This window comes from Amphibalanus amphitrite, unplaced genomic scaffold (genome assembly GCF_019059575.1).
Source record: "Amphibalanus amphitrite isolate SeventyFive unplaced genomic scaffold, NRLGWU_Aamphi_draft 000126F_arrow, whole genome shotgun sequence".
In the NCBI taxonomy this organism is placed as follows: domain Eukaryota; kingdom Metazoa; phylum Arthropoda; class Thecostraca; order Balanomorpha; family Balanidae; genus Amphibalanus; species Amphibalanus amphitrite.
In genome coordinates this window covers 211,922-720,000 of record NW_024881621.1, presented here as the reverse complement: position 1 = coordinate 720,000, position 508,079 = coordinate 211,922, and the positions used below count along the sequence as shown (strand labels likewise).

At 51.1% G+C, this 508,079-nt stretch overlaps 17 protein-coding genes and 1 long non-coding RNA gene across 81 annotated transcripts; 12 read left to right on the top strand and 6 right to left on the bottom strand.

Annotated features, from left to right (window-relative positions):
- Positions 1-84: 84 nt before the first annotated feature.
- Positions 85-12,620, bottom strand: LOC122381730 (E3 ubiquitin-protein ligase RNF13-like). The gene is made up of 11 exons (XM_043366272.1): positions 12,459-12,620; positions 11,602-11,839; positions 10,852-11,041; positions 10,287-10,386; positions 9,031-9,136; positions 5,003-5,180; positions 4,095-4,285; positions 3,736-3,816; positions 3,250-3,381; positions 2,197-2,308; positions 85-1,761 (listed from the first exon to the last, which is right to left on the bottom strand). Exons 2-11 carry the CDS (start codon positions 11,785-11,787, stop codon positions 1,535-1,537), a joined length of 1,503 nt encoding a protein of 500 aa, XP_043222207.1. The 5' UTR covers positions 11,788-11,839; positions 12,459-12,620; the 3' UTR covers positions 85-1,534.
- Positions 12,621-30,149: 17,529 nt separating this feature from the next.
- Positions 30,150-35,702, top strand: LOC122381741 (male-specific lethal 1-like 1). 4 transcript variants are annotated; one of them, XM_043366292.1, is made up of 8 exons: positions 30,150-30,291; positions 31,466-31,579; positions 31,891-31,989; positions 32,175-32,583; positions 32,902-33,023; positions 33,480-33,604; positions 33,889-34,119; positions 34,596-35,702. In XM_043366292.1, exons 2-8 carry the CDS (start codon positions 31,493-31,495, stop codon positions 34,672-34,674), a joined length of 1,152 nt encoding a protein of 383 aa, XP_043222227.1. In that variant the 5' UTR covers positions 30,150-30,291; positions 31,466-31,492; the 3' UTR covers positions 34,675-35,702. The 4 variants fall into 4 exon arrangements, with proteins under 4 accessions (XP_043222227.1, XP_043222226.1, XP_043222228.1 ...); XM_043366291.1 differs by having other exon boundaries at positions 30,227-30,314; XM_043366293.1 differs by lacking the exon at positions 30,150-30,291 and adding an exon at positions 30,298-30,325.
- Positions 35,703-36,481: 779 nt separating this feature from the next.
- Positions 36,482-39,452, top strand: LOC122381736 (small ubiquitin-related modifier-like). Its single transcript, XM_043366285.1, has 4 exons — positions 36,482-36,641; positions 36,770-36,835; positions 38,137-38,214; positions 38,884-39,452. The coding sequence occupies exons 1-4, from the start codon at positions 36,633-36,635 to the stop codon at positions 39,013-39,015; spliced, it is 285 nt and encodes a 94-aa protein (XP_043222220.1). The 5' UTR covers positions 36,482-36,632; the 3' UTR covers positions 39,016-39,452.
- Positions 39,453-40,322: 870 nt separating this feature from the next.
- Positions 40,323-101,723, top strand: LOC122381729 (kidney mitochondrial carrier protein 1-like). Of its 6 annotated transcripts, XR_006256577.1 has the most exons (10): positions 60,217-60,305; positions 64,732-64,839; positions 72,080-72,224; positions 73,678-73,814; positions 79,625-79,767; positions 80,099-80,223; positions 98,567-98,646; positions 99,637-99,697; positions 99,982-100,098; positions 100,872-101,723. XR_006256577.1 is itself a non-coding variant. In XM_043366269.1 (9 exons), exons 2-9 carry the CDS (start codon positions 64,764-64,766, stop codon positions 100,989-100,991), a joined length of 924 nt encoding a protein of 307 aa, XP_043222204.1. In that variant the 5' UTR covers positions 40,323-40,616; positions 64,732-64,763; the 3' UTR covers positions 100,992-101,723. The 6 variants fall into 6 exon arrangements, 5 of the variants coding, with proteins under 5 accessions (XP_043222204.1, XP_043222206.1, XP_043222201.1 ...); XM_043366269.1 differs by lacking the exons at positions 60,217-60,305; positions 98,567-98,646 and adding an exon at positions 40,323-40,616; XM_043366271.1 differs by lacking the exons at positions 60,217-60,305; positions 98,567-98,646 and adding an exon at positions 46,796-46,941.
- A 784-nt stretch (positions 101,724-102,507) lies between these two features.
- On the top strand, positions 102,508-127,906 carry LOC122381725 (solute carrier family 25 member 36-like). Of its 2 annotated transcripts, XM_043366255.1 has the most exons (10): positions 102,508-102,641; positions 109,246-109,408; positions 110,084-110,655; positions 111,620-111,904; positions 112,183-112,361; positions 117,484-117,608; positions 119,235-119,344; positions 120,322-120,422; positions 125,334-125,520; positions 127,120-127,906. In XM_043366255.1, exons 3-10 carry the CDS (start codon positions 110,615-110,617, stop codon positions 127,223-127,225), a joined length of 1,134 nt encoding a protein of 377 aa, XP_043222190.1. In that variant the 5' UTR covers positions 102,508-102,641; positions 109,246-109,408; positions 110,084-110,614; the 3' UTR covers positions 127,226-127,906. The 2 variants fall into 2 exon arrangements, with proteins under 2 accessions (XP_043222190.1, XP_043222189.1); XM_043366254.1 differs by lacking the exons at positions 110,084-110,655; positions 111,620-111,904; positions 112,183-112,361; ... (3 more) ...; positions 125,334-125,520; positions 127,120-127,906 and adding exons at positions 104,752-104,930; positions 105,695-106,872; positions 107,126-107,326; positions 107,599-108,780 and having other exon boundaries at positions 102,534-102,641; positions 109,246-109,392.
- A 9,393-nt stretch (positions 127,907-137,299) lies between these two features.
- On the bottom strand, positions 137,300-162,331 carry LOC122381723 (EF-hand domain-containing protein D2 homolog). 2 transcript variants are annotated; one of them, XM_043366250.1, is made up of 5 exons: positions 162,023-162,331; positions 161,524-161,704; positions 139,896-140,046; positions 138,548-138,682; positions 137,300-138,272 (listed from the first exon to the last, which is right to left on the bottom strand). In XM_043366250.1, exons 2-5 carry the CDS (start codon positions 161,691-161,693, stop codon positions 138,135-138,137), a joined length of 594 nt encoding a protein of 197 aa, XP_043222185.1. In that variant the 5' UTR covers positions 161,694-161,704; positions 162,023-162,331; the 3' UTR covers positions 137,300-138,134. The 2 variants fall into 2 exon arrangements, with proteins under 2 accessions (XP_043222185.1, XP_043222186.1); XM_043366251.1 differs by having other exon boundaries at positions 161,524-161,699; positions 162,023-162,330.
- Positions 162,332-162,775: 444 nt separating this feature from the next.
- On the top strand, positions 162,776-243,665 carry LOC122381721 (6-phosphofructo-2-kinase/fructose-2,6-bisphosphatase-like). 33 transcript variants are annotated; one of them, XM_043366218.1, is made up of 13 exons: positions 162,776-162,833; positions 169,871-169,989; positions 209,145-209,370; positions 229,666-229,791; positions 232,051-232,211; positions 235,687-235,821; positions 236,224-236,377; positions 236,624-236,727; positions 237,319-237,426; positions 238,248-238,441; positions 238,870-239,021; positions 239,305-239,432; positions 239,998-240,991. In XM_043366218.1, exons 3-13 carry the CDS (start codon positions 209,178-209,180, stop codon positions 240,163-240,165), a joined length of 1,623 nt encoding a protein of 540 aa, XP_043222153.1. In that variant the 5' UTR covers positions 162,776-162,833; positions 169,871-169,989; positions 209,145-209,177; the 3' UTR covers positions 240,166-240,991. The 33 variants fall into 33 exon arrangements, with proteins under 33 accessions (XP_043222153.1, XP_043222155.1, XP_043222173.1 ...); XM_043366220.1 differs by having other exon boundaries at positions 162,778-162,842; XM_043366238.1 differs by lacking the exon at positions 239,998-240,991 and adding an exon at positions 242,075-243,665 and having other exon boundaries at positions 162,781-162,795.
- A 783-nt stretch (positions 243,666-244,448) lies between these two features.
- LOC122381720 lies at positions 244,449-246,432 on the top strand. Its single transcript, XM_043366213.1, has one exon. The coding sequence runs from the start codon at positions 245,200-245,202 to the stop codon at positions 246,385-246,387; it is 1,188 nt and encodes a 395-aa protein (XP_043222148.1). The 5' UTR covers positions 244,449-245,199; the 3' UTR covers positions 246,388-246,432.
- Positions 246,433-247,392: 960 nt separating this feature from the next.
- On the bottom strand, positions 247,393-258,843 carry LOC122381745 (serine/threonine-protein kinase Pink1, mitochondrial-like). 6 transcript variants are annotated; one of them, XM_043366311.1, is made up of 11 exons: positions 258,779-258,843; positions 253,743-254,070; positions 253,115-253,321; positions 252,568-252,712; positions 252,131-252,284; positions 251,340-251,519; positions 250,740-250,865; positions 250,268-250,439; positions 249,694-249,924; positions 249,181-249,270; positions 247,393-248,450 (listed from the first exon to the last, which is right to left on the bottom strand). In XM_043366311.1, exons 2-11 carry the CDS (start codon positions 253,992-253,994, stop codon positions 248,286-248,288), a joined length of 1,722 nt encoding a protein of 573 aa, XP_043222246.1. In that variant the 5' UTR covers positions 253,995-254,070; positions 258,779-258,843; the 3' UTR covers positions 247,393-248,285. The 6 variants fall into 6 exon arrangements, with proteins under 6 accessions (XP_043222246.1, XP_043222240.1, XP_043222242.1 ...); XM_043366305.1 differs by having other exon boundaries at positions 256,956-258,809; XM_043366307.1 differs by lacking the exon at positions 258,779-258,843 and adding an exon at positions 258,739-258,775.
- On the top strand, positions 256,547-271,530 carry LOC122381744 (ATP-dependent RNA helicase DDX24-like). 5 transcript variants are annotated; one of them, XM_043366303.1, is made up of 12 exons: positions 256,547-256,645; positions 264,566-264,707; positions 264,910-265,305; positions 265,589-265,730; positions 266,607-266,779; positions 267,379-267,777; positions 268,134-268,273; positions 268,511-268,730; positions 269,415-269,532; positions 270,058-270,235; positions 270,575-270,720; positions 271,096-271,530. In XM_043366303.1, the coding sequence occupies exons 2-12, from the start codon at positions 264,600-264,602 to the stop codon at positions 271,446-271,448; spliced, it is 2,373 nt and encodes a 790-aa protein (XP_043222238.1). In that variant the 5' UTR covers positions 256,547-256,645; positions 264,566-264,599; the 3' UTR covers positions 271,449-271,530. The 5 variants fall into 5 exon arrangements, with proteins under 5 accessions (XP_043222238.1, XP_043222239.1, XP_043222237.1 ...); XM_043366304.1 differs by having other exon boundaries at positions 256,553-256,685; XM_043366302.1 differs by lacking the exon at positions 256,547-256,645 and adding an exon at positions 262,645-262,923.
- LOC122381746 (motile sperm domain-containing protein 1-like) lies at positions 271,521-280,428 on the bottom strand. 5 transcript variants are annotated; one of them, XM_043366316.1, is made up of 5 exons: positions 280,402-280,428; positions 275,298-275,462; positions 274,357-274,520; positions 273,749-273,932; positions 271,521-273,323 (listed from the first exon to the last, which is right to left on the bottom strand). In XM_043366316.1, the coding sequence occupies exons 2-5, from the start codon at positions 275,446-275,448 to the stop codon at positions 273,118-273,120; spliced, it is 705 nt and encodes a 234-aa protein (XP_043222251.1). In that variant the 5' UTR covers positions 275,449-275,462; positions 280,402-280,428; the 3' UTR covers positions 271,521-273,117. The 5 variants fall into 5 exon arrangements, with proteins under 5 accessions (XP_043222251.1, XP_043222248.1, XP_043222250.1 ...); XM_043366313.1 differs by lacking the exon at positions 280,402-280,428 and adding an exon at positions 279,983-280,079; XM_043366315.1 differs by lacking the exon at positions 280,402-280,428 and adding an exon at positions 279,988-280,073.
- A 7,405-nt stretch (positions 280,429-287,833) lies between these two features.
- On the top strand, positions 287,834-324,403 carry LOC122381743 (natural resistance-associated macrophage protein 2-like). Of its 4 annotated transcripts, none has more exons than XM_043366298.1 (13): positions 287,834-288,022; positions 305,274-305,489; positions 306,040-306,165; positions 306,449-306,675; positions 308,320-308,458; positions 308,763-308,918; positions 309,351-309,563; positions 310,086-310,244; positions 318,071-318,163; positions 318,517-318,647; positions 318,920-319,130; positions 319,513-319,608; positions 322,796-324,403. In XM_043366298.1, the coding sequence occupies exons 2-12, from the start codon at positions 305,304-305,306 to the stop codon at positions 319,561-319,563; spliced, it is 1,692 nt and encodes a 563-aa protein (XP_043222233.1). In that variant the 5' UTR covers positions 287,834-288,022; positions 305,274-305,303; the 3' UTR covers positions 319,564-319,608; positions 322,796-324,403. The 4 variants fall into 4 exon arrangements, with proteins under 4 accessions (XP_043222233.1, XP_043222231.1, XP_043222232.1 ...); XM_043366297.1 differs by lacking the exon at positions 287,834-288,022 and adding an exon at positions 291,348-291,995; XM_043366296.1 differs by lacking the exon at positions 319,513-319,608 and having other exon boundaries at positions 287,848-288,022.
- Positions 324,404-325,927: 1,524 nt separating this feature from the next.
- Positions 325,928-343,018, top strand: LOC122381732 (dnaJ protein homolog 1-like). 6 transcript variants are annotated; one of them, XM_043366274.1, is made up of 2 exons: positions 325,928-326,138; positions 341,118-343,018. In XM_043366274.1, the coding sequence occupies exon 2, from the start codon at positions 341,156-341,158 to the stop codon at positions 342,227-342,229; it is 1,074 nt and encodes a 357-aa protein (XP_043222209.1). In that variant the 5' UTR covers positions 325,928-326,138; positions 341,118-341,155; the 3' UTR covers positions 342,230-343,018. The 6 variants fall into 6 exon arrangements, with proteins under 6 accessions (XP_043222209.1, XP_043222211.1, XP_043222215.1 ...); XM_043366276.1 differs by having other exon boundaries at positions 325,933-325,955; XM_043366280.1 differs by lacking the exon at positions 325,928-326,138 and adding an exon at positions 326,697-326,850.
- Positions 343,019-344,111: 1,093 nt separating this feature from the next.
- Positions 344,112-346,723, bottom strand: LOC122381735. Its single transcript, XM_043366284.1, has 2 exons — positions 345,056-346,723; positions 344,112-344,144 (listed from the first exon to the last, which is right to left on the bottom strand). The coding sequence occupies exons 1-2, from the start codon at positions 346,721-346,723 to the stop codon at positions 344,112-344,114; spliced, it is 1,701 nt and encodes a 566-aa protein (XP_043222219.1).
- Positions 346,724-348,139: 1,416 nt separating this feature from the next.
- LOC122381738 lies at positions 348,140-356,642 on the bottom strand. Its single transcript, XM_043366288.1, has 11 exons — positions 356,568-356,642; positions 355,834-355,941; positions 355,193-355,330; positions 354,666-354,769; positions 353,657-354,256; positions 353,111-353,392; positions 352,562-352,771; positions 352,021-352,121; positions 349,737-351,717; positions 349,214-349,336; positions 348,140-348,630 (listed from the first exon to the last, which is right to left on the bottom strand). Exons 2-11 carry the CDS (start codon positions 355,929-355,931, stop codon positions 348,506-348,508), a joined length of 3,762 nt encoding a protein of 1,253 aa, XP_043222223.1. The 5' UTR covers positions 355,932-355,941; positions 356,568-356,642; the 3' UTR covers positions 348,140-348,505.
- A 171-nt stretch (positions 356,643-356,813) lies between these two features.
- On the top strand, positions 356,814-365,608 carry LOC122381739 (sister chromatid cohesion protein DCC1-like). Its single transcript, XM_043366289.1, has 8 exons — positions 356,814-357,293; positions 359,818-359,988; positions 360,930-361,095; positions 361,400-361,607; positions 362,271-362,474; positions 362,758-362,883; positions 363,209-363,386; positions 364,419-365,608. Exons 1-8 carry the CDS (start codon positions 357,262-357,264, stop codon positions 364,522-364,524), a joined length of 1,191 nt encoding a protein of 396 aa, XP_043222224.1. The 5' UTR covers positions 356,814-357,261; the 3' UTR covers positions 364,525-365,608.
- Positions 365,609-366,568: 960 nt separating this feature from the next.
- On the top strand, positions 366,569-372,072 carry LOC122381734. The gene is made up of 2 exons (XM_043366283.1): positions 366,569-367,517; positions 372,030-372,072. Exons 1-2 carry the CDS (start codon positions 366,982-366,984, stop codon positions 372,070-372,072), a joined length of 579 nt encoding a protein of 192 aa, XP_043222218.1. The 5' UTR covers positions 366,569-366,981.
- Positions 372,073-380,963: 8,891 nt separating this feature from the next.
- Positions 380,964-395,493, top strand: LOC122381728. The gene is made up of 2 exons (XR_006256576.1): positions 380,964-380,996; positions 394,044-395,493. It is a non-coding gene; the product is annotated as an uncharacterized LOC122381728 (long non-coding RNA).
- Positions 395,494-508,079: the final 112,586 nt, after the last annotated feature.

Here is a 508,079-nt window from a genome sequence, read left to right as displayed (position 1 = left end):
CACCGCACCTTCATATAAAAACAGCAGTAATCGAGACCTTCAAACCTTCTCTACTGCGCTGATGTATCGCGGTGACAGAAATAGTGACGGATGATCGAGACTTTATTCGGTTAATCATTTGCATGGATACAATGTATGCACATACATATGCTCTAAAGCTATGTCACTAGTTCATACCCCGTCGGGATGGCAGCAGACAAACGGTTAGGCAACACTTTAAGAAGTTTCTAATGTCCCAAACAGTCGTCCGCACATCATACACTCACTAAAACGGTGTGAAAAACCCATTTACACAGTCGGCCCGCTGCATTCCACCGATAGCCCTCTCCGTCGTCAGACAGACGGAGCGATACGTCACTGTGCTGACTCAGACTCGCTGACACTTACACAGCTGTTCGAGCCGCGTCACGGCGGAGCTGCAGCGCCGGCGGCGCGGCGCTCCGCTTCTGCTGTTAGTGGTACAGACCGGCCGGCTATCTACCGTCGCCAGCTGCCATAGCCCGCGAGCGGAGACTGACCCGGGAGTTGGACAGGGTGACAGTCCGCAGTGACCGGGTGACAGACCGCAGTGACAGGCTGACAGACCGCAGTGACAGGGTGACAGCCCGCAGTGACAGGCTGACAGTCTGTTATCTGACATACAGGACCACACAGCCACCGACTCTACCCGTTACCACTCTGACCAGGGACGCACACACCACTCGCGCTACGACACAGACGCTGCGTGACCGCTCACGGCAACACGGGACGCAGCTGACCGTCACGGAATCGTCACGAGCCGATCGTAACAATGGTAGTGACTGAGCTATTCGTGACGCAGCCGACCGCCAGCGTCACACCGCGGTCGTAATGCGTCGTCCCAGCTATAGTAATACAAGATAAAACATACTGACAAGGATTGCAACCTTAAATCGGTACGAATATGATGACTCTAATGATAAAAACGCTCCGTTAAAGGCAAATAAGCCTAGCCTTGGACCATACGTGGGTACCAAAATGAGAGTTACATTTAAACAAACATACACACTGCAGTTCAGTGCTCACAACACGTAAAACAGGACAGCATATTATACCCAGGCGGTGCTCGGAAGGCTAACCAGAGTGCCTGTCATACAATCTCTCGGCGGTCGCAGCCCGCTCAATGGGCACACTTGCTCGTCGCACTGTGGTTCACCTGCTCGTGGCTAGGGTCAGGCACCTAATCAGCGTTCGGCGTTCGCCTTGGCTGAGGGGCGTAAGGAGTCGGGGTAATGGCACTCTCCGCTGTCACGACGGATGGAAATCTACATGGCGGCCCACAGTCAACACATCAGCCTCTGTGGCGGTTACAGTGCAGGCTACCTGCCTCAGGCAGTCACCTAAGAAGGAGTGACCTCAGCAGCATTCCACAGTGCCATCTTCACCCTTAGCAGTGTCCAACTGGGTCCAGTCGCAGACAGCGGCCGCCTCCTTCATCCCCGTCACTAGCGGGCACGTCGCCGCTATGCCCGTATCCTCTCTCAGTGCCACGGCCGGCACTTCTCGCCTGCACGTCTCACACACGCTCCCCGGCAGCCCCTCCGTCGGAACCGTCGGTATCCTCGTCGGCGTCGACGGTCACCACGCGCGGCTGCCGGCCGGCGGAGTCGGCGGAGGGCGCGCGCGGCCGTCCGCCGCTCTCTGGTGTCACCACCACCACGCGCGGCTCGATGGGAGCGGGCTGCTCCGCCGGACGGCCGGCCGCCGCCACCTCGGTGCCAGAGGCGGGGACCGGTTCGTCGTCTGTGAGACAGATACAGAGTCAAATGGGTGCATCAGATCTCCCGAGTAAGTATCGCACAAGGAGATGCGGCATCTTCATCAGCACGTGCATCGTGACGATCACTACGGAGGTATGCAAGCTCAGCACTTACATTCGAGATAACACCGCATTCCAGTGTTTGATTTGGTATACCAACTTAATTGATGCGTAGGTAAGTAATTTTTGAATATTCACTATTTTAGTTTTGACCGGATTTTAAGTGCACAATTACTACTCAACGTCTAAAAGCGAAGAATCTGCATAACGTGAAAGGTCATAGAGTCAGGAAAAGAGTCATACATAACGCTACAATCATGGTAAGACTATCAGCCAAAGGTCAGTTTCCATTAAACTCTACGCTACGCCACCCCACGCCCACCATCCCAGGGCCTATCCACGCCTCCCGCCTGGCCCACCTGAGTCCTGGTCGTCGAGAGGACGGTAGCCACGGGCCGCCGGTCCCTGGCGCCGTGGCAGGCTGGGCGGCTCGACACTGGACGGCCCGGCAGCCGACGGGCCCTCAGCGGCCTGAAAAAAGGCGCACCTCTGATCAGACACTACGCAATGAAAGGTGAATATCTTGCGCAATCATGGAGCATGAATATTGATGAGTATGAACTATGAAACACCGCAAGAGACCAATATCTTTATAAATTGAGGCAGCAACAATATAGTTGAATGGCTAAAAACATAATATAGAAAATAGTGGCATATACATTATACATAAATAAAACATAAACACAAGGAGTAAATAGGTAAGTGATGAAGAACCTGACAGAATACGCACATTGATCAAGTTCAACACCTCTAAACTTTCAAATTGCAACAGCCCAAACATGACAGCTTACGACAAACAAGGAGCAAACAAGTCAAACCGATATCGGGTTATGCAGATATTGGGTGGAGACTTCCATTTCGCGTCCAGCTAGACGCGTCTAGCTGGACGGCGGCTGCGGCTATCTGGCGACAGCTAACTTCAGACGCGTCTAGCTTAAGAGTCTCCGTCCAACAGTACGCCAAGTTAGACGCCAACTTGGACGTCTGCTCAGTAAGATGGCAGTTGGACGCCAGTGGAAGTCTTCACCCAATTATGTTTGACAGCCAGAGATTAGTACATTGTTTACATAGTTTAACGGGTGGCCTAAATTCATCGTACGATAAAATCAGACTGTTGAAGTCGCACGTAGGATAAGTTAGGGTTAGCGGTTCACAGTCAGCAAGACCGATAAAAATGTGGTCCTATTTTAAGAAGTTTCCTCACCGGTACAATAAACGTAGGCGCCTCCTCCTGCAGTGTACCCAGGGCGTCAGATGGAGAGGAGGGACTCACCGGTACAATGAACGTGGGCTCCTCCCCCTGCAGTGTACCCAGGGCGTCAGATGGAGAGGAGGGACTCACCGGTACAATGAACGTGGGCTCCTCCTCATGCAGTGTCCAAGGTGTCGGATGGAGGGGGGGGGGGACTCACCGGTACAATGAACGTAGGCTCCTCCTCCTGCAGTGTGTCCAGGGTGTCAGAAGGCTGGGCGGACGGGGCCGGAGCCGAGGCGGGCCGGGCGGCAGCCAGCGCGCGCTGGTGTCTCCGCAGGCGGCGAGACGACTGCACCGACAGAAAAACACGATCACTTGATCAGTAGCTGAACTGCCATAGCACACTGTGCTGCTCCTATCCCAGGCGGGCCATTCTGCCAGCCAGGTAGGTACGGTCACATAGATCGGTCCGACAACAAAGCAATCATTCGAGTATAATTGCTTAGGAGATTTATAAGCATTGTATGAGTTCACGGAAATGAGGACGGATATCACACCTGACTTGTAATTGATGTTAAGCTTAAACTCTTCTAAATCTTGATCGTTAACGCCGACCCGGTAGTGGCTAATTGGGGGCAGGGGAGGGTGTTGAAAGAGAGTAGATCAGTGAATCAGTGTAGTAGGGGAAGTAGTAGGTACTAACCCGGTGGGGACGGCGCGGTGGCTGCACGCCGTCAGAGTCCTGGCGAGATCCACTGGCTCCGGACGACGACCGCTCCCGACCCTGACGGAGATACCAACGGACATGTCAGACCAGAATCACACAATGTCAATGGACACAATGCGATGACGATGCTTTGGGGTTTTGAGCGCCTGGACTGCAAACTAGGTTATCGAAACCCCTTGTCATGCAATGTCAGAATTCTGCCATAGTCGATTATCACGATGTCTTGTCAAAGATATCACTGACTGCCCTGTAAGTCTAGTCCCGTTCATCCCTGACTGGTGCCGTAGAGTCGTCTCCCCTCACCCGTCACGCCGACCCGTCCCTCCCTTCCTCACCGGTGCCGTCGATCCGTATCGCCTCTGTCGTCGCGCGATCAGTGGCTCGCGCTCCGTGTCTGTGTTGGCCGTGTCGGAGTCGGAGCCGGCGCCCGCCTCCGGGTCACCGGCCAGCCGCACGCGCTGCTTACACACGGGACAGACGCGCCGCGAGCGCGTGAGCCACGGGTCCACGCACTTGGTGTGGTACGCTGTAGGAGAATAGAACACCCGTCAGCCACGGGTCCACGCACTTGGTGTGGTACGCTGTAGGAGAATAGAACACCCGTCAGCCACGGGTCCACGCACTTGGTGTGGTACGCTGAGGGGAACAGAGGTCAAGTCAGCACTCAGCGCCACGGGTCCACGCACTTGGTGTGGTACGCTGTAGGAGAATAGAACACCCGTCAGCCACGGGTCCACGCACTTGGTGTGGTACGCTGAGGGGAACAGAGGTCAAGTCAGCACTCAGCGCCACGGGTCCACGCACTTGGTGTGGTACGCTGTGGGGGAATAGAACACACGTCAGCCAAGGGTCCGCGCACTTGGTGTGGTACGCTGTGGGGTACAGAGGACAAGTCAGCCAAGGGTCCACGCACGCGCGCTGGTGGTGACTACGTTTTGGTGTAATACCTGCGCTATCAGGGAACAGTGGAAAGACAAGTCAGCCAAAGATCCATACCTATCGTGGTTCCATCTCAGAATGAGTCGCTGCTGAAAGCTGATTGAATGGGAATATCATAGTAGTTACACAGCTCACATACTGTGGTTACCGGTTTGTTTGTTTATTGGGGCTTTCGGGCGCGCCGACTACAAGGTCATTTTGCGCCCAACTGTCTATGGTTACGGGGAGGGATGGGCCCATCTGGCGGGCCGCAGGCACACCGTGGTTACAGGGCCCACGTACCGTGGTTACGAAGCCCACATACCGTGGTTACAGGGCAGGATGCGCAGCTGCTCGCCGTCCTCATAGTCATCCAGGCAGATGGCGCACGTGTCGTATGTGTGCACCGCCTTGTCGAACTTGACCACGGGCAGGGCGTCCAGAACGCGCTTGGGCAGCCGGTGACGGGTCAGCCGGCGGTGGTCCGCCCAGCACCGGTACAGCTAATGGGAGAAGAGAGGAAGGATTAGCACCCTGTCTGTACTTGCCGGTACACGTAATAGAGGCAGAAGGAACGGGGTTCAATACTTCAGCATCAGTCAGCATACGATGAATGTTGAGATTCAACTCTTCATTGATAATTATTACGATGAATATAAGCAGCATGTTCGTAAAATAACTTATGTTTTTTCTACGTTTGAAGGTGGTACGAAAATTTGCACTACAGGGTGTCTCAAAAGTTCGCTTACACATTTCCCATGTCAATAAAGCATATAAGAACCGGCCAAAAATCTAAGGTTTTGGTGTCCGTGTGTACACTAGACAAATATGCATGCTTTGACAACTGATTCGGAAGGTTGGAAACCAAACCCTTTGCTGTATCTCCAAAAATATTTGCCCATACCGATTTTCGTCACTCCGTCAGCTGCCGGAGGCTGATAAAAGGTTACCAGCTTTCAAGCTCTTGTAGGGGAATCCCCCGCAGTTTCTGCGTCGGATTTAGGTTTGACGAGCTCCCCGGCAACATCCGCTTCTCCCTGAAAGCCGATAGCTTGCATCGACACCATCCGTGAGTATTTTGTAGGTCTTCTCTGGCGCTAACTCCTTCATGAATGACTGGCGCCGACCTCCCAAGCACCATTTTCCTTTTCAAAACAACCCCATTCCTGAATAAATGGGAAGTGCCAGGGGCAAATTTTTTGCAGCATATTGTAGCAGAATGTGTCGGCTATCTGTTTCTTAGACACATTTTGCAAAATTTGCAAATCCCGAACGCTCGTCATTCCCAATGCCAAGACCTTCGCTGGGTTCCGGAGTGTTTTCCTCAGGAGAGATTCTGCTTTGTAAACGGCCAAAACCTGTCCATCGTGCGGTTTTGTCCGGATTTTGTGTGTAAGAGAAAGCTATTTGCTCCAGATCTGCCTCTTGAAACTTCGTTAGATAAAACTTTACATTAATTGACACTTTTGGAGGGTCACTTGTCCTCGGCATTGACGATTTTCGCATTATTTTCCCTCAAAATTTAGCGTTATAGATATTATAAACAATTTTAAATGATATATTGTCTTTATTTTATGATGACCTGCAATTTTTGAAACTGGGTAACCTCTGTCTGTGAGCTTCTAGTCAGTTTTCAATAGTTAGGACTGCATTTTCAGCTGCTTTCCGGAGCACGAGTCTGCTGCGGTACAAGGGTCGTTCAAAGCGCTGTTAGTCTCGCATGGTTTTGTCCTTCAAACATTTTAGCCACCGTTTTTATTAGATGACCATCATGTTGTACTCATCCTCGCTGACACTTTGCCATGTGTCATTTCCGACCTAACCATTCCCATTACTCGTGAAGCAGAGAGTTTCTCAGCCGACCCGAGTATGCGACCTCCATTTTCATGCCTGATCCATGGTCAGAGGTGAACCCTTTTTGTGTGCTCATGAAGGGTCGAATGCGCTTGAAAACAATGAAGCTGCTTGAGGAAGGTTGTTACCAATGCCCATGCAAAATTTCGACCGTTAATTTCATGTTGATTCAGAATTATTGACAAAAAAGCATGGCTGGTACCTGTAAGCGAACTTTTGAGACACCCTGTATATTATCAACACAACCATTATAAAAGAAAACAAAGAGACGCTAAACTAAATATTTACACCCTGCCGTCCACGACCACTGAACTCATGTCCAAGGTCAAATTCTGACGACAGACTCCCAACTCCAAATGTACAAACATCACATCCTTGCGCCAGATTGCATCAAGAGACACCCAGGCTCGGTAGCGGCGTCCAATTGAGACCTACACTCTCTGACATACCCCCGCCACCAGTGTCACTCCCTCCTCCCTTCCTCCTCCCCCCCCCGCGGTCGCGGGTGCCATGTCGCTGTGACGCGCAGTAGGCCACTGAGTCGGCCGCCGCGCGCCGCACACGTGTGTCACTATTTACACTGCCCGTTTCATGGCCACCGTGCAGAGGCCGTCACTGGCCGGGCGGTGTCGACACAGCGCGGGCTGCAAGGTCGACCGACGCTGCGGGCGAACAGATGGAACAGACGTAGTAGCTGGGCAGAGGGGGGAGGGAGGGATAGGGGCGAGGGAGGGGATAGAGTGTGGGGATGGAAAGGCGAGGAAAACAGAAGCAAAGGGGAGAGATATGGATAACAAAATGGGAGGGGCAGAGTTAAGGACAGACACGATGCGGAAATGCCCTACGACCGGACGGAGAGGCCTCAGGGAGGGTGGAACTCGGAAAATGACGCAAGGCCGGTGAAGGGAGCGTAGATGGACAGTGTCTGTCCACCGGACCGAATACCAGCTAGCGAGATCTTACTTTACCAGTGTATTACTAATATAAGAAAAGGCATCCTACGGCCACCGTCTTCTATCTATCGGCTGTCAATCTCGGCTTTCAACAACAGCATTATTAGCAGAGTTACGAGCTGTAAACCCACTTTAATCGTATTTTAGTCACGCGGGAATGTTTTCGCGCTGATGCGGGTCGGTAGAAGTACGAGGGGGGGCACCTTACGAGGGAGATGAGGGAGATGTCCTCGACCGGAGTGAATTCAATGATCCGTTACAACCAAACTCCATAGCGGCATTCGCTGGCTGCCCGGCCGCCGGAGGCCCCGCCTACTACCCAGCACCGCCAGAGTGGCATGAGTGACGTCACCACCAGCCCAGCGTGTAAACAGGGCCGAGAGGAGCGGCCGCCCGCTGGAGGGAGCGGCCGCAGCGGGCATCCCTCAACAGACACCGGCCGGGCCGGGCCGCAGCCCCGGCAGCCCGCAGGAGGTCCCTGGGGGACGCGTGGCCACGGGCGGCCGCTCAGTCCGCGCCGGCGGCGCTGTCAGTCACACACACGGGCTGTAGACGGCTTGTTACCACCACGTGCGCCGAACCGTGGCCCCGAGTGCGTGTGTCGCAATCGCTATCGGCTCGCAAAGTGGGCTCGCCGGGCTGCGCCGATACTGACCCACTGGAGAACGATAGATAGGAACACAAATCGGCCGCACATGCGCTATCGATGTGTCACGAGAGACGCATAGAAACATAAATCCACCGATTAACAGAATAAAATTTCAGCTTAACCACCTAGATACCACTATCTGAACGCGAAAACAATTGTTTCACCAGCGATTTCGACGATAATTTTCACTTCACTCACAGACATCCGACGTGGGAATTATAGGCGTCAAGTGACTATGGAGACCAATGACCTCCATTGACCGCACCGTCACGCAAGCAGATAGGCGGGCCGCAGCGTCATGGTCGGAGCTATGTAGACACGCTGCGGGTCGCAGTGTCATGATGGGGGATATATTCATGAGAATTGCAGCACCATACTGGGGATGGAAGATATAATATATCTCCGGTGGTTGGAAATCTGAACAAAGCGTCACGGAATCCCCGCCACAGGTCCGACCGGAAATGACGAGCTTCCGGTCCGCCTCTCGCTGTCACGGGACGACTTTCATCAGAAACCAAGCCAGTAGCCGACGGTGCCGAGGTTTGTGCGGAGTTATACATAGCTCAGAACTTGGGCCAGCCACCGAGACGGCTGAACTCCCAGCGACCGGGCCCCATTCGGCCGGTCCGACCCGCTAGAGTAATAATCACAACATTTGGACCGCCTTGAACCCCCCCTGACTCCTGACCGACTACCGACAAACACAAGCCGTCAGCTCGACCGAGCGACCCCAACGCTCAAACGAACGTCTCCGAACCCAGTCCCGACCAATAGCGACCAACCAGCCCTGAGTCGCTAGTGATCGTCCCCCAGCCGGGAAACCCGTTCTCAAGCCACGGTCGGCCGGCCTCGAGTCCCTGCCAACCGGCCCCAAGCGGCGGGCGCCGCTCAACTCACCATTATACCGACGAGCACCACGAAACAGACGGCGATCACCACAGCGAACGGGATCAGGTAGTCGGCAAAGTCGAACGGGTAACTGTTGGTGATGCGAAGGTGATACCTGAAACCCACGGAGGTAGCGTGTCAGTTGGAGTCGGTCAGAGGAAGCCGAAGGAATGGGGAAGTGAGGCACTGTACGCTGAAAATGCAGACGGGGAGTTTGGCCTCCTACATCGCACAGACAATGCGGGAATAATGCAACGGAAGACCAATAAAATCTTGTGGAAGGGGGAGCCGAGACGGGCTATCAACTGGAGAACACTAGATTAATGGGGAGGGCGTCCCGAAAAAATAGCACTCACACGTGTAGCCCCGTACAATAATGGCCATTAAATTCACAAAAGTCGGTCGCATGATGGTGATAGCAGCAAACACAAACACGCATCACGTAACAAGCCAGTACTGTGGAGTCGGAGTCAGTTGGAGTCGACAGTTCTACCCGAAGTCGGAGTCAACGAAAATCCATCGACTCCGCACTCAGCAGTTCTGTAACTAGCGTCTAGCAACATCCTATGCGTCATAGCGCACGCTTGATTGAAAGTGCGCCGCTTGCCCATCCCGTAACACAAAGGCATTCGCAACAGCGCTGCACCGGCAGCAGGGGCACCCCCTCCCCCTACCCCCATTACGGTGTGTGAGTCATCGAGCGTGTACGACCGCCGGCGAAGGGAGATCAGCAACCTATCGTCACGTGCGGACATCGCACGCAACGACGGCCGATATTAGAGATAGACAGGCCGGAGATGGGAGCGGGCCTGGGGGTCGGGGCGGGGGAGTCCCTAAACCGTGTCGTCTGCCGGCCTCTAGCTGTCCCAGATATTCGATCTGTCCGTCATTGCGGGACAGCCAGCCTTTCTTCAGATCATCAGAGGTTTGGTATAGGGGAGGGGAGGGCAGTCGGCAACAGACCGTGTTGAAACGAGCGGGCTCACGTCGGACCGACAGACATACAGACCGACAATAAAAAACTTAACTACAATAGACACGGGCAACAGGTGGTCCCCGCTCTACAGACCAGGTCTGTGCCGGTGTCCTAACCCCTTCCACCCCTCTACCACCAACCATCCCCGCTCTGTCCCTTCCTTCTCTTCACTCACACAAGGTCGTCAGCATGCGGGCGACAGGCAGCCACTAGTCGGGAAGTGCCAGCGTAGCTCTACCCCGGACCTAGTCTGGCATCCGCACCCTGTGCACCCGCGGTCACAACTTACCGTGACGCGTTGGTGTACCGAGTCAATCGAAGTCCATCCGTCATACCGACGAAAAATGACGGAATGCGTACCTCTTGTGCCCCATTGCCGTGCATCGGTGCTGTGGGGGACACACTGTCGTTAGCTGCGCAGATACCACAGATGGGCAGAAACACCGCGGGGAGGGGGACTAGGGGAGGTTAGGTAAGGTGACTACATCCACAGGTGACACCGCCCGGTATCGTCACGACAAACAAAGGCAAAAGTCTGCACGCCGCCGTCGAGTGTAAATGTGACCAGACTAAACACCGCAATACTCGCGACGGTGCATCGGCGTCGCGGCGATGAATGTAGACGAATTAAGGTCACCGACATAGCGTAGCGTAAACGTGCGAGAATATGCCAGCGGCTATGCACAAAACATGACTGTATGTAAACCATGCCACTATATATTCAGCTCCAGACAGAAGTGTCGTCTTATCATGACTGAGCGAAGTCAGAGTATGACCGGACGGTGAGGCGGATACTCACTAATAGCGTAATGACATTAACTCACGAACTCACTAAGGGCGCACAGATCACTCACTGATGGCATTCGAGCCGACATTATAGACGATGGCCGCGCCGAAGCCGGCGTTCTGCGCGTTCAGCACTTTGCTCTGGAACTGACAATCGCCACGCTCGATCAGCAGCACCCAGATCCGATCTGTAGTCGGCGCGCTGACGTTCAGGCGAGCGCCGCAGGCGTTGGGCGGGTCACTGATCACCAGGGGACCCTGTCGGTAGGGGAGGGAGGTGATGTTTCAGACTACAGCCTTATGTCACTATCGTCCAGTCTCATGCTGCAAAACATAACAATTTTGGCTAGCTCTCAGTGTGGGGTCGCTTAGCCAGTGCACATCTTTCACTGTATGGTGCAGAGTTGAGACTCTAGCCTGGTCCTAAGATTTGCTCGCGGAGATTTACCGCGGAGATTTGATTGTGGATTTTGTAGGCAGCCAGATGTGACTCTAAAGTGGTGCCATGCTGAGTTGTGGAACCAGTGACAGCTGGTAGTCCTAGCGTGAACTGTGGATTGTAGGCCTTCTTTGGCATCAGCTGGTGATAATTTCCAGCCTGTTTGGCTCAGACCAGTGTGAATTGGTCCCCCGACTTGCCAAGCTCTGTTGCTATGCCTTCCAGTGGGCCACTTACAAAACTAAGCTGAAAACATGTTATAAAAGTTTCTGTTTATGAAATTCAGCCAGAATCATTATGGTTATGATGGCCAAAATATTGTAACTGTCATGATTACTGAGCTTATATCCCCATAAAGTGACTTTCCAACATCACTCACCTCTAGTCCATTTACATTGACCACAGGGCCAAAGGCGGATGGTGCATCATCCATTGACAGCACTGTGGCATTGCGATCATCATCGATGACGTAGATGTCAGCAGCAGCAGGCAGTGTTGTCCCGAACCATATGAGGGCTGTGACGGCCACCAGCAGGTGTGACTGATGACAGCCACGGGGCGACATGGCCGAGGGACAGCCCTCGGCAGATAGTGGTCGGCTGGTAATGGAGCAGCACCTGTCAACAAGATTGGGAGTTATCAAAGAGAAAACAGTCAACAAAATGGTAGGTACCTACTTAAGTAACCAGAGGGGTGTTCACAGGTACCGCGGCGCAGACTGCTGACTGCTGAGCGCGGTGTGTGCAGCAGGCGTGGGGGTAGGGGATGGGTAGGCGGTTCTGACGTCACAGCTGTGTGCGGTGGACGGTCCTGCTCCTGTGGCTGGTCTTGACTGACCACAGTGGTCGCTGTGTTGCGATGGAAGGATGATGTAGGGACACAGTGGGCGGAGCTTACAGCCTGCATAGCCTAACCACACACAGGGCCTGTGAAGAGTGCTCCGGACATCAGAAATACATGTTGCCAGTTGGAATTTAAGGCCGATACACTGCTGCAAATTGAAATTGTGAGCCCATAACATAAACACATCCCAGCACTGATATTACAACAAGTCTTCAGATATTTTTAATTTTCCACTTATGTTCACTCCCATCAAACTTTGAGCTGGAACTGTCAACTTATTTGCTGGTTACGCTATTGCTGTGAGTCTGACAATTCAGATTCAAATAGACTGCTAAATAAATTACGATTTTCGAGCCACAATCGCATAGGTACCGATAGTATACGAGTACTGACCTTCACAGCGTTATAATTTAGAATGACAGGTTAAACCACATCAAAATTCAAATCCCACGAAAATTCACAGGCCCAAGGCACAGGCCTGTCTCCTCACACCCCTCCACAATGAGCAGCGAATGGCGCATTAACTTCACGCAAACCAAGGTTGAGCTAAATAAAGGAGCAAACGTCTAATTCACAGATAAAAGGTTGAAAACACTTGAAAATATGAAAAGGATTTTTAAACTCTTGGCTTTTTGAATTATGTATTATGACTTAAAATGTTGAATATATAACGAATGAATGCATTTTAAGATGTTGTTTTTCTTTAAAAGCCGTTAAGATCAAGCATGTTCACTGAGTGTAAAATACCACATTCACCAAAACAGAAAAGAAAACTAATAAAATAAGCATTTATAAGTAGTATTCAAATAAACTGATACAAGTGATTTATCAAAAATTGACGAAAATATCACAGAAACTTTGATTTTGGCGAATTTGCGTCCATTTTTGACGTTGTCGGCCTTTCTGGCTTTTTGCAGTGTAATAGCAGCTTGAATTGAAAGCATGTCCGTCAAGACAATGTGCGTGAAGTTGGCGTCGGATTCGGATTCGTATTCAGCGTCGAGTACCGAATCACTTGAAAACGTCATATCTGGTCAATTCGGGGACGGGGAGCACGAATATGACATTAATTTTGCCCTAGCAGGTATCCCTTATCCCTTAATCGTCCCTTAAACGACGGGGCGCGCCAAAAGTGCCTCAGGGGTTCTTCCGATCGCGAAAAGAATGGTCCCAGGCGATTCCCCGGGTCGATATCTAGCCGCACCACCACTAACTTCACACGTGCCTCATATCCCTTATCCCTTAATCGTCCCTTAAATGACGGGGCGCGCCAAAAGTGCCTCAGGGGTTCTTCCGATCGCGAAAAGAATGGTCCCAGGCGATTCCCCGGGTCGATATCTAGCCGCACCACCACTAACTTCACACGTGCCTCATATCCCTTATCCCTTAATCGTCCCTTAAATGACGGGGCGCGCCAAAAGTGCCTCAGGGGTTCTTCCGATCGCGAAAAGAATGGTCCCAGGCGATTCCCCGGGTCGATATCTAGCCGCACCACCACTAACTTCACACGTGCCTCATATCCCTTATCCCTTAATCGTCCCTTAAATGACGGGGCGCGCCAAAAGTGCCTCAAGGGTTCTTCCGATCGCGAAAAGAATGGTCCCAGGCGATTCCCCGGGTCGATATCTAGCCGCACCACCACTAACTTCACACGTGCCTCATATCCCTTATCCCTTAATCGTCCCTTAAGGGACGATTAAGGGCAATCGGGGCGCGCCAAAAGTGCCTCAGGGGTTCTTCCGATCGCGAAAAGAATGGTCCCAGGCGATTCCCCGGGTCGATATCTAGCCGCACCACCACTAACTTCACACGTGCCTCATATCCCTTATCCCTTAATCGTCCCTTAAGGGACGATTAAGGGCAATCGGGGCGCGCCAAAAGTGCCTCAGGGGTTCTTCCGATCGCGAAAAGAATGGTCCCAGGCGATTCCCCGGGTCGATATCTAGCCGCACCACCACTAACTTCACACGTGCCTCATATCCCTTATCCCTTAATCGTCCCTTAAATGACGGGGCGCGCCAAAAGTGCCTCAGGGGCTCTTCCGATCGCGAAAATAATGGTCCCAGGCGATTCCCCGGGTCGATATCTAGCCGCACCACCACTAACTTCACACGTGCCTCATATCCCTTATCCCTTAATCGTCCCTTAAATGACGGGGCGCGCCAAAAGTGCCTCAGGGGCTCTTCCGATCGCGAAAATAATGGTCCCAGGCGATTCCCCGGGTCGATATCTTGCCGCACCACCACTAACTTCACACGTGCCTCATATCCCTTATCCCTTAATCGTCCCTTAAATGACGGGGCGCGCCAAAAGTGCCTCAGGGGTTCTTCCGATCGCGAAAATAATGGTCCCAGGCGATTCCCCGGGTCGATATCTAGCCGCACCACCACTAACTTCACACGTGCCTCATATCCCTTATCCCTTAATCGTCCCTTAAATGACGTGGCGCGCCAAAAGTGCCTCAGGGGCTCTTCCGATCGCGAAAATAATGGTCCCAGGCGATTCCCCGGGTCGATATCTAGCCGCACCACCACTAACTTCACACGTGCCTCACATCCCTCATCCCTTAATCGTCCCTTAAACGACGGGGCGCGCCAAAAGTGCCTCAGGGGTTCTTCCGATCGCGAAAATAATGGTCCCAGGCGATTCCCCGGGTCGATATCTTGCCGCACCACCACTAACTTCACACGTGCCTCATATCCCTTATCCCTTAATCGTCCCTTAAATGACGGGGCGCGCCAAAAGTGCCTCAGGGGCTCTTCCGATCGCGAAAATAATGGTCCCAGGCGATTCCCCGGGTCGATATCTTGCCGCACCACCACTAACTTCACACGTGCCTCATATCCCTTATCCCTTAATCGTCCCTTAAATGACGGGGCGCGCCAAAAGTGCCTCAGGGGTTCTTCCGATCGCGAAAAGAATGGTCCCAGGCGATTCCCCGGGTCGATATCTAGCCGCACCACCACTAACTTCACACGTGCCTCATATCCCTTATCCCTTAATCGTCCCTTAAATGACGGGGCGCGCAAAAAGTGCCTCAGGGGTTCTTCCGATCGCGAAAATAATGGTCCCAGGCAATTCCCCGGGTCGATATCTAGCCGCACCACCACTAACTTCACACGTGCCTCACATCCCTCATCCCTTAATCGTCCCTTAAACGACGGGGCGCGCCAAAAGTGCCTCAGGGGTTCTTCTGATCGCGAAAATAATGGTCCCAGGCGATTCCCCGGGTCGATATCTAGCCGCACCACCACTAACTTCACACGTGCCTCATATCCCTCATCCCTTAATCGTCCCTTAAATGACGGGGCGCGCAAAAAGTGCCTCAGGGGTTCTTCTGATCGCGAAAATAATGGTCCCAGGCGATTCCCCGGGTCGATATCTAGCCGCACCACCACTAACTTCACACGTGCCTCATATCCCTTATCCCTTAATCGTCCCTTAAACGACGGGGCGCGCCAAAAGTGCCTCAGGGGCTCTTCCGATCATGAAAATAATGGTCCCAGGCGATTCCCCGGGTCGATATCTAGCCGCACCACCACTAACTAAGATATCGACCCGGGGAATCGCCTGGGACCATTCTTTTCGCGATCGGAAGAACCCCTGAGGCACTTTTGGCGCGCCCCGTCGTTTAAGGGACGATTAAGGGATGAGGGATGTGAGGCACGTGTGAAGTTAGTGGTGGTGCGGCTAGATATCGACCCGGGGAATTGCCTGGGACCATTATTTTCGCGATCGGAAGAACCCCTGAGGCACTTTTGGCGCGCCCCGTCATTTAAGGGACGATTAAGGGATAAGGGATATGAGGCACGTGTGAAGTTAGTGGTGGTGCGGCTAGATATCGACCCGGGGAATCGCCTGGGACCATTCTTTTCGCGATCGGAAGAACCCCTGAGGCACTTTTGGCGCGCCCCGTCGTTTAAGGGACGATTAAGGGATGAGGGATGTGAGGCACGTGTGAAGTTAGTGGTGGTGCGGCTAGATATCGACCCGGGGAATTGCCTGGGACCATTATTTTCGCGATCGGAAGAACCCCTGAGGCACTTTTGGCGCGCCCCGTCATTTAAGGGACGATTAAGGGATAAGGGATATGAGGCACGTGTGAAGTTAGTGGTGGTGCGGCTAGATATCGACCCGGGGAATCGCCTGGGACCATTATTTTCGCGATCGGAAGAGCCCCTGAGGCACTTTTGGCGCGCCCCGTCATTTAAGGGACGATTAAGGGATAAGGGATATGAGGCACGTGTGAAGTTAGTGGTGGTGCGGCTAGATATCGACCCGGGGAATCGCCTGGGACCATTATTTTCGCGATCGGAAGAACCCCTGAGGCACTTTTGGCGCGCCCCGTCATTTAAGGGACGATTAAGGGATAAGGGATATGAGGCACGTGTGGAGTTAGTGGTGGTGCGGCAAGATATCGACCCGGGGAATCGCCTGGGACCATTATTTTCGCGATCAGAAGAGCCCCTGAGGCACTTTTGGCGCGCCCCGTCATTTAAGGGACGATTAAGGGATAAGGGATATGAGGCACGTGTGAAGTTAGTGGTGGTGCGGCTAGATATCGACCCGGGGAATCGCCTGGGACCATTATTTTCGCGATCGGAAGAGCCCCTGAGGCACTTTTGGCGCGCCCCGTCATTTAAGGGACGATTAAGGGATAAGGGATATGAGGCACGTGTGAAGTTAGTGGTGGTGCGGCTAGATATCGACCCGGGGAATCGCCTGGGACCATTCTTTTCGCGATCGGAAGAACCCCTGAGGCACTTTTGGCGCGCCCCGTCATTTAAGGGACGATTAAGGGATAAGGGATATGAGGCACGTGTGAAGTTAGTGGTGGTGCGGCTAGATATCGACCCGGGGAATCGCCTGGGACCATACTTTTCGCGATCGGAAGAACCCCTGAGGCACTTTTGGCGCGCCCCGTCATTTAAGGGACGATTAAGGGATAAGGGATATGAGGCACGTGTGAAGTTAGTGGTGGTGCGGCTAGATATCGACCCGGGGAATCGCCTGGGACCATTCTTTTCGCGATCGGAAGAACCCTTGAGGCACTTTTGGCGCGCCCCGTCATTTAAGGGACGATTAAGGGATAAGGGATATGAGGCACGTGTGAAGTTAGTGGTGGTGCGGCTAGATATCGACCCGGGGAATCGCCTGGGACCATTCTTTTCGCGATCGGAAGAACCCCTGAGGCACTTTTGGCGCGCCCCGTCGTTTAAGGGACGATTAAGGGATGAGGGATGTGAGGCACGTGTGAAGTTAGTGGTGGTGCGGCTAGATATCGACCCGGGGAATTGCCTGGGACCATTATTTTCGCGATCGGAAGAACCCCTGAGGCACTTTTGGCGCGCCCCGTCATTTAAGGGACGATTAAGGGATAAGGGATATGAGGCACGTGTGAAGTTAGTGGTGGTGCGGCTAGATATCGACCCGGGGAATCGCCTGGGACCATTATTTTCGCGATCGGAAGAGCCCCTGAGGCACTTTTGGCGCGCCCCGTCATTTAAGGGACGATTAAGGGATAAGGGATATGAGGCACGTGTGAAGTTAGTGGTGGTGCGGCTAGATATCGACCCGGGGAATCGCCTGGGACCATTATTTTCGCGATCGGAAGAACCCCTGAGGCACTTTTGGCGCGCCCCGTCATTTAAGGGACGATTAAGGGATAAGGGATATGAGGCACGTGTGAAGTTAGTGGTGGTGCGGCAAGATATCGACCCGGGGAATCGCCTGGGACCATTATTTTCGCGATCGGAAGAGCCCCTGAGGCACTTTTGGCGCGCCCCGTCATTTAAGGGACGATTAAGGGATAAGGGATATGAGGCACGTGTGAAGTTAGTGGTGGTGCGGCTAGATATCGACCCGGGGAATCGCCTGGGACCATTATTTTCGCGATCGGAAGAGCCCCTGAGGCACTTTTGGCGCGCCCCGTCATTTAAGGGACGATTAAGGGATAAGGGATATGAGGCACGTGTGAAGTTAGTGGTGGTGCGGCTAGATATCGACCCGGGGAATCGCCTGGGACCATTATTTTCGCGATCGGAAGAGCCCCTGAGGCACTTTTGGCGCGCCCCGTCATTTAAGGGACGATTAAGGGATAAGGGATATGAGGCACGTGTGAAGTTAGTGGTGGTGCGGCTAGATATCGACCCGGGGAATCGCCTGGGACCATTCTTTTCGCGATCGGAAGAACCCCTGAGGCACTTTTGGCGCGCCCCGTCATTTAAGGGACGATTAAGGGATAAGGGATATGAGGCACGTGTGAAGTTAGTGGTGGTGCGGCAAGATATCGACCCGGGGAATCGCCTGGGACCATTATTTTCGCGATCGGAAGAGCCCCTGAGGCACTTTTGGCGCAACCCGTCATTTAAGGGACGATTAAGGGATAAGGGATATGAGGCACGTGTGAAGTTAGTGGTGGTGCGGCTAGATATCGACCCGGGGAATCGCCTGGGACCATTATTTTCGCGATCGGAAGAGCCCCTGAGGCACTTTTGGCGCGCCCCGTCATTTAAGGGACGATTAAGGGATAAGGGATATGAGGCACGTGTGAAGTTAGTGGTGGTGCGGCTAGATATCGACCCGGGGAATCGCCTGGGACCATTATTTTCGCGATCGGAAGAGCCCCTGAGGCACTTTTGGCGCGCCCCGTCATTTAAGGGACGATTAAGGGATAAGGGATATGAGGCACGTGTGAAGTTAGTGGTGGTGCGGCTAGATATCGACCCGGGGAATCGCCTGGGACCATTCTTTTCGCGATCGGAAGAACCCCTGAGGCACTTTTGGCGCGCCCCGATTGCCCTTAATCGTCCCTTAAGGGACGATTAAGGGATAAGGGATATGAGGCACGTGTGAAGTTAGTGGTGGTGCGGCTAGATATCGACCCGGGGAATCGCCTGGGACCATTCTTTTCGCGATCGGAAGAACCCTTGAGGCACTTTTGGCGCGCCCCGTCATTTAAGGGACGATTAAGGGATAAGGGATATGAGGCACGTGTGAAGTTAGTGGTGGTGCGGCTAGATATCGACCCGGGGAATCGCCTGGGACCATTCTTTTCGCGATCGGAAGAACCCCTGAGGCACTTTTGGCGCGCCCCGTCATTTAAGGGACGATTAAGGGATAAGGGATATGAGGCACGTGTGAAGTTAGTGGTGGTGCGGCTAGATATCGACCCGGGGAATCGCCTGGGACCATTCTTTTCGCGATCGGAAGAACCCCTGAGGCACTTTTGGCGCGCCCCGTCATTTAAGGGACGATTAAGGGATAAGGGATATGAGGCACGTGTGAAGTTAGTGGTGGTGCGGCTAGATATCGACCCGGGGAATCGCCTGGGACCATTCTTTTCGCGATCGGAAGAACCCCTGAGGCACTTTTGGCGCGCCCCGTCGTTTAAGGGACGATTAAGGGATAAGGGATACCTGCTAGGGCAAAATTAATGTCATATTCGTGCTCCCCGTCCCCGAATTGACCAGATATGACGTTTTCAAGTGATTCGGTACTCGACGCTGAATACGAATCCGAATCCGACGCCAACTTCACGCACATGTCAAGACAGCCCATATTCAGCCCAGATTCAGCCCGGATTCAGCCCAGATTCGGGACACCTCCGATCAAGCTGAAACTCGCACACAATGTAGGCCATGACATGCCCAATCCACAGTCCAAGTCATTTGGTGGCACTCCCAGCCGTTTGACCTACAGAGGTCAGCAAAGGTCACGTGGCCCAAATTTGCACAGCAGATTGTGGCCCACCCAGTAGAGCTAGAGCGCTAAAAATGGCACCAATCGACTCGCCAGCATCTAATCTTACTTTCTCAACACTCATTTGACCTCTCAAAGTCATGCGATGACCTAAGGTCATTTGTGGGCTATGTCGAAAATACACTTGCACAGCAGTTTTCGAGTAGATGGATTGAGCAAATTCCAAACCAAAGCACATCATCGGGTAGCCCATAGGCCGTAGTAACTTTCCTCAGAAACCGCTTTTCAATATGTGACCCCGTTTGACCTCGGCAGGTCAAAATGTGCAAATAAACGACACGTCGCAATACGTCGCAGCCCGGATTCAGCCGAGATTCGGGACACCTCCGATCAAGCTGAAACTCGCACACAATGTAGGCCATGACATGCCCAATCCACAGTCCAAGTCATTTGGTGGCACTCTCAGCCGTTTGACCTACAGAGGTCAGCAAAGGTCACGTGGCCCAAATTTGCACAGCAGATTGTGGCCCACCCAGTAGAGCTAGAGCGCTAAAAATGAAACCAATCGACTCGCCAGCATCTAATCTTACTTTCCCAACACTCATTAGACCTCTCAAGGTCAGGCGATGACCTAAGATCATTTGTGGGCTATGTCGAAAATACACTTGCACAGCAGTTTTCGAGTAGATGCATTAACCGAATTCCAAATCAAAGCACATCATCGGGTAGCCCATAGGCCGTAGTAACTTTCCTTAGAAACCGCTTTTCGATATGTGACCCCGTTTGACCTCGGCAGGTCAAAATGTGCAAATAAACGACACTCAATACGTCGCAGCCCGGATTCAGCCCAGATTCGGGACGCCTCCGATCAAGCTGAAACTCGCACACAATCTAGGCCATGACATGCCCAATCCACAGTCCAAGTCATTCGGTGGCACTCCCAGCCGTTTGACCTACAGAGGTCAGCAAAGGTCACGTGGCCCAAATTTGCACAGCAGATTGTGGCCCACCCAGTAGAGCTAGAGCGCTAAAAATGGCACCAATCGACTCGCCAGCATCTAATCTTACTTTCCCAACACTCATTTGACCTCTCAAGGTCATGCGATGACCTAAGGTCATTTGTGGGCTATGTCGAAAATACACTTGCACAGCAGTTTTCGAGTAGATGGATTGACCGAATTCCAAATCAAAGCACATCATCGGGTAGCCCATAAGCCGTAGTAACTTTCCTTAGAAACCGCTTTTCGATATGTGACCCCGTTTGACCTCGGCAGGTCAAAATGTGCAAATAAACGACACTCAATACGTCGCAGCCCGGATTCAGCCCAGATTCGGGACACCTCCGATTAAGCTGAAACTCGCACACAATCTAGGCCCTGACATGCCCAATCCACAGTCCAAGTCATTCGGTGGCACTCCCAGCCGTTTGACCTACAGAGGTCAGCAAAGGTCACGTGCCCCAAATTTTCACAGCAGATTGTGGCCCACCCAGTAGAGCTAGAGCGCTAAAAATGGCACCAATCGACTCGCCAGCATCTAATCTTACTTTCCCAACACTCATTTGACCTCTCAAGGTCATGCGATGACCTAAGGTCATTTGTGGGCTATGTCGAAAATACACTTGCACAGCAGTTTTCGAGTAGATGGATTGACCGAATTCCAAATCAAAGCACATCATCAGGTATCCCATAGGCCGTAGTAACTTTCCTTAGAAACCGCTTTTCGATATGTGACCCCGTTTGAACTCGGCAGGTCAAAATGTGCAAATAAACGACACTCAATACGTCGCAGCCCGGATTCAGCCCAGATTCGGGACGCCTCCGATCAAGCTGAAACTCGCACACAATCTAGGCCATGACATGCCCAATCCACAGTCCAAGTCATTCGGTGGCACTCCCAGCCGTTTGACCTACAGAGGTCAGCAAAGGTCACGTGGCCCAAATTTGCACAGCAGATTGTGGCCCACCCAGTAGAGCTAGAGCGCTAAAAATGGCACCAATCGACTCGCCAGCATCTAATCTTACTTTCCCAACACTCATTTGACCTCTTAAAGTCATGCGATGACCTAAGGTCATTTGTGGGCTATGTCGAAAATACACTTGCACAACAGTTTTCGAGTAGATGGATTGACCAAATTCCAAATTAGACATGTATGCAGTGCCTTCCCTCTGTAACATTGTTTCTGTCTCGTCCGCAGGACTAGATATGTCCAACATTCACTGAATTCCGAATACAGAATATCGAAATGGCGCGCATGCCTATCTATGTTGGACATATCTTAATTTGCAATCAAGCATAACGTCGAAACCCGAGCCTCGAACCATGGCAACAGCCTGCCCATTCAGCGGCTGTGAATACGTCGTCGCTGCAGATACCGCACCTATCGTGGTCGTACAACTTCTTCAAATGCACCAGTCCGAGGCCCATACCCGGCCTACAGTGAGCATTACTGCCGAAAAGGTCACCAGACCGCGCGTGACAGCTGCCGGATCCAGCGAGGACTGGGAGTATTTCACCAGCCGATGGACGGAGTACAAGAAAGCCACCGGACTCACCGATACAGACTGCGTCATCCAGCTGCTTGAATGCTGCGACGAAGGCCTCCGCAGGGACCTCACCAGATTCTCGGGGGGCTCCCTCTCATCCAAGGACGAACAGACTGTCTTGGCCGCAATGCGAAGTCTCGCCGTCCGCGAGGAAAACCTCGCAGTGGCTCGCGTCCAGCTCCACAACATGACGCAGGAGCACGAAGAGCCGGTCAGGGCGTTCGCCGCTCGTCTTCGCGGGCAGGCGGCTGTCTGTAAGTTTCACGTCACCTGCGAATGCGGACGGGTCGTCAGCTACCAGGATGAAGTCACACGCGATACGCTCGCCAGGGGGCTAGCGGACAGGGATATTCAACTGGACCTCCTCGCCCAAGGCCAGACACCGATCCCCCTGGAAGAGACCATTCGTTTCGTCGAAGCAAAAGAGGCTGGTAAGCGATCCGCTCAGACGCTGGGTCAGTCTCAAGGTGTGGCCGCCGCCCGCAGCCAGTACCGGCGAGCGAAAGCGAGCATCGGCGAGCAGGAGCGGCGAGTATCAGCTGGCGATGCTGGCCGTCAACAGAGTTCAGTCGCAGGACCGGCCGACGTCTGCCAATATTGTCGTCGGACAGGTCATGGCGTAAAAGCCTCTGTCGCGGTTCGCGCTAAATCCTGTCCCGCCTACCGCAGCCAGTGCCGTCATTGCAGACGCCGGGGCCACTTCACCGAGGCCTGCCTGCAGCGACAGGCAGCCGGTATCGCGACTACACATCCGGAGGGCGATGATGACGCTCCCAGTGACGCTCTCTGTAGCCTCAGAGACTCAACGCACGACACGGTAGCTTCATGCACCGCCGCAGCCATGCGGCACCACATGTACGACGACATCACCCAGAGCTGGTGTCAGCAACCCAGCCAGCCCCAGCCGTCGATTAAACTGGACCTCTCGCTCCAACCGGCCGATTACGGCGCCCTTGGCCTGCCTCACAAATCAGAGGACTAGATATGTCCAACATAGATAGGCATGCGCGCCATTTCGATATTCTGTATTCGGAATTCAGTGAATGTTGGACATATCTAGTCCTGCGGACGAGACAGAAACAATGTTACAGAGGGAAGGCACTGCATACATGTCTATTGTTCGCGCTCCCGTGAATGCGACCCGTCGTTTGGCCTTTCGGCGTCGTTTCGTTACGGCACCCTTCAATCTATGCCAATCTATGTAAGTCTTTGTTCCCGGCCGGCAAAGACTGGGGGGAGATAGACATGTATGCAGTGCCTTCCCTCTGTAACATTGTTTCTGTCTCGTCCGCAGGACTAGATATGTCCAACATTCACTGAATTCCGAATACAGAATATCGAAATGGCGCGCATGCCTATCTACAAATCAAAGCACATCATCGGGTAGCCCATAGGCCGTAGTAACTTTCCTTAGAAACCGCTTTTCGATGTGTGACCCTGTTTGACCTCGGCAGGTCAAAGTGTGCAAATAAACGACACTCAATACGTCGCAGCCCGGATTCAGCCCAGATTCGGGACACCTCCGATCAAGCTGAATCTCGCACACAATGTAGGCCATGACATGCCCAATCCACAGTCCAAGTCATTCGGTGGCACTCCCAGCCGTTTGACCTACAGAGGTCAGCAAAGGTCACGTGGCCCAAATTTGCACAGCAGATTGTGGCCCACCCAGTAGAGCTAGAGCGCTAAAAATGGCACCAATCGACTCGCCAGCATCTAATCTTACTTTCCCAGCACTCATTTGACCTCTCAAGGTCATGCGATGACCTAAGGTCATTTGTGGGCTATGTCGAAAATACACTTGCACAGCAGTTTTCGAGTAGATGGATTGACCGAATTCCAAATCAAAGCACATCATCGGGTAGCCCATAAGCCGTAGTAACTTTTCTTAGAAACCGCTTTTCGATATGTGACCCCGTTTGACCTCGGCAGGTCAAAATGTGCAAATAAACGACACTCAATACGTCGCAGCCCGGATTCAGCCCAGATTCGGGACGCCTCCGATCAAGCTGAAACTCGCACACAATCTAGGCCATGACATGCCCAATCCACAGTCCAAGTCATTCGGCGGCACTCCCAGCCGTTTGACCTACAGAGGTCAGCAAAGGTCACGTGGCCCAAATTTGCACAGCAGATTGTGGCCCACCCAGTAGAGCTAGAGCGCTAAAAATGGCACCAATCGACTCGCCAGCATCTAATCTTACTTTCTCAACACTCATTTGACCTCTCAAAGTCATGCGATGACCTAAGGTCATTTGTGGGCTATGTCGAAAATACACTTGCACAGCAGTTTTCGAGTAGATGGATTGAGCAAATTCCAAACCAAAGCACATCATCGGGTAGCCCATAGGCCGTAGTAACTTTCCTCAGAAACCGCTTTTCAATATGTGACCCCGTTTGACCTCGGCAGGTCAAAATGTGCAAATAAACGACACGTCGCAATACGTCGCAGCCCGGATTCAGCCGAGATTCGGGACACCTCCGATCAAGCTAAAACTCGCACACAATGTAGGCCATGACATGCCCAATCCACAGTCCAAGTCATTCGGTGGCACTCCCAGCCGTTTGACCTACAGAGGTCAGCAAAGGTCACGTGGCCCAAATTTGCACAGCAGATTGTGGCCCACCCAGTAGAGCTAGAGCGCTTAAAATGGCACCAATCAACTCGCCAGCATCTAATCTTACTTTCCCAACACTCATTTGACCTCTCAAGGTCATGCGATGACCTAAGGTCATTTGTGGGCTATGTCGAAAATACACTTGCACAGCAGTTTTCGAGTAGATAAATTGACCGAATTCCAAATCAAAGCACATCATCGGGTAGCCCATAGGCCGTAGTAACTTTCCTTAGAAACCACTTTTCGATATGTGACCCCGTTTGACCTCGGCAGGTCAAAATGTGCAAATAAACGACACTCCATACGTCGCAGCCCGGATTCAGCCCAGATTCGGGACACCTCCGATCAAGCTGAATGTGCCACCGAATGACTTGGACTGTGGATTGGGCATGTCAGGGCCTAGATTGTGTGCGAGTTTCAGCTTGATCGGAGGTGTCCCGAATCTGGGCTGAATCCGGGCTGCGACGTATTGAGTGTCGTTTATTTGCACATTTTGACCTGCCGAGGTCAAACGGAGTCACATATCGAAAAGCGGTTTCTAAGGAAAGTTACTACGGCCTATGGGCTATGGGATGATGTGCTTTGATTTGGAATTCGGTCAATGGATTCCTGTCATGGATACTCAAAATTCGGTCAATCCATCTACTCGAAAACTGCTGTGCAAGTGTATTTTCGACATAGCCCACAAATGACCTTAGGTCATCGCATGACTTTGAGAGGTCAAATGAGTGTTGGGAAAGTAAGATTAGATGCTGGCGAGTCGATTGGTGCCATTTTTAGCGCTCTAGCTCTACTGGGTGGGCCACAATCTGCTGTGCAAATTTGGGCCACGTGACCTTTGCTGACCTCTGTAGGTCAAACGGCTGGGAGTGCCACCGAATGACTTGGACTGTGGATTGGGCATGTCATGGCCTAGATTGTGTGCGAGTTTCAGTTTGATCGGAGGTGTCCCGAATCTGGGCTGAATCCGGGCTGCGACGTATGGAGTGTCGTTTATTTGCACATTTTGACCTGCCGAGGTCAAACGGGGTCACATATCGAAAAGCGGTTTCTAAGGAAAGTTACTACGGCCTATGGGCTACCCGATGACGTGCTTTGATTTGGAATTCGGTCAATCCATCTACTCGAAAACTGCTGTGCAAGTGTATTTTCGACATAGCCCACAAATGACCTTAGGTCATCGCATGACCTTGAGAGGTCAAATGAGTGTTGGGAAAGTAAGAATAGATGCTGGCGAGTCGATTGGTGCCATTTTTAGCGCTCTAGCTCTACTGGGTGGGCCACAATCTGCTGTGCCAATTTGGGCCACGTGACCTTTGCTGACCTCTGTAGGTCAAACGGCTGGGAGTGCCACCGAATGACTTGGACTGTGGATTGGGCATGTCATGGCCTACATTGTGTGCGAGTTTTAGCTTGATCGGAGGTGTCCCGAATCTCGGCAGAATCCGGGCTGGGACGTATTGAGTGTCGTTTATTTGCACATTTTGACCTGCCGAGGTCAAACGGGGTCACATATTGAAAAGCGGTTCCTAAGGAAAGTTACTACGGCCTATGGGCTACCCGATGATGTGCTTTGATTTGGAATTTGCTCAATCCATCTACTCGAAAACTGCTGTGCAAGTGTATTTTCGACATAGCCCACAAATGACCTTAGGTCATCGCATGACCTTGAGAGGTCAAATGAGTGTTGGGAAAGTAAGAATAGATGCTGGCGAGTCGATTGGTGCCATTTTTAGCGCTCTAGCTCTACTGGGTGGGCCACAATCTGCTGTGCAAATTTGGGCCACGTGACCTTTGCTGACCTCTGTAGGTCAAACGGCTGGGAGTGCCACCGAATGACTTGGACTGTGGATTGGGCATGTCATGGCCTAGATTGTGTGCGAGTTTCAGCTTGATCGGAGGTGTCCCGAATCTGGGCTGAATCCGGGCTGCGACGTATTGAGTGTCGTTTATTTGCACATTTTGACCTGCCGAGGTCAAACGGGGTCACATATCGAAAAGCGGTTTCTAAGGAAAGTTACTACGGCCTATGGGATACCCGATGATGTGCTTTGATTTGGAATTCGGTCAATCCATCTACTCGAAAACTGCTGTGCAAGTGTATTTTCGACATAGCCCACAAATGACCATAGGTCATCGAATGACCTTGAGAGGTCAAATGAGTGTTGAGAAAGTAAGATTAGATGCTGGCGAGTCGATTGGTGCCATTTTTAGCGCTCTAGCTCTACTGGGTGGGCCACAATCTGCTGTGCAAATTTGGGCCACGTGACCTTTGCTGACCTCTGTAGGTCAAACGGCTGGGAGTGCCACCGAATGACTTGGACTGTGGATTGGGCATGTCATGGCCTACATTGTGTGCGAGTTTCAGCTTGATCAGAGGTGTCCCGAATCTGGGCTGAATCCGGGCTGCGACGTATTGAGTGTCGTTTATTTGCACATTTTGACCTGCCGAGGTCAAACGGGGTCACATATCGAAAAGCGGTTTCTAAGGAAAGTTACTACGGCCTATGGGCTACCCGATGACGTGCTTTGATTTGGAATTCGGTCAATCCATCTACTCGAAAACTGCTGTGCAAGTGTATTTTCGACATAGCCCACAAATGACCTTAGGTCATCGCATGACCTTGAGAGGTCAAATGAGTGTTGGAAAAGTAAGAATAGATGCTGGCGAGTCGATTGGTGCCATTTTTAGCGCTCTAGCTCTACTGGGTGGGCCACAATCTGCTGTGCAAATTTGGGCCACGTGACCTTTGCTGACCTCTGTAGGTCAAACGGCTGGGAGTGCCACCGAATGACTTGGACTGTGGATTGGGCATGTCATGGCCTAGATTGTGTGCGAGTTTTAGCTTGATCGGAGGTGTCCCGAATCTCGGCTGAATCCGGGCTGCGACGTATTGAGTGTCGTTTATTTGCACATTTTGACCTGCCGCCGAGGTCAAACGGGGTCACATATTGAAAAGCGGTTTCTAAGGAAAGTTACTACGGCCTATGGGCTACCCGATGATGTGCTTTGGTTTGGAATTTGGTCAATCCATCTACTCGAAAACTGCTGTGCAAGTGTATTTTCGACATAGCCCACAAATGACCTTAGGTCATCGCATGACTTTGAGAGGTCAAATGAGTGTTGAGAAAGTAAGATTAGATGCTGGCGAGTCGATTGGGGCCATTTTTAGCGCTCTAGCTCTACTGGGTGGGCCACAATCTGCTGTGCAAATTTGGGCCACGTGACCTTTGCTGACCTCTGTAGGTCAAACGGCTGGGAGTGCCACCGAATGACTTGGACTGTGGATTGGGCATGTCATGGCCTAGATTGTGTGCGAGTTTCAGCTTGATCGGAGGTGTCCCGAATCTGGGCTGAATCCGGGCTGCGACGTATTGAGTGTCGTTTATTTGCACATTTTGACCTGCCGAGGTCAAACGGGGTCACATATCGAAAAGCGGTTTCTAAGAAAAGTTACTACGGCCTATGGGATACCTGATGATGTGCTTTGATTTGGAATTCGGTCAATCCATCTACTCGAAAACTGCTGTGCAAGTGTATTTTCGGCATAGCCCACAAATGACCTTAGGTCATCACATGACCTTGAGAGGTCAAATGAGTGTTGGTAAAGTAAGATTAGATGCTGGCGAGTCGATTGGTGCCATTTTTAGCGCTCTAGCTCTACTGGGTGGGCCACAATCTGCTGTGCAAATTTGGGCCACGTGACCTTTGCTGACGTCTGTAGGTCAAACAGCTGGGAGTGCCACCGAATGACTTGGAATGTGGATTGGGCATGTCATGGCCTAGATTGTGTGCGAGTTTCAGCTTGATCGGAGGTGTCCTGAATCTGGGCTGAATCCGGGCTGCGAGGTATTGAGTGTCGTTTATTTGCACATTTTGACCTGCCGAGGTCAAATGGGGTCACATATCGAAAAGCGGTTTCTAAGGAAAGTTACTACGGCTTATGGGCTACCCGATGATGTGCTTTGATTTGGAATTCGGTCAATCCATCTACTCGAATACTTCTGTGCAAGTGTATTTTCGACATAGCCCACAAATGACCTTAGGTCATCGCATGACCTTGAGAGGTCAAATGAGTGTTGGGAAAGTAAGATTAGATGCTGGCGAGTCGATTGGTGCCATTTTTAGCGCTCTAGCTCTACTGGGTGGGCCACAATCTGCTGTGCAAATTTGGGCCACGTGACCTTTGCTGACCTCTGTAGGTCAAACGGCTGGGAGTGCCACCGAATGACTTGGACTGTGGATTGGGCATGTCATGGCCTACATTGTGTGCGAGTTTTAGCTTGATCGGAGGTGTCCCGAATCTCGGCTGAATCCGGGCTGGTTCGTATTGAGTGTCGTTTATTTGCACATTTTGACCTGCCGAGGTCAAACGGGGTCACATATTGAAAAGCGGTTTCTGGGGAAAGTTACTACGGCCTATGGGCTACCCGATGATGTGCTTTGATTTGGAATTTGCTCAATCCATCTACTCGAAAACTGCTGTGCAAGTGTATTTTCGACATAGCCCACAAATGACCTTAGGTCATCGCATGACTTTAAGAGGTCAAATGAGTGTTGGGAAAGTAAGATTAGATGCTGGCGAGTCGATTGGTGCCATTTTTAGCGCTCTAGCTCTACTGGGTGGGCCACAATCTGCTGTGCAAATTTGGGCCACGTGACCTTTGCTGACCTCTGTAGGTCAAACGGCTGGGAGTGCCACCGAATGACTTGGACTGTGGATTGGGCATGTCATGGCCTAGATTGTGTGCGAGTTTCAGCTTGATCGGAGGTGTCCCGAATCTGGGCTGAATCCGGGCTGCGACGTATTGAGTGTCGTTTATTTGCACATTTTGACCTGCCGAGGTCAAACGGGGTCACATATCGAAAAGCGGTTTCTAAGGAAAGTTACTACGGCCTATGGGATACCCGATGATGTGCTTTGATTTGGAATTCGGTCAATCCATCTACTCGAAAACTGCTGTGCAAGTGTATTTTCGACATAGCCCACAAATGACCTTAGGTCATCGCATGACTTTGAGAGGTCAAATGAGTGTTGGGAAAGTAAGATTAGATGCTGGCGAGTCGATTGGTGCCATTTTTAGCGCTCTAGCTCTACTGGGTGGGCCACAATCTGCTGTGCAAATTTGGGCCACGTGACCTTTGCTGACCTCTGTAGGTCAAACGGCTGGGAGTGCCACCAAATGACTTGGACTGTGGATTGGGCATGTCATGGCCTACATTGTGTGCGAGTTTCAGCTTGATCGGAGGTGTCCCGAATCTGGGCTGAATCCGGGCTGAATCTGGGCTGAATATGGGCTGTCTTGACGGACATATTGAAAGCCTGTGATGCGCTGTGATGCTGCGCCGTAAATCAAGCCGTAAATAAACAGTTTAGGAATTTGTGAGTTTGTGGTGTGTGGATGGGATTTCTTGCTTTGAAATGTAGACATTAGATAGTAATGTGGTTTATGAAAATGCTTGCATTAGCACATATGAGAAAATCAAGAGAAAGCAACGCGCACTCCCTTCCATTTGGTCACTAGAGCATTTCTTTGTTTGTGATGTGATTGCGGTTTCATCTTTGACTCTCAGTCTTCATCTTTTGGGGTCTTGGAAGTTATAAACTTCTCATTATTGATATGGGCACAGATAACAGTAGTACTGGATTGGAAACAGGATTCTGGTGGCTGCAGTAAGAGGCCGAAAACAGAACCGAATATTTCGTGCCCAGACTTTGATATCTCCTCACAGGCAACAAAAAATATTGGTTTATGTGATTGTGAATGAAACTTATAAAGAAGCAATCTAGCCGTGCTCGTGTTTATTGTTGCGTTTTTGCATAATGGCAACTTATTTTACTAAACGTTGCTGGTTAAACTTTCCTCACCGTGGTGAGAGAACGTCGTATGCCACTGATTTGATTATAATGATTTTTCACTACTGTTATCTACTGTTACTATGATATGGGCTTACTGTTAGTACTACTGTTATCTGTGATATGGGCTTTGACTATGAGAAGAATGAGATGAACGTATTTGCAATTTCCACACGAAATGTTCCAGAGCTCTTCATGCACATTATTGGAAAGTTCAAACGTGTTGCGTTGTGTGTGTGTGTATCTGATTACGCCTTTCAAAAATGTGTCTGGGGTTATGCAAAAGGCCGAAACATATCAAAATACATTATCCAACCCTTTCAGTTTTCTTATCTCATGAATACCTCTTATGATTAAAAATACTGGCACATAAACTAAAATGTCTTATTTTAAGTTTGTTAGGTAGGCTTAGAAAATCTTGTTGAAATAGGCATGTACTTAATTCAAAGTTTAAGATAATTGTAGCCAGCAGGGTTCATTTCAATTTCATTTAACTTCACAGTATTTCATCACAACAATGATGCTTTCCCTGTGTGATCAAGTATGATTGTATTTTTGCTTCTTTTCACAGTATATTTTATGTTTAAAGTGTTTAACTGTTTAAATTGCATGAACATCAGCTCAATTCAGCTGCCCATAGGTACATTGTTGATGATGTTGGTTCTACTTTGTTCCAGGACCCAGAGCTGCTTAATGCTATCTGAATGTCAGTTTATGCTTCAAATTGCAAGACCACTGCACTTGGACCAGATGAGAGGCATAGAATGGAGAAGGAAATCAAGAAGTTAAAGGTAGGTACCTACTAGTCAACAATGCTGGAATCAGAGTATATAGGTAGTTAGTAGGTAGATACTAGAGATAGCATTTGAATGAATTGAAATTGCTAAGAACTTAAACAATGTTTGTGATGTTGTTTCATTGATAAAGTTTGCATTTTACAATGTTTCCTTATTATTTATATGATGTGTTGAGTTGAAATGAAGCACAATCCTGATTATCATGTATAGTCACCTTCATGGGTATTTATTATGTAATTCAGGGCATTTGGGAATTTGTATGGGATGTGACCCTGCTGATGACATGATGTGCCGCTTTTCCTCAGGAGATGCTCTCCATTCATTTGGATTTAATCCAGCATCAGGCTGACCAAGCTGCCACTAGGGAAACTCAGTTCAAGGCGCTTCGACGAGAGAATGAACTGGTGAGTGAGTGCCAACTTCATTGTAGGCATCTTATTGTAGGTGTGAGGGATGCTTACCAGACTTCCCTCTAAATTTTAGTAAATAATGCTTTGTGACTGCCCGGAGCAGTGTTGTCTGTGGAGGCTTTGATACTGTTTTGATTGCCATGAGTGTCTGACTGGCTCTGTCTGTTCTGGTCGTGCAGTTGCTGCAGAAGATGGAGCGGATGGAGCGGCGGCTGTCTGTGCCCGCCCGCTCTCCGGGCGCCGTGCCGCCGCCGCCGCCGCCGCCGGCTCCGGCTCCGCCGGCCCCCGCGCCCGCGCCCGTCACCCGTGTCGACTCGGCCACCTCTCCCCGCTCTCCGGTGGCACGCACCAGCCAGCAGACGCAGACCAGCGGCGACGAGCGGGCGCCCACACCGCCGGTGCCGGCGCCGCGCCGACCCATGCGCAGCCGCGCGCGGCGCTCCTCGGCGGCCACCGAGCCGGAGCCGAGTCCGGCGGAGCGGCACCCGGCTCCGGCTCCGGCGCAGGCTCCGGCTCCAGCTGACCGGCCCGCCGAAATCTCCACTTCGACCGAGAGCCGCCGGCTGCAGCGCAAACTCTACCGCAAAGGTGCCGCTGCAGAACGTGCAGAGCGCTCACTTCAGAATTTTTTCCACCCGGACAATATAGCACGATCTTGGCATTCATATTCAATCAATCTCTTAGCTTATCGCAATCACTATCAATGGCCACAGTTATGAGCGTGGTTCAACTCACATATCTGAACTATTGTGCCAAATGCAGCGTACTTAGTCATCTCCGTACCGTAATTCATGCCATCGGCCCTTTGCTCGTAAATCGAACCGTATGTCCCGTTCATTCAGTGACCGTACCGTTGGACGTCCCCTCCTGTCCCGTACCATCCGTGACGGTCTCTGTATCCTGCAGGAGACGAGCCGGCCCGCCACAGGAAGTGTATGTTGACAGACGCCGAGTACTATCAGTACATACCAGCCGAGGTGGAAGAATCGGACACGGAAGAGGGAGCCGGACGACAAACGTACATTGAGGTCAGTCAGACCACTGGCACTGAGGAAAGTCCGACGATGGTGGTACAGTTCCGTCAGACCGGTGCTGACTGCTGATCTGTTGCGCCGGCCGTGGTCTCGTTTTACGATTGTCCTTGTCCGCCTCGCGTTTGGATCTAGCTCTGGCCCTGCTCCATCTTTTTACGTTCGTGGTTCGCACTTCGCCTTAAACTGATTCATCGCGACCCTGCCTGATGCTGGTTTTCACTGGTCCTCGGGTCTGCCTGACACAGCAGCTGACGCCGATTTCGATTTAGTTTTACTGTAACCGGTTTCCCTGATTCCTTATGCCTAAGTGTCCCGCGCTAGTCTGAGTGAACCTCGCATCGGCCAGCTTGAAAGTTTTCACGACAGTAATGGCTGTTGCTCGGTGCTCGGAGTAAATATGCCTTCCTTGCCTGCGACGTCATATAACCGCCAAACGTTCGATGTGGTCAGATTCCGCGCTGGACCCTGAACCCGCTGACGCCGCTGCCGAACGCCGAGCCGGCGGAAAGCACAGACGACGCCGTCTTCGCCAAGCGGCACCTCAAGCTGGAGGTCGACGAAAAGCGCCGCAAACGGTGGGTGGATCGTGTCGCAGCACGATGGATGGAGAGATGCACATTGCACATTGCACAATGCATGGTTCTGTTGTTTGTGTTATATGTAATGTTTGTTTGGAACAACGCTCAGTGCTGAAAGTGTGTAACTGTCTGCTATCGACATAAGGGGGAGCCTGCGGAGATCAAAGCTGATGATGGCTAAGTTTTTCGGTTTAAGCTATCTTCCTTCTGGCCTTACGCTAGTGGCCCACGTGCATATGCGTAGGAACCTGACGGTCTCTAACCCGAGCCCCGGCCCACAGGTGGGACCTGCAGCGGCTCCGCGAACAGCGCGCCTACGAGAAGCTGAAGCAGTCGTACTCGCGGGGCCGCGGCGGTCGCTCCGCCAGCAGCGGCGGCGGCTCGGCGGACCCAGCCGAGTCGGAGCGGTCGCTGACGCTGCGCCCGCCGGCCAGCGGCGCGCTGTACCTGCAGGTGGCGCCTCAGCTGCCCGTCTGCGCGTTCGGCTCCAACCTGCCCGTGCTGGCGCATAGGTGAGAGGCAGGGCAGAGGAGCGAGGGCGGTGGAGGTTACCAGGCACTGCTGCTGCCGATGGGGGAATAACGAGATGGTAGCAGATGTAATGCCATCTTACATGGAGGCGGTTAGAGAGGCTTCTGGTCCTCAGTTCTCTTAGTTTTAGTTGTTTGCTTTTATGCATCGAACTTTCAAGAGAGCTGACCTTGACGCCTGAATAAGTGAACTTGTTCTTTTTACAGTTTTCTAATTGAACGACTTTCTTAACGAGTCACTCTTTCTCGCTAGCTAGTGTGATCTCGACATATTAAGTGTGATAGCTCTAGTGTGTTTATTGTAACATTCTAATTTCACTTATGTTGCTGAACTTGTTTCTCTGATGGTGAAAGGAACAGAGTGTTTGCTTGATGCGGTCTCCGTATGAATCAGTGTGCCACAGCCTCGCTGTGATCAATGTCCCAGTCTGACCGCTCTCCGTGTGTCCCCGTTCCAGAGAGTTCCAGCTGCCGTGGGCTCCGGGGAAGGCCCCGCCTCTGCCCGGCGCCCGCGGGGAGACGCGCAGCCGCCGCTAGGGGCGCCGCCGCCGCCGCTGTCTCCGATTTACCCTGTGATCTATAGCTGTGTGGGAACGGGGTCCATTCATTCAGTGTCCGGGAGGGAGGGGTAGGTGTCCCCTTTTCGGAGAAGGGCTCTCTGCTTCTCCTGCGGAACTCTCGACTGTCTGGGGAGGGAGGGGGTAGTAGAGTGATGAATAGAGAGCGGGTTTTCCCGGGCGGCGGGGTGATAGGCGAGCAGTCAGTTGTTACGACAGTAGTCAACCAGTGTTTTGTTGTGACAAATGTTTGTTCTTTGGCAATGCTATAAACCAGATCTGCTTGTTCTCGATGTTGGCGGGAAGACGTCTCTGCGTGGCCCACTTGTGCAGTTTGCTGTGTGGAGTTGTGTGCGCGGATCGGCGTGCTGGTGTGTGTATTTTCGGACGGCGGCGCCATATTGGAAGTGTCCCAACAGCGCCATGTTGGATGTCCCCGGCCGACTCGGGACTGTCGGTATGTGTGTGTCTGTGTGCGACTGTATGTTCAAAGGGTGACCGGCCGGGCCGGACCGCATCCCACGTGCCCTCTCCGCCTGCTCTGCTGCTCTACATTTTCCCAGGCAGCAGTGGTGGACGTAGCAGCCACGACGCTGTTTTCCCAATCGAGTGTAGCACTTTGCGTAGAAGCACGGTGTTAGCCATTAGTCCGGCCTGTGTTACGTGTTGTTGATCGCGCCGCGCGCGGTTTCTGAGGGCGGCACAGCGCGCGTCGGTAGTGAACCCCGTGTTAGCTCATGTCATCGGCCGCTATTGCTCCACTGAACTCATTCGTTGTGTCCGCGTGGCGCCGTCGGCCGGTCGCAGTGCTGTCCGTTTGCCGGCGGCGGCTGAACGTTGTTGCGAATGCGATATCCCAGACCTGACGGTCCCGTATCCGGTCCCTGTAGGATCCGTTGTGGATCCGGGCGCGGAGCGGTGGATCCGGTGTGGATACGCAGCGCGGCGGTCTTCGCTGCGGATGACCGCCTCTTTATTCCGTTACGAAATACAGCCTGTTGACCGCGAGGCGCGTCTGTGCACGTCGGAGGACTGGGCGGCAGCTGAATGGGAGATGGCGCACTGACGCTCGGAATGAAGGGTAGCTACATTTGGCGATGGGAAGCGTATTTTATGTTGGCCAGGAGTTTAGGGCTGATAGAAGCTGAACTGACACTTGCATGCGATGATTCCCCGTGGTCAAATGTATTCAGTCGTTCGTGGATTATTCATGGTTTTGATACGTAAGAAATATTTCATTGGCTCTTTTCCCGACTGATCAGCTTTTGTGATTATTTCACTGGAACTTATTCGTGAGCGAACCCATACCAAGGTGTTAGGCCGCATTGGCTGAGTGAGTTGGTGGGAGTTAGCTAGGATAGTTCATAACAAGATGCCTATAAGAGACCTATCACACGTTCCTACTTCATTAGTCGGATCGCTGGTTAGGTCATGAGAAGTCATAGTCCCGTGGGCCGTAGCTTGAGATATCATATCATAGATAGGAACTGAGATGCTAAGCTCAGTCTGGTGTTTATTTCGTCGTTTAGAAATGTTCAAACAATTTACATTTTTTTAAGAATAATCTAAGGGAACTGCATGCGGACAGAAAATTGGCTGCTCTAAGGTGTTAGTAATGGAGTAAAAACGAATCTATTGGAACTAAATTCGGTTTAACAAATATCCAGACCAAAAAATCGACAAATTACAAAGAAAGGAAAAATGCGGGTAGAACTTATTTTTACAAGCTGATATGCACAGAATCTTAGCAACAATGGGTCAAAATTTGACAAGATACATCTCTATATAAGTAGGGACGAATGCGGCGCACGGCCATGCAGTTATTTGCCGCCATTAGCATCCTTTTTGGCGCCGAGCCGGTTGGATTTGTTCGCGGTCGTGAAACGTGGTTGGAAGTAACTTATTCATAGATATTTTGCATTTTCTTCAACTCTAAAAATGGCTGATGTAAGTACGCACTGCTTGCTTGCATATATTTCTGTTTTGCCTTTTGCTCTGATCAGACAAAAGGAAGGTTCATGGGCTACACTTGTCCGCATAATCCTAATGGCATTCTAAAAGCTGTTCTTTTTCAGGAGTCTAAGCCGGCGGAGGGTGGAGATGCTGGGTCAGAATACATCAAGCTGAAGGTGGTAGGGCAGGTACGTTCATATTTACCCTTGGATTGACCAGTTTCTGTTGTATGGGAAGTGCGAAAGTGTTATTTGTGATGTCGCAAGGTGCGCCGTTTTCGTCATAAGCTTCCTGTATGCTGTTTCAGTAAATCATTTTAACTAATTGAGATTTGAGGCATAATCATTGGCTTATCTTCCATTGAGTGATAAATGTCATGCTCATAAATAGCATGCCAAATATATAGCCCATCTTGAGTTTCAGTCTTTCCGTATTCAGCTCGATCCCAATCCTTGCCTCTTTCAACAATGATGGCTGGCCATCATTTCTTCTCTCTCTCTCTCTCTCTCTCTCCCTCTCTCTCTCTCTCTCTCTCTCTCTTTCTCTTTCTCTTTCTCTCTCTCTCTCTCTCTCTCTCTCTCTCTCTCTCTCTCTCTCTCTCTCTCTCTCTCTCTCTCTCTCTCTCTCTCTCTCTCTCTCTCTCTCTCTCTCTCTCTCTCTCTCTCTCTCTCTCTCTCTCTCTCTCTCTCTCTCTCTCTCTCTCTCTCTCTCTCTCTCTCTCTCTCTCTCTCTCTCTCTCTCTCTCTCTCTCTCTCTCTCTCTCTCTCTCTCTCTCTCTCTCTCTTCTCTTCTCTCTCTCTCTCTCTCTCTCTCTCTCTCTCTCTCTCTCTCTCTCTCTCTCTCTCTCTCTCTCTCTCTTTCTCTCTTTCTCTTTCTCTCTTTCTCTCTCTTTCTCTCTTTCTCTTTTTCTCTCTCTTTCTCTCTCCCCCTCCCCCTCCCTCCCTCCCCCCCTTGGTGACCTGACCTGTGACCTGACCTGGTGCTATCAGTGATCTCTAATAGCAACATATGTACTAGGCAACTGACGCCCTATCACTGATTTTCGAGAAAATGCGCTTTACTCGATGTTATAGTGCATTCCCTAGAGGACCCGTGGCTGGCAAAAATTTTTCTTTGACCTGACCTGTGACGTCATCGGTGACCCTGAGGTCAATGAAATTGGAGTTCCCTTGGCGAACTTGACAGGGCTTTCGAACGCCGTTTGAATTTTGCGGATCTGTTCAATAGTTTCGGAGATATGGGGGGGGGGTAAAAAAATAGCCCCCCCCCCCCACCAGGTCGTGTTATAAACAGACCCCACCAGGGCGCGGGTTAACATTGGTTTTGAGTTAAGATAGCCAAAATGGGCTCCGTGGCTTGCACTTACCGGTTTGAGCACTCACAACATCGAGAAATGCCTCAAATCGAAAATATCTCATTTCAATTAAATAAAAAAATGTCCCATCCCATCGAAGTGAAGTTCTTCACCTGATCACATTTTTCTTTTCAGGATTCAAATGAGATTCACTTCCGGGTGAAGATGACCACGCAGATGGGCAAGCTGAAGAAGTCCTACAGTGAACGAGTGGTACGTATCTGCGTGTGAACCATGCCAAGTCTAACGCTACCTCTCCATTGTTGTTTTAGCAGAAAGCTACTGATCCAACTTTGCGTCATTTATTGCTCATCATTTATCTTTGCTCATTGTATGCCGATATCGTTGCGACGTAAGCGATATAAGTGACATTCGATATGCGGTTGATTGATGGGATAGATAGCGACTGATATCGTATCACGAGTATTCTTTGTGATCTTATTGTCGCAGTGCATTTTAGTGTCTCCTCTCTGGTCCGGATATTAGCTTGGTTTTACATCGTCATTCCATTTAATTACTTTAGCGACCCGGATCTCACAATTATCTAAGGCATACATCGATTTCAATGCGTTCCTTTGTCTGTTCAAAGCAATTTGGCCATTTTGGAAATGCTAATGTCAATACCGGTTTTTTAATGTATTTGACGTCATGTCTATCGATTTTCGTTATTTCACTGCCGGCAGTATGGAACTTTGTCATGCAAACTATATTGTTTCGGCGCACTGGACTTGACTGTCGACTGCTTTTGTAATTCACCTTCCTCCCCGTCGCCCGATGGGTATTTCTTATCCAACCTTTTTCGTCGGCTGCTCCCCTTCACTTTTCTCGTCCCATTGAACTATCCCTGTTGTTCCCCTCTAAATTCCCTTTTGCCGTCGGCAGGGCGTGCCCGTGACGTCACTGCGGTTTCTGTTCGACGGCCGTCGGATCAACGATGACGAAACACCCAAGGCGCTGGAAATGGAGAACGACGACGTGATCGAGGTGTACCAGGAGCAGACGGGAGGGCGCTGAGGGCGCCGAGGCCGCGCGCTCGCTCGCTCGCTCGCGCTGGCTCCATTCCGGCGGATGTCGCCGCCGCCCGCCATCGTCACGTCGTCACGTCATCTCATCATCACCTGCCCGCGGTCACGCCGGCCGCCGCCGTGAACCACTAGTTGTCGGTAACGCCGCCAGGTGGCTGCACGGTCTCCGCCGCTGCCGGCCAGGAGCCCCGGGGCGGACTCAACCGGCGCCGTCAGATAGTTTTAATGACAGCGAAGCACAGACAACTTCTCTCTGAGGCCGAGGCCCGCTCTGAATTCCAGCTCTGTGTTGGTGTTGTTTTAATGCCGTATCCATGGCGACCAGGGGCTCCTCGCCATGCACGTGGCGCATCATCTTGTAACCATGTACGTCTTTGGCTTGGGATTAGCTCACGTCCCTGAAAATAAAATTGTGCTATGATTCTTGCTGGGCGTTGTCGTGGGACGGTTGGATTTCCGGAAGGTTACCGGAGTGAGATGCGTACTCAGGTTAATTATCATTGCTACGGTCCTGATCAGAGTGCTTGGTGGGGTTTGCGACGCCTGGGCAGCAAGGTTTAGCGATCTGGTTTCTCATGGCGCAAACGTCCAGAGTGTTATAAACTGATAACGCGCTATCACTTCACAATGGCGGTTGCGTCGAGTAACCACGATCATAAAGCATACTTCATCTTTCATCAGTAGCGGCGGAACACCTTCACTGCCGACTTTTGGTCCCATTCTTTCCATGCAACGCCCATAGGGCTAATGTTAAAATGCCAAAATCAAAGGGGGGCACGGTGCCCCGGTGCCCTCCCCGTTCCGCCGCCTATGTCTTTTATGACAAAAGTAAGGAACGGGGTCGCGGAGGGCTATTCCGATCGCTAAAAGAACGGTCACCTATTGTGGGGTGCTACTTGATTCCGGTAACGTGGAAAACTTGAAACTGGCATCAGTGAGCAAAGGCCGAGTAGCTATTGGCTTTGGGACTACTATTGGGATTGGGAGTTATTGGGGAGTTTGGAGTAACACATTCACAGACAGTATTGTGCTCTCTAATGAATCAGAATTCATCAGACACGCCTATCAAAGGCCGTATCGGTGGTGCTGATAGACCTTTCGAATATCATTTCATTCACAAACTAATCGTTTTGATATGAAGTCCTGTACGTTCGGCGCAGGTTGAAGAGGTGAGAAATAATAGCAAGATTACCTTTACTACTGCCATGGAAGAAAGCAAATCACTTCACGTAAAAGTTCGTGTGTAATTTGGTAGCAATATGGTAGCTCCCTGCCTTTTCGAACGTGACGCATGTGACGAATTAGCCTGCTGTCGGCTCGCGCATTTTTTACATTCGTTGTGTTCACGGTGTTGTGTTGCTTGTTGCGTTGCAAGCTGGTTGGGACAGGTTGGGACTTGCCGCTCATTTACACAAATTACTCTAGGTTTTGCAATACGCTCTTCAAGTGAACTGAAAGTTCATTGAATAAGGCTTGATATTTGTCTGAAGCCACGCGTCACGGTCAGCACCGCATCTCGTGGAAGCTCGTCGCAGGTTCCACTTCAACTTCCTGTGAATTCGGCGTCGAGGACGAGCGCTACGCTGAAAGGTAAGGTTTTTTCGTACTAGATATGTCTGATTTGATCTCAAGGTGAATAATGACACAAAGGTTTACTTATTCCATTGGCTACTGAGTGCTAAGTTCAAGTTGATGCCAAAATTACACCCACTTGCCAAAATAGCTGTGAATAGGTGAAACATGGTAAATAATATTGAAGTGAAAATTATTGTTATTTTCATCAGTGCAGTGTGATAAGCCATCAATGCTTGTAATATTTTACATTAACCCGCGCCGGGCCGGTGCTCTGAGATTCCGCGCCGGGCCGGGGGGTGTCTGAACGAACACCCCCTTCTAACTCCGCTCCTGGGCCACGTAGCGACACGCGGTAAGCGGCAATCGAAAGAACGTGTAAAATAAGGACGAAAACACTTTGGTCATGTTTTGGGTCAGGTCAAAGGTCAGGTCACCAGAGGTCACCAAATGTAAAATGTTGACTATTTCAACATTTTGGAAACTGCCAACGGCAATCTCGGGAACCGATAGAGCTACAGCGCCGCGGAAAAGCGCATTCGATAGCCCTTTTACAGACCTTTCTGAGTACTGTTCTCAGATTTGACCTCAGGTCAACGGTTTAGCCTCCAGAGGGCAAAAACTTCAAAAATATCCGTTTTTACGAAAAACGTTTTTTCGGCAATAACTTTTGACTCAAAAGAGTCATGACATTACTTTTGCCACCATCGTGTTCCTCTCGTCGAGACGCGTCGAATGAACTATAATTTGACCTTGAAAGGTTAACTTGAAAATTTGACCTCAGGTCAAGGTCATGACCTGACCGGAAAAGGTCATGTTGCATATCAGTCGATCCGCAACGTCGAGCCGAACACATCTAAGGCGTTTTCAGCGCTCTAGCATGTCTCTATCAGAAGTTATTAGCGAAAAACTGTTAGATTCTGTTCGTGACCTGAGATGACCTCGGGGACATAACGAGGGGTCACAGTTGCCATTTTCCGGTTCAGTGTGTCCATTTTACCTACATCTCGATGTTTGAGAGTGTCTAGCATAACGTTTGTGCAAAACAGACGCTTTTCAATTTTCTCCCATTGACTTATAATGGAGAAGTCGCAAAATTGACCTGACCTTAGGTCACCGATATCAAAATTCCGAGATATACATTTTATAGATAATGTTGCTCTAATCAATCGCTGAAAGTTTCAAGACAATCGATCAATCGGTGTAGCTATGACGACCATTCTTATTTTTTCTGAGGTGAGGTCACTTGGCGTGACCTGGTGACCTGACCTAAGGTGACCTGGGTCTGAAATTTTCACAACATGTGTGGAAAAGATGCACGAACAGGTGTGGCAAAAACGGCGGCGCGGAGCGCCGCCGTTTTTGAGATATCTGCGAAAAACTGCAGGGGCAAACCCCCCCCGGCCCGGCGCGGGTTAAACAATCATATGATCAGCTCCACCACCTGTGGTGCAGACTGCAAACCCTTTTGCTAGGATTTAGGAATGACGAATGTTACAGACTACAAAGCGTGGAAACAGGGTTGACCAGTTCCACTAGCTAGGAGTAGGGTGTCAACTGACAAATCTGCAGTCTGCACCAGTCCCAACCTAGCAGACTGGGAATCGGCACCACTGCCCGAGTGCACTGAATATAAGGCATAAGCAATCCTTAAATGTTTACCACCAAGGGTAGATATTTCCACTTTGACTTTGATGTGGAAAATTACAACACAAGGCTGATTATTTGGCTGACCCTACTGACTTTGTACCTGGGTCTCTCATGCATCAGTTGTGTAGACAATGATGTAGCAACATGGCCACTTCCATATATGGTCAATTGTGCTTCACGCGGGGGTACCCCAGCCAGCATTATTACATTGGCCCCACATTGGGCCAAGGTGGGCCACTTGGTGGGGCCCACATAAATTTGTCCCTGGAAAAATGGTGGGACCCACCTGGGCTGACCCACATGGGCTCAAGGTGGGTACCATATGGGGCCCACATGGGCCCCATATGGCTGCCCACATCCAGCCCACCTTAACCCCACTATGCCCACACAGTGCCCACGTTTACCCCACCATACGGGAACACCGCATGAATGCTTGCAAAAATATATGTTCACCAAAATTCCTGGGTATGCCCTCCTATATGGTGCAGACAATCTCATTTCCAAGGACTATGCATGTCAAAAAATACATGGGCAGCTCATGTGGGGCCCACATATCTGCCCATCTCTAGCGGTAGCCCATGGCCCACCTAGCCCACCATGCCCATCAACTACTCATATGGGGCCCATGGCCCCATATGCCATGGGCATGTTGGCTGGGACTTCATTAAAAAATATGCGCCATGCCCATGACCCAAGCATTGTTTTGGAAGTGTTGTGGTGCAGTGATGTTTCAGAAAAAAGTGATTCTGGACTCTGGTTTGGGTTGGGCTGGGATATTAGATTCCCATACATTTTTACAAGTTAAAAACTTGTGATGAGTTTATACGGTTATTACACACTGACAGCTCATAATGACTTAAGGTTAACCTATAATAAGCTGCATTATCAAATTCTGTCTTGTCCCCTGCTCAATGAGCTATTCTGTGGGATTGCCCACTGGATGATATTAAAAACAGGCATAATTACCCTGCGTTCGATGTCTCTCGGACGACGAAGATTCTACGTCGTCCGGCCAATCCCGTCCAAGGTCAGCGGGGGCTCGGCTGCGGTTATAGAACGTGATTGGCCGGACGGCGTAGAATCTTCGCCGTCCGAGAGACATCGAACGCGGGGTTAGTTTCTGCCATTTTATTTAAAAACCAACAAACAGTGGTAGTGAAAACTGAAATGAGGCAGTTTTGTGGCATCCATTCATTCAAGTAGTTAGTTCATTCTGATTCAAGTAATTCAAGGAGGCGGTGTAGTTAGAAAAAAAGTAAGTGTCTAGCACAAGCAAGTTTTAATTATCCACCCGGCTGACCATTCCCCACCGTGAGCCGATATGAACTGGCCCAGATCCGTTCGACCGCTGACGTGGACCAACGTACATAGAGCATTCTAACCCGTCGGGAAAGACCGTTCACACCAGGAAAGTGGCATCGGCCGTCCGTGGCGGCTCTGTCCTGCTCAGTCACTACCATTGCCAAAAGCTGGTGTCGGCCCCGCCCTGGCGGTGGTGCTGTCCTGCTCACACCACACCACTACTGATGGCCCGCGCTCCTGGAGTGGCGCCAAAGCGCCGGTCGGTGGTTGCCAGCCGCTCAGCACTCGACCCACAAACGGTGGCTAGGTCAGCACTCAGCGGTAGCACCAGCCGAGTCTGAATAAGCACTTGTTTTGATCACGTTCGCTCTCCTTGATTGCATGTGACTTTTCGTTCGTGGTTTCATCACACCTGTGTTTTGTTGCGGAAACTGCGTGTTCTAATCTATCGACTGTTTAGAGATGAGTTTGTGTAACAGAGTCCCGGGCCTACTGAGAAGACAATCAGGGATGCGGAGCCGGAGCCGGAGTCGGAGCCGGAGCCGCCGGAGCCGGCATATTTTGCCCGGAGCCGGAGCCGGAGCCGGAGCCGTGAAACAATATAGACCGGAGCCGGAGCCGGAGCCGGAGCCGCCAAAAAAGGGGGCGACTCCGGCTCCTTTTTATTTTTTGAAGAGGAAAAAAATAATTAACCTAGTTCGGTTTGACAGTACAAGGCAGTGAAACATTTGGTATGTACTTACGTCATGGGCCATCAAGTGAATGAAAAAAGCCGAATATCCCCAGTATCCCACAGTACGCAATCAACTTCCTGTCTGCTCCTCCCCCCCCCCCACGTCTACTGCATCCCCAGAACATGAGGACCGGTCATCAGGTGACGGCCATTGTTTTCAAGCCAGTGCAGTGGACTGCGACTCCCAGCACCGTCTCTGCCGAGACGGGTGTCAGCTTACGATGGTTCAGTGAACTCCGATTCGCGGCGACTGCGTTTCCAATGCCATCGCTTCCTAGTCCTTTGTTCTGCCAGTTCTCTCCGAGGTGCGTTTGCGCGGGGACGCGGTCATGAGCCGGTCATGGCAAAGAGTAACGCGTATAACCAATCCAATTTTTCTTCCACCCGTATTTAATTGATTGCATAGGGGATGTACTGAGTCGGAGCCGGAGCCGCCGGAGCCGGAGCCGCCGGAGCCGGACCATTTTACTCGGAGCCGGAGCCGGAGCCGGAGCCGCCATAACATTTCACCCGGAGCCGGAGCCGGAGCCGGAGCCGATTTTTTTCTCCGGAGCCGGAGCCGGAGCCGGAGCCGTCTGAAATTTCCACGGCTCCGCATCCCTGAAGACAATGTTTATCAAATCAGCGCGCCTGCCCGCTCCAAGGATCTGCAATCTGCATATTCTGGTGTTCGTGAGGATATTTTACTCTTTATGCACGCGTTGGCTGTAATCCCGGGTTTGAATCTCTGCCTGCATGGCTCCGTGAAGCAGCCCACTCTCCATATTAACTTATGTAATATAATAATAACCATTTTCCTGATGTGATAACTTCCATTAGCACTAAACCAGCGTTTGGCTTTTTGGCCAACAGTTCTTTGAGCTGCTTCATTCGTTTGCTACTGGCACGTAGCAAGGTTTAACGTGTCTTATTGTAAGACATTTTCAAGTAGTTTTCGTTGTCTGTTGTCACTTGTCGCTTTACTATACAGAGCTGTATCGGCTGTAAGCTGCCGTCGACTGTTCCGTTTGGTAAGCTCCTCTTCTGGACCGCGCTGCTGACCGCCCTCGGTCGCCGGCCGCCGCCGGCACTGTGGACCGCTGCGCCGTGCCGCTGGCACAGAGTTGCGACACCGCGCCTGCTCTACGTCCGCCCTCCGCCGGCGCCGCTGGCAGACCGGCCTGCGGTGCGCGCCGTGTGGACCAGACTACGAGGACCAGACCAGAGACTCGTACACCCACGGCGGCTGTGGTCCGTCAAAGAGTATCGCCCGCCCGCAGGGAATTGGCCCGATCGCCCATGCAGGCGCGGTCGAACCATGCTGCGACGCGGGGTGGTGTCGACGCATACCATTGACGCAGCAGCCACGGGTGTACCCTGCCGCTGAGCGACCATTGGAGAGTGAGCGTAACCGGCTTACCTGGGCCCATAGACAATTCAGTGGCGATTTAAGTCACCTAGCACTATTGTTGGGCTAGCACTCAACATTGTTGTTGGACTCAAGGACGAGCTCTGTCTATCATTACCAGAAGTTTGTGTTGAAATCGAAGTCACACTGAGCTTACATTGACTATCTGGGTATACGGTGGATGGTGCACCGTGTCAAGCTGGCAGGTTTCTGTTGATCCCTCAGCCGCTCAGGCTCGTTGGTCCGGGGTGACGCTATCGAAGTGTGGATTCTGATAATGTCATCAACAGTCGTGACGAAACTCATGATATTGATGACGCAGATTGGACGGACAGGGGAGCCAATCTAAGGACTACAAGGTTTGAGCAAGCTCAATATAAACAAATTGCCGTAGATTGTATCGCGCGCCATCGCAGTCCACAGATGACAAAGCGTGACGGCCACTGTCCACAGCGTAATTACCTATCTCACGGATAGCCCTCGATCTTGTCTCGTCTCGTGATCTCTTCAAGTGTGGCACCGCTTGTCGCTTTCGTCCTTCGGGAGGATACGCTGGCCGTCTCGTTACTTGGCATTGCCTTCGTCGTATCACTTTTCGGGGAAAATTGGAGCTTTATCGAGTTGAGGGAGTGGACGTTTCGCGGAATGGTTACCGTTAGCTCGTCGCGATCAATACTGTTGAGCGATGAACTGTCTACCGCTAACCGCAGGCTTGTCGAACTGCTCTGTGGAAATTTCGTATCTTCGGATTACGCAGACTGCTCTGGTAGTGTAGCCGGGAGTATACGCGAGAGCTGGTTGGTTGATTTGTTTCCAGTTCATTTGATTGTCATTTTCTCATTTTCTTGCATTCTTATTTACGTTGTTACTATAATTTTTCTTGTTGTTTTATATCCTGATTCCTGAGTCAGTGAGGTAGCCGGTGTATCAGGGGTGTTATTCGGAGTTACGTGGTCAGACGCGATCACCTGGTTATGGCCTCTGAATGAGATCACACCAGATCAGGCGTGCTCTCCGTGCTCTGGGTGAGGAAGGTCAAGTGACCGGACGTCGGGCGGGCGGGGCTGACCTTTAGTAGCGCACGGGGTCGTCGCTCGTCGGCGTCGGCGGGGGAGGGGTCAGTCGGTGCCGTCGGCGGTCGGTCGGACCTGCCAGACGAGCGGTGGGCGGCGGTCAGTGAGGGTGTGGGTGTCGTGTCCTGGGACACCGGGTCAGGTCAGGTCAGGTGACGGTGAAGAGTCGGCCGACGCCGGGCGCTGCGCATTACTCCGGTGAGTAAGCAGCCGGTCCGCCGGCCGTCGAGGACCCGAGCTGTGTTTACAGTGGTACTGCGAGAAACGGCTTCTCGGTATTACTTGCGTAGACACAGCGAATCAGCTGCTCGATCCGAATTGGAATGTCATGCTTAATTGCCATCTTTGCTTATAGTGTATCTAGGTGTAACAAAAACTTCGTGAGTTGAACTTTGCCCAGTTTGTATTGATTCTTGAGGACCTGTCTGGCTTTTTTACGGGCAACAAAAACGCCGTCTGGCTCGCTTGGGCAGACTGGCAATCCTGTGAGACGACTACCTCTTGTGGAAGGACGGGGAGGACGTAGTCGCTTGGGTCACTGACCGATCTTTGAACCATCTCAGGGTCCTCTGGGACCATGCTGTCGACCACCATCCTCATCCTCTTCCCCTCCCGCCCCTCCACACCCTCCCGCCCCTCTGTTGCGATTCCAAGTCGAATGTGTAGCGAATGAAACCCAAAAAAAAGTTATAAATACACCAAGCGGATGTATTTTAATCAAAGTCCTGGCAAACCCAGCTCTAAACACCGGAGAAAACAGTGACCCTGCCGTCCGCGCTTCAGGGGTCGCCAATCGCACTAAACAGATGCGGCCACAGTGCCGACTCGATCCTTAAATGGGTACAAGTAAATACTCGAGATAGGCTCGAGCGCTACCCCGCAATTACCAACCCTTTAATAGGCTCACAGCCGTATAATTATGAGCGCCCGTACTTGGCACGCTAAATGGTTAATTTCAATACAGCACCATTAATAGCAGCAGACGATCAGCCCACAGACGTTCACGTTTTAACTGCCGCATTAATGGCGCTGTGTTTTGGTGGTCGGGACAAAATGGGTGTGGGGTGGAGGCTAGCCGACAGACGTAGTCTCCAATTTAGATTCTCGAATGCATATGCGCCGCGGGGAACGCCGACAGACTGCCCACAGACGAGCCTGCCAACGCCCCGCAAACGGATATAGATTCGAGAGCCCAACACACCCAGCCGCAGCAAGGACTGTTGCGCGACTGCCCTCCGCCGGCACGACACGACCCGACATCGCCTCACCACACGTGGTCAGCCGCCGACCAATCAGCACACGCAGGGCCGCGGCAATCGGCGGCGCCCTGACAAGTTAGGCTGTACCGCAATGCGGCGGCCCGCCGCGGCGGCCGGGCGGCGCGCAGGAGCGATAACCGGGGCCCAGCCGTTAACACAAGTTACAAACCAAAAGCAAATTAAGATACACTTTAAAGTTACATGAAAAATATTAATTCATTATGCAAACTTAACATACTCCCCACCAAAATGGGGCTTGCCCCATTTTCATAACTAAAGTCCGCTTTAGCACATCACCGGCGCACCACTCCCATGACTGTCCTGCGCAGACCGCCGCAGAACTGGAGGTCGCCGGCCGTGGCCGCGTCTGTGTCGGCGCCACCTCAGCGTCCTCCTCGTCGTCATCGTCGAAGTGCCTGCCGATGATGAGGACGGCTCGTCCTCGTACGTCTGCAGCGACTCGATGCGGTCCAGGCCGCCGCACTCATCCACCTGGAGAGCCACGGTGCCCTCCCGGTCCACCTGCTCGGCGCACCTCAGCACGTTCGACAGCGCGTCCGGGAAGACCAAGATGAGGTTGACGTCCCCGGCGGCCAGCAGGTCACAGCGAGGCTTGGCGGCGCCCAGTCGGTACAGCTCCGCCACCAGCTCCTGGGAGCCGCCCGACGTCAGGTTCAGGATCACCATCACCCGGACGGCCTCCCGCTGCGACCGGTGGTCGTCCTTCTGAAGCATCTCCAGGACGTCAACGATGATACTAAAAAGACAAGAAAGATTCGTGAGTAGCGAGAACAGCAGATCGCATAATCCAGCGGCAACATGGCGCTGCCAAGCTGCCACGCACTCAGCCGACAGACTGAGCTTGCCATCCTTCTACCGCCTAGATAGCCTTTCTGCGACCAAATAATATAAACACTTAACTTGCTTATCCTACAGTTACCCTACTATGCTTCTCAGACCCCACGAATCACTGCCAAAAGCCTCCCCACCATGGGACAGCCTCGGGGATGAACCTCACTGGGGCGCGTTGCGGTGGGTTCACCCTCGACGGCGCCACCGATGCCACCGCCAGATCCCGCCGGGGTGCTTCCTCTGCACCGACGGGATGGGTCGGGGGCCGACGATCGAGGGCGCCTCACGGCACCACGACGGCCGGGAGCGGCGGCCATATGTCGGCCTCTCGTCAGAGCCCCAAATCGGGGGCGGCTCGTGGAACTTCTCACTCCACATCAGTTGTGAGTTGGAGCGAGAGTCGTTCAGCTCATTGTCATGAATGCCAGTTGGGCTCGCGTCCCAGTCAGCAGCATCGGGCCGACTAGAAGGGCACTGGCTCGTGTGGAGACCATCATTGTCTCCACCTTTCAGCCCATAGTCAAAAATAGTATCGATGGCTCTCAGCCCATCAGCCTCCAACTGATCCTGTAGGACGAACTGATGCACGTCATCAGCCGCTACGAGGACGTCAACCTCACCGCCCCGGAAATCATCAGCCGTCTGGATCTCAGACGGCAACCGAGGTGGCTGAGCAGCTGGGAGCGATGAGCACAGCACGTCTGTGCTCTTCATGTCAAGTTTGACTGACGGGCTTTCGAAACGACTTTCAATATCAACCTCATCTCGATCATAGGCGCAAGGCTGCTCGGTTCTCTCATGGAACCCGATACAGGCAAATGTGTCGGAGCCCTTCTCAGGTAGTCCCAGCCCCAGAGCCAGGGAGCTCCTGACATAGGAGGCGTCAGATCCTCCATCAAGGAGATCACGTGCCGGCGTGCGGCCATTGGGACCTGCTGCCACAACAGCAGCGGTTTGCAAGAAGCTCTTTCTTGTAGAGCTGACATTATATCGGTGACGACTGGGCAGCTCAACACCGTGCGTCTCAGCCTCTGCACAAGTACCCGGAGCAGGAGGCTCAGGAGGCTGGAGTGGTTCAGCATCAGGGCTCAACTCAGAAACTGCTGAGGGTGAACGCTGCGTTCCAAACTCCGCATCATGCAGCAGCGAGTGATGCTGGCGGCCACGCTCAGCACACGGACTGCCCAGACATTCCCTGGCCAGGTGTTCAGAGTCGAGGTCTCTGGTGGTCACCGAGAACGTTGCTGGTGGGTCAACAGCAGAGCATTCACTATTCGGGCCCCTAGCAAGCTCTCTGACCCGAATTTCCTCCTTCAAAAACACCAGGAAGTCGTCAAAGTGGTGACTCGATCGCCGGGCCCACTCCAGACGCCAGTCTTCGGGGATATTGCCCTTCACCATGGGCAGCAGCAGGCTGGATAGGCTCTCTGAGGAGACACCCAGAGTGCTGAGAGCTCTCGTGTGCGCAGACAGGTGATCTATGAAGGATCGCATGGCCTTCAAGTCACCGTGGCGGACTGATGACATGTTCATCAGCTCCTTCAAGAGAGTCTCCCGTCGCACATTCTCGAGGTCAAATCGCGCTTTCAGAGCTGACACCGCCTGCACATACCCGTCACCCGTGACTGGGATGCCCTGGATGGCCCTCAATGCCGCACCGGCGAGATGCGACTTGAGGATCACGAATCTCTGAACGTTTGCGTAGCCAGGGTTGTCGTGAACAGAAATCAAAAACAGTTCCCAGAACTCGGGCCATCTCATCACATCACCATCGAATGTGGGAATCGCCACGGTGAGAGATGATTTCAAATCGGCGCTACCAGCTGCCTTCATCGACTCTGCCCTGAACTGGGCCTCCTCTGCCTTCTCGAGGCGAGTCAAGAGGCGAGAACCGAGGAAAGCCTCATCCTCCAGAGTCTGAACATGCTTTGTCTCATCGGCCTGACCCTGTTTGTCCAGCTGGACCTGCAAGCCCTGCAACTGAGTCTGGATCTTCTCCACATGGTGAAGTTTTAGGGCAAGTTGGTCCGGGTCTAGCGCTTTCCGATCTCCCTCCCTGTAGGCTCGGAGATCGTTGCACGCTTTAGTAGCCTTTGTGCGCAGACGCGACCTAGCAGCCAGTAGCTCCTCCATGTTTGAGTGAAATGGGAACTAAATCAAAGTACAAAGTGGACTGTATGTTCAAAAACAAACTATCAATTTACCCAGTGGACTTAACAAAATTTAACAAAATTTAATACCGGTAGCCTTGGGGACTGTGTCCTCCACTGAATAAATGATCCGGCCCCGGTGGACTATGTTGCGATTCCAAGTCGAATGTGTAGCGAATGAAACCCAAAAAAAAGTTATAAATACACCAAGCGGATGTATTTTAATCAAAGTCCTGGCAAACCCAGCTCTAAACACCGGAGAAAACAGTGACCCTGCCGTCCGCGCTTCAGGGGTCGCCAATCGCACTAAACAGATGCGGCCACAGTGCCGACTCGATCCTTAAATGGGTACAAGTAAATACTCGAGATAGGCTCGAGCGCTACCCCGCAATTACCAACCCTTTAATAGGCTCACAGCCGTATAATTATGAGCGCCCGTACTTGGCACGCTAAATGGTTAATTTCAATACAGCACCATTAATAGCAGCAGACGATCAGCCCACAGACGTTCACGTTTTAACTGCCGCATTAATGGCGCTGTGTTTTGGTGGTCGGGACAAAATGGGTGTGGGGTGGAGGCTAGCCGACAGACGTAGTCTCCAATTTAGATTCTCGAATGCATATGCGCCGCGGGGAACGCCGACAGACTGCCCACAGACGAGCCTGCCAACGCCCCGCAAACGGATATAGATTCGAGAGCCCAACACACCCAGCCGCAGCAAGGACTGTTGCGCGACTGCCCTCCGCCGGCACGACACGACCCGACATCGCCTCACCACACGTGGTCAGCCGCCGACCAATCAGCACACGCAGGGCCGCGGCAATCGGCGGCGCCCTGACAAGTTAGGCTGTACCGCAATGCGGCGGCCCGCCGCGGCGGCCGGGCGGCGCGCAGGAGCGATAACCGGGGCCCAGCCGTTAACACAAGTTACAAACCAAAAGCAAATTAAGATACACTTTAAAGTTACATGAAAAATATTAATTCATTATGCAAACTTAACACCCTCCACACCCTCCCACTTGTTACGTAACCCCCGCCGATCGTCCAATTAATCGCTGTGTTCAGATCAGCACGCTGCTCTGACGTCACACTACCAATATCGACACGGGCATCAGCGCTGCATTAGTGATTGTCACGGCTCTATGACTCAGTGTCCGGACACATAAGCGCGCCGGCATTGATGTCGGACGGCCTTGTCGATCGATGGAGGTCGCAACTGGGCAGTGGGCTGGGTCGGTCGCCGTCACCCGTTACCCCTCGTGCAGCGATGTGGACTAGCATCGGCAATGGGCGTGTCAGCTTGTAGCCGTGGACGGCATTACGGGTGCTGGAGCCGTGGACTGGGGTTTTGGACTGATAGTCTGAGTTGTGCTGAACAGAACAGAACAGATGAAATTGTTGCACTCGCTTATGTCCAGGCAATCTGCGTAGGAGAGCTCATTGGTATCCTCCGAGTAAGAGCGGCCGCCTGCCACCTTCAGATCAATGAAGTTCTGAGAGGGTGAGCGAACTCGGTTGGTGACCCGCCCCCACCGCTCTTCACTCTCTAACTCTATCCTCTGAGATCAATACAGCTGCTGCCGCCCGGTCGGCAGGGCGGCGCCGCTTCCTCGAACCTTGGAGAGGCCATGGATGTCGATATCTAGGGCGATGGGAGTTACGTTCGACGCCTCGATCTAACTTATTCACTGATATCGCTGTGTGCCGTGGCCCATGGGTATCCCTCGGGTCCCAGAAAGTCGAGACCTGACGAGAACTGCGATTGTTCTCTTCTTCGACTGGATGAATGGCATCGTTGTCATGATGATCATAAGCAGTGGCGGCACGGGAGCATCAACAACTGTAGGGGAGCCACAAGAGTGGCGGAGGGACATAAAAACGGCAGCATCTGAACCATCAACAGCGACGGAAACCATCAGCACAGCGGACCATCAACATTCGCTGCCACAGAGGACCATCAACATCTCCAGCAAAAAGTCAACAGATGAGGTAGTTCCGATGAGCGAAGGTCTGGCGTTGCTTTTTTTTCTTTTTTCTTTTGTTTGGGTGGTTCATAATGCTCTTAATTCTGCGGTACTGCACAAACGGTACTTACATTGACACACGCAGGTTTGACCCAGGTTTATCAGTCTCTAATATGGGATAAATGCAGGACATTTAATCCAGCGCACCTCTCGATAAGTATCGGATCGATCGATCCTGAGTCCTGATACCTGTCCGTCCCAGCGTCATCGCCCGCTGGTGTTTTCTTCCGCTTTGGTGCTTTCGTCCGCTGTAGTCCGATCCACTCATCGGCTTGTGGCGTCGCACAAGTTTCTAATGCCTCGTGAGTAGCGGAAGCTCTCAGCTGGAATTAACGAGGAAAAGATGGTTTCCGCTTGGTCTGCCCTTATTGATGCGTGTAATGCCCGATCAGCAATCTTGGCGTCTGGTCCTGGTAAGACGTAATGCGATATTCTACGGTTGTATCTGTCGGAGCTGTGCTTCAAGCTATCAAATTGTTGGCAGCGCTGAAAAGTGACCGATCTCAGGCAACTATCTCTCCATCGCTGAATTAGCTGATCTCTCACCCTGTCATATATTTATGTCTGTCCTGTCATGGCCGAACGTTATGGTAACGGGTGTTGCCGAGCACAAGTAGGCGCCCTCCATATGAGCCCTTAATGCGCCTGTTTTGTCTTAGTTTCTATTTTATATTATCTAACTGACATCCAGTCGTTTGGTTTTGCCGGTGGTGCCTGAAATGGAGAGCTGTTCTGCAGTATTACGCGGGGATGTCGTGCAGTCCACGGCTCGATCACGCCGTGTGCCGTGTCTCTCTTTCCCGTTCTGTTTCCCAGTCGCGCCTTGCCTTGCCGCGCGGGCCATTTTCGTGCCGGTGCGTGGCGTCGGTGGCGTGCCGACTGGCCGTTTTAGAAGCCTCCGACTCCGACTGCTCGAGGGTCTGGCGTGGAGCCATCAGCTCGACCCTGCCCGGAGACGGCGCGCACTCACACACAGGCGCGGACGGACTGGGGCGGGGGTGCCGCCCTGACCTTGGCGCCCGCCGCTGCCCCCATACCGTCGAGGGCACAGACGGGCGCTGTCCCCGCACCGCGTCTGTCAATGGTGTGGGGTGTGTCAAATGGTTTGCTGACCGGTCATTGAACGGGGGTGTGACCCAGGGCACTGACCGGTCACTGTGCCCGTGTCCGGTAGGAGACAGTTTCACGGATACTGACCCATTAGCGTCGCCACGGGGGGGCAAGCGGGGCAGCTTGCCCCCCCCCCCAACCTCGGACGGGGCACCCCCTGAGATCGATACAGATCCGATGAGATTTTGGAGTCGGGGAAAAAATGGAGGTACCTTTCTAAGAATGCCCGTGAGGTCAGACTCTGTTGGAGCGTGCAGTTCAAACCAAAGTCAGAGTCGCAGTCGCCAAAATCTTCAAGACTCAGACTCCAGACTAAGAAATGTCAATGCTATGATTCATTCCATGTTCCTAGTTGGTTCTTTATTACATTTTGTAGCTGATTTTCATAAGTTTTGGAGTGCTGACACATACAGGGTGCGGAAAAAGTTCTGTCATATGCATGCTAATCTCGCCTACGAGCGCTGCAGTTGAGTTCTGGGCAGCGAATAGCCGCAGGCGTGACCTTGGGTGACCTAGCCACCTGGCCGGAGGGCAGAAACTACCAGCCATTCACGGTCAGTCATGAAAAGGCAGGCTAAACGACGCCTCGTCGCTGGGTGCCTGCGCGCGGCGGCCAAATCGGGCATGACCGATAAGCAGGTTACGGCAAAATGTGGAGTCACCTGGCGAACAGTCATGCGCATTAAAGCCAAAACACGAGCAGGGGAGACCAAGGGGGAGACTGTCGATCCGATGGTTCGATTCAATCCGGTGAATAAACATCCACACAAGGTGATGGTGCTCGGCGTGGTGGGTTCGGACGGCAAGAAGTGCCCGATGCTCTTCATTGATGCCAATGAGAAGGTGAAGAGGGTGGTGTACGAACGTCTGCTGAACAATGACGTCATCCCATGGATCCTGAAGACCTACCCACTCGGCAATTTTGTGCTCCAGCAGGACGGAGCGCCCGCGCACACTGCAAGTTCCACCCAGCAGAAGTTGACGGAAGAGCTCGGGGAGGCCCATTTCTGGCGCAGGGAGATGTGGCCTCCTCAGTCACCCGACCTGAACTCCCTCGACTACGGCATCTGGAGCGTATTGCAGGAGGAGGTCCAGGGAGTGTCCCATCCTAATGTGGAGGCTCTCGAGGCGCACATCGTGAAGACGTGGGAGGCGATGGACCCTGCCTACATCTTCAAGACATGCCAGTCTTTTAACCCCTGTGTGGAGAAGGTCATCACCGCTGAGGGGGGTTATATTGAGTGAGGGGGGAGTGAAAGCATGTGGTAAGATGTGGCAAACCAGTGTTTGGTGGTTTTATTAGATATAGCTGCTCAGGTTGCATTTGTTTGTGGACATGCGGAGATATGACAGAACTTTTTCCGCACCCTGTATTTTTCGTTCAAAGCGTGACACGAAATCTTCGGGATCTTTCTCAACTCTCGTCAAATGTCTGCGACAGGCACAAGTACCGTTCAAGTGCCGCGGCCCGCAGGGCTCATGAGCTTGCTTTTCACACAGGCTCCTAAGGAGTTCCACTGAGCTCTAAGAAGCTTTCGGAGGGCCCAAACAGGCCTCTGAGAGTCCCACTGGTGTCCACGTTCTCTGAGGACCCATTACAGGGATCTTTGAGGACCTTATACATACGTAGACCTCTGAAGGGCCACACGAATCTTTGAGGATGCCTTCGAAAATTTCTGAAAACCTCAACTGGCCTCTGATAGTTCAGCCGAACTTTTGAGGCGGCAGACTTTACTAACCCCAACCCGGCATCTGAGGGGTCACAACTCACGTGTCCCTTTGAGGGCCGCAACACATGTTTCTTATGTCCCTACCTACGTAGGGTCCTTAGGGATTCGACACAGACCCAGACGGTTCACACTGTTATTCGAGGGCTCCAGGCTCACCCTGGGCCAAGTCTCTTAGCGCCCGCCGCCCACACTGGCTTCTGAAAGCTCGTGTGCCCTAAAGGGCTTTCCGGGCCCACCTTAGGCTCGGAAAGCCCTAAAGCACCATATACACGTAAATATTTGGGGTGACCCACGCCGATCTCCGGGATCCTAAGCAGGCTTCTGAGAGTCCACACTGACCCTGAGTGGCCTGCAATGGCCTGGAAGTCGCAAGCCTATCTCTAAGGAATCCCTTGCCGCTATGCCGTGCGTAACTTTTGGTTCCGTTAAATATTTTTGGTCGCGTTTGCAGCGCTTCCCTTCACTCGAAAAACCAGAAACTTCTTGTTCACACTCGAGTGAACAAAACACTTCTTTTCACTGCAGCAAGGATGAATGATGTACTTCCGATTCACACTTCCGACATTCACTCTCAGTCTCCGCCGCCCGAATGCCCAGTTCTTAGCTACAATCGGCGACTGGGATAAGTCCTATGCATTTCACGTAAAACCTCGGCATGGATGCATGAATGGAGGTTTTAGCGAGGTGATCCGATTCAAATGGAGCGTTTTTCACCCTTTTCTGGGTAATGATCATGAGCGACGAGAGTCTGCGCAGGGGCCAGGGGACCACAGGGGCCCTCCAGGGCATATTTTAAGGATTTTTCACTGCGTCCCAAAGGTGGCATAGGGCACACGCTTTGATCGGAAAGGGCACATTGCAAGCGAAATAGTATATAATGCAAGTGAGATAATGTACAGATACATTGTGTACTGTGCTGTTGGAGGGGCACTGCAAGCGGGATATTGGGAGCGGGCTGTGATTGCTTTTGGCCAGTCTCGAAATTCGCCCAGTCGTAGTGCGTTCTTCATCCGCATTCAAAGGGTGAACCGGCGATTTAATGACATTTACATTGTTGTTAGTCACTCGTTTTCCTGAACGGCGTTGGGCGTGTTTGACCTCCCTTGACGCACCAAATTGTACCTATGTTTAGAGAATAAAAATGAATATGCACATGATTAAAATGTGATACAAACGTCTCTTCATGCGTTTTTCACCCTTATCAATCGATTCAAAATAGAGGTTGACGTGTGAAACATTGCCAATTTGCATTGAAGATACTATGTGTTAAGTGTTTGAAATAATTAGATGACGTAAGGTCAAACAGTACCCACCTAAGTTGTGACAAGAAATCATCGGATTTTAAAGCTACATAACAAATCCATCATAGATTAATGCTTTGGATGAACGGATGCTTTGGATGCTTCGGATTTCGCTTCCTTACTGCCTATCATGTAATATAACCCAAACTTTTCCCAATGGAAGTTCCTTTGTTTAATTATTGTGCCCAGAAATGTGTCGATTTTGTGCCATTTCCGGGCGCTTTGGGGGGGGGGGGGAGCATGGCCCCGTGGCCCCCTCTATATCCTCCTATGGCCAGACGGCCATGACGGCCCTGATCTGACCGTATGCCATCAAATGTCAAACTTCGCAATGATGCGATATTTTTTTCGGAAAACGTGCCGGTATCTCAAAAACTATGATAGCTAGGAGGGCGCAATCGATAGGAGAAAAGCAATCGATATATCTTGAACAGCTCTTTCGTCAATATTTCGTCAGAATTGAGTTCAGATCAACGGTTAAGGCTCCATAGCCAAAAACGGGTAAAATTACAATTTTTGTCAATATAGGTTTCATGAAAAGCTTTTGAACTAAAAAAAGGTAGAAAATTTTCGTTTGCACGATCGTTCTTCTCTCATTTTTACCTCGAAATGTCAAGGTCAGAACTTGACCTCACATTAAGGTCATTTCGTGACCAAGATAGATCATGTCGCATATCAGTCGATGCGTTTCGATGAGGTACCTCAAAACACTCATACAATCCACTGTGCATGCAAAAGCCCTGTAGGGCCGGATTTTGGGCCAGGCTCCGGTCCTCCGGGCTCCAACTTGACATCTCTAAACAGGACTTTAGGGAAGGGCAGGACACAGAGTCTGAGCCCTAAGGACAGGGCGGGCACAGGCCATGAAGCTAAGATAAGACGGATACTTGAGGGCTGGGTAGGATGCAGGGTCCGAGGGCAAGGCAAGGCGCGGGTCTGAGGCTATCATTACACAAGGCCGGAGAGAAGTGCAAGACACAGGGCCTTAGAACACCTGATGATCAACACACCTGATGGCAGGGCAACACGCAGGATCTTAGAGCAGGGCAAGAAATAGTACCTAAAGGAAGAGCAAGACATAAGACACAGGTATGGCACAAGGCCCGAAACACCGCCCACGTCTTGTCATACCTTCGGGCCCCGAAGGTATGACAAGACGTGGGGGGTGTTTCACGGACGCTGCTATCAAATTCCGCGAGCTGACGTCATACTTGTGGTAGTGTTTGAGCAATGGGCCTGTTGATGTCTCCATGGAAACCCAATTTGACACGTGTAATAGCAGCGTGCTGCTATCACCGGTGAAACAGGGCCAGGGTATGGGGCCTGAGGGCAGGGCAAGGCTCAGCCGCTCAGGGCATGAAGGCAGAACAAAGCACGGGTTCTGAGGACAGGTAAGGGCACGGGGCATGAGGACGGGAAACGGCACGGGTCACGGGACCTGAGGGCGGGAGACACCACAGGGCCTGATGACAGGGCAGGGCACAGCGCCTGAGAGCGGGCATGGGACACGAGACCTTAGGGCAATGCAGAATACAGGGCTTGAGGGCAGAGTAGGACACAGGGTCTGATGGCATGGGACGGCACAAGGCCTGACGACAGGGCAGAGCACAGCAACTTAGGGCGAGGCAGGGCACGGGCCTGAGGGCGATACAACGCATAAGGCTTAATGGCAGAATAGGGCACAGGGTCTAAGGGCAGGGCAATGCACATGAGGCCTGGAAGCAGAACATGACAGGACAGGGCCTGAGGCAGGGAAAGGCATTAGGCTCGAGGATGGGCGCGGGGCCGGGGCATGAGGACATGGGAAGGCACAAGGCCTGATGGCAGGGCAGAGCACAGTACCTGAAGACAAGGCAGCGGCACGGGGTCTGATGGCAGGACGTGTCACAAGGCTTGAGGGCAGAGAAGGGCATGGGTCCCAAACTAGGGTAGGGTAGGGCACGGGGCCAAAAGACGGGAAGGCAGCGCATCAAATTTCCAGGCAGAATATGTAAAGTATCATGTTTGAGGGCAGGGCAGAGCGGGGCACAGGGCCTGAATGCAGAGCAGGGCACAGGGCCTGAAGAAAGGGCAGGGCAAGGTACAAGACCTAAGGACAGGGCACTGGGCAGGGCACATATCCTAGGGGTAGGTATAGTAGGGAAGAACATAATAAGGTGTATGACCAAGGGTAGGGCAGGGCACAAGGACTGGAGAGGGCATGTATGTGCTTAGGTACATAGTAAATCAGGGCACAAAGCAATCGGAAAGCCAACATCTTTTACACAGTAAAAGACCGAGACATGTTACTTATTTTTGCTCGCACTTTTCGGCTGAAACCGTAGCATTTCAGTGTGGGACGCAGTGGTCCAAATTTCGCGAGGGCTACGTCCCAAAGGCAGGGGGCTGCGTCCCAAAATGGGACGCAGTCAGTATGTTAAAATATGCCCTGGGGCCCTCTGCAGTGCGTCGGCAATCGCAGCCACTGTAATTCTAACGGTCATTTATGTCCAGAAATTTCAAAATTTTGATTTTTTTTTTTTTGTAAAAAAAATTCATGCTATAGCTAGAATAAAAACTTTGTCACCATCGGATTCCTCGCACCATTGCGCGTCGAATGATATGTAAAACGAGTGAGTAACGGCTGGGGAAGGCAAGATTTAACACAAAACTTGATTTTGCCCCCCCAACCGGAAATGTCTGGCGACGCCTATGTAGGTACTGACCGCTGACCAACTGACGAACGCACGGAAGCGATGACAAATGGTGTGAATAGTAGCAGAATTAAAAATCTAAACAATTTTAGTGCTTCTATACATCTAAGAGATCCCGCTTTTAATTCATCTGGGAAGCAGTGAATTATGACGAGACGCATTGCCGCCCATCCGTCCACTGCCTACGTCAGACAACTTTTTTTCACCCAGCTCGGTCACCGATTTAGATCGCTTCGTTATGCCTCTGGTCACTGCACCCTGTCTGTTTATCTTTTCGGGAGAACTCGCGAGCAGACGGGCCCGTCTGGAGGCGGGGCTCACGCACAAGGCCGGCTGACGTCAGCTTACGCATATGCACCATCTAGTGGTGTGCGGACGTCCGGACGAATGGGTGGGTGTCTCAACGTGTTCACTGCACCTGTGGATGGTGGCTCAGCCAAAGGCACGTGAGTTCAAAGCGGTGCGGCAATGAGATGCCCGTCTCAGAGACTGAGATGAGGTCGGTAGAGATCATGTGTAGCAGGAGACAAGCATGCGTTTACGTCTGTTTTCGTTTATGGATATCTGAGAGGAGTCTTAAATACCGCAGAAGGCGGGCGGGATAGATGCCGCCGCATTGTCGGACGCTGTTGACCTGGGACAGGGAGTGTAGGACAATGGGGCTTCTCCCCTCTGTTTATTACGGTTTCCTTATATCCGCCCCGGCCTCGCCAGTACCTCACGCATTCGATCCCGGCTGTAAGCTGTCAGGGACTGTCTGCCGAAGGGGTTCGGAATGTTTTTATTGTCTAGAAAGTGCACCCGTCCTCGGCCATAAACACCGGCAGAACTCGAGAGGCTATCTTGGGCGGTCAGTTCCTCTCTGGCCACTCCTTCCGCTATATCCCAGACTATCCCAGGAACGGGCTCAGTCACCGGCTGCAGGAAACCCCACTGGCAGCCGCGCCGGCCAGGCACGCAGCCGCCGCGTGGAGGCTGGCACCGTCACCGGTCACGTGATCGTACGAGCACGTGACGGGCCGGCACGGGGGCGGGACGGCCCCGTGCTCGGCTCGCCGGCCAGCCGGCCGTGAACGAGAGGCAGCTCTGTTGTCAGTTTGTCAACTGCCGCGGTCACGGTCGGATCCCAAGTGCCGGCGTTTAAGCGGCATTTATATCGTTCTCGTCGTGGACACAAGTGCAGTGAAAGTGCCAAGTAGATTGAAGTTAAAAGCGTATCTTTCTTTGCGCGTGATTCAGAACGCTTCACTTGCCGAGGACGGTGAAGGTTGTGCAAAGGTGGAAACACGGGAAACGGGACCGGACGATTGAACACATTCAGCTGGCATTGTCGCTAACCCTATGAGTAAGTAAATCTGTTATCGATACTCCTTTATCCCTGTGGAAGGTGTATGAGTTTCGCCGTCGCCCTGACATACCCCACACCCCGTCCTTGAACCCGCTACCTCATTACAGCTCTGAGCAGCTCCGTTAGCTGGGGCGCCCGCTGACCTTGTCAGTAAAACGCAGTTCACACTTGCCCGTAAGGTCTGCCGGTGACGGGCCCGACACCGTCAAAACGGCCGAAACCGACGGGGCGACGGCCGTCAGGTCGACGGGCATGTGTGAACCGGCAGCGTTTGACGGCCGGCAACAGCTGACTGCGCCGGCGCCGGACCTGACGGCCGTCGCTTTGGAAAGTTCAGCAATGTTCAACTTTTGACGGTGACGGGCCCGTCGGTTTGAATGTCTGCGTGTTGGAGGAAGAGGAAAAGGAACGTTATCATGCAGCATGAAGCTTAAATGCATTTTTAAGATAATTTATATCATTTTCTATCCATTTGTTGAGATGCAAGTGTTTATTACGGCACGATATCTTGAGATTCGCTCCCTGATTTAAGTCAGCGAACCGATGTGTCTTTCATTAAAATAAAATTGCAGCATTATTTGACATAAAAATGTAAAAGTGTGGTATTTTATTTCTGTCATTCAAAGAATATTTTTAACTTCTCGGCCTCTATCCTCCCCCATCCCCTTCCCCCATCTGCGTCCATCTCGAAAATGGTGCGCCATTTCTGTCACAACGTATGGCAGCCAATGGGAGCTACCAAATCTCAACTTTCGTTTGACGGGCTGCAGGCCGTCAGGTCGACGGTGACGGGCCCGACACCGACAGACTGACGGTCATGTGTGAACTGCGTTTAAGTGCCCGGTCCGGTCCCCTCAGGCGGACCGCTGAGAGGCCTGCCAGGAATACCTGTGCTCTCCTTGGCGTTGCGTAACGTCATGACTCTGCGTGCGTGCTCGGGGCCATACCGCGACCGTTCTGTTGGTTGCGTGTCGGTCCGTCACGGAAGTCTGATCAGCAGTCTTTTTGCTCCCATTATTTGTTCATGAGTATATTTCTGTGCATGTTTGCGGCCGGTTGTCCGTATCGCCGTACCAGCCGAATCTCTGCTCTGGGCATGTTCGGTCTACGGTCGTGAGCGGACAGTGGCGGTGCCTGGCACTCGAAGGCGGTGTGTTTCACACTTCATGGCCTAACGCCGCCTGTAAATGTCAATGGGCTCACCGGCGCTCGTGGCGTCTGGCCAGACAATGTGGACAGCTACTGAGTACCTATCACACGTCGACACCGGCGCCGTAGAGGCTGTCCTCACCCGCCGTTAGAGACCGTTCTGCCTTGCCTCTCTCCACCTCGGTATGCCTCTGCCCGTTTCGCCCGACATCGTTCCGCCTCTTCGTCGCGGCTCGACTAGCCTCGTTTTCGCGTGTTTCACGCGGTTCGCCGCCTCAGACAGCTGCTTTCCACTCTAATGTGGTCCGTCGTCCGTGTTCGTGGCGACGGACAGCTGTTCGCTCAGGGTAGAGCTGACGGGTTTGAGTGGTGTAATCACCGAACAGTGGCTGTCATCCCGTGCTCAGTGCGGCGGACAGCTGTTCGGAGCAGTTCAGGTGTGATCTGAACGAGTGTTCACTAGCAGTCGGTATTCTGCGTGTGGAACGCCGTCTTGACAGCTGTTTCTACTAACAAAAATCCGGTGTTGTAGTATCAGCTAAGTGACACGGCCTTGAGGTCAGCAGTATTGAACATCTGTGGGATTTCCACCCACTCCTCAGTCTCTATCCAGCTGTGAGCCATCCACCCACGTCTGTGAACAGCTGTGAGCAGCCCACACACCCCGCGCTCCAGCCTGTGGACTGTCGAGTCAACCCACACACCACCAGTCTGTGAGCAGCTGTTCGATTTGGGACTGCCGACCGGACCAAACCAATCAGCTGATACAACGATCGGCGTGTGGGTCCGATCGACCGACAGAGTTGAACGGCTGGGGAAGCCCATCGCTGCACGACTGCCTCTCCTGACCTTACCCCTGCCGTCCTATCTGTCCGTGTGACTGGCTGTGTGCTTGGTGGTCTGTCTCACCGTTTTTACGCCATCCAGCGGTCAGTTTCCGTTCCTTCTGTCTTCTTTCTTTCTTCCTTGTTTCAGTTGAGATTTTTTTCGCAGAGTCTCGTTCCTGTCCAAAGGACTGCCTACCAGTCTCCCCGTTGACTTGGATATCTCTGTGCTGCCCAACGAACTCTCTGTTCTTACTTATTCCTTTTTGCGCGATGCGGTGTCAATGACCTACGTCCAGCTAGTTGCCGTCCGAAGGACGAAGATAATAGCAGTCATTACCCGGCGTTTTCTAACCGCTCGGCCAGCCAGCCCGGTGAGCAGTGCGTGCGCCGGCGCCGTGGAGCGGTGAGCGGCGAGAGGCTCTGGCAGGCCTGTGGTCGGTCAGGCTGTGTTTGTGTTGATGGTAGGCGGGCTGGGCGGACGGCAGAAAGTCGGTATGTAAGCCAGTCTAGGCGGTCTGGGTATGATAGGATCTGAGATTATGTCATCTGGGTGTGTCTGCTTTGTCAGTTAAACAGTCAGCTGTTCTATCTGCTGACCAGTGATTACCAACTGCCGTTATATTAATTTCGTGAGTGATTTTAATTTCTGGTCAGGTGAGGCGTTTCTCCTTTCTGCTTTCCCTAAACAGCACTCGGCTGGTCTCTCAAATGTCGATGCTCACCACCGAAATAGCGCCGCATCAATGAGATTGTGCCATACCGACAGCTTCGTAGATTCCTTTGGCAGCGCCACCCTGTCTCGTATCCTCTCGTCATTCCCTGCGTCTCTCGCTAGCTCGTGACTCGCTGACTCGTAGTGCAGCTCGTGACCACACCGTGGGCAGCCAGCGGCGCAGGTCGGGGCTCCCAGAGGCCCGGAGGTGGGTTTTACGCTGCGCCGATAGCCGTTCCGCTATCATTGGCGGCTGACCAGCGAGGTGACCGCAATCCTGAGACTGTTTGTGTTTACTGCCGAGGTGCGGGGCTGACCGGCGGCTGGCACTGAGAGGGAACTACGCTGACCTCTGGCCATTGCTTGTGTCTGTGTCTGGAGCTGGACTGATAGTGGGCCGTGAGCCAGCGTGGAAATATGTTGTCTGTGGGATGCGGGCTGTGTTTGCGAATCAGTGCAGAAATCCGTAACATTTGGGCTGTGACCCGCCCCATCGAACTCGAGTAGCGCAGTGTGATTATGTTGCGGGGTGCTCGGTAAGCCCAGATCATGACCTAGGAGCAGCCCTGGGGTGGTGGTGCTCTGATTTATGCCCCATCACTCCTAAGACACAGTTTGACACAGTTGGAGCATGTTTCAGACTGCCTGATAATTTGTTGGATTTCTATTGGGCAGGAAAACTAATGTGACCCAATGTGACCTGTTATAATATCATTGGGCCTTATATGACCGAATGTGTGACCGCATCAACCCATATAACCCCAAATGGCTCTATGGCACCTTGTGTGGCCAGTATGACCCTCATTGACCTCGTGTGGCCTTTGCGTTTCAGAGCGGCGCGCGCCGGAGCGGCCGGCAACTAGGATGGGACCCCAGTCGACCCGGCGCGACTGGCGGCCCTTTCTCTACGGTGGCATGTCGTCCTGTTTCGCAGAGTTCTGTGAGTATCCCCACACCGCGTGACGTGGAGCGTTTACAGAGTCATCAGTGCATCACGCAATGCCTTTGATCACATGTGTATGTAACTGTTCCGATATGACCGAGACGCTAGTTTGCTTCGCTCAGCGCATTAGTCAACAACTTAAGGTTGAACCGTGCTTCCGAGACCTGACATTCCTCCAACCAATTATACCAACCACTGTTATACAATATTCCAGTCCAGAAGGTTCTTGACATTGTTCTCCACAATGACATCCACTTAGCTCGCGGAGAGCCAACTTCGAAGGCACGCCGCGCACGCTGAACTTCTGAATATCGACCGAACGGGCCCAGGCCTGTCCTTTGCGCAAGCCGCAACATGACTGGACGAGCGTCTGTGCAGTGCGCTGAAAGATATTTTTGCAGACGGCGAACAGAAGCCGGAAAAATTCGCTAATACATCATTGAGCTTTGACACACGTTGAGACAGATATGTCGATGGTAGCCGATCAAATTCAAAGGCTGAATCTGTGGCTGAAGCTGTCTATTTAGTTTGCATGCAGATGGCAGGCTCATTGTCTGCAAAGTTTGCCCCATCAACTTGTCTGTTTCAGACTACTTGGTCCGTCTCAAATATTGATGTTGATAAGAATGAATTCGTAATGATTGCCCACATTGTCCCTAGTTGCGGCATTTCAACTCGAACGAATCATGATTGCATTGGAAGACGCTAAGCCAATCCACTTCGTAAGGGGCATTACCACCACGCCAATCATACGCTCTGTGCACAAGTCCGACGAGAATAAACGCAATTCCTGGTCCTGTATTGATCGTGTGACCTTTTCTGGGCCCGTGTTTTGCCGCCTTCCAGTGCGTATCGAGCTCAGCCAATATGTGTGTTATCCGCCTTCAGTCGCGTCTGTCGGTGCCTGCGTCACAGGGGCGAGGGCTGACCGCCCAGCATTAGCGCTGCACCATCGGGGGATACCTTAGTGCTAATCATTGGCAGTGCGTCGTCGATGTGTCTGCCGATCACCATTGACCACTAAACTCTATAGTGCTATTGATGCTGTGTCTTAGGGGAGCGCATACATGTCAGGTGCCCTTTAGCGGTACTTTCCCGTCCTTGTAACATGACCTCTGGGGTTGACGGTATTATACCCCGACTCATGACGCTGCTTTATTCAAAATGGACCGAGTCCCGGTCGGTGCAAGACACGCTCATGGGACATGATCATTGTGAAGTGACCCTGGCCGGCCGGTGTCCAGGGAATTATTTATGATGGAAGTGTCTGGCTGATATGTCGGTGATATGAACACCTCACCAGGCTAGGCTGTTGCGCTGGGCGGGGCTCTGATGCAGCTCCTTACAGAGCGACATAGGCGTTTTCTCGGCGCAATGATGAGCTTTTCGATAGATAAATAATTACGTAAAGGCGTGCTGTCATTGACTGGCCCTGATGCCAGGAATGTGCGCTGTCATCGACGACATCGATTGGTGTGACGGTGGACTTTGGACGATTGGCAGGGCTCACACTCACGAACCCACTGGCGGATGCAGCGGTCCATTCCGGGCCAGAAGTAGCGGGACTTGATGAGCTGGACGGATGATTTCACACCAGGATGGGCCAGACCGTGGATGCGTTGGAAAACCTGGAAACGGAGGGAGGCGGGGACAAACGGTCTGGGGTTGGTCAGATCAACATCACAGAGAACCGAAAGGCCAGGAGACAGAGGAAACGTTTCAAGGCGCTCCAGGAAGGAGGCGGTCTCCGGGTCGTTCGTCTGGGCCTCGGCGATGGCGTGTAGATCGGCGGCGTCCACGGTGACGGCGTTCACAGGCGTCTCAGCAGTTGAACTAGTCGACTGAGTGTTGGCCGGCAGAGCGCCGGTCCGGTGCGGCTCGCCGGCGGCCCCGGGTGGGGCGGCTGCGGTCCGCGCAGCGGCCGGGCACGGCGCGGCGGCCGGGCGCGGCGCGGCGGCCGGGCGCGGCGCGGCGGCCGGGCACGGCGCGGCGGCGGACGGCCCGGCGTCTGGGTGCGGTACGGCGGCAGGCGGCTCGGTGGCGAGCGACCCGGCGTCCGATGGAGGCACGCTGACCAGTAGCTCGGTGATCGGAGGCGGTGCGGACAGCGCGGTGGCTGCCAGCGACCCGGCGGCCGGGCGCGGCGCGGCGGCGAGCGGCTCGGTGGTGAGCGGCTCGGCGTCAGACGGCGGCGCAGCGACCAGCAGCTCGGGCGTCGGGGTCCGCGCAGGCAGCGCGGCGGCTACCGGCGGCTCCTCGGTGGAGTCTGGGCGACTCAGACAGTCGGCGACGACATTGTCGGCACCGCGCACGTACTGGACAGCGGAGACGTACTCGGTGATGACGCTCCAATGTCGCTGCTGCCGATCCGACTTGGCCGTGTGTGGGCTGAGGAAGGCGGTGGTGAGCGGGCGGTGGTCGGTGAACAGGGTCACCTGGCGTCCCTCCAGCAGGTGCCGAAAGTGGAGCACCGCCAGGTAGGCCGCCAGCAGCTCCCGGTCGTAGGTCGAGTAGCGCCGCTGCTGCTCGCTCAACTTCTTTGAGAAGAAGCCGACCGGAACTGGCTCGCCCTCCACCATCTGGTGTAGTGCGGCGCCGGCAGCCACCTGTGAACAGTCTGTTACCAGGTGGTACTCGTCACAGGCAGGCAGGTGGTGGCGGATGGTGCAGGCGTCCTGCAGAGCGGCCTTGACGGCTGCGAAGGCGGCGAGCTCCGGCTCCGACCACGGCAGGTGCCGGTTCTTCGGGTGGAGCCTGACGAGCTCCGTCAGAGGGTAGACGGTCTCTGCGTAGTGGGGCATCATCCGGCGGTAGAAACCGACCATCCCGAGGAAGCGCCGGAGCCCGGCAGTGTCCTGGGGAGGCGGCAGCTCGGAGATCTCCTTGATCTTGGCGTCTGGAGGCCGGAGTCCTCCAGCGGACACGGTGTGACCCAGGAACGTCAGCTGTTCCTGGAAGAAGCTGCACTTCTCCAGTGAGATCCGCAGGCGGTGCTGGTGGAGAATGTTGAACACTGTATCCAGGTCCCGGCCGTGCTGGTCTCTGTCAGGGGAGAAGATCAGTATGTCGTCCAGGTAGATGAAGACACAGCGGACCTGGCGAAACAGCTGATCCATCACCCGCTGGAACGTGGCGCCACTGTTCCGCAATCCCAGAGGGATATACAGGTACTCGAAGGCGCCGAAAGGAGTGGTGACAGCCGTCTTCTCGATGTCCTCACGAGCCATCGGGATCTGGTGATAGGCCCGGAGGAGGTCGACTTTGGAGAACACAGTCATCCCATGCAGACGCGTGCTCAGGCTGTGCAGGTGTGGAAGAGGGTAGCGGTCCGGCTTCGTCTGAGCGTTCAGCGCACGGTAGTCGCCGGTGGCCCGCCACTCACCCGGCGTCCTCTTGGGAACCATGTGCAGCGGCGAGCACCATGGAGAGGTAGACGGACGGACCACACCAGCCTCCAGCAGAGCATTGAAGGTGGCCTTGGCAGCCTCCAGCTTGTCCGGCGGCAGTCGTCTCGGGCTGGCGAACGTCGGAGGTGAGCTGCCCGTGTCAATGTGATGACTGGCCGGAATCGGGCTGGCGTCCGAGGTTTCTCCCGGCTGGAACGGCTCCAGGAGGGAGGGGTACTGGCGCAGGAGAGCCTGGACTGTGGGCGGCTGATCGGGGCTCTGGTTGATCAGGAAGGCACCTGGAGCTGGACGGTCAGTGGGGACAGCTGGGGAACGAAGGGAAGTCAAACTGTCAAGGAGGGTCTGGGAAGCACAGTCAACAACCAGTTCATGATGGGAAAGGAAATCATGACCCAGGAGGGGCACAGTAACATCAGCAACGACAAACGTCCACTGGAAAGATCGTCGGAGGGCTGGGATGGAAAAAGAAAGGAGAACTTCACCGTAGGTGTGCAGGGGTGCTCCACTGGCAGTGGTGATGACGACTGCAGTGGGCTGTAAGACGGCTCCCTGGACGAGCTCCTTCGGCTCCTTCGGAACATGCTGGCGAAAGCGCACTCTCTCCCGCCGGAGGACCCGCTGCACGCCGTGGCGGAGGCCGCCTTCGTGCCGCGCCTCAAGTCCGTGACCGGATGGAGAGACCGAGGGAGAGCGGTGTGGGACCGCGCCGGCGTGGAGCTACCCGTCGAGGCTCGCCTAGCCACGAGGCCGCCCCCGTGGACAGCGACGGAAAACGTGACGATCCGCCTGGACATCGGCCCGCTCCCGATCGGAGCGACCGCGTCGATGAGGCGAAGCGCTGCGGAGACGTGCCTGGGAGCGCTCCCCCAGTGTGCGACGTGGGCCTGGACCGACGGGTCGGCGACCGGCGGAGTGACGAATGGCGGTGCCGGGGTCCTGATCGAACACCCAGACGGAACGACGGAAGCTCTGCGAGAGGCGGCGGGAAAAATATGCTCTAGCTACCGGGCTGAGATGGTGGCGCTGAAGACGGCAGTGCGACATCTCCTGGAGCACCCACCCCTCGAACAGGATATCATCATATGCTCCGACTCACAGGCGTCACTTGCGACGCTGAGAGGAGGACCAGCGGCCCAGACGTCCCCTCTAGGTGCCGCCATCTGGGAGCACATGGCGGCACTGGTGGCTGGCGGGGACCGTAGGGTCCACCTCCAATGGGTGCCGTCCCACTGTGAGCTGGAGGGAAATGAGCGGGTGGACGCTATCGCCAAGGAAGCCGCCGCCCTCCCACAGCAGGGAGTCCCGGTTGACGTCCGCACAGTGTACCGTGCGGCGTCCCGGATGGCCAGAAAGGAGGCGATCAGCAACTGGCCGGACGGCTGGTATAGGCGGCTGATGGACGGCCACCTACCCGCACCGCTGCCCAGCACTACTCCACGAGAGGTGGCGGTTGATGTGCACCAACTGCGCGCTGGTCACTGGTCGGGATCTGCGCAGTACCTGCATCGGATCGGCAGGAACCCCGGCCGGGACTGCGCGCAGTGCAACTCGCTGACGTGCCGGGCGGCCGGCTGCCGCTGCTGTGGCGAAGAGGAGGCAGACACGCCGGCACACATCCTGCTACGCTGCCCGGCACTGATGCGACTACGCCTACGACATCTAGGCAACATACACCCGAGCGAGGAGGAGGTCCGAGGCAGCGGCGTGGTGGCGGCCCTGGGGGCCGCCGCCAGGTACCTCCAGAGCCGAGAGGCTACGTAGCGATTGCTGCGTGGGGAAAAAACAACAACAACAACAACAGCTCCTTCGGAAGCAGGGAGACCCCAGCACCAGTGTCGATCACCAGCTGCAGAGATCTGGAACCAGCTTGGGCTGCGACTCGGATGAGTGGCAGGCCGCGCGTCGCAGTGGCGAGGACCTGCCCCTCTAGTTTCCCGGGCGCTCGGGAGAGGCACGCCGGGACGATGGCTCCAACTGCAGGTTCGTTGTCTTCTTGGGCCACCGGCACCAGGGCTTGCAGGTGCGGGCCTCGGCTCCAAAGTAGAGGTGGGCCCTGCAGACCTGCTGGCGCTGGTCCGGATGGAACGGCCGCAGACCTGTCGGCAGCGCCGAGTAGTCAGTCTGGTGCTGCTGCTGCTCCCCTCTCCTGTGCGGTGGTCGATGCTGGTCGCGCTGGTGGCTGCTCAGCTGAGCCTGCGGGGCTGCCAGACAGCTGGTCTGGAGCAGAGGCATCAGCTCGTCTGCCAGCTTACCCAGCTGCTGCAGGCTCAGGTCACGCTGGGCAGCGAGGACAGCACCGACGGCAGGAGGCAGGGACTGCAGAAGCTTGTGGCGCACCAGCTCCTCCCCGACTCCCACCTTGCCAGCCAGCTCCTGCAGCTCCCGCACGTAGAGGGAGGGTCGACCAGTCAGCTGGACCTTGGAGATGAGCTGGTCGAACAGCTCCGGCTTGCTCCTTTCATAGAGCTCTGTGACCGCCTGCTGGAGGGCCTGGTAGCTGTGGGAGACGAGGACTGTCCCATCCAGCTTAGACACGGTCATGGGAGGCAGGGAGGCCAACACATGATAAAACTTGGTCGTATCATTGGTGATGCGAGCGATATGGAACTGGGCCTCCATGATCGCGAACCAGCCCTGGACGGCACCCTCCATGAAGGCAGGTGCCTTGATCGACACATGGTGGGCAGGGGCTGGCTGTACCGCGCGTGCGGCATCGTCAGTATCAGAGTCAGGCATGACGAGTCAGAGTGGGCAGGCAAGGTCAAGGTCAACAACAAAATGCACAAAAATGACAACAAAAGCACAGGATATATCAACAGGTTAAACTCATCACTTCAATCACGTCGGGGTCACCAGAATGTGGGTCTCAGGGTAAATAGGTGCGTGTTCGGAGGAGAGGAAATTACCCACAATGAAAGAACGAAATAAACAGTGAAACGATGGTTAGATATGGGTTTAACTGGGAGAAAAACGTGAGAAATAAAACTAGGAACTCGTCGAAATACTCAGCCTCTCTGACACTCTGCGTACGGACACTAAACTTATATTTTAACTGAGAGCACGTGCCAAAAACCATAGAGATCAAAACGAACAGGAACTCAACGGGGGCGTAACTACACAGCCAAAAATTAAAACACTTTTTTACATAATCAAAAACGATTCGAGTATATAGAAACGGCGAAAAGTCAATCTAGAAATTACAACAAATTAAAGCAAGGACAGATATTAAATACGGTTGAAAACTATAAGACAGAAGTGACGATAATAACGAATTTACAATAATATAAAGCAGGAAAACAAACGTTCATGAGAAATAACATAAACACTGCGCGAGGCGGCGATTGGCGGCGCAAAGGGCGGCCGTGCTGGACGGACACGCCGCAGCTAAATAATACGCGCCGCGCCACAACTCCTATCACCGATCTCACGTATCCAACAGCTGACCTACTATCTATCCGCTACCGCCGGAGTGACCGCGCCCGATCAATGCCGAGTGCTGAGCGCTGCTGATAAGCTGAGTGCTGACCGAGACTAGATTGTGCTGACTACGCCGACTGCGGCTACTGACTGCCGTCGGGGACGCATTGTGCCTCCTGTCTGCTGTGTCTCAAATGCCTGATGTCCTCTGCCGTCTGTTGTCTGTTTATTGTATGTGTCTTGCATCAACTGTCTGTTATATCCTGTCTGCTGTCTGGTTTCCTATATGCTATTTTCTGTCCCCTGTGTGTTATTGCGACCTGTTGTTGACTGTTTTTTTGTGTTCTGTATATTGTCTGGTATCCCTGTCTGTCTACTACTATTCTCTGACGGCACCTTATCGTCTGTTTCAGGCACCTTCCCGATCGACACTACAAAGATCCGGTTACAGGTGCAGGGCCAGCGAGTGGCCGGTCTGCGCGAGCTGCGCTACCGCGGCATGAGCCACGCGCTCGTCCGTATTAGCCAGGAGGAGGGACTGCGGGCACTCTACCGAGGGTGAGTGCCGAGTGTCCACTGAGTGTGTCCACAGACAGACACCACTGTCCGAGTGCTGGCTGGTCCGCGCCGGGTGGGACCTGTCATAAATACATAAAGTCGGGTTTATCGTGTGCCAGGCTTGCTGCTGATAGGTATCATATGAAGGGAAAACTTATATTTCGACTCTAGACTAACTTGCAAACTACTGATACTGGTAAAGAGCGGCCTGCAGATCTTAGGGTCACCCAACCAATCTATTGTCAGAAACTATGCTCATTTAGCTTCAGACATTCACCATGTTATGTGTGGTGATTCCCCTAGAAACTAACCGTACGTCGCTTTGGTGGCCTCTTTGTTATTCCGCGGCCGTTTGGTGTTTGTTAGCTATTCTGATGCAGTGGCGCCCCTGAATAACAAAAAACGTTAGGTCCTTGTTTCCGGAGCGCGTTATTCGATTTGCTGCCCAATTGATTTGCGTTAGCCGCTCTATTAGTTCCTTGGCACAAATTGTGTCCAGGCGCTGTTTCCATGGTCGGACTCTGGAGACTGGGGTGTGTTTTTATGTGGAGCCAGAATCGATGAACAATGAACATGGCAGAGGATCTTTCTGTAGATCCTTCTCTACATTAAAAATAAATACAGCACTCGCGATTGACCGCCATGTGGCTGCACTTTTCATCAATGATTGCTCTACATGGTAAATATGTGTTACTTTAGTCTTTTATATTGTCGTCTTAGTCTTTGCCCAGCCTTTTGCTTTCATCGACCTGCTCGTGGATCATTGTCCCGGCGCAATGCGGCATGGTTCGTCCGTCCCGGACCCGCCGTTCGCCCGGCGCTGCTGCAGTCGCCCTCCTCGAGTCACTGGGTGCGGCTGCCCCTCCCGTCCCGTCCCGGCCGCCGGGGCTGTAACGATCGAGCGGCCCAGCCCAGCCCAGCCCGGGTCGGGTCGGGGCGGCGACCTTCCGCTGCAGGGAACTGACCCGGCCGTCTCCCTGGAGATGGCTGTGTTATCATTGTGTCCAAGCGAACAATCTACTACAGTCCACTGACGACTGCAGTGTGTAGCTGGTTCCTATGGCAGGACCGTCCATGCGCCTCGTTGCTCAGACCGATTTGTGGTTGAGACTGGGGGCTGAAGTTCCAACTGAAGGCGACGGGTCCAGTGATGGTCGGTCGACTCCAGCCAGCCGTCACGTCTGATAAACAAACCACGGCCCAGTCATTCAGTCGCATCGCTTACAGTACAGACCACCCAATCGGAACAGTCTTGCTGGTCACTACTCGGAATAATAGAGAGACTCGGGGACCTAAACATTGTCATTCCCTTGCTACCCAACAGTCACACATAACTTGTCTATTCTGCGTTGTGCGCTTTCCTCTGTCTGATCCCGCGTTCCCCCTGACCCGTTTTTTACCCCCTCTGACCGGACGTTCGCCCCTGTCTGACCCGATGATGACCTCTTCTCAGGATCTCTCCAGCGGTACTGCGTCAGTCCACCTACGGTACAATCAAGTTCGGTGTCTACTACACCATGAAGGGCGTCATATGTCCAAACCCTGCCGACGAGACGCTACTCTCCAACGTCTGCTGTGCCATCGTCGCTGGTGAGAACACGCGCGGGCTGGGCGGGTTGCATAAGGTCAAATGGGTCGGGAAGTTCGGTCAAATGGATCAGGGGGGTCATACGGGGTCGTTTGGGGTCACGTGGGTTAAAAAAGGGATCACACGATGTCATAGGGGCTACAAGAGTAATACGGGACGCACGGGGCCACCACATGCTTTTTTAGACACATTTGGTGTCATTGGGATTACGTGACACTCACAGGAACATTAAAGAGAAACATGCAACGCCACATGATACTATGAAGAGGTCACATGTGGAGTGTGGACGCAAAGATTCCGTGGTGCATTTGGTAAATTAGTGGGGCGAGGCTCGCATTAGGTCATACTGGGTCACATAACCGTTCCGTCGGATCGTTTGGGCGGCGCGGGCTTGTCCATCTCCCGTATTACCAGACACTGCACTGGCTCGCTCTGGGTAAAAAAGAGTGACCACATACTGTATTCGCATGTCACGCTGTAGCACGGTTTACGCTGACTCGCTCTGAAGTTTGAGCCATACCTGACTGTTGGGGCTGCAGTCCGCTTGGTGCTCGGTCGTGTATCACCGACCTGGCAGTCGCCTTACCGTCACAGTAAGTCGCCGGTGACCCCATTACATATGACCGTTGGGTCCAGCGATCATATCACTGATTTTGTACCATGAGCCCCACGAGTCACCGGGTCCTCATGGAGTCATTTAATGTACCGACGATGGTTTTAGCTGCACTTAGAGAAATTATCAACCGGGAAATGTTTTAGGATTGTGTACTGGAGCGAGCTCGTTTCTAACTCCACACTGAACACTGTGAGCAGTTACCATTAATGTGGGGTTGTCGACATATCTTTTAATCCCACTGAGTCCTCACTACCCCCAGGTCACTGTGTGTTGCTCTATCATTCTAGGCAACGGGCCGTAATACGGTCTGGGCGGTGCGCACTGCGCATACTCTGGTGTGTGCTGTTTGGTTTAAGTTGCCCTACCTACGGCGCTACTCAATGGACTAGTGGCCACTCAGTGGGCATTTGAATGCATTGAAGTGGTCGGGTGATAGCCCACTTTCTGCAATTTTACTATGACCTTTCCCTTGGTCGCCGGACGCACTCGCGTGATTACATGGCGCGACCGTTGGTTGTTTGTGTCGGCAGGCCCGTTACCGGTCGACCCGTCGCGTGCTACCACAGTAGTGTGGCTCGTGCGTCGGTAATGACTTCCTGCGGTGGTAGGGAGGGTAGGGGAGTAACCCTTTAGACGCAATGTCACGGAATAAGGTCGAGTGTCGCGTCCTCCGGTGTTGGGTCGATAGGGCGGCCTTGTGGGCCCGTCTGCCTCCGGGCAGAAGGTCGCCAGAGCTGCAGTGGGAGGGGTACCGCGCTGGTACGGGGACCCGCAGTTGCCACTGTACAGTCTGTCTTAAAAGTACCGCGCAAAGTGACGGTGGATCCATCAAGCCTGACCGAGGAAGGGCCTGCTATAATTTGAAAGTCACCGAACCAATGGAGCTGGGGAATGGACGAGGATGTCCATTGTTTCGGTGACTCAAATTTGGCAGTCCTTCATCGTTCAGGCTTGATGGATCCACCGTCACTTTGCGCGGTACTTTTAAGACAGACTTTACACGAACCCCAAGTCTAGCCGTCTGTCCTGTCCAGGAGTAACTGATAACATGATATCGACTGCCGGTCCCTGTACAAGAGCAGCTGAGGGTTTCTGTGCGTGCGTTACCAGCGGTGCCGGCGATCCGTGCACTGCACGGCCTTGCTCGGCCGCGTAGAGACGCCCCATTCGAGGGATATGCACATTGGTGGTATTGATTTTGTAAAGGTCGCCTGTACGGCACCGACGGACATTTGCCGGACTTGGTCGGTGGTTATGACAGTTTGAGTGGGACAAGACACGGCAGCACTTCAGGGTCAAGTTCGTGACACTGAATGAAATAGCCTAAGTAAAGAAAACGGAATATTGCAGTCGACATAATGCAGGGAGTTCCCTTATTTGATAAAGTTCCCTTATTAAAATTCTTATTAAAGGCAGTATGATTTCAGTACGGAAAGCAGGCACTGGCGGATCCAGGCTTGCGTTTTGGGGGGGCCAACTCATGCAGGAGCCAAACCTAGGGTACCCCCAAATCCTGTTTTCTCATCGGATTTAGGCCACTTATTTTTCGTCACAGCCCTGACACTATGAATTTTTTAACTAAAAAGAAAAATATATAAATGGTAGCCCACCCGACCCATGCCTTTATGTTACTTTGTAAACACTTACCATTGTTTTTATCGACCAGTTAAAGGGACCCTCCCACCTTAACATTAGATTTGAGCTGAGATAGCCAAAATGGGGTCCCTGGCTCACAATTACCGGCTTCGGCACGCACTCACAACATCGAGAAATGCCTTAAATCGGAAATATTGAATTTCAAAATTGCAGCATTTTGATTCAGAGGGGCTAATGCTTTTGGATACCCCTCTGAATGTGTGACGTCAGCGGAGATCTAATGATTTTTTAATATTTTACTAAAACGTTTGGTAGCATGCGGTGGTATAGGCTGCTTTGCGCGCAACAAACGCCGCACTTTCAAATAAAGTCGCTAGGAACAGCAGCGGATATCCCAAAAAGTAAACAAAAATAAAAGTCAAATCTCTTGAAAACCGGTGAATATTTTTCGATAAAATTTGGTAGATATTCGTTTTCGCCCTTTCTGAACCTAGCGACATCACTTTCATGCCAATTCATTAACTTTTTTGAAGGTGGGAGGGTCTCTTTAAACCGCTTCGAGTCAGTGCTTGGGTCCCTTTGCGGGCCGGGAGGTGGTAAAACAGCCCTGTCTAACTCGGCTCCTGGGCCACGCCCTGATTGAACTATGTTTCATTATCGTTTGGGGGAGGGGGAAAACGGGCCACTTTAGGCCTCTGGGAAGGGGGCATGGCCCTAAATGCCCCCTCCCTGGATCCGCCAGTGTAAGAAGAGACCATTGGAGCTGCAGTTGGGTACCTCAGACATCAGGGTACGCCCTCAGATGTATGTATAGGACTCGCATGGAGACCTCTTATGCTATAGTGTACTGAAAGGACCCAAAGGAGCCTGTCTATATGGGCTCCCGGAGATAGACGTGGGCCCTCAGGAGCCCGCCAGAGCCCCAATGAGGGATAAGTGAGGGATACCAAGTGCCTGCAATTGCATATTGCATAAGCCATAACGCCTTTACAAATCAATATATTATGCATCAGTGGCAGATCCAAGGGGGGCCACATGGGTCATGACCCCCTTGGTGCCCGGGGGCACCACAGGCCTGTCAGGGGCACCACCGGCCTAGTAGGGGCACCACCAGCCCGCCAGGGGCACCACAGGCCTAGCAAGGGCACCACGGGCCTGTGAGGGGCCCCACAGGCTTGTCAGGGGCACCCCAGGTCTGTCAGGGACACCAGAGACCTGCCAGGGGCGCCGCCGGCCTCGCAGGGGCACCATGGGCCTGTCAGGAACACCAGAGGCCTAGCAGGGGTACCACAGGCCTTACAGGGGCACCACCGGCCTTACAGGGGCACCTTGGGCCTGTCAGGGGCACCACAGTCCTGTCAGGGCCCAGGAGCACCAGCGGCCTAGCAGGGGCACCACAGGCCTGCCAGGGGCACCACCGGTCTAGCAGGGGCACCATGGGCCTGTCAGGGGCCCCACCGGCCTCGCAGGGGGCACCACCGGCCTCGCAGGCATCACGGCATCACGCAGGGGCACCTTGGGCCTGTCGGGGGCATCACGGGCCTGTTGGGGGCACTTTAGGCTTGTCAGGGGCACCACAGTCCTGTCAGGTCCCAGGGGCATCAGCAGCCTAGCAGGGGCACCCTAGGCCCGCCAGAGGTACAGCCCACCGCTAAAGTAATGTAGGGTTTTACCAAACTCAACGGTTGGCTTTGACTGGCGATTGTTAAATGCGAAGTGATTGAAAAGAAGATGTCAATAGCTAAAGTTGCAGCTGCAAGGGTGACGATACATATAAGCTACATTCAAAGTTTCATTGTAGTCTGGCTAATCGTTCCTAAGCTTCAGAAGCAGAACATACCCATGACTGAAACCCCACATTACTTCTGCTGTGGACTGTATCACAGGCCTGCCTGCCAGGGTCCAGGGGCACCACAGGCCTAGCAAGGGCACCACGGGCCTGTCAGGGGCACCTCAGGCTCCCGTGCCCCCCCCCCCCCTCCCCCCCAGATCCGCCAGTGATGCCACACCACGCGAAACACCGCCAACTACCAGCTGCCGCGCCATAAACACGTGCCAACAACAGTCTTTTTTTTTTAAGGTCGACTCCGCTCGCGCAACTTTTGACTGACCCTCACTGCTACTATATTGCTTCAATATTATGCTGTGGAAAGCTTTACTTCACCAAGTGGCTAAAAACCTCCATCAAGGTATATTTTCTTAGCAATTTTTCTGGCGTTTTGGGGGGGCCAAACAGGCCACTTTAGGCCTTTGGGGGGGGGGCCATGGCCCCCGTGCCCCCCCCCCCCCTTGGATCCGCCAGTGAAAGCAGGAGCAATGTAGCTCACTAGCATACGCAGCAAATAGCAATTGCGTTGTCTGTTGAGACGTTGTTGCATATACGCCATGGATATAATTATTTTGCCGCTTTGCTCTTTCTTCATCGGTTATTTTCAACTCGATTGGAATTTTAGTTAGCAATCGGTCCCATCCGTTCTGCGCAGTAGTAGCCAGGGTCTCGGTGTTAGCAAACACGGCCTAAAAATAGCTGGCTGCTCTACATACTTTGACCAGACAGTCACCGCTCGCGAAATACCAGAGTTCAGGCGAGACCTAAGCCACTCCTATCCAAGCCCTATGCATGCAACCGCAACGAAACGGTAGACCCCCCCCCCCCTTTACTCCTCAGCGACAGACACTGCTTCTCATAAATACGTGCCCGCCTGTGGATATGCAAAACCTGTCATTTCTAAGACCACCAGAGGGCATCCAGATTCGTTGCCGACCGCCGCCCCATGCTAATGCTCCTCTATCTGGTCACGATACCCGGGTCTTGTGATGCTGGCGCCGCTTTATATTCTGTGCCAGTGCTGACTTGTGTCATGTGACGATGATGTGGGACGTTCTCCCGACAGCGTGTGACGTCACCGCGTCATCGTGACGTCACTGATCGTGCGGCGCGATCAGTGACGTGTGTGATGGTGCGGTGGGGGCGGTGACGTCGCCGGCTGCTCGTCTCCGTGACAGCACGGTAGGCGGACGGTGGTCGGTGCTGCCTCCCCCACCCCCCTTGGTGACGGGTCTCATCCTCCTCCAACCAATAATGACCGCCTCTGAGATGGGTCTCGGTCTCCATACGTCCAGCACTACCGTCCTCATATGTCGTCACCCCATCCTCCGGCGTCTCTTTGTCTTCCTTTCTCTTTCGATTTTCCGGCCCTCTCCTTTCGCTGATCAGTTTCAGCCCTATTCTATAACGTCTCTGCAACAATACCTATTCTCCGGCTTTTGACTGGCCTGGAGATATCCTTCCCTTCCCGCCCCTGACGCGTCTTCAGAAGCAGAGTCCGCTTTACTCAGGACCTTGACCCTGACGTCTTATCATATGACATGGTTTTCATTGCTTCATCTAACGCATCATCATAATTCTCTACATTTCTTTTCCTGCAACATTTTCTCACTCTCCCCTGCCCACCACCTTCGGATTGTTTCTTTGTATCATCCTCTGTCGGCCCCCTGGGTCCATTGGCCACGACGTGTCTCCGAGCAGCTGGTGTGAGACTAGTTAAACGATGGTTTCCGAAGACCTCGATCCATCAACACACCCCTCTCTGTTGGCAGGCGTCGTCTCCAGCTCGATTGCCAACCCCACGGACGTGCTCAAGGTGCGGATGCAGGCGGCCAACGACTCTGTGCGCCAGAAGGGCATGGTGCGCTGCTTCTCCGACATCTACCAGCAGGAGGGCGTGCGCGGCCTCTGGCGGGTGAGTCGACCCGGCGGGGGATCGGGGTGCTGAGTGTGGCTCTAGCAATCCTCTGACATGTGGGAGGGGAGGGAAAGAATGCTGCCAGGACAGGGTTTCTTTAGCAGCATGACTCTAGCGACGGGGCAGTGCTTGGACCTGTATGATGTGATGACTTTCGATCCCCGTGAATTGGACTGCGCTTCCTATTCCGATGTGTCCCCCCTCCCCGGTTTTCTTTCTGAGGGTCAGACTCACGGTGACACTCAGTCCACCTCCTGTCCTTTCCTTTGCTCAGAGGGTTGGGCCCACTGCGGTACTCCCCTTTCTGACCGTCCCCCTCTGTTCTCAGGGTGTCGGACCCACGGCCCAGCGCGCCGCAGTCATTGTCGGCGTCGAGCTGCCGCTGTATGACTTCTTCAAACGCTACTTCATCCAGAACGACATCATGGGCGACTCCACCGGCAACCACTTCGCGTGAGTTGGTTCCCCCGCCGGCCGCGGGGCGGCGCTGCTGTCGTGTGATCGACCGTCCCTGGCCTGGGCTGGGGTTGTGCTGTGGGGTAGAGGCGCGTGCCGGTGCCAAACGAAACTGGAAATTTCGCTGTGCCGAATTTGTCCAATGTCCGTTCTGTTGTTCGACGGGGCAGCGGTCGTCTGTCGTATCCGAAGGTTGGGACTTTTCAATTAAGAACAATCACTATTCTTTAGAATTGTGATTTTCTATTGAAAATCCCAACCTGAGCTACCTCTCTAGGGGGGTGTTTAGCGTTTCGGCCGCGATTTTGGTCATCTTGATACCCTCGAAAACGGCTCGTTAGATTTTCTTGCCATTTTCAGCGTTTGGTCCCGTGTGGGGGAGCTACCGGCTGGCAAAGTTACAAAAAATATAATTGACACGTTTTGGGGTAATCGGCACGTGCATTTTCCCATAGGGTTAACATGGGGGAAAATTGGAAATTCGATTTGCGAAAAATTTCGTCAATTATATTTGCTGATATTTTTAGGGTCGGATCTTGGGCTGGCACCTCAACTTTTGGTGTTAATTATTTAAAAATCATAGGGTACAATTTCGGGTAATCGGGAAGGACAGTTACCCCATGTTGAGCCTACGGCGAATTCGAAAAATAATTTTCAAATCGATTTTAACAAAAATTTCCACGTTAGATTTTGAAAATCTTCCAATATGTTGTGCACCTGGGTGTCGGCTACCACATGGTATTGGTCAGATATGGGGCGATTGAAAAGCACGTGCCACGTGCAAACGTGTTTGATGGGGTAACCTCCGGGAAAATCCGACATTGGCCAACTTGGGGTCCTATGGCTCAGAAACCACTCTACCTAGCGACACCAAATCAGTGCAGCCGGTGAGCAGATGAGTCCAGCTTGTCGCACTAGTGGTCACGTGGCGCACGTGCTATTGCACGTGCCGTGGCACGGGGTCAATTTTGGTGCTTAAAAATACTAGCATTGTGAAATGCAAGGAATGGGGGAAATAGCCGTCAGGCCGTCAGTTTTTATGATAGAGTCGATCTGAAAACGGGTATAGACACAGAATGAGCGGTGCTAGAAAACTGCTATCTCGGATTTTTTGTAAAATGAAAAATTCAAAATTCTGGGGAAATTATATATTCGAAAGGTGAAATTTCCCTAAATTTTCCCGTTTTTGGACTTTAGCCGTCCACTGTTCAGTGACGATGACACCGGCCGGGGTCGTCTTTTACATGCCGATGGCCACTTGTATTGGTCATGACGTGGCGTGAGCCGTTAAGCTGTCAGAGGTCCGGCACGTGCCACGTGGCCACGTGTTTGAGCCAAGTACCTCCCACATATTGGTGTTTTGGCCAACTGGTGGCCGTATAGCGTGGAAACAGAACCAGCCAAGAACACTAAATTGGGTCAGTCGGTGAGGGGACAAGTCCTGTTTACACCACCGGTGGTCACGTGGCACACGTGCAAATCTGGGCACCTCCGTTGCGGAGATATTTTATAGTGAAATATTCAAATAAACAACTTTGTCAGTTTATGTTGGATTGGGTATCCGAAGGTTGGGACTTTTCAATTAAGAACAATCACTATTCTTTAGAATTGTGATTTTCTACACACGTGCAAATCTGGGCACCTCCGTTGCGGAGATATTTTATAGTGAAATATTCAAATAAACAACTTTGTCAGTTTATGTTGGATTGGGTATCCGAAGGTTGGGACTTTTCAATTAGACAATCACTATTCTTTAGAATTGTGATTTTCTATTGAAAATCCCAACCTGAGCTACCTCTCTAGGGGGGTGTTTAGCGTTTCTGCCGCGATTTTGGTCATTTTGTATCCGAAGGTTGGGACTTTTCAATTAAGAACAATCACTATTCTTTAGAATTGTGATTTTCTATTGAAAATCCCAACCTGAGCTACCTCTCTAGGGGGACATTTGCGTTTCTGCCGGAAATTGGGACATTTTGATCCCCGCGAAAACGGCACGGTAGAATTTCTTGCCATTTTCAGCGTTTGGTCCCGTATCGGGGAGCTACCGGCTGGCATCGGTCGCTTGAAATATAATTAACCCGTTTTGGGGTAATCGGCACGTGCATTTTCCCATAGGGTTAACATGGGGGAAAATTGGAAATTTGATTTGCGAAAAATTTCGTCAATTATATTTGCTGATATTTTTAGGGTCGGATCTCGGGCTGGCACCCCAACTGACGGTGGTAATTATTTAAAATATAATTGACAAAATTTCGGGTAATCGTCACAAACAATTACCCCATGTTGAGCCTATGGCAAATTCGAAAAATTATTTTCAAATCGATTTTGCCAAAAATTTCCACGTTAGATTTTGAAAATATTCAAATATGTTGTGCCCCGGGGTGTCGGCTATCACGTGGTATGGGTCAGATATGGGGCGATTGAAAAGCACGTGCCACGTGCAAACGTGTTTGATGGGGTAACCTCCGGGAAAATCCGACATTGGCCAACTGGGGGTCCTATGGCGCGGAAACGACTTCACCTAGCGACACCAAATCAGTGCAGCCGGTGAGCAGATGAGTCCAGCTTGTAGCACTGGTGGTCACGTGGCGCACGTGCTATTGCACGTGCCGTGGCACGAGGTCAATTTTTGTGCTTAAATATACTAGCATTGTGAAATGCAAGGAATGGGGGAAATGGCCGTCAGGCCGTCAGTTTTTATGATAGGGTCGATCTGAAAACGGGTATAGGCACAGAATGAAGGGGGTTAAAAAACTGCTATCTCGGATTTTTTGTAAAATGAAAAATTAAAAATTCTGGGGAAATTATATATTCGAAAGGTGAAATTTCCCTAAATTTTCCCGTTTTTCGAGTTTAGACGTCCACTGTTCAGAGACGGTGACACCGGCCGGGGTCATCTTTTACATGCTGACGGGTACGTCGATGGGTCATCACGTGGCGTGAGCGGTGAAGCTATCAGAGGTCCGGCACGTGCCACGTGGCCACGTGTTTGAGTCGCGTACCTCCCAGATTATCGTGTGTTTGCCGATTTGTGGCCTTATAGCACGTAAACTGCACCAGTCAAGAAGCCTGAAATGGTGCAATCGGTGGGGGGACAAGTCCTGCTTTCACCACTGGTGCTCACGTGGCACACGTGCAAAATTGGGCACCTCCGTTGCGGAGATATTTTATAGTGAAATATTCAAATGTACAAAACTTTGTCAGTTTAAGTCCGATTGGGCTAGAATTTGGTGGGTGGACGAATTTTTAAGCGACATGAACGAATGCGCCATGTTTGTTGCAGTGCGCCACGTTTGTCTCAAAGCGCCATTTTTGCCGCAAATCGCAGAATGTGCCTAACTTTGTCGAACATGGGACGATTAGGATGCGCTTTGATTGAGGGATGGCTGCTTAACCCGCGCCCCACTGGGGTCTGTGTATAACACGCCCTACTGGGGGGGGGGGGCTATTCATAGCCCCCCCCTCCTAACTCCGAAACTACTGGGCCGATCGTCAAAATTCAAACGGCGTCTGATAGCCCCGGAAAAACTGTCGAGCGAAACCTAATTTCATTGACCTCGAGGTCACCGATGACGTCACAGGTCAGGTCAAAGTAAAAATTATTAGCACTTTGGCTTGTTCACATTTTGGGCGCTGGCCGCCGTCTTACAAGTCAGATCAGGCTCATTTTTGGTTTCCACACTGGTGAACAGATGCTCTAGATACCTTGAGGGTATCAAACTTGTACTTTGATTTTCAGGTCAGGGTCAGGTCATCACAGGCCACGAAAATATTATATCATGCGTCGGTCACGTGACACATGTTTTATGGTCCATTTAGGCCATAGATTTCGAATTTGATGTCGTCTGTGTCATTCAAGGTCATTTTGAGTCGAAATTAGCTTAGGTCAGGTCACTTTCAGGTCAAAAAAGGTCAAATTTTGAAGTTGAAATTTTTCAACAAAAAAGGTGTCTATTGGATGCAGTTTGAGCTCAGGAACACGATGGTGCCATTTATATTGGTGTACGATGCCAAATACGTACTGAAAAATTGATTTGAAAAATTAATAATTGTGAATTTTTTGCAATAATGCGTATAACTTGGCCATTTTTGAAGATATTTAGCTAAAACTTGCTACAGTTAGTCATAACCATGCGTTCTGTCACATATATTCCGGTTTTTTCGAAAAGTCAAAAACTTTTTGAAAAAAAATATAAAAATATAAATTTTGAATATCATTTTATAAAATTTTCGAAATTTTCAAAATTTTGAAAATCCGAGATAGCAGTTTGATAGCGCGGTCAATTCTGAGTTCTTTCATGCAAAGAAATTGGATCTAGCTTAAAAACTGAGCTCTTGGGAGCGATTGCCGTGGTTCAATGTTTTGCGTCGAAATCGGACGAACATGACGTCACTCTGACGTCATTTCCGGCCGACCTATAGTAGCTACGAAGTTCAAATTTTGACACAAGGTGTCAAATTGATGCAGCCGAAGGTACTGAAAGTCTGGCGTCGATTCGTAAAGCGGTTTGGAAGTTATTGCAGAAAAACGGGAGGGGGGGCTATAAATAGCCCCCCCCCCCAGTGGGGCGCGGGTTAAACGGCAGATATGAATGCGCCCCATTTGCCGCAGGGCGCCATAGTTGTCTTAATGCGTCAGTGTTAGCGTTTTCCCTATGGCGGGCGTTTTTTTGCGGCGGTTTTTGCGTTTTTTTTCGGTGTTTGCGTTTGACGGCGAGCGGCCGTTTTTTTGCGTTTTTTGCGGTGTTTGCGTTTGGCGGCGGGCGGCCGTTTTTTTGCAGCGGTTGGTGGCGGGCGGGCGTGCGTTGCGGGCGTTTTTTGCGGCGTTGTTTGCGTTTTTGCGGTTTTTGTGTTTGGCGGCGGGCGGGCGGGCGATGCGGGTGTTTTTGCCGTTTGCGTTTGGCGGCGGGCGGCCGTTTTAGCGGCGGTTTGTGGCGGGCGGCCGTTTTTTTGCGGCGTTTTGCGGTTTGCGGCGGGCGGCCGTTTTTTGCGGTGTTTTGTAGTTTGCGGCGGGCGGCCGTTTTTAACGGCGTTTTGCGGTTGCCGTTGGCCGGCCGTTATTTGCGGTTAGCGGCGGGCGGCGGGCGGTCTATCCGAAGGTTGGGACTTTTCAATAAAGACAAATCACTATTCTTTAGAATTGTGATTTTCTATTGAAAATCCCAACCTGAGCTTCCTCTCTAGGGGGGTGTTTAGCGTTTCTGCCGCGATTTGGGACATTTTGACTCCCGCAAAAACGGCACGGTAGAATTTCTTGCCATTTTCAGCGTTTGGTCCCCTATGGGGGAGCTACCGGCTGGCATCGGTCGCTTGAAATATAATTAACCTGTTTTGGGGTAATCGGCACGTGCATTTTCCCATAAGGTTAACATGGGGAAAAATTTAAAATGCGATTTGCGCAAAAACGCCACGTTAGAAATGGATTTTTTTTTTAGGATGGGTTCTCGGGTCGGGACTCCACCTGCCGGTGGATGCCGTTTAAAATATAATTATACTTCCTTGGGGTAATCGGGACGGATAGTTACCCCATGTTGAGCCTAAGGCGAATTCGAAAAATTATTTTCAAATCGATTTTGCCAAAAATTTCCACGTTAGATTTTGAAAATGTTCCAATATGTTGTGCCCCGGGGTGTCGGCTACCACGTGGTATGGGTCAGATATGGGGCGATTGAAAAGCACGTGCCACGTGCAAACGTGTTTGATGGGGTAACCTCCGGGAAAATCCGACATTGACCAACTGGGGGTCCTATGGCGTGGAAACGACTTCATCTAGCGACACCAAATCAGTGCAGCCGGTGAGCAGATGAGTCCAGCTTGTAGCACTGGTGGTCATGTGGCGCACGTGCTATTGCACGTGCCGTGGCACGGGGTCAATTTTTGTTCTTAAATACACTCGCATTGTGAAATGCAAGGAATGGGGGAAATAGCCGTCAGGCCGTCAGTTTTTATGATAGAGTCGATCTGAAAACGGGTATAGACAGAGAATGAACGGTGCTAGAAAACTGCTATCTCGGATTTTTTGTAAAATGAAAAATTTAAAATTCTAGGGAAATTATATATTAGAAAGGTGAAATTTCCCTAAATTTTCCCGTTTTTCAAGTTTAGCCGTCCACTCTTCAGAGACGGTGACACCGGCCGGGGTCATCTTTTACATGCCGATGGCCACTTATATTGGTCATGACGTGGCGTGAGCCGTTAAGCTGTCAAAGGTCTGGCACGTGCCACGTGGCCACGTGTTTGAGCCGAGTACCTCCAACATAATGGTGTTTTGTCCAACTGGTGGCCGTATAACGTGGAAACAGAACCAGCCAAGAACACTAAATTGGGTCAGTCGGTGAGGGGACAGGTCCTGCTTTCATCACCAGTGGTCACGTGGCACACGTGTTCAGCTGGGCTCCTCCTTTGCGGAGATATTTTATCGTGAAATATTCAAACGTCCATAACTTTCTCAAATATGGTCCGATTGGGTTCAAATTTGGTGGATGGATGAATTGTTAAGCGACATGAACGAATGCGCCATGTTTGTTGCAGTGCGCCACGTTTGTCTCAAAGCGCCATTTTTGCCGCAAAGCGCAGAATGTGCGTAACTTTGTCGAACATTGGACGATTAGGATGCGCTGTAATTAAGGGATGGCTGCTTAAACGGCAGATATGAATGCACCACATTTGCCGCAGGGCGCCATATTTGTCTTAATGCGTCAGTGTTTGCGTTTTGCCTACGGCGGGCGCTTTTTTTGCGGCGGTGTTTGCGTTTCTTCGGTGTTTGCGTTTGACGGCGGGCGGCCGTTTTTGCGTTTTTGGCGGTGTTTGCGTTTGGCGGCGGGCGGCCGTTCTTTGCGGCGTTTTGCGGTTGGCGGCGGGCGTGCGGGCGTTGCGGGCGTTTTTTGCGGCGGTGTTTGCGTTTTTTGCGGTTTTTGTGTTTGGCGGCGGGCGGGCGGGCGATGCGGGTGTTTTTGCGGTGTTTGCGTTTGGCGGCGGACGGCCGTTTCAGCGGCGGTTTGCGGTGGGCGGCCGTTTTTTTGCGGCGTTTTGCGGTTTGCGGCGGGCGGCCGTTTTTTTGCGGCGTTGTTGCGGTTTGCGGCGGGCGGCCGTTTTTTGCGGCGTTTTTTGTGGTTTGCGGCGGGCGGCCGTTTTTTGCGGCGTTTTGCGGTTGCCGGCGGCCGGGCGTTATTTGCGTTGTTGCGGTTTGCGGCGGGCGGCCGTTTTTTTGCGCCGTTTCGCCGTTGGCGGCGGGCGATGCGGGCGTTTTTTGAGGCGGCGGTGTTTGCGTTTTTTTTCGGTGTTTGCGTTTTGCGGCGGACGGGCTTTTTTGCGGCGTTTTTTGCGTTTTTTCTGCGGTTTTCGGCGGGCGGGCGATTGTTTTTTTTTTTGCGAAGTTTGCGTTTGCGTTTTAGGCGTGCGTTTTGCGGTGTTTGCGTTTGGCGGCGGGCGGGCGGTTTTTCACAATTAAAGTCCCAACCTTCGGATCCGCAGTGCTGTTCGACAAGCGCTGCCCGGGCCTATCCGAAGGTTGGGACTTTTCAATTAAGAACAATCACTATTCTTTAGAATTGTGATTTTCTATTGAAAATCCCAACCTGAGCTACCTCTCTAGGGGGGTGTTTAGCGTTTCGGCCGCGATTTTGGTCATTTTGACTCCCGCAAAAACGGCACGGTCAACTTTCTTGCCATTTTCAGCGTTTAGTCCCCTATGGGGGAGCTACCTTGTGGCAAAGTTGCATAAAATATAATGGGCCCGTTTTGGGGTAATCGGCACGTGCATTTTCCCATAGGGTTAACATGGGGAAAAATTTAAAATTCGATTTGCGAAAAATTTCGTCAATTATATTTGCTGATATTTTTAGGGTCGGATCTAGGGCTGGCACCTCAACATTTGGGGTTAATTATTTAAAAATCATAGGATACAATTTCGGGTAATCGTGACGGACAGTTACCCCATGTTGAGCCTATGGCGAGTTCGAAAAATTATTTTCAACTCGATTTGGCCAAAAATTTCCACGTTAGATTTTGAAAATGTTCCAATATGTTGTGCCCCGGGGTGTCGGCTACCACGTGGTATGGGTCAGATATGGGGCGATTGAAAAGCACGTGCCACGTGCAAACGTGTTTGATGGGGTAACCTCCGGGAAAATCCGACATTGGCCAACTGGGGGTCCTATGGCGCGGAAATGACTTTATCTAGCGACACCAAATCAGTGCAGCCGGTGAGCAGATGAGTCCAGCTTGTAGCACTGGTGGTCATGTGGCGCACGTGCTATTGCACGTGCCGTGGCACGGGGTCAATTTTGGTTCTTAAATACACCAACATTGTGAAATGCAAGGAATGGGGGAAATAGCCGTCAGGCCGTCAGTTTTTATGATAGGGTCAATCTGAAAACGGGTATAGACACAGAATGATAGGGGCTAAAAAACTGCTATCTCGGATTTTTTGTAAAATGAAGAATTTAAAATTCTTGGGAAATTATATATTCGAAAGGTGAAATTTCCCTAGATTTTCCCGTTTTTCAAGTTTAGCCGTCCACTGTTCAGAGACGGTGACACCGGCCGGGATCATCTTTTACATGCTGATGGCCACGTCGATGGGTCATCACGTGGCGTGAACGGTGAAGCTATCAAAGGTCCGGCACGTGCCACGTGGCCACGTTTTGAGTCGCGTGCCTCCCAGATTATCGTGTGTTTGCCGATATAACACCAAAACAGCACAAGCCAGGAACACTGAAATGGTGCAATCAGTGAGGGGACAAGTCTTGCTTGCACCACCGGTGGTCACGTGGCACACGTGCAAATCTGGGCACCTCCGTTGCGGAGATATTTTATAGTGAAATATTCAAATGTACATAACTTTTTCAGTTTAAGTCCGATTGGGCTAGAATTTGGTGGGTGGATGAATTGTTAAGCGACATGAACGAATGCGCCATGTTTGTTGCAGTGCGCCACGTTTGTCTCAAAGCGCCATTTTTGCCGCAAAGCGCAGAATGTGCGTAACTTTGTCGAACATTGGACGATTAGGATGCGCTGTAATTAAGGAATGGCTGCTTAAACGGCAGATATGAATGCACCTCACTTGCCGCAGGGCGCCATATTTGTCTTAATGCGTCAGTGTTAGCGTTTTTCTTACGGCGGGCGTTTTTTGCGGCGGTGTTTGCGTTTTTTCGGGGTTTGCGTTTGACGGCGGGCGGCCGTTTTTGCGTTTTTGGCGGTGTTTGCGTTTGGCGGCGGGCGGCTGTTTTTTTGCGGCGTTTTGCGGTTGGCGGCGGGCGTGCGTGCGTTGCGGGCGTTTTTTTGCGGCGGTGTTTGCGTTTTTTACGGTTTTTGTGTTTGGCGGCGGGCGGGCGGACGATGCGGTTGTTTTTGCTGTTTGCGTTTGGCGGCGGGCGGCCGTTTTAGCGGCGGCTTGCGGCCGTTTTTTGCGGCTTTTTGCGGTTTGCGGCGGGCGGCCGTTTTTTGCGGCGTTTTGTGGTTTGCGGCGGGCGGCCGTTTTTTACGGCGTTTTGCGGTTGCCGGCGGCCGGCCTTTATTTGCGGTTAGCGGCGGGCGGTCGTTTTTTTGCGGCGTTTAGCGGTTTGCGGCGGGTGGCCGTTTTTGCGGCGTTTTGCGGTTCGCGGCGTGCGGCCGTTTTTTGCGGCGTTACGCGGTTGGCGGCGGGCGATGCGGGCGTTTTTTGCGGCGGCGGTGTTTGCGTTTTTTGCGGTGTTTGTGTTTTGCGGCGGACGCGCGTTTTTTTTTGCGGCATTTTGTGCGTTTTTTCTGCGGTTTTCGGCGGGCGGGCGATTGTTTTTTTGCGAAGTTTGCGTTGGCGTTTTAGGCGTGCGTTTTGCGCGTTTTGTGGTGTTTGCGTTTGGCGGCGGGCGGGCGGGCGGTTTTTCACAATTAAAGTCCCAACCTTCGGATCCGCAGTGCTGTTCGACAAGCGCTGCCCGGGCCTATCCGAAGGTTGGGACTTTTCAATTAGACAATCACTATTCTTTAGAATTGTGATTTTCTATTGAAAATCCCAGCCTGAGCTACCTCTCTAGGGGGGTGTTTAGCGTTTCTGCCGCGATTTGGGTCATTTTGATCCCTGCAAAAACGGCACGGTAGAATTTCTTGCCATTTTCAGCGTTTGGTCCCCTATGGGGGAGCTACCGGCTGGCATCGGTCGCTTGAAATATAATTAACCCGTTTTGGGGTAATCGGCACGTGCATTTTCCCATAGGGTTAACATGGGGGAAAATTTCAAATGCGATTTGCGCAAAAACTCCACGTTAGAAATGGATTGTTTTTTTAGGGTGGGTTCTCGGGTCGGGACTTCACCTGCCGGTGGTGGCCATTTAAAATATAATTATACTTCCTTAGGGTAATCGGCAGGAACAGTTACCCCATGTTGAGCCTATGGCGATTTCGAAAAATTATTTTCAAATCGATTTTGCCAAAAATTTCCACGTTAGATTTTGAAAAAGTTCCAATATGTTGTGCACCGGGGTGTCGGCTACCACATGGTATGGGTCAGATATGGGGCGATTGAAAAGCACGTGCCACGTGCAAACGTGTTTGATGGGGTAACCTCCGGGAAAATCCGACACTGGCCAACTGGGGGTCCTATGACGTGGAAACGACTTCAACTAGCGACACCAAATCAGTGCAGCCGGTGAGCAGATGAATCCAGCTTATCGCACTAGTGGTCACGTGGCGCACGTGCTATTGCACGTGCCGTGGCACGGGGTCAATTTTGGTGCTTAAATATACTAGCATTGTGAAATGCAAGGAATGGGGGAAATAGCCGTCAGGCCGTCAGTTTTTATGATAGGGTCGATCTGAAAACGGGTATGGACACAGAATGAAGGGGGCTAGAAAACTGCTATCTCTGATTTTTTGTAAAATGACAAATTAAAAATTCTGGGGAAATTATATATTCGAAAGGTGAAATTTCCCTAAATTTTCCCGTTTTTCGAGTTTAGCCGTCCACTGTTCAGAGACGGTGACACCGGCCGGGGTCATCTTCTACCTGCTGATGGCCACGTCGATGGGTCATCACGTGGCGTGAACGGTGAAGCTATCAAAGGTCCGGCACGTGCCACGTGGCCACTTGTTTGAGTCGCGTACCTCCCAGATTATCGTGTGTTTGCCGATTTGTGGCCTTATTGCACGAAAACAGCACAAGCCAGGAACACTGAAATGGTGCAATCAGTGAGGGGAGAAGTCCTGCTTGCACCACCAGAGGTCACGTGGCACACGTGCAAATCTGGGCACCTCCGTTGCGGAGATATTTTATAGTGAAATATTCAAATGTACATAACTTTTTCCCGATTGGGCTAGAATTTGGTGGGTGGATGAATTGTTAAGCGACATGAACGAATGCGCCATGTTTGTTGCAGTGCGCCACGTTTGTCTCAAAGCGCCATTTTTGCCGCAAAGCGCAGAATGTGCGTAACTTTGTCGAACATTGGACGATTAGGATGCGCTGTAATTAAGAGATGGCTGCTTAAACGGCAGATATGAATGCACCACATTTGCCGCAGGGCGCCATATTTGTCTTAATGCGTCAGTGTTTGTGTTTTGCCTACGGCGGGCGTTTTTTTGCGGCGGTGTTTGCGTTTTTTTCGGTGTTTGCGTTTGACGGCGGGCGGCCGTTTTTGCGTTTTTTAGCGGTGTTTGCGTTTGGCGGCGGGCGGCCGTTTTTTGCGGCGTTTTGCGGTTGGCGGCGGGCGTGCGTGCGTTGCGGGCGTTTTTTTGCGGCGGTGTTTGCTTTTTGCGGTTTTTGTGTTTGGCGTCGGGCGGGCGGGCGATGCGGGTGTTTTTGCTGTTTGCGTTTGGCGGCGGGCGGCCGTTTTGGCGGCGGTTTGCGGCGGGCGGCCGTTTTTTTGCAACGTTTTGCGGTTTGCGGCGGGCGGCCGTTTTTTGCGGCGTTTTGTGGTTTACGGCGGGCGGCCGTTATTTTCGGTTAGCGGCGGGCGGCGGGCGGTCGTTTTTTGCGGCGTTTAGCGGTTTGCGGCGGGCGGCCGTTTTAGCGGCGGTTTGCTGCGGGCGGCCGTTTTTTGCGGCGTTTTTTTTTGTGGTTTGCGGCGGGCGGCCGTTTTTTGCGGCGTTTGCGGTTGACGGCGGCCGGGCGTTATTTGCGTTGTTGCGGTTTGCGACGGCGGGCGTTTTTTGCGGCGTTTTTTGCGTTTTTTTCTGCGGTTTTCGGCGGGCGGGCGATTGTTTTTTTTTGCGAAGTTTGCGTTTGCGTTATGGGCGTGCGTTTTGCGGTTTTGCGTTTGGCGGCGGGCGGGCGGTTTTTCACAATTAAAGTCCCAACCTTCGGATCCGCAGTGCTGTTCGACAAGCGCTGCCCGGGCCTATCCGAAGGTTGGGACTTTTCAATTAAGAACAATCACTATTCTTTAGAATTGTGATTTTCTATTGAAAATCCCAACCTGAGCTACCTCTCTAGGGGGGTGTTTAGCGTTTCGGCCGCGATTTTGGTCATTTTGACTCCCGCAAAAACGGCACGGTCAACTTTCTTGCCATTTTCAGCGTTTAGTCCCCTATGGGGGAGCTACCTTGTGGCAAAGTTGCATAAAATATAATGGGCCCGTTTTGGGGTAATCGGCACGTGCATTTTCCCATAGGGTTAACATGGGGAAAAATTTAAAATTCGATTTGCGAAAAATTTCGTCAATTATATTTGCTGATATTTTTAGGGTCGGATCTAGGGCTGGCACCTCAACATTTGGGGTTAATTATTTAAAAATCATAGGATACAATTTCGGGTAATCGTGACGGACAGTTACCCCATGTTGAGCCTATGGCGAGTTCGAAAAATTATTTTCAACTCGATTTGGCCAAAAATTTCCACGTTAGATTTTGAAAATGTTCCAATATGTTGTGCCCCGGGGTGTCGGCTACCACGTGGTATGGGTCAGATATGGGGCGATTGAAAAGCACGTGCCACGTGCAAACGTGTTTGATGGGGTAACCTCCGGGAAAATCCGACATTGGCCAACTGGGGGTCCTATGGCGCGGAAATGACTTTATCTAGCGACACCAAATCAGTGCAGCCGGTGAGCAGATGAGTCCAGCTTGTAGCACTGGTGGTCATGTGGCGCACGTGCTATTGCACGTGCCGTGGCACGGGGTCAATTTTGGTTCTTAAATACACCAACATTGTGAAATGCAAGGAATGGGGGAAATAGCCGTCAGGCCGTCAGTTTTTATGATAGGGTCAATCTGAAAACGGGTATAGACACAGAATGATAGGGGCTAAAAAACTGCTATCTCGGATTTTTTGTAAAATGAAGAATTTAAAATTCTTGGGAAATTATATATTCGAAAGGTGAAATTTCCCTAGATTTTCCCGTTTTTCAAGTTTAGCCGTCCACTGTTCAGAGACGGTGACACCGGCCGGGATCATCTTTTACATGCTGATGGCCACGTCGATGGGTCATCACGTGGCGTGAACGGTGAAGCTATCAAAGGTCCGGCACGTGCCACGTGGCCACGTTTTGAGTCGCGTGCCTCCCAGATTATCGTGTGTTTGCCGATATAACACCAAAACAGCACAAGCCAGGAACACTGAAATGGTGCAATCAGTGAGGGGACAAGTCTTGCTTGCACCACCGGTGGTCACGTGGCACACGTGCAAATCTGGGCACCTCCGTTGCGGAGATATTTTATAGTGAAATATTCAAATGTACATAACTTTTTCAGTTTAAGTCCGATTGGGCTAGAATTTGGTGGGTGGATGAATTGTTAAGCGACATGAACGAATGCGCCATGTTTGTTGCAGTGCGCCACGTTTGTCTCAAAGCGCCATTTTTGCCGCAAAGCGCAGAATGTGCGTAACTTTGTCGAACATTGGACGATTAGGATGCGCTGTAATTAAGGAATGGCTGCTTAAACGGCAGATATGAATGCACCTCACTTGCCGCAGGGCGCCATATTTGTCTTAATGCGTCAGTGTTAGCGTTTTTCTTACGGCGGGCGTTTTTTGCGGCGGTGTTTGCGTTTTTTCGGGGTTTGCGTTTGACGGCGGGCGGCCGTTTTTGCGTTTTTGGCGGTGTTTGCGTTTGGCGGCGGGCGGCTGTTTTTTTGCGGCGTTTTGCGGTTGGCGGCGGGCGTGCGTGCGTTGCGGGCGTTTTTTTGCGGCGGTGTTTGCGTTTTTTACGGTTTTTGTGTTTGGCGGCGGGCGGGCGGACGATGCGGTTGTTTTTGCTGTTTGCGTTTGGCGGCGGGCGGCCGTTTTAGCGGCGGCTTGCGGCCGTTTTTTGCGGCTTTTTGCGGTTTGCGGCGGGCGGCCGTTTTTTGCGGCGTTTTGTGGTTTGCGGCGGGCGGCCGTTTTTTACGGCGTTTTGCGGTTGCCGGCGGCCGGCCTTTATTTGCGGTTAGCGGCGGGCGGTCGTTTTTTTGCGGCGTTTAGCGGTTTGCGGCGGGTGGCCGTTTTTGCGGCGTTTTGCGGTTCGCGGCGTGCGGCCGTTTTTTGCGGCGTTACGCGGTTGGCGGCGGGCGATGCGGGCGTTTTTTGCGGCGGCGGTGTTTGCGTTTTTTGCGGTGTTTGTGTTTTGCGGCGGACGCGCGTTTTTTTTTTTTGCGGCATTTTGTGCGTTTTTTCTGCGGTTTTCGGCGGGCGGGCGATTGTTTTTTTGCGAAGTTTGCGTTGGCGTTTTAGGCGTGCGTTTTGCGCGTTTTGTGGTGTTTGCGTTTGGCGGCGGGCGGGCGGGCGGTTTTTCACAATTAAAGTCCCAACCTTCGGATCCGCAGTGCTGTTCGACAAGCGCTGCCCGGGCCTATCCGAAGGTTGGGACTTTTCAATTAGACAATCACTATTCTTTAGAATTGTGATTTTCTATTGAAAATCCCAGCCTGAGCTACCTCTCTAGGGGGGTGTTTAGCGTTTCTGCCGCGATTTGGGTCATTTTGATCCCTGCAAAAACGGCACGGTAGAATTTCTTGCCATTTTCAGCGTTTGGTCCCCTATGGGGGAGCTACCGGCTGGCATCGGTCGCTTGAAATATAATTAACCCGTTTTGGGGTAATCGGCACGTGCATTTTCCCATAGGGTTAACATGGGGGAAAATTTCAAATGCGATTTGCGCAAAAACTCCACGTTAGAAATGGATTGTTTTTTTAGGGTGGGTTCTCGGGTCGGGACTTCACCTGCCGGTGGTGGCCATTTAAAATATAATTATACTTCCTTAGGGTAATCGGCAGGAACAGTTACCCCATGTTGAGCCTATGGCGATTTCGAAAAATTATTTTCAAATCGATTTTGCCAAAAATTTCCACGTTAGATTTTGAAAAAGTTCCAATATGTTGTGCACCGGGGTGTCGGCTACCACATGGTATGGGTCAGATATGGGGCGATTGAAAAGCACGTGCCACGTGCAAACGTGTTTGATGGGGTAACCTCCGGGAAAATCCGACACTGGCCAACTGGGGGTCCTATGACGTGGAAACGACTTCAACTAGCGACACCAAATCAGTGCAGCCGGTGAGCAGATGAATCCAGCTTATCGCACTAGTGGTCACGTGGCGCACGTGCTATTGCACGTGCCGTGGCACGGGGTCAATTTTGGTGCTTAAATATACTAGCATTGTGAAATGCAAGGAATGGGGGAAATAGCCGTCAGGCCGTCAGTTTTTATGATAGGGTCGATCTGAAAACGGGTATGGACACAGAATGAAGGGGGCTAGAAAACTGCTATCTCTGATTTTTTGTAAAATGACAAATTAAAAATTCTGGGGAAATTATATATTCGAAAGGTGAAATTTCCCTAAATTTTCCCGTTTTTCGAGTTTAGCCGTCCACTGTTCAGAGACGGTGACACCGGCCGGGGTCATCTTCTACCTGCTGATGGCCACGTCGATGGGTCATCACGTGGCGTGAACGGTGAAGCTATCAAAGGTCCGGCACGTGCCACGTGGCCACTTGTTTGAGTCGCGTACCTCCCAGATTATCGTGTGTTTGCCGATTTGTGGCCTTATTGCACGAAAACAGCACAAGCCAGGAACACTGAAATGGTGCAATCAGTGAGGGGAGAAGTCCTGCTTGCACCACCAGAGGTCACGTGGCACACGTGCAAATCTGGGCACCTCCGTTGCGGAGATATTTTATAGTGAAATATTCAAATGTACATAACTTTTTCCCGATTGGGCTAGAATTTGGTGGGTGGATGAATTGTTAAGCGACATGAACGAATGCGCCATGTTTGTTGCAGTGCGCCACGTTTGTCTCAAAGCGCCATTTTTGCCGCAAAGCGCAGAATGTGCGTAACTTTGTCGAACATTGGACGATTAGGATGCGCTGTAATTAAGAGATGGCTGCTTAAACGGCAGATATGAATGCACCACATTTGCCGCAGGGCGCCATATTTGTCTTAATGCGTCAGTGTTTGTGTTTTGCCTACGGCGGGCGTTTTTTTGCGGCGGTGTTTGCGTTTTTTTCGGTGTTTGCGTTTGACGGCGGGCGGCCGTTTTTGCGTTTTTTAGCGGTGTTTGCGTTTGGCGGCGGGCGGCCGTTTTTTGCGGCGTTTTGCGGTTGGCGGCGGGCGTGCGTGCGTTGCGGGCGTTTTTTTTGCGGCGGTGTTTGCTTTTTGCGGTTTTTGTGTTTGGCGTCGGGCGGGCGGGCGATGCGGGTGTTTTTGCTGTTTGCGTTTGGCGGCGGGCGGCCGTTTTGGCGGCGGTTTGCGGCGGGCGGCCGTTTTTTTGCAACGTTATGCGGTTTGCGGCGGGCGGCCGTTTTTTGCGGCGTTTTGTGGTTTACGGCGGGCGGCCGTTATTTTCGGTTAGCGGCGGGCGGCGGGCGGTCGTTTTTTGCGGCGTTTAGCGGTTTGCGGCGGGCGGCCGTTTTAGCGGCGGTTTGCTGCGGGCGGCCGTTTTTTGCGGCGTTTTTTTGTGGTTTGCGGCGGGCGGCCGTTTTTTGCGGCGTTTGCGGTTGACGGCGGCCGGGCGTTATTTGCGTTGTTGCGGTTTGCGACGGCGGGCGTTTTTTGCGGCGTTTTTTGCGTTTTTTTCTGCGGTTTTCGGCGGGCGGGCGATTGTTTTTTTTTGCGAAGTTTGCGTTTGCGTTATGGGCGTGCGTTTTGCGGTTTTGCGTTTGGCGGCGGGCGGGCGGTTTTTCACAATTAAAGTCCCAACCTTCGGATCCGCAGTGCTGTTCGACAAGCGCTGCCCGGGCCTACTAAATCAGGATACCTATCCATTGATGACATGCATGCTAGTGGTTTCGTGGTTCTCGACACCTATTCATTAGAAAGAATCCTGACACACAATGTTGCACTTTGAGGGCAATTTTTTGTGCTCACAGGTTAAGACGGGCTTAGACGGGTCGCTACGCTACCCTTATTCGAACTTCGAACGGACATTGGACAAACTTTGTGTGGAATTAGCGGACCGTTCGTTATTAAATCTGCCGCGGCGGAGAGATGCTTGGAAAGAAACTGACCTTGGGGCGCCGAGAAACAGTATTGTGTGTGTTTGCAAGTTGTGCCTTAGCTATTTGAAACGTGCAATCCCACCTTTTATTGGTTTCACCTCCATATAGTTAGTTTTCATTCCGAAAATTAATTGCTTGAGTTTGTGTGGTATGATTGCCTTGTAGTATATAGTTATGTTGGGTTAGTTTACATGTTCGCTTACTTTTGCTCTGTTTTGTTTGCCCATTCCGACCGTATTTTGTCCAAACTTTATCTTGTTTTATCCTTGACATTTTCATGAGTTTTTCCAACATAATTCTTTTTTTTTTCTCTTTTGTGAGCAAAAGCATAACTAAAAGCCCTTATAATAAAAAATACGTACAATCCTAACATGCTCTGGGGGCCGATGACCTCTGTAGTCCGGGCGCCCAAAAACCCCAATTCATCATCATCATCATAACATGCTCACTTTGGGAGGGGAATTGAACTGTATTTTTTCGCCTTATCAAATCTCAGGATGGATGCTTCTGTGCTTTCAAATCATGTCATTTTTGGCAAATTTCCCTGACATAATAATCACTCAAGATATCAGCATCCTCCCTACCACTTCCCAGTCTCCTTTTTATAGCTTCCACGCTGTGGCAGTGAGTTAGCTTATGGGCGCTTGCAGTTGTGTGTCCGAGAATCCCATAATCTGTTTGCGAGCAGTAGTGCCACTAGCGGGTAATGCTGTGTAGCTGTCAGAAGCCAGGGCTACCCCTGCCACTAGCTGTTCGGGGCAGCGCAGTGGCTGGCTCCCCCTTTCCAATCTCTCGCGGTACCCGCTCCCGTTCTCCGGCCCTCCGGCGCCGTGTGTGTGTGCGTGTGTGTGTGTGTCTGCTGTTCGCGTGCCTCGTGCCACGCTGGCGGCGGGCGGCGCTCGGCAGCGCTCGGCGGGCCGCCTCCTCGGCTCTCACCTGTGTCTATTGCAGACGGCCGGCCAGGCTCGGCGCTGCGCGCGGCGCCCGCAGCGGACGTCCCACCGGGCGCGGCTGACCTCGGGCGCTGAGAGGTCGGCGCCCGACGCGTGTCGGCTGGTGGCGTTCAGTCGAGCACCGAACGCCACCAGCTCAGAGCTAACGCACAGATAAATCGCCTTCTTGTCTCTCTCCTAAGTTGCACGAATTGACGAAGTAACGATAATATCATATTTCAAGCCCGTAACGATAGTTTAAATTATGTTATTCGTTGAAAATTTTAAATAAATTGCGACTTGAATCACTAATTGCTTAGTTGATAAGTCCACAACCAAAGGAAATAGTTCACCTTCATTTTCATAGGGGCTGTGGCCCTCGCCGGTTACTGATTTGTGCCTACCTCTAATTGACGATATGCTCACAATCGGTTCGAGCTCGTAATGCTGAAGCGGTTTTGTTTTGCTTGAAGAGCTACTGAAGTTGTGGGACTTAGCATGTCCATGCTTCAACTAGTGAACTCCTTTCCATTCAGCTGATGTTTTCACTCACGCTGCGATGCTCCGTTGACTTCCTTCTCCACACATTTGGCTATTGGTTTGTAAGAGCAAAAGTGGATAGGGGGTGATGCTTAGCCCCTTCCTCCGACAGCGCTTGTGTGTATCTGAGCACGTTGAAAGCATATTTGCTTAAATATACTCAGATAATTTTTTGCATTATTTTAAAAACGTTTTCAGAAGGTGAACTATTTCCTTTTAATTTTTGTCGCCACACAAGTTATGAATCAAATTAATTTTGCTGATTTGTTTTAGAACGCAGGTGCAATTTGAAGAAACACGATCTAATTAACAATGCCCAGCGCCTCGAATAACTTTTAATTCACCAATGGAGCACATGAACTACCTTTAGAGGTCCATATGGTACCCCAGACTGTATTTTCTCCTTTCTGCGCGGGCCTACAGTCTGGCCGGGGCTGGGCGGGAAGGACGGGATGGGACGGGCCTGGAGAGGACGCTTGCCCCGTGTGCGCCGGTCGGGCGGCACTGCCGGTACGGAGCGCAATCACTGACTGTATCCCATGTCCACAGCTCCAGTCTACTCTCCAGCCTCGGAGGAGCAGTCGCCTCGACTCCCATCGACGTGCTCAGGGTGAGGAGGTGCACTAGAGGAACGGACATTCCCCGAGGGATGTAATGTCCCTGCAATTAATTCTGCTGTCAAGTATACCGGTTATAGGGATTTTTCTGGATGAAAGTGGGCCGATCCGTTTTCGTAGCACCTCCCGTATAACATGGCTGATTAATATCGGCCAGCATTGCTCAGTTCGCCTTGTGAGACTGCTGAAGGCAGCAGCCTGACACAGTTGCACCTGAGCTTCTGTTTGTCAGGATCTCTGCCATGATCTTACTGTGTTTGTTGCGCGTTACCCACAGACACGAATGATGAACCAGCGCGCACTGCTGCACGCCGGTCCGGCGGCGGCCGCGGCGGCCTCTGAGGGCGTAGTGCCGGCCCACTTTTACCGGAGCAGCCTCGACTGCCTCTACAAGGTGAGTGAATGACAGAGACTCAGGACCTTACAGTCTCGACTGCCTCTACAAGGTGAGTGTGGGGCGGGGACTGAGGACCTTACAGTCTCGACTGCCTCTACAAGGTGGGTGTGGGGCGGGGACTCGGGTAGGATAAGGCAGTCTCGACTGTCTACAAGGTGGGTTTAGGGCGGCCTCTGAGGGGTTGGTGCCGGCCCACTTTTACCGGAGCAGCCTCGACTGCCTCTACAAGGTGGGTGTGGGGCGGGGACTCGGGTAGGATAAGGCAGTCTCGACTGTCTACAAGGTGGGTTTAGGGCGGCCTCTGAGGGGTTGGTGCCGGCCCACTTTTACCGGAGCAGCCTCGACTGCCTCTACAAGGTGGGTGCAGGGCAGGGATTTCATCAGAAGCACTCAGACTCTTTGCAAGCTCATGATGCCCGTCACGGGACTATAACAGTCGTAGGAGGCCTTACTGGAGCTGCTTCGACTGTTAATGGAGGATGGCCGACGGGACTGTCGCAGCCATTTGAGCAGAACTGAGGCAGAAGCTTCGGTGTTTTATTGTGGGCTCGCGAGGCCGAGTCTGCTGATTATATCGCAATTTCTCGAACAGGTTTTACATGCATATATTACGCGCAAATAACTCAAATGTCGGTCAATGACGCTCACGCTGTTTTTGATGGTGCTAGTCCTTGTCATCAGCCTTCTTTCTTTGCGACCGGAGCAAGTGGAGTCCTTTTTGCCTGACCTGTTCCGACTGACATTTGAGACCCTAATTCTGTCTGTTTCAGACGGTGCGGTACGAGGGCTGCCGGGCGCTCTACAAGGGCTTCGTGCCCACCTGGCTGCGGCTCGGCCCGTGGAACATCATCTTCTTCGTCTCGTTCGAGCGGCTAAAACAGCTCTACTAGGCGGCCGGTCGGCGGGGCTCCGGGAGTTCGGAGCACGTCCCCACTAGTTCAATTGGTTCGGCGTGGTGCGGCCCGGGCCGCTCGGTCCGGCCGCGGGGTGCCAAGGCTGTGAGGACCCGCGGCGCTGCGGGCGCTACCGACGAGTGTTCAGTGACGAGTGTTCACTGTGTGCTGGATCTGACTTCTGCCGGGCGGCGGCCGCCGGTGGGAGCTGATTGGTGTGTGGAGCTGTGTGGGAGCTGTGGCTGGGTGGAAGATCGGTATGAGACCGTTGTGGGTGGGAGCTGATGTACGAGTGTGACCGAGTCGGAGAGTGGGTGGCTGAGTGTGTGTGTGCGGCTGTCTGCGCTCATCCCGGCAGTTTGACGAAAACGACCGTGAACAACATGGACAGACACCGTCGAACACGATCGGCAGTCGCCGTGTTCTCTTCAAGCATTACTCGCTCATGGATGGTGTTTCCATATTGGGGTTGCCAAATGTCATTTTCTCACCTCATATGAACGCTGGTCGGTGTTCAGGCGCACTCTTGCCCTGCTCATCGACCAATCACTGTACCATCCCCCTTCATGGGCAACTTTTCTCTGAAACGCTCGAGCTATTTTCAAATGTAATCATGTGTAAATCGCTTTAAGAAGTTGATCTGTTTTTGTCGAGTGACGGGCCGGTCCGGAGAGGCGGGCCCGTTTCGTCACTGTTTCAATGCTCTGATCAATAAATCTGCAGTATAATGCTGACGTGTCTATATTGTGATTGAAGTTATCGGGCGGCAAGGACCACCGTAGTCCAGGGCCCTGTTTCACCGACGCTGCCAGCACACAGGGCAATTTGGGTTTAACATTTTGTTAATGTAAACATTTTGCCCATAGCTCCAACACTACCACAAGTATGACGTCAGCTCAAGGGATGCGCTTGCAGCGCCGGTGAAACACCGCCCGGATACCCTAACTCCCTCCCCTCCCCCGAGGTTATGTCGAGGTTATCCGAGGACATATAAGGTTATCCCCTCCCCGAGGCTATCCGATGACATATTAAAAATAGGTACGGTACCCGCAGGGTGGGATTAAATTCGTTCCCTCATATACAGTGATCCTTATCAGTTGCATTGTGCTCGGATCGGCTACGCTTAGGGCCTTGGGCCTGGCGACCCAAATTAATTTTGATGGAGGGATGGCTGTGGACGCGAGGCTCGAAGCGCAAGCCTCCAAACTCCTAAGTCCAAAATGCCTATAAGAAACCAAAATACCAAGCCTCATCATGAAGGAAGAGGGTAATGTGGAAGCAAGCGTATGTTGCATACACGGCGCCTGTGCTACATTTTCTTTTATGTTCGAAGAGCTCACTTATGAAAAGCGCACGAATCACTGCTGTATTTGATTGGCTTACAGATAGCCAGATAAGCACTATGATTGGCTATTTTAAGCTGCTAGCGAAAACGAACAAAAAACAATTATTATTCTGAACACGCTGCAGACTATAAATGTTTTGAATGTGTTGTGCATTGTATGTGCATAAGTGTTTTGATTGCTTTTGATAGTAAGCTAATTTAAGTTTGCTGTATAAAATTATTGGTTAATTTTTTTGTTACTTCTGACACATTACGTACTAAAGAATAAGTTGCAAAAACTTATCATTCACCACGTGAGCAGGGTAAGTTTTTGACTGTCCAGAGTCAGACTGGAATGAGTTTGTGGTCTGCTTTTTTGCAAGTCCAGGGTTTCTGATTATTTTAACCATTCCAAATCATGTTTGTTAGCATTTAGAAGCTTAAGAAAGCTTATTAGTCACGTGCACCCATTATGTTTTTTTGCACCCATAATCCTTTGACCCAAAGGCCAGACTGGAAATAATACATGTTATGCCGAATATGTCCGGCGTAGTGGCAGGATTGCGCCAAAAATTTCAGCGCACGTCTGGCGTAACTTCGCATGCGCCGAAATCAGCGCATGGCAGCGGACAAATTTTTCAGCGCAGGGTGGTCTCATAATTTTTTTGGCGAAAGATGGTCACCGATTTTATGCGGTACGCTGGTCAATCTAGCAGCAGACTCGCCCCGCGGGCGGCTTTGGAGAGGTTTCGGGACGAGACCTCCCCGCCCCGGTCGTCGCGTGCTCGAACTGGTGAGCCGCTCGAACTCAGCGGAGAAGCGGCTGCCCAGGTGAGGCCTCAACCCTAGGCGTGGAGATAGGTATGGAAGACCTTGTTGAACATCACCAAGCGTCATTAAGCAATACTGCAGTAGGTTCCTGCCCACTGCGGTATCGAGGGGAATGAGAGCGCGGACGACCTGGCAAAACAGATGGCCGCCCTTACCTCAAACACCCACTTGCTGACCAGAGCGGTTCACTGTGCGGCCTCACATCAATGGCGCGACAACTGCTCAGAATCACTATTCAAGCCACTCCTCGGGAGCACGTCGTCGCTCCTTATCCCCGGAGCGGACCGAGAGGATGCCGTTTCGGTGCACCAGATGAGGGCGGGCCACCAGGGGCGTCGACGCGTAAGGAAAACTGGTCCGACTTTTTCTCGGGGGGCCCCCACCGGTGGGGGCCCCAGGTGTCGCGAGGGCCCCGCGAGTCGCAGCGGGGGGCCCCGTGGCCGCAGCAGGGCCCCCCGAGAGCCCCAACAGGGGCCCCTCGCGGCCGCAGGAGGGGACCCCGCGGGCCGCAGCAGGGCCCCGCGGTCTCTAGCAGGGCCCCCGAGCCGCAGTAGGGCCCCCGCGGTCTGCAGCAGGGGCCCCCGCGAGCCACAGCAGGGCACCGCCTAGTCGAAAAAGTGGTCCGACTAGTCGGAAAAGTCGGACCGGTGTCGACGCCCCTGCGGGCCACTGGGGCCGTTCGCTTCAATACGGCACCGAATCGGCTGTCTCCACTCCGCGGCGTGCCAGAAGTGCCCAGATAAGCGGTGCCCCGCGGCGCTCTGCGCCGTGTGCCGAGAAGAGGGTGATGTGCTGGAGCACATGCTGCTCTGCTGCCCGGCCCTCGCTGCCACTCCCACCAGCCTCGAACACACTGCTCCGCCGATATTAACATTGGCACAAATTTGTGGCCCCGGAACTCACGGTTCTAGCTTTGTTTCACGGCATGAAGCTAGAGAGCGCTAAGACTATTGAGGTATTGGGTTTCTGTGGAAATGAAAAACTCATTCGGACGCTCAAACATGGGAGAGCGTACAAGGCCCCGGAACACTCCGTCTGGTTCATATAGCCTTGATCGGTAGATGTGCACGTGCTTTATATAAAAAGGGCTTAATTTTCGCACAAATAGGCACCTAATTTTTGGCGCAAATCACACAGAAATTTCAGCGCAAAATCGCTAGCGCCGAATTTCAGCGCAAAATCGCTTGCGCCGAATTTCGGCGCAAGAGGGTCTCACGGGCGTCCGGCGTAGTGTATGGATGTTTTCCAGTCTGGCCCAACGGTACTTCAATGCAAACTTTGATTTCTGGGAAAAGATGTCACTTGCACTATCTGCTTGACCAGAGGGCTGTTTGGCTGCGCAGCAAAAATGAAGTATGAGGCACCGGATATTCACAGTGAGGGCTACATTGCCCGTTAGTCCAGCCCACACAGTTACATCACATGTGTGGCGTTTGCTGTTTGGTTGCCTACCTACTGTACAATACTTCCCTGCTGTGCAGCATGAAATTTGGTGCTGCAGGAGACAAAAGCGGCGCCAATTAAAGTTAACCATTCTTTATTTCCTATTTTAAATGTTTTTTGTTGTTTTTTTGGGTATCATTATCACTCATCTCTTTTCAGTGGAACATGCTATGCTATTAACCACATTTGAATGCATTTTACCCAGCCATAGGACGAAAACCACCAGTCCATCAGCCATCTGTGCCATGGTTCCGCCGGGCACAGAATATGCTGCAGCGACGCTCTGGTCCTGCATGCCGGCCTAGAGTGGGCGGAGCCAGGCGGCCTACATCACCCAAGTATGAAGCATTCAGCACAGATCTATGCTGCATGGACCTGAACAGCCCTCAGACTGGGAATCTGAGCTGAGCTATGCTCATTGCCCAACTGACCCCTGTATGTATTTGACACTTATGCAGCAATTTGATGACAGATGCTGCTCAATCCTGAGTCCTGACATTTGACAAAGTTTATGACAGGAGAATTTTGATCCCAAAGTCCATACTATTGATTACTCATCTTCAAGCATTTGACCTTGACCTGACCTGACCCATGACACAAACAATTTTAGGCACTTATTGCAAGTGTCTTGTCAGTTGTTACTGGCCTTTATTTGCCACCTGCTTGCCTTGTGCTGCGCAGCACAGTTACCTATTGTTTCTTGAGTTATTGGCTGGGGGTGTTAAATACCCCTCCACTGCCCCAGCAAGTGATGGTTGGTGACTGATGGAATACTGTGGCAACTGACAGGTTGATGTAGTGGAAGTGAAGGGGATTATCATTATGTAACTAACTTTGCATTTGAACCAGGGGGGTGTCACTACTTTGCTTCGCCATATTAGGTCCAGTCCAGTACTGATATCATTGGTTTCGATCCCGGTGACGTCAGTGCTGTCTTCATCCGGGAACTTGTTGCACTTGGTTCTCATTAGACGTAGCCATCTTGTTTTGTCTCCTGACGACACATTTGCGTCATCGGGATCGAAACTGGCTGTAAACAAATCGCTCAGTGTCGCTACCTACTATATATGGCCTTGATTTGAACCATTTCTGATCTCTACAGACTACCACCGCCAGTTTGCAGACTGCCGAGGCACTCACCATGACATCTGCCGCGGTGCACGTCTCCCTGCCGGCCTTCTCCCGGCTGTGTGTGCTCTGTAACGAGTGCTCCCCGGCGCCGCGACCCACCCGCGGCCTGCGAGCCGTCCTCTCTGACGCCGCCACGCTGTCCGAGCTGGAGCGCCGGCTGGTCGGGCTCGACTCCGAGCTCCCTCTGGTCAGCGGTATCTGCAGCAGCTGCCGGCGCCGACTGCTGCGCTGTCAGCGGCTGATGACGCGGTTCGCCGCCGCTGCTGACGCCGTGGCCGCCGACTACCGGAGGGCGGCGGAGGCGCGGAGTGACTGTAAGGTCCTGCTGCGCCGCGGCAGACGCCGCTCCGAGACCTCGTACGCAGCCTGTTGTCGGCTGACTGCCGACGGCGGGGACCCTGCTGACCTGGTGCGGCGTCTGGTGACGGACCAGTTCGGACCGGAGGCGCTGCGAGGCAGGGTAGTCATCAGTACCACCGTTCCACCGGCACCGTCAGAAGAAGCCGCCGCTACCAGTCAGGGATGCGGCGACGGCTCGGATCTCAGCGAAACAGAGAGCTGTAGCTCTGAGTCAGAGGACCGTCAGACGGGAAGGGAATCACAGAGGACCTCTTACATTACGGCTGACGAGGGCCGAGAGACAACAGCGGACCGTTGCGGTGCTGGTGGCTTAGGCGACGCGAGCGGCACTTCTCAGCCGCATCCAGTCGTCACAGACAACGGTCCCGTTGGTACGAATGTCCCCGAGCTCTCCGCTGGGTGTTCGAATATCGCCACTCCTGCTGCAGCAGCGGAGGACGGTCATAACGAACAAGAGGACGAGGAACAAGGGGACAATCACGATGAACTGGAGGACGATGAACAAGAGGACGATCATATGGCGGAGGACAATGAGCAAGAGGACGATTATATGGCGGAGGATGGCCAAGATGCCAACTCTGACCCAGACTGGCCGGGCCGGCGAACCATTAGACGCGCCGCCGTGCAGGCCAGCGCTGTGGTGCACCCCCAGACAGGGGACACCCGATCGGACCGGTTGCCGACAGTGAGGAAGACCCTGCGTTCTCTCTGCTGCCATATGTGCCGTCAGACGTTCGGCTCAGAACGCAGTCTCAAGGCGCACGTCGAGAAGCTGCATAAGATCGCAAGGTGAGTGTGCAGCGAGTGAGGTATATGATTATATGCTAGTCTTGGTAATAGTTTTGATTTCGAAGTGTTGATACGAGACCTATTGAATATTGATACTCACTTTATTCGGAAAAAAAATATTTCTAGGAGCTAAAATCAATTGCTTTTACAATAGCGTGCCATTTCGCAACAGATGTGCTAACGGCAGTTGACTGAAGGGGCTACGTGAGTTCGGTCACCCCGCCCTGTCTGACGACCCCGCCCCCGCCGGCAGCGCCGCCCCGCCAGAGCAGCCGGTCCAGGTGTGGTGTCCCGCCTGCACGGCGCTCCTGCCGCCAGGTGACGTCCTCAGTCACGTGACGGAGCGGCACGCCGGCCGACTCGAGTGCGGCTGCTGTCGTCTGGCACTGGATGGAGCGGCGGAGGCGGCCGGTCACTGCGCCGAGCGACACACCGCCAACTACATGTGTATTGTGTGAGTCACTGGCTGAATCAGAGTGACAAGAGAGTTAGTTGCTTGGGTCATAATTGTAGTGTTGGTTGTTAATTGTACGATGCTCGACGTAAGAGTGTCAGCCTGTATGTACTCTGTAATGAGCTTGATGGGAGCGGGACTTGGCCTTTTCGTCCCGATTACCGCAAAAGTAAAGCGAAATAGGGCAAGGAACTGCCAGTAGAACTTTAACTTTTGTATTCATTTGTTGTAGGTATCTACGCTCGACGCTAACTCCAGTCCTCTGTCGGCAGGTGTCTGCAAATGTACAGCGATCAGGAGCAGCTCATCAGCCACATGAACTCCAGTCACGAACCTCTGCCGTCCGGTGGCGACTGTGGCGGTCCCGCGCCGTCCTCCGCCACCAGTCCCGACTCCTCCGACCCAGTGGCGGCCGTGTACGCGGACCTGTTGCGCCGGCTGCGGAGTCGCGCGCGCCGGCTGCGCCTCAGTCTGCTGGGCCGCACGGCCGTGCGGTGTCCCTACTGCGCCCAGACGTGCTCCCTGCACTATCTGCGGACTCACCTGTACAAACACCGAGCGGCCGGGTTCCGGTGTCGGGTGTGTGACAAACGGTTCAAGTTCCCCGTGTCGTTTCAGAAGCACCTGCTGGTGCACGCCGGCCGGGCCGACAAGTGCCCGCAGTGTGCGGCTGTGTTCAGCAGTCGCAGTAATCTGCTCAGCCACCTGCGCACGCACAGCTCCGAGCGACAGTTCAGCTGTGACCGCTGCCAGAAGCGGTTCAAGTTCAAACAGACTCGCGACGCACACGTTCTTCGCGCACACGGTGGCGGCTCGTCCAAGGTGTGTGACGTATGCGGCGCGGAGTTTCGGCTCCAGTACCAGCTGACTGTCCACCTGGCGCGGCACGTCAACGGGCGCACCATCCGCTGTCCTCTCTGCCCTCGACTCTACGAACTCAACCTGGACCTGAAGCGCCACCTGTACAGCAAACACAAGCTGCGGGCGGCAGAGGCCGAGCGACGGTTTCCTGAGATTCGGCGGCGGCCAAACACGACCCTGGAGCCGGGCGCCGGCCGGACCGATCCCGCAGCTGACCCTGACGAGCCATGTAGAGCCACCGGCGACTATCGGGTCCCTGACGACCCTTCTCAAGTCTCCGACAGCCCCTGCGAAGAGCCCCAGCAAACAATGCCGCCATCCGCAGCCTCTGACTACCCCGCTGCGGCCGCCGTCTCGGAAGCAGTAGCGACCAACGAATATCTATCTACCGCCGGCCCGCCGCCCGCCCCGGACGGCGCCCTGGCGGGGGCGGGGGCGGGGGCGGCTCAGGTGGAGGTGGGGCGGCTCATCACCGTGCCGCCCGAGCTGCTGGCGGGGGCGGGGGCGCCGGGCGCCGGCCAGGTGCTACTGCTGGTGGATGGAGGGGGTGGTGTTTTGACACGGGATGTTCTGCCGGCCTCGCCTGCAGTGTTGTAGGTTTAGTCTGGGGTGTCTCGGGGATCATGATAACCTATTGGTACAACTTGATAATATGACAAATGCATGACAATGGTGCTAGTGTGTAACGCAGAACGCTATTGGTGTTTCTTTTGCTAGGCTGTGCCGGTGTCTCTGGCTTCAAGGCAGCGTATGCCTGTATGGTACTGAGTGGACCTACTGCTGTTACATGGAAACGAGGGGTATGTGGGAGTGAATCTCTGAGAAGTGGTTCTCTCCGCCCAACGCTATTTATTTCAAGTTAGTGTCGTTGCTCAGGGAATTATAGACTTGCTTACGTGCTATAATAAATTCAGCACGTTCACTTTGATAGGAAGGCTGTAGCAAATCGGCAAAGTAATGACATTTTTGCGAGTTAAATACAGGCGTGTGAACATTACTTCTCCTGCCGTGTTGTTTCTTACGCGACCTAACCTACACTGTCTGATCCTTTGCTGCAGGTGCCTCTGAAGCTGGGAGAGGCCAGAATATCCTGACCAGCAACCTTTACCAGCTCCTGGCTGCTGATTCATATCAGACCGCCTGCCAGCCTATGCCATCCTGAGCTGACGCCTTCTCCTGCAGGCCTGGCCGGGATCAGCCCTCTGCTGTGTCGAGATTTCGGTGAGCTCGAACACTGTGGACATAGAACGGCTTCAGATGGATAGGTACCAAGCGTATTGTGGACGACTTGCTGTTACAAAAAAATAGCCATGTTAACGTCATGCGGCCCTCGGGTGAAATTTTATCCGCAGTATCCCTAGCGGTGAACGGTGCAACTATACTTTAGCTTTCCCACTAGATGGCAGTATAAAGGGCGCTTGTAGTAAATGTTGTAGGCGGTAATGGCATTATCATCTGCGGTGAAAATGGAAGAATTAATGCCCTTCCACTCAGAGATCAGACTGAGTTTTCAGCATCTCCTGCTTCACCCTCACAATCCATGAACCATCACGGTGGTCTGCTGGCTCAAGCGATTGTTGCATCAGGCTACAGGTTGATGGCTAGAAATAACCACAATATGAAGATCCCACTTTACTTTTGTTTAAGGTTTCAGATGGCCTCTTCATGAAGCATGTTTTGTTGCATTTTACATTGCTTGCGCCTTGCGCATTACCTAGCGCCCGACACGTGCCAATTTTCTATTGACATCTCAACTCCGACATGTGCCAGTCAGCTCTAGAAAATTTTCACCTATGCTCATCGAAAGCGTCGTTGTTCTCGGTACTCCTGATGCTCACCATTATTCCATACATTACTCCCAACACCCTCTGACACCTCAACACCCCCTGTTTTTAGCCGAGGGGTCGCCAACAGCCAGTGTTTACCTGAGTCCGACTCCATTCTGCGCCGTCCACCTCTATCCCGCCGGCGAGCCCAGCCGGCTGGCTGCCAGGCGATCACGTGAATCGCCGAGCGTCTCTACCAATCGCCGCCGCCGGTACAGACCGCCGACCAATCAGAGCGCCGCTCTCTGCGCGCCGTACTACTGTTCACGTGCAGCGCTGCCGACGGGAGGGGAGGGGGACGTTCAAGGCTGTCAGCGGGCGTGGAGGCGCGGCTGCGCGTGGCTGGCCGCCGGCAGACGAGCGGGACGAGGCACAGTGGTGCGAGTGTGGTCGGTGGAAGGTGCGGCTAGTAGCGTGCTTTGACAGAGCGTGCTAGTCTGACAGAGTTCGAAGCGAGCGAGCGTAGAATCTGACGGTGACGACTATCCGACTGGTGTGCTGCGCAGTTTCGCCTTGGCCTGTTCCGCCTGGTGGTGTTGGTGCGTGACCTCTGGTGCCGACTGCGTCTGTCACCAATTACCGGCCGTACGACGGAGACGAGATGGCCACGAGGGACACGTTCGTCCATCTCCTGGCGGGAGGGTAAGTTTGGAAATTATACCCAGCCTCTCAGGGCTCTCCTGTCGCTCGTTCATTATATAACTGGCTAGAAACCCTACACGATGTGGCAACCGTTCATTTGCGCTGTTTGCTGTGCGGTTATGCACGCTTAGGGTAATTGGTATTGCTCAGTTTAAGGACATTTCCAGTCTGTGTACAGCACATTCACCTTAGAATTGATTGAAATAATATTCCAGTTAAGCCTTACTTGGTCGGACCATGTCCCCGATAGCGTCCGTGCGCATTATTTGATGTGTTGGTGCAATGTTTGATTCACTTCCCATGGGGATGGAGAACTCTCGAGTCTTCCTGTTAGTTCGCCATAGATCTGTGTCATGGGGGTCGTGCGCAGTGCAATGCGCCGATCCCCGACTGCGTGCTGACTGTGTGACTGATCCAGTCCGGCTGTGTCAGTTCTCTGCGCAATGTGAACGGAGAGGGGTTGGCAGGTGCGCATTAGCATGGCGGAGGGTAATGAAGCTGCTAGAAGGGGTCGTCAAGTACGCATTAATGCAGTGAATGTTTGGTGTGGTAGGGTGGAAGGTACGCAGTTTGTTGGCGAACCTATGGGGACTGGGAGGGGCTGTCAGTCCTTACAGTACGCATTGGTGGCGACTGGCGAACGTTCGAGTGGAGCGGAAAGCACGCACTACGCAGTAGCGTCGGCTCCACCCATTGCCCGGGCCAAGAGGTAGCGGTGCGTAGCTGCTGGGGAAGTGCGATGCAGCGTGGTGCGCGTAAATCTGCAGAGTGCAGCGTGCACCAATTTGTGGGTGACCTTCGAACCACGAACGTCATTGTTGACATTCGCCTGGGAGGAAGGAAAAGAACGAAAACCGAGCGGTGGTACTGTCGGCCCGGTGGGCGGTGACCACCTACATGTGACTATAGGCTATGGCTGACTACTTGTGGCTGAGACTGAGAATTGATGTCTGTTTCTCTGCAGGACCGGCGGCACGGTGGGCGCCGTGGCCACCTGCCCCCTGGAGGTGGTGAAGACCCGCCTGCAGTCCAGTCGGAGCGGCTTCGAGCGCCTCCAGGTGCCGTCCATTGCCTCCGAGCAGCACGGCCGCGGCTCGGTGACCTGCCGCAGTGTGGGCCAGCGCCGGCTGCTGCACACGGCGCCGCCACACCTCTCGCGCCAGGCGGCCCACCTGGTACTGGGGCCGGACCTGGGGCCCGGACCGGCGCCCAGCCGGCCGGCCGGACCCGGACTCCTCCAGTGTATACGGTGAGTGGGGACTGGGGAAGGCTCGCTGGGGTGCAGGAATGGAGAAGCGAGTTTTACTATAATTGCTGGTCTTATCAAATTATCAAGTCAAAACTCCGCTTTTTTTGCATATTCCTGTGTTTTCATTACGAGACCCACTTTGTGGTTATATAAGATCACACTCCCTTAAGCTGTTGTATAAGCTGATTCCTACAGCTTTGACATCATAATCTTCGCGTCTTCTTACGACGCGTTCCCATCGGCAGTATAGTAACTCAACTCATCGGCTCATTTCACAGGATCATCGTTGAGAACGAGGGCCCGTATGCGCTGTTCAAGGGTCTCGGGCCGAACCTTGTGGGTGTGGCGCCCTCGCGAGCTATTTACTTCTGCGCCTACCAGAATGCCAAGCAGTTTTTCAACGGCCGGTTCACCCCCGAGACTCCGCTGGTGCATATGACTTCCGCCATGTGTGCTGGTAAGTAGGCCGTGGTTCGGTTCAGGTTTAGACTCAGATTGGACCTGTTTTACCTCCGTCATGTGTGCTGGTGAGTCTTGGGTTCAGTCTTGGCTGGGCTGCATGATTCAGTTTCAGTTTGGTTATCTCCGCCATGTTGTGTTAGTGAACAGTCAATGATTCAGTCAGGGGCTAAGCAGTTTCAGTCCGAATTACGATAACACTCGCTGGTGAGTAATGTTGATTCATGTGGGTGCATCATTTGACAACTTGTCCTATGTGAGTGGCATTGAACACTGAACAGGATCCGACTTGTATCAGCTTGTTTGCCAGTTCGGAGGTTTGTTAGACTAGCATGTGGTAGAATTAAGACCCCAAGTAGCTTGCAGTTTTCATGGTGACTTCCAATAAGCAGCGTATCTAGAACCAAGCTTCTGGGTCAGAATCCGTTCACATAAAGTCACTAAGCGGATAATAGTCGGGACGCGGATATTCTTCGAGTGGTCTCTTGGTTTCCGTGCTTTGCTGATTGTGAACCGCAGTCCGTTATTAGCCAGTATACCGGGGTGGGCTGCCCGTTCTGAGCTCCTACACAAGAGGAATGTTTCTCGTGCCAGCGCTTCCTGGCGCTTTGTGGGCAGCTGCGCAGTTGCACGCACAGACGATCTTATAACCTCGGAAGTCTGCTATATTTAGCTACCCTAGCCAGCTCCGACAATCCTTACAGTTTTATCGCTCTCATATCGTCGCATTCTCCGGCGTTGCGGCTTGTGTTGGCGCTTGTATTTATGTGCAGTTCGTCAGCCTCTGCCTCTCCTTCCTTCCTTCCCGTCTGTCATCCTTCCGTCCGTCGGACCACACGTGTCCTCTCTCCCCTCGGCCGTGACCGAATCACTGGGTCTGTTGGGCGTCCTTGGCGGCGGTACAGACCGCTGGCCGTCTGACGTCAGCACCGTGCACGTGCACACGCATGTGCGTCGTAGTTGCTCGCCGTGCACCCGCACCCCCGCACCCCCGCCCCGCTCCCCGTCCCCAAACCGGGTGACCTCGTTCGGCTTCGGCATGCTCCCACCAGCTGATGGAAAACTACTCGCTGGAACTGTCCGGATCTGTGGTGGTAAAATCGCTGGGTAGATCCGGTAATATCTGGATATTACCGGTTACACGGGTTCGGTTGTTTATCTAGAGGTCAAAGTGCGGCCGGTCTGTTTACTCTTGCAGTGAGTGAAGCCAGGTTTTCGGCAGGCCTCCGGGGTCACTGCGGCGGGTCCGTCCGTCAACGGCGGCGGCCGGCCCCGGCTACCGCGACTGGCGCACGGGGCAGAGCACGAGCTTGTAGCACGATGCAGTACACGGGGCTGATGAGGGGCCACTGTTGCAACAAACAGTTCCTGAGCACAGAAGGCCGCCAGCGGAGGCCTCCCAGGGGACGCAGAATGCTTCCACCTTTTGAGACCTTGGATGGGATGGTGTTCGGTACATTGTCAATGATAGCAAGAAAATCGCGAGACCTTTTGCAATATTCCTCACAGTCCTGAAGACGATACTTCAAAGAGTGGGTGTCGGTGGTGCCTGAAACCCTGCGCACTGCGCGCGCAGGGCTTAGGTATTCATGGTTTGGCCGACGTTTCAGTTATGCAGCCTTATCTGCTGCAGTTCGTCGCCAGCCGTTGTCCCTGTCACCTGCAGGCTTTACGTCACTGTCAGGCTATGCTAGCCGCTGGACGATGTATCCCCATAGATCAAAGTGACTGAGCCCGTACCGTTCGATCGGTTCTCTTAGCATGGGCGGCGAGTTTCCGACCCTCTCATTCTCCCACTGTCTTGCGGAGGAGTTTAGTCGCGTCGGCGTTGGATTTGTCCACCTTTGTCCAACCTCTGATCGGGTTACCGTCTCAGCTCGGTCCTTCCAGTTTTTACCCTGAACTTCGCCTTGACCTGCCTCGCAGGCTCCTGATCTGGCCATAACCACTGTCTCTCCGTGCCACCACTCTGCCGGAATAGCCATTTAATCGAGATTGGAGACCATCTCGTCTAAGTTTTCTGCTACTTCCATGGAGACGCTGTATCCGCGCGCCAGCAGTGTCCGTCCCGACCTTCACCTCGGCGGAGCAATTGGGCGCGGCCCAGGCCTGTCCCGGTCGGTAGTTTGGTCTGCCGGAGGCCAAAGAGGCCCCTGCGGGGATGGACGAGACGGATTCCAGTCGCGGGGGTCATGCAGAGGTCGCCAACAACAGTCACTCGCTGACCGCGTGAACAGGGCGGGCGCCCTTGGAGGTGGACATGGCCCCTTCGGGGGTAAATCGGGGGTAGTTATGGCGCCCCTATGGGTGCACGGGGACGAGAAATCTTTCGGGGTGAATAGGACGTCCCGAGGATGAAAAATGAACACCTCTGGCTAGTCAGGGCGCCATTCGCTTGAGGAAGTGCCCCTAATGTGAAGTGATGTCCATCGGGTAAAGAGGTGTCCCTCAGGGTGCATGAAACACCCCTCGGGGTGGACAAGGTCACCCTCTCCGAAGTTGGCGTCTGCTCTTTCCGGGACGAACAGAGGCTCGCGAGGACAGAGTGGGCGAAGCGCCCCATCTTGGCTGGCTGCGTGAATGCCTTTCGCTAACATCAAAGAGCCTTATATAATCCACAGTCGTCAGCGAACGTTACGAGAGCCGGCGGGCCGCTGATGGGCCCGGTTGGCGTCGTGTTCTTGGCCGTGACCTTGGGAGAAGGTCTGCCTGCGGGCCTCTGCAATTAGCGTCGTATATACATGGTTAGCCTGTTTGGCGTTTGCCCCTAAGTTGTGGCCTGGTATGCTGGATAGTATACCAATGAAATAAAGATGCTGCAACGCTGCGCACCGCCATGCCAGTCGAGTTGCTAACTGCTCTCACTGTTGGCTTGTGCATGCTTTGACGTCTTTGCATGATCGGAAATGGCGTGAGAATGGCAGGATTTCGTCACTTACTGTGCCCATATAGCCGGTACTCCCATCACACACGGTGCTCTCAGCTCCTGGCACCGCTTGGCCGGGAATGGGATTACTGTCATTGACCGCAGGATAACCACAAATACTTGGCGGCAATGTGTAGTTCGTCTTCCTGTCCCCTTTGTCTCACTCACGTGACGTGGTTGTCACATGGCGCGTGAGTTCACAACTGCGCCATAACATTCCGGTTTTGTTTATAGTAGCACCCGGTGTTGGTTGTTCTTTTCTTCGTCGTCTTTTTTGTCTCGACATGTCTGTGGTCTGGGTCATCATAAAAACTAGTTTGTTGATGTTTTGAACGGTGGAATTTTACCGTCGCTCTGGAGTCGGTTCCAGGAGATAGAAGAGCCACATTAGAAATGTGAATCACTGAACGTTTTGGTGTGCTTCGAGGATGGTATTGGGCGACGACTTCGCTTACATGGTTTGGTATGGATGACAATGCATTGGACTGGTTTGAGAATCGTGATCACAGAAAGGTGTGTGATAATAAGATCATGGGTCAGCATAGAATTTCGAGGTCGCAGGAACGTAAGAGCATAGTTATCGATATCAAGAGCACCCTACCTATCCGCCACTGATAAGGCGGCTAAGGACACGCCTCAGCAATTCATTGAGCGCAGCTTTGTTGACCATCGCCTTCCTGTCTATGGTGCTCGTCTGAGCGCGCCAGAGAGTCGACGATATTGACTGTCCTGTTTTAGATACCGCGGAATGTGCTAAAAATAGTCCTCTTCAAACAGAAGTAGACACCACTGATATCGGTGTTTGCAGATGATTGTAATGTCTTGTACTCAGAGGATATACCGACGGATGAACAGTATGGAGTGCCGCTCGTCTGTCCCCGCCCCGTCTCTATCCCATGTTCCTGTCGGTTGTTTATATCCGGGTTCCTGGCCGCACGTCCGTCCGCCGCCGGCTACCAACTCGCTGTCCGATCACGCCGCGTTCACGTGGTACAGCTGCGGGCCCCTCGCCTCGGCCGACCGGGTACGGCCTTGTCGGCGCCGGCCCGGCCCGGCCCGGTATGGGATGGCGGACTTCACAGTTGGCACAGGTGGTCGATCGCACTCTCACTGGTCCAGTCTAACCCCCTTCTGTCCGTCGGTTCACGTGACCCTAACCGGTCTAGACCGATGACATCGGTATCAGTCACCGGTCGGTGGTGGGGCCGCCGCCGTCTGTACCCGTGCCTGAGAGCGCAGACGACACGGCAATCATGAATTAACCATGCGGCCACGTCCTGCCGGGGACTGTCTTACTTGAGTGTCCTGTGTCCCTCAAGTCCGAGTGCTGAGCTCAGCGGCGCGACAGATATTGAATGGCTATTGTAATGGTCGCTGCACTGCCAATGTGCTGGGTGTGAAGAGTTTTGGCCGTTCTGTTCAGGAAGACAAGCTTCGATTGATGCTCAGGTAGTTTTGTGACGTCTTCTGTACGAATCACCTTGGCGAATAATCAAACAGCTCCGACAAGAGGACCCATGGAGCTCGTGGAGACGCCATGAGGTCAGAGAACCTCATTGACCCTCGTGGAGTGCCAAATTGGCAAGGTTTTGTCATCTGCCTCCCCCTTCCCCTGTTACTCCCCTAACAGACGACCCGGCCTTGACCGGGCCTTGGGCCTGAATTCCTGAGGGGAGCATCACTGATTCATCCAATGTCAGGCGGCTGAGGTCGCCAGGGAGACGATGGTTTTTACCCGTGCCAAAGCTGCGCTGCAAATGTCACCACCTTGTTTGCTTTTGCGTCGTGTCAGTCTGTCTACCACATTGCTTAGCTGATTGTTTATGCGAGGAGACAGGGCAAGAGAGGGCATACGAGACAAGGGCAGTCTTTCTCTTTGCAAAATGCAGCCCTCGTCCATAGTCAATATTGCTGACTCATGTTGGTAAGGGCTAACGGGCAATGACCGTTAGCAGCCTCGTCAGATCGTGACAATAGCTGGTACCGTCCGCCGGAGAACGTCAACCAAGGGGAGGGGAGATTCTGCTCCCTGTTTGCCTTATTATACCACCTATGAAGTATGTTGGACTTCCGAATAACTATCTTATTGCGCTATTATCTTGACGGATGTTGTTCCGTTTCACTACAGTTTGTCATTGATAGCCTGTGTGTCTATACCCGGTGAATGACGGAGTCTGTTGTCCGTGTTCGGCAGGGTTCACCTCGTGTACGCTCACCAACCCGATCTGGTTCATCAAGACCCGTCTGCAGCTGGACCAGCAGCAGTTCGGGAAGCGACTCCGACTGGCCGACTGCGTCTACCGGGTCTACTCACAGCAGGTTAGTAGTATTCCCCCCCCCCCCCCCGGTTAGCGCGGTCAGGGAAGCGACTCCGACTGGCCGACTGCGTCTACCGGGTCTACTCACAGCAGGTTAGTAGCTCGACGCCCGCCCCCTCACCGGGTCGGGTAAGGTAGGTCGTGTATGGCTACACGAGCCATACACGACCTACCTTACCTTTAGATGCGAAATGACGTTGTCGCTAGATCACAACATCACAACAAACATCAAACATGTAGTACTTGGACCAGCCGCGGACTGGTTGGATTCCGTCAGCCACGGTTCCATTACCGTACCTTCCATCACTATTCGCTTCAGACTCCGTCTGCTGTGACGAGAGGGGAGGAAAGGGTAGTGTCAGCGGGCAGCGCTGTGTCCGAGGTCCAGGGTCGTCCTCGCTCGAGAGTAGGCTGTCCGGTCCGGACTTCCTGCTCTGTCAGGGTCGCCGTCTGTAGACGTTGAGACGGTTAAATTTGATCTTTATTTGGGTGTTTGTGTGCTGTCTGTCGTCTCCCGGTCGGCCCTGCCCCTCCCCAACAGTGGTTTTTATTAGACTTGATTATTGGCTAGAGAACGGCTTTATGGGGATAGAAGTTAGAACCTGCACGGGCATAACCCGTTTTCTTGGTTCGTATTTTTTCGGTGGAGATTACTAAACATGAATAAAGAACATATTAAACAGAGAACCACACGAGCCACTTGCGGTGCGCTCGATAAATGTGATACACCGTCTGGGAGAAAGAGTTATTGGACGGTTTGGTAGAAAACTTGGCGAAATGAACACTGCCGCTGCAGCCAGCTCAGCCAGCCAAAATAACTAAGCCGTTCTGGGCTGAGCGCCATTTATAGCTACGATGCCCCCAATCTTGTTAAGAAGTTCGGATTAAGTTTAACACAGTTTGGTTCTCATTACTAAGAACTTTGATCATTGTGAATTCCAAGCTGCTCTTTTTCTTTGGCTGTATGGAATCATAGATATGGCCTTCCGGGTCTTCTATATTCGAAATCAGTTCTGTTTATTCGCTGTCCCGCTCAGCTCACGCACGCCCGCCGCCGTCTGCTGGTGCCGCCGCCGCGCGCGTCTCCGACTGCGTGCACGTCGGCCGACTGAGGTCACCATTGACGTCACACACACCGGCCTCTGACGTCACTGGGGTCGGTCCGCCGCTCCAATCACCCCTGGGGCGGAATGGAGTCGGCGGGAGATGACTTTGATTGTGGAGAGCGGTCGAATCGGGAGGAACGCTACGACCGGTTATGATGAATTATTGTGAGCTTTTGTTTTTATTAGCGAACGAGTAAGCTCATTCGATTATTTTTCTTTTTGCTCTATATCACTGGCAAAATTCATCCCTAGGGACACGCCTTAACTACTTTTTGATACCCCAGTTGGCGCAGGCCTCGAGTTTATGTAACTTACAGGTGTTCTGAATGGCACCTACGGTACTTCTGGGCGCAGTGCCACCCCTCCCCTCCGTTTCCCCTAACACTGACTCGCCAGCCATTTTCTTGGCTAGTACTTCTGACTTCGGTCACGTTATTTCTAACGTGTAAACTCCCGTGTTACTGCAGCCACTCACAGCAGCCTGCTCGAACCCCACTAACTGATATTTCCTTCTCTTACAGGGCCTGCGCGGCTTCTACCGCGGTATCACGGCCTCCTACTTCGGCATCACGGAGACCATGATCCACTTTGTCATCTACGAGCGACTGAAGCGGCGGCTCCAGCTCTACAGGTGAGTTATTGGTCGATGTTGGACACTGTTCCGCCACAGTCGTTTCGTTGGGCTGCGCTCTGATCTGTGGACCGGGGGCACCGGTGCAGCTTTGGCACGAACTCCACTCCCGGTTGAGCGACGCTGAACTGTTGCCATGGTTACCGCTCCGAGTGCTTCCTGCACTGTCGCTCTAGGCGTCAATACCGTGCCGGTGCCAGCTACATATCACAGGGACGGCGCCGGCCGTGACGTTAGTTCCATGACGTCAATGGGATGGAGGCCTATTTCGGCCCAGGAATGTGCCGCGGCTGTCGGAGGGCCCGTCTGGGGTGTCGGGCCGAACTGTCAGACTGTGGTGAGCTGGAGTTGAGAGTCGCGATGGGCTGGCAGTGTCCAACCAGTTTTGGGCGATTCTCGGTGCGGTCAGGAGTCGAGACTGCCGGGGGTACCGGACTGGGGGGGGGGGGGTTGGAGAGGGTTGGGAGTGGTTGGATCGATGGTCACTCTGTCTGAGATGCCGTCGTGTCGCCCGAGGCCAATCCGACCCACTCCGGTCTGAGCAGGACGGGCTGTGATATGCCGAGGCCGCGACCCAGAGAGGCTGGGATCGATAGTGGTTTGTGGCTCTCCAAGAAGGACAATAAACATCAGTAGAAGGCGGGTCTGAGCTGGACCGGGTCGGAGAGCGCCGGGCGGAGCGGTCCGGAGGCGCGGCAATCAGAGTGATGATCGAATATTGATCTAGTGGTCAACGGTCGTTTCCTTCTCTCACTGACCCGTGGTCGGCTATCTATCGTTCATTACCTGTCATTCTTGTTTGTAAATCCCTTCGCCGCTCCTTATTCTTGTTCATCTTTTCTACAATCCCTCGATTTTGCTCACAACTTGAGTTTTTTATCCGTGTTGATAGATCTTTTCCTCACCACGTGCAATCTTATTCTGCTGCCCCTGTTGCTGTGTCTAGGTTCTAACCGACTGCTCTCTGTGCCCCGCAGGTCCGCTGACCCGACGACCAAGACCAGCTGGGACTTTGTCGAGTTCATGCTGGCCGGCGCCGTGTCCAAGACGGTGGCTTCCAGCGTCGCCTACCCTCACGGTAAGTACCAAACGACAACATCTCTCTTCCGCCCCTTCCCTGCGCTGCTGTTCTGCCCCTACCGTCCCCCGTTTGGGTACCAATGTCCTGGCCTATATGTCCTTTATGACCCCTGCATGTTATTAGGGGTCCAGCGGTGGAGAGTAATTGTCACTATCAGTCGCATTGGCATGGGCTGGGCCTTTGACGACAGTAGTGGCGCGGGACACTTCCACGGCCTGATGCAATCGTCTCCATACCACACGACCGTCTGGGCTCTGCAATCTGTCACTGGAGGGCTTCGGCACTAATGAATCTTTACAAGAGGCTTCAGGGGCGTGTCTCCAGGCTGTGGAGTCCCGAGAACCAGGGCGGTGCCATGTGGGGTCTTTTACAGCAGAGCGCACGCAGTCAGGCTTGTCCGTCTCTGAGGCCGTCGCTTCGTGAGGACAGAAGAACGGTCATTGTAGGGTTTCTCCTACTTGTGGAGTTAAGCATAATCTGCCTGCACTTCGCAGTCTTCATGCCTTGTTGCTCCGTCTGCAGGGTTACCTCTGGGGACAATAATGAGACACGGACTGTATCCTTGTCTTTGGTAGCCTTTTCATTGGTACGACTGTACTGAGTCCGCCGGTCCCCTACCGTCCGTCACCTGACGTCCAACTGTCACCCCTGTCGCCCCCCCCCCCCACCCCTCCCCTCCCGCCTTCAGCGGTGTAGGTCGAGGTGACACGGCCCGTGTATTTTATTCGCCACTGACGGGAGCAGTGTGTGACCTTGCCTCCTACCCTCCCCTCAGAGGCAGGCATGGGAACTGACGTTTGGTAGTCAATGATAAGAGATACGGAAATAGGCTGAGGTCCTCTTCACACTCACACTTAGACGTAGGCGGCACGTGGCAGTGTTTTGATTCGAAATAGAAACAAAGATAAATCCCTTATTTTTTAACCGTGAATTATTTTTCTGGTTCACGTTATTTTTGGTTATCACTAGCATTTTGTCAATGAGCAGATAGGCTATATTATCTTACGCTCTTTTTTGTTTTTGGCGCTGTTTTTCTGCTCACCTTTGTTATTTTTCACTTCTAATTTTACATTTATTTTGTTTGTTTGGATCTAGTTTATTTTTACCATCTAAGTTCGCTCGGCAGAGCTCGCTGTAGGAGCAGATGTTGGTATGGGATGGGTTCACATGGTACAACTGCGCAGTTATTGGGTATTATTTAGTTAGTATATTAGATAATCTGCAGACGCAGACACCGCGCCACTGTGGTGTGACAACATCGCACGCCATTGTAGTGCGATGTTTCTCGAGGGCCGTACCCACTTCCATAGTGATCTGCTCTATTTGAAAGTCAAAACGGTGTCCGAAATAGGTGTGGAGCTGTTTGTGTTTGGCGCGATGTAGCCGCTGATGAAGCCATACTTGTTCCCGTTCATAGAAACGTGGGACCAAATTCAAACGTATTTTGTGGTTCCAGTCTTAGAGCACAACTTTATGTCGAATTTTCAATCATTCAGGCCTTTTCGTATTCTTCAATACACCAAGCTACATAGTACATAATAGTGTGACCGCTGTGAACGGGACGGGCTGCTCAGGAACTGCGCAGTTCCGACGGCCGGTCGACCGACGGCGGTCGGACGGCCGGGTGGGCGGACCGGGTTGGACTGGTTGGATTGGCGAGAGCCGGTACAGAGTTCCGTCGGTCGTCGGTTTCGGTTGGGGTTGTTTCAATTCGTAGCAGATGAGTGAAAACTGTAGGTCCCAATGCCCATAGCGGAATAAGACAGAATGAGGCTATACACATTGCAGGATGATTGGATGGCGTTACCCGCCGAGACGGGGTTATGATCGGAGCATGATCGGCTCAGCTTTGGCCGGCTGGCTGGCAAACCGCCACCGTCGTCTGTATTTTCGGGGTGATAATTTAGCTGAAGGACCGGCGGCGGTCCGTGCCGATTTGGCCCGGCCGCAGTTCGGGCCGGTTTGGCCCGGTCGCTGCGCCCGCCGACCGTGCAGCGGCCATCCATGGCTCACGGCAGACGGCGGCGCCGGCTGAGTCCGGTTCAGTAGCTCTGCCGGGCGGCCGGCAGAGGCAGCACAGGTCCCTGCGGCTCCGCGGAGGCCGACACCGTCCACCAGGCTCCAGTCGGTCGGGGCCAGGTGCGGTATGGCGATGGGCAAGGGATCTGGCAGGAGATGCCATTCCCGATGGTGGACCTCGGGTCCTCTCGGAGGTGTGACACTCACCTGACCTGTCTTTCACCATGAGTGAGACTGTCTCCTCAGCTGCCTCCGCCCGGCAGGGCTCGTCTATGGTCTCAGGATGAGAACGACATAGCTTTCTGACACCTCGCCGCAGCATGGCACCGAAATCAAGGCTAGTATCATACCCATTGGGATGGAAACGAAAATCTCCTAGATCCCTCGACCGCTCATGACTATGTTCAGGGTTTATTACAAAAAAAAAAATATAAGGAGTAAGCTATTGATAATTTGTGGAGTGTGTTTCCATCTAAGTTAACTTTTCTTGCGCGCCCCTAGTTCCAGTATGCATTGAGCGGTGCCGACAAGCCAAATAGGTGTTCGACGGGCCCCGGTTTTCTCCCCTGTCCGAGGTCCAGACCTCGTCTATGTGAGGGAACCGCCGCCCCGTTACGGACTGCCTTCTGCTATCGATCGGCCCAGTAGTGTCAACCGTATATCATACGACGGCAATTGGCACATGCACCAACCATGGCGGGCTGCTGCTGCGGCAGCTGCAACAGCCGACTTCCTGCACCGTGCACTGGGAAGGGGAGGGGTGTGGACTTTGGAGTACGTTCAAGGACAGCCCGCCGGCCGGCGCCTGGCGTGGCACGGGCTCGCCGATACCTACTGGGACCTCAGGCTGCCGTCATGACTGTTACAATTGACAGACCCAAGCTGTCATAGGTGACAGTCGAGTAGGGTATTCGACAGGGCAGTTAGTCATGCTCTTGTAGATGCGGGCAAACGGTGACCTTTGTGTGCACTGTACAGCAGTCAGCTAATTTTCGTGCGCCACAATCAGCTGATTTCCGTGCTCGTTGCACGCCAGCAGCGTGGGAAGGCTGGGTTTTCCGGCACACGCTCGACCTTCTCTTCTACAGAGTGACGCTTATCCAGTCGTCTGACCGGGTCGGGTCCGAAGGTCTGGCTCACCGAGCTGCTATAGTGTGGAGGAGGGTTACATCAGAAAGATGGCACGGGTGACCTCCGTGGGCAGATGCACGAACCGGGCCACCACTTATTACGAGTATCAATGTCTATGCAGCAGTTTGGTCATCTTCCTTAGTAGGGTATTCCTGGGGAATACCTCTTTGTATTGCGTGCAGCCTCAATGACTTACATTGATTTAGTCTCTCGTCATTCCTTTGTTTTTCTTCGCAAAAGGCTGTTTCCACGACATTCCGTTGTTTTTCTCCGCAAGGGATAGTTTTCACTATATACAAAAGATGCGACATTCTCACACTAGCCACGTACTCGACATACCTCACAGATCTGACGAAGACCTCGGTATGCGATATCGGCACCCGTCCGATCACCCTCTCCCGCTGAGCCACCCACCCCCCTGCGGAGCCTCGCACGGGTGCACCAACCGACCACCACGTGTCGCCGGTCCGCCTGCCACGTGCCACCGGTTGGCCCACCACGTCTCGTCTGTCTGCCACGTGTTGTGTCGTCGGATACCAGCCTATCTTGCTGACACAGTGATGTATTTGCCACGTCCGACAATCGATCCCACAGTGTATACGACTGTGTCTGTCTGCCTCAAGGGCCTTACCCACTCTGTCTGTCTGTGTGCCTCTGTGCTGACCGGTGGACTGTGTATACAGGCATGAAGGTTTCCCGGAGTGGTCGTCCTATCAGACGTCGCCGTTGATGGACAGCGAGACCGGGAGCCCGTCGGCCTGGGTCGCCGTCTTCACCGTTCGTCTGTGCGTGTCTGTCTGTGGCCTATGTCTGTGTCCATCTCTGCCTGTCTTTTGCTGGCTGTGTGTCTATCCCTGGCACGTGGCAGGCCGCCACCCATCCCACCCCCTGCCGCCTCCCGTCTAATGACAGCTTCCACCGGTCTGCGTCGTTGGTCCGGTGTGGCGTTGTTGGCGAATAGAGAGAAGGTGAAGAGAGACTGACCGAGGCGAATTCCTTGCGCTGTCAAGACCAAACGGGACCGGTGGGATGAGGGATTGATGGCGGAAATGTTGACGTTCGCAGAGGACTGACGCGGCTCGCCAGAATACAATAATGCTGTCTCAGCTCTTCGCCTACGACGTAGTTGTAAATGACGTTTGTTTCAAGCATACTTTTATTTTAACCCATATCGATGTCTCTTCGCTTTTGGGCCTTGAGTGGCTTCATAGTGTCCACTTATGACGCTTTCCATCTGCTCAGGTTAACTTCGATCCTGCCATGGATCTTAGCTCAGATTACCTAATAGTTGTGGTATTGTCTAATGCATCGACCACCTCCAGCGGTGAACGTTGAACACGACTCGACGGCAAGAAAACAGAACCACCAACGGAACATTTTCCGCCAGATCATGCTGTTTCGCTCTCCAGTATTGTGACAGCGCTGGAGCGGTCGTTTCCATAGTCTGCCTGTCACGCTCGAGTGTGTTGGTGACGTCACTGCGAAGTGGGTGAGAGGTCACTGACCGCTAATGGAAAAGAGAGTTTGGTGGAAGGAGAGTGTATGCGTCCAAAGTACAACTGCTGAGTCAGGAATTCAGTGGATATGTCGAGGGCAGCGAGTGACTGGCGCCGTTTTTCTGACCTTTCTCCACCCCTTTCCCTCAGTGACTTGAACGAACTCTTGTGTGGCGTAAACGCTGTGTAACCTTTATATGTGACCCGCCCGTGACCCACCCGTGACCTGACCTGACCGTACCCTCCCCTTCTCTCTCCACAGAGGTGGCTCGCACCCGTCTGCGCGAGGAGGGCACCAAGTACCGCAGCTTCTTCCAGACCCTGTACGTGGTGTGGACCGAGGAGGGCTACCGGGGCCTGTACCGCGGCCTGGGCACGCAGCTGGTCCGACAGATCCCCAACACGGCCATCATGATGTCCACCTACGAGGCGGTCGTCTACCTGCTCAGGTGAGAGGACGGAGAGGGATAGGGAGAAGTAGGGAGTATTGCGATTTCTTCTCGGGTGCGGTGCTCAAATGCACATCACAGTGATTTTTCTGAGCCAAAATTTACAGCCGTCGTGCCTTTTTGATGCTGCTTGTATTAATGGACTCTAATTACGAATTAAGTCGAAGTGAAAATATATCTGCAGTTCTACTTATGTGCTCCGATTAGCTGTTTCAACACCAAATGCGAATGAAGTTCTCCTCCTGTCCTCCTCAGAAATATCCTACAATTCCCATCATTCAACACCTAACCTTGTTTGCCTTGCCCATAGTTTGCAGTAGCAGTTTGCGATCATATCCCCCCTCCGTGGGTCACTGGCGCCATTCTGCAGTCATTACATAAGCCAGATGGTTGCCAGATGTATCGCAGTATACCAGTATGTCAGTGTCGGAGCTTCCTGTAAACACTGGGCTGGCCAGTGCTCGTGTCCAGTCTGTGTTATTGCGGCACACCCCGCGGGCTGCCCAGATGACCTGTGACCTCCGACGTCTCGTGGAAAACTACCCAGTCCCGGTGACACAGCGAACTTGAAGTCGAGGCGTGCGCGGCATTCGAGTCCGCAGTTGGCGGGGGCCAAATTGGCGATCATTGACGTCAGAGGTCGTCGTCGATTCCGTCAGCAGGGGCTCGAGGGGAGATATGCGTCAGAGGGGTCCCTTTGGAGGGGGGGGGGGGAGTCTGCTTTCCGTAAAGATTCTTGCTAGGGGTCATTTCTTGTGGCCTGTGGGAAAATTGTAGCCTGAACGAACATGTCAGAGGTGTCACGGGGGAAGGGGAGAAGGGGAGCTGCTCTGCGGTAACGTAGTACCTCTAGTAGGTAGTGGAACCTACTCTACCCTTACTACTTTAGAACTAAAGCAGATTGTTCGCTCTCCCAACTCCCAACCCCCAACCCCCACCCGTATCGGACTTTCCGTGCCATGGGGCCCGCCGAGGAGCGGTGGTTTCATCAGCCCCGTGGCGAGAGGTCAGTCGACCTGCTCACTCAGCGCCCGGTGGAAAAATAGCCGCCAGGCCAAACCAAACACCAGGGCGGCCTGGCCGACCGTGGTCACCCAGGGCCATCCCGGAATTCCTCACAAGCTCTTTGTGGTCGTTGATATCTCAACGTCGGTGAAGCTATTCCATGACCTGTCCTTCCAGCATATTATGATGAAATTAGTTGAATGGAACAGTTCCGTTGCCAAGTGAATATCAGTCCTGACTGAAATGGGCAGCTGGGGTAGTTGAGTCACGCACGGCCTGGTCAAATCTGGTAGGGTCAGCTCAGTACGATCAGTTGCAGTGGATCACATATTCTGATCGGGACATTCTGATGGCGCCGACCCCCAGCTGCTGCTCCACCTTGTTAGTCACTCCGCTGCGTCACAGCAAGGCCTGTGGCCGCTCAGCTGAAGCGCATATCCGCTCTCCTAACTTCTCAGTTCGGCCACTCCCCGTCCTCACGTGTCTCGCTCCACATCTCTTACTTTGACAGGCATTCTTCCGTAGCCCCAGGCTGATTGTTTGTCCCCGGATCATCACTTCAGTCACTGACCGTCTGTTCCTTTGCTTCCCCAGGGACCAGTCTGGCAGCAGTGATGACCTGTATGACGACGACTCGGACGCCGCCTATGGCGACGCCACCCCGGCGCCGACCACCCAGAGCCAGCAGAGCTCGGTCTAGTCGCGCCGTCCCCTCCCCCCTCCCCCTGACCCTGCCCAGTGACCTGCCTCTGTGATAGCCGTGGGTGATAGTTATTGTTATGTTATGCATGTATGCTCAGAACGGCGCGGGGCCGGGGCCTGTGACGGCAGGTAGTGTGATTGTGAACCCTCCCTGGATGGGTGGGTTCGGCGTCCGTGGCCCCTCTCGGCTGACCCAGGTCACGCAGCGGTGACCGGGGTACGCCGGGCGGGCCGAGTGACGATCTAATGTCCATCAGGTGTTATCGGGTATGTGGCTGCTTACTGTTGGTCGCCTCTCGATGGTGGCTTGTTTCTGCGCGGTTTTGTAGCGTGAGCGGCGCCGGGAGACGGTAGTCGCGCGCCGCGGCTCAGGACGGGCGATGGGCCGCCGGCCCGCTCCGGCGGCCCAAGAGTTTAGGTCGTGTTCGGCAGGCTGTGGTGGACGGGCGCCTTGGGAGCACTGGGCTGCCCGCCCCACTCTTAGCGACATCTATAGTGATACGGCCGTGACCATGGCGACATCTATATGATTCAACTGTGACCAGTAGTCACAGCGTGGTCCTGTTTCTGGGTTCCTGTCACTGTGGTACTGTGGTAGTGTAAACTGTGGTTACCCTGGTGTAACGTGCGCTTATTATAATGAGTTTTGCATCGAAATAAATATATATGAAAGACCTCACTCAGCCTTTTAAACCTTCACTCAGTAACGTATGTTTGGCTGTCGTCTGAAGCTGATATGAGCTCAATTTACTTCCTGAAGCAATAAGAGATGTCTTCCTGGGTCACGGGACATCCATGGCTCTGCTTCTTGATTATCCCGGCGTAAAAACATGATATGCTTCTCTTGCGAGAGGACAGGGAAGACGATGAGCTGCGGTAGTCATGAGATGGTGCGCAAATGCGGGAGGGCACCACAAGAGGCAGTGGGGTTTTCTCTTCTTCATTCTCGTTTGCCGCGATAACTTTTCAGTCCGAGGAGAACCCCTGGTTGGAAAACATGACTGACTCGTATGGCCGAAAATTCCAGACACTATTTGTAGTCATTTGTTATTTGGAACAATTACAAAGCTGCCAACGCTCTCTGGCCAGACGTTCTGGAGACTTCTTTTATCTGAATGTTACCTGGCTGTATAAGCAAAGCAATGTACAGTCTGTCTTAAAAGTATCGCGCAAAGTGACGGTGGATCCATCAAGCCTGATCGAGGAAGGGCCTGCCATAATTTGAAAGTCACCGAAGCAATTGACCTGGGGAATGGACGAGGATGTCAATTGCTTCGGTTACTCAAATTTAGCAGGCCCTTCCTCGGTCAGGATTGATGGATCCACCGTCACTTTGCGAGGTACAGTAGGTCTATTAAAAAAGTCCCCAGCACCAGTGGGCGCTGCCTTCGCTGAGCCGAACCCCCGTCTGCCTGTCCCATATCGCGCCGGGTTCAGGTCAGGTAGGGTCAGCGGGACCGCTCGGTCCGGCCCGCGGGCGGTGGACGGGCGGCCGGTAACGCTTTCCGCCAGCCAGCTGTAAAATCCAACAAACGGGACGACCACCGCTCAGCGCAGCGAAACTGGTGTTAAAGAATGGCAGTAGATGTTCATGGCCAAAATGATTATGAGATAGTCATTGTTAGCCCGTGCCCCACAGGAACGCCTAGACTCTCGCGCCCTGTTGGAGGGGAAATGGGGATTGAGCATCATTCTTATAACTCAGCTTTGGGTATTTAAGTGGTATTTGAAGTAGCGTCAAAAGTAGCAAAAAGAAGAAAAAAATACTTCAGCCAATTTTGGATCGGGTCATAGCCAGAGGTCATGTCACTAGAGGTCATCGATGGTAAAATTTTGCTTAGACAGGGTGCGTTGCGCGCACCGTGCATTGGGTTTCCAATTTCCATGGAAACATGAACAGACTCGGAAGCTCGCAACGCTAGCGTGGAGCCGAATTCATATCAACCGCCGCAACAATGCAGCAGCGCAGCGCAGCGTGCTGCAGCGCGGGGCCGTGAAACACCGCCCAGGGCTATCCATGTGTCAGAGCAATCCAACCACGTGATGGGCTTGGCCCCAGCGGAGCATGAGGTCCAGGACTCCCGCCCAAGCCCCCTGTCTCCCCCTAATTCCTATCATCCTTCCCACTCTGAAATCGACCGAAAGAGCCTAACCTAACACAACAATAAGCTCGTTTACCGCTACGTCTGAATTATTTTGTCAGATTTAATTAAGGTCAACGGCTTAGCATGCAAATAACGACAACTGCTACCATCGGTTTTATGAGAAAACCAATTGCTTTTCCTCAAACACTTTAAAGTTTTTAGCTTAAAACTTGCATGAAATTAATTTTACCAGCCTCGTGTTCCTCTTATCAAAACGCTTCGAATGAATCAAAAGTTGATCTTTAACCCTATTAGTGGCAGGCTCCTGGCTACCCCTTATTAGTGGCAGGGGGGGGGGCTGTTTACGACCCCCCCTTGATATCTCGAGATCTAACGGGCCGATTTTCAAAATTCAAACGGCATTCGATTTCCCTCAACGTGATCTACATTTCTAAAAAATAAAAATTAAAAAATGTCAATAGGGGGGGGTAGAGGGGGGTAAAAACGGGCAAATTGCAGATACATTTTAGACTGTTTATCACGGCCAGGTTTCTGAACCAATCTTAACGCAACTTTTGCCGATCGATAGAGAATGAATCAGGAATTCACATGGATCCTAAAAATATGCATTTTCAAAAATCATAGGCGGATACAGATCATTGAGATTGGGGGTACACAAAAAGTATAGTAAAAAAGGTTTTTGTTGGTACTGTTTCTAAAAAGGGTGGTAATGGTCTTGTTATGTTATAATTTTCTTATGAGAGAACGACTAAAATTGTATTGGTAATGCATAGGCGGTGTCAGGGCACCTATGTTGGGAGGTAAAACATAACCCCCCTTTTTGGACGCCTGGATCCGCCTATTATAGCAAAAACGTGTCAAAAGAGGATGCACAATAACTGTATATGTTATCACATGCTACCTTTTATTCACTGTTCGTAAAACTGGTGAAGCATCGTGATCTTCGCCCAAATGACTCGCTTCACGAATAGGACCCCCCAATTCCCAGTGCTCTGGAGCCGCCCCTGGTAAAGTTATGAACTTGAAATTTTCAGGGAATGTGCCCAATTTAGTTTTAGGAAAAGTCAGAAAATTTCAGCATCGTAGCTTCAGCGGCTTCGGAGATATTCCCGAAAAACCTGAGGGGTGGATAAAAACAACCCCCCCCCTGCCACTAATAGGGTTAAAGGTCACTTGAAAAATTTGGCCAAAGTTCAAAGACATGACCTGACCAGAAATGGTCATAATGCATAGCAAGATATTAGATCCGTATCGTGGAACTTTACAAACACTTCAGATGACTTCATAACTTAAGCATGTTTATCAAAAATAATTATTACATGCTCATGTATGTAAGCTGGGTGTGTGAACATGCTTACGAGTATGTTGAACGTAACTGACAATGTTCTGTTGGCCACAATTTCTATATTTAGTTTATCCTCCCAGATTTCATTCATATTTTTGTTGATGACACCTTGACGATGTCGAGAAAAACGCTTAGGAGATTTAACAGCCTGAGATACATTCAGTATAAGGAAGCTTCCGTCCTCGCTATCCTCAAGAAAAACCAATCCGCATCGCCCCTAGTCTTCATGCTTCCCTCTCTGGACTGGAGGTCACCCCACCAGCCAACCTGTAGTTGATGTCGGATCCATTCCAGGACACATAATCCTCTTCGGGTGACCGTTTGGGAGACGTCTGGACCGTCCCGAAAGGGCAATCGTCCCACGGGAACAGTCTCGCTTCCGCAGATCACTGTCGCTGGCTCGCACAACCAAATTACTACACCAGAGCATAGTTATGTCATAGCTCTGCAAGGGCCTTTTCAGACCGAAAAAGATGGCCCCCAACAAAACAAACAATTTTATCATTCAGTATTGTATCTCATCAAGCACCACATGTTATGCGTTCCGTCCAAAAAGCGCAGGTCAATTTTCTCCCATTGACTTGAGTGATCTCAAAATTGACCCGGCCTTTCTGTCAACAATGTCAAACTTGCAAAGCAAACGTTTCAAATACATAGGTATACTGTTGCCCATTAAAGGGACCCTCCCACCTTAACATTAGATTTGAGTTGACATAGCCAAAATGGGGTCCCTGGCTCACAATTACCGGTTTCGGCACTCACAACATCGAGAAATGCCTTAAATCAGAAATATTGAATTTCAAAATTGCAGCATTTTGATTCAGAGGGGCTAATGCATAGGAATACCCCTCTGAATGTGTGACGTCAGCGCAGATATCTAACGATTTTTAAATGTTTGACTAAAACGTTTTGTAGCACGCGGTGGTATATGCTGCTTTGCGCGCAACAAATGCCGCACTTTCAGCTGCCAAACTATTGCTTCCAAATAAAGTCGCTAGGAACAGCGGATATCCCAAAAAGTAAACAAAAGTAAAAGTCTAATATCTTGAAAACCGGTGAATATTTTTCGGTGAAATTTGGTAGATATTCGTTTTTGCTCTTTCTGAACCGAGCGACATCTTTTTCATGCCAATTCATAAACTTTTTTGAAGGTGGGAGGGTCCCTTTAAAATCGCTGAAAGTTCTGAAGCGATCGGTTAGTCGGTGTATCTAGATATGATGAGCAGAGGAACTTTCCTTGAGGTAGGTAAGGTCACTTGACGTGCCCTGGTGTTATAACCTTGAATTGAAAGACTTGGGTGGAAAAAATGGGTCATTTGAAATCTTAAGATGCTAGATTTTAACAATAATTGCAAACACTATCCCGGCCAAATAGTGAGTGAGAAGGGAGCGTTTCCCCAACCCCATGTTTAGCTCCTATAATTGAGCTAGCTGCTAGAGCCTCGCGGGAAAAAACGAGCGCTTGCGTCGTTACGTGACGCAGCGACTGGTACCCCATTTTAAAGGGACTATCCCACCTTCTAAAATGTTGTTAAAACCAGTTAAATTGTGCCCGACTTTATAGATTGGATGACCAGGAACACGGTTCTGGCATTTATTTTTCATTAAACATCTTAGGCTTCCCATATTCCAAACACAAACTTTCAAATATGTGACGTCACAGCCCAAAATTACCTCCTTCCCCAGGCCACATTACTGCCATAAAGCTGATTCTTTTTACTCTGTAGGCACCACAACAAAGTTCAGACCAAGTTTTAAGCGATTTTTCAACGAACAAACCCATTAAAATCAGAATGACTAAACGAGGTGACGTCACACTAACGATCGCTCCATGTTGAAGATAGGGCCTTGTACAAGGCCCATTTTCAAATGAAGGGAACGAATTTCCTCAACACCAAGAGGCCGCGGGGGTTGCAACCTAGATAGATAGTGGTTTCTGAACCTCGCCGCAAACTTGGCTATCTCAACTCAAACCCCATGTTAACCCTCGCCCCGTTGGGGGGGGGGGCCATTTTGGCCCCCCCTGTGGTTTTTCCTGAATAGCAAGAAAACGGCGGCGCGCAGCGCCGCTAAATTTTCAGTACCTTCCCGGGCATCAATTTGACACCTTCACACAAAATTTCAAGTCTTAGGTCATCTTAGGTCAGGAGTTATTGAGGTCAAACTGAGGTCATGTTAGAGCGAAAATGAGCAAAAAACATGCAATCTTTAAACGCTCACCAAATCTACAGTTATCAAGCAATTTCAAAGTTCTTTATATGGTCTAGTAGACAAAAAGCGGCGCTACAAAACTGCTGTCTCGGATTTTCAAAATTTTGGGTTTTTGACCCCCAAAAATTCAAAAAATTGATTTTTTTAGAAAACTTTTAAAAAATCCTAAAATTTTCCGAATTTCGAAATAACCGGAATATATATGCTAGTCCGTGCGCTCTTCTATATACATACCAAATTTCAGATCGATATCTCGTTTTTTGGCCAAGTTATAGCGAAAAAACTGTTCAAAAATGATGACGTCAAATTTTTGAACTCAATTTTTAGCGATTCTAGACCACGTACGGCAAAACAAAGACCACCATTGAACTCCCCGTGACAAGCTGCATCGATTCGATACCCATTTTATGCAAAAATATCAACTTTGAAATTTGACCTAATTTGACCTGACCTTGACCTGACCTTGACCTGACCTTGACCAAAACGTGACCTAAGCTGGCCCCAAAGGCTGCCTGACCCACATAATCGCATTTGTCATGTAAAATGGACCATAAAACATGTATCACACGACACTTTCATATTGTGACCCCCCAGTGACCTGACCTCTGTGACCTGACCTGGTATCAGTGACCTTAAATAGCAAAATATGTGTTTGAAGAACATTTCCCCATAGATGATTTTCAATGAAATGCATTTGACTCGATTTTACAACGAATTTCTTGAAATGCCTGTAAACGGTGAAAATTGGACCTTTGACCTGACCTGTGACGTCATCGGTTTGACCTAGGTCAATAAAATTGGGTCACAAGGTAGTTCCCTGATAGGGCTATCCAACACCGTTTGCCGCTTGTCGCTAGGTTGCGTGGTTCTCGAGATCTTAGGGGGGGGGCCAAAATGGCCCCCCCAACGGGGCGCGTTGCTCGGCAGAGCCCAACGGGGCGCGGGTTAAAGGTGGGATAGTCCCTTTAAAATATCAGTGACTTCTTAGGGCAGGTCAAGGGCCCCAAGGCATTTGATCGGTTTTTTGGAAAATAGCTAAACGCATTATCGTCATTTCGATACAATCGTGTTTTCTGTTCTCAAACGCGTCGATTTATAGATTTTTTGTTTAGGTGAAGCAATTTAGGATGTTTACCTCAGGTCAATGTCATGTTAGGGCAACGCAGATCACGAAGCTGTTGAAAGGAGGACATGTTGCATAACATTTGATTCGGCAAGTCTTGCAAAGTCCATTGATGGCTGTCCCGACTGGCTAGCTCATTTTGGTCGAGAGTTATTGACGAAACACTCCTATGACCCTAGTGACGTCATAAATGACGTCACGCAAGGTGAACAATGCAAAAGTGAAGCATTAGACCTTGCCAAGAATGTATGAAGTCACGATTTCATGTGCTTGAGGTATAGTTTCAGATCATTCCCGACGTCAAATTAACAGTTTCCATAATTCCCCATTATGCTTATATGACACTAAGTGCATTGCGGATTTGCATTATTTTATAACCGACAACCGTGCAGAGGTTTACTTAAGACGTCATAGTTAACCCGCGCGGGGCTGGGGTCTCCAGCCGAACGCGCGGGGCTGGGGGGGGGGGGGTAAATTTTACTCCCCCTGTTATCTCCCGAACTAATGGTCCGATTTGGAAAATTCAAACGCCAATCGAAAGCTCTCATCACGAACTACTAAAAACATGTATTTAATTTAAAGTTTGAGGTCAAGGTCAAGGTCAGGTCAAGGGTACAAATTGCAAGTTTCCACAGTATCGGCCTTGCACCGTAGTTGGCGAAGAATGGAGTCATGGACTGAGACTGATCGCCCAAAACGTGTTCTTAGGCTACCAAGACAATATTAGTTGCATACAATATCATTCAGAGGTCAAGGTCAAGGTCAGGTCAGGTCAGGTCAGGTCACCAAAAAACAAAATATAGAAAAGGGCATGTGCGACACATGTTTTATGGGTCATTTTACTCATAGAATTCAATAGGCACACTCAATAAGTGATATGGACCACCTCTGGATGAATTTCAGGTCGAGGTCAGGTCAAGGTCAGGTCAAGTGAGGTCAAATTTTGAAGTTGGTTGTTAAGGCCTAAAAAGGTGTCTATCTGATGCAGTTTTTCACGGCGAATCGAATGGTGCTATTTTTGTTTCCGTACGAGGTCTAGAACTTCCAAAAAAGTCATTTTTCTAAAAATTTGTGTGTCGTGACGTCATAAAATTTTGAATAACTCCCACATTTTTGAACCGATTCTTCTAAAATTTGGTATTTAGGTGCACATAGACCACTTCTCTGACATATATTCCGGTTTTTTCGATAGACTCAAAATTTTGGATTTTATAATGATTTTCCAAAAAAAATCAGTTTTTTGAAAAAATTTAGGCCAAAATCCAAAATTTTCAAAAAACCGAGATAGCCATTTGATAGACAAAGTAAAATTACGTATAACCTTTTTTGTTACGTCTTGATTCCTTTAAAAATGAAGATGTTAGCGGCGTTTGAACTTTTGCCGTTTTTGAGGCGAAAATGGCGAACATGACGTCACTAAAACGTCAATTTCTCAAAAATTTTCCGACGGATTTCGCTCAAATTTTCAGGGAAGGTGTCAAATTGATTTAAGAAAAGGTACTGAAAGTTTGGCGGCGCTGCGCGCCGCCGTTTTTGTGATATCGCAAAAATTCGCGAGGGGGGGTAAAATTTACCCCCCCCAGCCCCGCGCGGGTTAAGTGACCTGACCTGAAAACGTGGTTGATGTCAAGTGATCCGGCTTAAATGAAATGTAAGGCGTGTGAAATGTCAGCCTTCTATCATCAGTGTGCTTTGAGCTACCGCAAAAAATACATGGTGGCGGCATCCACCCCTTCTTCTCGGCCGGCGAGGGTTAAACCTCGCTTCGAATTATTGCAGATAATGATGCGACCGAAAACAAAGCATTTATCTGTGTCTAGAACGGCCGCTGACTTGTTGGACAAGATCCCCAATCTTAATTCGCTAGATGGGAATAAAATACTCGGTATGTGATACATATAGTTATACCTCTCGATTTGCCCTCGCGCTAAGTCTATTCTAATCATCACTGTCGCTTTTTTATCCGAGATGATGTCGCCGCTAAACGGGTTGTTTTGTTTGCTTGCTTGCGTTGAATGGCCATTACGAATTATTGAAGGATTATGATAAAATAGGAATGAGGCAAGGGAGGATATGCACTGCAGGTGTTTTAATTTAGATCACAAAGGCATCATTTCCGGCATCGTGCAGAGTCATTATCTTCCCCTCCTCTGCACTGCGGCATCTCTGCGCCCCACACACGGCGTCCTCACTCCACAGCCGGCCGCCGCCAACTGACCCACTCGCCGGGCGCCGCGACCTGACCCGTGTCGCTGCCGCGGCCTGCGCAATAGAGTCGGGGCTGGAATCCGGGGGTTCGGCCGGCCGGCCGCCTCTGGAGCGGGGGACTTTTTTAGTAGACCTACTGTACTTTTAAGACAGACTGTACTTATCATTTGACCATCCCATCAATTATCAGTGTAACAAAGAGCTACCGAATAGCAAGATTACTTTACTAACCAATGCCCAATAGGACAACAGGGGGAGGAGGGAAGGTTTCGGCTCCATACATGATAATATATGTGCAAAGATCAAAGGCCATTGCAAACATATATCGCTTATCCACTACCATCGTAGTTCCCGGAGCTGACACCAGGTGTCAGGTTTCTGCAGCAGGTCCTGGAGCATAGGTACTGCACGTAGCGCCGGAAGTTTAGTCCACCCTCAAACTCGGCATTCGAGCCAGCGTGATGGAAAAGTACGGTGTTAGGTCGGATGACCCGAGGAGAGGCGCGCTGTTTTGTTTAGCTTCGGCCGGTTATTTCCAGAATAAACTGGTTATATCTGGAAGCACTAAAAACGCCTGGCGTGGCCTATGGTCAGTTCGTACTAAGTACTAACACCGCTTCTCCTCAAATCTCCGTAGCCACGATGGAGAGCGGCAGGGTCGCAGCCGAGGCGGCTACGGGTATCAAGATGCCTAGATGGCAGCACTGTACGGCTGTACCTCAACAGACTACAGATGGCAGTAGCAGCACCTCACGGTGCGCTAGGACAGGTTTGGGACAGATGTAACACAGCGCCACCTGTTTTTTTTTTTCAACGTTTATCCAGACCAATATCTCCCCCCAATTCCTATCATCCTTCCGGCTCTGAAACGGTCTCGTCTGTCCGAAAGATCTCTCCCCCCCCCCCTAAAGTGCACCACTCACCGCTAGCTCTCTACCACACTGTTCACTTCTCTCCAGTCCCTTCCCTCTCCAATTTTCCCGTATTTGTCTTCCTTCTTCAGTCTAAACTACTGACTACATGACCACGAAGACTTCAACTCTGTCCAGCAAAACCTGTGTCCTGCGAAAACCAGCCGCCAACGGTACACATGTTTGTATTTGATCGACACGCTGGAAGGTTCAAGGCTCTGAACACTAGCGCAGCAACGGATATCACATGAACGTAGCTAACATATGTCACATCTCCAACAGCTCAGCGCTCTCACACAGTGCTCTACAGACACGCTAGTATGCTACAGCCGGGCCATGGATCGGTATGAGCGGCGAATATGAACGATATGTCCAGAAATACGTGTGGCTCACGGCTACATCAGCTCGCCGAAAACCTCCAAAGCCACGGGCTCGGCTGATCCTGGTCCCTACTCGGTCCCCGAGACCACAGGACCTGGAAGCTGGCCTCTAAGTGATGGAGCTCTGTGATCAGCCTAGCTAAACATTACTTTTAGGCCGACTCGACCCAGGCTCACTAACGAACAGCCTAACCAGCCCTAGCGTACACACACGGCGTTCACTCACACGCGTACACGTACTTGTTCCACTCACGCAGTGACGACGACTTAGTCTAGGCTACCGACACAAAAATATACAGAAATACTTTTATTAAAATCTCAGCTGAACACCAAAGAACACAGCAAATGGAAATGGACAGAGAAAGGAAGAGGCTTAAAACGTGTTTAAAATCTCATCAACGGCACGCTAAGATCGCAGCAAGGCCAGCTATTATACACTGAACCATTCCGAACACAATAAACGATCTCCCTCACTGGCAACACTGCACTCGACCTTCCTGGCAGTCAACATCTCCTCACATATGGCAGATATGCATCCTTTCAGCAGTCCGTCTCACCCACTGACTTTCGTCGACAGTGGCGCCGCCTTTACCCAGTTTGATCGCGCTGGTGGCGCCACCTTTACTAGGCGTGGTTGAAGAGTGCGGCGCGCTGTTTGAATTCGGCCTTGCGCTCGCGACGCTCCTGCTCCAGGCGCTGACGCTCCTCCTCCTCACGGCGGATCTCGGCCAGGAAATTCTTGTCACGCTCCAGCTCGGAGATCTGCCAAGAAGACGAGCGGATAGTTACACCCCCACGCGACAGGCCCAGGCTGTTATTTCTCACAGGAGTCATGAGTTCGCTAATACGAAGAGGGCAGCCGGGGAAGTCATAAAACTAAAGTATTCGGCATAACTTATCTTAGATTAAATCATCTGGGAACGGGGCACATAAAACTACTTAACACATCACTTTCAAAGCAGCAAGGTCGATACAGGTGGATAGACAGTAAGACACCTAGGCGACTACGCGTCATTCTCGGAGCATATCGTGCTCACCTTGGCCTGGAAGAACTGTTTGGCGCCGGCCACGCCTACCTCCTCGACACTGATCTCTGTGAGTTTGGCCAGCTGACTGAGACCAGAGTCGGCCTGCAGCTCTCCGGCGGCCGCCTTCCGGAACACGGTCAGAAACTGGGGACAGACGAGGGAAACACGGTCAGAAAGGGGGACAGGGTACGGGCAATACGGTCAGAAACTGGGACAGACGAGGGAAACACGGTCAGAAAGGGGGACAGGGTACGGGCAATACGGTCAGAAACTGGGGACAGACGAGGGAAACACGGTCAGAAACTGGGGACAGACGAGGGAAACACAGTCAGAAACGGGGGCAGGGTACGGATAACACGGTCAGGAACTGGGGACAGACGAGAGAAACACTGTCAGAAACTGGGGACAGACGAGGGAAACACAGTCAAAAACTGGGGACAGACAAGGGAAACACGGTCAGAAACTGGGGATAGAAGAGGGAAACACTGTCAGAAACTGGGGACAGACGAGGGAAACACGGTCAGAAACTGGGGACAGACGAGGGAAACACGGTCAGAAACTGGGGACAAACGAGGGAAACACAGTCAGAAACTGGGACAGACGAGGGAAACACAGTCAGAAACTGGTGGCAGACGAGGGAAACACGGTCAGAAACTGGAGACAGACGAGGGAAACAGTCAGAAACTGGGACAGACGAGGGTAAACACAGTCAGAAACTGGTGGCAGACGAGGGAAACACAGTCAGAAACTGGGAACAGACGAGGGAAACACGGTCAGAAACTGGGGACAGACGAGGGAAACACGGTCAGAAACTGGGGACAGACGAGGGAAACACGGTCAGAAACTGGCGGCAGAGTAAGGACAACACGGTCAGAAACTGGGGACAGACGAGGAAAACACAGTCAGAAACTGGGGACAGACGAGGGAAACACAGTCAGAAACTGGGGACAGACGAGGGAAACACGGTGAGAAACTGGGGACAGACGAGGAAAACACTTGAGAAACTGGGGACAGACGAGGGAAACACGATCAGAAACTGGGGACAGAGTAGGGTAACACGGTCAGAAACTGGATGCAGAGTAGGGAAACACGGTCAGAAACTGGGGACAGACGAGGGAAACACGGTCAGAAACTGGCGGTAGAATGGAACGTTGTCAGAAACTGAGGCACAACCGCACAATATTCATCTTTGCTCGATTATCATCGTCATCTTTGCTGGAATATATCTATATGGGGAATCAAATAAAAACTGGCGATGAAACAGGACATATTTCAACAGCAGGTGAAAGAAAGGGGCATCAGCTCAGACGGTTGGCGAGTCATCAGTCCGATACTGATTGCAGAACGACTTGCTCACCGCTCTGAAGCTGATCATGTGGACGGCCTCGTCATCCGTCGCCTCCCTAATCATCTGCTTCAGGCCGATGTGAGTCTGCGGCGCCCCCAGCTTCTCCATCATCTTCTTCAGCTCCTCCAGGTCCAGGTAGCCGTCATTGCCGACATCATACCTGCGAAACAGCAGAGACGTCTGGTGAGCAGGGTTAGGAAGCAGAGGTGAGTGAGACGACCGCAGTGGACAGCGGTGGCGCTGCGGTCGATCCTACGGTCAGATGCAGTCAGCACTCGGCAGCGTGTGGTCATTACGTGCACTGATTGTACGATAACATGCCGATGCGTCACTGTCGAGAAGGCGGAAATGCACCGGAAATAGCGTTATCTGTTTGCATAGCGTGACTAGAAGAGAAGGTAGGTATACTTAGACAAAGCATGTGTACTGTGTAGCCTCGATTTAGCACAAATCTCGGACTGACGCGTTAGCAAACCGCATAGTACTAGCGGTGCAAGGTATGGCGTGCACGTATCAGGAGCACTGATCAATGATCACTATTATTTGAGTGGCGATATATCGCTAGCCTTTGACCACAAAGCTGTTTTTCCTAACCGCACTCGGCACTGAGTACGGACGGTGGTAGCGCCAAAAGCAGCTAATTTTCCGGAGAAGTCTGCCATTTCCTACAACCACCGCACAGAGGAAATCATTGCCTTTTTGAGGAAACAGCTAAATCAGCTACCATTTGTCAGAGCAAGCTGATCAGGGCCGACCCAGTGCAAGGTTGAGCGGAATGTCCGGTGGCCTCCACAGGCCTAGGGTCCAAGAACGCAAGAATGAGGGAAGAGCCGAGATTTACCTTGATACGCGGTACCAGTATGGACATTGACCATTGCTGCTAGATATGCTAGCATAGCAATATCATCTTTGCTTTCAAGTCGAATATTCAGTAGCATCACATTACAAAGCATCAACGAGCCGGGCCACGGCCAGTCTTTGTGTGCGAGTACTTTGCGTATCACAAGCCAGAGTCATTCTTTGTAAACACTCTGGCTATCAGAATTTAACTAAGAGCCAGTCATGAGTGTTCGGTGCTGCTTTAATAGATACCACACCACAAGGACGCACTTCTTGACAGTACGTGGCGGCCATGATAACTCTGACTAGCTAGCTTTTGCCTTTGTCTGCTATCTGCACCGGAACTGGGCGGAAGTTCGCCCTTCCGGTGGCGGTCATATATTGAATCAAGCATCCATCCCGTCCGCTGCGGTTGCGGGATCCTCCAACAGGCCAGGTGACGGGAAGCACCTGCCCTTCCCGGTCCCCAGCGATGGGACACCGGACATCGCATCAACCCCACACCTGTGTCCACTCCCCGCTGGACCACCGATATGGTGAGTCAGCGGCGCCGGCCGGGCGCGGCGGGTCGATTTGACCCGAGGGCTGCAGGGGATGACCCCGTCACGCACCGGTCGACAGGTTAGGGAAGGGAAGGGGAGGGTCCCCTGCAACTAACACGGATCGAGCCTGCTATATCGACCGCCCCTGCCGCTAACTTCAGCCAGGCACGGGACTTCCAAAACGAGCCAGCAGTGACACACCCACACCCTGACGGGTGGCTCGACAACTTGTCCACGAAACGACCACTCCCTGACTGGTGGCTGATGTCTGATGGACCAGCACGATCGGCTGTCCACCAGGACAGAGCACATCAGGAGGCTCGAAATAAACGGCAACACGGAAATATTCGACACTGAAACACCCGACGACAGTGAAACCCCAACAGTGTGACAGCTCTGACGGTCACTAACCCACAAAGGTCAGCTCTGACGGTCACTGATACCACCACGGTTAGTGCCCCCTGCTGGTCCGTGACCACTGGTCACCAATTCCCAGCAGACCCATGTCACAAGCTGACACGGCTTTACCGCAGGTGACAGACGAGGTCACAGACGGCGGCAGCGGAGGCAGCGGCCATCGGCAGACCGCCGCGCGTGTGGCGTCTGCCGATAATCAGCGAAGGGGCCGCCGCTCAGGTGTAAACAATTATCACTGGAGCAATTCAAACAGGCCCAGGCCGACCAAAAACAGCCAGCAGACACGCAGTCGCTGCGCTATACAGATTACACAGCTGAATAGGGGCACTGCTGGGATCACAATCATCTGCCGATTTTGCATGTCTATAGTTTGACTCGGCAATATTACATATTTGTCGTGATGGGTCAAGAGTCTTTTCCTCCCCACCCACGACGCAGGGAGCGGGCGGCATTTCCACTTGTCGACGCGTCTGCCGAGAAATCGTGCTCGTACATTATCTGTAGACCCTCGCGATGAGTGCGGTGTGTGAGCGCGTGCCCAGCCAGGGAGAGGAGAGTGCGTGGGGTCCCCATACGCGAGCCAAGAAGGCCCAGCACAGTGGGGTGCCGAGGGGATACGAAGTGCGAGGTGCGTTAGACGGGCTTTGCGGGGGCCCACTATGTCCCGTGCCGGTCAGCTATTTCTGGCCAACTATTATGGACTCCCGCTCGGCTCTCCCCAGCCTTGGACCCGAGTCGCTGTGCCGCCACTCGCCAGCCAGAGTAATAATGTGGCTCGAACACAGAGACCAAGCTGTGCCGCCTACATGGCGATAGAGCAACGGCATTCCCGCCTCCATCCATGGAACGACCATACACACAGAGTTAAGGTGCGTATGAAAGCTGCCATCATGACATTGAAGTCGCCCCACCGCCGTAGCAGTCCCATCAGCCACAGGGATCCGTGAGACATCTGCAGATTTGACGGATAATCCAGCCGAGCGACGGAGCAGTCCAGTTACACAATATCAAGCGGCTAAACGCTTCCACCAGCCAGCCACAGCACCGCACAGCGAGAGCAGCCGCTGCGCTGCGCAAGCGACCCAAGATTGGGAAACAGGCGGACGCAGGACGGGCGCTGACAAACGGCTGTTATTCTCTCTGCACTCACAAAGCCGCCGTCTGCGCAGGACTAACACACTGTGACTGTGAACCAAGGCTCTATAGCTGTGAACGACCTGCGTGTGTTGAGAACTGTAAACACGCAGGGCGGGGACCTCAAATGCAGCCCAAACTTTGCCGGAGTCTGCCACAGAGGTTCACTGGCGGGCAAGTCAAATCGTCTACACTAGGCCGAGCTGCGGGGTTCATGAGCTCAAACCACACCGACAGCATAGTTAATTATGTCAATATTTGGCTAGTAGGATGGGCTGCTGAGTCATCGCTTGAACACTAACGGCCTGGGTAATCCCTACTCAGTGCTGTAATTACTGCGATAGAGCGCTCATGACAGTACCGCTCTCTTGATATCAACACCCCCACCCCACACACTATGACCGCCTGAAAAGGGAGTCCCATTTGATCATGTTATGATCGCCCGGCACTGAGGCGGCGCCGAGTTCACTCGCGGGACACACATGGCAGTGATGGACGAACTCGGCACCCTCGCGGTGATGGACTGACTCGGCACCCTCGCGGTGATGGAAGGACTCAGTGGCGGTCATCAGTGTCGGGGGACCGACTGGCCGACTGATGGGGAGGATAAACACAAATACCGAGCGCCGGGAGAGTCGGACGGTGGGGTATGGCTCTGAGAGTCGGACAGTGGAGTTTGGCTCTGATGGACACCAATGTCACTGGCAGGGGACGGTAATGAAGAGAGGCGCCCGAACGCACAGAGAGCATACCTGCCATTCTGCCCTATCGCGACCCGGGTCCAAGAGCCAATCACGACACATCAGAGGAAAATCACTGCCATCAAGAATAACAATAAAAAAATTGCATTCGGCGTTCCACCCATCAGCAAACCAGACCATCACCATCACCAGATCGCGCTTCACCAATTCCATGAAACAGGTAGGCAAGTTCAAGGCCAGGGTTCAAGGCTGGCCTACTGATGCCTAACCTCACTCCCCTCAATGAGCACCTACCGCCCATCAGCCCGATCTGCCCCTCTGACCTTGGGTCGGTCCCTCCACCCTGGCGAAAGGGTGCCCGTGGAATGGACGCGCGCGCAGGCGCCCATAGACATCAGACAGCGCCCCAGAGGCAGGCCATTAGTGATTATCTGGAAGGAGGGCTGCTGAGCGTCGCATTACCGCGCCGTTGGCAGTGGCTGAGCGGTGCTGAGACACCGGCAGCCGGCGCTGAGCTCAGCAGGGGCGCTGAGCTCAGCAGGGGCGCTGAGCTCAGCGGCGCGGTCAGCAGCTGGTGGGCCGGCGGCGGCCCCATCTCAGTCCCACAGCGCCGGCCGAGGGTCACACCGGCAGCTGGTCACTGCGCGGGCCGCTCTGTTTTTACCCAGTCCACACAGGAAACCCGCCGTCATTATCGTATGATCGTCCCGGAGAGCCGAGCACGGCAGCTGGAGCCGGGAGACGGCGCAGTTCCAATCACATAGTTCTACTGGGACCGGGACAGAGGTAGGGAGAGGGAGAGGGAGAGGGGAGGAGAGGGGTAGAGAGCCGATAAAAATACCGGCAGTTCCAGTCGAGTGAGCAGGACGGCGAGAATCAAAGGCAGACACCATTGCCCCAGTCGGGTGAACTCCGTATCACCGCCCGGCGACCACTGACCCAGAGAAACTCCTGGCTCTCAGTGAGATCGAGCCGGACCGGTGACCTATGGAAGGTCACCTCGGACATCCCCGGGGGGAGGGGACGGTCGGTAGGGTCCTGTAAGACCATCCAGTGGACAGCCCGGCGCCCGCGGCTTATGGACGCACAGCTTCCAGCCGAGAGAGCGGAGGGGAGTTAGGGAGCGACACCGGACGACGGCCTGATAGCAGCAGTTTGCAGACGGCGAAGCGGCCGGGAATGCCATCGGAAATACAGGCCATGGGTGAAAGAAAATTCCTTCGTACATGGACAGGCCAATAAGCCGACCGACCGATCGGACGACTCGACCAAATGACCAGCAGATCGGACCCGTACGGACGACCTTTACCGAGCAATGGTGCCGGCTAATTTCAGCCACTACCAGGCGGAATCCACAAGCTTTCTTTACAACTGAGCACAGAGCGGTGCATTTTTTTTTTTTTTACAAAGGACGGATAATGTGGGGCTGGGATAAATGTGAAAGATAACTTATCATTGAGCCAATCAAGCGTTGAGGAGCCAGAGTGAGAGCTTATCGTAATTGGATAAAAAATGTCCAGATCGTAACGAGGTGAAACTGGAAATAAATCAATTATGGGCTGCTTTCAGTAATGGCGATAGGTACTGGAAAACTGCATTCGCCTGAACGAAGGAGGAGGAATCCTGTCGTTGGTATGTGACCGTGGGACGTTCACGTATTTGACGACTTTGTCTCCGTGCCACCCGACCCTGTTCGGAGCCGCCGCGCCGGCCGCAGCGCTGGTCATCGCAATTAGTCGGAATTAGTGGTGTTGGCTCGAAAGTATTGTGGGATAGTTGTCGAAGTACCCATCCATATACGACATTTATCCGTTAAAGATGGCATAGCCACCAGAGATGTTTTTAATGTCCAAATGTTGCATAAAAATGTATCATTCTGAAATGAAGGTCTACTAAATTATCATTTAGCAAACCAGCTTCGTAAATACTATAATTGACCACATTTACTTGGCCTGATACTACCAGCATATCCACACTCCGCACTGAAATTTGCAATTACAAAAGCTGTAGCTCCGACTGGCACCTGTATGGAGTTATGGATCCGGGCCCCGGCCCTCAGTTCATGTCGCCGAGCGATCGAACGTGACTCGAACCGACACGAGGGGAGGGGGAAGGCGGCGCCGGCACGGAGACGGACAAATCCGGGAACCGAGCTGCCCAGCAGGGCTGCACCAGTCGAGCACGTGCTACAGGCGACCTGCCTCCCCTCCGCTCCCTCTCAACTCCCCAGCCCCCCCCCCCCCTCATGTCAGGGGTGTGCCGGGCTCACAGGAGCGGTCCGATGGTCGGTCGGGCCGGACGTACCGAATAATCGTGCTCGCCTCGCGTTGGAACAGGACTGGACAGGAGCATGGCGAGGGGAGAAATAGGCCTGTGGCTAAATCATATCGCGTACGACGTAGGGAATGGGGAAAACAAGCCGCTGAATCAGAGCGGTCAGGCCTATCTGTGGTCCTGAACGGAGCCGGGTCAACACGCGGCGTATCTCCCGGGCACTCGTTTTTTATGGAACTTCTTATCGTATGCTGCAGCGCGTGACTCGACTTCTGTGGTCTTTGGGAAAGTCCGTGAGCTCACGCGTCCCGAGTTGGAAACCAGACAGAGCGACCACATGAAATACCCAGCTACCGGTATTTTTCTACAGTCGATCATAGGCAGACGCTTCCATCCAGATAGCAGGAACGTGGGCGTCAGTGTCGCTCCAATGGGATAGACTATTCAGGAGAGTCGACACTTTCATCGGAGAGGGAGAGTAGTCCAAACAGCACCAAAACAGGTCTGAAGGGCGCCAGCCAGCGAGTCTGAGCGCGGAGAAAGCCGCCGTCCACCGCCAGGCACCCTCGCCGGGGCTCTGCGTATGGATAACGGCCGGTATACCGTCGGACAAGCACGGGAAGTGGCTGAGCTGCGGTGCGGAGGCTCCGGCCGGCAGTGGTGATATCAGGCCGCCGCGGCTCGGCCACGTCCGCTGGCGGCCCGGATACGGCGTCATTATATTTTCAACGTCTGAGAGCGGCGTCTGCTTCATAAAAAAAAAAACAGATAGGGCGACGGCCGTAGATGATCATGTCAGTCGTCATCCCATGTCCCACTGTGTCTCCGTCATCACCACTGAAAAAGTATTTTACTCACGCCGGCGCCGTGAATGTAGCCAATACCGCCGCACTGTCCTTTATTCCTTCGATTTACCTACACAACGACCCGAGTCCACCGCCCGCGACAGCCATGTGAGGGGGTCGACGAGACTTTGAATCCCCCACGCAGGTGCCGCCGCATCTGTGTGACCCTCTGTGTCTGGCCACCGGACTCGGCGGCACAAATGTGTACCTCGACTCCACCGAACGGCGGGTACGATATCTGTGTCAACTGTCAACCGGTCCCAATACCAATCAACTCAACTCAGTACCCCGTTCTTTACGTGGACACAAAACATCCTGAGAGCGTTTCAGCACCATCAGCGCTGGATCACCGACTTCCTGCTCGCGCCAGCACCCTCGTCACCCGTCGGCTACCGACCCCGGACAGACGCGGCCCGTCAGATCGAGCAACTGAGCCAGACGAAACGTTGCGCCACCGAGCCGTTGCGTCGGAGTCCATCCCATCCAACCAGGCCGGTCGGGAGGCAGGAAGTTGCGAACGCTATCCGGTCTTTGTATGAGAGCGTGCGATGTGGTAGGTGCCCGTTCTAGAGCTAACGGTCACCGTTCCGTACTGCACATAGTCGGACAGGACTATCTGTCGACCTTATTTCTCTAACGACTGCGCCAATTCTTAGTTCAATACTGAACACAGCCAGACAGGACACTATAAGACAGTCAGTCTCTCAGACAGCGTCTTTCCATGTCTTCTACACTTCCACGCCGTGCACACCAGACACAACCGGACAAGCCCAGCCCATCGGCGTGTCTCCCTGCCCCTTGTCGTGCACTAGCCGAGCCTCAGCTCATCGGCGCGTCCCACAGTTCGATCCGGCAAACAGGCGCGGCCTCTTGCCGCGGCGGCGGATTACCACAGCCGTTTGGCTATCGTCTCGCCGATCGCCAGTCCGTGCCTGCCGAACATTGGTGACGTGCGCAGCGGCAGGCGTCTCTATGGCAGCGCGCCGATCACCTTCGAACGTCAATGCGAGGACGGCTGATCGCACAGTCATCAGAGCATGCATGAATGTAGGTACCCAGGCTAATAGCGAGCCGAGCGGCTGCTCAGGGGCTCAAATTCCAGACGACATTCACATGAATACCAGTAAGGAGAAATGCTCCAATTACTTTAGCCTCATGGAGAGGGCGTGGGCATGGCAACCAACAATGACAAACACAAACAGATACAGCGGTTCCGTATAAGTGTAGCATATCATGTTTCAAAATCATTTTACACTAAAATAATGTTTCAGTATCAATGTAAAATAACAATATATAACTTGTAATACTAATATTATTAGTGCTATGAGAATCAAGTCAACAGAGGTCCAGGCCAGCGGCGGAAACTGATTCAGGCTTCAGCGCCTACAAAACAGGGGTATGCGCAATTACAGAGCCGCGCAGATAAACAATTATTGACTGGCCCAGGTCTGCTCGTGTCTACCGGCTGCTGCGACTGTCACTAATCAGTGCCACCCCACTCCGTCAGGTAGCCTCCCAGTCTCAGACATACAAATATGGCCAGCTTCCCCAGCCGGTGACGCGCAGCAGGCTTGTGGTGGCCAGACCGGCTCTAGTCGAGTGACGCAGTTGCACTGATCAAGTGAACACGTAGGCGTAGGATGACCGACGGTACTCTCTTGTTCGACCGAGGCCTCACTGGGATTCTACAGAGCTGACAGGGGATCTCTATAGGCTCTTCAAATTCACTGACATCTCATGGGGGGTCACTGATGCCTCACAGAGGCCCACTTGGTGCTGGAAAGTCCACAGGGGCGCTCCAGAGCTATTCCGCGCAGTCCGGAGGGACCATCCTCCTCGCTCACCTCGCAGGTGCTGTGACGGCCGGCCCGGTACACTGACCAGCGCATCGATCAGCGATTGGGTTGACCCAAACAGCCGAGCACCGACTGTTTATTGGTATTTGTGTTATTCGTCGGAACTCACTTCCCATCGCATCCATCATCGTGTGGGTAAGGCGCCGCCATAATCGGAATCCCACCGGGCAGGAATCCAGTTTGTTGGAACTTGGAATGACAGACCTCCAAACCGCTGCAGACGGGCGTCCTTCTAATGCCACTCGAAATTCGGTCACATCAGGAGACAACATGCCAATCCCATAACCAGTTGTGAAACATAGAAAGAGGGTGGGTTAGATCAGCTTTGACTTGCCCTTGTTCCACTTAGTAAGATTACATTTTCCCGTTATCACAGCCTCTTCACCGTATGTAGGTATACTGGGGACAGTGACGAGCCGGTTCGCCCGCAACTCTTTACGCCGCCGTGTCCATGTCACCCTTCGCCGCCACCCTTCCGCTCACCACCTCGCATGTCAATACCACGCCTGCCCGTCGGCTGCCCCCGCCAGCCCCCGCCGGTCCATCGCCGTGCCTCTGCTGTTTGTGTTTATACCATCCACTCTCCATCTCCGGCGAAGGCAGCGGAACCGGTCCGGTAGACTGGCCCCTGTGACGGTATGACTCGGCTATGTGACCTCCCAGGGAGGCTTGGAGCCGGCGGAAACGAGCCGCCGAGAGGGCACAGCCCGTGGCGGCCCAGTCTAAGTTAGGTGGTGACATACACATATCGTACATTGTTTATTTCCGCTGTCATTTTCTTAACTAAGTCCCATCAGGTAACGAGCGAAAATATTTTTTTTTTCTTCAGACCGCCCCTATCAAAAAGGAAAGAAATACGAGAAATTCTACCGACCTTCACTCAATGCCCTTTGCAGGTTCGTCACTTTAACCGGCCATCCAAGACAGACCGCATTAGGCGGTCTCGTGCGCACTGCGCAGTCCTGTAAAAACGGCTATCAGCTGAGTGGGATGACCTCTGACCAATCAGTGACTAACAGCCGGTCACAGGTCAATCACAAACAGACGGCAATTAATCCTGCATTCAGGGTGAATACCCAGCTGCGACACAGTAGCGGTGTGACTCAGACACGTGTGACATGCGGACTGTGACGCGTCACAATCCGTCCACGGGTCTATACCATGAGTCACCCGCCCGGCCAAGGGTGCGTGAACATAATGTATTCATTCTATAAACAGCAAAGAGTACAATCGGAACAGTAGCACGGCAGTATGAGCTAGCCTACTTGCCAGGTCTACAGGTCGGGCTGGCGCAAGGCAGTATGGCTGGCGTATGTCACGGATAATTTACGTTACAACTCCACTGCAAGGGAAAAATTATCATCAGATAGGGGTTGTACAAGCAGCTTTGGCTTGGGCTAGGAAGTTTGAGGAGTGTGGGGTTCGTGGCGATTTAATCTGTGTATTGTAGATAATGGTCTCTGGCAGCTGGTTCCAAGCTATCGTCGCCTCCATCGGTATCTCATATCTGTTTTCCGGCATATAGCCGCAGCTGTGTGTGCAGTTCATGACACATCAATTGCACAACATTTTGAGGCGCCATCAGATCAGCACAGGACAACTGCGCCGCTTGAATCTGTGCCAGTCACTGCGCACCTGCAACCTGAAAACCACATCTAACAAATTGGGCATTGAGCAGAGCTGCGTCGTACCACAGACATTCCTCTGCGTACACCAACGGTTACATAAAAATGTGACACGGCCTGCAGCACACCAAGCCCCGCCTCGCTCACGGGGGCCCCATGAGCGCTGGATCCCGGCTCCCCTCACCCCAGAGAGGTGGGGTGCGTGCAGCAATGTGGGTCTGTCAGGGATCAGCCACCCCTCCCAGCTCGTGTCAGTAGGACTGGGAGTGGATTGTGTCGAGAGCGTGACGCCGAATCCGCCGCTCCCCTCCAGTCGGACACCGGACAGGCAGCGGTCACTGGGGCAGCTGCAGCAGTCGTGGCACAACCTCGCCCCAATCCCGTCTGTGCCTCCTTTTTTTTATTTTTTTTTTCTCTCTCTCACAAATCTCTCACAAGTCTGTGCCTCCTTTAGTACCTAAATCACATGAAGGTTTATGCAAACTGCTATAGAGCGTGGTTACTGATAGAAGCTTATCTGGAGCGCTCCGGGGTGAAATAATGCGGGGTCGCACCCGCGAATGTGTGACGCTTCAATTTTAGATCAATGAATGAAGCGCAAGTAAATAAGGTGTTAGGCTAGTCTAATAAAGTCTTATCCTCGTAATCGCTCGACGCTATATAAATGCCTCCCTCGATAGAAGTGAACGAGTAGTGCTGACGCTAAGCTAACTGCTCAGATTCTTTACGTCACCACGGTGGTAACATGTGACGTCACAATCGGTGACATGATGACGTCACGGCTAGGTCAGAGGTCGTGCGCCGACCCTGCGAGGTCGAGCTTCTCTCCATGGGGCGCCGTAGACCACTTTCCCGGACGACTTTCTCCGGAGCAGCGGCACTGGGCGCCGGACCCGCCCCGGTCGGAGATCGAGGCACAACGAGCAGAGGCACTGTCTGACCCGCGTGACCCCGGGCAAGCAGTGTTTGACCTGTGTGACCTTAGGCGCACAGTGTCTGACCTCCGTGACCCCGGGCACGCACTGTTTGACCCGCGTGACCTCTGATGGATCGGTGACACTTCTGGCCTCTGGGACCCAGCCTAACCACGCCACGAATCACGATCTTATATTATCATCTCATAACACTCCCAATAAATTTTGGCGATAATGGCAGAGGTTGGCCATGATTATTTTTCAGCATTATTAATGTTTCGACATACGCTTGAGGTACAATAATCGTAATTCATCTTATAGGGGAAAGTGGGGGAAGATGCCCAGGGTTTTGCTATGTCATATATTATTCGAAAATGACGATGGGAAAGCAAAAACTTGGAGTTTCAACGGAAGCCGACATCATTTTTTCTAAAAAAAAATATAACACTTTCGTGCCTGAAATATTATAACTTTTTTTGCTATCAAGCATTTTCCTGAAGAAGTGAAAGGGGGCATCTTACCCCACAGGGTGGGAAAGACGCCCCCTGACGTTGGGAAAGATTCCCCCTGCACTATAAGTGACATAAATGGGCACGTGAATCGCCTGAACGAATCAGTAGTCCCTTCGAGCCTGCAGTAGACACCAAACGTCATCATAAGGGCCCTCAAAAGTAGTCGTAAGGGGCTTCAGAGGTCATCGTTAGGGCCATCATAGTCCAGCGCGGCCAAACAAGCTTCCGTGGTGGCGTTCGGAGACCACTGTGGGACTCTTATAGGTCTTCATGATGCTTGAGGGTCCTCGAGCCCATCGTGGGGACCTCCGATGCCAGCGCGGCCCGTGGGGCCAACGTGGGAGCCCTCAAAGGATGTCGTGAGGGGCCCTGGAGCCAATAATGGGGCCCACAAAGGCCGTCGTGAGGGCTCTCAGAGTCAGATGCCGCCCAAAAAGTCGCTATGTGGGCCGAGAGACCGGCATGGGGAGCACCCGACCGTACTGGACTCTCAATAGTCCCAGATCGGCTTTTGTATACATCACAAGAATGTAATAAATGATTTGACGGGCTGTTTGAAGGACAGCCTACGGATTTAGGGGGGCGTCTTTCCCCATCAGGACAGGGGGCATCTTACCCCAAGGTACCGAAGTAACATTAAATCAGTACAATTTGTTAGCCATAAAACTACACCCTGAAACAAACTGTTTGGGACACAGTACACGCATGCTAATGTATCACGACTATAGCAAGGGACGCAAAAATTATTTACCTTCTTTGATATTTACAATGTTCTGACACCAAAATATTTTTTGAAAGCAGCAAATAAAAAACATGCAATCATCAGTCAGCCGTTGCCCAACTGAGCTTCGCAATTTTTGGTGCAGTTAACAAGGCAGGCTTCCGCTTTACGCTAAGAACATTAATTTCCAGGTCCGATTCTTTGTTTCGCCGCTAGAGGGGGTGGGGCGTCTTTCCCACCCTGGGCATCTTACCCCACTCTCCCCTAACAATCATGAATAAACGAAAGGAGGCAGATAGGGGTCGGATCGTCTGGTATGACACCCGGCAGTAGCATCAGAACATGCGAACAATCTACGATCGCCTGTCTGTGCGACTTCCGCCATCAGCGCGTCACCACCCCAGCCCACCTGTCCGTCCCGAGTCCGTCACTCTGTATACACACACGGTGAATCAGTGTGCCGTGATTCGGACGCACCGAGGTGGATCGACATAGGCCATGAGCTGGCGGTATGTGGTGGCCGTACCCGAACTAATCGCTCTGAGACAGAGCATTACGGAACAGACAGCCGGCGTGACGCGTCACAGCGTCACGGGCGACCGACAGGGTCACGAGGAGTCACGAGGTGTCACGTGCGACGAGTCTTGTACACAGAAGGACGGAATAAGTGCAGCAAACGGGTCAGAGCACAAGGTCAGGTCAGGGCTAGAGCGCTGCCGTATCTCTGTCAGGCACACGGATCTGTCAACAGTGACCCCGGTCCCCGGCCCCTCGCCGCTGTGACAGCTGGTCCAAAAGGCGGCTCTGCACGCCGTGACCCTCTCTACACAGAGGAGTGACGCGTAGAATGTGCGTGACACTGGACTGTACCGAAGTGAGCGACCGAGCACTCATTGAAGCGAGGGGGCGGAAACGACCACTTGACGAGAGCCAGCCAGCGGGGGGACCTACAGCCAGGAAGACAGGGGAAGGGGACAGGGCAGGGACCGACAACTTTATAAGGGGTTGGTGACAGGTTTACTCCCTTTCCCGTCACTGTGGCAGGTGGACAACGGAGAAACAACGCCGTTTTACAACCGATCCTGAGTCGCAAACCAGCTACGCTTTCCAGCTAAGTACGGCGGGATAGCGTCTTAGCATTTGGCGCAGTTCTTAGCCATTGTTAGCCAACCCTAGCTATATAAAAGCCATCGTAATCAGACGTGTTTGCCGTCCAATCTGAGCCCATCCGGTGGGGAAGGAAGACTGGCCTTCTGCTGGTACGCCAAACATTTCGGAAGGCTGGCCGGGACACAGCGGCGTCTGATGGGATAGCCGAGTCGTGTTGGCGACCTTGTGAGAAGGCGCCGGGACACACGAAAAACGGGCTACAAAAGCCCTCAGGCCTCAGGGCAGCCGCCCGGACCGGCAGGCACCGGGTGCCACGACCCTGACGTCGGCAGAAAGACGTTTTTCGCAACGGCGCGCGACGGCACGCCGCTTCCGCCGCAAGTCGCACACGCCAGCGTCTGCTCCGCCTCGCGGTAAACAGAATCCATCAGAGTCGGCGGAGGCGGGGGCGGTGTTTATAACAGCCGCTTGGAGCACACACATACACACACGCTCCGGGCGGAGGCGGCGGCGGGGGCGGCGGCGGGGGCGGCGAGCGGCGGAGGTTCCCGCTGCGAGAAACCGGCGCCGCCGACCGACGGGGCGCCGACACCGGGCGCCCCGCGGGCACCGGAGAAACGCCGGCGCCCGGCTGACCTGGGAACCGGGTCGGTCTGGTGTGTAATGTGCACTAACTACTCATTGCGGCGGTGATACCGGGGGCAGCGACCGAGCCGGAGCGCACCCGGGTCACCGGCGGCGTGGTGTCCGAGACGAGTGAAACCAGACGGCGCGGGACCACACGCGGAGAGCTCAGAACATTCGTGTTACCGATCTGAATCAGCATGTGCGCAATGTCTTAAATTCCAGCTAACGATACACGCCGGAGGTGGTGTAACCGGCGCAAAGTCGCAGATCTCCCGGTTATGTGCGCAATGCTGGACATCTTTCTGCTCCGGTGCACACTGGACATCGGACAACTCTAAAACGTCACCCATTTGGTGCGAAGTGACGCCGGGTGCAAAGAGCCGTGTTTGTGCGTCCGAGCGTGGTTTAACAGCGCTGCTACATGTCCGGCTTACTAGCGGGAGTGCAATGTCATCATCCAACAGTGCAGTACGAATCAGCGACACTGGAGGCATCCGGTGCATTATGCAAGCTTGCAGCAAAACGGAAAATGAAATTTGGAAATATTAGGCTAGGAGTCAATTTAAAAACAAAACTGAATAAGATCGCTTCACATAGACGGTTTATTCATAATACAAGTTTTACGAAAATCGATAAATTCGCTCATAAAAAGCATACAATTGTTTTTTAGTCGAAGCCGAGTGAGCTTCAATGCTCCTGCAGCATCCCTGTTCGTTAAAAGCGCACACAGCGCTGAAAATAAACGACGCGCTGCAGGATAACACCCACGGCCCGCTGGGTACTGAGGGAGCCAAAACTACCAGCTGAGACCGGATGTGCCATAAGGCGCAACATTTCAAGTTCAACCCAATCCAACAGAAGCGCCGCTGCCGGGCTCTCCCGGGTGTCGGTCTATTTTAGCTCGGCGCCGGCTGCGTGGCGCCACTGCAGACTCAGAGGGGAGGTGGGAGGGTGTCCAGGGGGCGGCCTTGGCCTCGGTCCAGCGCCTGCCCCGGTGGTCGGAGGGGGGGGGGTCACCACTGGGATGGGATGCGATCGATGCCTCCCGTCCTCCGTCGGCCTCCCACAGCTCCGGCGCCGGACCGTCTGCCTCCGGGAATCAATGGCACGGAGGCTGAGACGCGCAGTTCCTGGCAGTGCCGGCGCTGGGACGGCCGCCACTGCAGCACAAATACTGCACACTCGGCACTGGACTGGACCGACGACCGTGGCTTGTGGACCAGCAGCGATCGTGTTTAATAAGATAAATATTTAAAAGTATATTTGGCCGGTGGCCAGTAGGCAATCAATGACCCATACGACAAACATGTGCCATGGCCGGCAGTTCAACAGGTCATTCCAAAATCTCTCAGCTGAACGCCTCTCTCCACCGCTAACGATGAAGAGAGAGGAATCGTGATGCATCTGCATCTGACAAACTGTCATGCTGTAAATGTAAGCAGAACCTGTCCATTTCCGGGAGAGAGTCATACTCATGCCCGATCCCGCCGACAGCACACAGACAGACATCAAGACGGAACGCATTGGCTTCAGTCACGTCTCAGCAGCTGTCTATATGGTGATATTACCGTGATATTATCCCACCAACTCTCGTGACCGTTGACACCGCCTGACACTAGTGACACACGCCACCGCCCGCGGCCCGATCGGAAGAGCCCGAGTTTCTAACGGCGGCTTTCCTGTCCAGGCGAGGTGGCTCGGGTGACGAATGTGCTTTCGCCCAGCGGTATTTCTATAGAATTTATTCCAGCCATAGCCCCGACGATCCAGTTCTGGGTTCACAGTCCGAGTGGAGTGTGTCGTAACATCTAGATTCCAACAGAAAATCCTTTGAATTGAAATTAAAAAGAACTGAGTTTTCTAAAAAGGTATTTGGAAAACGTTTCAGCCAGTGGTTCGCCACTTTCAATTAAAAAGCTTTGAAAAGGAGTTCTTCGTTAGGATTTTACAATAAAAACGGATTTATTGATTTGAAAACTGATCGGGCAGCAGAGCACAGCTTATGTTTACATTCTACTACTCCATCAGATAACGTGGCACTGATGGCATTTTCACTGCGGAGTGAAAGGGAAAACAGACACAATCTGTCCAGAACAGCTTAGATCACAACTGCGATAGGACCATTGTCTAAGAAAGTGAAATAGTGAGGAGCGTGAACGAAGCAGGAAGGGTTGGACAGAGGCCCACTGACCACTACCATATCTATCACAACGAAATCGCTTCCACCTATAGCCGCTTCCACCTTGACCTATATCTGTGCAGGGGACAATTGTCTATCACGTTACCCGTGACCATCGAACCGCATATGCCAGCATGCCTCACCGCGACCCCGTCGTCTCTGTGTCTACACACAGGTCACGTGACGCGTGAGTGACGCCACTCGCCGGTCATGTGACCTGTCGCCATGACCGGAGCGATCTGTGTTTACATATACAGTCCCGTCGTGGGCCAGCAGAGACTGATCGGAACGAACCCAGCTGGTCATCAGACAGCTGAGCGGCGACGGACGTAAACTCTTCACATCGCCCCCTTAGGATCGGGGTGTGACGCCAGCGGGCTCCCCGGAGTCTGGATCGTTCGTCGGAATCGCGAGATGCGCAGATTCCTGCCTGCTAGCGGTGCAGACGAGTTCCAGACACTGACCGTTCCGGACTGAGTGTCCAAAGGGCGAACATATGTATGGCGAGGGGCTTGCTACACGCCAAGGGCAGGCCCAAAGAACCTGCCTCCGGGGCTAGTGAGACATTGCTCAGAGCGGAGTAATCCATCAAGTAAGTGAATATGAGCGGCAGAGAACAGCAATGGGGGGGCAGATGCCACTTGGCTAATGGGCGAAGGGCGGCCACAGTCGGGGAACCTGTCGCAGGCGAACGGGGACCGCCCACTTTATCAGAGTCAAATAAGGGGAAGGGCAGGGCTCAGAGAGGACATGCAGCAGTCAGGGCCAGACCTAATCTGCTGCAGAGAGCCATTAGACTTCTGAAGGTGGAGGGTTGCATGCGGCCAGAGGGGCGCGGTTACTTCTCGGAGAGACCATGTCGGTAAATCACAGCGGTTCGTGGAGACAGCTCCGTGATGGGGCACAGGGTGATCAGGGACGACACGTGACGCCGTGATGTCATTGGTATGCCCACTGAAGTTAGGTTACTGAATGTGTGGCGCAGTTCCACGGCGCACAACGGAGGCCCAGACGCCAAATTCCGCCATTTCTCTGGGATAGGGACTAACTAAAAGCGGTAGTCAGTGGCAGACCCAAAGCGAGCGAACAATCTGGCTTGTGGTTTTGAGACGTTATCATTCCCACTCTGTCACAACTCTTCCGGGAGCCATCCCGTGCGCAATCAATCTGCGAGCACCCATAGGTGCACGAGAGCAGAGCACGGCTGATAACCCGACCTTCAGAATCACCGATCCATTCGGAAGATCACCAACGGGGACTGCGCGCACTTGCAGATGTCCCCATGAAATAAAGATCAATGCACGATGGAGGACACTTGGCGAAGGTCGCATTTAAATGCACGCGGTCGATCTATCAGTGGTGGCACGGTTCGGAGCGGGGTCATGTGACTCGACAGCCATTATTCGGGTGCTCGGGGGACAGACGGGGTGACCTAGCGCTCCTGCCGACACGGCACTGGCTGCTGAGGCCGGTGCCCACTAGCCGGTACAGGAGGACCAACGACCAGAGACCGGGGACCGGATATCAGAGACCGGAGACCAGACTTGTCAGGTGGCCTGAGAACACTGTAGCGCACCTGATCGGTCCGTGAAGGGCGGCACGTGATACGAGCCACGTGACAGCACGCCACGTGAGGGCAGATCACATGACAGGCGTCACCTGATGACGTCGAGGCTTTTTCAGGACTCGGGCTCTAGCGCCGGACAATGACAATGTGCTGTATAATCGGGAGAACGACCGTAACGACAGGCAGGCAGGCAGACGACGGGCGGACGGACGGACAAGATTACCGATTCGTCGACCCCGTCCCGCAGGGCGACGGTCCCCGGAACGTTTTAACATTCAGCGAGCAGGGGAAGCCGTCTTTCCAAGGTCAGCCGCCCCTGGGCAGAAATTCAAAATCAAGGACGAAGGACTGAAGCCGAACCGTAGGCCGTAGCGCTGGTCGTGCTAGTTTGTTCAAAACTTCTCGTGCTAAAAACAACACGAACAATGTCTGTTTGAACAATAAACCCGGGAAGTGAGTAACACAATGCAACGCTTTTATGATAATTGACACGATTTGCGATTCCTTAGAAGCAAGGCACCGGAAAAGGCGTCAGGCCGCTGTCTACTGTCTACAGTTTCCACGCAGCACCTCGCAGAGTAACACCGGCAATCAGAGCATTCCTAAAGCAATGCAATTCCACTTAGCCAACCCAATTATTTTTAATCACCGATAGTCAAAATCCTCTCTGATAAGCGTCACCCAGTTCACGACCAGGGTTCATCAACTGACTCGCGGGCGCAGCTGTAATGGGTCTGCCTCTACCATTCTGCTCGCTACTGCACATTACCATATCCCACTACTCCCCACACAGACCGCTCCACGGCCGGCCGGCCGTGAGAGTGATGACAGCCGTCCACGACTCGGGCTACAACTCTTGGCACCTGCCCGTCGCACGGGAGCTACTCCAGCGTGACGCCGTCGGCCGCCGGTCAGTGTGGCCGTCTGAGAGGCCGCGGTCCGGCGGCGAAAGTAACGAGTTGTGTGCACTCCGAGTGTCACAGACAGCGACCACTCAGGCCAGCCGGTAATGAAGTGAGTGCGCCGAGCCGACCGCTGGGACAGTAGACCGGTCCCGTGACTACAGATACCGAATGTGGGCCCACGAAGCGAGCCAGTTTCGCCGGGCATTGTCCACGCGGAGCTGGACTAATGTAAACGTGCACGCCACAGCGAATGCACGGCACGGAATACTGCTACCTGTGCTGCTACGAATTTAACCAGTCATGGTAGCAGTTGAATAAATCCCGTCCGTTTCCTGGGCGGAAATGTCCATATTCAGTTTCACCACGTTGTTCGTTAATGATTTCCCCTTCGGTATTTGTTACCGGTTGGCGGTTGCTGTAGAACGGCCCACGCGACTGAAGCCGCGAAAAATAAACTGAGTTTAAGTTTATTTGAGGATAGAGGACAGAGGAGTCATTTGAGGATACAGAGGCCATTCAGGCACGCGAATAAATGCAAGGGCGGCGAGTCGGGACGGTGCATACGAGCCAATTTCACGGCTGAACCATGGAGCTTCGCAAAGCGGCGACCTGTTGCGGAGTGCCTTAGACGGCTCACTGCTCAGTTACCCGCCTGATGCCATGAATTACGACAAAAACTGGTGTTGAACACCCACAGTGTCCCGTGCCGCTCCGCGCTCCTTGTCGCCGTGCCTGCTCAGTGCTCAGCCTGTTATCGCGGCCCGTTTCACTCCGGGGACGCCGTAACGGACAGAAGCCGCGCACTCATCCGGCCTCTGATGTCAGGCGGAGTCACACACTTCCTCGGCGATGACTGGCAGACGACATTAGGGTGGCTGTAATCGCTCCTTTCCAGAGACACTGTACGCTAAACGACGAGCGGACAGCGAAGCGTGGAGCGTCCTCCCCTGTCTCGTTCTCCCATCCGGTCCAGAGACACCAATCACAGGAGGGTGAGGCTCGGTGTCCGGCCCAGGCCATCCTTATCCAGAGAGCGGATGTTGCATCTCACCTGCGCCTCAGTATTTCTAGCCGTTCCAAAGTTATCCTACCTAAGCATTCGGGTTGCAAAGGGGTAGGATGCCTTGACAAGCATTATTCAGCTGCTCAGCGACCCATGAGTTAGATCGGACCATTCAGGTCAGCCGACACAAACAAGCGTGAGCCTGTTTCGACCGCGCTACTCCACCGTGGCCGAGAATTCTCATCTGAGTCGCGTTTTACCATACGATCAGCGGCCGTATATTGAGCTAGCTGTGGTTTACCAACCTAGCCGCGCTTTACCATACGACCCGTACTTTGAGCCGCCGCGGTCGAGAGACTCAGCCAAGGGCTGGGGTGCGGCGACACGCACGCAGTGTGGAACGGATGCGGTGTCTGGCCCGCTACATAATGCCACCGAAAAACCGCCGCGCACGGAACTGCACGAAATTTGAGACCGGCCGGCATGGCTGTGTTGTACTGCAGGGGAGGCCGGTCGGGGCTGGGAGGGGCGGGCGGTTCAGTCCGGTGGGACAGGGGACCGTCAGGTGGGACAGGGGACCGTCAGGTGGGACAGGGGAGGTCTGGTGGGACAGGGGAGGTCTGGTGGGACAGGGGAGGTCTGGTGGGACAGGGGATCATCCTGTGGGACAGGGGACGGTCTGGTGGGACAGGGGATGGTCCGGTGGGACAGGGGACGGTCTGGTGGGACAGGGGAGGGAGCATTGGGACGGGGGAGGGATCAGTGGGACAGGGGATGGTCCGGTGGGACAGGGGAGGGATCAGTGGGACAGGGAGCGGGCCGGTGGGACAGGGGACGGTCCGGTGGGACAGGGGAGGGAGCAATGGGACGGGGGCTGGACGAGCGAGATATCCGGACCAGTCGGCAGACCCATCACTCGGCAATGTCATTACGGCAGTACTGCAATGCTCCAACTGCACAGCCCGGGTTTCCTGCAGATAAACTCAGCCGTATACACTAATGCCTACTTGATATTGTTTGCAGTTTGATGACAATCATATCTAACAACTTCGGTTTTTGTGAAGCGTAGAAAGTGAGGTCCGTGAATCCAGAAAAACGCAAAGATGATGTTACGAGGTAAGAGAAAAGCAAACACAATGTACTCGAACGTTTACAGATAACATGATAATAAGACTGATGTAATCCAGATGAGAGATCACAGACCAAGCGCCGCCAGAATAGCTCGTAAGTCGTACTTATGTCTAGTGCCGTATCAGCTTGTGTGGGCTGTGGCACAGTGAAGGTCGGGGTGGTGAGGAAGCCCCACCTCGGGTTCAGGAAGGAACAGGGAGCGGGGCGGGGCGGGTTGGGAGTTGGGACACAGGCCGGAATCGCCTGAAGACGAGACTCGTTGACTCACCGCGCAGTTATGGCAATGACTGTTTAGGCTCCGAGCTTTGTCGTGGTCGAATTGTGCACATATTAGATACTCTATCATCGTCCATGCACCGACAAGGGACACGAATATCCAGGAACATAGGCCTCTTTGGGGTTCGATACCGATTGTTGGCCTGTAGTTGAGCCGATACCGTGTGTCACAGCGTGCGCCCAGAGGCAGTGACGTAACGGAGGGTGAGCCCTATTCTAGGGGAGGGGCTTCCCATGTAATCTCTCAATGTCGTGTTTTTGCCACTCGCTCAATGCATCCTCGAGAATAAGTTCTAAATCAATTTCAACTGGAACGTTTGCCGTCAGCTAACTTCCGATGGCCAGCCGATGACTCGGGATTTTTCGTCTGCTCAACGAAACGCGAGTTACAATAAACACGCAAATCCCTTGTCATGTGTGTGGTGGTCAAGTCCATGAGTCTGGGCCAGGGAACTTACTTTTTGAAGATCCGTTCGTATTCTTTGATCTCTTTCCTGGAGAACTCTGGGAACTCGGTGTACGGGTTGAAGACTTTCAGAACTTTTTTCACTTGCTTGCCGGCGTCCAAATCATCGTTGATCTGGCAGCGGCGGTTCAGGACGGCACTCAGCTCGCTGTCGGCCGACATGGTGACCTGAACTGGGTCAAACAGGGACAGAGGTCAAGCAGCGGCGATCACTTGGATTGAGTATCGACTTCGAAGTATCGACTTCATCGAATGACTGTACGTAAAATTAGTCTACGATGTGCCACAAGTAAATAATCATTTTTATGGATTATACCCGTAACCCGACTTATACCTATCTGTCGTCGTCCTAAATCTATATAAGGCGAATATACGCCTTTGATGTCAAGAACAGTCATTGCCAGAGGCGCAAATCTTAATTGTTAGTCAATATTCGTCACCAATATTTATATCCAGCTGATCAAATAGAACATCCACAGTCCGATGCTTACCTAATGAGAGTGCAGACACCAAATACAAAACCAACACTTAGCTCCCCCAACAGCTTTTACCAAACACCCACACGACCTCACAGTTCAGCGCAAACTGACAACAACGAGCGGCGCGCCTCGACGAGTGCCGCGTCGTGTTTGTTTGAAGCGCGCCACACTGGCGCCACACTCTCTTCTGCTAGAATGATCAGCTGATTGCAGAATGAATCGATCTGTTATGATTTTCTTTATTTTGATATTCCAAGTTCCAAATGATCAATATATCTGCTGAGCTACGAATTTCGGCTTCACACAAGCTGAGGAAAATTAGAATTACACCTAAATCTATATGAAATTGAATGAAATTTATTTTCGGTTGTGGTATGGCGCTTTCCTTTTTAATCACGTGGTATCTTATGAACTCTTTGTCCTCAGTTTGAATACAATTCAACAAACACGCTCAGTATAACCAAAAACTATTAAAGATAATATTTTCAAAAGTAGCAGTCATGACAAAATATTACAAGTAACTAATTTTAGGTGAATCACAGAAAAACTCAAGCCACTCACGTGGTATTTGGGATAGGGCACAAGACAGCCAAATATTACACTTCGAATCCTTTGTAAAGCTTGTGTTCGTTGCACTCGTATGCGATAGCCAGCGCAAGCGCTATCGGGCGGCAAAGATTACTCATTCGTCGATTTTGCGAGAGACCTTCCCAGTTTTTCAGCATTTGAACAGACTTACAACTTTCACTTTTCGTACGTCGTCACTCGTCAGTCAACGTCGTTGTGTGGGTTGTGTGCAGCAAGGGTTGGTTGCGGTTGCGTTGTGTGTAAGGTTGTGTGTATCATGATTCTTACAGAGGTTACAGAGGTTACGGCAGAATTCACTCAATATACCCTGGGTTACAGAGTGTATTCCGCGCTGTGTGTGCAGCTGTGTGTATGTAAATATTTAATATTTTGGTGTATGAATCGCTGAGAAATTGGGGTTAATTGTCACCGAAGGTACCAGGAAAGTAATAGCATTATTATTCTTGAGCAATAGATGGCCTTGGTTGAACATGACATTTTTCCAAGTTTTTTTTCGGGGGCGGGGGGGGGGGGTGGCAGTTTGAGGTGATCAACTTTAAAGCACATGCGAGCCAGGCTGATGAAACTCAGCAGCTAAAGTGACAAAGCCGCAACATCCTGGCTCAATCTGGCTGAGGATTGGCAACAGCCACCACAACCAGCCCTTAACCCTCGCCCGCACATGCCATTTTCCCATCCTAGAACGCACATGGGGGGGGGGGGTGGTTGCCACCCCCCCGCGCCATTTCGTTCCTGTTGGTCGTTGGAGATAGAGCTTAGCAGTAAAGACCAAAAAGATTCTTTGGGAAGAGACGAATCCAATGATACCCAGTTTTACCTTCTCAGGTCAGTCATTGACCTTCCAGGTCAGGTCAAACTAAAAAATGTTGCTGTTTTGGGTCACCGTTGGATATCAAGTGCGCTGCTTATCAAATACCGATGACGATGCTGTTTTCTGGTGCCAAGCCAGCTAGAACCTCTTTGTCACACTATCCGACCAGAATTTTGCTGCTGAGGTCATTTCAGGTCAAGTTAGGTCAAGGTCAATTATATGTGTTTGTATGTTTGTGTGTGTCTGTGTGTATACTGATGTGTGCACCGATTGTTTTTGGGTCAATATCACATGAAATCATGATCTGAGAAGCTTTTACCAAAAATGCAGTCAAAAAACTTCACAAAAAGTAAATTCAGCTTGCCTAAAACGCAATTATCTTAGATGACCTAGGTTGACCTTGACCCTGACCTTGACCCCTGTACATCGTCGAACAACATGTTCCATGATAGATGGGAGGTAAGACTGGCAAAAAAGGCCGAAATCAGGGTGTCAAAAGCTCACAAGGCCCATGGCAAACGCAAGATGTTGAGAATTGGCCATTTGGGTCATGACATGACCTGAAAAACAAGGTCATATCTCCGAAACCGAAAATCACAGAAACTTGAAATTTTCAGTGGACATCAAGAAAGGATAGACGAGCAGCTATACGAAAAATCAGCCTTCTAGCTCTAAAAATGTTGAGTGCAGAGCAGAAAGACTGCCTGGGGGGGGGGGGTGGCAACCCCCCCCCATGTGCGGGCGAGGGTTAAGTGGAAGAAGAGTTAGAAGTTAGAACCAACTTTTGCTTAAGAACGTTAAGTACTTTTGCTCTTTTGATTGGCCGAAACCACACGGAAAATAAGAAGTTGAAGTTGATCTATCTTTCCCTGGACCCTGGTCGACCCCATTGTGTCTCCCATGCATCATTTTTCAGACAATGCTGATGCTGTGCCATCAGTGCAAGCACAGCAGTTCATCTCAGTGCCACAGTGCCACTGAATGAAGGCCAGCACTGCTCCAGCTCCACTTACATTCCACAGCTCACTACTGGAAATCTACAATCCAGTCTCCACTGCACACTTGTGGAGTCAGGGTGCCTCTGCACCTAAGTTACTGTATGATCATCCCCATATCAGGATGTCTACTTGTGTGTTCACTCTAATCAAAACTTGCAACCACCACATGATAAGATCTCAATTGAGGTCTAGAAAAAATAGATTAGAAGAAAAATATGGAAATAGATTAATATATTTTCTCATCTTTATGCAATTGAGTTTAAGATTAAGCTGACAAAAATTGGCATGCAATTTATCCTGAACGTGTTGGGACCTATTTTTGTGTAACAACTCTTCAAAATTTGATAAGCTATGACTCAGTAGTCAGTAATCCATTGGCTCAGTACAGCAGTGGATGCATGTATGATTATCTGGGAGGGGGAGAGGGATATATTTCCAGATTCCCATACTCTCTCACCGGTGTGACTGTTGGACCTAGCTTATCAGATAGTTATAGTTTCAAGCAATGAGATGGTTAATGGTTGTTTCAAGAAATTTGATTCATGGACACACATTACTCTTTGATCATGATTTGTGTTAACTTGTTAGCTGTTGAATGGAAATGCGGACCCTCCCACCCTAACATTAGATTTGAGTTGAGACATAGGCGTAGGAACAGGGGGGGGGGCCGGGGGGGCCATGGCCCCCCCACTTTCGGAGGTGGGGGGGCCAGCAATGTTAACTGGCCCCCCCCCACTTTTTGCTGACTTAAGTGTCTGTCTGTACCTAACCTACCACCCGGTAACTTGACAACTATTCAGCTTGCCCTTTAATGAAGATTCCTTTTTGTTTCTACAGCGTTATTGACCGCAATTTCCTTCACTCAATGAAGGAAACCATATAAGAGACAAGACTATGAGTCCTGGTGACAGCATTTTGTTGAATACGAGGCGCGGGACAGCGAGCACTGAAAAGGTATAGGCAATACTAAGACAATACTAGCACGGTGCAGGAGAATGCGTATACAAACGACCAACGCTTGACCTTATCTGCTTGGGGTCGGCATAGTTCGTCAAAGGCGTACTAGCTGGGGGCCAGGGTGACCGTGCCTCAGCCTCGGTTCAAACAGGCTGGGGGCCAGCAATGTCTGTTTCTGCCCCTCCCCCTTCCACTTTCAGTGCAGTGGCGGTCGCAGAGGGGGGATCAGGGCCATGCCCTTTCCCTCCAAAGGCTAATCAGGGGGCCATCATATCATTTGGCCCCCCCAAACAACCAATGGGCCCCCATGGGCGTATGGGGCTCTGGCCCTTATTCGGTTGTCACGAGACTCAAGAATCCCACGCTAGCTATTAACAGCTCCCAAACCAGTCTTTGAGGGTCCTACACTGATCTCGGAGGGCCCTTCAGTGGCGGTCAAGCGCCCACATTGACCGCTGAGAACCCATATTGACCTCATTTGAGGGCCCCTAAACCGGCCTCAAGGGCCCAGCCGGCGTCTGAGGGCCTCACACCGGCCTCTGGTGGCCTCATTTCTGTCTCTGGGGTCCCAAGACTAGCCTTTAGGTGCCTTTGAGGGCCCCGCACTGAATTCTGAAGACCCGATGCCGGCCTCTAAGGGTCCGCATCGGCCTCTGAGGGTCCACCTTGGCCTGAGGGGTCCAACGCCGGCCCATGCCGGTCTTTTAGGGCCCCACACTGACCTCTAAGGGCCCATGCTGACCTGTAAGGACCCACATTAGCCTATGAGGCCTTGCACGGGATTCTGAAGACCTGATGCCGGCCTCTGAGGCCCATCTTGGTTTTTGAGGGCCTTCTGCTGGTCTCTGGGTTCCAACACCGGCCCATGCCGGTATTTTAGGGTCCCACATTGACCTATAAGGGCCCCGCACTGGATTCCGGAGATCCGATGCCGGTCTCCAAGGGTCCGCATCGGCCTGTGAGGGCCCACCTTGGCCTATGAGGGCCCTCCGCTGGTCTCTAGGTTCCAAGTCCCGCCCATGCCGGACTGTTACGGCCCCACACTGACCTCTAAGGCCCATGCTGGCCTGTAAGGACACGCATTAGTCTCTGAGGGCCTTGCACTGGATTCTGAAGACCCGATGCTGGCCTCTGAGGCCCATCTTGGTTTTTGAGGGTCTTCTGCTGGCCTCTGGGGTCCAACACCGGCCCATGCCGGCATTTTAGGGTCCCACACTGACCTCTGAGGGCCCATACTGGCCTGTAAGGACCCACATTAGCCTCTGATGGCCCAAGTCGGCATCTTAAGGTCTCATCCTGCCCTTTGCAGGCCCTGTACTGGTCTCTGAGGGCCTTAACCCTCGCCGGCTGGGGGGGGGGGGGGCGGGTGCCGCCCCTCCATAGGTTTTTTTTCGCGATAGCTCCGAACACGCCGGCGATAGAGAGCTGAAGCTTGGCATACCTGACCTTTGAATCAAGCGGGATCTTTTGACACCAACCGCATTTTCGGGTCAGATCAGGTCACTGACCCATGTGGTCATAAGTGAACCTCTGCACGGTCTTCAGATGTCGCAACTTCGCAACGCCCTCACTGCCAGAGGAGATTTCACAGGGAAATGAACCTTGGAGGACCTAGTATCCAATAGGAGTCTCTCAACTTGTATAATGTATATCTCGGATTTTTCCTAAAGTTCATATGAGGTCAGGTCATTTTCGTGACCTCACCATTAGGTATAAGTCAATGGGGATAAACTGAAAACTTTTTCTGGCGCCGGGAACGATCGATCTCCAACTATCTCAAGCACACCGAATCGTGATTTCATGCACTCCTTGCAAGGTTCGATGCGTCACTTTTGCAATGTTGACCTTGCGCGACGTCATTTATGAAGTTATAAGGGTCTTATTAGTTTTTCGTCAATAACTAGGTACCGATCAAATTGAGCTAGCGAGTCGGGAAAGCCACCTATGGACTCAAGAAGACCTGCCGAATCGAATGATATGCGACATGACCTCCTTCGACCAATTTCGTGACCTGGGGACGCCGACCTGACCGTGACCCGAGGTCAACACCCTAAGTTTACCTCACCCAAACAAAAAGTATATGATTCGACGCGCCTGAGAGAGGCGAACACGATGCTGGTAAAATCGCGGCTCTGCGGCTATTTTTTGCGAAGTTATTCACCAAAAACGGAACCGTGCCTTGAGGCACTTGACCTGACCTCAGAGGTCACCGGTATTTGTTTGTTTTGTTGGGTTAGGCCCTTTCGGTCCAATGAGACCATTTCAGAGCCGGAAGGATGATAGGATATAGGGGGAGACATTGGTCTGGGCAGGCACCCTAGTGAGTCGCCGGGGCTGAGCCCGTCCAGAGGACAGGCCACCCAGCCCCAAGGCACTCACTGCACCCGGCTACGGGGTGCGCTCCCTCGGGAGCAGCGGTGCTGCTCCAAGGGAGCAGCCCGCATGAGATAAAGTTGCCTGTCCAGCCCGGAGGGGGTTGCGGTGTGGAGGAGAAGGATTTCAGTATCCTGAGGATAGAAGCACGGAACGGTGTCAGAGGTCACCGGTTGACCTAGGACCTTAAAATCGGGTATCGATCTCTGCGTCTCGTAACGGCGCACACGCTCGTTTTACCGCGACGCGCTAGCTCCACCTGGGGCGAAACGGCGAGGGGGGTCGTACCCGCCCCCCGCCCCCTCGGCCAGCGCGTATGTAGAAAACCTATAGGACCGGGCCGTGGAGGGTTAAACTGGCCTCTGAAGGCCCAGACCGTCTAAAAGTCCCACACCGGCCTCTGATAAGTGATAGTCAATCAGCCCAGTTGCAGTGGTCGCTGATATAAAACCTCTTAAAAACGTTATAGGCCTGGCTGAGCCTAGCTGGGCCGTTCATGCTGATTTTTATAGGTATATTGAAAAGACTCGCTTTGCACGTTTCACGCTTGCTCGTAATGAAAAAGTTGCTGGATGCCTCTGGAATTTGCATGGGTGCCAACGGCTGCGGAGGACAGGGGAACGCGTCCATCAGTTTGAGTTTATGGACGGGAGACTCCCTGAAATTTCAACCAATTTTTTTCTTTTTTTGTCTCGATTTTTTTTTTACCTCTGAGCATGTTTGCGAAAACAAAGTGGCCGAAATCCGAGGAGAAATTGGATTTCGGGGGTAGGTTAGGTTTTGGACTTCTGGGACCCTGGCCCCCCCACTTTCGAAAACGTTCCTACGCCTATGAGTTGAGATAGCCACCAGTATAGCGCCTTTTGGGGCGACTAACGGAGCGAGCGAGGGGGTGAGCCTTGCACGTGCGAAATTTCGAGGGGGTACCTCCAACTGACTTGTGCACGGCACCCTACTAACCGGTCTCTAGCGATGTGCCAAATTTGAGCACAATCGGCCCAGCCGATCGCGAGATCTAGAAGCGGCACCCTGCACGTGCGCACGTGCAGAATGGGTCCCAACTGACTTGTGCACGGCACCCTACTAACTGGTCCCTAACCGTGTACCAAATTTGAGCGCCATCGGTCCAGCCGTTCTCGAGATCTGGAAACGACCCCTGCACGTGCGCACGTGCAGCAACACCCCAACTCTGGCACATGGATATGCAGTGCCTAGTGGGTGCCAACCTACATGCCAACTTTCAGCGCAATCGGCCAAGTAGTTACCGAGATATTGCAACAATTACAAAACTGACACCTCTTCGTTTTGCGCGTGGCACGTGCATAAGGGGTCACCCACATGCACCCATCATGCATGCATGCACCCACATGGTCACCCACACTTGGTAGAAGGAATGGAGCTACCCTACAAAAATTACCCCGTGTAAATTGGTCAAGTGGTTGCTGAGATATAAGCCTCGCAAAAGCGTCCGCACGGCCGGCCGGCCGGCCGGCCGCTCATACTCAGAAATTTCCGTTAATCTAAGGAAAGACTACGCTCGCTTCGCTCGCTCCGTAAAAATGGGGTCCCTGGCTCACAATTACCGGTTTCGGCACTCACAACATCGAGAAATGCCTTAAATCGGAAATATTGAATGTCAAAATTGCAGCATTTTGATTCAGAGGGGCTAATGCATAGGAATACCCCTCTGAATGTGTGACGTCAGCGCAGATATCTAACGATTTTTAAATGTTGACTCAAACGTTTTGTAGCACGTGGTGGTACGTGCTGCTTTGCGCGCAACAAATGCCGCACTTTCAAATAAAGTCGCTAGGAACAGCGGAGATCCCAAAAAGTAAACAAAAGTAAAAGTTTAATATATTGAAAACTGGTGAATATTTTTTGATGAAATTTGGTAGATATTCGTTTTTGCTCTTTCTGAACCGAGCGACATCACTTTCATGCCAATTCATTAACTTTTTTGAAGGTGGGAGGGTCCCTTTAATTTGAAGTCATCATTTGATTTTTTTCTGAATAGCTGTCACATCCTGTCTGGAAGATATGTATTTCCTTTCAGACTATGACAATTGTAACTTGAAACATACTATTGTTGTCCTTGGGTATTCTAAATGTTGACAGTATGTTTCCTTACAGGTTCAGTCTACTAGCAAGTGAATGGTTTCCAGCATTACCAGTTAAGCTAGAGCTGGCCAGATTTGCAGGCCATCTTCCAAAGGCTTCTGTTGGCGGTGGTGGTGGATTCTACATCAAAGGTAAGTCGGATGACGTTCTAAGTGTACTTTAAATGTACCCGTTTCCATGGCTTTTTTCTCGTTTTGACGTGTCGCGAATCGCGTCCCCATTGGCCGGGTGCTTTCCCAACCCGGCTGCTGCTCATCGGCCATCAGAAACCTTTGTAGTCAAAGTGGGTGACGGACCTCGGCAGGAACGTTTCGGCTCGATCACCCCTGGTGTGATATCGGCGTGCTAGCTGCGTGCTCGATAGTCGATAGTTTCACTGCACAGATAGGGTGCTGGCTGTGAGATAGTGCTGCCGCCATCTACAGAGATGCCCCGGAAGGCGACTGATATTGGCTGAGATACCGTGGAGTGCGAACTGCTGACCCTCAGACCTCTGGGCTGGGGCCGAGCTGATCAGGTCCCAAGGTCCGACTTCTGACTTGAGTCTAATTCTTTAGATAGGCAACGTCGCCAATTTTCGCTAGCAGATTCTACGGTTTTTATCAAAAGCGTGCGAATTCCAAGTTGTATCGTATCGATGTATTGTATCGTGAGCCGTGAGGCCTGTTAGCATGTCAGTTGCGAAGGCAGCTTTATGGCTGCTAGAAGAGACATCTGGTGGCGAAACGAGTTACCTTCAGTTGACGGTTCTGCTCAACGTGGCAGCACCGTCTCGTGTGAGGACCGGTTTCAACACACTGCATATGATTTGCTTCCATTTAGTTCCCCATCAGGTTCGATTAGCCATAAACGGCAATGTTTCCTCACATTTACCTGATCCCTTCTTTGTTGTCCGTTCTTCCTTCCGGGGAATGAACGGTTACGGCTGAGCCGTTTTCAGAGTCGGAGCGGACACTGCCGGGTCTGGCGTAACCACTAACCGGACCATCTGCGGACGTACCGGACGGAAAGGCTCGGCCATCCCTCCGGACGGGACCGGACGGAAAGGCACGGTTATCCCTCCGGACAGGACCGGACATAATGGCTCGGCCATTCCACCGGACGCTGACCGATAGACCACAGTGGCGGGTGACGTCATTTGATGACGACACGGTTTATTTAAAAACTAGTTGCATGAGGAATATTTTGCGCTGAGTTTTGAAATGGGTGGACGGACCGTTAAGCTTTTGTTGAATGGGCTCCTTACTAAGAAGTAAGAACGCAATCTTGCTATAGAAATGTGCACGCTTTATCATCAAGTTTCTCCACCTATCTAATAATATTCTGATGGACTAGCGCATTGCGCAATATTGATCACTGACTTCAGACAGTAGTCCTGTGGAGTTTCAGTGACAGACGCCGAAATAACTCGATTCACGTCGGACGCAACCGACAGTCGAGAGAACGAACTCTGCTGTTACAAAGTAACCTAGAGACTCATTCAACATTATTTGACATTCCTAGTCAAATATATCAACGTTCGAACTGTCATTTTCCTTTTGCGTTAACACGATTTTGGAAAATGCGGGAGGGAACAGAAACGATCACTGTTGTTTGTATATGGTACTTTGCGTGTCGGCATGATATTATGTCCATTTTTATCGTATAATCCGTCCTGCGCAATAGATTGGTGGACTCTTTACTTCGAGAGTGCACTGCAACTGCCCTTAGATGGCTATGTATGTACCAAGAACATCAGACGCTCGAACCCGATACGGCCTGTGACGTCACTTTCGGTCACGGTGTCTTCTGGTCCGTTTTTGTGCCGTGTTTACCCCCACTCGAGTGACCACCCCGCCAACTGTTCTGTGTGTGTGGCCTTCAGTGAAGGGTCAGCGAACTCGTGAGAGCACGAACTTCACGCGTGACGGAGGGGGCACGGCCAATGCAGCTGCTCCTGTTGCCAGGCCCGACTTCCAGCTCCGCCCGCCGGAAGTGTCTTGTTCCTGATGTGACGGTTACTCGTCGTTTGAGGCCTGGATCTGGATGATGTGATAGGCCGCAGCCGCTCACCGTGCGCCTATTGTCAGCTGGGCCTCCGCTGTCACCGGGCGGCCTTGTATCAGGCGTTTGTATCAGGTTAGGTGACAGAATCCAGGTCAGCTGTAGTCTCCGGGCTGATTGCAACGGATGATACACCGGCTGGTGCAACAGGAAGTTCAGAGTCCAGACCGGACCCCTGGTGCCGGTAGGGGGCGGGGCGGCGGAGGATCCAACCGGTGAAGGCGAGGCTACTGGAGCGCCGTCCATCATTCAGTCTCCCGTAGACAACTTTGCTGGGTCTCTGAGATATAAAATGAAACGTCTGCAGCATGGACAGGCTTACTCCCTGTTGGTTCGTGTTGCCCTCTTTCTATCGCTATCCCGTTACATCCAGTCCTGGTCGAAGAGCTATTATGTTTCGCTCTCCCGGCGATGGCCTTTACGTTTCTGAACCGATAGTTTCGCCCCACAGTGGCTGGCTGATGTGTCCCAGTATTCAGTTCAGCACTCATCAGGCAGTTCAGTGTGCCTTTCCAATGGGACCTACCGTAGCAACTGCTGCCGCCGCGCCGGCTGAGTGATGTGTCCCAGCAGCTCAGACTATGCGCTGCGCAGTGTGTATTTGCAATGTCCCACCGTGGCAACGGCTGCCGCCGGGCCGGCCCACCTGGACGGGCCCCGCTGATGGCTGGTGGGCCGCGGCCGTTGCATCACCCGCGGCCCGGTATCGCGACAGCCGACTGACCGGCCGCCGCGCCGCGCCGCTAGTCTCGCGGCTTCCTCGCTCTGCGCCGGACGGAAGATCTTCGCTCCGACTGAGGCCTTGTGTCGGTCATCTGTGTCAGAGTACTGAGTCTATCCGCGATGGTGCGGTGTCCAGTGGCTGTGGGCGGTCGGGCCCGCTCGCCGCCCCCGCCCCCGCCTCCGCCAGCAGACGATGGGTCACTCACCGGGATGGTTCGCGCAGCCGGTCATCTCTGGGTTCAGGTAGGTTGAAGCTGGGTTGTAAATAGAGGAGTTAAGCTGCCTTTCTAAATTCATAGCTGAGCTCGACGAAGCACACAGTCGGCTACGCTTAATCAGGTTTTTGTGAATCGTTATGTGCAAATTGCAATGTTGCTGGGTCTGCCAGGCTGCTTTACTTTGTATTTGTGAGTAAAGAATGTGTTCATACTTCATCGAGACAAAATCAATGAAATATCGACAATGCGACATGCAATGCAGGAAGCCGCAAGGTGCTGTCTCGACATCAATTTCGTGGTGACTGGTGAACCAGCGCTCGCCATTCTCCTGTACAAAGGAATTGAAGCTGGACAGTGGGCACTATCTGTGGTTGCGTCCATTTCCTCGCCGACTTCGGGATAGCTTAGGTTGAGACATGCCTTCAGATGAATCAACACTTGTTCCAGAAGCTACATACCGTCTTCTTGGTATGATTCTTCATGACAAATGTATTTTCCCTTCAACGGTTGGTGACCTAAAAGAGCGTTCGTTTGTTCGTTCGTTTCACGTACTGTTCACGACACAACTGATTAATACGATCTACGATTGTAATGTGCAGTATCTTGAGCAACAAAATATATAGTTCTACTGTTCGCGAATCACTGAATTTTGAGGTGGTCAACCCCTTTGTGACCGAGCATAGACCGAGTTTTCTACAGGTAAATTGGGGGGTGGGGAGGGAATAGCCCCCTGTAATAAGCTAACTCGCTGCCGTGCCGATATTGCGATCCATCCGGCCGTTTGATTAGATATTCAAATTAAAGAATGCGTTGGCACTTCGTCGTCACATTATCAACACGACATTAGACATTTGATGGCATTTCAACGGCACCAGTATTCCTGTCTTGCAGAAAAGGGTTGCAAGACTGACAGGGTTACGACAAGACTGTTCTTAGAAGCAGCGAGATCCTTTCACATTCCTCTTTCGCACTTTAAAAGAATGGATTGGTTCGGACCAAGTTATGAAGATGACTTTATTGCTGCCTGTTTTCTTTTTTAACTTCGGTACAACGTGCATCGGCGGTCTAACGTTGAGGTTGTGATGCTCAACTAACCTGGAGCGAGGTGCATGTATTCGTTCCTGCTTGCGTCGAGGATGGCAGAGCGGCTTATCATCCGGATCTGCCGTGCAACAATTATGTAACGAACTGGTTAGGCTCTTCCCGGTGCCGGTAAATTCAAGGCCACGCGAATGTGGTATTAACTCATGGATCCTCTTTCAATTGGTCAGGTTGGACTCGGCTGCTCAAGCCTGCTAAATGCAACATAGGAAGTTTCCGTCCTCGGCTATTTGAATTGCTGAAGAGGTGCACTGAGGGCGACTGACGAGTGACCATGGCCATGGACACTGGGCCATGGGACACTGCCTCATTCCGAACCAACACTTCCCGGGGCAGGGAGTGCATCCGAGGCCGGCCGAGTCTGGGAGTATTGAGTGTTTCATCAGGTGGTGAGCCACCCCCGCCGTCCTCAACCCGGCGTGGTGACCGTCCGGTGCGCCAGCGTGACTTTCCCGTGACCACAGCTCATCCGGTACCGTTTGTCGCCGGGAATGGGTGTTTAAACCGGTATTGCGTCAGTTGTCGCTGCGTCTATTCACCGCCGAGCCTAGCACCGTGACTCAGTTGTGAAGAACTCGGTCGGGGGTGAACGCTGGGCTCCGCAGGTGCACTGTGTACTGCAGTGTGCTCTGAATGGTGCTGGTGCCGCACTCGGCGGTCGGTCTTGGTGTCCCTAGCGGCCGCCGGTCCTCTGCTGATGGCTGGTGTGTCTCTCTCTGGGGTTACCCTGCCGTGCCGGCTGCACCACCCCCTGCGTTCTATGTATATCGGTGCTATCGGCCGACCCCCAGCATGGTCTCAAAACCCACCCCTCAGTGAACGCCGCTGCAATCGAAGGGCACTGCCGCACTCGGAAGGGAGCACACGTGGATCCGCACGTGATCCGTCCCCTTGTCTGTCTGCTGGCCGTGTCTCGAGTGGCCCTTGAAGCTGGTCTTAACCACTCACAAGTGCTGTTGGGTTATCGGAATGTCCGACATTACTCCGATGAATGCTCGCTGACATGAGTTTATTTTTTCCTCCTTGCTGACCTTGCAAATTTCATGAAATGATACGCTTACTGCCAAATCACACAACGTTGCTTACTCCGGGTGTCGTTTAGGAATGTGCTCCAGTTCCTTATTGGTCACGTTTTGAAACGTTTTGAAGTCTGTTAGGTCGTCACTACGGAAACAAATTGGAAGTGTGGGCATTACTTATCTTTATTTTCTGCATTTTAAGACGAACATTTATCTCATATCGTGTCATGTGATTTAGGCTAACTCGTTCATCTCCTCCGTGAGGCAATTCGGTTACGGGAGATGTTTGGTCTCCCAGCGATTCGGTGCTACTGCCACCCTTCCTCCCTCCGATCTTCCTGTCTGTATTTACTCATTGTGTAAACGGAGTAGCAGTGGCGGGTTGGATATATCCCAGTACCCAGTAACGCCACGGTATAGCTCCGACGATCCATGGCCGGTCCATATCAGCAGTACGCGACTCGGACGTCCCTGATCTTGGCGAGAGTTCAGGGTCAGACTCAGCCTGGCAGACGGACCTGTGCTGGGGCGCACTTGACGGGGTGCCTCTGCTTCCCCTGCACCCGGACTGATACGGGCTCCACAGAGGGTCAGCCAATGCTCGGTCCGGAAGGAAGAGAGACCGTGTTGGCCGGCGCGGCTATGGTGTGCAACATCCCTCTGGCTGAATCAGAGGCCAGTTTAATCAACAGAAAAATCGGCGTTCAGTGGTATTTTTATTTCAAGTGTCCCGCTAGTCATGCGAAAAATAACCGATGACGTGAAACTATATCAGTAAGGCTCGCTGAAATTCCTTTCCACATCAGCGGTTATTTTTTGGAATGGCTGGCGAAATTACGGGGTGCTTTGGCAAATTTACGAATAACCGCATCCGCCGATTTTCTGTTGGTAAAACCGGTAAAACTAGCCTGTGTTGTTGGCTCGGTCAGTCAGCGCTGGCATTGTATTACTGTCCTGACCTGTCCTGACCTGTCCTGACCTGTCCTGACCTGACCTGACCTGTCCTGACCTGACCTGATCTGACCTGACCCAGGTGTCGGCTCAGTCCGCTGCCGATGGCAGCTGCACAGCGCGTACCTTCCGCCGAGTGATGGGTAACGCAGAGTACGCTGAGGTGAGCCGCTGCGACCCAACTGCGGCTGCTGTGTGCTAGAGGCCTTTGCTAGAGGCCGTGTACTAGCTGCCGTGCCGTACAACCGTATGCTAGAAGCCGTGTGCTAGAAGCCGTGCGCTAGAAGCCGTGTGCTAGAAGCCGTGTGCTAGAAGCCGTGTGCTAGAAGCCGTGCGCTAGAAGCCGTATGCATAGCTGCCCTGCACTGCAGGAGCCGCCATGGAGCTGGATCGGCTCTGTGATTATCGCCGTTCTGAGCCGCCTTTCTCAATGGCTTACACAATACACAGTGCCTGATACAAGCACTGATGGACGGTTTTTTAATCGTCGCATAGGAGACATGCGCTGGCTATGCTGCTTTAGTGACAGAGGAGTATTTCCAAATTATGTGACAATACTGCACGTTCTAAGCGCTCCATATTTCATTTTTCACTTATGGTAGCCCATTTTGTGAATGATTCTCAGGACGGAGTGTTCTGTAATTAACTTCATTTAATGTAAAGTATCCATGACAGTTGGGTAAACTTCATTTTAACTCACGACTTATCGCGTCTGGTAATGACAAAGTTCATGGTCAGGGGTTGATGTTCCTTAAATAGCATGTGTGTACGTGTCTAGTAAATTCATTTCGGGTGCGTCAATCTGAACCAGTGCTAGTCACCCCTGCCGGGCCGGCCTATTTAAAGACACTGGCGTGGCAGAACTTCGTACTTACAATGGCCTAATTAGCGCCACACCCCCTTGCCGCGGGCGAGTCCGGTTCCCCGGGGCGTTCAATGCTGCCGTGATGGCCTTTTGCTGTCGGCGGCCCGCCCGTGACCTTCAGAGGTCAGTGTCCGGGGCTGGGTCCATCCGGGAGGGAGGGTTCAGACCGGGCACAGACGAAGGAGGGACAGACACGCCTGGCGCGGCCAGAGATGGAGGCAAAAAAAAAATGGGGGCGTAACCGAACCTCTGGGGAGGCGTGAATATTAACGGTGGGGCTGGATTCACACCCAGTTACCGAAGTCCAAGCCTAGCAAGTGATTGGTTATCATGGCTTTGCCGGGTCACATCTGGTTTTATGTCTTATATGAGCTGATTACACCGTGAAATTACATGACTCTGAGGGATTATCTTCCACTCTGACGCGACTGATGTCAAATGAATCGGACCGCCCTGTAACCGGAAGTGTCGGCCGCCCCCTTTTGTGTTGTTTCCATTAGTTACCACCTCAGCCCGGCTGTCGGCGCTGCTGGGCGGTTTATTCATCTGTCTGACGCCCGGTGGGTATGTATCCTACTATCCAGTAATCATATAACCTGGTCATCACTCACACGCTGTGAACCCGGAAGGTGCCAAGGTCGGGCGGCATCGTTGACGTCTGCGCTGCCCCAATGCGATGCTGTCTGAGCTGGTGTTCATACATGCCGCGGAACCTTGGGTGGCTTCGTTCCTCCCCAGTCCGCCGATGCGACGATAGGGGCCGGGCGGACGGTCCGAGAGGACGTGGGTGAACCTGGTGGTCGGCACATGCGCCCTGTGGTGCTCCGTCAGCGTTCACGGGACCCTGGTCAAGGCCATGCTAGCGGGTACCTGCAATCTACCAGTGGTCCCTGGGGCCCTATCAGTGGTCATTGGGTCTATCTTGGTCTCTGTGGCTCTGTCGGCGCTACCTCTCCACCAATAGGCGTCCTTCCCAGACTTCCGGGTTCGAAATCATAAATAGGGGTCTGGGTGCAGTTTGTATGGCCTGGTCGGGGCGGAAGCTGGATCCAGACCTTTCAGGCAGCCGCAAAACTACCGAATAAGTGCCTGAGCTCCCATCGCCGCCGGTTCGGCGGAGTCTGTTGTACCGTTTGAACCGCGAACCCGTCGGGGAAGTGAACGATGCTGGTGGTGATCGTTGAAAGCCTTTGAGGTCGGCTGAGAACGTTCTCGAATTCCGAGGTCTTTCACTGATTTATGCTGTCTGGAGAGCGTATTTGGAATTTCCGACCTCGACGAGCGTCTGTGGTAGAAAACCACCACTTTGGTAGGGGAAACTACTGCTGTCTGCTACAATTTGCACTGCATGTCAAGCTATTGTAGCGACATCTATGCATATACATTTCCGACCTCGACGAAAATCTCGCGGCGCTTCGCGCGCCGCCCATTCATACTGGAGACCAAAAGAGATTATGAGTTCAGAGTTGTGACAAATGCCTAAAGCAACCACCACGTACTCGTATGATGCATACATTAACAGTTAACTATAGAGTTCAGTGCAGTTAACTATCAGATTGACGGCATGTGTCAACAATAATACCCTGATAGAAGACCGGAGGCTCTGGTTAACCGTGTAAAAATGAATACTTCAGACGCGTACCGCGTAGGAATTCAGCCCAGTATCGTTGAACAGATAATGCATCGGCCTGAAAAAGTACGGTAACGATACCTAATTTTGGGTTTTTAGTCGGCCGATCCGTCCCCCCTGTCCAAAATCTGTGGCGACGCCCCTGGCACGTAGGTCAAAAGTACGTATCGCAAATGTTCGTACGCTCGTACAGTATAAAGTACGCATGGACAAAACTACGTCAAGGACAAAAGTACGCATGGCAAAAGTACGTATACAGTATAAAGCACGAATGGATAAAAGTACGTCAAGGACAAAAGTACGTATCGAAAGTACGTATAGGTGCATTATTAAGTACGCATGGACAAAAGTACGTCACGGACAAAAGCACATATCGTAAAAATGCGTACAGGATAAAGTACGTATGGACAAGAGTACGTCAAGGGCAAAAGTACGTATCGCAAAAGTACGTCGAGTATAAAGTCGGATGGAATAAGTACGTCAAGGACAGAAGTAGCCTGCGTATCGCAAAGGTAGGTAGGGGAGAGTGGGGAAAGATGCCCAGGGTTTGACTATGTCATATATTATTCGAAAAAGACGATCGGAAAGCCAAAACTTGGAGTTTCAACGGAAGCCGACATCATTTTTCTCCAAAAATATCACACTTTCGTGCCTGAAATATGATAACTTTTTTTGCTATTAAGCATTTTCCTGAAGAAGTGAAAGGGGGCATCTTACCCCACAGGGTGGAAAAGACGCCCCCTGGCGTTGGGTAAGATGCCCCCCTGCACTATAAGTGACATAAATAGGCACGTGAATCGCCTGAACGAATCAGTAGTCCCTTCGAGCCTGCAGTAGACACCAAACGTCATCGTAAGGGCCCTCAAAAGTAGTCGTAAGGGGCTTCAGAGGTCATCGTTAGGGCCATCATAGTCCAGCGTGGCTAAACAAGCCTCCGTGGTGGCGTTCGAAGACCACTGTGGGGCCCTTATAGGTCTTCATGATGCTTGAGGGCCCTCGAGCCCATCGTGGGGACCTCAGATGCCAGCGCGGCCCGTGGAGCCAACGTGGGAGCCCTCAAAGGATGTCGCGAGGGGCCCTGGAACCAATAATGGGGCCCACAGAGGCCGTCGTGAGGGCTCTCAGAGTCAGATGCCGCCCAAAAAGTCGCTGTGTGGGCCGAGAGACCGGCATGAGGAGCACTCGACCGTACCGGACTCTCAATAGTCCCAGATCGGCTTTTGTCTCTCATCACAAGTATGTAATAAATGATTTGACGGGCTGCTTGAAGGACAGCCTACGGATTTAGGGGGGCGTCTTTCCCCATCAGGACAGGGGGCATCTTACCCCAAGGTACCGAAGTAACATTAAATCAGCACAATTTGTTAGCCATAAAGCTACACCCTGAAACAAACTGTTTGGGACACAGTACACGCATGTTAATGTATCACGACTATAGCAAGGGACGCAAAAATTATCTACCTTCTTTGATATTTACAATGTTTTGACGCCAAAATATTTTTTGAAAGCAGCAAATAAAAAACATGCAATCACCAGCCAGCCCTTGACCAACTGAGCTCCGCCAATTTTTGTGCAGTTAACAAGGCAGGCTTCCGCTTTACGCTAAGAACATTAATTTCCAGGTCCGATTCTTTGTTTCCCCGCTAGAGGGGGTGGGGCGTCTTTCCCACCCTGGGCATCTTACCCCACTCTCCCCTACGTACAGTACAAAGTACGTATACCTATAGTTCGTTTTTCTTAAGTTTGCCCCTCACTGTAAACGTCTTTTTGAACACAGCACGAGAATTGCTAGCTGAATTACTGAGAAACACTGGTTGGCGCACATTGTATTATAGATATGAATAATATTTTCAAAATAAGTTTTGAACACCGACGATTTAACGTTATGTTAAGCGCCGTGCAATTTATTTATTAGTTCAGACATAATTCCTGAGAAGTCGTCCATCCCTGTGGGGCTGTAGCACGGACGTATAAATAAACTGGACCCGCAACCACCTCCATTCAGGTGAAGCCGACAAGGCGCCATTTTACGTTGCCAAAAAACCGTGCTCTGGGAGGTCATCGAGCCAATACAATTAGAATTGCATCCAAACGGATGATCGGATCGAGATGCTGGTGGTACCGTTCGACGGGTAATTCCTTGAGGCAGGTGATGATGGATGTCACATGTCACCCGGTGTTACATGGCGCGTGCCACGTGCTGACAAACTTACAAAGGGCAAAAACCTTTAAGCGACGCTTCAAATCAAACGAAGGGCGGCACAGGTGCCAAACTCATAGGTCACATGTCCCAGTGTTGGACCACTAACATATGGTATGCTCGGCATCAGGGGGTGCGGAATGCACGCGCTTGTGGCGAAAAACATGTTTTGAGGAGGCATCCTCCGATTCCGGAAAACCTTGACCTAGGCACACCAAATTTGGCACACTGACACTACTGGACACGCGCTTTAAGCTGCTGTACAAATAGGCGTGCTGGGGTACACGGTGCACGTGCTGTGCACGTGCAAACCTTTTGATGTTGCACTCCAGGTGTCACATATGCGGGTAGGGCGGGTAGCGCTGGCAAGCTCAAAGTGCCAAATTTACACAGGCCACCCAGAACGCATTCCAGCATAGTTATTGAGCATATCCATCTCCTGGTGGCCCCCAAAGGTGCGCTCTGCAAGTGCAAAAAATTATCCGCGCCGGGCGGTGGGGATGCTTGGACACCCCATGTGGATTTATGTAAATATCTCGAAAACGGCGTTGTGTAGCGCCGCCGTTTTTGGCACACCCTTTCATACATCTTTTTCACACATGCTGCGTAACTTTCAGACTTAGGTCACTCAAGGTTACGTCATCAGGTTACGTCCAAGTGACCTTACCATAGGAAAAGTTATAGTGCCCGTCATATAGTACACAGACTGAATAATCGGTTTAAAACGTGCAGCGATTGATAAGAGCAACAGCATATACGTAGAGTACCTCTGCATCGGAATTTCAATCAGTGGCGGCGGAACACCTTCAATTAAAGGGGGGCACTGCCGACTTTTGGTCCCATTCTTTCCATGCAACGCCCTATGGGCGTTGCATGGAAAGGGCTATGTTAAATTGCCAAATTCAAGGGGAGCACGGTGCCCCGGTGCCCCCCTCGTTCCGCCGCCTATGATTTCAATATCACTTGCTTGTTTAACCCTCGCCCGTATTGGTGTTTTTCCAGCCGCGAACGTATAAGGGGGGGGTCCGTTGGACCCCCCCCCCTTGCCGTTTCGCCCCTGATCGAGCTAGAGCTTCGCGGAAAAAACGAGCGTGTTGCCCGTGACGAGAGGAAGCCGATGATACCCAATTTTAAGGTCCTAGGTCATTGGTTGACCTTGCAGGTCAGGTCAATGACCCAAAAGTCGGGAAAATCGGGACCTGTTAGAACGTCGTAAAGTGTGGCTGCTATGAGGTTTTTCGGGGTGCTGATCACGAATATCATGTTACTTTTGATCACAGATGATGTCTTCATGCATTTAGGCCAGGTCGGGTCAGGTCAGGTCAGGTCAACCAGTAAGGGTATTCGTAGTAGGTGGCAACCGCCTCTGACAGCATCGTAACATGTTACGAAGGCACCAAAACTACTTCGTAAATGTTCATATGGTTGCTAAATTCGAATTCAGCTCCAAAAACTGGCCTAGAAACATGTAAAACTCGAAAAAGTGAACCGAGGTCATCAAAGGTCAATGACCTGACCTGACCTTCAGGTGACCTTGACACCCACCCTAATGCATGGGGGCAACATCATATCACATGTTTGAACGCTTGAAACCACGAAAAGACTGCAAATGCGCGGCTAATGCGAGCCGACATACGCCGAATCGCGATTCCGGCCAAACATGGTCTCGAAAAGTAGGTCACAGGTCAAAGGTCATTTGGGTTAGGGTCATGAAATTTTCAGGGTAGGTGTAAAATTGATAAACGCGAGGGTACTGAAAGTTTCGTCGCGATCGGCCGCTTTTTACGCGAGTTATTCGCGAAAAACCATGGGGGGGTCCGTTCGACCCCCCCCCCCCCTATACGGGCGAGGGTTAATGCTCATTGCTCAGCTCGTATTGTAAGAGCACTGCGGCACAGCATAGATGCAGGCGCTTTGCTACTGCCATCTATGGGTGAAAGATGAAGATAATGGTTATTGCGGTACAGTATTACTGTAGGCGCAAACAACGTAGATAACAAAGATGCCTATGCTGCGCTGGCCGGCGATTGAGGCGTAAATTTGCGTTGCTGGGTAGCAAGAAGTTTAGGAGCTCGAATTTGACAAAATAAATGATTTGCCGTGCTAGTGGTCTGAGGTCGCAAAATCAACAGAACCCTAGGTCAGTGATATTGAAATTTCGAGGTAGAGGTAGGTACTCTACGTATATACTGTTGATCTTCTCAATTGCTGCACGTTTTAAGTCGATTGTACATATAGTATGTGTAGCTATGACGGGCATTATAATTTTTCCTAAGGTAAGGCCACTTGGACGTAACCTGGTGACCTAACCTTGAGTGACCTAAGTCTGAAAGTTACGCAGCATGTGTGAAAAAGATGTATGAAAGGGTGTGCCAACAACGGCGGCGCTACACAGCGCCGTTTTCGAGATATTTACATAAATCCACATGGGGTGTCCAAGCATCCCCACCGCCCGGCGCGGATAATTTTTTGCACTTGCAGAGCGCACCTTTGGGGGCCACCAGGAGATGAATATGCTCAATAACTATTCTGGAATGCGTTCTGAGTGGCCTGTGTAAATTCGGCACTTTGAGCTTGCCAGCGCTACCCGCCCTACCCGCATATGTGACACCTGGAGTGCAACATCAAAAGGTTTGCACGTGCACAGCACGTGCACCGTGTACCCCAGCACGCCTATTTGTACAGCACCTTAAAGCGCGTGTCCAGTAGTGTCAGTGTGCCAAATTTGGTGTGCCTAGATCAAGGTTTTCCGGAATCGGAGGATGCCTCCTCAAAACATGTTTTTCGCCACTAGCGCGTGCGTTCCGCACCCCCTGATGCCGAGCATACCATATGTTAGTGGTCCAACACTGGGACATGTGACCTATGAGTTTGGCACCTGTGCCGCCCTTCGTTTGATTTGAAGCGTCGCTTAAAGGTTTTTGCCCTTTGTAAGTTTGTCGGCACGTGGCACGCGCCATGTGACACCGGGTGACATGTGACATCCATCATCACCTGCCTCAAGGAATTACCCGTCGAACGGTACCACCAGCATCTCGATCCGATCATCCGTTTGGACGCAATTCTAATTGTATTGGCTCGATGACCTTCCAGAGCACGGTTTTTTGGCAACGTAAAATGGCGCCTTGTCGGCTTCACTATCTTCCATAGGAGGTCCATTGGGATTGTCAGTCCAGTTTATTTATACGTCCGTGGGCTGTAGGTATTAGCAAATACGAGCTACGAGTCTGTGAAATAGTAAATAAATTTGATGAAATTGATCGTCTGTCAAATCTGGTCAAATCATTGTGCGCCAACCAGTTTTCTCAGTAATTCAGCTAGCAATTCTCGTGCTGTGTTCAAAAAGACGTTTACAGTGAGGGGCAAACTTAAGAAAAACGAACTATAGACAAAAGTAGTGTACGTCAAAGAAGAAAATACGCATCGAAAAAGTACGTAAATTATAAAGTACGTATATCGCTAAGGTACGTACCCTGCTGACTTGCATAGATGTCACAATCGGTCGCAACTACAGCGAGACATACAGTGCAAACGGTAGCAGACAGTAGTAGTTTCCCCTACCAAAGTGGTGGTTTTCTACCACAGACGCTCGTCGAGGTCGGAATTTCCAAATACGCGTCTGGAGAATCGTTTGAGACACATGGCACAGATTTGGCTGTAAGCCATTACCAGACGCGGTCGTGCGACACTCAATCCTATAGCCAGGCCAGCGCGCATACAGTTATAATTGTTGTTGATAGATGGCGTTAGTGGTGAGCGCCTGCAGGTATACTGTACCGGCGGTCACGCCCGGTACGCTCCGAGTCTGCCTGCAACTGCTAGCCGGTAGCGGCTGTCTGTAACTTTCCGGTGACCGTGACACCTCCGATAAGCTCTGATGAGGGCATTGGGTAAGAAGCCTGTGAGGTAGACGACATATAGTGGATGTAGGGGTCAGCCGGGACGCTGACTAGGAAGCCCGCGTTGTGCGTGTCGCCGCCGCTCGGAGGAGCTCTGATCCAGCCCACAGACCTGCTTCAATATGGACTTGATCAATGTGCTGCGGATGCTTCAAAGCCTGACCTGAAATGATCCAACCTGAAATGGCAGTGGCCAGGAGCACCGAAGACTGATTTCTTCATCAGCCTCATCAGACAATTTTTCCGCGGTCATGATCACGATCTCTCGCCTTCTCCGCTCTATCAATCGCGCTACCCATGTTCTCATTCCCCTTCGGCTCTCACTCTTGCGTGGGAACTGTGCAATGGAAAATAAACTAACCGTGAGTCACGATACGGGCCACCATGATGCTGCACACGGCACCGACCGTGAGATCGGTGATGTCGTGACTGTCTGCTGGTGGGAAGGGGGTCAGTGGGCCGCCGGATGGGGTAGGATTGGAAAGGAAAGGTCGAGAGTCGGAGAGGCGGTAGTTCGATGACACAGGATCTGGTAATTTACGATCGTTTGGAACTTGGAGTGAGCTGGTGATTTATCGTGGCATAGTGACACATGGCTTGGTTATCAGTGAATAAGCAGTGACGAACCAGCAGCAGCGAAGGACGGTCGTAGGTTGGTGAAAGTAATACAACCGAAAAAGTGCCCTGTTGACCTGATGGATAGCTATTTCGGTATAGTTAGCTACGATATCCTGTCGACCGCCGAATGGCCAGTTCAGTGCGGTATGCACGTGTCTGGCGACCTTTCCGTGCTATAACGGTACACAGGCCCGTCAGTGACGGCACGGACCGCACCTGTACCGGACCCTGAAGGTCACGGTCGTGCCCGCCCCCCCCCCCCGCTGGGAGGGGGTCGCACGGACGGGGTGTGCCGGCCGGGCTTCCACAATGTGCCGTGAGGTGCGCCTCTAACGATGTCACTGAACACGTGGAGCCGGAGCGTGAGTTACTGAATTAGCAGAATAGTCGGTTACCACGGGAAGGGGCTGGTGATAGCAATGTCAATGCTCGGGCCGGGCCTGGTCTAATGTAGCGGGAAGTTGACTGGCTTAGGTATTCTGAGCAAGCATTGATGGTCAGTATCCTCTGGGTGATAACCTCTGGCGTAGCAACTAGCAACTGGAAGCGTCTATGAGGCCTTATGTACCAGTGTGCAATGCTTTGTAGTTTTTAAACTTTTATACATTTAGTTTCTGATGTTTTTTTTTTGTCTGGTAAAACCTTCACTATTATTACTAGTATTCAAGATAATCAAAGAATGATTGTTCTGAATCTCCAGAATAATTTTATTCATCCTCACCTACTGCATCAGCTATCATTCGGTTAATAGATTTACGGCTTGGAATAGTTTTGGTTTGAGAATTGTGTGGCACATGTAATTCGTCTCGAAATATTAATGCGCAGCGACTCTGTGTTGAATGTAACATAACATTGGTCTAGACGCCGACCTTGTTAACAAAGGGTTTGTTGCATGATCTGCTTACATTCCAACGGTTCTACCGATCACCCTCCTTCGCAGTGCGTTGACATTTCGAGAATGTTTATTTAGACTCCAAGGTCACTTGCTGCCAAAACCGTCTGGCGGAGTTTTTTTCCTTCGTATATCCTCCTAAACATTTTATGGCGGCGGTTGACACATCTCCACCGATCACCACTGACTAGCCTCCCTCCCGTGACTTCCCAGCCGTACTTCCTGCTCCTTCCCACCTGCCTGTCTCACCCCCCGCTCCTGACCGACTCATCCCGGATCTGCGTTGCTCACCACATGCTCGCCTCAGGTGAGACCGCCCACCACGTGCTCTCCTCGGGTGAGGCCGCTCACCTTGGTCCATCTCACCTCCCTGCCGGACGTGCCTCCTCCGCTGCCCGTGCGGCTCGGCGCTGGAGTGGGTGTGGCGGGGCGGGTCCTGTCCGGTCCGCCACTCATGGTTTTTGTTTTATGAGGCAGGACTCGGGCCGGGCCGGAGCGACCTTCAGGCCGGCTGAGCCCCTACAGACAGGATCCTCGTGTCCGTCAGACTCAGGTGTGCCAGTATACGGTGCAGGTGTACCAACCGTCCCGGCCCTCATCGATCGCCACTCTGAGCTCGCCGTCAGTCGAAGGCTGGCTACTGAGAGTGGCCGTCGATCGGCTACCGGCCACTGGCATTGCCCGTAGCCACTGACTACAGGCTACTCTAGTCAGTAGCCAGCACTGCTCGCCGGCTACCGGTTACTTTTATTACTGTCCGCCGGGCCACTGGCTACTGATATTGTCCGTCTATCGGGCTCCGTCATAGACATAGCACAATTCCGAACTCTTCATCTGTTGGCTACCGACAATGTCTGCCTGTCATCCACAGGGACTCTCAGCCTGTCTTCTATAGACACCGTCCGCCCTCAGGCTGACACCTGTTTTGACGTCAAAACAGAGGATCTACTATCCTCGATCGAGACGCCGTGACGTCACGATCTGTCCCATTTGCGTCACGCTATGGCACTCGTGACGTCACGCTGGCTCAACCCGTTGTGACCGATGGGGATTCTGACCCTGAGAGGACACTGGTGAGCCTCCATAACAGCGCAGTTCTCCCCCTCAATAACTTAGAACGGCGCCAGAGTCCGCTGTCTGCCTGCCCAATCGCTTCTGAAGTTGCGGAGTGCAATAGTGCATACCCACTGGTTGACCTCCCGGGCCCGGCGGGAGCAATGTCGGAACGGTTGCACAAGTGGGACGAGTGGCGCCGGTCCGTGACCTAGGTCATGGGTTCAACGGCGCAGTACGTTCGTGCGTACTGTAATGTGCCGTGTCAGGAGCTGCAGAGACCGGTAGCAGGCTCGTTCAGGTGGCGCAGAGGCCGGCTGCAACCCCTGTGGTGTGACCCTTGTGCCCTCTCAGGGTGAGAGGTTGTGTGGGGAGGGGCTGGGCTGGACTGTGGTTAGTGAGACTGTCTAAACGCGGCTGTGGTCGCGTAAACAAAATGATGACCTGAAGCTACACCAAATCGACCATTCAGCGCTTAAAAACCAGAACATCTAGGAATGTTCTTTGAAGGTTACGTGTATGTAAATTCCGTGTAACTACGCCGGGCAGTGTGTGCCGTGTCAGCCGGACCAGCTGTGTCCCCGGCCCATCACGGATCACTGGGGTGGCGCGTGACACCCCCTCCCGTGTTACCAGGCAGCCCCCCCCCCCCCTTCCGCCGGCGGGCACCTCTGGGGACACTGGAGCTGGGCTGCGTCTGTCCCCGACAGCTGTGTCAGCCGCTGAGTAGGACGGTGTCCTCCGATATGTATCGGTCCACTGGCGCGGGGCGGTGACGGTGACGGGTTGAGGCGGGCGATATGGTAACGCCGAGGTGTGGCAAACAACCAGATCACGGCGTAAGTCTCCAGGGAGTGCCAGTCGACTACTCAGCAGGCTGACTCGCTCCGGTGTGAACCGGCAGCTCCTTGATATAGCAACGGTATTTCAAGGGGCTCAAACACGTTTGCTCTTTTTGAAGGTCGCATGCTTGATTCAGGAGCGCCATCAACAAAGGAGTTTGTGAATACTGAATGTTGTCATGTCCCAGGATTCATTTGAAAATTGAAATATTCGATTTCGTGTTCAACCCGACGCTGAGCAATGATAAGGTATTTTGTGCTGATAATGGTGGGAAGTGCGAACATGCACCAGGCGCTATTTGGCACTGAAAAGCTCAGAATCAGTATCCACCGTTGTCCATTTCACACGCAGCCTTTGAAGGCGACTTCGTGACCAGTCAAAAGCGAACTATTATTGGATTTGAAATGTCTTTAAGTTGCAGCTATTTCGGTGCTGCTGTTTTTCCACGATGAGTCGTGTGCTCCGCGGAATTGAACGGTACGCAATGTGCACAGTCTGCAATGTGTATACAATTCCGCGCAGTATATTTCCGCTGGTTTGACGCCGTTGCACAGCCTGCTGAAGGTCGCCGCCATAGTACCGGTCGGCTGCTGAAGCCACGGCGCTGTGACCAATTCCCATGGAACCTGCGATGCACTCAGGCGTCTGCCGTGGCTTTTCAAAGATGTGTTTGGTGTGGTATGGAGTTGCCCAAGGAAGAGCCATCTGCGAGATATATGCGTTTTTCCAAGTACAGGCGCCATGTAAATTCGGCGTCGATTTTCACATCCGCATGGACCAGCATCAGACCGTTGACTGTCCCAACTTCCAATAATCGCCAAACTCTACGGCAGTGGTCGGCAGGTCATTCGGGGTCGTGCCCCCTTTTTGGGCGCCAGGCAGGGCCATTACCCCCACCTACCAGACCCCATTGCTGACACAACCAAGTTTACTGAAATTCCATACCGTCCTGGAACTCTTTGGGTGTTTGTGTATCGCGATGTAAACGCGATGGGCTCGTAAGCGGATAGGGCTTTACCGTTTACGCTCCATATGTGAAACGATCTTTAGGCAAAAAATTCCGGCAGGCGGCTATTTTTCTGTTGGTGAAAGTGGCCTCTGGACCCATAATGACCGTTGGCTTATGAGCTTTTTCTGGAGATCATCTTGAGCCATAAAATCTCACTTCAAGAAGTTATAGCGGGTCCCGATTTTCTCGACACTTGTCATTGCCCTCTTGAATGAGACGGAATGACCAAGGACCTTAAAAATGGGCAGCAGCGGCTTCCTATTGTCACGGGTAGCACGCTCGTCTTTTTTATGCACAGCTCCATCTCAGAGTCCAAGAGGCCGCGGGGGTCCGATCGACTCCTCCCCCTTACGTTAGCGGCTGTTGAAACGCCAACAGACGGGCGACGGTTAAAAGTTGCAGCTGCTTTTGTACGACTGTACGGAGGGGTGAGATGGTGAGGCGAGCAGGTACATGAAAATTGATATCTAATCAATGTGTGCTGTGCCTTTGGCCTGGGCTAATCTTTGAACCTTGGGATGCAACAGTCACGATGGCTCCATCACTGGAGCTACAAACTCTAAAAAGATAGGCTTTCTCAGAATCCCTCATTACCCCCACCGAAAGGGCTCCATTACCCCCAAAGGGGGTATGCCCCACCATTTGCCGACCCCTGCTCTACGGAGAGTGTCAGCTCAGACTGCTCCTGACAAAGTGTGCTACAGAGAGCACTTGATCCCGTCTCGGGTCGCCGTGTGGTACAGGTAACTCAAACTGAGTCCTGCATCAGTCCCGTTTCCGGTAGTGGATGGCATGCTGGACTTTCTGGGCTCATCGTGCGATGGTGTGTCCTCCCAGGCTGTGTGGCTCATCTGTGATGTGTCATCTTCGTCAGTGACCTCGCTCCAGTCTCTATCAGGGGCACGACCTCTCCACGTGGCTCTGTTTTCGTTTGGTGTTTTATTTGGATATAATATTAACGACTCTCTCGTGTCCATGCTCAACAGGGAGCTGGTTTCTATCAAACGATTGAGCCATCGCGTCTCCGTGTGGAATTGACGATCGGCTATTACTCAACGTTGGGCTGTGACGTTCGTAGCTGTGACGCTGAGTGCCCTCTCCCTGTCGGGATGAAGCTCTTAGAGCTGCCGCCTCTGTCTGTGTCGCTCGGTCGGCGGCTGGCGGGGCTGGGAGCAGTGTGGGCGGCCTGCCAGCGCTGAGGGCTCGCGGAGGTGCGGCGGCCGGGCCTCCTCCCCCGCACCGCCCGCCCGCCCGGGACACATAATCCAGGTGTGGGCGCGCGTCAGGGTCACCCAGGCTGTCCCGCCGACCACGCACATGGACCGCTGGAGGCGGGAGGTGTGTCCCTGAGACACCTGACGCGTGTCCTTCCTCCTCACACCCTGCTGCTCTCTCCAGCGCCGCTCCCACCACTCCTCCCCGCCTCTGAGCCCGGCCAGAGGGTGTGCCGGTGGCCACGTGACTGGCGCGTGTGCGCCCGGCCGGCCGGCTCGGCCGGTCACGTGACGGCGGCGGCCGGTCTGGTGCGCCGGGCGCGGCCGTCGGTTGTTCCATTCGGTGTCGGGCAGCCGTCGAGAGGGGAGTGACAGAGTCGGGTCGAGAGCGCAGCACCCCGTGTCAGACAGTGCTGTGGCCGAACCGAGCGGGGCATGATGCCTGTCGTCAAACCGAGCCCCTCCAAGCCCGTCTCTGTACCGGGAAAGGTGAGTGCCGCCCTCCCCCCTCCCCCTCACCCCTCGTCGTACGGGTCAGTGGGGTCGGTCGATGGTGATCAGCTGATCGCGCGGCACGCTTACCAAACCGGATACATCCGGTTCTGTTGTGTGCAGTCGCTGTGTTGATATGCGTGCCGCAGGTGTTTCGACTGACCCGGGAATTGCGGTACGACCTGCACACATCGTCATCGACCACGTAAACCTTGCGCGCCGTGCTTGCTCGCGTTCGGTGTGCGGGCTGTGGCGGGCTTCTGCTTACAGTTCGGCGCTCGGCGGGACAAGCAGCGGAAAAGTACCCCCTTCTGGGCGGCGGGAGGTGCCGAGGAGCCGGTGTGGAATTTTTATTTCGGTGTCACCGACCGCTTTGGGTGGGGGCGGGCGGGGACTCACCGGTGACATGGGGTTGGGACGGAAAGGATGGTAGGAGACGACAGAAGGGACGGTCACAATTTCGGTAATGCGGATCGTTTTTATCACCGATCGGGGCTCAAGTGGCATTTTCAGTGCGGCTTTACACCGCATCCCGTCCCGCCACAATCGGGGAAGGTGCATTGTGAATGAATGCTCAGATTGTGATTTCCGTTCTTCTATTAGTCATAGCATCCTGTGGATTCGACATTTGTTTGGTGATAAAAGTATATGATAATTTGTGTGATCAATGATCATACAATTATTGACGGGCAAAATAAGGCATGACACAAGACATGCCCATCCGTATTGCTAAGTCATTATTACGAAGAAAAAGCTGATGTTCCTACTTTCTGTCCTCGCTGACCCCAGTCTCTCTCGGCTGTTTTTATGGCGTTCGGGGTCATTTTTTATGGGCGACTTGTGCCAGCCAAGCTGTCACTGCCGGTCGAGTCCGGTGCCGGTGTCCTCATGGGGTTAGAGCTGTATCTACTACTCTATCCACGCGGATCCACGTCGGGTCCGGTGCCGGTATCCTCATGGGGCTAGAATTGTATCCACGTCTCTAATCTCTATCCACTTTGGCTGAAAGTATCAAAGTAGCGTGGGCTGACTGGTTCGGTGGTTACTCGCCACCTGTCCGGCGCGGCTCAATCGACCGGTCATTGATCGCGGCGGCTCTCCCTCTCCCTCTCCCTCTCCCTCTCCCTCTCCCTCTCCGGGCGGGCGGCCTCCCAGTCACTGCCCGGCTGTTCGAGCCGACCCGAACTGGACTGCGCCGGATGCTGCGTACAGCCTCGGTACAGTAGGCCGGGCGGTAACGTCGGGTGGTACTGGGAACAGTGGCGGAGCGAAGAACCTCAGCTCGCCGGTGCAACGGAGTCAGTCTGTAACTGTGGATCGGCAGGGGCAGGCTGCTCCTGATATTCAGGCTGTGTCACAAAGCCGTGGGTCGCTGCTTCCAAGTAGTGGGAACCGATTCTGCACATGTCGGGTCAGGCTGTGCGATTGTGCTATGTCTGTTGTTGTTGGTTTTCCCTCCATCCGCGGCAAAGCCGCGGTGTAGCTTCAGCTCTGGAGGGCCCTGAAGGCGGCCACCAGGGCCGCCACCGTGTCGCCGCGCCTGACCTCCTCCACCGTCGGCAGTATGTTGCCGACCGCCGGGATTCTGAGGCGAACCCCCATCAGTCCCGGGCAGGTCAGCAGGATGTGTCGAGGTGTGTCGGCTTGCTCGCCGCACAGCGGGCAACGAGCTGCAGGGCAGTCGAGGTTCCTGCACTGTGGGCAGTCCGCAGATGGGTTTCGTCCGATGGAATGGAGAAACTGCGCCGAGCCGCTCCAGCGCCCAGTGCGGATCTGGTGGACGTCTACTGCTGTCGTCCTGTCCATGTTGGTGAGAGGTGGTGGCCATCTTGCACCCATAAGCTCTCTGTACCACCCCGTTGCGGCTTTGCGGTCGGGGTCCGGGTATGTCGGCCTGTCCCTTGCGGCGCGGTCTCTGGCGGTGCGGACTGCCGCTCGGTAGATGGTGTCTACATCGAGCATGACGTCTTCTTGTGCCAGCGTCGCAGCCTCGTTTGCCAGGGCGTCGGCGGACTCGTTCTCTGGGATCCCGCAGTGGGATGGAACCCACTGGAGGGTGACCGTTCGGTCTCCGGCGGTGAGCTCCAGTAGCTGCTTCCATATGGCAGCGCCTCTGGCCGAGCGCTGTGCCGACGGACCCTCTCTCAGCGCCGCTATCGCCGACAGCGAGTCGGTACATATAATGACTGGTTCTGGTGCGTCCCGCTGGTGTTCCAGGATGTGGTCCAGCGTCACCTGCAGGGCGACCATCTCCGCCCGAAAGCTGGAGCAGAGTGTGCCCGCTGGGACACGGAGCTCGGTGCGGCTATCATCAGCTCCGACGATGAGGGCGCCAGCCCCCCCGCGGAGGATCCCGCCGCTCGACGAGCCGTCGGTCCACGCCCACGTCGCGCACTGCGTCATGGACGCCAGGTGATGGAGCGCTGCGTCTCTCTTCGTGGACCTCGCCGCACCGGCGGGCAGCGCGCCAATGCTCAGGTTGAAGGTGATCTTGCCGGTGGGCGTCCACGGTGGCGGTCGCTCTGGTAGCAGGGCCTCAACCGGCAGCTCGACCCGTAGCTCCCGCAGGGCCTCCCGGCCTACTTGGCGCCACCCCGTGACCAGCTTGAGGCGCTGAGGGGGGTCAGCCATGGCGACCGCTCGGAGGGGGTCCTCTGGCGGGAGCGCGGCAGCCTTCGCGAACATACGCGCCGCTAGCGCAGTACGTCGTGCCGCGACAGGCAGCATGCCAGCCTCGGCCGTCACACCGTGGTGTGGTGCGGAGTGTATGCAGCCCGTGACGATCCTCGCCACGGCGCGCATCTCCCGCTCCAGGATCTCGATGTTGGACTTGGACACTGCCGGCAGCCAGGCAGCAGCCGCGTGCTCTATCGCGCCGCGCACGTAGCCGTTTGCGACGGCGCGCAGCTGCTGTTCTTGCAGCCCCCAGCTGCGGCCGGTGAGACGTCGGAGTTGGGCCGCTCGGGGCCGGACGCGCCGACGGAGACTTCTGCAGTGCGGGCCGAAGCTCAGCGTCCTGTCTAGCGTCACTCCCAGAAGTTTCAGCTCAGGTCCCCCTTCCACCCGTTGACCCGCCACGTGGATGTGACAGTCGACGGCGTCTCGGGGGTTCTGGGAGAGGACGAGCAGCTGCGTCTTCTGACCCGCGACCTCCATCTTACTCCGGCGGGCCCACTTCACGAGCGTGTTGGCCGCCAGCTGCGCCCGGTCCCGGGCCACGGCGATGGAGTTGCCGGCGCAGAGCGTCGAGGTGTCATCGGCGAACATGAATGGGGTTGTGCCGGGCAGGGTCTTGAGCGTTGCTACGAGCGGCGCCGACCATAACAGAAACAGGGTCGGAGAGAGGACACTGCCTTGCGGCAGGCCCGCCCTGTACACGCGCTCGCCACTCTTCGTGCCGTTGACTTCGACACAGGCCCTCCGGTCTCGAAGAAATGCCCACACCCAGGTGTTGTAGCAGGCCGGGATTCCCAACTCTGCAAGACGCGCCCTCAGAAGACGGTGGTCGACCCGGTCGTATGCGCGGGAGAAGTCGTATGCCACAAGGACATACTTCTGGGCTGCTTCTCCGTCCGGGACTTGACGTCTTGATGGCGGGCACGGCTTGAGCTGCCATCCATCTTGGACCTGCTGAGTTAGCCGGGCGACGACATCCTCGACGCCCCGCTTCTCGCGGAATCCGACTTGTTCAGGTGGGATCATGTTGCGTTCGGCGGCGAGGTGTGACAGACGGGTCGCGATCACCCGCTCGGCCAGCTTGGCTACGTGGGACGTCAGCGCGATGGGCCGGTAGCTCGCGATCTTCCTTGGGTCCTTTCCCACCTTGGGAATGGGCACTATAACAGCGCGCCGCCATTCCCGCGGGACCACGCCGGACTGCCACGAGCTATTGATGAGGTGAAGGAGGACTTCGCGCGCTCTCGGGCCCAGGTGCTTGATGTGCTCATTACACAGGTCGTCTGGGCCTGGCGACTTCTTGAGTTGCGCCTGCGAGATCTGTCGCGTCAGTTCCTCCTCGGAGAACGGTGAGCAGTAGCCGGACTTCCGCCCCCAGCACTCATGGCACGTCTTGACGTTGGACGCCTTCAGTCTGGTTTTGGTGTCGCGGTCCACCTTCCGGTCCCGCACCTGCTTCGATACGGTCGCATAGGTGCGGTTGAATGCGTTCGCCTTGTCCCGGTCCGACACGAGCGTCCGGTCGCCATCTTCCATCGACTCAGCGGCTCTGTGCTGGTCGTCGGAAGCACCCTCCCACATCTTCAACGTCTTGTGGACGCGGCCGAGGCTCTGATGTTTGTTGAGGGTGGTGGAGACATATTCTCTGAACTGTCTCTGGGAGACACGTCGTTCCACAGATGCTGCTCTGCGTTTTGCCTCCACCCAGCGTTCCTTGGCCGAACGGTCCCCGCTTCTCAGGTCCCGCCGCGCCGCGCGTCTGGCGTCGACCGCCACCTTCAGCTCTGGATCCAGGGCCCATGGTCGTGGCTGGTTGCGTGCTCCCCGAGGGATGTGACGCACGCTTGCTTCTTCCAGCGCTTGGTGGAATCTGGTGGCCAGTTCCTGAACGGATTCGTGCTCCGGGCCCGCCTCCGCAAAGGCAGCCTCGCACTCCTCCTGGAACGCCAGCCAGTCCGCCTTCTTGAACGACCAGCGGGTCTTCCGGATCATCTTCGGAGGCGCACCGCCGATCCGGATCTCCAGGAGCATCGGGAGATGGTCGCTGCCCAGGTCGGGGCCAATGCTCCACTTGGTCCGCCGCGCTAGGGACGGGCTGCAGAACGCCGCATCCGGTGCTGTCTGGCCCCCGGAGCGGTAACTGGTAAACGTCGGTCGGCCGTCGTTGAGGGTCGTCCAGCCGATAGAGTCTAGCCAGGTCGCTATCCTCTCGCCGACTTCGTCCGCTTCGTCGCAGTCCGCGTCCCACAGCGGGTGGTGGGCATTGAAGTCTCCGGCGACGATGGTGCTGTCGCCGCTGGGCAGGTGGGTCGGGTCGAACAGGTCTTGTCTCTCATCCGACTCATCTGGGCGGATGGGCGGGCGGTAGATGTTGATGAGGTCGAGTTCGAGGGGTCCCAGGATGCGCACGCCACATATCTCGGTGGTGTCGTCCACACCGGGCTTGAAGGGGCCGTCCAGGACCGTGAAGTTGCGACTGTCGCGGACGTACATTGCGACGTCTCCTCCTTTCACGGGGCCGTCGTTTCTTCTGCCTCTTGTGCGGCGTGTTACGACCGGGGGTTGGAAGCCGGGTATCCTTGGAGCCGTCTTAGGGAATTGGCCCTCTTGTATCGCGATGACGTCGACTTGCGTCTCGGAAAGCCAGGGGGTTAGCTCCGCGATCTTCGGGCGGAGGCCCTCCGCGTTCCATACCATGACGGTGAGGAGACTTCTCCTGGCGCAGTTGCGACGGTATCTGCGGTTGCGGGCTCGACGGCGATGGCGGTTACCCGGGCGACCACCTTGCGCCTCCCCGCCGCCGTCGGTCACGGCGGGGGGCGCGACCCGGTCGCTAATCATTCAGCAGGCCGAGCCGCGCGACGCGCGGCTCCAGGCCTGCCGATGGGCGTAACGCTGCCCCCAGAGCGGAAGAGTCGGGAGGGTGTCCACGTCGGTGATGAGTCCGCAACGGGCGGTGAGGTCGGCGCGACGACACGACGGCAGCCAGATGGGTGGCCGCCGCCAGGAGCCCCCACGGAGAGGGCGCTTTGGAGACCGTTTTGCTCCGGGCCGGGGGAACCGGTCCGGTGCCGACGTCGGGCTGACCCTCCGTCGGCTCTGCTGCCCACCGCGAAGAGGCGGCCTCCACCAGGCAGCTGTGTGCTATGTCTCGATACGGTTCTTCTGTTCGACCGTCCGGCTGTGCTGTGTCCTGGCACAGGCGGTACTCAGGGCAGTCACTTCTTGATATTGTCTGTTCTCTGTCTCTGTCCCGCTCGCGCCCATCCGACCGTGTTCTGAGTCGGCGTGGGCGCGGTGCGTTCCGCGTACTGCGCGGCGGCGCTTGCTGAGCGGTGACGGTCGGCCGAGGGTGTACCGCGAACACAGTGCAGTGACCACACCGTAACCGGCCTCGGTGGCTCCTCGGGGCGATGCCTACCCCTGTCTGCCCGCTGCGTGCGCCAGGAGGGGGGGGGGAGGGGGCTGCAGCGCGCATGGCGGCCGGTGCCAGCTGGCCGGCCTCCATGGTCCGACGGCAAGGTCACGGTCGCTCCCACCCCCTACCCCTCCCCCGGCGGGCCGGTCACATCTCTTCGGATCTGTCCTGTCCCCCAAGGAGGGGGGGGGGATACCAACCCAACCCTCCGGTATAGCTAGGCAGATCGGTGGGCTAGTTTTGAGTACCAACTGCGACATAGCCAGGAATGAGAGTGGCGGCAACAACTGTGCCCTCATTACTGTGGCAGAAATAGTGGGTAAACACCAACTGTCCTTTCAGCCTTATGGCATGCAGGACTTTCGGAACAATGCGTTTCCATCGTTATGTGTTTGCTAGGAAATGGCTTAGCACAGGCTCAAAAGTTCCGCACACACTTTTCCACAGTGTCTTTTTCGATACGTATCTTCTCTAACTGATATGCAGTTCAGTGATGTCTCCGCCTGCCCGTGATGAGTTGTTTTGTTCCAACCATCACACCTTCAGTCCGTGCCTGTTGTTGTCCAGCTATCCCTCCTTGGTTTCTCTGCCGCCCGGTCCGCTCCTCTCCGTGCCGTGTCCCGCTCCAGTTTGGGCCCGGTCCCTCATCACGCGGCCGGTCGCTGACCGGTGCTGTCAGCCGCTGCAGCGGAGATACGGTGCACCTGTACCGGGCCTGCAGCCAAGATACAGTGCAGGTGTACCGCGGTCTGACGGCCAGCCGCGGGTGCCAGCTGACAGACTGATGGACAGGTCATTTTGACGGGCCTCAGACGTAGCGTGCTGGGTCCCGGCGCTCGCTACTCTCGTCGGGAAAAGTGCCTCGGTTTGATGGTGTTCAGCAAAAACTGCAAGATCTAACAATATCGTTAGGGACAATCTTCTCTGTCACTTCCTCGTATTTTAACCCTCGCCGGCCGAGGGGGGGGGCGGGTGCCGCCCCCCCCCATAGGGTTTTTTCGCGATAGCTCCGAACACGCTGGCGATAGAGAGCTGAAACTTGGCATACCTGACCTTTGATCCAAGCCGCATCTTTTGACACCAACCGCATTTTTGGGTCAGGTCAGGTCACTGACCTATGACGTCATAAGTGAACCTCTGCACGGTCTTCAGATGTCGCAACTTCGCAACGCCCTCACTGCCAGAGGAGATGTCACAGGGAAATGAAACTTTCAGGATCTAGTATCCATTATGAGTCTCACAACTTGTATATCTCGGATTTTTCCTAAAGGTCATATGAGGTCAGGTCATTTTCGTGACCTCACCATTATAAGTCAATGGGGAAAAATTCAAACTGCTATTCTGGCGCCGGGAGCGATCTCCAACTATATCAAGCACACAGAATCGTGATTTGATGCACTCCTTGCAAGGTTAGATGCGTCACTTTTGCAATGTTTACCTTCCGTGACGTCATTTATGACGTCATCAATGTCATATTAGTTTTTCGTCAATAACTCCCGATCAAATTGAGCTAGCGAGTCGGGAAAGCCACCAATGGACTCAGGAAGACCTGCCGAATCGAATGATATGCAGCATGACCTCTTTCGACCAACTTCGTGACCTGGGGGTGCTGACCTGACCTTGACCTGAGGTCAACACCCTAAGTTGACCTGACCCGAACAAAAAGTATATCATTCGACGCGCCTGAGCAAGGCGAACACGATGCTGCCAAAATCGCGGCTCTGCGGCCGTTTTTTGCGAAGTTATTCACCAAAAACTGAACCGTACCCTGGGTCACTTGACCTGACCTCAGAGGTCACTGGTTGACCTAGGACCTTAAAATCGGGTACCAATCTCTGCGTCTCGTAACGGCGCACACGCTCGTTTTTTCCGCGACGCGCTAGCTCCACCAGGGGCGAAACGGCGAGGGGGGGGTCGTACCCGCCCCCCCCCCCCTCGGCCGGCGCGTATGTAGAAAACCAATAGGTCCGGCAAGGGTTAACCCTCGCACGACCAGGCCATTTCTCATAACACGAACGACCAGGGGGGGTTGCTACGACCCCCCCCCCCCTGGCGTTTCGAAACGGAAGGTCGTAGAGCTTAGCGGAAAAAACCAACGGATTGCTCTCAACGAGATCTCGCGATTGGTGGTATATTTTTTGGTCCTAGGTCAACATTTGACCTACTTTGGACCGGTCAAAGGTCAAATTTTCGGAAAAATAGACTTTTTTCAACTTTCCGCGGCGATTGCGGCAAAACGGTGGGAGATATCGACTTGAAACCTTCACTATCGTGTTCCTTGATCAATTCTCTATCGTTTGGTATGTATTTCGTTTCCCTAGCTCTAAAAATGGCGCGTTGGGAGCGCCGGAAGTCGGCAAGGTCACAGTCGGCGGCAGAAATTCGAAAAATCAAAATTTGAATTTTTGAAATCTTATTGTATTTTTGGATTTGGAAGGTCCATTTGCTCCTTATAGAAGCTAATATTGCTGCATATTCCCATTGAGGTGACAAGAATTAGCAAAATAGTGGTTCGGGCGCTTTTCAAAAATGGTACCGGACGCTGTTCCTCTTATGACGTCATAACTCCGTGACCTGACCTGACCCGGTCAATTTTCTTGCACCACACGATAGCCAATGCTTGCCCCAACATGCATGGGAAGTTTCATCATGATCCATCAAACAATGTGGGTATCACCGGCAGAAAACCTAGGGATTCGGCGCACACGTTTGGTAACTGTCGGCCGGAGGCTGTACCTCTTATGACGTCATAACTCCGTGACCTGACATGACCCGATCAATTTTTTTTTCGGCAAAAGATGCGCAAAGGCTGCCCCAGAGGGTTTTGAAAATTTCAGCCCGCTACGACAAGCCGTTTAGCGTGCACTTCGAAAAAACCTCAGGGGGGGGGGTTGATACAACCCCCCCCCCCCTAGACGTTCTAGGGTTAAGCTACTGGTGATTGTGAATGATGGTCAGGCTTATCTTATCTCTTTTCAGTTAGAGTTAGACTAATGTCACCGCGGTGATTCAGCTTTATGTGCCTGTTTTCTCCGGACGTCAGTATAATTGGCCAGTGGTTCTAAAGCTAGTTCGTAAACGGTCCTACTTCCGTCGGTGCTTTGAGCCGGTCGATGCCCTGCGATATCTGAAGTCCGAGTTCTGACTCGTCAACCTCGCGGCGAGAAGTATTGCTTCCCTGTTACGCGCTTGGACCGGCTGACCTGCTGCACAGAAAAGCTGGCTGTGTCGCTCTGTGCCCTCTGTGGATGCCGTGGTCGTGGAGTGCGGTGCCGGCTGTTATTGTGATACGCGACTGTCGACAGAGCTGGTATTGGGCAATCCTCCTGAATATTGCGCGGAATATCAGTCCCATCAAATCGTCAATCCCTGTGGGCCCATCGTCACTGCTGCGACCATCACCGCCAGTACCTATCGTCATCTATGTAGCCATGGCATCATAGTACCACCAAAACGTGGTGTTTCCAGTCGTAGTGGCTGTGCTCTTCCCTCTCAATGACGTCCATCACTTCTGCTGGCAGCGGCACTGCATACTGACACGTACTGACGGCATACTGACGGCATACTGTCTCTATCCCGGCGATTCCAGAAAGCCAGCCCGGCTCGGTGGCTATAACTCTCCGACATTCCTGCTTTCCATCAGACTCCCGAACTGGAAGGAAGCAGACTCAACACCGTGGTGTCTGTCTAGGGTGGAGCGGCGCGCCGGAGAGAGGTCGGATGGGATGGTTGGTCGCTTTGTTTTGCCTTGTCGTCAGTGGCCTGCCGCCGTTGGCGATTGCGGCCGAGCTGTGCTTGGGGACGATGCTTTGCGTTGCTATGACAAATGGACAACATATTGCAATTTTTTATTTTTGTTTTTATTTTATTTTATTTGTTTTATATTATTTTATTTTATTTTATTTTATTTTATTTTATTTGTTTCGTTCCCCGCGTACCCTTTGACCCCACTGAACGTTCCACTGGACCGGCGCGTCGGTTGGCGGGGCCGGGGGCGGCCCAACTCGTCGGCTCCGACGGCCGCCCGCCGCTGCGTCGTTACCGTCGTGGCGGTCAGTTCGTCGGGCCAGTTTCTTTGTGAATCCGTCTGGCCAAGCCGGGAAACGTTTGTGTTTCAGGAGACCAGCACTTTCCATAGAGCGCTTTTCTTTTGAGTGTTGAAGTGGCTGGGCTGGTATTTCACTCAATAGGCTACGAACTTAAAGGTAGTGTGCCACCTTTGAAAGATTTCCCATTTTATTTTTCCTAGGATAAGAAGCTTCTGTTTTTACCTAATATCGCAAAAAAAAATAAAAAATGGGCCTGGAATAGTGCCTTTTTCGCCTAAAAGTTTATCGGTTTTTCGATGTGTATAACAACTGTAGTGGGCTGGCCTGCAAACAGGCTTCGGCAACAATCGCGAATGCGGCGCACATGTGACAATAAGCAAAGGTCATTATAGAGTTACGACGTGCGGGAATGAGTTATCAGCTGTCTAATCGTAGACAACACAATGTCGAGCCTTAAACTGTAAGCCTGTATTGGTATTGTTTCTTTTATTTGGCTGTCGAACATTATTTATGGTTTGAAATATGATTTTATGTAAAATAATTGATAAGAAAAAGCCGTCTCTTAAGTTATGACCCCATTTCACCACACGCAAGTGGCAGAAATGACAATGATCAACTGACGCATTTTTCTTGGCCGAAGTCAGAGCGCGCGGCCCGACGCACCACCACCGCACCACAAAGTATGAGCAGAAGCCGCGCCCAAAGCCAGGGCCCCGGTAACGTGAGGTAGCCGAGTCGGGGCAGCGTGCGCTGACCCAAGCCGGGGCCGCAGCTTTGGGCGCGGTCTACCGCAGGGTGCACGTCAGAATAGCTAGTGACATTTGAGCTAGTGACTTTTGAACTAGTACAAAACAGCTAGTGCCTCAAAACAGCTAGTGACAAAACAGCTAGCGTCAAAATAGCTAGTGAAGCAAAATAGCTAGTGCTTAGAAACAGCTAGTGACAAAACAGCTAGCGTCAAAGTAGCTAGTGAAGCATAAAGAGCTAGTGCCTCAAGACAGCTAGTGACGAAATAGCTATCGTCAAAATAGCAATTTCGTTGGACCTCTGTTCCCTTCCCATTCACTTCGCTTCAAAAATGCAAGATATCTATGACTGTAAATATGTATTTCCCGCGATATGCCATCTCTTTAATTCCCCGGTGCCCCGCTTATAATTTGTTGTTTGTCCTAGGGATCCCGTCCTCTGCCCTCCTAGCATTTCAAATAATTTTGTCAAACTACGGTGCTCTTCTGCTCCTTCTACCCGTGGGGACTCTTCGTCGGGAAAGAATCTATAATAGCTGCTCTACGAATAAGCTATTTTGCTTATTAGCTATTAGTCGACGCTAGCGATTTCTATAGCTCTAGCTATAATGAAGCACTAGCTATTTTGCTCTACTAGCTATATTGACGCTAGCTGTTTAGTCACTAGCTGATTTAATGCACTAGCTATTTTGCATGACTAGCTATTTTGGCGCTAGCTGTGTTGTCACTAGCTGTTTTGAAGCACTAGCTCTTTTGTACTAGCTCAAAAGTCACTAGCTCAATAGTCACTAGCTGTTTTGACGTGGACCCCTACCGCATCCCCGCGGGCAGCCCCGGGCTATCACATGACACCGGGAGGACGCGCGGCCCCGGCGGCTTGGGTCAGCGCACGCTGCCCCGACTCGGCTGCCTCACGTTACCGGGGCCCTGGCTTTGGGCGCGGTCTACCGCACCACCTAACAGGCGTGTTCGAAACCGCAGGAGATGATGATGAACGGGTTTATCGAAACTTGATTGGATGAGCCTATCGGTAATAGCGATTTCAGTGTGTGCATTTATTGTTCATAGTGGTGTGAAATGTGGTTGGGGTACGACCGACAACCCGTCGGGGCGAATTTCGCACTGGGGTACTCAAAATTTGAAGAATTTAAGACGTTTCCATGAGTTTTGAAGGTATGGATAAGTTCTAAAAATCCGGTTCTCCTTATCTGGGCCATTAACTCCATACGGTCCAGGAAAGCTGGCACACTACCTTTAACGCGCTTCTCCATGACTGTGCCCCATGCGCTCTGTATCTGTCTATCCAATTTGCAGTTGAAACTTGATGACACCACGTCCATTTTGGCAAAATGGACTAAGCTCCGTTCGGTTGAGGTGCTTTAGTGGCCTTACCTCTCTGCCTGTCCTGACGTCGAATCCCACGGAATGGTTATTGTCATCTTGGACCGGAATCTCACTTTGCCGTGGCTGTGTAGTGTTTATCTTCCGCCGGTGAGACTCACCCCAAGCCTTTGAGCGATTCAGTGTGCAATATTGTTTACCGAGTCAAGCAATCGGCCGGCCGGCCGTCTCCGCCTCCATTGAGCTGAAACGTAGGCTGAATTTAGGCTAGATGAAAACTGAAAAGAGAAAAATGAAAATCACTCCAGCCTTTGAGCGATGCATATTATTTACCCAGCCAACCAAGCGGCTGCATCGGCGACCAGCGTCCAACACACATTGCTCTGAGACGTAGGCTGCCCTGGACACAGGTTCGTAAGAGACTCGCCAGCCGTTTCTTGTCAGTCGCGCCTGCTAGCTGCACGGTGAGTGACACTGACCGTGAAGGGGCCGGCAACTGTGCACTGTGCAGTGTGCAGTGTGCAGTGTGCGGCGTGCACCGGTTGCGCAGCAGGACCGTTCAGATTGTGCAAGGTCCGGTCCCGCCGACACGCGAATGAACAGACGGAAGCTAATACTAACCAGCATTGGTTCAACTACGCACGTCGATCCATTGACGCGGATGCTTCGCAAGTCGCGATTGGTGGTGCGACAAACTGCGAACTTGTGTGACGCTCCAGAAAAGGGAACGCCTGCAAAGGCTGCTCTAGGCCAAGGAAGTGTGAACGTAGGTATTCCTAGCAGATCTGGCTCGCATCAGGGTTTTGTAGAGTGACAGGATGAGCAGTGTCGTGGCATTCTTTGTGCTATTGCGCATCGAACACCTCGAGAGATTCTGACGTTGAAAGATCGTTTTTTATCGTTTTTAAAGAATTTATCCATTATCGGCTGAAAAAACTGCTAGCTTAGAGCATTATTGCCAGTATCATACCGAAAAAAAAAAATAGAAAATGAAGTAAAGTCGAAGAATGCTATTACAGCTGGCTTCGCCAGCCATACGGCGAAACCAAATATACCCAAAGCTATGGCCGATTGGAGCGGCCATAGCTGGTGGTGAGTGGTGACGCCGTCGGCATTCGGTCACGCTACTGCCATTGTTGGCGCGTCGCGGCCGTCATCGGATGACGTCTGCCGTCACCAGACATCGGGCGATATCAGGCGTCACCAGTGTCGGGGTCCAGCCGATGATCTTTGAACAGGATACACCGTGTACCCGGTCGGTTCGTGCGGCACATCTGACTATACTATCGACTCCGGTACCCGATCTATGGGCGCTGTGTTCAACACGCTGGGGTCCGGCGATATCTGCCAGTCCGGGCATAATACATTGTTGTATGATTGTGTTGTATGTTGTATTGTGTTGCATGATTGGAGCAGCGGCCACGGTCAAGGTTGCTGCGTACGGTCGCCGTCTACTCTACCCCGCCCTGCCTCCCTCACCCTCCCACCCTGTCGGATTCTACTGATGTAAACTGGTCTGGAGCTGCCAAACTCCGGCTCCTCTCTGAAGTTGCTCGAAAAGCTAGAGTGGTGCTCAGAACGTATGAGAGTCTGGCTGAGCGTTGAGCATTGAGCGTAGCAGCCACTCAGCCACTTGGCTGTTCTGAGAAGCACGTAGAGCTGCCGAGAGCGTCGGTCCGCTCTTCCCGGCTATGATGATGTTGACACGGCGATCGCTGATGTTTGATGTCGAGACTGATGGGCTGTATTGCATCCTGGCAATATTGGGTGATCGGCTCAATGTGATTGTGGTAGTCTGAGAGGTTCTGAGAACGGAAGCTATAAGATCAGCTCAATCAAGGGCTGAGCGTGCGGTGGGATGGCCATCCCAGCTCGCACCTTGGTCACGGATGATCACTAAGGTCTGCGGTGACGTGCGCTTGTTTTGTGCCTTCCCTCTCTGTCATTCACGTATTTCACTTCCGTTTTCGTTTCGCCATCAATGCCACTCGGGTGGGTCAGGTTGCAGGTTGTTTTGATCCCCCTATCTTGATCTAGGAATCCTTTCGTTTGTGTTACGTGAGTGTCGTCACTGAGCCTGACCCACCGGGCTGGTATGCCGTCCGGCGTCGGTTACATAAGGAACCGACTGAGATCAGCGTCTCAGAGGTAGCCGGTTGTGTGTGGGGCCGGGTGGGGAGGGACCATACGTCAGAGGGGGTGCCAACTCCTGGCCTGGCCGACGTCCCACGGCCAGGGCCGACCCGGCCAGCCCCGTATTTACACCGTCAATGGCGACCTGCCATGGTGACGCTGAGCCGACCTGACCGTCCTCTGTCCTCTCTTATCTCTGCTGCGCAGGTGTGGAGAGGGTCTGACTGATGGGTCGGGAGGGTGGCGTATCAGGGGTGGTATACGAGCTGTGTGATGAATCAGTTTCATGAATGGAACATCAAGGAAGGAAAGCTGAAAGACAGTGAGACCTTTGTGTCCAAACTAGTCTGGTTAAAAATCTGCCGATTTTCTTCCGACCTTTTTGGCAACCTATGATTCATTCATGTGAATTTGTCATTATGCAAAGCATACACAGCTCTACATTTAATGGATTTTGGATCGTGCGTTCTTTCCTGCTATATTGTCTATCTGATATTGTGCTCGCTAACCTTGGTTAAGTGTACCCTTTGACGCCTTTCGTCAGAAAGTCCTATCGCATTGTCTTCGCTTCTTTTGGTGATGTATGAAGAAAAATGCCTCTCTGGATCTCCGGCTGAGGTGGCGCTCGTATCGTTTGTGTATAAACGCCCACAATATCTTCAGATCCGTCCCTACGGACCGCGACGGTGACCTGCACATTATAAAGGCGCGAGTGCTCTGGAGTCGCTCCCGTGTCGTAACACTGTCCAGTAGCGTAGCCAGACTCAGAGCCTGTGGCGACTCGGGGACGCAGTGGAGTGCGTCGGCCGAGTCGCAGCCGCTGCTGCGTAGTACCCCAACAACGCACCGCGCCTCTCCCCTCCTCGTCCTTCCTGGCTGGTCTGACCGGCGCCGATCACTGGCCCTCTCCCGCTGGCAGAGCAGTCGCGCTGCATGCTGTCCTTTTCTGCACCCCGGTCAGTGCGCGTTGACCCCGCCGCCTCTGAACTGCGCTGTGGTATTGCGCTGTGCGCTGCGCTCCTCTCTGACCGGAGTAGTGCCCCGATAAGAGCGGTGACTCCCCACCGATCCCGGCCGGACGGGCGACCCGCCCTCCCTGGCACCGGGCCGCCGCCGCCGACGCCGTCATCGATCGACGCGGCTCTGTGGGTGTCTGAGACCGGCGATCTCCCGGCCGCCCCCGCCCCCGCCCCCGCCCCCGCCCCGGTCATTGTCAGGGTCGGCGGTGTGGTGTCGGGGAGTCTTAGGCGTCGCCAGACATTTTCGGTTGGGGGGGGGGGCAAAATCAAATTTTGTGTTAAATCTTGCCTTTCCCCAACCGTTACTCACTCGTTTTACATATCATTCGACGAGCAATGGTGCGAGGAATCCGATGGTGACAAAGTTTTCCTTCTAGCTATGGCATGATTTTTTTTTGCAAAAAAAAACCAACAAAATTTTGAAAATTTATGGACAAAAACGACCGGTAGAATTACAGTGGATGCGATTGCCGACGCACTGCAGTGGGACCCAGTCTAAAACCAGGGTGATCTGATCACCGTGCTAAAACCTCCATTCACGCATGCATGCCGAGGTTTTACGAGAAATGCATCGGGCTTATCCCAGCCGCCGATTGTAGCTAAGAATTGGGCATTCGGCGGAGACTGAGAGTGAATGTCGGAAGTGTGAATCGGAAGTACATAATTCATCTTTGCTGCAGTGAGAAGAAGTGTTTTGTTCACTCGAGTGTGAACAAAAATTTTCTCGTTTTTCGTGTGAAGGGAAGCACTGCAAACGCGAGCAAAAATATTTAACGGGACCAAAAGTTACGCGCGGCATAGCGGCAAGGGATCCCTTAGAGATAGGCTTGCGACTTCCAGGCCATTTCAGGCCACTCAGGGTCAGTGTGGACTCTCAGAAGCCTGCTTAGGATCCCGGAGATCGGCGTGGGTCACCCCAAATATTTACGTGTATGTGGTGCTTTAGGGCTTTCCGAGCCCAAGGTGGGCTCGGAAAGCCCTTTAGGGCACACGAGTCTTCAGAAACCTGTGTGGGCGGCGGGCGCTAAGAGACTAGGCCCAGGGTGAGCCTGGAGCCCTCGAATAACAGTGTGAAACGTCGGGGTCTGTGTCGAATCCTTAAGGACCCTACGTAGGTAGGGACATAAGAAACATGTGTTGCGGCCCTCAGAGGGACACGTGAGTTGTGACCTCAGATGCCGCCGCCGGCTTGGGGTTAATAAAGTCTGCCGCCTCAAAAGTTCAGCTGAACTATCTGAGGTCAGTTGAGGTTTTCAGAAATTTTCGAAGGCATCCTCAAAGATTCGTGTGGCCTTTCAGAGGTCTACGTATGTATAAGGTGCTCAAAGATCCCTGTATGGGCCCTCAGGACACCAGTGGGACTCTCAGAGGCCGGTTTGGGCCCTCCGAAAGCTTCCTAGAGCTCAGTGGAGCTCCTTAGGAGCCTGTGTGAAAAGCAAGCTCATGAACCCTGCGGCACTTGAACGGTACTTGAGCCTGTCGTAGACATTTGACGAGAGTTGAGAAAGGCCCCGAAGATTTCGTGTCACGCTTTGAACGAAGATTATGTGTCAGCACTCCAAAACTTATGAAAATCAGCTGCAAAATGTAATAAAGAACCAACTAGGAACATGGAATGAATCACAGCATTGACATTTCCGAGTATGGAGTCGCAGTCTTGAAGATTTTGGCGAGTGCGACTCTGACTTTGGTTTGAACTGCACGCTCCAACAGTCTGACCTCACAGGCATTCCTCAGAAAGGTACCCCCATTTTTTCCCGACTCCAAAATCTCATCGGATCTGTATCGATCTCAGGGGGTGCCCGGTCGGAGGTTGGGGGGGCAAGCTGCCCCGCTTGCCCCCCCGTAGCGACGCTAATGCGGGGAGTGCCTCATGTATGGATATGAGCTGGGGAGTGCACTGGTGAGTGGTGCATCTGGGAGTCGCAGGCTGTCTGTAATCGTATTGCGATAGACCATACTGCGGGCTCATGGTGAGGCTCCTGCAATAACCAAGATGACATTACGGATTAGACGAGTATGGCGAAAGGGGGATTTCATTTTCTTTTGAGCGGATTCAATTATTGAAGGCGAGACTACCCTTTGTCGTTCGACCAGATTACTTCAGCCCGCCATTCTCATTGGTTGTGTTGTGCCTTATGTCGCTTGCTTGATCCGCTTGACGCTCTTTCATTGGAAATTAACGGTGGTCCGTGACGGACCGTAACACATCGGTGACCCCGAGGAGTTTGTCACGATCTCTCTGGGCCCAGAGGTGTGCACTGTGCGGTAACCCGTCGCTGACCAAGCATGTGCCGTGACCTCTGGTTGAATCTGGAAGTGCGCTGCTGAGAGCCAGGATTGATTTGTTTTCCGACCGGTCTGCCATCCAGACAGGGCTGTTTCGCGGGCCTCAGAGGTCGTGTCCCCTCGATCTCACATAGAGTTCGAACTCGTGCTCCGCGGGCCCCAAACAGAGGCCGTGTCCCCCGGCCTGTCTGACGCGCTCGTGTCCCGTTGACCACTCTGCCGGATGCGACTTGCGAGGCCAGCTCTCTGTCGGCCGGTCAGTGGCCGGGCATTGCGGTGAAATTCGGCTGGCGGGCGGGGTGTCTGGCAGACTGAGGACTGTCCATAGTTTGTGGTCGCGCTTATTTCTCGTCTCAGTCGGACGGCCCTTGACTTTGACTGGGTGGTGTTGGTCTTTTGAAGACTTCGTTTACTTAAAACATTTATTGATGACATGTTATGATTCATTTCAAGCACTACTGCTGTCTTTGTAAATAACATGCCTTTGTGGCTTTGTCCTTCCTCCGGAGTACCGTACAGTGCCGATTTCCTCCCGTTTTTTTTTTTGCCCTTTATTTTATCTGACCGTTTCGTCCTGCCTTTGCGTCATATTTTCCAGGACAACACAGGGCCTTTTCCGGTCACAGAGCTAGGGCCTTTTCTGGTCCTAACTGACAGTCCGCACAGGTCTCTAACCCTATCTTCCCGTCTGTGTGTTTTTAGGGCAGCCTGTGTCCGTCCGCTGACCTATCCGTTTGTCTGTGTAGGGCAGGACAGTCAGTGTGTAGCTCTGGTCCCAGCTCTGCTCCGTCCATGACAGTCTTCGCCAGGTCTCTAACCGTCCCCTCCACCTCTGTGTGTTTCAGGGCAGCCTGTGTCCGGCCTGCGTGGCCCATTCTATGGACTGCCCCAATGGCAGTGGGGCGTCCAGCGGTTTCGGCAACGGCTGCTCGTCGGGCGGCGGCGGCGTCAACGGCTGTAGCAGCGGCGTCAGCACGGTCAGCGGCAGCGGCAGGATCGCCGGCGAGCCGCCCAGCTCGGCCGTCTCCCGCTCCACCATCCTGACCAAGGCCAAGCCGTTCCCCGTCATGGGTGAGTGCCGAGCGCCGGGCGGTATGGCTGGGGAGTCGGATCTGTACCGGTTGAGTGGGGTGGGGGGAGGGTGATTTATGATAACTACCTTGGGCCAGAGATATGCAGGTAGTCACAGGCAACCAGGTCTGGTGCATCATCAAAAGGCGGTAGATGTTTGGCAGTAGAGGCAGATGTTATGTTATTCCCCTGCTGGCGATGGTGGACGCTAACGTGGCTGGTTCGAATGTCAGTCTGGTTAGGAAGCCGGCTCTCGGAGCTGATGTCAGCCTTGTATGGTCGCATCAGACCACCACTTTCCATTGTCGTCTGGGCTGGGTGTGATTTTCCGTTTGAACTCTGAGCGTGTTGTGCTGTCTGTGGCCTGAGCGTGTGGTATGGTGTCGTGCTGACTGTGGACTGGGTGCAGGGGCGGATCCAGGAAAACTCCAAGGGGAGGGTCATGAATCGAAGTGGTGCCCCTACCTATACCCAAAATAAAAAACTCAACGGATTTCGTCCACTTCATTTTGGTGATGCCCCCATTTTCAGTTTTTTTCCTTTTTATTTTTTATTTTTAGTCAGTATCTTAACTCTTAGCCACAACCACATTTACCAATTGTAAGCAAGTATATATGAATGTGCTATGTGTATATATGTTGTGGACGCTGAGTAGTGAGTACTTACCAGGAACGTTATCAGGTAAGCAAATCGTTGTCAGTCCGACGAACTTGACCCTGGCGTCTAAAGGGTCTGTCCTTGACACTTCAGGCTTGTCAGGGGCACCAAAGTCCTTCCAGGGACACCACAAACCTGTCAGGGGCACCTACGGCCTTGTAGGGGCGCCACAGGCCCGCCAGGGGCACCACAGGCCTGCCAGGAAGCAGGGGCACCACAGGTCTAGCAAGTATACACGACAGGCCTGTCAGGGGCACAACGGGCCTGTTGGGCCCATGAGCACCCCTAGGGGCAGGGGCACCACAGTCCTTCCAGGGGCACCGCAGGCCTGTGAGGGGCACCAGCGGCCTAGCAGGGGCACCAGTCAACACAGGCCTGCCAGGGGCACCACAGACCTGCCAGGGGCACCAGAGGCCTGCCAGGAGCACCACCGACCTCGCAGGGGTAACTTGGGCCTGTCAGGGCCCAGGGGCACCACGGGCCTGTCGAGAGGCACTTCAGGCTTTTCAGGGGCACCATAGTCCTCTCCGGGCGCAGGGGTAGCAGGGGCACCAGAGGCCTGCCAGGGGCACTACAGGCCTAGCAACGGCACCACTGGTCTATCAGGGGCACCACGAGCCTGTCATAGCCAGACATCTCAGGTTTGTCAAGGCCCAGGGGCACCACAGGTCTGTGAGGGGCACCAACGACCTAGCAGGGGCACCAGTCAACACAGGTCTGCCAGGGGCGCCACAGACCTGCCAGGGGCACCACAGACCTGCCAGGGGCACCACCGGCCTCGCAGGGGCACCTTGAGCCTGTCAGGGGCACCACGGGCCTGCCGAGGGGCACTTCAGACTTTTCAGGGGCACCAGTCCTCTCCGGGCGCAGGGGTACCAGCGGCCTAGCAAGGGCACCAGAGGCCTGCCAGGGGCACCACAGACCTAACAAGGGCACCACGGGCCTGTCAGGGGCACCTCAGGCTTGTCAGGGCCCAGGGACACCACAGTCCTTCCAAGGGCACCGCAAGCCTGTCAGGGGCACCAGAGGCCTGCCAGGGGCACCACAGGCCTAGCAAGGGCACCACTGGCCTGTCAGGGGCACCTCAGGCTTGTCAGGGCCCAGGGGCACCACAGTCCTTCCAGGGGCATTACAAGCCTGTCAGGGGCATCAGAGGCCTAGCAAGGGCACCACAGGCCTGCTATGGACACCACAGGCCTGCCAGGGGCACCACCGGCCTTGCAGGGGCGCCTCAGGCCTGTCAGGGGCACCACGTGCCTGCCGGGGACACTTCAGGCTTGTAAGGGGGGTTACAGTCCTGTCAGGGCCCAGGGACACCAGGCCCGTGGTGTCCCTGCTAGGCCTGTGGTGCCCCTGGCGGTCCTGTGGTGCCCCTGTCAGGACTGTGATACCCCTGATAGGCCGGTGGTGCCCCTGGCAGGTCTTTGGGCCGCCGGGCCTCAAGGGGGGGGGGCCATGACCCATGTGACCCCCCCTTGGATCCGCCACTGACTGGGTGTGCTGTGTTGTTTGAAGTCTTGACGTGTCTCACCGTCCGATGGATATGTTTTGTCGTCCGTGGCCTCAGTGTTGTGCTGTCTGAGTCTGTTGCGTCATGTGTGGATATGTCTGTGCTGAGGACAAAGCTGCAGGCTGTCCAGGCCAGCAGGCTGAGACATCTCAGACTGGTTGTTATGACGGTCTCAGGCTGATGAGTCTGGTCTTAGCCCAGTGGAAACCGCAGAGCTATACAGAGGACTATGGATTCAGCTTATCCGCAGTGGACACGGTCATGGCCGATGTGGGACTACCTCAGCTGTGGACCGTGGTTGGAAATAAAACTGCTTCTACTCCCATTTTCATTGTGCTGGGGCCTGCTACTTCTGTTGTCTATGTGGTTGGGAGATGTGTCCTGTCTACCATATGTCTATTTAGTTATCCACGGGCACATGCTTTGTGACAAACCTACTGTGAGAAGTTAACGTCGTTTGGAGTTCTGACGTCGCCTGGCTTCCACGTCCGAACTGTGATATTCACACACACAATGTTTGTGATATGCACGTTGTCCCAGCCGGCGAGGGTTTAGTGACAGCGCCCAGCGAACTGCACATACGGTGTGAGCTAATGTCGGTCTCTGAGGACCAAGGGCGGAGCTGATGTAAAGCGGTATCTGACGTATGCCGTGCTGGTTATACCCACCTCGCATGCCATCAACATGCCGTCACTGCCCTTTCCCTTACTTGCCTTCTACCTTTATGACGCGGGCGGTGCATGGCACATTGCATGGCTAGTCCGAGTTACATTAATGCCGGCTGGTTGGTGTCAAGTACCTCTTGAACGAGCCCGGACAGCCGGTTGTTGACTCGGTCCCCAGGCTTATGGTGGCTCACCTCTCAAAGTCGTCGGTGTGGCCGCTCTGCACCGGAAACGATATGCTCTCTTTTTTGACCTAGGTGTGCGGTATTCTTATTCACGGCAGCTGCCATCATGTTTTCCGTTTGAAGTGCATTGAGTCGCTTATCAGCTTACTGCTTTTACTTTTTTGTATTCGTTTGTCTGCTGTCCTTATTCACAATACTTACCAAAACTACAAGCTTATTGACGAGAATCATTCTCATCCGCCCTATGCCTCATTTCGCTTGAATGAAGATATGCAACAATGATAGGGGTTAGAGGAGCACGGCTACGTCGTAAATGCCCCTATCAAAGGGCACCCCTGTCTCGCTGGTCACTGCGCTGGTCGATAGCGTAATTTATAGCCTTAATATCATCCTGAAAGGAGGCTACCAGACACGGGACTGGGCGGATGATGTGGAACGAATGTGCGGATCGTTCCCTTTTCATCATGTGAGACTGTCGTGCCGACCACCAACCGTCGTGATGGAGGTATCGCTGCGGATGGCCCGCCAGCTATCTCCAACTCACTATCACTGAGGGCCGTTAGCGGCCTGCCTGTTGCTGGGACTGAAGGCGACGGATCAATAATGTCTACCGTGAACTTGACCTCTAGACGACGGCTGATTGGCTTTAGGTGGGACTCGGGCGTGGCAGGCGGCCCGGGCTGCAGAGTGCAGATGGCAGCACTGTCTGGTATCCTTCAGCGGACGGTCCGGACTCCCGAGTCCCTGACGCGCTGTGGCTTACAGAGGGCAGTGCAGTCGCTAAACGACCACGAGCGTTCGGTCTGACCTAGCTCGTAGGTGGCGTATCGGTCTGGCCAGTCAGGGTAGTTGGCAGCGTTGGCAGGGTGGAGTTACGACATGTACCGCCAGATGGCAGGGAAGGCGGCGGAGCAGGGTCCTCTGGCTCCATCGCCAGCGACAGATGGCAGGGATGGCGCAGCGGTAGGTCGACCTTTGGGTGGCCGTATGGTGTAGGTGGCAGCACTGTGGCGCCCATGTGAAGGCCGGATTCGCCGCTAGGTGGCAGTGCAGTGGTCGGCGCTGAACGCTGATGCTGAAGTCTTGATGGTGGTTTTCTCTGATGATTTCATTGAGGGATGATTGAAGGGGCTGTGTGCTGAGAAATTCCTAAGCTCTAACTAAATATTAATGGTAAATTCCAAGGTTTGAGCTCCCGAGAAGGGTGGAGGAGTGACACGGCGGATCCCCACAGCACGAACACTCACTGAGCCCTCTCAGACCTGTGTGAGGTTTGTCCAGACTACCATGAGACCTTTGAGCCCTCTCAGACCTGTGCGAGGTCTGCCCAGACTAGTATGAGACCTTTGGTGACCTCAGTTGGTAAGAGCACCTTTTAGCATCGGTTTGAGGTCCTCTCAAGGATTTTTTTGCGTCTGAGGTGTGAGAATCCTGCGAGTTGAACCCCCACTGACTTCCAGAACGATTTTAACCCGCGCACCGACGGGGGGGGGCGGATATCCGCCCCCCCCCCTGAGGTTTTTCGCGAATAGCGGGAAAACCGCGGCGCGTAGCGCCGCGAAATTTGGTATGACTATAACCTTATCAATTTTACACATGGTGTGCAAGTTTGAACCTCCTACCTTTTAAGGTCAGGTCACCAGGTCACTTTGAATGACCCAACCTCAAGTCACTTTTTTGCAACTTTGTCACCGTGCCAGAGCTACAGTAGATGTCGGAGGCCTTTGAAAGTCGCAGGATATTATTAGGTCATTAGTAGCTACAATTTGTATATCTCGGAATTTTGATATCGGTGACCTAAGGTCAGGTCAATTTCGCGACCTCCCCATTATAAGTCAATGGGGGAAAAATCAACTCCCTGTTTTTACCACTAAAACGGGTCGGAATGGCCCCATATACCATACATGACTTCATATACGATCAACCTTCACTACCTTGAGGTCTGTTTTGCTGTTGGGCAGCTGTGAGGTCATGTGACGTCATCAAGGGTCACCAAAGGTTTTTGGCCAATAACTCCGTACAGGAACAAGATACAGACGCGTGGATGGTCTCATTGTGTTCAGCTCGTCAAGACGCATCGAATGATATACATGATGACCTCGAGGTCACGTGACCTGAGGTCAACCTTTGACCTTGACCTTTCGAGGTCAACATATATATCATTCGATGCGGATTGACGAGAGGATCACGATGATGCCCTTAGTTTGTTCCTATCTTGACTAATTCGAAAGTTATTCGAGAAAAACTCTCTCCATATCTAGCGCCGCCATTTTGACTTTTTCGACCCCTGTGACGTCATCTTTGACCTGACCTGAAAATGACCTTAGTAAAAATTGTAGATCTTGGCCGTGCGTATCCGATGCCGTTTACCGCTTGTCGCTATCTTGCTTCGTTCTCGAGATCTCAGGGGGGGGCGGTCATCCGCCCCCCCCCCCGTCGGTGCGAAGTTGGCGCAGACCCCCGTCGGTGCGCGGGTTAAGTCCTGTACTCGTAAACAACGCGTGAGCTGTCAGCTGTGTCCTTGTTACCTTTAGCAACGCAAGTATGTGTTCTCGTATGATACGAGTCGGATAAAATTACTGCACTCAATTTGTTCCGTGTAGTGCATTGATTGGACTGAAAGTGTCAAGCTACCCCAGACCACCGAACTCTCGCCGTCATTTTGTTACCGCTCCTTATTCATTCACGGATGGAAAGTGGTGTTTGTACAGATACTCAGGGAAAGCTAGCGATTTGCCCGGGTGGCTGCCGGTGCAATTTATCGCGCCCCGTTCCCAAACTATTGGTTGGGTCACAGTCAGGGGCCGCTATAGAAAACCCCACGCTGCGCTCTAGTCCAGACATCATGTGGTGTGAAAGCGTCTGCTCGGTATCTTTATACGAGTAGACACGCTGGTATGTCGACAGCGTGTAGCAGTGCTGACACCCATTGTCAGATTACTTAGGCATGCACTCAGGCCAGCCGTTTGGGTACAAATGCACTCTGACGGAGTGATCCGCTATAGCATGTCGCTACCTCAGAGCATGGGGAGAGGCTGGCATTTGTGTTCCTCTCCACCCCCATGATCAGGCCTTAGCTGCCTATGGTCAGAGGTGAGCTAAGCGCGTACGTCGATCCATCTCGTGAGTCTGCCTGCTGTTTGTCCTGTCGGGGTGGTGGTTCATGGCCGGTGGTTGACGGTGCGGCGGCGCCTGGCCAAACCAAACCAAACCCAGCCCGCCGCCGACGCCCGCATTGCCCAATGCGCCGGTCCGATTTCGCAAACAGACAAAATTAGGATGAACGCGAGTCGGGCGTTGCACAACGCTCCGAGAATCTGGAGCTCGGCGCGGTCTGATTGTCCTTCGGCGGCCGCTGCATGACCCTCTAACGAGCGCGGGTCAGTCGACTGTTTGGGTTAGGAATGTTAGGATCACGGGATCGGCCAGTGGTGACCTTCTGACTTCCTCCGCGGCGGCGCGCGGCCCCGACCCGGCGGCCGGCGGCGGCTCACCCCGTGACTCGGGACCCGGCCATCGGCGGACTCTGGACGGCGAGCCACCGCGGCCCGTCTTCATGTGTTGATGTGGCCCAGAAAGGGGGCCGTCTGGTCTGCTGACGTCACGGATTGACGTCACCCACGCAGGGGTCTGGCGGCGGCTCGGGGTGGCCGTCCGGCTAAAACGGAGGCCATGTCGTCAGCCCGTCCAAATGTGGACCGGTCAGAGCGGAACTTGGCACCGGCGCTGGGGACCACGTGTGAACGGGTGACCAAACACTCCAGACTGGACTGCGAAACGGCGCAGGACTTTGTCCGTCACGAGGCATCGCATTCGCATATGGATTGTTCGCCTCCTTCGGAGGGCTCATAACCGTGCCGCAGGAGTCCGCCTCCAGATTTCTCCAATGGTTCTGAATGCTGAAGAATGAAACGATTCTAAATCACGCCCTGGCGAAAAGTCAGAGTGAAGGGCAATTAAGTCTGACTGTGGTCCGATGAAGACTTCCTCCACATGCTCGTATCCCCGTTATTGAACATATGGATACCGGAATTCTAGCTTGTTGCGCATCATTTGAGAAAATGCGCCATAGGTAATGCCTACCTACATGAGGATATGTAAGTACAATGCACACTCAAAAAGAGAACACGAATGGTGTATTGGATTTGATCATTTTCCTTTTGTTTGACTTTTGGTATCGCAATGCTTTATTCACTTTCAGGTAGATATGCGAGCATTCCTCAAAATCGCACCTTTCACCACGCCGCATTACCCACTTCCTACTGTTTCTGAGAACACCACACCCCAACTGGTAAAGTCGTTTTAAGGGTAAGTTGGCGGATCATGAGGGACTAGCTGTTCACCAAAAATATTGCCATTAAAACTTTTCTCTCGAAGCTATTTCACTTAACTTGAAAGACAAATTGAAATGTGTTTGAATTGAGACACGCCATCGACCCCCACCGCCCTGGCTTCGGGTTGAGCGCAAATATAGGTCCGCCACGCTGTTATTATCTCACAGGTAGGTAAATCGAACCTTTCGAAAGGCTGTGCGTTCACTGTTCAGTTTACCTTCCGACAATGTTCAGAACGCCCATAGGCGTGCAAACACACGCTCATTTGGTTGTGATCTCATTTGGTTGTGATGTGTCGTTCATCGTTGCCTCTTGGCACTGCCGATAGGTGCTGGCGAATCGAGGGGTGGCATATGGGGCATTTGCCCCTCCCGCAGCATCCGATGTTGGTGAAATTTGGTTGTCTTAGCAGCATAGTTAGAACATACTTTTACAAGGAAAAGCTTGTGTGAAGTCGCGCAGCAATTCATAAGGCAGCGAGACACCAACTTTTTGCCATTTGAGGGACTATTCTGGGGATAGGTTTGTCCTCTAAGTGTCCAATTACACTCCGCCAATGCTGGTAGGTATCACGCTGTAACACCGTGATCTCCTTGTATGCCTTGCCTACCATTGATCATGCTTTTGTTTGATGATAGTGTCACTTCCCATTCCGCCGGCCGTCTTTTTTGTACGTCATACGGCATTCAGACAGCAGAGACCAACAATAGCCAATAATAGCCCTAGCACGCCGGTGCGGTGTGACCATCCGGACAGGTGATCACGTGATCAGCCGGTGGGCTGTGATCACTCCCACTGTGGGGTGGCCCAGCGGTCACGTGATCGAGCCGTGCGGCTGCACGCAGTGAGCTAGTGAGCAGCTGGGGTGGTCACGTGGTGTTATGGTGGCGAGCCCGGCCGGCACAACCAGCCCGCCCTGGAAGAGGGAGGCGGCGCCCCAGGGCACGTGACTGGCGGGTACGGGCTGACGTAACCGAGCGTGCCGGCTCGTCAGATGGACCGGCGACAGACGGCCGGACCGGGGCGGCTGCTGCCGAAATGTTTTGGGGTCACCGGTTGACTGCTGCCACTGCCGGCGCAGGCTGCTCCGGAATCCAAGGCGCCTGGATGGACCGGGCCGGATCAGCCGACGGGTCTAGGAGTGCCACAAAAGTATGTAAAACAACGTGCCACTCCTAGGCCTCACGCTCTTTGGGAGCACAAACGACTTCATGTCTGGCTGGAGACCGCTCACGAACCCCTCTGTTGCGATCGGAGGGCCGCTGACGGTCTCCGCTGCACTTGGTGACTGTCGTGGCAGCGGACCGATTCATTGAAGCGATAGCTGTAGGGGCATTCCACGATAGATCGTACCAGGCCCGTCACCCTCATCTCTCAGATTTGAATGAAAATTGGTACAAGGGGTAATCATAGGCTCCAAAAACACCTGCCAAAATATCAGACTTCTCAGATGAAAACTTTTTGAGTTACATTGCATAATATTTTCTAAACTTCAGATTGTAAGGGTGAGTTTGATGAGCTATAACTCAAAAACGAGCTAAGCAAGCAACAAACGGTAAACAGCTTTGAACTAACGATGAATCAAAGATTAATACAGTATTTTTAAAATTGGAAAGAAAAGCTTTACATATTTAAAAAAGTCGTTGTATTTTTTTAAATTGTCTATAATGGCCCTTGGGACCAAAATTTTTGCCATTTTTATTTCTTCAAAATAAACCTCAGGCCCTTTAAAATCGACATACAAAAAATTAGAAAGGTGTTCTTTCTATAAGTTCCTCATTTAAATGTATACAAAATGGGTTTCCGGGGGGTCGGTACGACCCCAGCTCGCCGTTTCGCCTCTAATGGAGCTAGAACCTTGCGGAAAAACGAGCATGTGCGCCGTTACAAGATGCATCGAATGATACCACATTTTAAGGTCTCGGGTTCATTGGTGACCCCTGAGGTCATTTCAAGTGACCCAAATTGCGGGTCCGGTTTTTGATAGATAACTTCGCAACAAATGGTCGCAGAGCCGCGATTTTAGCATCTTTGTGTTTGCCTAGCTCCGGCGCGTCGAATGGTATACTGTTTGTTCTGGTGAGGTCAGCTTAAGTCGCTGACCTCGGGTCAGCACACTGCCGTGTACTTGGCTCCGCTCCCCGACCGGGCGGCCCAGCCGGCAGCCAGCCCCCGGGCATCACGTGACCGCCCCGAGTCCGCGGCAAAGCCAACCAGCGCGGCGCTGGACAAACAGCGCCGCCACAGAGATGGTTAACAGTCGGGTCAGGCCACAAAGCTGGGTGAATGAGATCATATTGCACATCATTCGATTCACAAGGTCTTTCCGAGTCCATTGGTAGCTTTCCCGTCTCTTTAGCTCAATTTGATCGAGAGTTGGGGCATTCCACGATAGATCGTACCAGGCCCGTCACCCTCATCTCTCAGATTTTAATGAAAATCGGTCCTAGGGGTAATCATAGGCCCCAAAGACGCCTGGCAAAATATCAGACTTCTCAGATCAAAACTTTTTGAGTTATATTGCATTACATTTTTTTAACTTCGGTATGTAACGGTGAGTTTGATGGCCTATAACTCAAGAACGGGTTAAGCAACCAACAAAAAGTAAACAACACTAAGCTTGCGATGAATCAAAAATTAATATTACTATTTAAAAATTCCAAAGAAAAAATTTCATTGTTGAGCAAAAACCTTATTCTTTTTTCATTTGCCTCTAATGACTTTTGGGACCAAAATTTTTCACATTTTTATTTTTTCAAAATGAACTTCATGTCATTGCAAAGCGACATGCAAAAAATTAGAAAGGTGTTCTTTCTATAAGTTCCTCATTTTCCCGCAAACAAAATGGGTTTCGGAGGGGTTGATACGACCCCAGCACGCCGTTTTGCTTCTAATAGAGCTAGAGCCTCGCGGAAAAAACGAGCGTGTGTGCCGTTACAAGTCGCAGCGATTGGTACCCGATTTTAAGGTCTCAGGTTAACCGGTAGCGTCTGAGGTCAGGTCACGTGACTGAAGTTACGGGTTCGGTTTTTAGTAAATAACTTCGCAAAAATGGCCGCAGAGCCGCGATTTTGGCATCATTGTGTTCGCCTAGCTCAGGTGCATCGAATGGTATACTTTTTGCTAGGGTGAGGTCAACTTAAGTAGTTGACCTCGGGTCAAGGTCAGGTCAGAGCCCCTCGGGTCATGAAGCTGGGCAAAGGGTATCATATGGCATATCATTCGATTCGGAAGGTCTTCCCGAGTCCATTGGTGGCTTTCCCGACTCTCTAGCTCCATTTGATCGGGAGTTATTGACGAAAAACTCTACGACCCTAGTGACGTCATAAATGACGTCACGCAAGGTTAAAAATGCAAAAGTAAAGCATTGGACTTGCAAGGAGTGCATGAAATCACGACACCATGTACGTGGGATAGTTTTAGATCATTCTCGGCGCCAAAATAACAGTTTTTATATTTCCCCATTGATTTATGACAGTGATGTCACGTGACCGACCTGACCTCATGTAACCTTGAAAAATTCCCAGATATACAAGTTGTGAGACCTCTGGAGGACACCATGTATGCGTCCTGTAACTTTCGTCTCGGACAGCTATGGTCATTGGCGTCCAAAACAATGTCAGAACAAAACAGCCTTTTTCACCCTCGCGCTTATAGGAAAGAGGGTTGGATGAACCCTCTTTTCACTTTTTTTAGATGACTCAGACTTAAATTGAAATTTCAGTAACCTGTGATGTCACTAGGCAGCTTTTCCACGCCATTTCTAAGCTCCCCTCCCGAAATCACTATTCGAAACCGTTATCGTGACGTAAAATAAATACATTTATAAAAAGAACACCTTCCTAATTTTTTGCATACTTCTTAACAATGAGCCAAATATTTTTTAAAGAAATAAAAATTCAAAAAAATTTGGTCCCAAAGTCCAAAAAATACAAATGAAAGAAAACTCTATATGTCATATATCAAAAATAGCGTATTTTTCGAAATTTCAAAAATACATATTAATCTCTGTTTCATTGCAAGTTCAATGTTATATAACATTTGGCATTTGAATAATCCGTCTTAGAGTTACAGCCCGCCAAACTTAGCGCTGCAAAGCAAGATCCAAAAAATGTTATACACCATAACTAAAAAAATACTTATCTGATAAGCCTGAAATTGTTTCAGGTGGATTCAGAGCCCCTGATTACCCCCGAGACCAATTTTCGTCAAATTCCGAGAGATGAGGGTGTCAAATTGGAAAAAAGTGGTACGATCTATCGTGGAATGCCCCAGTTATTGACGAAAAACTCTTATGACCCTAGTGACGTACGAATGACGTCACGCAAGGTCAACAATGCAAAAGTGAGGCAAAAATGACTTCAATTGAACTTTCAGTAACCAGTGATGTCACTAGGCAGCTTTACCACACCATGTGTAGGCTCTCTTCCGAAATCACAATTCGAGACCATTACGGTAACGCAAAATAAGTACATTTATAGAAAGAACACCTTCCTAATTTTTTGCATACTTCTTAAAAGTGATCCAAAAATGTTTTTAAGTAAATAAAAATTCAAAAAAATTTGGTCCCAAAGGCATAAAAATGCAAATGAAAGGAAACTCTAGGTGTTTTATATCAAAAATAGTGTATATTTCAAAATTTTAAAAATGCATATAATTCTTTGTTTCAATGCAAGTTCAATGCCGTATAGCATTTGGCATTTGAATTATCCGTCTTAGAGTTACAGCCAGGCATCGGTAAAATCCTTTTTGACAGGATTGCATTCCCAATCCACATTCCTAGTGCCGAAGTGGATTGCATTCCAACCCGCAATCCCCTTTTTTCACTTGGATTGTGATCAAATCGGCAATCCTTTTTTGCAATCCTGTTGTATCATTATGTGCACTAGTGGATCTGGGGGAGGGAGGGGGCATAGGGCCGTGCCTCCATCCCCAAATCACCCATTTCTAGCACCTAGTCTTGAGAGTAATTCCTATCTAAGGCACAGGTATTTTATGGGAAATATTTTTTGCCTCAAACACCCCGGCACATTTAAACCTCTACCCAACCAGTGTTTTATATTTTTAAAACTCGCCCTCAAATACGTAATTTTGCCCTTCCTATGTAGTTCATCAGCGTATATTATTTTGAGCCTTTAAATTAAAAGCGTTTAAATTATTTCCAGTTTCGATGTAAAGCCCTTGATAGCAAATTACATTAAGCCGATGAAGCCGATTTCATAATTTTCAATCGCAACAAACCATTTCAAAGCACTAATCAAACACAATCCGGATTGGATTGCAAAAATTGGAAGAATAATGCAATCCAATCCGCAATCAAATCCTGTTTTTTGGAATGGATTTCAAATCCAGGTGCAATCCACCAAAAAGGAATGCAATCAGGATTTTGCAATCCTGCAATCACAATCCTACTGAAGCCTGGTTACAGCCCGCCAAACTTGGGGCTGCAACGCAAGATCCAAAACATGTTATACACTATAACTCAAAAACCACTCATCTGATAAGCCTGAAATTGTTACAGGAGGATTCAGAGCCCCTGATTACCCCTTAGACCAATTATCGTTAAAATCCGAGAGATGAGGGTGTCAAATTGGAAAAAAGTGGTACGATCTATCGTGGAATGCCCCTGTTATTCCCTGATAGGAGCAGAGGACGGCTACCACATGAAGATTACCTACTTAGGGATAGGCATGAAATCAATTTTGCCAGATGAACAATGCAACAGAAAAAAAAACATTTAATCCCAAATGCGATCAATTCAGCACCGGGCTTTGCCCGACGCTCAGACGCGCCGTTACACAACAGCTCACTGTACAGCCAGTGCCCAGTGGCCAGTATGACGGGTAGGTAGTTGGCATTCAGCAACACTGCACGGAGTGCACCGAGTGCAAGTCACGCTGGTTCGGGCAGACCATGTGATGGTGGCGTCATCACACCTCATCTCTGGGGGCGGTGCCGCCGGTGAGGCCATACTGGGAAACGGCCCCTTGGTGTTGGTTTCTGCCTTTGAATCAGTCTATTGGAGAGCAGCTGAAGGATGATGCTTTTGAGCGGAGAGTAGTTATCTTCAACGCATCACAAGATGATATCCTCCAATCCAATAAGATCGCCTTACTTTCCAACTATGCTGATGAGCATTTTCAGCCTCTTGACCCTGCCCAGAAATGGAAGATTATTAGTTTAGCCGTCACCCTCTTTCCCCGGTCCCCTCTCTCCCTGGTCCCTGCGGCGGACCGGGCTGTGGTCCAAGCCGGCGAAGCTATGGCTCGGCGCCGGCGCAGACTGCGCCTCCGCTCCCGTCCCGTCACCAGCTCTGAGGCGCTATTTTGGGGTTCGGCTCCGGGTCCATCCGGCCGGGTGGGAAACGGACACCCCCCCCCCCCGTCCTGTCACCCGTCCCCTAACGTTCACACCGGGCGCTAGTCCGAGCGGAGCAGGGGTCACCTGAAGATGTCGGTGGAAAGGTCACCTACACAACGTTTGTTTGGGATGGCAGGCGTCATTTGCAGAGGTTAACTCCAGAGGTCACCGGCTGAGGTCACTCGTGACGATATGAATGTAAAGCACACGCAAATGTGCGCCCATGTGCAAAACTGTCAAAGGGATCAGCGGAAGTTTGTTCCCTGTTGTTCTCTTTGCTTCTTCTTTCTTTCAAGGTAGAATATAGGCGCCAAGTACCTACCTGGAACATCATTCATAACTCCTCACTGCTTTTCTCAAAATTGTATTGTATTTATTCTCTTCATAATTTGAGTCTGACACGCCACATTGTGGCTCCTTTGTGCGAGTCATGGTCCCTGCTGGGCGACAGATTCCTAATGGAGCATTTTTTTTGCCTGTTCACTCGCAGTTCAGAATGTTCTGTTATTATTGTGAGATGTGCTTGGCGAGCCTTATTCAAGCTGGAGATGCTGACTGGCTCTGGCTCAGCTATTAGCGGCGTCAACATTAGTTCTGCAACTCTGCATGTGTTGCAGCCAGCTACAGCATCGGGGAATGAGGAGGAGCATGGGCCCTCCGGTCAGCCTGCAAAACGCAAGCGTTGCTCAACAGCCAAACAGTGACGCTGCTCTTTGAGTGCAGATGCACCCATGCACCGTATCGGAACTTTTCCGTTGAATGGTTATCTCAGTCCGGAGGTTTCGGGGCTCTGCTCGAAGGTGGCTGGTGCGCCGGTTGACGTGGCCTGCTGCCAGTGGGACCGGGCGGCGGGCAGGGCTGCTCGGTCGCGGCCCCCCGTCCCAGGTGGCGCCGGGCCCACCGGCTCCCGTGCCGGCCGTCAACTGCGCAGGGCCGCAGTGCAGCGGCGTGCGGCCAGTCCCCGCCCCTCATCTGCTGCCGGCTGATGCAACGGTGCCAGGCGGCCGTTTACCAGCCAGCGGCGCGTCAGCGGCCGGGCGCCGGCCATTGGCGGCGGCCAGGGGCGGGGCTGCGCGCGCCGGCCGCCGCCTGACCTTGCAGTGCCTTTGAGCGCCAGTGGGCCGACCTGCGGCCGTCGGCTGGCACGCGCCGGCCCGCGGCCCCGGCTGGTGACTGGTGACGGTAGTGGTGCCACGGTGGTGTGTGACCGGCCCACGGTGCGCGCGACTCGCGCTCCGTTTGGAGAGCCGCCTGTTTTTGCCACTGGAGGCCGGCCTCGCGCGCGGGGTGGCTCCGAGTATCCGTCCCTGACCCGTTCGACCCCGCAGCACAGAAAGAACCGCTGAGATCCAACTAGCTCAGAGACTTGTAACGAGATGAAATAAATATTAGGATGCGGAAGTGCCCCAGATAACGTGTAGAGCTGACAAGTTAGGAATTCATTCCTAAATGTGCATCTCTTGGCTTTATGCGAAGCAATTATGTCCGCATTTGCCGCTTTGGAACCATCACCTTCAACCTCAGGGAGGTGATTCCCTGGAAAAGCTTAGGACTGCTAAAACCGTGACACCGACCTTTCCTAGCTACCGAACACATTGTTGTCTGCTCTTTGCGGCTCAGCTCACTCCATGACTATCAGTCATAAGGCGACCTCTTTGCAACGTTATTTATTTGTTCGGTACAGAGTCTGGAGTCGGAAATGGATTATCGAGTCGAAAAGAGATTATTTCAAACTATTGACCCTGAGCTCACACCTGTGTCGACTTGCTAGTACTTTCCATACGAACCTGGTAGGTACAGGTGAGAGTCCTGAACACTCATCGTGTAGCAATCTAAATTTGCACCGGTAAAGCTAGTAAGCTTCTCATTCGCCGAGTCGCTACAGACCAGCGGAGGCCCGAAACCGCCCTGCCGGGCTAATACCGCCTTGAAGGAGGCGTATCAGTCCACCAACGCCTGAAAGACGGTGGCGTTCAGTGTACTTACAGTAGTGCACCCCCTTTAGCCGTCCCGTGGGAACTGGCGGCTTGGTAAATACCGGCGCCGCCACACTGCCTCAGGGCCGTGCGGTCGATATTGCCGACCTTGTTTGTTGCGGGTAATTTGTTCTGTCTGGAAATGGCGGTGTGAACTCGCCACATAGCGAGGACTGGTAATTTCTGTGTTTACCAGGAAATGGCATTGACGGAGCTGAGCCCACTAATTAAGGCTTTTCAGTGAGTCGATCAGGGTCGAGTTCAATTTGATGGTGCGCTGAAGGTGAGCTGTTTGCTTGGAGGAGCCGTTCTGGCAATCAGCGAGATTTACCTGCCTTTCTGGAAACATTGCGAAAATGTTGATGTTGCCAACCGTTGCCAACCATGCTAATATCAAAATTCAATAAATCAAGGTGTTGATTTCAAGGTAATACAGATAATTTAGCATTGATCAATGTGTTAAAACTAAATTTCAACTTTATAAATCACTTTTTCAGGCCATCGTCAAAATATTTTCAAATTAACGCTCATTTTTAGCAAATGCTTTAGTAATTACGCTCTAAATTTCGGAACGTTACGTAACTTCTTCGGGCGCTCGTCTGCTCGTATTGGCCTGGAGTGCACCATCCGATCGATCCAGCCCTACTATCCCTCTGTGTCGCAGCGCTCTTCATCTCACAACGGCGGAGCGTTGAATCGCGGATGACCGCGCTGTTCTGGGTCCGGGCCTGAGATGTCCGTTTGCGCTGGCGGCGGACGGGTCGGTTGAGACGGGATCCCATGGTAACCGGAGTTCAGTCTGAGCTCAGCGAGCTTCCACGATTGATCTCACTCTGAAGACGGTCCTCGACTGCCCCACTCTGCCAGACTGGGCGCCGTTTTACGGGCGCGTCGGCTCGTTGGTAGAAGAACGGTGTGCGCTGAACTCTGGCCGTCTGTTGGACAAGAAGCAGCTCTCCGAGGAGCGGGCCTGCTCGAAGGAGGAGAGGAGGTCGCGGTGGTGTATATGACGGAAGTGGTGTCTCAGTGAGCAGCGCACCGCAGTGGGTCGGGAAGGACACCCCGAAGGCCGTGAGTCGTGGCCGGGCGCCGTACCGACGCTGACGTCACGGCTCCGGCGAGCCGGCCGGCCGGCGCCGGCGGTCCGCCAGTCGGCTGGCGGTCGCGCGCGCGGAGGGTACAGGTCAGACGCCGCTGTTCCCACTCCGACACACGCGTGACCGGCCGACTGCCAGGAGTGAGACGGACTTGGAGCGGGCGCGGCGCGGTTCCAGTCGGGGTGGGGGTGAACCTTTCCGTCAGCGATGCCGCCGGTGATCAGTGAGGGCAAGCCGGCGATGGCCCGCGGTCGGAGCCCGCAACAGGTGATGCAGAACCACCCGTTCCTGCGACTGATGAATCTACCCGACATCCTGCCTGGTAAGAGGGCTACTGCCACGCTGAAAAAAACCCATTCCCTCTGACGGCGCGCTGTGTCTTTTGTTGTGTTGTGGTCGTGTGAGCTGTTTTGTGGGGCGGGACACAGGCTGTCCTTGGTGCCCTGTTTACATCGGTGGCCGGCGAGGGTGCGCACCTGCCTGTGGTAACAACTGTATGTGAGAGTGGTTTGTGTGGGTGCCGTGGACCTACCAAGGCCGGTCAGTGCTCTGCCCTCCTGTGCCCCATGGGTGGAGAGACTGGCTAGGTCTGTCTGGCTCCCTCCTACCGACTGTAAACACGCTGAGTTGGCGGAGGGAGGGTGCACGGCGCAGTCAGCTGGCGGGGAGGGTGCGCTGTGTACTCAGGTGTGGGGAGCGGTGCGCAGTGCCGGTGGCCGGTGACGGTATCGGTGAAAGGCACACCTGTGCACCGTTCTGTGCCGTATCATCAATCCTGAGACTATCCCACTTTATGACTTGCATTGATATGATGCGGAGGTCTTGCTAGCTGCCCGCATTTGGTGATGGAAACTGATTTGTTGATCTCAGATCACTTAAAAGTGATATATGAGCAGTGAGCACGGATTGGGCCGCGTTCAAATGCAACCGATGAATAGTGAGCACAGTTGTAGTAGATGCGCATCAAACCTCCACGTAAGATTATTGAGTCACCTGAACCTCCATTTCATAGTCCGCCAGTCAGGAGCGCCACACCAGACTCACCATTCCTCACCGCACTTGTCACGGGATCCTGTGCTGTGTGGGCCCGCCCATCCTGTCCCTTCGACTGTCTCCGTTACTGTCAGCACAGACTGGCGGCCAGCCAGCCGGGCCACGGTCCTTACCAGTGACAGTGTCACACTGAGACACCTCGAACTGACTGTGGTGTGACTGCACCTTCTCGGCAGTCGGCCGAATGGGCCAGAGTGCCCTCAGATGTGTGCTGTACTGAGCTGCATTTATGCCTGCGCCATGCTTGGATCAGTGTGCTGGTGTGATGTTACGACCTCCTGTGTTCTGTTTGACTCTGAGAGCAACGCTCGTCCTACTGCCTGTGTCCTGATAGTCGCTCTGAGAATAACTGCGTAATTGTCCCTGTTTTAAACACATCCCGCCCGCTCTGAAAACACCTGCGTGCACGGCGAGGACTCTTCTGACATTTCCCATCTTGAGTACCTGAACGGTGTCTGGTGCAGCTGGCGTAACTGCAGCACCAAACAATCAAGTGTGCGCTCGCTGTGCTTAAGGCACGGCCATTGATCGGTGAGGTTCACTGACCGACTGGTACTCTGCCTTGTCCAGACAATGGGTGTCATGATGACACATAGCTTCAGAAAGGGGATGCAATGGCAGATATTTGGGCTGTCGTGGTATGCCTTATTCCTTCGCATTCCGTGCATTGTTTTTGGTGCGAGGCAGCCAGCAGCAGACACCGCCCGTTCAATCCCTGACCTCAGTGGGTCGATCCCAGCTCCAGCGGTAGACGGCGCCGTCACTGGCAAATGGTATTGTCTGTGTGCTAGTCGCTGGATGATGATGGGCCAACCCAGTTCCACGAACTGAGTCGATGTCTACCTCAATAGTGGTCGATAGTCGATGCTGTCGGTCGTTCCACCCAAGCTTTGTTCCACCTTCACGGTCGGTGTTCAATGTTCATGTAGGTCAGATGCCTTCATGGAGCGTTTATCTTTTGTCCCTTAGAACGGAAAACGCAAAACCTGTCCTCAGCACCGCACTCAATGGGATTCTGATTCGTCCTATGTCAGGTGTGGAGGTTTCTGTGTGAGATGCAGGTAGTGTACCATCCACTGTGTGTTGTGCGAGCGCGTAAATGCCTCTCTTCGCGCAGAAAGTTTTACGCCAAGTTGAACCTTTCGCTCTTTCCATGTGTTATGAATACGTCTAATATATGTGGGTCGTCTGTCTATTTTTGGTTGCTCAGTGGTCGAAGGGTTTCTGTTGTTGGCTGTGTGACTGCCGTGAGTCCTCTGTTGTGATCTGGGGGCGGTAGGCGGGCCCTGATCGGCGGCCGCCCGTCCAAGGCCGCTCGCCGGGGGTGTGTCTCCTACGGTCCGCCCACTGGCCGTGACTGTGGTCCGAAGGCCGTCCTCCCCCTCCGGCGGTCCGGCCTCCAGGAGCAGACACTTCCTCCCGGCACGCGGAAACGGAAGGCCCGTGGGAGCCCCTCCCTATCCTCCGGGGTGAGGTCACCGAACGAACTGTGATAACTCGCAGCCGAACCGGCTACGAGCGGTGGCAGTGGGTACACTAACGGCTTACTGAAGCCATAAAGATATATGCTAGCGGCGTGGGCGACGCTCAGATTGGTGATGAAGTGCGGGGTTACCTGTGTATCGTAATTCCATAAGCCGGGCTTTGCTCATGCTGCTAAACTTTGTCCTTCTCAAATCTCAAATCATGATAATCTCCTTTCCATGGGAAATCCCTAATTTGCCAGCCTTGCGGTGGTTGATTCCACATTGGCATTGATGTCAGTGTCTTGCACCTTATGTTCAGCAGAATATGGCCAGCGTCAGCATGACGCTGACTGTGGTCATTTCACTCGCTCATTACACAACAGTGGCGTGTTAGAGTCGAATATTTCCTTATTGTGTAAGTTGTAACTGATGTAATGAAAAATCGTGACCAACTGTGAATCTTATCCTTGTCGTTTCGTCGTATGGGCAGTCATATTCATAGCATGCCGTGTTATCTGCTGAGCGTGCACTGTATATGGTTAAGTGTCGTGTCTCTTGTCCCCACACATTCATGTGTTGCTGATAAGACAGCTGCGCAGTCTGTGACCCAGATGTAAACCCGTCTGATGCAGGATGCTCATGTAGGCTGCACGTGAGGCAGATTGTGAACACGTGTCTGAAACGGGCGTTTTTAGAGCCCCCGAGCTGTCTGCTTTCTTGGTGCCGTTGTATGACGTGATTTTGTTCTGACTTCCGATTCCATTGGAAATTGATGGAATGGATTGACACCCGGTTCGCAGTGTTGTTGCCTGGCTTCATGTACTCCTGACCTGTCATTCTAGGACTGGTGATTCGTGGACTGTTTGTCGTGTTTTTTTATCGATCTGTGTACCTATCATGTGCGGGCATTGTGCAGCTACTGGTATTGTATGAAAGACGATATGTCTGGTCAACGAAGGATGGTAACACATATTTCTCTTTTCTGTCCCCAGGCGAGCGGACTAAGAGCATCCACGTGCCGCACGTGGTAGTGACGGTGGGTCTGCCGGCACGTGGCAAAACGTACATGGCGCGCAAGCTGGCCCGCTATCTCAACTGGACCGGCATCAAGACCAAAGGTAGGTGGACGTCGTGTCTCCTGCAGCACTTGCAGAGCTCTGTGGTATAAGCGTTGCTCAATGCTCAGCTCGGTGCGATGCGATGCAAGGCATTCAAACAGACAGGGGAGTCCCGGCACTCCGCGTATAGCTTGTCTCGATGAACTAAGACGGATAATGTTGTGACGTAGAGTGGACATATGCTCGGAGAAAGGCCAGGGGAATTCCGTGTGGGTTTGACTAGGGCGGCTCAGTATGTGCTAGTTAGGAGGCATTTTCAGGTTGTGAAATCGCTAATTTCCGGCGCGTAAATGGAATTTCCAACACTGGTGCGTTCACAGTAGAAATCAACTCCGCCAAGACGAGCCGAGGCGTAACTTTTCTACCACTTGCGAGTTCTGTGTATTTAGACTGAACAAGTTGTGCACTCAGTGAACCTCTGGCCGTTGGTTGTTTGGTACGGGTTCCCAGTTATCGGTCTAGGTACCACGCGGTAACCGATGCCTCTCCAAACTTGTGTATCGGTTGCCGCTGTCTGCTGGAATGTTGGAGCTCTCGAGACGGTTCGGTTTGTCCCTGTGGGGCAGACGGTCCGACTGACCGGTCCATGGCCTCGATACCCTCCGAATCGGCGCGGCTTCGTGCTGGGCTTCTATCTCGAGAGTGCGGGACGTGCAACACAGTCCGCAGGGGGCGGGGAGGGTCGCCGTTTCAAATAGTCAGTCGAACTGCTAACCTACCCAATATGAGCGGTTCCTGACGTAATCTCGTCGAATTTTGGCACTCTTCACGAGTATTGTCTGGTTCGTCAGCTTGCAATCGTTGGAAAATGGCGAATGTATGGAGTTACGTAAGGAGAACGCATGCATCGAGCAGCTGGGGGCGAGCGTCGTCGGTTGGCTGACAAAAACTTGCTGGGTCACAGGGCCAAGTCCGTCAACGGTAGCTAAGCTGGCTCCGCGCCGGACACCGAGCCGGTTCAAACAGGAACTAACCGGATAGGCACCGATTTCGGGGTAAGGTCCATGCTAACACTGTCTGCTTCAGTGCCCCAGGGGCTAGAGTTTTACTTTTGATTTTTCTGCGCCAGGGAGCGATGTTTGATCAATGATCAGGCCGGTTTTTCACTGTAGGTTGGGTCCGATGAGGCCTAGAATTCAGTGCCCCGGAGACAGGACTTTTCAGTAAAATCAGCCAAAGTTTAACTGTGCTTTGGGCTAGGATGTTTCTGTTGTGAGTGCCGGGCATAAAGGCCCGGGGCTCACCTATGCCAGGGAGTTTTAATTTTGTTCCTAGTGGAGTCTCACTGCGTTGGAAGATAGGGATCTCACCAGATTTTACTGAACCGTAAAGCGGAGCTGTATGGACCTAGGAGCAATCGAACTTTCCGGTTTGGCTGTACACTGCCGTACGATGGCCATCATCTCTTCGGAACCAATGACGTAATAATCACCCAGTGCGCGTCATGACGTCAGTGCTTGTTATGAGAAGTGGCTGCGGTGCCGGAGGTCTTGGAAGCACGGGAGCGGACTGGAAAACCCGTCCTCGGCTAGCAGCCTCCCCTCCCCGGTTAAAGCCTCTGAAAACTTGGCAGAATATGTGTTTGCGAACCAGTATTGTGGCGTCATAGATAGGTAATATAGTATGTAATATGTATGCCGTGCTCAACGGAAAACAAACCCTATTTGTAAACATTGTTCTCCGGAACTGCTACAAATACATTGGCGTTTGAGAATCTAAATGTGTTGTCTTCCTTTAGGGCTTTTGGTATTTATGCATGCAATGCTAATTTTGCTTGTCACATGCGTCGTGTCACGTGTGCATGTTCTGATGAGGCCGTTCACTCCACGAACAATGGGATGCGCTGGATGTATCGACCTCCTCAGGCCTCTGACACTGATCGCGTCTCGTCGAACCGCCTGACGTATTGATCGCGGACGTCACAGCCTGGGCGGCGCCGTGGGGGTCATCAATGGCGAGACACGTATCTGTCGTGTCTGACCTGATCTGATCTGACACACTGCGTGTTCCGCCTCATACTGATCTGACCTGACGCGACTTGGTGTGGCCCACCGTGGTTTGACCTTCCCTGTTTGGTTTTGTTATTACTTATTTTTCACGCGTAATCTCAAATTGCCTGACTTTTTGATCCGACCCTATCTACTCTCGACTTGATCCTATATATCATGTCTGGCCTAACCTGATCGACTACACTACCCTATCTTGAGTTCACGTGATCTTATCTGACCCGATCTGACCCGACCTTGTTTCACTCGGCAGTGTTCAACGTGGGCGAGTACCGTCGTCAGGCGACCACGCGCTACAAGAACCACGACTTTTTCCGTCCAGACAATGAGGAGGCGATGGCGATCCGGATCAAGTGCGCGCTGGACGCGCTGGAGGACGTCCGACACTGGCTCGATGACGGCGGCATGGTGGCGGTGAGTCGCGGCAAATCGTGGTCCTTAGAGTGGGTGGGATATTGGTTTAGGTTTGAAAAATTCTCTTTGTAATGTTTTTACTTTGTTTTTCTTTTTGATTATCTCAAGGGCATTGGTGGGTATGATTTTAACACGCGCACGACGGGCGTGTTAACGACGGGCGCGCACGACGGGGGGGGGCGGATATCCGCCCCCCTGAGGTTTTTTCGCGAATAGCGGGAAGCGCGCGCCGCGAAATTTGGTACGACTATTCCCTCATCAATTTTACACATGGTGTGCAAGTTTGAACCTCCTACCTTTAAAGGTCAGGTCACCAGGCCACTTTGAATGACCCAACCTCAAGTCACTTTTTTGCAACTTTGTCACCGTGCCAGAGCTACAGTAGATGTCGGAGGCCTTTGAAAGTCGCAGGATGTTATTAGGTCATTAGTAGCTACAATTTGTATATCTCGGAATTTTGCTATCGGTGACCTAAGGTCAGGTCAATTTCGGGACCTCCCCATTATAAGTCAATGGGGAAAAAATCAACTCCCTGTTTTTACCACTAAAACGGGTCAGAATGGCCCCATATACCATACATGACTTCATATACGATCAACCTTCACTACCTTGAGGTCTGTTTTGCTGTTGGGCAGCTGTAAGGTCATATGACGTCATCAAAGGTCACCAGCGGTTTTTTGCCAATAACTCCGTACAGGAGCAAGACACAGCCGCGCGGATGGTCTCATTGTGTTCAGCTCGTCAAGACGCATCGAATGATATACATGATGACCTCGAGGTCACGTGACCTGAGGTCAACCTTTGACCTTGACCTTTCGAGGTCAACATATATATCATTCGATGCGGATTGACGAGAGGATCACGATGATGCCCTTAGTTAGTTCCTATCTTCACTAATTCGAAAGTTATTCGAGAAAAACTCCATATCTAGCGCCGCCATTTTGACTTTTTCGACCCCTGTGACGTCATCTTTGACCTGACCTGAAAATAACCTTTGTAAAAATTGTAGACCTTGACCGTGCGTATTCGATGCCGTTTACCGCTTGTCGCTATCTTGCTCCGTTCTCGAGATCTCAGGGGGGGCGGTCATCCGCCCCCCCCCCCCTCCCCCCGTCGGTACGAAGTTGGCGCAGACCCCCGTCGGTGCGCGGGTTAACCCGCGCCCCGTAGGGCTACCGGCGGACCCTACCACCCGTAGGGGGGGGGGGCCGTATCGGCCCCCCCCTTAAGATCTCGGAAAGTTACCGGCCGATTTTCAAAATTCAAACGGCGTTCGATAGCCCCACCCGGGAACTACCTTGTGACCAAATTTCATTGACCTAGGTCAAACCGATGACGTCACAGGTCAGGTCAAAGGTCAGATTTTCACCGTTCACAGGCAATTCAAGAAATGTGCTGTGAAAGCGAGTAAATTGGTAATTTATTGAAAACCATCGATGGTACATTGTTCGTCAAACACATACTTTGCTATCTGAGGTCACTGATACCAGGTCAGGTCACAGCGAGGTCAGGTCACCGGGGGTCACAATATGAATGTGTCGTGTGATACATGTTTTATGGTCCATTTTACATGACAAATGCGATTATGTGGGTTAGGCAGCCTTTGAGGCCAGCCTAGGTCACGTTTTTGTGAATGTCAGGTCAAGGTCAGGTCAAATTAGGTCAAATTTCAAAGTTGATATTTTTGCATAAAATGGGTATCGATTCGATGCAGCTCGTCACGGGGAGTCTAATGGTGGTCTTCGTTTTGCTCTACGAGTTCTAGAATTGCCAAAAATTGAGTTTGAAAATTTGACATCATCATTTTTGAAGTGTTTTCGCTATAACTTGGCCAAAAAACGAGATATCGATCTGAAATTTGGTATGTAGATAGAAGACGGTAGGCACTATCACATATACTCCGGTTTTTTCGAAACTCAAAAAACTTTTTGGATTTTTTGGCGAATATATCCAAAAAAATGCCTTTTTGATTTTTGGGGGTCAAAACTCAAAATTTTCAAAAATTCGAGATAGCAGTTTTGTAGCCCTGTCAATTCTACACCTTTTATGTCTTGATCATTTTTCTGTATCTTCTAAGCTGTAGTCCTGACAGGTCTTCTCGCGAAGGTCTTTTTTCGGTCGAAAATGACAGAACATGACGTCACTCTGACGTCATTTGTGGCCAACCTATCATATCCTCTGGAAAAATTTTTGGTCACAATGTGTAAAATTGATGCTCGGAGGGGTCCTGAAAGTTTGGTGGCGATATCTCCAGCCGTTTAGGAGATATCGACCGAAAAGGACAGGGGGGGGCCGTTTCGGCCCCCCCCCCCCCCTACGGGGCGCGGGTTAAGCCAACTGAAATTGTTCATGCTTCCATTATATAATATTAGCAATCCCAAATTCTATGAATAATATTTTACCTGTCCCTTTTGTCCAGTGGTGTTGCCAGTGTTTCTATTTCATGGGCGTGCTGGTAACGGCTGATATTTCACCTATGACAGATTTGGGTGCGGGGCCTCTTACGGTGGGCTGAACGGGCTGAACCCAGCTGGTCCCAGGTGATCCATAGGATTAGATAAGGATAGATGGTGTCGTAACTCCCCCGATCGGCGGGGTAACGGAGTGGAATGAGGCTTTCACGGTGCCAGTTATTACCGGGTCTGATAACCGCAGATCGAACAAGTCTGTTTCGGGACGTACGGTGCACCTGTAGGGACCAGAGATCAATGGGCCTGGCACCGGTTTCTCCCTTCTGGAAACTCGCTATTTGTGTTTCTGGGCCGTGCTGATAGGTGAATAGGCTGGCCGCCAGGTGTTCCGTGTATTTGGCTGGTGGCCGTTTCTAGAGGCTAATATTCCAGTCTATAGAGTCCAGTCGAGTCTATATTGACTGAACACTGCATAATGTAGAGTATTTGCCGGTAGGAATGTGACCGGAATGTCGATGGAGGTTTGTCACCACGGAATGCTGTCAACGCCCGGCGTTCGCCATTGGCCCAGAATGGCGTCCTTTGTTTTGTTTCACTCTGGAATGCTGTCCATGTTGTTGGCGTGCGGTATGCGCCCTCAATGCGGTCTATGTTTGCCATCAATGATTGCTCCGTTCCTGGTACCATGTCTGGTGGATGGTGGTGATGGCGGCGGGGAGCTCGCCCTTTCAGTCGTGGGCGAACCGCCGCCGGTCGATAGCAGCGGAGACGGCGGACCGTGGAGACGGCGGAGACGGTGGATAAAGCACGGATGGAACTAGGAGGCGTGGAACCTTCCTGACATAGTCTAGAAACTGAGCTAACGAGAACTGAGTGGCGCTTGGTTGGGTGGATACTTCGGGTGGATACTTTGTTTGAGTTCGTGCCGTGCCGAAACTTTGAAGTAACTGAGTTGTGAACCAGCTGTCCCCACTGTCTGTAACCCTGTATGCCATACGAGTTTTGCGCGTTGGCTTGTCCGCCAGACCCACTTATGCCTGACTTTTCTTCTCGTCCTTTTACAGGTGTTTGACGCCACCAACACGACCAAAGAGCGTCGGCGCATGATCTTCGACATCTGCACCCAGAAGCTCGGGTACAAGTGCTTCTTCGTCGAATCCATCTGTGATAAACCCAACATCGTCGAGTCGAACATTCTGGTGAGCACGGCTGTCACCTGGGGGCCAGTGTCGTTAGGTTACTGGGTCCATCGCTGGTCTCAGCCTGATGAAATATTACCGTGTTTGTCATAATGTGGATGGGTTTTAATTTCATTTTAATTTGTTACCAGCCTGCATTGAGCTGTGGAATGTGTGGATTGTTTGGTTACCAAGTGAGAAGCCGAGGCGAACCACGAACTTGTTTGTAAAAGAAGATTGTGTCGACGAAAGCCTTTTAGTTTCGAGCGAAATCGACTTGTTCCCATACTCAGCACGACACGTGTTAGCTCTGTATCCTATGTGATGGAGAGCTTATTTGCTACATCATTGTTTATCGTACTTGCCGGTTATTTTTCTCGTCTGTGGATGTTGATTGATCTGTGTTCCCCTCTCCCTCTCCAGGAGGTGAAGCTGACCAGTCCCGACTACACGGACTGCGACAAGGAGACGGCCCTGCAGGATTTCCTGCAGCGCATCAACCACTACAAGGCCTGCTACCAGACCATCGACGAGGTCGAGGAGGCCATGCTCAGCTTCATCAAGATCTTCAACGCCGGTAGGTACCGCCTCTCGGGTACGGGCTGCGAGGGGAATGGTTTGGATCATTGGATGTGACTTTAATGATAGATTTGTGTGAGGGTAACCGTTTCTCGTTAGAGCGATGCTGACGTATAACTGTGTCGCCTTTGTGAATCCCTGTGTCTATTCGCCTTTTTTCTGCTGAGTGTAACGGTGTCAGTCGCTGTCTCAGCATTGAGTGATACCCTGGCCCCGACCTGACTTTGCCCTGTCTGTCCCCCAGGCGAGAAGGTGATGGTGCACAAACACGAGGGGCACCTGCAGGCCCGCATCGTCTACTACCTGATGAACATCCACATCACACCGAGGACTATCTACCTCACACGGGTCAGTAAATACTGGGGTAGATCACCCAGGAATCCTATGTGCTCGCTGGTCTTTACTCCCGCCACTCAGGGCGCCATAGCTGTGCTATTTTTAATCTTTGAGTTGGTGTCGTCGTAAGCCCCTTGTTAGTCAGCAGAATGATGTGCTATTTTCTAAACTTGAGACTTTGTCCTTAACTTGAGATTGTGCTGTTTAGACTATGATTTCGGAGTACCCGAGGCGAACAATTTTGCTGCGGAATCAAGCAATTTGTCACAAGCAAAGCCCCACTTTGTCGCTATCTGTGGAACGCGAGCGTAGTCCTTACCTCGCTCGGCCCGGCTCGACCGTTGTTTGTATCTGTAGACCGGGTGGCCGGCCACGTGAGTGGACTGTAACCGGAGCCGGTCGGTGTATTGGTGTCGGACGCCGCCCCCCGACCTCCATCGGGCCCCGGTCAGCCTGCCTGGGGGCCCCTGCGGTGACCGCTGCTGATGTCAGGGTGTAGTGTTTGTAACGTCTGACCCCGGGGGTCGGTGGTACCCCCCAGCGAGGTGACTTGACCCGACCTGACCCGACCTGACCTGACCTGACCTGACCTCTGTCCGGCAGCACGGCGAGTCCGAGTTCAACCAGGTGGGGAAGATCGGCGGCAACTCGCGCCTCTCGGAGCGTGGCGAGCGGTACTCGCGTGCCCTGGCTGACTACATCCATGAACAGGTAAGGAGGATGGCGCCTTTCATTTGGTGGAATACTGAGTGCTGTTCGGCTCAGCGCAAAATATTTTGCAGCGTGTGACGGCACACTTTGATGACGTAAGCCACCTGGCTGAGCTGTTTGGGGGATTATAGTAAAGTCTTGTGTCGTCTGATGGTACGTTTGTCCCATAATCATTTGGGTCATGCTGGACTCAGTTATTTGGTGGTTCTTCTGTCCGCCCCGCTGGACCTTAGACCGGACGCTGTCCTCTGACCCCGATGGCGGCAGAGTGCGTTCTAGCCGTTCAGCACATGACAGACCACGCGGCTAAGCTTATTTTACCGGGGGCGGCGCCGGATGACCAGACGCCCTGCGCCGTGCCCACGCCCAGCTATATCCGCAAAGGACTGAGTCCTGACGACTGTTTAGATAGCGGTCTTGTGACCCAGTTAATATGATTGGCCAGTGTGTGTAGAATTATCGCATCTATCAGCGTAAACATTGGCCGCTCAGTGGTTTCGTTTATTGTCACATAGTTCAGATGTTCTTTCTCAATTAAATGATTTGAGTTTCTTGATGAGGCTGATGAGGATTCAGGGTGATGTAAGGGTCTAGATGACCCTCTCACTAATGATAATCGATACTTACATTTGTATGAGGCCTTCCTAATGAGAATATTTATCGCTTACTACCCACCAGCCATACAGTCCTTCGAATGTTTTCTCTGGCGATGCCTTTTTCATGACCATGGCCAACCACCCACGCGTGTCTGTCTTTGAACACCGTCTTATCCTGAGTATGCACTCCTTCTAACTCCCCTCCCCCGTCCGGCGCGCCCGCAGAAGATCGACGACCTGCGCGTGTGGACCAGCTGGATGTTGCGCACCATTCAGACGGCGCAGCACATCTGCGCGCCCCAAGAGCGCTGGAAGACGCTGGACGAAATCAACGCCGGCACCTGCGAGGAGATGACTTACGAGGAGATCCAGCACAAGTTCCCCGTAGACTTCGCCGCCCGAGACCAGGACAAGCTGAGGTGAGTCTAAATGGGCGGATAGAGAGTGAATGGGGGAGGGAACTGGTTTAGCCCGTGCGCGCCATAGCTGTATATACGCAGCGATACCGAATACAAATGTGCTCGCTTGCCTCCGAAAACTAGGCGACGGCTGACGATACTTGTGATGGTTCTTGCGCCCTGGGCGGTGTGTGCTCCCGATTGGTTCGCGGTGGCCGGACACATTGTGCAGTGTGCACTGTGTAGTGTCAAGTGGTTGTACTCCATTCATTTACCCAGTACCCACAGTGTACTGATGAGTATCTGTACCCCTGCCTGTCAAGTACCAGTACCCGCACGGTGAGAGTTACGAGTGGTGTACTGAGTGTACCCCTATATCCCAGGTACCGGTACCCGCGCGGTGAGAGTTACGATTGGTGTACTGACTGTACCCCCTACCTATATCACAGGTACCGGTACCCGCGCGGTGAGAGTTACGAGGACCTGGTGGCCCGTCTGGAGCCCGTCATCATGGAACTGGAGCGCCAGGAGAATGTCCTGGTGATCGGCCACCAGGCCGTGCTGCGCTGTCTGCTCGCCTACTTCCTCGACAAACCAGCCGGTGAGTACACTAGGTTAGCGACTGGAATGAAATCAGTGCTCTCGGAGCCATGTTGTGAGAAGTTAAGGTTTCAGATGACGTTGTGCTTCTACGCTTTGTTGTTTGATGGTGATTCGCTTTTATAGCCCTTTGTCGGTGTTCGCTTTTCTGTGTGCTGTGTTACTGTTAGTAAATGGCTGTTTCCGCTGAGGTATACCAGAGGTGTTACATCCGTCCGCTGACTGTGACCCCTCGCTATCCTTTCCCTTCATCCGCTGACGCTTCCCTTCCACCCTGCCCACAGAGGAGCTGCCCTACCTGCACGTGCCGCTGCACACCATCATCAAGCTGAAGCCGACGGCGTACGGCTGCGAGGTGGACTACGTCAAGGTGCCGATCGACGCCGTGGACACGCACCGGAGCCGCCCCAAGGTACGGCCGCTGTGCGCGCCCCGCCGGCGTCCCGGCGCCCCTCCCTGTGACCGGCGTGTGACTCTGTGAGCAGGCTCGGCGCGGCGGCGGCGGCGCAGCGGGGCGGCGGCGGCGGCGGCTGGCGACCGGCCGGCACGCGCGCGCCGAGCCCTAAACGGTAGGTGGCCCCGCCGGCCGGCCGTCGAGCGCGAGACGGGCCGCCCGTGCCGGCGCCGTGCGGGCCGAACGGGGCGCGAGCCGCCGCGCGGGGCGATAGATGACGGTGTGGGGTGAAATAATTATGTAGTCTGATGGGCAGATCTGTTCACTGAGCGGAGGGGCACGATTCAGATGATACTTGATTCGCTGAGCATGACTGGGAACTGCATTATGATTCCGCGGCCCCGGTTCCCTAGCCGTTCGGTAAGGATGCCCCCCCCCCCCCCCGAGCACGGTATTGCCTGTAACTACCCTGGTTCTCTCATCTGATCCGAGCCATCCCTGCTCTGAGCCAATCCGAGCCCCTTCCCATCTCCGCACCTCCGACCGCTGCTCTAACCCTGCCGGTCTGTGGCGTGTGTTCCAGGTCCCGGGCAGCCTGTCTGCGCACCACCAGGGCGCTGCCAACGGCGCCAGCTGCTGTCACAACGGCCTCACCAACGGCACCACCAAGGGCAGCACCAGCACCAGTGGCAGCTACGCCGGTGCCGAGGCCACTTGTGATCTCATGTCCGAGGAAAATATGGTGGTGTAGCACTCGAGGTCGGACGGCCCGGCACGCGATAGGACTTCAATGCGACGCGCGATTCTCCGCTCTCTGTGAATGCCTGTGATGCGATTGTGACACTCATGTCGACATCTTGGTGCGGAGGTACCGCCTCATGCGATGTCTGATGGAACTGTGCTCGGAAGGTTACTCGCCTGGCGCCTGGTACCGGCAGTGAGTCCAGTGTCGCCCCCACCCCTTGTGGATCTCCCGGTGATAGATTTTAACCCTTGTATGGTCGGTCCGGTCTCCTAAATGACCGGGTGGGTAGGCCGATGTATCGGTTAAGAGTTGGTTGAGAACCATGTTTTGTAGCTGATCTTTCTGGAAGTGCCGCTGGAAGGGTGGTTGTTTTGATCCCGTAGGTCGCAGACGGTTATGTTTAATGCCTGGTGAGCGCAGCGGGTTGTGGTATTGTACTTTTATCGTACTTTTTTGGCAGCATCGTCGGCATAGGTCGCTGTTTCTCTGGTGGTTCGTTGTGATGATGCGGGGCCGCCTCGTCCGTCCTGGCCCCGATAGGTATCCTGGGCGGTGGGATGGCAGTCCGCCACGACCACCCTCCCCATGTTGACGGGACGGTGCTGTGAGGTGGGCCAGGTCATTTTGAGCAGCTGCCGCCAGCCGCAATACGCATGCTCATCCGTATCACAACCCAATCGATATCGTATCTCGTGCCATCGCGCAGAGTCTTGTTTTAGATGCGGCAATCAACAGAGTTGTGCCGTTCCTGCTAAGTTTCTTAGACCTATTTATCGTGCTCATATCTTCCAATCGTGAGGTCGTTGGCCAATAAACCATTCCTATTCGAATATCCGACTGAGTTGAGAGGTGGTTATGGATCGTTTAACGTTACCGATGTCTCCGCGTCAGGTTCCAGCTCATCCAATGCTTAATCTACAAGGTATCTATGATAGATTAATGCGTGTCGTATGTCTGTCTTTTGTGTAGAGTTACTGTCACATATCGCATGCCTCGAATTGATAAAAAATAGTCTGCATTGTAGTGTTACCAAACGCTTCTTCGTACGTAGCTTTGCATTGGTCATACCAAAATGTTTCCGTACTTAGCTTTGCTTTTATCATGTAGCATTTCCGTCTCGTTTCCAGCAGCCCGCATTGTAGCCAGTTTGCATTTTGTGTTCCGCAGTTGTTCGCTTTTTCGCTGTTGTCCCGCTGTCCGTCGTTATGTTCTGTTGCCATCTGTATTTGTTAGCGGTGACTGCTGTCGATTCCGTTTGTCTCGTTCTACCCCGTAGGCGGTATTTCGCCCGTTAGAATCATCTTATCCGGTTACGTTACGTTAACTTTGCTTCTCGCCTATATGTGCTCCATGTCTCAAAGTCTGGTGCCCAGGATTCATGGGAAGTTAGGCAATGAGACGTGATAAACGATTGGATGCGACTTTGACTAGTGGTCCTCTGCAGTTGGCTCTTGATTTCAAAATGTATAACCTGCTAGGAAGCCTTCTGTATGCCGCCGCCATCCCACGCTGCCTCACCAGTCACAAGGCCCCGGTCTGCCCTCGAGACATCTCCTCAGATGAGACCAGTCTCCGTCCATCCCGCCTATTAGTTCGTCTGTCCGTCTGTCGTCAGTTTGACTGTCCATTTCCGTCCGTCTGTCCGTTTGTCCGGCGCTCGTCTGTCCGTCTGTCGTTCTGTCCGTCTCTTCGCTCGTTCGTCTGTCCGTCAACACATCGTCTACTTTTCTGTCCGTCCGTCTATCTGTCTATCTGTTCGTTCGTCTGGCCTGTTCATGAGTTCAGTATAGCGTCCCGTTGTCCCGTGTCGTCGCCGCCCGCCGCGAGGTGGCGCTGCCGTCTCCCGTCTGCTCTTCGCCTCGGCGCTGCCTGTCGCCGCCGGTCCGTCACCCTGGTATCTCGTCTCTCGTTCCAGGTGGTTAGTCTGTCCCGATCGTACGAGGACGCCATGGAGACACTGCCTTTCCACTTCTGAGCGGGCCAGCCGGCGTCTGATGCAGCTCAACAGCGCGGCACCCTGACCTGCTGCAACGTCGCACCACGACGGTTGGTCTGAGCTGTGACTGTTCGATTCAGCTGGGGCCTCGGTCGACTCTTTTGGGCCTTGATGGCCTAATTGACCTCAGTCGCCCCGGTTGAACTCTGGTGACCTCAGCTGTGACCTCGGCTGACTACTATTCGTCGACCGGTACAAAACAAAGGACCGAGTGTGGCAGGGCGGCGGACTGCTGTATTTACAGCGCACAGGACGGTACTTGCCGCACGTGTTGCGCACAGGGCCACCACACACAGGCCAGGCCGGCACAGTGGTTCGCGACATGAGTTTGCTCCCGGTCGGTGTAGAGACAGCGAGGAGGGCCAGTCGTGTGTTATGTTGGCAGTGAGGGGCTGTGGGATGGATGAAGAGGTCAGTGGCTGTGTGTGGGTCGGTCGCAGTGGCGCCGACCCGTGCCAGTAGAGTGAAGCCACGTATCAGTAAAAAGGCAGAGTTCAGGGTCCGAGTGGCCAGTGGGCTACCATGACAATCGTGTCAGTTTGAGGATGTGATGGACGCGGCCTAAGTTGATTGCGGAAATGACAGTGATCGGCTTATTTAAGCTCTGTCTTGTGGTTTAGGAGGCTGATGCATTGACCAGGGTCGCAGTGTCCGCTGTATAAGCATTCAGTTTCCATAACTGACACATCTTTACCCGATATTTCCCATCTTCACTATCCAGCGATGCCGAGATATTATGTGCTTATAGCAGACGTGCGTGATATAGTATAATCGATTGTGTTCAATATCTGACAACGGTCTATTTGGCACTATTGTGCGATGTATTTGACTACTGTGAGTGCTCTGTGGGTCTTGTATATTCTGTCCTTTACACTGGAGATCGGGCTGTCCTTATCATGCTTCTGCTCGGGCTCTTGACCCACTATTTCAAAGACTTCGCGACTAGCGTTTTTTAATCTAGCCTCATTCTGTTTTCTTACATATCGTTTTTCGCCTTTCATTTAGACCATGGGTAGAAGAATGTTATCACATTCTATAGCTAGACACTGGTTAGGTGGGTTTGACAATGAATTGCTGTGTATCTGTGCTGCGCGCGACAACGAGCCCCCCCCCCCCCCGCCGGGCAGACAGTGTGATATGCCCCGGGCTCGGAAAAAGCAGCGAGGTTGTGTGATGCATTCAGCCCACGGTGCTCGCGACCCGATCTGGCTGGGCAGCATGCTCTATGCAATCGCCCAGTGGAACGCTGTTTGACCAGATGCCGTTGTAGCCAGTGCCTGTGAAACCCCGCTGTCTAAAGACACAAGCCTGCTGTGCATTTGAGCGTACCGTGTGCCCGCGTCCTGGTAGCACTGTTCTGGTAGGATCCGCGGCTGAGGTAGGGATCACCCGGCCCGGCCCGGACCCTCAGAGGCGACGGTCTGAGCGGCTATAGTAGCAGAGCCTGAACGATCGCGCGATACTGTCATAACTTATAGCGAGACGCGAAAATACATCATTATTTGTCGTACGTTCTGTTTTCCTTCTCGGTTATTGTGCTGACGTCGCATCAACACCCAGAGGAGTGAAAAGTACATGCATTATGAACGAGGCGGGGGTCCCCAGGCATCCCAGAAGAATGCACAATATCGGTGCGGCCGTACCGCCGTGAGGCGAGTGCAACTGCTCGGGCTGAAACAGCACACCACCGCATCCGCAGTTGGAACCTGATCGATACTTTGCAAGCTGAATTTATAGCACGGTTTTTGTTATGTTGCTGCAGCGGATATCATACACTCGGCGATACCGGTCGGATAACCACATTTGCTCATTGTGCAATGTGCATCCATCAAAGCTGTAAACCTGTCGATGGATTACGGACTTCAGAAATCCTTCGAATATACTACCACCTGATGTTCTGTCAGCGCTGCGTAGTGTGCAGGCATAGCAGAGGTTTTGGGCATAATCCGCTCAGTGCCCATTATAGCCTCTAAGTACTCTATAAAGGCTTCATACAGTGGTGGTGTTTGCCGTTTGCGTATGGGTGGGTAAAGGCATATGTAGGTACTCCTGATCACTCAGTTCCACTCGGGGTACCTATAGCTGTCCGTAGACGAGGAAAAAACGGACTGCTTCCTATCAGCCGCGCTTATGTAAGCCCACGACACAAATACAGCGCCTGGGGCGTCCTTGGACGGCGCCGCCCCCCCCCCCCCCAGACGGGGGTCCGGGGGCCTGGGGGGACGCGGGGATCCTCTGACGCCGTCGGCTGGCCGCCTGCCCCCGGTCGATAACAGCTGCGCAGGCAGTGCTCGGGCCGCTGTGGTCACCGCCGGCGGCACACACGAGGTCGGTGACGGGTCGCCGGGCGGTGGGGGGCGACCCGTGACGGTAGGGCGACCCGTGACGACCCGTGACGGTGACGGTGGCCGGCACGGACCCGATCCGTCGGTACGATAACCTGCGTCGGCTGATAAAGAACGTCCGAGCGGAGGGGAGCCGTCACCAGGTGCACGCGATCTACTGGCGGCCGGCCGGCCGGCTGCACGGTATGTTGTGACTCAGTGCACAGGGACTCGGTCTGTACCGATGCAGGCAGTGCAAGGATCTAGCTTAGTGCAGTAGCGGCGGGCCCTGGGTGTGTGCGTTGCGGTATTGGGTCAACTGTCAGCGACGGCAAGGCACGACGCGAGGCTGCACATCGTTGCAGCTTGAATGAAGTCTGCGATTGGAGGTTTGTGGTTATGTAACGTTGCTGGACCTGGATTTCCTGGAACTCTGGCATTCATGTCCGATACATACGGCCTTGATCGACATGACTTTGTGCGGCCTGTAGTGTGACATTTGCTACTGAACGCAGTGCAGTCGTCAGTGATTGTCAGCGCCGAGGGCTGGGACCCGTTTGTGCGAGCAACAGCTTCACTATAGGACTCTGGAGCTCCGCTTCACAGCTCAAGAGCTCTACTCTTCAGACCTACAGAGCTCCACCGCAGAACTTCTGAGCTCCTCTTTACAGCTCAAGAGCTCCACTACTGACCTCCAGAGCCCCCTCCAGAACTCCAGCCATGTTGGAGGTCAGCACCCTGCGCCCGGTGAAGCTGGCGCTGCTGTATCTGGCCGACCTGTGGACCTTCCTGCGCTCCTTCTACAGCGACGACTCGGACGTGCCGCCGCCGCGGCCGGAGCCGCAGTCGGACGCCTGGGTGGAGGCCAAGCTGACCACGCTGCTGCAGGAGGCGCCGGAGGAGGACGGCGACTGCGGCAACAGCAGCTCCCAGCCGCCCGACTGGCTGGATGACCGAAAACTGGCCCGCGCACGGCGGCTGCACGAGCTCTACTGGCCGGTCATCAACAACTCCCAGGTGATGTCTCTGTTCCTGTCGTTCACGACGATCGGCGCGCGGCCGCTGGTGTACACGCGCCGCTCCGACACCGTGCCGCGCGCGCGCCGACGCTACCTGGAGACGGCGCTGTACACGCTCACCTGGGTGTTTGGTGACGTCTGGCTGCCGACTGACACCGCCTTCAGTAACGCTGACAAAGTTCGAGCCATGCACCGCCGCGTGACGGAGCAACTGGAGGGGAAGGACCTGGCTGAGGTCGACCTGCCGGCGCCGGGTCGGTGTCCGCTGGCGGCCCTCAGAGGCGACCTGGGCCCGCCGCCGGCGGAGCCTGCTCGGCCGACACGATTCCTCTCCCAGCTGGACATGGTGCTGACGCAGTGGTTCTTCGTTGGCCTGGTGGTGCTCCATCCGGAGAAATTCGGCCTGGCGCACCTCACCGACGACGACCTCGAGTGTTTCGTCCACCTGTGGCGGAGCGTTGGTCACCGGCTGGGTGTGGCCGAGAGACACAACCTGTGTGTCGGCTCGCTGACCCAGGTGCGCGCGCTGTGTCTGCAGTTGGAGCGGCGCGTGCTGGTGCCGCAGCTCCGCCGCCCGGACCGCTGCTGGCTGGGCCTCACACACGCCCTGTTCGACGGTCTGGGCACCGTGTTCCGCCAGTGTCACCACGACGTGTTCCTCTACTACATACTGCACGACGTGCTGGGACTAGAGGTCCCGCGACTGTACGGCACCCTCTCCTGGCTGACCCGGCTGCGCCACCGCCTGCTGCGCACCATCTTCCGGCTGGCCAACGGCAACACAGAGATGCACGCGCGGATCAGAGAGCGCGCTCGCACCGAGTTTGTGACCGGGGTGGAGAAAGAAGGCCTGCCCAAGAACGTTACCTATGTACTCGATTTTATCTAGTCATCGGTTCGAATATTCGAACAGCAATAAAGACGTTCTAGTGAATAGGGCTTGCGGGTCAAGCCAAGATGCCTTACTATTGCTAGTCGAACTGATCATAGACCGCTGTATACATAGGCATATGACCGTATCTACATACAATAATTATGGACATACGTGACGGTTTGTTCCTGGTTGACCTCATGGTTAGAGGGCGTTTAAAAACGCTCACAGAATGAACATTCTCATTATAAACATCCACCACCCTGGACTACAAAAACAGAGATATGTCCTTGGACTCTATCTCGTAATATACACAATTTCCAGACCCATGTCGAGCCCCGGGCCTGGAGAAAGAAGGCGGGCAGTTGTCTCCCCGGGATCTCAGAATGCCCTTGCATCCCGAGGTGTCTTATATTCGTGAGTCCAGGTTGAATGCATTATGCAGCATTCGATCGAGGTTACTCAATAAGAAGCGTCTAGCTTCGTGAAAAACATTAATAATTGGCTCTCAGCAAGGCTTTGGGTAGCAGGTCAAGTCAGGTCGGACACAGGTTTAGAGCCTCGGGTCAGACCCACAGTCAAACTTCCGTGTTTGCAAACCTCTGAACTGTAAAAAAGCTTATCAGCAAAAATCAATGAAAACAAATAAATAATGGATGGTATGAGTTCAAAGCAGCAAGAGACCAGCCTCAGCCAGCGCACAAACGTCCATGAGACATATCCGCTGAATAATCCAACATTAATTCATGTCGGTAAGCTGGCTGCAACTCAAACAGCGATGGCCGATGTTGTCAGTCGAAATTCTGCCTACGAGTCTCAACTCACGGGAGGTGGGCTGGTCATTGGTTTGTGGAAGGTGGGAGTGAGGGGAAGACGCTTGGCGATGCTTGCGGCAACCAACAGTCTTCTCTCCACAGACAGTGCCTCAACCTACACGATGTGAATTTTGTGTCAAGACATCCTCATTGTCTAATTTGATACATTCCTATATGTCAAAATACTTGGCCTCACTGACAGAAGTTGTGTTGTCTGTGAAACCTTGTATTCTTCGACACACTCCGAAATTGCTGATACATGATACACGCTTGTCTCTCGAATTTCAGCCCCACGGTTCCTTGTGGGATTAAAATATCATTTCACAATGCGACATGAATAATAAAGACGACACACGCGCGACAGCCTCACAACTCGGGATAAAACTGCTGATCAGATCAGGTAAAGCTACATCGATCGCACCTATATGCACGGGGACGAGTGAGGACACAGACAGCTTGGTGTCCACCTCCTGGGAACGGATAACACCCCTAGCAGATGGACCAGCACCGATAGGTAGCGACTATATGCCACAGTGCTCCCACAGTGCTCCTGTGGTAATACAGGCCCGACCACCAGTCACTACGGCCTAACCAGGGAAAGCGGCTACTCGAATTTACCTAACGATGTACTCGTGTCCACAAACATAACATAGAATAACTGGCCTATATAATGATTTTGACTCCAATCTGAATATAAATGTACACAATAAAGGATTTAGAGTTCCAGAAATATACGCTTGCTGCATCAGATAAATCGGGATTTCGTTAGCCTACTGGATAGCAACATCGCGCCTCCGTAATGCCTATCCGTGGACCTTCTACAGCAAACATTGATGAGTTAGCATAAGGAGTTATCTAGGTGGGCCTCTAAATCCCTTAGAGACCGTACAGATCACGTCGGAAACGCTATCACCAAGCCAGGTTCCATTCACACCTGGCACACACAGTTCACTTGCCTGCCGTTGACTCGGCTCCATGGCAGCGCCGGCTGCGCCCCGACCCGATCCGTGCACCACTGACCGCCGCTGTCGGGGCGCCGTGCGATCCACCGCCGACACCTCAGTGTGCTCTATCACAGATGATTCAGCTCGCCGACCGGCCTCAGACGTGTCGCTGCAGCCAGCGGAGGGCCTCGCTCAGGTCGGCATAGGTGAGACGACAGAGGAGAGTGTGCACGAGCACGTGCTCCAGCCGATCGTCGCGCTCCGTGCGGCTGCGCCACTCGCACATCACCTTGGCGGTCAGTGTGAGAAGCCACTGCCGAATCTGCAAAATACAGAGGGAGGATTAAAGACACGCATGACACAGACACATCACCTTGGCGGTCAGTGTGAGCAGCCACTGGCGAATCTGCAAAATACAGAGGGAGGATTAAAGACACGCATGACACAGACACATCTCCTTGGCGGTCAGTGTGAGCAGCCACTGGCGAATCTGCGAAATACAGAGGGAGGATTAATGACACGCGTGACACTGACACATCTCCTTGGCGGTCAGTGTGAGCAGCCACTGCCGAAGCTGCAACGCACACAGAGGAGGAGAGTCAGTGTGAGCAGCCACTGCTGGGTCTACAACGTACACAGAGAAAGAGAGTCAGTCAATGTGAGCACTGAGCAGCCACTGTCGAATCTGCCGCATACAGAGGGAGTCAGTCAGTGTGAGCAGCCACTGCCGAATCTGCAACGCGAGATGAGAGAATTAAGCACATGACACCGGTCAGGCACAACATTGGCATTACAAGGCGGGCAGGTATACCACGGACAAACGCAGACATTTCAGTCAGATACCGACGTAATCATCATATGCCTAGGGCCAGCCAACTGACAACGCTGTCAGTCACATTATACGGATTTTATCAGAAATATATGAGAAATAAACATCATCCAACATGGCAACTCTTTAAACCAACAGTATCCACCACCGCGCGGGTCATGTGCCTGTAACAAACGCCCAAGGGACGGAGAGAGAAGGCAAGCACGGTGCTCCGAACTCTCACCTGTTTGTGAGAGGGAGGCGCGGCGAACCACGCTTTGGGCGCCCACAGAATCAGCTGGCAGATGGTGGCCGCTGCGCGCGCAGACACACGCTGAAACGGGCAGAACACGCAACGTCAGGACAATTTGACGCGAGCGTATTAGAAGCAGTGCAGCAGATAAGATCAAACGGTCGCACAAAAGTCCACAATGTAGCAGTCCATACACACTGGAATACACCGTTACCGACATTGGAATCAAGTCGGCACAAGGACGTAAAATCATGATTTTGAAATTAAAAATGGAATGAATCAATTATCGGAGAAGATAGACGTGACAAAAAAGAGCGGCGGCAGCCACGACGGCATTTCCAAGGGATTGGGGGTACTAATGCAGAATGCTACTGAACTAAATCAGTCAGTAGCTTCCTCAGCTGTGCAAGTTTGTTCGCTCATATTGCAAAGAGTAACGCTAAGCACAATCTTCAACCGCACCATCCCATCCCGTAACAGCCCACCCGACACCAGCCTGCACACCTGCGCCGGGTCGCGTCGCAGCATATCCTCCACCAGGCAGCGCAGGAGCGCCGGGACGGAGGCCGGCAGAGGCGGCAGGTCACGTTCAGAGTACGTGGCGCTGTTGAGTCGGTCCGGCCCGTAGAACGGGTTCGTGCAGCCCAGGATCTCGTAGGCGATGGTACCGACCGCCCAGACGTCCGCCCGGCTGTAGTCCAGGGAGGCGAACCGGCCCGGCCGGCCGCCAGAGATCTGTGGAGTGAGCGATGGGTAGTGGCGCGGTCACAGAAACGCTACGGCCTTCGGTACACAGTACACACCACAGTACAGAGCACACACGGACATATCGGCTGTGATGAATCTCATTCGCCACGGATAGACTGTAGGGACTCGCTAGACTGACACACTATATCCCACAAAGATGCAACTCGATTACCGGAGGAAAAACCAAACAACTCATCAAGGGTATACAACTCATCGGAAAAGAGAATCTAAAATTGGGACCAGCAAATCCCCTCCCTTCCTCAGCCACGTTGCGCAGCTTCCCTGCGCTGCCCCTCACCTAGCACGCCCCTCACCTAGTCCGAGTACCAACCTCGGGGGGCATCAGGGCCAGGTTGCCGCCGCGGTCGACGTCCCACGAGGTGAACGGCACGGTCAGCGCGCCGCTGGTCTCAGCCAGGCAGCAGCCGAAGTCGGATATGACCAGCTGTGGCTGCTGCCGGCCCGCCGACGTGTCCACCAGCAGGTTGTCCGTCTTCAGGTCCCTGCGCGCGTACAGAGAGTCCTCATGTGAGTTAGGTGCCTAGGCTACTTGGGGCTGACGGGCTCGTTGGCTACGGGATAATTTGCGCCCAAGTCGTCCGGTAAGCGGAGAAATATAATTGAATCAAGACCAGCACACTAAGCAGTCGAAAACACACAGTTGACGATCACACAACCAGAGGTTGGAGCCAGACAGATGCAACAGCCTAGTCCACCGTCCAGCCTGAAGCCTAGTTCTAGACAGGGTTGGACCGTTGTCTATGTTGGGATTCTGTAAAGGCCTGTAGTCATGCCGCTCGTACCTGTGCGCCACGCGGTGCTGTCCCAGGTGGGTGACACCCTCTAACAGCTGAGTGAGCAGCAGCAGCCGGGTGTGAGCAGACAGCTCCGGACACTGGGCCAGCAGGCTGCGCAGGTCGCCGTCGTACCTGTCGGAAAATAGCGGTCACAATACTGTAGTCTTCTGAACACTGAAGTCACAGTCACAGGGGAAAAGGAACTGGGATTATGCTTATCGATACCACAGACCGTGTGAATCGAGACCACGGACAAACACAGATTGTGGGCGCCGTTACTAGACAAGAGATGGTAAATAATTGACATTATTACATTGTGCGCATCGTTTTTCGTTACCACAGACTCGGGACCCCCTTCCCCCACGAGCCGCAAATAGCTGGGTAGAGGAACAAAGACAATAAACCCTAGACCACCACCATGACAAGCCGTACTTCACTAGAGCACTGAAGATCTAGCAGCACTCTGTTATCGGAGTGTTATCATCGGAGTATTATCTGCCAGCGATATCAAACCCAATTAACAACTACCTAGCTATCTAGCATTCCCGTCGCCAAGTAAAAACTGACTGATATGGGTACTGCGCCTCAGACTCAGTACTGACTGACCGTTTCATGAGCAGGAAGAGACTGGCGTTGCGGCCGGCTCCGTCCGGGTTTAGTCGCGCCGGCAGCGCGGCCGGGTAGCTGGAGAGAGCGCCACCCACCAGCGGTACGCGGTCCACCAGCACGGCTCGGATGTCGACGATGTTCCGGTGGGGCGGCAGGTCGGCCAGCCGCAGTCCCACGCTGGGACAGAGAGAACGGGAGGTCAAACAGCCGCAGTCCCACGCTGGGATAGAGGGCACGGGAGGTCAAACAGCCGCAGTCCCACGCTGGGACAGAGGGCACGGGAGGTCAAACAGCCGCAGTCCCACGCTGGGACAGAGGGCAGTAAGTGATAAGATGGCAGGTCGACCAGTGCAGTCCCACACTGACAAAGGAATACAGCTGCAGGGTGGCACAGTCATTGCGAGCACTTACCAACGCCAGTCCTACATATTTGACAGTGACACAGTCACAGACGGCAGCACGTCAATCTCGCCAGTCAGCCTGCCTCGCTACGCCACTTTAAAACATACTCCTGATTCCAAGTCAAATTTGGATGGACAAATTTCATACTTCACCAGTGTGCGGCTATCCTTTACCACCCTTTAATACCCACAATAACCCAGAAAGAACTGCTCAGTGCACACACAGCCCCTCCGCTCACTAGCCCGATGACACATGCTGCATACAACTCCCCATCCGCTCTCACTAACCATGTGACCAGACATAGGACCTTCTCAGTGACGGTGTACCAGGGAGCCGGCACCATCCGCCCTGCACAGTCCCCTGGGCGCCCGCCCGCTCTCACTTACCCTGTGACCAGGCGTCGGACCTCCTCAGTGACGGTATACCAGGGAGCCGGCACCACCTCGCGGTGCATGGCGCGCAGAATGCTCCAGGCGTTACTCTCGGCGTCGTAGTTGAACATCATCTTCAGAGCCAGGTTCCAGCGAGCATCTCCAGTGCCTACAAATCGGACGACAGGGGAGAGCATACAGCGGGTTAGGACGATCGACGATCATATATCGCAAACGCATAAACTCAAACACAGACCCATGCAGAAGCAATCAAAGACCAAGAGAGTTAACTACATAATTGAAGTGTTTTCTTTCCAACATTCAGCATCGACAAAAACGGCAGCACGGAACAAAGGGACGGAAGTCTGCCAAATAAAATATAGCTGGATGTGAAAAGAGGGATGGGTAATTGGCGAAGAGCCCGTTCCTAAATTCGGCTGCTGGCGTCCCACCTTTGATGCGGGCTTTATAGACGACGGCGTTGCATCCCTTGGCGATCTCGTCGCTGATCTCAATGTCGTGGAGTGTCTCGACGTTGGCGTGGCAGTCAGACGGCTCCGGGTCACAGTCGGGCCAGTGCATGTCGCGCACAAACTTCTGCTCACACAAACAAATGTGCCAGTGCGCAGTAAGCATTCGGCAACCATTCAGAATCTGCATCGCGTTGAAAATATTTACAATTTTTGCACGACAAATTTTAAGTATATTTTATTTCATTTTTATAAATTTAATCCGAACCTTTTGAATGAAAAGATTCGCAAGGAGTTGAAAATATAATCAATAGGCGTAACGACCAGTGATATTCATCTATTTCTGCACCGAAAAATGAGGGGGTTGATAAACAACTCACCCTTAGCGAACGTAGCCCTCCCGGTGATTCTTCATTCTAAACCTAAGAATTACGCCGTTTCAAACGAAGGTTTTCAATTAAACCACTTCAGCACCAAAACTGAAATCCCTGAGGCCGACGGACAGAAATAAGAAGCTGGTGCATCGTACCTTGATATCTGCGCAGAGCACCTCCATGCGGTCCGCTTTGGTGACGAGTCCGTCATCTCCGGTCAGGGTGATGCCAACAAACGCCACCAGGGTGTGGGTGCCGCCGGAGAAGAGGAGACGCTGAGCCAGCTCCTTGCACTGGCGCGACAGCAGCCGGCTGGAGGGGTTCACCAGACTGCCCACCAGCTGCCGCGTCACCCAGCGCACCTGGAAAACGACAGAGTCAGACACTACAGGCTGCCCATCAGCTGGCGCGTCATCCAGCGCAACTATAAAACGACAGAGTAAGACACTCCAGACTGCCGCGTCACCCAGCGCACCTGTAGAGCGACAGAGTAAGATATTCACACATTCGTTTAGTTACTCTTTACGACCAGAACACTTACCATCGAGCAGGTTACTTACGATGTTTGAGCGATAGAATGAGCTAGAGTGCTTTATCGATGTTGCAAGTTCAAAATTTAGAAAAAGAAGAGGACGAAAACGCGCAATGCACCAAAAGAACCAGTCGGGAGCGATCAGTGTTTGTAAGTTTGGTCAGATGAGGATTCCAAATGACCAAAATTCAAGAGTCAGGTTCAACTACTATCCTTCCTTGAGTTACGAGTTTATTTATTCCATCACTCACCTGTTGCCTCAGGACTGTAGTCCAAGCGACGACGGGGTTCGAGACCGCTACGGGCGGCGGCGGCGGCTGTTTCAGAAGCACGCGGTGGTAGGTGCGACTCGGAGGATCGAGCGTGGGCCGACCTCGGGGCCCGGCGCGGGAGCAGCGATCACCGTCCGTCAGCAGACGGTGCACCAGCTTATTTCGGCTCAGCTTCAGCACATAGTCGTTCAGCTTGGTGTACAGAAATTGGCCCAGCAGCATACCGTTCATTTTCAGATGGATGTTGAGTCTCAGAGTTAGAGATATAGAGAGAAAAAGAGCATTGGGCGCAGGCAGGAGACAATGCCTGTGGGAAAAAAACCTGAGCATTATGAAAAATGGACCAATGTCAACCATAGAAAGGAAGAGCTAAGACTTGGTGCAAGCAAGCCTTGATAGCAGCTATCTACCACCACATATTACCACCTAACTAAGCTGGTATCTTGGATATAAAATTATGGTTATTGATAAATCAATTTGCTGATCCCTCATAACTCATCAGTGTTAGCCACAGGAACTATGTCAATGTTGGCACAAGCTTGTCTGGCCAGCCATTGACAAACCCCAGGCTACACTATATCTTACAAGGCCTATGCACCAGTGTCGTGCCAGCAGTCTCACATCAGCAAGCTTGGTACACCAAATCAGCACAATAACACACAGCCACCCACACTGCTCCACACAAAACCTTTACCCAAAAGTAATTTATCTGCACTTTGGGTGCAACTTGCTCAGGAGACTGCACAGTATTGCAATTTTCATGATATCTCATTGATGCAGACTGCAGAGGCACTCAGCCATTGCACAGTGTGGTGTGGTGACTGGTGTGGATTTAAAATGGCGTGGTCCAGATTTTTCATGAATTGGTGCAGGCCCCAATCTGGGCCTCAATTATGTCATACTAATACCTGCAGAATCATGTAGCATTTTATTGGAATTGTATATCATAAGTGCATATTTCTAAATTTTGTGGCCAAAAATATGTAGTTACTCTCTTTTTTGTGTAATTTGTGCAGAGTTCCTTGGTGTAGGCTGGTGCAGAGTAATCAGTTGTCAACCTAGCCTAGCACCTGGTGCTACTTTCTCCAACTAGCAGCCAGGACAAAATAGTCATAATGATCAAAATGATCTCATAGATGAGGATGGTATCGGTAACCCTGGCGTCACCGGTAATGTTTTCGTTCAAGGTTAGGATTTCTTGTATTAGGCCGCCGTGCCAGGCCGAAGCATGCTGTGACGTCACTGGAAGAGAAGATAACTTATCACGCTTTCAGATTCAGGTCGACTCAGACCGACTCAACCGACTCAAATCGATTCCGATCGACTCAGACAGACTCAGAACGACTCGGAGAGACTCAGGCAGACTCAAACCGACTCAGCAGACTTAGACCGATTCCGATCGACTCAGACTGACTCAACCGACTCAAATTGATTCCGATCGACTCAGACAGACTCAGAACGACTCAAACCGACTCAGGCAGACTCAAACTGACTCGGCCGACTCAAACCGATTCAGATTGACTCAGACCGACTCAGATAGACTCAGAACGACTCAGACTGACTCCGATCGACTCAACCGACTCAAATCGATTCCGATCGACTCAGACAGACTCAGAACGACTCAAACCGACTCAGGCAGACTCAAACTGACTCGACCGACTCAAACCGATTCAGATCGACACAGACCGACTCAGATAGAGTCAGAACGACTCAAATTGATTCTGATCGACTCAGACAGACTCAGAACGACTCAAACCGACTCAGGCAGACTCAAACTGACTTGACCGACTCAAACCGATTCAGATCGACTCAGACCGACTCAGATAGACTCAGAACGACTCAAATTGACTCAGATCGACTCAACCGACTCAAATCGATTCCGATCGACTCAGACAGACTCAGAACAACTCAGACAGACTCAGGCAGACTCAAACCGACTCAACCGACTCAAACCGATTTAGACCGACTCAGACACACCCATCGGTTTGACCTGAATCATCAGACCTGAATCGGTTTGAGTCGGTCAAGTCAGTTTGAGTGTGACTGAGTAGGCTTCAGTCTGTCAGAGGCTGTCTGAGTCGTTCTGAGTTTGTCTGAGTCGATCGGAATCGATTTGAGTCGGTTGAGTCGGTCTGAGTCAGTTTGAGTCGTTCTGAGTCTATCTGAGTCGATCTGAATCGGTCTGAATCTGCCTGAGTCGGTTTGAGTCTGCCTAAGCCGGTTTCAGTCTGCCTGAGTCGTTCTGAGTCTGTCTGAGTCGATCGGAATCGATTTGAGTCGGTTGAGTGGGTCTGAGTCAGTTTGAGTCGTTCTGAGTCTGAGTCTGCCTGAGTCGGTTTGAGTCTGCCTGAGTCGGTTTGAGTCTGCCTGAGTCTGTCTGAGTCATTCTGAGTCTGTCTGAGTCGATCGGAACGATTTGAGTCGGTTGAGTCGTTCTGGGTCAGTTTGAGTCGTTCTGAGTCTATCTGAGTCGGTCTGAGTCGATCTGAATCGGTCTGAGTCTGCCTGAGTCTGTCTGAGTCGATCGGAATCGATTTGAGTCGATCGATTTGAGTCGGTTGAGTCGGTCTCAGTTAGTTTGAGTCAGTCTAAGTAGATCTTAATCGGTTTAAGTCGGTCGAGTCAGTTTGATTCTGCCTGAGTCGATTGGAGTCTGCCTGAGTCGTTCTTTACGTTATCTTCTCTTACCCAGTGACGTCAAGCATGCTTCAGCCTGGCACGGCGGCCTGATACAGGAAACCTTAGCCTTGAACGAAAAAGCTACCGGTGACGCCAGGGTTACCAATACCATGAGGATTAGGATTGCCATGCTTTGCACAAATAACAGCCAAATACAAAACAATGCACAATGCCTGAAAAATTAACCTAACTAGGTCAATAAAGTAAGACTAAGAGAAAATACTCTATAATATGTAGGACTAGGTGTGTATACTGTATAGTCTGTGCCATTTCAAGCTTGCAGCCAAAGTGGGTGCCCCGCAGAAAGCTCAAAGCAGTGCCAGTGCGTGATTTCTGTACATACAGCTTTCATTAAAATACACAAATTACTGAAAGGAGAAGCGAACTGCCAAAGCAGCTCTGACCGAAAGCTTCGCATGGAACAGACTATCCCCGCCTTCAATGTCTCTCAGTCAACGAAGATTCTACGTCGTCCGAGAGACATCGAACGCAACGCGGGGTATATGTAATTACCCTCCGCCGACACAGGCCAGAACTTGACACCTACAAAAGTTTGAGTTAAGTTAGAAACCAAAATTGAAACTGAAATCAAAATTAAGAGGGCTTCAGGAGCCCAAAGCAATTCATAACAATTTCTTCTGAACTCTGACCAGGCGAAAGGGAACGATCAATTCCTTTGATCGATATTCAGTGACTCAGATTCAGATGACTGGATCAAAAGCGAAAATCAAAATCAAAACAAAGGTCAAAGCCACAGTGTATATAAATGATGATGATGATGATGATGATGATGGTTTAGAGGATTTGCCTTTGCAACGGCTCCTCCTATTCTTTTAAACTGTACTTAAGCTATCGCGCTATGAGTTGGTATGGGGTGCATGATAGTATTGAGCTCTTTTTCTTTTTGCCTTCTATATCTTAACTTCCACATGCTGTATAGAATTTGTTTCTTATCTTCCATATGTTTCCTATTATCATCAAATAGAAATTTCATAATGACTTCTTCTTTATCTTCCCAGTATGGCTGTTGCAGTTCGGGACATTTCTCTCTAATCTCACTCGATATTGGACATTCCAACAAGAAGTGTTTTAGATCCTCATTTTGTTCATCACACAGAACACAGTTTGTTTTCTCTTTTGTAAACCTCTTCCTAGAGTTCAGAGGGAGAGTGTTCGTTCTTGCTTGAAAGAGGATTCTTGATTGTGGGGTGTTGTCATATACATCATCTTCTTTTACCTTCAGTTTCCATCTCTTGTATATCCTCAGACTTGTTTTGGTCTCTACTTCCTCTTTCCATCTTTTATCGTCCCACCTGATCATATTTTGGTTAAGTTCTTCTTTCTTCAAGTCTCTCAGGTCTTTTTGGCTTAGGTTTAGCGTTTCTAGGTGCGCGTTGATCATTTTTGCCCATTTCGTACTCTTCTCTTCTAATTGAGTTTCTATTACTTCCTTCAATAGTTGGTTATTTCCTTGAAGAGTGCTTCTAACATACTGTAGATGCCCTTTCATAACTCTTGTTTTCATCGTCGAAGCTCCAATTTCGCCCCGGAGGGCACAGTTGGCGGTATATCTCGGTGCACCGAGTATCTGTCGATATACTCCGTTTTCTATCATTTCCAGTTTCTTTACCTCTTCTTCCGTTATGTAGAATATGTTGGCACCATACAAAATGGATGGTAGAGCAAGGCTCTTCCAGAATGTTTTTCCTATCATGAGCTTGTTGCAACTTCTCGCGATCACCCCATAAGTCATGTTTGCCATCCTTTGAGCTTTTTCTATCATCTGCTGTTTCTGCTCCTTGAACATGTTTCGCTGATTTCCAATCCTTATACCCAGATACTTCAACTTGTCTGTTGTCGGTATTCCTTCTACTTCAGCTGGTTGTTCCTTGCAATTGAATACCAATACAGCACTTTTATCCTTGTTAATATCCAGACCACACTTCTTACTCACTTCGGTTAGAACTTTGATCAGCAGTTGTGTTTCATGAAGTGAATGTGCTAATATTAGTCCATCGTCTGCAAAGAACAGTATTGGAATGTAGAATTTCCTGTTTCTGAACCCAAGCGTTGTCTCCTGTATTTCTTTGGTGATTATATACGTAACAATCTTGAACAATGCTGTAGAACCGGTACATCCTTGTCGAATTCCACTTGTCACGTCCATTTCCTCTGTTGTGCTCTCATTCAAGTTGATCAGTGTAGAGTCTCCTTGGTATATATCTGCTACGGCATCTATAACTTTTGGATGGATCTTATATGCCATCAAAGCTCTTATCATTTCACTTCTTTTCACGGAATCAAATGCTTTTCTATAATCGATTGATGTAACATACAGTGGGGTCTTCCTTTTATAGCTGTCTTCTATACAGTGGCGGCAAATGCGCTTGGTCACGTGACCAAATCTGCACGTGCGGTTGTGGCGAGGGCACTTCCCGAAACTCTGGTGCCAACGGCCTCGCGGCGCCCATAGAGAATACATGGGACCTTTTCTTTTCAGACCTATCGTGTCTAAACCAAGCCATTTAGTGCAAGGATACGACTGGTTTGAGATCCAGTAGTCTTTTGGCTATAAGTCGGCATAAGAAACATATTTTTATCGGCAAAATTCGCAAAGTACCAGGTGGTTTTCCGATACCCTGCACGCCTCCTAACCCCCGGCGGCCGACCGGAGAGTCAGTAGCGCTCCACTCACGACTTTTGGCGATAGCTCAAAACAACTTACAGCTAGAGGGCTGCTATTTGGCACACCTTATCTTGGCTTCCATACGCATCTTTGGAAACCAATTGCATTTCCGTTTCAGGTCAGATCACTGACTTATGACGTCACACGTGAACCTCTGCAATAGTCCCAAAATACCGAAACTTCGCAATGCCCTCGGTGCCAGAGGAGCTGTCACAGCGAGCTGATACTTACAGGACCTAGTATCCTCTAGGAGTCTCAAAACTTGTATATCTCGGATTTCTCCTAGAGGTCACATGAGGTCAGGCCGATCGCGTGAGGTCACCATTACAAGTCAATGGGGGAAAATATGGAAACTAATTTTGACGCCGAGAATGATCTAAACCTAGCTCAAGCACATGGAATCGCAATTTCATGCAATTCTTGCAATGTCCAATGCTTCACTTTTGCATCTTTAACCTAGCGTGACGTCATTCATGACGTCACAAAGGTCACAAGTTTTTTCGTCAATAACTCCTGATAAAATTGAACTGGCAAGTCGGAAAAGTCGCCAATAGACTCGGGAAGACCTACCGAATCGAATGATATACGATATAAGTTATAACCTCCTCCGACCAAGTTCGTGACCTGAGTGCCTCTGACCTGGCTTTGACCCGATGTGAACACCTTATGTTGACCCCACTCAAACAAAAGTGTACCATTTTGACGCACCGGAGCATGACAAACATGATGGTACTAAAATCGCGACTCTGCGCCGTTTTTTTGGCAATGTTATTTCTCAAAACCCGAAATCGTATTTTGGCCCTCGGGGCACTTGACCTGACCCTCAGAGGCCACCAGTTGACCTGAGACTTTTTAACCGTGCATCAATCGCTGCGTCCCCGGTCCCGTAACGGCACACATGCTTGTTTTTCCCGCGAGGCTACTACTCAATTAGGGCGAGGGAGTCGTACCCGCCCACTCTCGCGGCTGGGGCGCCGGTATGTAAAAAAAAAAAACTAAGAAGTCTGGTGATGATTGATGCAAGATTCTTAAAGATAATGGTAGATGAAGGTAGGGCATCAGTTATTAAAGATAAGTGAAACAAATTTGCAGCCCTCAGTAGCATTGATTTATGCATTAAGAGTTATAGAACCATAGGCGGCGAACGGGGAGGGCACCGGGGCACCGTGCCCCCTATAACCCGCGAGTTGCTGGGGGGGGGGGCGTTAAACGCCCCAACTTTTTTCGCCGGGCCATAGCATAAAAACTTTTTTTAAACTTTAAGTTTAAAAAAAGTTAAAGTTAAAAGTTAACTTTTTAAACTTTTAAAAACTTTAGGCCATAGCATAAAGCCAAATTTTAGGTACCTGTAGGGAATTGATTGAAGTTTATTGTGACAAAGTTTCAAAAAAATCGGTCGGAAAATTTTTGAGATATCGAGGTTTTAGTGACGTCATGATTTCTGAGTTCTCGACCAAAAACGGCATATGTTCAAAAAATAATATAAAATCACAGAATAGACATACAGACATGCCGTAAACGCCATTAGACTGCCAATACCATGAACAATCAAATGGCTATCTTCGATTGTTGATTATCGTTCCACATTTTCCAAAATCTTGAACTGAATCTTGGCAATTTCTCGTGACTACTTCACGACCATGATACATGCATTTCTTAAATTGAACTTTTTTAGCCAAACACGTACACATATGGTAAAATGAATGTCACCATCGTGTTCTACGCCCCAAATTACCTATAAAACATGTGTCACAGACTGCGAATATCAGTTTTGATTTTCGGGGATATGTGCCTGCCCGGTTGACCTGACTTTGACCCTGACCTATGCTTGACTGACCCCTATATGGAGCTGACACTCTTGTAGGCCTTATATGATGGATTGTGCACCGTTTTGACAGAGTTTATGACGAGAGGCGCCCATTGCGCAGGCCTGAAGTCCATGCTACTGAAAGCCCGATTTCAGGTGTTTGACCTGACCTTGACCTGACCTGTGACCTCAAAATTCGACTTTAAAGTACTCATCTGAAGCGTCTCGTCGCGTTCTTTCGTTTGCCGCCTCGTGCGTTTCGCTGCGCCTATTGGTTCTCGAGTTATCGGCTGGGGGCGTTTAACGCCCCCCCCCCCCAGCAAACGGTGGGTGGCGAAATACCCCAGCAACTGCCGGGATAATTTTGGCGTTTTAACATTAGCCCTGTGAGCGTTGCATGGAAAGAATCGGACCGAAAGTCGGCAGTGCCCCCCCCCCCTTAACTGAAGGTGTTCCGCCGCTACTGTATAGAACAACTGCAAGCTGCAGGCTCAGCTCTTCAGTTTCTACCTATGCCTGCAAACACAATAAAATCATTGGAAGAGTAATAATAGATTAATTGCATTTTATTGATGATATTCAAGTATCAATGGTAATTATGTCACCGATGATTCAATATTATTTGCACGGTATCATTTACCACCATACGTCTAAATATTTAGTATCTAAAATATTGCAGTAAAATAAGCTGCGCCACGTCTGTCGACAAAATCTGGTGCCAACTCAAGGTCACACGGAAAATGTGGTCACGTGACCAATGTCCGGCAGCTGGTCAAAGCACACACTGTGGATCAGATTCTCCAAGGTCTTACAATTTCATGTTATTACAGTAGTTACATCAGGGGGCGTCGAAGTCTAGTAGGAAAATCTGGCAATCCCCGGCGTGACGTAACGTCGGGGATGACCGACGGCACCTTGCACTGAAAGATACGGCAGAACGGCTATTTTTGAAAAATGATTAAAAATACTTTTGTGCTGTTATGACACATAAAATGCTTATCAGCATGTTCCTCATCATGTGATAAAGCTATATCCGTGGTCGAAAATAGCTGAGCCCCTCCCAATTTCCAACCACCGACCTCATAAGCAAAGGATGTAAGCGTAGTCCTTAAGGGCGACTTTCCTATACATCTCCGTACATATGCGTCCTTATGGAAATCGGTAGTGTGGCGATTGGCGACGCGCGCGACATCTGTGTGGCGACCAAGTGGCGACTGTGGCGACACCTGGTGGCTGCTTTTCTGCTGTATGTAGGTATTGGGGTTTTGCCAGATATGGTTCCTACTGCTACACCACTATGTTGACCCAATACTAGAAAGTTATTTTGCCAGTAAAAGGCAAGCGAATTGAAAGTCAATTTATAAAATTGCTTATAAATGATAACGAGAAAATAATTAAGAAGTTTAGATTGAATAGTTATTTAAATACCCAACCGTGAAACTTTATTCTGGTAGGTTTAGTAGAAATTAGTCCGTGCAACCTTGTATTTAGGGCCTTGAGTTACATGAGATGAGAAAGAAAAAACAAATGACGTCAATGCATTCTTTTCTCGACCTTTTTGCGGAAGTTACCGATTTAACTGTAGTAGCGAATGCTTTTATTTTGCCCAAATATCGACTTTATTTTACTTCAAATGTGTAAAATATGGGAAATACTCCTACACTACGAGGAAAATTTAATATAAAGATGGCAGTGAATTAGAAGAAAGACAAATTATTTAACAGTGGTTTAACTCTAAAAATTTACTTTTACATCTATAGCGCACCTGCGACAATACTTCACGTTGGATCCGTTGGATCCACTGAACGTTGGATCCTTTGGATCAAGGCCCTAAATAATAGACTCAAATTGGATCACTTGAACTCAACTTGGATAGGATCAATATAAGATATCAATATACGGCCTTGTTGGATAGGGATTGAGGCATCAAGCATGTTGTGGGCCTGAAACTGCGAGAACTCTGGTGCGGATCACAGACTTGGATCAAGGCAAGACGACTTTCCAGTGTTGGTTGTATTTACTCTTAACCCTCGCCGGCACAGGCCATTTTGCGTCCTTCGACGGCACAAGGGGGGTTGGTACGACCCCCCGCGTTTGGCCCCTGATCGAGGTAGAGCTTCGCGGGAAAACGAGCATGTTGCCCGTCACGAGAGGAAGCCGATGATACCCAATTTTAAGGTCCTAGGTGATCGGGTGACCTTCCAGGTCAGGTCAATGACCCAAAAACCGGGAAAATCGGGACCTGTTAGAACGTCGTAAAGTGTGGCTGCTATGTGGTTTTCCGGGGTGCTGATCACGAATATCGTGTTAGTTTTGATCAGAGATGATGTCTTTAAGCATTTAGACCAGGTCGGGTCAAGTCAGGTCAGGTCAACAGGTAGGGGATATGACGGGTATTCATTATACGTGTCAACCGCCTCTGACAGCTTCGTTACATATGTTACAAAGGCACCAAAACTACTTCGTAAATGTTCAAATGGTTGCTAAATTCGAATTCAGCTCCTAAAACTAGTCTAGAAACATGAAAAACTCGAAAAAGTGAGCCGAGGTCACCCGAGGTCATCAAAGGTCAATGACCTGACCTGACCTTCAGGTGACCTTGACACCCACCCTAATGTTTGGGAGCAACATCAAATCACATGTTTGAACGTTTGAAACCACGAAAAGCTTGCAAACGCGCGGCTAATGCGAGCCGACATACGCCGAATCGCGATTCCGGCCAAACATGGTCTCGGAAAAGAGGTCACAGATCAAAGGTCACTTGGGTCAGCGTCATGAAATTTTCAGGGTAGGTGTAAAATTGATCAATGCGAGGGTACTGAAAGTTTCGTCGCGATCGGCCGCTTTTTACGCGAGCTATTCACGAAAATTCTTAAGGGGGGTTGCATCAACCCCCCCCCCTGTGCCGGCGAGGGTTAATAATTACCGTGGATCCGGTCAGGTCAGTTGATCAAATAGACCTAATTGGGAGAGGCTGTATAATGTATATGACGGACAGCTTCATAGTTGGGATCCCCTTTGGTGAGGGTTCAGTTGCTCCGGTGCTAGATTACGAGCTCCTTAGTTCATGACATGGATGTTCTGTGGTTGTTGGTAGCAACCACAGCCAGTTGAACTTTGCAGTCAGTTGAGAGTTCTTGGTACGTCACTGTATCCTAGCCAGCAATTTGGTTTGGCTCAAGTCCGTTTTGCCCCAGCAACTCTGACCGACATGCCAGATTTGGGCTGGTGTAAACAGAATGCCATCGGAACAGGGAGTTTGGGTCGATATGACTATTCCAATTAGCCAGTCCTTACTGTAGCTCTCCGGAGTCCGGAGTTGATGTGGTTTTGGATCGCCAAGTCTGGCTCCCTGCCATGGCGTGCTACGGCCAGGTCCGGGTGGTGTTTCACCGGTGATGGCAGCACGCTGCTGTTCCATTTCGTGAGCTGACGTCACACTTCTGGTAGTGTTGGAGGAATAGGCTTCTTGACGTCTCCATGGAAACCCAATTTGACACATGTTATAGCAGCGTGCTGCTATCACCGGTGAAACGGCCCTGGCTGCCTCGTAGTTGATCTGGCTTACTGTGTCTGACATACGGTTGACTGCTGACAACATCGGTGATCCTTGTTCTGTTTGTCTTTCAGATTTCCAAACTCTTCTTAGCATACTTCGTCAAAGATGTGGAAACCATCAAAGCCGATGTCACTGGCCGATTTTGCATCCGGCGCTGACAGTTTCGGTGGAATGACCTTTTTTGAAGAGCTACCAGGCAGCGTGATTTCAGCAGTAAGTAATGCAGTTGTGAACGTTTGCTGCATTTTTTTTCTCGGATCAATAAATGAATGACGGGCGTCTTCCAACACATCGATATATATGCGTGAGGTTACTGTTTCATTTTCGAAATTCGATTGGTGTTGATAAACTATCGGTGAATTTTATTTTTCCTTTATAAGCTGACAAGTGACATGCTGATCATTGATATCCTTAGGATCATGGGAAACCTGACAAAGTTGCGAAGAAATCAGGAAAGAAGAAAGGGAAGAAGCTGGTGAAGCCTTCTAACGATGACGATTCGGAGGAAACAGCAGATCGTACAGAAGTCACCGAAATCAACACCGCTGATATACCCAAAAAGAAACGCAAGAAAAAACGAAAGGAAAACACGGAAGCTGCAGCCACTAGTTCCGAACCACCGGCCAAGAAACAGCGGAAGAACGGCGCCCCTGCCGATGCTACACCATCTGCTGATCCATCAGCAGTGGACCTGGCCGCCGTGATCGAGGCGTCGGGAACGGACGTATCCAACTGGGACGTGCTGCACGTGCCGCAGCCTCTACTGGCCGGCCTGGCCGAGCTGGGCTACGAGCAGCCCACCGAGATACAGGTGAGGCGTGGTGCACGGCAGGGGTTAGAGAAAATCGGCTGGGGTGCTAGTGGTTGATTAATGATTATGTTATACTGGAGAAGGATAACGTACGGTAATAATAAAGCGATCAGCGATAATGATGTGGTCGGCTTTGCAGCTGAAGATGCAAATCTTAAACGGCCGTGATGAATAGTTGCCGTCGGCAATGTTTCCACCCATCCGCGATTTAAAACAGTTAAGCTAAATAGTCTGTTTCCTGAACCGCTGTCTGTTCCACTAACGTTCTGCTGTCCGGTTTCAGAGGCGCTGTCTGCCGGCCGCCATCCGCGGCAGGATGGACGTGGTTGGCGCCGCTGAGACCGGCTCCGGAAAGACGCTGGCCTTCGCGCTGCCCGTGCTGTACGGCGTCATGAAGGAGATGCAGCGCAGCGCCGCCGGTGCCGGTGAGAGCACGGGCTCCATGACAAACCGTGGAGTGCCTTTTTCAGATCAATGTTCAGAATGTGTATGGTGGATGATACGCGAACCACATTCCCATCAGATTCTCGAAGGAGATATATGATAGTTTTCAATAATTTATTTCAGTTAGTTTTTTTTAGTCTGGGCGTTGTTCAATGCATTATCAGTTGCACCACGCCGATTTATTTTTTTTCCTTTCTTTTTGTAAATTAAAGGGACTATCCCACCTTTAACATGGGGTTTGAGTTGAGATAGCCAAGTTTGCGGCGAGGTTCAGAAACCACTATCTATCTAGGTTGCAACCCCCGCGGCCTCTTGGTGTTGAAGAAATTCGTTCCCTTCATTTGAAAATGGGCCTTGCACAAGGCCCCATCTTCAACATGGAGCGACCGTTAGTGTGACGTCACCTCGTTTAGTCAATCTGATTTAAATGGGTTTGTTCGTTGAAAAATCGCTTAAAACTTGGTCTGAACTTTGTTGTGGTGCCTACAGAGTAAAAAGAATCAGCTTTATGACAGTAATGTGGCCTGGGGAAGGAGGTAATTTTGGGCTGTGACGTCACATATTTGAATGTTTGTGTTTGGAATATGGGAAGCCTAAGATGTTTAATGAAAAATAAATGCCAGAACCGTGTTCCTGGTCATCCAATCTATAAAGTCGGGCACAATTTAACTGGTTTTAACAACATTTTAGAAGGTGGGATAGTCCCTTTAACAAGCTGTTAATTAATAACGCTATCTTAATTTATCTTGACAGCAATTACCGAACTAGAAATCAATTGGGTGCACGTTAATGTGGTGCACAGTGGACACTATATCTTGCTACAAGCGAACATCACATTTACCTCTTTTTTTTCGCAGCCGCCAATCGGTCAGCTGTCGACTCCGATGACGACTCCGACTGGCCGACTGACGACGGTTCTGCGGAGTCGACTCCGGGCGGACCCCGGGCGCTCATCCTCGCCCCCACCCGGGAGCTCGCCATTCAAGTCAAAGACCACATCGTTGCAGTCGCGAAATACACCGGAGTCAAAGTAAGTCGCAATTTAGTCCAGGCAGGGGTCTGTCTGTCCGTGTGGAATGGAGGAGTTGTAGATGATGATTATTACCGACATTATATTGTCGGTACATACCTGAATATAATATCACGTCTTATCAGTGACTTATAAGTGTCAGGTCCTGATATCGAGATGGTGCACGTTCCCATACATTACCAGTCACTGGTGGAGGATCGTATGGCTGCCGCAATGTCAGATCAGAAAGCGTCTGCCGCGACAAATGCGCTACGATACTACGTGGGACGGTAGTTCCTTCCCTTCTGTCCGCGTTCTGACGCTGTTTTCGCAGGGCTGCTCTGCTCCGTGTTATGACGGTAGTTTGATCCGACCGGTCGGGTTAAAAGGTCGCGGATCAAAATTGGATCAAAAGGTGGAACGGAGCGTCTCGCAACCTCCCGTTCCATGCTGTAATGGTAGCTCCAAGTTTCAACCCTCCTTTCCCGGTTTTGACGTTCATTCCTTCCCTCCGTTCCGGAGATTTTGACATCAGTTCCTTCCCTCCGTTCCAGGGGTTCTGACATTGGTTCCCTCCCTCGTTTCCAGGTTCTGACGTTGGTCCCTCCCCTCGTTTCCAGGTGGTGACGGTGGTGGGCGGCATGTCGGAGCAGAAGCAGCAGCGACTGCTCAGCCGCCGGCCAGAGGTGGTCGTCGCCACGCCCGGCCGGCTCTGGGAGTTTATCGAGGCCGGCGACCGGTTCCTCTCCGACCTCAGCCGGCTCGCCTTCCTGGTGGTGGACGAGACGGACCGGATGCTGGAGAAGGGCCACTTCCAGCAGCTGCACCTGCTCCTGGAGCGGGTCAACGCCGACCCGGAGCGGGCGGCGCGCCGGCAGAACTTTGTCTTCTCGGCCACTCTGACCCTGGAGCAGGAGAGGGCCAAGGGGCGCGACCTCAAACAGCTCGGCGAGCTCACCACCGGACAGAAACTCAAACACATCACCGCCATGATCGGCATCAGGGACAAAAATAAAAAGGTACGAGTCGATCATGTTTTTGTTATTTGTAATGCATGTTTCCGTCATTGCTCGTGTCAGTCGTTGGTGCTGTTTCGTTCAGTGGTGGCCCCAAAGCCGGTCTATATCGGTAATAGGTTTCGTAGCGCAACCATCTAGTCCCTTGCCCTAAGTTGCTAGCCGTGGATAGACGTCCCGGACCGAAACACTTCAATCCGGAAACATCAGCCGTGTCTCGAGATGCCAGTCCATCGCTGAACTAAACATTTCGGACATGTGCTGGCTATCACCTCATATGAAGCGAGTGGACACCTCCCCAATTGTACACATCCCCGATGCTGTGATGGACGTCACTACTCCCCCTCTGACGTCCCCAGGTCGTGGACATCACGCGCTCAGTGGGCACGGCCACCACTCTGACCGAGATGGCCGTCTCGTGCTCCATCCCCGAGAAAGACGAGCTGCTCTACTACTTCGCGCTCCAGCACCCGGGCCGGACACTCGTCTTCTGCAACAGGTACGTAAGTGAGGCACTTCGTGGTACCGTCCGATGCGATAGCTCTTGGCACTGCTCGATGTGCCTATCTAGTTTTTTTTTTCATTCCAGGGTATATTGAGGACGATGTTAATTTTGTTGTCCGACTAGTCCGGTCATTTCACTGTCCGGCTAACCGGTGATTTCACTGTATGGATGATCGTACCTCTGTATAATCTCACTCTGTATAATCTCTCCCTCCTTGCCCCTTGATCTCAGCATCGACTGCGTGACGCGTCTGGGCCGCCTGCTCAGCCTGCTTGAGATGCAGCCGCTGCTGCTGCACGCCAACATGCAGCAGCGCGCCCGGCTCAAGAGTCTGCAGCGGTTCCAGGCGCGACGCTGCGCCGTGCTCGTGTCCACAGACGTGGCGGCGCGCGGTCTGGACGTGCCAGGCGTGGAGCACGTGATCCACTACCAGGTGCCCCGCACTACTGATGTGAGTGCTGCTGTGGACAGGAGCAGGCGCGTGACGGTAGATTCACGTTAAAATGCAGCGGCTGCGGGATGTTAATTTGGGTTTTAGGCCGTGCCGATTACCATGTAAGTTGTAACACAGTCACTATTATTCGGTCAGACGCTTCTTTGAAGCAGTGTTCTAAAATTGGATATTGGTTGGGTGTGCCGATGAAGAAAAAAAAAATCCTAGGATGAGAAAAAGGAAAGTAAATAACTGAAGTATTTTTGCAAAATGGTGTAATGCCAATTTTTATGCCAACTGATAAACCAGGATTTCATGTCAGGATCTTGACAGGGTGCGGAACAAAAGGATGTGGGTGCATCAACTGTCAAGTGACATGTGAACTGGCTGTTGGGAATACATGAAACTGTTTTCAGAGATGAAGTTAAGTCGGTCATTCATATTTTAGGGATGAAAATATTTTCCCCATTAGGTGTGATTTGCCACCAAGAAGTCTGAAAAATGTAACACTGCTTTGAAGGTTATGTGTAATTATGAGGCCTGTTTGTGTTCTGACATCTGAGTTCAATGAGTGATGAATCTAGAGCTTACCTCCTCAGTATTTCTTTTTACGAATTTTGTTTCGTTATCTAATTGCTTTGCTGTGTGGATGGGGACCTGGGGAAGTCTGTTTCACGATGCTATATTACTAACTGTCGACAGGCGTACGTCCACCGCAGCGGTCGGACGGCGCGCGCTCTCTCCGAGGGACTCAGCGTCATGTTCGTGGAGCCCGGTGAAGTGGGCGCCTACAGGAAACTGCTCCGGCAACTGAACAGAGGTTAGTGCATCGATTAGATCGTCACCGTTTGTTTTCAAATTCGCCAAGGTACAGAACAGTTTGTGTTGCCATGTCTAGCAATAAGCAAGGACACCATTTGCGTTCAAATTCGCCTAATTACAAAACAGTTTGTGGTTGCCAAGTCTAGCAACAAGCAAGGACGTGAGTGTTGTCGGATATTCCCGATAAACAAATTCTGTATGCGGTGGATAATGTTCAACCCGTCAGTCAAACTGCTCCTTGTACACCGTATGCTCCGATCATCACCCATGACAAAAGACGTGTTTACATAGGGTTTTTTGCAAGCTTATATCCCCGTCCGGATGTTGCAAAAGATGCCAATGGTGCTCAACAATTTACAAAATGATCCCCTCTAAATATCTCATATCTGAAGACCTTTGCTTCGAAATTATCGCCAAATAAACGAGCTAGAGCCTCGTCAAAAATGCTATGTAAACCCGACTAATGTGCATAATGTTGTCAAGTGATTACTTGACGTATCGGTCACCCCACTGTCGCCGGCAGAGTCTGATCTGCCGCCGTTCAGCGTGGACCAGGACGTGCTCCGGCCCCTGGCGCGGCACGTGGCACTGGCCCGCTCCATCAACCTGGCAGAGTTCCGACAGCGCCGCGCCGCCGGCAGCCGCAGCTGGGCTGAGAGGGCCGCAGAGCAGATGGACATCGAGCTGGACGACGCCATGCGGTCAGTTGTGGTGGACAGGGCCGCTGGGGTATAGCCGAGCGGAGTATCAGTTTATTTTCTCGTTTGTGTACTAGCTACACTTTTGTAAGTTGCCGCCTGTCTAGTGGGACACTTCCTTTAATGTGACCTGCCTTGTTATCTGTCTTTTAGCGGGCTAGCACGGTCGTCTGTAATGTATTCAGTTAACACTTCGCTGGTGTTATGATCTGTATTCCGTGGTTCTGAATTGATCACAACGGTCGTTATACACGGCCCAACCTTCCACCCTGACCCGAGCGGCTCCGCCTTTGAGCTGTGCCCCGACCGTGCTATGACCTGTGACCCGACCTGACCCGTCAGGCCGGAGCGGGACGAGGACGCCGAGCGTAGGACGCAGCTGGAGATCCGCTCCGGCCGCGCCCAGCTGAAGGACATGCTGAAGAAGCGGGCCCAGGTGTGGCAGCCGTTCACCAGACACGGCCGTCTGCAGGTGCCCGCCAGAAACGGTGAGTGACGCGCCGCTCGACTCGGTAACGAAGTTGTGACTGATGAGTTACTTAGAGGACGTTCTGTTTGTGCAAATGAAGTGGTAATTAATGCCGCTAAAGTGGACTTTCTCGCTGGAACGATAATTGGAATGTTGATCTATATAATTGCAATATACTTTTTGAAGCCATATAGTGTGAAAAAATATATTTCAACGGCATCTTGCAACGTAGTAAGTGTTCGTGTTGCCAGCCATCTCTCAAATCTGGAAAATGCCCGGTGATGAGTGGTATCCGTCATAGCCATCAACTATCTATCCCCAATACCGGTTACTGGTAGTGTATTGCACAAAGCACACGATATTCTTCAATGAACTAATGTCTTCTGCCGGGCAGTGTCTGCTTTGGACGTGGCCAAGGCCAGCGTGCGTAAGAAGAAAAAGGGAGCCGCCGCTCAGCCGTCAGAGGAGACCACGGAACAGGAGACTCGAGAGCAGCCGCAGCCCGAGGAGGCGCTGGCAGAGCCCGCTGACGACGGTGAGCCCCAGAGTCCGCCTCCGTCCCAGAAGGCGACGGTAGCGCCGCAGTCAGGCGATGGTGTGACCGAAAACTCGTCACAGTCCCCGGGTAAACCAAGGAAAAAGTCCAAGTCCTTAGCGGCATCGACTACGGTCGCAAAGAAAGCGACTCCGCCATCCAGCGCAAAAAGGAGGAGAAAGAAGAAATGGTTCGCTAGGAAGGGGAAATAGGTCTGGGTTGGGGAAATGGACCATTTGTTATCGTGTGCTGGCTGGGGGCGTTTCGACGACAAAATACAATGATGCGAACACAGTCTATGTGTATTTCAGTTCACCCTGATGAAAAATATCCTCCAGCTCCACCGACACCGGTTCGAATCCCGACTGGGGACCGCTGAGCCCTCTACTCTCAGTAACCACACGGCGAGACACCTCCGGTCGCGGGTGCACCCGGACCCCTACAGACTGTCTGGGGTGCGGCCGGACCCCTACCGACGGTCATTCACAGCCTGGGCACCCGACACCGCCCACTGACACGTTCAGCGCCTCCGCCCGCATACAGAAGTCGAGTCGGACACGGCTGCCGAGCGGCAGCGGCGGTACAGGCGCCGGCACATACAGACATGATTGAGACAGGTTTTCTCACACGGGATAGCGGGGGCTGCACTGGGGACTGCACACGTGACATGTGCTCGTTCCCGGCCGAAAATACGCCTTCGCCATTACATAATGCAACCCTGGCGGAACATAATACAACACTCGCGCAAACACAATGTTGTCAACGAGTGAACATATGGTACTCAACATTTCGCGCCATCAGAATGTAATCGATCATAGCTACATACTAGCATCTAAAGCATTGATAAAATTTCAGTACATTGTGGCTACGAACTTTCTTGCACTGAAAAGGTGATTGAAAAGTAACGGACATCATTCAATCAGAAGCGATCGCTTCGAAATCAAATGGAAACTTTCCTGAAGCACTGGGCTTACGACGTCTGGCCGAATTCATAAGACACTATCTATTCAGGAATAAATATTACGAACACCCGTCTATATATACACAGAATGCTTCCCAATTAAAACTACTCTTGACGCGCATTGCATACGAAATACAGTCACAATAACGCAAGCGCGTACTCAGTAATTGAATAGAACGAGGACACAACTTTACAGCGGTTCCACTACAAATAATACATTGTAATTACATATCTTTACGTGTATTAAAACTGTTAAAGCAGGTTTACCGTGTGCGGAAAATAAGACTCACGCAATAATTACAACCATTTAGCTACTCGCCAATAAATGTCGACGCGTCAGTAAGATACAATATCGTGACGCTGAAGATCGTAACATTATCGCATCGTTTCGGGCCCCTCTCATTTCAGCCGTCCCGTCATTCGAGTAGCTCACCCCGCAATACCACATTCGGGGTCACCAAAATCATCAGAGGTCTCTACCAAATCACATACGGCGTATGGATGCAGGGCAGTACTCGTATGTATGGCTGCGGGCCGCTCTAATCACCAGATCGGCGAAGTTCCTCATACAAGGCCGTGACTACCCGATACTCAAAATCAGTACACAATTTTGATCCCTTCTCCAAACGGTAATTTTGATCCCTTCTCCCAACGGTTAAGACTGCATTTTTTATATAGAAGCTCAGCCTCAAACGTTATAGGGAGATTCGATGCCCGTTTCAGCTTTCTTGACGCTCCAAATCTGAACTATTTGTCTGCTAGGTTCTTGTCAATTCATTGTCAAATCAGCCGGATAGCCTCCCCCAATCAGGTCTATCCGGTCAACTGTCCCCAGTGATAAATATAGGTGTCCAAGCCTGAACTGACCGATCCACGCGTCTCCAGCCGGGCGGTTCGCGCCGGGCCCACCTCGCCTGGTCTCAGGCGGGGCGCAGCAGGGCCATGGTGAGGAGACCCAGGCCGTAGGCGAAGGCCAGTTTAACCTGTGTGCTGAGGTGGAGCTGCGGCGGCACCAGCGACTGGGTCGTCTCGCCGGCGGTGGGTAGCAGCAGGGCGGCGATACAGACCAGCGCGGCACCCACCACCAGACAGTGGTGCTGGCTCACCTCCGACGTGTTGTAGGCGCCTGCCGAGACACGGAACACGTCAGTGAGGGCAGTAATTACGTCCGACGGTCATCGCATTATCTCAGATCATACCGCCGTCTCGCTGTGTGGTTACTGAGAGAAGAGGGCTGCGGTCCCCGGTCGGGATCTGGTTACCGGTGTCGGTAGAGCTGGAGAATATTATCTCAGTATCATACCGACCGCCCGAATCACGGGACAAATTAACAATGGCTTTTGAAATCGCACCACCACAAAAAAGAGCACGGAAACAAACAGCAGATCTACAACAAAGCGCCATGCGAAAGCAGAGACCTTTCACTGGCCAGACGCCCGATAAAACCGCCTCGGGTCCGTAACGCCTGCCTCTTGCTTACTCTCTATTATCGTCCTCAATCCCTCCTATTCCTATACGCCCACCTCCGTGCCACAGCGGCGGCGGTCCCACCTTTCATCTCTCTGGCGGCTCGCGCAACGTCGGCGGCCGCCTGCTGTCCGCCGGTGGTTAGTCTGGCCTCCTGCAGTGCCGAGTGGAAGCCCTCCCGCTCCTGTTCGTGCTCGAGCTCGTCCTGGTCGTCAGCTGGCGGCCGGCCCGGCAGCAGGGTGGACGGGATGTAGGTGCGGCCGATCAACTGCCGACATTTGACGGGGTGTTACAGGGGCTCACAGCGTCACGGAGACGGACGTCATAGCATGACAGAGAGGGTCACAGCATCTTAGACCGGCGATAGAAACTCACAGAGAAAATCGCAACCATGCTGAAAGGAGCGGCATCAGTACGGGCCGGTCACAGACACCTGATCTGAAAATTTAATAACAGCAATCATAGATGACCGGTGGAAAACGAGGATGATCGTTAACCATCACAGAATACTGCTTAGTGATCAATGTATCAATATTTTTGCCAGGTAAATCGTGCTGTACGAATAATCACAGAGCATAAACGCATAACTATTTGAGAGGTGATAAAAAAAAATCTCAGAAGAACGCTCACTCGTTTGACTATCTTGATGTATTGACTAATATGAAATAATTAATAAGCTAGAGGTAACTCACTTCTTTCTGGCCGACCTCGACAATGTCCACCCGAAATTTGTCGCTGACGTTGACGTTTTGCAAGCTGGGACTGACGTGACGCACTACGATGTCGATGCAGCACCTGGCCTTGATGGAACCGATTGGGTCCATCACCTTGTATTTGGATGGCTGGTTGGCATACACTAAAAGAGAAAGTGGACAGAAAAAGAGGGCACTCAGGTTTCCTGTTACAGGGCCATTTCCAGACAAAATGTTAGGGTAATGCCAATATAGTAAGTAATGCAGCCAGGCCCAGGCACTCACTGTTCAGTCACCATTTCTCGTCAGCAGGCTGGCATTTATATGCTTCTCTTAGTCAAATTCACATTTATCATTTGGCTATATTAGCCAAATTCAATGGACTATACAGTTCACCAATGAGGGGCCAAGAAATTCCAACAATGAACTTCCATAAAAGGGAAAACCAGCAGCATGCTAATAAAAACCTGACATCAAACAGCACTCAGGATGCAGTGGCTTTCCATTTTACCATGCTTTATATAGAATTATGCTGGATTTAAACAACCACACTTACTAAAAAGGTGCTGGTGAGTAGTGTTTTGTGAACCATGGCAAAAGTACCTAATATTGTGCTGAAAATTGACCTTGGGCGATCATGATCTGTAGTGATTTATGATAAGGTTATGTTGAAATAAGAAGAAAATATCATTGTCACTTTCAACACAATAATAATACTAATGATGCTCACACATGCCAGTGCTTACATGTAATAACGACGAAACGCGTCCACCCATGTGCTGTATGTTTTTCCTACTCAAAAAGTACTTATGACTTGTCATCCTACAAAGTTACAAACTAAATTACTTGATTTACTATTTCAGTAAACATGTAGGAAGTCTGAAGGTACCTGCCAAACCGTAACATTTGCTATCAAATGAAAGCAATCCAAAGTCATTTACCTTTGAAAGTGATCCCTATGTCATACGGGTTGTAAAGAGTGATCACTTGCTTGAGACTTGCTGGATCATCCATGTAAAAATTTAATGCTGATGGAAACACAAATACTGGGTATTTCAGGCTCCCTTTTCCTGATGTCTTCCTGGAGGCCATTGTCTGTTGTGTATCTGTGAATGAACATGACAATCAATTGGTCAATACTTATTCGAATTCAACTCCAATTGGCATGTCAGCATATTAAACCTAGATGAGATGTTACGAAGACAAGTAAGGGTCATCATTTAGTGACATTTCAATTTGTGCCATAAAATTGTCGGTCGGAGAGGCCATCGTAACCCATCATTTTCATATTGTCAGAGAACGATAAAATGGACATGATAAAATGGATGAATGAATAGATATTGATATGTTTAAACTGCAGCTGGCATCATGTACATATGCACCAAATGTAGACTTGATTTTAGTCTCACTGCCTGGCATGGGGGCTCTCACGCGAACAGTACTGAGACTCAGCTGGTTGAACTGGTCAAACATCTGTCCCAACAGTTACATGGAATGAGCTCTGTCGTGCAGCAGTTGAAGGCGGAGATTGGCCTGATACGTGCCGGGCCTCCACCGGATCCGTCCTGGCCTAGCCTGTCTGCCTCCAACCCACCAGTGCCTGACGCTGCTGCCACTCCCGGTGCTGCCCAACGTGAAGTCCCCAGACCACCAGCTAACCCTGATGTCCCTCCCGCCTCAGCCTCATCTGAGTACAGGAAAATTGTTCGAGAGGAGCTGCGTGAGCTGCAGGAGCAGCAAAAGCGCAGGTCTTCCCTGGTCATTCGAGGCCTGGGGGCCCGCTCAGCTAATGCTGCTGTACAGGCTTTCGAACAGGTGACTGATTTCCTCATTCACCAGAAAGTTTCTCTGACTGATGTAGTCCGAATCCCCTCGGAAACTGACCTTTACAGAGGCAAAGTTTGTGATGATGATGTCCGGAAGCTCATACTCGACAGGGCCAAGCAGCTGAAAGACTCTGACCGTTTTGGCTCCGTCTTTATTCGCAGAGATCTAACTTACAAACAGAGATCGGAGCTCCGAGTTAAGCGTGCTGCTACTGAGACTGGCACTGCCTCCAGCCCTCACCATACTGCTGATTCTAGGCGCGAGAGCAGAGTACCAGAACCAGCTGTCAACACGAGTGTTCAACCAGCTCGTGTCGGGGACGGGAACCAGGACACCCAGGATGACAACCCCCAGGCCCCTGCTGCCCCGCCCTCTGATGACCACCCTAACAACTCCAACAACAATGATGCCCCTGACCCTGAGTCAAACGTGTAGCTTTGACTACCAGTTCCTACAGCCGCAGCACATTCGTCCTTAACATAAGTCAGTCTAATGTGAACTCGCTAGTCCGTAAAATGCCGGTGGTGCAAGATTTTATACTGTGTCACAGTGTCCATATCATGTGTATAACGGAATCTCATCTCCTCAGCTCTATGCCAGATTCATTTATCGACATTCCTGGCTTCAGAGTGGTCAGAAAAGATACTGAAGGCTCTTTTGCCAAGCACGGTGTTTGTATCTATGTTAAAAATTGCTTGAAGTTCGAACAAATTGAAACTGATTGTCCTAACACTGTTGCCATTGTATTGCCAGAATTCAGTGTACATATTGTTGCAGTCTACCGCCCCCCGTCGTCGGAGCCTGAAGCCAATCAGCATCTCTTGGATTTTCTCATTTCTTTTTGTGCAGACCGTGAAGTCGTGCTCATGGGGGACTTCAATCTCCCGTCCCTCGCGTGGGATTCCAGCAGCCCCTCATCTCGCGCGTCAGGCTGTGACACTGATTTCTATGACACCTTCATGTCGCTTGGATTAACTCAATGGATCTGCGTCCCCACTTACCCCCGCTCTGGAAGCACACTCGATCTTGTGCTTACAACTGAAACTGACAGGATGGGTACTTCTTCGGTACTTCCGCCCCTGCCGGGCTGCGATCACTGCCCGGTACTTTGTAACTATGTGTTTGACTATTCACCCCCAACGTCCCAATCTAGCACTCAGTTCAGGAAGTGGCACAGGGCGAAATTTGATCGCATCTCCCGCGAACTGAACGTTATTGACTGGAGCGCTGAATTTACAGGCTGCGATGTCAACCAGATGTACACCCGCTTCCTGGACAGACTGTCGCCTCTTATCGACGATTTTGTCCCTACAGGAACTTCCTCTGCTGACAACACCCGTCCCCCATGGAGGACAAACCCCCCTGGCAGCCTCAGACACCGGAGGAGGCACGCATGGGAGACGTACAAAAAGATGAGATTTACCCATGGCAGGCGATCTGCAGCGGCCATATCAGCACTCGATACTTTCTTCACCCTCAATCGCTCTCTGAAAAGGTTTGCCCTGGAGTCCCAGGCGTGCTACGAACAGAAACTGCTCCAGGAGTCTGCCTCTAACCCTAAGGCTCTGCATGCACATCTCAGGCGTAAAAAGGTAGGCTGCCCTGGCGTTGGTCCCTTACGACTTTGCAATGACACGCTTTCAGATGACCCTGCTACAATGGCTGAAGCCTTTGCTGAGGCCTTTGAGAGCGTCTTCGGCCGCGGTCCCCCCAACCCTAACCAGTCCCCTCACGAAACAGCGGACTCTGTTATGCCACCCGTTGACTTCTCTGTTGACGAGGTTCTTGCAGTGCTGCGATCACTGGACCCCCACTCAGCTGCTGGCCCAGACAACCTTCACCCATCGCTCTTACGAGCTTGTGCAAACAGCCTAGCATTTCCCTTGTTTGTTATTTTCAGACAGTCACTCAGAGAACGTCGCTTACCTGCTTCTTGGAAGATATCCGTCGTAATTCCTTTATTCAAGAAGGGCTCGAGATATAACCCCCTGAACTATCGTCCCATCAGCTTGACTTCGGTGTCTTGCAAATGTCTAGAGCGCCTGATCTGCCAGCAGCTTACAACCTACCTGGAAGAGAACTCTATGCTGACAAATAACCAATTCGGTTTCAGAGCCGGGAGATCCACTCAGGATCAGCTGATCCTTGTATATGACGAGGTGTCTTACTAAATGGCTTGATGATGGCTGTGTTACTGACCTCGTGATGTTTGACTTTGCCAAAGCATTTGATGTTGTCTCTCACTCTATCCTTCTTCGCAAGCTACGCATGATCGGCATTGCAGAGCCCCTCATCTACTGGATTGAAGATTTTCTGATTGGCCGATCTCTGTCTGTGTCAGTGAAAGGTGTACTGAGCAAAACTCGCCCCGTGTCCAGTGGGGTCCCACAGGGCTCGGTCCTTGGTCCGATTTTGTTTTTAGTTTTTATTAACCATATTGGTAGCAGTCTCGCATCTAGTCACAAGATTTTCGCTGACGATCTGAAGCTTTACATGAAAGTTGCCCACAGCTCAGCAGACGCATATGACCATGCCTCCTCGCTTTGTCAACAGGACATCACTGCCCTGCACCGTATTTCTTCGTCATGGGACCTTCGCCTGAACCGTGACAAATGTGTGGTCATACGTTTTCAGAGCAAGGCTCAATCTCAATCTCTTCCACCTCCAGTGTATAACATCGATAATTCCCCGATTCGAGTTGTCCCCTCCCATCCGGATCTCGGAGTACTGGTGGACTCGAGCCTCAAATTCCACGACCACATATCCGCTACTTACTGTCCACAAGGCCGCAGGTCTTTCTCAAAACCTCCTGAGGAGCACGGTGTGCCGATCTCCGGACTTTATGCTGACACTTTTCCGTACTCACATAAGACCAGTTATCGAGTACTGCTCGTGTGTGTGGCACACTGGGTACCTGGGGGACCTGCGCGCTCTGGAGTCGGTCCAGCGTCACTGGACCAAGCATATCGCTGGCCTGTCGAGTCTGGATTATCGGTCCCGGCTCTCATCGCTGAACTTGTATTCAATTCAAGGCAGACTGCTAAGGGCTGATATGATTCAGTACTGCAAGGTGTTCCATGACAAATGTGCGGTGTCCCCCGCTGACTTGTTCACTCTACCTCCTCAGTTAGGCATGCGCGGACATTGCTTTAAGATTTTCCATTCCCGCTCGCAGACTGATATCAGGCGTAGGTCATTCTCGGTGCGCGGTGTGAGACTATGGAACTCCCTCCCGGAGCACGTCGTAATGGAACCTAACTACAAAACCTTTAAGGGTTTGCTGGCGGAAGCCCTAGGCGACGCTCTGTATGACTTTCACTAACCGCCTTGTTTTGTTCTCCGTCTTGCGAAATGCACTGTACCATGGACACATTTAAAGTAGCATTGACTTTGTCTTTCTCCTGCATCAATTATGTACAACATAACTACTCTTGTTTGCATCTTGAACCATGCCTGTTTTCGCGCAAACATATGTGCAGGCGCTCCACTCCGGTAGTAGCAACTGCTGGTGCACCTTGTGTCTGCGGGTTCCTACTGTATCCCTGCCTACTCCTTCCTGTCTGCAGACGTGAGATTGTGAACCCCACCAGGTGAGTGAACCAGGTGAGCAGATTGACAGCCTTGAACAAAAATATTACAAACTTGAGTGAAAACTTATTTTGCAGAAATACAAAATACTGCCAAGCTGGCTAAGTCATAATTGAAATATGATACCCCGCTAGTGTCCCAGTGCCAGTGTATGAATGCGTACTTGAACTATGGAAAAAAAACTAGGGAGAAAGAGATTTTGATAACTAACCTCACCTACTTCAATTTCCACTTCCCGTCTTTGTGGCCAACTGGCCAACTACAACAGCTGGGTTTCTGTTTACATTCAGCCAAGGCTATATAAACCCATTCAGCTAACAGCGGCTACCTGTTCAATAGCAGCTACGACGGCTATCTAGGCTATCTACTGGCGAACATCAAAGCTGTCTTTTGATTTAATCCATTTAATCGAAAAAAAGCAAGCACAATTTTAGTGCAGGATGAGTGGTAGGGCTCTTTGCTTCTTCATAATTAAAAAGCAATCAGTGCAATGCGTTCTTTACGTTCAATATTTTGGTTCTAGTTATTGCTAGCGCTTGTTGCCATGGAAACTCAGCACGAGAAGAGACTGGCCCTTCTGCATTGAACAGGATATGGTATTTGTTGGTTTTGGGGCCTTGGTTTTGTCACTGGCAAGTCACTGGTTCGTGATGTAACGGAAGTTAGCCCACATTCAGCCCACATTCGGCCCAGCCCAGATTGGGGCTGCCAAATCTAGGGAAAAATCTAGAAATCTAGAGAAAAATCTAAAAACCGTTTTACGCCTAAACGGCTGGACGAAACTGAAAAATAAGACCACCATTTGAAAGATCTCTTCACCCCGGACCTAATGATATGGTTAAATACCGGATCAATTTAACCAAAAGCATGAATTAACCAGGATGAAAATTTTCGGTCAATGGGGCGGCCCCTACGATTTTCTTCAAAATCGGCATGGTGATACTACAGGCCCAGATGACCAATCTGGCTGAAGAAACCCCTATGGGCATTGAAATCTATGGGGTAAAAACGCCCTTGGAAAGTTTTACCCACGCATTTCTGGCAAGACTATCGCACGCATCCCCCCAATATGGGTATCATATGAAAGCCCATGAAAACCCAAACAAAATGGTGGGGTAAAATTTACCCACTACCCCATCCAGGGTAAAGTTTACCCAAGATGAAAATTTTCGGTCAATAGGGCGGCCCCTACGATTTTCTTCAAAATCGGCATGGTGATACTACAGGCCCAGATGACCAATCTGGCTGAAGAAACCCCTATGGGCATTGAAATCTATGGGGTAAAAACGCCCTTGGAAAGTTTTACCCACGCATTTCTGGCAAGACTATCGCACGCATCCCCCCAATATGGGTATCATATGAAAGCCCATGAAAACCCAAACAAAATGGTGGGGTCAAATCTACCCATTACCCCATCCAGGGTAAAGTTTACCCAAGATGACAATTTTCGGTCAATGGGGCGGCCCCTACGATTTTCTTCAAAATCGGCATGGTTATACTATAGGCCGAGATGATCAATCTGGCTGAAGAAACCCCTATGGGCATTGAAATCTATGGGGTAAAAACGCCCTTGGAAAGTTTTACCCACGCATTTCTGGCAAGACTATCACACAAATCCCCCCAATATGGGTATCATATGAAAGCCCATGAAAACCCAAACAAAATGGTGGGGTAAAATTTACCCATTACCCCATCCAGGGTAAAGTTTACCCAAGATGAAAATTTTCGGTCAATGGGGCGGCCCCTACGATTTTCTTCAAAATCGGCATGGTGATACTACAGGCCCAGATGACCAATCTGGCTGAAGAAACCCCTATGGGCATTGAAATCTATGGGGTAAAAACGCCCTAACGCCCTTGGAAAGTTTTACCCACGCATTTCTGGCAAGACTATCGCACAAATCCCCCAATATGGGTATCATAAGAAAGCCCATGAAAACCCAAACAAAATGGTGGGGTCAAATTTACCCATTACACCATCCAGGGTAAAGTTTACCCAAGATGAAAATTTTCGGTCAATGGGGCGGCCCCTACGATTTTCTTCAAAATCGGCATGGTGATACTACAGGCCCAGATGACCAATCTGGCTGAAGAAACCCCTATGGGCATTGAAATCTATGGGGTAAAAACGCCCTTGGAAAGTTTTACCCACGCATTGCTGGCAAGACTACGCACGCATCCCCCCAATATGGGTATCATATGAAAGCCCATGAAAACCCAAACAAAATAGTGGGGTAAAATTAACCCATTACCCCATCCAGGGTAAAGTTTACCCAAGATGAAAATTTTCGGTCAATAGGGCGGCCCCTACGATTTTCTTCAAAATCGGCATGGTGATACTACAGGCCGAGATGATCAATCTGGCTGAAGAAACCCCTATGGGCATTGAAATCTATGGGGTAAAAACGCCCTTGGAAAGATTTACCCACGCATTTCTGGCAAGTGTATCGCACGCATCCCCCCAATATGGGTATCATATGAAAGCCCATGAAAACCCAAACAAAATGGTGGGGTAAAATTTACCCATTACCCCATCACGGGTAAAGTTTACCCAAGATGAAAATTTTCGGTCAATGGGGCGGCCCCTACGATTTTCTTCAAAATCGGCATGGTGATACTACAGGCCGAGATGATCAATCTGGCTGAAGAAACCCCTATGGGCATTGAAATCTATGGGGTAAAAACGCCCTTGGAATGTTTTACCCACGCATTTCTGGCAAGTGTATTGCACGCATCCCCCAATATGGGTATCATATGAAAGCCCATGGAAACCCAAACAAAATTGTGGGGTAAAATTTACCCACTACCCCATCCAGGGTAAAGTTTACCCAAGATGAAAATTTTCGGTCAATGGGGCGGCCCCTACGATTTTCTTCAAAATCGGCAAGGTGATACTACAGGCCGAGATGATCAATCTGGCTGAAGAAACCCCTATGAGCATTGAAATCTATGGGGTAAAAACGCCCTTGGAAAGTTTTACCCACGCATTTCTGGCAAGTGTATCGCACGCATCCCCCCAATATGGGTATCATATGAAAGCCCATGAAAACCCAAACAAAATGGTGAGGTAAAATTTACCCACTACCCAATCCAGGGTAAAGTTTACCCAAGATGAAAATTTTCGGTCAATGGGGCGGCCCCTACGATTTTCTTCAAAATCGGCATGGTGATACTACAGGCCGAGATGATTAATCTGGCTGAAGAAACCCCTATGGGCATTGAAATCTATGGGGTAAAAACGCCCTTGGAAAGTTTTACCCACGCATTTCTGGCAAGTGTATCGCACGCATCCCCCCCAATATGTGTATCATATGAAAGCCCATGAAAACCCAAACAAAAAAGTTGGGTAAAATTTACCCACTACCCCATCCAGGGTAAAGTTTACCCAAGATGAAAATTTTCGGTCAATGGGGCGGCCCCTACGAATTTCTTCAAAATCGGCATGGTGATACTACAGGCCGAGATGATCAATCTGGCTGAAGAAACCCCTATGGGCATTGAAATCTATGGGGTAAAAACGCCCCTGGAAAGTTTTACCCACGCATTTCTGGCAAGTGTATTGCACGCATCCCCCCAATATGGGTATCATATGAAAGCCCATGAAAATCCAAACAAAATTGTGGGGTAAAATGCACCCATTACCCCATCCAGGGTAAAGTTTACCCAAGATGAAAATTTTCGGTCAACAAATTTAATGGTAATGGGTAAATTTTACCCCACCATTTTGTTTGGGTTTTCATGGGTTTCATATGATACCCATATTGGGGGGATCCGTGCAATACACTTGCCGGAAATTCGTGGGTAAAACTTTCCGAGGGCGTTTTTACCCCATAGATTTCAATGCCCATAGGGGTTTCTTCAGCCAGATTGATCATCTCGGCCTGTAGTATTACCATGCCGATTTTGAAGAAAATCGTAGGGGCCGCCCCATTGACCGAAAATTTTCATCTTGGGTAAACTTTACCCTGGTTGGGGTAATGGGTAAATTTTACCCCACCATTTTGTTTGGGTTTTCATGGGCTTTCATATGATACCCATATTGGGGGGAAGCGTGCGATAGTCTTGCCAGAAATGCGTGGGTAAAACTTTCCAAGGGCGTTTTTACCCCATAGATTTCAATGCCCATAGGGGTTTCTTCAGCCAGATTGGTCATCTGGGCCTGTAGTATCACCATGCCGATTTTGAAGAAAATCGTAGGGGCCGCCCCATTGACCGAAAATTTTCATCTTGGGTAAACTTTACCCTGGATGGGGTAATGGGTAAATTTTACCCCACCATTTTGTTTGGGTTTTCATGGGCTTTCATATGATACCCATATTGGGGGGATCCGTGCAATACACTTGCCGGAAATTCGTGGGTAAAACTTTCCGAGGGCGTTTTTACCCCATAGATTTCAATGCCCATAGGGGTTTCTTCAGCCAGATTGATCATCTCGGCCTGTAGTATTACCATGCCGATTTTGAAGAAAATCGTAGGGGCCGCCCCATTGACCGAACATTTTCATCTTGGGTAAACTTTAGCCTGGTTGGGGTAATGGGTAAATTTTACCCCACCAATTTGTTTGGGTTTTCATGGGCTTTCATATGATACCCATATTGGGGGGATGCGTGCGATAGTCTTGCCAGAAATGCGTGGGTAAAACTTTCCAAGGGCGTTTTTACCCCATAGATTTCAATGCCCATAGGGGTTTCTTCAGCCAGATTGGTCATCTGGGCCTGTAGTATCACCATGCCGATTTTGAAGAAAATCGTAGGGGCCGCCCCATTGACCGAAAATTTTCATCTTGGGTAAACTTTACCCTGGATGGGGTAATGGGTAAATTTGACCCCACCATTTTGTTTGGGTTTTCATGGGCTTTCATATGATACCCATATTGGGGGGATTTGTGTGATAGTCTTGCCAGAAATGCGTGGGTAAAACTTTCCAAGGGCGCTTTTTCCCCATAGATTTCAATGCCCATAGGGGTTTCTTCAGCCAGATTGGTCATCTGGGCCTGTAGTATCACCATGCCGATTTTGAAGAAAATCGTAGGGGCCGCCCCATTGACCGAAAATTTTCATCTTGGGTAAACTTTACCCTGGATGGGGTAATGGGTAAATTTTACCCCACCATTTTGTTTGGGTTTTCATGGGCTTTCATATGATACCCATATTGGGGGATGCGTGCGATAGTCTTGCCAGAAATGCGTGGGTAAAACTTTCCAAGGGCGTTTTTACCCCATAGATTTCAATGCCCATAGGGGTTTCTTCAGCCAGATTGGTCATCTGGGCCTGTAGTATCACCATGCCGATTTTGAAGAAAATCGTAGGGGCCGCCCCATTGACCGAAAATTTTCATCTTGGGTAAACTTTACCCTGGATGGGGTAATGGGTAAATTTTACCCCACCATTTTGTTTGGGTTTTCATGGGCTTTCATGTGATACCCATATTGGGGGGATCCGTGCAACACACTTGCCGGAAATGCGTGGGTAAAACTTTCCGAGGGCGTTTTTACCCCATAGATTTCAATGCCCATAGGGGTTTCTTCAGCCAGATTGATCATCTCGGCCTGTAGTATTACCATGCCGATTTTGAAGAAAATCGTAGGGGCCGCCCCATTGACCGAAAATTTTCATCTTGGGTAAACTTTACCCTGGTTGGGGTAATGGGTAAATTTTACCCCACCATTTTGTTTGGGTTTTCATGGGCTCTCATATGATACCCATATTGGGGGGATGCGTGCGATAGTCTTGCCAGAAATGCGTGGGTAAAACTTTCCAAGGGCGTTTTTACCCCATAGATTTCAATGCCCATAGGGGTTTCTTCAGCCAGATTGGTCATCTGGGCCTGTAGTATCACCATGCCGATTTTGAAGAAAATCGTAGGGGCCGCCCCATTGACCGAAAATTTTCATCTTGGGTAAACTTTACCCTGGATGGGGTAATGGGTAAATTTGACCCCACCATTTTGTTTGGGTTTTCATGGGCTTTCATATGATACCCATATTGGGGAGATTTGTGTGATAGTCTTGCCAGAAATGCGTGGGTAAAACTTTCCAAGGGCGTTTTTTCCCCATAGATTTCAATGCCCATAGGGGTTTCTTCAGCCAGATTGGTCATCTGGGCCTGTAGTATGACCATGCCTATTTTGAAGAAAATCGTAGGGGCCGCCCCATTGACCGAAAATTTTCATCTTGGGTAAACTTTACCCTGGATGGGGTAATGGGTAAATTTTACCCCACCATTTTGTTTGGGTTTTCATGGGCTTTCATATGATACCCATATTGGGGGATGCGTGCGATAGTCTTGCCAGAAATGCGTGGGTAAAACTTTCCAAGGGCGTTTTTACCCCATAGATTTCAATGCCCATAGGGGTTTCTTCAGACAGATTGGTCATCTGGGCCTGTAGTATCACCATGCCGATTTTGAAGAAAATCGTAGGGGCCGCCCCATTGACCGAAAATTTTCATCTTGGGTAAACTTTACCCTGGATGGGGTAATGGGTAAATTTTACCCCACCATTTTGTTTGGGTTTTCATGGGCTTTCATATGATACCCATATTGGGGGGATCCGTGCAATACACTTGCCGGAAATGCGTGGGTAAAACTTTCCGAGGGCGTTTTTACCCCATAGATTTCAATGCCCATAGGGGTTTCTTCAGCCAGATTGATCATCTCGGCCTGTAGTATTACCATGCCGATTTTGAAGAAAATCGTAGGGGCCGCCCCATTGACCGAAAATTTTCATCTTGGGTAAACTTTACCCTTGTTGGGGTAATGGGTAAATTTTACCCCACCATTTTGTTTGGGTTTTCATGGGCTTTCATAAGATACCCATATTGGGGGGATGCGTGCGATAGTCTTGCCAGAAATGCGTGGGTAAAACTTTCCAAGGGCGTTTTTACCCCATAGATTTCAATGCCCATAGGGGTTTCTTCAGCCAGATTGATCATCTCGGCCTATAGTATCACCATGCCGATTTTGAAGAAAATCGTAGGGGCCGCCCCATTGACCGAAAATTTTCATCTTGGGTAAACTTTACCCTGGATGGGGTAATGGGTAAATTTTACCCCACCATTTTGTTTGGGTTTTCATGGGCTTTCATATGATACCCATATTGGGGGGATCCGTGCAATACACTTGCCGGAAATTCGTGGGTAAAACTTTCCGAGGGCGTTTTTACCCCATAGATTTCAATGCCCATAGGGGTTTCTTCAGCCAGATTGATCATCTCGGCCTGTAGTATTACCATGCCGATTTTGAAGAAAATCGTAGGGGCCGCCCCATTGACCGAAAATTTTCATCTTGGGTAAACTTTACCCTGGATGGGGTAGTGGGTAAATTTTACCCCACCATTTTGTTTGGGTGTTCATGGGCTTTCATATGATACCCATATTGGGGGGATGCGTGCGATACACTTGGCCAGAAATGCGTGGGTAAATCTTTCCAAGGGCGTTTTTACCCCATAGTTTTCAATGCCCATAGGGGTTTCTTCAGCCAGATTGGTCATCTGGGCCTGTAGTATCACCATGCCGATTTTGAAGAAAATCGTAGGGGCCGCCCCATTGACCGAAAATTTTCATCTTGGGTAAACTTTACCCTGGATGGGGTAATTGGTAAATTTTACCCCACCATTTTGTTTGGGTTTTCATGGGCTTTCATATGATACCCATATTGGGGGGATGCGTGCGATACACTTGCCAGAAATGCGTGGGTAAATCTTTCCAAGGGCGTTTTTACCCCATAGATTTCAATGCCCATAGGGGTTTCTTCAGCCAGATTGATCATCTCGGCCTGTAGTATCACCATGCCGATTTTGAAGAAAATCGTAGGGGCCGCCCCATTGACCGAAAATTTTCATCCTGGTTAAATCATGCTTTTGGTTAAATTGATCCGGTATTTAACCATATCATTGGGTCCGGGGTGAAGAGATCTTTCAAATGGTGGTCTTATTTTTCAGTTTCGTCCAGCCGTTTAGGCGTAAAACGGTTTTTAGATTTTTCCCTAGATTTCTAGATTTTCCCCTAGATTTGGCAGCCCCAATCTGGGCTGGGCCGAATGTGGGCTGAATGTGGGCTAACTTCCGTTACATCTGGTTCGTGGAATCCCTAGAATCTAGCGCATCTAGCGCCTTGCGTTTGTCAATGGTTCAGGCTTCAGCTGCCATGAAGTCGTACTTTTGTTGTTATTGTTGTTGATACTTGATATGTGCGCAAAGCGCACAGGCGGCTACTACCTACCCTACAGCCTTGCTACCAAGGCCGTATAAGTTAGGTAAGATCGTCCGGGCTCGCTAATGTTACAAATCTGCAACACTACAGTGACGTCACCGGGGCATACCTACGCTCCCTGGCTCCATCCGGACCCTGATGCGGCCGCTGGAATCGCTGCTAATCGAAAAATTACTTGTGCAATAGCGCTTTTAAATGACTTTTAACCCTATTAGTGGCAGGCTCCTGGCTACCCCATATTAGTGGCAGGGGGGGCTGTTTACGACCCCCCCTTGATATCTCGAGATCTAACGGGCCGATTTTCAAAATTCAAACGGCATTCGATGTGGCTCAACGAGATCTACATTTCTAAAAAAAAAATAAAATTAAAAAATGTCAATAGGGGGGTAGAGGGGGGTAAAAACGGGCAAATTGCAGATACATTTTAGACTGTTTATCACGGCCAGGTTTCTGAACCAATCTTAACGCAACTTTTGCCGATCGATAGAGAATGAACCAGGAATTCACATGGATCCTAAAAATATGCATTTTCAAAAATCATAGGCGGATACAGATCATTGAGATTGGGGGTACACAAAAAGTATAGTAAATAAGGTTTTTGTTGGTACTGTTTCTAAAAAGGGTGGCAATGGTCTTGTTATGTTACAATTTTCTTATGAGAGAACGACTAAAATTGTATTGGTCATGCATAGGCGGTGTCAGGGCACCTATGTTGGGAGGTAAAAAATAACCCCCCTTTTGGACGCCTGGATCCGCCTATTATAGCAAAAACGTGTCAAAAGAGGATGCACAATAACTTTGTATATGTTATCACATGATACCTTTCATTCACTGTTCGTAAAACTGGTGCAGCATCGTGATCTTCGCCCAAATGACTCGCTTCACGAATAGGACCCCCCCAATTCCCAGTGCTCTGGAGCCGCCCCTGGTAAAGTTATGAACTTGAAATTTTCAGGGAATGTGCCCAATTTAGTTTTAGGAAAAGTCAGAAAATTTCAGCATCGTAGCTTCAGCGGTTTCGGAGATATTCCCGAAAAACCTGAGGGGTGGATAAAAACAACCCCCCCCTGCCACTAATAGGGTTAAAGGGGGAAAATATGATAGCAAAATAATAATGAGAATCCCTTGTCCTGACTGGGATTGTATGACCCCGCCACCTATCGGACAACGTCGTAATTAGGGTTGAGTTGGCGATCGCCAGGTGGCTTGTCAGTAAGCTGTCAGCCGGACAGGAGAGGGGCCGTCAGGCTGTAAACGCCAGATCATGCTCAGGAAAATGCGACACGCTTAAGAACGGTCATTTATCTCGAAAAAGATGCGGTGCCCTGTGGTGATATGGCCCACATGACTCGGGACCCGTAAGCCGTATACGGCCTACGGGTCCCCTCCCGAGTCATCAGGGTCCTTATAAGGCCCCTGTGGTCACCGGCAGCTCCCAAGGCCCCTACGGACGCGATACATGCTTCGAAAATCGCTAGACAAAGGACTCAGGGGCGCAGCCAAGGGGGAGGGGCACACTAGGGCTTTAGCCCCTCCCAAATCTAGCAGGCGCCCTCTGGAAAGACGCCATCCAGGCGCCGAAGGCGCCCTGGATGCAGCGCCTTCCACGATCATTCTGTGCGCCGATGGCGCCTTTTCAGTGTCCAGCACTCTAGACTCTAGTCGCCCTCGACGGTAAGCCATTGCGACGTCATCATGCGGTACTGGCGCCCAGATTTACAATTTTATATCTCTTTGTGGGTGAAGATGCACCCACAATCCTGAAATGCCGGATATCCACTCCCAATCACCTGACCATCTAGCGCCCTCGGCTCACCTTCAGCGCCCTTCCGTCTGCTCGGCGCCCTTCTCATCTGTCGGCACCCTTCTCGCCCTTCAGCGCTCTCCTGGCCTGTCGGCACCCTCTTCACATTCGGCGCCCTCCGGGCAGACCAGTTAGCGCCCTCATGGACATTATCACACAGCATCCTCCTGATCTGTCTCGCCCTCCACACTTGTCAGCGCCCTCCTGACCTGGCAGCGCCTATCGTATTATAGCGCCCTCTTCACCGTACAGTGCCCTCCTGACCTGTCGCCATCCTCCTCACTGTATAGCGGCCTCCTAACCATACAAAGCCCTCCAGACCGGCTCCCGCTACGTTCAGCGCCCTCCTGACAAGTCGGTGTCCTTTTCACCGTAGACGGCCCTCCTGACCTGTCGGCGCCCTCCTGACCGTACATTGCCTTCCTCACCTTGTCCGCGCCCTCCTCTTTATACAGTGTCCTCCTGACCTGTCAGCGCCCTCTTCACTCGTATAGTGTCCTCATCGTACAGCATCCTCCTCACCATGGGCGCCCTCCTGACCTGTCGGCGCTCTCCCCACCATACAGCGCCCTGCTGCCTTGTCGGCGCCCTCTTCACGGACAGCGTTCTCCAGATCTGTCGCAGCTCTTATCACCGTGCAGTGCCATCCTGACCTGTCAGCGCCCTCGCCTGTCGGCGACATCTTCGCGTTCAGCGCCCTCCTGACCAGCCTGCGCCTTTTGCAACGCATAGCACCCTCATCACCATGCATCGCCCTCCCGACCAGTCAGCGTCGCCGTTCATCGTACAGCGCCCTCTGACGGCAGGGGGCTGGTACGACCCCCCCCCCCCTCGCGCCTCTGACAGCTTCGTAACATGTTACGAAGGCACCAAAACTACTTCGTAAATGTTCAAATGGTTACTAAATTCGAAATCAGCTCCAAAAACTAGCCTAGAAACATGTAAAACTCGAAAAAGTGAACCGAGGTCACCAAAGGTCAATGACCTGACCTGACCTGGGTGACCTTGACATCCACCCTAATGCATAAGAGCAACATCAAATCACATGTTTGAACATTTGAAACCACGAAAAGCTTGCAAACGCGCGGCTAATGCGAGCCGACGGCCCGACATACGCCGAATCGCGATTCCGACCAAACATGGTCTCGGAAAGTAGGTCACAGGTCAAAGGTCATTTGGGTCAGGGTCATGAAATATTTAGGGTAGGTGTACAATTGATCAATGCGAAGGTACTGAAAGTTTCGTCACGATCAGCCGCTTTTTATGCGAGTTATTCGCGAAAAACCTTAGGGGGATTGCATCAACTCAACTCCCTGTGCCGGCGAGGGTTAGTGATTTTAGGCGCAAAGTAGTAATGAAGCAATTTCTGGAAAGTAAAAGGATGAGAACGTTTCCAGCGTTTCCGGAACGTTTCCGGAAAGGAACTTGTTTACAACCGTGACCCTCAAAATCGTATTCAGGGCCAAACTTGCGGGGAAGGCCAGCTGACAAGTGTACGCCCCGGTGACGTCACGGGTAATGTTAAACAGTCGGGCGCTCGGCACATAGGAAAGCTCGGGATGACAGCCCCCTGCTTGCTACTGGTTCAGCAGTTCTCCACTGGTTCAGTTGTCCCTCGTTCAGCTGTCACTGGGATTTGGCAGGTGGCTTGGTGGCGTCCAATAAATGACGCTCTCCCACCACGCCCAGTAAACTGTCGCTGGTAGGCCCTTTGGCAACCCTAGGACCCAGACTGAGACAGGGATAATAAGGGATGAGGGGCGCAAACTGGACCACCTACATCAACATGCCTACAAATTTGCCCGGGCTTGTTCCGGATTCCACAATTAATAAAACTGCTGCTCTACTTTGACAGCTGGGCGCAGCTTATAGGGCCTTGGGCGCAGCTGGGGGAGGAGAGGGAGGGGGCGAGGCGGACCGTGTGCCCTTGTAGCACGGAGACACGCCGTGCCGAGTCGCCGACCCAGCCGGGCGAGCGGGCCAGCGCGCGGCGCGTCGGGCCAGCGGCGGCTGAGTGATGAGATGCCGCCGGCAGTCAGTCGGTGAGCGGCGCTGGCGGTGGTGTGGCGCGGGGGGTGTTTGTGTGGATGGGACTGCGCTGTGTTGTTTTTAGTTCGTGTGACCTTTGAACTTAAGTCTGAACCGGCGCGAGGCGTCAAACCGGAGTGAGCAGAGGCTGCAAGAGAAGGAAGAAGAAGGGACTTCATACCAGGTATGTTGTTCTTCTGGGGTGAATGCCCGACGATTTCACTGCTTCCCTTGTCAAAACAGCGCACTTTTCTGATGCTGTAATGCTCTTCATGTCAATGTAGATGGGTAAGCAGCTATGAATCATGAATATAATCTGATTCTGAATCGCGGGCGCCGTTACGCAATGCAAGAACTTGTTTACTTATTGGCTAGGCAAACAAGCTGAACTTGTATGGACATACCTTGACCAATAGCCATGTCAAATTGTTTGTACACACTTCAGTGCCCAGCTAAACCATGGCGACAATTTAATAATGCGCCATTGTATGAACGACAAAGGCTCTGGAACCTGAACCGAATCACCGGGCCCACAGGCACAGCGACAGCGTATGTCGATCGCGGGACATAATGAAAACCTGGTTTCCATGCCTACATTTCATGCCATATTTGTGCATAAAGTATCCCTATTCCCTACAGTAATGCTTTCCCTTTCATTTCATTCCCTACCTTTAATGCTTTCTAAATCCCCGGGGTGGGTGTGGGTGGACTGGGGAGCCCCCCCCCCCATTCTCGTCGTTTCGCCCCTTTTTGAGAAAGACTAAGGAGCCTCGCGTAAAAACGGAATGTGCGCAGTGGCGGATCCAGGGGGGGGGGCAAAATGGGCATTTGCCCCCCCCCCCCAAACGGCATGATTTTAACATTACGCCTATGGACGATGCATGGAAAGAATCGATAAATTTTTATGGTTTGCCCCCCCCCCCCCAAACCTCTGAGCTGGATCCGCCTCTGAATGTGCGCCGTTACGAGACGCAACGACTGTAGTACCCGATTTTAATAACTGGTGACCTGGTCCACCGGCTGACCGGTTGAGCTCAGGTCAGGCGTTCCAATGTAAGGTTCAGTTGTTGGCGAATAACGTCTTCAAAAATGGTCTCGTTGTTGTTGTTGTTGTTGTTGGAATAGGACGCGTAGCCTTGCGACCCAAGCGTCCAACTTCACTGTAGTCGTTCTCTTGACTAGTAGTCACGTCCTTTCTTGCTCGGTACCAAGGCGTCGGTACTAAGCGGTAGGTACTAAGCAGGTGGCAATGGAAGGAGTAAGGAGATAAAAATGGTCTCAGACTTCAGTGCCGCGATTTAGGCACTATTGTTCGTGTTCGTCAAGTGATGCGCGTCGAATGATATGCCTACTTTATTTTTGGGTTGAGTCAACTTAGGGGGTTGACCTCAGGTCAAGGTCAAGTCAAAGCCGCTCAGATGTCACGAAGCTGGTCGAATGAGGTAATTATGTATGATAATTCGATTTGGCAGGTATTCCTGAGTCCAATTGTAACCTTCCTGAATCGCTAGCTCAACTTGTTCGGGAGTTATTGACGAACAATTCCGATGACCTTAGTGAGTCATATATTATTATAACTTACGTAAGCTCAACAATGCAAAAATTAATTAAGCATCGAATCTTAACCCGCGCCGTGCTGACTGCTGGTGGCAGGAGTTTTCCGTGTCGTGCTGGGCAGGGGGGGGGGGCGTTTTAACCCCCCCCCCCCCGTCTAACTGCTCCTGGGCCTCGTAGCGACACGCGGTAAGCGGCAATCGAAAGAGCGTCAAAAGTAAAGTCTGAAATATTTTGGCTGTTTCTTAGGTCAGGTCACCAGATGTCACCAAATGTCAAATCTTGTCTATTTCATTTTTTAACAATTTTTTAAATGCCCGACGGCTAACTCGGGAACCAATTGAGCTACAAAAAGCACATCTGATAGCTCTTTCAATGCTCTTTTGCCTACACATCCTCAGATTTGACCTCAGGTCAACGGTTTAGCCTCCAGAGGGCAAAAACTAAAAATAGCTGTTTTGATTAACAATGTTTTTTTCGGTAATAGCTCTTAACTCAAGAGAGCCACGACATTACTTTTGCCAGCATCGTGTTTCTCTCGTCAAGACGCGTCGACTTGACTATAAGTTTACCTTGAAAGGTAATTTTGAAATCTGACCTGAGGTGAAGGTCATGATGACCGGAAAGGGTCATGCTGCATATTTATCTATCCGTATATATCTGACGTGTTTTCACCGCTCGAGCACGTCTCTATCAAAAGTTATAGTAAAAAAGAAACTCCTGTCTCCTGGTGACCTTGCATGGCCTGAGATGACCTCAGGGGCACACGGAGGGGTCAGAGGTACAATTTACCGAACCAGTGTGTCATATTCACCCATGAACCGATGTTTTAGAGGGTTTAGAACAACATTCGTCCAAAAGAGGCGCATATCAATTTTTCTCCCATTGACTTATAATGGAGAGGTCGCCAAATTGACCTGACCTCAGGTCTCAGGTATAAAAAGAAAATCCAAGATATACATTTTATACATACTGTTACTCTTATCAGTCGCTGAAAGTTTCAAAGTGAACGTTTATTCGGTGTAGTTACAACGATTCTTTGAACTTTTTCTGAGGTAAGGTCACTGGACATGACCTGGTGACCTGACCTTGAACGAATCGGGTCTGAAATTTTTACGACATGTGCGGAAAAGATGTATGAACGGGTGTATCAAAAACGGTGGCTCGCAGCGCCGCTGTTTTTGAGATATTTGCGAAAAACATGAGGGGGGGGGGCGTGAAGATGCCCCCCCCCCCCCCACGGCGCGGATGCTATGTGTATTGTTTTAAATAGTCTTAGCTCGTTTCTGTCCCTCAAATAACAGTTTCTATTTTCCGCCATTGACATAATGATGAGGTTACGTGACCGACCTGACCTCAGTTGACCTAGGTATATGCGAAATCTGAGGTATACATACATGTGAGAACTGGGGATGTTGCTAAGTCCTGTCCTGTAAGTTTCATCTCCCTGCGAACGATCCCTGGTACCGAGGGGGCGTTGCGAAGTTGCGACATTTTAGGGCCGTGCAGAGGCTCACTTTTGACACTTTTGACAAGATAAGTAACCTGACCTGACCCGAAAATGCGGATTGTGCAGCGAGATCCGACTTGAATCAAAGGTCAGATGTAGAGTTGACCTGACCTGACCTGACCTTAGGTCACCGATATCGAAATTCCGATATAAGCATTTTGTACATGCTAATGCTCTTATCAATCGCTGAAAGTTTCAAAGCGATTGGTCACTCGGTGTAGCTATGGCAGACATTGAAACTTTTTATGAGGTGGGGTCATTTGAAGTGACCTTATGACCTGACCTTGGATGACCTTGGTCTGAGATTTTCACATGTGTAGAATTGATGTATGATAAGCTGTGTCAAAACGGCGGTGCTCCGCGCCTATTTGTAAACAAAAAATCCACGGGGGGGGGGGGATTTTAAGGGCGCGGTTTATGATATGGTAGCATATAACATACCTAGATGTATAACCATAGCAATGACATTTTTACTATCGCTATTTCGGTTGGGTGGCCATCTCATTCTCCTTTGCCTATGTTTTCCCAAGATTACTCTACTTATAATGTTTTCCGTCCAAGCCTACGCTTTCCTAGCAACAGCGCGCATCCCGTCTCAAGCAGTAAGTCCATGCGGCTGCACGAGACACAGCCGCGGCGGCCGCGGCCGGCAGCCAGCCGGACGGCTGCATCCCTATTACGGGCTTACATAAGATCCCGCCGGGCGGGTACCGAAATACGTACCCAGTAGCCGCGGCGCCGAACCCCCGCACGGCTGGCGTGGTGTCGCCGGAGGCTAGGCAGAATAGCCAGGTTTGGATGGACCGGGCAAAGAGTACATGTACTCTTACAGACAAAGGACTCCTCCCACTACACTCAACGCTGTTGTTGTTTATCTTTATGCCAAGAATAAGCTAACTATAAAAGGCATAGGTTTCTATATTACTCGGCTTCGAGTCACTCCAGAGCGACTTCAGCTGAAGGTAAAAGCACAGACATTGTCTGTGCTTGGATCATCTTCCCTTGGATCATCTTCCCTCTTGCTACAGAGTCAAACGCTTTGCTGTAGTCCACCGCTACTACGAAAAGAGGTTTCTTCTTTCTGTAGCTCTCATCTACGCAGTAGTTTAGAAGGAATAGGTTGTCCTCCACCCGCCCTCCTCTCGTGAAGCCGGCTTGAGTCTCTAGTATCTCGTTGTTTTCTTCTAAATGATTTTCGATTTTTTCCTTGATGACGCTCATGCAAATCTTATAAGGAATATCGGTTAGTGCTATGGGACGTAAGTCTTTTGCTGTCGGCTTCGTCTTTTTCGGAACCATCTTGGTTTTTGAGGTTTTCCACGAGGATGGCTGCTTGTTTGTTGCTATTACATTATTGAGACATCGAGTGAGTGCAGTTACGCCCACCGCTGTTTTTGTTATTGCCTTATAAAATTCCGGTTTCAGTCCGTCTGGACCTGGTGCTGTTTTATTCTTCATTTTCTGGACAGCCCTTGTCACATTCTCTTCTTCCACTATGATTGGCGTCATGTTGTTCACTTCTGGAAATCGGGAGGTTTCGTCATTACAGTTCATCATATGTGCATATTCTGTCTTCTTTTCGTCGTTCCACACTTCCTCGATTGCATTCGCATGCTTTTGGTAGATTGTTTTCCAGTAACGTATTAGCTCAGCACTTTCTTCTCTGCTGTTAAGTTGCTTCCCATTTTCATCAAATAGGTGGACATCGACACCGTTATGATTCTCTTTCTTTCTTAGTTTATTTATGTTCTCCCACATTGATCTACTTTTGTTTTTGCTTTCTCGTATTTCATGTGTTGTTTTCCTTTCTGACTCTGTTATGGCCTTCTTTACAAGCAGTTGAACTTTGGCTTTTTGTCTCGCATAAGCAGCTCCGAGACTTACTTTCACTCCTTCATCCTTTTCGTTCCTCCTCGCCCTGTTTAGGTATTTGCTGTCGGATTTTTACTTCTGCCCTTATTTCGTCTGTCACCCACGGCTGCTCTTTGATACGTCCTGATTCAGTTGTCCGTCTTCGATATTGAGACTTGAGTTTTTCGTCAGCCACTGCTTTCAAAATATCGTTCAGCTGTTCTATGTTTTCCACCTCCGTTTCCTCCATTTTTCTTACGAATTCTGCAGTAAAACTGTCTAAAGACTTGTCATCAGTTCTGTAAAACTCCCTACATACAAACTTCCCTCTCTTATAACTGATGTTCTGTTTTGGTATGCTCATATTGACGCACACTATATTGTGGTCGGATTGGTCATATAGGTTCTTCTCCTCATCTATTACCATACTGCTGATCCAGGTACGGCACAATCTGTCCACTAGCACATGATCGATTGCACTTTTTTGATTACATCTGCCCCATGTGAAGGTTCCACTGCAGATATCTTCCAAGTTCAGAAGCGTTAGGCCAAAGTTGTTCATCCAACTTACCACCGTTCTACCATTTTCGTCTTCCTTTTGATAACCGAGTCCGTCTATGTGACCATTCATGTCGCCTAATATCATCAGTGCTTCCTCTTTTTTCGCTGACCTTTCAATAATTGTTTCGATTTCTTTACGGATCAAAGTGTTCCTCTCTTTGTCTTGCCTATTGTTTATGACTGAAAAATATACAAGAATTATATTAAAGGTAGCATTTGCTATTTCCACCCTGGCGTGAAGAATATCTCTGTGCTTTGTTTCCAGTTTCGTCATTTTGATTCCAATATTCCTTTGAAACAGGATGAGAAGACCTCCCCCTTTCTTGTCATTCAGTTTTCGCATGCTTTCTACCTTTTCAATCTCATCTGGGATATCCACCTTGTCATATTTCAGTTGAGTTTCAGTCAAGCACATTATTTTGCATTTGTGCTTAATCAGATTTGTGATGTCAATCATTTTTGTGTTTGTCAGTCCCTGAACGTTTAGTAGCAAGGCCATAGAAACTACCATAGTTTAGTAGTCCCAGTCAGGGTATATTGAATTAGGGGGTAGGACCAAGTTTAGTAGGCATGATCTCAGCAATTATCTTGTTTTATATGGCGGTTTTCATTATGACAATATTATTTTCTATATTATGAAGTTTGTATATCTCGGTTTTACGAAAAATAGTAGGGCAACAAAGATAAATTTCGCGAAAAAAATAATTTTAGTTGGAAACATCCATTCTGGTATGCAAAATTCAGTATGAAGCCCAGTATGGTGACCGTCTAGTGTGCTTCCAAGGCTGAGTACCTGATATCAAAAGGAGTTGTTTACTATTTTGTCTTACGTTGCTAGGTGGTTGCTAGGGAGATAAGGATACTCTCTTGCGTGATAGATAGATAGATAGATAGATAGATTTGTATTCCAGACTAACAGTCCATTGCTATGAGTTGATGATGGATGTACCACTATGGATGATGGATGAACAACAACAAACATCGATTAAGGCACACTCCCAGTCGATGCACATTCACTGTAGCACAGCATGACAATAGAGCTTACTGAGCCAAAAACGTTTCAGTTTTGATCTGAAACGGAGATCCCCTGAATTGATTGCTTCAATGATGCTATTGGGGCTCTCTTCAAGTCTTCTCAGAAACTTATAAATAAGTTTCCTGAACACGCTTTCACAATTCAGCACTCTAAAATATGCACATGTCATACTCGTACTCTCAAATTTAGATAACCCGATAAGTCGTTTAAGAAGGTTGTGATAGCTCACAATGAGTCGATTCATAGTTGCCTTCCTATAGTTCCACCACAGGTGTGCACAGTACATCGATGAACAGTAAGTCTCAAATAGTTTCAGTTTGACATCTACAGTACACATGTGAAACATCCTTATGATCATATTCCCTCTGACAAATAAACCTTTGTTCTGATTGGCAATATCTAGATCATCAGTCATGTCTTCCTCTATGATATGCCCAAGATATTTAACTTTAGCAACACATACTAACGGCATGGGCCCTAACATAAAATCAGGTATTTTGACATTCCTCATCCCCTTCGATCTACATGACATTGCAACACTCTTTGAACTATTATACACAACATCATTTGCCATACCAAATTCATGGCAAACATTCAACAGTTTTTGCATCCCTGCACTTGATGGAGAGATAAGCACCACATCATCAGCATACATCAAGTGATTGACCAATTTCCGACCTATAAGACAACCTATGCCTTTTTCATTTAATCTGATCGTGATCATTTGCACTTATTTTTCCTCATTATATCGACATGTTGCTGTTTCTGAGACCTAACTCATGCTAAGAAAAAAAGCAGTTTTCTTAAAATGTGTACTTAAGTGCCGTAGTATTAACACAGCTCTGCAATTCTGCTTAAATATCTGCAAAATCCTGACTTCCCGGAAAATTGTTGGTGGTGATGGGGATCGAGCCCGTCGACGAAAAGTAAGTCAATATTCAAAGGCTTCAAAACGTTATTTCTTTTTGTTCTGTGAAATAGCAATGCAAGACCGATGACAGTGCCAGTGTTGAGCTTTCCAATGAAGCATTGCAATTAGTAGTAAGGTTATTATCACCTAAGATATCTTCCATCAAATATTAGAATTCTGCCATTGTCTTGCTGTAGAACAGGGTTACTTTCAGTCTCTTGGGAACACGATTTGCCGGTCTCAGATCGAAAAACACTTCAAAAAGCGGTAATAGACAATGAAATTTCCCACCTGATAGCATCTCGGGTTTCTATATATCCTGTCTAGAATTTTCATAAATCAGACGTAAAAATGGCCAATTTCGTCAGATTCCAAATTTTTGCCATTGGGTCTAAAGCATGGCTACTTTCAGTCTCTTGGGAACACGATTTCTGTACCTCAGATTGAAAAACACTTCAAAAGTCGCAGATAGCAGACGATTTAATCTACAAGATAGCGTCTCGCTTTTTTCTGTATCTGGTCATGTATCTTCATAAAACCCTCTCAAATATAGTCAATTTAGCATTAAAGTCTATGGATTTAGAAGAATTTTCACATCCGACTAGATTTGGGCTACCATGTCTGTTGACCGGGGGCCGGTCCCAGTAGTCCTATAGTCAACGCCCTTGTCTTTGCTTCATTTTTGACATTTCTTTTATCAGAACTCGTGACTATATTCTCACTGTTGATTTCGCCGGGCAACCACTTTTCCTCGAAATATTTGATATTTGTCTTTCCCTTTTTCTTTGAGCTCCTCTCGCAACTTCCGCTGTTGCAGACGTTCTTCTGGGCTCAGGTCTCGAGATATAAATACATTGTCAAAGTCGCTGTACTGTCTGAGATTGAATCTCCTGTTGTAGGTATAACAGTTCAGACTCTTCTGCACTTTTGAATTTGACCAAAAGCATTCTGGGTTTCTTCTCCTCCTGTCCTGACTGTTGTCTTCTGTTCAATCTTACGATTTTCACTATATCTACATCGTGGTTTATGCCCAACGCTTTTGCGACTTCCCTGATCTTTGTAATATCATGCTGCATTTTCTCTCCAATGTTCTTTGAGCTACTTTCTTCCACATTGTGTATAATTACATTCATAGCACGATCTCCCTTCTCCTGCAATTGAACAAGCTTCTTCATTGTTTCTTGTTGTTCCTTGATCAAGTTTTGGTCGATGGTTGCAGTGCTTGTTTCCATTTTAGAGCAAATCTTCAGTATGTTTTCCTCTGCTCTGTTTGCTATCTGTGCGTATGTAGCCGTTTCTTCAATGATCTTCTGAATTGTTGGGTTTGTGCTAGCATGCTCTGCTTCCTTGTTCATTGCCATTGGGTTTTCTATGGTTTTCTGCTCTTCATTCGGCTTGCTTTTCACTTCATTTTGTTGGCTGGCATCTAGCACATCCATGCTTTTCTCTGCTTCTGATTCTTTCTCCGAAGCCCTTTCATTGATCTTACTCATAACTGAACGTTCCAATTCTGACATTGCCTCCGATAGGCCTCTGAGTACTGTTTCTTTCATCACGCTTGCCTGTTTCGTAAATTCTGACAGAAAATTGTCAAGTCTCTTTGATGACATGATGTCCTTTTTACTCCTTTTAACTTCTTCTTTACATGCATGACAGATCCAATTCAGCTCTTTGTGATCATGCAAGGCGACATATGCCTCTGCTGTCACTTTCTGGCAGTCAGCATGGTACCTCTTGGAGCATATATCGCAACACAAGCCTCGGTCTTTACGCAGTATTTTCCCTCCGCATTGTCCGTTTGGGCCTCCCTGACAAGCCCCATCATCTTCGTTTTTGCTGGCGTCAATGTCGCTCTCTTCTATTTTTTCTTCCCTCTCTTCTTCACGATATGATTTAGCCTTTTGTGCGTCTGTCTCCAATCCATTGTCCGTCATATTAGCTTTTCTGCAGGGCAGTTCCCTGGCTTCGTTGCTCATTATTTTCTTCCTCTTTTTAACGACAGTGACCCACCCTCAATGAGGGTGGGTCACTGTCGGTTCACTGTGTCACTGTCGGGTCACTGTGGGTTTCCTCAATGAGGAAACCCAAGCTCAATGAGGACATTACAGAAGAAATAGAAGTAACTAGTGGGATAAAACAAGGTTGTACCGGAAGCACGAGCTATTTCAAGATTGTCACATACCTAATTATGAAGAGTGTTTCAGCGACAGAAAAAGGGTTCCGAAACGAACACGTACACATACCGTTATTATTCTTCGCAGATGATGGTTTGATAATTAGTCAATCTATGGAAGACACGAAGGTCATGTTGAAGGCACTAGCGAAGTCCAGCGAAAGTTTTGGCTTGGCGATTAACAAAGAGAAAAGTGCCGTAGTCATCTACAACAGCAAAGAACAACCTAATGAGATCGAAGGAATACCGGTCGTCAACGACATAAAATACTTAGGAGTAACCATTAACAACAAGAAAAACATGTTTAAAGAGCATAAAAAGGCAATGATCCGAAAAGCTCAGAAAATGTCTAATATGACGATGGGCATGATCGGTAAAAGCTGCAACAAGCTAATGATTGGAAAATGTTTTTGGAAAAGTCTAGCGCTCCCATCAATACTCTATGGCTCCAACATCATACCACTAAGCGACAAGGAAACAAGGCAACTACAAATCTATGAAAACTCCGTTTATAGACAAATACTGGGAGCTCCGAGGTATGCACCAACTTGTACTCTACGCGGAGACGTGGGGGCATCTCAGATGAAAACGAGGATCATGGAGGGCCACCTGCAATACATAAGAAGCACAATGCAAGGGACAAATGAACTCTTAAAAGAAGTCATCCGGATCCAGCTGGAAGAAAAAAGGACAAAATGGGCAAAGGCTACAGCTGAATACCTGGCAATGGTGCAACTCCAAATTCCCGAGCTAAGAAACATGAAGAAATGTGCAGTAAAGAACAAGCTAAGAGTTTGGGACAGTCAGCAGTGGCTCTCTGAAATGAACGATAAAACGAGTATATCAATGTACAAACGCCGAAAGAAAGAAATTAAGGAAGAAACAATATACGACAATACACCAGCATCCAGCATACTATTTAGGGCTCGCACGAATACGTTACCATTGCATGATAGAAAAAGGCACAGTCATGAAAGTACCGCTTGTGAGCTGTGCGGGGAGGAAACAGAAAATATCCAACACTTCGTGCTCTTCTGTCCCGCACTGAAAGATGCTAGGAACTCCATCACGGCACTCCAACAACCATATATCGAGGACTATGATAAAGTACTAGAAGATTTCCTTTTTGAAAATGACTGCCACCAGTCAATGGAGGAAAAGAAAAACAACTTATATCAATTATGGAGATGTAGAAATAACAAATGAACGACAAAGAGGAAGATCACACGAATCGATAAAATATCAGACGAAGATAATACGGATGGGGTGGCGTTGCAAAGCCAACACCCCGAGAAAAATCTGATCTGATCTGATCTGATTGTCTGTTGTTCATACAAACCATCGCACGTTTTTGTAACTGCGCGCAGTGAGCAGACGCCAGCTTCGGCCATATCTGATCAATGAAAAACATTAATTGCATAACCGGCTCATTAGCTATCACTTGACCCTTGTTTGGCCCTTCGAAAATAGAGCCGTAGTATGCATAGTTATTAGTTACACTTATGTTCTTCCCGACTCTTCAGTGGTGCGTATGCACCGTGCACGTAAGAAAACCGCTGGTGTTGAAAGTTATCGCAGTGCAGCACGGTGCCCCCTTTCTGTCAGAAATTAAACTGGGCCAGTCGCGCGCCCGTTCTAACCACGTCTCCTCGTCTCGTGTTGGTCCGCAGACCTGCCGTCGACTCGTGTTGACCAGCGTGACGTCTCCGGACCATAAGACTTGCACACTCACACACAGAGGTCAAGGTCCTAAAGCTCGATCAGCATGTCCGAATCTCGTGACACGTTCGTATGAGTCTGATTCATGCCCGCGGGTCTCAGTCTCAGTAATCTGACTCACGGCATTCCACCCATATCGTGATAAATGCCTGGACTGACTGGACTTTGTTTCTTGTCGAGTCTGCCTCGCGCAGTGGCACCACAGGCCGGCTGGTCACGTGCCGTGCCGCAGGTCAACCTGTCACCGGGCACAGAGCACTGGTGAATCCAGGGGAGGCATTCGGGGCAAATGCCCCCCTGTCAGCGCCCGAAATCGACGAAAACGCGTCGTTTGTTTCTAGTATAGAAATAAAACTAAGTAACTTTTATTGGAAAACGTTTGCTTTAAACTGAACGGAATGGCGTAAGATGGCGTAAGGAATCGATTTCTGAGGCAGAGGGGCTTTTGGAAGTTGGAAACACTTTTTTGGGATCAGTCCCCCTCCCCCCCCCCCGCAGCGTTCCTTGGCATCGTTCGACACCGCCTTTCTGGATCCGCCTATGCCACCATGACTGGTTAATAAAATACAGCATTTAATTGTTGTATTTAATTGAACTGAACACCAAGCGCTCCAGGTTTAAACTCTGAACTGAGAATATCAGGCGCTATTTATGAACTCTGTCCTCGGATTGCCACTGGCATAGATAACATGAATTAGAATCATAGATTACATGATTCATGACTTCATGTTATCTATGCCACTGGGAAAAATGCTAGGCATAACCACTGGCACACTGTGTGCACGACACCCAGCGCTCTTGACACCCACTGCCGTGGAGTGAGCGACAGTCAGAAGTTGAAAAGCACGGACATTCGAAAGGACGCTGTTCCGACCTTCCGATTCTTTATATATGACCCTGCTTCCGATTGTCCTAGAGCGGTAAACATGCGTAGGTATCTCTGTAATACCTATGTGTATTTACCTAACCACTTGTGCCGAGTCCAACTGCTGAGTGCTGACAGCAGTGGTTATGCCTCACCTAATTCAACAGCTGTGGTAAATTTAATTGAGGGCCGTGACATGTGTGTTGATTTCTGATGAATTTTATGTAGGTACGAGTCGACCGTGAGTTCATGGTATCGAGAATCCCACTTCGCATCGAGAATTGCAGTAGGTGCGGGAGTTGGGATAATGTCGAGACCTTTGCTGTGCGGTTGATTTATATATAAACGTCTTCCAGTTTTGTCCCTTGAATTCCTAAGCCTTATGCCTCCGCCTAGGTAATTTTGATCTGACGAGGTCTATGAGGTAATCTCCCAAACTGTTTCTACGAGTGTAGGTACCCTTATCTGCAGCATCGTTTTTTCTCGCAAATTTGATGTATCTACATATTGCGGGCTGGGAAGCCGTCATGACTTAGCATACCGTGTTGCAAATTTATGTGCATGCTCTCTCAGATGAAGCTATTTTCGGTTCCGCCTACCACGCGGCGCAGTGAGTCTGTCCGGACAGTTCCTCAGGCTGCTAGCCGGCCGCGTGGTCTCTCTTTTTTGGGCCGACGGACCGGTCCGCTGACCCCGGGCAGCAAACGGCGACCGATGTCAACCAGAGATAGGACCGATCTATGAGTCTCTCCGGGCTGGGAGGAATACAAAAAGAGACGGGAAACGCGTCCGGGTAGTTTGGTTAGCGTCTGGATCGGACAGCGATTCAAACGCGAACACCATAGCTGGGTATAATGAGGATAATGAGGAGCTGTTGGTTTTTGGTCTGGGGTGTACACTTGATAGTTGGCTGCGGCCTGTGTGATATCTGATATAATGCTGCATTCGTGACAGACAACGCCACTTTCTATTGAGGTTGATCCAGTATCTTTGCACTGTGCACAATTCCATCTGACATCTGCTCCTTTTCCGACCGTTGCTATGTTCTAACCAATGTTCGAGCCAGCGGCTTTTAAACCGGCAGCGAAACGTTTCTTTTATTTGGAGTGATTGTGCGTACGTGTGTGTGCTGTTTCGGCGGATGATTGTTGTTACTTGTTTGCCGTGTACCTTTCGACTTCCCCAACCGTTTTATTCACTGACAATTGACACGTAATAGCCACCGTGTTGTGGAGTGTCTGATGACGTAAATATAATGTTCCAACCCCTGCCTTTGACCACAGCGCCGGCACGCGGCCGTCTAACCCGAGGCAATGGCGCACGAAGATCTGCGAGACGAGGAGCGCGCTGACGACGGGCGCGACGCGTCGTCGGCCGCCGGCAGCGACGGCAGCTCGGGCGACACGCCGCGGATCATGAAGCCGCTGTCGCCGCAGCCGCCCACCGTGCTCGACACGTACTTCGCCGACAACCGGGTGGAGGTGCCGCCCGGAGAGGAGGTCAGTGACCCCTGGACGCCGACCGCTGGGGAGGGGAGGGGGAGGGGTGCTGTTTGGTATGTGTTTACGCTCGTGCGTGTAAATGCCGGGAATGCCAAGTGTACAGTCAGTCTCGAAAGTACCGCGCATCGGTGCGGTGGATCCATCAAGCCTAACTGATGAAGGGTTGCCAAATTTGGGAGTCACCGAACCAATTGACCGAAGGGATGGATGAGGGTGTGCACTGGTTCGGTGACTCTCAAATTTAGCAGCCTGTCCTCGGTCGGGCTTGATGAATTCACCGCACCGATGCGCGGTACTTTCAAGACTGACTGTACAGTACTTTGTGTTTAGGTCTCATGCGGGTTATTTGGCTACATGATTGAGAATAGCAGGTATAGGTCCTTAAGAGTTGAAATGTAATCCGATGATACGTATAGTATATACATAGGTACGCTATTTTCCGTGTTAAATAAAGTATACCATCGCACTATCCTGTTAATACGAGTTTAAGTACACGCACTTAGCTCCGAGGGTATACATTTAATTTATTCGTGTTTGTCTCCACCAGGAGAAATGGTTCAGCTGGCGTAAGCTGTGGGCCTTTACTGGCCCGGGGTTCCTGATGAGTATCGCCTACCTGGATCCCGGCAACATCGAGTCCGACCTTCAGTCGGGCACCGTGGCCAGCTACAAGGTAACCCGGCGGACCTTACGGCAGTGCTTAGGTGACTACAATGCGCTTTGGTGAAACGCAAAGTTTTGCTGATGCTACGTTGATGTTCAGGGCTGGTATGGACATAATCACATATGATACAGAACCAGATATGCGCTATGAAGCTGTTGCATTCACTCTGTTGCTTGCCAAGATGCCGCCTCTGATGAAGGGCCGGTCCATTATCAACCAATGTCTGATGTCGGGCCTATCCGTCTCAGCTGCTTTGGATGCTGCTCTCTGACGGAGAATTACCCTGTTTCAGCTGCTGTGGATGCTGCTCTCTGCCACCGTTCTCGGTCTGATGGCGCAGCGTCTGGCCGCTCGGCTGGGCGTGGTGAGCGGCATGCACCTGGCCGAGGTGTGTCACCGCCAGTACCCCAAGCCGGCGCGGCTCGCCCTCTGGATCATGATCGAGGTGGCCATCATCGGCTCCGACATGCAGGAGGTCATCGGCACCTCCATCGCGCTCTACATGCTCTCCAATAAACTGTGAGTTGCAGGAGTTCGTTCATTGATTGTACTATTGAACAGTGAAAAATGACTTAGTAATGGGATGACGGTAAACCGTACCTAGGTTTTACGTTTCTATAACGGTCCAATATCCCGTGTTGCCGCCATCCCAGTCGGTCGCAGGCCACATTGAGTAAAAATATCACGATCTAAACAAGCACCGTTTTCTGTCAAATATCTAGGGAACAAACCTAATATTTCCAGGTAGGCAGGTAGGGATCTGGGATTGCACAGTCAGTCTTAAAAGTACCTCGCAACAGTGAAGGGATCCATCAAGCCCGACCGTGGAAGGACTGCTAAATTTGAGTCACCGAAGCAATAAGATCCTCGTCCATTTCCAGGTCAATTGGTTCGGTGACCTTCAAATTATAGCAGGCCCTTCCTCGGTCAGGCTTGATGAATGCGTCTCACTGTTGCGCGGTACTTTTAAAGGTAGTGTGCCACCTTTGAAAGATTTCCCATTTTATTTTTCCTAGGATAAGAAGCTTCTGTTTTTACCTAATATCGCAAAAAAAATCAAAAATGGGCCTGGAATAGTGCCTTTTTCGCCTAAAAGTTTATCGGTTTTTTATATGTATAACAACTGTAGTGGGCTCACCTGCAAACAGGCGTCGGCAACAATCGCGAATGCGGCGCACATGTGACAATAAGCAAAGGTCATTATAGAGTTACGACGTACGGGAATGAGTTATCAGCTGTCTAATCGTAGACAACACAATGTCGAGCCTTAAACTGTAAGCCTGTATTGGTATTGTTTCTTTTATTTGGCTGTCGAACATTATTTATGGTTTGAAATATGATTTTATGTAAAATAATTGATATGAAAAAGCCGTCTCTTAAGTTATGACCCCATTTCACCACACGCAAGTGGCAGAAATGACAATGATCAGCTGACGCATTTTTCTTGGCCGAAGTCAGAGCGCGCGGCCCGACGCACCACCACCGCACCACAAAGTATGAGCAGAAGCCGCGCCCAAAGCCAGGGCCCCGGTAACGTGAGGTAGCCGAGTCGGGGCAGCGTGCGCTGACCCAAGCCGGGGCCGCAGCTTTGGGCGCGGTCTACCGCATCCCCGCGGGCAGCCCCGGGCTATCACATGACACCGGGAGGACGCGCGGCCCCGGCTTGGGTCAGCACACGCTGCCCCGACTCGGCTACCTCACGTTACCGGGGCCCTGGCTTTGGGCGCGGTCTACCGCACCACCTAACAGGCGTGTTCGAAACCGCAGGAGATGACGATGAACGGGTTTATCGAAACTTGATTGGATGAGCATATCGGTAATAGCGATTTCAGTGTGTGCATTTATTGTTCATAGTGGTGTGAAATGTGGTTGGGGTACGACCGACAACCCGTCGGGGTGAATTTCGCACTGGGGTACTCAAAATTTGAAGAATTTAAGACGTTTCCATGAGTTTTGAAGGTATGGATAAGTTCTAAAAATCCGGTTCTCCTTATCTGGGCCATTAACTCCATACGGTCCAGGAAAGCTGGCACACTACCTGACTGACTACGTGCCAATGTCTTTTATGTTTATACAGTCTTGCAGCAAACCTTTTTTAACTATCAGGCTGCCACCGTTTGACGCCATTCCTGTCCATATAACGCCATTCGTCTCCCGCCGCAGGATTCCTCTCTGGGGCGGAGTGCTCATCACCGTCTGTGACACGTTCACCTTTCTCCTGGTGGACAAGTACGGCATGCGCAAGCTGGAGGCCTTCTTCTGCTTCCTCATCGCCGTGATGGGCATCATGTTCGGCTATGAGGTGCGTCAGTGGGCCGCCTGGCTCGATGGGCTGCAGCACTACCGTCACATTCGGACTTATTACGTAATATGAAGTTATATAATGTGGGGTAGTGTGATTTATGTCAGTTGTTTCAACAAACAACAGAAAAGAAAGGAATAAACTGCGACTGAGGACGACTATTGACGGTGAGTGGCTCACCGGACTACTCACCGAACTCACTGAGACGACTCACCGGACTCACTGAGTCAACTCACCGAACTCACTGAGTCAACTAACCCTCACTGAGACTCACCTCCCGTCCCGTCCCCACCGCTACCGGCAGTACGTGGTCGTGTCGCCGCCCCAGGCGGATGTCATCAGCGGCATGTTCATACCGGGCTGCTCGGGCTGCGACAGCCGCTCGCTGCTGCAGGCGGTCGGTATTATCGGAGCCGTCATCATGCCGCACAACCTCTACCTGCACTCGGCGCTCGTCAAGGTAACGAACCGGCCGATCCGAGCTTATCGTTACACAACAATGTCAGTTGACGCCATGTCGTGCTGTTTTCAATGTCGCGTGATCATTCACCGTATACGTTTGTTTTTGTTGAGGTTTCAGGCACTGCATCTGCCTGAGTCGCTGTGCTTGTTATTAACTTGACGTGTGTTGGCATGTTAATTTGATTGATCAGTGGAGCAATAATGGACATCGTTGGACAGCTGACATCGGCTGCCAAGCGTTACTCATTATTCACTCATGGTTGATTGTGAAATTGCCGTTAGCCCGTTAGTTATGGTTTCACTTGAATATAGTTTCGATTTCTTGGTAAGCGAACGTTGAGAGATAGACCTCTACATACCGTATGTATGTGGAGGTCTATGGTTGAGGCCTCCGCTGACCGATTTTGACTGACCTCCCATCCGGCCCCAGTCTCGGCACGTGGACCGGACGCGTCGCTCTCGGATCCGCGAGGCCAACTACTACTACTTTATCGAGTCGTGTCTGGCGCTGCTGGTCTCCTTCATCATCAACGTCTTCGTGGTGGCCGTGTTCGCCTACGGCCTCTTCAACAAGACCAACCAGGACGTGGTGGACGTGTGCAAGGGCACCGGACTGGATACTATGTATCCGGACACGTTCCCCGTGAGTGGACGGGACGTCGCGGGGCTGAACATGTTTCGTCATGAGTGGACAGGGCAGGAGATAATGAGTTTCTCCGTAAGACGGGGCACGGCACTGAACGGTGAACTGCGAGCAGTATCATGAGCACGTCCATTGGCAGTGTTGGATGGGGCCCGGCATATTTTGATGCCTCTGCCTTGCGACGCTTGTCATGTTATATAACTTTGAATCTCGTGAACGATGGAGCTTGTTGATGAACTTAGTCATGAAGCTTGTTGAATAGTAAAAAAAAAAAAAATAGAATAGTAATATAACGACATTAAAGTATAACCACGTTTGCAATTCTGTCTTCTGCAACCTGAATCATCACATGTAACACGGCAAGTCTTATATAACTCGCTCTTCAGATAACAGATTCCATATTCTCGATTAGGAAGAGCCGGCTTCCTTACGTTTTATCCTGTGGGTTTCATATTTTCGCGCGTGCTGTGCTCTCGCCTCCATTGTCCACTAGCATCTCACGCCGGTTCACGCTGTCCACAGAACAACACGGAGCTGGTGGACGCCGACCTGTTCAAGGGCGGCGTGTTCCTGGGCTGCCAGTTCGGCGTGGCGTGCCTCTACATCTGGGCGGTGGGCATCCTGGCGGCGGGACAGAGCAGCACCATGACCGGAACCTACTCGGGACAGTTCGTCATGGAGGTAACTTTTTACAGTTCGTTATGTAGGCAATCTATATTATAAATCCTAAAAAGTACCCCGCCGCCGCCGCCCACGCCGTGTGCGACGTACGCACTTTGTGGCGCTTATTGCGGCGGCGTCTGTTGACCTACGGCCGTGAAATTTTACAGCGATGTGGGCCACCTTTAAACGTAGCTCGTATTAATTTTTGGGCATGATGCGGCCGGGGGTGCGCCCTTGGCGCGTGCTCGCGTGCCCATAGGGTTAACATTAGAATAGGCAAAAACACGCTATTGCTCGGGAACGGTGAGGGCTACGGGGGTGAAATTTTCAAGCCAAGTCGGACGCGTGCACTCATTTGTCGTATTCAATTTTCGAGGGGGTTGGTTCAGCGGTGTGCACGTGGTGGGGCCGCGACCGGCGCCGGGCAGAAGGCACGTGCCTTAGGCTCAGTTGTTCGCTTAAAAAACTGAGTGGGCCGGCAGGTCATTGACCTTTGACAACGAAGGCCGACACAAGGCACCGCTCGCCAAGAGGATTTGCCAGTAAATACAATTAATTTATTTTTGCAACATCTCAGCCGTTTCTGGGCCGATTTAGCTGAAACTTGGACTGTCGCTGGTAGTGTAGGGTAGGGTAGGGTAGGGTAGGGTAGGGTAGGGTAGGGTAGGGTAGGGTAGGGTAGGGTAGGGTAGGGTAGGGTAGGGTAGGGTAGGGTAGGGTAGGGTAGGGTAGGGTAGGGTAGGGTAGGATAGGGTAGGGTAGGGTAGGGTAGGGTAGTGTAGTGTAGTGTGTAGTGTAGGAGTAGGGTAGGGGTAGGGGTAGGGTAGGGTAGGGGTAGGGTTGAGTTAAAATAGGGCCTAGGGTAGGGTAGGGTAGGGTAGGGTAGGGTAGGGTAGGGTAGGGTAGGGTAGGGTAGGGTAGGGTAGGGTAGGGTAGGGTAGGGTAGGGTAGGGTAGTGTAGTGTAGCGTAGTGTAGTGTAGTGTAGTGTAGGAGTAGGGTAGGGGTAGGGTAGGGTAGGGGTAGGGTAGGGGTAGGGTTGAGTTAAAAAAGGGCGTAACATACAAAAGACTTGACCACTCCGCAACTATCGCTATTATATTAACCCATTTACGCCCTTCGTTGCGTTTTCGCAACGCAAGCAAGCGTCGACGTGATCGAAGCTTGAGAAGTGTGTAAAAGAGACTAACCGATGAGACAAGTTTCAGCGTGTGTAGCATGGTTGTGCGCATGATGCTACGCAGTTACAAGTCTGTGCGGCCGGTAAGTTCCTGCCTAGAGCTCCCAGAGGGAAGTCAAAGGTTTTGTGAGTGATGACGTCACGAAAACCAAGATAAGTAGGCTAAGTACTTAATAATATCGTAATGAAAATTGTGTAAACATATTCTGCAGAGTCCCTACAATAGCGTAGATATGCATTTTGTTAAGAAATAATGTTACAAAAAGGGTTTGTGACTATTTTCAAATATGACTACGGTCGCGTTGCGGGAACGCAACGAAGGGCACATCGGAAAGACAGCGGTGTTGCGAAAACGCAACGATGGGCACATTGGCAGGGTAGCGGAAGTATGAATATCAACAATAGACTTCACTCGTGCTACGCTGTGGGTTCTCTCTTTCTCTCCCCCATCTTCCTCCCTCTCCTCCTCGTTCCCCAACCCTCTCCCTCCCTCTCCCTCTCTCTCTCTCTCCCTCTCTCTCTCTCTCTCTCTCTATCTCTCTCTTTCTCTCTTTCTTTCTCTCTCTCTCTCATTTTGTAGCCAGAGGCTGTAGCGGCGGAACATCTTCAATTAAGGGGGGGGGGGGCACTGCCGACTTCTGGTCCCATTCTTTCCATTTCCATTTCCATGCAACGCCTATAGGGATAATGTTAAAATGGCAAAATGAAGGGGGGCACGGTGCCCCGGTGCCCCCTCCCCCGCTCCGCCGCCTATGCCATGAGGGACGTGTATAGGTATGTTTAGTGCAAGGTGCGTTCGCACGTAAAATGTTGCGACACATTTCATATTTGCTGGTTCAAACAGCCACAAACACTCCTTTCTTTTTCTCTCGCAGATTATCGGCCTCGGGCTGTTCGTTCACTAAGCAATGCGTTCCCATGCATCTGAAAATCGCATGGTAGGCATCAAACGGTCGGCATCAAACGGTCGGCGATGCTAACGGAGCTGAGAGATAATTAGGTCCTTTGGAAATTGGATCTACTATGTACATTGTGCATATGTAATGAATAACGGGGATGTATTCTTGTATCGCAGGCGACAGATGGGCATCGCTATTCTCTGGATAGAATCTGCTGACTACCAACATTTACGTTAGAAAAGATAACTGAGGGTCGGCAAATAGTGGGATAGGCCCCCTCTGGGGGTAGCTGAGCCCATCGGCAGGGGTAATGAGGGCGGACCTGGGAAAATAATAATTGTTAGGATTCATAACTTGCATAGATTCATAAGCTGCTTGATGTGGAGTATACGCTTGTTTTCTTACTTTGATAGGCTTTTTATCTAATCAGACCATTTTTAGAGCTAGCAGGATTATTGGAATTAGGGGAGACATTTGTCTGACCGGACACGGTTAATCGTAGACTGGAGACTGAGCCCAGCCAGTGGGCAGGCCACCCATGACCCACCCTCTTCCCCCTCCCAAGCACTCGCTGCACCCGGCTACAGGCGCGCTCCTATGTGAGCTGCCCGATTGCGATATACGTTGCCGGTCCAGCCCGGAACAGGGGGTTGAGGCGTGGAGGAGGATTAAACTATCCTGAAGATGGAAAGGACGGATTGACGTCGAATCACCATTCTGTCCTGGTATTGTCTCGAGAAAGAGGTTATACGTGAAGGTCGCTGAGAGTGGGGCCATGAAAATTTTGGATTAGGTGTAAACATGATAAACTGGGAGTCGATTTGTTGTGATGCGCTATAACGCCTTACGCGGGTAATTTGTTAGAGCCGGATCGGCCCTTCTTTTCTTTTTGCTGAGAGTGGGTACGACTAACCTGCAATGGAATTTAACTTTACTCCTAGGAGGGTGGTTAACAATGATTGCGGATATACGCGCATACGTGAGGTACTGGTTTACTCCCAATCCTCCGTTTAATTGTATTCAGTGTGGGGTCTGATAGGGGGGGGGGGGGGGTAATGGCTCTGTCTAGCTTCCAAAAGAAAGCATCACCCTGGATACGTGTCGACTACAACTTTAAATGAACAGCAATGGACAACGTAAATGGTTGATAATGACCGTGTTGCCACCTCCCCGTTCGCGAATCATGAAGTTATGCTTCCTCACTGAGGCTCTTAGGCGGGTTATAAAGCATGACGGATGTGGGTTCCGCATTTTCAAGCAATAGTTGTCAACAGCTGATTGATGTTTTGTCAAAACATATTAGCATATACGGCAGTTCAGTGTACTTTATGTCCGTCTGATGTGCCCGTCGTTGCGTTTTCGCAACGCTGATGGCGCCCGGTGTGCCCTTCGTTGCGATTTCGCAACGCATGTTTTTTACGTTTTTCTCGAAAAACTTTTGCTGCAGGCGAAAATTATTTTCGATTCCATGCAAGGCCCTGGTAAGAGCATAACATTTTGATTTCGTCGATTTTCATGATGGTCAATATTCCTGGGCATAAATTGGTTAAAAACAGCTACCCAAATCTACCCAAATAATACAGCTAAAATACAAGCTACTCACCCAAACTAATGCATCCGTCACATATAATTAATCAAAACATACAGTTATCGCGTAAATCTGTACCTCTAGTCTATATTATAAATCCTAAAAAGTACCCCGCCGCCCACGCCGTGTGCGACGTACGCACTTTGTAGCGCTTATTGCAGCGGCATCTGTTGAACTACGGCCGTGAAATTTTACAGAGATGTGGGCCACCTTTACTCGTAGGTCGTATTAACTTTTGGACATGATGCGGCCGAGGGTGCGCCCGCGGCGCGTGCTCGCGTGCCCATAGGGTTAACATTAGAATCGGCAAAAACACGCTATTGCTCGGGAACGGTAAGGGCTACGGGGGTGAAATTTTCACTGCAAGTCGGACGCGTGCACTCATTTGTCGTATTAAATTTTCGAGGGGGTTGGTTAAGCGGTGTGCACGTGATTGGGCCGCGACCGTATCCGAGCAGAAGGCACGTGCTTTAGGCTCAGTTGTTCGCTTGCAAAACTGAGTGAAAATAATCAGAGCCGGCAGATTATTGACCTTTGGCAATGAATACCGGCGCAAGGCACCGCTCTCCAAGGGGATTCAGCAGTAAATACAATTAATTTGTTTTTGCAATATCTAAGCCGTTTCTCGGCCGATTTAGCTGAAACTTGGACTATCGGTGGTGGTGTAGTGTAGGGTAGGGTAGGGTAGAGCAGGGTAGGGTAGAGTAGGGTAGGGATAGGGGTAGGGGTAGGGGTAGGGTAGGAGTAGGGGTAGTGTAGGAGTAGGGTAGAGTAGGAGTAGGGTAGAGTAGGGGTAGGGAAGAGTAGGAGTAGGGTAGAGTAGGAGTAGGGTAGAGTAGGGTAGGCGGGCGGGCGTGCGTTGCGGGCGTTTTTTTGCGGCGGTATTTGCGTTTTTGCGGTGTTTGTTCGGCGGCGGGCGGGCGGGCGTTGCGGGTGTTTTTGCGGTGTCTGCGTTTGGCGGCGGACGGCCTTTTTTTTGCGGCGGTTTGCGGCGGGCGGCCGTTTTTTGCGGTTTGCGGCGGGCGGCCGTTTTTTGCTTGCGGCGTTTTGCGGTTGCCGGCGGCCGGCCGTTATTTGCGGTGTTGCGGTTTGCGGCGGGCGGCCGTTTTTTGCGGCGTTTCGCGGTTGGCGGCGGGCGATGCGGGCTTTTTTTGCGGCGGCGGTGTTTGCGTTTTTTTGCGGTGTTTGCGTTTTGTGGCGGACGGGCGTTTTTTGCGGCTTTTTTGCGTTTTTTTCTGCGGGTTTCGACGGGCGGGCGATTGTTTCTTTTTTGCGAAGTTTGCGTTGGCGTTTTGCGCGTTTTGCGGTGTTTGCGTTTTGCGGCGGGCGGGCGGTTTTTCACAATTCAAGTCCCAACCTTCGGATCCGCAGTGCTGTTCGACAAGCGCTGCCCGGGCCCGCCTTACAGTTAAATTAAAAACAGGTACCCAAATCTACCCAAATAATACAGCTAAAAATACAAGTCAATCACCCAAACTAATGCACCCGTAACATAACATAAATCAAAACATACAGTTATCGCGTAAATCTGTACCTCTAGTCTATATTATAAATCCTAAAAAGTACCCCGCCGCCCACGCCGTGTGCGACGTACGCACTTTGTAGCGCTTATTGCAGCGGCATCTGTTGAACTACGGCCGTGAAATTTTGCAGAGATGTGGGCCACCTTTACACGTAGGTCGTATTAAATTTTGGGCATGGTGCGGCCGGGGGTGCGCCCTTGGCGCGTGCTCGCGTGCCCATAGGGTTAACATTAGAATTGGGAAAAACACGTTATTGCTCGGGAACGGTGAGGACTACGGGGCTGAAATTTTCGCTGTAAGTCGGATGCGTGCACCCATTTGTCGTATCAACTTTTCGAGGGTGCGGGTTCAGCGGTGTGCACGTGGTGGGGCCGCGACCGGCGCCGAGCAGAGGGCGCGTGCTTTAGGCTCAGTTGTTCGCTTAAAAAACTGAGTGGAAATAATCAGACCCGGCAGGTCATTGACCTTTGACAACGAAGGCCGACACAAGGCACCGCTGGCCAAGGGGATTCACCAGAAAATACAATTAAAGGGACCCTCCCACCTTCAAAAAAGTTAATGAATTGGCATAAAAGTGATGTCGCTCGGTTCAGAAAGAGCAAAAACGAACATCTACCAAATTTCATCGAAAAATATTCACCGGTTTTCAAGATATTAGACTTTTACTTTTGTTTACTTTTTGGGATCTCCGCTGTTCCTAGCGACTTTATTTGAAAGTGCGGCATTTGTTGCGCGCAAAGCAGCATATACCACCGCGTGCTACAAAACGTTTTAGTCAAACATTTAAAAATCGTTAGATATCTGCGATGACGTCACACATTCAGAGGGGTATTCCTATGCATTAGCCCCTCTGAATTAAAATGCTGCAATTTTGAAGTTCAATATTTCCGATTTAAGGCATTTCTCGATGTTGTGAGTGCCGAAACCGGTAATTGTGAGCCAGGGACCCCATTTTGGCTATCTCAACTCAAATCTAATGTTAAGGTGGGAGGGTCCCTTTAATTTATTTTTGCAACATCTCAGCCGTTTCTGGGCCGATTTAGCTGAAACTTGGACTGTCGCTGGTAGTGTAGGGTAGGGTAGGGTAGGGTAGGGTAGGGTAGGGTAGGGTAGGGTAGGGTAGGGTAGGGTAGGGTAGGGTAGGGTAGGGTAGGGTAGTGTAGTGTAGTGTAGTGTAGTGTAGTGTAGTGTAGTGTAGTGTAGTGTAGTGTAGTGTAGTGTAGTGTAGGAGTAGGGTAGGAGTAGGGGTAGGGTAGGGAAGGGGTAGGGTAGGGGTAGGGTTGAGTCAAAAAAGGGCCTAACATACAAAAGACTTGGACACCCCGCAACTATCGCTATTATATTAAAAACTGCTACCCAAATCTACCCAAATAATACAGCTAAAAATACAAGCTACTCACCCAAACTAATGCATCCGTCACATATAATTAATCAAAACATACAGTTATCGCGCAAACCTGTACCTCTAGTTCTACGTAAAACGCAACTTTTACAGCTGTAAAACAGAGTATTTCAGCTAATCGTTAAGTAGGAATTTTTGTCTTTTTATTTTAGGAAAAGAAACAAAAGGCAGATGTTGCGTGTCGTGAAGTTAATTATTATTCAGTTTTGAGCTCGATCGCTCAAAAATGAGTCATGATTGATGGGAAGCATTGGTTCTAGGACAGTAAGTCTAGTACAGTTATATTCTCGCTAGATCGTTTTAGGAAACTGCTACTTTCTTCGAGTATCACTCTAAGTTACCCGTCCGGTCACTACCCGTCATAATCACACGCTTTAGGTCAATAACATCGTATGTTTCAAGTGGGACACCAGATTGGGGATGGGAAGGAAATTTGACACTCGAGTCGGCACTTCATCTGCACTTCACTGAAATGCGAGCGACCCGGTCGTCTAGCAACGGAGCCTTGTTCGTGCAGCGATTGGTGCCGTGTTGTCCAATGTTCATAGAAGGTTGAAAGCTGCTGACGAAAGACTGTTGGCAGCAGGGGTCACAGAGTCCGGTGTCAAGTGGTCGCGTGCTATCAGAAAAGCTCATCATTCAGCTAGCGCATCTTACCTATCATTCTGCACGTTTGACTCAGCACTTAGATAAGCAGAAAATCGGACAGTCACCTATCGCATTGGTGACGGCCGGGGAGCCAGTCACGGCCGATAAGACAAGGAAATCCTCTGGGCTCGTTGAGTCCGTCTCATGGTGGCCTGGTAACGCTTATCGTCTACAGCGGCAGCCGAACGCCGGCGGCGTGTCGCTAACTCCGCGGCTGGGACGGTTCAACGTGCGACAATCAACAGCTGGTGGCTATCGATTAGAGACAGTCTTATCGACTAACGCTCCCAAACACCTATTGAAATGAAGGTCGGGTCGAATTCCATGGCAAAACCGCGACTATGTATGAGGTGTATGTATGTATGTATGCATGTATGTATGTATCAGTATGTATCAGGTAGTTGGAACAGAGCTTGGTGGGCGATCTGAATGCAAGCGATGGACAGTTGTTTATTCAGCGCTCGCCGAATATGCTCCAGTATGATTACTTTATCAGCACTGGCGATATTGGCAGACGGCAGTTACTGTCATTTTTTTCTCTCTGACAAGCTACTCTAGCAAGTAGCCTTTTTCTTGTCATCACTAACCAACTGTTTATTCTTTCAGGGTTTTCTGAACCTGACCTGGCCCAAATGGAAGCGAGTTCTCGTGACCCGAACCATCGCCATCCTACCCACGTTCTTCATTGCTGTGTACAAGGTACGGCTGCCGAGTCACCAATACGGTTCGTGTAGTGGATTTGCAACTTCAAGTGCAACATACCTATTTGTTTGTATGTACGAGCATTTGCGTGGTAGAGGTCGCAACAATCTGAACACTTTGCTGGTAATGAGCCATTGATGTTGTGAGCGGAAGAGGTTAGTGAAATGCGTACTTTTCAGTTAGCGTATTACGAATCATCGAACTTCGTATTACGAACTTCGTACTACAAACATTCAAGCGAGACGCATCAGTTGCTTTTGCTCTATCGTTTTACCGACGTAGCGTCCATGATTGTAGGATGCGTTCTACCGTCCTCACACCCTCTGGCTTTCACGGGTCGATTTTTTCAGGACATTAACGACCTAACTGGGATGAACGACCTGCTGAACGCGCTGATGAGCCTGCAGCTGCCGTTCGCGCTGCTGCCCACCCTGACGTTCACCAGCTCCGAGCAGATCATGGGAGAGTTCCGGAACGGCACGTGAGTTGTAGACAAGTTAGAATAACGACAACAACGCCTTTCGACCCCAGGGAAAAGTGTGTAATTTGATCCGCATAGGAATAAGTTAAGAAAGCACGAGTCCTTGATTCCCGTATTTTTTGTGATACCCGTAAGAATCGCTGTAATCCCCGTAAAAATAGTGCAATATCCTCAGCCTGTAGTTGCACTCGCATGTCTGCCTATCTGTCAAACCGTCCCACACCGACCTGATTCCTCCCCCAGTCCATTGACCACCCCTCTGTTGTCGACAGCCCGATGAAGATAGCGGCCAGCGTGCTCTCGGCGCTGGTGGTGGGCATTAACATCTTCTTCGTGGTGTCGTACGTGCGTGACACGCTGCCGGCCGTGTGGTGGGCCGACCTGATGCTGGCCGTCGGCGGCGTGGCCTACGTCGGCTTCATCGGCTACCTCACCACCCTGCTGTACGGCGCCATGGGAGGACCCGGCTTCGACCGGATCAGGGTGAGACAGCTGGGCCAGTGGCGGCAGGAGTGGGGCGGCGCCTGCTCTGAACGCTGTAGGATGTCATGTGTAAATAACAGCTGTCGTATTGAACGATTTTGTATGGTAAGTCAGTCATGATTTAGGACCAAACTGCATGCTGAATTATTTTGAATCATATGTGTAAAGTATTTGCATGGAGTTTGCCAGTAAATGCTACCCACCATCGTTCCCTAATCGTGTGAAGGCGGCCTCCTGTCTGTCCGTCTGTCTGCACTCTCTGAGTAAGCCGTGTGTCGTCCTGCACTGGCACGTAACACCACAGCGAGCCCGGGTCGTGATCTGTATACCGCCTCGCTCCGCTCTCCGTGTCTCACCGGGCGATCCCCCCGCTTCCCTGTAGTGGGCCGTGCGTCGGAGGTTCCGCGGCTACGAAGACCTTGACCGCAGTTAAAGCTGGCGACGCCTAGCGGAAGCTTCACAGGGACTAATACACTGTGTGAGTGCCGCGCGCAGATGGCTGGCTTCGGGCTACTGCGTGCTCGTGGCTGCCGCGGGTGTGCTTCTGTGAATGTTTGGGGAATGGGGATGCATGGGTGCGGATTTGTTTATGATGGACTGTGATGGTTCCTGCGCTTTTTGGTGCGATAATGGCGGCTCGCTTGGGGAAGCACGCTAACCTGACGGATAAGAAAGCTAAACTGACTGACAAATACCCAGCCAGTATCCCGATCCGATCCTAGGTGGGATTTTAGCACATCCAGGCACCTATCCCAATCGAGCAATGGTCGGGGAAAATGTCCTAGACATGCAATAGAGGTAGTTCCGAATGTGGTTCAGGCTTCTCTGTTCGACCGCATGACTAACCCCTTACTTTTCCAGGACATGAGCACTGAGTGTTAATGATATAGCTTAAAGATTCCTTATTTTATTCAGATGTATTTTTCTCGGTCCGGAGTGGTCGGTCTTGAGGTTCTGCTCAATCTCGAAGCTAGGTCAATTGCGTTAATGGACCTCTCGATCGGCACAATAAATTGGTGTCTCGATTAAATCATTTGACACCGGCGTGCAGCCGTTTCTCTGATCTTATTCAAACTAAATTATTGACGGGCTTCCACACTTATTTGGTTTGACTACGCCTTTTTCCGATCAAGACGGCTTCTTCTCTAGCGATGCAAATTACTTTTACTTAGCAAATTGCAAATTACTTTAGTGATGAAAGGTCCGCTGAAAATTACTTTTCTGGAAGGGTGATGTCGGCTATAACGCCCGTCTTCGGGGTCATGTGGGGTATTAACCCTATTAGTGGCAGGGGGGTTGTTTTCATCCACCCCTCAGGTTTTTCGGGAATATCTCCGAAACCGCTGAAGCTACGATGCTGAAATTTTCTGACTTTTCCTAAAACTAAATTGGGCACATTCCCTGAAAATTTCAAGTTCATAACTTTACCAGGGGCGGCTCCAGAGCACTGGGAATTGGGGGGTCCTATTCGTGAAGCGAGTCATTTGGGCGAAGATCACGATGCTGATGTATTATAGCTGTATGCACCAGTTTTACGAACAGTGAATGAAAGGTATCATGTGATAACATATACAAAGTTATTGTGCATCCTCTTTTGACGTTTTTGCTGTAATAGGCGGATCCAGGCGTCCAAAAAGGTTTTTTATGTTTTACCTCCCAACATAGGTGCCCTGACACCGCATATGCATGACCAATACAATTGTAGTCGTCCTCTCATAAGAAAATTGTAACATAACAAGACCATTCCCACCCTTTTTAGAAACAGTACCAACAACAACCTTATTCACTATACTTTTTGTGTACCCCCAATCTCAATGATCTGCATCCGCCTATGATTTTTGAAAATGCATATTTTTAGGATCCATGTGAATTCCTGGTTCATTCTCTATCGATCGGCAAAAGTTGCGTTAAGATTGGTTCAGAAACCTGGCCGTGATAAACAGTCTAAAATGTATCTGCAATTTGCCCGTTTTTACCCCCCCCCCCTCTACCCCCCCCCCCCTATTGACATTTTTTAATTTTTATTTTTTAGAAATGTAGATCACGTTAAGCGAAATCGAATGCCGTTTTAATTTTGAAAATCGGCCCGTTAGATCTCGAGATATCGAGGGGGGTCGTAAACAGCCCCCCCCCCCTGCCACTAATAGGGTTACCCGCGCACCGACGGGGGTCTGCGCCAACTTCGTACCGACGGGGGGGGGCGGATGACCGCCCCCCCCCCCCTGAGATCTCGAGAACGAAGCAAGATAGCGACAAGCGGTAAACGGCATCGGATACGCACGGTCAAGATCTACAATTTTTACTAAGGTCATTTTCAGGTCAGGTCAAAGATGACGTCACAGGGGTCGAAAAAGTCAAAATGGCGGCGCTGGATATGGAGAGAGTTTTTCTCGAATAACTTTCGAATTAGTCAAGATAGGAACAAACTAAGGGCAGCATCGTGATCCTCTCGTCAATCCGCATCGAATGATATATATGTTGACCTCGAAAGGTCAAGGTCAAAGGTTGACCTCAGGTCACGTGACCTCGAGGTCATCATATATATCATTCGATGCGTCTTGACGAGCTGAACACAATGAGACCATCCACGCGTCTGTATCTTGTTCCTGTACGGAGTTATTGGCCAAAAACCTTTGGTGACCTTTGATGACGTCACATGACCTCACAGCTGCCCAACAGCAAAACAGACCTCAAGGTAGTGAAGGTTGATCGTATATGAAGTCATGTATGGTATATGGGGCCATTCCGACCCGTTTTAGTGGTAAAAACAGGGAGTTGATTTTTCCCCCATTGACTTATAATGGGGAGGTCGCGAAATTGACCTGACCTTAGGTCACCGATATCAAAATTCCGAGATATACAAATTGTAGCTACTAATGACCTAATAACATCCTGCGACTTTCAAAGGCCTCCGACATCTACTGTAGCTCTGGCACGGTGACAAAGTTGCAAAAAAGTGACTTGAGGTTGGGTCATTCAAAGTGACCTGGTGACCTGACCTTGAAAGGTAGGAGGTTCAAACTTGCACACCATGTGTAAAATTGATGAGGGAATAGTCATACCAAATTTCGTGGCGCTACGCGCCGCGGTTTTCCCGCTATTCGCGAAAAACCTCAGGGGGGCGGATATCCGCCCCCCCCCGTCGGTGCGCGGGTTAAACGTGTCACTGTAGTAGTTTCGAATATGCATGCCTTTGCAATCCACGCCGCAATAGTGAAACGCTATACCAAAAATATGTTATACCAAAAATAGTGTAGCTAGCATACTGACCCTTACATTCAAACTGTTCGCAATGGTGCCGTGATGCAGCTAACCTATCGTTCTCAGTTGGATGTGCTGTCGGCTTTCGCCATGCCTGTTTTTCCTCTGTCTCAGTCGGTTTGTTGTGTTAGATCGTCAGTTGGTGCAGCGAACTGGCCGAATAGAGTGTTTGTTAGTGTTGCAGTGCGAGCTTTTGTCGGACGCTTCAAGCATCTCTGTCAAACTTTTGAGGGTAGCTTCGCAAGCCGAAAGGATTTTTTATCAGTAGATACATGTAAAGACTCACCTTTGCCGTAAACAGGAATTTCACGTTCGGTTATACGGTTCTGGCGCTCGGCGTGACTTCCTCCCCCCCCCCCTAGTCAGTGACCTTTCCGTGACCCTTACTACCCCCTCCCCCGCAGGCACACATTGTGTTCAATGATTCCGTCCAGAGCCACTCGTGGGACGAGGAGGGCGTCACGGAAGCGCCCATCTCCTGCACTGGAGGGAGCGGCGACACCGGGCCGGGCGCCGGCTCATCGTCCGGTGCCGGCGACACTGCCACAGCGGGCCCTGTCGGCGGACAGTAGCGGTCGACAGTGCCTCTCTGACGGGCGCGGCTGGCAGTGCTGCATTCGAGGAGGGAGGTTGGCCGCCAGTACTCCGCATCGGGTCTGTCAGAGAGCTACGGCGCTACACTACGCAAACACTCGGAGGCATCGTCGAAGTCCGACTGAGTGACCATTTATTTGGGCTTTTTAGGTACTGCTGAATGACTTCTTGATTACCTAGTCCTCTCGCTGGAAAATGCAAACAGCCGGTTTTTCGAGGATAGAGCTAGAATTAATTTTGATTGTTTTGTAAACAATGAACTGACGTTACCACTTCATGCCTCCTATTGGTATTTGGTAGAAACACAGGCAGCTCATACTTGCCTGTAACCTGATTCGGACACCCGAGGGCTTGCACCCGCACGATAATGACAACTCCTGAATCAATGCAGCATTCAATTGTTCCCGTTCTCAGGCTGATTTGATCCCGCAGCTACCAGTACTTGCTCTTCTTGTCTGCTAACGGAAGGGCGTGCACACAAGTGAAGTTCTAATAACCACTTAGCGCTCGTGACGAATTACGTAACTAGGTGTCGTAGTCCAAACGTGCCCGTATTCATACCTCAGATAATGTGATGTTTTTGAACAGACACTTTACCTGCTTCAACGTTCCGTCGTATTTTTAAACCAAACCCACTACTTGCCGTTATGGGGAGCGGCGCCCGAAGAGCTGCCGTTTCTGCTGCGAGTGCTGCTGCCGAGTCTGATCAAACAGAGTATTTTGTCCGCGCGCCGCGCCGCGGTGCCGTCGCCGCCGCACCCTTGTGACCTGCTGGGCTGTGATAATCGACAGTGGCTCGGTACGCAGCCAGTGCCCCGGTGACCGGGACACCAGACATTGCCGCGACCTGCCGTCGACCGGACGCCGAGAGTACGCGACTGGTCGGCCGCCCACTCTTCCAAACCGGCTGCCTTGTATAGTGTGTACATTGCCATCGTGGTGCGGCGTGTGTTGTCATTTGTCGATTTAATCGGTTTCCTTGTTTAGCGTGTATGTCGCCTCCCTATTTGCTGGCGTTTTATATGCTGAATGGTGGGCCTGTCGGTTTATATCGGATGCTACTTAAGTGTGTGCAATGGTGAGGGTCCTGGGATATGCCTGTGTCTGATATTATATCCACTCGTAGTGTCTTTTATAGTTAGTCACCTACAGTACTGGCTATCAGGAACTTGTATCGATAAAGGATTTGCTCTTTTCATTTTTGCAGCACTTGCATCGACAGCTGGTTTCTTGCTCACGACGTCTTTATCCACAATTGTATTGGTATAACGTCTTCTATATTCTATTTAATAATGGATATGGTTTTACATTTTGTGTGCAGACTGCAGAATCCTTCCAACTAACGTAGCTGGCGTGGTGAAAGGACATGGTACAATGTCATGATCGCCTGTCAATAAACGGTACATGACTCGAAAAAAGCGCCTTTGTAATGATATTTCAAATTCACTTCATAATTCCCGTCCTTGACACACAAAAAAAAAAGAAGAAAGAAATGATGCGGACCCGGCATCACTGGACTGCAATAAAGGCTGGATGGTCACGACGAAGACGGTAGATGAAGAGGTGAAGAAGAATGACATTGCATTCCTTACAGCACTCTTGCCTCTTTATAGCGACAGTAGATAACAATTTACAATAAGTCAAAAGTATATTGACGCTAAGCATCCGAAGGTTGGGACTTTTCAATCAGAACATAATTATTCTATAGAAATTAGAATTGTGATTTTCTATTCAAAATCCCAACCTGAGCTACCTCTCTAGTATGCACGAAGCTTTCGTGCGTACGGTAGCTACCGTACCTACCTCAAAAATTGAAGAAGAAGTTTGAAATGATTACCGGCATCTTGTACAAACTTTTCTTTGCTTGGTGTACGAAAAGGTTTGTGTAAAAGGCCGATGATCTGTGATTTTTCCGGCATTCTGTTTAGATTTACGGTGACCGTCAGGGTATTCATAACAAGCTTTGTGCATATAACGTGCGTTACTTTACTTAACGGTAATCGGGTTGTAGGAGGCCAACCTGTGGGGTCCGGTCTCAGCGAGCTCCCAGTGTTTAGGCACGGACAGCCGACAGTCAGCCTCAATAGGTTAGGTGGGCTCGGGTTCGGGAAGGAAAGCATTGCATGATTTCAGCCCAATGGACATCCAGCCTGTTCTTGAATTGGTTGACTGATGTAGCCCATACGACTGCTTGCGGGGAGAGCATTCCAGGGGCCTATGACCCGCGAGCTAAATGAGTGGCGCCGGCCGTCCATGGTGAGCGCGCCGCAGCCCGCGTCTTAGTTTAACTTTATGAGCTTTTGTTCTTCCTGAGGTTGATATGACGTGAGCAGCCTCAACTGGTGGGACAACCGCCATGCCACCAGGCACCAACACATTTGCATCAATAATCAATATGCCCTATCATTGCAGGAGTCAGGTTGACAGTGACAAATAGGTACCTGATAAAATGTATATTGTATTTGTGGACAAGGTCGGGTGGCACTATGTAGTACTGTATTATGGTACAGCTCTTAAAAGTGCCGCGCAAGGTGACTGTGGATCCAGGATCCATCAAGCCTGACCTGACCGAGGAAGGGTCCGCTATAATTTGAAAGTCACCGAACCAATTGACCTGGGGAATGGACGACGATGACAGACTGTACAGTATTTCCCTACACGTCATGAAGCAAATAGTACATAATATAGTTTATAGCTTTATTTCCGTTTGTCCATTGCAGCTATATTTAGCATAGGTATATCAAGATATTCAATGTCATGCTTCTTATTGCGGCTCATGCAATGCAATGCGGTAATGCTGGCCTCGTGTACCTAATGTTGTAATATGTGTAGGGGAATTTTCTTAAAGGGAATTTTTCATCTGGCAGTACTATCTATGCGACAGATAGAAGTGTAGCTGTTTCATTTATTTTTGTTCAAAAACACTATCAGCGGCATATGTTGATATTTCGCTTTAAATAGACGATGCTGGTTAGTCAAATACTGCGATCGGGGTATATGGTGAACAGAGAATAAGCGTTATTCGTTAATTCAAGATTTTTCCAGCTTCGTCAGGTTGTTTTAAGTTCAAATAAATTCAATTCAGAGCTTGCTAGTGCCTGGGACTACCTTTGACTGGAGATTGGGGTTGAATATTACACTGTGGAATATAAGGTCGGTGTATTTTATTGTTTTTGTTAGATCCCCTTTTGCAGCCTATGCGCAAAATTGAACAAACACCACACCATATTGTCACCAAACATTGTGTTGTATTGTATCGCGAACCTAGAAACTTATTTGTATTATCATTTAATGCAAAAAATTTGGCACACTTAAAGGGACTATCCCACCTTCTAAAATGTTGTTAAAACCAGTTAAATTGTGCCCGACTTTATAGATTGGATGACCAGGAACACGGTTCTGGCATTTATTTTTCATTAAACATCTTAGGCTTCCCATATTCCAAACACAAACTTTCAAATACGTGACGTCACAGCCCAAAATTACCTCCTTCCCCAGGCCACATTACTGTCATAAAGCTGATTCTTTTTACTCTGTAGGCACCACAACAAAGTTCAGACCAAGTTTTAAGCGATTTTTCAACGAACAAACCCATTTAAATCAGAATGACTAAACGAGGTGACGTCACACTAACGGTCGCTCCATGTTGAAGATAGGGCCTTGTACAAGGCCCATTTTCAAATGAAGGGAACGAATTTCTTCAACACCAAGAGGCCGCGGGGGTTGCAACCTAGATAGATAATGGTTTCTGAACCTCGCCGCAAACTTGGCTATCCCAACTCAAACCCCATGTTAAAGGTGGGATAGTCCCTTTAATGCTGAAATTATGAAATGACAACCCAGTCTTATCTGGCCTAACCTTTATGTAAGTTGTAACATGACAGCCGGGTGGTAACCTTGCCTGACTCAGTCTGTGTTGCGTGTAACTCATATATGTTTTCTGTAAAAGCATTGTAGCTTGTAAGTATTGATGTGTGTTCTACTTCTCACTATTCAACCTTCGTATGAAATGTTCTTTCTTTAAATGTTTTTGTTTTGCAAATTTCTTCACGTTCTTTTTACTGTAATGTTTAAATCAAAATGGTGCATAAGGAGGGAATCACTATTTTTGTTTTTTTTTCATTTAGTAGGTAGGTACTAGGTACAGTCCACTGCAGAAGTGATGTGTGGTTTCAGTTGTTGGTATGCTTTGCATCTGTATCTTAGGAATGATTTGCCAGCTGCTACAATGATACTGATAGGTACTTGCTACTTGGATCACAGTGTATATATGTCCGTGAACTTAGCGACGTATACGTATACGTATTCAGCGACGAATTCCAAATCACTTCAGATTCATGGCATGGGTTAAGTTGACCATGCTGAACACGAATATGACATTTATTTTAACTTTTGAGCTGATCTTCATGGTTAAAATCTGGTTTAAATGACGGGGAACCGCATAACGTCGCGAAAATAAAAACCCACGAATTCCAAAGTATATGCAAAATGTAGAGCTCATCCAGATCTAACGTCCGTGGAAGAATCCAAGCTCGTGACTCTTTAACTTCATGGTTAATATCCGGTTTAAATGACGGGGAACCGCATAACGTCGCGAAAATAAAAACCCACGAATTCCGAAGTATGTGCAAAATGTAGAGCTCATACAGATCTAACGTCCGTGAAAGAATCCAAGTTCGTGGCTCTTTAACTTCATGGTTAATATCTGGTTTAAATGACGGGGAACCGCATAACGTCGCGAAAATAAAAACCCACGAATTCCAAAGTATGTGCAAAATGTAGAGCTCATCCAGATCTAACGTCCGTGGAAGAAACCAAGTTCGTGGCTCTTTAACTTCATGGTTAATATCTGGTTTAAATGACGGGGAACCGCATAACGTCGCGAAAATAAAAACCCACGAATTCCAAAGTATATGCAAAATGTAGAGCTCATCCAGATCTAACGTCCGTGGAAGAATCCAAGCTCGTGGCTCAACGCCTTCATGGTTAAAATCCGGTTTAAATGACGGGGAACCGCATAACGTCGCGAAAATCAAAAACCCACGAATTCCAAAGTATGTGCAAAATGTAGAGCTCATCCAGATCTAACGTCCGTGGAAGAATGCAAGCTCGTGGCTCAACGCCTTCATGGTTAAAATCCGGTTTAAATGACGGGGAACCGCATAACGTCGCGAAAATAAAAACCCACGAATTCCAAAGTATATGCAAAATGTGGAGCTCATCCAGATCTAACGTCCGTGGAAGAATCCAAGCTCGTGGCTCAACGCCTTCATGGTTAAAATCCGGTTTAAATGACGGGGAACCGCATAACGTCGCGAAAATAAAAACCCACGAATTCCGAAGTATGTGCAAAATGTAGAGCTCATCCAGATCTAACGTCCGTGGCAGAATCCAAGCTCGTGGCTCTTTAACTTCATGGTTAAAATCCAGTTTAAATGACGGGGAACCGCATAACGTCGCGAAAATAAAAACCCACGAATTCCAAAGTATGTGCAAATTGTAGAGCTCATCCAGATCTAACGTCCGTGAAAGAATCCAAGTTCGTGGCTCTTTAACTTCATGGTTAATATCTGGTTTAAATGACGGGGAACCGCATAACGTCGCCAAAATAAAAACCCACGAATTCCAAAGTATGTGCAAAATGTAGAGCTCATCCAGATCTAACGTCCGTGGAAGAAACCAAGTTCGTGGCTCTTTAACTTCATGGTTAATATCTGGTTTAAATGACGGGGAACCGCATAACGTCGCGAAAATAAAAACCCATGAATTCCAAAGTATATGCAAAATGTAGAGCTCATCCAGATCTAACGTCCGTGGAAGAATCCAAGCTCGTGGCTCAACTCCTTCATGGTTAAAATCCGGTTTAAATGACGGGGAACCGCATAACGTCGCGAAAATAAAAACCCACGAATTTTCAAGTATGTGCAAAGTGTAGAGGTTATCCAGATCTAGCGTCCGTGGAAGAAACCAAGTTCGTGGCTCTTTAACTTCATGGTTAATATCTGGTTTAAATGACGGGGAACCGCATAACGTCGCGAAAATAAAAACCCACGAATTCCAAAGTATGTGCAAAATGTAGAGCTCAACGAGATCTAACGTCCGTGGAAGAATCCAAGCTCGTGGCTCTTTAACTTCATGAATAAAATCCGGTTTAAATGACGGGGAACCGCATAACGTCGCGAAAATAAAAACCCACGAATTCTCAAGTATGTGCAAAATGTAGAGCTCATCCAGATCTAGCGTCCGTGGAAGAAACCAAGTTCGTGGCTCTTTAACTTCATGGTTAATATCTTGTTTAAATGACGGGGAACCGCATAACGTCGCGAAAATAAAAACCCACGAATTCCAAAGTATATGCAAAATGTAGAGCTCATCCAGATCTAACGTCCGTGGAAGAATCCAAGCTCGTGGCTCAACGCCTTCATGGTTAAAATCCGGTTTAAATGACGGGGAACCGCATAACGTCGCGAAAATAAAAACCCACGAATTCTCAAGTATGTGCAAAATGTAGAGCTCATCCAGATCTAGCGTCCGTGGAAGAAACCAAGTTCGTGGCTCTTTAACTTCATGGTTAATATCTGGTTTAAATGACGGGGAACCGCATAACGTCGCGAAAATAAAAACCCACGAATTCCAAAGTATATGCAAAATGTAGAGCTCATCCAGATCTAACGTCCGTGGAAGAATCCAAGCTCGTGGCTCAACGCCTTCATGGTTAAAGGGACCCTCCCACCTTCAAAAAAGTTAATGAATTGGCACGAAAGTGATGTCGCTCGGTTCAGAAAGAGCGAAAACGAATATCTACCAAATTTCATCGAAAAATATTCACCGGTTTTCAAAATATTAGGCTTTTACTTTTGTTTACTTTTTGGGATCTCCGCTGTTCCTAGCGACTTTATTTGAAAGTGCGGCATTTGTTGCGCGCAAAGCAGCATATACCACCGCGTGCTACCAAACGTTTTAGTAAAAGATTTAAAAATAGTTAGATCTCTGCTGACGTCAAAAATTCTAAGGGGGCATACCAATGCACTAGCCCCTTAGAATCCGAAAACTGCAAGTTTGAAATTCCATATCTCCGAATTAAAGCATTTGTCGATGTTGTGAGTGCCCAAACCGGTATTTGCAGGCCATGGCCACCAATTTGGCTATCTCAACTCAAAACTAATGTTAAGGTGGGAGTGTCCCTTTAAAATCCGGTTTAAATGACGGGGAACCGCATAACGTCGCGAAAATCAAAAACCCACGAATTGCAAAGTATATGCAAAATGTAGAGCTCATCCAGATCTAACGTCCGTGGAAGAATCCAAGCTCGTGGCTCTTTAACTTCATGGTTAATATCTGGTTTAAATGACGGGGAACCGCATAACGTCGCGAAAATAAAAACCCACGAATTCCAAAGTATGTGCAAAATGTAGAGCTCATCCAGATCTAGCGTCCGTGGAAGAAACCAAGTTCGTGGCTCTTTAACTTTAAATTCGTGGGTTTTTTTATTTTCGCGACGTTATGCGGTTCCCCGTCATTTAAACCAGATATTAACCATGAAGTTAAACAGCCACGAACTTGGATTCTTTCACGGACGTTAGATCTGGATGAGCTCTACATTTTGCATATACTTTGGAGTTCGTGGGTTTTTATTTTCGCGACGTTATGCGGTTCCCCATCATTTAAACCAGATATTAACCATGAAATTAAAGAGCCACGAACTTGGTTTCTTCCACGGACGTTAGATCTGGATGAGCTCTACATTTTGAACATACTTTGGAATTCGTGGGTTTTTATTTTCGCGACGTTATGTGGTTCCCCGTCATTTAAACCGGATTTTAACCATGAAGGCGTTGAGCCACGAGCTTAGATTCTTCCACGGACGTTAGATCTGGATGAGCTCTACATTTTGCATATACTTTGGAATTCATGGGTTTTTATTTTCGCGACGTTATGCGGTTCCCCGTCATTTAAACCAGATATTAACCATGAAGTTAAAGAGCCACGAACTTGGTTTCTTCCACGGACGTTAGATCTGGATGAGCTCTACATTTTGCACATACTTTGGAATTCGTGGGTTTTTATTTTGGCGATGTTATGCGGTTCCCCGTCATTTAAATCAGATATTAACCATGAAGTTAAAGAGCCACGAACTTGGATTCTTTCACGGACGTTAGATCTGGATGAGCTCTACATTTTGCACATACTTGAGAATTCGTGGGTTTTTATTTTCGCGACGTTATGCGGTTCCCCGTCATTTAAACCGGATTTTAACCTTGAAGTTAAAGAGCCACGAGCTTGGATTCTTCCACGGACGTTAGATCTCGTTGAGCTCTACATTTTGCACATACTTTGGAATTCGTGGGTTTTTATTTTCGCGACATTATGCGGTTCCCCGTCATTTAAACCGGATTTTAACCATGAAGTTAAAGAGCCACGAGCTTGGATTCTGCCACGGACGTTAGATCTGGATGAGCTCTACTTTTTGCACATACTTTGGAGTTCGTGGGTTTTTATTTTCGCGCTGTTATGCGGTTCCCCGTCATTTAAACCGGATTTTAACCATGAAGTTAAAGAGCCACGAGCTTGGATTCTGCCACGGACGTTAGATCTGGATAAGCTCTACATTTTGCATATACTTTGGAATTCGTGGGTTTTTATTTTCCTGACGTTATGCGGTTCCCCGTCATTTAAACCGGATTTTAACCATGAAGGCGTTGAGCCACGAGCTTGGATTCTTCCACGGACGTTAGATCTGGATGAGCTCTACATTTTGCACATACTTTGGAATTCGTGGGTTTTTGATTTTCGCGACGTTATGCGGTTCCCCGTCATTTAAACCGGATTTTAACCATGAAGGCGTTGAGCCACGAGCTTGGATTCTTCCATGGACGTTAGATCTGGATGAGCTCTAGATTTTGCATATACTTTGGAATTCATGGGTTTTTATTTTCGCGACGTTATGCTGTTCCCCGTCATTTAAACCGGATTTTAACCATGAAGTTTAAGAGCCACGAGCTTGGATTCTGCCACGGACGTTAGATCTGGATGAGCTCTACATTTTGCACATACTTTGGAATTCGTGGGTTTTTATTTTCGCGACGTTTTGCGGTTCCCCGTCATTTAAACCGGATTTTAACCATGAAGTTTAAGAGCCACGAGCTTGGATTCTGCCACGGACGTTAGATCTGGATGAGCTCTACATTTTGCATATACTTTGGAATTCGTGGGTTTTTATTTTCGCGACGTTATGCGGTTCCCCGTCATTTAAACCGGATTTTAACCATGAAGTTAAAGAGCCACGAGCTTGGATTCTGCCACAGACGTTAGATCTGGATGAGCTCTACATTTTGCACATGCTTTGGAATTCGTGGGTTTTTATTTTCGCGACGTTATGCGGTTCCCCGTCATTTAAACCGGATTTTAACCATGAAGGCGTTGAGCCACGAGCTTGGATTCTTCCACGGACGTTAGATCTGGATGAGCTCTACATTTTGCACATACTGTGGAATTCGTGGGTTTTTGATTTTCGCGACGTTATGCGGTTCCCCGTCATTTAAACCGGATTTTAACCATGAAGGCGTTGAGCCACGAGCTTGGATTCTTCCACGGACGTTAGATCTGGATGAACTCTACATTTTGCATATACTTTGGAATTCGTGGGTTTTTATTTTCGCGACGTTATGCGGTTCCCCGTCATTTAAACCAGATATTAACCATGAAGTTAAAGAGCCACAAACTTGGTTTCTTCCACGGACGCTAGATCTGGATTAGCTCTACATTTTGCACATACTTTGGAATTCGTGGGTTTTTATTTTCGCGACGTTATGCGGTTCCCCGTCATTTAAACCAGATATTAACCATGAAGTTAAAGAGTCACGAACTTGGATTCTTCCACGGACGTTAGATCTGGATGAGCTCTACATTTTGCACATACTTTGGAATTCGTGGGTTTTTGATTTTCGCGACGTTATGCGGTTCCCCGTCATTTAAACCGGATTTTAACCATGAAGGCGTTGAGCCACGAACTTGGATTCTTCCACGGACGTTAGATCTGGATGAGCTCTACATTTTGCATATACTTTGGAATTCGTGGGTTTTTATTTTCGCGACGTTATGCGGTTCCCCGTCATTTAAACCAGATATTAACCATGAAATTAAAGAGCCACGAACTTGGTTTCTTCCACGGACGTTAGATCTGGATGAGCTCTACATTTTGCACATGCTTTGGAATTCGTGGGTTTTTATTTTCGCGACGTTATGCGGTTCCCCGTCATTTAAACCGGATTTTAACCATGGAGGCGTTGAGCCACGAGCTTGGATTCTTCCACGGACGTTAGATCTGGATGAGCTCTACATTTTGCATATACTTTAGAATTCATGGGTTCTTATTTTCGCGACGTTATGCGGTTCCCCGTCATTTAAACCAGATATTAACCATGAAGTTAAAGAGCCACGAACTTGGTTTCTTCCACGGACGTGTGATCTGGATGAGCTCTACATTTTGCACATACTTTGGAATTCGTGGGTTTTTATTTTGGCGACGTTATGCGGTTCCCCGTCATTTAAACCAGATATTAACCATGAAGTTAAAGAGCCACGAACTTGGATTCTTTCACGGACGTTAGATCTGGATGAGCTCTACATTTTGCACATACTTTGGAATTCGTGGGGTTTTATTTTCGCGACGTTATGCGGTTCCCCGTCATTTACACTGGATTTTAACCATGAAGTTAAAGAGCCACGAGCTTGGATTCTGCCACGGACGTTAGATCTGGATGAGCTCTACTTTTTGCACATACTTTGGAATTCGTGGGTTTTTATTTTCGCGACGTTATGCGGTTCCCCGTCATTTAAACCGGATTTTAACCATGAAGTTAAAGAGCCACGAGCTTGGATTCTGCCACGGACGTTAGATCTGGATAAGCTCTACATTTTGCATATACTTTGGAATTCGTGGGTTTTTATTTTCCTGACGTTATGCGGTTCCCCGTCATTTAAACCGCATTTTAACCATGAAGGCGTTGAGCCACGAGCTTGGATTCTTCCACGGACGTTAGATCTGGATGAGCTCTACATTTTGCACATACTTTGGAATTCGTGGGTTTTTTATTTTCGCGACGTTATGATGTTCCCCGTCATTTAAACCGGATTTTAACCATGAAGGCGTTGAGCCACGAGCTTGGATTCTTCCACGGACGTTAGATCTGGATGAGCTCTACATTTTGCATATACCTTGGAATTCGTGGGTTTTTATTTTCGCGACGTTATACGGTTCCCCGTCATTTAAACCAGATATTAACCATGAAGTTAAAGAGCCACGAACTTGGTTTCTTCCACGGACGCTAGATCTGGATGAGCTCTACATTTTGCACATACTTTGGAATTCGTAGGTTTTTATTTTCGCGACGTTATGCGGTTCCCCGTCATTTAAACCAGATATTAACCATGAAGTTAAAGAGCCACGAACTTGGATTCTTCCACGGACGTTAGATCTGGATGAGCTCTACATTTTGCACATACTTTGGAATTCGTGGGTTTTTATTTTCGCGACGTTATGCGGTTCCCCGTCATTTAAACCGGATATTAACCATGAAGTTAAAGAGCCACGAACTTTGATTCTTTCACAGACGTTAGATCTGGATGAGCTCTACATTTTGCATATACTTTGGAATTCGTGGGTTTTTATTTTCGCGACGTTATGCGGTTCCCCGTCATTTAAACCAGATATTAACCATGAAATTAAAGAGCCACGAACTTGGTTTCTTCCACGGACGTTAGATCTGGATGAGCTCTACATTTTGCACATGCTTTGGAATTCGTGGGTTTTTATTTTCGCGACGTTATGCGGTTCCCCGTCATTTAAACCGGATTTTAACCATGAAGGCGTTGAGCCACGAGCTTGGATTCTTCCACGGACGTTAGATCTGGATGAGCTCTACATTTTGCATATACTTTGGAATTCATGGGTTTTTATTTTCGCGACGTTATGCGGTTCCCCGTCATTTAAACCAGATATTAACCATGAAGTTAAAGAGCCACGAACTTGGTTTCTTCCACGGACGTTAGATCTGGATGAGCTCTACATTTTGCACATACTTTGGAATTCGTGGGTTTTTATTTTGGCGACGTTATGCGGTTCCCCGTCATTTAAACCAGATATTAACCATGAAGTTAAAGAGCCACGAACTTGGATTCTTTCACGGACGTTAGATCTGGATGAGCTCTACATTTTGCACATACTTTGGAATTCGTGGGTTTTTATTTTCGCGACGTTATGCGGTTCCCCGTCATTTAAACTGGATTTTAACCATGAAGTTAAAGAGCCACGAGCTTGGATTCTGCCACGGACGTTAGATCTGGATGAGCTCTACTTTTTGCACATACTTTGGAATTCGTGGGTTTTTATTTTCGCGACGTTATGCGGTTCCCCGTCATTTAAACCGGATTTTAACCAAGAAGGCGTTGAGCCACGAGCTTGGATTCTTCCACGGACGTTAGATCTGGATGAGCTCTACATTTTGCACATACTTTGGAATTCGTGGGTTTTTGATTTTCGCGACGTTATGCGGTTCCCCGTCATTTAAACCGGATTTTAACCATGAAGGCGTTGAGCCACGAGCTTGGATTCTTCCACGGACGTTAGATCTGGATGAGCTCTACATTTTACATATACTTTGGAATTCGTGGGTTTTTATTTTCGCGACGTTATGCGGTTCCCCGTCATTTAAACCAGATATTAACCATGAAGTTAAAGAGCCACGAACTTGGTTTCTTCCACGGACGCTAGATCTGGATGAGCTCTACATTTTGCACATACTTTGGAATTCGTAGGTTTTTATTTTCGCGACGTTATGCGGTTCCCCGTCATTTAAACCAGATATTAACCATGAAGTTAAAGAGCCACGAACTTGGATTCTTCCACGGACGTTAGATCTGGATGAGCTCTACATTTTGCACATACTTTGGAATTCGTGGGTTTTTATTTTCGCGACGTTATGCGGTTCCCCGTCATTTAAACCGGATTTTAACCATGAAGTTAAAGAGTCACGAGCTTGGATTCTTCCACGGACGTTAGATCTCGTTGAGCTCTACATTTTGCACATACTTTGGAATTCGTGGGTTTTTATTTTCGCGACGTTATGCGGTTCCCCGTCATTTAAACCGGATTTTAACCATGAAGTTAAAGAGCCACGAGCTTGGATTCTGCCACGGACGTTAGATCTGGATGAGCTCTACATTTTGCACATGCTTTGGAATTCGTGGGTTTTTATTTTCGCGATGTTATGCGGTTCCCCGTCATTTAAACCGGATTTTAACCATGAAGGCGTTGAGCCACGAGCTTGGATTCTTCCACGGACGTTAGATCTGGACGAGCTCTACATTTTACATATACTTTGGAATTCGTGGGTTTTTATTTTCGCGACGTTATGCGGTTCCCCGTCATTTAAACCGGATTTTAACCATGAAGATCAGCTCAAAAGTTAAAATAAATGTCATATTCGTGTTCGGCATGGTCAACTTAACCCATGCCATGAATCTGAAGTGATTTGGAATTCGTCGCTGAATACGTATACGTATACGTCGCTAAGTTCACGGACATAGTGTATATAAATAGTTACTGGGAATGTAGTTTACATGTTGTGTCATTCTTGCAGCTGCAAGTTTATCTTTCACTGTCCACTCCTGAATCACATTTTGCAAAGCAAGCTCGACAGCATGGTATCACCAATGTTTCAATATTATATGAATCAAATGAAATTAATTGCAAGTTATTCATATGTCAGAATTTGGCAACTATGATTTTCTCTACAGTTGTTTCCCTTTTGCTGGTCAAAAAGCTTGATAAGTCAAAAACTGTTCTTACTTACTTGGAGCTAAACCACTGTAACTTTTAAAAGAAAATAACTATAGTAGCATGTCGTGAAACAGGAGCAGCAACAAAGATGATTTTATTTGGTTACATTTAACACAGCATACCTTGAATATTAACCCGCGCACCGACGGGGGTCTGCGCCAACTTCGTACCGACGGGGGGGGGCGGATGACCGCCCCCCCCCCCTGAGATCTCAAGAACGAAGCAAGATAGCGACAAGCGGTAAACGGCATCGGATACGCACGGACAAGGTCTACAATTTTTACAAAGGTCATTTTCAGGTCAGGTCAAAGATGACGTCACAGGGGTCAAAAAAGTCAAAATGGCGGCGCTAGGTATAGGGAGAGTTTTTCTCGAATAAATTTCGAACTAGTCAATGTAGGAACAAACTAAAGGCATCATCGTGATCCTCTCGTCAATCCGCATCGAATGATATATATGTTGACCTCGAAAGGTCAAGGTCAGAGGTTGACCTCAGGTCATGTGACCTCGAGGTCATCATGTATATCATTCGATGCGCCTTGACGAGCTGAACACAATGAGACCATCCGCGCGGCTGTATCTTGTTCCTGTACGGAGTTGTCAAAAAACCGCTGGTGACCTTTGATGACGTCACATGACCTTACAGCTGCCCAATAGCAAAACAGACCTCAAGGTAGTGAAGGTTAATCGTATATGAGGTCATGTATGGTTTATGGGGCCATTCCGACCCGTTTTAGTGGTAAAAACAGGGAGTTGATTTTCCCCCCATTGACTTATAATGGTGAGGTCGAGAAATTGACCTGACCTTAGGTCATCGATATCAAAATTCCGAGATATACTAATTGTAGCTACTAATGACCTTATAACACCCTGCGACTTTCAAAGGCCTCCGACATCTACTGTAGCTCTGGCACGGTGAGAAAGTTGCAAAAAAGTAACTTGAGGTTGGGTCACTCAAAGTGACCTGGTGACCTGACCTTAAAAGTTGGAGGTTCAAACTTGCACACCATGTGTAAAATTGATGAGAGAATAGTCGCACCAAATTTCGCGGCGCTACGCGCCGCGGTTTTCCTGCTATTCGCGAAAAACCTCAGGGGGGGGGGGACGGATATCCGCCCCCCCGTCGGTGCGCGTGTTAAACATGGGTAAATGTTTTTATTGTACTGACTTACAGATGAAGTGATTGATAGTGAGTTAACCCGCGCCCGGCTGGGGGTCCTGGATTTCCACGCCCTGCTGGGGGGGGGGTGTTTGAACACCCCCCTTGTAACTCGGCTCCTGGGCCACGTAGCGATACGCGGAAGGCGGCGTTCGAAAGAGCGTCAAAAATAATGACGAAATCACCTCGGTCAATTTTTTGGTCAGGTCAAAGGTCAGGTCACCAGAGGTCATTGAAGGCAAAATTTCGCCGATTTCCAGGTCGAATGTCGAAAATTTCCAAGAAGCCAACGCATAACTCGGGAACCAATAGAGCTACAGCGCCGCGGAAAAGCGCATTCGATAGCCCTATTAACCTTCCAGGCGGTGGGGGGGGGGGCATTTTTTTGCCCCCCCCCCCCTTTAGTTTTTTCGATATATCTCGAGAACCGCTGCGCCGATCGTCACCAAACTTTCAGTACCCTCCCGGGAGCAGCTAGCGCACATGGTGACCAAAAATTTTTCCAAAGGCTATGATAGGTTGGCCGCTAATGACGTCAGAGTGACGTCATTTTTGCCATTTTCGACCCAAAAAAAAAGGTTTCGCGGGAAGAGCTGTCAGGCCTACAGCTTTAGAGATACAGAAAAATATTTGAGACATAAAAGGTGTGGAATTAAAAGGGCTACAAAACTGCTATTTCGGTTTTTCGAATTTTTTGGATTTTGACCCCCCAAAAATCAAAAAATAGATTTTTTGAATATAATAGCCAAAAAAATCCAAAAAGTTTTTTGAATTTCGAAAAAACCGGAATATATGTGATAGCCCCTACCGCCTTCTATCTACATACTGAATTTGAGATCGATACATCTTTTTTTGGCCAAGTTATAGCGAAAAAACTGTTCAAAATTGATGACGTCAAATTTTCAAACTCAATTTTTAGCAATTCTAGACCTCGTAGCGCAAAACAAAGACCACCATTACACTCCCCGTGACGAGCTGCATCGAATCGATACCCATTTTATGGAAAAATATCAACTTTGAAATTTGACCTTTTTTTACCTGACCTTGACCTGACCTCCACCAGAAAGTGACCTAAACCGTACCTGATGGTCTTATAACCAACACCATTGAGTTGGAAATGAAAAACTGGCCATAAAACATGCATCGCATAACCTCAGTAAAGTTGGGCTCATGTGGTGACCCTTGGTGACCTTTGGTGACCTGACCTGTGACCTGACCTGGTATGACCAGTGACCTCTAATAGCAGCATATGTACTAGACAACTGACGCCTTATCGCTGATTTTCGACAAAATGCGTTTTACTCGGTGTTATAGCGCTTTCCCTAGAAGCCCCGTGAACGGTGAAACATTTTATCTTTGACCTGACCTGTGACGTCATCGGTGACCCCGAGGTCAATGAAATTTGGTTTCCTTCGACAAATTTGACAGGGCTATCGAACGCCGTTTGAATTTTCCGGATCCGTCCAGTAGTTTCGGAGATACGGGGGGGGGGCAAAAAAGTGCCCCCCCCCACCGCGCGGAAGGTGCCTGGTAGGCCCACCGCCTGCCGGGTTAACGCCCTTTCTGAGTAATTCTCTCAGATTTGACCTAACGTCAACGGTTTTGCCTGCAGGGGGCAAAAACTGCAAAAATAGCCGATTTTTTTGGAAACAGTTTTTCTGCAATAACTTTTGACCTAAGCCCTGTACGAGCTTACTTTTACCAGCATCGTGTTTCTCTCGTCAAGACGCATCGAATGAACCATAACTTGACCTTGAAAGGTCAACTTGAAAATTTGACCTCAGGTCAAGGTCATTACCTGACCGGAAAGGGTCATGTTGCATATCAGTCGATCCGTATCGTCGAGCTGAACACATCTAAGGCGTTTTCATCGCTCTAGCATGCCTCTATCAAAAGTTATTTGCGAAAAACTGTTAGATACTATTCGTGACCTAAGATGACCTCAGGGCATAAACAAGGGTCATGGACACCATTTTCATGTTCAGTGTGTCTAAACCACTTGTAATTCGGTATTTGGGAGTGTTTATAATGTCTTTCGTCCAAAAGAGGCGCATTTCAATTTTCTCCCATTGACTTATAATGGGGAGGTCGCAAAATTGACCTGACCTTAGGTCATCGATATCAAAATTCTGAGATATACATTTTGTACATGCTATTGCTCTTAGCAATCGCTGAAAGTTTCAAAGCGATCGGTCACTCGATGTAGCTATGACAGACATTGAAACTTTTTATGAGGTGAGGTCACTTCAAGTGACCTGGTGACCTGACCTTGAATGACCTTGGTCTGAAATTTTCACAACATGTGTAGAATTGATGTATGACAAGGTGTACCAAAAACGGCGGAGCGGAGCGCCGCCGTTTTTGAGATATTTGCAAAAAACCACAAGGGGGGGGTGTTCAAACACCCCCCCCAGCAGAGCGCGGGTTAGGTGTTTAGTACTTGGTCCACTGGATATGGTGCTTAACCCAAACCAACCAACTGAGTTAAAGGTAGGTAGGTTCAAGGCTATAGAACTCCTGCCAAGGAAGTGAAGCCCATTGGTTAATGGTTGGTGAATGTTGTGTTTCATGCAGACTGCTTATTAGAAAGAAAACTTTTTTTTAATCAAAACAATCTATTTCTGCTTGCTAATTTACATAGACCCACCAAAACAAATTGTTGAAATTGCTTATATTTTTTCATGTTACAGAAATTACACAAGATTTTTAAATGTCACTAGGTACTCAAATACCCCACAATGCTATTTCCATCTTTGTAAAGGATATGTTTAAAGTGGCCCAGATGTTAAAAGCAAAAGTTTTCCATGTATTCCATGTAGGGAAGTTGACCAAGCATACACAATGTAGGCCATATTAAACGAGCAACCTAACCTTACCTGATTTGTTATGTTGTAAAAACAATATTTGTAACACACTATATGACTATGCTAAGCTGTCAGTAATATATATGAATGCTTAAAATACATAAATTAGATGAATTGCCTGACCCCTATTCACGATTATGGGGATTGAAATCAGTTGATCCATGTATCTTTTTAAGAAGTATCTACATCGTATTCCTGGTTGTTGTTAGAAATCCTTTCAGGGTCATCTGAATTCAAATGGAATCCTAATTCTCTTTAATTTGTTTCAGGAATAGAACATAGAAGTGCTTCTTTAAGAGCGGAAGACATGGGAAAAGACTTCTACAAGGTGCTGGGCATCGGACGTAATGCTTCCGATGATGAAATCAAAAAGGCCTACCGGAAAATGGCACTGAAGTTCCATCCAGACAAAAACAAGTCTCCGGGTGCTGAAGAAAAGTTCAAAGACATCGCTGAAGCCTATGAAATTCTGAGTGATAAAACAAAGAAGGAGATCTTTGACAAGTATGGAGAGGAGGGTCTGAAGGGGAATATGGGCGGCGGCGGCGGCGGAGGGATGGGCCAGCCGGGTGGCATGGGCGGCATGGGTGGAGGCCAGGGCTTCACCTACGCGTACCACGGCGACCCGCGCGCCACCTTCGCCCAGTTCTTCGGCACCAACAACCCGTTCGAGACCATTTTCACACAGGGCATGGGCGGCAGCGGCGTCATTTTCGACGAGGAGATGGACGCCGGAGACGGCGGCGGTCCGTTCGGCCCGCGGCCCAGCACGTTCCGCTCCCAGTCGTTCCACACGGGCCCGCCGCCGAAGCAGCAGCGTCAGCAGGCGCGCCAGCAGCAGGACCCGGCGCTCGAGCACGACCTCTACGTGGCGCTGGAGGACATCGCCAAGGGCTGCACCAAAAAGATGAAGATCTCGCGGAAGGTGCTCAGCCCCGACGGTCAGTCGCTGAACCGAGAGGACAAGGTACTGGCCATTAACGTCCGGCCCGGATGGAAGGCCGGCACCAAGATCACATTCCAGCGCGAGGGAGACCAGGGGCACGGCAAAATTCCCGCCGACGTGGTTTTCATCATCCGGGACAAGTCCCACGCGGTGTTCAAGCGGGACGAGTCCAACATCAAGTACGCGTGTCCGGTGACGCTGAAGGACGCGCTGTGCGGCACCACCGTGATGATCCCCACGCTGACCGGGGAGAAGGTGCCGCTCGACCTGTCCAAAGAGGTCATCAAGCCGACCACCACGCGCCGCCTGCTCGGCCGCGGTCTGCCCTACCCCAAAGAGCCGAACCGGCGCGGAGACCTAATCGTTACATTCGATATCAAGTTTCCTGACAAGATATCCGAAAGCGCTAAAGAGATCCTGTCTAGCATCTTGTGAAGTGTGCTCTGGACATCATGTGATAAGGTGTCAGAGCTTTCCCTATTTCGGGCCGCAAGTAGAGATGAGGCTGCATGAGTGCATGGGGTGGTGCCCAGGGCTCCTAATAATCCCTCGTCGGGAAGCGGGCGGTGTTCCAACCGTGTGGATAGTGTAGTTTCGGGATCTTCGACTGCCGGGGACTCCTATATCAAGCTTGACCGCATTATAACTTGATCTTATTGTTAGAATCCGCTTCGTCGATGGTAGATCCTGTGCGTTGGTGTTTTGTTTTGCGGAACCACCGTTCATTCCCCTTTAGCGTTCCATGTTTTCAGTTTGGTTGTTGCAGTGTTGTAAATTTGATCGCTCTTCTCAAATCAGCGGTGTATTGAGAAATCGTGCACCGAAATGGTCTGTGGACCCTAAACAAAATTGCCTGTCCTCTGACATGTATTATTATTTACGTATTGGTGTCCGGTTCCTACAACGCGTGACGCTATGAACTGCTTGACGTATAATTGATCACATGTACGCTCCCCGCTAAATGTCTGCTAATATGACAGCACGTGTGTATTTTGACGGCATTGATAATCGCTAAGCGACTCTACTTTCGGTTCGGTTCTACATGTCCGAATTATTTCGTTGTGATTCTTTGGCCCCGCGTTTCCTGGTCTCAGATGTATGTGAACGTGGCATGTTGTCTATATGTTCACGCCTTATTCGCGTGGTTGTCCGTAGCGGCAGGCAAACCAGTACGTCTTCTATTGAGAGATACCAAATAAAACCCATTTTGTTTTCTAGACCAGCTCATGCAGTTTCTCTGGCAGGTGTTTGAAGGTTTGGAAGGAGTTTTGAAGCTGTGATCGGCGGAGAAGTGCGTATTTCTCAACCACAGGCCAGTTTTACCAACAGAAAAATAGCCGCCTGCCGGAATTTTTTGCCTAAAGACCGCTTCACATACGGAGCGTAAGCGGTAAAGCCCTATCCGCTTACGTGTCCATCGCCTTTACGCTCCGTATGTGAAGCGGTCTCTAGGCAAAAAAAAAAAAATCCGGCAGGTGGCTATTTTTCTGTTGGTAAAATTGGCCTCACGACTTCATTTAGTAGCAGACGTCGTCATATCCGCCGATACATGTCAACAGTGGCTAGCCAAGTAATCTACGCTTTCCTGTTTTCATGGGCGATCTAGCTTGTTGACTTCTACCAGGGGTCTTGAGTTGCGAATTGATAACGCGATGTTTGAAGAGCTTCATTATAACTTGTAAACCCCTAGCTGTATCTGATCGTATTAATATATTAACGCTCGACCACAACTGCGGCACATCCACCCCCGGCCGTCCCACGACTCCGACTGCCGGCCAGGCCAAGGCCAGGCCCCGCCCACTTCCGCACCTGGCGGGCGGCGGCTGCGCTACGGGTAGGAGCCGACGCGCGAGACGGATCACGGCCCGCTAACCCGTAAATAACACTATACGGGCCAAAGCCCGCTGAACCATGGCTCACACATCACACACACATCACACACTCCCCCTGACTTTCAAGTCATACATGTCAGCAGCACTCAGAGTAGCGGAGATTCGGCCTACGGATCCGTCCAGACATTCTCGGGCGCGGCGGCTCGAACACGTCTCCCTCGCCATCGCTATGTACATTATCCCCATCGGCACCTGGCAGGTCACGCTCGTCCCTCTCACCGCGCCCATCACGCTCGTCCCCTCCTGCAGTTCGGGGCCAAATCAGCATTAACGGCTCACCATCACTCTCGTCACTCTCCGCGTCACCGGTGCCGCACTCTGAGCGTGAACGGCGGCGTAGTTCTCGGACGTGTCTCGGCACCCCATCCACTTCGACACACTGGTCGGAGATGACACGAGTCACCTGTCCTCTCTCGTATCTCGTGTTACAGCGAGCACGAGGCGGTCGGACCCACACACTGTCCCCGGGGCGATACAGCGAGCGGTCACGTCCCTCCCCGTCAGGCGTTTCACACACACGGGGCACCGGCGTCGCCTGGTCATCGAGACCTTGTATGCGCAGCTCATATCGGTATAGCAAATTTGCCGGTGCAGAGTCGGCTGTCTGGTCATTCAGCGGGGTAACATTGTATCTGTATACTGCCTCAGCTACAGTACAGTTTTTCCGAGCAGCGATCACTTTAATGCTACGATGGCATCTCTCGATCACGCCGTTTCCTGACGCCACATGCGCACAGCGGAAGCGGAGCTGTACCGCCCAGTTTGTCACAAAGGCATGAAACCTTCGGCTGCGGAACGCGGGGTCATTGTCGGCCAGCAGCTCTCTCGGCGCCCCTCTTTCCAAAAATACAGAGGTCAGCTGCTCGACCACTGCAGAGCTCGTCTGCAGCCTCAACGGGCGCCATATGGAGAACCGGCTCGGGCCGCAGTCTATCAAGGTCAGATATGCCCTGCCCCGCACATGGGTCACATCCATCGCCACTCTGTCCCACACCCGTTCCACACTCAGGACCCCTTTCCGCCACTTCACAGCCGCAGGGTCAATAGAACGGCAGAGTTCACAGTTAGACACTACACTCCTAACCAGACTCTTTGCGACTCCCGGCAGCACTCGTCTCGCAAAATAAAATGTTCTCCGAACGCCCGGGTGTCCGGCCGTGTGGTGCATCTCACTGATCTTTCTCCGTGTCGAGTCGCCGTCCTCGCCTGTAGGTTGACTCGCCGCGGCCGAGCCAGCGGTGGCGGCCGCCGGCGTCTCGCTGCTCGCCGCTCCGGTCTCGCCGGGCGCGGCCGGCGGCTCAGCCGACCTGTCCGCCGCCGGGCCGGCGCTGGCAGAGCCGGGGAGATTTCTGTCTGCCGCGCTGCCGACCAGCTGTCGCCGGCCGCCGGTGGCCGGGTCCGCCGACACGGCGGCTGCGATACTGCGCGCCGCGGTCACATCGGGGAGCGACCCTGCAGCGTCTCGCTCGCGCAGCCACTTCCCAGGCACCCGGGTCAGTGCGTCGGCTTTGTTGGCTGCTGAGGGCACGCACCTGATGCGAATGCTCAGGCCGTACTCATCCTTCAAGGCTTTGAGAGTTGATAGCCGTCTTCTGATGAGCATTTCTGACGCCGCCTTGGACCTGAGACGTGCCCTGCCACTGAGCGCGTCTGACACCCACTGCCACACTGTGCGCGAGTCTGTGACAATGTCCATATCAGTGACTCGCCACTGAAGGGCCAAGTTGACGCCCTTTAGAACCGCGTCCAGTTCGGCGAGATTAATGTGAGCCGCGTCGTCTGCCCGGCGCAGCCAGCTGGCGTCTTCCACCGTCTCACCGTCCACCTCGACAGTCACACCGAGTGCCAGTGAGCTCGCGTCGGTGTATATTGTCATTGTGTCGCCGCTCACGTTCCAGCGCCCCCTGGCTGGGTCGGCGGCGTTCACGCTGGCCACCAGCTCCTCAACCAGCTGCGGCACGAGACCCCCTTCAATGGGGTCATCCCAGCGGCTCGCCGTTTCATTCGCCAGTCGTTTGACGAACGACGCGGCCGGGCGGAGCCAGCCACACACCGGGTAATGGCTTGTCAGCTGCCCGCAGATGGAAAACACCTTGCGCTTCGTCAGCGGCTTCGGCACGTTCTTGACATCGTTGTCTCGGCCCCACCGCAAGTCTCCATCGGGCTCTCCCCAGACTCTCAGCCCGAGGATGCGGGTGCCGTCGCTCGCTCGCTGTGGAGCTTTGCTCTCCAGCCCGTAGATTTGGAGGTGTTCGGCGACCTGCGTGGCAGGCAGTTTGTCCTCGTTTACCAGGATGTCGTCCACATAGGTGGAGACGGCCGCCGCAACCCGCGGGTCCTGAGCCACGGTCAGGTCCAGCACCGCTTGCATCACCGACGAGGCGACGCTGATGCCGAACCCCATCCTGGTCAGCGCGTATCTCCTGCCCCTGAACCAGACAGTCTGGTATGGCCAGAGGGCCTTCTCGACGTGAATTTGGAGGAAGGCCTTTTTCAGGCCCAGGAGCGCCACGGACGCTCCCATCTGGCGCCACCGACGTAGCCGCTCTGCACAAACATCTGCGTCACCAGTGAAGGCTGGCACGTGCTTGTTCAGAGATCGAAAGTCCATCACAGGCCTCACTTTTGTCCGCTGCATGACCGCCATCAGCGGTATCGAGCCCATGGCCGGACCCAGTTCATCCTCGTCATATTCACTTAGCCAGCCGTCTCTGATCCAGTTCTCCAGCTCAGCTTCGTACTCGGCGCGTGCCTCCTCCGGCACCGGATACTCGTCCACCGCGCCGCCCAGCTCACCCGGCGCTCTGCCGCCAGCCCACTTCCACGACATCACCCACCGCCGCCGGGTCGGGTCGAACGTCACCACAAAGTCTTCCTTCTCGATTCTCAATCCCGTCTCCTCGCCTGTGGCAGCACACGCCACCGACCGACGTCCGAACTGCACATCACTCACGCTCGAGCCGAATAACTCGCATCCGAACTGCACGTCAGAGGGCGAGCGCACGGTCACTCCCCCCAGCGACCGGATAGCGTCCATTCCCACGATCACCGCAAACCCGAGGGGCCTTTCCCTTATAACAAGGGCGCTCACCTCCACTGCGCGGCAGCCCGGCACCGCGAGTCGAACTTCAGCGGCGCCCTCGCACTGCAGCCGCTGGCCGTTCACTGTGATCACCTCTGCCGCGCTCCTCCGCCACTGGTGGCACACCGACTCGTGCACTAGGGTCCGAGTGCACCCAGAATCGATCAGTGCCACACGTCGACACCGCGACCCTCCGATCTCCAGCTCCCTGGTTGGAAGCGCGCCGGTGAGGTAGCTCAGTCCCGAGAGGAGGCCGGCGCAGGCGCCTCCCCTCGCTCGCCGTTTGGGCAACGGGCAGCGATGTGCCCCCACACTCCACAGCCGTAGCATTGCAGGGCGGGAGTCCATCCCCGCGTGCAGGGGCCGGCCGACCGCCGCGTCCCGGTGCTGGCTGTTGCTGACTCTTCCCGAGGTGTTCGGATCGGGGGCAATCCCGTGCGACGTGGCCGATTTCACCGCAGGAGAAGCACGGCCCCCGCCGCCTGGCGCCGCGGCCGCCGGGCGGCGCCACCTGCATCCAACGTGTGCCGGCCAACATGGCCGCCGCCTCAGATTCTTCACGGAGCACTGCACGAGCCCGGTCTGCGAGCTCGCCGAGAGATAGCGAGTCGACCCTGGCTCCAGCTTTCAGGACCTGTTTCACGGCGATCGGGAGGCCAGCCACAAAGGCGCAGGACAAGCCTTCCTCGCTCATTCCCCCAAAAAGGGCCGCGAGCTGCTGGAGTTCAGCCACGTAAACGTCCACTGATTCTCCGCCACGGAGCCTCCTGTCCATGAATCGCTCGTAGGCCGTAAATTTGTCAAGCGCGAAAGCCCTTTTAAGAGCGTTCTTGATCTTTTGTGGGTCCTTCCTGTCTTCCTCTGGCAGTTGGCGATACACAGACAGCGCGCCTCCCTTCAGTCTCAGTGGAATGACGACCTCTTGTGACTTGTCTCGTCTCCGTTTCTCCTGCGCGCTGGGAGAGCGTGCACACCATCTCGATCTTCTCTATCCATTCGAGAACGCACGCTCCGTCTGACCCATCGAACTCTGGGATTAATTTAACGTCAAAACTGGCCATATTGCCGAAATAGCTTGTATCTGATCGTATTAATATATTAACGCTCGACCACAACTGCGGCACATCCACCCCCGGCCGTCCCACGACTCCGACTGCCGGCCAGGCCAAGGCCAGGCCCCGCCCACTTCCGCACCTGGCGGGCGGCGGCTGCGCTACGGGTAGGAGCCGACGCGCGAGACGGATCACGGCCCGCTAACCCGTAAATAACACTATACGGGCCAAAGCCCGCTGAACCATGGCTCACACATCACACACACATCACACACTAGCTGAGCTGACAAGTTCCACCAACACATATAAGACATTATAGCGGTTTCATTATTTATTGGAAAAGCACGATGAATCGGGCTGAACCATGCGATCTGCTTTGCTCGCAATGTTACGCACACATGACTAATATCGGTACACAAAGGTTTGTACTGCGAGTGCCGGACGATATTTGCTCGCCTAATCTTATCTGATAAGCGATGCGCTCAGTTTAGAACGCGAAACACGACAAAAAGGCTCCAACAACATTCAACCACCATCGCTTAGCCCTGGCCGATCGAAGTCAGCTGACGGCACTCCATTCCTCACTCAGCACCCCATGCAAATAACCCCGCCCCTGACACCCCCCGCCCGCGACGCCTGATCCCCTGATGACGTCACCGTGACGTCATCAGGGGGCCCGGGTCGGTCAGCTGAGCCGGCCGAGCCGCTCCAGTAGACGCACGTCCCTCATCACCGAGTGGAGCATGGCTCGGCACACCTGCGGCTGCTGTTTTTCCCAGTCCGGCTCCAGCTCTGCCACCTTCTCCAGTGCTGCCGGACGGAGGCGGGGTCAGAGACACGAGAAGTCGGGGTCAGGGTCACGACCTGCCAGGTGCGAGAGCCCGGACTGGTTAGAGGACAATGTCGCGTTCGATTAGAAGTTCAGGGTAGGGACACGACCAGGGTTGGATATACGGCAGGTCAGCGTCTAGGTCAGGGACATCGCACGTCAAACGTTGAGTCGGAAACGCACAAATTAAGGAGTGTGGTCGGGGGGACAGAGACACAGCACGTCAAGACTCAGAGTCGGGAACAGCTGGGAAACAACACGTCAGGGTCTATGTCAAGAATTGCACAGGTAAGTTAAGTGTAGAAACTAGAAAGTGTCGAATGCATCAGGAAAGTCGACAGCAGGTTAAATACAAGATACGACAATTCTTGTTTGTTTATTGGGGCTTTAGGGCGCGCCAACTACATTATCATTTTGCGCCCAAGATAGTGGCAATTTCGAAAGTAGACGCGTCACAGCTAGCACTTGTAAAGTAACATCCTGACTTGTAAGACCGCGGTAAAATGACCGGCAGCGGCGGCGGAGGGTGGGGGTGAGACGGCGCCGGCCGCTCACATCACTCACCATCCACGTGTCGCTCGATGACGTCCATCCTGGCCATCAGCGCCGTCTGCATCTGCGTCACGTGCTGCAGCAGGTTCACCTGACAGGTGGCCGGGTCTATCCGCGCCTCGCCCACCGGTGCCGCTGCGGGGGAGCAGAGGAGCCATCGGTCAGAGATGGGGCGGAACGTCGCCAAACAGTCAATACAGACTTTGAAGTTAGAAGTTGGTGAGGAATCACATACCTCTGGATGGCGCGGTAACTAGTACACTGCGTTTGATGAGAGGTTATACCGCGTATCATTCCTTTCTATTCGGCCAAAATCGCCCCTTCTTATACACAGTCACTTCTGTCGCGGAAAAGGGGTCTCACTGCCGTTCGTTCTCAGCAATCCCCCAGACCCCTTGTCTTTATCGGTAATTATTAATTAAATCATTATTCACTACTCCTTAGAAACACTCAATTACAATACCCGGTGATGTGTAGGTCCACCTCAAAACTGATACACCCCCGCAATGTCAGTTCCCCGTCCCCGGGCACCCACCTGGCGGCGCTGGCGTCGGCTCGGTGACGGGTCCGTCCATCAGCTGATCGAGGTCACTCTGAGACGGCAGCAGGCCCACAATGGCGTCCAGCACGCCAGACAGCGGGTCATCGGTCTCCTCCAGAGGCTCGGACGCCGGCGCAGTCTCTGCCTCCCCGCTGTCGGTAGGTGGGGCGCTGTCGGCCGGTGTCTCCGCGCTGGCAGCCGGTGGGGCAGCCGTCTGCCCGCTGTCGGTCACTGTGTCTGTCGTTTCCCCGCTGCCGGTTGCCGTCTCCCCGCTTTCAGTCCGTGGGAATGCCTTCTCCCCGCTGTCAGCAGCTGAAGTCGTCGTCTCCCCGCTCCCACTAGCCGGAGCCGCTGTTTCCCCGCTACTGGCAGTCGGTGCGGGTGCAGCCTCAGAAGTCACCGGCACCTCTGCCGCCGCACCATCTCCCACCGAAGTACCCTCAGCATCCTTCACTGCATCACTGACGGCCGCCAGGGAGGCTGTCAGAAGCGCCTTCTGGTCCGAGGACAGGGTGGCCAGCGGGTCCGTCTCCGGTCCGGCGCCGTTCAGCTCCCCAGGCTCTGAGGTCGTGTTGGTGTCCAGTCCGGCCGGGGCGGCCGTCAGCTCTGCGGCCGCTGAGTTCACCGCCGCCAGAAGGGCGGGGCTCTCCAGGGCAGCGGCCAGCAGTGACTCTGATTGGTCAGCCGGAGGAGCCGTCTGATCTGATTGGTAGATCCCGCCCGGAGCCAGGCCTGATTGGCTGTCGGCGGCGGCAGATGTCGACTCTAATTGGTCTTCTGGTTTGGTGACAGCCTGTGATTGGTTCTCCCCAGTGGTGATTGTCTCCGATTGGTCACCGCTCTGCTCCGGAGGCGGAGACCAGGGGCGCGCCCACAGGTACAGTTTGGGGTGGTTGAGGTCACTGGCGATGGCCAGCTTTGTCCTCAGACTGCGCATCACAGCCTGCAGGCTTAGCACGTTGGCCGTGAGGTCACAGGCAGCGCGCATCACCGCCTGGGCACGCTCCAGCGCCGGGTCGGCGCCACCGAACGGCAGGCGCAGCAGCGCGCCGTCCCGGAACAGCTGCTGGTCCCACACGTAGCGCTGCGTGTGGCGCACGCGCCACGGGTGCCGGCACGTGGCGCACACGTACCGCGACGGCACCTCGTCGTCCGTGTCTATACCCAGACAGACACCGTGCTGCCAGGCCAGACACAGCTCGCACTGTATCATCAGACCGTCCTCCTCCTGATGGCCACACGAACACCGGATCACCTCGTGGTGCTCCAACTTGTCCGGCTCGCTCATCAGGTCCTCATCAGCGCCGGCATCGGCGTCGCGCATGGAGGTAGCCGATGGCGCCGGCGAGCTGGGCGAGCCCACCTCCTCCAGGGAAGTATAGGATAGGAGGCGCCCGCTCTCCCCCGAGTCGGTCGGCCGGCGCGGCAGACGGCCCAGCGGCCGGCGCGCCGCGGACTTGTGCAGACCCTCCTGCTCCACGATCTGGATAAAGTCTGGGAGCTGCGCCGGCGCCTCTTCAGAGGTGTTCTGCCTGCGGCGCGGCCGCCGGAAGCTGCGACTGCGCTGCCGCTCGGAGGAGACGGAGCGGGCGTGGTGCAGCGCCGCCAGCTGACTCACGTCCGAGCGGACAGACACCACCGGCTCGGCCAGCAGTTTGGGATCGTCGGTCGGCGGCACGGCGCTGGTCACCGACAGCAGCGGCGAGTCGGGCCGCGGGGGTGGGGAGCGCGGCGCCGGCTCGGGCGGCCAGGCGCGCTCGCCGCTGCTGCCGCGCCGCCGCTCCCGGCTCTGTGCCGACTCGCCCACAGAGCGGAGCCGGGCCAGCGGCAGCCGGGGCGACGGGACGCCGCCGCCGGCGCCGCCCTCGGCGCTGAGCTGGCTCTGCATGGTGCGCGACTCAGCGCGGCGTACCACACTCGCCGACCGGGCGTTCACCAAGTGCCGCAGCTCCGGGTGGTAGTGCTTGATGTGCATCTGCGGGGAGCACAGAATAAAACACGCTTATTATCACAATAAAAATTGGGTCATATAAACATCCAGATGTACATTATAATATACTCAATATCGCTGTGTACTGAGTAGTGAGTAATCCTGTAACGACTGTAGTCCTGATGAATTACAGCCCGCATAGAAAAAAAGGTTACAAGCCCCGGACCGGTGACAGGGTCATCGCTGTAAATATGCAACACATCCTTCCCCATCACCAGCCACCGGACTATCTCACGACATCCTTTCCTCCACGAGGGCCAGAGAACACGACAGACCGCCCCTACCCACCTGAAGCAGACTCTCGTTGCGGAACTTTTTGTTGCACTCTCGGTCGACACACGTGAAGTCCTGCTGCTCCGGCTCTGCTGGTTTATCGATTATCGGCTCCACTGGCGGAGACACGGACATAGGACGGTCAGAGTCTCAGCAGCGGCGGTAGTCGAAAAATGGCAACTGGTACCAACCCGGAGCCATGAACTAGGATGTAAATGAGAAAGAACCTTTCAGGAGAGCTAGAATAGTAATGAAGTGTCTCGAAGCGAGGCTTTCATTTTCCACTAGTGGCAAAATAAATCATTGGTCACGCCTAACAACGGCACAGGAAGTCAGACAAAAGCATGTAAGTCGTATAAAAAATATCAAAGTTTTAAGTTTGTATCCTTATCATCTGGACGACAAGAAATAAAGCCCCCATCTAATGATTCATATCTCATTACCCCTTTATCCCTGTCTCTGTCCCATTGACCCAACTCATGACTGTCCATGGCGGTCGATGAACTCAACAATATAGGCTCCATCGCCGCAAAGTATCACCGCCCAATCAACTCACGCGCCCAGCCGAGCGGCAGTTTCTTCTGGGTGCCGGTCGCTGCCACATACATCCCACGGGCGGCGGGACCGGGCAGGCTCGGGGTGGAGGTCAGGGGCGGCCGGCCGCCGCTCTCTGGCGGACCGCCCGACGGTACAGACATAGAGGAGGTGAAGGAAGGCCGGCCGACGGACCGCGGCGGCGACTGGCGACGACGGCGACCCACCGTCTCTGCGGCAGGTCATCCGGTCAGGCCAGAGCACGGCGTTTGAACAGTCTGACATGCAGCCCGGCAGGGATTCACAGCAGACATAGAGCAATATGAAGAGCAGTGATCTAGAAAAAAAACATCAAAATTCCATCAATTACATTCCATCACGAAGGGTGGGGGTAAGTCCTGCACATCAAGCCTGTTTTCAAGCAAATTCCCAAGTCCCGTCTCCCTGAGTAACAGCAAATTCAGCAATCCCAATTCACATGTGGGGCCTGGCGACTTCCTCAGGCATCGAGTACTTTCCCATTGATCGCCACCTCCGCTTCCCTCTGACACGAAACGGTCCCCCGTCTCACCTGATCGCGGCGGCCTGCGGAACATGACGCTGGGCTCCAGGTGTGTGGCTCCCGTCCGCTGCACGAACCGCTCCAGCTCCGCGCGCGACCGGAACCGGGTGCCGTCGGGCGCGAACAGCGTGATGTCCAGCCGGTTGGTCTGTGTGCGCGGTGTGAGCACGCGTCGCCAGCCGGGCGGCAGGTCGTGCTCGGCGGTCGGGTCGGCGGGGCTGGGCGGCGCCGCGGCGGGAGAGGGAGTGGGTGCCGGTGGAGAGGCGGACCGGTAACTGGAGCTGGCCGTGTCTGTCGGCGGAGGGAGGGTCTGGTGAATAAACTGGGAGCCGTTATGTCAGCGCGTAAGAAGATAGTGCAACGTCACTGCATAGTGAGACTGGAATAAACTAAAGATCTCGCGCACATAAACGCGATCCGGAATGCAATGAACAATCTAAAACACGGTCTTTTTAATGGACATGAACAAGTATTCAAGAACGAGCGCAGTACCTAGGTACGCAACCAAATACCCAAACGTCGCCCTAGAGCCACCGACGAAACTCGGCCACTCACCATCTAGGGAGAGCACCGACTCGCTGTAGACCGACTCCTCCTCTCCGCTCCCGGCCTCTTCCTCCTCCTCTCCCTCCGCCTCCTCATCTCCGGTGTCCTCCACATACTCCCCACCCTCCTCCTCCTGCTCCTCCTCCTCTGGCATCGAGTCCCACTCGGAGCCCGAGTCGGCCGAGTCGCCGTCGGCGTCCTCCCGCGAGCTGATAGCCCAGCTCTGTTTCCTGCTGCTGCCGCCCGGCGTGCTGGCCGCACTGCCGGTGGACGGGGCGCCCGACGGGCTGCGGTGCCGGCTCTCAGACTCCTCCCGCATCTGACGGCGGGCCCGCTTCGGTCCGAGGAGTTCCTCCACGATCGGGTTGGTCTTCCGCTTCCGCTTGGTGTCCAGCACCTCGGGCACGAAGCCGGCGGGGGCCGGCGGCGGCACGGGAAGGCCGCTGGGACCGGCGATGGCCGTCGGAGTGTTGGGCATAGCGGGCAGTGCCGACCGGCCCGGCCCGGTGGCCGCGCCGAACCGCTGCTCGTTCTCCCGGGTCCACTTGCTCAGCTGTTTCGACTTGAGCTTCTTCATGAAGCCGTCAAAGAACATGACCTGGTATGTATCTGAGAACGGGAGGCACGGCTGTAACGGGAGACAGTGGATGCATCGGCCAAGTTACCGCGATATGTGCTGGATGAAAAATGTACGAGTCTTTTCCGACCTAACAACTTTGATCATTTGATGCTGAAAAAAAACTATGCATAAGGTATGCCATGGAATGTCGCAAGGTTGCTATTACGCTCCGTGCACCAAGGAGCTAAAGATTCTATTATCGACGAGCGAAAACTCTACTCTAACTGCAGTCATTAATTGTTTATGCACAGTACACACGCGGTGTGCAAATGTTCTGGAAACATTTCCGTACGTTTGCGTTTAAGTCTTATGTAGCCCTGTGCTACAGAATGCGCTTTGCCTTGTGATGTGCTACACAGCCATACACCAACATTAGTCAGCCGCAGACCACCGTCTTACCGTTAGGGAGTACGGCCTGAATGGAGCCCGGGTAGCGGCGGCCGTCCGACCAAACTGCGAACACGTCCTCACGCACGCGAAAGTGTTTCTTACTGTCCTGCCGCCTGGCAAACATCGACAAATGGTCAGACAGGTAAAGACGGGCGGGTTAAAGGCACGGCGCCTCCCCCTCCCCCCACACACAGTGGGCAAGGTAATGTAAGATAATAACATACCATGACTGTAAGCAGTCAGAGGGAACCAAACATTGCAGACACTTAATTTTATCGGATTTAATATGCTTTAACATTGAGTCACTAGCCACATTGTAATACATTTGGCTATAACAGTACTCTGGCATGTCAATCCCATAATCACACATTAATACATAGGTAGCAAAGTGAGTAATTAACCAAAAATGCCTATTTACATCAACATCCATAAAATGCTGCCAGCAGCACTCTGGTAGTTAGTAATTGAGCCCAGCGGCAGCACCACATTTAAATCATTTTAAAATGGAGCAATAGAAAAATATGCACATTACTCACTGCCTGCCCTTATCCTTGCAAGGCCTGATGTCTGGTGATGACATGGGCACCCATTCATCAAACTTGTGAGACCACCGGTCATAGTGAATGAGAATTAGCTCCTTTTCCCAGTCCACTTGCAGAATTTTGCAAGTATACCTGCAAATGTATGATGCATCATGCCAATGAGAAAATGCAAACGTACCCCAAGTGGATAAACAGAGGGATACATATCAGGTATCTCAAAATAGATACCACTCTGAATCACTGGAAAAATAATTGAGATGATGTGATGTAAAATGACTACACACATTATTGAGCGTGCCACTTGCTAGTCTTTTTTATTACTGATGAATAATAAAAAACTGCATTTGAATGGGATGCACCAATAGGTACATTGCAGCTACCTAAGAAGTCAACTAGTTTTGCTTGAATGTTTGAATAGGTACAACATAACACATACACTATTTAGTATTTAGGTACCAAGCACAAATCTTATTCTATCATCACACCATTAGGTTCCAGAGAACTATGCAGCATGGAGAAGGGAAACTCCAATCTGTCCATTTTCTAGGGGCAGGGCCAGATATTTTCTAGGGTGAGGATGCTAGGGGGCAGGGGCTGAGCAGCCCTAATTATTCATACTTAAACAAACACCATACCATACTCCTGTCTCCAGTAACTCAATTCTGAAACCTGTCTCAAACTTGAAGCCAGGTCTGGATATTTTTTTCTTGGTTGATCCATCAGGATCTGCCATTTTCAGCTGCCTGAAAATAAAAAGTGAATGGTTACTATAATCATTAATAATACATAATTAAGGTTAACTCTTGTAACATGACAGAGTTTCCTATTCAGCTTCATATTTTAGGATTAGTTAATATTTAACCTCAGTTGCTTCCTGACTCGAATATCTCTACCTACCTCGACTATTCATCTGTCGACACAGATGCTGAGCCTGAATCTTTCCCATGCATTGATATATGTACTGAGTGTACAGATTACCTTCCCCTAGGCCAGGTACAACTGTAACTCATCCCTTGCACAATGGAACAAGCCATCTTTCTGCCCACTCCATAGTCCATCTCTGGGTACAGCCTCACGCATACCTCAACCTATACTGTGGCAGCTGCTATGTAGGTAGGTAGACTTTGAGGATAGTCGGTTGAGTATAGGGTTTCTGAAACTCCTCAATAGGAGTTTAACAAATAAGGACACCTAAACAGCTCCTCATTCTACATATATATGCGTTAAAATGTCATTTGACGCGGTAGTGACAATTGCGGCGAAACGAGAAAGGCACTTTAGCGACAGATTTCGCAATTTATTCATCCTTCCGTGACATATACAGTAAACGATTATACATCACTTGCTAGTTCAGCTAAAATAAACCCACCTTCAACCGTAAAATCGCCCAGGAAGACTTCAGAGCGAACGTAGCGCGGCACGAGCACGCGACCGTCAAGCAAAAATAACAAAGATACATCGTGTTCTACTCTAACCCTAGCTGCTGTCGACAGGAATACTTCAGCCTTTTGGTTGGTCTTTTGGCTTCCATTAGCCTCATGGAACATAAATTGCTCTTTTTTGAATAAATTGAAAAATTAAATGTTTCGAAGCTCTTTTGCCGCTTTTGTGACAAAATATGTGTTCTCTGACCTTTGCAGACGCATGGTCATTTTTATGAAAATATTTCTTTTAATTAATCAAAGTTGATTAATTTAAATACATCTTTTTTTTAAGCTACTTCACTCTTTCTGGAAGAGAAACATCCTTGACCAATAGATGTCGTCAATGAAAAACATAAATTTATATATCAAAAGCAGTAGCAACGGCGCATGTAAAACACGCTACGAAGCGCGCGCCCCGTTTGATTCCCTAGTGTTTATCATTATGCATTGCATTGCAATAGCTCCTCTGAAATTGCAATAGCTCCTCTGAAAAGTTATTCGGCTATGTGAATGAATGTTGTCCAGAAGAAGAGATAGAGTAAGGTGTGCCAGAGGGCCTTGGGTGTGCCTCTGCCTCTGTATCTGTAAGAATCTTGGCCACAACGGCCTTGGCCACAACTGCTTTCACAATAACGTTAAATGGAGGCCCAAAACACTGGATCAAGCATAAGGTAAGATTAGATTCAGGAATTGGAATGTGAAGAACATGACAAAACATAACACTCTTAGGCCCCAGAAGCCACTAGGTTGTAACTGCCAAAATGATAAGATCTTCCCAGCCAGCAATTTGGTTTGGGTCTAGTCTGTTTTCCCTTGTCAATTCTGACATGCCAAATTTGAACCAGTGTTAAGGGACCGGACTGGAATAAAGCGCGTTTTGCTGAATATGTTCGGCTTAGTAGCGGGATTGTGCAGAAAATGTTGGCGCACATGCAGGGGCACAACTTCACACACGTCAAAATCAGCACATGGAGGCGGCTGAATTTTTTGCCGCAGGGCGGCCTCATAATTTTTAGTGAAAGCTGGTCACTGAATTTAGTTGGCGAGCTGGTCAATCTAGCAGCAGATTCGCCCTGCGGGCGACTCTGGAGAGGTTTCAGGACGAAACGCCCCCGCCCTGGTCGTCGTGCTCGAACTGGTGAGCCACACTGAGTCAACTCAGTGGAGGAGCAGCCACTTAGGTGAGGCCTCAACCTTCGGCGTGGAGATGAATAGCAAGGCTGCTGACCTTGTTGATCATCGCTGAGTGTCGCTAAGTAATACTGTAATGGGTTCCTGCCCACTGCGGTAGCGAGGGGAATGAGAGCGTGGACGACCTGGCGAAACAAGCAGCCATCCTGCCCTCGAACTCCCACTCGCTGACCAGGATGGTTCACTGTGCGGCCTTGCATCAATGGCGCGACAACTGCTCAGAATCATTATACAAGTCACTCCTCAGGAGCACGCCGCCGCTCCCTATCATCCCCGGAGAGGACAGAGAGAGTGGTGCCCCGCGGCGCTCTGCGCTGTGTGCGGAAAAGAGGCTGATGTGCCGGAGCACGTGCTGCTTCGCTACCAGGCCTTTGCTGGCTCCCGCTAGCCTCGAACACACCGCTCCGCCGATTGGTGTGGCCCTGGGACTTTCGGCTACGGCCTTGTTTCACAGCACGACGCTACAGTGCGCTGAGCGTATTGAGGTACCTATTGGGTTTCCGTGGAAATAAAAACTTATTCAGGCGCTCAAATCCCGGATGTCCAAGACCCCGGAACGCTCTGTCTAGTTGATATAGGTAGCCTTGATCAGTAGATGTGCTCATGTGCTTTATATAAAAGTGGCTTAATTTTGGCACAAATAGGCACCCAATTTTTTGGCGCAAATCATACAGAACTTTCAGTGCAAAATCGCTTGCGAATTTCGGCGCAAGAGGGTTTCACGGGCGTCCGGCGTAGTGTATGGATGTTTTCCAGTTTGGTGAAGGTGCGCCATCAGAACGGGGGGGGGGGGGGGGGGCTTGGGTCAATATGGCTCCATTCCGGTTAGCCAGTCTTTCCCATAGCGCTCACTGCTCTGGAGTTGGTTTGGTTTCGGACCGCCAACTGGCAAGTCTCGCTCAAGTCTGGCTTCCCGCCATGGCGCGCTACCGCGAGGTCCGGCTGCCTCGTAGCGGCTCTGTCTTACTGTGGCTGAAGTACGATTGATGCACGGCACGGCTGCTGTGGCATAAGTCTGGCTGTGGTGCGGGCCAGCTCTGGGATCATATGTCAACTCTAGCAGTGCTCCAGACCTTGCTCCAGACCTTGCTCGTAATTCGGCAGAGCAAGTGCTGGAGCTAGCCAGAGTAAAACAAGATACGGCCCAGACCAATTTAGCTGGCTGGGTTGCCAGCAAAGCTTACAAGCTCCTGATAAAATGCTAAGGTTGACATTGAGCAGTTCTTCGAATTCTCCCATGAAAATCACATTAGAGGGCACCATCTGTAAGTAATAAAAGGCAGATCATGTCATTTACTTCGGCTGAAACTCTTTTTAAACAGAGAAGTACATGACGAACAGAGTGCCAAGGGATGTGATGGAGGCTCCCTGTACAAACAAGTTTAAGGAAAGGCTACACCAACACAGGGCTGCCGAATCACTTCCTCACATGGTCACACCTTATTTGATAACATTTCATATTCTGGCTCGATGTGAGCACTGGAAAGACCTTGTCTAAATACAGCTAAATACACATGAAGGTCAGCTCAAGGTCATTGACTTTTGGTGACCTTGGCTCACTTTTTTACTGTCAAGTGTTTCTAGAGTGGTCTTTTTAGCTGATTTCGAATCTGTGATCACTAACATTTAATTCGTGATCAGTATCCCGAAAAACATAACAACCTCACTTTACGAAGTTCTAACAGGTCTCGATTTTCCCGACTTTTGGGTCATTGACCTGACTTGGAAGGTCAACCAACGATCTACCTAGGTCCTTAAAATTGGGTATCATCGGCTTTCTCTTGTCACGGGCAACACGCTCGTTTTTTCCGCGAAGCTCTAGCTCGATCAGGGGCCGAGGGGGTTGGTCCCCCTATACGAGTACGTTAGCGGCTGTCAAAACAGTAGGTAATACGGGCGAGGGTTAACCATGGTTTCAGTTTTCTTTTTTACAAATGTCTAAGTCTCAGTATCTTCCGAGTTTCAAGCTTAACAATCTAACAATACCCTCAATGTTTTTTTCAGGCCCATTCAGGATGTTGATGCCATTGCCGAGAAGGCAAAACTGCAGCTCGAAGACCTTCTTCCAAAGGCACAGACCCTGTACTTTTCTGACGATTGCCTTGCCAACGCGTCTCAGCTGACCCTGGTGGAAGCGGATGCCCACGTCATTGATCATGTTTGCAAAGGTGGCAGGTGGGTCTGTTTATTTGGTCTGAACATGCAATTGCATATTCTGCTTATATATAAGTATGGAGTTACGTACATCATATTCACTCTCTGTCTGAAGACATGATTGGCAATCGCATTGTGTTATCTCTCGAATGCTTCCTTATTGATTTGAACGGTCTATAATAAATGCTGCGATAGAACGCAATCATTGTACTCACAATCATCACAATCATAATCACCAGTATAACGCCTTTTGGGGCGACTAACGGCGCGAGCGAGAGAGTGAGCCTTGCACGTGCAAAATTTCTAGTGGATACCTCCAACTGACTTGTGTACGGCACCCTACTAACCGGTCTCTAGCGATGTGCCAAATTTGAGCGCAATCGGCCCAGCCGTTCTCGAGATCTGGAAGCGGCACCCTGCACGTGCGCACGTGCAAAATGGGTCCCAAGTGACTTTTGCACGGCACCCTACTAATTGGTCCCTAACCGTGTACCAATTTTGAGCGCAATCGGTCAAGCCGTTCTCGAGATCTGGAAACGACCCCTGCACGTGCGCACGTGCAGCAGCACCCCAACTCTGGCACATGGATATGCAGTGCCTAGTGGGTGCCTACCTACATGCCAAATTTCAGCGCAATCGGCCAAGTAGTTACCGAGATATTGCAACAATTACAAAACTGACACCTCTTCGTTTTGCACGTGGCACGTGCATAAGGGGTCACCCACATGCATCGGGAATAGTCCAATACTTGGTAGAAGGAATGAAGCTACCCTACAAAATTTACCGCATGTAAATCGGTCAAGTGGTTGCTGAGATATAAGCCTCGCAAAAGCGTCCGCACGGCCGGCCGGCCGGCCGGCCGCTCATACTCAGAAATTTCCGTTAATCTAAGGAAAGACTACGCTCGCTTCGCTCGCTCCGTAATCACTGGTCACTGGTGACTCAGACAGTCGTTATTTCAGCCTGGTCATTCGGGGCGAACCCTCGGACAGTGCCGTGCTCTGTACCGCGGAGAAAACGTACTCTGTTCGAGAGGCGGAGACATCCAACTCCCTTCTGCTGCTCCAGTCGTTAACGGGACCCAACGAAATTGAGAAGGAGGGTCCTCGACATGTTACAGACAGACAGGTAAGGATGGCACCGTCTCAAAGATGCTGTACAGTTGCGTCATGTTGTGTTATGATATGATTGCAGACACAGTCAGGTGATCTTCAGGCGTCTGAATTACTCTTAATATCACATGACAACACACTTTTCATTTTCATATTTTTATCTGTCTTATAACCGGCTGAGTCAAAGTTGTTTTGTCATCCAGTAATACATCTACGAACTTTCGTTCGGACTTGCCTGACTAGTGACCAGTGATCAACACACTTGGCAGTCCTACCCCTTCCCCCGGACTCACTATCTGACGGATCTCACCATACCGCAGGTGGCCGGCACGTTCTACACCTACCTGGAGCTGCGCGAGTGCCAGCCGCGGCTGCGGCGGCTGCACCGGCTGCTGTCGGCTGACCCGTACCGTGGCCGGCTCCACCCGGGGACCGGGTACAGCGCCGCGCGGCTGGCCGAGGCCGTGCAGGCCAGCCGGGAGCAGCTGGAGACTGCGCTCAAGGAGAGCCACGCGCTGCTGATGGACGGTGAGGAGGATGGAGGATGGACAGTAAGGCGGGAGGGAGGGAGGTGGAGAGGACGGCAGGGGAGGAGAGAAATAGAGATAGCACGGTGGACATGTTTGACTTTGATATTTACGACAGATTGCCATTGTTAGTCGTTCGTGGCCCGAGCTGACAATTTTTTTTATTGGGTTAGGCCCTTTCGGTCTGACAAGACCATTTCAGAGCCGGAAAGATGATAGGAATTAGCGGACATTGGTCTGGGCAGACACCCTAGAGAGTTGCCGGGGCTGAGCCCGTCCGGATGGACAGGCCGACCAGCTCCCCCCCCCCCCCAAGCACTCTCTGCACCTGCTACGGGGTGCGCTCCCTCGGGAGCAGCGGTGTCGCTCCAAGGGAGCAGCCCTCATGAGATAAAGGTGCCTGTCCAGCCCGGAGTGGGGGTTGCGGCGTGGAGGAGGAGAATTTCAGTATCCTGAGGATGGAAGCGACGGAACGGAGGAGATTACGACATATATTAGTGCTGAAAAATGTTAGTGTGCGTCCTCTTTAACTTATAAAGTCGCTCCACTTTCGATACTATCGATGCCCGTGAAACTTTAGGATAATGCCGCTGTCCCCTGGACACGACGGGAACACGACACTACAGTTTCACTATTCTGACTGTTTGCATGCGTCTGTTTTCAGGCGAGTACCGGTTTCTGGAGTGCGAGTACGAGTTCCACGTGTTCAGTCTGATCACAAAGTTCATCGATGAGAACTCGTGGTCGAGTGTCGAGGTGCGACGCTCGCTGACGCTGGAGACGCTGTCGGAGCTGGAGCCGGTTGCAGTGGTGGCGCACTGTTTCGACAAACATATGAAGCAAACCGGCGAGACGGCCGCGGATGGAGGTAGGAAGGAGAGACGCTGACTTTGTTAAGGGAGGCTTTAGGAATGGGGTATGGGCTGTCGCATTAGGCCTATTTACATATTTTCAGGATTTATGAGGTAGGTATGAACTATGAACAGGGGCAGGCGATCTCTACGGGAATTGGCTGTTTACAAAACGAGCTGGTAGAGCAAAGACTGCCATTTAGTATCGTAATGGCGTAACCGAATGTCCATCTGACGGGTCGTGCCGCTGTCCCTTCCCTGAGTCACATCTCATCCCCGTGTGTGCGCGTGCCGTCACAGGCGAACCGCTGTACACGTTCTGCGAGGATCAGGTGGCCCGGCTATTCGCTCGCCTGCTGCTGCAGCCCATGAAGACGTTCAACCTGGCTGACTTCACCGCGTCGTGGCAGCAGAGCGTCCCCGACGGTGAGATAGGGCGGGAGCGGGTAGAACTTACATGTGGGTGACCAGACAAGAATAAGATCCAATATGGCATGATCTGCCCTAGCGTGCACAGATCCGACCTAACCTGGCCTAACCTTACTCACTCTTCACATGGCCTGCCCTGACCTAACCTGCCTTGACCGAACTTGTCGTGACCTTACCCGCATCCGAGCTGACCTGGTTACTACTGGGTACTGGTATGCTATCTAAGCCATCATGATTTCACTTACTATGACATTCATGCCCTGCCCCACCCTGCCCTACTCTACTCTGACCTCAGCCCTGCTCCGCCCTGTCCTGTCTCCAGGAGTGACCACCAGCGCGGATCAGCTGCGCGGCCTGGCGGTGGTGAACAGCGAGGTCAGTCCGCAGGTGGTGGTGCGTCTGGCGCCCACTGACCTACCCGACGACGCACCGGAGAGATTCGCCGCCCTGTTCGCCGTCAAACAGCACTGGACGGCTGACGAGCTGCACCCCTACCTCGAGTGAGTGGACGAGGGCCGGCGGAAAGGGCTGATGAGCTACAGGAGATCGTGTATGATGCTTCGCAAACAACGCAGTGATTAAAAATACTGTTTATTACGGAGCGAGCGAAGCGAGCGTAGTCTTTCCTTAACCTAACGGAAATTTCTGAGTACCGTGCGGACGCTTTTGCGAGGCTTATATCTCAGCAACCACTTGACCGATTTACATGCGGTAATTTGTGTAGGGCAGCTTCATTCCTTCTACCAAGTATTGGACTATTCCCGATGCATGTGGGTGACCCCTTATGCACGTGCCACGTGCAAAACGAAGAGGTGTCAGTTTTGTAATTGTTGCAATATCTCGGTAACTACTTGGCCGATTGCGCTGAAATTTGGCATGTAGGTAGGCACCCACTAGGCACTGCATATCCATGTGCCAGAGTTGGGGTGCTGCTGCACGTGCGCACGTGCAGGGATCGTTTCCAGATCTCGAGAACGGCTCGATCGATTGCGCTCAAATTTGGTACACAGTTAGGGACCAGTTAGTAGAGTGCCGTGCAAAAGTCAGTCGGGACCCATTTTGCACGTGCGCACGTGCAGGGTGCCGCTTCCAGATCTCGAGAACGGCTGGGCCGATTGTGCTCAAATTTGGCACATCGCTAGAGACCGGTTAGTAGGGTGCCGTGCACAAGTCAGTGGGAGGTACCCACTCGCAAGTTCGCACGTGCAAGGCCAACCCTCTCGCTCGCTCCGTTAGTCGCCCCAAAAGGCGTTATACTGGTTATACAGAAACCCAATACTCCATCGAAGTGCCGTTTCATCGTTTTGTTTTATTTTTATTGCGTTATTTTATTGACAATAATTCTTACATTGATATCGGCCAACGATTTAAGAGTTTTGAATTTACTCGTCCTTGTGATGTGCGTACGTACTGACTACCTTTATTTTACGAGTGCATTATTTTTGTCTCGGCCTCAGTTGCGCTGCTATTGACCATGAACCGACTGCAATGACCAGTTTGCTATCTCTGACCGTTCGTTTCCGTGTCGGCAGGGACCTCACATCTCCCTCTGTCAAGATGGGCTCACTGCTGGCCAAAAACACGCGGCTCACCACCAAGGCCGGTGTCAAGATGTACGGACCGAAGCACGCCCACTGACCGCAGTTTGTGCGGACGGTTACCGGAGGAACTGGTGTGGATGGAAGCGGGAGGGGCGGACTGGATCTGAAGTCGCCTCTGCGCCCCCTGTGTGGTTCCAAACTGGCAATGACCATTGCAGAGCGAAGCGAGGGTTGGAATGCATTAGAGGCTTGCCCTCACCTGGACCGGCTCGATCTCGCCGGACAAATTGTTAGAAGTCGGACCTTGCGACTTTTGGCGCTCAGCAGTCATTCCTCAATCGAACGTTAGAAACTCAAATGAAGTGAGTTGAACAGAGAACCTGAGACCAACCCATTTCAGAGGACCCGAGACTGTGTGTTCAGGCGCCAGCGTTTTTCGACACACCGGGTAAGTTCAAAGAACTCACTCTATTAGAACTGTTGTGTGGAGCTACGCTGGGCCAGGATACGTGCTGCTCGTGACTCATAGTGTGTATGATTGTCATCCTGAGAGACTTCTGGTCCACAGATGGAGTCACAGACCTGTCTAACGTTCCACCGACTGTGTGTCAGTCTGTCAGTCCGTGTGTCGGTCTGTGATCAAGTGTCGGTCGGTCCCGCAGCTGTGTTGGCGGTCAAGGTCACATCGTGCCTTTGTCTCGCATTTGTATTGGCATCGGCTTTACATTCGACATCCTTATGACGGATGATGGTACAAAAAGCGAGTCGCGTCTCGTCATAGTGGACCAAGTTTGCAGCACGGATGTGGAGCGTTCGTTCAGTGTACCAGCTGTTGTATGAGTGGAACTTTTGTGCTGGTTTTCGGTGTTTGTGCTGCGATCAAACGCAGAGGCCGAGATAGTTTTGCCGTTTTTGTACGCTGTTTTATCTTTCGCTCTAAGCTGCAAAGTGCTGACCGTATTCTCATATGTTTATGGGTCACAACCTCACAAACTGTTCTTTTAATAGAACAAAATCTTGTAAAACGGCGCAATATTGTGAACATGTTTGTCGCGTTTAGGAATTATTCAAACACAACTGAATAAATAAGTGCTAATTTATTTTAAGTTTTTTAATGTCCTTTCTCTGTGACCTCATTTCGTCCTTTCTCATCAATAAAATTTGAGGATTTAACTTATCTCTATTACTCTCTTTGGGATCTGTCCTTTCCCAAAAGCTTCATATGGAAATTCACTGTTCTTGATGTCTCTTTTTGAGAAGCTGCCGTTCCCAACAGCTCTGAAGAGCAGTGTTCTGACGATGGACAGCTCTGTTTCTGGGAGGCTGTGACGGAGAACAGCTCTGTTCGGGTCGGTCTGCTGCTCTGACGGCAGACAGCTCTGTTGGGGCGCAGAGTTCGACTATTTGACGGCAGACAGCTCTGTTGGGCCGCAGAGTTCGACTATTTGACGGCAGACAGCTCTGTTTTGAAATGCGGTCCGGCGGCGGCGGCTAACTGCGGGTCAGCGACGGTTGCGCTGTACGAGTTCGATCGATAGTGAATTGGCGATCAGCGGCGCCACGCCGTCCGTCGAATAACGCCCGCAGCTCAGGTCCACAGTGGCGTCCCGAGCCATTGAACGATGGGCTTCAAGGCATCATCAAGATGGGCAAGACCTCAGGCACACTCAGGGCATCAAGGCCTGAGAAACAGATGTTGACCTCAGAGCGAACCCATCCGCTTAGTGGTCTAACACTCTCACAACCAACACCACCCAGGGACCTGGTAGACAAACCCAGTTAATTACCAATTGATCCTTTTCACAGCCGCGGGACTTCAATAACTGTCGCTAACATTTACCACTACAGGTGTGCCAGTCACCCTGTCCTCAACGCACCTGCACTGTCTGCAGCGACCCGGGGTGACCTGGGGACGGTACGGCCGCGGCGCGTGCTCTGAGACCGCCACTAGCGACCTTGTCAGCCCGTGACAGCCACCTGTGGAACACCTGTCCCGCAGCCCTGCTCGCTGCTCACCTGTACCCTACCCCCAGGCTTATTGGTGATCGACGCGTCGAGCGCGACGCTGTATAGAGCTAGATCGTTGAGCGTTGTGGCGGGACGAGAGTTAGAATTGGATCTGTAGTGCGCTGTGGGCTGTGGCGTGCAATCTTCTTGTGGTGTCGGGTGCAAGTGGTGACGTAGAGCTGTTGCAGGGCTTAGTTAAAATCGAAGAGGGCTGTTCGTTTGAGTGTTTCGTGCCTGCATTATAAGGAGACTTGTGACAAGCGACTGCGGTGATCGCTTGATAAGCTTCCAGCTGGCGACGTCGGCACGCGTGGAACTTGTTCTCACTTCCTTTGAGTGAAAGGTCAGGGCCAAGTGTCAGCCTGCAGTGTGTTAGGGGCAGCGTGCTGCGAATATCCTAGTGACTAACATATGGACCTTTCGATGACAGTTGGCACGGAAGGCCTTTCGGTTTTGAAGCCATTTGTACCCACCTTCCGGCTTACAACCACACGACTCTAAGGACGAGGCTGCGGGTGTGAACGTGCGACCCCACTAGCGACCAGCCATGTCGAAGGCGCTGAGTCTGCCGCGGAACACGTCACCCACCCTGAGCAGCAGCCAGTCGTCCGGCTCCCTACAGCCTGGCCGACTGCGGTTGAGCGGCGCCGCGCTCCTCTCGCGATCCCTGTTCAGTCTCCGGCGTCCGGTGCGCGCGCGTCAGCTCTCCGCCAGCGTGTCCGACCTGGCGCGCCGCGTCATTGACCTGAGGTCAGCTGATGACCCGCCGCAAGTGACCGGTGACGGTGACCCTGCCAAGGTCACGGAGACGGCGGCTGAGCAGGGCGATAAACCGAGCAGTGGTGACCGGGACTGCGCCGAGACGGACCCGGAGGCGTTCGACCGCTCTAACCAGTGGCACCAGAAGGTGTACCGCTCGTTGAAACCGAAGGCGGTGATCAGAGGCCGGTCTCCGGCGAGGGGTCTGTCGAAGGGCGCCGCCCGCCCGCCGACCTGCTTCCTCTGCTCCGGCAGCACGGCCAACACGGGCTTCATCATCGTGCACGGCCACTACCTGCACATCAACTGCCTGCGCTGCGCCAGGTGAGTGAGGGCGGCTCCCGGCCCGCCGAGAGTGAACCACGTCCGGACTTGTTCATCCGTCTGTTCGTTCTGTCAGTCAACTGGTGCTTGTTTCTGGGGCTCAAGATGTTCAATGAACATCTGAAGCCCCAGAAACAAGCACCGGTTGAATGAACATTGTTCATCCTGGGGACTACCTTTCTTCCGATTGAATACATTGCCCATCTACGTTTATGTTTTCATACGTCCGCCCAGCCTGTCCGCCTGTCCGTCTTCCTGTGTATTGGTCAGTTTATCCGTTTGTCCGTTTTGTCAGGTTTGTCCGTATTGTCCGTCTGTGTGCCCGTTTATCTTGTGCCCGTCTCTCCTTGTGTCTGGTGTTGTCTGTCTATCCGTCCATCAGTATTTTTCCGTCTATCTTCCAGTGTGTCTGCCAGTCTGTCTGACTGTCCGTCTGTCCGTTTATTCGTCTTCTCGTTTATTTTGCTTATTATATGGTTTATCCAACTTAGTGCATGGCTATGCCATATGTAATTTTATTGTGGGAACCGTCTCTACGTTCCCATAATGTGCTCTACGTTCGGTGGTGGACAACAGGAGAGCGGGCTCACGTTGGTAGTCTGGGGCTAGCCCACTGTGACTTCGGGTAAATACGTAAGGCGTCCGTCCTCTGGCTCCCTCCAGGCTTCACCCGTCAGCCGGTCAGGAGTTTCAGGATGGTCTTACAAGCCTCTTCGGCACACCAAAACCACACGCTTATTTCTCTTTTGGCTCAAAACTCGGCAACGCATTCCATACACAAATCAGGACAGGAAGCCTCCCATTAAATGCCAATCTCTACCAGCTCCAGAAACTCTCCACCCCTCATTGCGTTTGTCACAATGAACCAGAAACAATACACCATTTTCTTTTATCATGCCCTCTTTATCAGGAAGTCAGAGCTAACCTTTTCACTCAGCTTTCACTGGTCTTAGGTAACCAAATTCTAAATTTACCTCGAAGAGACCTAATTCACAATTTAATACACGGAGACAGTATCACCACAAGCACTGACGGCGGCCGGGAGGCCGCGGCGCTCTTCCAGGACTTCGTGGTCAGGGCGATGGCACTGCGGCGGGCGGCGGGGGCGGCTGCTGACTCAGCGGAGGAGTAATCTCACACTCCTGTTTATGTTCGCCTTTCATTTAATTTATTGTTATGTTGGTGTATTATGTTAATCCCGGCGGTGTCATGTTTTGTTAAGTTCTATTGAATGTGGAGAGGTGCCTTGAGTTAAGCTTTAGGCTTTTGCACCAATCCTATTTGTATGTTTTGTGTGTCTTTTCTTTGTCTGGTTTGTTAAAATAAATGAGTTGAGTTGAGTTGAGCCGTCTTCATCACCGTCACATTTATGGGGAATTCAGTACGCTTGCATCATAAACGGCTCCTGTAAACATACAAGAACATGCCTATGTGCAGGCGTCAAACCATTTCAATGTGTTTGTCCCAGCACTGCGCTGAAATGTGACCTCGGCGGTGTTAGTTCGGTATAACGAGTTACCACTGGTTCTGCCCGTTCGGGCGGCGCCGGGCGCGTCCATCCGTTCACCAGTGACGTTCCTATCACGGTCTCGGATTCTCGGACCCTGCATCTCGTCCTTCGCTCACCGCCGGGTGAATCAGGTCGTCCGTGCCGTAAACACGGCAGCCGGCGGCCGCTTCTCCATCAATCACCGGCGGCTGACGTAAGGACAGAGCCAGCGACCTGCAGATGACTGAGAGGGCGGTCTGCACGTGACGGACACGGCATGGTCTCTTGCCTGGTCTCCCACAAAGACCGTGGCCTTTGTCTGGTTTGTCTGGTTTGTCTGGTGGGTTCAGTCAGTTCCTGACCGAACCCACGGTCTTACAGTGGGTGATAAAGCTGCCTCAAAGCATAAATTTAGCATTACCGGCTGCCGCCATATAATGCTCGCATTTATGAAATCAATATGTGGGGTGCCAGTTTGCTGGGTACGGTCGATATTCGATAGAAACTTTTTTACAACTGACATTTAATCTTATTTCACCCGGTCGGGCTGCTCGCATTCCTTCACTGACATTATTCATCAGTGTTTTAAAACGAATATTCGCATCGCTGCGCAGTTCGTATTGTACAGGGTAATTGTATCCGGCTCCGCCATGGGATCCCCAGTAGGCGGAGCTGCCCCCCCCCCCCGATCGCTCACCCCCACCGCTGCCGTTTCGCTGTGTCAACTGAGCTGGCTCCCGGGGAGGGGGGAGGGGAGGGTGGGGCTGTGACACCACCGCCGGCGCCGCGGGCGAGGGGCGGCAGCCGGCGGCGCTCCGCCCGGCGCCCCAGACCTAGTCCGGATGCTCTGACTGATACCATGTCTCTCGACTGGTGCTCTCTCGGTCCGGCCATCAGTGCAGTGCAGAGCGGGGGAGGATACAGAGCGCCGAGGGCCGTGTAGTGGTCGTGTAGAACTACAGTGCTGCGGTGGTGATTGAACGCCAATGTGACGTTTGGACGATGTCGAGCAGTGACGTTCGAGTCGAGTGAGCGCTCAGTGACGGCCAGTGACGGTGTCGGAGCGTGACTGCACGCTGTGACGGCTGTGACGGGCCTGGACGCGGTGTTTGTATAGCTGTCAGCGTCTGACCTTGGCGGTTGACATCTCGAGTACCCGAGACTAGCGTTGCCAGCCGCCGACCCCCGCCGCAGTAATTTGACGCCATATTCTATTCGCGTCCGTTTGCCTTTCCGTGACCTGTGGGACTAAATGGTGACACCATACGGTTCCGATGGAGGGTCAGCACTCCCCTGAGTCGGTGCGTCGCCGGCGGCCGGCTCCCGCCTGCACGGACTCCCACAAGCGCCACAGTCTGATGCGGCAGGCGTGTATCAACAGCGCCCGGGCTTCGCTGGAACTCCGATCCGACCCGCCCGCTCCGCCTCCACCCCCGGTGCACACTTTCTCGAGAGGGAACACCTCCAACAGCAGCTTCGAGCGTTTGCTGAACGGCGGTGCGGTGCCGGCCACTGGCCTGCGCCGCTCGAGCTCGCTGCCGCGGCAGCTGAGCGCCTTGGACGGTGGCGCCGCCCGGCGGTCGGTCGGTGGCGCCGCCTACCGGAGTCACTTCCTGCTGCGTGAGGAGCACCGGGCACTGCTGCGTCCGGCCCAGCAGGCGCTGCAGCGCCACCGCAGCCGTCAGCTGGACTCGCTGCTGGACTCTGCCGGCTGGAGACCAGGCCGGGCCAGTGCGGAGACACCGACTGAGTCCGAGGACGGTATACAACTGCGGTCTGTGGTCCGGTTTGATGACGAGCCGCGGCCGGTGGCAGAGGGCGGGAGGGCGCACGGACAGAGGGAGGGTCTGTGGTCCCGGGCCAGGCCCAGGTCGATGGAGGTCACCCTCACAGGGTACCGGTCCCGGTCACTGGACGTGCCGGATGGAGTGTCGCAGAGCAAGATACCTGGGTGAGTGTTCACTGGGAAGGGCTGCACCGCTCTGGCCTTTCGGGACATCTGTCACCAGGTGGTTAGCCGTCCGTTCATGAGATCAACATGCAATGGCACAGCCGTCGGACATGGTGCTGCTGATTGCCGTTATGCCCTGACTGGCTAGTGTATGTAACCAGTTATTTAGGATTTAGGATGGTGAAATTGTGTGTTGATTCGAAGGAAGTATTTGTGTGATTTTTTTTTAAAGCTTAATTCTGCCGTCCAAAGGCAAAACCGCATATGTCGGGTCAGGTCATGACCCGACATATGCGTTTTTGCCTTTGGACGGCAGAATTGTCGATAGGTTTCCGACAAAGTTAGTGCTTTGATTGCCAACATTACACGGGCTGCATAATGCACTCGCAGCCTAGACTGAATCATCGCCGAGATACTTCAGTTGAGGTCGTTTATTCATCTAAATTCCTGTCTCAATCGTGGTTAAGCAAGCCAAACCATTGCCCAATGCGCACTCTTTCAATCGAGTATCGATCTCAGTAATACATGTCTGTCAGCCACACATCAGGAGGTGCTGGCGGCTCTGTCCGCTCTTCCGCCCACGGTTTCCTGCGCTATGTCACTTCCGGTCGCCGATTCCATCATTTCCCGGCTCCCCCGTCCCTCGCCGCCCGCCCCCTGTACTCTCTCCCTTCCTCTCGACACGGTCATCCCAGCTGGTTGGCAGAGTGCCAAACCCCGCCCCTGAGAACACGAGTGACCGGCGTCGCCCCGGGCCAACCGCCGATGTATATATACCGGTCAAGGTCGTCGCAGAGCCGCTGGGTCCAAGAGCAGAGCAACGGGCGTCTTGGCAATGTGCCAGCCGGTCGATGATTTGGCGACAGCGCTGTGGGTGGGGGGATATCGGGGAGGGGAGATAGACACTGGGGAAACGTTCCAGAGCCTTCAAATGGTTGCACTGGGGACGCAGAATGGCATTAAATACCTAAATAAATAAATACACATGGTGAAACGTAAAGTTGCTTTAATTTCTAAATAAATAAAGATATTCTTAGTAGGTATTGTTTACTGATCAGTCCCGTTTTTTCAGGTGTCAAATTCTTCTGGAAGTGGGGGATTGCCAGATCAGGTAAGTCCACACCTGTGGGGTGTGTTTAATCACGTTTCACGTTTGTATTACCTGCACTGCAATACAATTGCATAACATTTTAGGCATAGCATAGGCTACATGCGTAATGCGCATCTCCGACATAGCATCACAATTCAAAGGTGAACTCAGGGCCTATGGTGAACTAGCCTCGGTCAAGCTTGACCAATCGAGCTATTGAAAACAACAACCGATCTTTTCGGCCCGTACCACAAGGCGACTTGGTGCAATAATTTACTGAGAGATGTCGCTACGTGTCAGCGCCTGCAGTTAGACTGACCCGCACGTCACATTTCTGTTACGCCGCGGCATATTAGCGCCTGCGGGTTATACTGTACCGCAGCGTTGTAGTGTTTCTGATTACCACCGCTAGATGGCGTTACTGTATTGCGCCTGAAAATAGACTGTCCTGCATGGCCTTTTGAGTGTTTACAGGGCAACGTCTTTCTTTCGGCAGCGCATTTTGTTTCTTTCCAGATTGTTTGATGGACAGTGTCATCACAACAAACAAATTTTTAACGGAAGTTAGTGACCTTGGTTTCATTAGCATAGGTCATATAATTTAGTTTAGCGAAAGTCATAGTTCATAGTTCATACATACCTACCAGACATGTGCATGGATCCGAGAAAATGGATCTGGGATCTGATCCCACGGATCCTGATCTCGGATCCGTCGGGATCATAGATCCAGCTCTTTAATTTATCGAGAGATCCGTAGGGATCATAGATCCGAGTCTAGTATTTTTGCTTGAGATCCAGTGGGATCATAGATCCTCATTTATTTTTGGTCAACACAGAAATCCCAAAAGATCACTCGTTGCAGTTCTCACAAACGTTCTTATTTAGTGCTTTTATGTGATAACACGTCATAATCCATAGTTTTATGGCACTTATTGACATAGAAACACTTGAAAACCTGGTTTCGAATGTTGTTCATGGTGGGATCCACTCAGATCATAGATCCATGCTTTTGGTTTATCGTCAGATCCTGTGAGATCATAGATCCAGGATAAAATTTTCACGCCGGATTCGGTGGGATCATAGATTCAAACCTGTAATGTGCCTCGAGATCCACTGAGATCATAGATCCATCACTCGGATCCATGCACATGTCTGATACCTACCTATTGCCAAGTTGCATTCCCCGCCTCATTCAGCAATATGCATTTAGTTTCCTTAGTTGTAAGCACTCGTAAGTCGTATTCATTGGCTTGATATTTACATATAAGTGAATGGGCTGTACTCGGAGCCAGATAGCTCTTTGCAGTCTGACACAGCGCTGGGTTCTCTTCTCAGAAACCCTACATCCGGTACCTCCCAGAGTCCTCTAGTTTGCATTCATACGCTCGCTGTATGCTTGACACGATGGTTTCATTTCGTGTATCGGTAGCTAGGGCGCCGTTTGCTTGTGATTTATTGAATCTACTACAACATTGTCGGGCAACACGAATATACCAGAAATGTTGGAATACGTGTATGTACTGAGTCCTCATCAGTCATCGGACTCACTATACGGCAGACTTGTAAACGACTCAAATTTTTTTTGAGTCGATTCTTTGTTTGAGTCTGGAAATTTGAATCGATTCATCAAACGACTCATGATGTTAAATTTAATTGATTCGAATCAACTCATGACTCATCAAGTTCCTCGATAAAATGATTCGAATCAACTCATGACTCGAGCAACTAGCCAACGGAATGATTCGAATCAACTCATGACTCACATTTTGATGAATCGATTCAAATCAACTCATGACTCACACGACCTTTTTATTGAACTTATTTCATTCAACCCATGACTCACTATAGGCATTTGTTGATTATTTGACTCAAAGCTATGACAAAATGAATATGCCGCATACCACAATTGTATTAAGCAGCATAGTAGCCTTGACCAAAGATTCAAGCAGCTACCTAGTAGGACTAGGTAGTAGGTACATAGGTACCTACCTTACACCTACCTATCTTCAACACTCAACAGTCAACAGTGCAATATCAGATAAATTTGTAAGTAACTCTGAGAGACAATTATAATATAAGTGAGGACTAAGGAGTAGCATAGTAACCTATCTCTTATTATTACCTAGAAAGTCTTTTTGAAAATTCAAAAGCACAAGTTCCGAGAGGCATTCATGTTTTTTTTTTAATCAAACTTTTTCTACATGATAATGAAACAAATGTTACTACTTCTTACTTATCACATAAAATTATTCAAACAGTACAACCTCAAAAATAGGATTAATCCCACCTGTGACACATTCAGCATCAGCAGGGACTCCATGGGCCACGAGGAGCAAACGAGGAGGCCATGACCTTGCATGGGTGGCTCAGGCCTCAGAATCAGATATGATCTTGAGTTGAGACTCGAAAGTGGCGTCACCTTGGGCGTCACCGTCGCCTTCCCGCCAAGGTAGGCCATAATGACCAAGGTCACGTATGTCAAACTAGTGGCAGCTTCAGATCGCAGTTACCGTGCGATCGTACTAACTTACTGCAAATTTGTGCTAACCTGCTGCAGTGGAAAACAAGTAAGTATTATGTCCGTGAAGTTAGCGTCAGCAACAACAACGAATACAGCGTCGGATTCAGAATCACTCAAAAAACTCATATTCGGTCAATTGGGGGACGGGGAGCAAGAATATGACCTTTATTTGGCCCTAGCTTTTACCCCTTACCCCTTAATCGGCCCTTAAGGGAAGGGGCGCGTCAAAAGTGCCTCAAGGGTTCGTCTGATCGCCAAAATAAGGGTCGCAATCGATTCCCCGGGTTAATATCTAGCCGCAGTCTTAGGTTCCAGATGTGTGCAACTTACCCCTTACCCCTTAATCGGCCCTTAAAGGAAGGGGCGCGTCAAAAGTGCCTCAAGGGTTCGTCTGATCGCCAAAATAAGGGTCGCAATCGATTCTTTGGGTCAATATCTAGCCGCAGCCTCGGGTTCCAGATGTGTGCAACTTACCCCTTACCCCTTAATCGGCCATTAAAGGAAGGGGCGCGTCAAAAGTGCCTCAAGGGTTCGTCTGATCGCAAAAATAAGGGTCGCAATCGATTCCTCGGGTCAATATCTAGCCGCAGCCTCGGGTTCCAGATGTGTGCAACTTACCCCTTACCCCTTAATCGGCCCTTAAAGGAAGGGGCGCGTCAAAAGGGCCTCAAGGGTTCGTCTGATAGCATAAATAAGGGTCGCAATCGATTCCTCGGGTTAATATCTAGCCGCAGCCTCGGGTTCCAGATGTGAGCAACTTACCCCTTATCCCTTAATGGGCCCTTAAAGGAAGGGGCGCATCAAAAGTGCCTCAAGGGTTCGTCTGATCGCCAAAATATGGGTCGTAATCGATTCTTCGGGTCAATACCTAGCCGCAGCCTCGGGTTCCAGATGTGTGCAACTTACCCCTTACCCCTTAATCGGCCCTTAAAGGAAGGGGCGCGTCAAAAGTGCCTCAAGGGTTCCTCTGATCGCAAAAATAAGGGTCGCAATCGATTCCTCGGGTCAATATCTAGCCGCAGCCACGGGTTCCAGATGTGTGCAACTTACCCCTAACCCCTTGAGGCACTTTTGACGCGCCCCTTCCTTTAAGGGCCGATTAAGGGGTAAGGGGTAAGTTGCAGGGACCGCGGATTCCGGGGGGCAGGGTGTGCAATTGCACACCCTGAAAATCCCGAGGGTGTGCAAACACCTATTTTTGCACACCCACAGTTCGTTGTGGGGGCCCATGCGGCCCTGGCGCTCGAGTGTCCCAAGCCGATTCTCGAGGGCCCCAGCGCCGCAGCGCGACCCTGATGGTCCCGCACCGGTGCCTGAAGGCGTGAACAGGTTCTAGTGTTATCTCAGGGGTTATCTCAGAACCCCACCCACGCCATTTTTAGCGCTCCCACCGGCTCTTGAGGGCCCAGGCCGATGCCCGAGGGCCCCAAGTCGATGTCTAAGGGTCCCACGCCGGTGTCTGAGTACCTACATGGCTAGCTCAGGGATCCACGCCAGTTTCTGAGGGCCCTAACCGGCTCTTGAGGGCCCCTGCCCCCTGCCCTCCTTAACCCCCTCTTGGGGCCGATGCCTAAGGGTCCCGCATCAGGAACTGAAAGCCCACAGAGTTATCTCAGGGCCCCATACCAGTTTCTGAAGGCCCTCACCGGCTCTTGAGGGGCCCCAGACCGATATCCAAGGACCTCTGGCCAATGCCCGGGGGCGCAGGCCGATGCCCGAGGGCCCCAAGCCGTTACCCGAGGGCCTTACACAGCTATCTCAGGGTATAATGCCACTTTCCGAGGGCCCTAACCGGCTCTTGGGGGCCCCAGGCCGATTCCTGAGATCCCCAGGCTGATGTGAGAGGGCCGACCGACTGAGGCGGCCCCTACGTCAGTTTCTAAGGGCGTCCACGACCGCTGTCTGGTCAAAGCTGATCTCTGAGGGCCCTACGCAGGCTTTTAAGTGCACTCAGCTCTTGTTTAGGATCTCACACCGGCCTCTGAAATCGGATGGCTTATGCATGGCGCAGAGGAGCCCTTACCGGCTCCTGAGGGCTCCGTGCTGATAGTTGAGGGCCCCATGCCAATACTCGATAGTCCCATTCAGTAATCTCAGCGCCCTTTACCAGTTAGAGGAACGCCGTTCGGCCAAGGCCGACCTCCGAGGAAAAACCCTTCGCAAGCCTCGGAGTGCCCTCACTTTCTTTTTTTTTTAGGATCTCACACCAACCTCTGAAGTCGCAGGGCTTAAGGATGCTTCTGATAGCCCTCACTAGCTCGGACCCAACTCGATGCATGATGACCCGACAGAAGTGCCTGAGTAGCCCACACAGTAATCTCAGGGCTCACAACAGTTTCTGAGGGCCTACACGAACGCTTTTTGGCCAAGGTCGATGTCTCGGGGCCCTATTCAGGCATCGAGGCTACTCGATGCCTGAATAGAATAGGGCGCCAATAAACAGTAAAGGGCGCCAAGAGACGGTGGGGGACCTCCAGGCGAGCTTGCTTGGTAGGGTAGTTGGTACCCCATGGAGCCGGCGAACGGTGTCAAAGAGCCCGGTGTGGGGGCCCAAGAAGCGGCGTGGGCATCCACATTTCTATGTACATGAGGTATTCCAGAGGCCGTTATGGGACCTTCAAAGACCGAGTGCGGTGCGCCGGGGACCCTTAGAATTGCCGGCGTTGGGTCTCAGGAGCTGGCGTGCGGCCTTTATGGGGCCCCAAAGCCAGCGTGTGGGCCGTAGAGCAATGGGGAAGCTAAGGGGGCCGGAGGCCAGAACCCAATAGGTCATAGGGGCCAAATCGATGGGCCCAAACATCCCGCCGGCCGTGTTTTATTTTTAAACTAATTCATGTAATCCACGATAAAAAGAAGTGTGCCAACATCAACTGTGCAAAAGGGCTCTCTGAGGCCCGTAGGGGCTCTTGAAGGTCACTGTAAGCCTTTAGGGGTCTGTTTGGGAAAATCGGAGATCGATTTGGATCACGTTGCATGCATGCATGCGCATTTACTCTGCTCATGCATCTCCTGACCGTAAGATGCTCGCACAGTCATCTTACGACCGTCAATTTTGAAGGTTTTCCCGCCCCGCTTCCTTAGAACCGGCTTATTCCGGAGCAGTGGCGGCGCTGACTTTTTGGAAGGGGCCCGGCGTGAGATGGGGGCCCAATCGCCACATCTTGCACACCCTACGAGAATTTGAATCCGCGGTCCCTGGTAAGTTGCACACATCTGGAACCCGAGGCTGCGGCTAGATATTGACCCGAGGAATCGATTGCGACCCTGGATCAGACGAACCCTTGAGGCACTTTTGACGCGCCCCTTCCTTTAAGGGCCGATTAAGGGGTAAGGGGTAAGTTGCACACATCTGGAACCCGAGGCTGCGGCTAGATATTGACCCGAAGAATCGATTGCGACCCTTATTTTGGCGATCAGACGAACCCTTGAGGCACTTTTGACGCGCCCCTTCCTTTAAGGGCCGATTAAGGGGTAAGGGGTAAGTTGCACACATCTGGAACCCAAGGCTGCGGCTAGATATTAACCCGGGGAATCGATTGCGACCCTTATTTTGGCGATCAGACGAACCCTTGAGGCACTTTTGACGCGCCCCTTCCTTTAAGGGCCGATTCAGGGGTAAGGGGTAAAAGCTAGGGCCAAATAAAGGTCATATTCTTGCTCCCCGTCCCCCAATTGACCGAATAAGAGTTTTTTGAGCGATTCTGAATCCGACGCTGTATTCGTTGTTGTTGCTGACGCTAACTTCACGGACATAATACTTACTTGTTTTCCACTGCAGCAGGTTAGCACAAATTTGCAGTAAGTTAGTACGATCGCACGGTAACTGCGATCTGAAGCTGTCACTAGTTTGACATACGTGACCTTGGTCATTACGGCCTACCTTGGCGGGAAGGCGACGGTGACGCAAGCTTTACCGACCTAGGTGAGTTTATTTATATTATAGCATAGCCTATAGGTAGTTTATAGGCTATAGGTAGTTTGGGCGTATTTGACTCTATAGACACCCGGCTAACTCTTATGCTGTTGATTGATTATTGGGACCAAATTGGGACTGGGAGAAGGGGAGGCAGCCGCAGGTGTCAATTCTGACTTCTGACATGTAAAATGTAGGTACCTAGGTAGTGTAGCAGGCACTTGGCTTGGTAAGACTAAGTACCTACCAACTGCCAAATGCTTTTGGCTCATTAGGCGCCTGTGCCTGAGCCTCTGAGGCTCTTGTAAGTCTGAAATATGGAGTTAAGTGATGGCTAAAGCTGAGAGATTGATCTAGCATTGATTATTAGGGTGTTGATGGTGACTTGTAAACGACTCAAATTTTTTTTGAGTCGATTCTTTGTTTGAGTCGGAAATTTTGAATCGATTCATCAAATGACTCATGATGCTAAATTTAATCGATTCGAATCAACTCATGACTCATCAAGTTCCTCAATGAAGTGATTCGAATCAACTCACGACTCATCGAAAAACGGTTTGATTCTGAGTCGATTCACGAATCAACTCAGAGTCGTTTACAAGTCTGCTATACGGTAAAGTAGCCAAAGTACGACAGGTAGAGCGTCCATTGAGGAGAGCAAACAGCTACAGATCTGGGATAAAGGACTTTCGAACTTTTCAGAAGATCTACAAGCATAACTTGTATAAATTATCTTCGATAATTTATCTGTCACACTGCGCCATGGAAAGTCTACGCTAGCATTAACTTTACGGGATCAAAGGGCTGCATGCTTCACAAGCTTCAAAGCAAACAAATTATCAGCAGGAAATGGTGTCATCAAAGGGGCCGGGCTTGGCACCATTTCCTCTGGGATGTGCTGTTGATAAGGCCTGAAGCGAGGTCGGCTTACTCTGCAGAGTCGCAGATGTCTTTTCGTCTAACTCTTTTTTCTTTTTTCATCTAATTTCGCCTTTAAACGATGTCGATGCCTTAAATCAGCCTCTTTGTATGAACCTTGTATTCAATAATTAATTAGTTTTCAACTCACAATGAATTGTTTGCCTTTTTAGGTTTCTAGATGTCAATAAACGTTCTCTTTACCATGACGGAAAACAAAAATGTAACTTCAACGTTTCTACTTAAACTTGAATACAATACACACCTATACGCTGCGAAATATTTGAAACAATGAAGACAAGGGAACGAGAAAATAAGTTCCGGAGCCTTTAGAGAACGTTCTTCATTACTGATCCGATATTAAGTACACAAGAAAATAAAATACGAATTAATTAGACGTGAAGTCAAGCCAAAGCTGGACAAACAGAATGCACGCAACGTTCAACACAAGTTCTGGCTGTATCCCTCTAGAGTCGCTGCAGCGCCTCATCCATTTTGTTTCATTGGAGTAGGGAGCGTGGAAGGTAAGACAATACTCTAAGAAATACATTTAAGAAGCCAATATATTTATTTTGCCTTCAAAGCGTCTTATCCATATTGATGCAAAATTTTAATGAGGAATTGTTGCTCAGGTCGGAGCTATCTTTATGAACGTTGCTCTCGTGCTCTATTCCGGGTGACACTTTTTTCGCTTCCCTTTCGCCAGCCGGGTGTTTTGATCGCGCCCCGTCGCTCAGGCTGGATTTGGCCTGCCGCCATCTCACACTCTGCAGCCCACAGTGTCCCCACACAGCTTCCGTCACGAACGGAGGCGGAGGCGGGGGCGGTACAGGAGACGGGGGCGGCGGCTGACGAGGGCCGTGTAATGGCACCCTCATTTGCGCAGGCACGGTCGGCCGCAGGGAGGGCGGGTGTATTACAGTGCTCCGGTAACCGATGATCTGACCGACTGTGGGCGACGCACGGCACGGCACCGCGGCACGACGCCACGGCACGGCACGGCACCACGGCATGGCTTGGCAGGCCCGGGGTGACTGGGAGGGCTCTGGCAGCGGCGGCATGAATAAGCAAGATATGTGTTATGAAGTGTGTGAACAATTCCTCATCCTGAGAGTTCCGTCCAGATATTATTTCGCGGCGCTGCTGTTTTTATGCCTGGTCGTGAAGTGGGTGGTTCTCGCGCTGCCGCTGTTCGAGTCCCAGTTTGAAATGTTGAGGAGTCACCGCCGGCTCGAGCTGACCTCAGACGCGGTACCCCCGGCGGCTGTTTGCTGTGGGTCTCGCCGGGTCACGCCGGTAGCGGACCCCACACGCACTTTACGCGTGCCGATGACCCACATGCATGACGGAGCCACTCCGCCTACTATCGATCTCCGTACGGGAAATCTGACTCTGACGCAGCAGCCGTTAGGGCGGTGTTGGCACGGTACGGCACGGGAGAGCTGGCGATATTCGCCCTTAGCGGCGGCGCTCGCACGGCCCAGAACATCGATTCGGGGCGTGTGCGGGGGGGGGGGGGGGGCGGGTCGGTACCAGCTGAGCGGCCGCAGGGCCGGTGGCGGTCCCAGTCGCCCGCCGGTCGCCGTCAGAACGACAGGTGAGGGGACAGAGACGGGGTCAGGTCACCGATCAGTTACTGCTGGTCGGCACCAGTGATGTGATCTAATCAGCTTAGTTTTCATTGAACAGTTATATCCCGTAAAATTGTTTTAACCAGTGACCTTGAACTCAGCACAGGAGGGTGTGTTTGTTTTGATAGAACACATCTACATTTACATTCACTATGTAACGATTTTGATTAGTTCCAGCTATTGCTAAAGCATAACTGTAGGTACATACTTAGGCACAATTTAATTATTTTCTCTTATCACGCTTTCGCGGATAATATTTAAGATTGTCTATGATTTTGTATGTTTTTTTTTTCCCGTAAAATGCGAACTGTAATCAATTTCATTAGCCATACACCTTTTTTCCAACATTACTGTATTCGGTGTTAAAGGTAGTGTGCCAGCTTTCCTGGACCGTATGGAGTTAATGGCCCAGATAAGGAGAACCGGATTTTTAGAACTTATCCATACCTTCAAAACTCATGGAAACGTCTTAAATTCTTCAAATTTTGAGTACCCCAGTGCGAAATTCGTCCCGACGGGTTGTCGGTCGTACCCCAACCACATTTCACACCACTATGAACAATAAATGCACACACTGAAATCGCTATTACCGATATGCTCATCCAATCAAGTTTCGATAAACCCGTTCATCATCAGCTCCTGCGGTTTCGAACACGCCTGTTAGGTGGTGCGGTAGACCGCGCCCAAAGCCAGGGCCCCGCGGTAACGTGAGGTAGCCGAGTCGGGGCAGCGTGCGCTGACCCAAGCCGGAGCCGCGCGTCCTCCCGGTGTCATGTGATAGCCCGGGGCTGCCCGCGGGGATGCGGTAGACCGCGCCCAAAGCTGCGGCCCCGGCTTGGGTCAGCGCACGCTGCCCCGACTCGGCTACCTCACGTTACCGGGGCCCTGGCTTTGGGCGCGGCTTCTGCTCATACTTTGTGGTGCGGTGGTGGTGCGTCGGGCTGCGCGCTCTGACTTCGGCCAAGAAAAATGCGTCAGCTGATCATTGTCATTTCTGCCACTTGCGTGTGGTGAAATGGGGTCATAACTTATGAGACGGCTTTTCCATATCAATTATTTTACATAAAATCATATTTCAAACCATAAATAATGTTCGACAGCCAAATAAAAGAAACAATACCAATACAGGCTTACAGTTTAAGGCTCGACATTGTGTTGTCTACGATTAGACAGCTGATAACTCATTCCCGTACGTCGTATGGTCGTAACACTATAATGACCTTTGCTTATTGTACATGTGCGCCGTATTCGCGATTGTTGCCGACGCCTGTTTGCAGGTGAGCCGACTACAGTTGTTATACATATCTAAAAACCGATAAACTTTTAGGCGAAAAAGGCACTATTCCAGGCCCATTTTTGATTTTTTTTTGCGATATTAAGTAAAAACAGAAGCTTCTTATCCTAGGAAAAATAAAATGGGAAATCTTTCAAAGGTGGCACACTACCTTTAATGCAGGGGCGGATCCAGGAAAACTCCAAGGGGAGGGTCATGAATCGAAGTGGTGCCCCTACCTATACCCAAAATTAAAAACTCAACGGATTTCGTCCACTTAATTTTGGTGGTGCCCCCATTTTCAGTTTTTTTATTTTTTTTTATTTTTAGTCAGTATCTTAACTCTTACCCACAACCACATTTACCAATTGTAAGCAAGTATATATGAATGTGTTATGTGTATATATGTTGTGGACGCTGATTAGTGAGTACTTACCAGGAACGTTATCAGGTAAGCGAATCGTTGTCAGTCCGACGAACTTGACCCTGGCGTCTAAAGGGTCTGTCCTTGACACTTCAGGCTTGTCAGGGGCACCAAAGTCCTTCCAGGGACACCACAAACCTGTCAGGGGCACCTACGGCCTTGTAGGGGCGCCACAGGCCCGCCAGGAAGCAGGGGCACCACAGGCCTGCCAGGAAGCAGGGGCACCACAGGTCTAGCAAGTATACACGACAGGCCTGTCAGGGGCACAACGGGCCTGTTGGGCCCATGAGCACCCCTAGGGGCAGGGGCACCACAGTCCTTCCAGGGGCACCGCAGGCCTGTGAGGGGCACCAGCGGCCTAGCAAGGGCACCAGTCAACACAGGCCTGCCAGGGGGGCACCACAGACCTGCCAGGGGCACCAGAGGCCTGTCAGGAGCACCACCGACCTCGCAGGGGTAACTTGGGCCTGTCAGGGGCACCACGGGCCTGTCGAGAGGCACTTCAGGCTTTTCAGAGGCACCATAGTCCTCTCCGGGCGCAGGGGTAGCAGGGGCACCAGAGGCCTGCCAGGGGCACTACAGGCCTAGCAAGGGCACCACTGTTCTATCAGGGGCACCACGAGCCTGTCATAGCCAGGCATCTCAGGCTTGTCAAGGCCCAGGGGCACCACAGGTCTGTGAGGGGCACCAGCGACCTAGCAGGGGCACCAGTCAACACAGGTCTGCCAGGGGCGCCACAGACCTGCCAGGGGCACCACAGACCTGCCAGGGGCACCAGAGGCCTGCCAGGGGCACCACAGGCCTAACAAGGGCACCACGGGCCTGTCAGGGGCACCTCAGGCTTGTCAGGGCCCAGGGACACCACAGTCCTTCCAAGGGCACCGCAAGCCTGTCAGGGGCACCAGAGGCCTGCCAGGGGCACCACAGTCCTTCCAGGGGCATTACAAGCCTGTCAGGGGCACCAGAGGCCTAGCAAGGGCACCACAGGCCTGCCATGGACACCACAGGCCTGCCAGAGGCACCACCGGCCTTGCAGGGGCGCCTCAGGCCTGTCAGGGGCGCCACGTGCCTGCCGGGGACACTTCAGGCTTGTCAGGGGCGTTACAGTCCTGTCAGGGCCCAGGGGCACCAGGCCCGTGGTGTCCCTGCTAGGCCTGTGGTGCCCCTGGCGGTCCTGTGGTGCCCCTGTCAGGACTGTGATACCCCTGATAGGCCGGTGGTGCCCTGGCAGGTCTTTGGGCCCCCGGGCCTCAAGGGGGGGGCCATGACCCATGTGACCCCCCCCTTGGATCCGCCCCTGCTTTAATGTTTTCTGCGTTATTGTTCTCGTTATTTTCGTCTCCCTCTCCAGTCTCCATATACCTATGTATCCATTTGGCTCTATCCATGATTCTCTCCTCTACAAACCTCTACAAACACAACCCGATCCCAGAGGTTAAGGCTTTTCGAATTTCCTTTCCTTATGAACTACGGACCCTCACTGAATGGAAACGAAAATTAAACAGCCTTCTGGGAGAAGTTTGTTTTGAACTGTACAGTATTGCATAAGGAATCGAAATGCGATGAGTTTTTGCAATCTGGAGAAACGTTTTTGGGGTATGCCCCCCCCCCCAGCAGCGTCCAAGACCGCCTTTCTGGAGCCTTGGTTTAGTTGGTAGCGTTTTGTTGGTAACTACTTAAGATGATAAGAGTTATCATTTCCAACCATACTGTGTTTTAGTCCGCCCACCGCCAGCTATCTTGAAACCAAGTATGTAGCATACCATTGTAAAGAACGTAGATGGGTGACCCTGACCATCGCTCTCCGCCACTGCTTTTTCAGTCACCTTGGGAGAAATGACCTTATCTGCAGCTCGCTGCAGCGATCTGAATATATTTAGAGCTGTCGGCTCAGGCCCCATCTGCCTTTCAAACTGAGAAATTCAATTGTGCCGTCAGCAAATGCGTCAGGCTGCTAGGTATAGGCCCGGGGGCTAAGTGGTCTGGCTACAAGTGTTAAAGGTAGTGTGCCACCTTTGAAAGATTTCCCGTTTTATTTTTCCTAGGATAAGAAGCTTCTGTTTTTACCTAATATCGCAAAAAAAAAAATCAAAAATGGGCCTGGAATAGTGCCTTTTTCGCCTAAAAGTTTATCGGTTTTTAGATATGTATAACAACTGTAGTGGGCTCACCTGCAAACAGGCGTCGGGCAACAATCGCGAATGCGGCGCACTTGTGACAATAAGCAAAGGTCATTATAGTGTTACGACCATACGACGTACGGGAATGAGTTATCAGCTGTCTAATCGTAGACAACACAATGTCGAGCCTTATACTGTAAGCCTGTATTGGTATTGTTTCTTAAATTTGGCTGTCGAACATTAATTTGTGGTTTGAAATATGATTTTATGTAAAATAATTGATATGAAACAGCCGTCTCTTAAGTTATGACCCCATTACACCACACGCAAGTGGCAGAAATGACAATGATCAGCTGACGCATTTTTCTTGGCCGAAGTCAGAGCGCGCGGCCCGACGCACCACGCGTATTTGGAAATTCCGACCTCGACGAGCATCAGAAGCTACCTAACAGGCGTGTTCGAAACCGCAGGAGATGATGATGAACGGGTTTATCGAAACTTGATTGGATGAGCCTATCGGTAATAGCGATTTTAGTGTGTGCATTTATTGTTCATAGTGGTGTGAAATGTGGTTGGGGTACGACCGACAACCCGTCGGGGCGAATTTCGCACTGGGGTACTCAAAATTTGAAGAATTTAAGACGTTTCCATAAGTTTTGAAGGTATGGATAAGTTCTAAAAATCCGGTTCTCCTTATCCGGGTCATTAACTCCATATGGTCCAAGAAAGCTGGCACACTACCTTTAAGCGAATGAATTTAACCCTCGCACGACCAGGCCATTTCTCATAACACGATTTCGAAACGGAAGGTCGTAGAGCTTAGCGGAAAAAACCAACGGATTGCTCTCAACGAGATCTCGCGATTGGTGGTATATTTTTTGGTCCTAGGTCAACATTTGACCTACTTTTGACCGGTCAAAGGTCAAATTTTCGGAAAAATATACTTTTTTCAACCTTCGGCGGCGATTGCGGCAAAACGGTGGGAGATATCGACTTGAAACCTTCACTATCGTGTTCCTTGATCAATTCTCTATCGTTTGGTATGTATTTCGTTTCCATAGCTCTAAAAATGGCGCGTTGGGAGCGCCGGAAGTCGGCAAGGTCACAGTCGGCGGCAGAAATTCGAAAAATCAAAATTTAAATTTTTGAATTCTGATTGTATTTTTGGATTTGGGAGGTCCATTTGCTCCCTATAGAAGCTAATATTGCTGCATATTCCCATTGAGGTGACAAGAATTAGCAAAATAGTGGTTCGGGCGCTTTTCAAAAATAGTACCGGACGCTGTTCCTCTTGTGACGTCATAGCTCCGTGACCTGACCTGACCCGGTCAAATTTCTTATACCATATGATAGCCAATACTTGCCCCAACATGCATGGGAAGTTTCATCACGATCCATCAACCGATGTTCGTACCACCGGCAGGAAACCTCGGGCGTTGGCACTCAGTTTGTGAAAATCCGGCCGGAGGCTGTACCTCTTATGACGTCATAACTCCGTGACCTGACATGACCCGATCAATTTTTTTTTCGGCAAAAGATGCGCAAAGGTTGCCCCAGAGGGTATTGAAAATTTCAGCCCGCTACGACAAGCCGTTTAGCGTGCACTTCGAAAAAACCTCAAGGGGGGGGGTTGATACAACCCCCCCCCCCCTAGGCGTTCTAGGGTTAAGGTAATTCTCTTCCACTGTTACTACATAGGATGTTACAGCAGCGTCGTTGGTGCAAATTGGTCTTACTGCCCGAGTTCCTCTAACAAAAATCGCAAATTGCCGGTCGGAATACCCACCGGATGAGCTGAAAATGGTACAGCCCCCGGCCCCGAGCTCAGACATGTGAAGAGCTTTTAGTGGAATTAGAAATCGCTGTGCAGCCGGAATATGCGCGGTTTACGATTATGCTGAGGTTGATTACCCCCGTAGAGCATGCCGGCCGCCGGGTGATTTATAAAACCGCAAGCGGCAAGTATAGCCAAGTCTGTGTGGGACAGGGCTGGGCCTATACGACCGCATTGGTGCCGTTTTGGGACAGTGTGAATTGAGACAGAAATGGTGCTGGCCGGAATTCACACGATACGATAATGCTGCCAGCCGAGCGCAGGCCGGCGAGTCTGTCTGGATTATCTCAAAGTGGGGCGTATGAAAGTACCGTTTATACAGCGAGATCGTTTACACGTTGAACTAATATCCTATCTTACATGTCATGCTGTCTTCTAATGAATGCTACATGACTTCCCGCACCACTGCGGCCTAGCCCTCGGGTATCGAGCACGGATTCATCTCGGCCACCTCGCGCGGCACATGGCGACAGTGCGCTTCCCCGAACCCTCGCCAGACCCGACACTACCCCGCGGCTGCCAGCAGGCATATGCGGCACTCCCTGGTCCCTCGAGTGACGGACGGCCTTGGCCCACATATCGAGATGCGTGTGCTCCGATATGCTGATTGTGTGCGTGTGTGTGTGTTGTGTGCGTGGGAGGTGTATGCGTCTGCCAATCTGCTGGCTCACGTCGGGAGCCACTTCAGCTAAACTTTCGCTCTTATCCATTTTTTTTAGGGCAGAGAATAAAAGCTCTCCTCACATGTTCTCACAATGTAGACCTCCCACACCTAAATAGATTTATTTGCAAAGCAGTCAAGTCCCACAAAACAGCTAAAGTTGGTTTGACAAAACGCTTATTGGTAGGGTAAAATGGCAAGTTAGTGGGACAGCCTCTTCACCAACGTGGGACAGCCGCTCCACCAACTGTATAGGAAACTCCGCCCCTGATCAAAGGACACCTCTATTACATACACTAAAGCCTCGGCCTAAGTGGTGCTATGACTTATGACAAAGACGCAATATCCAGTTGGTACAAATTGTTCTTCCCTGAATGAATGGGCATGAACTGCATCCCGGGGCGGCATCAAAGGCCACGGCTGAAGGTCACAACTCACAGTGTCCTGTTAACACAGCAGGGCACCGTCTCTCTTGACCCGGGTGGCGCGGAACATTGAGACTTCATAACAGCGGCCTTCCGAGCCACCGGCTTCAATTTAAATGGAAAGACAGGACCAATTTCGGAGCGCCGGCAAAGGTCACGGGTGATACTGACAGGCCTTGTTGGAACGGTTACCATTATAAAGGTCATGCTAGTTTTATAGAGCATTGAACTACATTGTAGGAGAAAAAAATCAATGTAGGTACTTGCCTATGCGTCCAGTTTACTGCGTTAACCCGCGCCCCACTGGGGGGCTATTTATAGCCCCCCTCCCGTTTTTCTGCAATAACTTCCAAACCGCTTTACGTATCGACGCCAAACTTTCAGTACCTTCGGCTGCATCAATTTGACACCTTGTGTCAAAATTTGAACATCGTACCTACCATAGGTCGGCCGGAAATGACGTCAGAGTGACGTCATGTTCGGCCGATTTCGACGCAAAACATTGAACCACGGCAATCGCTCCCAAGAGCTCAGTTTTTAAGCTAGATCCAATTTCTTTGCATGAGAGGACTCAGAATAGACTGCGCTATCAAACTGCTATCTCGGATTTTCGAAATTTTGAAACTTTTGAAAATTTTAAATAATAATATTCAAAATTTATATTTTTACATTTTTCTCAGAGAGTTTTTGACTTTTCGAAAAAACCGGAATATATGTGATAGAACGCATTATTATGACTACCTCTAGCAAGTTTTAGCTAAATATCTTCAAAAATGGCCAAGTTATACGCATTATTGCAAAAAATTAACAATTATTAATTTTTCAAATCAATTTTTCAGCACGAATTTGACATCGTACGCCAATATAAATAGCACCATCGTGTTCCTGAGCTCAAACTGCATTGAATAGACACCTTTTTTGTTGAAAAATTTTAACTTCAAAATTTGACCTTTTTTGACCTGAAAGTGACCTGACCTAAGCTAAATTTGACTCAAAATGACCTCGCATGACACAGACGACATCAAATTCGAAATGTTTGGCCTAAATGGACCATAAAACATGTGTCACGTGACCGACGGATGATATAATATTTTCGTGACCTGTGATGACCTGACCTTGACCTGAAATTCAAAGTACAAGTTTGGTACCCTCAGAGTATCTAGAGCATCTGTTCACGAGTGTGTGAACCAAAAATGAGCCTGATCTGACTTGTAAGACGGCGGCCAGAGCCCAAAACGTGAAGAAGCCAAAATGCTAATAATTTTTACTTTGACCTGACCTGTGACGTCATCAGTGACCTCGAGGTCAATAAAATTAGGTTTCGCTCGACAGTTTTTCCGGGGCTATCAGACGCCGTTTGAATTTTGACGATCGGCCCAGTAGTTTCGGAGTTAGGAGGGGGGGCTATGAATAGCCGCCCCCCCAGTAGGGCGTGTTATACGCAGACCCCAGTGGGGCGCGGGTTAAGGGCTAGAAGAGCTCACATTCTTCAAGTTATGGCCTGTTTAGCCTTATTGTTGTAATAAAAGATCCTAATAAAGTATTCACAAAACTCTAACCATGCTCCTTTTAACCCTCGCCGGCCGAGGGGGGGGGGGCGGGTGCCGCCCCCCATAGGGTTTTTTTCGCGATAGCTCCGAACACGCTGGCGATAGAGAGCTGAAACTTGGCATACCTGACCTTTGATCCAAGCCGCATCTTTTGACACCAACCGCATTTTTGGGTCAGGTCAGGTCACTGACCTATGACGTCATAAGTGAACCTCTGCACGGTCTTCAGATGTCGCAACTTCGCAACGCCCTCACTGCCAGAGGAGATGTCACAGGGAAATGAAACTTGCAGGATCTAGTATCCATTATGAGTCTCACAACTTGTATATCTCGGATTTTTCCTAAAGGTCATATGAGATCAGGTCATTTTCGTGACCTTACCATTATAAGTCAATGGGGAAAAATTCAAACTGCTATTCTGGCGCCGGGAACGATCTCCAACTATCTCAAGCACACAAAATCGTGATTTTATGCACTCCTTGCAAGGTTAGATGCGTCACTTTTGCAATGTTGACCTTGCGTGACGTCATTTATGACGTCATCAAGGTCATATTAGTTTTTCGTCAATAACTCTTGATCAAATTGAGCTAGCGAGCCGGAAAAGCCACCAATGGACTTAGGAAGACCTGCCGAATCGGATGATATGCGACATGACCCCTTTCGACCAACTTCGTGACCTGGGGGTGCTGACCTGACCTTGACCTGAGGTCAACACCCCAAGTTGACCTGACCCGGACAAAAAGTATATCATTCGACGCGCCTGAGCGAGACGAACACGATGCTGCCAAAATCGGCGCTCTGCGGCCGTTTTTTGCGAAGTTATTCACCAAAAACTGAACCGTACCTTGGGGCACTTGACCTGACCTCAGAGGTCACCGGTTGACCTAGGACCTTAAAATCGGGTACCAATCTCTGCGTCTCGTAACGGCGCACACGCTCGTTTTTTTCCGCGACGCGCTAGCTCCACCAGGGGCGAAACGGCGAGGGGGGGGGGGTCGTACCCGCCCCCCCCCCCCTCGGCCGGCGCGTATGTAGAAAACCAATAGGTCCGGCGAGGGTTAATTTGGATCCAGCATTATGTGCATATGACGTTAGCCGTGGCCACAACCCAGCCTGTTCAATTCTCGAGCCGTGACCATCATACCAGCGCGGCGCCAACCCCTCGGTCTTCTGACAGCAAGTGCTTGGCTCATGAGTCATGTCTGCTTTAACCCGCGCGGGGCTGGGGTCTCCAGCCGAACGCGCGGGGCTGGGGGGGGGGGGGGTAAATTTTACCCCCCCTGTTATCTCCCGAACTAACGGTCCGATTTGGAAAATTCAAACGCCAATCGAAAGCTCTCATCACGAACTACTAAAAACATGTACTTAATTTAAAGTTTGAGGTCAAGGTCAAGGTCAGGTCAAGGGTACAAATTGCAAGTTTCTACAGTATCGGCCTTGCACCGTAGTTGCCGAAGAATGGAGTCATGGACTGAGACTGATCGCCCAAAACGTGTTCTTAGGCTACCAAGACAATATTCGTTGCATACAATATCATTCAGAGGTCAAGGTCAAGGTCAGGTCAGGTCAGGTCAGGTCACCAAAAAACAAAATATAGAAAAGGGCATGTGCGACACATGTTTTATGGGTCATTTTACTCATAGAATTCAATAGGCACACTCAATAAGTGATATGGACTTCAGGTCGATCAGGTTAAGTGATATGAATTTCAGGTCGAGGTCAGGTCAAGGTCAGGTCAAGTGAGGTCAAATTTTGAAGTTGGTTGTTAAGGCCTAAAAAGGTGTCTATCTGATGCAGTTTTTCACGGCGAATCGAATGGTGCTATTTTTGTTTCCGTACGAGGTCTAGAACTTCCAAAAAAGTCATTTTTCAAAAATTTTGTGTGTCGTGACGTCATAAAATTTTGAATAACTCCCACATTTTTGAACCGATTCTTCTAAAATTTGGCATGTAGGTGCACATAGATCACTTCTCTGACATATATTCCGGTTTTTTCGATAGACTCAAAATTTTGGATTTTATAATGATTTTCCCAAAAAAGTCAGTTTTTTTAAAAAAATTTAGGCCAACATCCAAAATTTTCAAAAAAACCGAGATAGCCATTTGATAGACAAAGTAAAATTACGTATAACCTTTTTTGTTACGTCTTGATTCCTTTAAAAATGAAGATGTTAGCGGCGTTTGAACTTTTGCCGTTTTTGAGGCGAAAATGACGAACATGACGTCACTAAAACGTCAATTTCTCAAAAAATTTTCCGACGGATTTCGCTCAAATTTTCAGGGAACGTGTCAAATTGATGTAAGAAAAGGTACTGAAAGTTTGGCGGCGCTGCGCGCCGCCGTTTTTGAGATATCGCAAAATTCGCGAGGGGGGGTAAAATTTACCCCCCCATTCCCGCGCGGGTTAATATGTACATGTCATTTGCACTATCGGGTGTTCTATATCGGGTGGCAACGCACTTTTGGATAGTCGGGTGGCAACGGTCGGTCGCCTGGTGGCACGGTCGGCGATTTGTCAATTATTCATCAAGAGGGTTTGACCATCTTTTCAACTTATTTAACATTCCATTTCTCATTTTTGCGGCTCATATCAGCGCTGCCATTCTGGATGCATGTCTTCTTCTGCGAAGTAGTGATGGTGGATGGGCCAAACGTTACGTAAGTTCATTACAAATTTAATGTCTGTACTGAAGGAATTCGTGGGCCAATGTTTCCCACCTAGACCTTGCTTTATGTCTAACCTTTTCTTAATATCCCTGTTTTTTAAAGACATTTTAGCTAATGCAAGTCCCGTGGAAAGGACATCTGTGGAAAGGACATCTCTGACTATAAAGCGACCACTCCCTCCCGATTTTCTCTCCCGGCACCCCGCTCGAGTCTGCTGGGACAAACCGAACAATCTGACGCAGCCGTTCCAACTTCTCACACGCCACTGTCAACACTTGGATGCGACAGCGACAGAAAAAGTGCCGGAGCTCCTTAGCGCTAACTAAGCTGAGCTAAGTAAGCTCGAATAATTTAAAGACCAATGATTTACACCAAAAGAAATGAGTGTTTCTACCAGTTTTAGCATGATTATAGGTTAGAACGGATTTTTAGATAGCCGTAATACCTACCCAATTTTTTGCGTGTGGTTCGGCTGCGATACATACATTTTCAAATCTATGAATGACGAAGCGTCTGGTAAGTCGGGTAGCTATGCTTTGATTTTGATATTAGCTTAAAAAAAACTGCGGTCTGATTTTAAAATCACTTTTTGAAATTTGAACTTCTCGTGTTCTATTTTTCATGGTTTTAATACATCCAGCTGATTCAAAAGTGCAATGTGACTTTTAAAAAGTTATGTGTGTTCATAAAGCACACAGCATTTTCTGACATCAGTCCGTTCTCTCATCTCTTAGCAAAGTCAGCATTATCCGCGCGGCCCGACTCTGTTTCAGAAAGGGTTCTCTGGCAGCGGAAATTGAACGCTATCGCTACAAAACAGGGCTATATGTCTTGTTGGTAGACAAATAGCACTGGCGCTGTGCCAGCTTCTGGCTCGTGGGTGACGTTTAATGGCGCTGAGATGAGCACCTAAGTCTTTCGCTTGCATGCTATGAACCATAGACCACTATAGACCACGCATAGACCACTATATAGGTATATAGTGGTCTATGTATGAACGTTGGACGGTGAACTGGAGATGCAATGAGCTAGCGACGCTGGCTTAGTTGGCTTAGATATTCAAGGACGCCATTCGTCAGATACCTGATGTTGGCATCCCAGCCCAGGCAACTTTATGTCGATAAAAGTAGTCACTAAATGATATCGTTTTTTTCCTCTCTCATTCATGGCGCTTTTTAGTTTTCACCAACCGGTCCCGCCCGCTTTCTCTGTCATGTATCACACCCAGCTTCCTCACTTCATTGTGCCCTCGTACCGGAACCACCACGAGTCACGTCTCACAAACGGGGCAACTGTTGTTGAACGCTGACGTACACAGTTCAACATATAATAGAGGACGTGCCGGGGGCCGCCAGGGGGTGTGACGTGCAGAACGAGCCGGATGGGGAGGAAAGGGGTGCGTGAGGTCAACACTGTCAGCTTTCACAGCAACACAATAAAGTATAGCTTCGAACTGTCAGTCACGGATACCACTGTCACTGAAACATGCCCGCGACGAAAAAGTGGCTCTATTGACTATTGAGTGCACCTATGAATCATACCATTTGTGTTGTAAAACGTTCCCTCTCAATGTCTATATCATTTGTATCATATCTTACTATCTGGTCTGTTCCGGATGCCAGTGTCAACACTCATTTGTTTCCTCCCGATGTGCCTATACCTTGCCCGCAGGAAAGCTAAACTCATCAATCGACTTAACATATAGGACACTTTATATGATTTGCTAACCCAATGTCGAGCTTCCACGAGTTATTTCGCGTCCCGCTTGTTGATCTACAACCGTAAATATGCTGTCATCAGATTGCCTGCTGCATTAGCCAGTAAGCCACCAGTCTCATTCACCAGCTGACCCACACTATCCAACTGATCCTACCTGGTGGTCTTCTGACCTCCCACCGGACCTCCAGCTGACCTCTGATGGCCTTTCTGACCTTAACCCTCCCACCTGACCTCCTACCTGGACCCCAGCGTACCTCTAACCTCCAACCTGACCCTCAGCTGACATCTGGCATCCTACCTGACCCCCAGCTGACCTCTGACCACCTGACCTGCCCCCCAGCGAACCTCAGCCAACTCCGACACCATGGGCCGACCTCAGCTGCGCTCCAAGCCGGCGGCGCCGGGCACGCCGCTGCAGCCGGTCCGGTGGCGGCCCCGGGAGCCGCTGCCGCTGCCCCGCCGGCTCCGACTGCCTGGCTCGTCGGTACTCGGCGTCTGCCGGATGGTCGACAGCCTGGCCACAGGCTTCTGCTAGAGAGGAGCAGTCTCGCCACAGGCTCCTGCTAGATGACTGTATGTAGTCTCACCAAGTCTTCTAGACGGTTCCAGTCGTCCACCGGCGTCTACTAGAGGACTAGTCTATCAAAAGTCTGCTAGACGGTGGCAGTTTCGTCAGAGGTTTCTCCTAGCGCATGCCTCAGCCGCCCTCGGTGAGAGGGTGACAGTCAGGCTGCCCGGGGGATGCTGTGGTGTGGGCGACAGCCGAAAGATGACGGCGTTTCTTCAAGACTCGTCAGGTTAATCGGTGTGAACAGGGTCTGGAATGTAAAGTAATGAAAGGAGGGTGAAACCCGGAACTGAATCCAATCAGCCGTTCTAAGATTGTTTACGACTCTGGCACTCAGTCATCCGCAATGTTTGCAATCATTTAAAATATGGCCCACTCTGCTTTTACTTTACGGAAACATGGATACGGGCCGCTGTATTATCGCTACATCATCGGTGCCCCCCAACCATTCCTATCTTACCTGGCCGGTTCCATCAATTTGTGTTAACTTTATCCTTAAGAGGTCACGAGGGCTTGTGTTCTGAGGTGAGGACGTCCAGAGGCTCGGCGATGGAACCGGCCACGGCAATTGCCGACGATCTTTAGTGGCTACGGAGTCTAGCAGGTATAAGGAATCACACATATGATGAATGATAAACAGGGTGCTGATATATATTGAACGAATTATCATGCCGGTGATGTGATTCTCCAGCAATAGCAACTGATTCAGGTGTGCCAGTGCCATTACGTTTGTGGTGAATGTAATTATACGTGAGTGGTGTATGGTGTGTGTGCCCTAATCACTAGTCAGAAGTAGTGACAATACGATAATATACGAATGTGCGTCAACCCACGCGGTCGATGCCTTCTCGTGCCGTTTATGGTGGTTATCATTGGCATGTGTCACTTAACATTAAAGTTAAGTGGTTTATGTATCGAAGGTAATACACAATGTCATAAGCACAGTTTACAGAGGTGTGCCGAAATCTATATCACCTTGCTTGCATGTTCTGGTGCATTGCAAACAGTTGTGTTATCGTACTTATAAATTATTGCCCATATGTGATGTAATTCATCCTGTTTTCATGAAGCATACGCTCAGTATGTATGATTGTGACGTAAACCTACTTCGTTTTCACATACGAGTAGGTTTGCGACGTAGTTTTGACTTGTTCACATTTTTTTGTGTTATGTTCCGTCACTTGAAACACCTATAATGTCAATACACATTTCATGGCTAATAGAGTTCCATTTACATCAAGCCTCATGGGACGGTCAACCTTCAGTAGATGAGCTCTTATTAAAAATCAGAGTTTGAACTGCACATGGGGAGTTTAAACTGAACTGCTAAGTGCGTAAAATGAATATCTGCAAACAGTCAAATAACAAGTCATTTTCTCTTTTAAGATTCGTGCTCCGATTGAAGATGCTCTTATGTATATCAATTGAGGATATGATAACGCTCCAGTAGGTCGCGGGGCAGGTTTTCATGCTTTCCATGACTCCTGATGACAGTTCCATAGCATCCATTAGGATCGAACCTTTGGTTTACATCGCTAAAAACAGTCGTGAAATCGAGAGCAAACTTTTGTACATTTGGCCCCAGTTTCCCTCCTTTTCTTTTTGGCGTTGGTCTAGTGTTTTAACGTGGTTGGTTTATCGATAAGGCGTGAACATACTGATACTGATAGCGTATTTTTTATTGAGATTATCCCGATTTAGGTACGTAGCAGACATAATGCCCGACCCGGGGCGATGCCAAACAATGAGACATAAACGATGGCTGGCGAAGAAGTGAAGGCCGCAGCCCTAATGCTGGAACTAGTCAGTAAGAAAAGCTCATTAGGAGTATGATGGGGACTCAACTCTGATATGGGCGATTTGAATGAAGAAAGCGACGCACATGACATCCTATGCATTCGTTCTTATCGATGCTTTCGCTTCAACGGAGTAAACTGTCCACGGATTTATCTGATCTCACGGACTACATCTGCCATGTCTATGTCTACTGCTATAGGTATGCTGCATGCATGCCTTCCGGGCTGTCGATTTGCCAGAGCTCTGTTGGAGTCAGCTAAAATGGCAGTCTTCCTCCGGGGAGAGAGTGCTGGGTGGGCTGTTCCGTCGAAACGGAATATCATTTTATGTGCCGAGTTTTGTAAAAGAAACACAATATTATCTGGACAGTCGGCATTAGACATGCATAGCATTAAAGGGACCCTCCCACCTTAACATTAGATTTGAGTTGAGATAGCCAAAATGGGGTCCCTGGCTCACAATTACCGGTTTCGGCACTCACAACACCGAGAAATGCCTTAAATCAGAAATATTGAATTTCAAAATTGCAGCATTTTGATTCAGAGGGGCTAATGCTTAGGAATACCCCTCTGAATGTGTGACGTCAGCGCAGATATCTAACGATTTTAAATGTTTGACTAAAACGTTTTGTAGCACGCGGTGGTATATGCTGCTTTGCGCGCAACAAGTGCCGCACTTTCAGCTGCCAAACTATTGCTTCCAAATAAAGTCCCTAGGAACAGCGGAGATCCCAAAAAGTAAACAAAAGTAAAAGTCTAATATCTTGAAAACCGGTGAATATTTTTCGGTGAAATTTGGTAGATATTCGTTTTCGCTCTTTCTGAACCGAGCGACATCACTTTCATGCCAATTCATAAACTTTTTTGAAGGTGGGAGGGTCCCTTTAATTCATTTTCTGAAACAAAAGCTAATTTCGTTACCCATTTTCTTGCGCTCCGAAAAAAAAAACAGGTAGGAACTGAATCCATTTTGGGAAAGCTACACAGACAACCTCATTGAAAACGCTGAATATACATATGTTTTTTTAACTCGAGCATTCTGGGGGAAATATTGCGTGATTTTACCCAAAGGCCAATGCCGCTCTGCCAGCTGCTGTATCAATTTGAGCTGTATCCGTAGGTGTCGCTGTTCGCGGTCGACTTTCCCACACAGGTGGCGCTGGGCGCCGGTCCGTTGCCGTCTACCATCGGGGTGTATTTTCACTTGGCTTTGTTGGTGCACTGAAATACAGGCCGGCTCCTCAGCTGTCAGCCTCACATAGTTAACTGATATATCGTACTAAATGCTTACTAACACTTTCTGTTGTAAACCAGAAAGCACGTTGAAGACGTGCTTTTTGGTAGAGCGACTTTATGCTCTCATCCCGCTAGAGATGTACTTACTTACTGTAGGAGGTAGGTGTTGCAGGCCTGGTTCCGTCAGGATGGGTTCGTCAGCTCCCCTATATCTCCGTGAATGAGTACCAATCGATTCTCTATCACATTTTCCTTCCCTCGATCCGGTCCGATAGTGACCAGGTAGCTGGTAACTGGTAGACGGTCAGTTCCAGGCATGAACACACAACAAATACCTACTTATTATTATATCCCTCGCCGGCCGAGGGGGGGGGGGGCGGGTGCCGCCCCCCCATAGAGTTTTTTCGCGATAGCTCCGAACACGCTGGCGATAGAGAGCTGAAACTTGGCATACCTGACCTTTGATCCAAGCCGCATCTTTTGACACCAACCGCATTTTTGGGTCAGGTCAGGTCACTGACCTATGACGTCATAAGTGAACCTCTGCACGGTCTTCAGATGTCACAACTTCGCAACGCCCTCACTGCCAGAGGAGATGTCACAGGGAAATGAAACTTGCAGGATCTAGTATCCATTATGAGTCCCACAACTTGTATATCTCGGATTTTTCCTAAAGGTCATATGAGGTCAGGTCATTTTCGTGACCTCACCATTATAAGTCAATGGGGAAAAATGAAAACTGCTATTCTGGCGCCGGGAACGATCTCCAACTATCTCAAGCACACAGAATCGTGATTTGATGCACTCCTTGCAAGGTTAGATGCGTCACTTTTGCAATGTTGACCTTTCGTGACGTCATTTATGACGTCATCAAGGTCATATTAGTTTTTCGTCAATAACTCTTGATCAAATTGAGCTAGCGAGTCGGGAAAGCCACCAATGGACTCAGGAAGACCTGCCGAATCGAATGATATGCGACATGACCTCTTTCGACCAACTTCGTGACCTGGGGGTGCTGACCTGACCTTGACCTGAGGTCAACACCCCAAGTTGACCTGACCCAGACAAAAAGTATATCATTCGACGCGCCTGAGCGAGACGAACACGATGCTGCCAAAATCGGCGCTCTGCGGCCGTTTTTTTTTGCGAAGTTATTCACCAAAAACGGAACCGTACCTTGGGGCACTTTACCTGACCTCAGAGGTCACCGGTTGACCTAGGACCTTAAAATTGGGTACCAATCTCTGCGTCTCGTAACGGCGCACACGCTCGTTTTTTCCGCGACGCGCTAGCTCCACCAGGGGCGAAACGGCGAGGGGGGGGGTCGTACCCGCCCCCCCCCCTCGGCCGGCGCGTATGTAGAAAACCAATAGGTCCGGCGAGGGATATATCTTATGGTGCGTATGCGTGGTAGGTATGCGTGCGTGCAACACGTGCGTGATAAAAAAGCGCGTCAACATACACGCGAAACGTCTTCAGATATCGGCCAACATTTCGAAGTTTGCTCGTTGGTCGTTCCTAGGTTTAATTGCCGCTTGGGGGGGTTATTCGTCGCCAAGCTTATCTCCGCCTCGTGATTATTTGTTTCAAGAGGAAAAAATGTGGGTGTAAAAATAAATATTCAAATCAATTGGTTCAGATATTTTTTTCACAGCAAAGATCGCCTGTGTGCCATTTGTTTCAACAGTTCATTAGACATTCCAGACCGAATTTAATTTACATTTTGAGCAAACTAGCTGATTAGCAATTCACCGCGTAGCCCTGTTACGCAACTGGATTATCGCTTGGTCATGATCTCGGCCGTTTATAATCTGTACCCTATCGCTATATTTATTATCCGTGGTCTGTGTTACGCATGGGGTGCGGCCTTGCGGGTCAATTCAATTGCCACACAAAGCTTAATAAATCAGTTCGCTACCGCGAGATCAATTGATTCCGGCGCACCTGTCGCAATCCTCGCGCCGTTTATGGATTCCATCAGGCCAAGTCGAAATTAGTTTGTGACCCTGTCTGAACAAACGAAAACAAATCAATGCGCTCGTGCCGCGCCGGTTCGCGTGGGCGAGCTCAGTTAGTCGGACAGCGCTGAACAGGGTTTGAGCACACAAAGAATCGTAAAACACCCTGGCGAGTGTTCGTGTGTAGCACATCGGGTGGGGATCTGACCGGGCCCCGGTGTCAGACTGTCATACCCACTGGACTGACAATCGTATTCTCGTAACTCTCACAAAGATCATCACTCACCCGGCGAGTGTGGCACTCCAATCGACAACCGTCACTAAATGATGTAACGGAAGTTGGCACAGATTCAGCACAGATTCAGCACAGCACAGATTCGGTAGGGGGAAAAAAGGCCCCGGTAGAGGGAAACCTTTATGACCCATTTTCCCCTAGAAATGACGTCACAAAGAGGTAAAAATGGGTATCAATCGAAAGCTCTCGTTTACCCAGACACAGTCCTGCAGGAAAATTCCACTTTTTTCCCATAGGAAAGTTTTTACGGGAAAATCAAAATTTTGGGTCAATGGGGGGTCCCCCCCGATTTCGCTCAAAATCGGCACACAGGTGCCCCACCACCAGCCGAGAAACTTTCCCCAAAACGGTCCCCGTTGCATTGACGTTTAAGGCCCTTAAAGCCCCGTAAACTCGTAAAAAATCCGTAAATTCGCCCTTGTACGGCCAAAAAACGGGGCGCTAGGGTAAAAATGGGTATCAATCGAAAGCTCTCGTTTACCCAGACACAGTCCTGCAGGAAAATTCCACTTTTTTCCCATAGGAAAGTTTTTACGGGAAAATCAAAATTTCGGGTCAATGGGGGGTCCCCCCCGATTTCGTTCAAAATCGGCACACAGGTGCCCCACCACCAGCCGAGAAACTTTCCCCAAAACGGTCCCCGTTGCATTGACGTTTAAGGCCCGTAAAGCCCCCTAGACTCGTAAAATATCCGTAAAATCGCCTTTGTACGGACAAAAAAGTGGTGCTATGGTAAAAATGGGTATCAATCGAAAGCTCTCGTTTACCCAGACACAGTCCTGCAGGAAAATTCCACTTTTTTCCCATAGGAAAGTTTTTACGGGAAAATCAAAATTTTGGGTCAATGGGGGGTCCCCCCGATTTCGTTCAAAATCGGCACACAGGTGCCCCACCACCAGCCGAGAAACTTTCCCCAAAACGGTCCCCGTTGCATTGACGTTTAAGGCCCTTAAAGCCCCGTAAACTCGTAAAAAATCCGTAAATTCGCCCTTGTACGGCCAAAAACGGGGCGCTAGGGTAAAAATGGGTATCAATCGAAAGCTCTCGTTTACCCAGACACAGTCCTGCAGGAAAATTCCACTTTTTTCCCATAGGAAAGTTTTTACGGGAAAATCAAAATTTCGGGTCAATGGGGGTCCCCCCCGATTTCGTTCAAAATCGGCACACAGGTGCCCCACCACCAGCCGAGAAACTTTCCCCAAAACGGTCCCCGTTGCATTGACGTTTAAGGCCCTTAAAGCCCCGTAAACTCGTAAAAAATCCGTAAATTCGCCCTTGTACGGCCAAAAACGGGGCGCTAGGGTAAAAATGGGTATCAATCGAAAGCTCTCGTTTACCCAGACACAGTCCTGCAGGAAAATTCCACTTTTTCCCCATAGGAAAGTTTTTACGGGAAAATCAAAATTTCGGGTCAATGGGGGGTCCCCCCCGATTTCGTTCAAAATCGGCACACAGGTGCCCCACCACCAGCCGAGAAACTTTCCCCAAAACGGTCCCCGTTGCATTGACGTTTAAGGCCCGTAAAGCCCCCTAGACTCGTAAAATATCCGTAAAATCGCCTTTGTACGGACAAAAAAGTGGTGCTATGGTAAAAATGGGTATCAATCGAAAGCTCTCGTTTACCCAGACACAGTCCTGCAGGAAAATTCCACTTTTTTCCCATAGGAAAGTTCTTACGGGAAAATCAAAATTTTGGGTCAATGGGGGGTCCCCCCCGATTTCGTTCAAAATCGGCACACAGGTGCCCCACCACCAGCCGAGAAACTTTCCCCAAAACGGTCCCCGTTGCATTGACGTTTAAGGCCCTTAAAGCCCCGTAAACTCGTAAAAAATCCGTAAATTCGCCCTTGTACGGCCAAAAACGGGGCGCTAGGGTAAAAATGGGTATCAATCGAAAGCTCTCGTTTACCCAGACACAGTCCTGCAGGAAAATTCCACTTTTTTCCCATAGGAAAGTTTTTACGGGAAAATCAAAATTTTGGGTCAATAGGGGGTCCCCCCCGATTTCGTTCAAAATCGGCACACAGGTGCCCCACCACCAGCCGAGAAACTTTCCCCAAAACGGTCCCCGTTGCATTGACGTTTAAGGCCCTTAAAGCCCCGTAAACTCGTAAAAAATCCGTAAATTCGCCCTTGTACGGCCAAAAACGGGGCGCTAGGGTAAAAATGGGTATCAATCGAAAGCTCTCGTTTACCCAGACACAGTCCTGCAGGAAAATTCCACTTTTTCCCCATAAGAAAGTTTTTACGGGAAAATCAAAATTTCGGGTCAATGGGGGGTCCCCCCCGATTTCGTTCAAAATCGGCACACAGGTGCCCCACCACCAGCTGAGAAACTTTCCCCAAAACGGTTCCCGTTGCATTGACGTTTAAGGCCCGTAAAGCCCCCTAGACTCGTAAAATATCCGTAAAATCGCCTTTGTACGGACAAAAAAGTGGTGCTATGGTAAAAATGGGTATCAATCGAAAGCTCTCGTTTGCCCAGACACAGTCCTGCAGGAAAATTCCACTTTTTTCCCATAGGAAAGTTTTTACGGGAAAATCAAAATTTTGGGTCAATGGGGGGTCCCCCCCGATTTCGTTCAAAATCGGCACACAGGTGCCCCACCACCAGCCGAGAAACTTTCCCCAAAACGGTCCCCGTTGCATTGACGTTTAAGGCCCTTAAAGCCCCGTAAACTCGTAAAAAATCCGTAAATTCACCCTTGTACGGCCAAAAACGGGGCGCTAGGGTAAAAATGGGTATCAATCGAAAGCTCTCGTTTACCCAGACACAGTCCTGCAGGAAAATTCCAATTTTTCCCCATAGGAAAGTTTTTACGGGAAAATCAAAATTTCGGGTCAATGGGGGGTCCCCCCCGATTTCGTTCAAAATCGGCACACAGGTGCCCCACCACCAGCCGAGAAACTTTCCCCAAAACGGTCCCCGTTGCATTGACGTTTAAGGCCCGTAAAGCCCCCTAGACTCGTAAAATATCCGTAAAATCGCCTTTGTACGGACAAAAAAGTGGTGCTATGGTAAAAATGGGTATCAATCGAAAGCTCTCGTTTACCCAGACACAGTCCTGCAGGAAAATTCCACTTTTTTCCCATAGGAAAGTTTTTACGGGAAAATCAAAATTTTGGGTCAATGGGGGTCCCCCCGATTTCGTTCAAAATCGGCACACAGGTGCCCCACCACCAGCCGAGAAACTTTCCCCAAAACGGTCCCCGTTGCATTGACGTTTAAGGCCCTTAAAGCCCCGTAAACTCGTAAAAAATCCGTAAATTCGCCCTTGTACGGCCAAAAACGGGGCGCTAGGGTAAAAATGGGTATCAATCGAAAGCTCTCGTTTACCCAGACACAGTCCTGCAGGAAAATTCCACTTTTTTCCCATAGGAAAGTTTTACGGGAAAATCAAAATTTCGGGTCAATGGGGGGGCCCCCCCGATTTCGTTCAAAATCGGCACACAGGTGCCCCACCACCAGCCGAGAAACTTTCCCCAAAACGGTCCCCGTTGCATTGACGTTTAAGGCCCGTAAAGCCCCCTAGACTCGTAAAATATCCGTAAAATCGCCTTTGTACGGACAAAAAAGTGGTGCTATGGTAAAAATGGGTATCAATCGAAAGCTCTCGTTTACCCAGACACAGTCCTGCAGGAAAATTCCACTTTTTTCCCATAGGAAAGTTTTTACGGGAAAATCAAAATTTTGGGTCAATGGGGGGTCCCCCCCGATTTCGCTCAAAATCGGCACACAGGTGCCCCACCACCAGCCGAGAAACTTTCCCCAAAACGGTCCCCGTTGCATTGACGTTTAAGGCCCTTAAAGCCCCGTAAACTCGTAAAAAATCCGTAAATTCGCCCTTGTACGGCCAAAAAACGGGGCGCTAGGGTAAAAATGGGTATCAATCGAAAGCTCTCGTTTACCCAGACACAGTCCTGCAGGAAAATTCCACTTTTTTCCCATAGGAAAGTTTTTACGGGAAAATCAAAATTTCGGGTCAATGGGGGGTCCCCCCCGATTTCGTTCAAAATCGGCACACAGGTGCCCCACCACCAGCCGAGAAACTTTCCCCAAAACGGTCCCCGTTGCATTGACGTTTAAGGCCCGTAAAGCCCCCTAGACTCGTAAAATATCCGTAAAATCGCCTTTGTACGGACAAAAAAGTGGTGCTATGGTAAAAATGGGTATCAATCGAAAGCTCTCGTTTACCCAGACACAGTCCTGCAGGAAAATTCCACTTTTTTCCCATAGGAAAGTTTTTACGGGAAAATCAAAATTTTGGGTCAATGGGGGGTCCCCCCGATTTCGTTCAAAATCGGCACACAGGTGCCCCACCACCAGCCGAGAAACTTTCCCCAAAACGGTCCCCGTTGCATTGACGTTTAAGGCCCTTAAAGCCCCGTAAACTCGTAAAAAATCCGTAAATTCGCCCTTGTACGGCCAAAAACGGGGCGCTAGGGTAAAAATGGGTATCAATCGAAAGCTCTCGTTTACCCAGACACAGTCCTGCAGGAAAATTCCACTTTTTTCCCATAGGAAAGTTTTTACGGGAAAATCAAAATTTCGGGTCAATGGGGGTCCCCCCCGATTTCGTTCAAAATCGGCACACAGGTGCCCCACCACCAGCCGAGAAACTTTCCCCAAAACGGTCCCCGTTGCATTGACGTTTAAGGCCCTTAAAGCCCCGTAAACTCGTAAAAAATCCGTAAATTCGCCCTTGTACGGCCAAAAACGGGGCGCTAGGGTAAAAATGGGTATCAATCGAAAGCTCTCGTTTACCCAGACACAGTCCTGCAGGAAAATTCCACTTTTTCCCCATAGGAAAGTTTTTACGGGAAAATCAAAATTTCGGGTCAATGGGGGGTCCCCCCCGATTTCGTTCAAAATCGGCACACAGGTGCCCCACCACCAGCCGAGAAACTTTCCCCAAAACGGTCCCCGTTGCATTGACGTTTAAGGCCCGTAAAGCCCCCTAGACTCGTAAAATATCCGTAAAATCGCCTTTGTACGGACAAAAAAGTGGTGCTATGGTAAAAATGGGTATCAATCGAAAGCTCTCGTTTACCCAGACACAGTCCTGCAGGAAAATTCCACTTTTTTCCCATAGGAAAGTTCTTACGGGAAAATCAAAATTTTGGGTCAATGGGGGGTCCCCCCCGATTTCGTTCAAAATCGGCACACAGGTGCCCCACCACCAGCCGAGAAACTTTCCCCAAAACGGTCCCCGTTGCATTGACGTTTAAGGCCCTTAAAGCCCCGTAAACTCGTAAAAAATCCGTAAATTCGCCCTTGTACGGCCAAAAACGGGGCGCTAGGGTAAAAATGGGTATCAATCGAAAGCTCTCGTTTACCCAGACACAGTCCTGCAGGAAAATTCCACTTTTTTCCCATAGGAAAGTTTTTACGGGAAAATCAAAATTTTGGGTCAATAGGGGGTCCCCCCCGATTTCGTTCAAAATCGGCACACAGGTGCCCCACCACCAGCCGAGAAACTTTCCCCAAAACGGTCCCCGTTGCATTGACGTTTAAGGCCCTTAAAGCCCCGTAAACTCGTAAAAAATCCGTAAATTCGCCCTTGTACGGCCAAAAACGGGGCGCTAGGGTAAAAATGGGTATCAATCGAAAGCTCTCGTTTACCCAGACACAGTCCTGCAGGAAAATTCCACTTTTTCCCCATAGGAAAGTTTTTACGGGAAAATCAAAATTTCGGGTCAATGGGGGGTCCCCCCCGATTTCGTTCAAAATCGGCACACAGGTGCCCCACCACCAGCTGAGAAACTTTCCCCAAAACGGTTCCCGTTGCATTGACGTTTAAGGCCCGTAAAGCCCCCTAGACTCGTAAAATATCCGTAAAATCGCCTTTGTACGGACAAAAAAGTGGTGCTATGGTAAAAATGGGTATCAATCGAAAGCTCTCGTTTGCCCAGACACAGTCCTGCAGGAAAATTCCACTTTTTTCCCATAGGAAAGTTTTTACGGGAAAATCAAAATTTTGGGTCAATGGGGGGTCCCCCCCGATTTCGTTCAAAATCGGCACACAGGTGCCCCACCACCAGCCGAGAAACTTTCCCCAAAACGGTCCCCGTTGCATTGACGTTTAAGGCCCTTAAAGCCCCGTAAACTCGTAAAAAATCCGTAAATTCACCCTTGTACGGCCAAAAACGGGGCGCTAGGGTAAAAATGGGTATCAATCGAAAGCTCTCGTTTACCCAGACACAGTCCTGCAGGAAAATTCCAATTTTTCCCCATAGGAAAGTTTTTACGGGAAAATCAAAATTTCGGGTCAATGGGGGGTCCCCCCCGATTTCGTTCAAAATCGGCACACAGGTGCCCCACCACCAGCCGAGAAACTTTCCCCAAAACGGTCCCCGTTGCATTGACGTTTAAGGCCCGTAAAGCCCCCTAGACTCGTAAAATATCCGTAAAATCGCCTTTGTACGGACAAAAAAGTGGTGCTATGGTAAAAATGGGTATCAATCGAAAGCTCTCGTTTACCCAGACACAGTCCTGCAGGAAAATTCCACTTTTTTCCCATAGGAAAGTTTTTACGGGAAAATCAAAATTTTGGGTCAATGGGGGTCCCCCCGATTTCGTTCAAAATCGGCACACAGGTGCCCCACCACCAGCCGAGAAACTTTCCCCAAAACGGTCCCCGTTGCATTGACGTTTAAGGCCCTTAAAGCCCCGTAAACTCGTAAAAAATCCGTAAATTCGCCCTTGTACGGCCAAAAACGGGGCGCTAGGGTAAAAATGGGTATCAATCGAAAGCTCTCGTTTACCCAGACACAGTCCTGCAGGAAAATTCCACTTTTTTCCCATAGGAAAGTTTTACGGGAAAATCAAAATTTCGGGTCAATGGGGGGGCCCCCCCGATTTCGTTCAAAATCGGCACACAGGTGCCCCACCACCAGCCGAGAAACTTTCCCCAAAACGGTCCCCGTTGCATTGACGTTTAAGGCCCGTAAAGCCCCCTAGACTCGTAAAATATCCGTAAAATCGCCTTTGTACGGACAAAAAAGTGGTGCTATGGTAAAAATGGGTATCAATCGAAAGCTCTCGTTTACCCAGACACAGTCCTGCAGGAAAATTCCACTTTTTTCCCATAGGAAAGTTTTTACGGGAAAATCAAAATTTTGGGTCAATGGGGGGTCCCCCCCGATTTCGTTCAAAATCGGCACACAGGTGCCCCACCACCAGCCGAGAAACTTTCCCCAAAACGGTCCCCGTTGCATTGACGTTTAAGGCCCTTAAAGCCCCGTAAACTCGTAAAAAAATCCGTAAGTTCGCCCTTGTACGGCCAAAAACGGGGCGCTATGGTAAAAATGGGTATCAATCGAAAGCTCTCGTTTACCCAGACACAGTCCTGCAGGAAAATTCCACTTTTTCCCCATAGGAAAGTTTTTACGGGAAAATCAAAATTTTGGGTCAATAGGAGGTCCCCCCCGATTTCGTTCAAAATCGGCACACAGGTGCCCCACCACCAGCCGAGAAACTTTCCCCAAAACGGTCCCCGTTGCATTGACGTTTAAGGCCCGTAAAGCCCCCTAGACTCGTAAAATATCCGTAAAATCGCCTTTGTACGGACAAAAAAGTGGTGCTATGGTAAAAATGGGTATCAATCGAAAGCTCCCGTTTACCCAGACACAGTCCTGCAGGAAAATTCCACTTTTTTCCCATAGGAAAGTTTTTACGGGAAAATCAAAATTTTGGGTCAATGGGGGGTCCCCCCGATTTCGTTCAAAATCGGCACACAGGTGCCCCACCACCAGCCGAGAAACTTTCCCCAAAACGGTCCCCGTTGCATTGACGTTTAAGGCCCTTAAAGCCCCGTAAACTCGTAAAAAATCCGTAAATTCGCCCTTGTACGGCCAAAAACGGGGCGCTAGGGTAAAAATGGGTATCAATCGAAAGCTCTCGTTTACCCAGACACAAACCTGCAGGAAAATTCCACTTTTTCCCCATAGGAAAGTTTTTACGGGAAAATCAAAATTTCGGGTCAATGGGGGGTCCCCCCGATTTCGTTCAAAATCGGCACACAGGTGCCCCACCACCAGCCGAGAAACTTTCCCCAAAACGGTCCCCGTTGCATTGACGTTTAAGGCCCGTAAAGCCCCCTAGACTCGTAAAATATCCGTAAAATCGCCTTTGTACGGACAAAAAAGTGGTGCTATGGTAAAAATGGGTATCAATCGAAAGCTCTCGTTTACCCAGACACAGTCCTGCAGGAAAATTCCACTTTTTTCCCATAGGAAAGTTTTTACGGGAAAATCAAAATTTTGGGTCAATGGGGGGTCCCCCCCGATTTCGTTCAAAATCGGCACACAGGTGCCCCACCACCAGCCGAGAAACTTTCCCCAAAACGGTCCCCGTTGCATTGACGTTTAAGGCCCTTAAAGCCCCGTAAACTCGTAAAAAATCCGTAAATTCGCCCTTGTACGGCCAAAAACGGGGCGCTAGGGTTAAAATGGGTATCAATCGAAAGCTCTCGTTGACCCAGACACAGTCCTGCAGGAAAATTCCACTTTTTACCCATAGGAAAGTTTTTACGGGAAAATCAAAATTTCGGGTCAATGGGGGGTCCCCCCCGATTTCGTTCAAAATCGGCACACAGGTGCCCCACCACCAGCCGAGAAACTTTCCCCAAAACGGTCCCCGTTGCATTGACGTTTAAGGCCCGTAAAGCCCCCTAGACTCGTAAAATATCCGTAAAATCGCCTTTGTACGGACAAAAAAGTGGTGCTATGGTAAAAATGGGTATCAATCGAAAGCTCTCGTTTACCCAGATACAGTCCTGCAGGAAAATTCCACTTTTTCCCCATAGGAAAGTTTTTACGGGAAAATCAAAATTTTGGGTCAATGGGGGTCCCCCCCGATTTCGTTCAAAATCGGCACACAGGTGCCCCACCACCCGCCGAAATCGGGGGGGACCCCCCATTGACCCGAAATTTTGATTTACCCGTAAAAACTTTCCTATGGGAAAAAAATGGAATTTTCCTGCAGGACTGTGTCTGGGTAAACGAGAGCTTTCGATTGATACCCATTTTTACCCTAGCGCCCCGTTTTTGGCCGTACAAGGGCGAATTTACGGATTTTTTACGAGTTTACGGGGCTTTAAGGGCCTTAAACGTCAATGCAACGGGGACCGTTTTGGGGAAAGTTTCTCGGCTGGTGGTGGGGCACCTGTGTGCCGATTTTGAACGAAATCGGGGGGGGGGGACCCCCCATTGACCCAAAATTTTGATTTTCCCGTAAAAACTTTCCTATGGGAAAAAAGTGGAATTTTCCTGCAGGACTGTGTCTGGGTAAACGAGAGCTTTCGATTGATACCCATTTTTACCATAGCACCACTTTTTTGTCCGTACAAAGGCGATTTTACGGATATTTTACGAGTCTAGGGGGCTTTACGGGCCTTAAACGTCAATGCAACGGGGACCGTTTTGGGGAAAGTTTCTCGGCTGGTGGTGGGGCACCTGTGTGCCGATTTTGAACGAAATCGGGGGGGACCCCCCATTGACCCAAAATTTTGATTTTCCCGTAAAAACTTTCCTATGGGGAAAAAGTGGAATTTTCCTGCAGGACTGTATCTGGGTAAACGAGAGCTTTCGATTGATACCCATTTTTACCATAGCACCACTTTTTTGTCCGTACAAAGGCGATTTTACGGATATTTTACGAGTCTAGGGGGCTTTACGGGCCTTAAACGTCAATGCAACGGGGACCGTTTTGGGGAAAGTTTCTCGGCTGGTGGTGGGGCACCTGTGTGCCGATTTTGAACGAAATCGGGGGGGACCCCCCATTGACCCGAAATTTTGATTTTCCCGTAAAAACTTTCCTATGGGTAAAAAGTGGAATTTTCCTGCAGGACTGTGTCTGGGTCAACGAGAGCTTTCGATTGATACCCATTTTTACCCTAGCGCCCCGTTTTTGGCCGTACAAGGGCGAATTTACGGATTTTTTACGAGTTTACGGGGCTTTAAGGGCCTTAAACGTCAATGCAACGGGGACCGTTTTGGGGAAAGTTTCTCGGCTGGTGGTGGGGCACCTGTGTGCCGATTTTGAACGAAATCGGGGGGGACCCCCCATTGACCCAAAATTTTGATTTTCCCGTAAAACTCTCCTATGGGAAAAAAGTGGAATTTTCCTGCAGGACTGTGTCTGGGTAAACGAGAGCTTTCGATTGATACCCATTTTTACCATAGCACCACTTTTTTGTCCGTACAAAGGCGATTTTACGGATATTTTACGAGTCTAGGGGGCTTTACGGGCCTTAAACGTCAATGCAACGGGGACCGTTTTGGGGAAAGTTTCTCGGCTGGTGGTGGGGCACCTGTGTGCCGATTTTGAACGAAATCGGGGGGGACCCCCCATTGACCCGAAATTTTGATTTTCCCGTAAAAACTTTCCTATGGGGAAAAAGTGGAATTTTCCTGCAGGACTGTGTCTGGGTAAACGAGAGCTTTCGATTGATACCCATTTTTACCCTAGCGCCCCGTTTTTGGCCGTACAAGGGCGAATTTACGGATTTTTTACGAGTTTACGGGGCTTTAAGGGCCTTAAACGTCAATGCAACGGGGACCGTTTTGGGGAAAGTTTCTCGGCTGGTGGTGGGGCACCTGTGTGCCGATTTTGAACGAAATCGGGGGGGACCCCCCATTGACCCGAAATTTTGATTTTCCCGTAAAAACTTTCCTATGGGGAAAAAGTGGAATTTTCCTGCAGGACTGTGTCTGGGTAAACGAGAGCTTTCGATTGATACCCTTTCTACCCTAGCGCCCCGTTTTTGGCCGTACAAGGGCGAATTTACGGATTTTTTACGAGTTTACGGGGCTTTAAGGGCCTTAAACGTCAATGCAACGGGGACCGTTTTGGGGAAAGTTTCTCGGCTGGTGGTGGGGCACCTGTGTGCCGATTTTGAGCGAAATCGGGGGGGACCCCCCATTGACCCAAAATTTTGATTTTCCCGTTAAAACTTTCCTATGGGAAAAAAGTGGAATTTTCCTGCAGGACTGTGTCTGGGTAAACGAGAGCTTTCGATTGATACCCATTTTTACCCTAGCACCACTTTTTTGTCCGTACAAAGGCGATTTTACGGATATTTTACGAGTCTAGGGGGCTTTACGGGCCTTAAACGTCAATGCAACGGGGACCGTTTTGGGGAAAGTTTCTCGGCTGGTGGTGGGGCACCTGTGTGCCGATTTTGAACGAAATCGGGGGGGACCCCCCATTGACCCGAAATTTTGATTTTCCCGTAAAAACTTTCCTATGGGGAAAAAGTGGAATTTTCCTGCAGGACTGTGTCTGGGTAAACGAGAGCTTTCGATTGATACCCATTTTTACCCTAACGCCTCGTTTTTGGCCGTACAAGGGCGAATTTACGGATTTTTTACGAGTTTACGGGGCTTTAAGGGCCTTAAACGTCAATGCAACGAGGACCGTTTTGGGGAAAGTTTCTCGGCTGGTGGTGGGGCACCTGTGTGCCGATTTTGAGCGAAATCGGGGGGGACCCCCCATTGACCCAAAATTTTGATTTTCCCGTAAAAACTTTCCTATGGGAAAAAAGTGGAATTTTCCTGCAGGACTGTGTCTGGGTAAACGAGAGCTTTCGATTGATACCCATTTTTACCTCTTTGTGACGTCATTTCTAGGGGAAAACGGGTCATAAAGGTTTCCCTCTACCGGGGCCTTTTTTCCCCCTACCGAATCTGTGCTGTGCTGAATCTGTGCTGAATCTGTGCCAACTTCCGTTACATCACTAAATGACACCAAATGAGACGCGACAGTGCGCGCTTTATCGAAACGTGTTTCTCAACTGCCTCAGCCAGCAATCATCCTGTCGGGGCGCCTGCCGAGATTGATTAAAACCATACTGTCACTGCTGGCTGCCAATGGATGTCCTGCCCTAGCCCCGGAACACATTACTGATGTGGCATATCGCATACCATTGGCGAATGTTATTGGTATATCAGCGCACAAAATCCATGCTGATTGCTGTGTAGGAGCTCGACTGCTGCCTGTGGCCTTACCTTGTGACTGCGTTTCGCACATTGCAGCGTGCAAATAAATGTGCATTGTGCAGTCCCTGAAGCGTTCAGCGGTCCTTCCCGGCAGGTCGCCGCTCGAAGATCGCAGCACATCGGTCTGACCTCCTCTATAATGACTCAAACAAACATCGCCGGCGGCGACGGCCGCTTCATATAAAACTCGGGTGGAGTCGCCCATCCGAGACGTTTCCATCATAGAGAGGAGTCGACGGGGCGGACCGTCCCGGCGTGCCCCCGGGCCAAACTGAGCCTCCAGTCAGGGCCAAGGACGGGGAAAGTTCTGTATACCTACCGATACTCCCCGGTTCCATGCCGTGGACGTGTGAAACCAAACAGAGGTGCCCGTGAGACCGGCGGCGGCTGTCGGTAAGGAAGTTATGTGGTGAATGCCGAGCGCCGCCCATTATGGGGTATATACATACGTGTGTGGAGCGGTCGTTAGGGGCGACCACAATAGCGTCCGTCACGCACGTTTCATGCCGTGTGCCGCGGGCGGGTTGTGATGGGCTGGGGTCCGTGTGACCCGCGCCCTCTGAAGGCGGTTTAAACTTGCTGCAGGCTCACGGAAACTGGGGAGTCCAGAATGAAGTGAGCCGGGGCGTGGACTCTATGACCATCGTCGCTTACACCGGTCGGTCAGCTCTACATAAACATCGGCAAAGGCGACAATGCTCAGCCGAAACAACATCCCGATTTTTGTAAACTGAGGGATTGCTGGATAACAGAATACAATAGTGGAGTGTATGCCATGACTGCCATTGAAATCTCGACATCTCTGGCGTGCTGAGCAGCTCTTATACGGCCTTGCTTAGCAGACAATTTCTTTGTGAAGTGCCTTAACTAACAACGGAAGAGTAACGTGATTCACGAATCTCGGGTCCCCTCCCACGCTCACTCCCACCAGACCATGTAACCGTTCACATCAGACCACTTATCATGACGTGCTCCAGATGTCGACATTCGCGGCGCGTCCTGCGGCAAGGAGACGATCCCACCGCACCGCCGAAAGGAAAAGTAAACGTCTAATCAAGATGCGCCCGTCACCAGCCGGACCAATAGCTAGCGCGGCTGGGAGGCACGGGTGTGCCCACTTTCTCACCAGGGACGGAAAAGTTCGGTGTCTCGGGAATGCGCCGCTGCACGTTGGAGGGTCTTCAAAGGACGTCATTACAGCTGTTGTGATGAGACTTGTCGGCATCATACTGACGGCTAATTGTGCATGCACATGTTCCGGTTGATCGTTTTAGTCCGTCCGTGCAAGTTCACATCATTCTACAGAGCAGGGAGATTGCGAGAGGAGGGGTAGTTCCTCGCATGTCATAATGGGATAGGACCCCAGTGATGATGTCCACTACTTCCATCTATTGCACTCCTAGCAAAGTCAGCTTATTTTAATCAGGAAACCAACATGTGCTCCTCTATGCTCCATTTATCTCAACCCTCGCCGGCAACCCCCCCTAAGGTTTTTCGCGAATAACTCGCGTATACGCGAGTTATTAAAAAGCGGTCGATCGCGACGAAACTTTCAGTACCCTCGGATTGATCAGTTTTACACCTACTCTGAAAAACTCATGACCCTGAGCCAAATGACCTTTGACCTGTGACCTCTTTTTCGAAACCATGTTTGGTCGGAATCGCGATTCGGCGTATGTCGGCTCGCATTAGCCTCGCGTTTGCAAGCTTTTCGTGGTTTCAAACGCTCAAACATGTGATTTGATGTTGCTCCCATGCATTTGGGTGGATGTGAAGGTCACCTGAATGTCAGGCCAGGTCACTGACCTTTGGTAACCTCGGTCCACTTTTTCGAGTTTTACATGCTTTTAGGCTAGTTTTTGGAGCTGAATACGAATCGAGCAACCATTTGAACATTTGTGAAGTAGTTTTGGTGCCTTCGTAACATGTAACGAAGCTGTCAGAGGCGGTTGACACGTGCTACGACTACCCGTCACGACCCCTACTGGTTGACCTGACCTGACGTGACCCGACCTGGTCTAAATGCTCAATTACACCATCTTTGATCAAAACTAACACGATATTCGTGATCAGCACCCCGAAAACCCTATAGCAGCCACACTTTACGACTTTCTAACAAGTCCCGATTTTCCCGACTTTTGGGCCATTGACCTGACCTGGAAGGTCAACCGATGACCTGGACCTTAAAATTGGGAATCATCGGCTTCCTCTCGTGACGGGCAGCACGCTCGTTTTTTTCCCGCGAAGCTCTAGCTTGATCAGGGGCCAAACGCGAGGGGGGTCGTACCACCTTGTGCCGTCGAAGGACGCAAAATAGCCTGTGCCGGCGAGGGTTAAAAGAGACCTCGTTCGTGTAAAACTCTCTTGCAGCTTCCGGATCTCAAAGTCGAGACATCATCTCGACCGATACCGGTTTACGAGGGGCTTTAACTCGGATATCACCTAACCGATCATCGGTAGCTCATAAACAGATGACATGGTTCAGCCGATAGTGCTCACCACTCTCGCGTTGAATTACATCTTTATCTTTATCGCACACCTGTGCAGAGCGCGGACTGAATTTCGCCAGGAGAGTTCACGAAACTCGTCAGTCTTACGAGTATATCTTGTGCCAATGGGATGTGACTGGTCCGTCGATCTTGTGTTTGGAACGCTTGAAAGCGAGTTGTGCATTTAAGCTTTTTCGATGCAGTTCCTAGCATTATTGATTGTCTTTTAGACTAAGCCAAGGTGCTCTAACATTAAAAAGTGCACAAAATGCAGCGTTCCGGTGCCATTCGTAGAAAAGAGCGCCCGATTATCGTGCAGACGCAAATCTCGGTAACCTTTGAGTTAAGCGACGACTCAGAAACGCGCGCTAATGGCCGTGGCTCGGACACGGAGTGCCACGACTCTGACCCTACTGGAGACGAGGCTGAAGCCCTGTCCGAGTGCGGCGACCTTGTTGTCTCTCCCTGCGAACATGCTGAAGCAACAGACCGCTCGTCGCCGTCAGTCGATGTGGCTCCCGTCACCGCGGGGGACGTGTCTGACTGCCGCTCCGACGGAGCCGATACGGACAGGTGAGGTGTCCTCGCTCCACATCCCGGGTCGCCGCCCACAGAGCGTCTGTGACTGGCTACTACTCTCGGCCCTAGTAGCAGCCCCATGGTGCCAATTCGAGGTGTCTGAGCACCGCGTCCTTAAAAGGACCAATACCATTGCGGGTTGGCGGTGATTTAACGTGTTTAACGGTGGCACGCTCCGTGTGTCGTCATACCTGCCCCGCTTCTCACGTGTGCCCTCTGCCGACTCCGCCTGCCGCTCGTGGCCAGGGCCCTCATTGTGCGCCGAATTAGCTCATCTATTTGTGATATAAATCCCATTATTCAGAGCTGTGGCGAGAGCGCGGAGCCGGCGGCAGTGGCGGCGCGCGTCCCTCCGCCCAGCCGCCGCGCGGAGCCTCTCGAGTGGGTCAGATCGCTAACTTTGGGCAAAACGCACACAATTAGGGCACCACGCTCACTTTTTGATGGTGATAAACTATTGTTTGCTGAGGTGGACGTTTAGCTGATGGGTATGGTTTTGGCCCAAAGGTTTTGGAAGGATGTGCCCCGATGGATGGTGGTTTTTAACGTGTCTGACATTGCCGTCTGTCATTTTGTATAGGGATATAAGGCAAAAAGCGTCGTTAAAGGAATGAGGAGTGAGTGAGAGTATCTTAAGTGAGACAGAGCCATGTCTTTATACGCCAAAGCTACGTCAAATACGTCAAAGCTGCTATTCATGGCAGCTTTGGAGTTTGTGCCCGGATTGCAAACAGCGAAACTTTCAACAAGAATTAAAGCTGTATTTAGCGGACAACTGTAAGAAACGACGTAAAGGGAATAAACAATTATTTACATAACTCCATACAATTTTGACAATCTGACATGTCGTAGAATGCATTTCATCAATACCTATTCTGTTTTCCAACATTTTTTTTTTTAATGTTAGCATCGCTGGGCTCTAGATCCCGTTTAATACGGCTAACTTCGCATGTTATGATAGAATAAGGTTGATAACTTTAAAAATAACCATTCTTTGGTTCTCTTTTACTTTGATACAGGCACAGTGTGTATTGTTTCTGGCTAGCCGTCTTCCCATGTGATTTACAGATGAGTACTGCTTTTATCCTCAATGACATCCGCAAAATTCTAACCCATGGGAATTTGATCGTTTTGTCGATAATATTTGTCATACTATTACAGCTATCGTCGTTTGATGTCGTTTTGCATTGCTCTATCGCTATGTTGTTATGCATGCCTATCTATGAGCATGTCGACATTAAAATGAAAATAAGCGAGTTTAGATATCACTTGCAAAAGCCTAACCGGAAGTTAACTCAACATCAAGCTAATCAATGAAAGCCACACGCAGCAGATGCTTAAACTTATCAAAATGAAGGGAAATGAATGCTATCATTGATAATCTGTGAAGTAAAAGATGAATTACTGTGATTTGATTTTAAAGTCTCGAAACTTTTGAGAAATAAAATAATATTGATCGGAAATAATTTTGAACTTTTATCCTGCAGAAGCACCGAAGGGCTACTACCTGAAGAGTACTCAAATTTTAGGATATTGCTCCCAATAAAGTTAAGTAAGATAACGTTTTGTAAAGTTCATAGACCAGCGGAACGCCTGTTTTTGCCCGCGAGAGAGTACATACGGCCACAGATAAAAGTGATTTGCTATGTCATATTTGTCTCCCCTTACTTGAAACCTCTTGTGCTATCAACTTTCTTATTAAAGAAGAATGCAGCGTTTTGGCGATATAGTTTTTCTTCGACGGCGCAAAATGAAAGGAACATGACCTCGGGCCCTTACCAAATCCTTAGTACCTATTTATGATGAAAATACATGGCTGGGACTGGTATATAGAAACACGCTGGACGGATATATGTGTGAGCATCGAACTAGTCCATGACACCGATACGGGAGTCTCCGTTTGTTCGATAAATGCGCCCGCTAACACCCACCGATTACTGGGATGTTATCTCCAAAACCCACCGAGAGGATCTCTCTATCCGTCGTGCGAGAAAGCGAAGAAGAAAGGCGGTTTTGTCAGCAGCGAGTATCGATCGCGGCAAAACTGACGCGCCGCCCGTCCGTAATTGGGTGAGGACGGCTCTCTGCTCACTGTGTAATCAGCTGACGAGCGCGGCGGTCCGTGACGTCACTGGTCGGGGCTGATGAGCGGCGAGTTTCTCTATCGCCGCTGAAATTAGGTATTGGAGGAAGCTGATCACTGTTTGCTTTTTTGTTGCAGGGGAATGCCTTAATTTAACAGGTTTGTTGCTGGGGGATCGGTATTCGGTAGTGGAAAATACGAGAAGCTGAGAGCATGGTACAACAGCTTGTGAGACTGAATGCGCCTTTGAAATATTCCAAATAAATATGCACGCATATTTATTTTTCTGGGAGATTTGAAAACGAATGAAGTGCAGCCTAAAAATCGTCCTTTGGTTATTCGTGCTTTGACACTTCCCGTCAACGGAAGCTTCTTTGTGTTGACCGTTCGCCTTCCGACCGTCTGACCCGGGGTATCTCACGCCCGTCTCCCGACTCCATAAAACCCATCGCGGGCGCACGGCACGACCTGTTGTTTACGCTCTCCGGCGCCTGTTACCAAACAAACGGCAGTAAATATGGCTCGACCACCGGACCAAACAATGGCGACCGGCTGTCACCCGGCCGGCGCGTCAGCGCGCTCCCAGCGGCCGCGCCGGTCGGCCGGCCGCAGTGCCGATACGTCCCGAGGCTCTCACGCGCTGTTGCACCACGCTCTGCGGGCCGCGGTCACACGCCGGCCGACTTCGACCGACAGTTGACCCCAGATAGCCATCGGACAAACGAGATCGACCGGCCGCCTCCTGACGGCCGCCGGCGCCGGCACGCGTCCGTTTTGTAACCGGCGCCGTCCGCCGGCCTGACCTCTGACCTGAGGTCACACGGGGTCACCGCCAGGGGCTGCACTGAGCAACCGAGTGACGTGGTTAGACAGCCGCGCGGAGGGTGATGGTCTGTAGTCGAGACACCACTATTCCCGTTGCAAGACGCGTAGCCCTCACAGACACAAAACCTTCCTCAATCCACACCTTTGATGTTCTACATGAGCAAACCCATCCGAGCTTGCATGCCCCATCAAATACCAACCCCGGCCCATGCCCTCCATGTTCATCACATATCCTCCCTCGCCGGCGGCGGCGCGGCGGTATGGTGCGCTCATTTTCGCACGGGTTTCGCAATGTGCAGGTCAGCTGCACAATGGAGCCGGGTCGGCGTCTGGCGCGGCGCTGCTCCACTCCCGGCACCCCGAGGCGCGACCCGGCCCAGTCGGCACGGCACTGCGTGAGTCGTGAGCGCTAGCCGTGACTGACCGGCTGCCGCCGGGCACAGGGCCGGGATGATCACGGAATGACCTGAGGGCGATCCCACGAGGTCAGAAAGGAGTTCCAGGGGTATGTCTGGACTCTAGATCGCCCGTACTGATGTTTGGATAGGATATTTCATATATTTTCCGTTTCTTTTTTCATTTTCGTTAATCGGCCCCCTTCGCTTGACCCACGGAATACCTTATCACTGCAATGTGTGCTATGCTGCGGTTAATTGTCTTGTCAGCTGCGCCGCTGTACTGTGTAGAAAATGCTTGGAGACGCTGGTCTGGTATGACTTCCTCAGAAGCAATGTGCGCAGCGTCTCGGGGCGAGGGTGGCATGTTGCACGCGCCATCAGGACCCAATGCTCCGCGCCTCCGTTTGAATCGGAGACGTCACCCTACGTCCTGCACTGACGGTGACCTCATGACTGGGTCGGACACCATGAACCCGTGCAGGGTCGCTGGCAGGGCAGGGGAGGGGTGAGGGAGAGGGAAGGACCATCCGTTGCTCTCCCGCTGAGTTGACGTTATGGGTTGTCAATGGCGTGCAAGGCACATGACGACATTGAGAGCACTCGTGTTTGTTTGAACAGTTGGCGATCCGCTGATATGATATCACACTTTCGGTGACGTTGAGATTTTGAAGTGTTGTGGTGAGATAAATGCTATGTTGAATATGAAAGTTTCTACATTGATAATACTCTTTATATGTTTGTGGCAGCATCCTGTTGGGAACAGTGTCAAAGCCTCCCTTAGTTTGCCTACTTTTACGCATTAACTATTATTGCTGATGCTCAAATACCTTAAGATTGATTTCAACTTGATTATTCGAAGAGAAGCGCGAGCATTCTGCAGATTTTGTGTCTTTGCTAGTCTTGCAAACCTGTCTAATATTGTGCCAGAATTTCGTGACCAACTGATCACACCTATCTTCTCTGTTTTCTTAATTACGTGAGCATTGTCAATCGGGATGCACTGCAGTTTGCAATAAGTCACTGTGTGTGATGAGCGTCTTGCGTCAAAGCTAGTCCAGCTATAGATAGAAGGTTTCGTAAGGACAGTGCGGGGCCTGTGGCGAAGGGTCAAGTTACTTAACCATAGGTCATGGTATGCGGTGACGTGATGGCTCGCCAGTTCGCACAGCCACGTAAGCGGCGCATCAAAGTCCAGGCGGTTACCGAACACTTTTAACGGGTTATTTAGAAGAAATACCTATATGCTGCACGATATGAAAGGTCAATTCAAAGGTCATGATATGCCGTGTTAAAACATCGTTAATTAGAGACAGCACACCCATTAAATGCCTATTGCCTATCAAAAAATATTTCGTCCAAATAGGTTATGCAGATAGTTGCCGACCGCTGAGGCGATAATCTGACTATAGGCCTACTTTGATACATAAATATCAAGCTCCGATGGGATGCGAAGACTCGCATACCTATTATGGCGTAACAACTGCAATACTGCCCATTTGATAATCTCAACTGGCATAACATATGACGCTATAATATAAATGTATGCTTACGTGTGCCTGATTTCGGTAAATTTACATTAAAATGCAGCCTCATATATTCAGGCTCAAACGATGAGGCTGATAATGATTTTTTTCTCGAATTAGGCATTGAGCTACATGAAACATTTAATCAATACCTACTTAAGTTTTCGATTGAAAATGCACACATGGATTGCAAAAGTATAGTTTTCTTTTAATTTCCCAGAAGAGCTTTTTAAAGTCCCCAGAATAGCATTATGTAGTAGACATTATTTTTAGTAGGCACGCACGCCCGTCTGGGTGTCTGTGATCGCCGATGCTGACCGGGCCGCTGCGGTATCGGCCGTTTCCATATTTCACCCTCGGCCTGCCGCCGGCCGCAGTGCCCGACACGAAGCCAGTTCACGTCGAAAGTGAAACGCTCACGAGGCTCTCATTACGAGGCGAGGCGTCGTTAATTAGTGGCCTCCCGGGCCGGGTCAGGTCAGTCGGGTCAGCCGGCCGAGTCCGTCCGAGGGGGGGGGGGGGGGGGGGGGGGTCAGCTGACTGTATATCCAGAGGACGGGCCAGGGGGTGCTGAGTGGGTGCTGACCAACAGACCACGAGCTATCCATAGCAGAGGCCGGGTAATTGGGGGCTAATTGGCGAGACTGAGGCCCGAGTCTCACGCATCGGTTTAGGCCAGGTGCCAAAACTCATGGATCACTCGACAGGGTTATGACTGGTACCTCCAAGTCGGGGTATAATGGGTAACATTCGATCGGTCATAAATGCCCCGAGCAACGCACGGCGCTCATGACGAGCCGCAGCTAATGGCCAGAAATGGGAAACTGGTCGAGGAACGGCCAGCCGCACAGGTCGAGCTGTCGCAATAGGTGAGCTGACTCGTCATTCACCGACAATATTTGTACCGGGTAGATCACGTCAGACAGCAGTAAGAGCGGAACCAAATGCAAGCGCCCACCAACAGGATATAAACAAACAGACCCAGGGACCATCAGTTCGTTTTCAGGTTGCATTTGAAAGGAGATCCGTATTTGGAATTGGATGATATCTGTCACGTTTTCGCAAAATCAAACATAATGAAATAAATATTTCATCGATAATATATTCCATGTAAGTAGACCACCATTCTTTACAACTCAATAACGATGTGTGTAGCCGCCAACGGAAAGCAAAATGATTATATATCACATTGCTCTGTTTCTCATTCTCATTTCACGCTTCATTAAGTCAATTACATCGGTGCTGCTGCGTTAATTGAGATTTAGTTCCCCATTATTGTCATTATGTAAGAGGTTGATGCCTCGATTCTCGCTCTCGCTCGCTCGCATCTCGCATCCTGCTCTCTCAAATAGCTCTTCGCATTTTTACCACATGCCGAGATATCCCTTTAAAGGGACCCTCCCACCTTCAAAAAAGTTAATGAATTGGCATGAAAGTGATGTCGCTCGGTTCAGAAAGAGCGAAAACGAATATCTACCAAATTTCACCGAAAAATATTCACCGGTTTTCAAGATATTAGACTTTTACTTTTGTTTACTTTTTTGGGATCTCCGCTGTTTCTAGCGACTTTATTTTAGAAGTGCGGCGTTTGCGGCAGATGTTGCGCGCAAATAGCATATACCACCGCGTGCTACAAAACGTTTTAGTCAAACATTTAAAAATCGTTAGATATCTACGCTGACGTCACACATTCAGAGGGGTATACCTAAGCATTAGCCCCTCTGAATCAAAATGCTGCAATTTTGAAATTCAATATTTCCGATTTAAGGCATTTCTCGATGTTGTGAGTGCCGAAACCGGTAATTGTGAGCCAGGGACCCCATTTTGGCTATCTCAATATATTCCTGCCCGGGGCCGGGATGATTCAATAAATGTCACCGAGGTTTTTTAGCGAAAACTCCGAGGGCCGTTAGGCCCGAGGTGCTTTTCGCTAAAAAAGCGAGGTGACATTTATTGAATTCCCGGCCTTAGGGCTGGAAGGTGTTTCCCATACCTGCCAAAATGCTCACAACTATAATTGATAGTGACGTCAGCAGCCGTGTGGTTCAACGCGTTTAACCACACCCCTTGAACCACACGGCTGGCAATATTAAAGCACTGCATTAAACTTTGAAAAGTGTGGTACAGTGCACGTGCCATTAAAATGCCTGGATGTCTCGATTTAATCATGCAATGTAGCAGGTATGGGAAAACTCAAATCTAATGTTAAGGTGGGAGGGTCCCTTTAACATTAGCACGTGCATTTGGGAAATGGCTTGCCCGCCTCGGCTAATGTTGAAGGTATTTGGGAAACGATTCGGCCCTAGGGCTTTTTGATTTTCCCAGACACAATTTTACTGAATATTCTGAGCGGAAGAACCAATTCCAAAGAAGATATTTACCGATTGTGTGTTCACTAACAGCAACAGCAGAAGTGAGCAAAATTAAGTGACTGCGTTTTCACTTACTTTTGCTGTCAGCGTAATTCAACTAAACAAGGGTATAGGTATCGTTCAAATGCCAATGTATTTATTGTTGCAGAACATGGTCAGCGAACTGATTATTACACTTATTACAACATAATGCACGGAAAAAAACGAACACTTTAAATGCGCGAAGCATCTTAACAAGCCAAAATGAAACATTTGATATTGTTCCAGCTGGGATCCAAGACGCGTTTGATTAAGCGGTTCACTCAATTTTCAGTTTTCTCACAGTTTCCTCACTCCTGCTGGAAGTGGACTCCATATCTTTATTCTAACTTCTGACGCTCCACAATCTTCATCCTCAGCTTTTTCAAACCCTAAATAAGGGGGAAGTAGGAAATTTCATCTTTCATACTCAACGCAGCCCAATAATGAAAAACACAAAAATAATCACGGTGACTAAAAATATGATCATAGTATTAATGTAATATTAACACAATATTAAGAATATAATAATATATCAAATGAATATGATATTAACTGTTGCGCCGGTACGGCATGTGGTAAATCTCTTCCCAACCTTGGGCTGTAAAAATGCAATTTTATTCAGATTTTATTCACCTCGGTTTTTGGCTACGGACCTCGTGCCTACCGGCACTCGGTCCTCCGCACAAAAACCTCGGTGAATAAAACGCATTTTCCCAGCCCCGGTCGGGAATATATACCAGTAAAACGCCTTTTGGGCGAAGAACGAGCGAGCGAGATAGTGAGCCCTGCACGTGCGGAAGGGCGAGAGGGTGCTTCCAACGGGCTTGCGCAAAGCACCCTTCTAACTGGTCGCTAGCGGTGTGCCAAATTTGAGCGCAATCGGCCCAGCCGTTCCTGAGATCTGGAAGCGGCATTCTGCACGTGCGCACGTGCAAACGGGGTCCAAAATGACTTTTGCACGGCACCCTACTAACTGGTCCCCAACCGTGTACCAAATTTGAGCGCAATCGGCCCAGCCGTTCTCGAGATCTGGAAACGCCCCCTGCACGTGCGCACGTGCAATAGCACCCTAACCGCAACACATGGGAATGCATTGCCTGGTGGGTGCCTACCTGTATGCCAAGTTTCAGCGAAATCGCCCCAGTAATTACCGAGTTACTGAAATGGGAACAAATTTGGCACCTCTCATTGTTGTATTTTGCACGTGCACTGGGGGTGACCCACATGCATCGAGAGTATCCTATTTTGGGTAGAAGGGATGCTGCTACCCTATAAAAATTACCGGAAGTCAATCGCCCAAGCGGCTGCTGAGATATGAGCCTCTCAAAATCACTACTTTTGCAAAACAGCTTGAACACCCTTGACTTTTCACGTGGCACGTGCCACGACGGTCACTGAGATGTATCAAAAGTAGTCAATTACGGGGTAGAAGGGATGGGGCTACCCAACAAAAAAGACCGCAGGCCAATCGGTCCAGCGGTTGCTGAGATATAAGCCTCTCAAAAGCGTTACAGGCCGGGCCGGGCCGGGCCGGGCCGGGCCGGGCCGGGCCGGGCCGGGCCGGGCCGGGCCGGGCCGGGCCGGGCCGCTCATACTGAGATTTTTCCGTTATATTGAAAAGACTCACTTCGCTCGCTGCGCTCGCTCGCTCGTAATAATCTCCCACTTGCTTACAAAGCCCGCATGTACTAATGGCCTCTGGGAAATGAAAACTTCACCCAATAGGTGTGTGCATTTCTACAGTAAATGAAGTTACCTCAGATGAACCGTTCAGGCGCCTGCGCAGCTTACAAAGCAGTTTGGCTTCAGCGATATGTTACGACTTCACGCTTTCTCGTACAGCAAGTAACATCTTTCGGCGCACTTACAAACTGCTGAGACTGCACCGACAAGCTGTTAGTATTTTGCGTGATTTTGCTTTTACGGCTGACCTGTAGTTACTTTTAGTGAACAACTTCATTGGCACAATGCACCTCATTCGGTTTTCGTCAATGGCTGACCCGTGTGATTTTTGTAACCCACCACGTATGACGTAACAGATCTCTAGACGCTCTTCTCCTCAGCATTCAGCGCGGTAACTTACAAGTACTAAATTCGTCCTTTATTAATCGCATATAAAAGGCATGTGTTACCATTGTATGTGCAATCTGTGGACTTGACTGTAGAGCGTGCACCGTCCATAAGCGTTTTTAGCAAGCCACTCCCAATTCACGGGCCAAATTGCGCGAATTATGAGCATTCAACACTATCATAAACCTGACATTTACTGGTATTGCACGTACTGGCATTGAGTGAGTGAGTGAGTGGTGAGTGAGTGAGTGAGTGAGTGAGTGAGTGAGTGAGTGAGTGAGTGAGTGAGTGAGTGAGTGAGTGAGTGAGTGAGTGAGAGCGATCACGGACACGATGCCTTTTACCATGTAGTAAGGAAACAATCGAGCTTTGAGAGTCTCATTGTTTCCCGGGAAACCCACTTACTCCTTAGGGTAATAGTTACCCTAAGGTATAGCGTGACCAGTTCAGAAGTTCAGAACGAAGCGCTTTCAGTATCAGATATTAGTGGTGCTAGCGCCCTGTTCTATGCCGCCGAACAGTAGCGGCCCTCACCCCTATCAGTCGCGTTATACCGAGCACACGTCACACTTTACCGGCGGCACACGATCACGACAGCCGCCAGAGGGTCACGGCAGCCAAGGCCGGCCGTGACGGACTGTGACGCGTCGGGTCGTGACGTGACTGAGCGTGCCGTGACGCGGCCCAGAGTACCCTAGGCGCGCGGACCCAGCCGCCCAGCCGCCGCCGCCCAGACTGGATTTATCGGCTCACGACCTGTGAAATATCACGATCGGGGTGCATAGTTTGCATACGAGATCCCTGCTGGGCGGTCGGGCCCACTCTGGGCTCGCTGGGTGTTCATTACGATTGTGAAGCTGTCGTGGTTAATCAGCGCTCGTTGGGGGTCGGACGGCGGGCTCTCAGGAAGATCGCAGCATGCAAGATCAGGCGGTGTTGTTACGGTACCTGTTGTATGGTTTATCCCTCCCGAAAGACTGGATCTTGGGTTCGGTTGTCAAAATTGTGTACTAACTATTAAGCAAAATATCTTTTTTAGCAGCTTCCAACATCAAAAAATATTGCTTGATATTCATTGTTTGTGTTTTTAGTAGACCTGGTCCATTTAATCATTCATGCCCCTGTATGCTTGCTTCTAAGGTGCTCGGAATTATATCTTCAGCATTCCCCTTGGCATACGGTTCATTTATCCATTTCGCCCCGCTTTTTATCTACCCAGTGTTTCAGACAGCAGCGTGTCAAAATGCCGGATGGCTCTCTTAGTGAATGGCGAAAAATCACATGTGGCACTCCTCAAGGTACGTTGCTCGGGCCCATTGCGTTCTTAGCAATGATCAATGATGCAGCTAGAAGCACAGAAAACAGGCTGAAATATGTCGATGACCTGACAGTGTATCAGTCATGCCCAGTTGACAGTGTAAATGACACAAGCACACTTGCTGACTTGGCAAATGATATACATGAATGGGCGAACAGAAACAAGATGGTAATTAACGCCAGCAAAAGTCAAGTGATGCATTTTCAGACAGCAAAAAGCCTTTAGTGTTGCCGGATATCACTATCGACGGTAAAAGTATCCCAGTGGTTACCTCAAGTAAGCTTCTGGGCGTAAAAATATCAAACAACTTCACGTGGCAGGAACATGTCAACGACGTAGTAGCAAGAAGTTCTAGAGCTTTATACTTGCTTTATGTGCTGAGAAGATTCAACCCTCCCCAAGGACAGCTACTAAAAGTGTATGTTACTTACCTTAGACCACTGCTGGAATACTGCGCGCCAGTCTTCCATGCTGGCCTCACCGCCAATCAGGCTCAGCAGATTGAGCGAGTGCAAAAGCGGGCGTTAAAAGTGATCGCTGGGTATGATAACACCTATCAAGATTTGTTACGTAAATTTGAACTTGAAAGCCTCGTTGATAGACGGGAGAAGATGTGTCTTAATCTTGGAAAGCAAATGTTAAAAAATGCGACACACAGGAAAATATTACCGCCAACAAGAGAATCAATCAGCGGAAGAAACACCCGCAACATGAAGACGCTGCAACCTTTCTGCTGCAGTGTACGACTGCGGAAATCTGCAGTTCCGCATATGACGTCGTTGCTCAACGCGGATAAACGCCTGCAGTGATTTCGCTGCTTACTTTCAAAGTGCTACTGGTGTCTGAGCACTGCATTGCATATCCCATGTGCTGTGTGAGTTAACACTCAAAGCCATGTCTATGAAATATACCGCATCTCTCTCTCTCTCTCTCTCTCTCTCTCTCTCTCTCTCTCTCTCTCTCTCTTTCTCTCTCTCTCTCTCTCTCTCTCTCTCTCTCTCTCTCTCTCTCTCTCTCTCTCTCTCTCTCTCTCTCTCTCTCTCTCTTCCCTCTCAGGACTCAGGCTCTCACAAATCTCTCTGCGCTTCCTCCGTCCTCCGCCGAGGCTCAGAATGTGTCCGCGATTATGAGCCTCACCTATACTCCAGTGAACGTTGCATCACGGCTTTAGGGCGTGAGGTGCGGTCCGTCCTCCCTGCCCGGCGGCCTCTGCCGCAGTAACTAATTACGTCTTACACATGTCACGGCATCATTTCTCTGGTGTGATGAATCGTTTCTGACGGCGCTGCGGTCTCCGTCCCGCCCCTGTTCCTGCCCCGCCCCCGCCCCCGCCCCCGCCCCCACCATCGGTATACCGTTCCATGGATGATAGTCGAGTGCCAGTCTGATCCCACAGCTCCCTCTGATGTGGTTTACTGGGGAGACCTGTTAATTCTCCGTGGGTTCCACCTCGCGATTGCGGCAGACGGGCTGCATGCAGCGATTTTAATGAGTGGCCCTCCCTGGTGTGGTTTCACAGCATTAGAGGTGATTCACATTGTTACACAATGCACTTCACACGAAGATGATCTCGGACGGATCAGCCAGCCGCGGATCAAAATGTTTTGTCAGTTTAACTGGAGCAGACAGATCCGCCCCTTCTCAAAGCCTTTCAACTCACCGTTGATAGCAGTTCCTTCGAAGGGCCAGGGCGGGCTCTAAGGAACCGCATCAGGCTGCCGGATTCCACCCAGCTGACTTAACATGCCTCCGATTCAAAGTCTTCCTGTGAGACATCGTCTCATTTTGTGGCGAGGGTCTGGCGACTTGGAGCTGGGTCGCGCAGCGCAGTAGAGGGTCCTGTTTTGATCCGTCCTTTCGGCTCGTGCCCCAGCATGTCCGCTCCGTTGTATAACCCTGCCACGGGCGTGAGGAGTCATGTATAATGTGCCGGTGTAGTGCCCAACGTGAGTGGTAATATGTCAATACCTCAGCCAAGAAACCTAGCCCCTTTGACGGCCGTTTGACCCTCTGTAGCTCGATTACAGGTGGATGTTCAAGCACGTTTGTGTGTGGCGAGACTGGCGAGTGCGCTTTGACGCATTTCGGTGGTCAGGGCCAGCTCGACACCATGAGGAATTCCATTCGGTGCTTTGTTGGTTCTCTTTTTTATTGTTATTTTACTTTGCTGACGTTGCGGATCGCTCCACATTCGAAATTGTCGTTCATTTTGATTCATAGGTTATATATATATATATATATACCAGTCACTTCACAAAGGCATGCGTGTTTTAGATTGCATTATGTAGGTGCTTACCTTTGTGGTGTAGGTATGCTGTGTTTCAGTGGAAATTCTAAGATTAGAAGCACTCGTATATTTTAAGACTGTCCACAAGACCGCATGCTGTGACTCCAGCGACCCCGCATTAACTAAGAAGCGGCGTTTTCTGAGCATGATTTATGTATGGCGTGCCGTGTAAGCACAACAAACGGTAGCTGAGACCGCGTTCATGATAGCGGCAGCAGCGTACAAAGTAAAGCTGGGATGGGCACCCTCCAGTTGGACACGCCATGGCTTCCGCTACTGCGGCTCTTCGTGGACGCTTTATTCAATTATAAATCATCCTGAGCACACACTTGGAGCGCCTGTGTTGCGGAGCCAGTTTCACAGGCGCGGCGCTCAACGACGGGAAGTCGGCTGTTGGGCGAAGACAGGAGGAAGACCGCCACTAACTGGCGGAAAACTGCGGCGATGTAATTATTTGTACATCAAAGAGCGGATGCCGGTTGCTGGGGTCGCAGACGGCAGCCACGCCCTAGGAGACAGCTTGTGTCAGCGACAAGTTAGGCACGTGCTCATTAAACGGCATCTAACCAGAGGAATGACCTGCACCACCATATCGGGGTACTGGTCTGGGCCATATGGTTCGACATAAAACATAGCGGCCGCGGGAATTATGGCCATTGTTGTCCCACAACGGCCGTTACTCTTCATGTTGTGCTGAGGCTATACCGCATTGTTCGCATCGCAGGGATGGTATTTGACTGGGATGTTGTCAGATGCTTCATAATCACCAATTCACCGCTGAAGACTGCCGCACTTTACTGGATTTCCTAATTATTGCTAGTTGGTATCGGTAATAGTTGCCACAAAATGAGTCCTGTTTTAGAGGGTATCGTATTTGGATTTTGGGTATCAAGGCTAATATGACACTCCCATGCATGGCGGATCATATGTTTTCCGTCATCTCGTGAACGGTGGAAAGGACAAAAATTTACAACAGCTTAGACCTCACAGCTACGGTTTAAATCTTAAATGCCTATTGCGTTAAATTGCTATCATGCAATAGAGTTGAGAACAAAAGACATCGTTAAATCTGATTTGATCAGCTCAGTGTAATACAATTTTAGCAAATTCTGTCGATATTATGTTCAATTTGTTTATTTCCCTTGTTTTATACTATTGGAACAATAAGACCCTTTTATTTTATTTGCTATCACCTATATGTGTAACACTAACATATCAAGGTTTCTGTCATTCTACCTTGTATTTTTCATGCAAATAAATCAAAACTATGTCAAAGGCAAGCATCTGGGTAGCGTAGTATATCAATGTGATTAGCGCTGCTAGATGTAGGGGAGTAGCGACTATTTTGGTCATTAATTGTCGATTATCGATCGGCTATTGGCTGCCTGTTTATGGTCGAAATTGATTGAGGTACTTTTGTTGACCTTGTCTGTCGTGTGTTTGCCCGACCATTGACTGAGTGTAATAAATGATCATGTGAGACTCCGCATATGGTCACGACAGGGTCAACTACTGAACCTGCCCTTCCCAGCCGATAATGGATTTGGTTTCGGGACCACTACACACCGGAGCGACCCAGCTGAGACAGACCTATTGAACTTCACAGGGGCACTTTACCGGGACTGGACATGCGTAGCTGACGTCTTGGCCATTTTAAATGGAGATACCGAGCTTTTTTATTAGGTGGTAGCAACATTGGATTCTAATTAGGTATACCTAATACCATCACATACAAATAGCAAAAAGACAAAATAGAAAAAGACGACGTGGGACATGCCTGGCAACAGCCTTTCATGGCAGTTGGTTCATTTCGATTGCCGAACCTAAACATCCCTCCGTGGTCGCCGGTTCTGAGATCACGCTTGGCAAGATGTTATATGCGATGACAATAGCGTGTCTGAACTACGCCTGCCAGGCTCCGATCGAATCGCCGGCGTGACTAAATGGTCTGCGTTCCGTGTTGTACGGTACGGCGGTGAACATCTCCACGAATGACCAGGTCGCCGGCGATCGACTCAGGCTCTGATGTCACTAAAATGCGCTTTAGTAAGCTAAGTGCCTACCGTGTTGCAGAGGGCCGAGGTGACGGCGGCGCACCTGGCGCCTGTAAGTTGCAGAGTAGCCGAGGCGTCGGCGGCGGGCCTGATGCGTGTGCATGGGTTGCAGAGTAGCCGAGGCGCCCGGCGGCGGTCCTGATGTACAGGGTCCGGCAAAAGTCTTGTCGTATATGGTATTCTAGTTTCTGTGTCTTCCCAGGCGCGTTTTGTCCCACCCAGCGCTTTGCTTCCAACGCCACTGTGTCAGCGTATCTATTGTGCCCCGGGGTATGAGACCACGGATGACCTAAGGGTCAGCGGCTGATTGTGCGAGGTCATTTGAGTAGCGAACGTGCAGTTGAAATGAAGGCTGAAAACACCATGGTCAAATATTACGATGTCAGTCTCAGGAATCGAGCCAACGGCATGATTCAAGCGGGAATGTCGCAAAGTCTGGTCGCGAATAATGTCGGCGCCCCTTTCCGACCAGTGCCAAGGTAGTGGAAGCACTTAACACCCAACAAATCGCCAGAATGGCCGCATTTGGGCGCCCGACGCAGCCAGTGTGCCCACAGCTCCTACTGTCAAATTCCCAGCGAAGTTGATGGTGTGGGTGATGATGTCGCATCAAGTGCTCAGTGAAATGCTCCACGTCATCCCGCCCAAGACGAAGGTGGACACCAAGTATTATGTGGAGACCATCTCGGAGGAACTCCCAGAAACGGCTCTGTTCTGAAGCGACGGATGGTGGCTGAGAGGTCGAAAGCCATCTTCATGCAGGAAGGGGCTCCAGCACATCGCTCTGCCACAGCCGAGCAGTGGTGCTGAGACAACCTGCCGCACTTCTGGGTGAAAGAGGAGTGGCCGGGGAACAGTTCCGACCTAAATCCCATTGAAGAGCTGTGGGCGATCGTCCAGCAAGACCTCGACAAACAGACGCCAGCAACCAACCTCGCGCAGCTGGAGACGCAGCTCAAGTCTGCGTGGTCACGAATCCAGCCGTCTGTGCTCTCCACTCTCGTGGCCAGTATGCCGAACCGTGTTCGCAAGTGTTTGCTTGTCCATGGACAATACATTGAGCGCTGAACAACTTTTTTATTTATCATGGCTTGAAGTGTGGAACGATTTTAAAACTACGTCAAGACTTTTGCCGGACCCTGTACTTACGTGCAAGGGTTGCAGCGTAGCCGAGGCGTCAGTGGCGGACCTGATGCGTGTGCGTGAGTTGCAGAGTAGCCGAGGCGTCGGCGGCGGACCTGATGTATGTGCCGTTGCAGAGTAGCCGAGGCGTCGGCGGCGGACCTGATGCATGTGCGTGAGTTGCAGAGTAGCCGAGGCGTCGGCGGCGGACCTGATGTATGTGCCGTTGCAGAGTAACCGAGGCGTCGGAGGTGGACCTGATGCATGTGTGTGAGCTGCAGAGTAGCCGAGGCGTCGGCGGCGGACCTCATGTATGTACGTGCGAACATGGGTGGAGAATTGTTTTCAAAGTTGGTATGGCGCCAGTTGCTTGAAACAATACTATCGTGTTTTATTCTTATCAAACTGAAATCCTTAAATTTCGTAGCTTTTACCCTGAAAAGTTGGTATGGCATTGCCATACCATCTTTTAAGTTGGTGTGGCGCGTGCCATGCCTGCCATACCGTATTCTCGACCTATGCCGGTGCAGAGTTTACGGGGTGGCTGAGGCTACGGCGGCGGGCCTGATGTGTGTAAGAGTAGCAGAGGAGCCGAGGCGTCGGCGGCGGACCTGATGCATGTGCATGAGTTGCTGAGTAGCCGAGGCGTCGGCGGCGGACCTGATGTATGTGCGTGATTTGCAGAGTGGCCGGGGCGTCGTCGGCGAACCTGATGTGTGTGCGTGGGTTGCAGAGTAGCCGAGGCGTCGGTGGCGGACCTGATGTATGTGCAGTGCAGAGTAATGATGTCAACTACGGAAAATCGGAGTACCGATACCAAACCGAGTACCAACCTAGGGTGCATTATACCAACAAAATACCGAACACATTAGGAATCAAATACCAAGTACCGAGTTGGTATCAGTATGGTATTGGTATACCGAAAAGTTGTATCCGAGGACATCTCTACTGCAGAGTAGCCGAGGCGTCGGCGGCGGACCTGATGCATGTGCGTGCCGAGGCGTCGGCGGCGGACCTGATGTATGTGCAGTGCAGAGTGTCAACTACGGAAAAACGGAATACCGATACCAAAACCAAGTACCAACCTAGGGTGCATTATACCAACAAAATACCGAACACATTAGGAATCAAATACCAAGTCCCGAGTTGGTATCGGTATGGTATCGGTATACCGAAAAGTTGTATCCGAGGACATCTCTACAGCAGAGTAGCCGAGGCGTCGGCGGCGGACCTGATGCATGTGGGTGCCGAGGCGTCGGCGGCGGACCTGATGTATGTGCGGTGCAGAGTAGTGACGTCAACTACGGAAAAATCGGAATACCGATACCAAACCAAGTACCAACCTAAGGGTGCATTATACCAACAAAATACCGAGCACATTAGGAATCAAATACCAAGTACCGAGTTGGTATCAGTATGGTATCGGTATACCGAAAAGTTGTATCCGAGGACATCTCTACTGCAGAGTAGCCGAGGCGTCGGCGGCGGACCTGATGCATGTGCGTGCCGAGGCGTCGGCGGCGGACCTGATGCATGTGCGTGCCGAGGCGTCGGCGGCGGACCTGATGTATGTGCGTGCCGAGGCGTCGGCGGCGGACCTGATGTATGTGCGTGCCGAGGCGTCGGCGGCGGACCTGATGCATGTGCATGAGTATGTATGTGCGTGAGTTGCAGAGTAGCCGTGGCGTCGGCAGCGGGCCTGATGTATGTGCAGTGCGGAGTAGCCGGGGCGTCGGACGCATTGCAGTTGCAGAGTAGCCGAGGGGTCGGCGGCGGACCTGATGTGTGTGCATGAGTTGTAGAGTGGCCGGAACCAGGTGTTTTGTGTGTATCGCGTCGCAGGTTGTTGTGCCGCGTTGCACGACCCTTCAAAGCGTGCCTACCAGGCTCCCCGGTTTCCTTTACGATTGCGTGTGCGCTTAGTATGCCTCTGAATAGATGCGCGTCAGTCGCCGGGGAAACCATCCTCATGGTGGCGCCGCGTCAGTCGCCGGGCAACCATCCTCGTGGTGTCGCCGCCAAGGAACCGCATTCCGCTGTACGTACCCCCGAGCCGTGCTCGATACGCCTCACCTGCCGTGCCGGCGTTAGTGTGCCTGACCATAGAATCCTTGTAGCCGTTGGTACTCCCCACAGCTTCCCTGGCTCCCTTCTCGCTCGCTCTCCGCTCCACTCGCCGGCGGCCATGTCGGCGTGAAGGAGTGCGTGATCAGATAATCCTCGTAGCCGTTGGCACTCCGCACGGATTCCTTAGCTCACTTCTCGCCCACTCTCTGCTCCACTCGCCGTCCGTCACAGTCGACGACTGCCGTTCGCGCCTCTCGGCTCTCTTGCCAGCGGCGCGCCCGTTCCTACACTCCCCTTCGCACCACCCCTAGTCAGGGTCTGCCCCGCGTCTGTCGGCGGGGTGATTTATCTGTCTCCGACCCCCGTCTCCCTTTGCTCCGGTCACGTTCAGTGGCGCCCGGGCGGGGTCCTAACCTTCCATAGCCGCGTTGCCGCTATGAGTTGAATAGCAAAAAGACAAAATAGAAAAAGACGACGTGGGACATGCCTGGCAACAGCCTTTCATGGCAGTTGGTTCATTTCGATTGCCGAACCTAAACATCCCTCCGTGGTCGCCGGTTCTGAGATCACCTGACAGCAATCTGCACCCATGTCTGCGTGTCTGCTGATGTCACATAGCCAGCGGTGCGTGTCGGGGTGACGAAAAACAGGCACAGTCCGCCTCAGACGCCCCCTGCGGCCGCCACAGCCCCGCTCCGGAAATGTACCGAACGGCCCAAATAAACGGTGGCTCTGTGGTGAATCCGGGTCGACGGTTCTCACCAGGCCTCCTGACCATCTCTGAAAGAAAAGGGGAGGTGGCTGGTGCCTGGTGGCCATGAGATAAGATAGGATGTGACTTCAAGCGCTGACGAGGTAGAAACAGCTGTTGTGAATTCATAGAGCTGAATTGCGTCGGGCTGCTTTGCTGGTAGTAAGACTCAGCGTGCAAAATCTGGTAATTTGTTGTTGTCGAACCCCGGTATGAGTTACGCCTGGTTAAGCTGTGTTTCAAATGGTGTTGGTTATTTCGCCATTGCTCTGGACCATGAATCAGCTCTGGAAAACCTGCCTGATGCAGCTACGCTGCGCCCATTTCAAAATTCCCTGTACCAATCGATGGTATGTGGTCCGCTGGTAACGTATATGCCTCATTACACCGAGCCGCCATGTGCAATAACGCACCCTGGGGCCACTCTGGGTCACCGCATGGTGACGCATCGGAAAACACTGGGTAAGGGCTCTACAAAACGTTCACAGATTCACTTGCGACGTAAAGTTTCAATGATGTATATCGGTGAAATCATGTACTGGGCGTGTTAGGTTACCCTGCATCTGGTCTTTGGGCGTTTTTATAGAAATACGACACCGCTGCGCTGCCGTACAGAGCGAAACCTCCCCCCTCCCCCCCCCCACCGGCGTGGTGGTATGAGCCAGTTCCGGTTCTGGTTAGCCCGTCAGCGGGTATCTGGCCGACTAACGAGGCAGGCGGGACAACTGATCGGTCTGATCATGTCCGGCTGGTATCGGCGTCAACGGATTTCATTGATCTCAAAGAGCGGCGGACATCACAGACAGGCACCCATATTTGATTTTACTGTTCAAAAGGTTGCGGCCATGACATCATTTGGCAACAAATCACATTCATGAACTTTTTTCACCTTTGGTGGGGAAAACATGATGATGGTCATTGGCTGAAGCTTCTTTTATTTTTCTCTTCGCAATGTTCCCGTTTTTTACCATGAGGCTTATGAAAGTGTAGTAGCCGGTGCAATGTCATCCAGATCGGATGACGGAAATAGACCATGTGCACGAATATTGTGGCTCCGGCTCAATTACAGTCAAACCGTGCGCCCCATGAGTTATAAAGCTTGAAATCCGGCATGTCAAATCGTGACAAGGTGACCCCATTTCACTACTGTCATCGCCGGGATGTGTGTGTGTGTCAGTCTCTCTGTTGCCTGTTGCGCACTGCGCAGTTGTGCATGATCTACCCTGCAGCTACAAATGTGACTCGTTTTTCCCGAAGGTTTACGATTGAGTAACACATGGCTGACGGAACCGGCACGATGTCCAGTTTACCCATGAGAATACCGCATTTCTTATGTTGGTGCAGTTGTGACATGCGTCCTAGTTTCTTCTCACATCCGATATACACAAGAAGGAACGCACGGCTGTGGCTTTGTGTGATTAAATAACATGCCTTATTAACGGGTGTAGAGCGGAATCTTCCGAAGAATGGCATCACTATTGACTGGTCAGTTGTTCGTTATGTAATGCTTCAATAAGACCCTGTCGAGCGTCCGGTTTTATTTTAGATGATGCGAAACATACACCCAATGATGCTTGAGAAGTGCGTGTCATATCTCATTCGTATACGGCATCTATCCAGCCGACAGCCTGGTCGATCTCTGAAAGTACAAGAAGACAGGTTATTTTCCCCTTCATTATGTAATAATGTTCCGATTTGTTTATGGTCTGTGAATTGTAAAAGGCTTTAAACCATATACAAACTACTTTAATAAAACTTTTTACAAGACACATGTTGTCCAATTAGTTACGTAAGCTGCCTACATCATAATGTCATAGGAGCTTTTACCTATATTTCCTATATATCTGCAAGTGTATGCGTATGATGTATGCGGATGATGTGCAACTTTTACATCAGAGTAAGCCCAGTGACCTGTCGGGACTCAAAGTGAGCGTCGAACGCACCGTAGCCACCGTGCACAGCTGGTTTAGTGAAAACAGTTTAAAAATTAACCCTAACAAAACCGACCTCGTACTAATTAAGTCAACTAAGCGTCAGTCATCCTCCGAGTTTTCTGTGCAATTCGGCGATGTTTCGATTAGACCTTCCCCGGCGGTGAAAGTGTTGGGGATGGATGTTGACGGAGGATTAACGTTTGAGAAGCATGTTTCTAGTATAGTTAGACGGTGTTATGCCACTCTTGGTGGACTATCAAAAATGGCTGGCAAATTGCCAGAACCTGTGAAGAAAATGATTGTTGAATCACTTATTTTTCCGCATCTCAGTTATTGCTCTTCTGTGTGGGCCGGCTGCAATGCTACCCAACGGCATCGCTTACAAAAAGTGTTGAACCATTGTGCACAGGTGGTGAAGGGGGCAAAACGGCGAGACCATGTAACGCCGTTATTAGCTGAGCTAAAATGGACGTCACTTGACAACCTTGTAGCCGAGCGCGACGTTTCCCAGATGCACTATTTGCTAAATAACGAACAGGCGCCCGGCAGCCTGACCGCGTGCATTGTACACCGCAGTGATGTAGCCACTAGGGACACCAGAGCCTCTCTGGCTGGTCTTCTGCAGATTCCCAGGGCGCGCAGTGAGCATGCACGAAGGTCCTTCTTTTATCGTTCGCCCGCTCTGTGGAACCGGGCGCCGGCTGAAGTGAGAGAGGCGCGCTCTGCGACGGCGTGTCGCAGAAGGGCGAGGAAATGGCTCGCCATGTCCTCGCCATAGCGGATAGCCGATTAGGACACCGGACATCGGATTTTACCAATCTTTTAGTGTATCTATGTCTTTTTATCGCATGTTTACATCTTAACCTGTATTGTGTGTATGTACTATTTGACTCTTGTTCTGAAAAGCCATGAATGTGGATGAACATATGAATACATGATGATGATGATGATGATGAAGTATATCCGTACTTTTTATTTTAATCCGCACAATATTTTATATAAACATTAGGGATGGAATTGGAGCCTTAGCTGAAAAGCAGCAGAGAGATTGCATTTTAACCCTCGCCCGCACATGGGGGGGGGGGTTGCCACCCCCCCAGGTAGTCTTTCTGCTCTGCACTCAACATTTTTGGAGCTAGAAGGCTGATTTTTCGTATAGCTGCTCCTCTATCCTTTCTGGATGTCCACTGAAAGTTTCAAGTTTCTGTGATTTTTGGTTTCGGAGATATGACCTTGTTTTTCAGGTCATGTCATGACCCAAATGGCCAATTCTCAACATCTTGCGTTTGCCATGGGCCTTGTGAGCTTTTGACACCCTGATTTCGGCCTTTTTTGCCAGTCTTACCTCCCACCTATCATGGAGCATGTTGTTCGACGATGTACAGGGGTCAAGGTCAGGGTCAAGGTCAACCTAGGTCATCTAAGATAATTGCGTTTTAGGCAAGCTGAATTTACTTTTTGTGAAGTTTTTTGACTGCATTTTTGGTAAAAGCTTCTCAGATCATGATTTCATGTAATATGGACCCAAAAACAATCGGTGCACACATCAGTATACACACAGACACACACAGACATACAAACACATATAATTGACCTTGACCTAACTTGACCTGAAATGACCTCAGCAGCAAAAATCTGGTCGGGTAGTGTGACAAAGAGGTTTTAGCTGGCTTGGCACCAGAAAACAGCATCGTCATCGGTATTTGATAAGCAGCGCACTTGATATCCAACGGTGACCCAAAACAGCAACATTTTTTAGTTTGACCTGACCTGGAAGGTCAATGACTGACCTGAGAAGGTAAAACTGGGTATCATTGGATTCGTCTCTTCCCAAAGAATCTTTTTGGTCTTTACCGCTAAGCTCTATCTCCAACAGGAACGAAATGGCGCGGGGGGGTGGCAACCACCCCCCCCCCATGTGCGTTCTAGGATGGGAAAATGGCATGTGCGGGCGAGGGTTAAGCGCTGTTTGCTGTCTCTCTAGATCATTATCTACTAATGTGTAATTATTTTAATCTGTATTTTAAGAAATTATAAAGTTTAGGATGTGACAGCCGCATTGATCGTTTTCTTCAAACATTTTAGACTATGTAAGAACTAAGAACTGCAGGAGTCTAGATTATAAAAAACTAAGAACGCTCCCTGAAAACTCGATTTCTTATCCCGCGATTTGCTGGGGGGGGGGCGTAAAACGCCCCCACTTTTTTCGCCGGGCCATAGCATAAAAATGGCGCGCCGCAGGCGCGCCAAATTTTGGGTGCCTGTAGGAAATTGATTGAAGTTTATTTTGACAAATTTTCAAAAAAATCGGTCGGAAAATTTTTGAGATATCGAGGTTTTAGTGACGTCATGATTTCTGAGTTTTCGACCAAAAACGGCATAGGGTGAAGTCGTATAAGAGTACGCACTTAGTGGATTTCTTGCTCTCATTTGTTTAATATTTGAAGGAAAGAAATCGCAAATAGGGAATATTAAAGTTCATTGAATTACCCATCAACCCATGGGGCAACGATCCTTCAGCGTAAATGGAAGTGGTCTAAAACTGACATTTTCTGAACCGTTGCACTTGCGTACTCTTACCATATGGGGTGTGTAAGAGTACGCACGCCAGGCGGGTGGAGTACGCAAGCATATGAACACACACCATGCAGCTTGCACTGTCCAAATGCTTAACTTCAAACTCAGAAGGCGTTTAAGTTAATTCTAGTATCCAAAAAGAAAAACATAAAATAAATCTTTCAAGTCTATAAATCAGGAAATAATCATGTCGTGTGTTTCTTAAAAAAATGCACGATCAAAAAGGAGAATAACTCGTATTTGGAAGAATTTCGGGTACGTATCTGCATCACAGTGCTCCATTGATGATATACTTACAAAACAAACGTCATTGAGCGAAAGATTAATGATTATATATTTCTGTATATTCGATTTAATGTATAATTCTGCGTACTCTTACCCTCCTGAACAGTGCGTCCTCTTACCGTATATATGCAATTCGCGCACAAAACAACCCCGAAACGTTGTGCAAAACTTCGCAAACAGAATATTGCACTGTACAGTATTTCCCCAGATAACCTCACAAGTTTCCCACAACAATCACGGAAATGTACCTTATCTCAACTGCCAAGTATCAAAATTATTGTACCATATCATAATAATATCATAACGCTCGAAAATGATATTCATCGCCTTAAACTCAACAGCGTCGCCGCTCAACGCCCACGTTCCGTTGGTGACATGCACGTACTGGCGGCTTCATGTCACTTCATGAACTCGACAAACCCGCGTTGCTAAACAACCGAAACAGCTGATGCGTACTCTTATCGCCCGCGTACTCTTACCCGCCCTTACCCTATGTTCCAAAAATCATATAAAATCACATAGACATAGACATAGACATGTATTTGCGACCCTTCCACATTCATGGTGGCTATTCCGAGACGCGCGTCAATAAGATAGAAACTTGATATACATAAAACACACCTGAGGTAAAATGAACACATTTACAATGCAGCAGGGTACTCACGAAAGGCGATTGTACCACACACACAAACTGTTCAACACCCGCTCTGACATTCACCGTCAGCACCTAACCAGTGTCACGCAGCAGCCAGTCAGTCACTCGAGTCTTAAATCTGGTGATTCCCACTTCGCGAATGTCTTGCGGAAGTTTATTGTATGCATCAATGCCGCTGAAATATAGTCTGCGAGCACCTGCGTTTGTTTTCACACTCGGCCGCTGCAGCAGACCGCGTATCCTGGTGCTGTGCTGATGGTCACTTGTGACCAGGTGTTCGACGATGCCGACCGGGGCCCCAGTGGTGCGCACCCTATGTATGAGGCACATACGATGATAACAGAATAGACATACAGACATGCCGTAAACGCCATTAGACTGCCAATACCATGAACAATCAAATGGCTATCTTTGATTATTGATTATCGTTCCGCATTTTCCAGAATCTTGAACTGAATCTTGGCAATTTCTCGTGACTACTTCACGACCATGATACATGCATTTCTTAAATTGAACTTTTTGAGCCAAACAGGTATGTACACATATGATAAAATGAATGCCACCATCGTGTTCTACGCCCCAAATTACCCATAAAACATGTGTCACAGGCTGCGAATATCAGTTTTGATTTTCGGGGATATGTGCCTACCCGGTTGACCTGACCTTGACCCTGACCTATGCTTGACTGAACCCTACATGGAGCTGACACTCCTGTAGGCCTTATATGATGGATTGTGCACCGTTTTGACAGAGTTACTGACGAGAGGCGCCCATTGCGAAGTCCTGAAGTCCATGCTACTGAAAGACCGATTTTAGGTGTTTGACCTGACCTTGACCCGACCTTTGACCTCAAAATTCAATTTTAAAGTACTCATCTGAAGCGTCTCGTCGCGTTCTTTCGTTTGCCGCCTCGTGCGTTTCGCTGCGCCTATTGGTTCTCGAGTTATCGGCTGGGGGCGTTTAACGCCCCCCCCCCCCCCCAGCAAACGGTGGGTGGCGAAATACCCCAGCAACTGCCGGGTTATGATAATGTTTTACCTGGGTTTTACCTGTGTGTGGCTCTTGAAATAAATGAAAATGAAATTAAATGAAATGTTGAGGGGCGTGAGCGAGTATATGTGTGGAATGCAAGAATGTGTGCACACTGCATAGTGCAGCTGCAGGGGATACGGACGCTGCTGGTATGAATCCTGTACACCGGCCCACCGTCTGTCGCCCTGCCCTGCACACTCCGTGCACAGCTGTGACCCGCCGCGGGGCCCGTTCAAGCTGCTACCATCTGCTGACATACACGGGGCCGCGCACATGACCCGCACAGACGGACACCCGGGAATGTCACACCGCCCCCACAGACCGGCTGCAGACAGCAGCTCTGAGTGCTCCACGACAGACGGCCACACCGTGACGGCTGGACAGTGCACGGCTCTCTGCGCTCCAGCAGCGCGACTCAACAGAGTGCGTGGAGTGGTCAGTGTCACTCATCACCCACCACATAGCACCTATAGCTGTTCTAAAATGTCAGCGTAGACACTCGCAGACATCCAGGTGTTGAGATTTACCAAAATTATTTCAGCAGCATCCATTTTTATCGATACTGGTCATCTTCCGGTGTCGAAACCACATCCGATTGCTCAATGAATGTGCATCGTGTCCCCTATTCGTCAATTTGGGCTGGACGTGGCGCAATATCATTGCTGGTACCTGTCAATTTATGCTGCTCTTTGTGATTTTTTTTCGATGACAGTCAGTGGCCTTCGTTTTGCTGTGAACTATACGGTGCAGCTGCAGTAATGTCGATATTTTAAAATCTATATCACGGAGGCGCTGAATGAACGAAGTGGTGGCGTGAGGATTTCTTTCAGAGCTTCTCATGGTGACATGAGAAGCTTCTTATGGTGACGGGAAAATATAGATAACTATAGGCCGTAGGCGTTTGCAAGCTAATATGTTTGCAAATGCCTGTCTAGTCCATAAGTATGGGACAATCACGCTGGTCTCATAACATAAAACAAAATAATATAACTAGCAACTGTATACGTTTGTGGTGAAACAGCATGTGACTAGCCATTACTGTTCCGCCTTAGTTGCGTTTCCCATAGTGCGAAAAAGTTATCGTTATTGTTGCCCTGGGGGACCGACTCAAGACCAAATTAACGAAGACGCTTTGACACCATGTGTGTGACCAACAAGTAACTTTCAAAGAATGCTGGAGATCACATTGAGTCTTGGGTTTTCTCCATTCAGTTGTTGCCCCGAGAGACCAGCTATGGGTAGGTAAGCTGAAGACACAATAACCCGAGACCTCATTTGTACTGCAAGTTCTTTTCACACCTTGCTTCGCTAACGAACAAGGCAGCCGCATTTTAGTCCGTCTCTCACCATGGAAAATGCCAGGAGACTGATCCTGACGTCACTCTACCAGTAGCGTCGGAACCTCTTCAAATAGGGGGGGGGGGCACTGCCGACTTTTGGTCCCATTCTTTCCATGCAACGCCCATAGAGCTAATATTAAAATACCAAAATCAAGGGGGGCACGGTGCCCCGGTGCCCCCCCCCCCGCCCCGTTCTGCCGCCTATACACTATACCCAAAGCCCCGTTCAGCAATGAGCACATACGGTATTCAATTCACATGCCTGGCCGGTCCTAGTGCTCTATACGTTCTCACAGTCCCGCCCCGCGTGCACACCTGTGGGCGGCTCTTCTGAGCCCGGAGGCTCCTCCGGCGAGAAAACAGCGTCCAAATGGCACCGTGCGATGCATCAAGGCAGATTGAAGTGGGATGACGAGCCCCGCAGCCAATTTACGAGCCCCTAAATTGCACTCAGACGTCATTTCTGATGTCTATTCATCTACAAACGCCGTTATATTTTGCGGTTCGCGCCTGTCTAATGTCTCGCTAACTTCGATCGCTCTTTTTGAATTCAATAACCGGCAATGCAATAAGGCATTCGAATCATTATCCAGCAAGGCATATAGAGATCGTTTGATAATTATTTCGGACAGCACCGCGTGCGAAGTGCCGTGAAGAACTATTGACGTTCCCGCTCGAGATTGGCGACGCCCGGGGCAAATTGGGCTCATCTCAGCCAGCCGTACTCTGCCCGGCCGGCAGTAGTTGACGCCGCTGTCCACAGATGGCAGCACTGCGCTCTGAATGAACGGCGCCGCCGTAGTATACGGCGCGGCCGGCGGCCAGTCGGCGGCCGAAGGCTCACTGTGCTGGTGTGCTGGGTGCTTTGTGCTGAGGCGACGTGGGAACGGATCGGGACGATCGTGTTGAGTGCTGAGCGTGTGGCGCCGACTGAACTGCGACGGGTCTGAGACTTCAGTGTCGCGGTGGACAAAGCTGACGTGGTTACAAGTTGAGGACCATCCAGACTACCGGACGTGCACTAAGCCGGTGAAGTGACCATTTCGATAACTTTCGGTCAAACTTAAACTCGTGCTGTCTAAGGATTTAACCTTGTACCCCTCGGAGATCCGCTGTGAACTGCGCGAGAGAGCCCGAGAGAGACGCGTCTCTCACGTGCGGCATCCTCTTCCCCCCGGCGCGCGGACGTGTGATGGTATAACATCTCTGAGGACGTGCCGGCACCGGTGTTGAACCCGAGCTAGTCAGTCATGCTGCGTGTTCAGGTCCTGGACCAGATGCCGTCAGACGTCGAGCCGCCGCCGCCGCCGAGTCGGGTCCACCTGGGAATCAGTCTGGCGCGCAGCCCGCTGCCAGGCCGGCGCAGGTCGCGGCCCCCGCTGCCCCAGGTCACCGCGCAGCGGGCGCAGGTCAACGCGCAGCGAGCGCAGGTCACTGCGCAGTCGGTGCAGGTCAGGTCGGCGCGCGCAGCCCTGCCGCAGGTCACCGAGGACGCTGCTTTGACCGGAGGAGCCGAGAGCAGCGCTGCGAGCGAGGACACACAGGACAGGTCAGCACATGGGGGTGACAGGGTCTAGAACGGGTCACAATGGGATGAGGGACTGGGACAATAAATTAAATCCAAAGGACAGGTCAGAAGAGAGCACAACAGTGAACTGGTGTGCTTGGATGAATAAGAATATCCACCTGACAAATTCGTCCGCCATTTCGTTTTGTTGCAACAACATGACGACTCAACGTCTAGGAAAGCTGGCTTATAGAGATACTAGACAGTAGACACTGAATCCTCCTGTACATTACAGCTTTTCTCGCACGTTTGAGGCTTGAGCCCCGGATGCTTAGATGACAGCCTAATGGGAGCAGTGAATGATACTCAAGTGTTAGCTTTCATATCCCACGTGCCGTTTACGCTGAACCTCGAACGCGTTGTGTGCCCAGCTATTGTTCTAGTAAACAGAAGCTGGACAACAAAGACGACATCTTCTTTGAAATATTGCATCGTGTTTACACTAATTATCTCGCCCGCGTTGCAAAGGCTTAGCACTAAGGCAGCTTGACTAATGCCTTCCCTAGTTCAAGGAAAGAAACGCTGTGCCGCGTTGCTGCTTTATTTAACTCGAAAAGCAGGCAGGCTGCATAGTGCATACCTTCTTACTGTTTCCAGTAAGATTTATTGAATTATTTTTTAGAGAGTTTTGTATAAAAAAAAAACATTTGGGAAACAGATTTTGCAGAGCATGCGAGGAAGTCCTCTTCTGTTGACATTTGCTTTGTTACCAATTTTAAAGTCGATTTTAAATCTGGATAGACAAAATAACACATTACTTTTCATTTCAAGAGACCCAGCCGCCAGCTGCGCAATGAAGTGCATGTGCTGAAATTGCGGGCCCTCAAACGTTGTATCCCTGGGCAGCTCTAAACAGTTCTGGGTGGCCCAGAGCTGCTCTAGACAACACTGAGGAGGACGGAGGTCTAGACAGCTCTGGGCAGCAGCTCTGGTTAAATCTGTGCGTCTCTGATTAGCTCCGTACAGCTCTGTACACATCTGGACGGCTCTGTGCAGCCCTGCGCAGCTCTAGACAGCTCTGGTCAGTTCTGGACAACTCCGGGTGGCTCCTGGTGGCTCCGGACAGCTCCGGTCAGCTCTGGGCGGTGCCACCCCTGTTTTGTTGACCGCCGGGCCGGGCGGACTGGTGTTTATCCTCTCCGGGGCGTCTGAACCGGCCGAGGCCTCTGTTTAGCGGAGCTGTGCACTGTGATGGACATTGCAGGTCGCTGTTTGGTGTCACTGTGCAGGCGCTGTAGGTCACCACTGGACTCAGGCGGATGTGTTAGTAGGGTGCCTGTATCCAGGCCGTGACATCACGGTTTGTGTGTCCATCTTTTCCGTGACGGAGCGACACCAGGCAGACGGGTGGCTGGACCCGGTCCATGTTCGGACGCTGTGTTTGTTGTTGTTGCGGGCCCGCCCGTAACGGTCGTACAGGACCCGTAGTGGTCATCTGCTGCCGCCGGCGCCGCTATCCGCCCGTCCACTCACAAACATGGGCAAACGCTGGTAGACAATCTATAACGGCCTCTGACACTGTGGTGACACTGACACTGACATGTGTCAGACACCATTGTGTCATGCACAGTTGTGTCAGAAGAGCACGTTCTATTTGATGATGTGCTGTTTTAATGAATGATGTTTCAATGAAACGTTTCCCATCCGATCCGAATGCGTTGCGGCTATTTCGAAAGTCCAGAGACTGACTAATGTATTCAAATCGAAGTCACCACTTTCGGTTTCGATTTAATGAAAACAAAAGGGATGGTCGCTGGTGCTGACTCGTCGAGGTGATGGGGTACGTAACTCCGTCACGTTCTGGTTGAAGGCAGCGTCACGTCACAGTGAGTCACACTGGTGTCACGCCCGTCACAGCCCGGTGACACCATTGACACAGTGGCGGTTCGAAGGGCGCTCCCCTGTTCCGTTTCCGGTGTGGGGCTATGGATGCAAGGCTTTATATGGTGCTGCTCTGTCATCCACCAGCCTGCGGCTCTGGCCAGTTTCAACTGCAGCCTTGAGTTGATCTCTGTTTCCGTTAAATTGGCACCGATGCAGAACAAATACAGGCTATCTTCTGTTAATGCAGGCCGTTAATGTGCATGACTGCTGTCCGATTGCAGGCCTGCACTTCTCGGCGCTCGATTCGTCGGAACATATGGAGACAGCTCCGAGTTTTGAATCAATCTGACATACGCCGTATCCTAGGGTACAGCTCACAGCTGATAAACATCATGCACTCCAGACGTCGGGGCGTCCGTTTATCACTGATATCATAACCATCTGCCTGGACCAGCGTCATCACGGCTGGACGAACTTCCAACAATCCGCGCGCCTTTGACAACCCTTTACTGTACCGCGGCGCGTGTGATACGAGCGCGATACCGCTCCTATCCCTCCGCATTGGTCGTCAGGCAGGTGGCGAGCGGTCGCACTCAAAGCCAGTTAGCAGTCGTATTTTTCACTGCAGCCCGCGCCGCGGTCGCCCCGTCGCGTGACACACGAGCTACTTCTCGCCGTTATAGAAGCGCCCCGTCGTGTCCTTTGAATCTGTAGCACGCCGACACGGGACAGACGACCTGTCTGTCCGGCGAACCCATGGTCTGCTCAGAGAGCTGTGGTGCAGGCGGGAGGGGGCTGCTGGCGAGGACTGTGTCGGTAGAGCTCCGGCGAACTGATTATTTTGGGCTGCCGCTCGAGTGGTGTCTGCCGTCTGGTCCGCTGTCTTCTCTGCCCGACTTCTGTCTGACTTCTTTGTCTCTCTTGATTTCTGTACTGTCCGGCTAGTCCACCGCGCTCCTGACCCGTGTCGGTCAACCGGCTGACATCATCTGTGTATGTATGTTCGCGGCTGCTGTCACCTCTGGCCGACCACAGTGGCAGCCGCGCCAGCGGCCGGCTGACCGTCCGTGCCTCCCGAGCCTAAATTGGCGCAGGCGAGGCATTTAGTAGCGCGAGCGGGCGGCAGAGACGGGCGCGGCGCGCAGTCGGCAATAATTGCTCTCCGCCCGCCCAGTCAGTGTGGTGGGTGCGTGAACTGACCTCTGCCGTTACATCTCCATCCCTGGGCCGACGGCGGGCGGGCGGCGGGTACCTCAGCCAGCAGTGCTGACTGCACCGTGCACGGCCTCTCCTGCAGGGCTGCTGACCCGCCTGCACGGCCACAACAGCCGGTAGCCGGCCGGCGCCTCAGTTTTTCCCGTGTCCGTCTTATTATCCTAATTCGCCATTATGCAAAGCGGTTGCACTGGCCGCCAGTTTTGAACTCAACGGGACGTCGGCCATGGCCGGATTTGGTTTGCAAAAGAGGCAGCTATAGCTGATAACGAGAGGGCGTGTGCTGTCCCCCTGTCTTGCCAGGTGGGTGCTCTGTCCTGGGAACCGCCGGCGGCACTCGGTGGCCCGCTCGCCGGCGGCGGTGTGGGCGGGGCCGAGGGACTCTTCACCGTGCAGAGGCCGCCGCGCCTGCACCGGCCGCCGATCCAGACCCTGACCACGCCGCGCACAGAGTCAATGAGCCGCCGACTACAGGGTGCTGTATAGCTCCGGACTAGACGCTGAATCAGCAGGCTGGTCAATACACGACACCACCAATTGATGCTTTGATAGGTGTGGAGAAAGGTATTCGGCAACTGCGACTTGCATCGAGCCGGAGCGGCGAGCTCATCGATGTGTTGATAATCAGCTCCTTGTTTGAGTCAGAGTTGAGTCAGGGCTTTCTGAAGTTGAATGATGAGTCGAGTCGGCAAATTTTTTTGAGTCGAGCACAACCCTGCTGCACACAGCACGTGGTTACGATGCAGATACCGGCGGACCGGACCCACCTGCCATTCCAACGGTGCCGGGTCCATAGTGTTGCGCGGAGTCCATGGTCCGCGTCCCGCTCTGGCTCTCACCACCGTACCGTGCACGATAGAGGCTGCGTGATGCCAGCACACGCACGCTATCCTACCACACACGCGCAATCACACCACCAGACGCGCCACTCGCGGCCCGCCTCTGTTGTCACCGTCGTCCCCTCTCACTGACTGACGTCTGTCCTCTCGTCTCCTCCCTCGCCCTCCCCGCCCTCGCCCCTCCCCACGGACTGCCGCTCCCCAACCCACCTCCGACCCAGCTGGTCTTCACACTCCAGAGGGGCCACTAAACTTTATTAGGGGACCCTAATACCGATTGATGTTATGGTGCATTCTGTTTTTTTTTTTTTTGCATAACCATTGTGTTTTTGTATTTTTAAATCGACGGACGAACACTTTGTACAGGATCGGGCATCCTTAGTGCCGGCGTGTCTGACTGGATCCGGTTTGGCACCGCTGTTTGACATTGACCCCCTGGCCAGTTTCATACCTCTCTGTCCGAAGAACATCATAGCCCCCTCATCACCCGGTGCCCATCTGGGTTAACGAGCCCTGCACCCAGAGGCCGACCTCGTATACCCTGCTGGTGACGAGTGAACCGGTACGGAGCTGATAGGTCCCGGGACAGCGTCACTGCCCATCGCGCGACACTCGGAGGTGGCCACCGGTGACATATTCGGGCGTGTCACCAAGTCCGCCCGCCCGCGCCCGGCCCCTGCCGGCCTATCACTCCATTATGGCAGCGGCGCCCGGCCCTGGTCATGAGAACCCTTCAGGAGAGGCTCGGACACGTATGGGTCGAACCGTCAGTCGTCACAGCTGAGGAAGAAATGGTGCAGCCGGCCTCACTGTAACGCCTTTTGGGGCGAATCACTCATGTTTGATGCATGAGCCACGAGCTACTAACGCTGTTTGGCTGGTTGCCGGTGGAGTTACGGGGCCTAATTGATGCTGCCACTGTTGAAACATGAGACCTTCGGCAGGTGACGGGTCGGTGCGCGGTGGGGCACCACTCAGCGGCGCGAGGCCGCCAACAGCGGCATCGGGAACGTATAACTTAGCTGTTGCACGCTGTTAATGAGCTGCGCTCCGACAAAGGCGAAAGTTCACTGTGGAGGTCGTCAGCAGATGATTTGTTCAGCTCTGTTGGACGCCCCAGTGTCCGTGTGGTGCGCCGATGTGTTTTCGCTGCTTCGTGGAGGTCTCTGGAAGCTCTCGAGACTACCGAGGACAGCGGCCAAACATGTAATGCGCGCTCGTACGACACGTAAACACACAGTGCGTTTGTTTAAATAGTTGAAAAGCGACACCGGGGCGCCGCTTCGTCTCCTTTTTAGCCCAAAGACGTGTCAGCGGCAGCACGCTCCGTAGCTGCCGTACCGCACACTGCACTCCGTGCACGGACGGTTTGCTTATTAGCCTGGTTCACTCGCCCAGAGATTACAACAGCTCCGAAACATAGAGGTGTGCCGCACGGCGCCGAGATGGGATGCGCCGCCCGCCGGCCAGCCCACGGCCTCGGTCCGCGCCGACCTCTGACCCCCACCCCCCGGCGTCAGCACCGACAGCTCAATTACCGAGTGACCCCGGCGTGACCCGGCCTGACCCGGGCTGTCCGCCGCCGGCCGTCGTCGGCCGCCCCCGGCCGCCGCGTCAGGCGGCGCTCAATTTCAATGCGTCGATAAAAAGGAAAGTGCTCTGAGCTCGGGGCTGGCCGGCTGCGCCAGTCGACCACGCGTAGGCTGAGCGGTGACTTCGTGTGCCCGCGGCTGTTCGGCGACTCCTGGGATCGCCAGAGGTCAGCGGTCGCGCCCGCAGCAGCCGCCGGCTCCGCCCTCTCCATTGTCAACCGGCCCGGGCCCGTCCCGAGAACACTTTCTGTTTTGTTTTCGCTGCTACAAGCGGCGTGTGTTAGCGATACTGAAACTCTGGTGGTCGACCGATACAACTGCACTCTCCCTCTCCCTCCCCGGATCTAAACGATATCGATATCTGGATTTGCCCACTGCACCCTGTAAATGTTTCGATTGTGGCCGTGTTCTGCCGTTTTACCCGGTCCGCGTCCGCCGCCTGTGTGGCGGCTGCGCTTGTACAGATTGCCGACTGTTTCCGCTCGCACCAAGTCCGTGTGTGACTCAGAGTGTTCGGCGACCGGCGTCGTGTTTAGTTTACCGCTGGGAGGCACGTATCGGCCATGCGCTGTTATCGACTGACCTCAGCGCAGGCACCGGCTGCCGACAGCACTATCCAGCTGCCGACGCCGCTGCCGACAGAGCCGGAACTGGCAGATCTGGCAGATGCCGACAGACCCGGAGCTTGCAAAGGCACATGACAGATGCGCGCAGAGTGCGAGAACTGCCGTCTGCGAAACGCCGACTTGGCCTTCACGCGACGAAAGTGTCTGCCACTGCCAGCAATTCTGTCGACCAATACGTTTGACCAGTTTCTTTACATTGCTAAACCAGGAATGGCGCACCTTTCACTGCTTCGATGACTGCCGGTGACATTTGATAACCATCGAGGTATCCGGCCGTCTCCTGCTCGACATTAACCTTCAGAAGCTCGCCGGGTATGACGGCTCTGGAGGGCGTGCCCGCGCCGCTGTCAGCTCTTATGGTTACAGGTTATGACTTCAGGGACTGCGCGACAGCGGACCAGAGCTGTTTATTCCGTCCGAATAGTCCCGCAGCGAGCCATTAAACTGTCCTAATCGGCCGCCTGTTTGTAAGAAGGGCGCTCCTTTACTTCCCATATCAAGCCGGACAGTAAAGTTAACAGTCGGTACTCAGTCGGTAACAGTCGGACCGTAATGACCGAATGCCGAGGCTCATTTACTAACAGGATTATCTCCAGAGGAACTCGGGGTGAAAAGGTCGGCGATAAACTATGAGGAGCGCCCAAACCGCAGCCGTACACCCGTGTGTTGTTCGTTTCTCCGCCGGTAAACGAGACAGAAACAGTGCTTTCCGCATAGCTCAACATTTGGCGATTGTTGATCAGATCCGCAAGTGCATTCGAGCTTGTTTCAAAGGTAAACTATCGCCGTCTGCTGGCTGATCAAGCTCCAGACTTACCAAGAATCCAAGTTGTCATGTGACTCGTGTCCGCATCGCTGTCCCATTCCTCTGACTTACCTTGAAGCGGAGTTCATGGATTCAGATGGGTGCCTGATGCAGACACCCAGATCACCCCGACATGGAACCTGATAGAAAACCTAGATCGGATGAGCTGCGTCTGCTCGGTCCGTTCGATTCTCACTCATTATTGGGTGCGTCACGGACATTTGTCGTGGTGGCGTGACTGAATTGGTGTGTACCGCTCAGAACAGTGCGTCTTTATCCAGTCGGCGGCCCCGGCTAACGGTATACGCGGTCCGTCCAGGCTACAGAACGCTGGGCGATGTGGAGAATCCATCCCGGTCCCTGCCGATCATCGCCTGTCTGCTGTCACTGCCGGTCACTGGTCGGTGGTCGCTCTGCTTGATCACGCTTTTCTAAGTAATTTGGCCGTTCTGTTAGCCGTGAGCAGTGCCCGCGCTGTGACCCATGGGTGCAGCAGATACTTCTGAATCTAAAACCCGTTGCATTGGTCTCTTCGGCTCAGTGGTGCCTGCTGCGGTCTTTACCAATCTTCGCTGGTGCTCTGGTGATCGCCGACGGTCACCGCCAGCCAGTGCGGTCACTGACTGCCCCTACCAGCCGCATACCTACACCAAGGTGCGGATGATTAAAACCTGTCCTCAGCTAATGAAGTAGACTATTTTTCTCCCGCAATATGCCCGTGCCCACCCTGGTAGGCAATATCATCTCAGATATCAAAGCCGGCGTCAGTTCAGTTGGTACATTTGCCAGCCTCATCCAAAGGTCCGACGCTGGCTTTTGTACCGGCTGAATTTACCATGGTAAATGGCTCAATATCGCGTCCCGCTCGGTACATATACATGGGCCCCACGTGGCGTTGAAACCATTTCGCCGGAAAATTAGCCCGGCTCCGGCCGCCGCCGCCTCCTGAAAGGTCATTGTATCTGAATCAAGTGCCCAAGTTTCCAGGCCACGTCCGGGCCGCCTTTTCCGTCGGGTCTCTTTACTTTGATGGCTTATTGCATTGTCGTCAAATGGCGGCGGCGTATTGCCCGAGTGGTTGCAGTGCTGGCTGAAATTGTTCCGGCGGACGGTGCTGCTGAAAAGGAAGATGAGATGCCCAGCAGAACAGCCCTTAGTGTTCAGTTCCGCGCTCGGGAAACGACACAGAATGAAGGTGGCCAATCTCTGCGGCGTTTTGTGCTGACTCGGAGGACGAATCTGGTTCGTATACAGCTCGGCACGTGACTTCACTGCTGATTGTGACGCGGAGGAGGGGAATTCCATCACAGAGCCACCTGAGTCGACTGCCAATCGCCGCAGATCCGGGCCCGCTCTCATATGTTATTCCCGCCCCGGATACATGTCATAGCTGGAGCACCTCGGCCGCTGACACGCCCAGTTCAAAGCGATCGCAGATGGTTGTCACAGAGGACCGCGGAGTGATCCGCCTCCGCAGTGTCGCGACCCATCGTCCCCCTGTCAGCGCGGTGCTGCAGTGCTGTCCAGTCGCCGGCCGCAGTGACCACAGCTCCGCTGGGCGTCAGCGGGTGCATGCGCAGCCGTGCCGCAGCCTTGAGCCGTTTATTCGGGCGGACCTGGCATAGCTCAGCGGAACCTTCAATTAGGCCTGCCTCCAATTGTTTCAGCCGGTGCCACACACAGGGGCGGTAACTTGCAGGCCGGGCCATTACCAGACCTCCAGCTACGGCCGTCCACTGTCCCGGCTGCCGCTGCAACTGCTGTTGTATATGAACGTCAGGAGGGGCTTGCTGACCATACCTGCTGACCTTAGCGCTCCTAATTCGTATTGTCTCTCTTGCGCAGCTTTGCCGGGCACAATTACGAGTACTTTTGGTTCTGATTGCAATCCCAAACTGAGAATAAGTGAGCACTCCACACAGCTTTGGCACCCATTTATGTGCGTTTGGTCTTAGCAATACGACGGTCATTCATCGGCTTCCGACACCAATCCAGCGGTCACGTTTACACTCAATTTCACACCAAAAACAATCGCGCTGCGTGACTGACGCGCCGGCGCTGGCCCTGAGTACCGACCTGGTGATAGTGACCTGTCGAGGGTCCTTCCGCCGACAGACCTCCTCTCAGCCCGCCCGAGACATCCGCTGGGAACCGGTTCCTAGTCGTGTGATCGGCCGATGGGGACCGTTTCCGCTCCGAACGTCTGCAAGTGCCATGTTTGGTCGGTTAGTTCATTCATTCAGCGAACGCGCTCGCCAGGAGGGAGGTGCCGAGTAGTATTTGGCGGGCGGTCCCGATGGCGTGAATGATTTCGGTCACGCGATGCTTTTTCGGTACATAATGCACCGTCGATCAATGGTGTGCCCTGTGCATTATGATAAATTGAGCTAACATCCATATATTGAGGGATTATGAGGCGGTATGGAAGCTTTGATTTGTGGATAGAAAGGTTTGGGTGTTATCAACTGCAGTTACGTGTCCCTAATTATCATTTTTCTCGCCCTCTTTCTCTCTCTCTCTCTCTCTCTCTCTCTCTCCTCTCCTCTCCTCTCCTCTCTCTCTCTCACTCTCTCTCTCTCTCTCTCTCTCTCTCTCTCTCTCTCTCTCTCTCTCTCTCTCTCTCTCTCTCTCTCTCTCTCTCTCTCTCTCTCTCAACCTTCATGTTTCTCTTACGCATTTCTCGAAATAGTTTCTTTATAACTCTCTTCACCAAAGCATCGCTTTACTCCCTCTAGACTAGTTTAGTTAGACATTCTTCTTTCGTGATGCTTTCTCTCCGCCGCGTTACCTGTGCCATGGAAGCAGCGTTTTCGTCGGGATGGCTTACTCTGAATCCCTCCATACGGTGCACTTACGCGTTTTCCCCGATGCCATTAGGCCATTTCGGTGCATGACCTGCATTGTGTTTTGTGTTATGGCCGTCATTTGCCGCGGGCACAGACAATGCTGTCGTGATTGCCGGCCGAGAAGTGGCGCGTCAGGGGCAGCTGGGGCAGCAGCAGCAGCAGCAGCAGCAGCAGCAGTAGCAGCAGCCGTGCTGATCCGAGCTAACTGGGTCAGCCGGGTGCTGCTGGTGGCTGGCAGACATGGCCAGTGATAAAATGATCATTTTGGAGGACGGATTTAAACGCACTTGGCAATAGTGGCAAGGGATGAATTTTCATGCGAGTCGCGCTGACTGAGAAATGTCTTAGTGAATCAAACCGGACGACATGATCCATCCAGGTTGGCAGCCGATCGTCAATTACGTTCTATGTACTCCGTGAACAGAAGCTGATGTATTATTCCTCGGAGACATTGGCCAATGGTCGCTATCAATCAGCAGTCCCTGACCATTAATTGTTCCTGCTAACAAACGGTAACCGGTAACCCTTCACCGAAGCTCTTCACCACGTGATGACAGGACAAATATATAGTTTTGATGCTCGGTATTGTCAACATACGGCCTGGTACCCCCAGTTTATTGTCTGGAAGTCTGACTTTTGATATTTGGCAAGGTGTTTTTCACCCAATATGACTTTCTGCATGTGAGATAGATACGCTAAGTATGCACACTTAATACATAATTATATATATATAGGTAGGTATGTGAATTATGCAAGCCAAATATTACATAACGTAATCGCATGCTCTTTTATACATACAGTGAATGGAAGAAATATGTGAAGCATATGGAACTTATCATATTTGCTGACGTTTATACCATCATCATGACATTTTGTAATAGATCATATTAATTCTTTGTAATTACGAGCGAGCGAGCGCAGCGAGCGAAGTGAGTCTTTTCAATATAACGGAAAAATCTCAGTATGAGCGGCCCGGCCCGGCCCGGCCCAGCCCGGCCCGGCCCGGCCCGGCCCGGCCCGGCCTGTAACGCTTTTGAGAGGCTTATATCTCAGCAACCGCTGGACCGATTGGCCTGCGGTCTTTTTTGCTGGGTAGCCCCATCCCTTCTACCCCGTAATTGACTACTTTTGATACATCTCAGTGACCGTCGTGGCACGTGCCACGTGAAAAGTCAAGGGTGTTCAAGCTGTTTTACAAAAGTAGTGATTTTGAGAGGCTCATATCTCAGCAGCCGCTTGGGAGATTGACTTGCGGTAATTTTTATAGGGTAGCTGCATCCTTTCTACCAAAAATAGGATACTCTCCATGCATGTGGGTCACCCCCAGTGCACGTGCAAAATACAACAATAAGAGGTGTCAAATTTGTTCCCATTTTAATAACTCGGTAATTACTGGGGCGATTTCGCTGAAACTTGGCATACAGGTAGGCACCCACCAGGCAATGCATTCCCATGTGTTGCGGTTAGGGTGCTACTGCACGTGCGCACGTGCAGGGGGCGTTTCCAGATCTCGAGAACGGCTGGGCCGATTGCGCTCAAATTTGGTACACGGCTGGGGACCGGTTAGTAGGGTGCCGTGCAAAAGTCATTTTGGACCCCGTTTGCACGTGCGCACGTGCAGAATGCCGCTTTCAGATCTCAGGAACGGCTGGGTCGATTGCCTCCAAATTTGGCACATCGCTAGAGACCGGTTAGTAGGGTGCCGTGCAAAAGCCAGTTGAAAGTACCCTCTCACCCTTCCGCACTTGTAGGGCTCACTCTCTCGCTCGCTCGTTCTTCGCCCAAAAGGCGTTTTACTGGTACTATATTTCTTGTAAGCATCTTTTTCTCAGAAATGTAAGGTTTCGTTACAATAGGTGCTTAACTTTTACAAGATATAGGAAAATAACTTTTGGTGATTGCATCTCTCCTCTCTCTCCCCCCCCCCCTCTCTCTCTCTCTCTCTCTCTCTCTCTCTCTCTCTCTCTCTCTCTCCTTTCTACTATTTGCCTAATTTAGGTACTGCGGCTGATGATTGGTATCTCTACCGAAACAGCTGATTCCATATGCGCCCATTGGACTGTGCAGTGTCCACTGTCCATGGTTTGCCTGGTGTCCGCCCAGCAGTGCAGTGTGCCTCCACATCACAATGCTCGCCGAAGGCAGCGAGCGGCCGTGACTGCGGGTGTTTCGTGATTGCCGACTGCGCCACTGGTAATTCTCCCCATTACGCGTAATTGAATGATGCGCCTGCCGTTCCGGCCGAGTGCGCCGACACTGGTGGCGGGGGAGGGGGAGGGGATGGGGAGGGGTCACAGAGGCTGGGTCGGCACACAGTCAGGAGGTGCGCCGTCGCAGGATGTCTGTCGCCCATCCGGACTAGTGTGTGGGAGTTTGACTGGGATCGATGCTGATTAGACAGTGTCCGGGAGGCGATTGGTGACAAATTACGACACAGTGTGACACCGAGGCCTGGATAATAGCGGTGTCACCCAGTCGATAATGCCGACATCATTTCCTCCAATCACAGCGGAGGGCGGGGCGTCGAACCCTGCGGAAGCTGGGTGATGACCTCTGTAGGGTCAAATCCTCTGGCTGGACGGATGTAGTGAGATGTCGAGCTCTCATTGTGATCTGGGCTGTATAAATATTTGGCTCAGTCATCAAAAGCGCCGACAAGCTAGTGATCTGAGGATGCCAGTGATCTGGACATTTTCTTCGATATCATATGCCAGTTCTTTTACTGTTGAAAATATCCAGTGATGAAACATTAGAACGTCGGCGTGGATAGGTCATCAAACCTTACAAAATATCCGGATGTAATGTTTATCAATCTGTATTCCGTTTACAGTTATCAAAGCTCTAGGCATGCTTTGGGATCCTCTATAAGACATTGTTCTAAGCAGTTAACAGCTTTTCTTGTCGGGATTTCTGTGATGTCTTTTGCATACTTTTGCATGCAAAGACCAATGCATTTGATGCTGAGCAATAGCCACACCAGTAGTTGTGCCTTAGAACTGTGACACCTGATGAATTTCCATCTGCATTTACTGCTAATTAGTCCCATCATTCGTTAAACTATCCGTTTCGTCCTAGCTGCGTTTTCACCGTTGTATTGTTTTGTGTTTGATTTGCTGAACACAATGAGCTGTTATAGAATGTGTACGTTTCCTGCATCAGAGTGTTCCGGCGGTAAAATAAAGAAGCTTAGGTATAAGCCCTGCTACTCCTAAATTATTTCCTGCTTGAAGGACAAGATAATTGGTTGTCAGGAAGTTCATATCCATCAAGCCTAATGCGTACAGAATACAGATACGTACTTTTTAAGAAACCATAGGCACATATCAGGTGAAGGCCCCCTTCCATGTGCTTGCATACCCGCCTGTATCAAGCGCATAGTCTGGGCTTCATGACCATTGATCAAGTTATTTATATGTTGCCCTTTGGTATGTTTAATTCAATCTTAAGACTGTCAATGTCGTGAAGGAACCTAGCATTCTTATATTTTCGTAACCAGTTTAACTACCTCCAACCCATGGATCAGTCATACAAGTATCCGTGGTCATGAGAAGCCATGCTATTCTAGCTTATCACGTTTGATCTTGTTCAGTATTCAATCATTTTCTTCGGAAAACCAGCTATAAATTCGTCTGGTCACCGCGATTCATCAAAGCTCGTGGCAGCTCTGTGCTGGCGGTTGTCTTGGTGTATTCATTCGGCCTTGAGGAGATCCGCATCGGACCGATCCATTTTCGTGAATAATCATTATTTACATGCAGCTGTGGATTGATTGCGCGGAAGGAAACATTAATATACCCAACTGCTAATTCATCAATTAGTCACTTCCGCCCATTCACGCAATACATGTTGGCTGCATGCTTGCAATGAATCCTGGCCGGATCAATCAAACACATTCACTCAAACACACTGCCAATTGTTATCATCCTGTTCCGTTCAGCTTGGTACAATCGCTTCTTAAATGGGTGAGGATGATTGTATAATTATTGATCAGTCATTGTTTGTGGTCAATAATAAGCTACTGCCACTTGGTTTCCCACAGTGCTTTCGCTGTCTCTTCAGAAAACCACTTATCTTTTTTCGTTTTGTTTTCCGAATTGGAACCTAAGATTATGTCGTCTGTTTGGTCAGTTTCATCATCAAAGTCACACAATTTATCTGCACTACCCGTCTCCACAATAACTGTGTCTCCAGTTAGTTCCATCTTCAGAACTCACTTCTAATTCAGCCCGCTCCCCCGTCCGTGACGAATACCGTCTGTCTCGGGCTGTTGGTCAGCGTCTCGTCAGCGCCCAGCGCCACATCGGCTGTGACCAGAGTGTGCCGCTGATGACGCGTCTGACGACCGCCGCACGGCAGCGCAGACCCGCTGACCTACTGCGCCGCCGCCGCCGCCGCCGCCGCCGCCGCCGTCAGCGATGATGATGATTATGTCTCTGATGGTGGAGCTCCGATGACCGCGTGTCACTCTGGATCGTCGCCGCCGCCTCCAGCTCCGGGACAGCCGCCCCCGACACATTCCTCGCCACATTCCTGTGTCAGTGATGTGACACAGCACAGCCCGCCAGCAGCAGTGCAGCGCACCAGGCGTCAAAGGGCACTGGGCAGCAGCGGGCAGACATCGTGCATTGTGGCGCGTTTGTGGTGTGATTGTCTGTGTCACAGCTCACAGACGTTAAATTGGGCATCTGCTGCTTGTAGCAACATATTTCATCTCCTATATTTTAGTTCAAAATAAAGGGGATAATTTCAAGAGATATTTCTTCCGTAATATTCCTGACACAGGGTTTGGACTTTCGAGCGTAATTTTCAGGTATGTGAAAGAGTGATACTGATATTTTACGCGAGTAGTCAAAGCTAGAGTAAAAGCTAGCAGACATCGCCCTCGGTCTTAGACGAGGTTACTAACACCCGGGCTATGCCAACCCATCAACATGTGCATAATTGAGCGTCCCACGGTAGGTGAAATGGCAGTAGAGGCGAGGCGAGAAGGCGAGGCGAAGGCGGAGGCGCCCCGGACTGCGCCCAGCCCGTCTCGGCCGCGTTTCCCGACCCCGCTGCGCTCAGTTCCGGTCGCGCCGCGCGCTTTCCGCGCCAGGATTGACGCCCGCCGCGCCCCGCCGTCTCCGCGGGCCCACTAGCCCAGTTTGGGGAGGTCCGACCCCGCGACAAATATGGCAGCATGCATATAGCCGTGCTGTGTTCTCTGGGTGGAAGTGTGAGGCGTGAGCCGTGGAGTTAGGCGCTCGTCGCCAAGACAACGGGTAGCTATCAAGCTACTTACGTTTCTGATCAAATTTCATGTGACGCGCTTCATCGGTCATGCTATGACGTCAGCACAGAAATGTAAGCCGCTTTCGGTGTTGATTGGACTTCACTGCCAGGATTTTGCGTCGTTGTATATTGTCTGGCGTTTTCCACTTTTTACCCGGGAGCTCCTAACCCGGAAAGTGCAAGGCTCACAGTTTTGAAGGCAGCGTTCCTTCGCGGAAATAGCTGACAAACCTTTGAGCAAATTTGTGAGTTGTGAATCGCGCAACAAATCGTTACAAATTAAATTGACGTCGTCACGTAGCTATTTCCAAATCGCTTCAAGTTCGGCACTGCTGTTTCCGATAATCGGATTAATTATGTGATCAAAGGAGACAATGCACCGACCCTTCTGACCCGTCCGTACCTCACGACCCCTCTGTGTCTAGAGCAAGTCCTGCGCGGTCCGCGCCCTCTCGACAAGATCTTTCGCCTCAACGCTGCATCGCCCGGCGAGCTGATAACGCAGTCACGTGCGCCATCACCGGTCTGAGTGGCCGGTGACGGGTGGACAGGCCGACACTGGGGCGGCTCGGCAGCCCACCCTTCCCCATTGTCTGCCCGCGTGTGGAAACCATCCACCGTCCGCGCGCCGCCGTACACGCACCGGCCGCCGACCCGCTCCTCAGATATAGATCGTGACAGGGCGCCGATTTGTAATGAAGACATCGCGGATGCGTTTCGTCATCGCTGCTCCTGTGTAGAGCCTGTCTGTTACCAAGATGACACAGAGCATTCCCGGAGAGGGCTTATCTTCGTATAAAGGCATGTCTGTCATGCAATGGATTGATAGGGAATGTGAATGTCCGATCAATATCAATGAACGGATATTGTTTGCAAAATGCGATATCGTAACTTCACGATCACCTTTCGCCCTACGTGCTCAGACTGCCTAAATACATTTCACTGTGGTACTCTTGGCGCTGAGATAATTAATAACGATTGTCGTCAACTTGTCTCTTCTTTCAGTTTCCCCTTGTTCTTTTGAATCATATTTACCCAATCTTTGCCAATGTACCTGTCACTTGGTATCATCTTGCCCAAGCTAGGACGTTTTCCAAACAAAATTCAAGTCGCTAGGAGAACAAATTCAATGTTACAAAAAACATTTTCGATGAACACATTTTTATCTGCGCAACGCAGGCCTATTTTTTCAATTGCGGGGAATGCATTGCAAGACCTTCCGACAAACGATATTTGCTTCAGGCATTAGGCACTCGACGTTTGAAACCTGCTGCAAAACAGCACAAAATCATTAAACAGTTTTTCTCAAATCAGTCCGTTTTTATCGATGAAAGTTCTGGTCCCAGATAAGTTACAGTTTTATCCTTCCCAGCGCCCGTCAGGAGGCCTGCTGTTGATAGGACGTCACATCAACCGTAGCACCAGCTGACGAAATCCGGGGCCAGCCAGAGTCGGGTGTGACCGTCTCTGGACCTCCGATATCAACCGGTGTTTATAATATCGGTGACGCTAATGGTTCTACTAATGCTGTTTGCCCGTTATTTGCCACGTGTAAATGAAAAAGTGACGTCAGTGTTTAGTCATACGCAGTCACCTTTCATGTCCTACATGTTTATATTTGGTCGCGTGCCCAAAAACTCCATAAATCTCTCGGTCGAGGCGAGATGACAGATAGATATCCTAATAAGATAGCGAAAAGTGTGCAGGAGGCAGTAGCCATTTATTTTGCTTTGATGCTCAATTGAAACAGCTCCTTAAACATGCAAAGTTTTGTTATAATGACATACCTGTTTGTCAGCATATTGTAAGAATGACAACGAATCGACGTTAGAAATTCACCGACGACTGGAATTATCCGGTATCCGTTCCCCGTGGCTGGAATGTCAGCTGTCACTTGGTAGAACTCTGATCTTTTGGGTCAGTAGGATACCATCCGGACAAAATTAAAGGTAGTGTGCCAGCTTTCTTGGACCGTATGGAGTTAATGGCCCAGATAAGGAGAACCGGATTTTTAGAACTTATCCATACCTTCAAAACTCATGGAAACGTCTTAAATTCTTCAAATTTTGAGTACCCCAGTGCGAAATTCGCCCCGACGGGTTGTCGGTCGTACCCCAACCACATTTCACACCACTATGAACAATAAATGCACACACTGAAATCGCTATTACCGATATGCTCATCCAATCAAGTTTCGATAAACCCGTTCATCATTATCTCTTGCGGTTTCGAACACGCCTGTTAGGTGGCTTCTGAGTTCTGATGCTCGTCGAGGTCGGAATTTCCAAATACGCGTGGTGCGTCGGGCCGCGCGCTCTGACTTCGGCCAAGAAAAATGCGTCAGCTGATCATTGTCATTTCTGCCACTTGCGTGTGGTGAAATGGGGTCATAACTTATAAGACGGCTTTTTCATATCAATTATTTTACATAAAATCATATTTCAAACCATAAATAATGTTCGACAGCCAAATAAAAGAAACAATACCAATACGGGCTTACAGTTTAAGGCTCGACATTGTGTTGTCTACGATTAGACAGCTGATAACTCATTCCCGTACGTCGTATGGTCGTAACACTATAATGACCTTTGCTTATTGTCACAAGTGCGCCGCATTCGCGATTGTTGCCCGACGCCTGTTTGCAGGTGAGCCCACTACAGTTGTTATACATATCTAAAAACCGAAAAACTTTTAGGCGAAAAAGGCACTATTCCAGGCCCATTTTTGATTTTTTTTTGCGATATTAGGTAAAAACAGAAGCTTCTTATCCTAGGAAAAATAAAATGGGAAATCTTTCAAAGGTGGCACACTACCTTTAAAGGGCATATACCCTTCAATTCCCGGCTGATTATCAATCCAGACACGTATCTGTGGCTATTACCTGACACGGAAGCTATAATCGGTCTACGACGATTTCTACAAGACGCGTGCACCTAACAGAAGGAATAAGTGAAAAGAAACGCGCTCTCTGGCCTATTCCCTACAGCGGCATTTTTCTGATAGCTTGCGATTTGCGGATTTTCTTCTGATGTGTCAGATACTTCTACCGCGCTTTATCAGTTTAGGGAGTGCTGGTGCACTTGGTCCAATGAGGGAGTGTTGGACAGCGAAGTATGTATGCACTAGAGATGTCAATCGGATACCAACTTTTTGGTATACCGATACCAAACCGATACCAACTTGGTATTTGGTATTTCAATCGTAATGTGTTTGGTATTTTGTTGGTATCATAAGCCCTCACTAATGTATTAGAGGCTAAGAAATCGGTAAAAAGTTGGTATTTCCCTCAGTTTCCCAAGTTGGTTTGGTTTTGCTATTCTCCCGTGGTTTTAGTTGGTATTTGGTTTGGTATCGGTATTCCGATTTTCCGTGATTGACATCACTAGTATGCACCACACTCTGTCCTTGTTCTGGCACCTTCTCAGTCCTCCCCTAGTCCCCTTCTGACCAGTATATCACGGCTGTAACTAGATCGTCCGTCTGTCGTGATCCCGACTGATTAATTCGAGCACATTGCATCACGACCTCTGTCAGTGTCGGCCTCACGAGTCACGACCGACCGGTTGGGAACCTGGTCCGGTCGGCCACTGACACCCACGGGCCCGCCCGAATTTGCATGCTGCTAACCTTGAACCACAGTCTTCCTTGCCTACATGTTTGGACGTAGAGCGTTTTGCACCTCTGCTTTTCTGTTCTTTTATGCACCTTCCCGTCTCTACCTGAGAGCATTGGTGTGTCGCGCCTCGTCAATCTCTCCCATCCGTGGCTCTCAGAGGTCAGCGGTTTACAGGACTGCCGGCCGCCCCGCTATCTGGCCTGGTGACCAGCTGATGTCACCGCTCCGGCCGCGGTGACCCGGACTACCGTGTTGCGGCACGCACCTCTCGTTAAGAACAGGTCCACGCACGGCCGGCACGCATGTCGGCTGTTCAGACCGCGGCGTGCTTCGAGTTGCTGTCCACGAGATTGGAACACAATTGAGATTTCTCCAGAACCTATTGTTTTATTTTTAATGCTGGAAGTGACTTCAGACACCGTTTTTTAGTGACCAGTATCTAGTAGAGGTCTGCACCGGCCGGCTGCAGCCGCGGCTGGCTGCAGCCCCACGGCTGTGGGCCGGGGCGGCTGCAAATATCTCCAAGAACACGGCTACGGCTGTGGCCACGGCTGTGAGATTTCAAGCTCAATCTTAAGTACTCAAATATAAAATTTCAAATCCTTAATCTTACATTCTGATAAGCAGTCTAGCCTATAAAAATCATGCAAAGGATGCCCAGCAACATTGAAAGTGGTGAAGCCTTTGAAAACCTGTAATGGTTTTACCATTTGCTGTAGGGGAGTTTGCACTCTGGTACAGAATACTAATTATAGGTACCAATTGTTCCTTCATCATCAAGAGCTTGACAGTTTCAGAAAATGCAACATGTTCCATTGTCACATCCCTCTCAAATCAATCTCACCTGGTCATTAGGAGAGCACCTTACAGCTATTGAAGACGAGCGTACAATAATTCTTTCAGGTAATAGAAAAAGAAATCACGCCTAGGTAAAGGCAGGTAAAAGCTTAATAAAATATTATCTAAAATAACTCTTAGATGTATTTCTGGATTTTCGGCAAGTCCAATTACATAATATAAAACTGGCGCTTTATATTCTAACTGGTGTGTGAGTGACCGCTAACAGAAAATGCTGATCAACGGAGCCAATGGCATTAGATTATAAGTGAGCATGAACCTTACTTACGGTTAATTCACATGATGGTGAAAACCCTGAACACAATATTTCTTACGCGAGCTGTTGACTTTACTAAAATGACGTCTTTTTCTGAAAATGTAAAAATTTGATACTTAATATTTGTTTGAAAACAAGCTTTTAACTGTATAACATTATTATTTATAAATTATAATTTCTATGGCTGTTTATAATGAAACAAAACAATTTATTGCCACTTCTTTGCTATTGACGTCACTAAAGACTCAATTAAAATTTTTGATTGAAAGAGGCAATTGTGGCTCGCACGTCCTTGGGGATTTGAGCGAAGATCATTATTTGGAAAAATTAAAATAGATGAATGTTTTTTCTTTCTTTGATGCTCACTAGTGTTTTGATGCCTCGCATATCAAATTAGTTTGAGACTTGTTCAGAAGGCTGCTTCAAGCCTGGCATATCACACCCCAGAAAATATGCAAGGTAAGGAAGAAGCAAGAGTTTTGACTAGACAATCACTGTTTGACAGTACATCAACTTCAATTTCATTTTCCATACCTAACATTGATAATGAAAAGCATCAGCGTCTGTTGTTCTGTCCCACAACCATGCTTCAGGATTTGGCATTAGATGTCTATACTGCTAGTGCTTCTATTCTGGTTCGTTGTTTATGTTTTCTGTTGATGTAGGTACCTACCTACCTACCTACCCATCTTTCTCAACAACTTGCAAGGGCTTGTGTAGGCATGCGTTGCGCATCAGGCTTCAGGCCTTCGGCCTAAAGCCAGATACACAACCACTTAACCTATGATGCTTCATGAGCTTGAGAATCTATAGCCCATTGCAATGTGCTTTTGGCTATATGTTTCAACTAAAAACAACTTATTATATACTATTTGGTTGCATTTCATTGAAAGTATCCACGGCCGGCTGACGGCTGGCTGCCCACAGTTTGCCACGGCTGTGGGCGGCTGTGGCTGTGGAGCCACGGCTGCGGGGCGGCTAGGCTGTGGAAAATTGCAGCCGTGCAGAACTCTAGACTATCTAGCAAGCAGACTGGACATTTTATTTGCTAAAATTTAAGTATAATTTGTGTAAAGTATTTGTATATATATATATATATATATATATATATATATATATATATATATATATATATATATATATATATATATATATATATATATATATATATACACATATATATATATATATATATATATATATATATATATATATATATATATATATATATATATATATATATATATATATATATATATATAATCGCGCTGCTGAAGGTCGTCTACTTTGCGTCACTTCAGTAAGAAATCATCGCCTTACACATCGTTTATGACCACCACAGGGCGTACCATCATTCTTTTCAAGCTTGAAGGCACGAGCAATCGCAATGAAGTAAGCTGTAACGTGTGCCCGACATCCGGTGAAGATACGACGCTTTACGCTCGTTTACGTCTTCAGCAGTCATTATGCGATGTGCCTCTATCCGTCACCGAACTGTAATTAACGTCTTATAATGATAAATCGTGCGCTAACAGCGTCTGACAAAGAGGGTCATGTGGCGTCAGCGAAAACGTAGTATCTTTGTTCTAGTTTCCCTATTGAGTACGCATGTTTCAACTCAGAGCTTCAGAGAAGAAGCCAGCAAGCCAATGAATGAGCTGTGCCGCTGTGAGCGCCTCTGTGCAGAGTGCACGCAGAACGTATGCCTGCAGCCGAACCCCGGACCATTGATTAATCGCCGATCGTCAGCCAAGGCTGCGTCCGGCTCCCACGCTGCCGGCTGGCCGGAGGTGCTGCCGGCGTGGCCGTGACGACTCCAGCCCGAGGGCTGGTGTGTGTGAGGTGTGTGTCTGGGCGCGATCGGACCCGGTCCATCTATCCACCGTCGGTGACGCCTGTTATCCGATGATTCTCGGTGAATCAGAGGTTCACGCCGAGTACAGAAGCACAGAGAGTGAAGGACGAAGGTGAGTGGCAAGACAAGACAAGGAACACTCCGACTAGGAATGTCTAAGCTCCCCCGGGCAGGTGTTAATGGTGGTCTCTGTCACCCGAGGGCTCCACAATTCGATAAGCGTGTTCATCAAGTGAGATAATCATCTGGGATGTGTTTAGGTACTGCTCGCTCAGTGACCATTGGCTAGTGGTGATAGATGGAGCTTCTCCGCTACGAATGAGGCTAATGTCTGAGGCTTAGGCTTGGCTGTTTCACGATGCTCGATGCCATTGCCAATTGCTTCTATGCATGTAAGCGTGCTGTTGCCCTAAACAATTGAACAAGCTAGCGCTTGTACTCCATGATTTTTTATTCATCTTAGAGCACGTCTCGACGCTGATTCGTTGACCTTTATCTGTGCGGCCCCGGACCGACCCACAGGTCAGCGGTGACTGTGCGCCGTCGACCGGACACGACATGATATATGCGGGTCACGCGGGACACACTGATACCATCTGACCGGCCGACCGACCGTGCTGCTCCCATGAGCGAGTCGGGATCTGCTTGGCCGATGATCGCCGTCCCGGCCCGCGATCACCGTACCACGGCCAGGGGCGAGGACCGTGCTCCACGCTTCGCGCCTTTCAATTCTCTGTCTCTCGCCGTTTTTCTCAATGTGAAGGTGAATCATTTCATGACAGTCTTTAGTCATGCAATTGATCTAATCGGTTTTTGTTCATCTCTCAGTATGTCATTGCAAAATCAGATTGATCTGATCAGTCAGCTCAGCGATGAAGGCAAATCATTTCCGGCTGGACCATCTCTGTCGAACCATTCACAGGCTGAGGCGCCAATGGTGGTAATCAGCATATGACTCTGAACAAATACGATATGCACGCTCCCATCGTGAACACGGTGATTGAAGCCGACAGGACGACACGACCCGCCTTATGTCTGATGGATCACATGACAATCTTGTAACACCCTGGGAAAAAATAAATAATTAACGACATCAGCCTACGCCGGATATTTCAGCACACCCAATCCCAGACCGGCGGAGGCACAGTGTGTGACGGCCCACCGCCGCTAGTGCTACCCTGATCTGTGACTCGGGTCACCTCTACACCGGACCGAGTACAGACCACTCCTCCGCGAGGTCACAGACACTTATCCGACCTCAGCAGACTCAGCGTCAGCCGCACCTCTTCCGCGCGCGGCGTGTTCAAGCCGAGCTACGGAGTCGTGCTCGGCGGCCATTACTCCGAACCACATCCCACCACCGTGTCGGCACCTGACGTGGGGACGAGCGACCGGCGGGGGCGGAGAGCGCCTGCCCTCCCGCGCCCGCTCCCAGCAACGGACGGATGGAGTCAGCCGATTCAGTGCAATCCTACACCCACCGTGCAGCATCACGGGTGGGGTGACGCGTCTGTTGGGATTGAAGGACATGGAATGAGGCTGCGCCATCTGGAAGGAGGCAGCATGATGTCATCTCGGGGTTTTGCAGTGTGATGTCACCATGTGCGTCACTGAGCTCGTCAATTGTCCGTTGAGCTCCCCTGCTCTGTTTGTGTCCGTTGACAGTCTCTTGGCTTCGAAAAACGTAACACACTGTTTCTTTACTGGAAATGCCCAGAGAATACATTTATTTCTTTCACGCATTTTGATCGCTTCGTTGTTTCTTTTTCTTCCCAGGAAAACATATCATTTGCATAATACGATCGTCAGTGTGGCCCACATTAGACGCCAACGAACATTGCTGCGATATCATTATACTTGACCCATGACATGCAGCATGGGAGGCACGTTTCGTTTGCATAACCAGGTGGTTTGTTAGTGTGTACTCAGCTAATTGCTCCGTACGTGCTCAACACTTCGCACACAAACACCAAAACCATATCCGGTGTCCCAACCTTTCTTAACCTTCTTTATCTAATATCTTCTGATACGTCTTGTATGGACCGAACCGTTTGGTCATTCATTTGATTTGTTTGATCGTTTGTGATCAACCGGATAAACAACTCCTGATTTGCTGATGCAATTCTTTCCCAGCTTCTGGCTTATCATTCAATGCCTACAGTATGATGGTGAACAAATTACCTACCGACCCTCTGCTCTTCGTCTCGGTATTTCAAAATAGGTGCGTGTTTGCTTTGCTGCCCCAGCCATCAATTTTAGTTGTCAATTACCAATTATGGAAAACCTTTGTGTGCGACTAATTATACTTCTGTGGATACCTTACCGGAAGGAGAGTGATGAAACGATGACAATGCATTCGTACAACTGTACAATTTTAATCCACAACATTTGCAAACGTTGTTTTATTTCGTAATAACCGTGCGAAGTCTGGCGGCCACAGGTGGGAAAGGATGGGTTAGGATAGGATGTCTCACTGCGAAAGTTATCGACTGATTTCCCATGACTGATACGTGCTGGTGAATGTATTGTACGCAACAGAGGCAAGTTTTCGCTCGTGTTTGTAAATCTCAGGTAGCTGGATTGTAACACTGGATAAGCATGGTTGATTTTATGTCATTGTGACAAGACAGCACAGCAGCGACTGTGCGAGCAAATTCCGAGTTACCGGCTACCGGCACGTTCCCACGCCACTGCTGTTACGGAGAGCGAGTTCTTTCACAGACGGCCTACATACTGTACATTGGTAACGCAGCGACTGTTCTGAGTTCTGACAGTCGTGATGCAGTATCTGCTGTGACAGTGATCCTTTGGCTGCTTCGCGACGTGACACTGACCTTGCTGCAGTGGTCATTCTAAGAGTGACAGCCTGACAGATGTAATAATTACCATTTCATTAGTGAGTTTCTGCTGTGATTATTACTGCTGTTGAGAGACTGTTCTACCAGTGACTGTTGTGCCAGACACTGCTGTAACGTTGTGCCAGTGACTGCTGTGGCCTGTGACAGTCATCTGCCACCAGATGACGAACACATGCCGCTGCTGCTCACCGTCCGCCGGTCAGCACCGTCAGCAGCCCTGTGAACACCCTCATTAGCTGCCCGGCGGCGTCACGGCGCCCTGCAGACGAGCACGGCGCACTGATTGCCTATTGAGGCGGCAGACACGGCGCGGGAGACAGACGTGGCGCTGCAGCGGCGATAGTGACCGCCGCGACGCCGCCTCCGGCTCTGCGCGGGTACCGGACACAGGGGCGCTTTCAGTCCTGACTCAGTTCCGGCGATGCTGAGCGGAGACAGAAGAGGAATTCAATTGATGGGCCCTCATCGGTCTCTATTGTCTGTATAAACACGCTCAATTTATTTGGAAATGTCGTTTTCTATGTTGCTTGCGTCAACTGAAAATGCAATTCTCGGGCATGTATTTTGGCACACAGTAGTGAGAGATGAGTGTTTTGTCGTCGATTGTTTTGTATGCCCGCCACACACGCACACTTTCACAATTATCGATGCGGTTTCCAACAATTCAGACTAGCTTACTGGACCTATAAACGGTGGTTTTCGGCAAACTGTCAAGCGTCAGAGCAGCTTTTGTGGCTGCACCATATGGCTCGTGCCTCGCTGGTCGCGACATATGTCAGCTGAAACAGCCGATTCTCCGATTTCGGAGGGCTGGAGATTTTACTCGGCTAACGGACCGCCATCAACTGCTATTGTCCGCTAACAAAGACCTCATTCGACCTGTCGCAGAGCAAACCGTTTTGTTTGGCACATTTTCTTCCATATGCCTGTGCTCTGAGCGAGAATAAAAGAGCAAAACAGTTTGCGCGATTGCCGATTTTACGGTATGTCACAAACAGTTCTGAAATAGCTAAACGGTTGCTTGTTTGTCCCTGATGTCACGCCGCTTCCAACTGTTTTTTTCGTTGATTAACAGCTGTTTTCCCGGGCTGATTGTTCGCTGCGTAGGTACCCCCCAACTGTCAGTTTTTTTATTGACTGTCTTTTGTCATCACTCGTGCAGTTTTTTTTTTTTTTTTGACTAAGACGGTGTTGGGCTCCTTGGGTTCAACTGACATGACCTGTTTCTTGCTTTCCAGGTAAGAGAGATCACGACAAGAACACGTTCAGTGTTCAGTGGTCGCCGGGAACGGGGAAGTCGAAGCCGTGAGTACGTGTTTTTAGGTAATATCCACATTTAACGTAGATTTAACCAGTTCAGAAACTTGAATGGTTTTTAGCACAGTTTTGAGAGACATTAAGAATATAATAAGAGATATTAACCTTACTCTCATGTTAGCCAAAAGATATAAAATTTCAAAAAGACAATATACAGTTTCGGGAGCTTTCGGCTTTGCGCCTTTATCAACCGTTATGTATTATTGTAACCGTTATGTAATAATACATAACGGTTGATAAAGGCGCAAAGCCGAAAGCTCCCGAAACTGTATATTGTCTTTTTGAAATTTTATATCTTTTGGCTAACATGAGAGTAAGGTTAATATCTCTTATTATATTTCAGTTCAGAAACTATTTAATTATAAACATAAAGGGATGAAAATTACATAAAACAGCTACCATATTTTGATTTCTGAAATCGGTGATGATTCATCTTAGCCGGTGATGATGAAAGCAGTTTCGTTATTTTACCAAGAATGGGTATCTATTTTTGTTTTACTTTGCGATCAAACCCGTCGAATGGCAGGCCATGCGGCGATTATCACAGTATCGATCAGCGCATTACAATATATTCTGCAAGTAGGCAGCTGTCCCGTGCAGAGGTTAATCTCTGGCTGAGCTGCTTGGCTGCGGCGTTCTAAAGATAAGTCCACACGACAGTTACAGTCTGTGATATGGAGTGCCGACTTTGATGGCACGAGTGCAGCACTGCTAAGGCCCGGTTTACATCCGTCCTCTTGCTACCAATCACACCTGATGCGGTATCAATCCGAGGGATTTCTCTGTCGGTACTTTGATGCCAGTGGGGTTCTGGCATTCTTCTGGTTCTCTGCAATAAAAATATTACGACACATTATCAGGCGGATTGAAGACTTCTAGCATTTAACACAAGTAGGCTGTAAAAACCTCGTGAAACGGTGTTTGATGTAGCCTATTACTAATTTAATTGACTGCCTAATATCATTTTAGTGCTGATGGCATCAAGGCATTCAGAGCTAAGCATCACTTGCAAAAGTATTATTTTTATGCCACCATTCGCACCTCTTCTCTCACCACGCCTAACTTCATCCTTTATTTCTTCATCTCTGTTTTTCGCCGCGCCTGCCTCTCATCGCTCCAAGCGTCTAAAAGAACAACCTCATCCCGAATTTGTCGCTCGGTTTTCTGAATCTCTGCTCCCTCCCGGTTCGGTAACCGAGGCGGTGCGTCAGTCGCGCTCGTCGTGTGACCCACTCAGGTCGACGTCCGTCCGCCTCCGTTCGTTTGACGTCTCATTCGCTATGATGGACCGGGTGTCGGCAGACAATAGCCGAGCGGGACGCCCCAAAACACTCGAGCCGCCGCGCCACTGGGAGTGGTTTTCACCCGGATGGAAACAGCGCGGTTTGGAGGAGCGGAGCCGTGTGGGGCGGCTGGGTGAGGGACAGGAGCGATGGCCCGCTGATATTCGCCTATGTTTATTGTTTAGTCGAGTGGTCGCCAGCAGTTCCAGGTTACATCAAGCCATCAAGGAACATTTTGCCCTAGAACGAGGACAATTTTAATCTCTGAGAAGTCTCTCAGCTGGGTTTTCGCGCTGATCAAAGTGATGAGTCCCCACACTCGCTAATTGAGCGTTTCCAGCGCTCGATAATGGGGTGTCGAAGTAGCCCGTCTCCCGGCACCCATCTCACGGCGGCCGGTCGAAAGTGATCGGTGCCTGGAGATCGGTCAGCTCCGGAGAGCCCCAATCAGCCGGTATCACGTGTATGTTTTATGGCCGGTGAATTGGATACAGTGAGCTGCCGCGCCGGTCGAATTGGCCGGACTGTTTTTTGCCGCTGTTTAATCGGCGCCACTGTGGCAGCTGACACACTTCTGGACGGCGGTGGGAGCTGTGGGCTGCCGAGAAGACGTGGCCGCAGGGAGTGGAGGGCACTTTGATGGGCTTGACGGATGGTAATCATCATCAGAGTGGCATGCCAAATGTTCTGTAAGTATTGGCTCATTGATGCTAAGTGGCGGTATTGAGCTCTAGAAGCCGTTAGTGACGTTCAGTTGTATCCATTATCGACTCTGCCAAATGATTACCTAGCTTTGCTGTAGCTGTTTTATCACTTATGGGTTCTGATTTGACTACAGTCTTTGAAGTCACTAGTAATGCTCATCTTGCGTTGTTACATGCGTTCTAACTAGAATGACCATACGCTTGCACTAATGATGAACGGTTTCACTCTCTGAATTTCGAATGCTACATGTTTTGGTTATGAAAACAAGCTTATGGCCCGACCCTTGATATTCATGCAAATTATTCGTCTGATCAGATCGCTTCGTGAAAGCTAGAAACTCAATTATTTTCTAAAGGTGCACTGAAGATCGTTCTACGGGATGATGCGATACTGTCTACTGCGCGGTGACATATCGCCCCCCCCCCCCCAGAAGTGTGATTTATTTGGCGTTAAGGTGTCGATCCCCCGAACTTGAGATTCAATCAAGAGAGATCATCTCTGCCGAACAGTGAGAAAGTGAGCTGAATCCATTCATCACGAAATCATCACATCAAGACGAATAATCATGATGAAAACGTGGGATAAGATGATAATTGCCATAAGCGCTGTTATAATGTTTATGTCAAGCCAACTTTTGCCTGGACGTTTCTTACTGTCCAAACTTTTTGGTAATGCTGGAATGCTAGCCGACCAGGAACTTTTATGTTTTCATTCAGCATCATTAAAAAGCTTAATTTGTATTTCTAATAGCGTGTACATATTTGCACATGATTAAAACGAAAAATGTGAATTTGTTAGAACTTAATTCAGTTTCTGTTTAAGCGCAGAATGCGTCGTTGCGCTGGTTATTCTCCCACTGATGAAGACCAATACTGATCAGAGACTGTTGTGGGCGTGCGTGTGAACCGGTCCTGATTGGCCAATATGCTCAGTCTGTTCCATCTTAATTTGGAGAGCGCCCGAGCCTGCCTCGTCGGCGTCTGTCCAGCTGCTCTTCTCTCATTTCTGTTTACTTTTCGCTGATGGATTCGGCTCGCGCGCGTCGCTGAGTGATCAGTGAAAGTAACAGGATTAGCATGTTACAGCCTCAGAAAATGGAATCAGTCCTCCACCTGACAGCCGGCGGGCACGTAAAGCGTGTCAGCGAACTGTTACACATAAGCTGCAGGGGACTGACTGGATAGTCACAAATGTATCATCTCTACGTCAGTTGTTCTCAAACATCTGTGACATAATATGTTTGTAACATTATAACAGCTTGTCACTTGTCAGTGGCAGCAAATAATCCGTAATGGATACAGATATTTATCAATCAGAAACCTCTTCGAACGTCCTGGTGCTCGTATTTCTGCTTAAAAAAGTTAATATCCATAGCTTCGCTTTGATGTTTCGTAAGCCTGGTATTGGCATAACTGCTATTGCAGTAATCATTTTCCTTTCATCACATATTCTATAACGACGTTCCTTTCCATAACCTGGCGTCTCTTATTGTATTTTACGCTACAAATATTTGACAAGCGTCTGATTGTTTTTTTTCCTCTTGCACTTTTTGTAGAGCCTGCCGCAGCAAGTACATTCACTTTGCTTCGAAGACGCAGTTTCACCGTGCTTTTTAGCAGCCTGGTGTCGCATCCCCATTCGGTAGTGGTGCCCAATATGATATCTCTGTCTGATGTCAATGCGAGTGGGCCGGGGGAGCTCTGCAGATGCCTACATACCTATACTGCAGTGCCTTAGGCTCTCCATTTTCACGGTCTTGGAACTCTGTCCTTGCTAATGCACCTGGCTTGGAGCTTTGTCCGTTGCCGATGCTTCAGGCTCAGAACTCTGTCCGGTGACGCTAGTTCGGAGCTTTGTCCGCTGTTGGCGACCATCTGCACTCCACCCAGCGCCTGGCCGTCTGACGGCGGTCGTATAGCTCGGCAATGCGTTCACGGCACCTCCTGAGTCTCCCAGCGGGTCCGTCCTGCCGCCGCTCAGTCCGTGAAACGGTCCGGCCACACCGCGCCGGAAAATCAACGTGGGAATCAGACCCATTGAAAGTCGCCCAAATCGGTGTCGCAGAGGACTGGTGCGGGCCGGTGCGGCGCCGTTTGGCAACTGGCTCGTGCTCTGTGGCCGCGTCACGGCCCAAGCCGCTGGGGAAACAGCTCAGAAGGCGGAGTTTCGCCATGCACTGTCATGACTTGGATAATGGGCTATGTTGCAAAGGAATGCGTCATACTCAGCCCCATATTAAATCTGATTGATTTGTTCCGTACTTGCAAAGCTGCGGTCTGTTAACGAAGAATACAGATTAAAGCGACTGCTGAAATGCCGGGGTCATGCGACCCGGTGCTCATATGCTGCGGGTAATTGGTTTAGCCAAGTCATATCATCGTTGTGGATGGTCGAGCGGATGCTCATTGTGGTCGCACATTGTGTTGTGGTTTCCTTTCTCCTTAGCATTTATTCCAAAAGTGATTTGAAGCAGGAAACATTTCCAGGTATAAGTAGTTAGATACAGTAATCGCTACTAATAGGGACAGATTAGTACATTTGGGGCCACACGTTGCCTCAATGCGACACGCGCGTTTATTTTTAAATCGTTGCGAAATCGGCTGACGCTGTCTGTCGGCGGCTGGCGAAGATGTGAGAAGCGCAGCACTTTTCTCTCACGGCGGGAGGTCGGGAAAATGAATCTGTTTAAGGCACGCGGTCGCCTCTGATGCTATCAGTTTCGTAACAAAGCGCAGATTGTCGTGTAAAATAGCAGAAAATGAGGAAAATTTAGGCAAATTTCCCGCCGTAAACAGAAACTGCGACTTTATGCGGCAGTAATCCGCTTAAAAGGTTAAACCATTCCGCAGGAAACTTCAGGTCTTACACTTGCCTCCCATGCTAACTTACATTCACCCACTCACTTAGTTACCCAAGTCATGCCTTGCACATAGAACAATTTGACACGTCCACTATGCCAGATCCGACAGGTGTGTCAACTCATTAGAGGTTGTGGTCAACCTGCCAATGGGCTGGGCCCAGTTGGTGTTTCACTCGCAATGGTGCTGTGCGATTGAATATTCTCGCAGAACGCTGCTAGTGCCAGGTCCCAACGTCCTGCCCGTTCGCCCTATCTATTTTACCGCCTGGTTTATGATCTTCCTCCCACCCCGGCTCGGTGTAGTGGCCGGCATATGACCAGACCATAGTACATACTTACACCTACCAGACAAGTCCTGGCCCGCTCCGGCACGCCCCTTCGCCCCGCCTCTGACCGAGCTGCTCCAGGTCAGAGCAGCTACAGCTGACGCGGCACTCCCGGTGACCCGAACCTGCCGGCCGCCCGTGACTGGGCAGACCATTCATAAAACAAAACAGAGCCGGACTGACGGCACAAACTGCTGCGTAGCATAGTGAAGATGAACCAGTTCCGAACCGGGGCTGTTGCGAAATAGAGGAAATGCATGTTTGTGGGTACCATAAATCTTTTGCTTTAACAGTCACTTTCTCGCTGAATAACAGAAGGCAAACCTCTTCAAATAATATCCTTTGAAGAAATATGTAACTAGTTACGGGTACTGGGCTAGTCTGTGTCTGATCGTCACTAGCGAGCTTCGACTGAGCTTCTGGTCTTGAAATACTCAGTCAATAACTTTGTCCTCGGACCCTGCCGTAAAGGACATCAGCGCCCCTCCCACACTTAGCACCTCTCTAGTGTTATCGTTCGAGCACGCTTCCTGTGCCGGTACACTGACAAATCGCTGTGCCGCGTTCCGAGCCATTAGTCCCCCAATTTGCCGGACGCGTACAGATCTGTTTTGGTGCTGTGTCAGCGGCAGTGTGCGTGCTGACCCCGTGACGGCGGCCGCTGGCGATCAGCGTTTTTCCGACGGCCTCCCGTCACACACAATGCCTGCTTCATCAATGTTGTGCACAATGGAACAAAGGCGAGCGGCAGCGGACGCCCCGCACTGACCCTGCCGCCGTCCGACCGGTCAGGAGCGCCCTCCAGTGCGTCCGGCACCAGCCCACCGGCAGGGCAGTTTCTCCGGCGCGTCGAGAGAAAATCGGCACCGACAGCCGCTCCGGTTTGACCACGAACGCACGGAGTGGCGCGCTAGGATTGTGCGGTCATTGGGACGACATGACAGGTGTAGAGAGCAGGGTTGTATACGACTCAATCAATAGCAATCAATTCAATCACGACAAATTTGGGAAACCAATCAAATCAATCAAGTCAGAGCAGTTTTCGGGAATTGATTCAATCGACTCAAACGCGACAATGAAAGGAATCAATCAACTCAATCAAACGACTCAAACCAAGATATACATTAGGTTTTTTGCCCCACCAACTTGGAAAAGTGTCCATAGCAGTCTGGTGTACCTACCTACCTACCTACCTACAGAAGAAACAAAAATATTGTCATTTAAAATTATAAATTGCCATGCCATTCAAAGTTTCTATGTAATAAGGAAGGATACCTAGTGATGGACAGGTGGATCATGATATTGAGGTTCAATGGGTAGAATTGGAGCAGAAGTTTCATTTAATGGGTGCAAAATAACCCAGTAGTTGACTTCATCAAACGCCCCTTAACCCAAATCACCACCTTTCACCTAAAAGTTGTCAATTTAATTTTGGCCATATTCCAGCTAAGTCATCAGGCCATCTACCCCATGTAAAGCCCCCGTCTGTCTCTTATGTGAGTTATGCGGAGCTCTTCTGAATTGAACCCTGAACATAATTAACCTAGCTAGGTTACATGCCACACTGACACCATATTGATATGAAAGTGTTGAAAATGTGCTATAAATTTGACAACTTCATTAGGTATGCTTTATGAAGACAGCAGGAAAGCAGGTAGGTACCTACTTACCTGCCTAGATGTGTCGGCTACCAACAGTACCAACGAAGGTAGATAGGTTATATGTGAAGAATTCAAAACATTTTATTGCAATACAATTTGAAACTGTTAGGACTGGGGGATAGGGATGAGCATTAAAAATATATTTAAAAGGAAATGGAAAGGACAGGGACTCTGGAACCACAGGATAAGTTAAGGACAAAGGAAGAAGAACAAGGAAAATTAAATGCCGTTGGTGCGACTGCGAAAAAACCAAGAAAACGTTTTGCCAAGAAGTATGCTAAGCTTTTATAAATCCTTATTCTTCGTCTTTTGATTTTTTGGTAAGATGACGTCATTGATTATCATGTAGTATGGTAGATCATCATAAAATAAATCGTTTGTACAACACCAATTCGTTTTAATTATTATTTAAATTGAAATAAAACCACTTAATAATATTCGGTAAAATATTCTAAGGAAAATGAAATATATTAAATATGTTATGCCTAGGCTCTCAGGAGAAAAGGATCAACAAACGTTCTGCTGCAAATTAAACAATGCAGCAAATTAGCTATTAATGTAAACGTAATTAGCGAGACGAAAACGGCGCTTTTGTTTCAGTTATTTTTGTAGGGGTTTCAGATATTTATAGAGTTCAGTGGGTTGTTTCTGAGGAGATGTGGAGATGTGAATTAGTAATTAATCACACTTTATTAGTATATAGGGCCTTGCACTTTATCATCTGGATCACGGGTGGAGAATTGTGCTGGACTGGGGGTGCTCGAGCTCTCCCAATTCCACGCCGACTTGACTTTGGAGCCGCGGCCGGGCGGCGCGGGTCAAGGTCACCGCTAGGCGGCGGCGGATTTGCTGCGCCCGAGCACCCCCAGCTGGTCACAATTCTCCACCTATGATCTGGATTAAAAAAAAAATTCCCTGCTGAGTGCAGAAAGGTAGGTAGGTGCATCGCCAGGTTCTATCACAGGATTGGAGCAGTTATTGCAGTTGAAAGTCAAAGTTGGCTGTTCATGTTTAGGCCCTGTTCTTTATTTGGCCATCTACTCCATATTGCAGTTGTGATGACAAGCAGTTTTCAGTGTAGTTTTGTGATCTTTGATGTCATCAATTGGTGTCATTTTTTTTCGTCAACTAAAACTTATTTCAACTTTCCATTCAATCGACTCAATCATACGAGTCACTCTAATTTTCGGGAATCAAATCAGTCAACCCGTCGCTAAAGTCAAACGAGTCAGTCAACCAGTCATCTCGAAAAGTCAATCGACTCAATCCAATCAACTCAAAATACGCGCTGAATCAAATCAATCAATTCAATCGACTTGATTGGTATACAACCCTGGTAGAGAGGCAGGTGACAGGTGGTGAAACAGTCATCACTGGTGTCTCCCGTCTTTCCCGTCCCGTCTCGTCTCGTTGAGGATCTCTACGGGCACCTGTTGCCTTCGCAGATGTTCGATTTGTCCATCACAAACATTTGTGCGTTACAGACCATGCGTTTTGCTGCCAGTCAGATTAGATATCCAAAGTGAGTCAGAGTTGAAGCGAGTTACACAGGCCCAATCTGACATGGGACTCGCCGCTTGGCTTTGATATCCCATGACCATGCCGAGATTGAATAAATCAATGCACGTCGGCACCACCACCCACGCCACCGGACATCAATCAGTCCCGCATTTATCCTCACTAACCGCGAGTGGCGGGCCGGGGGGGGGGGGGGGGGTCCGTCACTCGTGTCGCACCCGGTGACCCGGGTGACCTCTGTCAGCCAAGGTCACCGATCGCACGCCGCCGGGGGGAGGGGTCGGGGGGAGATGCGCTTCCTTTCACTGGAAGGGGGGGGGGCAAGAGGAGGGATACAAGTAGGGAATACAGCTGCAAATACTTGTCTAATATAGATACACTTTTGAAAGTCACATTCAAAAGTCAAAACGATTACTGTATTAAAAGTAGTGAACAGCTGTAATCAAAATGTTTATGCGTTGGCGTTTGACGAGATTAGGGTGTTGCTTTCTCGTGATAAATATAAAAAGGAAACTGTTTTACTATACCAAACTATCAGACTCTCACTGCTGGTGTAGTTTACCGTATTCCATGATAGAGGGCTACTTAGAATTAACCTACAGCATACAGAGCGTTCGAGTGTCAACTAAAAATGAGACCGAATTTTCTCGCAAGTAGCCACTATTCAGTAACAGGAAACGGTAGGAAACTCAGCTGGGGCGTACATTTTTCTACTGTCCAGGAAGGAATTAGTAGGCGTTGTCACATGCTACCTTGCTGAACGTGTACGATCAAACCCTACTAAAACACACCCTTTTCAACGCGGCGTTTTGATATAGAGCGTAACTGCACTGAGAGCCTACTATTTGAAGTGCGATCTTGCGTCTTCGTGACATGTACTTGAATTACCGTTCGGCGAGCAGTGAGGATGGATTTAAGCCTTGAATCCTTTCACATGTTTATTGCAAAAATATTAAATACGTATGTAAATTGCCGGTATTGCCGAGATATCCATGACAACGCCATAGATGACATTTGATGAGGTTCCTCACAAGCGTGACGGTAGCAGATCACTTGGTCAATCGCACGGCACGCTGTGCAATACCAACGGCCTGCATTTGTCTCTGAAGACAAATGCCATTGTCTGCATTGTCTGACACAGTAGGCATCAGGTGGCACACGTATCAAATACAGAACTCAATGCCACGGGTGCTAGCTGATGTGTGGGCGAGATTGCAACCAATCCTAATGAAGCCCACCATATATCATATGCCATTGGGGCCATGAAGCTATAGTGGTTGGACCGTGATAACAAATAAAGCGCACCCGTCGGTCCCATTTGGCAGATATGCCGCTATTTGGGCCGGGTTTTGATGCTCTTTGGAGTGCTCTACCTCAGTATGCTCTGAGATAGCGGCGGCAGAGGTCACGTGTCTCCATATGGGGTACGCTGAGTAATATGCCACCGCCTGGGGCACGTCTATCTCGGGGGTGCTCTCAAACCGGCCCATATTTTAGCATTACCCTCCGGAAGCCCAGCTCTGCAGTGCGCGTATAAAAATAACCCTATGCGAACTGACCCGGATGGTGTAATGCGATGTATTTTCGGCCCCGACAGCGCCGCTGAAGATGTATTCCTGGAACACGTTTCTGCTTCATGTTTGTAGTCACAAAAGGACCGGGTTTTGTGACGGTGCTGCGCCGCAAAATTTGTTCTGAATCATCAAAGGGAGATGGCGGATATGAAGTCGTTGCGAATAGTTCGAAACTTATACACCGCCTCAGCCTCACATAGTTTGCTCTTCTGTTTCGTGCTCCGTCGATGTAGAATACAAAATATGTACTTGAAGACACACCAGCTTGTAGACAAATTGAGCCATATCGAAGAGCCATCTCCACCCAGCGGCGATGAGAACGGTACTTTGGTATATTATCTGCGCCAGGATCGCCTCATTTGTAACATTTTCTCACTGAGCTGTGACGCGCCCGTCGCGCGACGATTGTCGACGGGCACGACTCATTGGCGCGCGACAATAGTGGCGCAGCTCAGCTGCGGGATCGTGCCAGTCAGTGGGACAAATGGGATGGATTTGTTTGACAGAGGAAGTTCCGTCAGACGCCTACCTCAGCTCGGCAGAAAGAATCTACCTGACTCGGAGTCGTGCAATACTCAACATTCTTTCTGAATTGGTGTTGATGTCAAGCTTAGTTACTCGGCTCTTGAGTCAAGTCAAGTGTAGTTAGCTCGACTTTCGCGGTTCGTTTGCAGGTGAATTGATTTAATCTTGGTCTTTATGCGTCCTGTCGCCAGACTTCCCCTGGAGCTTCTGCTTTTAGATTCTTGAATATCGCCGCAGGGTCCTTCAGTTATGCAACAAGACATACCGAGAGTAACGTCGTTGAAAACTTTTGTTGTCAGCACTTTCGTAATATCTACCAGCCTTGAGACTTCGCAGAGAAGTTGTATCAAAGTTAACTGTGACTTCGGAGTAGGTCTGTATGTAATCTGATTCAGCGCAATTTTCGTCGGAGTGAAGACATCACTCGTCCCTAACGACGTAGGCCCTGTTTAGTTAGCTGGTGGACGTGTTCCATCAGTTACACTTTAAACAACTGCAGTGACTCTGAAATGTGGGATTCCAGTGACTGGTCTTCCTCCTGAGTCCTGAGGATGCTCTGCGGGACAAAATGGCCCGGCTCTGGCAACTAGAGTGTCATTACGGGCCTGCCTGGCCGTTCTGGAACGGTCCTGACGACATCTGCCGCACCAGTGGTACGGAAGTCTGGAGTTGGGGCTGCGGGAGGACAGCTGAAAGTCTGACCTGGATGAGGTCGAGGAGGGACGCCCTTCCCGTCTGCGGCGGCTCAGTGCCAGGCGGAAGGCGGGTGGTACCGCAGCGGGGTAGAAAAGTGGGACCATTATGGTCCGTCTGGTCTCTAAGCATTACTGAGCACGCAGCCAGACCTACATCCGCCTGGAGTACTTTGAAAGTGGCTGGCGCTCGTGCTGATAATTCCACCCCCAGACATAAAACGCATATAAAGCTTTATTAATCCAATTATACAATAGCTGTTTTCCGAGTTTGTTATCCATGCCAAGGGATTCTTATTGCATTTGATCCTTAAAGCTGTGAGACTAAAAATCTGGCATATTGTTTGTGTTGATTCTAGTTATTAGGCTAATTAATCGGGATTGTTCGTGCAAATTTTGAGTTCCAAGCCCTTTCTCGAGCATGCTGTTTTAACTTTTAACCTTTGACTCCAACTCCAGACACTCATTTTTTGGTTGGAGGCGTTGAGTTACGTCTTTCACAAGGACTATTTTTCGACAACTTGTCGGCTGATGTGACTTCACTCACCGTTACGCCGTCATCAGCGGCCTATCCACGTCAGAAAGCATGTCATAGATTCGCCAGACGCTTCGTCATCCCCTTCTCATTGCTCACATACCAGCAGCATGCTGCGCCGGAAGGGGGTGTGCAGGCTAACCCTACATTCCCCTTCACCCTACCACCCACGCTATGCAGGGCTTCGTCCTATGCGAGGCTAATGTTCACTCGGTCTAGTTTGGATAAACAACAGTTCCTGGACTTGACGTCACAGCGCATCGTGGAACGCGCCTCGGAACGAACGTGAAACTGCCCCATGAGGTCAGCGATCTTGAGAAAAGGATCGGATTGGAACAGCTCGGTTAGTTCTGTTTTGACGAGTTTCGGCTGTTAAAGTTTTAGGTGGTCTCTTGCATTTGACAGGCAGGCGATAATCACATCATCTTTGTTTTCGACCGTTTTGGTGGCATTTATGAGCGATAAACAGATAAAGGGCTATTCCTATTTGGACCACACAGCTCGTGAAGTCTCTCTCCCGGGTGTTCATGTTAACGAAGATGACGTTTCTAACGAATGCCTCCCTGGAGAAGTCACCTCAGCCCTGACCCGAAGTCGAGGTCTGGTGGCGAGCGACTGGAGCCGCCGCGCCACGGGGGACGCACCTCGCGCGTCCAGGTTCAATGCTAACGGGCACACGCTGTCACCTAACCGCGGCCGAGGGATAGATGGATGGTTCGGTATGCTGCATTCGACAATATGACGTGCATTGTTGGGTCTTCGTGCAGCAGGCGAGTACCTACAGAACTGATTATAGTTTCTTGACATGATATCCTATCTTGCTACCTGACACACGGGTGAGTGATTTATGCCGTTTACACTTAGCAGCTTAGCTTAACAATTGGCTAATTATGAGCTTAAACAATCGGTTTCCTGTGACTTATTGGAAGCCTACGATTTTGACAGTTTGCACCTGTAAGCACATCGTGCATAGGTAGACCTATCATATCTAACATCAAGACTTAAAATTTGTGGCTGCGCGTGACAACAAAATAAAACCGTGGACTAGATGCTGTACTGTAAATGGCAAACTAAGTTGAACTTCATCAGCACTCTCGAACTATCCAATGCGACCATTTTAACGTTATAGCTGTTGCATTTGCAACATATAGTTGCTACTGTTTTTGTTCCTTGCTCGCTCTCAATCCTGCCAATCCTGCTGATCTGCACTCTCCCCAGCACCTATCCCTCGCGCTCCATCCTCCCCAATCTGACGAACCGAACCCCGGCTGTGAGACCGTCCCACGCACGGAGCTTGCAGCGTCGTGCGAAACTACTCGCCGCGTCCTGCTGGCACGCCTGTCTCCGCCTTTTACCCGGTCCGCGCTCACCGTGTCCCCTACCAGCGAACACCTGCTGACAGCGTCCCGACCGGCCCTCGGGCGGCTCCGGTGTCATGTCAGCGTGTCACCGCGCGGGGAGCGGTGTCATGTCACCGTGTCACCGAACCGTGTTGCGACAGAGGTGACGCGCCGGAGGCGAAAGGTGACGCTGTGTGCCCGGCGTGAAGCCTCCGTGCCTCTGTTGTGGACCGTGACGGTGCTGTGAGCGTCGTGATGCGATGGCGACGGGGACTGTAGCTTCTTCATGTCTGTGGCGTGCTATTACCTATCATAAACCCTCCTGCATGGCACGAGAACGTTCCGTCATGATCATCCCAATTCTTATTTTATATCTCAGCTCATTCATGAGTTCAACTTAATCAAATTGATGTCAAAAATGTTTCTTGGAAACTGCAATCTTATTTGTACATTGCGCCTTGTATGTGCAGCCCGCCGCTAAAGTAATGTAGGGTTTTACCAATCTCCACGGTTGGCTTTGACTGGCGATTATTTAATGCGAAGTGATCGAAAAGAAGATGTCAATAGCTAAAGTTGCAGCTGCAAGGGTGACGATACATATAAGCTACATTCAAAGTTTCATTGCAGTCTGGCTAATCGTTCCTAAGTTTCAGAAGCAGAACATACCCATGACTTTTCAGTCACATTTCTTCTTTTTCCCCACATTACTTCTGCTGTTGACTGTACATTATATAGCATGAGGAGACCTCCTGCCGTTCTGCCGCTCCCCTGTCCGGCAGCTGGACACACTGTTGACAACTTAACATCCCTGACATGTTGCGATGAGTCAGATGGCGCTCCTGTGCATTTACATCCTTCGGCCTTCCCCAACCACTGCTGGGTGGCCAATGGCCATGCTGGTGACTGGATGGGTGACGACCTCACCACTGCCCTCCTGTCCGTCTACTCAACCCTTCACCCCACCCTGCACGAGCCTATTCAGCCCCATCATCCCACCCTATAGAGGTCACTCAGCCCTCACCTCTACCATGTCAGCGCCAACCCGTCACCTCGCAGCTCAGTCAGCTCCAGCACCTCCCAAAGGATGTGGCTCAGTCACCCTTTCACCCCAGTCCACCCTATGGTTCAGTCAAACTGTCACCCAGCTCTGCTGTCCAGTCAGCCCAGGTCACCCAGTCCGTCACCCCACTCTGCCCTACCAACCCCTCTCAGCTCCAGCACCGCCCACCGGACGTGAAGCTCAGCGCCAGCTCAGCTCCCATTCGGCTGGCTGAGTGATGCACTTTATGCACTGTGCACTTTGCAGGACCGTGACCGAGAAATGGTGCACCTGCCGCGGTCGAGGGCGGCGCAAGGTCGCCGCTAAACAGGTGCTCCGTCATGACGCCCAGCCATGACACCTTATGGGGCAGCCGGTGGGCTGCTGTCGAGGGGAAGCTCTGTTCAACGAGGTCGCTTGTCATTCTTTGATGTCAACCTTGCACAATATGAACTGACTGTGATTGTTCTCGTAAGTTTATGTCGGTTTCTCTTCCTGAATAATTCGTTACATTGTACTTCTATCTGACCATGAGTCTTGTGCAGTTCCGGTTAGCCGGTGACATATACGGACCAAGGCGGGCTCTCAGTCTGCCCGGGTTTACACGGGGTGTGCTCCCGGGGTGCTATTTTCGGCTCCATCTGCGGTGCGCCGTTCCATTCAGGGGGTGCGGAGTGGCCGCCGTCGCCGCCGCGGCTCCGTCGTACCGGATTTCGCTCCGTACCACAGATGGACGAGCTGAGCGGCGTCACTGGGATCCCACCCCGCTGCAGTACATAACCGGCGATTATAATTGCGTATGTTGCGATGTGTGCAACGGTGGCCTGGTGTGGGGAATTTGACGCCGGCGGGCTGCGGCTGGCGCGATGAGGCATCGCTTATGGACAAAAATAGTGGCCTGCTATGGGAAAGTTTTATGACCTCATTATCATTAGTCACGGTAAGGCCCGGCTGCAGAAAATTGCTGTTGACTAATGTAACGCCTTGATTCATGGAATGATAAACTTAGCTACTTTATTTTGTTTTAGGCCTGTTGACTGATATTTAGCTAAAACTGATGTTTTGGAGAGTTTGCTGTCTAGTTTTTCGTATAACATTTCCTTTTTATCTTGTTTGGTCGACCTGTGAACCTAGCTGTGGTGGAGCCACGCGTCCCCTCCCCTCCGCTGCTGCCGCTGTGTCTGGTGTGCGGTGGGCAGATCTGCCACACAGCGCCGCCCAGTCATCAGTCACACCGTCATGTGCGGCCGCTACCAGCCCGGCGGCTCGCCCCCTGACCTCTCCCCCCACTCCTCGCTCTGTTTATTGTGAGAGCCGAGTGCCTGCGTGTCTGCCGGGACTGCCGCAGATGACCTGTGGTAGCCAGACTCGAGGAGTGGTGGCGACGGCAGACAGAGATATCACAGAAAAGTGATGGACTAGATTTTATATTCATCTAACTAAAAATATATTGGTCGTAGCTTATTTTCCTTATACTAGAAAGAATGATGGGATTGCCATGACCATCGAAAACTGAGCCAGGTCCATCCATGTGTCTTTCTGCTCATCATTGGTCGCACAAGACTGCAACGCGTGGACTTCAAAGTAATTCCTAAAATCCTTCGACAGTCTTTCACGGGCTGTGTTGGCTTGCATGGCTCATACAGCCTCGATTGGAATAGTTATTTAATTAAATCGACAGTGCTACTTACCTCCGTATGAAAGTTCAGTACTTGTGGGCTCCCAATGCCAATGGGAGCCCAATCATCATACGGGTCCGGCAGTGCCAATGGACCCGTATGATGATTGGCTGCATCTTACTCCCGAATGGAATTGGCATTGAGGCGGCTTCATTTGTGTCTACCTAAAATGTGGATTGGCAGTATACATCGTCTGGTGGAATGTGAACCTCCGGTGGACTCTGTATCAGTGTTCGCCACGGGCCGGGCCAGCCCAACGGGCCATGGGCCGGGCTGGGCTACGGGCTGGGCCGGGCCCCCAAATATCATTAGTTAACGGGCTATGGACGGGCCGGGCCAAGAGCTTTGTGCACTATGGGTTTTGCGATTGTCAATTTAAGAAAATTTGGAAACTGATGCAAACAAAACCCACTGGGAAAATACAAAAACTAAACCAAATTTAAGCAATGTGAAAGAAAACCTACTTGATATTGAATTTTGGGAATCTTGAGAATTATCCAATATCACATCATATCACACATAGGAGGGTTTTCATAAAAATTCCGCAACCAAAAAGATCAGAGAATCTCTAGCATCATTAGTTTGTAATAAAAGTTAAAATGTAGTCATCAGAATAACTTACTTAGCACTACAACTCCAAAAACTAAGAAGCCACTCAACAATGGTGGGCTACAGGGCTACATTAAGTTTAACACTTATATATGGCGATAGTGAGACAATTCCAACACAGTCTTTTTTCCTTCACCGACGGCATTTTAACGAACAGAACCTTTAAGGATACTCACAAAACACACTGTAAGTAACGAGGAACTCTACAGAGTATTTCGCGATGAAAGCTTCTTTAAATGTCCATAAATTTGTCAAAATAAATCACAACACAAACCAGCCCCTTCTCAACAGAATTTGCAATCATGGCGGCGGCGCTATGTTTATGTGGCGGCATCTAGGTAGTGTACACAACAGTATATCAAATAAATATGTTTTTTAAGTAAGTATCAAGGTGAAAAACAAAGTTAAACAAATAAAAAATAAAACCTAAATCACGAAGTCTGAAAACTCGAACGAAAAACAAAACAAAAACTTGATCATGTAAGTTTTATTATACAATTGGTCAAAATCGTTACCTGCCGCAGCTGCGACAATCAAGAAGTGTTCTCTTATTTTCGATTCATGATGATGATGCGTAAAAGTCGCAAAAGTACCCAATGACATTTCAAGCTCACCATGTTTTCTGCTTACGCTGCTAGCGATATCCATATCTTGAAAAGAGCCGAACATAAAATAGCAAGGAAAGTAGCAGATAGTTGTCCACAGAGATTCGGTTGACACGTGGGCATGAATTGAAAATAGATAAGATCAGTTTTGCTGATAATTGGATGGATTTTCTCTTTAGTGCTAAAGTTAGTGTCACCTATTTTGTATGCTTTCTCAGGCTTTTGATATTGCAGCATCTATGGAGTGAATTTAACAGCAAGGTCAATCCCAGACAGATTCATCAATTCCCATAAGTCAAGCTTTTTCTCTGCTGGTAAGTGCTGGGAAGTATAGAGTATGTGGCAAATACTTCCTTCAAGTATGCATTAGAGTCACCAATTATGAATGATAATGTTCACACACATTAGCTTGCAAGATAACTTTACTCATAGAATGTAGTTAATATAATCATGTAAACTTTTTATAGGTGTGTAATCATGACCTAATTGACTGAGGTGCTTTCTGTTACTGTTAAAATTTGTGCCATAGGTGCTTGAAATGATTATATTCATTGAAAAGAAGGGAGTCATGATTGCCATGTTAATATTCATGCAATTTGAATTGTTCTCAAAATAGTGTAATCAATCATGCTTATTATAGCAATAGACTAAGACAATAACTAGATTGCTATTTTTGACGGGCCGGGCCGGGCTGGGCTTGGAATATTTGCCAAGAGCGGGCTACGGGCTGGGCCGGGCTCTGAACCCATGGGCCCGGGCCGGGCTGGGCTGGGGATTTTGGGGCCCGTGGCGAACACTGCTCTGTATGAAATGTGCAGCACCGTTGATAACATCCGGCCGCGCCAGCCAAATGTCAGCTCCTGGCCTCATGGCGCCTGTTGCAAAAGGTCGGTGGGCTTCATCTGCGATCAAAGAGGCTTTCAGGAGTGGTTCCAAAAATTGAGAGGTCTGCCGACCGGCAGCACGTGACCGCAGAGGTCGAAATGAATTTTCAGACGGCACGTGAACCAGAGGCACGTGAGGAGGACACGTAAACGTGTGGACATTAGGTACTACGCAATGCACAGTGCACATGATGGTGCCGCCGTTTACCTCTCCAAGAGCACTACATATCTCCAACTGACGTTTGCGTGGAAGGCAGCGCATCAGTCAGTGTACTATATGGGATGCCAATGGCTGCGGAATGCAGTGGCTAAGGTGGTTTTATTGCAAATTTCCTGCACTCATAAGTCATAACGCATGCTTTGTCACTCACCAACCGCTATTGGTGGCACAGTTTCACACGCAGACCGCTCATTGTGCTCTGATTTCTGACAGGACCGAGGGTGTCTCTAAAGGTTAACAGGTCACCCCGACCCATACACATACAGCCGGCTTTTGGGGCGCTGGGTCCTCCTGTCTGCCACCGAGCCTGTGTTTGACCTTGGTCTCCACCCGAGCGGCACCAGTAACGCAGTGCGGCCCTGTCTGGTTCGGGCCACACCATCCACAGCTCGCCAGTATAACGCAGTGTGACCCTGTCTGGTGCCGTCCTGAACATTCACAGCTCATACCATCACTGACAGAGAGAGGAGTGTGGGGTATGGCCCACCGCTTCACCCCTAACCGTGGCCCTGAACCAGTTGGGTATTGCAGGCGGCACCCGGTCCTCACTGGCTATGATCATCTCCTTTTTCCGCCTCTGCCGCATGTCTGGAACATGTCTCTCAAGTTGGCAGCCGTTAGTGACAAATTATGATTACTTCTCAAACACTTACGTGGACTTGCAACTGTGATAAGTCTGAAGATGTCCTCATTTTAGCTGGTTCAATAATATACAGAACTGTGCTTGACACCGCGTACTTGCGTGGTAAGATATAACGACATGGTATGTTGCCACAACGTCCGTAATTGTCTAATATTTTCTTCACAAGAGTAACGGAACGTGGCTTTGAACCTAACGCTTTACTTAAAATATCTTGATCCCCAATTGTATGTACGTCCAGTACTTCAAGTGAAGCTGTCAAAGACATTTAGTAAACGCAGCCATACAGCATTCCAAGATACTAAGGAAACTGTGTAATTTGCCTATCTGGTCAAATGGTATAGGTAATTGCTTACATATTGGTTGAATCTGTCCGGATTGATAATTAGCCATCAGACCACGAACAAAAACTCGATTATATTTGCACGCTATGTGTCATTCTTTTAGGAAAATAAAGTGAAAAGCCGTCCGGGCGACACACATCAGTTGTCTGCTGCCACCCTCAGTGAACTATGTATGTCAGTAGTCTCGTTAACACTTCTGTGTCTTGTGGTATGTGTACACCTGTAGTGGTTGTGGTTACCTGTGTTCAGTTTGAGTGATCTAGTAGGCGGCATCTTGCGCTTGTCAGGCAGTGCCGTAATAGGGAACGGAAAAATAAATATTGGTGGCGTCCGCAAATTGGCCTTGTTTCGCAAGCTGTCACTAATTCTGACTGCGGCTCCGCCCGACCTGACCTGTGACCCCGGCGAGCGGTCCGAAGGGTGGGCTGTGACGGCGGCACCGGCCACACAGCCGGCCCTCTTCCCTCTCCTCCCCGTCACTCGGGGCGCAGACTCTCTCTCTCTCTCCCATGCTTCCCCTCTTTACTCCATTTTTGGGCTAAGTGTGACTTCTCTCGAAAAGACTCGGAATGACGCTTGGTTTATTATCTTCCGAGCGTTATTCACCCGCTTGCATCAAATTGGATGTTGGCAACGCACCAAACGCTGCTGCTCTGCCTTTATTTCTGTTTCGCCTGTCCTCTGTTTCTATCACTCCCTGTCTCCTTCGTGTGCCAGTCGGCAGAACCTACAACCTGGACGAGTGGGAGGCGGAGAATTAAGCCGGACAGATCATTAATTTCCGAACACTCTGACCCCAGAGGCCGGCCGCGCGCAGCTCACCGCCGCCTGCCGAACGGACGTAATGACCGTATGAGGAAATACTGTAGTTATTCATAAATCGGAGGGCGTACATGACATTTGGCATGGTCTCAGGTCAGACGTGCGTGAACTTCAGTCGGTGAAAGCGTAAAAATGTTTGAGGGAATGGTGACTGGAAGGTGTTGGATGCGTTTAGGTATTGTGTAAGAAGTGACCATCAAAATGAAAAGTGCGTTATGGAAAGGATTATCTTTACTAAACATCTTCACATCTGCAATGCTGCGTTATGAGATGGACTGCTTCGACACGTTGTTTTCGTGGCTTTTCCAGTCACCACCTTATTTATACCATTGCTCGAGCCTTGGGTTCACGAAACAAAGCTTCAGCTTCAACTCGGATGTCTCTAGTAATGATCATGCTTACATTTGTAAGCCTATAGAAGCTCACACGATAGCCATATTATTCACACGACTTTGGAGAGTGCAGCCACTAGGCCCACTAAGTGCTGGTAAAACCAAGTCTCTATCGAGCTCTTTGGGTTCCATCGCTAGTCACATGATGCACCTTACCGTACACAGACGTCGCGAGCTAATCCCTGCCTGCTCTGACCTCAGCCGAGACTTGGCCAGTGCAATGTGGCGTCTGTAGCTGTGCCTGATCTGGACCGATTTGGTCTGTCGGATGAAACTTAGCATCACGACTGCATACCTAATTGAATGATACATGGGTGCAATAGTATGTGAATTACCAATTCTGAAGGCTGAATGCATTGGGTCAAAGCGCGTCTCTGAGCGCCTCTGGTATGAATAGGCATGGTATTTTGCAGGGGACAAGGCCGAATCAATCTACTTAAACAATGTCTATGCTAATATCGAATTCGCAATCGGTCAGCGAAGCTCCAGCGCTGCTCGGTGCCCGCAGGAGCTGAGCTATTGCACTATGCGCGCTTAAATCACCTGCACGTGAATGGTGCAGCCATTACCGACGCACATAGCTCTCCGTGCCGTCCGGGCGCCGCGTCTAGCCCTCTCCGCGCCGGCATTGTTCTCTGCCACGCTCAGCACCCTCTCCCGGTGCTCCCGATTCCACGGTGGGTCGCCGTCGCGACTCTGACCGCCGGCTCTCCGGGATGACGTGTCCAGATATTGGCCCAGAGATCAGTTTGTCTAGTCGTGCAGACCTCGCGGTGCGTCTGGCAGACCGCTGTCGTGACGCCCAGGACCAGATTGGTGGTAATAGCCGCTCTGCCGATCACGCACATCAACAATTTACGCTGACCTGCATAAACTAAGCGAAAAATACGCATTTAACCAACCATTTCGACTTGTTCTATGGGCGCGAGCTTTTCCCAAATGGTGAATTAAGTCAAGGCCGCCTTACTTCACAAGGTCGCTCTCATCTACAATCAGAGAACTTCCCTTATCTGCACAAATTGCCTCACACTTTTCGCATTACCAGCTGCATTTTTACAAGGCTGATTGAGCTTGCATCATTTCCTTATCTCTCGTTAGTAAATGAAGATTGAAATATCACCTATCGCCCACGGATTTCATACCAGTTTCATGCGACTCTCGCTCTTAGAGCTCTCAGTGCAATCTTTGGTACCTCCCAAGTAGGGCTCCTTTGCGCCTCGCCGGCAGTCCGGCCCATCAGAGGCTTATCTTCGTAGTTCGACCCACCAACCACTGCTATACCGGCGTCCAACACCACCTCCAAGGCTCCGAGCTGATCAAAAAAGCTCCCCTAAGAATCCACAAGATCGATGGCAGATACAGCACGCTTGAAAGGAGGATCGAACTCTGGTTGATTGTCGGAAGGAACCCATCACCAGCTTTCGTTCGTCGGTTTTGGTGAAAGAAATTTCCAGCGGTAGTATCAGGGCGTACGGTACCGCTTGCCGTTATACAGTTGAACTGAACACGGCCTCAAGGAGTCCAGTCACGGCACGTGCCATGATTGACTGGCTCATTGGGGCCATTCATTGCTGCCGGTAGAGATAGCCGAGATACTATCACATTTAAAAATGCATTACGTGGCGGCGCAGATAAATCATTGACACTGATGCGAAATCAACCCAATTTAATTAGACCTCTTCATTATTGGCTCTGAGATAATGGAGCATAATTGTGCACGAACGTATAACTGTGAGAACGTATGACTTGAAATGAATAAGAGATTTATTTGATCCGTCTCTCATGTCATTATAGGTACAGTTTAGGTATAATGTAAGCTACGGCGAATGATGTTTCAGTCACAGTGACTTGATTGATGAGAATTGCGCAAAGTGTGCTTTTGTACACACATCTAACGCATACCTAACCTAGATGCTTCCTAATGTCATAATACTCATTAAGTTCATTAAAAAAGAGCAATCGAGTATAGATATATGTGGGTAGGCATAATGTGCTTACCACTATTCGTAAAGTCAAACTGACATAACTGAATCCAGACTTGTAAGCCAGGTGTATTTAATGTCTAATCTTTATCCACCTTGAAAATAGTACAATACTATTAATATTCGTGCTTACAGTAAATGTGCCCTAGGGTAAAATGACACACATCTGACATCGATTCACACCGCAAATGACATAGTAAATGACACCATGCTATTTCTCTCATACCTAGCTTTATTTTTTTATGTTTTGCAACAAAATGCAGGCAAACCTACATAGTTGTTAAGCGATTGAAATTCCTACTTTCAGTACAATGCCATTTGTCATTTGCAGGATTAGCAAATGATAACGGTGAGCTCCCAAACAACTAACAAGCCACAAAAAGTTCCTACTCAGAACAGGTGTTAGCGGCAGCCTCATGAGACGTGTTAATTACAACAGAAAAATAGCGACTCTGCATGAAGTTCTTAAAAAAGACGCCCTCCGGCATACCACGGAGAAGGTCAGTGAGTGATTCCTTGCAACGTTTCACAAATAACAGTAGGTAGTACTACTGTTATCTGTGAACGTTTGCTCTCAGCTATGCGCTGTTGATCTGACCGTGCCATTCAGAAAGCGCAAAAACCGGGGCAAGCCCACGACCTCTCCATTTTCCCTAGATGTTTGCTAGAGCCTCGATTATTCCGTAACAAATAAGGCTTAGAAACGACTCAACCTTTGGAGATCAGTGCAAACTTTCGAATACCTTGTTTAACCCGGCAGGCGGTGGGCCTACCAGCCACCTTCCACGCGGTGGGGGGGGGGGGGGGGGGCACTTTTTTGCCCCCCCCCGTATCTCCGAAACTACTGGACGGATCCGGAAAATTCAAACGGTGTTCGATAGCCCTGTCAAATTTGTCGAGGGAAACCAAATTTCATTGACCTCGGGGTCACCGATGACGTCACAGGTCAGGTCAAAGATAAAATGTTTCACCGTTCACAGGGCTTCTAGGGAAAGCGCTATAACACCGAGTAAAACGCATTTTGTCGAAAATCAGCGATAAGGCGTCAGTTTTCTAGTACATATGTTGCTATTAGAGGTCACTGGTCATACCAGGTCAGGTCACAGGTCAGGTCACCAAAGGTCACCAAGGGTCACCACATGAGCCCAACTTTACTAAGGTTATGTGATGCATGTTTTATGGCCAGTTTTTCATTTCCAACTCAATGGTGTTGGTTATAAGACCATCAGGTACGGTTTAGGTCACTTTCTGGTGGAGGTCAGGTCAAGGTCAGGTCAAAAAAGGTCAAATTTCAAAGTTGATATTTTTGCATAAAATGGGTATCGATTCGATGCAGCTCGTCACGGGGAGTCTAATGGTGGTCTTTGTTTTGCGCTACGAGGTCTAGAATTGCTAAAAATTGAGTTTGAAAATTTGACGTCATCAATTTTGAACAGTTTTTTTCGCTATAACTTGGCCAAAAAACGAGGTATCGATCTCAAATTTGGTATGTAGATAGAAGGCGGTAGGGACTATCACATATATTCCGTTTTTTTCTAAATTCAAACACTTTTTGGATTTTTTGGTTATTATATTCAAAAAATCTATTTTTTGATTTTTGGGGGTCAAAATCCAAAAAATTCGAAAAACCGAAATAGCAGTTTTGTAGCCCTTTTGATTCCACACCTTTTATGTCTGAAACATTTTTCTGTATCTCTAAAGCTGTAGGCCTGACAGCTCTTCCCGCGAAACCTTTTTTTGGGTCGAAAATGGCAAAAATGACGTCACTCTTACGTCATTAGCGGCCAACCTATCATAGCCTTTGGAAAAATTTTTGGTCACCATGTGCGCTAGCTGCTCCCGGGAGGGTACTGAAAGTTTGGTGACGATCGGCACAGCGGTTCTCGAGATATATCGAAAAAAGTAAAGGGGGGGGGGCAAAAAAATGCCCCCCCCACCGCCTGGAAGGTTAAGGTTAGTTGTTTGTTTCACAAACTGAAATTGTTTTGCTCCCTCCCTGCACTTTGCTCTATTGTTTCTCTGTACATACAATGCAGGAGATGCTTGTTGCCCTCCCCATAGTGACACAAAACTTACCAGACGTATTCAACGCTTTGCTAGACATGCTAATACAATTGAGTGCCCCCATCCCCCCAAGGGAGCGGGGTTGATGCATGCTTAGCACGTTAGCTTCGAAACCAATGCAATAGCTGCATGAGCTCACCGGTAGAGTCTGACACATTGACGTGACTTGCATCGGCCGGGGGCGCCGTCGACCGGCCATTGTCCTTCCACACTGCAAGTGCACAGGGAGGGAGCAGTGTATCTATTTACGTCCAGCTGATTGATGAATTTAGATCACTTCGGAGTCTCATTTGTTACGGGCGGCAAGTGTTACATCATTGCGGGAAGTGACTGTTGTTGCTGGGTGCAGTTATCGGTCGGAGGAGCTGTGTCCGTTTCTGCAGTGAGGTGGGAGCTGCCAGCGTACGACCGTAATGTAGGTTCCAGAAGTACATTAGTACTGGACCAACTGATGCACCCCAGTGGCTAACCGGGACGAGGACGGGGTTGTCCTAGGGGTAGGCTTCCAAGCCTGCACAAGCCCTTGAAACGGTCAACCCGGAGTGGCTTTTCCCTATTGCAGCTACCCCTGGGTCCCTTCGGTCGCTTAGGTAGGTGGAGTGACCGTCAACCCCAATCAGAGAAATAAGATTAGAACCGCAGCATAGGTCAGATGTAAATGCTTCACATCATAAATTTTTCTCGCCCAACCGCACTACATGCTCGACGTCGGCTGACCAGCCGCTACCGCCACCATCTGGTTATGATGTGCACGTGTGCCTGATGTTTGCCTGTTTACCCATTCCGCCTTTTACCTGTTTTTATATTGTGACTATCGGCACAGAATAGCCACGCCGGTGTATGTGGAGTGCTGGCAAAAGTCAATACACTGGTGCGCGGCGAGCGGACGAACCACAGCTTTTAGAGATAGACGCTAGGTGGCAGGCAGGTCGCGTGCACCAGAGCCTGCTGAGAGCTGAGCCCCGGTCCGCGGCTGGATCGCGAGTTTTCCATCGATATGCTATCCCTTGATGGAATACTGCGCTGTTTGCCTCTGTGATTAGCCACTGCCGAGCGATAGCTTTGATAGCCGAATGCGGATCAAATGTGAAATATCGTTCGAAGCTCATGTAACCGCATCCGGTGTTTCGGACTGAACGCCCCTCAGTTTCTACATACCGCACGACCTATAAGCGATCGTACATGCACCGGCGCACGGAATCGGCCTTCCACTTACAGTCAGAGCAATTCAGCGAACAATAGGCCACAGCTATGTGTTCTCCAGACAGTAGGCATAATTCAATGTCGTGATCACGGATCAGTGATGCAATATTTAAAGAGCATGACCTTCGATGGCCATCAGATGGTGGTCAGGCAAAAAGACTGGCGGCGGCGCCGGCCGGACCTGCGCGTGCCGCGGTCGCTCGGTATACGGTGCGGCACGGGACGAGATAGCCGATCGGGCCGTCCGTAACTGTCTGTGTGTGTGTCTGTCTGTCTGTCTGTCTGTCTGTGGCGCGACTTCTGATCTGTCCGTGCAGCCCCCGCTGACTCACCGGAGGTTGGTACTCTCTAACAGTGAGCAGGCGAGCTGCAACACCCACTCACACACCTCTGTGCTCCGCAGTATCAGCTTCAGATCCCCTCCCACTCCTTTCTGCATGCAGCCTCGGACAGGATAACGCTCCCCTCCCCCACACACAATGCCACTCATCTTCTGCGTGCCGCCGTATCAGCGGCGCAGCTGGCTCCTCAGCTCCCTTACCCGCCGAGACAGACGTGGCGCAGCCCCTCCCCCTCTTTGCACGCGGCTACAAACGTGGCGCGCGACGCGCTCGGCCGACTTTGATCTGGCCCCCGCTGAGCCCCTCCCACCCCTCCCAACCCCTCGCTCGAGAAATACACCCTCATCTGCTACCTGCAATGGAGCGATTCATCTACTCGCAGCCGTGCATATAAACGTCCAAAGCACGGCCCACAAGCGCGCTCGTGTCCGATGCGTGCTTTTAAAGCTGGTGAGCACGAGCGCAATGGCTTTCAAGAATGCAGTCTAAGTACTTGCCGCTCGCTTCTTATAGCTCACACTTTCGTGCTTCTTAAATAGCGCTGCCTGTCATTTATAATGTTGTGGACAAGGTAGCGGTGAATGAAAGGCACGATACGAGCCGCGACCACAGACGTGCCTGTCGTGTTACACTGCTGGCAGTAACATCACACTGTACTGCCGGTGACATCATACTGCACTGTCGGTGTCTGGTTCTGCTCTCACCGGACGCTAAATCGGATTTAGCCTCTGCGCACCCAGAGTTCAGACTATTTTGGGTTCTGTTCGCTGCGCAGTCCCTTGGGTCTCATTTCCATTGCACGCTGTCTGACCGGCCAATGAGGCACCGTTCCTTCGTTATTCCGCTGTGCTTATCCGTTCCTTCATTCCCTCGCTTCGCAATTCAGCTTCGCTGCACGCCCAGCCTGCACGGAACGGCGCGGCCTTGGTCTTCTCAGGTTCGTTGCTCTTCTCAGAACGATTGGAAGTGCGTCCGTGCGTTACATGCTGTGCGTTTCATGCGTGCTGTGCGTAGGACTGCTCCTTCACCCGGTACTTAGAGTAATGTGCAGATGGATGTCTGCTGCCCCGCCCGTCTAACAGCTCCAGCACTTCCCTCCTCAGCCCTCGGATTATTCAGTTGTATCCCATTCGACCAGTTTGAATGATTGATTGGTAGGCCGACCTAACGCACCTCTCGTGCCGTTGAGTATGCCAGAGGTTGACTGCTGGTTTAAACCACATGGCAGCATAAGGTTATCCTTGAGCTGTTCCTTCAAACTTGAAAAGGCGCTCTTCAAGTGCTCACACGAAAGTTGCACGCTCGGTAGACGGCGTAGTGCGTCTTCGCTCGTCGTTTTTGCGTACCCAACGAACCCACGGGATTAACTAAGAACTCGTTAGGCTAAGAACGCGTAAAGGCCGCTTCTGTTCTCGGCTACTCTAGATAAGCGGCTGCCGCTAGCGCTGCTGTATTCGCCTCAGTGCGGTGACCTTCGCCAACTTCACGGTCTGTGTAGTTTTAGCCGTGCTGCCTTGCTAGTGTAATACCTCCTACCGCTGCCCGCCGGCCGCCGGCCGCCAAACCGTCCAACTGCCCGCTGCCCAACGCCCGACATCATTCCTCCGCTCCGCCCCCTCCACTCCCCACAACCACCCACTAACAACCGCCCAACACCCACCACCCACCACCCACCACCCACCACCCACCACCCACCACCCACCACCCACCACCCACCACCCACCATCCAGCGCCCGCCACCCACCGCCCGGTTAACCGGCAACCTGTTTTGGTCATACCATGGGAATTGGGAACTGGCTGGCGCTGGCAACGAGCGACGCTTTCCTGTTAACGCCGAAAAACGCGCCGCAGCGGGCCTGGCGACCAGCTAGGTGGCCGTTTGTGGCCGTGGCGGCGTCGCGGCGGCGCTGCGGAGGTGGTCTTTCCTCGGGCCGTGTCTCTCGAGACATAAACTACCGATCGGTCGGCGCGTCAGATGCGGCTGCGCTCGCCAGGACGGCGGCACGTCGTACACGGCAGTGTTTGGTCGAGCCGGCTCGGTCGGCCCTGACGCCAAACATATCAGCGCACTGGGATCATCGCACTGGGGGCCAATATGCGTCGGGCGGGGCTCTCCGTGGGCGGTGCGTCTGCCAGCCCGCCAGACAGATGCATACATACATACCTCAGAGCCAAGTGCAGCGTCTCAGGCGATCGCCGTGTGAGCCGCCGAGTTTGTATGTCCGTGTGCGGGAGGTAGTTTCAGGGTCAGGCGGTGAGGTGCCGCGGGCGGCGGCAGGGCGGCAGTGTGTGTCTGTATACCGCCGGCGCTGGGCGGTGTGCGGTGGACGGTGGGCGGTGGGCGGACTGAGGGCGGAGGGCGGCGACCGCGGCCGCCGCGCCTCCCTGATGTGACCGCCGGGCCGGCTCCGTCGGCGATACGCATCGCTCGCTGCAACTGATGATCATTTGGCCAACATTAGGCAGATTGGCATCGGCTCCGTCTGGCGGGCCATCTCCAGTTGCCGCCCCGCCCCACGCTCGCGCGGCTCGCCTAGTCCGTGTGAGAGTTCTGGGACCAGGACGGGCTTGTCAGTTATCGCTGCAGTCTGATGGATCGCAGAGTGGTTCGAGGTTGTCCAATGTCCTGTACGATGTAAGATGAGTCGCACGTACAACCTAATCTGCTTGTGATCAATGCTCTATAAACTCTTACTGTCATCTGAGATAGTAAAACCTGAAAAACCAGCTGGTGCCTACATTTTGCATAGCGATAAAGCGGCATGGCTTACAACATCACAGTGCAATGGACCGGTAAGACCAGTGATTCAGACGTCGTCTTTTATTGGCAGTTCATGAGACTACCTGCCTGCACGAGTGCAGCGTTTTGAAACCAAGTGAAACCGATGCATACCAGGAAACCGACCGCCGACGTGCCGAGATATTTCAATCGTCTTTTTACCGGTGGAAACGCAATCCATTTGCACGGTCAGCAGTGGACAAAGGTGATTTTTGTCCCCGATCTGCAGCCTGATACCCATCGCGTTGTCCGGGAATCTGGCTGCATTTTTGACGCCGTGCTCAGCGCGTTGTGTCGGTGCGGGCGGCCGGAGCGCGGCACTAGCTCGTTGTCGCCTCGTGTTTCCTCACAGAGGAGCGTTACACAGAAACCGGTCCCACCAAACACACAGTCGCGGTAAGGAGCAGCCGTCGGCGCTCGCTGCCGGCTAAAGACGCCTCCAGCCGGCGGAGCATCCTTCCCGTGAGGTCAGCAGCGTCTTGGAGCTGGTTTACGGCGTGTGAGTCGGTGATGGCTTTGGTGTTCAGTCTTCCCTTTCATAAAATACGAATGCACTCATTGTGACCCAGATATCCCGTGACAGCATGCCATCGACACATTGCCTGGCAAGCCGTGAATTTGACATCACTCTCAGGCTCGGTTTTCTTTCTAGCCACCCTGTCTGCAACATCTCTGATAAGCTCTTGACGCCCTGCGGCCCTTCATTCGTCCCCCTGTCTTACGCTGTCAGTACCAGCTGCCACCATCCGTTACTATGGAGTGCCTCTTCCGTTTGCACGCTGTCTCTCTCGCACCTCACCCGGTCAATGATGTCATTGTTGCATTGTCGATGCCCTGTCAGGTCCAGTGGTCCGCGTCGGTGAGCCGGCCGGTGAAAGGTCAGGGTCAGGCCGCCTATGGTGAGCGTCTGTCCCCAATGGGACGGCTAGGGTGGTGCCGAAGGTATTGAATGATAACGTTCTTGGGCTAAGCTATGACCACAGGCTGATCGTAACTGCACCGACTGGCTTCAGCAGCTGCAGAGCTGAAGGTATAAAGTGGTAGTAGCGTCCATGACTAAACGTTACGTCAGAAGCAGCCACAATCCTGCGGTCAATGGTCCTGGAGAGGCGCCATGGGGGTACTGACAGAGCTACGCTCGAGTTGCTCCGGAGCGGAGCTGCGAAGACGCTGGAGTGGTTCTGAAGTGTGCACGATTCTGCCAGCGTGCACTGTGCACAAGTGACACCGTGTGACCGTGCACAGGCGAGTCATTGACACGTCAAAGTCCTCTGCGTGCTCCCACGACAGCTGTTGTTGCGGTCAGCCTCCCCGCTCACACTCCGAACAAATGGAGAGCGGAGAGTGAAGAACGGCGTCCATCAGTTTTACCCCTGGGTCCATCAGAAGCCGTCACAGCCCGCCAGGGGTGCTGTCGTCCCGCTGGTACCGATCCCCGGAACAAACGGCGACCCAGCCGGTCGACAGTCCCTCTGTGGAACCCCTTCGCGCGCGTGCTCCCTCCCATCAGCCCTGGCGATCTCGGAGAGGCGATGTGATGCTTATCGCTGGTGGCGAGGTGTCATGGGGATGGCTACAGGCTAGGACAACAAGTCGCGGGGCTGACAGCGCACGTGACCGTGATTGGAGAATGCAGTTACGGGATGTCGGCCAGGAGTCAGACGCAAGGAAAACACTTATAAAAAAGGAAAATGGCAAACTAGCCACTTTTCAGCGTATTCTGACGTTGAGTCAGCACATGCCTGTTGTTTTCGCAATTACTGCGCTTATATTAGTCCACACAAGGAAACTTGAAATGCTGGACATACACCTAACAGTTTGAATTTTTGCTGGCATCATTTAATTCACCTGTCCGTTCTTTATCATATCACCCGTATCTATTTTTCGGTCAGCGACACGGCCGACGCGACCCGGCGCGACGCGCCCGCACCAAGCCCCTGCCCTGCCCGGGTCGGCGACCAGCGGAGACAGATAGGGGCATGGTGGGTCGGACGGCCGGCCACGCTCCCAAACCGCCGTGCCAGATGGCGGTCATCAGAGTCCTGTACGTCACGTGTCACGCGGTATCCGCAGGAAACAATGGCTGCCGCGATACGATCACACCCTGCCGGACGAGGCGCTGCCTCCGCTCCAATCTGGAGGACGACTCTAAGGCAGCACGCGGGGACTGAGGGATCGAACCAGGCGGTGACGGAGGACTTCAGGCAATCGATGCATCCGATGATGTCGGACTCTATAGGCTGGCGGTGAAAGAGGGCGATTCGGCGGCTGGAGACCCCTGTCTCTACCGTTGCTTGGCTGGTCTGGGATCTGGTCACGATGGCTCAACTGAAGTTCAGGTGTCGCGATGAACAGCAGTCTCTCCGTCACCACCGTGCACTCGTTCGTTAATAGTCGGAGTCATGTAAGTACGGCCCAGGTGGCCAAGTTTAGGAACAGTTTCCGCGCTGTGAATTGTGCGCTGTGGCACAATGCCATGCCATGCCAGTACCGGCAATGGTGATGGCATCGGTCTGTTCTGATCCATTGTCAGGGCCACAGCACCGGAGAGCTCCTGGCTTTCCCCGGCGTTTCCCGTTTGAGTTTTGAGGTCAGTGAGTATTATGTGCAGATGGATTTATTTTTACTCTAAACGCTTGATCACGAATCAGTTTCATCACTGAATGTTCGAGAGCTTTTTATAAAACTCCTCTTGGAATGCCCAGAAAATCCCGTCTTTTACCTGGAACTCGCGTAACTCCTGCAGCCCTGATCGACCTCGGTACTAACTACTGTCACGCCGTTACGGTATCAGTGACGTCACGGGCTACCCCGCGGCGCTGTTTGGGTCACGTGGCGGTAGCTGCTGGGACCCTAACCAGGCCAGCTCCAGGGACGGCGAAAGCGATATGCGGGCGCTGATCGCTATCGCCGCTGACCGATTTTAGTGACGCTGTAGCGAGTGCTTGTGTGGTTTGACTGCCACCATGATTGTGGAAGGTAAATGTTAAAATAGTGATATAGTTAGAAACTCGTGTTGGGTGCTGATCCCGGTTAGATTAGTGGATTAGATAGGTAAATCATTTGAAAAATTTGCCTTTTGAAACTGGCCACAATACAAAGAGTGACCTCGTGCTTTGTAGTGGTTTTGCCGACATCAATCACTAAACACGAAAACAGACGATGTGTTTCTTGAATTTTAACTATTCATTCATTCCCGACGGAGTCTGGCACCACTAGCCACTTCAACCCTGGCCGAGTGGCGTGCCATCGCCACTGTCCGGGAGTGTCACCGCCGCCCACCCGACGCCGTCGCACCGTTATCGGAAACAACAGAACACACCAGACAGCGATACCATCGGCCTGTGGTCGGAAACAGCGCTAACTGGTGTACCGGACCATCCCTCGCCGTCGCAGTGCGTGACCTCGACTGTTCCGCCTGTGATCGTGACGCCACTCCCATGTCCGTCGATCTGGGGTAGAATCGCCCACCTGTCCGAGTGAGCCTCCGCAACCGTCGGCGAGACATGTCGACGATGCGTGCAAGGCGGCAACGGTGGCGGCTGGGCGGCATTGGCGATGTATCGACTGGCATCGGCACTGGTTCCGTGCACCGCAGCCAGTCGTGAGCCACTGCGCGGACACGTATAAAGCCGCGTGTTTGCGATGAGTCAGGCAGGGAAAAGCTGGAGCGAGCGGCGGGCCGGCGCTCGCATGCAGGCGGCGCGATTTGAAAGCGATGGTGGGCAGTTGCGGTGGTTTTAAGCTGGTTTCCGTTTCGAAGTACACGATTGGTCATTCATGAGCTCATACACGGGCACCAAGCGCGACTTGGGTGGTATGCCTTTGAAACGTGAGGCTAATCACAAACGAAATGTCATGCAAAGACGCTCGTTCACCATGCCTCGCTGTGCTTGGCGAATTTGTATGGTATTTGAAAAGTGTTACCTAGGCAAATGCCTTCCATTAAATGGACTGATCACGGATGATCCTATAACTTATGGGCTTGACTTTTATTTGAAAAGCTTTGGAGTTCTATCGTTTGGATTTCCCACTCGAAAGAAGTGTGCCGAACGCTAGACGGTTGATGTAGACTCTGCCATTTCGAATACTAATTGACGGCAATGTGTTTCTGGCACATGGTGATTAGCGTTAGTGGGCTCACATTAGTTTGTTGTGCTATACTGCACTCCGGAACCGGTTAATCACCGTAGCCGTGCCCACAGAACGCATGCCGCCCTGATGCGTTCAGAAGCCCACTCATTATGCACCATCCGTCAAACGGTTTTCCAGATCCGGCCATAAATTACCGGCGGCTCATCCTGCGTCTGACTGGTGACCGGTGACCGGTCAGAGGTCAGGGGTCAGCCGGCGCGGCGCGGCCGGACGCGGGGTGCGCCGCCCGCCGCACTGACAACACCCCCGAGTCACGCAGCAGACGGCCGGGGACGCGGCGTCGGCCGAGCCCCGGCCCCGCCCTGCCCATGTCCGGGTCACGGCGCCGACTGACGGCGGCGTTTTTGCCGCGCCGCCGCCTCGCGTTCAACAGCCACGGCCTGTTCAATGATCATGTATGGGTGTGTTCGGCGCCGGTTGCCGATTGAACATTGGTTAAATCTGACAGGACATCAGGGGGCTTAGGCCGGCCTATACGGAAAAGTGACGCGAAATACGCAGTGTTGGTTTGATAAATGAGCAATTTCAACGAAGGCGGCATTGCGGAGTTTTTAGTGTCCACGTCAATGCGCCTTACATGTAGCCCTGTGGGTTTCCTTGACGATCAGCCTGGATTGATTCGGACATGACGCACCAAAAAACGACGACATGATGTCCTCAGCACGCAGCCGGGTCCTGGTGACGACATGTGCTTTGACACTATCGTGACAATGATCACGACTTACACAGGCGGCGCAACACCCACACACCGGACGGCGGCGGCCCGGAATGGCTCGTCGATCGGATCATCCTGCGCCGATCCGGTGCGCGCGGGCGGCCGCGGCTGCGTGCCGTCGAGCCGCGATGTCGGAAGGCGCCGCGGCTCCCTCCTTCGCACGGCTGGCGGCGCGGCGCCGCCGGCCGGCGCACGCTGATGACACCCATTGCTGCAGACCGTTAAATGGCGTGTTAAGTGGGTCCCCGGCTATCGGAGGATCGCTGCTACCACGTGAAACCCACGACGATTGCTGCCGCGCTGGATGGCGTGTGCTCGTCGGAGGGGCCTCTAAATGATTACGAAATGATGTGGGCTGAACACTGAACAGCAGCTTAAATGGTTAATCAGTTTATTACATAATATGTATGTTCTGCCACCGTGCTAAATATGTTGCGCAGTGCATAGTGCATGCATCCTTCTGCGCTTGTTGGGATGCATGTGTCCTCTATGTTGGCTGAGCTGCGTATACCCTCCATTGTGTATGTTGGACTGCCTGTACCCAGCTCTCACAGCGATGCAGGCGTAGCGGGCGGCGTGCGGGTGCGGCTCGCACACCAGTGGCACAGTTTTCTGTAGCCGGCTGTCGGAACCGGAATCGGCGGCCGCTGAATATGACACGCCCCGGGTCAAAGGTCAGCTGGCTCGGTGCACCGGTCACACCACAAACCGCACCAATCGGCGGGCTTTACAGTGACACGGCCTCACCAGCGTACCGGCCCGGGTTAGAGAGGGTAGCTGATGGCTCGCTTTCCGTGGAGTTCCTCAGAAACGGGTGCGGCACTTCTATGTATAGAAATTGTACTCACTTGTAGAGTTCTCAGGAGTAATTGAGGATGTGGTCGGGTCAAGATGGACGTTAAGAAGTGTTACATCCTGCATAACATTCAAAGTTGAAACGGTTGCAGCTACTTCAGTGACAAATGACTTTAGGACTGTTGAACACCGTGTTTTCTACCTAAAGACAAACCAAAAGCGTTTGTCTTTCACCTCTTTAATTTTAAAATTAGCATCGTAAACGAATACCCGTGTAGTTTCTCACCTCATCTCTCAAAAACTCATTCCGCTCCTCTCTGCACCAATGCCTGGAATGTGTCCTTTTCCGCGGCGGCGGCCGCCGAGCGGTGCCGCTGTTCGCAGGCGCCGATCTCATTAACCTTCCGTCCCGGCGGCCCACCTGGCGCGGAATTCGGCCAGCAGATTGTCCGGTGCGCGCGCGGCGGGGGGCACGGGGGCGCGCGGCGGCCCGTTTGGTGTTCGGCCGCCGACAAATCACAGGTCCCGCGGCGGTCGGGTAGGCGCCTCTGGCGGCACTGGCGCGTGGCGGGGGCGGCTCCTGGTAGACAAAGGGTTGGCTGTCGGCGGCTCGCCCTGCACTGACTGGTCTGCTGACCGCTATACCGCTGCCGATGACGGCATCCCTCTCAGTGAGCTGAGTTGTGTTCGCCGCCTCCGCCGCGCCGTGGGTGTGGGAACGGCCCTGTCCGTGGGCAGAGAACGGCTCTGATCGGCGGCCAATTTAGTCGGGCTATCGGCGCCACCCGACCGACCGATCATCACCGCTATCGGTCTGATCTTCCGCCGCCGGTCACACAGGGTCGGCTACTCCAAAGGCAGCGGCGCTGACCGGGCGACGCACCTCGTCGGTTCAGCTTGGCGGGCGGATGCGCCGTTTACAGAGCACCTACATGTCAGCCCAGAGTGGAGGTGGCTTGGACGGAATAGGGCTAGTTGAGAGACACAGATTGACGATTGTTGCTTTAAAATGGTGCAGAAAGCGAACAACTACCTAAGTACGTATGTGGAACTGGACAAATGTGTTCATCGAAGTATTTACCTAGTAAGATATGAATAAGTGGGCTTGTATATCTATAAAAATATTTTGTTTTCGTTTTACTTATTTTGCTGTGCCTCTGGGTTAAAAATTTTCATGACATAAAAAACGCTTAACACTTTTTTGTCCGTCTAATTATGCCTAATTTTGTCACAAAAAGTCCTTTTAAGGTGACGCTCAATCACGATTAGCACCTAGCGGCGGTCGAGTTTAATTCATCTGCTCTCAGGCTGATCGGGGGTGTTCGTGTGGGCCGGGCTGATCGGTCCCCGATGATCCCCTGTAGGCACACTGCGTCGGTAATTATCCCCCCCCCGCCGGTACGCCTGGGGCGCTCGGATACCACGCAGCCCCGACCTTCAAAGCCGAGCTAACGCCTCTTCCACCTCCTCCGGCTGTGCTCGTCAATTTGGCTAATTTCATCTCATTCCACGCCCGATGAGACGATCATGAGGTCGGCGGTAGCGTGGGCGGAAGGTGCTCGTATTTTCACCGGTCTGGGCGGTGGAGAGGACGTTCTGGGGATTTCTGGGCGTGTGTACCGAACCTTGTCCAGCCCCTGCTGCTGAATTTCTCAGTGTTCAGTGCGGTACGTGGGCAGACCCACCGAGCGTGCGGGAACCGAGAACGTCGGCTCCGGTTCGCAGTAATGCCGTGTAAGTTTGAGTGTATGCAGTTGGAGCGATCTGACTTGTCCAGCTGGTGCCCATTCGTGTCCGAATAGAATTGGCCGCGATTTTGTCTGACGTCTGCCGCGTTACAAGTGCTCCACGTGCCAGAAATGGCCACAGGAGCCAGAGCTGGGTGTGTGCCCGTCCTCTTCGCGAATGACAGCCACTCACACCAAACCTTGCGTGGCCTCGACGGCTTCAACGGCGGCGCAGTTCTCTTCCGGACTGAGATACGGCCCTCGTCATGAATGGGCCCTTGTTGGCCAGGATAGCGCCGCCAAATTTATGCTCCAATACACAACACGGTACTCATTATTGTGTCCAGGTTTTGCACGGCCCTTCTGGGTGTTCCGCGCTGAGCGTCGACGTGGTATCGTTAGTAACGGTACCAGCAGCGAGCCTTGAAGCACACCATCGGTCGTCAATAGGGATCGGTTGGCGGTGGGAAGTGGGCAGGTGGACGGGCACCGTTTCTAGTTCTCGGTTCAATGGAGGGCGCGACACGAATGCTCATCAGCATGCAAATGAGGAGCTCGGCGAGGATCCGGGCGCGGGGCACAGCTCCGGTCGCGGCGCGCCGCGGAGTCGGCGGCGGCCCGCACGCTGCCGGGTCATGAGTCAATTCCCGACACCGCGCTCCGGCGTGGTAAGAACAAAGCGTATGTACCGGCCGGGGAATTTATTCAATTGACCCCAGATGTGTGTCAGAGGAGATGGCCGAGCCATCTCCGGCTCCAAATTGAACCACCGACAGGCGCGGCCATTATAAGCCCGTTGCCGGCCTGAGTGGCGGCGCCGTCCGTCGGGACGCGGCCCGCTATTGTCGGAGCGTTTTGGGTGCGCGCTTCCCTGGCTCCTCGTATCTCAGCGCGCGTTGATCGTACCAAGATTAATGTGTTTTCTCTTCTTTTCAGGTGAGGTGCTTGACTACACGGTTTAATGAGTTCTCGACTGATTAAGGTGGCGGAAGCGGCCGCGTCGCCACCGCGCCGCCGCCGCTCGCGGCCCCAGGTAATGTAGATCGCTCTTTATTGTGCGCCGGTAAGTGGGCAGTATCACGGAAAGCGGCACTTGCCGGCCTTTGGGGAGCGCGCCGCTGCATCCTTTCACCCTCGCGCAGGGACTGCTCGTGACCATTCGTCATGTGAAAGAACAAGCTGACCGCGCGGCGACGTCCGTCCGCCCGCCCCGGCTCGGGAGGTAGCCCGAGAGGCTGCCGACGTCTGGAATTGTGTGAAGGGCGGAGGCGGAACAGGCTACGGATGGTGGTGACGTAATACGGTAACGGAGGGGCCTCACACACGCACACGCATGCTTCTTTGTACGCCGTGCGATGATGTCAGAAACACAGGAGCCAGGCTGAAATTGAAAACGGTTTTGTGCCCTCCGCTTAGCCCTGAATAAGCCCATTTATCTAAGTATCAGAATACATTAAAAACAAACGCTAAAGAGGTTACCGAATTTTGCAATTCGGCAAAATTAGGTAAGCCTTACGACAAGCCTAATGGTCATTTGTATTGCTTCCAGCGGTCTTTTGGCAATGATTGTCCATGGATTGGGCCCGGTACAACGTCTCATATGTCACTTGTACGAGGCTGAAGCACTGCACTGATGCAGCAGTTAGAGGGGATGTGCTGTTAGCTGGTTTAGCGTTCAGTATTTCATTGATGACAGGCAAATCCTGTGGTCAGTGATGGTTCATGTAATCTTTTCCTGATTAAGGGCATGTACCTAAGTGCAGTCAAGGCTATTCTCTGATATCGACTATAAATTACGTCGTCTAGTCTGAGTTTCCTGAACGGGCGATGTAGGTCACAAACTGTGAAAAAGTCGAGCTTGGAGTGGTTTATGACGATAGGAACTTATTCGTGCACTGCATTCGGACGATGCGATAGATACGAAAAAAGAGCAATTATATGTGGGATGTTTTTTTATGCACCGCAAATCAGCGCATAATGTATAGTAGCCTCAGTCTTCCTCTTCTCTCAACTTTCAAGCGATGCTGCTACTGGAAGTCACATATTTTACCAATAAAGTTGAAACGATTGGAAAGCCCGAATGCTGTCTGTTCCCCTATCATCAGTGTCATATATAGCACCCGGTTTCCAGAAAGCGTCAAATGAGACTGTGAAGCCAGACATCGTTTGAAGAAAACAAATATTTCCATTCCATTGTTGCACATGCAATAAATGCAATTACAGTTAACGCTATTTTTACATCCAATGCAATAGTAGCCGGTACCATGCCGGTACTTGAACTCAATAGGTGTCCTAAGCATGCTGTAGCTGTTGCTGTCCGGCTCATGGTTACAAATCGACGTGTCCAGCTTGTGCATTCACATAAAATGGATATTTTTCCTTCACCATCCCTTTTAACGGTTTAGCGGTGACTTTCGCAACATACGCCGGCACGCGCTCTGTTTCCTCTCTCGGAGTGGTCGGCACACTTCAAAGTGGTGTAGTCGCGTGTCACCCGTGAAGACACGATTGGTGCGAGTGCTTAATGGGCACATGCTGCCGTGTAGACTTAACTGTACGACATGGGTTGCGGTGCAGAAGCAAAAATAATTTTGTAGATAGTGCATTGGCATTGGATATGGATGTCTGGCCTTCACGTAATAGGGCATTATCATTATTAGGTACTTGATTAAAAAAGTTTTTGTTTGTTGCAGTCTGAAGGACTTTCCATTCAACGACTGGGCATGTTTGTCGTTTCGGTAACGTACACCACAATTGTATTAACTGAGTTTTCGTTTCCTTTTTGCATTTTACCGTCGTGGTCGATAAACGCTATGCCTACAGCTGCGGGCAGCCACCTGGCAACGAGCCGTTGGTGGAAGGGCACTGAATGAATTGGATGGGCGCTCGAAAGCCAAACTGGGGATTAGACCGTCTGGACATGCATTGTTAAACACCTTATCGCGTGGAAAACCCACGACCAGCCCGCTACAACCGGGTAAATATTGGCCGACTGCCGCAAAAGGGAAACGTTTTGGCAAAGGCCAGGGTGCGGTTCACGGCTTGGACACGATGTCCGTGAATTTTTACGCGTACGCATTATAGTCGCGTACGCGTTCTAGCGTGAGTTTCGATATGTATCGATCCACGAATATATATGTGCCAGACGTTAATGCAGGGACCCTCACTCTTAAGTTCTTACCTGTGCAAGTTTGAATGAAGACGGCTGCTTCTCCGGACATATTTCAGTGAGTGGCAGGCGAAACCATGAAGGGTCGGTTGAGGCGAGCAGGAGACTGGCAGCTCAGCCTTGACCATGACTTTCGTGACCGACGGGGGACCAAATTGGCCCGTTCATGGACTAAACGGGAGTGGCAATGCGGATTACTCGACCGCTGGCTAC

What these genes read in the sequence shown, in the direction of transcription:
- LOC122381721 (XM_043366215.1), top strand. Translation starts at nt 172,745, where the DNA reads ATGGTGCGGTGTCCAGTGGCTGTGGGCGGTCGGGCCCGCTCGCCGCCC. An exon ending in CATCAAGATCTTCAACGCCG is followed by an intron (nt 236,378 to 236,623) that starts GTAGGTACCGCC and finishes TCTGTCCCCCAG; the next exon opens with GCGAGAAGGTGATGGTGCAC. An exon ending in GGACTATCTACCTCACACGG is followed by an intron (nt 236,728 to 237,318) that starts GTCAGTAAATAC and finishes TCTGTCCGGCAG; the next exon opens with CACGGCGAGTCCGAGTTCAA.
- LOC122381744 (XM_043366303.1), top strand. Translation starts at nt 264,600, where the DNA reads ATGTGGAAACCATCAAAGCCGATGTCACTGGCCGATTTTGCATCCGGC. An exon ending in AGCAGCCCACCGAGATACAG is followed by an intron (nt 265,306 to 265,588) that starts GTGAGGCGTGGT and finishes GTCCGGTTTCAG; the next exon opens with AGGCGCTGTCTGCCGGCCGC. An exon ending in TCAGGGACAAAAATAAAAAG is followed by an intron (nt 267,778 to 268,133) that starts GTACGAGTCGAT and finishes TGACGTCCCCAG; the next exon opens with GTCGTGGACATCACGCGCTC.
- LOC122381741 (XM_043366292.1), top strand. Translation starts at nt 31,493, where the DNA reads ATGTCAGTTTATGCTTCAAATTGCAAGACCACTGCACTTGGACCAGAT. An exon ending in AGGAAATCAAGAAGTTAAAG is followed by an intron (nt 31,580 to 31,890) that starts GTAGGTACCTAC and finishes GCTTTTCCTCAG; the next exon opens with GAGATGCTCTCCATTCATTT. An exon ending in GACGACAAACGTACATTGAG is followed by an intron (nt 33,024 to 33,479) that starts GTCAGTCAGACC and finishes CGATGTGGTCAG; the next exon opens with ATTCCGCGCTGGACCCTGAA.
- LOC122381746 (XM_043366312.1), bottom strand. Translation starts at nt 276,188, where the DNA reads ATGAGGAAATCAGTCACCTGTTCGAAAGCCTGTACAGCAGCATTAGCT. An exon ending in TCGAGGTCGGCCAGAAAGAA is followed by an intron (nt 273,933 to 274,356) that starts GTGAGTTACCTC and finishes AAATGTCGGCAG; the next exon opens with TTGATCGGCCGCACCTACAT. An exon ending in AGCCGCCAGAGAGATGAAAG is followed by an intron (nt 273,324 to 273,748) that starts GTGGGACCGCCG and finishes GTGTCTCGGCAG; the next exon opens with GCGCCTACAACACGTCGGAG.
- LOC122381720 (XM_043366213.1), top strand. Translation starts at nt 245,200, where the DNA reads ATGTTGGAGGTCAGCACCCTGCGCCCGGTGAAGCTGGCGCTGCTGTAT.
- LOC122381739 (XM_043366289.1), top strand. Translation starts at nt 357,262, where the DNA reads ATGGAGGCCCAAAACACTGGATCAAGCATAAG. An exon ending in CCACGCGCTGCTGATGGACG is followed by an intron (nt 361,608 to 362,270) that starts GTGAGGAGGATG and finishes GTCTGTTTTCAG; the next exon opens with GCGAGTACCGGTTTCTGGAG. An exon ending in GCAGCAGAGCGTCCCCGACG is followed by an intron (nt 362,884 to 363,208) that starts GTGAGATAGGGC and finishes TCCTGTCTCCAG; the next exon opens with GAGTGACCACCAGCGCGGAT.
- LOC122381736 (XM_043366285.1), top strand. An exon ending in AGCTGAAGGTGGTAGGGCAG is followed by an intron (nt 36,836 to 38,136) that starts GTACGTTCATAT and finishes TTTTCTTTTCAG; the next exon opens with GATTCAAATGAGATTCACTT. An exon ending in AGTCCTACAGTGAACGAGTG is followed by an intron (nt 38,215 to 38,883) that starts GTACGTATCTGC and finishes TGCCGTCGGCAG; the next exon opens with GGCGTGCCCGTGACGTCACT.
- LOC122381725 (XM_043366254.1), top strand. Translation starts at nt 105,734, where the DNA reads ATGACATCTGCCGCGGTGCACGTCTCCCTGCCGGCCTTCTCCCGGCTG. An exon ending in AAGCTGCATAAGATCGCAAG is followed by an intron (nt 106,873 to 107,125) that starts GTGAGTGTGCAG and finishes CCCCGCCGGCAG; the next exon opens with CGCCGCCCCGCCAGAGCAGC. An exon ending in GCCAACTACATGTGTATTGT is followed by an intron (nt 107,327 to 107,598) that starts GTGAGTCACTGG and finishes CTCTGTCGGCAG; the next exon opens with GTGTCTGCAAATGTACAGCG.
- LOC122381735 (XM_043366284.1), bottom strand. Translation starts at nt 346,723, where the DNA reads ATGGACGCTATCCGGTCGCTGGGGGGAGTGACCGTGCGCTCGCCCTCT. An exon ending in CCGGCGGCCGGCGACAGCTG is followed by an intron (nt 344,145 to 345,055) that starts GTCGGCAGCGCG and finishes CCCCGGGGACAG; the next exon opens with TGTGTGGGTCCGACCGCCTC.
- LOC122381734 (XM_043366283.1), top strand. Translation starts at nt 366,982, where the DNA reads ATGTCGAAGGCGCTGAGTCTGCCGCGGAACACGTCACCCACCCTGAGC. An exon ending in AACTGCCTGCGCTGCGCCAG is followed by an intron (nt 367,518 to 372,029) that starts GTGAGTGAGGGC and finishes CCGTTTTTTCAG; the next exon opens with GTGTCAAATTCTTCTGGAAG.
- LOC122381745 (XM_043366311.1), bottom strand. Translation starts at nt 253,994, where the DNA reads ATGAACGGTATGCTGCTGGGCCAATTTCTGTACACCAAGCTGAACGAC. An exon ending in CTCTTCCTGCTCATGAAACG is followed by an intron (nt 250,866 to 251,339) that starts GTCAGTCAGTAC and finishes ATTTTCCGACAG; the next exon opens with GTACGACGGCGACCTGCGCA. An exon ending in TGCGACGCGACCCGGCGCAG is followed by an intron (nt 249,271 to 249,693) that starts GTGTGCAGGCTG and finishes TGCCCGTTTCAG; the next exon opens with CGTGTGTCTGCGCGCGCAGC.
- LOC122381723 (XM_043366250.1), bottom strand. Translation starts at nt 161,693, where the DNA reads ATGTCGGCCGACAGCGAGCTGAGTGCCGTCCTGAACCGCCGCTGCCAG. An exon ending in TACGAACGGATCTTCAAAAA is followed by an intron (nt 140,047 to 161,523) that starts GTAAGTTCCCTG and finishes GCTGTTTCGCAG; the next exon opens with GTATGATGTCGGCAATGACG. An exon ending in AACAGTTCTTCCAGGCCAAG is followed by an intron (nt 138,273 to 138,547) that starts GTGAGCACGATA and finishes TCTTCTTGGCAG; the next exon opens with ATCTCCGAGCTGGAGCGTGA.
- LOC122381732 (XM_043366274.1), top strand. Translation starts at nt 341,156, where the DNA reads ATGGGAAAAGACTTCTACAAGGTGCTGGGCATCGGACGTAATGCTTCC.
- LOC122381738 (XM_043366288.1), bottom strand. Translation starts at nt 355,931, where the DNA reads ATGGCAGATCCTGATGGATCAACCAAGAAAAAAATATCCAGACCTGGC. An exon ending in TGCAAGGATAAGGGCAGGCA is followed by an intron (nt 354,770 to 355,192) that starts GTGAGTAATGTG and finishes GATGTTTGCCAG; the next exon opens with GCGGCAGGACAGTAAGAAAC. An exon ending in GCCGACGCCAGCGCCGCCAG is followed by an intron (nt 349,337 to 349,736) that starts GTGGGTGCCCGG and finishes GCTCCCCCGCAG; the next exon opens with CGGCACCGGTGGGCGAGGCG.
- LOC122381729 (XM_043366266.1), top strand. Translation starts at nt 60,251, where the DNA reads ATGGGTGGGTGTCTCAACGTGTTCACTGCACCTGTGGATGGTGGCTCA. An exon ending in GGATGGTGGCTCAGCCAAAG is followed by an intron (nt 60,306 to 64,731) that starts GCACGTGAGTTC and finishes TTTGCGTTTCAG; the next exon opens with AGCGGCGCGCGCCGGAGCGG. An exon ending in CTCCCATCGACGTGCTCAGG is followed by an intron (nt 99,698 to 99,981) that starts GTGAGGAGGTGC and finishes CGTTACCCACAG; the next exon opens with ACACGAATGATGAACCAGCG.
- LOC122381730 (XM_043366272.1), bottom strand. Translation starts at nt 11,787, where the DNA reads ATGTCGCCCCGTGGCTGTCATCAGTCACACCTGCTGGTGGCCGTCACA. An exon ending in TCAATGTAAATGGACTAGAG is followed by an intron (nt 11,042 to 11,601) that starts GTGAGTGATGTT and finishes CCCTACCGACAG; the next exon opens with GGTCCCCTGGTGATCAGTGA. An exon ending in CATCCTGCCCTGTAACCACG is followed by an intron (nt 4,286 to 5,002) that starts GTATGTGGGCTT and finishes ATTCTCCTACAG; the next exon opens with CGTACCACACCAAGTGCGTG.
- LOC122381743 (XM_043366296.1), top strand. Translation starts at nt 305,304, where the DNA reads ATGGCGCACGAAGATCTGCGAGACGAGGAGCGCGCTGACGACGGGCGC. An exon ending in AGGTGCCGCCCGGAGAGGAG is followed by an intron (nt 305,490 to 306,039) that starts GTCAGTGACCCC and finishes TGTCTCCACCAG; the next exon opens with GAGAAATGGTTCAGCTGGCG. An exon ending in GCATCATGTTCGGCTATGAG is followed by an intron (nt 308,459 to 308,762) that starts GTGCGTCAGTGG and finishes CGCTACCGGCAG; the next exon opens with TACGTGGTCGTGTCGCCGCC.